This window comes from Mauremys reevesii, linkage group 2 (genome assembly GCF_016161935.1).
Source record: "Mauremys reevesii isolate NIE-2019 linkage group 2, ASM1616193v1, whole genome shotgun sequence".
NCBI lineage: Eukaryota > Metazoa > Chordata > Testudines > Geoemydidae > Mauremys > Mauremys reevesii.
Genome location: NC_052624.1, coordinates 275333481 through 275809863, shown reverse-complemented (window position 1 = coordinate 275809863; position 476383 = coordinate 275333481). Strand labels below are relative to the sequence as shown.

At 44.7% G+C, this 476383-nt stretch overlaps 2 protein-coding genes across 17 annotated transcripts; both read left to right on the top strand.

The window, feature by feature from the left end:
• Positions 1-5815: 5815 nt before the first annotated feature.
• LOC120397336 (leucine-rich repeat protein soc-2 homolog) lies at positions 5816-6616 on the top strand. Its single transcript, XM_039523029.1, has one exon. It carries the CDS (start codon positions 5816-5818, stop codon positions 6614-6616), a length of 801 nt encoding a protein of 266 aa, XP_039378963.1.
• Positions 6617-16051: 9435 nt separating this feature from the next.
• On the top strand, positions 16052-454606 carry FAM135B (family with sequence similarity 135 member B). Of its 16 annotated transcripts, none has more exons than XM_039527220.1 (25): positions 93530-93723; positions 113314-113459; positions 115132-115203; positions 122941-122960; positions 135274-135450; positions 137367-137450; positions 231364-231459; positions 270811-270890; positions 340928-341067; positions 348597-348667; positions 350428-350601; positions 362869-362995; positions 420666-420819; positions 423916-423965; positions 427048-427203; positions 429403-429476; positions 436571-436725; positions 437877-440016; positions 441629-441795; positions 442745-442836; positions 446037-446134; positions 446504-446655; positions 447308-447418; positions 451392-451505; positions 453332-454606. In XM_039527220.1, exons 7-25 carry the CDS (start codon positions 231383-231385, stop codon positions 453535-453537), a joined length of 4338 nt encoding a protein of 1445 aa, XP_039383154.1. In that variant the 5' UTR covers positions 93530-93723; positions 113314-113459; positions 115132-115203; positions 122941-122960; positions 135274-135450; positions 137367-137450; positions 231364-231382; the 3' UTR covers positions 453538-454606. The 16 variants fall into 16 exon arrangements, 15 of the variants coding, with proteins under 15 accessions (XP_039383160.1, XP_039383154.1, XP_039383158.1 ...); XM_039527224.1 differs by lacking the exon at positions 115132-115203 and adding an exon at positions 96577-96661; XM_039527218.1 differs by lacking the exon at positions 115132-115203.
• Positions 454607-476383: the final 21777 nt, after the last annotated feature.

The window sequence follows — 476383 nt, the reverse complement described above, 5'->3', positions numbered from 1 at the left end:
CAGCCATGAAAAAGACCAATGCAGTTCTAGGATACATCAGGCGAAGTATTTCCAGAAGAAATAGGGAGTGTTAATACCATTATACAAGGCACTGGTAAGACCTTGTGTGGAATACTGTGTGCAATTCTGGTCTCCCATGCTAAAGAAAGATGAATTCAAACTAGAACAGTTTCAGAGAAGGGCTTCTAGGATGAGCACCAGGATGGAGAATCTACCTTATGACAGGAGACTCAAAGATCTTGGCTTGTTTAGCCTAACCAAAAGAAGGCTGAGGGTACATAATTTTGCTCTTTATAAATACATCAGCATGATAAATACCTGGGAGGGAGAGGAGTTATTCAAGTTAAGCACCAATGTGGCCACAAGAAGGAATAGATACAAACTGCCCATCGACAAGTTTAGGCTTGAAATTAGATGAAAGTGTCTAGCCACTGGAGGAGTGAAGTTCTGGAACAGCCTTGCAAGGGGAGCAGTGGGTGCAAAAAACCTAATTGGCTTCAAGACTAAGCTTGATAAGTTTATGGAGGTGATCATAGAATCATAGAATATCAGGGTTGGAAGGGACCTCAGGAGGTCATCTAGTCCAACCCCCTGCTCAAAGCAGGACCATTCCCCAACTAAATCTATGAGACTGCCTACAATGGCATGTAGCCATCTGTGACTGCTAGCAGCAAGTATATCCAATGGCCAGTGATGGGATGCTAGTTGAGGAGAGCTCTGTGTTACTACAGAGAATTCTTTTCCACTTGTCTGGCTGATGGGTCTCACCCACATGCTCAGTGTCTAACTGATCACCATATTTCGAGTCGGGAAGGACTTTTCTCCTGGGTCAGATTGGCAGAAACGCTGGGGTTATTTTTTTTGCCTTGGGGCCTGGGTCACTTGAAGGTTTAAATTTGTGTAAATGTTGGGGAGGGGTCTTTGTAACTTTAAGTCTTTAAATGATGATTTGAGGACTTCAGTAACTCAGCCAGAGGTTTGGGGTTTGTTATAGGAGTGGGTGGGCAAGGTTCTCTGGCCTGCAATATACAGGAGGTCAGACTAGATGGCCATGATGGTCCCTTCTGGCCTTATAGTCTATGCGTCTCTGAGGTATTCAGATATGAAGGTAACAAGGAAAGCCATATAAGTACCTAAGATAAATAGGGATCAGGTCATGACATGCCTAGGGGAGCCATACTGCCCCCTATAGTCAGGTCTGTTCTGACCAGAGATGCTGAAACAGCTCCCTAACTTGGAGCATAACCTCAGTTATGCAGTGACACCCAGCATTAGTACCAAGGGCAAATCATTCACAGATCTTCTCATCCAAGTTACAGCGAGGTTCTGCGCTAAAGGTGAAAATGGTGTTTTCTTAACAGATCTGCTATGTGTGTGTTTTCAGAGGTGCTTAGGATGAAATTCACTTCTTTGCGGGGGGCCATGTCAGACAAAAGTCTTCTTGCCAGCAAGTTAAAAAAGTCTGGGCTGGATGAATGGACTACGAGGTGAATAGAAAGCTGCCTAGATCGTCAGGCTCAGTAGGTAGTGATCAACGGCTCGATGTCTGTTTGGCAGCCGGTATCAAGCGGAGTGCCCCAGGGGTCAGTCCTGGGGCCGGTTTTGTTCAACATCTTTATCAATGATCTGGATGATGGGATTGATTGCACCCTCAGCAAGTTCACACATGACACTAAGCTGGGGGAGAGGTAGATACTCTGGAGGGTAGGGATAGGGCACAGACTGACCTAGACAAATTGGAAGATTGGGCCAAAAGAAATCTGATGAGGTTCAACAAGGACAAGTGCAGAGTCCTGCACTTAGGACAGAAGAATCCCATGCAGCGCTAAAGGCTGGGGACCGACTGGCTAAGCAGCAGTTCTGCAGAAAAGGACCTGGGGATTACAGTGGACAAGAAGCTGGATATGAGTCAACAGTGTGCCCTTGCTCCCAAGAAGGCTAATGGCATATTGGGCTGCATTAGTAGGAGCATTGCCAGCAGATGGAGAGAAGTGATTATTCCCCTCTATTCAGCACTGGTGAGGCCACACCTGGAGTATTGTGTCCAGTTTTGGGCCCCCCACTACAGAAAGGATGTGGACAAATTGGAGAGAGTCCAGTGGAGGGCAACAAAAATGATTAGGGGTTGGGGCACGTGACTTACGAGGAGAGGCTGAGGGAACTGGGCTTGTTTAGTCTGCAGAAGAGAAGAGTGAGGGGGGATTTGATAGCAGCCTTCAACTACCTGAAGGGGGGTTCCAAAGAGGATGGAGCTCGGCTGTTCTCAGTGGTGGCAGATGACAGAACAAGGAGCAATGGTCTCAAGTTGCAGAGGGGGAGATCTAGGTTGGATATTAATAAAAACTATTTCACTAGTCAGGTGGTGAAGCACTGGAATGGGTTACTTAGAGAGGTGGTGGAATCTCCATCCTTAGAGGTTTTTAAGACCTGGCTTGACAAAATCCTGGCTGGGATGATTTGGTTGGGGTTGGTCCTGCTTTGAGCAAGGGGGTTGGACTAGATGACCTCCTGATGTCTGTTCCAACTCAAATCTTCTATGATTCTGTGAAATCAGGGTTTAATTGGTCCATAAGTGGTGCATAGACCTTGTGCTGGCTCCCTGCACAGCAGAGTGCATTTCATCCTTTAGAGACTGAAATACATTTAGTGCTCTTAGCCCTGCAGAACCAACATGGTTAAGAAAGACAGAGCTTCATCCCATCCTTCTTGTGCATCACCCACAGAATTGTTTGCCAAAACAGTTGCATCTGTGCAAGCCCTCTTTACACTTGGGCTCGTGAAAGCTGTGTAGGGAGCACACGATGACAATCTAACAAAAGTGCATGAGAACAAGAAGGGTGCAAGATTCCTGAGGAGCACTTAATCCGCCTGAAGGCTGATTTACTCCTTCTCATAACACAAGAGCTAGAGGGCCATCAAATTAATAGGCAGCAGGTTTAAAACAAAAATGAAGTATTTTTTCACACAAGGCACAGTCAACCTATGGAACTCCTTGTCAGAGGATGTAGTGAAGGCCAAGACTATAATAGGGTTCAAAAAAGAGCTAGATAAATTCATGGAGGATAGGTCCATCAATGGCTATTAGCCAGGATGGGCACGGATGGTGTCCCTAGCCTCTGTTTTCCAGAAGCTGGAAATGGGTGACAGGGGATGGATCACTTGATTATTACCTGTTAGGTTCACTCCCTCTGGGGCACCTGGCATTGGTCACTGTCGGAAGACAGGATACTGGGCTAGATGGACCTTTGGTCTGACCCAGTATGGCCATTCTTATGAAGGCAAAGCATGGTCTGTTGGTGACAGTAGACCCCTAAAGGCAGATGGGGCCTTCCACCTTGATTTCAAACTGGAATAGGTACAAAGAAGGCTACTAGAGTGATCAGGGCAATGGAGACCCTATCTTTTGAGAGGAGGCTAACAGCATTTGGCTTGCTTAACCTTGCGAAATGAAGGCCGAGGGAATGTGACTGCTGTCTATAAATACATCAGCGGAGTCAACAGCAGGGGAACAGAAGAGCTTTCTAAGCTAAAGGCCAAAGCTAGCACAAGAGCACATGGGTATAAACTAGTCATGAAGAAATTTTAGCTGGAAATTAGAAGATTTCTAACCATCGAAGGCGTGAAGGACAGAACAGCCTCCAATAGGAGTGCTGGGGGCAACTTAATGAGTTTCAAGATGGAGCTTGATAACTTTATCAACAGGATTATAGGAAGTCCAGTCCATGTGATAGCAAGGGACTGGACTCGATGACTGCCAGGCCTCTGCCCTACGTTCCTAAAACATAGACCTTGCAAGTGTGACAAAGTTCCTCCTCTACCTCAGTGGGTCCTGCACTTATTGGCAGATTTGCTCACCTCACAGATTCACCCTGTGGGTCGGGAAACAGCTCAGAGACCTTCCCCTCTGGTATTAGCCACAGTCCAGGTCAATTCCTCCTGTGTTTGATCAGGAGTTGGGAGGTTTGGGGGGAACCCGGGCCCGCCCTCCACTCCGGATTCCAGCCCAGGGCCCTGTGGACTGCAGCTGTCTAGAGTGCCTCCTGGTACAGTTGTATGACAGCTACAACAGCCTGGGCTACTTCCCCATGGCCTGCTCCCAACACCTTCTTTGTCCTCACCACAGGACCTTCCTCCTGATGTCTGATAACGCTTGTACTCCTTAGTTCTCCAGCAGTATGCCTACTCACTCCCAGCTTCTTGCACGCCTCTTGCTCCCAGCCCCTGGCTCCCTTTGGCCTGACTGGAGTGAGCCCTTTTATAGCATCAGAGGGGCCTTAATTAGAGTCAGGTGCTTAACAGCCTCACCTGACTCTTAGCAGGTTAATTGGAGTCAGGTGTTCTCATTAGCCTGGAGCAGCCCCTGTTCTGGTCACTCAGGGAACAGAAAACTGCTTATCCAGTGGCCAGTAGATCTCCCTCTCTTGTTCCCAGCTGGCCTGGGTCTATCACAGAAGCGAGAGCCCAAAGTCAATCTCATGGTTAGGATGGGTGATTAGGACACGTGTCTGAAGGTGAATTGTGCCCAGACATACAAAACAAAAAAATTGTATCAGTGTTGCTTAGAGTATTTGTTAAATACTAATTGAAGGAACCAGATTCTGAGACACAGACCCATCTAAGTGTAGAGAAGGCTACACACCTACAGTATTACGATATATACTGTTACACAAGCACTGCATTTTTGGCAGTGTCATTTCTTCTGAACATCATACTGCAGGATGGCTTTGGGCTGAGTGAAATGGCTCCCATTGTCAGGCACGCTTCATCGCTTTTTGGTAAAAGGTGGCTACTATTTACTTTGAGTCTCATTGGCACAGATAGTTGTGAGAGACAGCATTTCCAGTTAGGAAGTGTCACTTGCAAATAGGCTCTTTCTGCTTCAGGTATATGTTATTTTTCCAAGTTATTGTGCCCTTCCCCCTCCCAACTATGTTCTCTATTAGACTTTCTGAAATCTGTTTGAATTTGTTCCAAACAAAAGCTCTACTGTTCCTCCACCAAGATGGCATCCTTCAAATGACAGTGCTGTGGGGGTTATGGTAAATGGGAACAATCAGAAACTGGTGTCTATTTTCCTCGTACCCACCTACTGCGTCATCCACTTACCTTTGACATCACAAACATGGACAGTTGGGCCCACCTCTAATAATACAGATGCTTTGCATTTCCATAGACCCTTCCACCCCCAGATCTCAAAGCACCGTACAAACGTTAATGAATGCCGCCTCCCAAAATGGCTGTGCAGTGGGCAACTATTATTGTTCCTCTTACAGATGGGGAAAATGAGGCAGCAGGCAGCTCAGGGCCTGATCCAGAGCCCAGTGAAGTCAGTGGAACTCTTATTGACTTCAGTGGGCTTTGGGTCAGGACCTAGGTTTGGCCTGGAGCATTTGCCTAGTAAAACATACAGCTAGAGGTGATTACAGCGAGAGCGGCTCGGGTGCGTAGATCTAGAGTTTCAGTTTTGCTTTCTAAAGTGACACGCAAGTTTCCTCATGGCTCACTGAGTTAGATGAACAGTATAAACTCCAAGGAGGCAGTGCCCCTTTTGTGGGCTTGGCTAGGTGCACACTGCCAGAGCCGTGATCAAAGGGCAGAAATCCAGCTGATCAGGAAGACGTGTTTACTTAATGGATGTCGCTGAGCAACCTGAACCCTCAGTATTTGTGTTGCTAACTTGCCTGGCGGAGAAGAAAGAGCAGTGGAGGCTGAGGCCAGGCTGATAAAGAATCACAGTGGTTGTCTCTGGAGAATGTAACACTCCAAAAAGGATCTTATTTCTCTCTGTTCCCCCAAATCTGCTTGTGGTGGAAGAATGAAATCAGCTCGATCCTTCAGTTCTCTCAATCCCGGCACCGACCCGCAGTGGAAGTACCTCACAGAGCACGACCCTAAGTTTGAAGGGCAGAGAAAACTCAAAATAGAAGGCAAGGAGCTGGTGTCGGTGCCTCTGCGGGTCTTTGGCTTGGAAGGCCTGCAGGTCCTGGAGATGAGCCCAGAAAGAGAGAGCTGCCTGAGGTACAGGATGGAGCTGATCCCTCGAGAAATCAGCCACCTGAGGAGCCTAACCCTTCTTTACATGGACTCCAACAACTTGAAGGAGATCCCTGCCGAGATCGGCACCTTGAGCAATTTAGAGAGACTCACCCTCAGTAACAACCACCTGACCTCTCTGCCACCAGAGATCGGTGGCCTGGAAAAGCTACACAGCCTGCATCTGGCCAACAACAACTTCACGGAACTGCCCGCCCAGGTCTGCCAGCTCAGACACCTCACTTTTTTGGATGTCAGCGATAACCAAATAAGCACCCTCCCTCCCAGCATTCAGCATCTACAGAAGCTGGAGACGTTGCTGCTGCTGTTCAACTCTCTCGAGCAGCTGCCGGGGAACGTGTGTCTCTTAAGAAACTTGCGCACTCTGTGGCTGGGCTACAACCACCTAAGGGCCCTTCCTGAAAATTTTGGAGAGCTGGTCAACTTGGACTGGGGAAATAATTACTGTTCGTGTAATTTTGAGGGGAATCCACTGGTACGTCCACCCCGAGAAGTATGTGGCGGAGGCCCCGGCGTGATCAGGGAGTACTTTGCTTCGCCCTATAGAGCATTAGGAGAATAGACACTAGGGGTTATTTGCCACAAAACTGCTGTGAGGGATTTATAGCATACAAACAGAATCAACGTGCGAAATGGGTTTTATATGGAAAAGGCCAGTAGAGTCTCTGTGTAGCTTGATACGGCATCTCTGTTTTAGTGTATGGTAATCTTTATATTCCTATTACGTATACACACGCCTCAGATTAGTTCAGGGGTTATTGAGCTCTCTGTGGTTTGCAGTTGCATAGATGGCCCTGGAAATGTTATTGGCAAAAGTCCAGTTTGGGGAAACTAATTACATCTAATTCTAAGGATATGGTGTCAAACACACGTGTGATGGTATGTAAATAATAACAGTAACGTGCACTGGTTAGTTGCTTGCACATAGTGAAGATATAGGTAGAAATGGGCAGAAGAGCTGGGTTCAGAGCTGGACCTGGATGACATTTAGATTTAGGGTAGGGTTATAGGCCAGATCAAGCCTTGGGTTTGGTGTAGGTCAGGGGTGGGCAAACATTTTGGCCCGAGGGCCACATCGGGATCCCAGAACTATATAGAGGGGCGGGTAGGATAGGTTGTGCCTCCCCAAACTGCCTGGCCCCCGCTCCCTATCCACCCCCTCCCACTTCCCTCCCCCTGACTGCCCCCCTCAGAACCCCCGACCCATCCAACCCCCCTGCTCCTTGTCCCCTGACCATCCCCTCCCGGAACCGCGCCCCCATCCAACCCCTGCTCCCTATCCACACCCCCGCCCCCTGACAGCCCCCCCGGGACTCCCACCCCCTTATCCAACCGCCCTCTGCTCCTTATCCCCTCACTACCCCCTCCCGGGACCTCCCGCCCCTAACTGCCCCCCGGGATCCCACCCTCTTGTCCAACACCCCCGTCTCCCTGTCCTGACTGCCCTCCTGACCCCTATCCACATCTCTGCCTCCTGACAGGCCCCCACCCGGGACTCCCACTCCCAACCCTCCCTGTTCCCCATCCCCTGACTGCCCCCCAGAACTCCCGACCCATCCAACCTCCCCTGCTCCTTGTCCCCTGACCACCCCCTCCCGGTAACCCTGCCCCCAATCACCCTCCCGTAACTCCACCCCCTATCCAATCCTTCCTGCTTCCTGTCCTCTGACTGCTGCAACCCCTATTCACACCCCTGCCCCCTAACGGGTCCCCTGGGACTCTGACACCTATCCAACCCCCCATGTTCCCCATCCCCTGAATGCTCTCCCCCCGCAGAACCTCCACCCCATCCGACCGCCCCCTGCTCCCTGTCCCCTGACTGCCTCCTGGGATCCCCTGCCCCTTATCCATCCCCCACACACACACTCCCCACCCCTTTACTGTGGTGCTCAGAGCACCAGGACTGGTAGCCGTGCCACCCAGCTGGAGCCAGCCACACTGCCGTGCTGTCCAGCAGGAGCTCACAGCCCCACTGCCCAGAGCACTGATGACACGGCGAGCTGAGGCTGCAGGGGCGGGGGGACAGCAAGGGAGGGGCCAGAGGTAGCCTCCCCAGCCTGGAGCTGAAGGACCGGGCAGGGCCATCCTGTGGGTTGGATGTGGTCCGTGGGACTTAATTTGCCAACCTCTGGTTTAGGTGACACCAAAATCTTGTAAGCCTTCTACTCCATCCTATAAAAACAACAAGGAGTCTGGTGGCACCTTAAAGACGAACAGATTTATTTAAGCATAAGCATTCGTGGGTAAAAACCCCATTTCTTCAGATGCATGGAGTGAAAAATTACAGATACAGGCATAAATATATAGGCACATGAAGAGAAGGGAGTTACCTTGCAATTGGAGAATCAGTGTTAACAAGGTCCACTCCCAATAATTGATGAGGAGGTGTCAATACCAAGAGAGGGAAAATTGCTTTCGTAGTGAGCTAGCCACGCCCAGTCTCTATTCAAGCCCAAATTAATGGTGTTAAGTTTGCAAATGAATTGTAGCTCTGCAGTTCCTCTTTGAAGTCTGTTTCTGAAGGTTTTGTTTGTACAAGGATGGCTACTTTTAGATCTGTTATTGAATGTCCAGGGAGATTGAAGCGTTCTCCTGCTGGCTGTTATATGTTACCATTCGTGATGTCTGATTTGTAGCTGTATTGCTGACTCTCCCAGTCCTTCATGCTTTCTCCTAAATTTTGTTCCAATCTGTCTTCAGTTTTATCAGTATTTCATGTTTTCCCCTAGTCTGGTTCCTCTATCATTCCTTTTTTATCGTTGATTCTTTTCTTCCCAAACCCTCTCGCTTTCTTCAGGATGTTGATTTCCTTTTCGGAGCTTTCCTTTCTCGCCTCCCTCTTGAACTTGTCCCCTGGCCAAGGCCCAGATGTGAGAGCAATGCACGGCAGGTGAAAGGCGGAGCCAGTCCTACTGGGATTTGAGCATGTGGGCCCAAGGAGCATAGATACAGTATTTAAAACAGTGATGCTTGGACGTTAACCCTCTAGCTTGATGATTTTGTTTGCTTTATAGCAGGGAAGGAGCGTGTGAGATTTTGAGTTAATGTGGAAATTCCTTCTGGGTGCTAAGGAGACAACTTCAGACATTCTTAGTGCGAGCTGACTTTTGTTCCTCACTGACACTGAATCTGTCCCTAGCCCCTACTAGCCCCCAGGGGGAGGGATAGCTCAGTGGTTTGAGCATTGGCCTACTAAACCCAGGGTTGTGAGCTCAATCCTTGAGGAGGCCACTTAGGGATCTGGGGCAAAAATTGGTCCACCTAGTGAAGGCAGGGGGCTGGACTCAATGACCTTTCAAGGTCCCTTCCAGTTCTAGGAGATTGGTATATCTCCAATTATTACTTCACCTGGCCCCTTCAGTCTGATGCTATGTTAACCCAACTCAGCACAGCAGCATGCCAGCCCTACATGATGGTCTGTCTATTAATGTGTGTAATGATATATAAATGCTAATACATCATTACAACAATAACACTTAATAATCATGCACTATGGCAGGGTTAGGCAACCTAGGGCACGGGTGCCGAAGGCGGCACGTGAGCTGATTTTCAGTGGCACTCACACCACCCGGGTCCTGGCCATTGGTCCGGGGGGCTCTGCATTTTAATTTAATTCTAAATGTAGCTTCTTAAACATTTTAAAAACCTTATTTACTTTACATACAACAATAGTTTAGTTATACATTATAGACTTATGGAAAGAGACCTTCTAAAAACGTTACAATGTATTACTGGCACGCGGAACCTTAAATGAGAGTGACTAAATGAAAACGCGGCACACCACTTCTGAAAGGTTGCCGACCCCTGCTCTAATGTTTTCTACTTCATCATGGGAGAGGGGCAAAGATGGTTTAGAGGCAAGTGTAGCACAAGATGCTGGAGATGCAGGACCAAAAAGTAGAGGGACAGTCTGGCTAGCCAGTTAGCAGGTACTTACCATGAAAGGGAGACCTGATCAGTCTCATTCCCTATGCTGGTCAAGGTCAGGTGCTTCAAGGAGGCCACTAGAACTGGGGGGGAGGAAACAAGGTGGGACCTGTGAGTCACTTTTGGAGTGGACTTCTGGAGTATCGTTATAAAGAAGCTACCTGTGAAATGAGCGCCTGGGGTGCGAGGGAGATAGCCATAAAGGAGCTGGGGAGGGTGTTTGGGCAGAGAGAGATCACAGTCAAGTGGTTACAACAGAGGAGCTGATGGCAGGAGAATTGGAGTTTGCTCTCACCTCTGCCACTGACTCACTCTCTGACCTTAAACAAGTCACTTAACCTGTCTGTGCCTCATTTCCTCCAGCTGTTAGATGGGTATAATAATCTTCACCTTTGTAAAACTCATCTTGGACAAGAGGTGCTAGGTAAATGCAAAGTAATGTTAAAAAAGAGCAGACAGGAAATAAAAGTCCTCCTTGCTCTGGCATGATATGGGTGACCGAGGTTCTAGTTAGCAAGAGCTCTGGTGTTGTGAGGGTTATCTCTAGCATATTGAATCCCCCTATGAACAAAACCGCAGCCAGACAGTCCCTCAGGTAGGGAAATCCTCACAATCCCTGCCCCACTCTATGTGAACCATGTATCGGGGGTAGCCATGTTAGTCTGTATCCACAAAAACAACAAGGAGTCCGGTGGCACCTTAAAGACTAACAGATTTATTTGGGCATAAGCTTTCGTGGGTCTTTAAGGTGCCACCGGACTCCTTGTTGTTTCTATGTGAAGCATAAGTTCTGCAAAGCTAGGTCCACCTCTCTCTCTTCTTCACTGTTTGCCCAGATCCCTTAGAAGCCCTTCTGCTCTGGTCCTTGGAAAGCGATTATACCAATGAGTTTCCAGTGGCCCATCATGTTATTAGGACTTGGCCAAGCTGACTTTATTTCTTTTGCTAATTTCTGGCACCATTAAATTAAAGTTTTGCCATTGGCCGCAACGGAATTAGGTTCACAGCATTAGGGCTCACAAAAGGTTCCTGCCTGATAGAACGAGAAACCAAAGAGAAAGAGAGTCAGTTTTCAAATCCATTCAGCTCTCTCTCTCTCCATCTGTCCTGCACCTGTAAACTGAGACAACAATCGTGGGACCCAATTATCCCATCAACGCCATGCATGGAACTCCACTGGAGTCAATGGGAGCTGCGTGCGTACGGCTGGCAGGAGAACATGATGTGCCTTGAGTAAAGAACTTGATTGCTCCTAACAAACAGGTCCAGTAGCATTACTGTAGGTCTTCAGCCTTTTGGGGTCAGGAGAAATTTTGGGAGATCAATCCAAGGGCAGACGAGTCAACTCTTTGAGCTGAGCTGCTGTGAGTGAGTGAACTGTGCTGTCTGGAAGGGCAGGAAAATCCCTATTGACAAAATGCTCCCTCCCCTTTAGCCTGGTTGTTTGCAAAGGGCTCTGGGAAATCTCACTTCCAGAAGTTGGAAGACACAGAACTTGATCTATAATATAATTATGTCAATGTCTATCTAAATGGCATAGTTGCACAGAGCAATCATTAGCTCACGGTGCTGTCGTTAAGAAGATATTAAAATCAAATCCCAAACTGCTCGTCCTGTATTTGTTGTGTGATATGAATTGTTGCTAAACTCGTTTTCTTTGCCTGTGCTCATTAAAACATCAAGTCTCAAGATCAGAGAACAGCACACTGCCAGTGCATGGATCCCTGATGGAAAGAGTAAGAAATCTTCCATGGTGTGAGAGGGACATTTTGAAAGCTGACACAGCATAAATGGGAGTTGCGCATGTACTCTCCCCTCACCCCGCACTTCAGATGGACCTTTTTCTGGGAAAACAAATCTCTCAATGAAGTATAAAAAGTTTTAATTGTAAATGCTTCACAATAAACACATAAATAAACATAGTCTGCAGAAGAGAAGAGTGAGGGGAGGATTGATAGCAGCCTTCAACTACCTGAAGAGGGGTTCCAAAGAGGATCGAGTTCGGCTATTCTCAGTGGTAGCAGATGACAGAACAAGGAGTAATGGTCTCAAGTTGCAGTGGGGGAGGTCTAGGTTGGATATTAGGAAACACTACTTCACTAGGAGGGTGGTGAAGCACTGGAATGGGTTATCTAGGGAGGTGGTGGAATCTCCATCGTTAGTGGTTTTTAAGGCCCAACTTGACAAAGCCCTGGCTGGGATGATTTAGTTGGTGTTGGTCCTGCTTTGAGCAGGGGGTTGGACTTGATGACCTCCTGAGGTCCCTTCCAACCCTAATATTCTATGAGTCTATAGAAGCTAGAGATAGGAAGCATATTTTTAAGTCAGGGTAATTAACCATTGGAATAGCTCACCTAGGGATGTGGTGAGTCACTGTCGCTTTCGATTTAGATGGGATGTCAGCCAGAAGTTCTAGGTGAAATTCCCTGGTCTGTTTGACACAGCAGGTCAGATGACAAAATAAGGAGTAATGGTCTCAAGTTGCAGAGGGGGAGGTTTAAGTTGGACATTAGGAAAAACTTTTTCACTAGGAGGGTGGTGAAGCACTGGAATGGGTTACCTAGGGAGGTGGTGGAATCTCCTTCTTTAGAGGTTTTTAAGTTCAGGCTTGACAAAGCCCTGTCTGGGATGATTTAGTTGGGAATTGGTCCTGCTTTGAGCAGGGGGTTGGACTTGATGACCTCCTGAGGTCCCGTCCAACCCAGAGATTCTATGGTTCTATGAGGTGCTCATAAGAGACTCACAGACTTTAAGGTCAGAAAGGACATTGTGATCATCTAGTCTGGCCTCCTGCACATTGCAGGCCAAAGGCCCCTTCTGGCCTTGCAAGTTATGAATCTAAACTCTTTAGCTAAGGGTTTTCTATGGTGCCTGTCACTGCTGTAACTAAATGCCAGACAAAACAATGGACGTATCAAGAGTTCAAAGAACTGCCCTCCCCAGGATCCTTACAGATGTCAAGGTATGAGAAGTTTTCCAAAGGTACAAATAGTGGTTACATGCCCAATTCCCTTTGACTGTCAATGGGTGTTGAGTGCCTACCTGCTCTTTGAACCTTTGCAAAATCTCCCTCATAGTTCATATATCAAAGATAACTAGGGTCCTACCAAATTCACAGCCATGAAAAAACACATCACGCACCGTGAAATCTGGTCTTCTCTCATGAAAAATGGCCTTTTGTGTGCTTTTCACAAGGGACACCAGCATTTCTCATATTGGGGGTCCTGACCCAAAAGGGAGTTGCAGGGGGGTTGCAGTATTGCCACCCTTACATCTGCATTGTCTTCAGAGCTGGGTGGCCAGAGAGTGGTGGCTGGTGGCCAGGTGCCCCGCTCTGAAGGCAGCACCCCACCACCAGCAGCACAGAAGTAAGGGTGGCAATACCATACCATGACATCCTTACTTCTGCGCTGCTGCTGGCGGTGGCTCTGCCTTCAGAGCTGGGTTCCCGGCGAGAAGCCACCAGTCTCCAGCTGCCCAGCTCTGAAGGCAGCCTTGCTGCCAGCAACAGCACAGAAGTAAGGGTGGCAGTACCGCAACCCCCGCTCCCGCCACAATAACCTTGTGACCCCCCCACCCCAACTCACTTTTGGGTCAGGAGCTGTACAATTACAATACCATGAAATTTCAGATTTAAATAGCTGAAACCATGAAATTTACAATTTTTAAAATCCTATGACTGTGAAATTGACCAAAATGCACCCTGAATTTGGTAGGGCCCAAAAGATAAATATTCCACGAGAATGAAAAATGTGGACTTGCACTGATGCTGGGGAGACAAGGGACACTGCAAGGAAAGGAGTCTATGTGGCCAAAATGTTAAGAAATCCGGGTACCTCTGCAAGGCTACTCAGGTAAGTTATGAGGTAGGTAGCGTGAGAATAACTCAGGGCTTGTCTACGTGGGACGTTACTGTGCACCAAGCCAGGAGTTAATCCACAGCACACCAGCTTGCCACGTAGTAACCTCCTGTGTAGACACTGCTACAGATTACTGGACAGTCCGGAGGGCGGCTTGACGTTCTGCTGCGTAGTGAGTGCCGTGTAGATTCTCACCCTTCTCACTGTAACTTGCTTTGTAGACAAGCCTGCCGCATGTAATGTGGTTTGTGTGTGTGAGAGTTTGTGTGTTAGTGTGTGTGTGTGTGGGGGGAATGCTGTGTTTTGGGTGCTTGTGTATTGTTTTTTCTTATATGTGTGTGTATGTCGTGTGTTGGTTTGTGCACTGTATGTTAGTTTGTGTGACATGTTGTGAGCTTGCGCAATGCAAATGTGTGATGTGTGATGGTTTGTTTTGCAGGTGTGGTCCAAGTGGGTGTGTCTTTTAGGGTGACCACTCAGCAAATGTGAAAAATCGGGACAGAAGGTGGGGGATAATAGGAGCCTATATAAGAAAAAGACCCAAAAATCAGGACTGTCCCTATAAAATCGGGACATCTGGTCACCCTAGTGTCTTTGGAGTGGGTTATTCAGTTCAGGTGGGTGTTGGTTTGTGTTGTGTGGGGTATTGTAGGTGCAAGTCACATGGTCTGTGCATTTAATTACAGCTGTCTGTATGTAATCAATGTGCTGGCCGCCTGAGTAGGTTACAACCCAAGAAGGAACCCTGGAGCTGGAAATCAGAGTGTGCTAAGAACAAAGGGATGAATCACGGAGCAAATGCCACCTCATGTTTCACACCACATTACAGTGCAAGTCTAACTAGCATGTATAATAAAGAGCACCATAAGCCACGCAAGAAAACTCCACTGAGTGCTTTGCTGGCCACTTGCCACAGGCTGAGTAATAGTCAGTAAATGGTGCTTAAATAAACAGAACGCTTCATGGTGAAGATTTCAAGTGTATGTTAAAGGGCCCCAGGGTTGGCAAGAGGCTTTTTTGCTGCCCGAGGTAAACAGGAAAATACGTTTTCTTCCCCACCGCCATACAAACAAACCTTCCTGGTACATTTCAGGCAACAAGAAAATGGAGCGGGGGAAAACACGCTGAGTCAAAATAAAAGCCCAGATGGAGTAAGTGAAAGCTTCCGTGCTAGCCAGGCACTGCGAAACCAGCTGTGTGTTTGGAGTCTTAAGCCCCTGCTTTGGTCTTTCTGGCCCTCCTGGCTGCACAGGATCCCATTTAGTGAGTGATCCTGGATGCAGGTAAGTCTTGGGCCTTTGCAAAGCTATTGTGCTCAGCGAGAGCTGGGTGGGCTGGAAGGTTTACACTGGGATGCAGCAGCTGTCACCAGTTAGAGCCTGAGCTGCTAGGAGTCACCCAAAACAATTAGCCTGTGAGAGACAGGTCTGAACGGTATGAAGGCAAAGTGTGAGCACAAGTCTGGGAGCTGGGAAATCCTGAGACCTGAGCTTGGCTCCAACAGTGACTGTGTGGCCTTGGACAAGCCAAACTCCCAGCCTCAGTTTCTCCCGTGTGTTAAATGTGATCACGCCCTCCCAGACGTGTTGTGAGACCTTCACACACAGTCAGATGCGAAGGGCTGAGTATGAACCAAAGGTCTTGTAATTGTCCCCGTCACAATGGACACTTGCTGTGATCTTAGCCGAGCCTCGGGGCTGCTTGGTGACGAAGGCTGAGCTCTCCTCATGCCCACAGCGGTGGTCCCAATAGAGCAGAAGCAAAGAAAACTTGCCCTCCCGCTGCCTGGCCTGTATCTGTTCTGCAGGTGGAGACACTTCACTCTTCTGTGCAGGGCTGGGTTGCCACCTGTCCATGTTTCCCTAGGATTGTCCCTTTTTTTGAGATAGCTGAGCCAGGAAATCAGTAAAGGTGCTCAGTGCATGCTGCCAACTGTCCTGTGCCCAGGATCATCTAGGATGTCCTGTTTGTTTGAACCTCAGAGATGGCAAACCTAGATCAGGGGAGCTGATGTATCCTTTATGGTGAGGTCTTTAACCCTGGTCACAACCGGGAAAGCAGAGCTAGATCTGTCAATCCCTGGCAGGAAGGGTGTGGCCCAGGCTCTGGAAAAAACAGCCAGTGTTTATCCTACCTCTCCAGCTGCTGCGGCCCTTTCCCAGAGTCTTCTTGCTGCAGAGCAGAAACGGAGACAGCCCAACTGCAGAAGGGATGTGCTTATTCCTGTTGCTTGGACTCTAAGCTTTCCTGGCCTGCTTACTAGGCTGGGGGGCGCTCTGCAGAAAACTGGCTGGAACCCTGTCTGCTGATGCCCATGTAACTGGCTACAGCAGCTCACAGCATGTGTCCATGCAGATCTCTCAGGCAGCTGCACCACTGAGAAAATCAACAGATCTGTGCACCTTCCTACTAAAAGAAGGGGAGTTTTCAGGTGAGCAGAGATATGTTTGTTCTCTAAGGCAGGTAATCCAACACTTTTCAGTAGCACTACCCCTGACTGTCACAGTGCTGTCCTTTGCATCTGTTTTCATAGCGTGAGATATGACGGATGTAAAAAACCCTATGAGCTGATCAAGGCCCACCACCTGCCTGTGTGGGGGTGTTTGCTACTGTATATTTTGCTCACACATTTTGCTGTTGGACTTCAGCTGCTCCTGCAAGGCCAGGTAGCAAGAGCAGCCTGTTCTTGTTTCTGGTCCGGTGTTAGTGACCCTTCCCTCTCAGAGGCAGACCCTGTCTTGTTACCTGTGTCTGTCTGACTTCCAGACCAATGACTGTAATTTGCTCTATGTGGGATTAGGCCCAAAGATCACTGGAAATGTTAAATTGGCACAGAATATACCTACCTGTTTATTAAGTGGTGTTTCTTTGCAGAGAGCCTGTTACGCTTCTGCACTGTTGTCTGCACTTGTTTCGAGTTTGATTCTCTTTTAGGGTTATTGTTTTTATTATTAACATATATATTGTTTTGGGGCATTAAGGCCGCACCCAGGTTGGGCCCCCATTGTGCTAGGTGCTGTACAGATATATAAGGTGTTTGGTTTGAGACCTGATCCAGATGAGAAACTGGAAGTGGAAACAAAAGTGACATTGGGGGTGTGTGTGTGCCCTGTAAGCTCCACAGTATAGTACATTTCCTCCCTTAAAACAAACACACCCCCAGCAGTGTTTTCTGTCAGAAATGGGAAAATGCCCCCTTTATCAAATCTACAAACTCTTTATGAAAAATCTTTGCTTTCATATGCAGAACCCAAACTGACAATTGTGTCTGGCACTTACTCAAGGCGGCTGCATTTTGTCTGTAGGCACAGGCATGTCTCTGTCTGTCTGTTTGTCTTTAGATACACACCCAGGTCTATACAAACTCACACATCTATTTCTAGAGATAAGCAGTTGGTCAAGAGATGGACCCTGATGTTGCAAACGTGAACCAACATGTTTAACTTTATGCACATGAGTAATGTGCATCAAGTTTACAGGCAAGTGGTCACAGGCCTGGAGCCATTGTTATCAAGATACGGAGAAGAGGGACTGGATTGCACCAGGGATTAGTAAAGGGCTGCCCCCTTTTACCTCCAGGCAACTGTAGAGAGAGAGAGGGGACCAGACAAGATGCTGTAGTTGCTCACTAGCTCTTTGCTATTTAATCATTGTCTTGTGGCTGAGGCAAACAGTTTGTTGATCTCAGCTGAGTTCCTAGGGGACAACTGTCCACAGCACACTACGACTCTGTATTATAGGCCTGGCTGACAGCCTCAGCAGGGAGGCCTAGGACTGAATAAGCCCGGAGAAAGGGCTATCCTCTCTTCCCCAGAGATGATTCCCTGCAGGTCCGCGTTGGCAGGGCTGATGTGCCTGTTCTCAGAGGAGAAGCCCTGGAGATGGAAACCTTCTGTCAATCTGGCATCTTTCAACATGCATTCCATTCAAATGCAGAATGACAAAGTGGGAGGAAAAGCAGAAAGAGCTCAGGCAAAGCTGTGCTGCCTGGCCTGTGCTGGGACCCTGCTCTGTGCCTGTTGCATACGCAGCTCTCAGTCCTCAGGTGGAGCTTCCACTGACCTCAGCGAGAGCTCTGCATGCAGAATGTACAGGCGAGATCTGAGAGCAGGGCTGTGCCCATGAGGCAGCAGCCTTCGCAGGAATTCCTGTGAAATTGCCGTCATTCCGAACGGTGCTATGGTGTAATTAGCATATTGTTAGGAGAAAATGACAAGCACCAGGAACATAGTCCTGTCTCCACTGCAGCCTGGGTGGCTCGAAGGTTTTCTTTATAGACTATAGGGCCCTACCAAATTCACGGTCCATTTTGGTCAATTTCATGGTCATAGAATTGGAAAAATAGTAAATTTCATGATTTCAGATATTTACATCTGAAATTTCACGGTGTTGTAACTGTGGGGGGTCCCGGCCCAAAATGGGGCTTGGTGGTGGGGATGCGCTATTGCCAGTCTTACTTCTGTGCTGTTGCTGGTAGCAGAACTGCCTTCAGAGCTGGGCAGCGAGAAAGCGGCAGCTGCTGGCCGGGAGCCCCGCTCTGAAGGCAGCATCACCGCCAGTGGCAATGCAGAAGTATGGATGGCATGGTATGGTATTGCCACCCTTACTTCTGCGCTGCTGCCTTCAGAGCTGGGCCTTTGGCCAGCAGCTGCCACTCTCCGGCCACCCAGCTCTGAAGGCAGCAGCGCAGGAGTAAGGGTGGCATAGTATGGTATTGCCACCCTTACTTCTTGTAGCGGGGTGGCCCCCTGCTCCTGCCCTGAGGGGTTTAAAACAGCCCTGGAGGAGGGCTGTGGAAGGGCAAGATGCCTGGGCTGATTGGGAGGAAGCAGGCTCAGCTGGGGCCATGCCCCAATCAGGGCTCAGCTGGCACTATAAAGGCTTGAGCCAGGAGCTTAAGCAGATAGTCTCTTTCTCTCTCTGAACACAGAGAGAGAAGGGCCTGGCTGTAGGGAGCTTAAGACCAGTTATCTGGAGTGGAGCAGGGCTGGGGAAAGGGCCAGGGAGCTGAGGAGCTCTGGCCTAGGAAAGCCCCAGGCTGCAGGCCTGGTAAGGCCTGTTAGGTACTGGGTTGCAGGGTCAGAGGCAGCAAGTCCAATCCCCTTTGCCTGTGATGAGTGGCTTATACACTGCAGTCTGCCCCAGTGAATGGGGGCTAGATGAGGCCTGGCAGTAGCCAAGACTGAGGTGAAGTGGGGATAGTAGGTGGGGGTTCCCCTGGGAGGGGGAGACCCAGACTGTGGGAGTACTGCCAGGGGGCAGCACCCAGTTAAGGGGGCACTGGGGTCCTAGGAGGGACACGGGCCAAGCGGCAGTGGGACACTGGCTGGCAGAGGGCGCTCCGGAGGCTGGATGAGCTGATTCCCTGAGAGACCAGCAGGAGGTGCTGCTGGGTGAGTCTGCACTTGCTTACACTGCTGCTGGTGGGGAGCTGCCTTCAGAGCCAGGTGCCTGGCCAACAGCTGCTGCTCTCTAGCCACCCGACTGTGAAGGCAGTGCAGCGGTAAGGCTGGCAATACCACAACCCCCCCCCCCCCCAGCAACCTTTCAACTCCCTCTGCAACTCCCTTTTGGGTTGGGACCCCCAGTGTGAGAGAGGCTAGTCTCCTCCATGAAATCTGTATAGTACAGGGTAAAAGTACACAAGACCAGTATTCATGGGGGGAGACCAGATTTCATGGTCTGTGACATGTTTTTTTCAGGACCATGAATTTGGTGGGCCCTATTTATGGATCAGCTATTAAAGGCCTCCAGCAGGTAGGGGCCAGTCTTGGCCACACATTTCCGAAGTTGCGTGAGTGATTAAAAAGTGCTAAATCCCCAGTAAACCCTTGTTGCCAAGATGAATCCTCTCAGCTGGTGACTTTTGGCACTTCATTGTAGTCCCATAGCCCAACCAATTCTAAACTGTGCCTTTTGAACACAAAAGGACTGTGGTGCGCGAGTGCCTCGGCGGCACTGAATAGATGCTATTTGTGCAACCCTCTGCAGCAGGAGCAGAAGCGCATGGAGAGGAGGGAGGGAGGCTTTGGTTAGCCACTTTGAGTCTTAGAGCACTGCGAAGATGTTGGCCAGACCTCGCGGTGCACTTGGGGAACACTAGCAGAAAACTTCTGGCTGCTGTGTGTGTGTGTGTGTGTGTGTGTGTGTGTGTGTGTGTGCAGGCAGGCTCCTGAGTCCTCTGCTAGCCAGCTCATGCTTGCAGGTGCAGACACAACATGGTCCCTAGCATTCATATAGCGTTTTCCCTGAAGTGGGTGAGAAACGAAGTTCCAGTTAATTTTTTTGGTCAAAGTGACACCTTTTCCCCAGTTAAAATAGATAAAAGCGAAATTCTGTGCACACTTCTGACCAATTCAAGCTAAAGAAAATTGGCTTTGAATTTCAAAGTCTGTGTGGGAACAAATCCAGTCTGTTAAATTTTGTCCCAAAGTAAAACCTCAGGAATGAAACTACAGAGATGTGAACACCAGATCCTTGGTGTAGATTGGACTAGTGCCACTGAGTTCAAAACAACTCCTCTGATTTACAGCAGCTGCCCTTTAGTTTGGCATTTGGAAAGGAAATGTTCAGAATTCTCACACAGCTCTACTTGCAATACACTGGAGAGAGATTGTTGCCTTCTTTTACATCTGGTGAAACTGAGACAGAGAGGTTAGGTGACTACCCCAAGATTACAGAGGGAGTCGGTGTCAGAGTCACAAGTGGCATGCAGGAGTAGAGCTGGACAGGAAATGCAAACAGTTGAAATCTCAAAAATTTTCGCTAACCAAAAATCAGAAAAAAGCCAAATCAGTTTTTGTCACCAAGGGAGCGAGGAATGCAAACTGAGTCCTGACTGCCAGGTCTCAAACTCTGGAGCTCCAGACTGCAACATTGGCCATTCATATGCTGAGATCTCTGTCCTACATTAGTGCTGCCTCCTGTAGTGCTAATGGGAGCACCTGGATTTTCTTCCGGGCTCTGCTGTTCATGTGCTGCCGTGTGATCTTGGCTGCGTGGAGTATTTTCAGTCATGCCATCTGTGATGACTGTGGGAATTTTCTGTGATATTTTATGAACTCTCTGTATGACACTGCTCCTAGCCTCCTGGCACTTCTATGGAGGGGAGTTGATTTTTCTCCCCGGAACAGGGGGAAGGCATGAGGTGTTTGTGTCCTGTATCTGTCTGGGGCACAGGTGTGGGAACTACGGATGTAGGTGGTGCTGCAGCACCCCCAGGTTTTATGCGGAGTTCTGCTCCGGCCCCGTGCCCAGGGCTCCATTTCTGGCCCCCCACATGGGGTCCCGGCTGCTGGCCCACACCTGGGGCTCTGCTGCCGTGCCTGGTGTCCCAGCTGCTGCCCCTGTGTCTGGGTTTCCAGTGCCAGCCCTGTGCCCCGGGTTCTACTCCTGGCTCTGCACCCGGGCCCAGCCTTGGCCCCATTACCTCTGCCTATGCGCCCCCCCCACCCCGAGACACAGCCCTGCTCCTGGCCCCAGTTCTTGGGGTTGGGGGGGATGGACAGGGGTAAGGCGGCTGGTTTTCAGCACCTCCACTATTAAGTGTTTCAGCGCCACTGGTCTGGGGTGGTGTGAATGGGCTGTCAAGGGCTGGCTGGAATCAACGTATACCAGTGGAGGATCCCTGAAAAACAATAGGGACCCCATTAACCCAACCATTGACACGTAACAATGCGTGTGAGCTAGGCGTGGCTTTGCAGAGGAAGGAAAATGGACTGGAGGTGACAGGATTCTGTGATAAGAACACGGCTCAATGACACATGGCCAGGGGTGTCACTTGGGATTGAGAGACAAAGGGGACAGAGAGAAGGAAGATGGGGAGCAGGCCCTGGCTCCCACCAACAGCACCCATATACTAAGCCTGCCTCTCTTATGTGGGCCACGTGACTAATAAATCAGTACCTTGTTTTGAGAAGGCTGCGGGTCGCTGCACTTACTTAGGGAGGCCATCGTGCCCTGAAGACATGGAAAAAATCTCCTGCGGGAGTCTGGCTTGATGAGACCCTCTGTGGGGAGCCAAGGAGAGAGACCGTGATTGCTGGTGCCCGAAGGCCCAATTTCAGAGTTGTGAGGACCACGGGCATGTCCCTGTGAAACGGTGGGGATGCTTGGGGTCCAGCACACTAATGGGGTTACACCCAAGGAACTGATTAATCATGGAGTTATAGAACCATAAGGTTAGAAGGGTCCACAAGGCTCCCCTAGTCTATCCCCATGCTGAGATGCAGGATTTGTTGTGTCTAAGCCATCCAAGGCAGATGGCTATCCAGCCTCCTTTTGAAAACCTCCACTGAAGGAGTTTCTACAACCACCCTTGGCCTCTGTTCCATTGTCCTACTGCTCTTACAGTTATGAGGGTTTTCCTGTAGACGACAAAATGAAATTCAGCAAAGACAAATGTACACTTGGGGAAGAAAAAACAAATGCACAAAATACAGACTAGGGGGTAACTGGCTTGGCAGCAGCACTGCTGAGAAGGACCCGGGAATAGTGGTGGTTCACAACCTCAACATGAGTCAACAATGCGACACTATTGAAAAAGCAGCAAATGCAATTTTAGGTTGTGTTAACAAAGGCACAGCATACAAGCCATGTGGGGAGGGATAGCTCAGTGGTTTGAGCATTGGCCTGCTAAACCCAGGGTTGTGAGTTCAATCCTTGAGGAGGCCACTTAAGGATCTGGGGCAAAAATTGGTCCTGCTAGTGAAGGCAGGGGGCTGGACTAGATGACCTTTCAAGGTCCCTTCCAGTTCTAGGAGATTGGTATATCTCCAATTATTACCTTTAGTACTGCTCTATTTGGCACTGGTTAGGCCATACTTGAAAGGCTGCCATAAAGAAGATGGAGAAAGGTTGCTCTTTTTTGCCACAGAGAGCAGGACAAGAGGCAATGGATTAATAATGATTGAGGACCCTGTGAATCTGTAATACTACTCCCTACCCTTGAGCCAATTTCTTACCTCCAACCTGCTAAGTACATTCTCTTTCTTCTTTCACACCAAATCCCTCTTTTAAACATGCTTCTTCCATGGACTCTTCAAACCTTGACTTCTTTAACAAAAAACCCTCACCTTCCCTTAGCTGGGCAGTTCTTCCTTCTCTTGTCTCATCTGTATGAGACAGCAAGTGTGACAGCTGCTATTTTGGCTGACACACGGATTGAACTGGGGTTCTCCGGAGCTAACAGCATAAGCTGCTGCAGCTTGAGCCCCTCAGGGCAGACTGTAATGGACTCCTCTCCTCTGTGGATCAGGCACAGAGGGGGAACCTGTTGTCACATCCCACCCGCCTGAGGGTTACTCAAGCATGTAACGTGCCAATGTTTCTACAACCTTAGACTGCAAGCTCCTTCTCGTGTGGAGAATGTCCGAGTCTCTGTAAAATGCCATGCACAGCTAGGGTGGTTACCCCGCTCCTGGGATAAAAGGAGTGAGAACAGCTGAGGGAGGCTGGCTGAGTAGCTGGCCCTGATAAGAGGGCTGTGAGTAAGGAGCCGTGATAGTCTTGCTCCAGCCCTGGAGTGAGAAGGACCTAGCTGCCAGGGAGAGACAGAGCAGTGCTGGGGAAGGGGCAGGCTGAGCTGGGGAGCTCAGGCCTGGCTATCTCTCAGCTTGAGGCCTGGCAGGAAGGCCTAAGGAGGTACTGGGGCTGTAGGGAAAGGCAGCAGGTCCAACCCCCTAGTCAGTGATGAGTGGCCATTGTGTAGGAAGAAAAGTAAATATGGCAGGCGACCAGCTTGGCTTAACAGTGAAATCCTTGCTCGTCTTAAACACAAAAAAACAGCTTACAAGAAGTGGAAGATTGGACAAATAACCAGGGAGGAGTATAAAAGTATTGCTCAGGCATGCAGGTGTGAAATTAGGAAGGCCAAATCACACTTGGAGTTGCAGCTAGCCGGAGATGTTAGGAATGACAAGAAGGGTTTCTTTAGGTATGTTAGCAACAGGAAGAAAGTCAAGGAAAGTGTGGGCCCCTTGCTGAATGAGGGAGGGAACCTAGTGACGGAGGATGTGGAGAAAGCTAGTGTACTCAATGCTTTTTTTGCCTCTGTCTTCACAGACAAGGTCAGCTCCCAGACAGCTGCACTCTGCAGCACGGTATGGGGAGGAGGTGACCAGCTCTCTGTGGAGAAAGAAGTAGTTCGGGACTATTTAGGAAAGCTGGACGAGCACAAGTCCATGGGGCCGGATGCGCTGCATCCGAGGGTGCTAAAGGAGTTGACCGATGAGATTGCAGAGCCATTGGCCATTATCTTTGAAAAATCATGGTGATCGGGGGAGGTCCCAGACGACTGGAAAAAAGCTAATGTAGTGCCCATCTTTAAAAAAGGAAGAAGGAAGATCCAGGGAACTACAGGCCAGTCAGTCTCACCTCAGTCCCTGGAAAAATCATGGAACAGGTCCTCAAGGAATCAATCCTGAGCCACTTAAAGGAGGGGAAAGTGATCAGGAACAGTCAGCATGGATTCACCAAGGGCAAGTCATGCCTGACTAACCTAATTGCCTTCTATGATGAGATAACCGGCTCTGTGGATGAGGGGAAAGCAGTGGATGTGCTATTTCTGGACTTTAGCAAAGCTTTTGATACAGTCTCCCACAGTATTCTTGCCAGCAAGTTAAAGAAGTCTGGGCTGGATGAATGGACGGTAAGGTGGATAGAAAACTGGCTAGATGGTCGGGCTCAACGGGTAGTGATCAATGGTTCCATGTCTAGTTGGCAGCCGGTATCAAGTGGAGTGCCCCAAGGGTCGGTGCTGGGGTGGTTTTATTCAATATCTTCATTAACGATCTGGAGGATGGTGTGGACTGCACCCTTAGCAAGTTTGCAGATGACACTAAACTGGGAGGAGTGGTTGATACGCTGGAGGGTAGGGATAGGATACAGAAGGACCTAGACAAATTAGAGGATTGGGCCAAAAGAAATATGATGAGGTTCAACAAGGACAAGTGCAGAGTCCTGCACTTGGGACGGAAGAATCCCATGCACTGTTACAGACTAGGGACCGAATGGCTGGGCAGCAGTTCTGCAGAAAAGGACCTAGGGGTTACGGTGGACGAAAAACTGAATATGAGTCAACAGTGTGCCCTTGTTGCCAAGAAGGCTAATGGCATTTTGGGTTGTATAAGTAGGGGCATTTCCAGCAGATCGAGGGATGTGATCATTCCCCTCTACTCAGCACTGGTGAGGCCTCATTTGGAGTACTGTGTCCAGTTTTGGGCCCCACACTACAAGAAGGATGTGGGTAAATTGGAGAGAGTCCAGCGGAGGGCAACAAAAATGATTAGGGGGCAGGAGCACATGACTTATGAGGAGAGGCTGAGGGAACTGGGATTGTTTAGTCTGCAGAAGAGAAGAATGAGGGGGGATTTGATAGCTGCTTTCAACTACCTGAAAGGGGGTTCCAAAGAGGATGGATCTAGACTGTTCTCAGTGGTAGCAGCTGACAGAACAAGGAGTAATGGTCTCAAGTTGCAGAGGGGGAGGTTTAGGTTGGACATTAGGAAAAACTTTTTCACTAGTAGGGTGGTGAAGAACTGGAATGGGTTACCTAGGGAGGTAGTGGAATCTCCTTCCTTAGAGGTTTTTAAGGTCAGGCTTGACAAAGCCCTGTCTGGGATGATTTAGTTGGGTTTGGTCCTGCTTTGAGCAGGGGGTTGGACTAGATGACCTCCTGAGGTCCCTTCCAACCCTGAGATTCTATGATTCTATGACTGCAGTTGTAAAAGGGCTAGATGAAGACAAGGCAAGGTGGGTATAGGGGGTTGGGGTTCCCCTGAGGAGGGGAGACCCAGAGTGTGGGGGCACTGCTGTGGGGCAGCACCCCAAGGTAAGGGGCACCAGAGTATGGGAGGGACACAGGGCCAGAGGTGGTGGAGATTGATTGATTGAAAGAGAAGTAGTGACAGCAGGAGAAACACCAGCCAGAAGGAGGCGCTCTGAGGCTGGGCTGGGCTGAGCTAATTCCTGGACTTACCAGCAGGAGGCACCGCGGCAGTGAGTGCGCGCCGTGCTACACACGAGTTAATTAATCATTGTTTTGGTAAATGATTGTACCATGTAAATGTGTAGCTCTTTCTAGATTGTTGATGATAATAATAATGCCAGACCTTTTTAGTACCTGTTTTTAGGTCTCTCTGCTTTATCCTAATTATTCTTTAGCTGTGGGAAGCCAAATTATACAGCTTGATAGTAAACACGTCCAGGTTCATAGCTCAGGAGCCAGTGAGTCAGTCTTGAACCAAGGTGAATGTCAAGAATAGATGGATAGAAGGAACATGGAACAGAGGTGATTAGTTACTATAGAGCGGTGGTTCTCAACCCGCAGCCTGTGGGCCCCTTGCAGCCCAATCAGCACACAGGTGCGGCCCATGTGACATCCTCAGGGTCATACAGGTAGTATATATATTGTATGGATGCGGCCCACATAACACATGGAGAGCTGCATGTGGACCTAGAAGCCCTGGTCCTGGTCCAGGACCCTGTTTGCTTGGTGTTGTACAAACACAGAGCAAAATTATGGTTTCTGCCCCAGAGTGCTTTCTGAGTAAGTATAGACAACAGATGGCTATAGACCGACAGACAGACAAGGGAGTACAAGGAAACAATGAGATAAGATTGATCGGCATGATAGATAGAGCAAGAATACATGATTTGGGGCCAGTTTCTCCTTTAGCTCACTCCAGAGTAAACAGAGGGGAGCTCAGCTGAACTGTGCTGGAAGTGGGAGGAGAACTGGCTCTTTTATCTCCTTCTAGCAACCAAAACAAACAGATTATCATAGAAATAAAGAGCAGCAGTGGAAAACAGGAATCCCTCTCCCACGGAAGTCAGTGAAAATAGAGGGAAAGATGTAAGAGGAGAAAAGAGAAGATGTGTGTGGTGCTGGGGGAGGAAAAAGAAAAGTTTGTTGTTCTAGGGGCGATGGTAGAGTTGCCTAGAGTTAGCGTTGCATGGCACTTCCCATTATTACTCACTGTGGGTGAATTTTGGAGAAGGTTTCAGCCAAACAGTTCAACCATTTCTGAAAGCGAGTGTAGGAAAAAAAATACACTGTGTTGCCGATTGGAAAAAAATCCTGGCGACCTTTCCTTTGAGAAGCTCTTGCACCCCCCATGCTTTGAAGCAGTGACTTGAAATTAGGCAGGGTCTCTCCCTGCTACTCCTCTCGGCATGGGGGAGTCCCTCAGGAGCACAGAGCAAGTGTAGTTGGCTCCTACACCACCCTCCCCTACAAGCCCCAGTGCAGGGAGGAATGCACTCTGCCCCATTTACCCTCGGCTACTGGGTGGCCCCTCCAGGCTGTTGTAACCTGCCTTGGAGGTAGACAGAGAACGTGGGAGCCTTATCTGGTTTCCTTAGTTCCCTGCTGCGTCAATTCAGTACATGAGAAATCCTACTCCATGGACTAGAGGAGTTACTTCTGATTTACACCAGCTGGAGCAAGATTAGAATCAGCCTCGCTCTGTGTAATCTTCTCTTCTCATCCAGCGGGAGCTGTAGATGATTGAGCCCAATAATAACATGACTGTAAACAGAGCCTGAAGACACTAACTGGGTAACAAGCTCTCTGAGTGGAGATGGTTGCATTATTTTTATTAGACCGAAAACAACATCATTCCATTCTGGGGAGATGTGTGTCCTCCTTGCTGGAAAAATGGCTTTTCTGTTAAATCGAAATTCGGGGGCATTACTCAGTTCTGGGAACTAATTGCTATTCTTCACCAAACAAACCACAGAACTAACAGAGCTGTTAACTCTAGAAAAGGGACAACTGCACAAGTGGACGACTTCTACTAATAATGGTGTAAATTGGCTTGGCGTAATGGAGCTCTCAGTCTTTATACCAGCTTCACAATCTGCTACCACTTTACATTCATATGGCTCCTTTCAGTTTAAGACAGGGGTAGTCAATAGGCGGACTGAGGGCCAAATCCGGGTCACCAGACGCTTTTGAACGGATCATTAAATCTTTTTATTGCAGTGTGAACAGTGTTTCTCTGGAGTCTGGATCTTGACCATTCTTTTGACCAAGAAATTGGGACTTTTGGGGAAAAAAGTAATTGACTACCCCTTGTTTAAGTCCTTAAAGAGTGTAAAGTATTGTTTAATTAAGTATCAGACCATCTCTGGGAGCACAGGTATTTGTTTTGTACACTCATCTGTAATAATCATTAGTTAGTGTTTTTCTGGTAGCAACTACAGTGTACAGACAAGAAGATGCTGCCTCTGCCCTGAGGGGCTGCAATCTAAGACGGACACACAGGCATAGGCTGGAGGGCAGCAGTAGGACATACAAGTAGTCACGGTGGTGGTTAGCCACATCTTGGCAAAGTAAAGGGAAGGTATAGGTTAACTGTACATGTCAATTCAAGTCAGATGGATTTCCTGTAGGCATCTCTATGAGCATTGCCATGAAACTTGATAAATGGTGACACAGAGCTAGTCAGTGATTGGCCCAGTGTCTCCTATCACTTCAGTGGCAGAGTTAGGAATGGAATCCTGGAACACTGACTCCTCTTTCCAGGCTCTAGGGTGAAGTGTATTTAGACAGCCCTCAGTGGGTATGTCTACTTAGCATTTTGGAGCGAGACTCCCAACCTGGATCAATAGACTTGGGCTAGCGGAGCTTGCGCTAGTGCCCTGAAAATGTCTGTATAGACAGTGCTTTGATGATGCGGTTTGGGCTGCTGCTCTGTCCTGAAACCTAGAGCCCGAGCTCCAGGCTGAGCAGCAACTTCAGTGTTAGCACGAACTCTGCTAGCCCAAATCTGCCAGCCTGGGCAGGGAGGCTCTCCCCAAAATGCTGTGTAGACATACCCCGCGTGTTCCTCTTGCCCTGGGGAGCTCTGAAAGGTATTCTGCTCTCCTGGGGCAGAGTACCTCTGCCTGGGTCCCCTGGAGATGGTCATCTTTCCACTGCTATGTACACAGACAAGCTCAAAATCTTTAGCCTCTGCGGAGGCTGTCAACCATGGGCATCAATTGTAACTGTAGTTGTAGCACTGCCTGGGAGAAACCAAACAGTTGCTTCTCCTGAGTCAGCTTGGGGACAGCTGTATGGGTATGGTGACATTTTTATGTGTGTCAATCCCTGGCCCCCTCAAAAAAACCCAGTGCAAACCATGTGTTCAATAAATATTTTTGTTGTTTTTTGGGGAAAAAACAGATGATATAGTCCTCAACATATGGTGATAACACACTTTCCATTCCAGTAGTATCTCTGGAGGATGTTAAACACAAGCTACTAAAGCTACACGTTTTAAAATCAGCAGGTCCAGATAACCTGCTTCCAAGAGTTTAAAAAAATAAAATAAAAGCTGGCTGAGGACTCACTGGCTTGTTAATGCTGATTTTCAATGAGCCTTGGAGCACTGGGGAAGTACCAGAAGACTGGAAGAAAGCTAATGTTGTGCCAATTTTTGAAAAGGGTAATTGGGATGACCCAGGTAATTATAGGCCTGTTGGCCTGATGTTGATCCTGGGCAAGAAAATGGAGTGGCTGATACGGGTCTTGATTAATAAAGAATTAAAGGAGAGTGGTGAAAGGAATGCAAGTCAACATAGGTTTATGGAAAATAGATCCTGAGAAACTAACTTGATATATATATATTTTTATGAGGTTGCAAGTTTGGTTGCTAAAGGTAACAGTGTTTATGTAATACATAGGGGTGGCCAAACATACTGACCCTCTGAGCTGGATATTATTATCTCCAGAAGTTTGAGAGCTGGGCGCACCTGTTGGGGCTCGGGGCTTCTACCCTGCGGTGGGGCTCGGGGCTTGGGGCTTCAGCCCCACTCCTGCTGAAGCCCTGAGACTCCCCACCCCCCTGGGCAGAAGCCCCTACCCTCACTATCCTGCCTCAGGGCAGAAGCCCTGAGCTCCCCACCCCAGTCTGGTAGGTGGAGAATGGAGAGGGGGTGTGGGAGGCTCCACGAGCCACATTTTAATTGTAAAAGGGCCTCATGCGGCTCAGAAGCTGTGGTTTGGCCACCCCGGTACATACCTACATTGGGAACAAATATTTTAAAATGTTCAGTTTAGCAGAGCAAGCTCTAACATAGAGGTAGGCAACCTATGGCACGCGTGCCAAAGGCGGCACACGGGCTGATTTTCAGTGGCACTCACACTGTCCGGGTCCTGGCCACCGCTCCGAGGGGCTCTGCATTTTAATTTAATTTTAAATGAAGCTTCTTAAACATTTTAAAAAACCTTATTTACTTTACATACAATAGTTTAGTTATATATTATAGACTTATAGAAAGAGACCTTCTAAAAACATGAAAATGTATTACTGGTATGTGAAACCTTAAATTAGAATGACTAAATGAAGACTCGGCACATCACTTCTGAAAGGTTGCCGACCCCTGGTCTAACATGATCCAGTGGCTGGAACCTGAAGTTAGACAAATTCACACTGGCAACAAGGTAAATTTTAAACAGTGAGAGTAATTAGCCATTGGAACAATTTATTCAGGATTCTGGTGGATTCTCCATCACTGACAATTTTAAAATTAAGATGGGATGTTTTTTCTAAAAGACGTGCTCTAGGAATTATTTTGGGGAAGCTCTGTGGCCTGTGTCATACAGGAGGTCAGACTAGATCACGATGGTCCCTTCTGGCCTTGGCATCTGTGAAAACAAGAGGGTCCCTGAGGTCCCATTAACCAACTGTGCTGGGTAGGCTCAGGCCTCCATTAGCAAGGATGCTCCCCTGCACCCTCACAGCATGCTCTGCTGCCCCTGTGGCTGTCCCCTTTCTGCTCCCTTTGGTATGATTTGCTTGCCCAGAGATGCTTGCAGGGACATAGGGCTGCTATTGCATCTGTCCTTTGGGCAGGATGCTGCAGGGAAGAAAGGCAGCGACACCATGACTAGGCCTGGTCCAGCCTTTCATATCCAATAGAGCTGCATATTGGCTAGCCCTGCTTTGTTCTCTTGTATACAGTGGCTGCCTGATCTATCTCTCTGAAAATGATGTACAGAAGCCAGGAAGCAAATCAATGAAGACAATTAGTTTTCACCTTCACAGTTCCGGTCTTTGACTCCTGGTTTTGCATCGTTACATTTTTTTTTCCAACTGCACTGTAACAAATCTCCATTATTGAGTGTTTTTATGTATACAAAATGTCAGCTCCAAATAGAGCTATGATGTGTAAGGGGCCATTCTTTTATAGTGAAATTGTTGGTGAGATATCAAAGCAGTATGTCAGCAAATGCCATGTCTGGCTCGTGTAGTTGGCTCCTACACCGCCCTCCCTTATGAGCCCCAGGGAAAGTAAAGATGCTATATAAAACAAGTTGATCTCATTCTCTCAGTGATTTTAGTGACATTAATAGCAATTTGCAGGTGTTTGGCAACATTTCAAGCCTGAGGCCTCAATGTAGAACTCTTGAGGGATTCTCTCAAGGTACCATAATTAGGGTATAATTAGAATAAATTCATAGAGGGAACATGTGCTGTTCTGTTTCTGAACACTGAGATCTCCCCCCCACTGCTAGTGTTCAACTCCATTGATCAATCAAGATTCCAAATATTGTTCTATTATTACTGTTCCTGAGTACCTAATTATTTGGGAGAGGCTTAGACACACCCTGATGTCTTTCATGAAAGGGGTAGGTTTTCAGGCAAAGGAAAGCTGAGAAAGCTAGGGGCAGGAGTCTTGCATTTTCTTCCCCATTGACACTATCTGGGAGTTCATGCACAGACAGCAGGCAGGCTGAGGCCCTGGGTGATCTCCTTTGCCCAGCCTTTCCTATGTGGTGGACGTGTGCAAGCAGGGGATGATAAAATAACTTGCAACCAGCCATGATAGAAGTTAAGGTAGGAGAGACCCTCTAGGTCACCAAGTGTAGCTTTTTGGCACAAATCATTTTCTTCCCCTCATGGGTTCTCCTCCATGTTCCCCCCCCCACACCTGTTTGTCATCGCTGGTGCTGTTATATTACCCACCAGTTCCTGTCTGTGTCCAATTCACAGAAGCCGCAAGTCTGTTACAGTCCCAGCTACAGAGCCGACCTCTTCAGCTCAAGCTGTAACTGCTGAGGTCCCTGGTTCAGTCCAAGATGTGGCCCTCATGCTATTTCCCCTTTCCTCACCCTTGGCACGCTCTGTCCTTTTGGTGGGGCAGCTGACCCACAGTGGTAGGAGAAGGGTTAAGGCAGCCTTGGAGAGGCTGCACAGAACCCTGCCAATCAGGAAAGGGATCATTGGGAGAGCCAATCAAGAGAAGGCTTGCTGGAGCAGCACATATATAAAGGACTGCTCAGCAGAGTAAGGGACAGTCTCTTCCTGGAGGGCAATGGGGAAGGATGGTTGGCTGAGGACCACTAGAGCTTCTGCAGTGCTAGGCAGGGTAGTGGAGCAGTAGGGGAGCTCTTGACTGACCATGGTGAGACTGAGGTCCGGAAGCAAGGGCAGGGAAGGTACTAGGGCTACGGGGGAAGTGGCCGAGGGAAAGTAGGCAGCAGGAATAGGAGGGGCAGTAAATGACTGCCAGCTATAGGGTCCCTGGGCTTGGACCCAGAGTAGCGGGCTGGCCTGGGTCCCCCTCCCTTTATTCCTACTTGCCAATGAGGAGAGTGGCCTAAATTCAGAGTGCAGTGTGCCCCTGAAGCCCGGGGCTAGGCTAGAGATTGCAGTTGGCTGCTGAGGCACGTGGAGGGACTGAGGACCTCCTGTCCCCCGAAAGGGGGGAGACAGCAGGCTGGACACAGCCAAAGGGCTGTGTCCCAAAGAGGATGCTGCGGTCTGGGAGTGACGCGGGACCAGACGGTGGAGGAAGTGGAAGTAACGGCAAGTGAGACACCGCTAGTAAAAGGCGCACTGACGGTCCAAGAGAGCTAATTCCCAGCATGACCGGCAGGAGATGCTGCAGCAGTGGGTCTGCATCTCTACAGTCCCCACGTGCTATTCCATTGTTCCCCCTACACTGTTCTGACAAGTACATTATGGAAAATCCATTTGAACTTTCCACCCAGACAGCTTCCGTCATCTCTCTTGCTGCCTGCTAGAGGATTAAATTGTTTTCAAAGATGTCCTTTGTTATGTAAGTTTTTTTTTTCCTTCCTTTTAAGATTAAGGCCATTACTTTCTGGAATTCATCCTAGCACTGTTGGCCTAGAGGCGCTATTAAGAACATAAGAACAGCCATACTGGGTCAGACCAAAGTTCCATCAAGCCCAGTATCCTGTCTTCTGACAGGGGCTAATGGCAGGTGCCACAAAGGGAATGAACAGACAGGTTACAATCAAGTGATTCATGCCCTGTCACCCAGTCCCAGCTTCTGGCAGACAGAGGCTAGGGACGTCATTCCTGCCCATCCTGACTAATAACCATTGATGGACCTATCTTCCATGAATCTATATAGCTCCCTTTTGAACCCCATTATAGTCTTGGCCTTCACAACAACCTCTGGCAAGTTCCAGAGGTTGACAGTGCGTTCTGTGGAAAAATACCTTCTTGTTTGTTTTAAACCTGCTACCTATTAATTTCATTTGGTGGCTCCTTGTTCTTGTATTATGAGAAGAAGTAAATAACACTTCCTTATTTACTTTCTCTATACCACTCATGATTTTATAGACCTCTATCATATCCCTCTTTAGGTGCCTCTTTTCCAAGCTAAAATGTCCCAGTCTTATTAATCTCTCCTCATACGGAAGCCGTTCTATACCCCAATCATTTTTTGTTGCCCTTTTCTGAATCTTTTCCAATTCCAATATATCTTTTTTGAGATGGGGTGACCACATTTGCACGCAGTATTCAAGGTGTGGGCGTACCATGGATTTATATAGAGGCAATATGATATTTTCTGTCATCTTATCTATCCCTTTCTTGATGATTTCCAACATTCTGTTTGCTTTTTTGATTGCCGCTGCACATTGAGTGGATGATTTCAGAGAACTATCCACAATGACTCCAAGATCTTTCTTGAGTGGTAACAGCTAATTTAGACACCATCATTGTATAGGTATAGTTAGGATTATGTTTTCCAATGTGCATTACTTTGTATTTTCTTCCCTTTAACTTATTCCCACTCAAAAAGAGTCACAGCATTCTCCTATTCCACTCACCCTACCTCTCCTTCCCTTCATTTAAAGTAGGTAAGCTGAGATCCTTTAACGTCTCTTGCTACGACACGTCCCAGCCATCTTAGCCCTTTGCTGGGCTGCTTTGTAGTCCTGCCTTTATTGTTCGGATCTGAATCAAGAGCCTGGCACAATGTGGGATGATAGAAGCCATTAGCAGGTATAGATCCAATCTTCCCACTTACAGGGGGAGCTAGGAGCAGGTATTCTAGGCTCACACTATTCATCAAAGTGGGAGCTAGTTGAATCTCCTGCGAGGACGATATAGTGTGGCCCCATTGCATTCTCTAGCACGTGGTTCTGTACGACATGTTAAATACGGAGTAGATGCAGAGCGGAATTTATTAGCATTCTATTAGTTGCACCAAGCAGATTTTTGGGACAGTGATAACACATTATGGGGATGATGGTAGGTGGGAGATGGAGTTAAAGTAAAGGAGAGATGGAACCAAACTGAAACCTCTGACTAGTGCCAACATTTAAATTGTTCAGGATCTGCGTACAGGTTGGAATTTCTAATGAATAATGCATGCACTAATACAACATAGGGCCATAATCTGATCTCATTTACACACCAGTATCAATCTGGAATGACCCCACTGATTTTAATAGAGATTGATACAGGTGTACCTGAGATCAGAATCAAGCCCATTATATTGTAATCTGCGTTTGGATTGCTTTGCAAACTGAGTACAAGCTACAGTATGGAAAGATCATTTCACCCACCACTGAAATGCAACCACAGTTGGGGTGATTGGTTAGACTTGCACACAGCAAGACTGCACAGGCACTTAGGACAGAAAGTGGAGAATAATTAATCCTATGAAAAATACAGGCAGAACTTTCATAAGCAGAATATGAAAGACCTCATTTGAATTCAGTTGCGGTGCGAAGGCCAACACCTGTACTCTGATGTACTGTCAGTGGGATCGCCAGGTCGCAGTCTGATGTGTCATCCCCATAGGCAGCAACCTCAGCAGCGCAACACTGAGTGAATCAATGGAACAAGAACAAACTACTAACTCCTAATATCACTCTTTGCAGTATTTAGGGATTGTATGGAGGTCTCCTAGTCAAGTGCTGACCAGGCCCAATCATAAACTAGTGCAATCTAATGAGATCACAGCCTGTGGCAGTAAATATAGAGTAGCTCCTACTAATGTTTCTTTTTCAAGTCCCTTCTATTTTTATGTCCTTGGCTGCTCTTGGGATGTAACGTCACAGATGAGAGCCTCTTGAGCATCAAAGGGAAGGAGAATTAGCTGATGGAGTGGTGAAAAGTGAGTGAGGCAGGTGCTGCATTTGCCAGCTGGATGCACTGAGCTTTCATTGGCTCAGGAAGTGGCTTCTTGAATTCTTCTTTGTCCAGAGGACCTGACTCCTCTTTCTTAGCACTGGTATAAAATCAGCGTCACTGCATTGACTGACTCCTGATTTACAGTGGCATGACAGAAGAGCCAAGCTATGAGGTAGATCATCGTGTTCTCGGCGTAATGGAGTTCTTGCCAGCTGTCTCCTTCCTTTTTTAGGATGTGTCCCAATAAATCCCTCCTCTCTCCTCCCAGGCCCACCAATGGGGGGAGAAATGGGGGCAAACAGGTAATTGCCCAGGGGTCTGGGTGATTTAAAAGGGCCCGGGGGCCCCCAGCTGCCACTGCGGCAAAGCTAAGGCAGGCGTCCTGCCCGTCCTCACTCCGTGCCGCTCCTGGAAGCAGCCGGAACGGCCCTATGGCCCAGAGGGAAGGAGGGGGTTTTCATGCTCTGCTCCCACCCTGAGCACCGACTCCACAGTTCCCATTGACCGGGAACTGCGGCCAATGGGAGCTGCAAGGGCGGTGCCTATGGGCAGTGGCACGCGGAGACCCCCCCCGAGCCTCTCTGCCTAGGAGCTGCTGCCAGAGGGGTCGCTTTTGGGAGTGGCCCAAGGTAAGCACCAATCCCCTGACCCTCTCCTGCACCCCAACCCCCTGCCCCAGGCTAGAGCCCACACCCAGACTCCCTCCCAGAGCCCATACCCCCTCCTGCACCCCAACCCCCTGCCCCAGCCTGTTGAAAGTGAGTAAGGGTGGGGGAGAGCAAGTGACAAGAGGGAGGGGGCATGGAGTGAGCAGGGCTGGGGCCTTGGAGAAGGGGTGGGACATGGGCATAGCCTCAGGGAGGGGGCAGGGCCCCTTTGGGAAGGATCTTTGGGTTTGCACAATTAGACAGCAACCCTACCGGGCAGGCATGTGAAAGCCCTGGCCGTGCCGGAAGAGCACGCCCAGCAGCGCATCTGGCAGCTTGCAGGTCACCAGCTAGTGCAGGCGCAGCACTGCCAAAATGTCAGGCGGACAATGTCCCCTCAGGTCCGGCTTGTGCTTGCGTGGGGGCCCATTGACTGTTCTGCCCTGGAGTCGGGAATTGCTGCTGACAGGCCTGTCTCCTCCCATGCTGACATTACACAATGCAACACAAATAATGATGTTCTGCTTTTTGGGCACCTTTCCCCCCACACCAAAGAGGCCAACTGAAGTGATTTGACTTGACTTGAAACTGCTGGTGACCAGGTGTTATCGAGATTGACAGGTCTTAAAATTTACATAAACTATTCTATAAAAATGGTATGTTGGATACTAAATGGCCCAGAATAAAATATTCAGCATGAATGCAAAACATTAAAAGTAGAGTAGGCTGGATCCTCAGCTGGTGTACATTGCCATTACTTCATTGGACGTTAGTAGAGCTATGTCAATATTAAATTCCCATTGACTTGAATAGGTGAAGCCATTCAATAGGAACTGCATGATGCTCTTATGCCAGCTGAGGATGTGGTCCAATGAAATTTATAGAAGAGCATCAGAACGGCCATACTGGGTCAGACCAAAGGTCCATGTAGCCCTGTATCCTGTCTTCTGACAGTAGCAAATGCCAGGTCCTTCAGAGAGAATGAACAGAACAGGTAGTCATCAAGTGATCCATCCCGTCGCCCGTTCTCAGCTTCTGGCAAACAGAGGCTAGGGACAGCATCCCAACCATCTTGGCTAATAGCCATTGACGGACCTATCCTTCATGAACTTATCTAGTTCTGTTTTTGAACCCTGTTATAGTCTTGACCTTCACAACATCCTCTACCAAGGAGTTCCACAGGTTGACTGCGTTGTGTGAAGAAATGCTTCCTTTTGCTTGTTTTAAACCTACTGCCTATTAATTTCATTTGGTGATCCCCTAGTTTTTGTGTTATGAGAAGGAATAAATAACACTTCCTTAACAAGAAACAAGGGATGGTACTGTGTATTTTAGACAATACTTTACGCAGAACTATGGTCTTAATTTGTCACAGCCCTGTAATTGGTGTATATTATTGTACATCTGTGCAAACTGCCTATAAAATGCTGCTATTTTGCTTTGGTAGCGGGATACGTTTACTCTGCACGGGTGTAAATGATCATGCGTCCATGCTGATGTCCGGTTCTGCTCCATAATAATCCAAAGTAGTGTGGACCAATGCATGTTCATTTTCATGCCACCAGCAAGAGGTTGATTTTGGGTGGTTCAGGTTCTGTAGTTTCTGCATTGAAGTATTACTTTTTTAAGAATTGAAAGCATGCTCCACACCTCATTCCTCCCAGATTTTGGAAGGCACTTCAGATTCTTAAACCTTGGGTCGAGTGCTGTAGCTAGCTATACAAATCTCACATTGGTACCTTCTTTGCATTTTGTCAAATCTGCGATGAAATTGTTCTTAAAATGAACTGTTCTGGGTCATCATCCAAGACTGCTATAATATGAAATATATGTCAGAATGTGGTAAAACAGAGTAGGAGACATATAACCCGTAAGGAGTTGAGTCACAGATTTAATGAACGTGTTCTTTTTTTAATGAGTGTCATCAGCATGGAAGCATGTCCTCTGGAATGGTGGCCAAAGCATGAAGGGGCATACGAATGTTTAGCATATCTGGCATGTAAATACCTTGCAGTATCGGCTACAAAAGTGCCATGCAAATGCCTGTTTTCACTTTCTGTTGCCATTGTAAATAAGTGGCTGGCAGTATTATCTCCCAAAAATGTAAACAAACTCGTTTGTCTTAGCGATTGGCTGAACAAGAAGTAGGACTGAGTGGACTTGTAGGCTCTGAAGTTTTACATCCTTTTGTTTTGCGTGCAGCTCTGTAAAAAAAAATCTACATTTGTAAGTTGCACTTTCATGATAGAGATAGCACTACAATACTTGTATGAGGTGAATTGAAAAATACTATTTTTTTGTTTATCATTTTACAGTGCAGATATTTGTAATAAAAATAATGTAAAGTGGGCACTGTACACTTTGTATTCTGTGTTAATTGAAATCAATATGTTTGAAAATCTAGAAAAAACATCAAAAATATTTAATAAATTTCAATTTGCATTCTGTTGTTTAAATGTGCAATTAAAACTGCTATTAATCACTATTAATTTTGTTAACTCAAAAAAAATTAATTGCATTTAACTGTGATTAATCAACAGTCCTACTTAAAATCTGTGTACCTGTGGCTGGATGAGACACCTAAGTTTGGATTTAGGAACAGAATATCAGGCTCCTGTTTTGGTTTTTTTAAATCTCAGTCCCAGTTTTTAAATATAGATAAGGGCCCTGACTCTCCACTGACCTTCACCTTCTGCCTTGTGGCTGTGAAACATCCCGGTTCTGATGCGACGGTCTTTTATACCCACTTTGCACCGGGGTAAATGATTCTACACAGTTGAGGGCAGTGAAAGGTTAGGCCTAAGGTGACTGAATGGGGAAGAAAGCTAGATAAGAGCAGAAAGACAAGCACTGAAACTCCATCAAGGAAATGTCTTGGCACAGGGGAGACAGTCTGCCAGAGCAAGCAAGCTAGGAAGGTGTACTAGTGCAGTGGTTCTCAAACTAGGGCTGCTGCTTGTTCAGGGAAAGCCCCTGGAGGGCCGGGCCAGTTTGTTTACCTGCCACATCCGCAGGTTTGGCTGATCGCAGCTCCCAGTGGCTGCAGTTTGCTGTTCCAGGCCAATGGGAGCTGCAGAAAGCGGTGTGGGCCGACGGACGTACTGGCTGCTGCTTCCCGCAGCCCGCATTGGCCTGGAGCGGTGAACCGCGGCCATTGGGAGCTCTGATCGGCCGGACCTGCGGATGCGGCAGGTAAACAAACCGGCACGGCCCGCCAGGGGCTTTCCTTGAACAAGCGGCAGCCTTAGTTTGAGAACCACTGCACTAGTGCACAGTGTTAAAGGCTGCAATGAGATCAAAGAGGTTATTAAGGAAGAAGTCTTCATCCGCATCAAAGAGCTGGTAATAAGTGATTGTCCAGGGAAATTGTTGCTGTGCTCTGATCAGAACAAAGCTCCAACTGAAATCACTCCAGGGTACCCCCTTCATTAAAAAGCTTGCTTCACTTATAGCTGAGCCCACTAATTATTTTGGATATGGTCTTTGCATTAAATTCTGAATTGAGTTCAATGCTCATGAGAGGTGTTGGGTTGTGACAGCCCCTATAGAGTGAAGCCCTCCCTCTCTGGGATATGTAGAGCACATCCACTGTCATGCAAGAACTCTCTCTCTTTCTTTCTCTCTCATATATAATCTCGAGAACGCCTCTTCCCTGTACAGCGAGGGACCTTGGCATGAAAGGAGAGTCTAGCCTCTCAGCTCATTTACTCTTTGCTAAAGCAGCCAACAAAGGTGCTGATTAGGCCCGGTTGTGTGGGAACTGGACTGAGACCACCAAATCATTTCAACCCCATGGGCTACTGAGCAGCCTTCAGTGGTGATTAATTTAGTTCACTTGTGACCTGGGTCTTCTGTTCACTTATATCTCAATTGGATGCACTGGAGTGAAGAAAATGATCAGTGTGCTCTCTGCACACATCACTTGTTCACATCTTTCATTTGTTTCTGTCGAGGAAGCACTAGAAAACAAAGCTATCAGCTGACAAACAAAATTGCTAGAGCTGGCACTCTGGCTGGCTGTAACTACAGTATAAGACTTATGAGGCCACAACTTGTATTTTCCTCTGGAGACATTTCCTTCCATCTTGGGGAACAGTCACTCAAAAATTTTAACTTTTTTATTGATTTGTATAACAGTATAAAGACATAACAAGAAAAGGCAGGTGTAAGTACAGAAGCGATTCACAAAACACATTATAAAGTAAGTGCATGGTAAATGCATTGTAAATTAAATGCACAATGAAGTAAATGAATTCAAAATTCATTCATGGAACTGGCACAGGAATGAAGTAAAGCAAAAGTAAAATAAAGAAATGGTTGTTTTCCAGCAACATGGTAGGTGTAGTCTAGTCTAGATAGCTCTTATTGCAGGGGGGAAAAAACAATTGGGAAATAAATTAATACATATTTCATGATGTGTAGGCCCTGATTCTGGAAAGAACGTTTTAGTAATTAAGCCTCATTGACTTCAGTAGGAGTTAAGCACATGCTAACAGTTTAAATCATAGAATCATAAGACTGAAAGGGACCTTGAAAGGTCTGGTCCAGTGCCCTGCACTCATGGCATGACTAAGTATTATCTAGACCAAGGATCAGCAACCTTTGGCATGTGGCCCGTCAGGGAAATCCGCTGGTGGGCCGGGACGGTTTGTTTACCTGCAGCGTCTGCAGGTTCAGCTGATCGCAGCCCCCACTGGCCACAGTTCACCGTTCCAGGCCAATGGGGGCTGTGGGAAGCGGTGTGGGCCGAGGGATGTGCTGGCCATCACTTCCCGCAGTCCCCATTGGCCTGGAGCGGCGAACAGCGTCCAGTGGGAGCTGCAATCAGCCGAATCTGCAGACACTGCAGGTAAACAAGCCGTCCTGGCCCACCAGTGGACAGTATCTAGTGGCATGCAGTTTATTGTGAGTGAGTCTTTCATAGGGGACATTTAAAAAGGGTGCCCAGTTTGCGCAGTGTGGATGTTAAAGTGCGTTTATCAGAGCAGATGTTTGGCCAAATGGCCATGCCCAAATAGATTCTTCTCCCGCTGCTGTGGTGTGATATGCTGTGTGCAGCCCTGCACTCGAATGGTGGGGCTATCTGGAGAGAGAGTTACGCATTGCTTTATTACCCATTCGGATCAAAGCCCACTGTCTAAATGAAAGACACAGCTATCGAACGCACGCCATCAGAGCTAACCCATCAAACCTCCTGGACGACTTAATGACTTCAAACAATCTTGGAGGTTGCTTGTGATGGGGTGCTGCCCTCAAGCACAGCCCTTCGTGGCGCCTCATGGTCCTGCCAGTGAGCTGCCCTCAGTGCTAGCGCAGTTCTTCCCAGCAATTACCCAAATTACTTTGAACAACATATCCCCTTCAGGGGGTCTGGTTTATTAACTCTTTTTTTAAAAGAAAAAAAGGTACAAATCACTTCTGTTAGCTTATGTCTACACTGTCACTTATGCCGGTATAAGTTATGTCACTCAGGGGTGTGAATAAGCCACCTCCTGAGCAGCTTACGTTACACCAATCTAAGCACCAGTGTGGACAGCACTATGTCGGCGCAGGAGAGCTCCCCCCACCGACATATCTGCCACCACTTGTTGGGGGTGGATTAATTAAGTCGCTCTCTCCTGTCAGCTTAGAGCGGCTACACTAGAGAATTTACAGTGGTGCAGCTGCAAGCTCTGTAGTGTAGCCATAGCTTTAGTCTCTTCAGTTCACACCTGCTCTGGGTCCATATAGGAATCCTGGTACATTTCCTTTTCTCTGCTCAGGAAGCCCCAGAGCTGGCTTGCACTTTGGGGAGTGACTCTCTCTCTCTCTCTCTCTCTCCCCTAAGTTAGGAGCTCCCAACTTTCTTCCTTGATCTAGGTCAGGGGTAGGCAACCTATGGCATGTGTGCCGAAGGCGGCATGTGAGCTGATTTTCAGTGGCACTCACACTGCCCAAGTCCTGGCCACCGGTCCGGGGGGCTCGGCATTTTAATTCAATTTTAAATGAAACTTCTTAAACATTTTAAAAACCTTATTTACTTTACTTACAACAATAGTTTAGTTATATATTATAGACTTATAAAAAGAGACCTTCTAAAAACGTTAAAATGTATTACTGGCACGCGAAACCTCAAATCAAAGTGAATAAATGAAGACTCAGCAAACCACTTCTGAAAGGTTGCCAACCCCTGATCTAGGTTGTACTTTCAATGGAGACTTGAGTTTCTCTTGCTAAATATCAAATGAGAAACCAAAGTTCTTGATGCCAGAGTACTTGACTGGGCAATTTTGCTTTTTCCTATCACTGTTCTCAAGCACAGATGTCTCTGTTAGTTTGGTTATCTGCACTGGATGGACGATGGATGCACTCCAAAGGATCTCCTGTTTGAATGTGGGTGCTCCAAGGTCACTAGGCTGATCTAGCTCAGGTTCCGGGACGTTTGCAAGAGGGACTCTTGAAGTCTTTCAGCATGGACACTGTCAAGGTTTCTTTCCCCACTTTGAACTTTAGAGTACAAATGTGGGGACCTGTATGAACACTTCTAAGCTTAATTACTAGCTTAGATCTGGTAACGCTGCCACCAGCCAGAAGTCAGTGTCTGGCACACTTTCTGTCCCCCCAAAACCTTCCCTGGGGAACACAGATCCAAACCCCTTGGATCTTAAAACAAGGAGAAATTAACCATCCCCCCTCACCAATCCCTGGTGAGTTCAGACCCAATCGCCTTGGGTCTTAAAACAAGGAAAAATCAATCAGGTTCTTAAAAAAGAAAGCTTTTAATTAAAGGAAGAAAAGGTAAAAATTATCTCTGCAAAATCAGGATGGAAAATGCTTACAGGGTACTTAGATTCGTATAGCCCAGAGGAAACCCCCTCTAGCCTCAGGTTCAAAGTTACAGCAAACAGGTAAAAATCCTTCCAGCAAAAAGAAACATTTACAGGTTGAGAAACCAAACATAAGACTAACACGCCTTGCCTGGCTAGTTACTTACAAGTTTGAAACATGAGAGACTGATTAAGAAAGATTTGGAGAGCCTGGATTGATGTCTGGTGCCTCTCAGTCCCGAGAATGAACAACCCCCAAAACAAAGAGCACAAATAAAAGACTTCCCTCCACCCAGATTTGAAAGTATCTTGTCCCCATATTGGTCCTCTGGTCAGGTGTCAGCCAGGTTTACTGAGCTTCTTAACCCTTTACAGGTAAAAGAGACATTAACCCTTAACTATCTGTTTATGACAGACGCCACAAGCTGGGAAGATGCCGCTAGCCACAAGCTACACTGGAGGGTTGTGCTGCATCAGGGAAGTAGAGAGGCTGAAGAGAAGTGGGTGGGAGAGAGGAGAGCAAAGAGGAAAACACAGCAGCCACCAGCACTAGTAGTGCACCAGTGTCACCCTTTGGCCCTGTGCCTTATGCCTGCATCATCTGTGTGGCTAAGACTCGGGCTTTTTTAGCCACTCGTGATGCTGCAGCATGATATATGGTAACTGAACTGCCTGGGCACTTACACCATCATCTTTTGAGGGGACGGCTGCCATTTTGAGGAGGCAGGATACATGCCGATCGCCCTCCCAGAGCTCATCCCAACTGGCTGGGAGGGAGGGGAGCCTCCCCCTGCCCATTCTCAGGAATAAGGCCCTCTAGCAGCAACTGCTCAGTCCCTGACAGCCTAATGAGCACAGCTGGGCTGCATCAACCAGACAGGCTGATGTAATGCCCTACCTGATTGGCTGAAGAAGCTAGCGGGCTTGCACTTAAGCCCCGCAGCAGCAGCAGTTTGCTGGCTGCTCAAGGCATTTGCCCAGGGCTGTGATAGTGCTGCTTGCACCCAGCCCTGTACCTGCCAAGCACGCAGCCCTGCTCCTGCCTCACTCCAGGTAACCTGGTTCTGACACACAGCTCCGATTCCTGACTTCGGCTCTGGCCTCTGGTTCTGGGTCTGACCCTGGGCTCCAACTCTTGGTTTCTGACTCCGGTCGTGACCCTTGGCTCTGGCATCTGGCTACCGACTCTGACATCTAGGCACTGTGCCCACATCCTGGTACCTGACACTCACTGCAAGACTCGTAGTCCTGGGCCCTTAAAAAAAACAAGAATGGGTTTTCCCCCTTAACACTTCCTATTCCTGGATCTGCTTCCTCTCTATCCATATCTCTTGTTTGCTTGGTCCTTGTATGCATAAGACTTCCCAAAATCTTAGAGCCATGGCATGGAACAAGGGTGGGCTGACCCCTAAGCCCTACTGCCCTTAAGGGACAGAATGCCCTGTCACATTGATCTGTTATAGAAACTGGAGACATATATCCACTGAAAACGTGTATTTTTTACTTTAAACAAACTGTACAATTCAGTGCAGTAATATGGGTTCATATTTTTAATAGGGACTTAACTAGATGAGATTATTTTCTATGAGGAAATGAAACTGTTTGTTCTACTTGAGGGATTGTGTTCAAAAGCCTCATTGATTTCCTAGTTCACAGATGTCCAAATCACAGTTGCTGCTCATTGACACCCTCTGCAAAGAAGCAAAAAGATTGAAGGGGCCTGGAACATAAATTGTTTGTTCTCTTAGATCTTTCCAGGGTAAGGCTGGGGCCCATTAGTAGAGCAGTGTAAGGGGTGCGGACTGAGTTGCCTATGATGTATCTGTTTGGAGGATAGACAGAGTGGATCTCAAGGGACTTAATTCAAGGGAAAAGGTGGTGCAGTAAGTTAATTGCAATTTGTTTTCAAAGCACTATTGAGCTGAATGCTAAAATCATTAGCCTTAGCAGTTACTGGAGGATATTGAAAAATACCTTTAAATTAGCATCATCAGATGAAACACACAGTTGGGATGGGAACCCTTTCTCCTGTTTTAGAGAGTTGACCAAGTAAAAGACAATATTGATAGGTGAGATCCGGTGGGAAGCAAGTCTAAGGGGAAAAAGAGTTCAGGAGAGTTGGCAGTATTTTTAAGACATGTTTAAGGGCACAAGAGCAAACTATCCCACTGCACCAGAAAGATAGGAAGGGTGGTAAGAGATCTCCGTGGCTTGACCAGGAGATCTTCAATAATCTGGAATTCAAAAAAGAGTCCTACAAAAAGTGGAAACTAAGTCAAATTACAAAGGATGAATATATATAAAAAACCAACAACACAAGCATGTAGGGACAAAATTAGAAAGGCCAAGGCACTAAATGAGATTAAACTAGGTAGGGACATAAAAGGTAATAAGAACACATTTTACAAATACATGAGTAATGAGAGGTAGACCAAGGACAGGGTATACATGTTACTTAAATGAGGAGAGAAAGACAATAACAAAACACTTCAGCCATTGCTGCATTAACTGCCTTTTTTCTCCCAGTTTTCACCAAAAAAAAAGTTAGCAGCAATTGTATGACTAACATAGGGCTTGGCTACACTGGAGAGTTGCAGCGCTGGTGGTGGCTTTGCAGCGCTGCAACTCACTCACCGTCCACACTTGCAAGGCACATACAGCGCTGTATCTCCCTGGCTACAGCGCTGGCTGTACTCCTGCTCTGCCTGGGGAATAATGACTGCAGTGCTGGTGCTGCAGCGCTGGGGTGCCAGTGTAAACAGTGATTAATCTTACTACGCTGTAACTGACCTCCGGAATTTTCCCATAATGCTTTTAACTAAACAACTCTGTTTGTTTTGTTATGATGCCTCTGTTTGTTTTGTTGTGTACTCGGGGCTCCTGGAGCTGCTTATCTGAAAAACAAGCACAGCTACTGTTTGCTGTGAATCAGGCAGGCAGGCAGGGGGATGAATGTCCACAGCCTAGTGTTTGCTTGAGGAGAGAAACAGCAGGGGGGGGGGGAAGGGGGGAAGGGAGTCCGTTGGAGCAGCTGCTTATCTGGTCTGCAGGCTATTTGCATTTAAGAGTGAATGAGGGGTCGGGGAAGTGGTCAGAATTTGCAAGGCAGGGAGCTGACAGTGTCGGCTCCAAAAATCCACTCTCTCTCTCTCCCCCACACTCCCTGTCACACTCCACCCCACCCCTCTCTTTTGAAAAGCATGTTGCAGCCACTTGAACGCTGGGATAGCTGCCCATAATGCACCACTCCCAACACCGCTGCAAATGTGGCCACACTACAGCGCTGGTAGCTGTCAGTGTGGCCACACTCCAGCGCTTTCCCTACACAGCTGTACGAAGACAGCTGTAACTCCCAGCGCTGCACACCTGCAAGTGTAGCCAAGCCCATAGTGAAGATCAGTGCACAGGGGTAGGATCTAAGGCTCAGATAGGGAAAGACCAAGTTAAGAATTGCTTAAACAAGTTAGATGTCTTCAAATTTGCAGGGCCCGATGAAACACATCGTAGGATATTTAATGAACTGGCTGAAGAGACCTTGAGCCATTAGCGATGAACTTTGAGAATTTGTGCAGGATGAGAGAGATCTTAGAGGACTGGAAAAGGACAAATATAATGCCAATCTATAAAAAGGGGCATAAGGACAACTCAGGGAATTATAGACCTGTCAGCTTAACTTTGGTATATGAAAAGATAATGGAGCAAATAATCAAACAATCAGTTTGCAAGCACCTAGAAGAAAATAAGGTGATAAGTAACAGTCACCATGGATTTGTCAAGAACAAATCATGTCAAGCCAACCTAATATCCTTTTGAGAGGGTAACAAGCCTTGTGTATAGGGGAAAAGTAGTAGATCTGATACATCTTGATTTTAGTACTGATACCGTCTCACGTGACCTTCTCATAAACAAACCAGAGAAATATCATGTAGATGAACCTACTATAAGGAAGGTGCACAACTTGTTGGAAAAAACATACTCAGAGTGTAATTATTAGCAGTTCACTGTTAAGCTGGAAGGTCATAATCGAGTGGGGTCCTACAGGGACTTGTCATGGGTCTGGTTCTATTCAATAGCCTCGTAAATGATTTGGATAACGGCATAGAGAGAGCACTTATAAAGTTTGCGGACGATACCAAGCAGGGAGGGGTTGCAGGAATTTTGGAGAACAATTTAGAATTCAGAATGATCTTGAGAAACGGTCTGAATTAAATAGTATGAAATTCAATAAGGACAAAGGCAAAGTACTACTATGCTTATGAAGGAATAACCAATTGTGTCAATACAAAATGGGAAGTGACTGCCTAGGCAGGAGTACTGCAGAAAGGGATCTGGGCATTATAGTGGATCACAAACTAAATATTCAACAATTCAGTACTGTTGCAAAAAAGTGAACATCATTCTGGATGTATTAGCAGCACTGATAAGGCCTCAGCTGAAGAACTGTGTCCAGTTCTGGGCACCACGCTTCGGGAAAGATATGGACAAATTGGAGAAAGTCCAGAGGAGAGCAACAAAAATGATTAAAGGTCTAGAAAACATGACCTCTGAGGAAAGATTGAAACAACTTGGGTGTTTGGTCTGGAGAAGAGAAGACTGATATCACGTCCCCCTTCAGTGTTCAAGTACATAATAGGTTGATATAAAGAGAAGGGTGATAAATTGTTCTTCTTAACCAGTGAGGACAGGACAGGAAGTAATTGCCTTAAATTGCAGCAAGGGAGATTAGACTTTAGGAAAAAGCTTTGTAACTGTAAGTGTAGTTAAGCACTGGAATAAATTGCCTAGGGAGGTTGTGGAATCTCCGTCATTGGAGATTTTTAAGAGCAGGTTAGACAAACACCTGTCAGGGATGGTCAAGATAATATTTACTCCTGCCTCGGTGCAGGGGACTGGCCTAGATGACCTCTTGAGGTCCCTTCCAGTCCTACATTTCTATGATTCTATGAATATTTCTGTGCTAATTGCTGTAGTATTTGCTAATTGTGTTCTCCTTGATATACAGCCTGAGAAAATCCTTTGCAGAGTCAATACCAAGCTAAGGATAAACAGGAAAGTGTTAAGAATTCAAGACTGTATGACTCAGTATATCCGAGGAGGGGATGGAACCAGAGACTCAAATTTGATATTAAACCACCTTATTGGTAGCTTGGTCTGGCACCTGTGGGGTCACTTATGGAGTAATGGACTGCACTACTTAACATTAGTCTGGCTCTTCATGTGCTCTGATTGCGTGAGGGGCTCAGACACTGTTGATGAATGTGATATACACACTATAGATTTAATAATCTAGTCTGGGAGCTTCAACGGAGACTAGGAGAGTTAGGTGCTCAACACCCACTTAAATTCAGTCGGAGTTGGGAGTGTAAGTCCCATATTCTCTGAGGTATTTAGGTACCTAACTCTCATTGAGTGGTCTCAAGTGAGTGATCTTGTCTGTTGAGCTCTTTCTCTGAGAATGTCAGCCATCATCTGTTGGCTGCCTTTTCACAGCCTGATACTGCTACTGCTAGGCCTGCCTGTATGCTTCAGTTCTTCCCTGGCCACTTCCCTCACTTTGTCACCAGAAGGCAGGTGACAGGATGAGCATTGCCTGCCATTCCCTAGGGGTGACTCCCCCACTCCGTAAGCTTCAGTAGGCCTTGGCGGAGCAGGGAGGTAGAATCTATACATCCGTGCCCCTGTTGGAATGAACTAAGCCCATTGTACACTTAGGTACAACTGTGATTGATACAATAGAAATAGTGTGAGCTCTGTGGGGCAGGGCCTGTCTTCTTTGTTACTTATGTGTGCAGCTCCTAGCACAGTGGTGCCCTGGTCCTTGATGTGGGTTCCTAGGTACTACCACAGTAGAAATAATATACTGGTCAGTTTTCTTATATGGAGCTTTGTATGTAGAAAAACACATCCATTTGAAATGATCAATGAGAACTTTATTGAAACGAGCTGCAATTGTGGTTTTTTTTAAAGCAACACAGAGATTCGCTAACTGTCCCCAGAACTAGGCCAAAAATGTGGGAGTTGATGAATAACCAGTGGGAAATATTAGGCCATTAATTTGACAATAAATGATGAGCATCATTCATAGGACAGACATAAGTACTCAGGGAGTGTATGTACACTTACTGCCAACACTTCCACGGCTTGGTGCAATATTTCAGAGTTGCACTGGACAGTAGCTCTATAACTCCCATAACAGTCAATGGGATCACACCGTAGGTCCACCTAGTTCAGTAGCCTCTCTCCAACAAGGGCCAGCACTAGATACTTCAGAGGAAGAGAATCCCGCAATAGGCAGATTTAGGATAATCTGCGCCTCACATTAGGGCTGCTCCTTATCTTTAATTGTCTGGCTCATCTGGTGGCTGTCTCCCAACTGAGTTCTCCGGCACGGCTTTTATACTTCCGGTCCCGCCCACTGACTCTGGGTGGGAGGGTTGAGCGTGGCGTGGCTCCGCCCACCAGGGTTCAATGAGGGGGTCCTCCCCCTCCAGGTCTGTGGGCGGCCAATTCACCGGCCCACTACAGCAGGGTATTCCAAACTGCCTTGCACAAAATTTCTTTCTCCTTCCTCTGTGTATCTGATACTAGTGGGCACTGTTAGACTGGATGCTAGACAAGATGGATCACTAGTATGGCATTTCCAGTGTATCTAAGTGTGATGTAAACAGCAGGAAGGGAGAGAGGATTTGTTTCAGATGGTCCAAGAGGCTATAACTTGAAGTAAAGGAAGGCACTTGAGGAAAGGAAAATTTAGCCTGAATACCAGAGAGAGCTCCCTAACTTCAAGAGCTATTAGACTGTGGAATAAGTTCTGATGGGAACCACTGGCTGCTCCACTGTTTTACCCAGGATAAGGTATGGTTATTGTCAGTCAAGATACAGCGACCTTCCACTTGGAGTGGAGTCTCCTATTGAAAAAACAACTACATCACCACTGGGTTACATTGTGCGTCTGTATGTGTTCTTAAGTACATACCTTATAGAAGGGCCCTGAGCTGCAAAGCCATGCTGGGCATTGGCATGCAAATCAGCAGATGAACCATCTCTCTCTGTCTGAGAAATAGCTTTCAACATGGACATTAATGCATCATTTTGGATACTAATGCATTGTGATCTCCAGGGAGAGTTCAGAGAGACTAACAGCCCAATTTTCCCATAAAGCAGGTGGGAGGTAATTTCTCTCTGAGCGCCTTACATTGCTGATTCCACATATTTTATCAGCACACACCGTAACTATTACCTTGATGTGGGTCAGATAACTAAACTATTCCGTTTGTGAGGCTATAACGCAATCACAATGGAGATGACAACACCTGTAATGCGATTACATCCCATACAATATTTCAGCTGCTTTAGAAATCTTTTGAAATCTGATATTGGTACCCTGTAGAGGCTGGAATTTATTGCCAGTTCTTTATCAGCAGTGCACTGAATTTTCCCAAAGGAAAATCACCACATATTTGCTCAATAATTAATTCATATCCAGGTGTGATATGCAGCCAGGAGACCTGAAAAACCAGTTCCTCAGAAAGCAGCCTTGAAAGATACCATTTGTTTGCTTTCATTTCCTGCCCTTTTTTTCTCCCGACTCCCGTCCATTCTCATCTGAGATAGCATTTGTTACCTCTCTGCCCACTCAGCCATGTTTTCTTTCCTCATTCCCTTTTTCTTTGGGTGTTTAAATTTACCAGCTCCTTTCATCTTTCTGCACCAGGTGGTTTTGGAAGAAAATGCAAAAAGGTGAACAGTCCATTTGCAGAAGAAGCTCCACCCAAGAGCTGGGTTATGCTAATTGAGGGCAGGGCTAAGGCCCTATATACACACACACAAACACAAAGCAATATATATATATATATCACAGCTCTGGTTATGATGGTAGACAGGTCTGGGTTAGTGTTGGGGTGGGGCAGTGCTTTAAAGTTGAAGTATTATTTTCTCTGGGATGGCCAAAGCCACTTTGCTGTGTCTCTGTATTTCAGACCTCATGTTCAGAGAAGCTGATCGCAACACAGAGCTCCTATTAAAGGCAGTGAGCGCTGTGGATGCTTGGTAGCTCTGAAAATCAGGCCTATCATGTCCGTGTTGCGGTTCTTCTGTTCTATTTCATGTGCTCTCACTTGATCTCTAACCAAATGTTGTAATAAAAGCCACATATGCGGTGTGTGTTGTACATGAATTCTGAATGCAGGGCTGTTACTAGCCCTCCTCAAGGCAGGGAGATGTGCTAAGATCTAACAACAGGAGTATTTTCTAATAAAGCTCATAAACCTCCTATTTATATCCAAGCAGGGACAAAAATAGACTCACCGTGACAGAACAGCACACGGCAGTTCTCTCTCCATCCCTGAAATAAGATAGCACCTGACACGAACCTGCCTGTGTTAACAAGGTGATGGGAAAATATTGATCCTCTCAGCTGCTCCTTTCCAGGACAATGTGACTTTCTCCTGATGCATTCTCTTGTCCTTTATGCATATAGTTATGCAGCAGCTCCATGTATAAACCAGCCACTCGTATTTTCATTCAGTCTGGCCCCCAATTCTGAGCTGTGAAAACAGCTCAGGGTTTTCCTCCCTAATTTTCTGTATCCCTAACAGTTTCTCCAGGCACAGCTACAAATACATCTGTTCCTACAACTATTTCCAAGTACAGCAAAATTCTAAGTACCTCTTCTATTAAAAAAAATAACAAAAAGCTAAGCCATACTAAAATGCACAGACAGTTTATGGTTTTACTTTCAGAACTGGGAGTCAGGACTCCTGGGTTCCATTCTCACTGATTGGATGTGTCATGAACATACAGCTAAGGATATCATAAAATCCCTCCTTTACCTGTAAAGGGTTAAGAAGCTCAAATAACCTGGTTGGCACCTTATGAAAAGGACCAATAAGGGGAGAAGATACTTTCAATTTGTTTTGTCTCTCTCTGTGTGTTCTCTCCAGGTCAGCGAGGAATCATGGCAGGGAAAATACATCTCCCAAAGCCATACTTGAACTAAGCATCTAAGATTACAAATTGTAAGTAATAGGAAGGAATTAGATTATCTTTTGTTTTAGCTTGTGAATTGTCCCTATGCTAAGAGGGAGGTTTATTCCTGGTTGGTTTTTTTTTTTTTTGTAACTTTAAAGTTTTGCCTAGAGGGGAATCCTCTGTGTTTTGAATCTTATTACTCTGTAAAATTGCTTTCCATCCTCTGCCACTGCTAGGGCCCTGGGACAGGACGCAGTGGAGTGGGTGGGCCTGCACCCCCTGTGCCACCCCAATCCATGGAGGGCAGCCTCCCCCCTCTTAGGCAAGAAGCCTGCACTTGTCGGCCTTCCGCCAGAGCTAGGAGGCCCGACTGTTTGTGGCTGAGCCTGAGTGCAGGCCTGAGCCTCAGACTCTCTACTGCCCCGCCCTGATCCAAGGCCTGGGCTAACTGACTGGTAGCTGCCCAGCCTGAGTGCAGGACTGAGCCAGAGATGCTTTGCTGCCCCACTTCAACCAGGGGCTGGGGCTCTATAACTGTATTTGTTGTTCGGCCCTGATCACAGGCCCAAGCTCACGTCTCCCCGCTGATTCCCCAGGTCAGGCAATCCCCCAGAGACGTAGTGGAGCGGATTGGCTGCCCGCAGACCTGGAGTGGGAGGAGCCACTCCCCTCAATGGACTACACCTGCCTACAGGGAAAGTTTCCTCCTGACCCTCACCGGCTAGAAATTGGTTTATGACCTGAAGCTTAATGCTGTATATCCCTTCCAAAACTGTACCAGCCTAATTCTCCACTCCCTTATATCAGTTCTAGACTGGTGCAGCTCTACTAAACTCAGTAGTGTCCTGCTTATGTAATGGACTGGAGAATCGGGTGCTTTTTTTAAATCCTCTCTATTATAACTGTATGTTCTTGTTATTCAGTCCTTTTCTGAATCCTGCTAAGCCCTTGGCCTCAGTGATGCTCTCATGTGTAAGCATCTGTGTCATCTGGCCCTGTGCAAGTTCGCAACTCAATCTACAACACATCACCTACTTTCAACAATTCACAACACAACAACTTGTATACTAAATTGCCTTAAGTGTGTGTAACAGCTTGTCAGTTGTTAAGGAGGTGAGCCTATATTGTATTAAGGATAGCAGTGGAAGGGCTAACGAGACCGATGCTTTTGTAGGGACACTGGGTATGTATGTGTGTGACCTTTGATGGGAGCGCCGTTGTTGAGATGATGAGGTCAGGCTGTATTTTGGCAGTTCTGATCTTGCTCTGCTCCACTCAGTGCCTCCTTTGGAGATCAAACCTTCCTGGTGGCTGTGGATAGATGTTTGGCTGCATGTGTGTGTTTTCCCTGTGCGCTGCCCCAGCTCTGTGCAGACAGCCGGCAGAGCAGACCTTGAGCGAACTGCCCAATGACCACAAGATCTGTTAAGGTACAAAGGCACCAGGCCAGGCTTATTATTGACCAAGCACAGTAATAGCACATGGCAGACTCTACGGCATGTATGCTCGTGACAATGGACCAGCTCAGTGAGTGATGGGACTCTCCATTCCCTCCTCAGCTGGACAAAAATACTCTCTCTAAAATACATCTTTATACCCTAATACAAACAAGTTATGTACTGCCCCTCTGACATAGTTAGTTACTGCCCACTGATGAGGCTAGTTATTAACCATCACCTTGTACCTGTTGTTTCAGTCAAAACATCTTGATTATGTACTGTCATCCCGACTTTATCTTTTAGGAGGTGTCTGTGTGTTCTATTATCCTTGGGGAATGTTTTTGAATCACCCTTGATATCGGGATGTTCTGGTACCACTTAATATCAGGATGTATTTGCGTATGTACTCTGTGCTTAGCACTTCTTAGGAATGCGCATTTTTGCCATATCAGCCCTGTGCTTGCCAGATTCTGTGGGCAGGTCCTGCCTCATACCAGGCCTCTAATACAAGGGCTTATGTCTCAGGCTTACTTCCTACTACAGTGGTTGTTTCCTAATGGCCTTACCCTCTCCTGCTGATAATTATTCACAGATCCATTTAGCGCTGCTCTCTCTCTAGTTTCTTTAATTAGGAACTCCTCAGATGTGATAAAAGATTATATTAGAGCTTGTTAAATCCCAGACTGATTTATTTGTTGGGGAAGTTAATTCTCCCATGTTCACTTAATAAGGAATCTTTTAATATTCCACTCCACCTTTGTTCTCAGTGATGCTAGTGAGATCTGGAGATACAGTTAACAGGGAATACCAGTAAATCTGTACATGAGTGGCTCTTTCCTCTGCTCTTTTGAAGTCACTCCAGGCTTTGATTCTGATCGCACATAAGCCAATGTAAATCAGGAATAACTCCACTGAAGTCAGTGGAATTACTCCAGTGGGAGATGAGAATGAGGCCCACTTTCTTTAAGGGAGTGAATCTAATTTAAGGGCTTGATATTCTCTTACACTAAGTTTATACCAGTTTAAATCCATTGGGTGAAATCCTGGCCCCACTGAAGTCAATGCCAATATTCCCATTGAGTTCAGTGAGACCAGACTATCACCCATTGAGGCCACTCTTGACTTACACCAGTTTGAGAGCGGACTCAGTCCCTGAGCAGCGTTGTTCATGAGAACCCCATCTTCTCTCATTTCCAGTGGAGCGTTTTCCAGTAGCATTTCACACAGGGTTTATATTTTGTAGTTTATGGGATTTGTACTCTTGAGTGTACACTGTTGAGATGACTCGGAACGTGATCGTATTTCCAGCAGGGCCATGTCTTAATTTTGCAAAGGTCAAAACGTTTGGTCTGAAAGTTTTTGCAATGGAAAAATGGGTTTTAAACCAAAAAGAAACATAAGAACATATAGAAATTTATCATTGGAAAATTGAAACATTTCAGACCCCATTGAGGGAGGAGGGCGGGGGCAGGATTTGTCACAAAAAGCACCATGTTGTGACCAGTTCTATAGCGTAGGTCCTCAGAGAGCAAAGCCATGGAGAGTGACCGAGGGTTTTCATGGAGTGTTTTCATGGAGAGTGACCGAGGGTTCTGCAGAATTTGCAAACCCTCCCTACGTGATTCTGCAGGAAGGGACAGTATTTGACGGTGATTGTCAGGTGTTGTTTATTCGCAGGACCTCGGTATCCACTGCCATGTGTCGTCATTGAGGCCTTGATTCTCATTTACATTAAGGCTCCTTTACACCCCTCCAACATTGTCGATGGGCCTTAAAATGGATGCACATTATTTAAGGCTCCTTTGCACTGTCAGGGGCCTTAGTGTAAATGTTCCTGAACTGTTGCCAAACCCAAACTCCTTCTTTCCATACCCCCGCCCACACACACTTGTGTCGCCAACCTACCCGTCAGTCTTCCCTCTTATGTAGTTCAGTTAGCCCCTACCCAGTTAATTCCATGCCTCCCCCTTTGTTCATCCTCAGGCTGTCACTCAGCCTCCTGTCCCACTCTCAGTCCTATCTGTCAGTGTCCTTCCAAAGGTTACTTGATGCTGATACCAGGGGGTTATAAACCATCTGCAAGGATGTGGTGCTCTCTTTTCTCTCTGAGGAGGAGTCCATGTGGCATTGACAAATGGCCGCAAATACTGGTAGTATCAGTTCGGGAAGACATGGGTTAGAAGGAAAGAGGATCAGCTGACATGTTCCCTTTTTTGACATGTGATCTCCATACAAAATAAGTGTGTTTATAAGTCTGTTTCACACTGATGTCCTGAAAGCTGACATCCTGAAAGGAGCGTTTGTCCCCATGATGTCTGGAGCTGAGATTTTTAAAGGAGGGGGGCGGGGAAATGTTAAAATGAGTCAATTCAGAATGTCTCCAGCTGGTTATAAATTGCAGGAGAGAATTCTCATTGTAACTTCTCCTTGTCTCCAGGAGCCAGTCAACCCCAGGGCTGTGATGTGAAGTCACTTCTCTCCGGGATCTTGAGGTGGGTTATTTAGTATAATATGCATTCCACTTTCTGTTACTCATGGTGTAAAATCCTTTCCAGTCCCCGTTGCCCAGCTGAGACTCACGAGGCTGAATTTTGGAGACGCCTTTCCCTGCTGTGTGTTTCTCCCTGCATGTCAGATGGCTCTCCTTTCCCCACAGGCAGTGATTGGAGCATAGATTTATCTTTTAAAGATTTAATCCAGCCTTTTTTTCTGGCCAGACTGATAATCCCGTCTGCCATAGCAAATTTCAATAAGGTGCTTGACCCAAGAGCTGTGGACGCAGGAGGGAAGGAAGATGCAACACTGATTAACAGACACTAGGGGGTGGTAAAGTGCAGTGCATTACTCATGGTACTTTCTGTCAACTCTAAGGAAAAAGGGGGCAGATTCTGTGACCAGTTACTCTGATGTTAACCCAGAGTATTGACTTGAATGGGGTTCTTCTAGATTGACACATGAGAGCAGAAACTGGTCCCGGCTTGTCCTGAGGTAACTCCCTAGTGCTTTGTCACCTGCAGGATGTAATAGCCTATAGCTTTACGGTGTCCACTGAGTACTGGACTTGTCCAGACTGCTGCTGATTGTTGACAAAATAATACATAAAACAGGGAGACTTCAGAACTGGTCTCATTTACAATAATTAGTTATTGCTCCCATTGGGCTAAATCCTGCCATTCTCAGTCCTTTTCCAGGCAAGGCTCCCCTTGAAGTTCTGCCTATTAAGGGAACAATCAGGAGTTTTATGATTCTTCCCATTGTATGCCATCAGAGTGCCCCCACTGTATAAACACAGAGGGGGAGACAGTCCCTGCTCCATGGAGTTTACACTTTACATCAGATACAGGCCCCATGTTGTTTATAATGAGGGATGCGTATCATAGCCTGGGGTTACACGGTGCTTTATAGAAAAGAGATAGAAGCTTTCCTGTTCCTGCTCCACAAAGCTTGCAGTCAGATTGGAGAACAAAAACCACACAAGTATTCCATCTCCCCTGCTTTGTGTGGGGTTGGGGTAAGGCAGTCTTGCTGGATTAACCAGTGGGCTTTGCTGATGGAGACACTCCATAATTTTGCTGTAGTTTACTCTATAGCGGAGCATGGGCAGCAAAAATATTACGCTGCCCCTGGAAAGATGACTGTGTCACCTCCATGAGGAGGATGAAAACAACAGGGCAGTGCCGCCATTGAACCACTGATAACCAGTGTGGTTACTACATTTTGATTGATCTGACTCCCAAAGATAATGGAACTTTGTTGACTGACACCAGTTAAGGACCTGGCCCCATAGACTACCGTAGAGTTACTCTGGATTTAAACCTGTATAAGACTCATCCAAAGTATCTGAACTTCAGGGGTCTGCAGATATGAGTTAGGAGTCTCCCAAGAATTTGACAAAGTGCACTCAAGAGGTTTTGGGGATTTTCTGCCAAGGAGCTCCCACAAAACAGTCTCCCAGAGACGTATATGCTTGCAGACATGTGTGGGCTTTCAAATCTTAAATTCCTCTGGGTCAGCTTTTTGACAGTATTTTGTCATTTTCTCTTCCAATCCCAGCTGAAGTGAATGGAACTATGTCGATTTACACCCAATGAGGTTGTTGCCCAGTGGGTTCCATATTATGTTAAATGGGTCTGATTGTCTTCTCTCCTACACCAGTGTATATCAGGAGTGGCTCCATTAAAGCCGTTGAGGTGAGAGGAGAATCGGGCACTGTGTCTTCCCTTCCTCACTTGTGTATTATAAGATACTTTGTAATACTGCAAAATCCTGTAGGGTGGCGATGTATTGATCACTTCTGGGAAGAGATGAAAACTTTCAGCTGGAGATCTAAGCCACCAGGCTTGCTCGGGTCCATGCTGTCAGATTTTCAAAAGTGGCCGTGCGTTTGCATGCCTTCATTTTTGAGTGTCCAACTCGCGCCATCTTAGGTCTGATTTTCAAAGATGGTGAACACCTGCAGATCCCATTGGCTTCAATGAAAGCTCTGCTGGTTGGTGCTGAGCGCTGGAAAAGGCTATGTCCCTAATTTTCCCCAATCCTTAAATGTTAATGCCCATGCAAATAGTAGCAGGGAGATAAGTTTCTGTCCAACCCTGGTCTGGGTTACATGGCTGTGTATTCGGGAATGAGGTGCTCCTTGCACTTTGACTCCTTTCGACCTGTACATGGGTGGTTGAAATTGTGTTCAGATTTTATTTTGGAGACTGGTGGAATTCCAAAGGTTTAGCGCAATCTTCAGTGGGAGTTGCAGGTGCTCAGTACCTCTAAAAACCTCCTGGCTGGGAGAGGAGCCAGGCTGTCGTAAGTGACTATTAATTGTTTTAACCAATTTCCTGTAGTGCAGTTAGCGAAGCCACTATAAATCTCCTTTGGAAACATCAAGGCATGCTCTTAGGAAATATGATCATGATGAAGCAGATTGGGGCTTTTAAGAAATGACAGCAAAGCAACTTACTGTGGCTTTTCACTTGGCTGATCCTGGTTTTCTCTAAATGCAACACATTAGCCAAATTGCATGCAGTCTGTTCTCATAAGATGAAGGGGAGGGACGGCAGAAGGATCTCAAGGCCAGTTGGAATATTTTTCATGATTCCTATAAAATGCTCTGTAGGTTTGTTCAAAAACCCTCTCCACGCCTGGTCATCCCTGTAATGCTAGTTAATATGTTTACTTCTGAGAGGTAGATTCCCCAGTAGTGCATTTACAGGGATTTACAACCCTGGAGTCTACAATGAACACATCTCTGAAATACATCTTCAGGAAGAGTAGGACAGAATATGGGCACCTGTCTGGAAAGCTCTGGGATTCTGTTACCTGTTTTCTCCCATTGCTTCTCTTTCCATAGCCACAGACAATAGCAACAAATAATAAAATAGAGAAAAAACCTGTGCTAGTTCATTTCACCAGAAGCTCTCCATCCTCTTTGTTAACAGAACTGTAATTAATTAGGTCTCATAACCCTGTTTTCCATGCGGTGGAACTGAAAGAGGCAGGTTAAGTGACTTGGCTAATTAACCTCTGTGCACAGGTCATTTTTACTGATATGTATATACCAATTATATTTACCTTGCAAGTTTTCCTTCCCACTCCTTCCTTTTGGAGAGTCATCTGCCACCCAGCCTGCAGTGGTTCAGGTCCCATTTTAGGGATCAACAGGAGGAAGGAAGGAAAGGGGTAAGTTAAAAAATGAGGGGGATGCTTGTTAGTTTCTGATGCAAATCAGACTGCTGAACATTTCCAAAGAACGTAGTAAACAGTAACTCTTTATCCTATCACCAGTATGAGGCAGGAAAGTTCTCTTATCACCACTGTATAGATGGGGACACTGAGGCACAGAGGTTCTGGCCAGGACAACAGAAGGATTCAGTGTCACAGACAGGATTCTCTGTATCCCTGTCTACTTATACATCTCTCATCACTGCAGTATCTGAGCATCTCACAGTCCGTTATTAGTTTATGTATCCTCACAACACCCTGGTGCTGCAGGGCAGTGAAGTTATCCCCATTTTATAGATGGGGCATTGAGGCCTAGTGTGGATTAAGTGACTTGGCCAAGGTCACACAAGATGTCTGTGGCTGAGATGGGGAATTGAAACCATATTTCTTGAGTGCCCTGTCCACTAGTCTAACCTTCAAACAAGGCTGCAAAAGAGCCACCTGGAAATGTTTAGCAACATTTCGAGTGGCCCCATATGGGCTGAGAAGCTTGTTGACCATTGCGTCACTGCATTTCGTTCACAACCAAAGGAAACAGAGTCCTGGGTTAGCAGGGATGAGACTTTCAAACCTGACCTGAGGATTTAACCATGCAGCATCCAATGGGTCTTGTGGCTAAATCCCCTAGTCCACAGTTTCTCAAACAGGGCTCGCCACTTGTGTAGGGAAAGCCCCTGGCGGGCCGTGCCGGTGTGTTTACCTGCCCTGTCCGCAGGTCCGGCCGATCGCGGTTCCCACTGGCCACGGATCGCTGCTCCGGGCCAATGGAAGCCGCTGGCAGCAGCGGCCAGTAAGTCCCTCGGCCTGCGCCACTTCCAGCAGCTCCCATTGGCCCGGAGCAGCGAACTGCGGCCAGTGGGAGCTGCGATTGGCCGGACCTGCAGACGGGGCAGGTAAACACACTGGCCCAGACCGCCAGGGGCTTTCCCTACACAAGCGGTGACCCCTGTTTGAGAAACCCTGCCCTAGTCATCTTAAAAAAAATCTCCATGTCCATTTCATTAGCCAGTTGGTTGAAAGGTCAGTATGGCGCATGCATATATAACCTTAGTCCCTCCCTTTTGTTTTTGTTCCATTGTCTCTATCTTTATGGACAGTTCCATCGTGGAGAGGGGCAAGGGGACCTGTGCAGAACTGCACCCTACAAGGGCAGAACCATGGCTCTGTCTCCTTTGCACCCCTTTTGAGATGCCATAGGCTCCCAGGGACACTAGAAAAGAGCATTCCCTCTACTCAGCAGAGCACAGGGCCTATAATTGTGCACAGCCTCTGCTCTGGGATCCCGTGTCTTCTCACACCCTCCTGCCCATCTGTGCCTGTGTTCAAGGGCCAGGCATGCTCTGGCTGTTAAGTCTGTGATATTGGGGCCGTTCCCGAGAAGTGATTCCAACCCAAAAGCTACTCCAACTTCCTCCCCAGCTCTGTAAACACAGCTGCTACTCCACGCTGAGATAGCTTCCAGGCGCCATACACCTCACAGCGTTGGCTGGGGGTTAGACCAGAAAGCAGGAGCTGGGTTTCCTGCATCATGGTCCTGTCCCTGCAGTTTACCCATTGTGTGCTCTTGAGCAAGTCACTTAAATAGTCTGTGTCATTGTGAAACCCCAACCTGCCTCCCCACAGAGTGTTCTGAGGATTAATTAATATTTGCAAAGTGCTTTGCCATGCTGGGAAGAAAGGTGCCTAGAATGCAAAGCGTAATTATTAGAAATATGAATTAAGCCTCACACAATCTGGGAGAAGTAGATATCCAAGAGCAGTGGTCTCCAAATTGGGGTGCGCGCACCCCAGTGCAAGAGGATCCTTTGGGGTGCGTGGCAGGAGGAGCGTTTTTTTTTCTTTTTTTTTCAGAGCTGGCACGGCAGGGGCTGTGTGCTCCAAATTTTTTACTGATAGGGATGCACGATCAAAAAAGTTTGGAGACCACTGTCCTAGAGCAGTGGTTCTCAATGAGGGGTACGTGTGCCCCTGGGGGCACACAGAAATCTACCAGGGGGTACATCTACTCATCTAGATATTTGCCTCGCTTTACAACAGGCTACATAAAAAGCACCAGCGAAGTTGATACAAACTAAAATTTCATACAATTACTTGCTCTATATACTATACCCTGAAATATAAGTACACTATTTATATTCCAGTTGATTTATTTTATAATTATATGGTAAAATTAGAAAGTAAACAATTTTTCAGTAGTAATGTGCTGTGACACATTTGTCTCATTTTGTAAGCATATAGTTTAAGTGAGGTGAAACTTAGGGTACACAAGACGAATCAGACTCCTGCAAGGGGGACAGTAGTCTTGAAAGGCCTATAGAGAAGAAGCTCTCTGGGGCTAGAAATATGTGTCAATGGGTAAAGAGAGCCATAATAAGTGTAAGTGACTTGCACACAGCAAGGCAGAGCCAGGAGTCCTGATCCCAGTCCTGCACTCTGACCGTTAGATCACGTTCCAATAGTGAGTCATGTTCAAGGCCCTTGGTAACTCTGCTCCTCCCTACTTCTCTGCCTTTGCCTCTCTGGACTTGAATATGTTAGCTAAAATGTTCTAAAACCGAGGCTTTAAATCCTAGCCTGGACAAGGCTTTCATCTTGCCACGCCCTTTATTCCAATCTGACAGAGATGCCAACCTTGTCGGTCCATTTGTCCACTTCGCCCAATGACCATTCCTGCGTTTTCTTTCACGCTGCCCTCCAAACCTGGAATACCCCTGTCTGAGGCGGGCCATGAGGCCACTGCCCTGTCATCATTCAAGCCCCTTCTGAAGATCCACATCTTTCCCTGTATCTACAAGAAGCAAGGTGCCTAAGTCATCTGCTTACCTGTCCCATTTATTTATCCTCTGAGTTGGCTACTCCCTTTTCCTTAGGGAAGGGGTTGAATTTTGGGAGGGAGGAGCATAAGGGCGCTAGAATTGAAGCTGGGGAGACAAGGAAAATGGATGATGGTAGAAGAAGGATGGGTGGAAGGGAATTTAGAGCATTTGGCTTAAGACAGTGGTAACAATAATAAGCAAAAGTGAAGCTGACAAGCCATGTGTGTGTGTGTCTGATCCCTTTGACTGTTTGTTACATTCATTTCCCTGATCTTTTCTGCCTGTGTATGCTCTCTAGCATGGGCCTTTGACTTCCTGTGTTTGGAAAGCCCCTAGCACGTCTTGAGTGCACCTACAATGAAAATAATAGTAGAGGAGGATGTATACAGTACTGCATTTCCATAAGAGATGAGCTTCTCAACAGTGCTGAAGGCAGGGAAGATGTGGAGGGAGGGTCATGGAAGGCAGAAATGGTGTTGAGACACCAGCACATTCCCAGTCTGTTGAAACGTGTATGCTATCACCCATCCTGTTTTGAAGAGATTTTAGAGGTGGGCCCAGAACGCTGGCTTAGAGCCCCTTCCTACTCCAGGGAAGCCATTATCCAGTCAGGCCCACCATTAGGGGCTGGATCTGAACTGTGGCAATGAGTGCAACGCGTCTCTGATATTGGCAAAATCTGGAGCCGGGCCCATCTGGGTTAGGCCCATCAGTCTATCTGCATGTCTGTGAAAATGAACCACACAAAATGCAGCCCCTGGGAGGAGTGCGGGATGTGCCACTCGATCTCCTGAAAACGCCAGATCCGCAGCTCGGGTAAATCAGCGTAGCAGCTTGAATTCAACAGAGCTGGACTGACCAACTGTGAATCGAGCCCACAGACTCTATCTCTGTGCTGCTTTCCATTCTGCCAGTTCATTTGTACGTGATGTGTACACTGTGGTGGGTTTCCCCCCTCCCCCCAGGTAACTAATGCTTCGGTCATCAGGAGAGTGGTCACCTTAAAGTAGTCAACAAAACATGCCTCCGGGGTCAGCAGAGGGAGTCATCGTAAACTGAGAAGAATATCTTGCAAATTTTCTCTCTGAGGGAAATGAAATACACCTGAGCTTCTGTGCAGGCCTCCAGACTGCTGTGCACATCCCCACTGTCCCAGACTGAGAGAAACTGGACTGCAGATGCCACTGTTATTTAGTAGTAATAATGCAGTGTCCTGGCTTTGCAGGATGATACGCAGAATGAGTGAAGGCTCATTCCCTTGTGGAGATGTTACAAAGAAGGCAGGATGCCGGAGTAGATAAGAATCAAGAAACATTAAAGGAAGGAATGCTCAGAAAATGTTCATGGGGTTGTTTGGCTGGGACAGCACAGCTTGTGTCAGTTCCCAAGTGTCACCGGGCGACAGTGACACTTTAAGAAGGAAGTGCCTGGTGCACCCATCAATCATCAGCCCACTCCAGTTGGGCTTAAAAGAGGAGTCAGTCAGGAGCAAGGTGCGTGAGAACTGCCCGAGAGGAGAGCAGCAGATGAGAGTGGCCAGAGACTAGTTGAGTGGAGCAGGTCTCTGAAGGAGGCTGGAGGAGGTTCCTGGGGAAAGGCTGAAGGCAGGAGAGCAACAGAGGGTTTCCTGGCTGATGTCCCCAAGCCAGAGAGCCAGGGCCAGAAAGCTGGGGATGGCTGAAGGCAAAGGAGCAGCAGAGGGAGTTGCCTGCTAGTTTCCAAGCTGGAGGGCTGGATGGGGCTGAAGGGAAAAGGGGTCACAGAGGGTTTTACCCACTGACCTCTCCATGCTGGAGAGCTGGAAAAGGTTAATGGAACAGGCAGAGCAACGGGTGCCCATGTTTGGAGCTGCAATAGTGTATGTCAATGGATTCTGTCATTCAACCCTATCTCAAAGGGCACGTCTACACTGCAAACTCAAGTTACGTAGACTTACAGCCACTATTTTAATTATACTGCTGCTGCATGTCTACACCATGACCCTTGTGTCGACAGCGCATGTCCACACTAGCAGGTTTTGCATCAATGCAGAGAGAAATGCACTGTGGGTAGCTAACCCCTGTGCAGCTGGCCACCATCTGCCACAAGGTGTTCTGGGAAGGGTTTGGAATGGGGAAATCCACCGTGTGGGTTGCAGTGATACAAGTATGCAGGGCCATTAATTGCCTCCTGCTATGAAAGACTGTGACTCTGGACAATGTGCGTGAAATAGTGGATGGTTTTGCAGCAGTGGGATTCCCTAACGGTGGTGGTGCGATAGATGGAGTGCATATCCCCATTGTGGCCCCAGACCACCTTGTGACAGACAGGGGAGGCTCTAGCCATTTCGCCGCCCCAAGCATGGCGGCACGCCGCGGAGGGCGCTCTGGCGGTCGCCGGTCCCGCAGCTCCGGTGGACCTCCCGCAGACGTGCCTGCGGAGGGTCCGCTGGTTCTGCGGCTCCGGTGGACCTCCCGCAGACGTGCCTGCGGAGGGTCCGCTGGTTCCGCAGCTCCGGTGGACTTCCCGCAGGCGTGCCTGTGGATGCTCCACCGAAGCTGCGGGACCAGCGGACCCTCCGCAGGCACGCCTGCGGGAGGTCCGCCAGAGCTGCCTGCCGCCCTCCCGGCGACTGGCAGAGCGCCCCCCGCGGCATGCCACCCCAAGCACGCGCTTCGCGTGTTGGGGCCTGGAGCCGCCCCTGGTGACAGAGTGCATCAACAGAAAGGGCTACTTTTCTATGGTATTGCCAGTGCTAATGGATCACCAGAGTCATTTCACCAATAGCAATGCGGGCTGTTCAGGGAAGGTGCATGACACACAGAATCATAGAATCATAGAATCTCAGGGTTGGAAGGGACCTCAGGAGGTCATCTAGTCCAACCCCCTGCTCAAAGCAGGACCAAACCCAACTAAATCATCCCAGCCAGGGCTTTGTCAAGCCTGACCTTAAAAACCTCTAAGGAAGGAGGTTCCACCACCTCCCTAGGTAACCCATTCCAGTGCTTCACCACCCTACTAGTGAAAAAGTTTTTCCTAATATCCAACCTAAACCTCCCCCTCTGCCACTTTAGACCATTACTCCTTGTTCTGTCATCTTCTACCACTGAGAACAGTCTAGATCCATCCTCTTTTGGAACCCCCTTTCAGGTAGTTAAAAGCAGCTATCAAATCCCCCCTCATTCTTCTCTTCTGCAGAGTAAACAATCCCAGTTCCCTCAGCCTCTCCTCATAAGTCATGTGCTCCAGCCCCCTAATCGTTTTTGTTGCCCTCCGCTGGACTCTCTCCAATTTATCCACATCCTTCTTGTAGTGTGGGGCCCAAAACTGGACACAGTACTCCAAATGAGGCCTCACCAGTGCTGAGTAGACGGGAATGATCACATCCCTTGATCTGCTGGAAATGCCCCTACTTATACAACCCAAAATGCCATTAGCCTTCTTGGCAGCAAAGGCACACTCTTGACTCATATTCAGCACCCCTAGGTCCTTTTCTGCAGAACTGCTGCCCAGGCATTCGGTCCCTAGTCTGTAGCAGTGCATGGGATTCTTCCATCCTAAGTGCAGGACTCTGCACTTGTCCTTGTTGAACCTCATCATATTTCTTTTGGCCCAATCCTCTAATTTGTCTAGGTCCCCCTGTATCCTATCCCTACCCTCCAGCGTATCAACCACTCCTCCCAGTTTAGTGTCATCTGCAAACTTGCTAAGGGTGCAGTCCACACCATCCTCCAGATCGTTAATGAAGATATTGAACAAAACCGGCCTCAGCACCGACCCTTGGGGCACTCCACTTGATACCGGCTGCCAACTAGACATGGAACCATTGATCACTACCCGTTGAGCCCAACCATCTAGCTAGTTTTCTATCCACCTTACCGTCCATTCATCCAGCCCATACTTCTTTAACTTGCTGGCAAGAATACATGCATCTTAAGGAACACTGGCCTGTACAGAAAGCTGCAGGCAGGGACTTTCTTTCCAGACCAGAGGATTACCATTGGGGATGTTGAGATGCCAATAGTGATCCTAGGAGACTCAACCTACCCCTTGCTCCCACGGCTCATGAAGCATAATACTGGCCCCCTTGATAGCAGCAAGGAGCATTTCTACAAAAGGCCCAGCAGGTGCAGAATGCCTGTTAAATATGCCTTTGGCTGCTTAAAGGGGCGCTGGCATTGTCTCCTCATCAGGTTAAACTTCAGTGAGAAAAATATGCCCATGGTTATAGCTGCCTGCTGTGCTCTTCATAATATATGTGAATCAAAGGGGATGTGTTTCTGCATGGTTGGCGCCTGGAGGTGGAGCGGTGGGTTGTCTGGCTTTTGAGCAGCCAGATACCAGGCCGGGGAGCTATTCAGATCAGGGAGGCTTTGAAGGAGCATTTTAACAATGGGTGGTAGTAATGTGTGTTGCTATAATGTGTTGAGCCAGGCTTTTAAATTTTTTTTAGTTTTTTTTAAAAAGCAGTACGAGACCAAACGTGTCCGTGCAGTATTGAAGCAGAAAGAGTTCTTATCAGAGGTTCCCTCCCCTGCATCCGGCTCGCCAGAGCAGGACTGCTGGGACTGGCTAGACTGCTCCGGAGTCAAAAAAGGTCCTGGCTCATCACACCCCTGGATCTCCCTGTTGCCTATCCACCCATCCTCCTCCGCCTCTACTTCCTTGTCCAGCGTGTCATCCTCAGGGTTCCCTCCAGTGACTCCAGCCCCCCCCAGAAATATCCATGGGGCTCTTGGCGGTGGAAGTGGATGGCATACAGCTCCTTGTGGAAGCAGCACATTTGCAGCTCTGCCTCAGTGCGGCTATTTGCCTGCCTTGCCTCCTGGTATGCCTGCCTCAGCTCCTGGATTTTTACATGGCACTGCAGCACGTCCCTGTCATACCCCTTCTCTACTTTGCCCTGAGCAATCTGGCCGTAGATGTCAATATTCCTGCAGCTGGAGTGGAGCTGTGATTCTACAGCCTCCTCTCCCCACAGACCCAGGAGATCCACCACCTCCCGTGTACTTCAGGCAGGAGAGCGTTTGCTGCATGGAGCCGGCATGCTCATTTGGGCAGTTGGGCTCCACACGGAGCAAACAGGAAGAACAATTTCAAAACTTCCCAGGGCTTTAAAGGGGGAGGGGTGTTCACCTGTGTACCTGGCTGCAGGGCAGTGGAGTTGAAAACCGTGACCAGAGTGGTCACGGTGGGCATAGTGGGACACCTCCTGGAGGCCACTTAGGGCAACATCAGCGAGGCAGCATCACTCTAATTACGTCGCAAAAAGCTCCATGCCCCTTGTCCAGGTGGTTTTATGAGGTCGGTGTAGCAGGCAAGTTAAAGCGCCAGGAGGCGCATTGCGGTGTGTAAACCTCCATAGTTAGATTGGTGTAAGCTGCCTTATGTAATACAGACATGCCCTTAGCGAGGTGGTATGTTCTCAGTGAAAACAGGTCTGGTCAGCCCGTTAAAGGGTCTGTTCCCAGCAAACTCTGAGCATCTATTGCTCTTTGATGTAACTGCCTTTCTTCTTTTACATTGTAATCCCCGAAATGGAGTTCCCCCTTCTTGGCCCAGAGCCAAAATCCTTCCCACAGATGAAAAAGCACGAATTTGAACAATAGGAGCAGAATCATTTCTTGTAGCCATCTGCCTCTGGGATGTGAATGAAAACCAGGGGTGATGCTGCATATGCACTGCCTGGGAGACTTAACAAATCCCGCTGTGATACAGCCTGGCATTTGAAGCCATGATTGTCAGCGGTTCCTCCACGACACTGCAAATCAAAGAGAGGGAGAACAAAAGACATACAAAGCCAAAAGGAGAAACTAACTGGAATTTCAGTTTAAATACTTTGTTTCAGCTCCAGGTTCAAATTCAGTTCTGCTTGATTCCCACAGCCACTGCTGGCTTCCAGAGCTTGGAGAGGAGGGATGATCCAGCAGTTAGTGCAGTAGGCTGGTACTTATAAATGTCGGGTTCCCAAGCTCTGCCACAGACTTCTTGCATGAGCTTTGTCAAGTCACTTAAAGTATGTTTACCCCAGAAAAAAACCCCAACAACCCCATGGCCGTGAGTCTCAGAGTCTGGGGCTGGCTTGTGCCATGGGGCTAAAAATAGCAGTGTGGACGTTCTCACTTGGGCTGGAGTCTGGGCAGGGGGTGGGTCTCAGAGTCCAGGCTCCAGCCTGAGTGGGAATGTCTCCACTGTTATTGTTAGACCCATAGTGCAAGCCTCAGTCACTTGACCCAGGCTCTGAGACTTGCTGCTGCTTTTCTATTTTTGCTGTGTAAACATACCCATAGTCTCTCAGGGCTTCAGTTCCTCGTCCCAAAATGGGGATAATAGCACTTCCCTGCCTCATAGGCTGTTCATGAGGCCAGAACAAGGGTGGAGGGATAGCTCAGTGGCTTGAGCATTGGCCTGCTAAACCCCCAGTTGTGAGTTCAGTCCTTGAGGGGGGGCCACTTAGGGATCTGAGGCAAAAAAATCTGTCTGGTGATTGGTCCTGCTTTGAGCAAGGGGTTGGACTAGACAATCTCCTGAGGTCACTTCTAACCCTGCCATTCTATTTTTTATAAGTACCTTGGATAAATTCCATTATTTTTTTTATCCATTATCTTTTTCTAGGATGGAGCCATTATCCATTATAGACTAACAGACGTATTGGAGCATGAACTTTCGTGGGTGAATACCCACTTCGTCGGATGCATGATGCAACCACGAAAGCTCATGCTCCAATACGTCTGTTAGTTTATAAGGTGCCACAGGACTCTTTGCTGCTTTTACAGATCTAGACTAACACGGCTACCCCTCTGATACTTGATTATCCATTATCTTTCTTTAGGATGGAGCCCAATATTATTTTATATTTGCATAGTCTCTTTCATTAAAGGATCTCAAAGCACTTTACAAATACTTGTATTATCCTTGTATTTAGTGATACTAGAACTAGATGAAAACATTTAGGGGGAAGGGTAGGGGGAATGATCAAAGCTGAATTTTTTTTACTCAAAATTTCATTTTCATGAAAGAACCAAACCCACAATAGCTTTCTATTAAAAAAAAACTGCTGGGTTTTGCTTTTTGAAAACAGAACATGTTTCCTGGAAATCTTTTTTTAACTAAAAATGGATTTCAGTGAAAACCTGAAATATTTACACACAAAATTTCTAAGAAAACAAAAACAAACAAAAATTCTCCGGAAAAATCATGAATATTTTTTTGATGAGCTCTCGCAAGCACCATATGTAGCAGGTAACCTCCTTCATTGCAGTGGGATTACTCAGAGCAAGTACAACATGGATAGGGGTGTCAGAAAAAGCCCCTCGGTGATTAAGATGAGGTGGTAAATTTTCTACCCATGTTGTTGATGGCCATTTGATTCTGGGAACAAAAAGGTGATGAGCCTGCCTCTGATCAACTGAAGTCAAAGGGAGTTTTGTCCTTGATGACAAAGACAGAACTGGGCTTCATTGTCAAAATTATCAAACCTCAATGCCTATGATTGAAAATGCCTTGTTGATGTGTCCAAAAAACACAGCGAGAATTCAAATGAAGGAGAATTTGTCGGATGCTTTGTGTAGCTGTTCCCCGGGTTAGTTACCCTTTCTGTTAAGAATTTGTCTCTTACATCCAATGTGAAGTCTGAAGTTTGATCAAGATATGACCTAGCTCAATGACAGGATTCTATAGTTGAAATGTAACACTCCACTGCAGAGATTACTAAAGTGAGATTCTCTGGCTTGTGTCATGCAGGAGTTCAGATTAGTGGTTCCTTCTATCCTTAATGACTAGATGCTCACCGACGTAGAGGCATTTGAACTGCATTTAGGAGTCAACATACAGGTGGTGCTGTATGTGCCGAAAGGCAGGTGGGTTTTTTAAAAAACGGGGGCCCAGTGTACCCCAAGACTTTTTTCATCCTGTTGCACAATAAGCATTATTATGAGGTTCTGGCTGTGAAAAAAATTGTTCAGTGTGAAAAATGATTGTGTGTTTTGCCACATGGTGTCCAGTGACAACCACTCTTGCGGGTATCATTGTTGCTTCTGCTTGATGGTGACGTGCTCAGACAGTGTGGGCGTGCCGCTGAGGTGTCCTCACTGCAGACTGTATTGTCTCTCCAAAGAGTGTTTAGACAGACACATCGACTGAGCATCGAAAAAACAAATCAGATGCCTGTCTAAAACCTTATGTGATCAGTATCAGTCTTACATGGACAAGCGACACAGTTGTAAAGGGAGGCATTGTAAGCAGTGTCAGGGTTCGATCACTGGTGATGTAGACAGCCACCCGTGTTTTATGGATAGCATTAGAAATGCCCGAATCATCGGAAAAGTATATGTTTTACAATTTTGAATGCACACAGGAGACGGGGTTGCATGTGCCCAATTACATTTTTGCTATGTCCCTTAAGCCAGAAAAGTCCTGGGAATTTAAGAGTGGTGCGTGTCTTTCTACCTTTAAGACCTTTATTGGCAAAAAGTTCTGGGACTACACGGTCGTAGCGCACAATTCTTTGGGTGACCAGACAGCAAGTGTGGGTAGGGGGTAATAAGTGCCTATATAAGAAAAAGACACAAAAATTGGGACTGTCTCTATAAAATTGGGACATCTGGTCACCCAAATTTCAAAGGTTACGATGCGTACTTTGTCATTAGACAGTTACTGAAGGAAAAGATGTGCATAGAACTGATAACCCAGGGTAATAAACTAATGTGTGTGGAAGTTAAGGCCCTGGGCATTCGTTTTATAGACTCTTTAAACTTCTTGCCCAGGAAGCTTAGCAAGCTCCCGCAGGTGATGCAAAGGGTATTTCCCACATTTTTTGAACACTTTAGAAAACCAAAATTAAATGGAGCCTGTGCCTGGGGCGAAGCACTACGGAGTAGACAGCATGATGCCCAGGGAGAAAGCAGAATTTCTTGACTGGTATCAGGGCAACAGATATGAGGTGTTTGACTTGCAGAAAGAGCTCGTGTATTATTGTCAGCAAGATGTCAACATTTTGAGACGGGCCTGTATCCTGTGCAGAGAACAGGTCATGAAAATGACAGAGACTGGAGATATTGTAGAGAGAGGCCCTGATAAAGTCACAGGGGTAAAATTGTGTATAGATCCTTTCCGGTACATAACGCTGGCATCTGTCTGCATGGCTATGTACAGGTTTATGTTTCTGCAGCCTAACACAATAGCTCTTCTCCCTCCAGACGACTATCACAGGCAGAAAAAGAGATTTGACCCCCTGTGGCTGTTGTGTACCGCTCACAAAGACAATATACAGATACGGCATGCTTTACGGGGTGGGGAATTACAAGGAGGCCCCTACTTTCTAGACGATTACGCCATCGCTAATGGAATAAGCACAGCCTTTGAGTTTAACAAATGTTTTTTCCACAGCTGTGTCGCCTGTTATTGTGAAAAAGCACAAAACCCTATGACGGGGACAACTTCGGGGGTTTCTTTATTACAAGGTGCAGCTCAAGACCGACTATCTGAAAAGACTTGGTTATGTAGTGAGGACCCTCTGGAAGCATGAGTAGGAGGTGATGATAGAAACAGACAGGGAGCTTGCAGATTTCTTAAAGCCCAGCTGCCTCAGCCTCTCATGCCTAGGGATGCTGTTTCTAGGGGGAGGACTAATGCTATCCACCTATATTACAAACCTAACCCTGGTGAAGAAATCCACTATTATGATTTTACCAGCCTGTACCTTTTTGTAAACAAAACCAAAGAATACCCGATTGGACACCCTTATGTAGTTCATGACAAATATGGACCTCTCACAAATTATTTTGGAATTGTGAAAGTTAATGTCCCCCCTGCGAGGCCTCTTTTTCCCATTGTTACCTGTCAGAGTGGGTGGCAAACTTACGTTCCTGCTATTCCGAACTTGTGCCGAAACAGAGCAGCAGGAGACATGACCCCAAGCTGATGAGGAGAAGGTCATTCTGGGGACTTGGTGCACAGTGGAATTGAACACAGCCATAGCGAAGGGATATGTGGTGGCTAAAATCTATTAAATCTTGCGTTTTGAAGAAAAATCTGACAAACTCTTTTCAGAGTACATAAAATTACACCTCCTCCAGAAACAAGAGGCTTCAGGGTATCCCAGCCGGCGCACAGGCGAAATAAAACAGAAGTATGTTAACGATTTCTACCAGAAAGAAGGCATGCATTTATGCCAACATGAGATCACATTGAACCCCACTAAGCACCAAATCACTAAACTGTTTTTAAATTCTCTGTGGGGTAAATCTGGCTAAAGATCAAATCTCCCAATGCCAGCATCGTGAGAGACCCTGACAAACTCTTTCAGTACGTGTTTTCCCCCAATTAGAAGGTTTTATCCTGCAAGTTTATCAATGGTGAAACAGCGTGCATTTTGGAAGCATGCAAAAGACCACTACTTGGTCTCTGGCAATCCCAACGTCTTCATAGCCTGTTTCACCACCCCTTATGCCCGCTTAGAACTATACAACCTGCTAGACAGGCTGCAAGAGCAGTGCCTGTACCACAAAACTGACTCAGTGATATTGGTGAAAAGGGAGGGTGACTGGAACCCTCCTCTGGGGGATTACTTAGGGGACTTCACAAGCGAGATTCTGCCACATCAACACATCACCAAGTTTGTGTCAGCCAGCCCGAAAACATATGGGTACAAGCTGTCGGGAGGAAAGGCCTGTATGAAAGTCAAAGGAATTACCCTGAATGTAGCAAACTGTGAAAAGATCAACGTTGACAGTTGGAAAGATCTCGTCCTGGACTATAGCACGGTCCAGGACTATAGCAGCAGCCCTCTATCGCAAGGAACAAAAATCAGCGGCAAATAAAGACAAAGACCCTTAAGAAAATGCAGAAAGTCATTTACAACAAGAGAGTCCTCAGAGAAGGGTTTAAAACTCTGCCCTGCGGCTTTTGAAAATGGATATGAGGTAGAAACACCCCTTTTCTGTAATTCTCGCAGGGCCTAGTAACTGCGGGAAAAGTTATTTTATAAAGAATGTGTTGGATAATGCCCAGTGAACGTTGTCTATTCTGCCTGAGAACATTGTGTGGTGTTACAGTTGCTGGCAACCTCTGTATAAAGGACTGTTTGGTAAATATCCCTTTATCAGTTTTTGTGGAGTGGCTGCCCGATGCTTTTGACAATGACGGTCTGTTTCCTACCAATAAAGTAAATATGATTATCATAGACGATCTGATGAACTCTGCTTGTAAAAGTGATGAAATTGAGAAAGCCTTTACCAGGTACGTGCATCACAGGGCATCACAGGAACCTGAGCATTATGTATATAGTTCAGAACGTATTTTGTCAGGGATAAAAGAGTCACATGGTTAACCTAAACACAAAGTACGTGGTTCTGTTAAAAACAAAACCAGGGATAAATTACAAATCACTATGCTCACTCAGCAAATTTACCCTGGCAAAGCGCAATTCTTTCTAGAAGCTTTTGAGGATGCCACCAAAAGACCTTATGACTACCTGGTGGTGGATTTAAATGCTTCTACACCAGAAGCTTATAGACTAAGAACCGGTCTTTTCCCTCCAAATTGGCCAGTTGTTTATACTTTGAAAAGAACAACAGCCAGGTATAAAAAGAGATGAATTATCAGCAGGTCCTTTTTAACAGCCGGCATTGCTGACTGAGAACATGTCTAGCTGCGTGAAGAGAAACCTGGTCCTCTTAAAATTACTTAGCAAATCATCCCCACAGCAAAGGAAGGCTATACCGTGTTCGGCCTCTGACGATTTAGTAGCGGCCATCTCAGAAATAGCACCCGATACCTTAAAAGGAAACGTGCCTTTGACACAGAATCAAGTGCACGTGCAGAAAAAGAGATGCATGCTTATAAAAACTTGTGTAATAAAAGGGTTTCACTTAAACGAAGGAAGCATCTGGTGAAGCAGTCTGGGGCGTTTATTGGACCTCTGTTAAGTTTTGCTATCTCTCTAATAATGGGGCTTTTGACTAATCAATAATGGAGTATGCAGAAAAAATGTACCTGGTGCCCAGCCGCCAGTTGCAGCAATTAAGGGGTCTCCCTCCAGCAGAGGAAAATATCAGCAACTTGCTTACTGGGTGCTGAAATGAAGTCTGTGCTTCAAAGAACCGACTTAGCCCAATACGAAAAGGCTAAACTTTACAACACCATGTTTCAAAGGTGCCTAATGTACGTGAAGCAGAGTGATGCGGATAAAGGGAAAATAAGTCTGTTTCTACCAGAACAGCAACAGAATGTGACAGCCAAACCCCCAGAAACTCCAAAGACCTCAGACTCTGTTGCTCAGGAGGTGTTGGATGACCTGAATAAGCATTATAAGAAAAATGCATTAGTATTGTTAAATAAGCTGGGCCAGGATAAAAATATCTCTTTGTGAAACAATAAAGGGGCTTTTGTGTACAAAGGCTCAGTGGTTAATGGTTCTAACATGTGTGACTTAGTGAGGGCCGTCACCCAGACGCGCTCTGTTCCTAGCAGACACGAACCTAACGGATGGGATGTGTTTATGAATGTCATGCCAGAAACGAACGTCTTCCATCATGGGCAATGTGGCCAACAGAGATCTTTCGGAACATCTGAAGGCCTTGACCACCAACACCGGGGTTGACTGAGAAACACTGGCCCCTTTTTTGCCATCTTAAAATCGAAAATTGGCTGAAAGACCCGAATAGCTCAGTTTGTAATGTTTTTCGTGTTCTAAAAAAAAAAAATTTAAACTGGTAATGTTTTGCTTTAAATAAAGCATTTCTATACTTTTAAAAAAAAATAATATGTATGTGTACTTTTTTGGAATTGGTCTTTTTAAAAAAAAAAAGAAAGAAAGAAAGAAACACGCCAAACATCAATTGTCTTTAAAGCCCTCACCTGGAGTGCTTTATTGGGTAACCTGACTGTGAAAATTGTTGCAAGATACACATGTCTAGGTTTGCTGAAACATGTTTGGAGCAAGGCTAGGCATGCCCGAGATTTTACATTTTATATTTTTTACAAAATTCATCACCATCCGGTCATTTTGCACTAAATCTTTAGAATACAATTTAAAAATCTGGTCAAAAGATAAACCCTTGTTACAGTGAGGTAAGAAAAACATGTAGTGATAGCCACTTGCGATGGAGCAGGAGTCTTGTAATTGTCTAGTGTGAAATGCAATGTCGATGGCGTTTTTGTTTAAAAATTTCATAAGAAACTACACACTGTTTGGGGGAAGCCCATATGAGTCAAAAAACTCTCCATGATTATGCTTCGCCAGATACAAGGCAAGCCACTGTTCACCCGGTTGGTTGTGCAGATGCATGTTGACCACCAAACCTGGCAGTCTCTTAGACAGATTGCCACCAGGGAGCCAATACAGGGGAACACATCTAAGAAATTCTCTTTTGTGTAAGGGGCTGCTGATAAGACACATGAGAGCTGCACGGTGTCCATATTCACATGTAGTCAAACAGAATGTTTCTCCTCTGATTTATCTCTGTGATGTTCTCAAAAAACCCATACACGATCATATTGACGGTGACAATCAAAGCCTTCCCAAAATGTATTTCTGCTTTCAGGTTCCCGGTTTTAATCAGGGAATAGTAATTGGCACTTCCTGGTCGGGAGACAGGTCAAAGGCCAAAAAGGTGCAACCCTATGCAAACTCCTCACGGATGATCTTTCATGTGTTTACCAGCCGTCTGTACCAGATTCATGTATTCGCTCACGCAGCATCTGGCCTTGAAGTCTGGTTGCAGAGGCCTGGTTGGTATCTGTTTACCATCCACATACAAGCTCACAAAATTAATATTGTAATGTTTAAAATGAAAGGGGTTTTTAGCGTAACTTCCACTAAAGGCATCATTATCCACAAACCCTAGGACAAGCATTTTGGGGAACTCAGGAGCGGCACCAGGGCTTTTGGTGCCCTAGGTGCAGGGCCGGCTCTACCCATTTCGCCACCGGTCCCGCGCCTCCGGTGGACCTGCCGCAGGCGTGCCTGCGGATGCTCCACTGGAGCCGCGGGACCAGTGGACCCTTCGCAGGCATGCCTGCGGGAGGTCCACTGGAGCCGCCTGCCGCCCTCCCGGCAAAATGCCGCCCCCCCCCAAATCCTGGAGCCCTAGGCAACTGCCTAGGTCGCCTAAATGGAAGCGCTGGCCCTGGGGGAACTGTCCCAAGAACAGGTTCTCCTGGTTACTGACTGTGCTTCCCACAGGGATGATAAACACTTTAATTCCCACGCGGTCCACGGGGTACTTAGCATTAGCGGGCCTCTGCGTGCAGGGCCTCCGCGTGCCCCAGACAGATGCCCGGGGCCACCCGTACTTTCTTCACAAAAAGGAACGCTGATACAATGCACAGTTTAACGCCTTAGGCCGCACTGCCCATTAAACAGACGGCGTCTTTACTGCACGTCAGTTTAATGTTCACATCCACTCCGTTCAACAAAAGTGTTTCTGGAAAAAATAGGTCGCTGTGTAGATGACCCAACAGCTCTATCATCCTGTTCAGAGCCATCAGCTTTGCCTGTCTCACAACCCCTAGATTCCCGCCACCCAGCTCCGTTTCTTTGTGTTGTCCAGGCGTGTCGTTGTAAAACAGGCCAGTGGAAAATTGTGTGGTGAGAGTGTGGTCGCTGTAATTGAGCACCGAGTCTATAAAGGCCCTGTAAGGGTAACAGTTGTTGCTTTGGTGTATGCGGCAGTCTCCCAGCGTGACATCCAACTGACTGAAAATAGAGGCCACGGGGTAATTCACCAGGCCCACCTCGGCGTCCCTGAGTTCAGTTCCATCTCCTTTTACAATCTTGCAACAAAGGTACAACAGCGTGTTGTTTAAATCCATATAATCTATGTCATTCGCTGCTATAAAAAAGTGAACAGACTCGCAGTGAACAAAAGCCATGTTGATTAAAATATATCTCTTTTACCAAATAGAGAGGTCTCCTCTTTTGCCCAGGCTTCCTCTTGAACTTACGCATATGGCTGGCACTGCACATCAAAGCCCTTCTTTTAAAGGTTTTTGAGGGACCTGTGCATTGTGTGTATGACGCAATTCTCTTTCTCTTCCTCCTCCTAATGTACATCAGCCCCGATCGCTCCTGTGTAGCTGGATTCCCCTCCTTCTCCAGAACAGTGCTAAAAACCGAGTGGCGGTTTTTACATGGGGTTTAATAATCTCTAGCCCTCTCCTCAAAAGCGGTACGGCTTTTTGAAAGAAGCTACGGAATATTCAGCCCACGCCAGCCCTGTACATCACAGGGGGCCGCATGATATCCAGGAAGGGTGTGTCCAGCCTGAGCTTTGTAGATGGTGGGATCGCTGTAATTTTTTAATTTGCTTTTTAGAAACCTCGCTCTCTCCGGGAACGCAGGTGCAGCTTGACGATCACCTTGCTGAAGCGAATGAGACATGGCTGTTCTGATCTGTCTTTATTTCAATGGTGGAATACCTCACCATCTGTCTTGTCTTTTAGGCCCAGGCATATTTAGATAGAATGTCTATCACTGTTAAGATGTACTTAAAACTACTGTTGTGTTTGGAGAATCGGTGCATATCCACCAAATCTGCCTGCCATTGCGCATCCACATCTGAAACAAGGGTCTTGTTTCTTTTAAAACGTATTTGAACTGCTTTGTGTAAAGCTTAAGCATCCTGGTCTGAAAACCAAGCTGTTACCTGTCTTCTATTCAAAGTTTTACTATGCTTTTTGGCTGCTTGAAAGAGAGGGTTCACCCCACCGAAGTTCTCAACTTCCCCAGGGGTGTAATATATTTTCTTTAACTGAGTCGTCTGCGTTGACCTGATGATTACTTGTACCGTCTTTTACTAACATGAGTATGGAGGGGACACATTCATATTGACACGGTTTAAAATGCCCTTTTACAGCCGCCTGTGACACTGGACGCCATGACCCCTGCCATTGGGGATTTTGAGCTGGTTCATTCTTCCATTTTGTCCTTTTCTGGATTTTCCTCTTCAGATTTGTGTCTTAGAAATGAGCAAAAACAGCTGATGCATGATAGATTTATTCCCACAGGGCTACCGATGTGTAAGTTCTCAAAAACCTCTAGAAATATATTGTTGAGCAATCAAGAGATTTTAAGAAAAGAAACAGTGTAAGCCCCCTACTGCTTGTTTTTAGATTTACACAACCCTGGGTCGGTTCCTAACCCCATTACACCCCATCCTTGACCGTCACTTCTTAATCATACATTTACCGGAGTGACATCTTTTCCATTTACCTTGTCCACCGGTAACTCCCATGAGCCGTGGTTGCCTTCTTCCATAGGGGTGGACAACGAGAGCCCATCTCACTCGTTGGGCTGCCTCAGGAGTGCTTGGGTTTCAGGATTGGGTTCCAGCATATCCATCAACAGCTGGGCCAAAGGACCCACCATGGCCTCTCCCTCCTCCTCCTCGGAACTGTCACTGATGTAGTGCTTCCTCTATGGGTGGTCGAAGGCCCTTGGAGCTAAAACAAAGTTCAAAGTTCTCAAGGGGGTGGTGGAAGAGTCTGTTTCCTCTCAGTGTTTCCACGATTTCCAAAACATGCATTATTGGAATGAAATGTCCTCTTCTGTGGGGCACTGGAACTTCTGGGGGTGGTATTGTACTCTGATTGGTAGAGGGTAGTAGGGAGAGTTCTTAGAGGGGTCACATGACCCACTTCTGGATGGATCACTCTGCCCTGGAACACCCCCTGATTGGTCAAATCTCTCGGGGTGGTTCTACGTGGGGTGAAACACATCCTGATTGGTAGAGGGTGGTGGGAGGAGTTCTTAGAGGGGTCACATGACACCCTTTGCTGTCGATCATGTGTCCATCATGATCCCAGAAGTAATACCCCCAGGCGCAGATCTTAGTGTGATAGATGGGTGGGGCCTATGGGATCAGGGGGCAGGGCTACGTTTGATTGATGGTAGGCCCCTTATACTACTATTACTAAAGTGAGATTATCTGGCTTGTGTCATGCAGGAGTTCAGACTAGTGGTTCCTTCTATCCTTAATGTCTATGGAATCACATAGCAAGTCTGTGGCAGAGCCAGGGATTAGAACCCAGGAGTCCTGACTCCCAGTCCCCTCTTCTAATCACAGAATTGACACTCCCTCTTCAGTCTTTCAGCCAGTAAAGGTGATTACCATGCCAAACTGATTGCTAGTAACTCCAGGCTTAAGTTTAGCTATGAACTGACTTTTATACCAATTGAAATTACTTCTTTAGCTCACCAGATTTCAGGATTGCTGATCTGGTTTTCTTACTGATGCAAAAATAAAACACAGCAAATGGAACCACCATACTGATTAAAACACAGTGAACTGTAAAAAGCAATCTTGAGAATTTATGGGTTTGAGTTTGGCATCTGATGGATGAAGACCAAAACAGATTTGATTGCAATGCTAGTGATAATGCAGCTTCTGGGGGGGATGGTACATAAGGTACAGAGCCCTTTGTTGCTAGGCCACAGGTTCAAAAGACGTTCCAGGGGTCTGATCCTGCAAAGTGTTGAGTGTCTCCTATGACTCCCATTGCCTTCCAGGGGTGTGGGGGGTAATTTGTTGCTCAGAATGCAGTCCTGAGCACCTCACAGGATTGGGCCTCAGATCAGTAGTGGATGGGCCTTTGATCTGGAGGAAGTGAAGTCACTGACTCACTCCTTTTCCTAGAAGTAGCACTGCTGGAACCAGGTTGAAATGCCTTTGAGATCAGTGGGGAGCAGCTTGCGCTGTTGCCATCTGTACTGCAGCTAAGCCTGTAGGTAAAGGAAGGACTTCATGCCAAGGTTTGTAAATGACTAGTAACTTTGGGTGCCCGGCTTTAGACTCCTTAAATTTTCAGAAAGTGCTGAGTACACCCGCCCTCTGAAAATTGAGTCTCAAGTTGGGCCTAGAAAAATGGAGGCACTCCTAATCACTGTTCACTTATTTAAAATATTAGCCTCAATCTGCAGGAGTCCGTATACTTTGGAGAAGTAGCACTAGAATTGACTTAGGGTGAAATTCACCACTGTGCAACGGGGCTTACATAGAACAAAAGCCTCATCCTGCCTCTCTGAACAGAAGAGTGTTTCATCCTGAAACAAGAACAAAAAAGAGCATGATACGCAGTGGGCCTCTGCCTCTGTCCTGTTCTCTCTATTTTAATTTGTTTTGGGCCAGTTGGCATTCCTGACTGGCGCTTATTCTGCCAAGATCCAGTGACACAAAAAATAACTGCCACTCCGAAGGCAAACACCAAAGGAGCCGTTGATTTATTTTCAATAACTGCCTTGATTTTTTCCCCTCAAGATTTATTTTGTAGTAGAGATGACATTGTTGTCCTTTGTCATTGATGTTCTTCTCTTCCACTGTCATGGTCTATTAATTAGAGAGGGAAGATGAATTAAAAGCCAGGTTGTGATCTATAAATTTTGATGAAACAAGACAATTTTTCCTTGTCATGTAGATTTTATCACAGTCATTCCAGTTAAAAAAAAATGCTATCCAGTTTTCACTACTATAAGTTTTTGTTTGTTTTGAAAAGCTACATTTAAGTTTGAACCAGCACAGACCCATGGCTTGTATTCAGATATGTGAGCTTTGGGAGCACTTGTCCATCCTGATAGAGGCTTCTGGGAGCTATCATGTATTTCTTGTTGCTGCTGTTTTATTTATAGGTATTTTGAGGAGAGCAGTTGGTTTTCAGGGATACTTCAAATACCTTTGTTATAGAACTCAGAATCCAGGGAGAACAATGACCGAACAGTGTGCCTGTTGCCAAGAACGCTAATGGCATTTTGGGCTGTATAAGTAGGGGCATTGCCAGCAGATTGAGGGATGTGATCATTCCCCTCTATTCAGCACTGGTGAGGCCTCATTTGGAGTACTGTGTCCAGTTTTGGGCCCCACACTACAAGAAGGATGTGGAAAAATTGGAGAGAGTCCAGCGGAGGGCAACAAAAATGATTTGGGGGCTGGAGCACATGACTTATGAGGAGAGGCTGAGGGAACTGGGATTTTTTAGTCTGCAGAAGAGAAGAATAAGGGGGGATTTGATAGCTGCTTTCAACTATCTGAAGGGGGAGTTCCAAAGAGGATGGCTCTAGACTATTCTCAGTGGTAGCAGATGACAGAACAAGGAGTAATGGTCTCAAGTTGCAGTGGGGGAGGTTTAGGTTGGATATTAGGAAAAACTTTTTCACTAGGAGGGTGGTGAAGCACTGGAATGGGTTACCTAGGGATGTGTTGGAATCTCCTTCCTCAGAGATTTTTAAGGTTAGGCTTGATAAAGCCCTGGCTGGGATTATTTAGTTGGGAATTTGTCCTGCTTTGATCAGAGGGTTGGACTAGATGACCTCATGAGGTCCCTTCCAACCCTGATATTCTATGATTCTATGAACTGACCCCAATGTGAAGCAGAGGTGGTACCTTTAAGCTGCTTTGGGAGCCAGTTGTGCTTTGAGGTGCAATCTAGTGTTTACCTTTCAGAGCTCCTTGGGGCACAGGGGGAGCATGCCCGCTGTTTAAACCCCTATGTAAGATTTGGCATAAACTCCACCTTCATACCTATCCAGTTCCCAAAGTCTGCTATGCTGTAGGGGTAGGTCCATGGTCTCACCGCTTCTCGCTGCCCTCAGGGATGTTTGGAGGGAGTAGTCCCTGAGCGCAAGGACTGCAACTGCACCTTGCTCTTACACTGAAGATGCAAAGGGTGTGTGTGTGCATGGGATGCTCCTTCCCCGCCATCCCACTGCATAAGGACCAGGCACTATCTGTACCTAGCTTGGCTATTAACTATTGGTAACATAGCCCATCCAAACAACTGTGTTACAATAATATGGAGGTTGCCGAGTGAAGAACTCCAAAAGAAAGAATTGCCTACGGAAAAATTGTCTAACTAGTCTTATGCTACGCCATGCCCTGGGTGAGTTGGTGGCAGCAGAGCTCAAACCACGGATCGCTGCATCTTAATGCATGAGCCTCTAGTGCCTGGGCAAAAAGACATATTCCTTCTAGCCAAACGTAGAGCAGGCTTATCACCCATTGTGTCCCAGCTACCACCAGAGGGGGACAGAGAGCCACCGCAAGTTGGTGTGGATTATACTGTTGTGTGTATTCTACACCTTGACCTTCATTTACATAATCACATGCTAATTTTCTTTGCAGGACCCATCTCATTCAGGGACTGATCCAAAGCCCACAGAAGTCCATGGGAGTCTTTCCATTGACTTCAATGTGCTTTGGAGTGGGTCTTTAGTGTTCGGGATTAGTGCCCAGTGAAGAGGAGGGCTGTTCAGTGCTCCATCCTGTTTACCATTAGGCTGAATGTGATCTCAGTTACATCACTGGGACTGGGTTGCCACACAACACCCTTCTTCCTCCCGTAGCCTCAATTGTTATTCCAGACTGGACTAGAATAGCAACTACAGTCTGGCTGCACCGACTGGATGGGGAACTGGGTTGTGAGTGCCTTTTAATTTGAGATCTGTGACTCCTTGCCGGGCCCCGTTCCTAGACTACCCTGGGTATCCCCAAAGCGGCCTATGCAAGGCAGGCAGGGAGATCATTTCTGTAGCGTACAAGGCATGCATTATCACCACAGGGTTGCAGATTCTGCACGTCAGTTTAGGCCCATGGTGACACTTGTGCAGCGCCAGTCTATTCCGTGGCCTTGCATGGGTGTGACCGATAGGCAGTGGGTGTGACCGATGCGTGCCAAGTTCCACGGATGCCTGGCTGGAATAGAATCCAGCTCTCTCTTGGCTGTGCTGGCTCTGCCAGGTTAGCAGGAGTGAAAAACGCTGGAAGAATACGTCACTCCCTGAACTCGGCAGGCCTGCCTCTGGCGACGCACGGAGAGCAGGGCCGACGACTAAGAAGGTGCCACTTTCAATAGCTGCTTTTCAGAGCAGACCTAGACTTTAAAATATTGTTGTGCTGGGGCTATTTCTTGACACTCTCTATCACTCTCTGATACGTTAGGAAATACGCCCTAGCTGAGCTCACGGGCTAGCACCAGAAAATCAGGAACAAGCAGGATTTCCCAGAAGAACGGGCTAAAATCAGTCCTTTGAAAAGCAATTGACTTGCGAGATATGGAGTGCGTTGGGTCTGGGGTACCCTGCAGCTCTCCAGCGGAGCCATGCTCATGTTAGGTAGCTACTCCAGGATCCCCTTTCAGGTGGGGGGCAGGAGGTAGGGCTCCCCCTGTATTATGAGGTAATAGCGCCCCAGTCTGTATTTATAATTCTATCTTTTCCCATGGGGGTTAAATATGGAGATTGAGGAGAAACAAACGTTAACTTGGCCCAAACCTACTTTCCCCTGGTCCTCACCCTGGGCAAAAGTGTCATGAAGGCAGCTGACCTCCCCACTTCCATGCAGGAAGGTTTACACTTAAGGAGACCCAAGCACTAATAATCAGATGCTGTTTTCATCACCAATGGCTGGGTAGGCCCAACTGCTGGTTTCGGGTCAGTGCTGGACAAATGGACCATCCTGCCTCTCCTCTGAACCCCTCTTATTGGCCAGATAATCCAACCCTTGGTAATTCATGGCCTGCTCAGAAGGGACTGCCTGGAGGATGAGAAGTGCCGTTCTGCTGCTGCTTGTGGGCTGAGTTCCCACAAAGAAGCCTGCAGTTTAATGCTCACTGATGGCTTTCGAGCAAACAAGAGTAATTTAACCTTAAAATAATCTTATTAAAAACCCCACATGCACTTGCCACCTGGGCGTTTACAGAGAGATTAGAGGAAGGGCCAAAGTCTGCTCAGTGATGCTGGTGTCAATCGAAAATAAGCACTTACATTAATTAGCAGAATTTGCCCTCTGAGATTAGAGCTATAAAAACACGCCTCCATGGCTTCATTAACAAGATAGGATTGGGAAGTGGGAGACTTGCATAGTAGAAGAGCTGAGCTTGGCCTACAGGCTGCATTGGGGTGATTGTGACATACAGAATGGGAGTAAGGTTTTGTGAACTTCCAAGCGTTTTTTTCACTTTGGCTATTTTGATGGAGCTAGATCTGTCTGATCACACCTGAAGTTGGGGATTTAGTTGAGGATTGTTCCTGCTTTGAGCAGGGGGTTGGACTAGATGACCTCCTGAGGTCCCTTCCAACCCTGAGGTTTTATGATTCTATGAAGCAGTGGACAAGTTCTGCTCAGACCCCAGAGCTTTGGTAAGAGCCTAGTGGAACATTAAAGCTTTGGATGTATCTGCTGATTTACTGTTTTAACATCACCCCTCTCCAGCAAGGGGCCGGCTGATCCACACTGACGTTCAGGGTGTTAGTCAGAAGTGTATACTTGCAGCTCTCTCAAAACAGACTGTACAATGACAGCAGGCTTTTGTTCAAAGGGGTCATCCAACCCCATTGTGATGAAGTGGGAATGTTCTTAATGTTTTCTCTGAATACTGTGTGGATGCCTCAGTTTCCCCTATGCCTTTCTTAAATATCTAGGTGGGGGGAGCAGGGTGTATGATTGTCGCAGAGCCCAAGAAGGGCCCTGTGATACTGTCTGCAAAGAGAATGGCCGGCACTCTGTCTCCTGGCAACTAATGGCCGGGGCCCCTCCTCAGCAAAGATGCCAACTGAAGGTGTTGGAGAACAAAGAGTTCAGGTGACCTCCTGGCCCGGGAAAGAGACAAAGGCCAGAGAGGAGGGGCTGGAGAGTCTCAGTTTGGAGCTGGCTGGGAAAATGAAGGGGAGCCTAGACAGGGCTCTGGCCTCCCTGGGGCTCCCCAAGATGGACCTAACTGAGGGGGTCCTGTTGTCTGTACCTGCAAGACCTGTCTTGGACTGTGTTCCTGTCATCTAAATAAACCTTCTGTTTTACTGGCTGGCTGAGAGTCATGCTGAATCACAGGAAGCTGGGGGTGCAGGACCTTGTCTCCCCCAAACTCTGTGACACCCATTACAGTCAACCTCAGCGCAGCGGGACATGGCATCTGTGCTCGCCGTGAGGCGATTACCTAGCTGCTGAATTGAGGATCAAGCTAACTCATTGAAGTGAGGGATGCTTTTCAAATTGTGTGTGTTTAAATGTGGAAGAGCTAATAATAATAATCAAACCTATCTCTTATGTAGGGCTTTTCATCCACTGATCTCAAAGTGCTTTACAAGGGTTAGTATCATTATCCCCATTTTACAGGTGGGTAAACTGAGGCATGGAAGCAGATGACTGTCTATGATCACCCAGTAAAGTAATGGCAGAGCAGGAAATTGAACACAGGTTTCCTGAATACCCATCCAGTGCTCTAACCACTAGACCACACTGCCTAAGCAGCCATCTTCATAAGGGAAAAAGTGATGCCAGGCAGACTTGACTGCTGTATTGGATAATATTGCAGAATTATTAGAAGGAAGGCATGCAGCAGGTTCTGCACTCTGGGAAAGGGTAATGCAAATCACAGCATACAGAGCAAAGCATGGGAGAGCCAGAGATGAGGCATTGTCAGCTAAAGGGATCAGGCTGCAGAATGAAAAGACTTCTAGAAGAGAGTAATTCTGAATCCTCCCACCTTTCGGTCCTGTTTCATGACCTTTTTGGTAAAGCCTCGTGTAATGGGTTGCACTCACCAGCGTGGCATCTCCTGCTGGCTGTCTCAAGCTTTCTCAGCTGGCACATGCTCTTCTGCTGGATTGATGCCTTTTCTGCCGCCTCAGTCCAGGAACCGCAGCTTCCTTTTCATGACTCAGTCTTCTGGCCATGTCACCATCTGTGTTTTCCCCCCTTCTGGGGGGTGCGTGGGGATGTATCACAATCCAACCCACCCACTTCCTAAATGGTGAGCTGGTGGGGGGAACCCAGGCAGGAGTGGCGCCAGGGTTTCTGGCGCCCTAGGCAGAATTAGGGGGGCGGCATTTTGTGCGCTCCCCATGGGGCGTGCGGGAGCTTCCAGTTCCGCTCCCATCGTGCCGCTGAAGACTGACCCTCCGCCGAAATGCCTCAGGCGACAGCGGCAGTCATTGAGCTGCTCAATTGCCTGCCGCTGTTTTCCGCGGCACGTCGGCAGAAAGTCCTTCTTCAGCGGTGCAACGGGAGCGGAACCGGAAGCTCCCGTGCGCCCCGTGAGGAGCGCACAAAATGCCTCCCCCTGAATCCTGGTGCCCTAGACAACCGCCTAGGGCCGCCTAATGGAAGCGCCGGCCCTGAACCCAGGCCCGCACACTACTCTGGGTCCCCACCCAGGGACCCTGTAGATAGCAGCCTACTCCTGCCTCTCCTTAACTTCTCCACCAGCACTGCTTCAATTCCCCGGGTGACTTCCCCACAGCCCCAGCACCTTCTTCACCCTCTTCTCGGAGCCTCCAGTCAGCACATCCCGGCAGCCAGCCAGGAGCGCCTGTTCTCGTCCCTGGCCCCTACCAGCAACTGCTCTGTCCATGGTGCTACCTTCTCTTGGGCTCCTGCAGCAACTGACTGTCTATTGCCCTGCAGCTCCTTCTAAGTAAGCCCACTGGGCCCTGATTGACTGCTCCATGCAGCCTCTCACCAACTGGCTGATCCCCACACAGCCTCCCAAGGCTGTTTTTAACCCCTTTCTTTCCGGTGTAGGGTGAACACCCAATCACTCTTCCCCACCACAGTGAGAACACCAAACACCACTCCACCCCCATCCCTTCCCATAAGCAGTAAATGGAGGAGAGCCGAAGGCTCAAGAGACCTTTTGATGGACCAATCTAATGAACCTAGGAGGTGCACAGATCATACGTTGATGGGCACCAGTGCAAATTCGTAAAAGAGACCAAAAATTGATAAAAGTTCCCAGGAAATCTAAATTAGAATGTGCTTAGTTGTGAGTGCGGACACAGGGCTCATCCACATTCGGGGATTTGTGCACCACTGCTGTCACCACCAAGAGGGACTGAAAACTGGCAGAAAAATTGCAAACAATAGGTAATTAATTATATATTCCAAGTCCAGAAGGGACCATTGTGATCATTGAGTCTGATCTCCTGCAGAACAGAGAATTTCCCTCCGGGGTAGAGCTGGTCGGAACATTTTTATCAGAAGTTTTCCATCAGAAAATGCCACTTTGATATAATCAGATTTTTTTTGTGAAATTGTTTCAATTCCATAGATTCATAGATTCTAGGACTGGAAGGGACCTCGAGAGGTCATCGAGTCCAGTCCCCTGCCCTCATGGCAGGACCAAATACTGTCTAGAACATCCCTGATAGAAATTTATCTAACCTACTCTTAAATATCTCAAGAGATGGAGATTCCACAACCTCTCTAGGCAATTTATTCCAGTGTTTAGCCACCCTGACAGTTAGGAACTTTTTCCTAATGTCCAACCTAAACCTCCCTTGCTGCAGTTTAAGCCCATTGCTTCTTGTTCTATCCTTAGAGGCTAAGATGAACAAGTTTTCTCCCTCCTCCTTATGACACCCTTTTAGATACCTGAAAACTGCTATCATATCCCCTCTCAGTCTTCTCTTTTCCAAACTAAACAAACCCAATTATTTCAGCCTTCCTTCGTAGGTCATGTTCTCTCAATCTTTAATCACTTAAACTATATTTAGTGTAAATAAAAGTTGACGGGGTTGGGGGAGAAGATTAGAAATGTCAAAGTCCTGGTTTGACGCTTTCAGAACAAAAAGTTTTTTTTCATTTTGAAATCGCTTCATTTCAAAATTCATTCTATCTATCTATCTATCTATCTATCTATCTATCTATCTATCTAAAAAGGGTCAAAATAAAGAAAATACCTTTTGATTGACCCAAATTATGTATGTTTGGGTGTGGTCTTTTAATTTTTTTCAAAATTTCATTTTGTGACACAAAGTGATATTTTGCCTTTTTGTCCCAAGATCTTGAAATGTTTCACAGGACAGAAAATCCATGTTCTGACCAGCTTTACTCGGTGGTTCCTGCACCATTTATTGTAGCACATCTAGAACAGCATATCGTGTAGAAAAAGGGATCCAATATTGTTGTAAAGACTCCAAGTGACTGAGAGGCCACTACATCCCTTAGGAGAAATGTGCAAAACTCAGAGCTTTCCCTTTGCAAAGGCTCATGGGTACATTTTCTTCAATTTCAGTCCACATGGGTTGGCACTTTCTCTGCTCCTCTCTATGTGTTTGCTTTCAGTTTCAGGTACAAAAATCACCAAATTTCAAAAAGAAATTTAGTTAGAACCATGAGATTAATCTTTGTTTCCTCCATCTTTGTGTCTCCATCTAAAGCTGGATTGTAAATAGTTCAGAGCAGGTCCCTTGTTTTATTTGTTCTGTAAAGCATCTAGCATGCAAAAATAATGAGCATAATAAAGCTGGCCAGAGTTCCAAGGGTGTAAATTAAACACCAAAGCAGGGGAGTGTGGTGCAGTTTTGGACTGTGTAGTGGAGGTTAGTATACAGATGGCAAAGTCTCATTTTATGGGGACCTGTCCATTAAAACTGTCAATCATCAGCACAGAGCTGGTGAGAGATGCTGTGTGAGTGGCTGTCACTCAGCCTATCAGCTTCAGAAAGATTTGGGGCAGCTTAGAAATCTTGACTCCAATTGAAGTCCAGGGGAAACTTGTCAAGTGCTCAGCGCTTCTGCATGTCAGGCCCTAAATGTGTAGTGGGACCCCCATATATGGGAGTATAGAGCACAGCAATTCACCATGCATTATTATAACTCCTTCTGCTGGCTGTTTCTTCAGGTACCTGCATCCCTAGCATACTATAACTGAAGCCGTCATTAGTGCCAGTATTAAGAGCCCAGCTCATAATTAAGGTTGCACAGAATTAAGGAGCAGTTTAATGTAACTTTATATAAAAGGGAAAAATAAGTGGAGTCATCTGCTTTCTCCTGCGTTCATTAGGAATGGGGGGTGTTGGGAAGAGCGGAGATTATCTGAAGCCTCAGAGATATTGTGGGTGGATTAGTGGATAATATGCAGACTAACTAAACCTGTTCTTCTGAAGCAATGGAACTAGAATACGATTTACCTTTACATCAGTTAGGACATTTGGGTCATTAAATGATTTAATGTAATTAGTAAAGAAAGTGCTATGTTCTCTTAGTCACTTATCTTCATAAACCATAATTACAGTGTCATATCAATTTCCATTACAACTTAAACTGAAAACAAACAGGCGCATGACATGAAAAGTGATGATTGCAGCTCCTAGGGTATGCTGCTGTTTGTGGGCTATAAATGGCAATAGAAGAACACTCTAAGCCTTCATGTAAATGAAAACAAATACCTAGCGATTTCACTCATAGACAGGCCTGGCTTCCAAAGGGGCTGAACACCTGGGAAGGTCAAGCCAATGGGAGCTACTGGTCACTCTTATGTAGGAGCCTATATACAGATGTTGGAGCCCAGGTGTGATAAATGAAGGAGGGGGAGCTCCCTTTTATGGACACCCAGCCAGCCAGTAGCTATCAAATCCCTCTTAGTAGCTCTTCTCTACTTGCTTTACCTGTAAAGGGTTAAAAAGTCTCACCGCTATGCATAGGTAAAAGGAAGTGAGTGGGCACCTGGCCAAAAGAGCCAATGGGAAGCTAGAACTTTTTAAAATTGTGGAAAAAACTCCCAGCTAGAGAGGCGGACAGGGCAGCAACTATGCTATAAGAAGCCTGGGGCCAGGTATGAAAAATCATCAGTATACCTAGAACTATTCAATTGAAAACCCAGATATGTGAGTAGATCAGGAAATGTCTAGGAAGACGTGGTTAGGTTTATCTCTTTTTATTTCTTTATAGCTTGTGGACTCCTCTGTGCTAACCCCAGGTGCTTTTGTTTTGCTTAGAACCTTTAAGCAGGAACTCAAGAAAGCTATTCTTGGTGCTTAATCCTTGTTGTTACTCTTTTAAAATCTAGCAATAGCCTGAGTTCCCAGATGCATTTTCTTTCTTTTTTAAAATAAAATTTACCTTTTTTAAAATCAGGATTGCATTTTTGTGTCTTAAGAGTTTTGTGCACGTTACTTAATTAGCTGGTGGCAACAGCTGATTTCTTTGTTTTCTTTCTCAGCTCTTCCCTGGAAGTGGGGGAGGGCGTGAAAGGGCTTGAGGGTACCCCACAGGAAGGAATTCCCAAGTGCGCCTTCCTGGGCTCTCAAAGGGGTTCTGCACTTGGGTGGTGGCAGCATCTACCCATCCAAGGTCAGAGAAAAGCTGTAACCTTGGGAGTTTAATACAAGCCCGGAGTGGCAAGTATTAATTTGTAGAATCCTTGCAGGCCCCCACCTTCTTCACTCAAAGTGCCAGAGTGGGAAATCAGCCTTGACACCAGGTTTAAAAATTGGCAAATAGAATCTAGCCCCACAACACCCGTGGTGACCATGGTTCAATCACAAAGCAGTTCAGTTTTATTTCAAAACAAATATAACATTTAGGGGACTAATGCTGCTCCGTTGTGTGAACATTTCATGTGCTTTAAAGAGGGTTTTGTATGAAGTGAAGAGTGTTTAAGAGAAGACAGCACATGAGAGAGGTCAGAGTAGAAGAGTGCAATCAGAGTGGCTAGTCTGGGGTTTGGGGAGAGGGGAGAGACCTGTGAAGTAAGAGTGGCCCTGCAGGAGGAGAGAGGGGCTCAGAGAGTAGGAGTAGACATGGGCAGGCACTGGGAGGAGAGGAGGAGACGCTTGTGCCTGAAGCGCCAGAGGGAACGCCTGTAAAGGGATTCAAAGCCCAAAAGGATGGGCAAGGGCAATCTTTCCCAGCAACATTTTGAAGGCAGCAAAGGGGAGTGAGGGGAGAATCCAGGCCATCAGAGAAGAGGAGGAGGCAGTAAGGTTGGTGTTTACAAATTGTTGGCCGTCCATGTCTGTGAGATGGAGAATGGCCGTTTTAGAGATGCTGCAGAGGAAGAATTCAGAAGGATTTTGTGATACCCTGGTTGTGACAGATGGAGGAGAGAGAGAAATCAAACACCTCACTGATGCTGTGAGGCCAAGGAAGAAGGAGGAGTGGGGTTCATAGATTTTTAAGGCCAGTAGGGACCCTTGTGATCAGCTAGTCTGACTTCCTGCATAATACAAGCCACTGAACCTCACCCAGTAATTCCTGCATCAAGCCTATAATTTCTGTCTGCTCTGTAGCATGTCAATGAGAGAGAACGATTGGTTCATGGAGAAGGAAGAGTTTGGGAGTACAAGTGAAGAGCCTAATGTTACAGTCTTATTTCTGGCATAGCCATTTACATGCATGCAGAATGCTGCCAATTCAGCATGGCAGTGCCAAGCTCACTCTACACAGATGTAAATGACTCCACCAGGTGCTAGAGAGAACCAGTCCTGAAGGGTTCAGTTTGCATGATGTTGTGTTCGAGTCAGACACAGGATATCCAGAGTGAGGTGTCAGAGATGTGAGATTGCCCAGAGGTAGGGAGATTGATTTTCAGAGTCATCTGGAGGATGGGAACAGATCCTGTGGTGGAGCTCTGATCAGCACGGGTGGCGATGCAGTCGAAATCAAAAAAAAAAAGAGCTCCAGCTCCCATGCAGATGATGATGGCTGCTGTAGGGCAGGCAAATCCGTTCTATCAGCTCCCGTTACAGACAGATGAAGAGAAAATTTTTTAAAAAAAGAAAGAGAGAGACTGACAGGGGAGAGCGCAGACTGCAGCGTGACAAAGCAAGCGACAAAGAAAGCCAAAATCAAATGGAATGGGGAGGACTGGAGAGGACTGGGTAGACAGTTCCTGCAGGCTGAGCTCCAAATGCTTCTAGGTCAAAACACAGTGTCCGCGGTGGGTCAGGGGGCATGGCTTGGCAATCTACTCACCCCACACACCCCAAAAGCGAAAGGAAAACAATCCTCTGACTCTTTTACCATGTCACCCTGTCTTGCTGCAGATAGACACGATGCTGCCGATGCTGCAGCCGTCACATCAAATCCCATCCATCCCTGGCTGATGGTGGTGAGAAGGACTAAAGGACGTCTGTCGTCTCTGGTCATCAGCATGGGGTACATGGGGCACTGACTAGCATCCGTCAGCAGGTCGTCAAGGCGCCTGGCCCCTTTTTTTTCTGGTGGTGGGGGGTGGTGGGTGGTGCACATGGCTCATCATAGCAACATCATAGCAACAGGGGCTGGCCACCATCAGCCCCACCTTCATGTGTAAAAGAAGATGGAAGTTGCCCTGGAGATGCTGCTGGATGCTGGCTTCTCTCCCTACACACTGCTTAAGCTGGAGGCTGCCTTCCTCATTTGAGTAGAGGCCACCAGGGAAAATGTGCAGAAAGAGGAATGTGCCAAAGACAGAGATCCCTGAGGGACCCCAAACAGGGAAAGGAGCCATTAATGAAAGGAGGGTTTGGAAATGTGGGAGGAGAACCCAGGTTACAGCGCAAGAATGAGAATTCAGGAGAAATGAGTGAGAAAAAGCAAGCAGATATCTCAGCCTCCTTGATATTAGAAAAAAAGGTTCTTTGTCTTGGACTAAAAAAGGGGATCAATGACATTGTAAGGACAGCTTTGGTGGTGTCCAAGGGAAGCAGGGGAAACTAGTTTTCAGGGGACCTAGGAGACCAGGAGAAAAGAGGATATTAAGGCAGAGGGAGTAGACTACATGGTCACCTAGTTTGAAGGCAAAGGGTAGAGGGAGATGGCCTGGTAGTTGCAGCAGAAGCTGGATCAAAGATTTCTTTGTGTGTGAGTTTGGGGATATAGGGTATGTCTGAAGAGTGACGGAAAGAAGCCAAGTATGAAAGAGAATGAGGCTGAAAATGGGATAGCAAGGGAAGCCAGGAGTCTTACAGAAATCATAAGGGCAGGCCAAAGGGGTAGAGGCCAGGATCAGGCGACACAGCTCTCAGGCAGCAGCACCAACTGGAAGTAAAATGAGCTTCTCTCCAACAGCTCCAGGTCCTTTTATATCAGTCACGATAACAGCAGCATATGTGGATTTAATAAGTGTGGCGTATTCCTTCCTCTGTCTCACTAGTATACGTTAAAGTGAGTGTGAGCTATTTTAGTGGAACCTCGCTGATGTGAAACATGGTAAGTTACATGTGGGAGGTGGGGGACAGTCACGGAGAGGGGCCAGCTGCGTCCAGAGTGACATTCAGAACCAGCGCAGGGGTGAGACCCTTTCATTGTTTCCATGTTGGACACAAGGCCGGAGCTCTGTTGTGCGTGGGAGTCTCCAGTTCTCAGGAGTCTGGAGGATTCTGCAGTAGTTCAGCTAGTTCCTGGTTGGAGCCTTTAGTGGTGGATCTGGTTCTTGCTACGTACTACTACCTGTGCACTAGCAAGCTCTGTCTTTTCCCAAAGGAGCTGGACTCACTGAATCTCAGTATCTGTACTCAGCATGTTTCTCAGGGAGGCTCTGAAAGGGCAGAGGCAGCAAACGACTGAGTCACAGTAATAGAACCGATTGGAAAAATTTTCCCACCCACAACGGATTTTGAAGAATATGAAAATTACTTGTTTTCTTAATTTTGGGAGTTTTCATCTTTATTTTATTTGCAACTGGTGAAAAGAATTTTTAAAATTCAGTTTTCATCTGAAAAATGTTAGTTTTTTTAAGGTTTTGTCTTTTTTGATGAAAATGTGAAAACTTGTGAGGAAAATGGATTTTTTTGGTGAAAATTCCCACTCTGTCACAAGAATGTGCCACGGGATATTTTGACCAGCTTTCCATAAGCAGATGAGTTAGTGCAGGGATTGGCAACCTTTGGCTTGCGGCCCGCCAGGCCAGGCCGGGCCGGGCCAGTTCATTTATCTGCTGCGTCCGCTGGTTCGGCCAATGACGGCTCCCACTGGCCGTGGTTCGCCACTCCAGGCCAATGGGGGCTGTGGGGAGTGGCGGCCAGCACATCCCTTGGCCTGCGCCACTTCCCACAGCCCCCATTGCTGATCCCTGAGTTAGTGAGTGGTGGGAGGCCAGCTTGGGAGATGCAGTTCATTGAGGACAAAGGTGCCTGTAGGTGGTGACTGGGACTTGTCTGAGTCCTTCCTAGCGGTTGTGATGTCACTTACCTGTGATGAGCTGCCTATGTCACAAATCCCTGGATTTCAGAACAGGCTGTCAGAGAAAGGTCAGGCAGAGCTGGCTGGGCTTTCCTCTAAGAGGGGGTGTTTGCCCAGGCATTGACCCTGCTTGGTTACAGCAGTTTGAGGTGTGATGGCATGTCAGAGCACGTGCAGTTGAATGGGAAGTTGGTAGCAGAAGTACTGCAGGGATTCAACACAGATGCTGAGCCCACAGGTCACCACTAAGGTAGGGTGGTAGCGTGCAGTGGGCACTATCATGTGACGAGAGGTGGTGTTGAATCATTGCCAATGGGGAAAGATGGACGTGCCAGTACTGGTGCACAGTGGTGGATGAAGACTAGAGAGGGTTACCAGTGCCTGAGAACACCCAGGATTCATTCTCAAGATGAGGCTTTGCAGGGTCTATTTCAGGAGGTTCCCACAGCGACTGGCCATATAGGCTTCATTGTCAGTAACTTCCCAGGTGCTCTTTAGTGTAGGTTGTAGCTATTACTGGCTGAACTGATCTTGGCTATGTGGCAGATGTGCTGACTGCTGTGTTTTTCAGTAGGAGGGAACAGTATGCCCTGAAAGCTTTGGCTATGCAGTCATTGGATTCTTAATCACAGAGGCCAGGCTGTGCTGTCTCTGCTAACGGAGATTTCTTGTTTCCTCTCTCTTCCAACCTTGCAATTAAACAGAAATATCTCACTTGCCAAGTGGTCACCAACCTTTTCTTGCAGCTCAGCAAGGACAGAGCAGATTAAAAAGTCCCGATTGAAAGAGAGTTAATTAGGGAGAGGCAGCTTTTGTTAAAATTTAACTGTTTGGATGTCATTGTTAATTAAAAATGTGTGTAGCATCTGTTAGGAGAATACTGAACAAGCAGTAATACAAATATCAAACGACCGTCGCAACACCAGTGATGGCACGTGCAGTGGTATGACCCCCAAGAACAAATGGTTCTCACAATACCGACTTCATCATAGGAAGATGGGAAATATTTCCATTCTTGCAGAGTGGTGTTGCACTGAGGCTATTATTGCTTATATTTGTACCAAGGGTCCAAGACAAGTATATCACCAATAAGACTGTGCCTGCTCTACAGAGTTTACAGTCGAGGTGTCAGACAGGTGGAATGCAACAGGCGGAGAAGACAAAACGAGATGGGCGTGGAATGTGACTAATAAATCAGTACCTTGTTTTGAGAAGGCTGCTGGGGTCGCTGCACTTACTTATGGAGACCATTGTGCCCTGAAGACATGGAAAAAATCTCCTGTGGGAGTCTGGCTTGGTGAGACCCTCTGCGGGGAGCCAAGGAGAGAGAGAGTGATTGCTGGTGCCCGAAGGCCCAATTTCAGAGTCATGGAGACCACGGGCGTGTCCCTGTGAAATGGTGGGGATGCTTGGGGTCCAGCACACTAATGGGGTTACACCCAGGGAACTGATTAATCATGGAGTCATAGAACCATAGGGTTAGAAGGGACCGCAAGGCTCCCCTAGTCTATCCCCATGCTGAGATGCAGGATTTGTTGTGTCTAAGCCATCCAGGGCAGATGGCTATCCAGCCTCCTTTTGAAAACCTCCACTGAAGGAGTTTCTACAACCTCCCTTGGCCTCTGTTCCATTGTCCTACTGCTCTTACAGTTATGAGGGTTTTCCTGTAGATGACAAAATGAAATTCAACAAAGACAAATGTACACTTGGGGAAGAAAAAACAAATGCACAAAGACTGGGGGGTAACTGGCTTGGCAGCAGCACTGCTGAGAAGGATCCGGGAGTAGTGGTGGTTCACAACCTCAACATGAGTCAACAATGCGACACCATTGAAAAAGCAGCAAATGCAATTTTAGGTTGCGTTAACAGCGGCATAACATGTAAGTCACAGGAGGTGATAGTACTGCTCTATTTGGCGCTGGTTAGGCTGTACTTGAAAGGCTGCCATAAAGAAGATGGAGAAAGGTTGTTCTTTTTTGCCACAGAGAGCAGGACAAGAGGCAATGGATTAATGATTGAGGACCCTGTGAATCTGTAATACTACTCCCTACCCTTGAGCCAATTTCTTACCTCCAACCTGCTAAGTACATTCTCTTTCTTCCGTCACACCAAATCCCTCTTTTAAACATGCTTCTTCCATGGACTCTTCAAACCTTGACTTCTTTAACAAAAAACCCTCACCCTCGCTTAGCTGGGCAGTTCTTCCTTCTCTTGTCTCATCTCAGTTTAGAGAGCCTGGCTAGCTCAGTTGGTAGAGCATCAGACTTTTAATCTGAGTATCCAAGGTTCATGTCCCTGGTCAGGCAGAGGGACACTTATCCCCTGAGAACTTCAGTAGAACTCTCCTTGACCCCAGTTTTTTGGGGGAGGGATAGCTCAGTGGTTTCAACATTGGCCTGCTAAACCCAGGGTTGTGAGTTAAATCCTTGAGGGGGCCGTTTAGGGAACTGGGGTAAAAATGTCTGGGGATTGGTCCTGCTTTGAGCAGGGGGTTGGACTAGATGACCTCCTGAGGTCCCTTCCAACCCTAATCTTCTATGGATGGGAAGATGACTCTGATTTTACAGTGATAAAATATATACTGCCAGTTTATGGCAAAATCATGACCCCAAGTGAAGTGGCACAGGTCTTCATTCAGTTGCCACCAGCTGGAGAGGGTTTCATGTCATCCTGCGACTACACTTGGAGTCCCTTTCTCTCTCTCCATATTACTCTCTGAGCTTTGAGGCTGGAATATTCTCTCTGTTTATGGGTTTTTAATAAGAACGGCCAGACTGGGTCAGACCTGTGGTTCATCTAGCCCAGTAGCCTGTTTTCCGACAGTGGCCAGTGCCCAATATTTCAGAGGGAATGAACAATCAAGTGATCCATCCATCGATGTCATCCTCTCCCAGCTTGCAATTAGAGGCTTGGGACACCCAAAGCATGGGGTTGCATCCCTGACCATCTTGGCTAACACTCATCACAGTAGCATCTACATGCTTCTGTAGTATCTGGCTGTTATTTCCCTCATTCCCTCATTGGGGCTGGTACAGATTAGACTACAAACCCACGGAGTCCAATACTTCTACTTTACCTACCTACCCATTTGTGTCCTGTGCAGGAATTAGCTGTGAAAGCTGCATTGATGGTGCATTCAGGAACAGCAGGGCTGCAGTCATTCCATGCAGCTGAGACGTTTTCCCTGTGTAAGTGGTAGGCTGAGACCTTACTGCGTAAGCAGCCACCATTGCTATGTAGCCATGTAGTGAATTGGGTTCAAAGCCTGATTCCTCCCAGTCTAAGTCATTGTCAGGATCCCAGTGCTGAACCCAGGCCTACCAGGTCCTTAGGTGGCATCCTTGGCTGCTGCACTATGGTGATGCACTGTACTACTATCCCTGACCAATAGCCTTAGTGCTAAAGGCCTGCAGACCTTCAGCAGTCATGCCCCAGCCCCCTGACTGGATGGATAGATAGCACTGTCATTGGGTACCTGGGCTATATAAAGACACCAACAGGAAGAGGAAGCTATCTGAGCAACAGACCATTGCCTGGTGGTTGCTGCCTAGACTGCCTTGCCCTGTTGCCTCACCTGACCTTGCTTCCTTAACCCACTGATCCAGGCCCTGGGATTGAATCTTCCAGCTACTGACACCTGCGAGAACTCTGACCATTCCTCCTGGCTACCTGACCGCTCGAACACACTTGACTACTGCTTGGGGTTGTCCCTAGCCCACTTTAGCCACTGGGCATTATAGTCATGAGTGTTACCTTGTAGTGGTTCTGATACTCACCAAGAAGAGATCCAAAATCCCCCCCTTGTTGGCTTCCAAGAAGGCTGCTGGGGTGGAGGGTGCGAAGAAAGAAGTCCTATGTATTGGGCAGAAACTCCCAACCCAGGAGCCAGTCATCTCAGGAAGAACATCGGAACGCTAGTGGGACCACACAACGGCTGCATTTTAACACAGTTTGTTAGAGTAAAGCAGTGGTTTTCAACCTTTTTTCATTTGCGGACCCCTAAAAAATTTCAAATGGAGGAGTGGACCCCTTTGGAAATCTTAGACATAGTCTGCGGACCCTCAGGGCTCCACGGACCACAGGTTGAAAACCACTGGAGTAGATGATTCTGCACATTCCTATTAATCCTATAGCAGTACTGGGGTGAGGAGGGACAGACAATCTATGGAAATTGCTGTGGCTTGTGACTGTGGAGATGAGGATGGTATCGGTGATTGTGACCCTCTGGGCGATGAGACATGCAGCAGGTGTGATGGTAGTAGCAGAAGATTTGGCACTGATGGTGCAGTGATACCCTGCAAAGCTCACTAGTGAAAGGGCCCAGTGACTATCCCCTTCCTACTCAAACAGGAACAGTGCCATGGCTGATTGTACATTAACCTGCACAGGCACTGAGAGCAACATGGGAAATGGCTCGATTCTGCCCCCCTCACACAGGCTGGGTAGTTCCATGCCCTGTGAGAAGCCCCACTGATTGCAGTGGGACCCTTTTCAATCTGGTTTGGTGTAACTACCCTGGGCCCATCAGCCTGGCTCCTTTGACTTCCCTGGAGTGAAAGTGGTTTACACCAGCTGAGGATCTGGCCCCATATTTTCATTGAGAGCTGTGCCCTCCGCACGTCTTTATGCAAATCACTTCCTTTGCCCTTTATGCTGCCTTAAAAGGCAGCTCGGCCGTGGTTTTTGATGTATTCCGCTCTGTACCTGGCTAGCCCACTAAGGGCCTTCAGCAGCAACCCCTTCCAATGCAGAGATGTAAGCACTCATGACTAACCAGTTTGTCTGATGCTTTCCCGTTGAGTACAGAGACCTTAATCATTCCATCAAAATTAACCTGGGTGCCTCATTGATCCCTGGCCATGAGTTTACCCATATTATCCACACACCCAGACACTTCAAAGCCATCTGTAGTAGGAAGAGAGCCTGAGATCTAAGCCCTTGTATTAGAGACCTGGTATGAGGCAGGACCTGGTCACAGAATTTGGCAACAACAGGGCTGATATTGCAGAAACACACATTCCTAAGAAGTGCTAAGCACAAAGTACTCATGCAAACATATTCCAATATTACGTGGTACCAGAACATCCCGATGTTAAGAATGGTACAAAAGCATTCCCCAAGGATAACAGAAACACACTGACGCCTCCTAAAAGATAAGAGTAGGATGATAGCACGTAACTTGTTTATATTAGGGTATAAAAATGTATTTTTAAAAAAGTATCTTTGGCCAGCCGAGGGGGCAGTGGAAAGTCCTGCCACTGACTGAGCTGTGTCCATTGTCACTGGCGTACATGTCTTAGTATCCTCGTAGAGTCTGCCAGGTGCTATTACCATGCTTCATCAACAGTAAACCTGGCTGGGTTCCTTCATAATTTAACAGATCTTGTGGTTATTGGGCAGTTCGCTCGAGGTTTGCTGTGCCATCTGTCTGTGCAGAGCTGGGGCAGCACACAGGGAAAACACACACACGCAGGGCCAGTGCAAGGATACTTTGAGCCCACCTTGCACCTCCCCCACCCGTCCCCCCCAGAGCATCGATTATAAACTTTCAAAAACGAATACTGCATAATATGGCATTGTTCATTAGAATTAATACATGTTCGGCTTGAAAATTTATTAATTTCATTATTTAGTCTACATATTTAATGAAAATAAATGAATAACCTGACAGGGTGTGGGGCTGGCTGGCTTTGGGCATGGGGGGTGCGGCAGTGGTTGTCTGGAGACAAGGTGGTGTGGGACTGGCTGTGGGCAGGGCAGAGCGTGTGGGGTTGTCTGGAGACAGGGAATGCGGGGCTGGCTGCGGGCAGGGCAAGGGGTGCAGCAGGGGCTGGCTGCGGGCAGGGCAGGGGGGTGCAGCAGGGGCTGGCTGAAGACGGAGGTTGGGGCTTGCGGGCAGGGCAGGGGGTACGGCAGTGGTTGGCTGGAGACAGGGTGCGGGGCTGGCTGAGGGCAGGGCAGGGGGTGCAGCAGGGGCTGGCTGCGGGCAGGGTGGCGGGTACCAGGGCCGTCCCTAGATATTTTGGGGCCCTATACAGCCCCCCCCTCCAGGGGCGTGGTGCCCCCGGCCTTGCCCCACGGGGGGAAGGGTCTTCGGGGGGGATGGGGCTTCCCAGGTTTCCTTGTGGGGGGGCAGGCCTCTGGGGGGGGGGGCTGGCTTTGAGGGTGAGGGTAACCACCCCCCAGCACTCCCCAGGTCTCTGCACTTCCCCCCACCGGTGAGTGCAGGCCCGGCCCTGCTGCAGAGCTCAGGGGAGTGGGAGTGGGGGTGGGGCTGAGCAGGGGCAGGGAAGAGCCAGAGCAGCAGGGAGCAGCGCAGCGCCCCCGGCGGCCGGAGGAGGAATAACATCACTTCCCGGCCCAGAGCTGATCAAAGCCACAGCGCCGGGTGAGCATCCCAGACATTTTGGGCACCGCTTTTTGGCGCCTTCAAATCTTGGCGTCCTAGGCGACCGCCTAGTTTGCCTAATGGTTGCACTGGCCCTGCACACATGCAGCCAAACATCTGACCACACCATGATTTATTTATTCCTTTTTTTCCTAGACCCTTCATGTCAGGGGATGAACTTTTTTCAGGGGGGAGGAGGGGCATCATGGGGAGAGCTTGTGATGCTGCTGCCCTGTCCCTGTTGGGTAGATCAATGGAGTTCTTGAGCTTGTAGAGCACTCTATACGGCTGTTTTTATGAGCACTAATGATATCCTGTGCCCAGCTTTCTATATTATCTCTGCTGCCTGCTAACCCTCTGCCCCAATCACATTGTTCATTGTGTTGTCTGTGGGACACCGGTAGCGCATGGATTTCACAGACTGTTGGAGGCTAGGGCTAATGTTAGCTTGTGGGGAGCTTTGTCCCGTCTATGCTATCATGCGCCCTTTGCTGCTCTGGGCCTGTTTTCAGGTTGTCCCTTCTGTGCAGTAGAATCCATCAGGGTCGAGTGCCCTTGTTTACAGCACACCCAAGCTATGGAGTTCTCTGACAACTATTAAGACGGCTAGGTCCTCTGAGTCTTTTAGCAGCAAAGTGAAAAGCTTCTGATTTTCACAGGCTTACAGTGGTGAATTTGGAACCATTGTCTTATTTCTGCAAGACGTTAGCGAGACGCCAAGCTTTGCCTTCTCCATTTTTCAACCATGATCCTTTCTTCTCCATGTGAAATGGATACACTTTCCTCAAATGCGTTGCCTTAGCTGTCTATTGCAGGGAGTGATACTTGTTATTATGATCATGTAGTCTGACCTCGGGTATAACACAGGGCAAAGAACTTCACCCAGCAACTTCTGCACTAAGTCCGTAACTTCTGTTTGAACTGTAGCATCTATTTTTAGAAAGACATCCAGTGTTGATTTAAAGATTGCAAGGGATGGAGAACCCACCATGTCCCTAGGTAGGTTGTTCCAATGGTTAATTCCCCTCACTGTTTAAAAAAAATGTTGATTTTTTTTCCAGTGTGAATTGGCTTAGCTTGAGTTTCTAACCATTCAGATTCAGCAACTGGATCTCATTATCCCTTTTCCCATTAGATTAGGGTTGTGAAGTGCACAAAAATAAATATTAAGAACAATCAATGGAAGAGGTGAGACTGGCACTCATGGTCTCTGGTACATGGGAAGAGCTTCTAATTATGGTCTCCTGGTTCTCAGCTTAACGTACCTTCTCCTAGGCTACAGGGGGATCTATTACAGGGACTATTTTATGGGGGAAGAGGTCTTTGCTTGTGCTTTCTTGCCCTCCAGACTGCTGAAAAATCAGGATTTTCCATGTCCTTGAGCTCATGGTGATGGAACATTCTCTTGAATGTACGGACTGGCCAGCAAAATTTGGGACAGGGGATAACACTAGGATGGAGATGGTTATTCCTGGGGTTGAGAGATAAGGGGCTTACACGGATAAGACGCCAAGAAAGGGAGACTGGGCAAGCATAGGAGTGGCCATGCTTGATTTTGTATGTTTGAACTTAGTGCTTGTATAAAACTGTTTAGAAGGGAAGGTGGTTGGAGGCTTTGACTAAATTGGTGTCCATCTGAAGTTAGCCAGAATTTTCAAACTAGGGTACTGATCTGTGTCCAGAACTGAATCTTCAGTGACCTAACTTTCTTTGTTTTGTTGATCTGGCCCTGGCACAAGAATTCCCAAGGGTGGTTTCGAAAATACCTATGTGAAAAGTATCATTTGCTGTTAATTTCGATAAAACCCAGTTACATTTTTTGGGACCCCATTTGTTCTCATCCCGGTCAAATTCAGTAGGCTTGTTCCATAAGGGCAGCACGGTAAAGGAGCAATGCAGTAAAAATCCCCTTTAAAATCATTTTCAATTCTGATGCTTCTAAAATAGCAATATTTTGTGCTAAATCTTTGAATTTAACAGAGTATTGAGTCATGTTTTGGGATAGTTCCCCCCCGCCAACCCCCCAGTGTTTTTTTGGTTTCTGTCTGCATCCTTTGGTAACAGTGTTGCTTCTTTCAAATGGGAGATACCCTGAAAGAAAGGTTGGTGGCAGTATGACTCCAAAAGCTCCTGTCACCATGCAAGCATCTTTGGAAGAATATTTTTCCTCCTTTCTGGAAACTACTCTAGAAAGGATACAAGTGAATAATCTAGGGGAGAAAAAAACACCTTATCATTAGGGAATAATGTACATGCTTATGTGCTTTGCTGGATTGGGGCCAGAGTGGTCCATGTCTTGCAGCATTGAGCCCTTAAACACTAGCAATAGGAATTGCCATACTGGATCAGACAGACCAGTGTATCCATCTAATCCAGTGGGCCCTCTGACAGTGGCCAGTCCCAGATTGCTCAAAGGAAGGTGCAGGGAACCCTGCAGTGGATGATTCTGGAATAATTCGCCCATAAGGAAATGTCCTTCCTAATCCTAACCCCCTGTCATTTAATAGTTCACTATAGCCTGAAGCATGGAGATTTAAACCCCTTCTGGGTTTTTTTTTTAAATCCCAGCTTGTGTAGATCTGCTTCTTATCCAGATACATTTCTCATCCTTTTCTGAATTCTATAGTGCTCTTAGCCCTCCATAGCATCCCGTGGCAATGAGTTTCACTGGTTAATTTTGTGTTTAAAAATTATTTCCTTTCATGCTCACAAACTAGCGGCCTTTCATTTTTACTCTGAGGAGCCGCCTGATTTAATGTTCCCTGTCCCATTGGTTTGTTTGTACATCTCTAGGATATATCTGCTTTATTTGTCTGCTTTCCAAACGAACCAATCCCACTTTTTCAGTCTCTCTTCATATGGAGATTTTCCCCGACCGCCAGTCATTTTTGTTGCCCATTTCTGAAGCCTGTCCAATTCGGCTGGATCTGTTTACAGATTGGTTGATCAGAGCTGTACACAGCATCCCGGGTGAGGGCCTGCCTCTGCTTTATATTGTGGAATAATATATTTTCAGTCTTCTCTATTCCATTCCTTATACAATCTAAAACCCTGCGGGATTATTTTTTTTTCACTGCCACTTTTCATCAGAGAAATATTTCTGCTGAGCTGTCCACAATGACAGCCAGGTCTTTTCCCTGAATGATTAGTTCAGAACGCAGCCCTCAGTATGAGTGATGCCAATTATTCCTCCTATTACCTTGCATTCATCAGCACTCGCTTTTCATTGAGTGTGATTAATTATGTGCCGAGCAGGCACTTGTGCTTGGAGGTACACGCGCTTCGCTGAAGTTCAACCCCAGCGTCCGAACGCTGTCCTGGTGCAGCAGAAAGACCACTGCTACGGACAAGGGGTGGAGTCAGAACTGGCTTCCTTATTGGAAGCCTTAATAGGCTACAGTCAAGACTGAGCAGTGTGGAAAAGCATGCGGAGCTGCTGCCTGTACTGTGGTACTTGGGTGGATAAATAAAAGCCTTTAAGGCAGTGGGTGCATTAATCCAACACCTTTAGAGTGAGGACTCTGTGCTAAGTGGGTGGGAAATGACCCATTCCCCAATATCTGTAGCATTAGTTAAAGAGCTGAAGGATACTTTCTTCTCAAAACCATGGGCCTGTTTGTAGCCAGGCTTATATGGCCATAGGGGAAGCTAGATCCCACCCTGCTCAGCCTCCCTTTCAAATACAGAGGAGACCCCAGAAGCAGCTGCCTTCCACTGCAGGTACAGAGGGGTAAGCCTAGTACTCCCCTCCCCCATTCATGCCAGGCAGGCAGAGCACTGGGGGAGTGGATGAAGCTTTGTCCTTATCCTCCCAGCACGCTGGCCAATGCAGCTGAGCTAACAAGGAGAGGGGTGTGATGTGCTGCTGATACGAGACCATAGTAATATAGGGTGACCAGACAGCAAGTGTGAAAAATCGGGATAGAGGGTGGGGGGTAATAGGAGCCCATATTAAAAAAAAAAGCCCCAAATATCAGGACTGTCCTTATAAAATTGGGACATCTGGTCACCCTATAGCAGGGGCCGGCAACCTTTCACAAGCGGTGTGCCGAGTCTTCATTTATTCACTCTAATTTAAGGTTTCGCGTGCCAGTAATACATTTTAATGTTTTTAGAAGGTCTCTTTCAATAAGTCTATAATATATAACTAAACTATTGTTGTATGTAAAATTAAATTAAAATGCAGAGCCCCCGAGACCAGTGGCCAGGACCCAGGCAGTGTGAGTGCCCCTGAAAATCAGCTTGCGTGCCACCTTCAGCACGTGTGCTATAGGTGGCCTACCCCTGCCCTATAGTAATAGCATGTCACAGCCCCCTGGGAGCAGGGAAGGAATTACACTAGGTGATTTTTGCAGGGGTGGGGTACAGCTCTGTGCCACTTCTTACACAGCTCTGGTGGTATAGGTACAGTCTAGCCGGTGTGTCCCAGAATACCGCCTTTGGAACTGAAAACATTGTACTGTGAAAACTAGCTGCTGCTGGAGAATTCTAGTGTGCATCATGTGTTGCTTTAACCGGCGTACCTAAGTCCAGTGAAAGCCTTCATGAACTTGCTCAGTCCTGTAGAATGGGCCCCAAACAGTTACACGGGCTAAAACGCAACGCACACCTCAACCCCTTGCTTGTTCATTACACTGGGGTTAGAACCTCATGGAAATTCCAGAGAGGTTTTAAAGAGTTTTGTTCAGGTTTAAATGGTTGCTTCAGTCGTAAACTCCCAGCGACAATGCTTTTGCCTTTCGCTAGCTTTTAAGATGAAATGTCTGGCACATGGGCTCCTGTGGGTAAAATTCAAAGTCAAAACTAGCCATACGTACTGGTCTCACCCCTTTTGTTCTTTCTCCATCTCCTCCCAGCCTTCCCAACCCCTTTCCACCTAATTGTACCATTTCTTTCATATGGTGTACGTGGTTCGTATGAGGTTTTTTTGTTTATTTTTGCTACTTTTGTATGTTGATGAAATTCTCTGAGAAGGTGTGGGTCAAGAAAAACGACCGACAATACTAAATATAATGTATTCAAACTCATTAAAAATAAACCAGGTTGCAGCTGGTACTTAAGCAATGCATCCAAAATTCATTGGAGATCAACAGGGAATTTTCCTTGCTACACTGAATGCCAAAATGTACGCAATAGTAGCAGTGCATTTATGTATTGTTAAAGATGGAAATACAGTGCCTTCCCTTCCTCCCCACCCCCATCTGTTGTCCCCCTCCCCATGTATGTGATAATGGAGAAAATCCCTTAGTAACTAATGGCTAAGGATAGTGATACTGCATAGGGGAAAACCTCACTGAGCACAAACACTGGTGGTGGTTAGTTTCAGCATTCTAGCCTGGGCACCGAGCCAACCAACCAGGGTTCCTTTCCCACCTCTCAAACACATAATATATAAGAAACAAAACAACACACCAAACCATCCAGGGAATCTAGGTGTATAATCATGTCATTAAAATAAATATTGCTTTTTCCCCACCCTGCTTCAGCTAAGATGGATTTAATAGAGCCAGCATCCTTGTGTGTGAACGGGTGTGTTTGCGAGGGTTAGTCTCTGAGTGTTTAAGACTCTGTAATCAGTGATATGTGACCTCGGGCTATGGATTCTGCTCAGTTTCAGCAACAGGAAGGACAGTCTCAAGCGCCACTTTCTGAACTATGTAGGTGAGGTACTGAGCCTCCCCAAGTCCCATAGAAATTGATGGCACCCAGGGCCTTCCAGGATCTGGTCCTTATGAAACATTAACCACTAAAATGTCCTTTGAGCAATCTGGTAATGACCACTGTCATTGTTTATAGGAAGAACATCTTAAAGTTAAGACTCTGTGGATTCCTAATAATGTAGGTCTAAATTCTGCTCTCAGATCATAGAATCATAGAATATCAGGGTTGGAAGGGACCTCAGGAGGTCATCTAGTCCAACCCCCCTGCTCAAAGCAGGACAACCCCCAACTAAATCATCCCAGCCAGGGCTTTGTCAAGCCTGACCTTAAAAACCTCTGAGGAAGGAGATTCCACCACCTCTCCAGGTAACCCATTCCAGTGCTTCACTACCCTCCTAGTGAAATAGTTTTTCTTAATATCCAAGCTAGACCACCCACACAACAACTTGAGATCATTGCTCCTTGTTCTGTCATCTGCCACCTCTGAGAACAGCCTAGCTCCATCCTCTTTGGAACCCCCCTTCAGGTAGTTGAAGGCTGCTATCAAATCCCCCCCCTCACTCTTCTCTTCTGCAGACTAAATAAGCCCAGTTCACTCAGCCTCTCCTCATAAGTCATGTGCCCCAGCCCCCTAATCATATTTGTTGCCCTCTGCTGGACTCTCTCCAATTTGTCCACATCCTTTCTGTAGTGGGGGGAATCAAAACTGGATGCAGTACTCCAGATGTGGCCTTGCCAGTGCCAAATAGAGGGGAATAATCACTGCCCTCGATCTGCTGGCAGTGCTCCTATTAATACAGCCCAATATGCTGTTAACCTTCTTGGCAACAAGGGCACACTGTTGACTCATATTCAGCTTCTTGTCCACTGTAATCCCCAGGTCCTTTTCTGTAGAACTCCCAATTAGCCAGTCGGTCCCGAGCCTATAACAATACATGGGATTCTTCTGTCCTAAGTGCAGGACTCTTCACTTGCCCTTGTTGAACCTCATCAGGTATCTTTTGGCCCAATCCTCCAATTTGTCTAGGTCACTCTGGACCCTATGCCTACCCACCAGTGTATTTACCTCTCCCCCCAGTTTAGTGTCATCTGCGAACCTGCTGAGAGTGCAATCCACACCATCCTCCAGATCATTAATGAAGTTGTTGAACAAAACCGGCCCCAGGACTAACCCCTGGGGCACTTTGCTTGATACCAGCTGCCAACTAGACATCGAGCTGTTGATCGCTACCCGTTGAGCCTAACGATCTAGCCAGCTTTCTATCCAGCTTATAGTCCATTCATACAATCCATACTTCTTTAACTTGCTGGCAAGAATAGTGTGGGAGACCGTAACAAAAGCTTTACTAAAGTCAAGGTATATCACGTTCACTGCTTTCCCCATATCCATAGAGCCAGTTATCTCATCATGGAAGGCAATCAGGTTGCTCAGGCATGATTTGCCCTCGGTGAATCCATGTTGACTGTTCCTGATCACCTTCCTCTCCTCCAAGTGCTTCAAAATGAATTCCTTGAGGACCTGCTCTATAATTTTTCCAGGGACTGAGGTAAGGCTGACTGGTCTGCAGTTCCCCGGATTCTCCTTCTTCACTTTTATAAAAATGGGCACTATATTTGCCTTTTTCTAGGCGTTCAGGTTGTCCATGCCTACACTGATGTTTTCTCTTAAATGTTTATGCCACCCCACATCAGATCCCTCCTGGGTGAGAGCCGAGTGCTGCCAGGTGTGCTAAGGCCAGCATTTCCCAAAAGAGCTCCACTCCCATTTAGGCATCCATACAAGTACCAAACCAGACAGTCTCTGCGCAAAAGAATAAATGGACACAAATCTGACATTAGGAATCATAACATTCAAAAACCAGTAGGAGAACACTTCAGCCTCTCTGGCCATTCAGTGACAGATTTAAAGGTGGCAACTTTGCAACAGAAAAGCTTCAAAAACAGACTCCAACGAGAAACTGCTGAACTTGAATTGATATACAAACTAGATACTATCAATTTAGGCTTAAATAGAGACTGGGAATGGCTGAGCCATTACATACATTGACTCTATTTCTCCCATGTTAAGTATCTTGTCAAACTGTCTTAAATGGGCTATCTTGATTATCACTACAAAAAATTTTTTTTCTCCTGCTGACAACAGTTCATCTTAATTAATTAGCCTCTTAGAGTTGGTTGGGCAACTCCCACCTTTTCATGTTCTCTGTATGTATATATATCTGCTCACTATATGTTCCATTCTATACGTCCGATGAAGTGGGCTGTAGCCCATGAAAGCTTACACTCAAATAAATGTGTTAGTCTCTAAGGTGCCACAAGTACTCCTGTTCTTTTTTTCTGTTTCTTTTCTTCTTCTCAAGCACTTGGGGCAAGGTGTTGGCTACCCTGAAACCATCTGATTCAAGTGTCCATCAAAGCAGGGTGTTGGCTACCCTGGGACCTTCTGTCTTACAGCACATCTTTACATGTTAATTGGGAGGAGCATATGATATTCCCCAATACTTATACCCCTTTCTCAAAGGAGCCACATGTCCCGAAAAGTTCTGATCATTTCTTGCATCTTTCTCTAGCTTCTGTTTCTGACACCTATTTATTTTCAGTGAGGCGTCTACTACTGGAATTTGTCATTTGCGAGGATCCCCTGTGGAGAGCAATTTTCCTTGCCTTCTCCAGTGTTTGCCTTTTGCTGATGTTTATATTCCTGTTGGGATTCAAGACCCAGACTTTAGCTATTCATCTCTGTTAATTTATTGTCTATAAACCCCGGGCACACTAGTGGTGATACCACAGGCCCCATTAGCAAGTTACCAGGAACCTGGTCCCTGCATCTAATTTCCCTGTATTTGCATACATGTTTAAAACTATAATACAACACACCGCCATAATTTTTGCTTGCATTCTTATCTGCCCATGAGGGAGATAAGCAGCTGTTTGAGTTCATCAGCAATAAAATCCTGCGGTTGATGGTTTTGTCCTACCCTGGGCTTTAAAGTTTAGAGCGGTGGTGTGCCAGCATTTAGCCCTCATGCTCTTTCTCTGTGGTATGGGCCATGCGTGGTATGGACACCGTTCTATGAACTGTGGTCTTATACATTTGTCATGTGGCTGTCTGAGCCAAAAATTGGGGCAGGAGGAATGGGGTTTTGTTCAAATTCAGAAGAAAACTATATTTTCTTTTGGTGGACTTCTGTCATGAGAAATATATTTCTCAGTGATTAGACTTTGGTGTTATCTAGAAATCTTTCCATACTGGTTGTTTGGGATGGCATATACCACAGGCTGTCAAAACCTTTTCCTAGGGAAGACAATGTCTTCACAGTCTGTCACATGGCCATTCATGATGGCACTGCACATCCTTTCCCATTGGTGATAGCTATACTCTTCTCAGCACAGGGCTGAGAGCCAGGAATTCTTCCATTATAATGCAAACCTTGATATGGTGCCCTTTGGCAAATCTGAAAATTCCCACACTGTACCCTGGGGGTTGAGCTGAACTGGACAGAGAATGGAACAGACTTTCACAAAAAGGTGTGGTTTTGTTTGTTGAAATTTAATATTTTAAACAATTTTTTTGACCAGCTCTGGAGTCAGAGTGCTAAGGACTTTAACCTCAGTCACTGCACTGCACACCAAGGGGTGCTTGGAGTTTCCTGGTGAAGGTGGGGATAGAACTCAGAATCTACTGCTGAGAAAGCTAGTGCCTCTCTACACGGGTTAAATGAGAATCACTATTAGCAGCATAGGGCCTATGAAATACCATATGAAACTTTTGAATTGATCTGATAAACGACAGTGGTACCAACACACACATTACCTCTTCATTGCCCTAGACACTCTGATTATACTCTGAACAAGGCATATTTTGATGTTTAACCTTGACTCTTCCCCCCCTCAGTAATGGAGCTTAAAAATACAAATATTTAACCCTTCATATCTCAAAGTAAAGAAGTTTTTTTTGTTTTGTTTTTTGAAATAACCCTCCTTCATTCACATGATTTACTGCTCTTGCAACAATTTGGTTCTGGGACAAAACACAAACGATCCAGAGAGGATAGGAAGATATCAGTAGTAGTTAAATGTGTTCAGTCACAGGTGGCAGGTCTGATTCCGTTGCTCCTTTTTGCTCTCCTTTTGTATGTCTAAGCAGAAACTCTCACGGGTTCTGACAAGCCTGCCAAGTCTAGTTAGCTCTTCTGGTCAGATACCCTTTGTTCTTTCATCAGCAGCTGGGCCAGGAAGTAGCCAATGATCACAAGGTTCTTAAATTCATGCAGTATTTCAGGAGTGCTAGTTAAACAATGGCGTGACTCTAGCTGGGTACCCAATGTTTTAATTGAAGTCAGTGGGAGCTGACTATAAATAGTTCCTCTTAAGGCTTAAAAAGGGCACTGTCAAATTAAACATCACACTGTTTTCTAAAATTATCACACCAAAGACAACGGGAGGGTGGGGAGAGGAATTGGTAATTTTTTTTCTCTTTGTTTCCATTGTGCACGTAAAATCATAGAACTATAGGGTTGAAAGGGACTGCAAGTGTCAGCTAGTCTAACCCTCTGCCAAGATGCAGGATTAGTGGTGACTAAACCATGCAAAACAGATGGCCATCCAGCCTCCTTCTGTGTGCTGTCCGTTTCATCGATTCCCCTCTTGCTTTTGTGGGTCTTTCACAGAGTGGGAGGAAATAATTAAAAACCTGAGACAAAACTCAAGAAAATGTGTTTCTAAAAGCATCAAAATTGGCAGTGGGCCCAAGGGCAGGTGTAGAAGCTGAAACTACTTCAACTCTTTTTTTTTTTTTAAACTGACTAAATTCCAAATGAGAGACAAGGTCAGTCAGGGTAATATCTTTTATTGGACCAACTTCTGTTGGTAAAGTAGACAAGCTTTTGAGCTGCCTGGAGCTTCATGCCTGGGAACGCTGCCTGCAGTGACTCTGGAGTGTGACTTCCAAGTGCCGGACAGACAGTTACAAAGCACGGGTCAAACTCCAAATTGGTTGTTTAGCTGCTGCAATACAGAAATAAGTCATATAACTTGTAACATATATTAAATCTACATACCAGACTAAGTGTATGTCTCCACGGAAATGCAGGCTTTAATACTGTACCCTGAAAACATATGGCTCAATTTCAGGTCTTAATTAAAAGCTCATAGATAAGCAGGCCCAATCTGAATTTGTTCCTGAGTCATTCTGACTAAATTCCCATAGGGAGGGTCAATCTATCTTTTGTGTGTGTTTTTCCTTAGAAAAGCAATAACGACCATTGAAAACTCAAGTCTCCAATTAGCTTAGTCCAGGGGTCGGCAACCTTTCTGAAGTGCTGTGCCGAGTCTTCCTTTAATCACTCTAATTTAAGGTTTCGCGTGCCAGTCATACATTAACGTTTTTAGAAGGTTTCTTTCTATAAGTCTATAATATATAACTTAAACTATTGTTGTATGTAAAGTAAATCAGGTTTTTAAAATATTTAAGAAGCTTCATTTAAAATTAAATTAAAATGCAGAGTCCCCCGGACCAGTGGCCAGGACCCATGCAGTGTGAGTGCCATTGAAAATCAGCTCGCATGCCGCCTTCGGCACATGTGCCATAGGTTGCCTACCCCTGGCTTAGTCGGTACCTAATGCTGGACTTTGTATAGCTTATACATATACTTTGTGCTGGGCAAATGGGATGATGTTCTAATACTGAATAATTTCAACTCAACACTTGGTCAATAAGTATTTACTGAAGTTGGGACCATCTTTTTTGTTCTGTGTTTGTGCAGCACGTAGATCCTGGTCCATGAGTACAGCTCATAGGTCCTATGGTAATCGAAATGATTAATAATGTATTGCCATCCACTGGAACAGCACAAAGTAGAGGAAAGCCAGGGATATGTTGTACTTACAAAGACCATTTCTGGACTGAAAATGTGTTTTGAAATTAATCCACATGGCATCTGTAACTTTATCCTTGCCCATTAACGTTTCCCCATCTCCTCGTTCAAGAGCAAAACCAGCCAACAAATAAACAGAGCATGCAACAACACTTTCCCTCTTTGATCGCCAAGAAGATGGCAGAATCATTACAGCAACTGTTTCCAACGTTTAAGTCATGACAAATAATTCAATAAATAGCAAAAGTTACAGTGAATGGCAGTTAGGCACGGGAGAGATACTTCTGATGGAACACAAAACTGGTTTTTTTCCCCCTATTGATCTTGAACAGAACCATTGTCATTTGCTGGTCATGAACATTCCTAAAATTAAAGATTTGTTTAATGCAAATATTAGCAAACAGTGCATTTCATGTTTCGTAGAGTTTATGGCCAGAAAGGGACCATTAGATCATCTGACATCACAGGCCATTCGGTTTCATTGAGCCCAATAACTTGGGTTAGACTGCAACATTTCAGTCTGGAGACTGAACCTTTGTATGCAGAAAACAGTAGAGAGTCAGGCACCACCAGTGCCTGAGGTGCCTGCTGTGGCAGGGAAATAATTAGATGGGATATGCCCAGATGATCTTAGCAAGTGATCTGTATTCCGTGCTGCAGAAGAAGTCAAAAAAATCCTTCCCAATATGAAAATTCCTCCTGTCCTCAAATCTGGCCATCGGTTGGACCCTGAGCATGTGGGTTCTCTGTACCTCCTCGGAGCTGTGGTCCACTCCATACACATTTGGTAGCTGAGATAATTTATAATAGTCAAGAAAAGTTAGGTCATCCAACCAGGGAACAGAAACCATATCATGTGACCTAGGGAACCAGTTACAGAGCTCAAATATTGAATTCAAAATAATTGACAGAGTACATACTATGAAAAGTTCACAAACAACTCATAGCATTAAATCCCCGTGTAAATCGGATCCTCAACTGGTATAAATTGGTATTGCTACATTGACTTCAGTGGAGCTATGCCTGTTTATGCCAGCAGAACATTTTTCTTGTTGCTCTAAGAATGTTGAATAACGAACAAATTTGCCAGCATCTTAATGTGCTCTTGGACAACTTGTGAACAGGGAGTGGGGAAAGAGGTTAAAATTGTTGAATAGCTCACTGAATAACTGGACCAGTTCTACTTACGTAAATCAAATGGTCCTCTTACCCTGACAAGGGCCTTTATTACAAAAGGATAACAGTCCAAACAGGGCATTTCTCCAGATTAAAGAGGAGAAACTTTAAACGAAGGAAAGAGAAACACTGTACTATGTCTAACATTAATGGGCCAGCATGACCGACCTACATGAAACAATATATTACACCTCTGTCTGCTGCAAAAGAAACTATTCCATAAGCATAAGCCTATAGGAGTAGCATATGGCTACTCCTAGCATATGGCCTATGTCTGCAGCACAGCGCCCCTAGCCTCATGCTAGGGCACTACATCTGTATCAAGTCAAAGGGAATGTGCCACTCATTGAAAATTCCTCATCAATTCCTGCAGCCCCTAGGTGGTCTCCCATCTGACTACTGTCCCTCCTTGCTTACCTTGTCTGAGCTATTAAGATCACAGACCATGGTTGTATGCCTGCAAGGAACACAACGGTGTTCCTTGCTATACATTTAATATTTAATACACAACATGCAGCTCTGTGTTCTAAGTTAAATAGTTCAATGGACTATATATTATTTAATAGGTGGGACTTACTGAATTCACTAAAGACGGAGTTTAACAGTCATCTGTATAAATGGGTTCAATTACATAACTCCCTTGATTCATTTCTGTTTTAATGCTTTCATTATTTGATTAAACTGCAAATGGAGTGTTTTGCCATCTCAGACACTCCCAGCACTGACCTCTTTTCTTCTAGATAATGTATAACTGTACCATCAGTCCTGAGTGGCTGATGCATATACAATTCAGAGATATGCAAGATCCACTGAGATGCTACAGACACAGGCCAGTGTAAAGTGTTGAACTCCATTCCCAGCATTGCTTCACATGAAGATTTTAGAGGTATATGTATTTTCATATAGCCTTTTTATTAAAGGGTGAGAGTATGGTCTTGCAGATCTTTAATTGTTACTTATGTATTGTCAGAGAAAAACTTAGTTCTCACTCTCTGGTTGGGTGCAGCAAAGTCAGATACTGTATTCTCAAGCAATTGCATAGAGGGAGAGAGTGCACTAGGACACAGGGTTTCCCCCTCCTTGGCAGGTCTCTCGACAGGTAAACAATTACAGCAAACATTTATACTTTTTGTTACATACAATAATAAGCAACAGCTGCATTTTGTTTATACATAGGTCATCTTGATATCTTATTTTTCTCACTTATTTAGACTCTAGTTTACATTCTATATTTATCTACACAAGGTTGCAATGACTTCTCACGCAGTTCTTTCCCACTCGCCTCACCCAATCCTCGCTCCTACAAATCTCGCGTTATTAGGGTTACCGCTAGTCTGAATCTTGCTAACAGAGACTGCCATGCATTGAAATCCCCTTCAAATCCCTGTCAGTTCTTTCTCTACTTCCACAGTATTCTGATCTCTTGTTATTGGTCTTTGTATTCTATTAGCACCTAGCGACCTGAACAAATGCATAGTAATAACACCTAGTTCGAATATAGCACTGTGAAAAGGAAGTCAGTATCATTTCCCAGATGGGGAAACTGAGGCACAGAGCTGTGAAGTGACTTATCCAAGGTCACCCAGCAGGCCAGAGCTGGGAATAGAACTCAGGTCTCCTCAGTCCAGTCTAGTGTTCTGTCCACTAGGCAACGCTGCGTCCTCAGGTCAAAACTCTCACACTCTAAGTAGACAAGACAGAAAAAAGGTATGGGAAACAGGCATTATTATCCCCATTTTAGACTGTGCTTTAGTCATGGAGAGATTATAAGATTTGCCTCAAATCACCTACAAAGTCTATGGCAGAGCCAGGAACTCAAGCCATGTTTCCTGATGCCAGTCCAATGCCTTAATCACACGACTCATCTTCATTTCAGCTCTACCAGTTGGTTTGTCATGTGACCTCATTTAAATGATGTAATCACTCTACATCTTGCCTTATCCCTGGTAAAACAGGGATACTACTACTTGTCTTCTGCACAGGGGTTAAGTAACTTTGATATCCTCCAAAGACATTGTGCTATAGAAATGCAAAGTATTAACCATAAGGAGAGATGGCCCGAAATCAGAGCTTCACATATGAGTAGGCTTGGCACAATTTGAATTTTTTAAAAATAATTTTGACAGATAATATCAATGTTTATTTTAAAGGTTTTTTTTCATATTTATTGATGTGTCCACAGTTGCACAAAATTGTGGATTGCAAGCATTTTTTTTATTTTGATCTTTTTTTTTTTTTTTTTGCATTTTGACAGTTGAGACAATTATTTAATGACAGTAGATACTGGGATTCAAAAAAAATTGATGCTTTAAAAACCATAAGAGCAGAAATTGTCAGCATCACACGTCAGATAACACAAAATAAATATCCTTAAATCAATGAATCATACCTGTTTTCACTATTCATTCGCTAGTCAATTCATAACAAGCCTAATTCAAACATCTAAATCACTAGATTTTGACTCTTGGGTTCTCAGAAAAGTAAGAAAAATGCTGTTTATCTGTAAATTTTGATTATCATCAAAGGAAATATTTTTTCATTGGTTTGTCTGCATACAGTGAAATTGATGTATATTGACATCTGCCAATGAAATCTAATTCTTCCAAGCCTATATATGAGCCCCTTCAGAGGTGAGTGAAGGCTATACTGTGTTATTTTTCTTTTGGAGGCAACAATTAACTTCATGTGGGTGCTAAAGTGACTTGTTCCAGGTGGTTCTTTCTCCCCATCCCTCTCTGCTCTATCTGAGCAGAGAAGACATTCCCACTATCCAAACGTGGGGTAAGGTACAGCCCTTTTGCGTCCTACTGTCAGTGAGCGGGACATGGGTGATCATGACTAGTCGGTGGAGCAGGAAGCAAGACAAGTGGTTAGAGCAGGATTCAGACCTCATGGTTAGCACAGGAGTTGATTGCCACGAATCAGAGCCAAGGGTCGGAGCCTAAGTCAGGAATCAATGCCAAGAGTCTGAAGCTGGGAATCAGAGCTGAGGGGTTAGAGCCAGATTCAGAGGCCAGGTGCCAGAGGTGAGGAATAGGAAGGAGCTGAGGCAGGGGCCAGGCTGGGTCCAAGCACATGCAGGAACTATTGCAGCCAAGGGTAAATGCTTTAAGCAGTCACCAAACTGCTCCTGCACTGGGGTTTCAGAGCCAGGCTGCTTACTGTTCCAGCCAATCAGGTTGTGTGGCCTATTAGGCTGCCTATGACAGGCCAGCTGTGCTCATTGAGTGCTCAGAGACTGGTTCTCCAGGCCCTGCTTCCAGACTGGCTCTGCTGCAGATTCTGAGTCCTGACACTTATAACAGGACCCTGCCTACAGCGAAGTGTGTTGATAAAAAGAAGCAAACAAAACACTCAGGAAAACAAAGGTCCGTCCCTGACAAGCTCACAATCTGATGTTAGCTGCAATATCATTGATATTAGATGTGATATCAAGTGAAGGGGGAGGAAGGAAGCAGGTTACACTGATAATACACTGAGGGCCCTAGTCACAGACCTAGACCCAGTTGTGCTAGGTGCTGTACAAATACAGAACAAAAAGTCTCTGCCATGAAGGACTTACAATCTAAACGGACAAGACAGACACAGGGTGGGGGAAGGGGGATAACAATTGAGATAGCAATGAAAAGGTAAATCAGTGAAGATCTCTATTAGTCTGAAAAGTGAGTTTCATTTCCATGCAGTTTCATGCATTCGTTTTCAGGGGACCATAAAGAGAACATAGATTATATTTAATTTTTTTGTTATTGCCATGGGCAAAACAACTACTGATTTCTGGTACTGCAAAACCGTGGAGAAATAATTAGTGGGAAATGTTTTAGTTAAAAATCTGAATCATGAGCATTAAAGTCAATGGTTTGTAACAAATCTTTGCTCTGGCGTTCAGGGCATGCAGATTCTCAGACAGGCGCACTGTGATGCCTGAGAACTAGTTTGAGTGTATGGTGAGGAAAGAAAAGGGGTGAAATTTAGGTTGAAATAGCAGGAGAAACTTGCTAAAGTTGATTTCTGCAGTCTGAGGCTTGGATAGTCTCCCAAAGGAAGTGATGGAAGATTCATTTCTTGAGATGCTTTAACATGTCCAGTCGCTAATATATAGAAATTAGTAGGCAAAATCTCAAGTTGGCAAGTTCATGCACTGAACAACTCAGCAGATCTTTTCCATCTCAGGCTTCTGTGATTCTGTGAAATGAGTAGAACTGATAAAAACACAAATATAGTGAACATTTTGAAATTTTCAAAGACATTTGTTCGACTAGGTGTTCAGTGTGCTGATATCTTTGCTTTTCACTGAAATTGTTGTAATCTTGCTTTCATTTCTGAAAATCGAATTTATTAAAATGAAATTTCCATTTTGAAATTTTTAAAATGTTGGTTAAAGAAAAGTTCTGATTTTTGAAAAATCCCTTCATGTAGCTTATCTGACCAATCAAAACTAGCAATGGAAAAGGGGAAAAAAAAAAAACAATCCCCAGACCAATCAGAATGGCATAAATTTCAATTTTTAAAAATGTCCACATTTAATGGAAAAAACATATAGAATTAAAAATGTTGACCGGTTCTAGAAATATATAATAATAATACACAATATGAAAGAATTCAACATGTTTGTACAGGACTTCAAATTCATTTTTATCTTCTGCCTCATCATTACAGATTACATTCTTTATGAGCCAAATTCTGAGGTTTTAGTTCAGTTTTTGTTCAATCTGAACTCTCATTGATTTCAGTGGGAGTTTGCCTTGTGAGAACTAAGTAAGGATATCAGGATTTGACCCTAAGAGAACAAGAATTCCATTTGCTTTGCAGTAATTCTTACACTATTACATGAAGAAGATGCGAAGGATGCTTCATCTTAGATGCTTCCAGATATAGCTGATTTTGAAATGATCCTACCAAGACATGAAATCATTATTGATGTCTGCAGAGCATATCCCTTCTGGGGACTATGGTTATTGACTTAACTATCCAGGAGAGTAACTAGAATTGATTTAGACCCTGTGCCAAGATGATCCAGTCTGGGATTTTATTTGAGATGCTCACAGGGGATTCATCACAAAGGAATGAGTGGGTTAATGAAGCCTTCTGTCTGTGTGATACTAGTTCAACTTTGCTAGCCATCGCTTCTCTAGTGTGGCAGCTGTGGCCAACTCCTAAAAGTAGCTTTGGTTAGACTTTTGGAACAGTCTCTAATATCTCCCTTGCAGCTGCCTAAAAAACATCGGTGGACACGGTCAGTTTACATTAGGCATTAGTGCCTGTGTTTTAACTGCATGTACATATGCATGCAAGGGAGGGAGGGTTCTTTAGTAATTAGACCAGGTGGGGCTAGGCATTAGGACTCCTGTACTGTTACCAGCAGCTTTTGGGAGACTGAGAGCGAGGCCATCAGCTGTTAGTATCAATCAGTCTATCTGCAGCACTTACCGGTATCTGTCCCCCAGTACCTGAGCATCTCATAGTCTTTAATGCATTTATTCTCACAACACCTCTGTGAAGTAGGGAAGTGCTGTTATCTTTCTGTTACAAATGAGGAACGAGGGCACAGAGAGAGATCATTTAATCATGGTCACACAGGAAGCCTCTGGCAGAGCAGGGAATGCAGCTGTCCTGAGTCCCAGCCTAGCACCCAGACCACAGGACCACCCTGCCTCTCAATGCCTAGCTGTTACATAGCACTTGCAGCCTTACAAATGACTTACTAAAGAGGTCAGTAATCATTATCCCCATTTTACAGATTGCGAAGTGCGGCACAGAAAGCTGATGTGATTTGTCCAAGGTCACCTACTAGGCTAATAGCAGAGCTGAGACTTGACCCCAGGTCTGCTGAATACCAGTATACTGCTAGTTGTAGTTCTTGGTTTGATGAGATACTTCACCTTTCTGGATACAGGATGCTCTCACTCTTCTCTGAGTCAATGTCATGCCAAGTCAGCAGAAAAATCCAGGAATGAGTCATTAGTCCTATATAAAGCAGTAATATGACAGATTGCATTGGGTGAGACATATTGCTAGAACATCTCTAACCTGTAACCTAAGAGGATTCGTTCTGTGTATCCCAAATCTGCCATCGTCTTCTTTTCTTCTCTTTTTTTTTCCAAGCATGAATTGTGCAATAGATTCCAACTCAGGGTTAATAATATCGAATGTGACTAGAGTTGGTTGGGAAAAGAGGATTTTTCCTGCCCAAACTTTCAGATGAAATTTTGAATAGAATTTTGTTTTTGGAGGAAGGCAGTGGGTTGTCAAAGAAAGAACAAATCAGTTTTAAGTTGAAAAATGTCTGTTTTCTGTTGGGAAAAAAGAGTGGGGTGAGGATTAACAAAAGCCTGAAAAAATGTCAACACAAATGGAAAATTGTCCATGAAAATTTCCATTTAATCAAAGACTTTTTCCATCAAAAGATATTTTGATGGCAAATATTTGAGTTCTAGTTGCAACCCTCTGCTTTATGGCCGGTGAGCTCACAACAGGTGCCCGACAGGCAGCAGATGGCTCACGTAATAAACACTTGGAATGGTGGTGACACTAGACTATTTCCTACTCCCTTCTGTTCCTCATTTCTTTATTTTTCTATGAACAAGGTAGAAAATGTGCTACGTCATGGCACACACTGTGATCAGACTTTTGACCATATTAAGTTCTGGGCTTAGGTTCTCTCAAGATGAAATTACTCCAAGTTTATTTGTTTGCAAAGTTTCATCATCCAAGAGGTCACTTTGTCTGTGTTCCTCCAAAAATTCCATTAAGATGTCAAAACGAATCCAGGGCTAGATACTGTATGTTAACAACAATGCAGCTGTCAGCTAAAGATGTTGGCAACTTTTTTTAATAAACAACCTCGTAAGCAATATGAAGAGTGTTTACAACACAGCTATAGTCTCTCTGAGGAGTTGAAATGATGCATCCAGTCTTCTTCTAGCAGTGTCTCTTTTCTGTTCTAGCATGACAGCGTTCAGAGAGATGCTGCAGCTCCCAGAACCCTGTGAAGTTTAGGTAGATGGCCAGATTTTCAGAAGTGTTATGTATTCAACAGGTTCTACTGTGGCAGAGATGGCAAAAATTTCAGAAGAGTTTGGCACCCAAAATGGTGAGATGTTTTTAAAATCTGGCCACTTATTTTGGTTCCTAAATAAGAAGTCAGTGTCTTGAAAATCTGACCCTATAAATGCATGCTGAGCACTTCTGAAAATCCAGTCCAGAAGCAAGGCAAGAATCTGAGTCCTGTTCACAGTAACAAAATACAGTGAAGTTTGACTTGTATTTGTAGGGTCCAGTCCTTCTGAAAGTCCCGTTTCAGCCCACATCATCCCATCTGACCTGAGGGAGGGGAAAAGGACATAAACATTAGCCATGAAATTTGCTTAATCTTAACACCAATAATCTTGCTACCCAGAACGACCTACCATCCAGTTCTAAACCTCTCTCCTTTTTCTCTGATATTGGCTCCTTGAGAAGGTGCCATCTTCTGCCACCATCAAATTCCAAGCCATAACATGACACAGAAGTGGCCCTTCTTGGGCTGGTGTCTGAACTTCTGCTGGCTTTGGGAAGGAAACAACCCCCCTACATGGCTGCCATTAGATTTCTTTGGAGCCTCCAGACTGTGGACCATCTGAAGAATATTATGCACAAGCGATTTATTGTAGGAATGAATGGGGCAGCACTCTGCTGGATCCATGTCTTCCCATCCAGCAAAGCTCCTCATTATTAGATCCCTATGATGTAGAGTTTGTCAACACTATTTTCCCCTCCTCTTCTTGATATGAGATCTCTGCCAAAGAGAGAAGGATGCCAAGGACTCCAGGACCAACCATTTATGATGGCACCCACCACTGTCTTCTGCTTTTGATGGTGGAGCTTTTGAAGGCTCCACCATCAGCACTAGGATGCCCCAAAGCCAGAAAGAAATCAACAGAATGATGAAGCACAGCACAGGTGGCTCACAAGTGACCAGGTTAGACACAAGTGACGTTAGCAAGTACCCAGATAGAAGCACTGTGGGCCTGGCTAATATTCTGGTCTCACCAGTGACTGAGGCTATCAGACCAGTGGGGTGCCAGGTGTCTGGTTTTCACCCAAACATCCAGTCAAAAAGGGACCCTCCCAGCCTGGTAAAAATGAGTGAGTGAGTAAGGGTGGGGGAGAGCAAACGACGGAGGGAGAGAGTGAGCATTGCGGGACCTTGGAGAAGGGGCAGGGTAAGGATGTTCGGTTTTGTTCGGTCAGAAAGTTGGCAACCCATCAAGTTAGACTGAAGCCTCACAGTCATGCTGGACTCTTCCAGCCTAAGCCTTTGAAATTCTCCTTGACTAGGGTGGAGTGTAACCAGTGGAATAACTCTCTCCAGAAAGTTGGGGGGAAAGGAGACAGACACTTCATGCAGCACCATGAGATGCCTCTCTTGGCCCCCAGTAACTGGCAAAAAAGTTACTCCAACTTTTTTCTCCACACAACCCTTCATAAAGGCACTTGCTTCGCCCTTTGCCAATGGTGCAGGCCTTGGCTGGCTCCTATGGTTTGCTCCAGAATGACTGTGGTGAAAGTCTACAGTCAGCCCTCCCCTTCTATCACCCAGGCTTCCTTCTGACCATATTAGCAGGCATAGCGTGAGTCCTGGGTGTACAGAGAGGAGAAATCACTGCTTGGACTCTTCATGCTTCTTCATAATGTTATTCTGTGTGTTTAGATCCCTTGGATAAAATTGCTTTGCACTGCTAGGAAAAAACCCAGACATTCCTTTACTTGTAAACCCAACATATTCGATACAGAATCAGAGGCCAGTTCATGGCAGACTTTGTGATGCCATTTGTACGGAGTTATCCTTCAGAACTGAACCACACCCTACAGAGGGAGGAATGGGGAGAGTATAGGGCACAAAAAGAGGTGGGAGGGGCTATAAGCAGTCAGCTGGAGACTTATGGAAAGAGACCACCAATGCTGAGAGAGGATGGTAGAGTTGAAGGATGGGATAGCGGGAGGTGGATAGGATCAGCCCTGTCTTTCATGACTTGAGTTTTAATTGGGAAGGAGAAGTTCATTTGTAATAGTGAAAGGAAGGATTATTTTGTGGTAAAGGCACTGGGCCTGGAACACAGGTCTGGGTTCAGTTCCCATTTCTGACACAGACTCCCTCTGTGACCATGGACAAATCACTTAATCACTCTCTGTCTCAGTTTGCCATTGTTGGTAATGAGGGGATAATTCTTTCTCCCACCCACTGACTTGCCTTGACTGTTTAGATTGTAAGCTCCTTGAGGCAGGGCCAGTCTCTTCCTGTGTGCCTAGCACACTTGTGTCTGGTCTTGGTGGGGGTATCTAGGCACTTCCATAATATACATAATGTTTCTCAAGGAGGAATAAAACTGAAAGATGGGGACAGTTCATACTGGAAGAAGTTCATGTAATGGCAGGATTTCCTGCCATGCCTAGTGGAGCAAGAGCAGGAACAGAGGAAGTGAAGGCAAAGGAAGAGCCAGCCAGAACAGAGGGGTGGAGGGTGTTGTGAGGAAGAGGAGGGGCGTCAGGAGCAGAAGAGAAGACAGAGTTGAAAAATTTGTCTGACAACAGAACTGACAAAGAGCAGGAAGGAGGGGAGGTTGGGGGCCCGGAAGCTAAGAGCAGCAGAGAGGTTAGTAGACTGGCTGTCACAGAAATCTCCATATTTATCCCACTGCTGATGCCAATTAGTGCCATTCACCAGAGTGGCTTTTGTGTGTGATCTGGAAGCTAGGAACTGGGCTAAATCCATCAACTCCTTTCAAAGAGCCATTCAATGGGAATGTCTTTTGGCCACTATCAACTTGGGCTAGGTTTGAGCTGGCAACAAACTCTGTGCCTCGTATCCAGTCCCCTGAGCCATCCAGGTCCCTCCATCCCCCCAGCAGACTCACTCTCATTCTCTATGTACTGTTTTATTGTTCTGCACTCATCCTTGGCACTGATCATTCTCTATGTAATGGGCTGCATTTCAACGAGGCATTTATTAACATGGCTTATGACACTGTTCACACTGAAGTGAGTAATAGCATCTTTCAATAGCACTGAAAGCACCAACAAAACCACAGACAAATGGATATTCCACTTGTTCTCTTTGGCTCCGGCAAATATATGTCAGTGTTATCACTGTGCTTACATGAATCAACGGCTTCTTCTGCACGTGTGGGGAGATGACCCATTCCATTCCTCATAAGAAGCAAAATGGAGGAGCGTTAGGAGGTCATGACCAGGCAGCAAGATTGCATCAAGATCTCTAAGGGCTATTACACTCTCATTTGAGTGGGGCACCAGGGGACAGTTCCCATGCCAGTGAAGCAGGGGAACTGTGGTGTAATTGCTACTTAACCACAGTTTTATTTCTTTCACAGAACAAGATGTCAGTGAAACCGTGAGTGTAACGCTACTGTGTGTCATTTTGTAGTGCATGTGTCATGACTTATTAAATGCATTGAGAAGGAGCTCTCTGATGAAGTGGGTATTCACCCACGAAAGCTCATGCTCCAATACGTCTGGTAGTCTATAAGGTGCCACAGGACTCTTTGCTGCTTCTATATTAATTGTTATTGTGGTAGCACCCTAGGAGCCCCAGTCAGGAAGTGTGACCCATTGTGCTAGGTGCTGTACAAGTGTGGAACAAAAAAGACAGGCTGTTTAAGGCAGTCAGGATTACTTTCAGGGTGTAAACTTTGCTACCCTGTTAAAGCACAGCAGATCCTAAGGGCACGTCTACACTACAGAATTACTTCCATATAACTACATCGCTCACGGTGTGAAAAATCCCCACCCCTGTGTGATATAGTTATACCAACCGAAGCACTGGTGTAGACAGCACTATGTTGGCGGAAGAGCTTCTCCCACTGACATAGCTACCGCCTCTTGGGGAGGTGGATCAACTATGCTGACGGGAGAGCTCTCTCCCATCAGTATTGAGTGTCTTCATTCACGTGCTACAGCAGCATCAGTGCAGCGTTTGAGGTGCAGACCTGCCCTAAGGGCAGTGGAACTGCTGCTATTCCTTTGCTCAGAGGGGCAGGCTCTGGAGGACGACTCCCAGCAGGTTCAGTGGTGGGAATTGGCTAGAGGATCTGCCACTGATCCATTAGCTTGATGCCCAGCTACCAGGTTGTGGCAATATTCAGCCTCTCCACTCCCGACCATTTATTCTTCATTCCCCTGCTATCCCCAGCACAAATCTGTGAATTCAGAAGAGGGTTGGGGACAGGCAGGCAGCCTCCATGCTCAAGAGGGAAAGAGTGATTATATGCTTTTCCTTTCAGCTACAGAGATGAATAGGTCTCTCTCAGCCCCTATTAAATTTCAGAGCTGTGTAATCAAGCTAGAACTATTGCTGTCCTTGTGGCTATAAAAAAAATTTGTTTATCAAGTTCCGCTATCCCTTTTATCAGTTTGACTTATACACACCATGCTGCTTTGGGAGTGAAAGTAATTGCCGTTGTTGGGAAGCGACTGCAATGAAAGTAGTGAGTGTACACAGATGTAAATGAGGGCAGATTTGGGCCCAAAGTTCCAGGCTTGAAGATATATATTTAAAAAAACAACAAGGGGGGGTTAGGGTTAGGCTGATCTATGATGATAGGAGATTGCAAGAGTGTGGGAAGCCAGGTGACTGCATGGTGGAGTTGAGTGTCTGTTATTGAATTGTTTCAAGGGGAATATCATGGGTTGTTTTTTATTAGTGGCATGTTTTTATCCATACACTTAAGGGCTGATTCTCTCCCCCTTGCTCACACTGAGTAGTATGAGAGGAAGGATTGTTTTGGGTTTAGGGCATTACATGGGGACTCAAGTTTTAATTCCTGACTCCCTGGGTGACCTAGAGATTGATACACGGGCTACAGCCTTGGCTAAGAGACATACGTCTTTTAGCTTATGCAGTAGAGCAGGAATCAGCAACCTTTGGCACACGGCCCATCAGGGAAATCCCCTGGCGGGCCGGGATGGTTTGTTTACCTGCAGCGTCCGCAGGTTCGACTGATCGCAGCTCCCACTGGCTGCGGTTCGCCGTTCCAGGCCAAAGGGGACCACGGGAAGGGCAGCCAGCACATCCCTCGGCCCGCGCTGCTTCCGCTCGCGGCCCTACTCACACTCCATCCCTGCTCCACCCCAGGCTCTGCCTCCGCCCCCACTTGGCCCACTTGTCGCGTTCCTCCTCTCCTCCTCCCTCCCCCGCGAGGCCCCCACTGCTCACCACGACCCTCTTCTCCCTCCTCCCTCGCGAGGCCCCCACCACTCGCCACATCTCTCTTCTCCTCCTCTTCCCTCTCCTGCGAGAAGCCCACTGCTCACCACGTCTCTCCTCCCTTTCCCCCTCCCCCATGAGGCTCCCACTGCCTGCCATGTCCCTCCCCTCCTCCACCTCCCCTTCCCCCTGCGAGGCCCCCATCACCTACAGGGACACAGCAAGCGGCAGGTGGCAGGGGTCTCTTGGAGGGGGTGAAGGAGGGACACGGCGAGCGGCAGGGACCTCTGGAGAGAGGGGTTGGAGTGGAGGAGAAGAACTCAGCCAGGCACTGGTGGGCAGTGGGGGCCTCGGGAAGGGGTGAAACAGGGACGGGAAGATACGGAGCGCAGGCGGGGCCACCAGGGTCCAGGCATCTGGCAGCACCAGCTGCACCAGGAGAGGCTTAGTCTCCCCTGGCCTATTATACCTGCAGCCTATGGTTAAAAGGATATTGTGCCCTGAATGAAGCTTTAAGAGCTGGAGCCAGTCAGGGAGCTCAGGAGTTTACAATGCAGGGTGCTGCTGAAATCCTAGCTTTCTATCTTTATGCATCAGCTTCTCAAGTTGGATTTTAGTTCCTACAAAGGGCCAGCTCCTGCAGTCCTGATTTAGCCAGAATCCCAGGCTCAACAGGTGCAAGCTCAACAGCCCTGGATATTTAAGGCATCTCTTCTTGGAAGAAACACATGCTGGTGGTGATCGTGTTGGCTTTGTCGCACTTTGCCCACAGCCATTGTAGTCCCCTATAGTCCTCCCTGCCCCTTCAGCCTTTGGCCTTTCTGTTGAGAGACTCAATAAAAATATCAGTTATTGTTACTGCCTGATGCTACTGCACATCCAATAGGAAGTGTGCTGGGGCAAGCAACTCCTTTCACATAGGCTACCAAGGAGATGAAAATGACTGGGTCACAGCCAACCTATGGAGCAATGACCTATACATTCAAAGCCCCGTATCCCATTATGAGTCCCCTAAGCCATCCAGTTCCCTTGTGCACCATCGCTTGCTTTACATGTGTAGTAATTTCTTTGTTCTCATATTCTGGTCAGTAAATAAGCTATAAAAGGAGCAGCAGATACCTGCCTGCATATACAGTCACTGTGTTGTGATGCTGTATTGAGGGTGTATCTTTCTTTGAACTGTCAGAGACCAAAGACAACGTAGTAGCTTGCCTGACCCACCGTTGCCTAGTTCCTTAGGGTACAGTCTCACCGCTATAGGTGCAATCCATGCATGTTCCATAACTGTTAATAGGTCTTGCGCATGAAGTAAGGACTTGACTCCTCCTTGCATCAGCTTTGCAATGTTTTGCTGGTGGATCACTTCACATTTTTCTGATGGATTTTTCCACTCACTGAGAAGACGCCAACAATAGTGGCTTTAGCATTGTGCAGAAACATTCTTTGACTCAGCCAGTCTCCAGAGAGTTAGAGGTTAGTCACTAATACCTGGAATCACATGTGGCCTCTGCCTCTTGCTCACGGATGTACACAGTCAAGTTAAAAAACTGTGTTACATTTCAAGTGGTTTTGGCTTCATTGGTTGCTTTGTATTGCGGTGTAATACCAAACCCCACCTCTCCCGCCGAATAGTGAATTTCCTCTACCTCTCCATCCCAGGGGATTTTATAAATGCTAGTTTCTACTCTGCAAATCACAAACCAAGTTAAAGAAGTCATCAAACAAAAGGCTCCCCTGAAATGAACAAGCATCCGTTGTGTACTGCCATCATGCAAGGCTGTTAGAATCTCATCCCCAGGGGCCAATTCTCCCCCGAGCTGCACAATGTGCACTTACTAAAACACATAGTAATTATGTCATAATTGCTGCACGACAGCTGTGGGAAGGGAATTGTGGGGCTGGCACTTGTTTCATTCATTGAGAGGGAGGAAGGGTGGAAACAATGTCAGGAAATGTTAAGAATTGGGGATAATTTTCTCTGAAACCCCGTAAAAGTGGATTAATTTAGTTTGCTGCAGTTCCAGTAATATCCAGTTAGATTCTCTCTTCTGAAGACCTAGTTTGATTAGAAAGCTCCAACTTGTCTTCAGTTCTTGCCCACCTTTGGTTGTGGTCTAACTTGAACTGACTTGCCTGGAAACTGGAGTCCTGCTTTATTGTCTCTTAGCTCCACCCTCTTTTGGTTTCAGCCAATCAGTTCCCTCTAACTTTCGAGGCTGTCTTTTCCTAAGTTTTTTTTTTTTAACTTTTTACCTATTGATAAACTTGCCCACTTGGCCTTGCCTGACCAGAAGGAAGTGAGGGGCAACCAGCACCAGTCACTCAAGAAAAAGAGAAGAGACTACAAAAGAGGAAAGAAACAAAACAGACTCATCTTACAGTGTCCCCATTTGCATCCTTGAGAAGCTGCCATGCCGCATTCCTCTCACCATATGGTGCTATGCAGCTCTATACATCAGCAGCTCCCCAAAGCCCACTTAAACAGGAGATAAAATATGCAGTGTTGCTGTAGCCGTGTTGGTCCCAGGATATTAGAGAGACAAGGTGGGTGAGGTAATATCTTTTATTGAACCAACTTCTGTTGGGGAGAGAGACAAGCTTTCCAGCTTACATAGAAGCTGGAAAGGTGGAACAGATTGTTTAGCATAAGCAGTTAACGCATTTCAAGGGACCATGCAAGGTGAAGTGGCTCGTTAACACTGCTCCAGTCATAGGGAGAAAAGGAAGGAGAGGGAGTAAGCTGCTGGGAGGAGTTGTTAGTGGGTTACAGATTGTTGTGATAAACCATAAGTCCAGTGCCTCTAGTCAGTTCATGATTTTTTGTTTCTAGCCAGGTTACGAATGTAAGCTCCCAGGCATGTCTTTTGAAAGTATTATGCAGGCTTCCTTTGAGGATGAGGACTGAGAGGTCGGATGTGGAGTGATCATTTTGTGAAAAGTGTTCACTCACAGGCGATGGGGTGTTTTTGTCTTTAATCATTTTTCCGTGCAAGTTCATTCGAGAACGTAGTGATTGTCTGGTTTCACCCACAAAGTTGTCGTTGGGGTATTTAGTGCACTGGATGAGGTGCACCACATGTGATAGGCATGTGGAGGATCCATGGATCTTGAAAGGTGTGTTGTGGGGGATATGTCATCAGGTTTTGCCTCTATTATTCCTAGAATCATAGAATATCAGGGTTGGAAGGTGTCAGGGTTCCTTTCCCACTCTGACCACTGGGGTACAGATGTGGGGACCTGTATGAAAGACCCGCTATGCTTATTTTTACCAGCTTGAGTTAAAAAATACCCCAAGGCACAAATTCCTTCCTTGTTTTAGTATCGCTGCCACCACCAAGTGATTTAAACAAACATTCAGGGAGGACCACTTGGAGCCCTACCTTCCCGAAATATCCCCCCAAGTCCCTACACCCCCTTTCCTGGGGAGGCGTGAGAATAATATCCTCACCAGTTGGTACAGGTGAACACAGACCCAAACCCTTGGATCTTAAGTACAATGAAAAATCAATTGGGTTCTTAAAAGGGGAATTTTAATTAAAGAAAAGGTAAAAGAATTACCTCTGTAAAATCAGGATGGTAAGTACTTTACAGAATAACAAAAGACTCAAAAACAAAGAGGATTTCCTCTTTAGGCAAAACTTTAACATTACAAAAATGGGGATAAACCTCCCTCTTAGCACAGGGAAAATTCACAAGCTAAAACAAAAGGTAATCTAATGCATTTCTTTTCTGCTATTATTTACTATTTCTGCAAGACTAGATGCTTAGTTCAGATATAGCTTAGGGAGATGTATTTTCCCTTGCTCTGTTTCCTGGCTAGCTCTGAGAGACACAGACAAAAAACATTTCCCTACAGATTTGAAAGTATCTTCTCCCCTTATTGGGCTGGTGCCCCCCAGGTTATCTGAGCTTATTAACCCCTTACATGATAAGGAGGGATTTTATGCTACCTGTATGTTTATGACAGAAGGGACCTTATGAGGTCATCTAGTCCAAATCCCTGCTTAAAGGGAGACCAACCCCCAGATTCCTAAATGGCCCCCTCAAGCATTGAACCTACAACCCTGGGTTTAGTAGGCCAATGCTCAAACCACTGAGCTATCCCTTCCCCTTAATCTAGTGGGGTCTGGTGCCACTGTGATTTGGTGTGTCCTGGTCTGTGGGGCGCTTGCTTCTGATGATGAGCTTGGAGAGGTTATTTGAAGGCCAGAAGAGGGGGTTCAGGAAAGATTTATTTCAGGATTGGGTCCCCATTGAGTATGAGTTGTAGTTGTTTGATGATATGGGTTCTAATGTGGGGTGGTAGGTGACAACTACGGGTGTGCAGTTGGAAGGGATTTTATTTCTGTATTGAAGCAGGTTCTCACAGGGCATTTTGGTGGCCCATTCCATGATGCCATCTATATTTCTGGTGGAGTGTCCTTGTGTGGTGAAGGAGGTTTTGAGTGTGTTAAGGTGTGTATCCCTGGACTTTCTCCTTGGAGCATGTTCTGTGGTATCTGTGTGCATGAAGTCCTCCAATTAGAATAACCAACTATATTAACTTATTAATGTCCCCTGCTTGAATGATTTCTGGGCTTACCTATAATGTCTGATATGGCTTTTGGCATGTGTATTTTGTTTTACTGGAGAAACTCTCTATATTGCTTTGTAGGCAATTTATAATAATATAAGATAGCTATGCTCTAGTATTAAAGCAGAGGAGTGAACATCAGGATTCCTAAATGTCACAATACCAGGCCTCAAATATGCGGTATGTGTATTTTTTTTAAAGTTACATCTACATGTAAAGAAACTTCCACACACCTTGAATTCCAGCTTTGTGTTGGTTATTTACCATCCTATGGTTAATGCAACCAGACAACTAGTGGCTGAATAATATATTTCAAGCAGATATAAAATTACATTCCTTTTACTGGTGATTTGCTGTCATGCTTTTTTTTCCTGTAACATAATCTCCCCTGGTGACACAGACAAATCTGTTAATCTCACTGTGGCTCAATTTACTCATCTGTAAATTAATATAATCCAAGTTGCCTGCTCTGTAAGGGTGTGTTATGAGGTTTAATGCAGTATTGTTTCCAATATATGTTTGACATCTTTATATACAAACCTCGACTTGAGAGCAAAGTAATATAATTTATAACATCCCAACTGGTATTTTGCATTGTCAAACAAACAAACAAAAAAGGCAGTTAAGAACCACTGGGAGAAAAGATTAAAGAAACAAGCCCACCTGGCTGTTTAGTGAATTCATCTGTATTATAGGTGGAGCTGGTAGTGCCACCTATTATGGTTGCCCAACACTTACCATTATAAGACTCTGTTTTCAGTTGCTTACAACTCCGCCAAACTGTAATCATTTAGGCTAAAATGTTGTGTGCCAGGTGCCTGCCTTGGGCTGATTTGGGGGAGGGGAAATTTCAGCCAAAATGATTCTGCTGTTTCCAAGAATGCAAATAGGGAAAAATAAGTTTGTGCATCTTAAAAATGACTGCTAACCTTTTCTTTGAAAGCCCTAGACCCTTCGTGCTTTGGAGTAACGACTTGAAATTTGGCAGGGGAGTTGCCTTTGTTTCAGGGATGTGCCTTCTGCTGTTCTCCATGAAAATCTGTCCAAATTGGGCCGAGTTATAAGCCACTGTAAAATGAACTTTCACATACTCTGTAGGGACTTTTTAGATTTCAGTTGCTAAATTCCCCAAAGATTTCATCCACACTGGCATGCTCCAAACTGGGATTGAGAAGAACTTTCCCTGCAGTTGCAGTTCTGAGCTGTTGATGTCCCAGTCTGAGAACCTGAAATGAGAGCAGGGAGCCTGTATCTCCTGTATTCTCAGTGACCCTATGCGATGCCCAGGCAGTGTGGAGGAGGAAGGTTGCCTGATCCAAATGCAGGGGGCACCAGAGCTGGACCTGCTGGGACCAGAGGGGTCGGGCAGGGGGAGTAGATTGTGACAAAGAGCCACAGAAAGTGGGGAGACTGGGATTGGAGGCTGGAGGGGTGGGGAGAGGGAAAGTAGGAGTGGGAGCTGGAGGGAGTCTGGAAATGGCTGGGCAAGGAGACTGGGACTGAGAACCATTGGGGTGCAGGGTAGGAGGGAAGTGGAAAGGGGAGACAGATCTGATTTCATTGGAAGTTAGCTGCCTAGGCCGTCTTCAGAATCTTACTAAACTGCACCGTTACATACCTAAGTATCTTTAAAGATCTGGCTAAATGGCTGTATCACTTCCGGAAATGCGTGTTAGCTGTGCTAGTCACTTAGACCCAGATTCACAAAGGTATTTAGGTGCCTAACTGTCAATACTGAGCAGAGCAATGCCTGGGCACTTTTACAAATCTGTGCCTCAGTTTCCCATATACAAAATGGGGATGAAACCTCTTCATCTCATGACGTGTTGTGAAAATAAATTTGTGATGCACTCAGCTACTGTAGTGAAGAGTGATGTAGAAAAGCCAGGAGGAAATTGTGAATTCTCTCTCCATCAGGGCTGGCTCCAGGCACCAGTGAAGGAAGCAGGTGCCTGGGGTGACCCATAGAAAGGGGTGGCACTCTGTCCATTATTGGGGCGGCGCTCCTGGGTCTGCGGCGGTAATTCAGCGGCAGGTCCTCCAGTCCCTCTCTTCCTCTTCGGTGGCACTTCAGCGGCAGCTCAATTGCTCCGCTTCAGTCTTCGGCGGCACTTCGGGGGCAGTGCAATCATATTTTTCTTTTTCTTTTTTTTTGGCCGCTTGGGGTGGCAAAAAAGCTGGAGCTGGCCCTGCTCTCCAGAGCAGGGTTTGAGTAGCATGCATTACATAAGCCATTGGGCCTCACGCTGAACAATGTGGAGAAAGCAAAATATGAAATTAGCTGCTCGTTAAGTGAGCATCATCCCCCCTGTACACTGAATGAGGCAGGGGTCTCGTGGGGCAAAAAGGATGCAATCATGTAATTAAAGACTATCATAATACATATACACAGGGGAGCCAAATTAAGGCTCCTAACTTTTAAGGGCTTGATTTTGCTATCAAGTGCCTACTAATGTTCGTTTAGCTTATTTTTTGTGGGTAATAGATGTACTTTGACAAAATAATAATAATAAATAATATATAAAACAATGAATTATTGTTTTTTCTGGCACTCTCAATTTTTGTCTTTACCCTCCAATTGGCAAGGCTGTCAAATGCTTTTAAACAGCCACTTTTACCACAGTGGCCTAAAAGAAGTGAATCAGCTATATTTTCTTCAGTCATGCTGACCACACATTCACCTTTGCTGAGAAACCATGTAATCTCATTGCTGTGACCCCTGCCTGTCCTCCCCTACCCACTGTTTAATTGCTCCTTGGTTGCATCCTGTATGAAATTCAATTGGGGGCAGAGACTGCGTTGTTTCTCTAAATAAAAGTTGCCTACTTGCACTCTATAGGGTGCTGTAATATACTTCCATAGCAATTAATAATAATGCATGCTTCTGCCACTTTAACTTATCTGTGGACACAGCATAGTATTATTAATTTATTATTAATTATTTATTATTATTATATTTTATTTTATTATTTGTATTGCATAGCAACTAGAGGCCCTGACTGGGATTGAGGCCCCATGGTACAAGGGGTTGTACAGGCAGATAAGCTCAGATCCTCAAAGATGTATGAGCCACTAGCTTCATTGAAATCAATGGGAGTTAGGCACCTAAATACCTTTGAGGATCTGGGCCATAGCGAGAGCCAGTCCCTTCTCTTTGGAGCTTATAATTTACATGGACAAAGGGTGGGTGAAAGGATTATCCTCAGTTTACAGACAGGGAATTGAGGCATAGGGGGAGAGGCCCAGATCCTCAAAGATATATGAGCTGCTAACTTCCACTGAAATCAATGGCAGTTAGGTGCCTAAATGCCTGTGAGGATCTGGGCCAACTTGTGCTAAGTCATGCGGGTGCTCCATGGCAGAACCAGGAACTCTTCCAAGAGGGAGGCATGTGTTTCTGTGCTTGTTAACTATCCTGAGACCAGCTGATTTGATCTTCGATGTTTACATTTTATCCTGCTCTTAAAGTAATTTCCCAACCCTGTGCAATATTCTATTTCTTTGATTTTGGATGCAATCCCTTTCAAAGAGTAGTCTTCCTCTTGGAAAGGCAATGACTTGCAACAACAATATTAATTCCATCACTGAACGGCAACTGTTCTACCTTTGCATATATTTAATGCCAAAGAAAAATGCAGTGTTAAGGGTGCACAGTTAAGCATGCCAAAGTCAGTCAAGGTTGAACGTGCAGCCTTAATTCTGGTGTTGTGCAAGCATGTACTGCTGTGAGACAACCTTTAACTATGGGATCAAACAGTATTTCTCTAATAATGGTCTATCATTACACAGGGTTTTTGTGCACAAACATAAAGACACTTGTGCCTGATTCTTCACCTTTGCACGTTTATACCTGAGCAGTGTCAACATCACCACCAAGGTGATTGGGCCATTCTGATGTGGCCACAATATACACCCACCTTTATTACACAGGGATAAATGACTGCAGGAGGTGCAGAGTGGTGGAGAATCAGCCTCATGGACTTCAGTGGAACTATTCATGTAGTTAAAAGAAGTAGAATTTGGCTCAGTATTACAAGCAGGGTTGAGAATTAAAGTGGCCAGATCCTCAGCTGGTTTGAATGAGCATAGTGCCATTGAAACCAGTGAAGCTACCCTGATTTAAACCAGCTGAGGATCTGCCCCTGAGCAATATATTCAGCAGGAGCAAATCTCACTATTATCACTCACATGAGCAGTTCATTAGCCTCACAGGTGCAGTTTAAGAGACAGCAGTCAGGTTCTAAGCAGTTTTGAACATTGTGACTGAATGCTCGAAAGGAAGCATTCACAGAACGTGGAAAGTTAGGAACCTAAATAGGAGTTTAGAGCTAATTCCTTTTATTCATCCTGTGTGCTTAACTAGTTGTCAGTTAATCTCTCTTTTTCAGGATGCCTCCTGACTTTATAAAAAAAAAAAAAACAACTTCTGCCATGGTGAGTGAACTTTTGAAAACTGCCCTTTGCTTTGTTGGTGCTTAATTACAAGGTTAGCAAACCACAGACAATCTTAATCCAATCTATTTTTCCAAAGCAGGGGAAGGCACCGATTGATCACATTCACAATGAATTTCAGCTTCCAACCATCAGCAGTTGTTAACCTGGCCCTGTTCAAATGTGTGCATACCATTTTTTAAAAAGCATAAACTATATAACTTTCCCCCTTCCTTCTCCCATAGCTCAGAGAAGGACTTTTTGCTCAAACTTTCCAAAAATTGCACGTTGGACAAAGATGGAGCTTAGAAAACTTGAGCCTAAAGTGTGTATTTCTTAGAAAGTGGAACACTGTGTAAAACTGGGCTGGAGGAGAACTCCAGAGGATTACATCTGTATGGTATTGTACTGTATTTGAAGACAAACACTCCCTAACGCCTGATGTGCAGCAGTCCCACCTGGCTTGTCGTTTGGGTCCTAGTTCTTGCTAATAAGGTCTCTAGTAGGAGCCCATTCAGCTTAGTTCTCTCCCTCCTTGTGCTGCAGATTCTCAGAGCTCGGCAAACTCCATTCTCTGTAAGGGGATTCTGCATGAATGTTTTCCCCAAATGTCATTCTACTCTCTGCTCTGGGAAAGGAAGTGGCTATCCTTCTTCATTAGGAACTTCTGACTAATGTGAATTTTCTGTATGAAATCCATTTTCATTCAAAGGGAAAAGAAAAGGTCCAACTTCCAAGTGTGTTTTGCTTGAAAATCGGCCTGTGTTTACCTGGAAAATTGTTCTGTCTTTGCACGAAAACAAAAATTGGAAAATTGTCCCTTTTGTGAGTTTGTTACAAAAATGCAGAAACCCCATGAGCAAAACCCTTCCATCATTTAAGTCAATGGCAAAATTATCATTGACTTCAGTGGAGTCAAGGTTTCACCCCACCAACTCTGAGAGGCTTAGCATTCTGTTAGAGTATTTCAGGCACTTCTGTGGACCACCTGTTTCCTCTCAGCTGTGCCATCACTCTGCAGCCCATTAGCCAGGCTGTATGGAATTGTCTCTGATGCTCTCCTTCCTCACTGCCCCACTAGAAAAGGGTTGGGGGTATGTCCTGGGCCCTTCTTCTAAATCCCCTTCTCTTCCATCCCCTTTTCCTGCTGCTGCTACGATTATCCCTTTAACCTGCTTCCAGGAGGCTGCTGAGAGACGGGATCGCCCAGGCATTGCAATCATTAACCTGATCGCAGAGCCAGAGCGCTAGACTCGGCTCCACACTAGTAACAGCGGCAGCATAATATTCAAAAGAGCAGGAGAAAGTGAGTGCTGGAGAAGAGTGGGCATTTATTATTGTTGTTGTTTCTAGCTCCGCCACAGCCTGTGTCTGAAAGAACCAGGAGCTGGAGCAGCTGTTGCACTGAGTGGTGCTGCCGCTGAGTTCAGTAACCATAGCAACAGCATCAGCACCATCACCATCCTCCTCCTCCTCACTCATTCTCCTCCTCCTTAGCATCATCAGTACCAGGAGCAGCAGCAGCAGCCCTGACAGGAGCCAGAGCCCAGCAGCAGGGACTGCAATCCGCCAACTGCCTTTCTGTACCTGCTCCATCGACACCAGCAGCAGTAACCACAACCTTACTTCCTACTGGGAGAGAGCGTGTTGAGGGAGGACCCCGCAAAGACTCAGGTAAGATCAGCTGTGCTGCTTGCAAACTCTTCCCTTGATCAGTGCAGTTTTGTGTACGTGTGCGTATTGCTAGTTTATTGGCTGTCTTGTTTCAAAGGCATTTTAATGGCATTTCAACCAAGCATGTTGTCCAAAGCATGTTTTGCTATCTTTGCCATACAGACCCTCTCTCTCCACCTCCCCTCAACACGTGAAAAATAATAAATCCCTGTAATATTCCAGTGAGAGTGGTTAGAAATGGGGTGATCAGGGGACACAACGTGATCCGAGTATGAACGACTCAAGCTCTGTGCTTCAGAATAAAAGTGAAGGGTTGCAATGAAGCAAAGGTCGACGTAGCAATAAATAACCCTCTGAAAAAAATAATCCAGGCAACAATGCTTTTCCCTCTCCTCACTGCACAGAATAAATTCCTCGGGTTATATTTAGGAGACATCTGTAAGATATAGAGGTGTGTGTATAGGCTAGAGAGGAAACTTCACTGTAATCTGTAACTGAAAGGGTTATGTTACGTGCTTTAAAATAAAAGTAAATAATTGCAATAACACTAAGGTTGTCATAGCTGTTAACAATCATTTTTAAAAATACTTACCAAAATGTTCAGTCCTTCCTATCTTAAAAAAATGTTATGAGTAAGAAATAAGGGAAACTCACTGGATCCATATATAGAAAAACATACATTGGGTGCATTTAAAAAGGGTAAAGATCAGCAATAATGCAAAGACAGGTGTGGAAGTGAATCCTCAATTTAACGCACAAATAAATAAAAATGCCATGCAATGCCCATATGCAAACTTGTATTGTGCTGAAAGATCGAGTGTGTTTGTGTTTGTGGAGAGGGTAAAAGTAAGTTGAAGCCAAGTGGTAACTGTTTGCTATGTAATGACTGCAGAGAGCTCTTTCCACTTACACGTAACTAATATTTTTTGCAGCAGTAAGGAGAGATAGAGACGTCAGCAGCTATCTCCTCCTCCTCCCCCCCCCGCCCACCCTCGTTATCACTGCCTGCGTGGTTGGAAATGTACTTCACTGTAATGACAATCAGCATTTCAATAAAAAGGAGCCAGACATTAGCAAAGTCGTACCCATGAAATGCCAAAATTATAACCCTGCTTCTGCTTCATAATTATACTCTGAGGGTGGTCTGGATGTGAGGTAGCCATGGCTAAACTGCACCTGTCTTCATGTTGAACAATGATAGAGAATGAGCATATGGGTCCCAATCCTGCAAAGCCCATTAGAAATCAACAGGAACTGGGGGTGCTTTTGCACCCTGCAAGAGGCACCGAACGTGTCACAGAATCATGCCCCTTATTTCTGTCTCATATGTAATACACACTACTTACACAAGCTGTTGTGAAGCACAGAATATACACAGCTCACCCTGATGGAGAAAGTACTGTAGAGATTGACAGAGACTACATCCCTGCTGTGGAATTCTATAGGATGGCTTAAAAAACCTGTACGGAGATTAACATTCAGAATCCAATTCTGTAGACTCGCAGAGTAATTTCCTTAGAACCCTCTTGGTATCATCGTTACTAAAATCTATAGGACTTCTCCATTAGAAGATGTTTGGCCTTATTAATACAAATATTTTAGAATAGCCAAGTATAATTAGAAGGGCTGATTTTTGGTCCTCGTTCTAATTAAATCTATCTACTGTGAAACCATAGGTCCCTGGATGACGTCCACTAGGATATCCTGGCCATATCTACGATATATCTTTGGCTGGGTTTGATTTCCTGTTTTAAGGCTAGAGAATATTATAAATTGGGAACCCTCGTTTACAATGATGTGTCTTGGAGAAGATGGGTCAGGGGAAAAAACCGCAGTAATAGGAACCTGAACCTGATCGTGCTTATAATGATGATAAATCAATTGCAGCATTTTAATCAGTTTTATACATGTTGCAGGGATATGAAGCACATAATCAAGAGGGAACATCGTAAAGAATGAAGCAGAGTGAATATTTCATCAGTGCAAACAAATGATTAAAGGTCAAGGGGCTTTGAGATTACACGTAATGTCCCCAAAATATTATTCTGAATTATTACTTTGCTGCTAGCTGGAGGCGTATGATTACATAGAAGCCAGCACTATATATATGCTGACTCCTAATTACTATGTGGCTGCAAAACTTCTCTTAAAAAACAGCTCTAGGAAAGGCAGGAAATCAGTGTGTTTATAGTAAAGCAATGCTCATATAGAATCACAGTGTGTTGAGAGATGGAAAATGCTGTCAGTTTATGGAGAGTCAATCCAGTGTTTAGTGATGGAATCAGTGTAAATGTAAACAGTCAGGGTGCTAGGCACTCAGGGCATATCTACACAGTGATAAAAAACCTGCGGCTTGTCCGGCTCAGATGACTCGGGCTTGCAGGGCTCGGGCTTTGGACTGTAAAATTGCTGTGTAGACGTTTTGGGGGGGGTTATCACTGTGTAGATGTACCCCTAGAATAACTGATTTTTAATATTCAAGGCCAGCCAACACTTCCAGCTGACGGTCATTACCCCCCACTTACTCAGATTAGAATCTTAGGAGAGGATTTTCCTTGTATCAAATGGCTGGTTGTCTTATATTACCATTTCGTGCTAATGTGGAAGGACACAGTCTCTCTTACGTTGGACTCTTGATGACCATCTAGCATTGGTATCTGGCACTGTTCTGGGGGGGGGGGTGGAAATGCTATTTTGGTACCTAAAGATATTAACTATCTTTTAAAAATCCAGTTCCTTTTTTCATTAGTCCTCTATTGTGTCTCAATGGAGCTTAGAACACAATCAGGCTTGTATGGTAGCTGCCATTAAAAAGTCAGCTTTTGTCAACAAGTTGCAACAGTCATTTCTGAGACACAGCAGCCAATTTCCTCTTATAAGTGTAGAGGAAACTGCCATGTTCTTGTTCCACATGCCACAGTGTGGTACTATTTGGCAAGTGATTCTTCATTGCTGGTGAACAATGTATCTGATATTGTTTGATATGTTTTAAAATTCGTCTTCATTTTATGTAGAGGATTTGGAGAAAATTTATTTTTTCTTGTCTCAGTATTTTAAGTTGTACGTCCTTTTAACTGGGTAAAATCAGGCTTTTAATAAAACAGACAAATTAGTTATGGCAAAGGATTGCAAGGTGATCCAGGATAATATTGTCAGAGATGCTAAGCAGCCGTTTAATGTGGTCCCTTTCGAATTAAAGGGAGATATGGGGCCTCAACAACTCAAGGGATCAACCCCTCTAATCCATCTCCCTGTCAGGGCAAGATTGTTCCTTGCTAGATATGAAAAAGAACCACACATCCTAAATACAATGTCGATCTTTTCCCCTATGACTGGATGTACCAGGCCCTTTGAGGCCCCCTGTTGGAGGCCTTGTGGTCCTACCAAACCCTGCCCCCATGAAAGAGCAGTGAAAGTGGGTCCTCCATGCCTGCCTAGAAAGGCTGCAGGATGCAGCCTATCAGAACACAGCGGGCTGAGATAAAAGGAGCTACGGGGCTAAGCAGGTCAGTCACTGTCTGGAGCCAGAAGGGGGGAGAAGGAGAAAGGATGTGACTCTCTACGGGTAAAGAGTCATGGGCGAGACCCGTTCAAGCAGGGAACAGAGAGCCCTGGGGTACAGGTGAAGAGGAAGGGGCTGCATGGGAAGAGGCCCAGGGAATAGCAGCAGCAATGGCATTAAAGGGAGCTATTTGTAGGATCCCTGGGTTGTGATCTGGAGTGGTGAGTTGGCCTGGGTCCTTCCACTGGCAAAGTGGCCAAAGACCCCAGAAGGGGACAAGTTCTGTTTAGAAGCCCAAGCACAGGGCTGGAATTTACAGGGCTCAAGGATGGGTCTGAAGAACCTGCAGAGGGCCACCCATTTGCTGAAGTAGGCTGAATTTGAAGGAGTGACCTGGCTGGAGAGCTGGGGTAATAAGAACTGATAAAGGCTAGGAATCTCTGGGGGCTCTTCTCTATACCAGGGCAGGCACAGACTTAAAGCTAGCCCAGAGGGGGCTGAGGATGGAGCCCAGAGACTGGGCTGTAGATGGTAACAAGGGCACAGAGACAGGCCCTGTTGGACCTTTTACTTTGGTTTTGTTTGTGCATGTTGGTGGTGTGTGACTTGGCTGGAGGGCTGGGCCACTGAAGATTCACCCGAGGAGCTTAACAGCTGACAGGGGGCACCTGGGACAGAGAAAGAGAGAGTGTGCAGGAGGTGCTCATGAGAGAGGGGTGTCTCCTATCACAGTCCCCTCTAGTGGCCATCTCACTGGAGAGTTTGAGGGGCTGTCAGTGTGCACAACTTTAACTGTGCAGGTCCCAGGTTCGCCCCCAGTATGTTAACCTAAGTGGGGTTAATGAAAAAAGCCCTTTTTTCCAGACTCTAGGTGTGCTTTGCTCTGGATCCACACTTCACAGTTGGAGCCCCTCCCTGGTCTATGTAGGGTGACCAGATGTCCCAATTTTATAGGGCTAGTCCCTATTTTTGGGTCTTTTTCTTATATAAGCTCCTATTACCTCCCCCTGCCCCCGGTCCTGATTTTTCACATTTGCTATCTGGTCACCCTAGTTCTATGCAATGTGTGAGGTTGTATTTCCCTGTATGTGTACAAGCTGCTTGTATCCAAGCCCGTGACTAGCCTGCTATTATGGTTGAAGTTTCATGCTTATTTTCTGTATTCTACCCTGGATCCAACACCCTCCCTTGCACACTGACAGTGCTCTACATACTCTCTGGAGGAAGCTGTGTCTGGTCTCCAGCAAGATCTTTGCTAACATTGTTCCAGGAGGTAAGGCGTTGGCTCTGGTTGCTATGTTGCTCTGAGCCCTGTTTCAAAAGGTCAATTTAATCAATTTGGTGACACGCCTGATCTCAGCCCGCCTAGGGAATGAGACACAGGTTGATGTCTTCCAAACCTAAATCCAAGGGATATAATTTTATTCCCTTTCTGATCCTAGCATTAATGCCTGCACTGCTAGTGACTCTATTGTTCTAGAGTTTTACTTCTCTAGTGTCTGATTGCACTTTCTTTGGGGTTTTTTTGCCACAAGGATCTGCCACTAAACTACCTGTAAAACTGTTCTCTTCTGTGATTTCTCCCCCCTCCTCCCCAAATTCATGGAGGCTGCGAAAGTGTGTGTGTGTTTTTTTTTAACCTGGCTGCTGCCTTTCTGCCCCCAGAAGAGCAGGATCCTTCTTCCAATGAGAACTACAGCCAAACCCTCATTCCCTTGAAATGGAAGTGCAAAGAACCCAATATCACTCAGGACTCCTTAGAGATGAAGGGCACTATATATAAATACAATCTCCTGATTTTTTTTTTATAGTTTTCTAGTTGTGACACAACAGTTGTTTAATCGCCCCTGCAGAAGGTTAGAGGAATGGGATTAGGGTCAGGTGAGCAGCTGTTTGGTGTTTGGCGAATACTGACTGTCCATTTTTGTAACTGTCCTCTTTGTTGTATTCACAAACACTTTTGATATACACATTGTAAATGCATGATGAAATGTTATTAGTTTTTTATTAATGACATTGTAATGAACCGGCTAGCGTGTGTGTATGTATATATACCACTGCTCAGGAATGCATGAATCAGAAATGCTTCTCTGTATGTCATAGACTTCCAACACATAGCAGAGATTCTCCTTTAGGTTAAGCGCTAGGACCCTGTGCTTCTGTTGCATGCAGAACCGAACTCTAACCCCACTGTGACCAGGAAGTTTTTAAGGAGTCCTTGGCCATGTTGTTGCACACAAGGTGAAGTTCCTAGGTAGCTGCTGTTTGTTACATCGTGACCTGGTTCTGAGGTGCTAAGTGTCGCCTATATTCACTCAACACCTCCTAGGATCAGGCTGTATCTTTATTCCACTTGTTTGGAAAACATGTACCTGAGCCAAAGCGTCTATGTGATATTTCCACTGACTGCACGTTCTACTTGGAAGAGGGCTTGTTTCTGTTGGATATTTCTTTTCAAATGCATCGTTGGTATTGAGCACGCAGCAGCATGTGTGGAATTTTATGTGTAAGCCAAGGAGCAGGTCTCAGTCTTTCTACTGCCCCAACGGAGCTGCATATTTATCAGGTGTGATGCATCAACCAAACAATATTGAGTCCATGTCAATGAGTTGTTGACAGGTACTATTGTCAATTTGTATTTTCAATATGTGAAGGATACAGAAATCCAAGTACAGTACCTTTCTAAGAGCTATTTCTTAAAGAGAAGAGCAAGAGTATCCACACTTAACTCTTCTGACTCTTCTACAAGCAGGATATTTCCTTAGTATCAAAAAGATCAAGATCTCAGAGCAGGGCAGCACAGAGGGGGAGAACAAGTGGGGCAATTTGCCCGGGGGCCCACAAGAGTTTTCAGGGGCCCCCATGAGAGTTTTCGGTGGGTCTTCGGCGGCAGGTCCCTCAGTGCCGCCGAACACACCTGGATCGAGTGAAGGACCCGCTGCCGAAGACCCGGAGCTTCTTCCGCTCCAGGTCTTGGGCAGCAATTCAGAGGCGAGGGCCTTCGCCCTCGAGGGCCTTCACCTCCGGGTCTTCGGTGGCAGTTTGGCAGCGGGTCCTTCACTCATTCTGGGATCTGCCGCCAAAGTGCCCTGAAGACCTGGAGCGGAAGGACCCTCACCGCCGAAGACCTCAGGCCTCCTGAATCCTCTGAGCGGCCCTGTCTCAGAGGCTCTGATTCTGCAAAGAGTATCTATGTGGGCCCACTACAGGATTGGGACCCTGACCACAATCCTGTCCTCCCCTTACCTTTATCCTCCCTGTGCTTGTTTACATCCACCAGCCATCTCTCATTGGCTACTAACATTGCAAACTCTTTGTGGCAGGGGCTGGCTTTTTCTTGCAGGTGGGTAAAGTGCCTGGCACACAATGGGGCCTTACTTCTGATCAAAGGCTTTATTCTCTATCCCAGGACATACCATAATATCACTGAGATGGGACATGAGGAATTATCCCATTGGGTTGACTTGGAGTTTTTCTGGTTTTAATGGTATGGTGTTGGGCCCAGTAAATAATAAGAGTTCCCAAAGTGGCATTCACTTCATCACCAATGACTTACTGGACAGTCACAGGATAAATCCCATTCTAAATGCTGTTCCTGGATCCCTGAATGCTGTGCTGGGTCCAATGGTTTTGCCTGTTTTCTTCACATAAAGGGGCCTCATTATTGTGTGTGTGTTTGGTTTTGGTTTTTTTTGTGTGCGTGTAACTTTTTAAGTAGCGGATTCCATTATGAGACATCTCATTTCAATGAATTATTTCTAGCACAACAGTGAATAGACAAGGGGGAGATACAAACAGTGGGCCCAAGGACTCCTGTGTGAGGAGTGGGGTGTCATCTGCCTTCCCAGGGCCCCATAGATAGCTGTCCTGTGGGGCTGGGATCAGCATGGGAACAGGTAGGGACTGGGAGAGGGAAGCTGTAGGCTGGGTAGGTCAAAAGGGCCTCATATTGATCCCCACATGATCCTGTGGATTTTCCAAGAAAAGGAGATACCGCCTAGGGTCAGACTACTTTCACCTAGAAGGTGCTTCGGTAGTAAGAATCACAGAATTATAGGGTTAGAAGGGACTGTAAGTGTCTTGCTCTGAAGGGGACTCTTGGAGACACAACTACAATAGAACCTCAGAGTTGCAACCATTTCGGGAATGGAGGTTGTTTGTAACTCTGAACAAAGCATTATGATTGGTCTTTCAAAAGCTTTCAAACTGAACATTGTCTTAATACAGCTTTGAAACTTTACTGTGCAGAAGAAAAATGCTGCTTTTCCTTTTCTCTTCAGTTTGTTTAACACAGTACTGTACTGGCTTTTTATTTTGTCTCTGCTGAGCCCTAATTGTGTACTTCTGGTTCCAAATGAGGTGTGTGGTTTACTAGTCAGTTTGTAACTCTGAGGTTCTACTGTTTTGCAGAGGTTAGGGCCCTCCACACACACACATTGTGGTGGACCTGTGTGGTTGCTGCCTTTTGGCTGACACGATGATCAAACCAGGGACCTCCAGTGCTTAAGCAGGGGAGGGGAGGGGAGGGGAAGCTACTACAGCTTGAGCTCGAGAGCCAGGCTATGTAGCTGGGGCTGTTGCAGACTCTCATCCTCTATGGATCAGGCACAATGTAACACACACTGACCAGTGGGTTACTTCTGTACTGCTCATTCATTTCCATAGCACACTGTTTTACTGTGGCATGCCGCCCTCAATTATACCAAGTCATATGGAATCACATCTGACTTAGGCAACTGACTGGAATGGGACTATCAGCTTTAAGTGAGTTGAGCAGGATTTGGTACACAGAGCTATCTGGGGCTCTGTGGATGTGGGAGGTCTGAAAGCAGTTTGTGGCCCATATTATACTTTGTAAATCTATTTTGCAACAAGAAAAACTACAGCCTCATTTATTTCCTTTGTCTCTCCATCTCAGCTGAAAACATCTTTTTTTGTCTGTAGCTCGCCATTGTTTCCCTTTTCATTTCTCTCTCCCGCTGCAGCTGTGTTGACACTAAACTCTGTCAGGGTGCAATCTGTAGGGTAGATGGTAAAAGTAATAACGTTCCATTGTGTTACATTTCATAGTTACCTTCATGCATGCTTGGCTGACCCTGCACAACTGACATTAATCGGACTCTGGACATTGACTTTAATAGGGGTAGGCTCAAGCCCAGTATTGCAAAAGGCTTTTCAAGGAAGATAAGCCACAATTTAGGAGCAAAGGAAGATTGAGAAGTGACTCAGCATGTTTCAGAGAGAACCTAATGTGAAGCCCATCAAGTGAATGCAGACGTTTCCAGAGGCTGCAGGGGCCTGGAGTCCAGCCGAGAAGAAAGTTATGGAGAAAGGTCAAAAACTAAGTGGTGCAGTATGAATGCCAGAGTGACATAAGACCAGCCATACCAGCCCAGACCCATGGTCCCTCTAGCCCAGTATCTAGTCTTCTGACAGTGGCCGCTGCCTGATGCTTCAGAGGGAATGAATAGAACAGGGTAATTATGTGTGATCGATTCCCTGTCATCCGGTCCAGCTTCTGGCAGTTGGAGGTTTAGGGACACTCAGAGCATGGGGTTGTGCCCCTGACCATCTTAGCTAATAACCATTGATGGACCTATCCTCTCTGAACTTTTCTCACTTTTTTTTTTAACCCAGTTACACTTTTGGCTACCAGTGTCCCTTGGCAATGAGTTCCACATGTTGACCTTTAATGATGTATGGAGAGAAAAGCAGTGAGGACAGATACTGGATGAGTAGGCAGGGGAGAGGGTTCAGAGGTCAGAGATGTAGGGTGAAGTGACTTCAGAGGGGCTATGTTTGGTAGTAAGGGATTGGAGGATTGGCACTAAGGGAGTACAGTAATGGTTTCAGTAGCTTTTGGTGTGGTAAGTTTTGGAAGTAAAAGGAGGAATTAACCCTGACTGGATTACAAGTCAAATATATTTTTTGTCTTATGGAAAGAATAAGATGCCTTTGGCATAAACCACTGGGAAATGATCAGCTAGGCTCCCATGCTTTTTCCAGTAGTGCTGTAATGGAACACTGTCTTACTTTAGGTGACTCACGGTGGTAGAGAATGACATTAGTGCTTTAATAAACGTACAGCACTGAGTGCATTGTCTCAGCTCAGCTAATAATAACACTCTAAATGAGAGACAGAAAGTGGGATAAATCACACCATAATTCAGGATGCAGAAATAGTCGCTGCTAGAGGAACTAAAAATATACAACCGTATAACCCTAACACCTACAGCGGCATACTGGCAGAGGTAGGGTGTGGGCTGGCTGGCTAGGAGGGAGATGCTCACTTGTCCTGGATGTGATTCATACAGCTGGTGTCTTCCTGGGCTACTCAGTAAGTGGCTTCGCAGGATCCCTATGTATTGGGGAGCACTGGGTAAAAAGTAGGTCTCTGATAAACCACACAAACTGCAGTCTGAACTGGGGGGAGGCAGGAAGCTCCATCTGGGGGCGTGCGGTGTCCCAGGGGTGTGCCCCAGTGCCAAGCCTGTTACCTACATTGCTGTGCCTAGGGAAGAGGCCTTACTCCATAGAACATAGGGTTAGAAGGGACCGCAAGGATCCCCTAGTCTGTGCCCCTGCTGAGATGCAGGATTTGTGTCTAAACCATCCAAGGCAGATGGCTCTCCAGCCTCCTTTTGAAAACCTCCAGTGAAGGAGTTTCCACAACCTCCCTGGCCAGTCCGTTCCATTGTCCTACTGTTCTTACAGTTAGGAAATTTTTTCCTGAGATTTAATCTAAATCTGCTAGGCTGTAGTTTAATCTCATGTTCTCTTGCCACAGAGGGCAGGACAAGAGACAAACTTTCCCCATCTTTTTTATGGCAGCCTTTCAAGTTTTTTGGAGACCACTATCATTACCCCCCTTATTCTCCTCTTTTCCAAACTGACTATACCCAGTTCCTTCAGCCTTTGCTTGTATGGCTTGCATTCCATCCCTTTGATCATCTTTGTTGCGCACCTCTGGATCCTTTCCAGTTTCTCTACATCCGTTCTATACAGCAGTGACCAGAATTGGACATGGTACCGCTCCACTTGCTGCTGGTTAGGTCTCAGCTGCAGTACCATCACCTCCTGTGACCTGCATGCTATGCCGCTGTTAATGCAACCCAAAATTGCATTTCCTTTATTTTTATTTTTTATATATATATTTTTTTCTTTAACACCATACTGTATAAGATGGTGGCTGCTGGCTGAACTGTTCATAGCCGAGGATCTGGGGTAAGTCCATTCCTTGACACAGCCCCCCCCCACCCCCAATTCCTCACCAAACATGTCCCCTCTGTATGCTACTCTTTGTCTGTGGAGGTATGCCCATATGGGGCCTGATCTTGCACTCACTGAAGTCACTGGGATCAGCATGGGGCCTTAGTTGTGCAGACCCAGGTCCTGATTCTCCTGCCACACCTGCCTCTCAATGCAGTTACATTGGGCTGAACCTGGTGCAGAAGAGGGAAGAATCAACGCAAGCACCATGGGCCTACCTGCCCTCGCAGCCAGCAGGAGCACCCACAAGGGAAGGTCATTCTGTGTCTCACACCCCGCCTCATGCAAGTGAGCAGAAAGAACTTCCATTGACTTCACTGAGCACAGGACTCGGCCCTTCAGTGCTGCTTACCTGTGTGCAAGTGTCAAGGGGAGTAGTGAGGGCAGAGCACATGAGACATGTAGGAGACATGAGAGCGGGCATGTAGTCAGAGACACATTGTGAAAAGCCTTAAAGCTGAGGATAAGGAGCTTTAACACAGAGGGAACTATGAAGCCAGCAGAAAGATTCTCCAAGGTGGATCGTGTGTAGCACATCAGGGGAGATGAAGTTGAGCATAGCAATGGCATCTTGGCTAAAACCAAGGCAGAGTGGTCATTTAAGAGCATTCTTTTTACTTAGTGTGGCTTGTTTCCTCTGGGCAGAGATTTTGTGTGTGTGTGTGTGTGTGTATTTGGGGGAAAGTCTTCTCTTGTGACTTGGTTGTAGCTGTGTAACTAGACTAGATTTGTCGTGCTTATGTCGCAGAGGCAGGTGTACCTTCTAAGAGGAGATGCTTTTGACTTGTTCTTAGTTGTCCATTGTGGTTGGTTAGGGTACAGTTATGGTACTTTGAGGTACATAGGGTTGCGAACTTTCTAATCACACACAACCGAACACCCGTGCCCGCTCCTGCCCTGCCCCCACTCCATTCCCCCCACCCCTGTTCCGTGCTCTCCCCCACCCTCACTCACTTTCACGGAGCTGAGGCAGGGAGTTGGTGTTGCGGGGGGGGGGGGGAACTCTGGCTGGGGGTGCTGGCTCTGGGGTGGGGCTGTGGATCAGAGGTTTGGGGTGCAGGAGGAGGCTACATGGGCCAATTAACAGGCAACATATTAGCACACTTTAGAAATCACATCTCTGGAGAGCACATTACTCCAGCGAACAGACAAACCCCTAGTTTTACTTTACACAGTTACTTCAGTCTTGTCCTGTCTTTCCTCATGATGGCTGGTCTATAGGCTTGTACTGTAAACGCTTTGGTGCCAGGTCAGTCAGTCATATGTGGTTTATACAATGCCTAGCACAGTGGAGCCTGATCTCTCATTGGGGCCTCTACATCCCACTGCAATACAAATAATTGGTCCCAAGTGTAACTTGTGTAATTCAGAGTTTGCCTCCCTAATACGCTCTGCAGTTTGTTTGGATATTTCATATAATGCATTTCTGGGGTGGAGGGCACTGTTAAAACAGCTACCGTGTTACATCCTAGAAGTAGCTGCAGTTCAGAGGCGAATGAAGTGGATTCCATTTATCAGTGCGTTCCTGGCCTCATTGAATTCAATGGCAACATTGCTTTTGACTTCAGGGAGGCCAAGATTTCACCCTATATGTATATTGCACGTTTAAAAAAACCCTAATAAATGGACATTGTTAAAGTTACAAAGTCAAGCACTCAAATTAGGAAATGCCAGAATTAAGATTGCCACAACGAAGCACCCTGAATCTTCAAACATTCTAGCTGCTTAAATTGAAGTCTCTACTGAGCCTGTGCAAACTGAGGTTTTTTGTTTTTGTTTTTTTCCCCAAAGACTTCTAACTGATCCAAATTTTGGCAGACTTTCACAGGGTGACACGAAGGCCACCCCTTCCAAATTTCAAGTCCCAGTTCCAAAGAATGGGGGCGCTAGGGTGCCTCAAAGAGAAGGTTGTCTGATTTTAATTTTTAATACTGTACAGCAGTATAGTTTTCCTTTTCCTGTCCGTGGAAACAGCTTCAGCCAAAATGGTTCCACTATCTACAAAAATTCGACCGGTGCAGACACAAAACACGAAAAATTTTGACCCTTTGGGAATAGTTGAAATTCATCAAAGTTATAAGCAACTGAGAGCAGGATCATGTACTGGAAAGTGTTGGGCAACATTAATAATAGGTGGTATTACCAGCCTTTCATCTGATCAATAACTTGTCCAGAACCCCTTAATCCATATGAGTATTTAAAATGAACTGAAGGACCAGCCATGTGAGTAAGGAGTAGTCCCTGTGTTCATCTAGCACTTTGGAATCTCTAGGGATAGAAGGTTCCATATCAATAATGTTTAATGAATTAGTGGTATGAGCTGTGAGGGGAATGTCTTAGTTTGGATGAAGTGTAAATAGTTCCAGTAATGTCAAAGGAAATAACTGTAATTGTGTTCACTGTTCTCCTCTTCAATTTTGGTATTGATATTTTTTTTCATGACAAAGGGCTCTTCAGGCATGGCCTATGCCAGACGTACAATGTGTGCAAGGTGACTTCTTCCACACACAAAGCCATTTTAGAAGATTGCAGCTAGGCAGTAATAAGAGTTCTCTCTCGCTCTCTCTAACATAGATGTGCAATGAGCAGAATTTGAAAATCATTACACATTTTCCAGGAGAGATCAGAGATAGCAAATTTCAACGCGTGGAAAGAGCAAATACAGAAGCTCTCATTCCATGGAAAAGCCCTGCAGAGAAAATGGTCTCATTTTTTTGAGACCTTGTGTGAGATTAATTTAGGTTTTATTCTTTTTTTTCTTATTATTCAGATAACTCTCAGTTCTGAATACTAAAAAGATGAGACTGTAAGGACCACGTGGAATGAAGAGTTGGCATGGCCTAGCTGACTTTTTTTCCTGACAAGTTAACCATCAAGTTAAATGTGGGACATATGCTTTGAGTGTGTGAGTGTAATTTTATACTCTCTCTATAGTATGCTATCGCTGGCAATGGAATCCTAGTTCATCCTGACAGCAGGACTAGAGACAGCAGTTTTTCTCAGTCATAAACCATATACAGTCTAATCTCAATATACATTCTATCTATAGCTATATAATGATACCCCTGGGGGAATTCTGCTCCATTGCGCATGTGAAAAATTCAAGTCCCCTGCAGATTTCTTTGCTTCGCCGCAGAAAAATGACTTTCTGACAGGGAAGCAAAGGGAAGCTGCAAGAGCAGTCATGCACCATTCCCTAGCTGCACAGGTACATCGTTTCAGGCACCCAGAGCAGCCGGCAGAGAGGTAAATCACTTCACGGCTGGGGACACCTCAGCCAGTAGCTCCCACCCTGAGCCGGGATCAGCTGCTAGTCCCATCTGGGCTGGAGGCAGGATAAGGATGGGAATTCCTCTTCCCCTGCATGGAATGGCTGGAGCTGTGTCAGACCCACCCCCAGAAACCTCTCCTAGCTGCAGGAAGCTCTGCATCCTCCTCTGCTTCCTGCCCCCATTGTTCCTCAGCTGCAGGGGGAGGAGTCACTGTTCAGGGAGCTGTTCCCCCATCTGCCCAACCCCCGAGCATCCTGACCTCCCATACCCAGGCACCCCCACCAAGCCTCACCTCATACACCCAGAACCCGCCTAGTCCTCCATGCCTGAACCCCACCCCATTGATCCTCAACCCCTGCATCTGGAGCCCCCTTGCACCCAGATGCCCTGCTTCCAGACCCCCACCTCTTTACACAGACCTCCCTGCACTCAAACCCCCACCCTTATGAGCCCCACCACCCTGAGGCCACACACTGACCCCCACACCACTGACCCCCCCATTAGCTGCACCCAGACCCCCACCCCACCCCTGAGCCCCATCCACCTTCACCTGCAAGCCCCTGAAGAGTCCCATTTCCCCTATACCTGGAACTCCCCCAAGAAGCCTCTGTGCATCCAGATCCCCCCCCCACACCTAGACACCCCACGCGCCCACACTGAGCTGCCTGCATCCAGATTGTCCCATACAGAATCCTCTCACCCCACACCTGGATCCCCCCCACACTGAGTCCCTCCACACTTGGATCCTGCCTGGTTGAGCCTGCCTGTCCCACACCTGGTGCACTTGGCACAGAGAGCCAGGGCCCCAGGGTGTTTCTGAGGGTGTCTCCTTGCCTTGGTTTTCTTCAGCTTGTTTGCTGAATTTTCAATTTCTGTATTAGCCTTAAGGATCTTTTACAGAATGTTATGGCTCTGCTCCTGTCTGCATCGGTTGTATGAGTTGTGCCTGTTATTCACTGCTCCCTCTTGTTGTGTAGACTTTGCATGTCTACACAGCAAAAGCTGCGCGTGGGCCAGCCTACATGAGCTAGCTTGAGTCTAGCCAACATGGGTAACAATAACAGTGCTGAGAGAGCACTATGGGCTTCAGAGCAGGCTAGCAAGCCAAGTATGTACCCAGGTCCCTGCTGAGCTTGTATTACCACTCTGAAGCCCGCCCTGTACTGTCTTTTCTGCTGTTGCTACCTGTGCTAGCTGGATGAAAGCTAGCTAGGGCAGGCCAGCCCATGCACGGCGTTTGCTGTATGGACATGCTAGATGCTTATGTTAGCTGCTTATGAAAGATGAACCGTTTTGCTGGAGAAGTGTAGCTTGTATTCAGTGGCACTTTAAGCAACATGCCTGCCTCTAGCTTTTGTCTTTCAGGCTTCCTACTGAGTCTGGCTAATGGCTTGGCGTGACAGCCGGTCCACTGATTCAGTGACCAACTTATGTGTGAGCTTGCCACTCCGCTTGTGATTCCTGGGCTGGCGTTTGTTGGTGCAATTCCATAGGAAGGAAAATGGGAGATGGGGGCAGGGGGAGGGGAAAACTCCTTTGTGTTGCTAAATTTAATGCATGTAGTATGAGAGGTGCACACTAATCACAAGTGTTGAGGGGAATTCAGTATCACATTTTGTAGAGAAGTACTGTATCTTGATGTTTGGATCGATACTTAGATGTTGTGTGCATGGATGTGCTCACGCACTTGTAATAGATTGTCCCTTTTGACTAGAATAGTTAGTTAATATTCAGGGCTTGCCAGTTTGTTTCCATCAGAATAAATTGATTGTGACCGAGGTATTTCATTATAAATAAAACAGGATTGTACCGAACTCTTGTTTCCCCGAACACAGTGGAAATGAACAACAGCAAGGAGCTTACTTGCTTGGAAATCCACGCTTGTCTTTCCCATGAGTACTGTTCATAGCAGACGCTCTGTCTTTTTCTTCCTCCCCAGGGCCATGTTCATGACTGCGTCTCTTGCTTTCTGTATCTCGTGGATAGACACGTCCATCTGCAGCCAATCCATCCCCTAGTCTGTCTTTTACAGTCAGTCTCTGGGAAAGCACTTCGCCAACATGGCTTAGCTTCTGATTGGCTTTGCCATGCAGCCATTTACCTACAGTAGTGGCTCCCTATTGTTTCGAGTTATCATGATATAAAGGGGCATTGAATTGTTCCTTCAGCTTAGCCTGATAGAAAGGTGTGTGTGTGTGTGTGTGTGGGATACCCATCAGCTTTAACAAGGTCTATGACTCTCTGCAGATCAAAGATATTTCAAGACTTTGATTCCCACAGGGATGGGGTGTATTTCCAAATGGTATATCAGCATCATTGTGAAGGGACTTGAGTCTTAAGGCTGCTTTCTTACAACAGTTGGTACATGGGTAGTCTGCTCTGTCCTGAGTCCCATTGACTTCAGTGTGACTTCATGTCGCCAAAGCAGATGATCTGAGCTGTATTAGGGCTTGTCTACACTGGCAATTTACAGCACTGCAACTGTCTTGCTCAGGGGTGTGAAAAGACACTCCCCCGTCCCCGAGACAGCAAGTTTCAGCGCTGTAAAGTGCCAGTGTAAACACAGTGCACCAGCGCTGGGAGCCGGGCTACACCTCTTGTGGAGGTGGGTTTTTTAGCGCGCTGGGAGAGCTCTGCCATGGCTACACAAGCCACATTAAAGAACTGCTGCGGCAGCGCTTTAGTGTTGCCAGTGTAGAGTAGCCCTTAGCTGCAGCACTGGAACCTTGATTTTCAAAATGGTTGATAATTTTGGGCCCTGAATGCCTGATGTTATCGAATGCCTCTCTTGGGGGACAGATATGCCAAGTGCCTCTGACTCTTGGCAAACCTGAGAAGAATTCTGAGCATTCAGCACCCGTGAAAACCAGGCCCACGATGTTGTAAGTTGATCACCTAAAAACTGTGGAACACTGAATGGATAGAAAATCTGGGCCTAGACAAGTAGGCCCCAGTCCTGCGTTCTTCTCATACCCAGTACTGCTACTGATGTGAGGAGTTTTGGGTGCATAAAGAATTCGGTGTGCACAGGGCCGGCTTTAGCAAGTGCAGGGCCCAATTCGAACAGTTTTGACGGGGCCCCGGCAGGGATGACTTAAAAAAACAAAACAAAAAAACACACATGTAAAAAAACCACGTGGGGCTTGTACTCACCGGGCGGTGTTCTGAGTCTTTGGTGACACTTCGGCGGTGGGTCCTTCACTCACTCCAGGTCTTCAGCGGCACTGAAGGACCCACTGCCAAAGTGTAGCCGAAGACCCGGAGCGAGCGAAGGACCCGCTGCCGAAGACCCAGAGTGCCGCCAGGTAAGTAAAAATTAAAAAGGTGCCTCTAGCCAGGGAAGGGATTCTCGCTGGGCGCGGGGCCCTCTTAGGCGCGGGGCCCGATTTTGGGGAATTGGTGGAATAGGCCTAAAGCCAGCCGTGGGTGTGCAGGATGCTGGTTTGTTGCATGCATTCCTGCAGGCCATATTTCCAAAGGTTTGCCACTTTTGAAACCCATCGTAGAACGTTTTTATTTTTTTTTTGCCCTTTGGAAAAGGACAGGACTTGCTCCTGCAGAAGTATGCTGACAAGGTATATGAAATTGTTGATTGCCCCTCCCCCGCCCGCCCCATAGTGCTTGATCCTGCACGTCCCATGATCACATGAGTAGTACCCCATGAGCAGTCCTATTGACTTTAGCGGTTGCGGGATCATCCCCTGGGTTACTGGCCTTAAACCAATATTGCTGCAAGAATTGTTCTCCCCATTTTCACCTGCTACAAGTTGGTGGGAGGAGAGGCAGGGGATTAGAAAAGATTCTTCTCCTTAATCATTTTAAACTGTTCATCTCAATAATTGCTTGTTAGTTTTTATCCAATTTCAACAAATCTAGCATGAGGCCAAAGGCAGGGTTTAATCTATTAGTCAATTATGTGGAAAGGGGGAGTGGGAACAAGGAGGTGCCAAACTTGTCAGATGACGCATAATTATGTTTAGTCAAGGTTGGAGGGACCTTACAAAAGTCGGTAAAGGACAATGAATTTCTTTGTCCACAAATGCAAGATAATGCACATTGAAAAGGAGCAATTTGAATGACTCATCCCCATTGCCAGGCTCTCAGTAAACTGTCACTACTCGGAGTGAAGACCTGCTGTTATCTTATGTGGTCAGCTCAATAAAGCGATAGGTGGCTTGCGCTCAAAGCGCAAACAGAATTTAAGGCTGTGTAAGGTCTGTGATGTGAGATAATATTGAAAATCGACGCTAGTTGAAAATCTTCCAGTGAAATCTCTTTCTGTCTGACCTTGATTTGTCAAAATCAAACATTCTGTGGTAATACGTCAATTGAGATTATTTCATTTTTGAAATAAATAAATCAAAAATGGAGTGTTATGGATAATAAAAGCACTAGTAGTTACCAGGATAGGGGATCAAAATCTTTGAACTTCAGAGCATAAACCAAATACTAAGGTCCTGATGCAAAGCTTGCTCAAATTAATGGAAAAACTCCCATTCAGGTTCAGTAGGCTTTGGATCAAGCCAAAACTTGCCTGATGGGTCAGGCTATTTCATAATTGTCCATTGCAGAACTGCTTGCATCTTCCTTTGAGATTTCTGGCTGCTAGGATCCTAGACTAGATGGACCATTGGTCTGACACAGAACGGCACCTTCTGTGTTCTGTCCCTCAACCTTGAAGTAATCTTTGACTTCTCTCTTTTACTTGGCCCATGCATCCATCTTCATATGTATTTGTTTGTCTGGGGCCATCTGCTTTGTATGACCTGGGACGTTGTTAGTGTGTACTTAAGTCATGCTGTGTGTGTGTGTGTGTGTGTGTGTGTGTGTGAGATCCTTGTTTAAAAGGCATCTGAAAAGGCTGGTTTTGGTGTTTAGTCTTTTGCAGTTATGTCTCAGAAAAGAAGTGAATTAGCTTATGATGGGACTGGTTCTGTTATGTCCTCTGCGCTATGTGAATGTGATGGGAATTTCATTTGTCTAATGAGTGTAGAAAATAACAGTAGCTCAGCATGGAACTTTCTATCCTATTGAAAAGGGAAATCTTTACGGTAGTACAAAACATTGAATCACAGCATATAGACAAAATGATAAACAATCCTGGCTGACCTTAGAATGGCATGCATTCTGGTTCTGAGGAGGACCATGTTATAACTGAGTTTTCTCCATCCTCTTCTGAAATAAGAAATCTGACATCATACAAGGCCTGTTGGAGGCATTTTTCTCCTATATATGCCTTCTGGGAACTTCCCATAAGCAGGTAATTAGGAACCCATTCTTTTCTGGGCTCAAAGGAATATCAGTCTATTTACTTTGATTGTATTTTAGCCTGAAATAATTATTTTGTAGGGAAAATTCCCATCATGGCACAGTGGAGTTGGCACCAGCCATACCGTCACAAGTGTTTTATTCCTGATCCTGAAAGCTAATTTGCTAAGAAAATGCAGCTAGAAACCAGGAAGTGTATTCCAACAGAGCCCCTCTGAACACTTTTCTTTCCTCTTGCCTTCAGCTTAGTACTGCGTCTTTGTTATTTATACTCCCCACTATTCCCCCCCTTTGCTTCGGTATCCCCTGATCTTGTTAGAAACAGACGAGACCACCTGAAAGATCATCCAGAATTGTGCAAAAGCTTCTCTCGCTAAAATGGACTCTTCATAGCACTTGGGGGCCAGTTCTTACTGTGCTATATTTCAATCTGAAAATATCTCAGAAACGAGTGACATGTTTCCAGGGAGTTGATAAGCCGTTTTCATTCAAAATTTCTGCACTGCCATTATTTTTCATGAAAATATATCTAGACATGATTCTCCAAATAGGGAAGGCCCAGAATATGATGGGAGCTCAGAGTACCTGGTACTTTCCTTGTGGCATTTGACACTTTGTAGGATTGGGCCTTTGATCTCTAGATTCTTGGACACATGCTGCCCTTTACCTGCTGCTGTCTTGCCACTCTGCTCCCCTTCTCCCTGTCACTCAGTTGGCATTACTCCTCCACTACAGACTGACGTTCCAGTTTGCTAAATGCTGTGTGCGCTGTGCACCATGGGGATCTATAGTATATGCTCTCATCTTGCAAGGGATCCAGTTTGCATAGCCTGTTTTGTCCCACTCTTGTCATCTATATCCTGTATCTAGCAAGTGCAGTGTGACCCAAACACCGCTTTTAGCCTCATAAACGTGCCCATTGTTCATGGCTGAGTGGATCCCAGAAAGTGGGTGGAATTACCCCACTGAACAAAGAATGTTGTCCCTATGTTACCAGTAAAACTGCTGGATCTTAAATAGAACTGGGATTCAAGGCTTGCTACACTTCAGGAACCTGGGAAAAGGGGTTTGGCCTGATTGGGCGGAGGGAGGGGAAGCTCATCAACTTATTCCCTTCAGTTAATTGGCTTTGCTCCCTTCCTTCCAACGTACAAAAAGTCACTCCTGACCGCCTGCTGCACCCAGTACCCTAACTGGGGGATGGGTAGTCGTCCCATCTGGCTCTCTCCTGATTGGCTAATTTTATAGAATCTTTGACTACCCAACACATCTTGCATTTGGGAGTAGGCCCCCCAGGTACACCCAAATCCCATTCCCTGCAGAAGATGCTTGGAAAATGGCCTGACCCCTCTCTACCACAGGGAGGCAGGAGAAAAGAAATTAGTATTAACTAATTATTAAGGCTGCAACTTCCATGAGAGCACTAATAGTCTCTTTGAACTGGCCCCTGAAGTCTGTGTCAGAAGCGAATGAGTCATAGGTTTCACCAGCTGATTGATTGCAAATAAGTGTGTGGGAGGGGCACAGTCCTTGCACTTTGCATTGGGAAGGTATGAATACAGAGTTAGCAGCTGGCACTCGCAGTGAACGCAGGTAAGTCTGACTTTAGAGCTCAGCAATAGTGAGAAACGGGCAGCTTAGGTGGTGGTTGGTGCAATAAAAACTGTAGCTAAAGTGTCTCTCTCTTTAAAAAACAAACAATTTAACAATGTAGTGAGGAGACCAGCAGTGGATGAATTAGGTTGCAGAGCGACCCAGTTTTCTGCACAGCGTCTAGAATGAGTAACTACTTGCTTTGTGGTCAAGTGTAAATTGCTCCTGGAACACACATGTTTCAAGTGGAACTGCACTAAGTTCTTGAGCAAATCCAAAAACTGATTCAAGTTGCAGAGTTTGCATCTGGAATTGGAGTTATCCCAAAGAGCCTGTGGATTCATTGTCCATTTGGGCCCTTTACAGAGAGACCCAAGCTGTGGAAATTCAGATTTGCACATGGATCTGGGTCTAAAGTTTGCTGGGGTTTGATCAGGTTTCCGTCTGGACCCATCTCTACCAAAAACCATGCAGATTTCATTGTTTTTGTATTGGCTTTGCCCTGAAAGTCTGCAGCTTTGACTGTTCCTTCTTTTGAGGTGTGAGTTTAATTTGAACACAAAAATCAAAGTGAATCTGATGGTGACACGGCTGTGAGCCCACAGTGATTGCAACAAAGAAAATGAGTTTACTTACTCCAGTGAAGCAAACCCATTGTTCCCCACAGCTTTAGCTCTGATCAGAATAGGGGCTGTATGCCATGGAACTAGAGTTGTCAATGGGGTGAAGTTGGGGTGTACGCATAGTTGTTTTCAGACTATCTAGGAGAAGTGCCATCAGCTTGGCTGACGCATCCTGCAAGGATTTTGATGGATGAGGATGCTGATCAGTATTAAAAAGATTGCTGGAAATATTTTTCTCTCTCATTTCTGGTTTGAAAGATTGAGGAATATCCAGATAAGTGCAGCCAACAGGATTTACAGGAGTTAATATTTCTGGGCGCTAATACTTGTATTAGGCAAGAGTATGGCCTGGAGGTTAGAGCTAGGGGCTCGGAAGGTCTTGGTCTAGGGCGCTGACTTGCTACCTGGGCGCTTAGACAAGTCACTTACCCTCTCTGGGACTCAGTTTTCCCTTTGGTAAAATGGAGATAATGGTACTTGTTGTTTCACTGGGAGACTTCCTTAATTAGTGTGGAGCATTCGGGGATGCTAGTCGGATGGAAGGTGCTGTAGAGCTGCAATCGAATATCAATAGCATGTTTTGCATTTTATGGGCGGAGCTCTCTATGCCCACTCCTTGTCCTTCAGGATCATTTATCGATGACTCTGAGCATCATGTCCCACTCCTCCAGCTTCTCCTCCCTATTAGTGTGACCACGGCTGATGGACACGGCTTCGTTTTTGTCTGTGTGATGTTAATGCCATGCGTAACTGCTTGGGATTTGTAGTATCTTGTCTTATCACACAAGGGACCCGTTCTTCACAACCCTAGCTTGTTATCTTGCCTTTCTCCAGCAAGCAGCTTGGCTAGTACACAGAAGATCCTCTATGGGTGAGAAGGCAACTAGCCCAGAGCAGGTGGACAAAGAGGTCAGAGGACTCCTGACTGCACAAGGCTATAGAGGCTGCTCACATTGATAGTTTCCTCCAAGGACTGATATACTCATAAAATGAGTGTTCCCCTCCCCTGCTTTTTTATGTAAGTGGGACTTGGGCACCCAGTTGATCTTTGTCTTTTAAATTCTACCCCTAGAGTGCAAGGACTGGCCTTGTGCTTCATAAGTCCCACTGAAAACTCTTCCAGTACAGCTCAGATTCACTGCCTCCTGCAGATCCCCCTGGAATAATGCTCCCCTCCCCTTCCCTGCCCATGAGGACTCGGCTTTGGAGACACCAGTTAGCCCTAAGTGTGAACGGTAGCTTTGTCTTGCTGTGACACTGCTACAGTATGTACAAAGCATGATACTTGCAGTGGCAATAGTCTGGCAACGCGAGGGATGATGGTAGGGCACTGTGGCACAGGGGAGACAACCGGGAGCCATGGCGCGGGGATGATTGAACTTTCTTGTGGGAAAATGTTGGTGAACATATTTTTCAAAGTTCCATTTCTCCCTTGGAGACTGAGAGTATCCTGAGCCAAACCACTTGTGTGTCATGCGCTGATCTCACCCCAGGAGATCCAGCTCATTCTCTCATACTGGCATGTGACCATCCCAGCAGCTTAAAGGCTGTGTAAGGTCTCTGTGCTGTAGACTGAGTCTGAAAACTTGCATGCAGAGCCCAGGATTGGTTTTGGGGTGTGAGTGAGTGTGTGAGAGAGAGAGAGAGGGTTTGGGGGTGGGGCGGGGTTATTCAAGGGCATGAGCAGGGCTCAGGATTAACTCTTCCATTGCCAAAATCAAAGGACAGCCAAAATGTGAGCTTCTGCTTGTACTGCTCAGTTTACAAGGTTGTATTTATTTTTAAAACGGCTATTGCCTTATGAATGGTATATTTTGATAGAGGTTGTAAGTTTGGTTTATGTCTTTGGGTGAGCATTAGGGTTGTGCCATGCCTTGAAATATTATTGTATGCAGATGTTTAAGTGGGGGACCAAGTCGTAGCTGTAATGTGACCAAAGGGATAAAAATACCATGTTGTGCTTTCTGATGCCATTATTGAAAGTCATTTTCAGAAGAGAGCTGTGCATTCAGTGACCACTCTTCTAATAATTTGCACTTGAAATGAACAAAAAATAAAACAACATTTTAAGTAGAAATTCAATGACAGTTTTTGGTTGGAAACTTCCTGTGAGGAAGCACAATTCTTAAACCAAAAATTTGTTCATAAAGATTTTTTTTTCTTTTAGAAATTTCTCATAAGAAATATATTGCTTTTTCCAGCCATGTCAATCCTAAATTCCATCCCTACCTACAGCACACTAGTAACCCCTGGAAACTGAAATATCTTTTTGGGGTGTAAGTCATCACAGGTCATCTCTGTACCAGGAGCCTGGGAAGAGGGATGGGGTGGGTGAACATATGAGAGAAGAGCACTCACACTGGCCTATTTGGAGAAACCAAAGCTGCAGAGACGGCATTAAAACTTTAGCAATACACTCAGTCAGTAACTGACTGTTTGCAGCCAAGATTAGACCTGGAATCAGCGGTTTGTATCTTAATTAAAACAAAGCTATTTTTATTGATAAACTGGGAAAGCACGTGCAGACATCTCCTCGCAAACGTAATCCCTTGCTCCTTTTGATTAGTAAATGGGATTACATTAAAATCAATCCTTCTCCCAAGGTCCATTTGTGCTCGCGCGCTCTATTGAATTACATTGCTGGCCCAGTGCCAGGCTGCGCTCCCCCATTGGGACAATGAAATTTCATCCGCAGTAGTGCTCATTTATGTCTTACAGTGTGTTGCCCATTTATTACAATGGGCTCAGGAGACTTTACTCCTTGGTGAGAAATTATTTTAGGATTCAGATCTCTGTCAAACGATCTGTCTGCTTCTCACATGAGTGGCTATTGAAGGGGGGGAGGGGGAACCAGCCTGTGACAGGCAGAAAAGCTATTTGTAGCGAGAGATTTTTTTTTTCCCCCCATCGGGGGCCTGCTGCCAGGAGGAGAATTCGTTTGGGAATTGTGAGCCTTGTGAGCTGCGCGGACTGTTGGAGAGGGGGACTCACAGGCTGCCGCTCACCTATCCAATGCGATGCATCCGAGTCACCAGCAGCAAGATGTGAGAGCGCTTATTCCTTCACTCTCACCCTTCCCTGGTCCTTCTCGCATGAACAGAGAGCAGCAATACCCGAAGTCCGAAGGTGCAAACAATTCGATGTTTGTTGGGGTGAACTTCCAGCAAGCTTAAATTCAAGTTCCTTTTCCTTATTTTCGAATCCCAACTTACTTCCTGTTTGCCCCTAATTTATATAGTAATATTTTCAGCTATACCTTAACCAATTATTCTACTAAAATTTACCTAACCAATCCTAACGTATTGTAACATGATTAGCTAACTAATTATATCCCACCACCTTAATTAGTTTACACCTAGCAAAATTAATTATACAGCAGTCAGAAACAATCACAGAACCAGACAGACCATGCAAATAAACATACAAAACAATACAGAAGTGAGGATTTCACAACTACATCTATACAGACATAAGGGTTTTCCAGCTGTGTCTATTGATAAGTGAGTTCTTACCAGACAGAAAACTATCCAACTAAATTTCTAGGCTTTTTCCTTTCTCTGGAGGTGATAGATCGAATCACCTTCCTAACAGCCCCAGACTAGTTTGGAATGAGAGGACGTGACCATACATTTCCCAGTTTATGGTTGCTAAAGAACCAGGCCTCAGACTGTCACAGTAAGAGAAGGCCACTACACAGACAATGATTTTTTATTCTTTTTTTATACCTCTATAACTAGCTAAGTGATAAGAATACACCTAAATTTTTAAAGTATAGGCCTTTGCAGACAGGCCTGAATATCTATATCCTAACAAGCCTGATCCAGGACGAGAATTTCAGTGTGAAAATTCAGAGCAATTGGAGGGGCTCAGCACCTCCTGGGGTTGGGTCCCCTCTGCTTTGAACTTGTGCATTGGAGGTTTGACTCCTGAATGAGGAAGGTGCTTTTAATCTTGCTGATTTACCCTTCATCGCTCATAGAGGACTCTGTCCGAAGCCCAGGGAAGTCAATAGGGGTATGCCCAAGGACTTGGATTGGACCCTAATTGAGCTAAAAATTAGAGTGGAGAAGAATGATGGAACTCTGTTTTGTTTTTGTATTGCAATTTATAAAGTGCGGCTTATTAAAGCCGTGAATAATCATGCCTATGGAAGGTGAAAGGGGTTCATAAAAAGCATCAGTGAAGTGCCGCTGAGGATCTAGGAAGTGGATGAGCTGGACTGCTCTGTTTAATTTCCTCCCACCTTCTCCATCTGTAGATCTTGCCTTCCTGTCAGCAAGCCAGCCAGCAGTATGTGATAGTGAAGTGGTGTGTGTTAGCCAAAAGGGCTCGTTTTCCCCCCGGAGCTTACCTAATTACACCAAGGAGGCATGGAGACAGGAAGACAAGTACCACACCCTTTATTGATCGGTCAGCTGAGCGGGTGTTCCTCTCGGCTAGTGCCAGAGAAAGAGACACACCTTTCATGGCCAAACGGCCTACCTTTATAGCCGGTAACAAACAACTTAGCCTACGTTTGTCTACGTCATTTGGTTGACCTATAGACCCTGTGGATAATTGGGTACGCAGGATACATATATCATTTTGTGGGGGCTACAAGAGACATACAGCTGTTGAGGATACATTTGTCATTCTGAAGGGGACACAAGATACATCCGTTGACCCTTTGTACTAGATACTTTGGATGCATACATGTGAACGCAGCTGCATACACTTGGGGAGCCAACATATACTTGGGGAGCCAAACAAAACTGATAAGCGAAATAGCTGACTTAGGTAGATACACGGCCTTCAGTCTAATGAGTTCTGTAAGCTTTCCAACACAGTTTGGACAAGCATAACATAACTTTGGTTTACTCAGGCCTAATACGGAAAGGCTTCATTAGCACTATAATTTTCCAACATGTGCAGTCCCTTAAGGCTTAAGACCACATTTTTCTCTTCCTTTTGCTGTCCTTTAATAATGTACTGCTTCACACTGTGCCCCTTGTTCCTTGACTTGTGTAGTTGTGACTAGGAAGCTATTTTCTAACACATGAGATCTTTGGTGGCTTTTGGAGTAATGCAGATGTCTCGAGAGTGTAATCAGATCTGTTAACTCGCAGCACACCTCTCTGTCTGCCAAGGCCCAAATGTAGGATGCAGAAATACCAGTCAGGCAGGAAATATGAAGTGCTGTGGGATTCCTTCCATTAGTGTAGAGAACATTCTGTATTGCCTCGCTTCCCTGATTCTGCATTTCTTGCATAAATAATGTCCAGCAGTAGAAGTGAGACGGTGGCATATTTTTGTATAATGGGGGTAACGTTGGGACTAAAATGAAAAGTGTCCCTTGAAATGAGGGCCGTGGGGGAGGTGTGACTTGCACAGTGAGTGTGTTAGCTTGTTGCTGCTCTGAGAGGTAACAGCCACTACAGGTGTTGAAGGAAGGGCGGGAACCTTGCTGTATCTGTTGGTTTGAACAGACTGTTAGTTTTCAGAGGTAGAAGACCGATGACCACTCCAGTTTTATTTTGTGTCTTGTATTCTTTGAACACCTCAGCAGCTCTAAGAGCCGGTTGTGACACCTTAATACCCCCCACAGCATTAAACTAAAGGGTCCCCTCGAGTCTACAAACACAAAGGTTCCTAGTGCTATCAAGAGCCAACGTCCCAGACAGCCAACTGATCAACTTCACTACTTGATTCAACTAGTGATGGCTTCACATTTTTCTCGCATTGGAGATGCGGAGCCCGATTCACCTTACACTTGTGATGTTACATTGACTGCAGTGGAGTTACTGCTGCTTTATGCAATAATTATAATAGTTTGAATTACTGTACCACCTAGGAGCCCCAGTCATGGCGCAGGAACCCATTGTTCTAGGCCATATCCAAATATAGAACAAAATGACAGTCCCTACAATGTAAGTGAAAACAGATTGAGGCCCATTGGGTGGAATAGCTCTTGCCTACTGCCCCTCTTTTTGGTAAAACCTTTGAAAGAGACTGATAGGGGCACTTGCCACCTTCCCCCATTTATTGATGCATTTTAGGGGTCTCCATATTTGCCTTGCACCTGTGATATGAACGGCAAGATGTGGCACAATCTCTTTGGAGAAAAAGAATTGGCAATCCACAGGCTGACAAGTGTTCCATTACGACTAGTGCCACTAGCTGTAAGTTCCAGAGGTTGGGAAGACATTAGGGGACTCGTATGTCTTCCTGGTATAGTTTGATCTAAGAGCTGGCTTCTGTGGAAAGCCATAAGGGTTAGCGTCCGTCTTTCAGACCCTCCTGTGTTCCCAAGGGCAGGGACAACAGGATAACTTCAGTATCTTATATTTTAAAGAGGGATTAAATGAGAGCTGGTGAAAAGCAGGAGCCATTCCAGCAGCTGGAGATGAGACATTGGGCACCCCATCCACTCACTCCTCCTCTTGGGCACAGCCCTGACTTGGATGGCCTCCTTCACCAATCCCCTCCTGAACCACTGGGGGAATACTCCGCTAACCACATCTGCCAGGTATAAGTCAGCTTGGTACAGCAGGGGTCTGGATGCACATTCCGGAATAGAAAGGCGACTTAATGGTCAGTCCTGCATCGAGCACAGCTCAGCCAGACCAGAGAATCTGGCCCCTAATCTAATATGGTTTTCACTTGCTGCAAATTCTGTCTATAATGAAAATATCTAGACATCCCTAACTGAAAATGGAAAGCTCTGAGCATCCCGTTTCTGTTCCTGCTGATGGAAGAGGTGAAATGCAGATGCCAGCTCTCCGGAGGCCCACACTATCTGATGCATTATAAAGCAGAGCCAGGGCTAGGCATAAGCAGCCTAAGCAATTGCTGAATTGCTTAGGGCCCCGAGCAGCTCAAAGGGAGACCTTTTTGCTTTTATTACAAGAACTTCCCTGTTCTAGTATTGTGTGTTTGGGGGAGAGGGGAGCAAAATATTCCTCCTTAAGGCCCCCAATGGGCTAGCACTGGCTGTCCTAAAGCCCCAGCTGCTGGAGGCAAGGGGCTCTTGGGACTCTCAGCTGCCTTTTTTTTTTTTTAAATGAATGTTTCTAGTTCCCTGTGGCTGTGGAGAAAAGAAAGTTTGAGACTATGACTGGAGTGTGACCTTACAGGAGCAGAAACCAGACAAACCAAACTCCAGATCTAGTAGTTCTTTTTTAAAGTTTGCTATTTTTAAGCCAATCTCTGACTTTTTGGCGGGCCAGACTCACGATTTTTGAACGCTTGTGGTCAGTGCATTGTGACAGCGTGTCTACCCCCCAAACACAGTAATACACCTCGCCGCACCTGGAGAGGGGTTAGGCTTTATTAAAGATGGAGCCTCACTGAGGAGAAACTGGATAGATGAAGAGAGGAAGTCCTGGAGCAGGAGTGGGCTGCAGAGAGAGAGAGGGGCGAACTCTTCCCTCACTCTCTTGGTAGCAGACAGTGAAGAGACCTGAGGGAAACAAGAAGTCTCGTGGAGGACAAGGAGGAGGCCAGTGGGGGTGAAGATACCTCTAAGGCAAAGCATTGGAATGAGCTATTGTGGTGGACCCTGACACAAAAGCAGGAACTGGGCTTTTGGGGCAGAAGCCTGGGTGGCACTGATCCTTACAAAGAGCCCGAGAAGGGGCTATTGGAGGAAAGGCCTAAGGAAAGGCTAATGGTAGGAAGGAATCCAAGAGGCAGCAGCATGGTGTCTGATGGGACAGCCTGCAGCTGTCCACCTTAGGTTCCCTGGACTGGAGCCCAGTGCAGCAAGAGAGCCTGTATTCCCCTACTAGTTACTGGGAAGATGATGTGCCACCTCCTGATATACGGGGGATTTGAAGCTGTCTGAGAAGGGTTTGAGGACCATGGGGCTGAGAACCAGGTGTAAGGAGTTGGACTCTTCCATGACTGTCCGGGAGGTCCAAGTTGCGAGGACAGAAGGACACAACACAGGGCTGGAGATCAGTAGTGGGTCTTAGACAGAGCTGCTACACAACATGCAGCCAGGATGGGACGTGCCAAAAGTGAGTCGACATGGAGGTGTCCCACTGTGATCTGCATTCAGCAGCAGCCAAAGTCAGCTGTAAAAACATCGACTGCTCAAATATATTAAATAGTAAACAATTTGTGGGGGTTTCAAAAATGGTAATTTGACAGCATAGAGGTTTGGGGGTGGTAAATTCTCATCATATTTGCAATGTTTTCCCCTTGTGAAAAAGAAGCATTATTAATTGGGCAGCTATGTTTATAAAAATGTTAACTAATTTTTGCAAGTAAAGCTGATAAAATCCCCCCCACCCAAAACCACAGCAAGCACAATACAGAAAACGTGCATGCATTGTCGATACAGCAGGTGTTTATACTATAGTGTATGGTAAGCAGGGAGAGGCACTTGCATTAAGTTTCTTGCTTTATCAAACTCAGAAAAATAAGATGCCTTCAATATTTTGAGACTGATTTAACAAAAATCCATGGCTGGCTTCAATGCTGCAGAAGCCTGCACAAAGCTGTGGGGATCCTGCATAATTTGGCTTCCTCCATTTTTACTTGGGTGTCTGCAGTGTGGAAGTCAAATATTTTTCTTTTCTTGCTGAATCAGGCCCTTTTATATACGATATAAAAAGTCTCCCAAATGCTATAAGGTAGGCTGACTCCTAGCTTCTCTTTAGGCGCATCCTCATCTGACTGCAGGATATTCCATGTAGTTAGCTAGTGCCTGACAATAGACAGGGATAGGAGACTAAGGAGCCTTCTATCATCGTTTAAAAATGTTCTCTTACATTTCAAAGGACTTCTCAGGCTTGCATGACTAAGCTCTTTATCTCAGTAGCCTTTTCATTTTAATTTCGAATGACATATTTATGGTCTCCTCCACATTAACACAAGCCCTCTTTGCATTAAGTAAGTGGAGATGGAGAAATATAATGGGTTTTTTTGGTGCATTGTCACTTTCAAAAAGTAAAGTGAACATTTTCAGCAAGCTTGAAAAGTCAAAAAAAAAAAAAAAGCTTAAGGTCAAATGAAACATTTGTTTTGACAAAATGGTTTGTTTCAATTTCAACCATTTTTACTCCAGTTAAGATCCAGCATATTTTTGCCGCTAGGGAGATGCTCTGTTGGAGAGGTTGCTGGGAAAGGGGAACATACTTGCACATGTGGTGATTGTGTCCAGGAATTAGACAGTTTGGGGAGAAAATTATTAAAGGGATTCATTTTATAACAAAATGCTAGCTTCCCAGAGATCCCTGACCTGCTTACTTAATGCTGCAATAAAGGATGTACATTGTAAACAGAACGACAAATTAATTTTTTATTGTTAGCAGCAGACTTTATATTGCACATTATTAGAAAAATGTGACTTCTCCTATGAAACTGTGGTATCGTAAAATGTGGACTGTCTTGGTAATGGAAAAGCTTTCACACCAAGTATGTACACAAAAAAAGTGCCAAACTGCTGGGAATGGGTGATGTCCACCTTGATTGCACTGGCATCATTAGCACTACAACGGTAATTTTCTCTATGATATTCACCCCTTCTTGTCAACTGTTGACAATAGGCCACTTCCACCTTAATTGAATTGGCCTCATTAGCACTGACCCCCCACTTGATAAGGCAACTCCCATATTTTCATGTGCTGTTATATAATAAAACTTATACTGCATACTGTATTTTTCACTCCATGCATCTGATTAAATGGGTTTTAGCTCACGAAAGCTTATGCCCAAATAAATTTGTTAGTGTCTATGGTGTCACAAGGACTCCTCATTGTTTTTGCTGAAACAGACTAACATGGCAACCACTCTAAAAAGAGAATGAACATTTAGGAAACTTGGTCACCCTGTTTTAGCATAATCAGCAGAGGAGGAACAGCATGGTGCAAATCTTAAACCAAATTCTTTGAATAGTACCTGATCCTTAATACGTAATGTGTGGTGTAGTATGTTCACGTTTTATTATAACTTTGCCTGAATAAAAAGTTTAAACAAAAATATTAAAGGCAACATTAATATAAAAAGTCATTTCAAACCAAAAAATCAAATAGTTTCATTTCCAAAATGTCAAGATAAAACAACTTTTCCAGATTTTGTTTAAGTGAAGAATTTGGCAAAAATGACACGAATTCTTGAAATGTTTCGGTGTTGCTGCATCTGAATTTTTCACTGGAAAAGGCTCTGGTTGAAAATTTTTGCCCAGCTCTGCAAATCAGTTCCTTTATTTGTGATTTTGCCTCCACTTAACAGCATACAAGCCAGAACTTGTCCCTAGAATTCTCTATTCTCATGAATCTTCACACAGCAAAGCAAGGATCTTCAAGAGTAATCCCTCCAGTGCTAAGGCTGCAGCCAACGCCCTGAGATTGTGATCTACACAATAACATTGCAAATGCTTTTTACCAGCCTACTCATTTCATTTAGGGATGCTCCAGTATTTTAGTTGCCATAAAGTAAAATACAAAAAGTGCTCTCTGAATGTTCATGAAAGCAAACCAAGCTCTCTTCTAATTTTTAATCTAAACTAGGAACATTAATTTTTGAGGTCCAGCCTTGGAGCTGTGCCAGTTCACTGTTCAACATGAAATACAGAATAACGCCAAGTAGAGTGACCAGATGTCCCGATTTTATAGGGACAGTCCAGATTTTGGGGTCTTTTTCTTATATAGGCTCCTATTACCCCCCCACACTCCCAATCCGATTTTTCACACTTGCTGTCTGGTCACCCTAACGCCAAGCCTACCTTGAGCTAAGTACAAACTGCATCTGGGAAACAGTTGCAGTTCACTCAGGTTATGGTCATGTCCAACAAACTGACTGTAGAAGCTTAGAAGTTCTATATGGATGCTCATAAAGCTGCTGCTGATGTTTGTGCTGCTTTTGCTTGGTTTGTTGTAGGAATTCACATGGAGCAACTAATGTGTTCAAAGCCACATGGTATTTATCCTGTGTCCTTTACTAGTAGAGTCTATCCCATGCGATCAAGGATCAGTTAAAGGCCAATTTCACTTGGTTTCTTGGTTCCAGAGGCAGCATTTTAGCTGAACTTCCTGATCTGATTGCAAATAAACAAATCAAGAAAAATAACTTTTCTTAACTTACCATTGGCCGTGGTGGATTATCCATCCCTGGCAAAAGATAGGCTCTAGTTCAAACAGGAATTAATTCAGTGAAGTCCTATGTTGTGCAGGAGGTAAGTCTAGATGATCACCATGAGCCCTTCTGGCTTTAAACTCTATGAATCCTGGTTCCTTCATGGGAGTGATCCTGACAAGTAGTGCCTAGAGTAAAACTTGTTTTACTCTAATTCCTCCAGTTCTGGGGGACCATCTCTCATTACTTAATGATTATTTATTGCATATTGTGGCCCTCAATCACTTACTCCTCCATCCTCTCTCTCTCTCTTTGTGATTGGCAAGGAGATCACTGTTGTCGCCAGGGTGAAATGCTTGTAATCTGAGTTTAGGGGATTTTGGTGACAGGTGGTTGGGTGGAAGTCCCAATGAGCCTGAATGTTGGCACACTTAGGGCACTTCGCAAAAGCTGCCTCTTGCTGCAGGCCATCTGCTCCCCAATAACACCAGCCCAGAATGAGCTTGTGACCTCTGGCCAATGAATTGCCAGAATGATCCCTCTTGTGGCCAGAGTTAAGATGAGGGAGGGTGGCGATTTGAGGCCCTTTTGAGGGAGAATTTTGTACGGTTGGTATCTCCGTATACAGTTTATTGGGTACCAAAGTGTTGGGCATGTTAAAATGCCGGAAGTGTGTACCATTCCCAGGTAACTCAAGGTCTCATGGATGGAGTTTGGATTTAACTGATGAAGCCCTAGATGGTTTGGGTCCTATATACCTCGGAGATTGCTTGTCCTTTTGGGTAGTGTGTGATCAGCTGAGGTGTTCACAACTAAGTGTAACAAGAGGGGCCTGCAGGAAGGATGTTTTCCTTTGGAATCTGCTTCCCATCAGTGGTTTGCTAGTTCCCAACAGATACCTTTCAGGTCACACTGCAAATATACACTCCCTGGTGAAATCCTGGCTTCACCGACATCTGTGGCACAACTCCCATTGACTTCAACGGGATCAGGATTTCACATGCACACCTCGCTCCAGGCATCTGTGTGTGGGAAAGTTTGTTTTCTTGGGTGTATTCTCAATAGATGCTACAAGCATGTTGTCCAGGGCTGGAGAGTGCATATTCTCTGTAGCAAATGCAGATGTGAAACTTGGTCTTTCAGGTATCTTTCACTATCTGTAAGCAGGAATTCCTTCCTTAATAGTAATACGCAGCACTAACAGCTCTTCACTTCTTCAAAGCACCATACAGGTATTAACTAATTATGATTAACTGGTGTGGTTCCATGTGAAAGATCCTGCTGGTTCTCTTCTTTTCAAGTCCTCCAATAAATGAGAAGAATCTTACTCACTATGGGTCCGATCACATCTGAGGCTGCCTTGACATACCCAGGACTGAGGGTTGCCTTGTTACCCCCCTGCCTCCAGTGTGAGAGAGATACTTGCTGGTGCTTGGCTGGGTGTCACCTCCCTAACAATGCCAGCCTGTGAGCCACACAAACAATGCTCGGGGCAATGCTAACCCTTGCTTTGCAGCTTCACAATAGGTTCACCCCAGTCCCCGAGCCCCTTCAAAGAGTTCCCCGTGATATCCAGGCCCTGTGACTGCTACTCATAGAAATACAGGAACTCTTCACTTAAAGTCATCCCGGTTAATGTTGTTTCGCTGCTGATCAATTAGAGAACATGCTCGTGTAAAGTTGCGCAATGCTCCCTTATAATGTTGCTTGGCAGCCACCTGCTTTGTTCACTGCTTGCAGGGAGAGCAGCCCGTTGGAGCTGGCTGGTGGGGGTTGGAACCAGGGTGGAACAGCAGCCCCCTATCAGCTCCCCACTCCACTATGTTCCCTGTGCGGCAGCCGCCCAGCAGGCTATCAATTGCCAGCAGTTCAGCTGTCCACCCCCATGTGATGCTCCTGCCCTCTGCCTTGGAGCTGCTCCTGGGGGCCTCCTGCTTGCTGTGCAGGGGTGGGAAGAGGGGGACTAATGTCAGGGTGTCCCCATCCCCCCTGCTCCTGCAGCCCATTTACCCCTTCTTCCATAGAGCAGGGGGACACACACAACAGTGCTCAGGACAGAGGGAGCTTCCTGGGAGCAGCTGCTGTCTCAACTTGCTGATCTACATAAAGGCAGTGTACTTAGAGTGGGTCAGCGTGCTTAAAGGGGCAATGCACCTCTCTCTCTCTCTCTCACACACACAGGGTGCGTGTCTCTCTCTGCCATGTTGTCTCCCCTCCCTCCATTCGTGCTGCCTTGTAGAGTGTGAGGCTACATTAACAATGAGTTAACCCTTGAGCCAATTGCTAGTTCATCATTTAGCAGTAAGGCATCCCCTGGGAAACATTCCACCCTCTGACTTCACCACCTCAACCAAGCTTCACAATCATCATCACTGTGTACCAGTATTAAATTGTTTGTTTAAAACTTATAGTGTGTGTGTGTGTGTGTGTGTGTGTGTGTATGAACACATTCCCTGGAACCTAACCCCCCCATTTACATTAATTCTTATGGGGAAATTGGATTCGCTTAACATCGTTTCACTTAGTCGCATTTTCAGGAACATTACGTTAAGTGAGGAGTTACTGTACCAGCTTTGCTATCCCCTAGGGACAGTATGACACCAGCTTGTTTGGCTGTATGGAGGATCAACTCATGTATAACATCGCAGTGCTGATAAAATTATGGTGAAAACAATTTTACGTTTCTTATCAAGGTTAAGATTTAAGAGATAGCAAGTGAGGATAATGGAAACAGGCTGCATATAAAACACAATCAATACAAGCTTTTTAGAATCTACATTTAACTTGAACAAGCTAACCATCTGTCTCAAAGCAGTCTGCTCTCACCCAAAGCCACCTTGCAGTGTTTCTAGCCAAGGCTGGTTGGGATCCCATTTTCATGACTGTAAATGCACTGCCTAACTACTTCCTCGGGTGCAGGATAAAGGGGTGTCCTTTTTCTTTGCCTTCCTGTTACATTCCCCAAAGTTTGTCCCCAGAGTCAAGATGACTCTTCTCTCTCCCCCACCCCCAGTGGTTTATTCCCTGGTTTGCTGACTCCATGTTAAGATCATCTCCTTCTGTTGATTTCATATGCAAATAGGGCTTCCATTGTGTTGGCTTAAAAAGTAGAATTTGTGTGAACCAGGGCAGACCGGTGAATATACATTCTTGTGTTACAGGCTCTAAAAATGTGTAGGTTTTATGGCCAGAAGGAACATTGTGATCATCCATTCTGACTTTGCATAATACAGTGGATGGGATCCCACCCAGTAATTCCTGTGTCAAGCAGAATAGGAAAAGTGGGGAGGGATAGCTCAGTGGTTTGAGCATTAGCCTGCTAAACCCAGGGTTGTGAGTTCAATCCTTGAGGGGATCACTTAGGGATTGGGGGCAAAAATCAGTACTTGGTCCTTCTAAAGAAGGCAGGGGGCTGGACTCAATTGAGTCTTGAGAGTCCCTTCCAGTTCAAGGAGATAGGTATATTTCTATTATTTAATTTAAAAAAAAAAAAAGCTCTGGAATGTCACACTTTGTCATAGTGTTACAACCTAAGCAGCATTCTCCCATCCACCTCCAACTCCATGGAAATATTTTTGTGTGCATATTAGGCTCTGTGGAGATGAGGGTGTGGCTGAACAGGTAGAGGGTGAAATTTGGTAATGACCTCTTGGCAATCTCATCCTAAAGCCTGTGAAGGGGAGAGGCCAATAACCTCCAGTGGTGAAAATCATAGCCCAGGTATTGATACTGTTAGGCAGGTGTGGATAAGTATATACCAATTTTCAGGCAATATTTTTTGATAAGATCAGATGCTTATAGATCTTTTCGGGAAAGGGAAAATCATATTTCAGGAGTGGTTTTTTTAATTGTTTTTATTTCCTTTCCAATTAAATGTGGACTAACTCAAATTAGACTGCTAACCAAATGTGTCCCTTTTACCCAAGAGATCATTTCCGCAGGAGGGGGTAAAAAGGCATGTTTTTACAACAAGAAATGAAAATACAGCAATTGAGGGAATTAACATACTGTAGGGGCTGACGCAAATGTTTGTCTATTTATAAGACTAAATATGCTAAGAGCTCTGAGAGCTAAATGCTGAGAATGATGGACCCCTTAGTGCCAAGGCTACACAAGGAAGCAAGAGGAAGTGCTGCTAGCTTGAAGGCAAAGAACTGTAAATGACATGGGAATTGTTCAGCATATAACAAAACTCCACTTTCTGTGTGCCTCTTACAAAATCTGCATTTTAAAAATGCAGGCGTAGATCATGTTCAAACAGTTATCATATTTAGGACTCTTTTTAGAGTTTCCCCAGATCGTTTAGTGTGTGTGTGTGGGGGGGGGCGTTATTTGTGTGTTCTGTTAAGCTTTGCAGGGAATTGCAGAGTGGAATGAAAAGGCAGTTCTCATACTAATTGCTTTCTATGCACCCCTTCGTGTCTATAGCTCCATGTTGAAACGAAATGCCGAAGGGCCTGGAGTTCCAGTAAGTAATAGCTAAATCCTGAAAGATGTTTCTGAGCACTTCCAGAAAGATGCGGAGTCCCTTAACTCGTATTGACTTCAGTGGTGGTGGAGGGCACCCAGCACCTCGCAGGGTTGAACCAGAAGTTATTAGCCAGCCTAGGTAAACTCCGTAGTTTGGATAGAAAGTGCTCATCTGAGTGATTTCCTTTATTCCCTTGCAGACAAATCTTGGTCCCTTGTGCACATCCCACGAAAGTTGTTACCCCTCTCCACCCATGCGGCAAAATAAATGCCCCTTGAGCTAGGAAGTGATACTTGGACTTCGGCTTTCAAGCCACAAGTGGCTATTTAATGCATCTCCTGCGGCTCTTTGCAGCATGTGGTATTAAAACACTGATTGAATTATTAACCAATCAGGATGTGATTAACCACTTGTAGTGGATAAAATAATACTTGATCAGTCATTTTTGCTGTGCGAATAATAGATACGGAACTAAAGATTTCCCCTGTCGTACTGTTTAAATATCACTCTGTAGTACTATAGTAAATGAAACAATGAATTTACACGACTGTGGCTCTTTTGGGTAATGTTGATGGCTAATTTGGCAGCTGAACCATTGAGCTAGGGAGAGAGAACACCCAAAACTCCAGTGGGAGTCCACGGGGGGAGCTGTGGGTGCTCCGCACTTCTGAAAATTAGAGACTCATTGACTGAACTGCAGGCTGGCGTGCACTTAATACAAGGTTCATGCATCAAATATGAGAGAGATTAATGAGGCATGGTCTTCACATGCACCATGTATTAACCCATACTAGCTGACCCTTCCGTGTCTATCATTCACTCATGATTCTGTTCTACTGTTGCTGATATGGGGATTGCAGGGTCCCTCAGTTTGCCTTGCCTGGAGCCTGCCTTCTCTGGTCAGTAGAACTGCAGACAGTGCATTGTATTTAGGATTTTGATCAGCCCTGAAGCAGGACACAGGGCTGCTGGATAGGAGAGAATGGGGCAGGATGGGGTGCTTTGGTTGTATATTTTGTGATATCATATGTAATGACTGCTGTGTTGGGTTCTTACCAGGAATGGAGGAAACATCTGGATCTCCAGTATAGAAGCATGTTACCCGATGCCTCTTCAGATAAAGAAGTAAATCCGTTTAGGCAGGGCATGTCTACACATACAGCAGTGCAGCTGCACCGTGTCTGGTGAAGATGCTCTGGGCCGATAGGAGACAGCTCTCCCGTTGACATAATAAAACCGCCTCCACAAATGATGGTAGCTATGTTGGCAGGAGAAGCTCTCCCACCGACTTACACTGGCTTTAGTCACTCGCGGGTGGTTTATTCACAACCCTGAGTGACATACGTCATGCTGATATAAGCTGTAATGTAGACGTAGCTGTAATAGACCCCTAGCTTTTGTGGCGCAGACAGCAGAGGGGATGGGTTACGTACAGTGAACGATGGTTGCTTGGCCTTTGTTGAAAGAAAACATTTTGCGAGCATAATTAAGGCACCTATATTTGGGGTGGGGGAAAAGCCACTGAGTTCTGAGTTTGCTCTAGCCTAAATCAATGTATCATTTTAGAAAAGTCTTTTAAGACACTAGTGTGGAGCTGTTCACTAAATGGTTCAGAACATCCTCCTTATATAACCCTTTGTCTGGGCTGGGTTCCAGCCTTTCTTGGTTTCATATGTTTTTATATCTCTGAGCGATTAAGCCTGTGTTAATTACCATATTGTGGTCAGCTAAGGTAACAGATATGGGGTGTGATTTATGTAACTTTTATAGCACATTACCGACTGCTACTTTAATATGACGTCTGCGCAAATCCCCAAAGGCAGTCGAGCCAAAATAGTCACACTTATGTTCATAAAGCTCAACACCTAAATAGGTGTCTTGAATATCAGTGGGATTTCATAAGCAGGAGGAGATCAACTAACAACAGGGACGTGGTATTTCTGTATACAGCATTGTAGGATCAGTACTTGAATACTGTGTCCACACTCAAAAAAGGGTGTTGAAAAATGGGGTTTAGAGAAAAGCTACGATCATCACTAAGATCTGAAAAATATGCCTTAGTGTGGGACTTAAACTCGATCTATTTCATTTATTGAAGAGAAAGTGAAGAGATGACTTGATCACTGTCTCCAAGTATGTATGTGGGAAAGACATTTCTGATGGCAGGCAGTTCTTTGAGCCAAAAGATCTCGGTGTTCTTCCTTTCTGCTTAAAGCTGAAGGTGGACAAATTCAGATTAGAACTAAGGGACACGTTTTTAACAGTGAGGGGAATTAACCATCGGAACAACTTGCTTCAGGATGTGGATCACTAGAACTCTTCAAATTAAGACTGGATGTCTTCAGTGAGCGATGCGGGTGCCTCAGCACCTCTGGAAATCAGTGCTTTGACATCCTCCTGTGCTCAAGAGTGGAATCAATATTAAAGGGTCCAGGACTGTTTGTTTCCCATGTGTGCCTTGTGCATGTCCTGAACTAGGGTGCATCCCAAGCGTGTGTGCTTTCTACAGTCGGATGTCTTATCCCTCTCGTGTAGCTGAGCATGCTCTGTGTGAGCACAGTGCTCTGCTTTGGGAGGACAGGCACCTGGATCTACTGCCATGAAGCTGCTTAAGAATCTTTAACTGCTGCTGCTGGTGTCAGAGAGAACAATGTGCTTTTGCCTTCTTCTTGAGACCCATGCATTATCTCAGAGCACTCCTAGGGCCTCCTTCTGCTCTCCATCCAACCTCGCTGAAGTCAGTGAGGTTGCATGGATATAACTGAGTGCAGAATTTTTCCTGTTTTAGTTCTTTTTAATCCCCCTTACTTATCCTCTAAATGTCATTCACTCTGCTCTTCAATGCTGTAATTGTATTATTTACAGTCTGTTTGCAAAACTCTTTTTGGCACATGGCTTTACACTCTGAAGGAAGCTATCAAAATAAAACGGCAGCCCGTGTGTGCTGTGGCATGAAGATCTTGTCATAGCTCATCAGAGATCTGTAAGGGCTGGCTTAATTGGCAAACTCTGACCTTGCTTGCACCCCCTGCGTAAACAGACATAGCAACTAGATTGCTGTCCATCTCTGCAAAGTCCCCGCCCAAGGAAATTAATATTAGTCATGCTTCTTACAGTGATACTTAAGGACCAGCCAAAAATGGGGGCCCATTCTAGGCACTGTACGAACACAGTGGTAGATGGTCTTGGTAACATTTCAGTGAAACTCAAAAGATTTTGGGCAGCTCTGTTCAACTTCTTTGTCTGGCACCACTGGTGTGGTGAGGAGGTCTACAGAGTGTGCCCTCTAGCTAGACAAGGTATCAGCGAGGCTGAAGAGCGGTGGGCTGCAGTTATGCATTTGAGCCCAGCATGCATCTTGCTGATTCCAAGTGCATTTGTTTTAAGGCGTTAACATGGGCTAAGTGAAGGTCTAATGGGATGAAGTGAGAGCAGGGGGGTGAGTGAGTATTTGTGGCATAGCAGCCATAAAAAGAGCCATTTGAAGAGGGGTTGAATGGAAGGGAGTGAGGTTGCATGGCCTGATGGAGGCATATGGAATAACATGGCAAAAAGGCAGAAGCAAAAGGGTCTCTCTCTGTGTAGCTTAGCTATTTATCTGGCTCTCATTACCGTAGTATCTGAGCACCTCAGTCTTTAATGTGCTAATCCTCACAACATTCGTGTGAGGTAGGAAAGTGCTATTATCCCAATGTTACATATGGGGAACTGAGAAACCAAGAGACTAAGTGACTTGCCCAAGGTCGCACAAGAATGTCTGTGGCAAAGCAGAGGATTAAACTCAGGTTTCCTGTGTTGCAAACTAGTATGCTAGCCACTGGCTCGTCCTTCCTCCCTGGCATGGAGACTGAGTAAGGCATCCAGAACCATGGAAGGGCACATAAATTAAATAGCCCTGCCCCCTCCATTGGGATTTTAACATAGAGAGAACTGAAGGAGATGGAGCCTTGAAGGAGAGGCTCAACTTGCTGAGGGACGCAACTGAAAATCAGTGGAGGAGGGGTTTGAGAGCTGGGCTAGTTGCTGGACTGGAGAACTGACTGGACCAGCATGGAGAGATGATGGAAATGGTGGTGGCAGTGACATTGTTTTCCTCATTGATATTTCATAAGCTGTGTTGGGGCCTGCCATTGGTGCCCACTCGGCCTTTGCCTTCCTCTGCCGCCTCTTCATCACCATGGGGTCTGAGCACCTCCCAAACTACGTGCATTTATTGTCCTGATTGCTGCTTTCAGGTCCCCCTGGAGGGAATGCAAAAAAAATTGCCCCAGAGGCAGAAAAAAACAAGTTTAGAAGCGTGTTGCTGGCCTTTGTGTGACAGGTGGCGTTGGGGGGGCCCTTTTCATGGTCCATAAACATCTGGCACTTTCTGGCCTGCCTTGTCTCTCCCCCAGCCCTCCTGCCCGTCACACTGAGAAGGACTAAGCTCCCATTGCACAAATCTCTCTGTAGCCTGCTTTTCCTCTTATCACACTGAGTTCCACAGTCATCTCGTCCTCCTTGGCTTCCACAAGGTTGTCCAGCAGCAGTGTCTTACTAACATGGGAAATTAAGATGTGGTTTGGTTTTTTTTGTAATATCCAAAATAATAATGGGAGCACCCACAGTTATATTGGGATTGCAACAAAACTGAGAGTAGAGAGAAACCCCAGGAATCAGGGCATGAGAGCCATGAATCGACGTTCCCTGTGGACAGTTTGCTCCTTAATTGCCCACATCAGGGTTTCTTGCATCGTCCTCTGAAGCATCTTGTACTGGTCGGGAGACAGGATCCTGGCCTAGCTGGACCCACAAGTCTGACCTGACACGGCAATCAATGTGTTCCAGATCCCCGTCTCCTCAGGCAAGGGATGAATTCTGTGCTGCATAAGTTCCCTGACTGTTGCCCAAGTCTTGAGGAACATGCTGATTATCTTTCTCACCACTGTGGTTAGTCAGGTCCCTGGGCACATCATGTCTCCTTTTCTCTCTCCCATGTGCTGCCAGTCTCTGTACAGCAAGCTCCAGTGCTTCTCCCCTCATTGTAATCGGATGCCAAAAATCTTTGGGTCTCCACATGGCATTTTAGGTACTGCCTGTGGTGGCAATGGTGCAAGACCCCCCGCCCATCCTATTGGGAGGCATTGTGTTGCCTTCCCAGAGCTCCAAGCCTACAGGAAGAATGCTGCTGTATTACTTCTAGGACAGGGCAGGGTGTGGTCCCAGCCACAGCCAGCCAGCTGTTCCAGTGAGTAACAAGTGGGGCAGGCAGAGCCATGTCCCTCTCACCTCTTTAGGAACAGTTTGTTCTAGGAGGTTCCCTTGTAGCCAGGATAGCACAGGGACTGCACTTGTAGCTGGTCTCTCACCCAGGCATGCACAGGAGTGGGGAGGAAGGGTCCCTGTGCTCCAGGGCTAGGCATAATCGAATACTGCTATTTATTACTAGTTGGACCAAATCCAGGAGCTCAGAACCGAACCCTTCCAAATTTCAGCATGGGGAGATCCTTGGCTGCAAACTCAGCCCTACAATTTTGATTCTGAATCAGTTCCAGAACTGGCGGGGGCCTGCGTTGCAGTTCTGGTTTAGGAATGGCCATTCTTATGAGATCTCTGCCATTTTGAGCTCAGATCTTGGTTGCATCGCACTAGAACCAAATTCTGACCCTGGTGAGGCCTGGTACCAGAACTCCAAACCCAGTCTAAGCCTGATCTCAGTCTGTCAACTGCCTCCTTGGCCCATCCCTTTGGATTCTTTTCCTCTACACCATTCACTATTGTCAGGAGCTCTTTTTCCTTAAACTCAAGGCTTGTTTTTGTACTAGCTGTTTAAGACAGTGCTACCGCAGGTGTAAGTAATAAAGTCTGAACTGAGGTGAGGCAACAATAGCAGAAAGAGTGGCTGCAATTTGAAGCAGTTCCACAGGAATGACCAACACAAAACTGCAGGGTCTGCTTTTCAGTGTTGACATGCATTCAGTGTGTTTCTACCAAGTCTTCACTCACCATCTCTCGCCGGATATTTTCAGATGCTCCTCCCTAGAGGATATGCTCTAATATGACAAGACTGTTTTCAGGCCTATTGCTGCAGTGGCTAGACACACACAAATGAAAAGAGTAGCAGCCTCTAAAGGCTAAAGACTTTTGACTCAACTATCAGGTTGCATTGTCTTGGGGGCAAGTGACTCAGAAGGTCAGTGGTGTTAGGATCTATCGTGTGTGTGTGTGTGTGTGTGCGCGCGCACGTGCTGTCTCCCAGAGATGTGTCACTGGATGGAATCTCAGACCTGTAAAGGGAGGGTTGGAGAGTGTGTGTGTGTGTGTGTGTGTGTGTGTGTGTGTGTGTGTGGTGTCACCTTCTAGTGTCTGCCACTCAATAGAAATCCTGCATAATGATGCAGCTTACTTGCTGTTCTTTTAAATAATAAACTATAAGCTTATGGTCAGAAACGAATGACCAAATTCTGTTTCTTGTTAAACAGATGAGCCAGCTGCTTTTAATGACCAGGGATGACTAAGCATTTTCTGCTGATGATCAATATAGTGGAATGAGAACAAGCTCCCTTCACACATTACTGTATGTAAACCCCTCTCCTGCACGCGCCTTGCATCAGTAAAGTACATCAAAACATTCGATGCACTTGCGCTGCGATATTGTAACTTTTTTTTAATACCTCAAGTGGAGAGAAGGCCTGGTGTCCTGCCTCTGCTAGCTGCTTGGACATAACCAGATTGAGGCCATGTCTACACTAAAGACCTACACCCCTGACCAATGTAGTTATAATGACCTAATCCCCTCGTGTAGCCAGGACTGTGTAGACGGAGGAGCTTCTCCCATCGACACAGCTATCATCTCTTGAGGAGGTAGATTAACTACACTGATGGGGGGAAAAGCTCTCCTGTCAAGGCAGTAGCGTCTACAGCAGTAAAACAGCAGTAAAACTGCAGCACTGTATGTGAAGACAAGCCCTGAGAATGAATTTTCATTGTCAAAGTGCCTAACATAGAATGACCTTTCTTGCCCCAAATCCAAGGCTGTTACCTGATCCCTGGTCTCTAGGGCCTTGTCTATACTGAACAACGTCACAATAAGTCAACCTGTTACGGTTCTGTGGCATGGTGATAAGAACTGCAGAACCCAGCCTGTGCTGCAGTTTCCTTCATTGGTACCTTGGTGAAGGTGCGTTGGTGGATTATTGGCTCTGAAGTTTGCTGATGGAGGTGCAGCCTACTACTGAACAATGACTTTTTGGCTTCTTTAGTCCCACATAAAAATTGTCAGGGAGACTTTACCTGGACAATTCTTGCCTGATTCAGCAGGCAGCATTTCCAGTACCTCATCGTCGCTGCAAGGGACAGTGTTAACTTATGGTGGATTTTAGAATGACTTTTTTTTTTTAATTTCATAGACTTTAAGGTCAGAAGGGACCATTATGATCATCTAGTCTGACCTCCTGCACAATGCAGGCCACAGAATCTCACCCACCCACTCCTGTAACAAACCCCTAACCTATGTCTGAGTTATTGAAGTCCTCAAATTGTGGTTTAAAGACTTCAAGGTGCAGAGAATCCTCCAGCAAGTGACCCGTGCCCCATACTGCAGAGGAAGGCGAAAAACCTCCAGGGCCTCTGCCAATCTGCCCTGGAGGAAAATTCCTTCCCGACCTCAAATATGACGATCAGTTAAACCCTAAGCATGTGGGCAAGACTCACCAGCCAGCACGCAGGAAAGAATTATCTGTAGTAACTCAGATCCCACCCCATCTAACATCCCATCACAGACCATTGGGCATACTTACCTGCTGATAATCAAAGATCAGTTGCCAAATCAATTGCCAAAATTAGGCTCTCCCATCATACCATCCCCTCCATAAACTTATCAAGCTTAGTCTTAAAGCCAGATATGTCTTTTGCCCCCACTATTCGCCTTGGAAGGCTGTTCCAGAACTTCACTCCTAGCTGCTTCCCTGAATTCCACTGACCAAACACACAAGGGGTCCAGGGTTGTAGTGTTCTTGTAGGCTGACTTCATGTAGGCTAGAGATGAAGGGAGATGATTAGAGCTGAGTGTGAAACAGGTTTCCTATGAAAAATGTTGTTTTCAAATAAAATGTCCATTCTGCATATGGAAAAATCCCAAAGAGAGAGAGAGAGAGAGAGAGAGAGAGAGAGAGAGTGTGTGTGTGTGTGTGTGTGTGTGTGTGTGTGTGTGTGTGTGTGTGTGTGTGTGTGTGTGTGTGTGTGTGTGTGTGTGTGTGTGTGTGGTGAATAACCAGAGAAAGGGGAAGAAAGAGAGGAACAGCCATCCCAGAATAGCACTTACCTGGGAGGTGGGAGACCCAGGTTGAAGTCCCTGCTCTGTCCGATTCAGTCTCCCACATCCCAAGTGAATGCTCTAACCCCTGGGCTATTTTGGGGTGTGGTATTCCAGCCTGTACTTAACAAACCTTTCCAAAGACAGTTTTGTTGCTTAAAAAATATTCCCAGTCAGCTCAAGATATGAAACCTCATAAACCCTGCTCTTCCACCTCAACGTTGGCAGTCAGTTGAACTAGAGCAGCAGGATGATATGACTCAATATTTCCCTAGTTGTGGGATTTTGAAATAGACCATTTAAAAAGAGACTCAACTTAAAAATTGCTTTTTGACCTGAAAATGTTTCTGTTTGCAGTGTTGTGGTAGCTGTAGGTCCTAGGGATAAGCAACAGTCTAAGACGATCATAACTGAAACAGACTGGAGGAAAGTTTATTTTGTGTACTTTGTATATACAGTAGTGCATTTCACTGTTTTCCCTGCATAGTCAGTCACTTGGTCAGTTTCCTGTTGTTTGGGTCTTTTACTCAGCAACAGGGGTCGAGAAACATTTTTAATGGATTTTTTTATTATTTTAAATCCACCAAAATTGGCAGTGGGACTCAGGTGTTGTGCAAACAAATACTTTAATCTCTCATTTTTTTTTAAAATGTACTTGATTTCAAATTATTCCTTCAACTAGTTAATTGCCCCTGTTAATTCTGCATCTAGTCATTTTCTTCCAATAAACAGTCTTAAAGTTAAGACACTGTGAATTCCTAATAATGTAGATCTAAATTCTGCTCCCAGTCACGTAGTGGGTGTTGCATTCAGTATCGGGTGGCAGTGTGGCTCTCAGTTTGGGGGTGAAGGAATGACTAGTGTGTTTGATGCTTACTAAATTATCAGTTATTCTCTTGTCCTTCTCTGTCTGCTGAACAAGGGGGGGGGGGAATCCTGCCAAAGAGCTTTTCTAAAATGAAAGTTGTCTGATTAGAGTGCTAGGTTAACATTCACCTGGGTAAAAGAAATAACAATTAGATATCTCAGTCCTAACCTAGACCCTGATAAGATGAAAAGAGCAGCTTTCAAATATCAGCAAGTTACCCAATGTTTGCTGTGTGTGAGAAGAGGCGGTATAAGCCCTTTGCTCAGCACTCTGCCTCTGTTAGTACTTTGCAATCCAATAATGATTGTTTATGGGTAAATGCCAGAATGCTTACAAATGAAGACGGGCTGGCACTCCTCCATCCTGACCCAACTTGATCATGTTCTAGATGAAGGAAAATTGAATGAATGCTTATTATTAAAAGCTGATTTTTGTGGAGCCTCCTGAAATGTGCGTCAAAGTAATTTACCAAATGAATGACACAGTTGGAGAATTATGCAACATACAATGGGATTTTCAAAATTCAGGGTTCATCATTAGGCAGGCTCATTGGACAGGCCCGATCTGCACTGCCAACTGGTCCTTTGTACATGTGTACAGTCAGAATTCCTGGGACTGCAAACGCATTAGGCTGTCAATTGCACACTTATAATGCACATGCTCCTGCCAGCCTCTTTTTGAAAATCAGGCCCTATTCTAGTGTATATGTAGTTATTAATTAAATCCACATTGCATGCTAGTATCTATCTGCACTTTACTAGCTTATTGATGGGACTGGTTGTAGCATACTGCAGTGGAGTGGGCTAACTGAGTTTGAAATTGGAATTAAAGTGGGATTTTCACAATGAAAATTTTTCCGTTGAGTTCAGTTTAGCAAATAAATGTAGATGAACTTTCACTGAAATGTTGTTCTCTATCAGCTTCATGAATGGAACCAGCTCTAATCATGTCCTCTTAGCAGCAGTGAACAATTTCTGAATTTACTACAGTAAGGTTTTAATCTCTGCCTGGTACGAAGATGCTTTTTGTGGGGTGGATTTTCTTTTTTTTCTTATGTATTTGTTCTGCAAATATTATTTGTATAATAGTTGTCTGGAGAATAAACAGATGCACAGATGGAGTATTGAGTTAAACCAGGTGTTGAAACGGTTAGGCAGTTGCTGCTTGGTATATGAATAAGTTATTAGTAAGCATTACGTGCAGGTTTTGTACAGGTAGTTTGAAGATTAACAGCCTCTGCACTGAGTCACCGACATTAAAGTGACAGTGTAATTCATTTTAGTCTACTTCATGGCTTGGCATCTTGGGGCCTGATTTTCAGATATGCTGAGCATCAACAAGTCTCGAGTCAAGTTAACAGGAGATGCAGGTGCTCAGCGTCCATGAAAGTCAGGCTCTTTAAAGTCTTCCCCACCTCCCATATGCTACTTTGCAGTACAAGCATCCCAGGGCACTTTAGAAGATGCTGTTACGGTGCTTCTGCTATGGTGACAAACCAACTGATGTTAACCATTGAGGCAAATGTAGTGCCTCCAGTTCTGATGTGCTTCTCAGGCCACGTCCCATATACAATGCTTGTCCCTCAAAGTTCAAGAGCTAGACCCTGCCGAGGAGAGATTTGACTGCTGCTAATTAGGATTTCCAGGGTTCATCTCAGGAACATGTTGGATTGGGACCGTGTTTCACAACACCCCCAAAATAAGGGATCAAAAGGTAAGTAAAGCAGGACATAGGAAGATATGATGTGACCACCCTTTTGTAACGGAGTAGTGCCCTGTTGGCCAGACTCTGGGAGCAGTGATGGAGAAGAGCTACAGGTAGCTGACCCTGGGTATTTATTACTTGTTTTTGCATGCATTGTGAAAGCACCTGTCTCTCTAGCATCTGGACACTGCTCTGATGGGGAGGGGATAAGCCTGCATTCCCTTACTCCAGTGAGTATTTCTCCTGAAGCCAAAGGCACTACTCTTCTGAGTAAGAATTGCTCATGTGAGCAAGAGTTTACAGGCTCTGGCTTTGGGTGAATTTCAGAAAGCCCCCTCTGTTCTGGGCCATCTTTCTTTTTTCCACTCAGGTGACTCATTTAAAAGGAGGCTGTCAACGTAAAAAATCACACTTCTACCGGAAAATGTTTCTACTGTTGTGACAAGCAGCAATCTGAGATGACAATAACTGAAAGAAACGGGAGAGAAAAATATTTCAGTTTCTTAAAGCCTGTTTGCTATCTGCATGGTGTGTTTCATTGTTTTCCCCTGTATAGTCAGTCAGTTTTGCCCAGTTGATTGGTTGTTTGGGTTGTTTACATAGCAACAAGAGAGAGAATGAATATATGTATTTTTAAGGATTTTTGTTTTTAATTGTAAAGCCACAAAATTTGGCAGGGGGAGTTAGGTGTTGTAAATGAAAACATTTTCATGAGGCTTTTTTTTTTAATGCACTTTATTTCTAATTAGCTGGTACAAGATTTGGTTTGTGCATTGCATTGACCCTTTTAAAATATACTTACTCTTTTTTCTCTTTTCTATCCTTGCTCTTCTGTCTGTCTCCATCACTCCTTACACCATCGGTCTTGGTGATTCTCTTGCTCTCCACCTTCCTTGGTGTTTCAATGTTTTGAAGCAGTTGTTCCCACTCCTGCCTCTTCTCTTTTCCTCTGTCATGCCTGTTGCCTTTCAGTCTCTCTCTAATCTGACCCCACATCAGGCCTTCCAGATCCTTTCTAGTCTCTTCCTGCTCATCGTCCACTCAGAGCCTTTTCACACGCACTCTTAGCCTCCCTTGCCTACCACAATCTTTCTCCATAATCAGTCATTCTGCCCCCACTCTCACCTACTGGAAGGACTAGGTGAGACTTTAGGGCCATGGGAGACAGTGACTGTAGAAGTGTTCTCCCAGACCTGGGGACACACGCATTCTTCCCTCATCCTCTGCAAGGTTCTTGGTTGTACTTCACGCTCACTGGAGCAGATGCTGAGATACCACAGGAATGAGCATGTGTTAGACAGAGGTAGAGTGAAGAGGACTTTGTTCTCCAGGGTTGTTTGCCTATCACGGCTCACTTGCTGTGAATTAATACACCAGCACAGTGGGGAAAGTCTTTTGGGGTTGTCTAGTTTATCCCCTATTGATATAGGATCCATCCCTCATGCAGGATGTCTTGTAATAAAAATAGATTTTTAGGGTGATTTTATAACAATGACTACATTTCTGCATATGGTGATATCTAATTGTATAAGCAGTACCACATGGGCTGTGTGTAGAAGGTAGCTAAGAATAGGTACAGCACTATTCTAAATAGGTTCTTGTACTGGGCTCAGCACCAGAGAATCTGAGCACCTTAGTAGTGCATTAAGCAGCATGACTGTTACATGTTGGTGGTTCTCATATCCTTTCCCTTAGGGGAGAAGTGTGTGCTGTGGAATGGCTCGTTCTGGTAGGCTTTTTAGGGTTGTTTTTTATTATTATTATTATTATTATTATTATTTATTTTAAATATACATGGTGTGTTAAAGAAGGAAGGTCAAAGAAGTGTGCCTCACACTTGGAGTGGAGGGTGATGAGGTTTGTGATAGCCTTTAGTTCCTGAGGTACTTCATTTCATAGTCTGGCACTGGCCCCCAAGAAAGCCCCCTCTCCTGCACAGATGAGCTTTACCTTTATTGTAGAGTTCCATTGTGCCAAAGGAATGAAATTGTCGACCACAGTCTTCATCCGAGAACTTTAGGGGATTTTGTTTTTCATTGAGCACCCTGAAGATAAGGACTAAGACACTGAACTTGATTCAAACATCTATGGGAGGGCCTGATCCGGAGCAGTCTGTATTCAAGTGAATAGTTCCACTGAAGTCCTCCCAATCAGAATTACTTACCTGAGTAACATTTTCAGGACCAGGCCTTGAATAATAATAATAATAATAATTTGTATTACAGTAGTGCAGGCCCCAACGTAAATCAGACCCCCATTGTGCTAGGCTCGGTAGGAACACATAATGTAGAGTTAAGTTACAATATAAAGCCCTTGGTCCTCCAGTTCCTAGAGAGGACCAGAACATGAGTGGGGAACTTTTGGGTGATCTTTGGTAGAGCTGTTATACCTGTTGTAGATATAAGTCTGCGTGTGTCTTGTCCTTGTCTGCATGAGAGACAGTCTCTGCAATGAAGCGTTAACAGTCTAAACGAGGCAGACAAGGGAAGTGGCATTACTCTCATTTTGTACATTGGAACTGAGGCCCAAAATGAAGGGACTGATCCAAAGCTCACTGAAGTTTTTCCATCAGCCTCAGTGAGAACTAGATTAGACCTTGTGTGTAGCCTGAAGTTGCACAGGAAATCTATGGGAAAGCCAGAATGAGAACCATGTCTCAATGGGTCCCAGTTCAGGCCCTTAACCACAAAGCTATTCTTCTATTGGCTGTGAGGATGTCCACTCCAAGTGGGATACAAAACCCCTCGATTTAATTCTTCGTCTAATTCTAGTTCATGTTTTGCTTTTCTGTTTTTCCTGCATTAGTATTGGTGCAGCCTGCAACCAGGACACTAACTTTGATCCAGGAAAGTAACAAATTGAAGATACTGTTTCTCAGTCTTTATTGAGCTATTAAATCTGTGCACACGTGAGTTCTTCTAAACTAGTGTCTGATACAGTCTTGCTGTGAAAGCTCATCAAAGGGTGAAGTTTTCTTAAGGGTATATGGTAGCTGGTGTACCATTTCCCTTGTTCTTCTCACATGTGATCTCTACTTTCTGGTTGCCCATGATTTTGCAAAGAGATGCATATATGTGGATGCCTGGGCCCTGTGCAGTCCCCTTGAAGTCCTATGTTTTGATGTGACTTGACACTTTTGAGATATTTAACTGACACGTTAGAGGAATGATGAGCTAGACACTTTTTGGGGGGTTGTTTTGGTGTGTGTGCCCACAAATGGTCCTGCTACTGAAAAAAATCTAGAAAACTTCACGGCCTGTGGGCCACCCTCAGTTTATGCCAACTGTAAGCCGCTTCAGATAGCATGAAAACATAGATGGGGATCAACATGGAACAGTGGCATCCTGGCCAGAAGATCTTTCCTTTGGCCATGCCTTCTTTTTCCCTCCTATGCTAGCAATGTGGGGAAGTGGCCTAAAAGGCCCAAATTTGACTGTATGCCTTTGGAGAATCACCCTGATGGTGAAGGGATCCTCCCTGAGCCAGAGTAAGCAGGGTTCAAGGTTAGATTAAGCTGCCTGTTGGCACAAAATTGCTTCTCTGCACTGGCAAACTTGGTCATCTGAGCCAGAGTGGGTAAATCTTTTGGCTCACATAATGCATGTTGATTGAGGCTTATAAGGTGGTTCTTGAATATTGCCTCAGGCTTCCCAGCAGATTGGGAAACACTTGTTTTTACAGAACAGACAGTTTGCAAGAAGGTCAAGACTTCGATGTGAGGATTTAAATGATCTAGCCCCGTTCCTGAGGATGACAACTTACTCTTATGAGGTGCCAAGCACCCTCCCATTGACCTCGGTGGCTATTGCTGTTGTTCAGAATCTGGTCCATATCGATCAGGATAACAAGAAATGGGGGAGATTTTAATTTAGAGGTTGTGCAGGAACAGTTCCTTCTATTGCTGAATGCCCTATCCTGTCAAAATCTATGGTGGGTCTAATTCCTAGGCAGGGAGCCAATCAAGTATAATAAATAAGGCTGAGGTTGGGGGACACTAGGGAAATAGAGATTTACGGTCTCAGTTGATTTGAAATGTTTAGGTAAAACATAAGGGAAATGACTAAAGTATTTGACTGTGCAGAAGCTGACTCTCAGAGGATGAAAAATCTCCCTCAAAGGGTTGTGATTGGAGGTTTTGTTTTTATAAAATGGAACTGAGTGATTGCGAGATGTCACTGTAAATCTTGCCCATCACATTGTGGGCCAGATCCTCAACTGGTGTAAATGAGCATGGCTCCATTGACTTCAAATAGTGCTCCACTGCTTTATTCAGTGAAAGATCTGGCCCTTTTTGTTTATAATTTGCTATTATTTCGGTAGCTCTGTAGATGTCTCAGATGCTGCCCGGTTGATAGAATGTGCTGAATAAATATCACAGAGCTGGTGGAAAATACCATTACATTGAAATCAAAACTTGCCATGGGAACGTATTGACTTCAGCTAAATCTTGTTTAGGAAAAAAATGCAACATTTTATTAACGTAAGAACAGCCATACTGGGTCAGATCATGGGTCAATCTAGTCCAGTATCCTGTATTCTGACAGTGGCCAGCACCAGGTGCTACTGGCAATTGGAGGTTTAGGGATACACAGAAGATTCATAGATTCATAGACTCTAGGACTGGAAGGGACCTCGAGAGGTCATCGAGTCCAGTCCCCTGCCCTCATGGCAGGACCAAATACTGTCTAGACCATCCCTGATAGACATTTATCTAACCTACTCTTAAATATCTCCAGAGATGGAGATTCCACAATCTCCCTAGGCAATTTATTCCAGTGTTTAACCACCCCGACAGTTAGGAACTTTTTCCTAATGTCCAACCTAAATCTCCCTTGCTGCAGTTTAAGCCCATTGCTTCTTGTTCTATCCTTAGAGGCTAAGGTGAACAAGTTTTCTCCCTCCTCCTGATGACACCCTTTTAGATACCTGAAAACTGCTATCATGTCCCCTCTCAGTCTTCTCTTTTCCAAACTAAACAAACCCAATTCTTTCAGCCTTCCTTCGTAGGTCATGTTCTCAAGACCTTTAATCATTCTTGTTGCTCTTCTCTGGACCCTCACCAATTTCTCCACATCTTTCTTGAAATGTGGTTCCCAGAACTGGACACAATACTCCAGTTGAGGCCTAACCAGCGCAGAGTAAAGCGGAAGAATGACTTCTCGTGTCTTGCTCACAACACACCTGCTAATGCATCCCAGAATCACGTTTGCTTTTTTTGCAACAGCATCACATTGTTGACTCATATTTAGCTTGTGGTCCACTATAACCCTTAGATCCCTTTCTGCCGTACTCCTTCCTAGACAGTCTCTTCCCATTCTGTATGTGTGAAACTGATTGTTCCTTCCTAAGTGGAGCACTTTGCATTTGTCTTTATTAAACTTCATCTGGTTTACCTCAGACCATTTCTCCAATTTGTCCAGATCATTTTGAATTATGACCCTGTCCTCCAAAGCAGTTGCAATCCCTTCCAGTTTGGTATCATCTGCAAACTTAATAAGTGTACTTTTTATGCCAACATCTAAGTCGTTGATGAAGATATTGAACAGAGTCGGTCCCAAAACAGACCCCTGCGGAACCCCACTTGTTATACCTTTCCAGCAGGATTGGGAACCATTAATAATTACTCTCTGAGTACGGTTATCCAGCCAGTTATGCACCCACCTTATAGTAGCCCCATCTAAATTGTATTTGCCTAGTTTATCGATAAGAATATCATGCAAGACCGTATCAAATGCCTTACTAAAGTCTAGGTATAGCAAATCCACCGCTTCTCCCTTATCCACAAGGCTCGTTATCCTATCAAAGAAAGCTATCAGTTTGGTTTGACATGATTTGTTCTTTACAAATCCATGCTGGCTATTCCCTATCACCTTATCACCTTCCAAGTGTTTGCAGATGATTTCCTTAATTACTTGCTCCATTATCTTCCCTGGCACAGAAGTTAAACTAACTGGTCTGTAGTTTCCTGAGTTGTTTTTATTTCCCTTTTTATAGATGGGCACTATATTTGCCCTTTTCCAGACTTCTGGAATCACTCCCGTCTCCCATGATTTTCCAAAGATAATAGCTAGAGGCTCAGATACCTCCTTTATTAGCTCCTTGAGTATTCTAGGATGCATTTCATCAGGCCCCGGTGACTTGCAGGCATCTAACTTTTCTAAGTGATTTTTAACTTAAGATGGTTTTGCATTCCTGACCATCCTGGCTAATAGTCATTGATCGACTTATCCTTCATGAATTTAGTTCAGTCATTTTTAACCCAGTTATGCAGTCTCAATGTTGTGAAGGCCAAAAGTAGTTGTGTGAAATAGTACTACCTTATGTTTGTTTTAAACCTGCTGCCTGTTACCCGTGGTCTACACTCTGGGGGGGAAATCAATCTAAGTTACGCAACTTCAGCTATGTGAATAACGTAGCTGAAGTCGACATATTTAGATCTACTTACTGCGGTGTCTTCACTACGGTGAGTCGACTGCTGCTGCTCCCCCATTGACTCTGCCTGTGCCTCTCGCCGAGCTGGAGTATAGGAGTCGACGGGAGAGCGCTTGGAGATCGATTATCTAGACATGATAAATCGATCCCTCCTGGATCGATCGCTGCCCACTGATCTGGCCAGTAGTGAAGACATAGTTTAATCAGGTGACCCCTGGTTCTTATTATGTGAAGAGGTAAATAACACTTCACTATTCGCTTTCTCCACACCATTTGTGATTTTATAGATCTCTATCATATCCACCTAGTCATCTCTTTTCTAAACTGAACAGTCCCACACTTTTTAATCTCTCCTCATCTAGAAGCTGTTCCATTGCCTAATAATTTCTGTTGCCATTCTCTGCACCTTTGTCAATTCTAGTATCTTTTTTTTAGATGAGGCAAGCAGAACTTCACATAGTATTCAAGGTCTGTGTGTTCCATGGATTTATATTATGGCATTGTGATATTTTCTGTCTTATTACCTATCCCTTTCCCAATGGTTCCTGTTAGCTTTTTTGGACAGTCGCTGCACACTGAACAGATGTTCTCAGGGAACTATCCACAATGACTCCAAGATCTTTCTTGAGCGATAACAGCTAATTTAGACACATCATTTTGTGTATACGGTTGGGATTTTTTTTTTTTCAAATTGGCATTACTTTGCACTTATCAACATTGAATTTCATCTGCCTTTTTGTTGCCCAGTCACCCAATTTAGTGAGATCCCTTTGTAACTCTGCAATCAGCTTTGGACCTCACTAGCTTGAGTAATTTAGCATCATTTGCAAATGTTGCCACCTCTCCATTCGTCCCTTTTTCCAGATCATTTATGAATATGTTGAACAGCATAGGTCCCAGTACAGATCCTTGGGGGACTCTATTTACCTCTCTCCATTTATTTTTACCCTTTGCTTCCTATCTTAAGCCATTACTGTTCCATAAGAAGACCTTTCCTCTCATCCCATGACTGCTTGCTTTGCTGAAGAGCCTTTGGTGCAGAACCTTGTCAAAGGCTTTCTGAAAGGCCAAGTACACTATATCCATTGGATCACCCTTGTCCACATGCTCGTTGACTCCCTCAAAACCTTGCCCTCAAGAGTCCAAGCAGCATAGTTTCTTCTTGTTAGGGTTTTTTATCCCATTCCCCCCCCCACACATACACTTGTGTATCTCAGCTGATGGGAGGAGTCCATTGGCAAGACTCATCTACAGGAGGGAAGGAAGAACAATCAACAAAGTCTTTTGTCCTCTTAAGGTTCCACAATAGTTCATGTGGTTTTGTTGAGCCTTCACTATTGGGGACAATGTAACACCTTCTGCAGGAAGTCAGCATTTCACATTAGCGAATATCTTGCCCCTGTTTGATTTACACAGTTATAGAATGCAAACACTTTTATCTTATAACATGGGATACAGATATTATTTAAGCGAGACTAATTCATGCAGCAACTTACAAGAATTTCATAAAGTCTGAACAGATGCTTATAATTCGGATACCTGTTTTAACCATACTAACACGCAGGTGGTCCAGACTGGCTCCAGCTACATATTTGTCTGGGTTGAGTTGAGACCTAGGAGCCTTGGCATGAGCTGGCACCTGGGCTGCCAGCATCAGTCAGTAACACAGCAAAATACAATGTAGAATGAAGAGTGGACTAGTGTCTGCCTGTCACCAATAGGAGCTTCAGGGGACAGGTTAGTTAGTGTTCATGCCCTTTTAAAAGGAAGGAGAAAGCTTAGTCAACTCCTCAAATGAGGTGTTCCAGACATTGGAGGTGGTGTGAAAGAAGTTACAAAGTCATGGGGACTCTGGGGGAAAGAAGCATTTATGCAGAACATGTCTGTTGATCCTTTAGAAAGAGGATGATGACAATAGTATCAAAGAAAATGTCATGGGGCAGGTTTTCAAAGGCACAAAGGAGAGTAAGACCCCCAGCTTCTATTGGCTTTGAAAATCTTCCCTGTAAACAATATCTGACAATATTGTCATTCAGTCCTGTCCACAGACTGACGCGACTGACTCAGGCTTGTTTGTGTTTAGCTGGAGCAAGAAGCCTGGAGTCTAGGCACTGAGTTTTCCAATTTCACAGTAGCTGGATATATCTGACAGCAGTGACACTCAGGAGCTTTCAGACTCATTCTCTTTTCGGTGCTCCCCCTGGCTCATGGCCTCACCCCAACAGATGTGTTTGATGGATTGTTCAAACCCTCAGGTTATTCAGAGGAAAATTATAGTCTTGGTTCAATGTATATGGCCTAGATTTAGAACAGTGAAGACTAAAGCAGTGAAATCAAATGGTGCATTAGGTTCTCCTGTCCAGTATCCCCCCACAGTATTAAATAATCACTCTAAAGCATCCCCAATATTTCCTGTGCAGTTATGTTCAAAATTGCATTAATGACCACAGGTAAAATTTTCAAAAGCCCTAAGTCCTATTTTCAAATGTGACTTTAAGGGCCAAATTTGTAAAGGTATTTAGGCAGCTAAAATGCAGCTAAACATCTAGTGCAATTTTCAGAAATACCTAGGTATCTAACTCCCATTGCCCTGACACCCTAATGACCATATATTTAAAGGTATTAGGTGGAAGTCAATGGGAGTTAGGTGCCTAAATACCTTCTAAAATTGGGACCTACATGCCTATGTTGCTTTTGAAAGTAGAGCTTGGACTCCTACGTCACTTAGGTGCTCTTGAAAATGCAACCTCCCCCACGCTCCTCCCTACAAGGTCACTGGTTATAGCTGGTTCCTTGGTTTGTTGCTTTAATCAGGGTTCAGCGTACAAACAGAACAGGCGGTAGTGACCAGAATCCCAATTCAGCAAGGTACTTAAGAAAGTCAGTGTGACTACTCACATTACGTATATAAACACCTTGCAGAACTGGGACCTAAAGGAGGACCAACTATGTTCAAGTCCCTCCTGAAGAGCTGCTCTTTACATCTGTAGAGCCCACAGGAAGCGAACATACAAGCAAACCAACAATTTTAACTTGCCTAATCTTCACTGGGGCTTCCCAGGACATCCCACAGCATTCCACCCAAAGTGTATAAAAAATTCATGCCAAATGCCCCAATGCCTGTAAAACTCATGAGATTTTAAAACAAATTCAAAGAACCCCCACATTATTACTATTTGTTTTCTGGTTTTTAAACACTTACAGTGCACTCAGGCCACCTTTTTCAAGCCTTTCTGTGCAGCCACAAGGGCTAGAATTTTTTAATATGAAAGCTGAGATTTTCAAATTCACCTGACTCCCAGAGCTGGGGCTTCAAGAAAACCACAGAATATTTTTAGACTCAAGACTGAAGAGTATTAGCAACACTCCTTTTGTTGCCTTTTTCCTACTAACTGATCCATATGAGCAGCTCCCTTGTGTGTTGGCTTCATAAGACTCCACTCGGGCAATGGGTCAGGTTGTACTGATTCTTTTGCAGGATTGTGGCCATACTTTGAAGATCTTTTAAGCAAGCACCTTCTTCCTTTTGTATCCTGTCCAGCAATGAGTACATTATTGATACCTTAGATAACCAGTAATAACAACCTCTAACCTTGATTGGATAATTTGGTCACACTGTTGCTGCTGAAATATGGAATAGTCCTGTATAACATATCCTTAGGGCAAAGGAATTTTGCATTATTATGTACATTTCATCTGTTTTTTGGATCTTGGCAACTAAGTAGCAAGTACTTTGTCAAATACAACAAGAGGCCATAAGTTTGTAAGTTAAATAGGTAAAAAGAAAAATCCACCTTAGTCATACCTGCATAAGAGGGCTTCTCCTGAAGAAACACAAGGTATTTCTTTTTAAATTTTAAAGGCTGACTGAACTTTTTAATAACTGTCCTACTTGATTTAAAGAATTGACTCCTTCTAATTACTTGATAATGGCACTGCTGTCTCATCAGAAATTCCTAACAATTTAAGTAAATATTTGAGACTTAACTGATTAAAAATTAATATTATATATGTCCCTGGTGAAATGAAATAATTGATCTCCATATCATTGGAATAATGAAAGATGAAAACTGAAGACACTGGGGCTTTGTTTATCACAGCAGCACACTTGTGCCAACTGAGGTTGGAGACGGTTTCCTTTATTAAATGGTTTCCAGAATTTTATAACTTTGTCATATGACCTAGAAGAAAGTATTTTTACCAAAACTTCAAACTGTTAGTTCAGAATGGATGCAATTGTGTAAACTTATTAAAATTGAAATTTTTTTTGGAAATTAGTTTAAAATTCCAACATCTTAAAATTGTAAATTGAAAGTCTATAGGTACACTAATAGTCATTTTAATAGTGTTTTGAAAATTGTGTGAATATATTTTTCCTTTAAAATATTAGATAATGTACAGGTTTAATTGATGGGGAATGTGTTAGAAAGGATATAAACCTGCCTTCTGTAACTAGATAGTCCCATAATCCTTATAAATGCATACTCATCTTTTCAGTGCTATTAGATTCTTGGCTTCAGTTACTTGTGGAAATATGTTCTACAGGTTAATTACATGTTGTTGTTGTTGTTGTTGTTTTGTTGTTACTATTTATAGGTACAGTGCTTACCAGAAGGGGGACCAAGTTTCAGTTTGAGTCTCTAGGTACTATTATATTATAAATAATTATAAACTATACTTGGAGAAACACCGAACAAATGAAAAACGTCTACATTTTGGAAAACTTCTTGGAAACAAAATCCTTTTCTTTTTCATAGAATCATAGAACTGGGAGGGACCTTGAGAGGTCATCTACTCCAGTTCCCAACACTCATGGCAGGACTAAGTATTATTTAGATCATCTGTGGCAGGTGTTTGTCTAATCTGCTCTTAAAACTTTTCACTGATGGAGATTCTATAACCTCCTTGGGCAATTTATTCCAGTGCTTAACCACCCTGACAATTACAAAGTTTTTCTTAATGTCCAGTCTAAACCACCCTTGCTACAATTTATGCCCATTGCTTCTTGTTCTATCCTCAGAGGTTAAGAACAACAATTTTTCTCCCTCCTCCTTGTAACAATCTTTCAGTGGAGAGGGGAGGGATAGCTCAGTGGTTTGAGCATTGGCCTGCTAAACCCAGGGTTGTAAGTTCAATTCTTGAGGAGGCCATTTAGGGAACTGGGCTAAAAATCAGCAGGGGATTGGACTAGATGACCTTCTGAGGTCCCTTCCAACCCAATGATTCTGTGATCTATGTACTTGAAAACTGCTATCATGCCACCTCTTCTTTTCTCCAGACTAAAGAAATGTAATTTTTTCAGTCTTCACTCATAGGTCATGTTTTCTAGACCTTTAATTTTTGTTGCTTTTCTCTGGACTTTCTCCAGTTTGTCCACATCTTTCCTGAAATGTGGCACCCAGAACTGGACACAATACTCCAGTTGAGGCCAAATCAGCACATAGTAGAGCAGAAGAATGATTTCTCATGTCTTGCAAGCAACACTCCTGCTAATATCCCAGAATGATGTTTGCTTTTTTGGGGTGGGGTGACATTATTGGCATAAACTGTGACAGTATACATTGTTTGCAGCAAATATTGTACAACAGTTGTCGTGTGAGGTGTCTATAAAAAGGTTATGATTTGCTGGTTATGATTATGCATATGTGTGTGTCATTTTTGTAGTTAAAGTTATGAATATTGGCTATGTACTTGTATCACAATGTGATTGCTTCTAAATAGCATTAGTGAAGCATTCGGTCAGCTTCTTGAGAAAGGAAGTTGCAAATTAAGTACCCAATCAAGAAACACTTAACTGACAATGGACCTTTGGAGACTCCAATCCACATAAAAAGTCTTCCTGGGAACAATCAAGGTAGCATGTAAGCAATGGCTGCCGCCTGCAGACTGAGTCATGCAGGGACATGTGACTTGCCCATGTGACTCCAAACTCCATCTTGTTATTGTGATTGTCCATAATAAGAACAAAAGGGTGTCCTTCCACAAGGCAGAGAATATAAAAGGCCCTGGAAACTCCTCCATTTTGTCTCTGCTTCTTGCCTCTGGAGGACCTTTGCTACAAACTGAAGCTCTGAACAAAGGACTGAATGACCCATCCCAGCTGTGGATGTACTCCAGAGACTTGATTTGAACCTGCAGTTCATTCCATCATTGCTACAAGCCTGAACCAAGAACTTTGCCATTACTGTATGTAATGATTCCATTTAACCAATCCTAGCTCTCATCTATCTTTTTCCTTTTATGAATAAACCTTTTAGATTCTAAAGGATTGGCAACAGCATGATTTGTGGGTAAGATCTGATTTGTATATTGACCTGGGTCTAGGGCTTGGTCCTTTGGGATTGAGAGAACTTTTTTTTTCTTCTACTGGGACATTGGTTTTCATAACCATTCACCCAATGAGTGGCAGTGGTAGTGATACTGGGAAACTGGAGTGTTTGATGGAATTATTTGTATGACTTATGGTTAGCCACAGGGCTGGCCTTACCATGAGGCTAAATGAGGTGGCCGCCTCAGGTGCCAGACTCTTGGGGGGCACCACTAGGATCCAGAGTGTAGAAAATTGTGTCTGCTGCTGGTGCAGATGTATTCTCTCTGCTCTAGATGCACAGAGATGGTGGAGTGCTATGCTGGAGGAAGGAGGGCACAAGAGACATAACAGGCAGGCGGGAGAAAAGTGAGAGGGAATAACAGAAAACAGCAGGAGCTGCAGGGAGAGAGGAGGAGGAGCCTCTTATGTACCCCTCTAGCACCCCCAGGAGCCTGGACTGATTAACACCAGCTTCTCAGGGAGCTTCCTGTTTCCTGCTGCTTCCCTGAACCCACTTGAGGAGAACAGGCAGTCAACTGAAGTAGTAGGAGCCAGTTAGGCCCTTAAGATGCTGATATCTTCCCTCACTCAGGCCCTGCTACCAGCCTGCTTATTTGTCCCCTTCAACTGAGTGTTGAGAGCTACTCTAGCTGGCACAGAACAGCAGTCATGAGTGAAAGCATTCTGGGGCAGCATTCAGCATTTTCTATCTAACCAGGAAGGAGCTCTCCTGAGATACATAGACACAGATGTTCACGGTGAGCCTTCTGACCCCAGTGAGGATGTGAGTGGTGAAGAGATGCCTGATCCTCCAGTTAGAGTGCAGGTGACCTGGCAGCTACTGCAGCATCCATATCTCCATCTCAAATGGATGTAACTATGCACATTCCTGAAGAAAAGTGTAGATCAGAGAAGAGTGTGGTGGAGGTGCAAGAAACTGCTGCTGCTGAGTTTAGTTCCTTAAGTCTAGATGATCCAGGACTGTGGACCCACTTGAGCAGTAGCCTGAGGGACTTTATTGTACTTTATGGGCCACAGCAAGTGAAAAACTTCATGTTCCCCAAAGACAATGAAAATAGACGTTTCCATCCAACACATTACTGTTGTGAAATCCCTAATGGTGACAAAGTGGAGAGGCCATGGCTTATGTACTCAAAACCCCAGAATGCTGCATACTGGTTTGTTGCAAACTCTTCCAGTCTAATGTTCCAGCCACATTGGGTTCTACAGGAAGAAAGGACTGGAAAAATCTGGCTAGATATCTGGCATGCCATGAGAAGGCAGCAAATCACCAGAGAGCATTCCATAGGTGGAAAGAGCTTGAGATGATACTAAGGTTAAAGGCCACCATTGATGCAATCTTCTCTTGATGCTGATCATCTGAGTCTCTTTACTGGCAAAAATGTTCTGAAAAGGCTCATTGCCATTGTGAGAATGCTTGCTACCCAAAATCTAGCACTGCATGGCACTTTGGATCAGCTGTACCTGCCAAACAATGGAAACTTCCTTAAAATTATGGAGCTGATGGCTGAGTTTGATGCTATACTCCAGGAGCATCTAAGAAGAGTCACCACCCAAGAAATGTACACACCCCACTACCTTGGAAAAACAATTCAAAATGAGATCATACAGTTACTGGCAACAAAAGTCAAACAGAAGATTGTGGCAGATCTGAAGTCAGCAAGATATTACTCTGTTATTCTGGACTGCATACCTGACATCTGCCATACAGAACAAATGACTTTAATGGTACATTTTGTAACAACAACAGAACCTAGTGAAAATGTCTCTGCAGTGGTCACTGTCAGAGCATTTTCTAGAATTTTATTGACATTGATGATACTACAGGAGCTGGTATGACAAATGTGCTTCTTAAAAAGCTGGAAGACATGGGAATTGCGAAACTGACATGAGAGGTCAGGGCTATGATAATGGTGCCAACATGAGAGGAAAGAACAGAGGGGTGCAGACATGAATCCGAGAATTAAACTCTTGAGCTTTTTTTGTCCCATGCAGTTCTCATTCATTGAACTTGGTGGTCAGTGATGCAGCTTCAGCTTCTAGTGAGGCTGCTGATTTTTTTTAATGTAATTCAAAGCATCTATGTATTTTTCTCTGCATCAACTCATTGATGGAAAATTTTGAAGCAACCTCTGGGAACATCCTCTCTGACACCGAAACCACTGAGTGCCACACAATGGAAAAGTCGAGTGGCGGTGATAAAGCCTATCCAACACCAAATTGGGAAGATAGACGATGCCATAGTTGCCATTATGGAGGATAATGCTATGACGGGAACTGTTCGTGAGAGAACAGTGGCAGAGGGAAATGGAATCACCAGAAACATACATAACTTCAAATTTCTGTGTGGATTAATGTTGTGGCATGACACACTGTTTGAAATAAATGTTGTAAGCAAGAGACTCCAAGTTGTTGACCTTGATATATCTGGGGCAATGGAACAACTGGACAGGTACTAGATTGTGCAATACAGTCAAATAACGTTTCATGCAGCTCAAAGAAAACAGCAGTATATTTGGGATGTTGTATGATATTCCAAAACTCCTCACTATACCTGAAAAAGACCTACACCAGCAATGCAGGGCACTAGAGACAGTGTTGACACATGATGACATGTGCAACATTGATGCGAGTGATTTAGGTGATGAACTGAAAGCCCTTTCAAGATACATTTCAGCAGGATCAACTCCAAAGGCTGTTCGGGAATATATGTGCACAAATAAGATGACCACCCTCTTTCCAAATGCTTTTGTTGCTCTGTGCATACTTCTAACACTTCCTGTAACAGTTGCCAGTGGCGAATGCAGCTTCTCTAAGCTGAAGTTAATAACCACATCTAAGTTCCACAGTGACACAGGAGGGGCTGGTCGGCCTTGCAACCATCTCAATAGAGCATGAGCTGGCCCAGACTGTGGACCTTCAGGAAGAAGGTCAAATCTTTGCAGCCAAGGAGGCACGGAAAGCACCATTTTGATTATTCAAACAGATAAAAGTGCCAGTGTTTACTATGCAGACAAGAAAAGTTACCTTTCAAACACCTGAACAGCAAATGTAACTGTTACTTAAAATTTTTGAACAAGGCATTTTAAGTTGTTAGTTCTCCTTTACTGGGGTAGGTAGCAGAGCAGTACCATGAGAGGAGCAGAACAGGAAGAAGGCAGAATTGAGATCTTTCAAATTTTTGGCCTAAGTGAGGTGGGATGGGGGTGTCATTTGAGCTCCTCGCCTCAGGTGCCAAAATGCTGTGGGGCTGGCCCTGTTTAGCTGTAAAACTGAAGTCCTCTCAGTTTGGCTGGTTTGGTGTGCCTTAGAAAGGACACCCAGCTTTGGGCTGTGACTGCCCTGCTCTAAGCAATTCATCCTGAATTGATACTCTCAGTTCTGTCCTGCCAGAGGCAGCATTGTTATGGGGGGGAGGGGCAACAGTGTTACACTGACTCACATTTAGCTTGTGATCCACTATCACCCAAAATTGGTTTTTTTGATTAAATGAAATTTTCCATAGAAAGTGTTTGTCCACAGAAACCAGACAATCTTGACTTCCCCAAAAGAAGAAAAATCTACAGGTTTTGTTTATAATAAAAAAAAAAAGTCAAAATTTGCAGGTGCAGGGAGGAGAGAACCTATTTTCCTCTAGCTCTAGGGAACTGTGCCTCTGGGTGGCTTGCAGATATTCATCATCCATTGTATTCAGTCTCATTTGAAGATTATGGGGCCAATCTTCTGCTCATTAACACCTCCACAAATCCAAAATGACTCCATTGACCACAAGCCCAGCAGAAGGCAACCCTGTGTTAAAGTTATAAAACGTTTGGCATTGCAGGATCTCACTACTTGGCTCCAGCTTTTATTTTTGGCAGCTCTCCTTCATATGAGCGGCACCATTAGCTTCCCTACAGCCTTTCTAAATTAATTCCATGGCCATATTATCCAGTTTATACTGCCAATTGGGGGATTTGCTTCTGGGCCCTGTTTGGAGCTCAAGAATTTTATCTTACTCTGATGTCCTTGTCCCCTAAGCACATGCCTCAAAGATTCACTAAAGCTGCGAGATAGCACAAACGGTCAATTACTTCTGCCTCTGTTAAGGAAAAAAAGATTTGTAGCAGTCATTTCAACGGATCCATTATACTTGTGGCCACAAAACTCCTGTTTTTGGAAATAGGTGAGCCTTGCAAACTTCCATTTAGCGTTTGCCTCTGGGAGGCTGGATAGTTTTTCTTTGATATCCCTGGTTTGAAGGCCTATCGGCTATTGCAGCCTCACCTGAGCGGGAACTGTCGGGGTACTGTACAAATAGTCTCAGCAAGCTGCGTGTCGGTCTCCATGATGATTCCTGCTGGCTGCACTGTGGTGTGTTGATGTAGAGGTGTTTTTCTCCTTATAATTGGCAAGGATAGCGGAGTGACCTAATCAGCGAGGGAGTTCTTAGCTTCCTTTCCTATCCACTCAGCTTTTTCTGCAGTAGTAACATTCCACTAGACAATCTGTTAAATATAGTCTGGATAGTCAGAGGATAACTGAACATTCATTATAGTGAATGAAGCAATAAATGTCTGAGGCTTTGGTGAGCGGAAAAGTCAAGGTGTTTATCAGATTGCCATGGGAAATATCTTTGCCAAGCGTTCAGTAATAAACTTTCAATGATCACTTTTATACTCCGACCGCAGAACACTTGTCATATCAGGTTTGCTTTTCTTTGTTCAAGGAGGGTGGCACATTAAGTGTTTTTCATTTCATGCTATGAGGTGATAAATACATGTGGGTGCGTGCATGTGCAGATAATTATGGGATGTGCTTTTTGATTTCTGGTTTGCTTTTCCTTTTCCCCAATCCAGGATTAACTGACCTGAATGCTGATATATTGAGGATTTGAGGACAATCCCCAAAATAACTCTTACAAAAATGATTAATCCTCTTTTGGAATACAAAAGTAAAATTAGTTTGTTCCCACTGTAATATCCCGCGTCCTAGGTACAGGGAGCAATAGCAGTGTAGCAGGCACAGCTTAGGCAAGTAGAGGTGACATGCCTGAATGGTGGGGGTATGTATTCAAGGATATACCCTCTCTGCTCACCCAAGCTGTGCCTCCCCGACAGTGGAGAGTCCTGCTGCCTCCTCACTAGAGGAGCCTTTTCCCTCTGTAGGAAAAGCCTCCTCCAGCAGTGAAAGGCTCTGACAGGGGATAGACAGCCTTTCCCCTCTGCCTCCCCTCTACCAGAGCCTTTCACTGACATGTGTAGCTACACACCACAGTGAACACAATCTGCTTTTCACTGTGGAGTGTAGCTATGTGTGCACTACACACTGCCACCACTGGTGTGTAGTGTAGACATAGCCGAAGTGTCTGGTCTGCCTTTTGAGAAGGAGCATGATCTAGCGTGTGGAGCAAAAGCCAAGGAGTTGGGTGCTGGGTTCTCTTCACAGCTCTGCCACTAAATATAAGAACAGCCATCCTGGGTCAGACCAATGGTCCGTCTAGCCCAGTAGCCTGTCTTCCAGCAGTGGCTGATGCCAGGTGCTCCAGAGGGAATGAACAGCACAAGTAATCATCAAGTGATCCATCCCCTGTCATCTACCTCAAGCTCCTGGCAGTCAGAGGCTAGGGACACCCAGAGCATGGGGTTTCATCCCTGACTGATTTGCCTGGCTAACTAACTAACCCAGGAACCTATCCTTGCAATAAAGCCTGTTGCCAACTCTATCCACATATCTATTCAGGAGATACCATCACAGGACCTAATCACACCAGCCACACTATCAGAGGCTCGTTCACCTGCACATCTACCGATGTGATATATGCTATCATGTGCCATGCCCCTTTAACATGTACATTGGCCAAAGCGGACAGTCTCTACGTAAAAGAATAAATGGACACAAATCAGACATCAAGAATTCTAACATTAAAAAACCAGTTGGAGAACACTTCAGCCTCCCTGGCCACTCGATTACAGACCTAAAAGTCACAATATTACAACAAAAAACACTTCAAAAACAGACTCCAAGGAGAGACTGCTGAATTGGAATTAATTTGCAAATTGGACACCATTAAATTAGGTTTGAATAAAGACTGGGAGCGGATGGGCCATTACACAAAGTAAAACTATTTTCCTATGCTTATCTTTTCCCTACAGTTCCTTATCTCCTTGTCAAGTGCTGGAAATGGGCCATTCTCATTACCACTACAAACAGTTATTTTTCTCTCCTGCTGCTAACAGCTCACCTTAACTGATCACTCTCCTTATAATGTGTATGGTAACACCCATGTTTCATGTTCCCTGTGTGTGTGTGTGTGTGTGTATATATATATTGTGATGGAGCAAGGCCGGATGGCTACAGGAAAGTACTGAGGAACAGGTATGTTAGCCCCAGGCTAAGCAAATCGCTAGTACCATGGGAACCAAAATGGCAGTTGCTCCAGGATAATCAAGGCACCTGGGGCCAATTAAGAACTTTCTAGAAGGCACAGGAGAGAGCTACAGTGATTGGAGCACCTGCAGCCAATCAGGGTAGGCTAATCAGCACACCTGTATAAAAGGGGCCTCACTCAGTCAAGGAGGAGAGGAGGAGGAAGAAGTGCGCGTATGAGGGCTGGGGCCCAGAGACACAGGGAGCTGAGAACTGAGGGTACTCTCAGTACTACTGAGGGATTGATGAAACACATACAAATCAGGCAGTATCAGACAGAAGAAGATCCTATGGTGAGGAGAAAGGTGTTTGAAGGAGGGGCTATGGGAGGGGGGAAGTAGCTGCTGTGCTGGTAAGCAGCAGCGGTTACAAGTAGCACTATAGAGACTGCTGCAATTCACAGGGCCCTGGGCTGGAACCCGGAGTAGAGGGTGGGCCCGGGTTCCCCCCAAGCCTCGCTACTCCTAATCAGACATAGGAGGAGTTGATCCAGACTGTGGGTTTCATCCAAGGGGAAGACCACTGACGGGAGGAAATCTGCCAATAAGCGCAGGACCTACTAGAGGAGAGGAGGTACTTTGCCACTATATATATATATATATATATATAATCGTCCTTCTGTATTTTCTACTACATGCATCCGATGAAGTGAGCTGTAGCCCATGGAAGCGTGTGCTACAATAAATGTGTTAGTCTCTAAGGTGCCACAAGTACTCCTATTCTTTTTGATTTGGCTAATAGCCATTATGGACCTATCCTCCTTGAATGTGTGTAATTCAGTTTTGAACGGCTATAGTTTTGGCCTTCAGAATATCCCCTGGCAAGGTGTTCCTCAGGTTGACTGTGCGCTGTGTGAAGTACTTCCTTTTGGTTGTTTTAAACCTGCTGCCTATTAATTTCATTGGGTGACCCCTGGTTCCTGTGTTTTGTGAAGGAGTAAATAATACTTCAGAATTCACATTTTCCACACTATTCATGATTGTATAGACCTCTATCATATCCCCATAGCTGTGTCTTTTCCAAGCTGAAAAGTCCCAGTCTTTTAAATCTCTCCCCATATGGAAGCTGTTCCATACCCCTAATCATGTTTGTTTGCTCTTCTCGGTACCTTTTCCAATTTGCATATCTTTTTTGAGCTAAGGTGACCCCAGAACTGTGTGTGTGTGTTATGTGATAAACTTGGGACAGAGCTGCAAGTGTGGAGTAGAAAGCAGTCCCAGAAGGGTAAAAGGCCCTCCTCCCTATCCACTGAGGGGTAACTGCAGGTCAGTTAGGTTCACCTGAGAAGAGGGTTACCAGAGATCAATTAGGATCAGTTGAGAGGGAGTTACCTGAGGTCAATTAGGATCAGCTGATTCCAACAAAGGGCTGCCTGAGATCCTTTTTTAAACCCTCCCCTGTTGGGGAGAGAGGGGGGGAAGTTAAGCTGCCAGTAGGTGAGGAGCAGAAAGACAGCAAGCCTCACCAGGAGGGGAGGCTGCATTCCCTCCCATAAGGGAGAAAAACAAGCCTAAAAGACTGGCTGAGAGAAGGCACGGACTGCCTCTGTGTAGCTAAGAGGGACTGTGTTACCCCAAGCCTGTCTCACTGAGGCTGGTGAGACCGAGAAGGTGCCTTGCCATTATATACACCCCCCCTTATATATGTGTATATATAGAGGTGTGTGTGTATATATAGATATTATGGTATTTTGTTGTATTATTTATCCTTTTCCTAATGATTCATAACATTTTCTTAACTTTTTTTTTACTGCTGCTACACACTGAGTGGATGTTTTTCAGAGAACTATCCACAATGAGTCCAAGATCTTTCTTGAGTGGTAACAGCTAATTTAGACCCATCATTTCCTATATATAGTTAGGATTATGTTTTCCAATGTGCATTACTTTGCATTTATCATAATTGAATTTCATCTGCCATTTTGTTGCTCAGTCATTCAGTTTTGTGAGATCCTTTTGTAATTCTTTGCAATTTGCTTTAGACTTAACTATCTTGAGTAATTTTGTTTCATCTGCAAATTTTGCCACCTCAGTGTTTACCCCTCTTCCAAGATAATTTATGAATATGCTCAAGAGTACTGGTCCAAGTACAGATCCTTGGGGGACACTGCTATTTACCTCTCTCCATTCAGTAAACTGACCATTCATTCCTGCCATTTATGTCCTATCTTTTAAGGAGTTACTTATCTATGAGAGGACTTTCGTTCTGATCCCATTGATGCTTACTTTGCTTCCGAGCCTTTGGTGAGGGATCTTCTCAAATGCTTTCTGAAAGTCCAAGTACATTATATTAACTGGCTCACCCTTGTCCACATGTGTGGTGACCCCCTCAAAGAATTCTAATAGATTGGTGAGGCATGATTTCCCTTTACAGAAGATGTGTTGACTCTTCCACAATATATGGTGTCCATCTATGTGTCTGATAAGTCTGTTCTTTACTGTACTTTCAACCAATTTGCCTGGTACTGAAGTTAGGCTGATCAGCCTGTAATTGCCAAGATCACCTCTGGAGTGTTTTTTGAAAATTGATGTCCCCTTAGGTATCCTCCAGTGATCTGGCACAGAAGCTGATTCGAATGATAGATTGCAGAACTGCTAACAGTAGTTTGTAATGTCAAATTTGAGTTCTTTCAGAACTCTTAGGTGACTACTATCTGGTTCTGGTGACTTATTACTGTTTAATTTATCAGTTTGTTCCAAAACCACTTCTACTCTCACCTCACTTCGGGACAGTGTTCCAGATACATCATCTAAAAAGAATGGCTCGGGTGTAGCAATCTCCCTCACATCCTCTGCAGTGAAGACCGATGCAAAGAATTAATGTAGCTTCTCTGATCTGCTCTTCGCAAACACCTCTGTGCCTAAGGCATTTGTAAAATGGGGATGATACTGCTTGCTTGCTTCACCTAGGCGTGGTGAGATGAAACACTCTGACTTCACATGACAGACTCTGCAGATGTGCCAAATACTGTTGTTAATGCTGATCTTATCTGTTCTTGCTGGGATCTTATGCTGTAATGCACATGTTGCCAGCCTTTTGCATGCAGTATCCACCTTTATTCGGTTGCAGCTGAATCCTCCTCAGCTGCATCCCACAATCCTTTGCTCTGGTTCCCAAAATATTGAGAGAGTTGCTTTTTGGAACACCCTAAATAATTCTTCCCCTTCTTGGTGTTTACACTGCTCAGACGTTTTTATTTGTTATTTTTAAAGCAACTGAGGACTTAACAGCTGTTATATCTGTAATCTGCTCTACTGCCCGGCCCCCTGGTAACAGGCACACAAGCTCACTGAATAGGCTTCCACAGCATGGCAAGCCAGACCCTTTGAAAACCTGGCTGTTGATTTTTCAAGGGTGCAGAGCTCTTAGAGAAGTCACATGCCCAACGCAGAAGGAATGTGTGATCATGCCCTTTATGCATCCACAGTGACCTCAGTGGAAGTTCAGAGTGTGCAGGATCGGGACCTTAGTAGAGTTGGCAGCATGAAATGCACTGTTTCTGAACAGGAGCACTTCATAAAAGTGTTTAAGGTTGGCATTTCCAGTGGCATCCAGCAAACAACCTCTCCTCCCCTTGCAGGAAAAACAAGTTTTATTTCCAAAAACTCTACACCTTGGAAACAAAATAAACACCTACTATGGGAAGTCTAGAAATAAACAATTAAAGGTCACAATCAGGGCATTGCACTGATTTAACTACATCAATTAAAAAAGCCAGTGCAACTTGTGTGTGTAGACAAAGTCTCACTGCGCTGGCTAATGTGATAGCAATGGATGAAGGTTGATTGCATGTCAGTCCCCAGACCTCCTCTTCATGCCTCACCCTGCCATATACCCTTATGGACTCCTGGTCCTCTACATTTCCTCAGGGCAGATTTATTTCTTTGGGTGAAACTGTGCTGAGGGGACAAGGTCTGAAAATTGAGCAAGCTTCTCTGAATTTGAGGTAGCTGTGAAGTAGTTACCACTGCTCCAGACTAACAAACTGGACCTGAGAAATGGTAAAACCTCAGACTGCAGGATTTCAGACTGAACGATTCCTTCAGTTAAGATTAGAAATAGATATAATCTGTAAAATCTTCCTGGCTCCTTGAGGGATTCAGGAGCCTAACTCGCTTAGATGCATAATAAAACCCAGTTGAAATTTAGTTTTTGTAAATATTGGAGGATTATTATTATTTATTTGTATTACAGTAACACATAGGATTCCCCATCATGGATCAGGGTCCCATTGTGCTAGGCATTGTACAAACGCAGAACAAAAAACACAGGCCCTGCCCTGGAAGAGTTTACAATTTATACATCGAATCAAGTGGTGTTTCTTTTCTTTGGAACAAATACCTTTAGGATTATGGATGAATGTTTGTTGTTATCTACCGATGCTAGTATTATGTAAGATGATTTCTTGCAAGGAAAGTATAGCAACTGTGCCACCTCACAATTTAAAAATTTCATTGAGCTGAAAAGATTAATAATAATTTTCCACTCAAACGGTTCACAGTTTTGTGCTTTGCTAAATGAAATCCTATTTCTAATCCAGCAGTCTGTCAGGGGATATTTTTGTCTCTCTCACACAGACATTGTCTTGTACAATACATCGCTATTTCTGCAAGCACTGAAAAATAAGAGATATTTTAAAGATATAATGGGATAGATCCTCAACTGGTATAAACTGGCATAGCTCTACTGACCTCTGTAAAGCTTCATCAATAGTCATCAGTTAAGTCTCTAGCTCAGATAAATGTCCCAGCTCTTGGGTTGTTCAGCTTTCCTGCTGTTTGGTAATTAATGTTCCTTGCTCAGTGTCAACTCACAAACATCTTCAATTGGACAGATTCATGGCTGCATGTTTTATAATTTGTTTGGATGAGTTTGCATGTTCTGATCTGACAGTGCCATGCAGTCATATGTAGACCTTCTAAAACAGAGATTCTGCAGGTTTGGATTGACCAGAACTTTCTTGGGCAGTTTCATAGAACCTCAAACTTCCTTGCATGTCCCAAAATTATTAGCAGGTTTTAACATTTTGGACACGATCTGTTTAACTTAACCTATTTTTCATATATGTCAGTAGATGCTTTCTTGTCTTCTGTGAGCAGAGACCACATTGTCACGTGTACAGAATTACAAGCTTAAAATCAATGAGTGCATCTCATTAGGAATAAACCCTGTGGTTGAGCATATTGTTTTGACCTTATGCTTAGGGACATATGTATCTTCTATCACACTAAAAAGAAGCACTTCCTACATCCACTCTTTGAAAACGTGCTATATCTATATTGACTGGAGTAAACTCAGAGCACTCCTTAATTCACTCAGATGTGCAGTAAACGTACATTCCTTTAAGAACAAGAAAAAATCGAGTGTACAATGCTGAAAGCATTTGGCAAAGAATTACAAATAACAAGTTTTAGAAACTCATGATGTGTTTTCAGAGAACTTGCAAACAGAAAAAGAGGTGACATTAAATGAATTGTTACTTACAGTTTCTGCACCTCATTCTAAAAACTGACATGCAGGCCAATTCATCACACACTTTCAAAGTTTAGCACAAGCGGTGATTATATCAGAGTTTTTTAAAGCAATTGTATCAGTTTCATAGACAGTGCTGCAGACATTTATTCATGTGCTGAACTTTAAGCATGTGAGTAGTCCCACTGAAGGTATTGGGACTATTCATAAGCATAAAGCTAAGCATGTATGTCAGTATTGATAAGATCAGGGCCTTTATATTTTGATTGTGGCACCTTCTTTCCATTCAGTTGTACATGAGCTAATCCTCCTTTACTTTAGCTTATGCCTTGGCTACTCTATACCTTAGTTTTTTGACTCCAGTCTGAGTTATGTATTCAGGAATAATCTTGACATTTTCTGTGTCTGCAATCAGAGAAAGCTAAAGAAGCTCAATTGTGTGTGTATATCTATATCTATCTGTGTGTGTATGATATATATATATATATATATATATATATGTGTGTGTGTATGATACATATTTATGACAAGGGTCTGCAAATAAATCAGGCTCCCTATCTTAGTCTGTTTTGCAGTGATATCTATTCTAATTCAAAAGAACAAAACGCTTCCCAGTTCACTCTTTACTGCCTGATGAAATCATATGTCTGCCAGGTATTGTTCTTTCCTTCTGTTAGTTCTCATGCTGTGTGAGAATTGTGTTGCATGGATATCTCACTAGTTAAATGAGGATGAAATCAGAAATGTATCATGAATGTTCACTCATCAGAATCCTGAACTTGTTTGTATTAAAACCTTTTAAGACCTTGGTACTTCCTTACCCCTTGATTTCTACCTTATTTTAGCTTGCAAACTCTTTGACCTTGTGTCTATTGGGCACTGTGAATTGATGATGATAAAACATAATGATGAGTTGGAAAAAATAACCTTTTTTTTTTTTTTAACTTTCACCTGAGAATAACATGCCATTTCTTGCGAGGAGGAAGTGACTCTCTGCTATGCTAGGTGTTTAATACAGTGCTATACATTTATATTGTCTCCTTCATCCAGGCAGGTTCCAAAGTGTTTTCCAGTCTACCTCTCTATCATTTCACCCAACAAGAAAATGCAGCCACCTGTGAGTTACAAGAGGGAGCTGTAATGCATCAGTATTACAAGACAGCAGTTTGTAGGGGAGGACACAGAGAATGTCTTCTCTAGATAAAGCAGCAATGGAAATGTAGCTAGGTGGAAAATAGTCACCTGAGTTGAGACTTAGCCAAGACAATGGGGTTAACCTGCTGTTGCAAAAAGTACTATGGGATCTCTACCCGTATGTGGTACCTGTATATCTGGTTTTAAATAAGACTTTCCTACCCGCTGGAGGTGCTGTGATGACTAATGGTTTTTTTGCCAGGCATTGAAAAGGCAAAACGATATATAAACGCCAAGTATTAACCAGAGGTACTTAAGCATGAAAATTGGACCCTGCTGCTAACAATTAAATTTCTAAATCCATGCTTCGGCATCTGTCGTCCTGCTTTTGGGCACATAAATGCCATATTGTCTCCTAAATACATAATTAGTTGACCAGATATGGATTTAGGTGCCTAACATTAAACACCCTGGTTTGACAATTGGGCGATTCATATATCATTTTATTTCTCTTTCTGTCCAGAGATGGATGGGTTGATTTGATTTATTTGAGTTAGTTACGTTTAAGCACTGAGGGACAATTTTCAAAGGTGTTTAGGTGCCTGAAGATGCAGATAGACACCTAGCTGTGGAGGGGCAGGATGCACAGTAGCTCTTTAACCTCTTCCTTTCCAGTGTGGGGTTTTTACACCCCATCACAGGCACTTAAATACCTGTGAAAATATGTCCCTTAGATCCCACTGATCAGTTTACCTTGGCCTCTAATTTTGCAAGTGAAAATGGTAACAACTGGACATTCTGTGTACCCAACTTGCATCTGCAAGCAGGTAGGTAGGTGGCCAAATGTTACCATTTCCCTCAGCAATTTGGGTGGGTGTGTATATTTGCAGGGGGAAAAAATAGGCCTTAAAATGTGGCTATTCCTGAACAGTGACTTTGCAATGTTATCATTGCAGAGTGCTATACTCCATTGTATCTAGCTGATTTTCCCGTTGCACCTGAAACATGGTTGATTGCATTTCCTATCTGCCAGCCTCTCAATCTCCAACTGTGCTCTAAAAGTCAAGCTCCCACCTCCTCTTCTTGGGCATCATCGTGGGCAATAGAGGTTCTGCAGGCTAAATTCTGCTGCTGGCTAAACCTCTGCAATCTCATTAGCTTCAGTTAACTCTTGACACTATAGGTTAAAATAGGTCAGTACAAGGAGGGGCAATCTCTCACCAGTTTTAGTGGATGTCATCACAGGACTTAACATTATGTTTTGATGTAGCATTGCATCATCTCCTGGAGTTTCTCCTGATGTTCCCTGGTGGTGATTGGACTGTAAAGTGCTGATTAAAAAAATAAAGCTTAAAAGTCTTGCAGAATAATAGGCCTCCAGCTGGGGGATATTGTGAGGTGATTCATCAGTACAGTTCTGGGTTAACAGTTAGGTTACAAAAAGTCCCCAGGAACCAAACAGTCACTGTGTTAAATATGCCCGCACTGACTCGTGCAACGGAGAATCATAGAGATGCAGTGATGTATTTATTTTTGGCTTGTAGCAGTGTGATAAACTCAAGAGGATTTAGTTTATCCTCATACCTACCTCCGCTCATTACTTGGAGGATGAAGGAGGTGTCAGTTTAAGATATGGCCAACGGGTTGTATCACCCGATGCTGTTCATCCTGTCAGCTCTCGCCTGCTAAGAGTCGAGTCTTGTGAGAGGCTGAGCACTATCTGTGAGGGATTTGGTGCCGGCACAGGAGGAGTTCAATGCTTTGTAAAATCAGGCCCCAGGGCAGGTGTACTGCATCAGTATTTTGGAGAAGAATCCTCCACAAAACATCCAGTTACTGCAGAAAGTGGTATGGATGATTCATAGATTTTTTTTTATTTTTTTTACAGAATCATAGGACTGGAAGGGACCTCGAGAGGTCATCTAGTCCAGTCCCCTGCACTCATGGCAGGACTAAGTATTATCTAGATCATCCCTGGCAGGTGTTTGTCTAACCTGCTCTTAAATCTCCAATGATGGAAATTCCACAACCTCCCTGGGCAATTTATTCCAGTGCTTAACCACCCTGACAGGAAGCATTTTTCCTAATGCCCAACCTAAACCTCCCTTGCTGCAATTTAAGCCCATTGCTTCTTGTCTTTATCTTCAGAGGTTAAGAACAACAATTTTTCTCCCTTCTCCTTTTAACAACCCTTTACGTACTTGAAAAGTTACCATGTCTTCTCCTTTCCAGATTAATTTTTTTTTTTTAAATCTTCCCTCATAGGTCACGTTTTCTAGTCCTTTAATCCTTTTTGTTGCTCTTCTCTGGACTTTCTCCAATTTGTCCACATCGTTCCTGAAATGTGGTACCCAGAACTGGACACAATACTCCAGTTGAGGCCTGATCAGCACCTAAATGTTGCTTCTGACTGAGTCAGTTATGAACCCAATGCCTCTGCATGGTGGGCTAGGCAATTGTGCTACATAGAAGTCGTGTCTTTCAGAACGAATCTAAACCTCAGATCTTGACCATTTGTTGTCAGTGTGCACAAATTACTTCTTGCAAGGGTTAGACGTGTTTTAACCCCAGAATCTGTCCTTACAGCAACTTGGGTAATGATATTCCTCCCCGCTTAGATTTCCTCTGCAGTTTGGATTGGATAGTCTATTCTTCCTGAATTTGTAGCCGAAATTATTGGTTAGTAAAGCTACTGTGTTAGGTGAAGGGACAACCATTTCAACTAGGTGAAAGATTATTTGCCTGTTCCTGAGGTTGCTCCAATTTCAGTAGTGCTTTGCAATTTTATCAAAACCTTTTTGAATGCATTTTGTTTATTTTAGGCTGTTGGGCTCACGGTGGAACAATGCCAATTTTTCCACATGCCCGTCTCAAATTTTGAGCTAGGCTGCTCGCTGTGATTGGTCGTTTAGGTCATGTATGTGTGTTTCTGGATATAATGAACGGTTAAAAAGAGCACAAAAGCTACCAGGTGAAGAACTAGAAAAGTTGCCATCAGCTGAGACAATAAATTAAACGACTAGTGGCTCTGAATAGTAAATGGTTACAGTACCCCAGGAGCACTCAGGCACTGAAATGTACAATATTGCAGAGGCTGAGGATGCTAATGAAATGCGTCCCCTTGGCTTCGTAATGTTGTTTCTTACAAGGGGGAGAATCTAGTCATGTCATGCTGCTGTATCTCTCTTCAGAGAGACGGTTCTGAAAAAAAAAATCTCGCTCATTCTACTTGTCAGGAACTGTGGCTCAGCAGCATGCAGGAGGGGGTAGCAGGGTGGGCATAAGGTGGAAGAAAACTCAGCCAAGGAGTTTTGAAAGTGTTGGGTAAAAGTTACAGGGCCTGATTGTCTGCTGCAGAGCCAGAGCCAGTAAAAGTCATGGACAGGTCACAGGCTTCCATGGATTTTTCTTTATTGTCTATGACCTGTCAGTGACTTTTACTAAAAATATGCATGACAATAAGGAGTTGCAGGCTCCTCACACCACCCTGGGGGGCCCAGCTCAGAGCTGCAGGGCCCCCCTACCACCCATGGCTCCAAGCTCAGGGCACGGCTCCATGGGTGGCAGGAGGACCCTGCAGCTCCTAGGCACCGGGGGCTCAAGTCACGGAGGTCTCTGGAAGTCACAGATTCCGTGACAAAATCATAGCCCTACCCATAATTAGCAAATGGTCCTGAGTACGCAAAACCCAGTGATGAGAACTTGGGGTCAGAGTCTAATACCTCTCACGTGGAATAGTATCTCACTCCATTTTGGTCTCATTGAAATCAGTTGATTATAAGGGTACCAGGAACTGGCCTTTTAATAACATTGCTGCAGAGTAAAAACAGCTGAGCTCTGAGATCAGCCATCCTCAAATGTAGCCTAATCTCCCAGAGAATAACTTGGCCTTGAGCCTAAATGAAAGGGCAACATTTTTTGCTGTGAACAAGCTGTCCACACCGATGCATGTGACTCTCACGTGGATGTAGAGCTTTTAGCAACAGAATTATCTCTGGTTTTGGCAAGCAAAGTCGCCTGTGGATATGTCACACTTCAGGCTGCCATCTGCACAGATTTGACAAACGAAATGTGTTACAGTTTGGTCCTTGGAAGGGAGATCTCCCAGGGAAGCCCGGGGTGGCTTAGCAGGAAGTTGTGCTGGTGACTCAGGAGCTGGCTTCCCACCCCTCACTTGGAGCTGCATGTCTGTGCTCTCCCGATTCACACAACTGAGTGCCACAGATCATATTGGAAAGCACTGTAGCTGTCCAGGAATGAGGGAAGTCAACACACAGAAGAAGTCAGGGTGTTGGAATTTTTGTCTAGTGACTTGAGAGAGATGTGATTTGTAGACGCTACTTGTCTGTGACTTGGCTGGGTGAGAGTTAGCTCTCTGGGCTTGAGAATTCAGCAGCACAGCCTAAGGGCAACTCCAGACCCTAGCACTCAGCCAGCCAAACAGGAACCTTCCACATACAGAAGGGTACGTGTTGCCTGTGTAGGTCTGCCCCCTTCTTCCGTGGAGCCATGGGAGTTCCAGTACCGAGGGACTCATTGTGGAGGAGGGAACAGGATTTTCCCCAAGTGCCAGGACTGTCAGGAAACCTACCCCAGGAAGTGTGGCTGGGCCCAGCTGTACAGATTTAGAGGTCTCCCAACACACTATAGACCTGATCCTGCAAGCAGTTACTAACTCACAAAGTGCCATTTACTTTGTAGAGTAAATAAACACTATTCTTGTGAGCGAGGGCTTGTAGGAGCTGACCCAGTGAGAGGGCGGTGCACTGAGGTGTCTGTGGTAGCTGGCATTAGAAGTCCTGCTCTCCTGTTCAGAAAGGAGGAAGTATTAATGTAAGGGTACGTCTACACTACCCGCTGGATCCGCAGGTAGCAATCGATCTATCGGGGATCGATTATCGCATGTAGTGTAGATGCAATAAATCGATCCCCTATCGCTCTCCTGTCGACTGCTGAACTCCAGCAGCGCGAGAGGCGGAAGCAAAGTCGACGGGGGAGCTGCGCCGCGCCACGAGGACACAAAGTAAGTAATTTTAATTCGATCTAAGATACATCGACTTCAGCTACGCTGTTCTCATAGCCGAAGTTGCGTAGCTTAAATCGATTTCCCCCCCTACACACACACACACCGTGTAGACCAGGCCTAAGAAACTGCCTTTTTGCCTGGCACACAGTCTGCAAGACTGAAGCTCAACTTCATCCTTTTGTTGAAATTCATTTAGGTGCTGGGTTAACTTGCAGTTTCAGCTCTGACCAGGGGAAATTCTTGTTTTGAACAGACTCCACAAAGCCTGGTTAGATCAGTCTGCTTCACTGCAAGACCTTGGCCCTAGGCCTAACTGCAACTCCCTTGGAAGTGGAAGATCAAGACATACCAAGCAACATAAGCATCAGACTTCCATTTTGTTTGTGAGCCATTTGATTTGCCTCTGGCTGCATGCCAAAATCTGGTGCGGTTGTGTGTCAGTTTAGTCCCCAGCACTTTGAACACATGTCGACCAATCTGATTATGGCTCTGCACATTTTATTGCTTGTACTTGCGTCATTCTGAAACCACTGCCTGCCCAAAGAACCAATCCCATCATAATGACAGCGAGCCTGTTGTAGTCATCTGACCCTTCGTTTGGGCTCAGTCGCATCTTTGAATTTCTTGCTTATGGGCCCCCATGGGAGTTCCCCACTCCTGGGCAATTTTCCAATCCCTAGTGGGAGGTCAGCTCACTCCCAGGGTCTTTTTAAGCAGGTCTTTGGAGCGGAGCGTGGAGCAGCTCCGGAGCAGTGGAGCTGCAGGTTTTTGCCTGGAGCTGGAGTACAGCTCCAAAGCCCTGCTTTTAAGAGTCCAGTTTATAGTTCCCTGGTCTCTAGGGTTACCAGACGTCCCGTTTTGGCCAGGACAGTCCTGTTTTTTAAGCCCTATCCCGGCCATCCCGAGTGTGGGTTTTTTTTTATTTATTTTTTTTTTTGCGGGGGGGGGAAGTGGGTATTTGTCCCATTTGCTCTTGGCAACTTGATCAGTTCGCAAGAGGAAGTGCAACAAGTGCTGTTAAAGAAGTGAGGTGCGGGGAGATGAGCGGTGATGCCAGCCTTGCAGGGGGAGGGGAGGCAGGATTCAGGTGGGGGGCACGCAGGGACCGAGTGAGCAGCGATGCCAGCCCCAGCCTTTGAGAAATATGGTTACTTTATCTCGTATGTGTACCGTTGCTCGCCCAAGCCCTGCCTGCCCCGGGCGTGGGGAGAGGGGCTTGGGCCAGCCCCTTGTGGGGGAGGGGTGGGGCTCAGGCGAGCCCTGTGGGAGGGGACCTCAGGTGATTGGCTTGGGCCTGTCCCACATGGAGTCCCGTTTCCCTTCGGGAACTATGGTCACCCTACCTGTCTCCATTCCCTGGTGGCACTTCATAGGTCGCTAGCTGGAAGCAGCCCTTCGGGGCTTTTGCTCATATCAATCGGGTAGTGCCAGTCTGCACTAAACTGAAGGGTGAATGGAAGGGTTAGCAACAGCCTCAGGCTGAGATCCCCTTGCTCCCGGAGCTAAGGAGCAGACCCTGGCATCCTCCCTCCTCCTGGGAAAAACTCCCCCACAGTTGTGTGCAGGCTTCCTCTTTTGAGGCTTCGCTTCCCCAGGTGGAACACATTTGGTAAGTGTGCCTAACGGAGGCTGCCTTAGTGCAAGAATGCTCGTTAGCCTTTTAAGTAGTGGGATGGAAGCGTGTCCCATCATGCCTGTGAATTGTTTCCAGTCCCTGCAGTGGGGAATGCCATTCCACACAAAACGGTATGTCAAAGATCACAGGCACTGAGAGTATTTTAACTTCATTTTCAGGGATTTTTAGTTTACATTTTATTACCAATTTAGGAACCTAAAATTTCTCAGTTTACCTACTTTATTCTCTTTTTGTTCTGCACATACTAATAGTATTTATATTCCAATAGCACCTAATCAGATCTCCCAGTTGCACCAGCTGCTTTTACAAACAAAATAAATAACAGTCCTTCCCCCATAAAAAAAGATGAGACAAACCAGGTGGATGAAACCAATGGGCAGATGGGGAAGGAGGATAGGGTAACAATAAATAGCAGTAGCACTAATCCTAACCACCATAGCTGACCACTCATCGAGTGGTCTGATTCTTACTCGGAGAAAGACAGCATAGTATTGCTTGATGGAGTGTAGTCTTTGGGCCCAATTCTGCAAGCACTACTTGACACAGGGCTTGCTAGCGTGAGAAGTCTCATTGGCTGTAAAGGAACATAGTCAGAAACATCACACCCTGTAATAAAGAGTTACAGACTTTGTCCCTGTGAGAATGAGATCTAGTACGCATGCTCACGCGCACACGTGAAAAGAACGTTATTAAGGTTGCAAAGTCAAGCACTCAAAAGTTAAGAGATGGGAGGAGCTGCGAGATAATTCAGTTCTCTTAACACAGTATTCAACTACCATAACCATGACCTGGTGCTTTAACTTCCTGCAGTCCCCTGCCTCGGTCACTACAAACCTTCCAGTTTCTGCAAGAAATTAAATGGGTCTTCCACACAATCTCCCTCACTGTGCAGCCCTAATTCACCCCCACAGCAGGTTTATCCTGTGGGGAAAATGTTTGTGTGAGATCATGTAATTAAAGACCATCATGCATATATGCATGGGGGGGGGGAGAATTAAGGATGCACTTGTGACAGATTTCTGTTACCAATCTGCCTGAGGCATCAGGTGATCAGGCTGAGGACACAGGATCGTTAGAGGAGGAGATGACGGAGCACACCAAGTGACTGAGTTTTAAAGCTTTATTAATACAATAACAGCAGAGAGTGCTGGGGGTTCCTCACGTCACTCAGAGGAAGGAAGAAAGTGTTAGTGCCCCAAGCCCTAACCCACTTTCATACTCTCACACGTGCTGCCAAGCCTGGGTGTAACGTACGAAGAAGTGGGGGAAGAGGTGGATGGCAGTTCTGTCCTGTGCACAGGCCGTCTGGGGTCCGCTGTTGATCTCCGACTTGCTTCACCTCTCAGGAGGGTTTTAAGTCCTGGAGTCTTTGGGGGCATTTTGTTCAGGGACCTCTGTCCCCTGTGCTTTTTGTACCAGTCCAAACCAGCTTTCTGCAGCGTCCTCAGATTTCTCAAAACACACCGGCTTCAGGGACGCCAGACTCTGTTTTTCCCCCTCCTGGCCTTCGTCGTCTCACTCATTTTTGCAGCCCCTGCAGGTCTGTTCAGCTGAATCCTTCTTTCTCATGGCTGGTCGGGGTTGGAATCCAGGCCCCCGTCTTTCTTGGCAGGTAGCCGAGAGTCGGTTGTGTGCCGTGCCTTGGGCTGGAGTCAGCGTTTTTTCTTCAGACCTAGCTGGAGCATTGAGTTAACCCATTCTCTTCTCTCTTCCTCTCCCCTCGGCCTCTCGCAACCTGCAAAGAAATATGTCACTCCACACCCACAACTTCAACCCTCCCCGAAATTCTTTCCAGTGCATCTCAAAGCATTAGCAATATGCAATGCTGGTGCTTACCCAGGGCACCCTATGGAGGGGAGGGGCAATTTTATTGTGACACTGGCAACCTTGATATTGACAGTTTCTAACTTGACTTGAGTGCTAGACTTTGCTTCCTTAATGTTCTTTCCACATAGGTTTCTCTGTGTAATTTCTTAAGCTTTTAAAAAAGGAAACTGAAAAAACAGTCCACGTGGCATCATGCCACAGGGACTGCAGTTATTAGCTCAAATGGCAGACAGCAATAGTACGTTGTCATGCGCTATGTGGACCAGCACTACAGGGGAATGGGACACTTTACAGAGGGTTTCACAGATAGAGTATTTGCTCACAGCAGAAGAATGGTGAGACTCACGAATCTTGGGTTCTATGCCAGGCTCTGGATGTGAGTTTTCTCTATTGGCCACAGAATTTTCTTCCTATGTCCCCAAAATTTGACTCTTTCTGCCCCCTCCCCCTCCCCCAGTCCTGTCTCTTCCCCACCCTTGGTTCATCATCCTAGTACTAGTCTCCTGGCCCAGCCGTCATAGTCTCTTTATCCACACCCTCCTTGCTGGTCTTAGGTCCTTCCTCATCTAATCTCTTTTCTTCCTTCTTGGATTCCAGTTGTATTCCCTGCCCATGTTCCTTAATCCCATTGGCTTTCCGTCCCAGTCTTCCTCTTCAGGCTCCTCATCCCATTTCAGTGTCCCCACCAGCTCCTCATCCTAATCTCCATACCTAGCCCAGCCCAATTATCCACCCACAGACTGGCTCTTCATACTCCTCTCCTCCACCTCCATCTGCCCAGCTGGGTCCCAGTCTTTCACTCTTGGCTTCTAGTCCTATCTGTTTCCTCCCAGTCCATCATTCTCCCCCCCACCATTTCCCTCCTTGTCTCCTAGTTCCAGTCTCCTTGCCCAGCCAACCCTGGTTTCTCACCCAACCCAGACAGCCTTTAGTTCTAGGTCCTTATCTGCCCTGCCCTCTGTATTTGAATTAGGCAGCCTCCTCCTCCCCTGCTGACTGGGCTGCTCAGGGGAGTCACTAGGAGCACAGGAGATTGGGGAGCAGAGACACTTTCTGGTGCCCAAATGCAGCCCAAAGCCGCAATTGCAGGGAAGGTCCTGATCAGTGCTAGGCTACAGTGTGCCAAGTGTGGTTGGAATGCCACGAGCCTGGCCTATTAAGTGTGTGTGTGTGTGTGTGAGAGAGACTATATATAAATTGTGGTGGGTGTGTGTGTGTGTATGTATGTAAATGAGCATCACTAGCGATGCCAGCACATTTGTCAGAATAGGTCTTGATTTATTAATTTTTTGTTCCCTTACATTGGTTGGATGGCTACATCCACAGCAGCAAAGCCAAGGTATCGTAGGCTCATACCTGGATAGAGTTTGGGGATTCTTTTTTTCATTCGTATACACACAGCACTGATATTGAATATATACACCACATTCTGCCCTTACCAACCTATATAACCCCTTTGAAGTTGGTGAAAGTGAGACCAGAATTTGTCCCATAGGTGTTTAGAATCCAGTGGATACTTCTTTCAATGAAAATATTTTGAGGCAGTTTAGGCACATCACATCAACAGACTTTCGTGAACTTTTGCTTGGATTATCCGGAAGGTACTCAAAGCACAGCAATATGACATTTAATGTCAGCAGTTTTGGAAAGCAAGTGAAACAGAATACCTTGTCTAAGTGAAACTCTAGAGTGAATTTAGCCTGGCAAAATGTGTCATTACTCAGCTTGATGTTTGACAAAGGCATCATGTTTAAAAACCCCTTGTTCTTCTTCAAGTACTGGTCCTTATGGGTATGCATGCGCTCCATGTGCCCGGAGATGGAGAATTTTGAAAACAGCATCTCTTGGTCCTCACATGCGCGCTGGCTAACCCCATGCCTCAGACCAAGAAGATAAAGGGCAAGGCAGACTGACCACCTCTCCAGTTCCTTCTCACCGCCACATGAAGCTTCAGCTCTATTCATTTATTGCTAAATAGCTTTAGAAGTTTTTGGAGTTGAAAGTTTTATCTAATAGTTTTGGGTTAGTCAGTTAGTTTAGTTAGTTACCATTCCAAGCTGGGGAGCGCCCCCATATCCTGTTTGGTTACTGGACTATACGCAGGACTCAGGGCTTCAAAATTTGTGCCTGCTGCTCATGCTCCTTCTACTTCAGCGATGACCACTAACGCTGCTTGTACTGACTTGGGTAAGTCCACAGAGTGGCAAGGTGCAGTATCTGCCATTCGTTCCCCCACCGTGCCTGGGAAGTGCGGGAACCTTGCCTTAGGAAGCACCCAACAGAGGCCACGAGATCGCAGTTGGACCCAGCCTGGGGTATTTCCCCCTCTCCCCTGCTACATTGGCCTGATTCAGCAAGGAGTGCACCTCCTGCCCAACTCAGAAACAAGGGCATCTACTGCCACAGAGCATTCAGTGGGGACTTGGTGGGAAAGCTAGGAGAAATTTCATAAGCATGAGAGTAAATCCTCCTCCAAATCCACTTTGAAGAAGTCTAATTCAGTCCTGCCTAAACAGAGCAAGTCTCTAAGCTCAGCCCAAGAGAATGTAGCATGTACTAAGTCTCAGAGACATGACAAGAAAGGCCATAAGTCTGGGGCTCCCCAGTACTGGATCGCAATCTGGTGGTGTGATATACCAGTGTCCAAGCCACACATCCTCCTCCTACTTGAGTACTACACATTGGGACCAGCACTTGAAGAAGAAGAGTACATTACTCTATAGTAACCAGGAGTTCTTCCAGATGTGTGGTCCCTCCGTTTTCCATGACCCACTCTCCTCCCCCTCAGCTTTGGGTGGTCTTTTCGTTCCTGGTAGAGAAGGAACTGGAGAGGTCCACCCTCCCCTTTATCTTCTTGGTCCGAGGCACAAGATAAGCAAGGGTGCATGTGTCGACCAACAGACACCACGTTCAAAATTCTCCAGCTCTGGGTTTGTAGGGGGACCATACATCAAAAAGCCACATTACTATAAGGTAAGTAACTTTCTCTTTAAATATGCCATGGAATTTTTCAAGACTGCAAATGGAAATGCAGTTAATATAGTGCCAAGGAAAACTGTTTTCCAGCGATTGCCCATATAGTCACTACAGATGATGATGATGATGATGATAATAATAATTATACATTGTAATTAATAATAATTATTATTATATGTGATAGCACCTAGGAGCACAAGTCATGGACCAGGACCACATTGTGCTAGGTGCTGTACAAACACAGAATAAAAAGAGAGCTCCTGCTTCAAAGAGATTACAAGCTCAGTATAAGACAGGCGGGTGAAACAGATGGGGAGTACAAGGAAACATGGAGAGAATGGCATTTTCCCAAATAAGGAGATGCTTAATCTTAGATGGGAAGGTGTGAGGACTGTTGGCAAATTCTGACCATTTAATAGTGTCTAAAATGTGCTGCAAATGAATGCATGACTCTTGTTGATGGACTTTATGTTCAGAAATGAATGCAGATTGCACTAAACTGAAACAATTCACAAATTTGTGTCGATTTCGCTGAATTGTTTAGGTTAAAAAAAAATCAAAACGTTTCATTTTAAAAAATTCTGAAATGACACGTTGCAATTTTTGATTCAAAATGACTCTGTTTTGCAAAGAATTTTAATTTTATTTCAAAAAATTCGAAAACTCAACATTTAAACAAAAGCATGTTTACCTTGAGTAAGGTAAAACATTTTGTTTGACCCAGCATATTTGTTTTGTTTTTTACTTCTCAGAGCTGTTAGCAAACCAAAAAAAAAAAAAGTTATTTGCCCAGCTCTGGTCCTAAAACTGTCCAGGGGCGTACCAGAAAAGGATCCCTTTACTGCAGGGGAACTGTAAGGAAGAGACATGACATAACTGAAGATCTGGGCTCAGTGGGTGCTCAGCTGCAGTGAAAATCAGGCCAATGATTTTTAACTGTAACTATGCACAAAGATGCTTTGGGACTTGTTGTAAGAGCAATTTCTTTCTTTCTTTTTGGAGAGTCAGAAGGGAGGGATATGTGGCAGGCCAAAAAGAAGAGAATCATGTGACAGTACAGATGAAGGTCTGTTACCACTTTTCTCCTTATATTCTACCACCTCCTCACCTTTCTGCATTTTCCCTGCCTTTCCGTTTTGCAGGCAGTAGCCGCAGCAACTTAATATTATTTACTATAAGCAGATGCTGAGTTGATTTCAAGACTGCTGCATGAAATGAGCATGCTGAGTGAGGCTAATTGGGGCTGGCATTCATTCTTTGTCAAATTATCTGACCTAAATTTATATATGCAGTGTTTGCTGTAGCCGTATGGATCCTAGGAGATTAGAGACACAAGGTGAATGAGGTAATATCTGGTAATGGACTAACTTCTTGGTGAGAGAGACAAGCTTTTGGCCTTCTTCAGGTCGAAAGCTTGTCTTTTACCTCACCCACCTTATCTCTCTGACCTAAATTTTCCTAAATCTCCCTTGCTGCAATTTAAGCCCATTATTTCTTGGCATGTCCTCAGTGGATAAAGAGAACAATTTATCACCCTCCTCTTTATAGCTGCCTTTTGCATACTTGAAAACTTTTATGATGTCCCCCTCTTCAGTCTTCTCTTCTCCAGACTAAACAAACCCATTTTTTTGGTAGATTATGTTTTCTAGACCTTTAATGATTTTAGTTGCTCTCTGTTTTTTCCAGTTAGCCCACACCTTTCCCGAAGTGTGGCGTTCAGAACTGGACACAGCACTCCAGTTGAGGCCTTATGAGTGCTGAGCAGAATGGAAGAATTACTGCTTGTATTGTGCTTACAACATTCCTGCTAATGCATTCCAGAATGATTGCTTTTATTTTTTGCAACACTGTTACATTGCTGACTCGTATTTAGTTTGTGATCCACCATGTCTCCCAGATTTTTTTTCTGAAATACTCCTTCCTAGGCATTCATTTCCCATTGTATTTGTGCAACTGATTATTCCTAAGTGAAGTACTTTGCATTTGCCTGATGGAATTTCAACCTATCTATTTCAGACAACTTCTCCAGTTTGTCAAGATCATTTTGAATTCTAATTCTGTCCTCCAAAGCGCTTTCAGTGCCTTCAGCTTCCTATTATCCACAAACGTTATAAATGTATTTTCCATGCCACTCTCTAAATCATTTCTGAATCTTTAAGAAGAAACCTCATCTGCCTCTTCTTCCTGGTTAGGTGGCCTATAGTAGACCCTTACCGTGACATCATGCTTGTTTTTACCCCTTTTATCTTTACCCAAACCTTCAACAGATCTGCCTCCCACTTCTATCTCAATCTCAGTGCAAGTGTATACATCTTTGATGTACAAAGCAACACCTCCTCCCTTTTTTCTGCTGCTTTTCCTTCCTGAACAAGGTGTACTCTTTTATACCAATATTCCAGTTGTGTGAGTTATGTGATCATCTGTCCACACAGCCATGCATTCATCTCCAAGATGTCTGCCTCTGCATGGGCCACTACCCTTGACTGGAAGTATTGATGAGAACACCACCTATGCCCCAACTCTCACCCTCTCTCCTAGAGCCCCCTAGTCACATCTGATTGGTTCAGGGTCATAACTTGAAGTATCATTAATGCCCATGTGGATGAGCAGCATGGGTTTAGTAGTCAGAGAGCCAGATGATCCTCGGCAATCCTTTCTCAGTGTCTCTATAATAGGCCCCACACATGCACCATACCTAAAAGATGCCTCTGTCTCCTTTAGAAAGGAGTCATAGACCACCACGACCCTTCATTTACTCTGAGTGGTGTCCATGAGCCTCCTAGCCTTGGGGGTATGTGGCATCTCTTCCTACACCTTTTGGGGTAGATTCCTCATCCCTCATTGCCAGGGCAGCATACCAGTTTCTTTATCTTTATGGACGGTGGGTTGGGAGCAGGTGTGGAGCACTGTCTGCATCCAGAAGTCGCCAGCAGCCAGCTTCCTCCTTGTGGTGGAGCCATTTCATCCACCCCTGGTGGTGTTACTGTGGTTCTCCCCAACTGGCTTGCTTCCTCAAGCTTGACTGTCTCCATATGCATATTTTCAATGAGTTCCTGACAATGACAGCTGATGTTAGTTCTGGAACTGTTCAGTATTGACCTACCAAAACCTCTGACAGAACTTGGGTTTTCTTTGGAGATTTACCACTCAACTGAATAGCCTTGGATTTGCTAATCTCGGAGGATAATCTAAGTAATGGGCTCTCACTTTAGAGATCACCAATAGGTTTCAGAAAGTCATGATCACACTTTATTGCTAGATGCAGGTGTACGCGTATTATCCCAGAACTTCTTGTAGAGTAATGACGTGGAGCAAATTGAGAACCCTTGACCTAAATCATGAGTTTGGGATTTTGTGGATCCCAAGTGGGTTGGGAAAAGGTAAAATATGGACGCAAAAATATAACTGTGAAAATGTCAACAGCTATAATTGAGTTGGATCCTTTCTTGAATACTTTTTAATTCAGTATCTTTCTTGGGTTTTGAATCACTATTTCCCTTTTCTTAAGGGATGTTTGTTGTTTTACTCCTACATCGCCAACTTTATTTTCTATAATAGAAATCAACAAGCATTGGGAAAATTACTCACTTTTTTGTGCTGTTTTTTTTTTAAATAGGTTTGATATGGCTGATGAAGGAACCAATTTTGATTTCCCAGGAATGCAGAACAGTAGACTTGAAAAGTTTTGAAATATGACTGTTATCTTAAGTGTGTTGGCTCGTCAGAGAATAGAAACAAACAATGTTTAACAATTAAACTGTGTGACAAAGTTCCTCCTCTATCTTGGTGGGTCCTGCGCTTATTGGCGGATTTCTTCACCTCAGAGATTTACCATGTGGGTCAGGGAACAGCCCAGAGACCTTCCCCTCTGGTAGAACCCACAGTCCAGGTCAGTTCCTCCTGTGTCTGATCAGGAGTTGGGAGGTTTGGGGGGAACCCGGGCCCGCCCTCTACTCCGGGTTCCAGCCCAGGGCCCTGTGGACTGCAGCTGTCTAGAGTGCCTCCTGTAACAGCTGTGCGACAGCTACAACTCCCTGGGCTACTTCCCCATGGCCTCCTCCCAACAACTTCATTATGCTCACCACAGGACCTTTTTCCTGGTGTCTTATTAGTGCTTGTACTCTTCAATCCTCCAGCCTTCCCACTCTCAGCTCCTAATGCCTCTTGCTCCCAACTCCTCGCATGCACACTACAAACTGAAGTGAGGTCCTCTTTAAACTCAGGTCCCCTGATTAGCCAGCCTGTCTTAATTGATTCTAGCAGTTTCTTCTCAATTGGCTCCAGGTGTCCTAATAAGCCTACCTGCCTTAATTGGTTCCAGCAAGTTCCTGCTTGTTCTGGAACTGTCCCTGTTACCTTACCCAGGGAAAAGAGATCTATTTAATCTGGGACTAATGTATCTTCCTTCTAACACTCTCCTGTATCCATCTGGCTGGACTCTGTCACAACTGTTATACTTGTGAAAGAAACAAGCATGTTTTGTGGATTATATGGCAGGATAAGGTCATGTGCCTTGAATTAATTTGTATCTGTCCATCCATCCATCCATCCATCCTGCCCTGCAACGTAAAGAAATAATTCCAAGGCATGTTGCAGGCTGGAACTTTTACAAAACAATAGGAACAGTTACCTGCAGCTATCCCGTCTTGTGCTGTGATCCCATTACATTCCACAACCTAAACAGGAAAATATATCAATGGAAGACCTACAAGATTAATCCTCGATACTTTCAAGTCAGTGCAGAATATTGAAGGGCACAATGTAGCTGCAGATGCTGTGTTTTTCAGAGGACACATCAAATTTAAATCCTGAATAGTTGTGGCCATTTAAAAAAAAAGTGGCTGACTCTTGTGTCCTGGCTAAATTCAAAACTGGGTCAATACACTGCAGTCCAGAAAACCCAAATTCTGGAGCTATATGGAGGCCATGCTCCTCTTTCTTTTTTTTTACGGGTATTTTGTAGGTTATTTTTCAACTATTCATCTAATAATAATTGCAAGGCCTGGTATTGCTATTCTTTATCATTCAGATAGGGCAGGTATTACCATGTGCCCTGAGTACTCTACCGTTCGTTGTCCTTATTCAAATACTAAAATGTGGCTATGTTATACCTTGTTGTATTCAAAATCTTGGAACTAAAATAACATGGCTGACATAATTTAAAGGTGATTAATATATGCCACTAATATAATAAAGGCTCTACCTCCACTGTACTAATGATGCCCATGGGTTCATGGACATGAGGATGATGTGCAACAGAAGTGCTGACTGGCCTCTGTGATTGCTCTGAATCAAAATAACTCACCTGCTTTTGGGGCATCTTGATTCAGTAGTGACTCTAGGGTCTCCTGGGACCCATTTCACTTGAGAAAAGGCAAATGATAGAAAAACTAAAAGGAATTTAAAAGAAAATTTTACTTCACCTTGAATGGTCCCTTGAAATATGTTAGCTATTTATGCGAAACGATCTGTTCTACCTTGTATTTAGTTGTGACACACTGAGTAGATTGCCTGGACCTGAAGAACATCTCTGTGTAAGCTCGAAAGTTTCTCTCTCTCACCAACAGAGGTTGGTCCAATAAAGGATATTACCTCAGCCATCTCACCTTGTTTCTCTAAAAAGAAAAGACATTTAATCTGTTTTCACCTTCCCCCAACACTTTATCCTAACTGACGGTTTCTGAGTTTGAGTCACGATTGCCCTGTTTTTCAGAGGCTGTTTATTATTTTGCTCCTGTGTCGCTGACTTTATTGATATCTATGCTAAGAGCAGATATGTATGGAGAAGAGAGAAATGCAGTTTTATCATGACTATTTTTTTATAAACACAATTGTAGCTTTTAGAAAAACTTAAATTCCCTCCCTCATCTTGCAAATATCAGCTTCCCAGGGAACCCATAACAAAATAGTTTGTTCTAAATGTAGAAATAGCAGGGAATGTATTATGGAGACTCACGTCTAAGATGTGCTGTGCTTCCTGATGAACACAGCTGGGTTCTCTTCTTTGAACTTTGCCCTAAACGAATGCTTCTAGGTTTATGAGTCATTGCTTTCTCTGGGAAGGTGTTTTTATTTTGCTCTTTTGTCCCCGACTTTCTGATGAATCCTGTGATGGAATCAGACAAGTATGGCCAAAGCACTGACGAAATGTCTGGCTTATTTCTTTTTTTGGCCAAGAATACATACAGAACGCAGGGCAGATTTATAATCTGCTGGGGGAGGTAAACACGTTTTATGTTGTTGTAGAATAGCTTCTGAAAGTAAATCAAAGTAGGGGCCAGATCCTGCAGCCCTCACTAGTGTGATTAGCGCCATCAAGCTAATGCGGTTCTTAAAAGTCCTGTGAGGACTGTGGCATCCAGCCCTTAGGATTATTGCCCTCTATAATACAGTAATGCTACTGGGCCAGATTCTGTCCTCAGTGACACGCAATATATTTCCTCTGAATCATGGTTGCTGCAATTATGATTTCTTTAGTTTATCTCTGTGTTTACCTATGTATGTACCAAATAACCATTTTATCAATGCATATAGCTCAATCAGCTGTACTACCAAAATAAGTAATAGAACTTAGTAGCTAGCCCAGACAGCCAGCTACTAAACATTGCACATGGCAAGGGCCGATGAGCATGAACACAAGCATCATATTTTGGCCAAATGATTACAACTTTATCATAACTTAAACAAACACCACCAGTCCTCAAAGGCAACCTGGTCCAGCAACAGCAAAATAAAATAACAGCAAGTGTTCCTTTTAAAATGCAAATGAGATCATGCATATTCATCTACCATACAGATTAGGACATGCTGTCATTTGCCGAAGATGTCCAGATTTCCAGCGTGGGAGACCCCACTCCTGTCCTCATCCACTCAGTTTTAACAGCATGAAGGGGACTCTAACCCCTGTGGGCAGGACAAATTGCCCAGATTTGTGAACCTATAATTAAATAGATCATACATTAATAAAACCATGGCAACCTAGGCTCCTGTGTTGTGTAGTTTTTGCCAGCACAGCACAACCAGTGCAGTTGCCTGAAATGTCAAGTGGAACTTGCTGAGACCAGTGAACCATAGACCTTGAAATGTAACTGATCCAGCTTATCCTCCATAGCCATTACTCTCTAAAGCTATGTCTTCAATGAAGAGTGAATTCAGCTAATAATTTGAGTGATGCCCCGAACTTGAGTCTTGTCCACACATGCAAGCCCTTAACTCAAGTGTCATGGTGCTTTTAACTTGAGTTTGCAGGCCTAAGGGCTGGGGAGTTGTATAGGCTAACACTCATTTGAGTACAATGTCTGAGTGCAGACTAGCTCCCACCTGAGTGCTCCTGGGCCTTCCCACAATTCCCCTGTGTGCCCAGAAAGAACAGAAGTTCTTCTGCAGTTCAGTAGGAATGAATTCACAGAGCATCTCAATTTACTGCAGTACAGAGAAACACGGGGTGTGGCCCCAGAAGTCTTAGCACCACTCATGAGTGAATGCAATGCTAGTGTGCATGCAGCAGTTGTAGTATTATTTCACAGTGTGGCCTCTCTCACTAAAGTGAGGCTAACTTGGGAGGAGTAACTCGAATATAGTTATCTCTGCAGTGCAGACCTACCCTCAGGGAGCGAGTGTGGGATACTTACAACCTTTTGGGGCGTAGCAGAGAGAGGCCTACTTCTTTCCAGTGCTCTCTTTATGGGCAATACTCCACCAGCCAATCCAAACTCAGAGGTGCTAGGACTGATCAGTGGCAGCCTCACTAATGACGGAGTGCTGCCATTGGCAGGTCTGTCCCCCATGTCACGTCACCAGCTGGGTTGTCTTGTGCCTGCTTTATTTTTGTTCCAAAATGTTAGTGTGGCATGTAGTGCTTAGCTTAAAAGCACTCAAGGTGCTGTCCAACAGAGAGGTGCCCAGGGGCATTCCCTAAAACTCGCTGATCATCTTATTGAAATATGTGACCTATCTTCAATATTGGCAATATTCTCTATAGTACTGCAAATACTGATATCATACGTCAGCCCTTGGTAACAGCACAATGGGCCAGGTAGCTACTCTACTTTTAGGTAATGCTCGTTTAACTAACTACCCTGTGATATATTTTGGCTTAAATTGTACCGAGTGATTAGTGAGTATGGGTGCCTCTATTTTTTGAGTGCCCAACTTTAAGCACCTTATTTTCATCGTGTTTTGAAAATTGGGTTCCTTTAAGGCTAAGTCAGGTGCAGCACCCAAAATCATTGGTCACTTTTGAACATTTATTCGTTTTCTTCAAGCTATGTGACTTCAGCTCTTCTCTGGGTCGATTGTTTGTGCTATTGGTGCCCTCCATTGAAGTATCTTTGACAAACATAGCTTTTACGTCCGTCCTACCGAGGGCTTTATCAAGAGTAAAATGAGGGTGGGCCATTCTTGTTACAATTTTAGAAAGCTAGGTAAGGTACAAATTACATTAGCTCTGCCAGAGCGTCACACTGAGTTTACCTTCACTGCTCGTGAATTTTACTGGAAATCATTATGACATAACACTGACTTGACTGATACATTCGTTTACTTACCTTGGGGGTATATATTAAAAAAAATGGAAAGTTTGGCGATTATTTTATTTATATACAATATAAATTGCCTACTTGTAGCTCTTGTCAGTCTCCCCTATTGCAGAAGCTGGGCAGAATTCCAACCTAGAGGCCCTCTTTTAGGTGCATGAACTGAGGGTGCTGGGTGCTGCTGCTCCCCCTGGCTTGAAGTGGTTTCCATCATATACAGGGTTTACAGTTTGGATCAATGGCTCTGGGCACTCCCCACCATACAAATTGTTCCAGCAGCCCTGGTCCCTTTGGATGCTAAATGGAAAGCCTGCCAATGCACCCACTACTACTCCATGGCACCAGAACGTCAGGCACACTTTCCCACCTCCCCCGTCATGTACAGTAGACAGCTATCTACGCTGAGACTGATGCTCATGAGACATCCTTCTCTGCACTTACACTCTGCTCCTCTACCTAAGACCACTGTGTATGTGTGAAGTAAACAAATCTGGGGGCCGTATTTGTGACATTCTATACCTGGGGGGAGTGTCCTGGAACCCCCATATTCCTCATTTATATATAATTGTGATCTTGCATGTATTAGGGGAAAGGTCATGATCTGCTGAAAGTCATTTCTCTATCCATATATGTGTATCAGTAATTCATATAAAGTTATGAGAATTGTGTTGAATGGTTGTCACTAAAACATGCTGTAAGTTGAGGAATCAGCCAGATATTGGCCCCCCAGAAGCAACAGCAGGGAAAGTAACCAACACTCAGGCAGGGTATCAATCAGCCCATCAACAGCCATTCTCCAGCAAGGGAGCTACAATGCAATGACTCACCTGCATGAGGCCACACCAGGGGAATTGCTCAACTTTACCTGGAGACTCAGCAATGCCCCCCAGACATGCCTGGACTTGTGTTTCCGAGCACGTGGACTGAGGGTATAAAACAGACAGAGAGGACACATACTGGGCCCTTCTCCTGTCCCCACCTACGCTGCAAGCAACTAAGACACTGAGAAGAAGACAAGCCTTCAACAAAGGAAATTGGCCCAGGTTTAAGGAACAAACCTGTCTATTAAGGCCTGCAGTATCCAGTGGGGTGAGAAAAACAGCTTAATCTAGATGTTGGCCAGTCTAATAGGGTTGAGAGTTTAGACTGTGTGCTTATATTTTCTTTTCTTTTGGTAACTAACTCTGACTTTTTGCCTAACACTTAATATCACTTAAATTTTATCTTTGGTAGTCAATACATTTGTTTAACTGTTTATCTTTACCAGTGAGTTTGCCTGAAGTGTTTGGTAATCTGGTCAGGTTTGCAAAGGCTGGTGTGGGCCCACTTTCCATTGATGAAGTGGTGAACCAATTAATAAATCCGCACTGCTCGTCTTGAGCAGTGCAGGACAGTATATTCCTGAGGTACCATGCTGGAAGCTGGGGGGATTTGGTTCTGGTGCCTTTCTCTGGGTGATTCATGAGTGACTCTGGGAGCATTTATGCATCTAGCTGGGTGTGGGGCTCCACAGGCAGTTGTGTTGAGTGATCACCGCACCTGGAGGGGTTTGCTGCTGGTCACTAGCAAGGCATTGTGAAATACAGCCCAGCCCGGAGAGAGTTAAGGGGGCACAATCCCAGGCTGCACCCTGGGGGTCCTGTCGCAATCTTGTCTGTGACATCTGTGATACAGACTAATTTTCCTGCCTCAAAGAGCTTACGTGGCAATCCCTGCCATTCATTTTTTTCTCGAGTTAGTTCTGTTCCATGTGAAACCTCCCTTCCTTGTCTTTGATAAGTGCCTTGGTGGGAGTGGGCACAGGGGATAGGAGCAAGAGAACTCTGTACCGCTGTGGTGTTTGGCTGCAGACTGAATTTTCCATTCTCTAAAATGGGTATAACAACATCTCTTTTCCCCCCAGGAATAGCACTCAGAAGTTCTAGGCTGAAGGATACTATGTACATTTCAATGATTATGATATAGCCTAATGTAGCATTATTGCTGCACCCTCAGGCTGTCTTTGTCTTTTATGACTCACAATCATGACTTGGATAGGGATCTTATCAATAAAAAGCCTGAACAGAGTCCACTGAAGTCAGTATAAAGACTCCCATTGAGTTCACTGGGTCATGGATGAAGCCCAAAGTGCTGAAGCAAGATGTAGGAACATAAGTGAATTTGTTATTAAGCAAACTGTTCGGCATGTTTAAAATACCTGTTTGTGTGTCATTTAGGTGATGACCTGAAAAGATCATGTCTGAGGTACAGGGAACGGTCGAGTTTTCTGTGGAACTACACAAATTCCACAATGTGGATCTCTTCCAGAGAGGGTGAGTTTGGAGCTTCCATTAGTTTTTAGCTGCTTGTATAATGCCCATTTATGGAAAGGACCTAGACTCTGAAATATGTTGCTTCCTGCTAATGCAGTTATACTTCATGTAATCCGGTGGGGGGGGAGGGGTTCATTAGTCTTTCCTCACAGTCAAGGAAGCTGGAAGCATGTTATTTCCACTTATCTGTAAAGTCTGACTGCCTGAATCATTAAAACAATGTGTTTATAAAACTAGATCAAATGGATTTAACCAGCTGCTTAAGTTTAGGCCCAGTGATGACTTTACCTCTCCTGGGTTAGCTCTGATCTTCCAACATGAATGACAGTTGTGCTCCGTGACTTTTCCTTCCTGCTTCATGTTAAATAATGCTCACACTGGAGTCATAAATGTAATTGCTCTATTTTCCTATAATGGAATTTAATGGAATTCTACTAATTCACATTTAGAATTGGAACACTGAGTATTTGTTACATCCTGTATCTAATATTTAGAATCTTTGGTTCTATTAATCTCCATGTATTATAAGCCCACTGTGGTTTTAAAATCAATGCTTCAGAAGAAGGGCAACTTCCAGTAAACTTATTTAACTTTTCCCCTGGACCTTGCCTGGTGGTAGAGGCATGGCAAATATGTGGCTACTAAATGGTGGTAGCCTCTTCTAAAGATTGCATGGTGACTGGGCTTCTAGTGGCTATGATTAGATCACAGGTGTATTTTGTGATTTCTTTCATCAGGGCCAGGGACCTATATTGAAGATCTGCTCAAGGTTGCCAGTGGAACTGGATAGGTTCAGACAGCCCTGAGGGTGTGCACTTTGTTGCTAATTGACTATTCTATTGCGGGTCTGCTGGGATATTTTATTTTTGTCAGTGAGTTTTTATATACTGACTCAGAAATGCCCTCTACCTAGCTGCAACCCCCACCCAACCCCCATGTCAGTGAATGGCAGATGACTTGGATATGCCGATAACTGATAGTGTTACCTGAACTGTGAAACTGCTCCAGCTGTGGGATAGTTTAGCTACTCAGAGCTGCCTCCACCGGAAAATGGAATATAAATTTTCTTACTATGATGAAATGTTCAGTGAACCCATGAAAATGTTTCCTATGAAACCCTTGAAATGGTCAAGGTAGCATGAAGGTCATATGATCTATAGCAGTAGGTGCTGATTAAAACTAAAACACAAATCACTCTTGAATAGATACTTATTTTAGATTTGAACCAATAATACACTTTTTTTTTCCCTGCCAAGTTATGCACTCTTGAGAAATGAGGACCAGATAGGCACCAGTTGAGTATCAGCATAGCTCCACTGAACTTAAAGCAGCTCCATCTCTTCATTCTATACATTGTTCTCTGGGCAATGTTTAGAGCCCTTATTCTCGAAAACAGCCTTGATTATACCAAATCTAACTATTAGGAAGAGAGCAAACATGCCTTTTAATCAAGGGACTTGATTCAACTTAATCACAAAATGTTTTAATCTGCAAGGAGTTTATTGTGTTCTGTACATTTTAGCTCTCTCTGCAATCTAAATACTAAGATAGGTGAGCTTGAATGCCGGGTATTTGATGATGATGATGATGATATAATAGGCATCATAGAAACCTGGTGGAATGGTGATAATCAATAGGACATGATAATTCTGGGGTACAAAATATCTAGGAATGACGGAGTAGGTTGTGCTAGTGGGGGAGTAGCACTGTATGGGAAAGAAAGCATACAGTCAAATATAGGAAAAATCTTAAATAAATCAAAATGTACCATAGAATCTCTATGGATAGATATTCCATGCTTGAATACTACAGTAGGAATATGCTACCGACTGCCTGCCCAGTATGATGACAGTGATTGTAGCCTCTCTAATCTTTGAGCATTTTACAAAGATAGAAAACCCAATAATGAGGGATTTCAACTATCCCTCTGTTGGCTCGGTACATATCCCCTCAGGCTATGATGCAGAGCTAAAATTTCTAGACACCATTAATGACTGCTTTGTAGAGCAGCTAGTCCTGGAACTCCCAAGGGGAGAGGTAATTCTTTATTTAGTCCTAAGTGGAGCACAAGATCTGGTCCAGAAATGAATAGAGCTGAACGACCAGGTAATAGAGACCATAATGTAATTAAATTTAACATAGTTGTAGTGGGGAAAGCACCAAAGAAACCCATCACAGTAGCATTTATCTTCAAAAAGGGCAACCACACAAAATGAAGAAGCTATTTAAATGGAAATTTAAAAAGAATAGGCACAAGAGAGAAATGCATGCAAGCTACATGGAAACTATTTAAAAATACCATAATAGAGGCTCAGACTAAATTTATACCCTGAAGGAAAAAAACAGAGGACCAAAAAAATAAAATAAAAATGCCACCATAGCTGAACCACTGAGTAAAAGAGGCAGTTAGAGGCAAAAATACATCATTTGAAAACTGGAACTCAAATCTTCGTGAGGAAAATCGAAAGGAGCATAAACTCTGGCAAGTCAAGTATAAAAGTTTAATTAGGCAAGCCAAAAAAGAACTTCAAGAACAACTATCAGAAGACAGAAAAGCTAGCAAAAAAATTAAGTACATTAGTAGCAGGAAGCCAGCCAAAGAATCCAGGAGGCCACTGGAAGATTGAGGTGCTAAAGGGTTACTCAAGGAACACACAGCTTCTGCAGAGAAGCTAAATGAATTCTTTGCATCAGTCTTCACTGCAGAAGATGTGAGGGAGATTCCCACAGCCATTCTTTTTAGGTGAAGTATCTGAGGTGCTGTCCCAGATGTCAGTAGAGGTGGTGTGAGAACAACTTCATAAATTAAAAAGTAATAAGTCACCAGGACCAGATGGCATTCACCCAAGAGTTCTGAAGGAACTCAAATATGAAATTGCAGAACTACTCCTATCACTTAAATCAGCCTCTGTGCCAGATGACTGGAGGATAGATAATATTATGCCTATTTGTTTTTTAAAAAGGATCCAGAGGCAATCCTGGCAATTACAGGCCAGTAACCCTAACTTCAATACCAGGTAAATTGGTTGAAACTATAGCAAAGAACAGAATTATCAGATACATAGATGGACACCATATATTATTGAAAAAGTCAACATGACTTTTGCCTCACCAATCTATTAAAATTATTTGAGTGGATCCACAAACGTGGACAAGGGCAATCCCAGTTGAGTCAGTGTATGTGGACTTTCAGAAAGCCTTTGACAAAGTCCCACACCAAAAGCTCTTAAGCAAAATAAGCAGTCATGGAGTAAGAGGAAGGTCCTCTCTTGGATCAGTAACTGGTTAAAAGATAGGAAACAAAGGATAAGAATAAATGGCCAGTTTTCACAATGGAGAGAGGTAAATAGCAGGGTCCCCCAAGGGTCTGTATGGACTAGTTCCATTGAACATATAGTAGAACCTCAAAGTTAAGAACACCAGAGTTACAAACTGACCAGTCAACCACATACCTCATTTAGAACTGGAAGTACGCAATGAGGCAGCTGCAGAGACACCGCCCCCCCACCCCTCTGCAAAAAATAAAAAAAGGCAAATAGAGTACAGGACTGTATTAAATGTAAACTACTAAAAAAAATAATGGGAAAGTTTTTAAAAAAAGATTTGACAAGGTAAGGAAACAGTTTCCGTGATTGTTTCATTTAAATTAAGATGGTTAAAAGCAGCATTTTTCTTCTCCATAGTAAAATTTCAAAGCTATGTTAAGTCAATTGTAAACTTTTGAAAGAACAACCATAATGTTTTGTGCACAGTTCCGAACATTTCAGAGTTATGAACAATCTCCATTCCTGAGGCATTCATAGCTCTGAGGTTCTGCTGTATTCCTAAATAATCTGGACAAGATGGTGAAGAGAGACATGGCAAAGTTTGCAGCCAAAAAAAAATTGCTCAAGGTAGTTAAGTCCAAAGCTGATTGCAAAGAATTACAAAGGGATCTCACTAAACTGGACAACTGGGCAACAAAATGGCAGATGGAAGTCAATGTTGATAAGTGCAAACTAATGCACGCTGGAAAACACAATCCCAACTATGAATACAAAATAATGGAGTCTAAATTAGCTGTTACCATTCAGGAAAGAGATCTTGGAGTCATTGTGGAAAGTTTTCTGAAAACATCTGCACAATATGCAGTGGCAGTGAAAAAAGCTAACAGAATGTTAGGAACAATCAGGCAAGGGATAGGGAATAAGAGAGAAAATATAATGTCACTAAATAAATCCATGGTACCCCCACACTTTAAATACTGAGTGCAGTTGTGGTCACCACATCTCAAAAAAGATATATTAGAATTGGAAACGTTACAGAGAAGGGCAAGAAAAATGATTAGGGGTATGGAACAATTTCCATGTGAGGAAAGATTAAAAAGACTGGGACTTTTCATCTTAAAAAGAGATGACTAAGTGGAGATATGGTAGAGGTCTATTATACCATGAGTGGTGTGGAGAAAGTGAATAAGGAAGTATTGTTTACTCCTTCACATAATGCAAGAACTGGTGGTCACCCAATGATAGTAATAGGCAGCAGGGTTTAAAGCAAACATAAATAAGTACTTCTTCACACAAGACATAATCAACCTCTGAAACTTGTTGCCAAGGGATCCTGTGAAGGCCAAAAGTATGAGCAGGATCAGAAAAGAATCAGATAAATTAATGGAGGTTAGGTCCATCAATGGGTATTAGCCAAGATGTTTGGGATATAACCCCATGCTCTCAGCGTCCCTAAATTATCGATGTCCAGGAGCTCAGACTGGACAAGAGATGGGTCACTCCATAATTGCCATGTTCTGTTCATTCCTGCTGAAGCATCTGGCACTGGTCACTGTTAGAAGACAGGATACTGAGCTAGACGAACCATTTGTCTGACCCAGTATGGGCCGTTCTTTTGTTCTTATGATTTTCTAAAGGGCTGAGTGTTGGCCTAACTCTCCTCTGAAAGTCATTGGCTTCAATGTGAGCAGAGTTAGGCCAACAGTGAGTGCTTTAGAAACAACAGCTTAAATAAATAAAAATATTTTCCAAAGGACAAAACGAGGGTTCTGTTAGGCCCTTCCTCATAAAAGCCCAAAGGCATCTTCTGTTAATCAAATTCCATGAAGTAGTCAAAATTGTCTGTTCCCTAAATAAATGGTTAACATTCAAAACTACAGTAAGTGGCCTGGATGATCAAGAATGTCTAAATAGAAAATAATCAGGATTCTTTGTGTGGTCCAGGCTTGTGTAATGGGGACCAGTTATCAATAGGTTACATGCTTCAAGTTGTTTTTCCTTGGTGAGATATTTGCAATTAATATGAATGTTCTCTTACTCAAAGGCACAAACATAGGTATCAGTATTTATAGACATGAATGGTCAGTTGTTGATTTGTAGAAAATACTATTGTGGAGAGAAAAAAACACTTTTTGTTGAAACAAAAGACTCGTGCTGATGTTTGATCCTGGAGTTCTAAAGGCTGAGTAATAAGTAATGCAATTTCTAGACGGAAAAACAGTTTTTAGTTTCTCCATCCGAGTTCTCTCCATCATGTGCTGCTTAATGACTGGTGACAGATATTTCTCTAGTAAAATTAGCTAGCCAATTCTGATCTTCTTTAATAGACTAGGAAATAAAATTATCCCTGTCTGCTAGAGATCAATTAATTGATTTTGTCTGGTTCTGTCAGAAGCAATCTTTCTGCACCTTTATTCTTGAACTGTTTTAAGACCTATTTGATGGATTTCCATACTTAAAACAAACCTGATACTGGCATATCCACAGTATAAATAACTTTCTGAGTGGCTGAGGGGGAAACAAAGGTCACAGGAAAGGTGAACAGGTGCCTTGATAATACTGGAATTCTGACACTGATGTATTTTTAAAACACAGTGAACATGAAAGGAATGGTCAGGACAAATGATTGAATTAATTCACAATTAGTACCTTGACTTCTAGAATTGAAGGCCAATATCTGAGAAACAAAGAGAAGCATTATGATGAAGCATTTTTTTTTCTTTTGGGACGGGTGGTGTTATCAGGACCCAATACAAAGATGCAGTCTGGCTCCTTACATAATTAATATGACTGCCATGCCGGGTGTGACCAGTGGGCCATACCGTTCAGCACACTATCTATCTGTGACAGTGGCAAGTATCAGCCACAGGCAACTCATTCATCCGTGACTCGCTAGGAGACTGTATCCCATCTTGGCAGATGATTTAGCCTCAAGAATGCATGTATGTTACCTACCAGCTGGACTGCAGTGGTGTGATCTGTTTGGCCATTGAAGCCATCAGCTCTTAAGACAGAATCCAGCAGCACATCTCCTTAGCAACATAGGCTACCCTGAGCACGTTGGACCCATCCTCTGCTTGTCACACTAGCTTCCTACAAGTTCAACATCTAACGTCCGTACCGGGCAAATTAGTCAAAACAATAGTTAAGAATAAAATTGTCAGACACACAGAAAAACATAAACTGTTGAGCAATAGTCAACATAGTTTCTGTAAAGGGAAATTGTGTCTTACTAATCTATTAGAGTTCTTTGAAGGGGTCAACAAACATGTGGACAAGGGGGATCCAGCGGACATAGTGTACTTAGATTTCCAGAAAGCCTTTGACAAGGTCCCTCACCAAAGGCTCTTACGTAAATTAAGCTGTCATGGGATAAAAGGGAAGGTCCTTTCATAGATTGAGAACTGGTTAAAAGACAGGGAACAAACGGTAGGAATAAATGACAAATTCTCAGAATGGAGAAGGGTAACTAGTGGTGTTCCCCAAGGGTCAGCCCTAGGACCAATCCTATTCAACTTATTCATAAATGATCTGGAGAAAGGGGTAAACAGTGAGGTGGCAAAGTTTGCAGATGATACTAAAATGCTCAAGATAGTTAAGACCAAAGCAGATTGTGAAGAACTTCAAAAAGATCTCACAAAACTAAGTGATTGGGCAAGAAAATGGCAAATGAAATTTAATGTGGATAAATGTAAAGTAATGCACATTGGAAGAAATAACCCCAACTATACATATAATATGATGGGGGCTAATTTAGCTACAACGAATCAGGAAAAATATCTTGGAGTTATCATGGATAGTTCTCTGAAGACATCCATGCAGTGTGCAGAGGCAGTCAAAAAAGCAAACAGGATGTTAGGAATCATTAAATATATTATTGCCCTTATATAAATCGATGGTACGCCCACATCTTGAATACTGCGTACAGATATGGTCTCCTCATCTCAAAAAAAGATATACTGACATTAGAAAAGGTTCAGAGAAGGGCAACTAAAATGATTAGGGGGTTGGAGAGAGTCCCATATGAGGAGAGATTAAAGAGGCTAGGACTTTTCAGCTTGGAAAAGAGGAGACTAAGGGGGGGATATGACAGAGGTATATAAAATCATGAGTGATGTGGAGAAAGTAGATAAGGAAAATTTATTTACTTATTCCCATAATACAAGAACTAGGGGCCACCAAATGAAATTAATGGGCAGCAGATTTAAAACAAATAAAAGGAAGTTCTTCTTCACGCAGTGCACAGTCAACTTGTGGAACTCCTTACCTGAGGAGGTTGTGAAGGCTAGGACTATAACAGCGTTTAAAAGAGAACTGGATAAATTCATGGAGGTTAAGTCCATTAATGGCTATTAGCCAGGATGGGTAAGAATGGTGTCCCTAGCCTCAGTTTGTCAGAGGGTGGAGATGGATGGCAGGAGAGAGATCACTTGATCATTACCTGTTAGATTCACTCCCTCTGGGGCACCTGGCATTGGCCACTGTCGGTAGACAGGATACTGGGCTGGATGGACCTTTGGTCTGACCCAGTACGGCCGTTCTTATGTTCTCAAATGTTATTTTCATAGGTCTCAATGGTACGAGGCCAGGATATGGAAAATATTGCCCTTAGAGGACCAGGGCAAGGACACACCATGTAACTTTATGTTCTTAGTGCAAGGTGCATTTCTTCACCACCTCCGTCACTAATAAAAACACACAGCACAGAACACAAACGTCGCGTCCCTTCCCGGCAAGTGATGACCTGGCCTCAGTTATTCATTCCTTTGTCATCTCTTGGCTGGACTACAGCAATGTAACCTACTTGAGCAGAAAGCTTTCAGCCCTTAAAAAACTCCAGCTGGTACAGAACTGCGTGGCACATCTTCTGAGCCACATCAGACCCATTTTCCATTCCATACACTGGCTGCCCCTTGTTAAGGGTAGTTAGCATGAGCAACTCCATTTTGTGAGGAGTTAGCATGAGCAACTCCATTTTGTAAGTTTCCCTATTTTGTATCCATCATTAACTAAAAACGAGCACACCACATACACAGCTCCCAAGGGCAGCATTAAAGAAAGACAGTCAGGAACAGGAAAGAGGATAGGAACACAGCTGTAGCAACATAATTAAGGACAAATTATAGTATGCAAGGTAACAGCTGGACTGCGCACTAGCCAGCACGTGGACAGTGATTGACTGTAATAGGCTAAAGATAAGAAAATGGCTTGCTTATTGGTTAAGGCTTCCGATTCACGAGGGTAGCATGCACTCCTAAAAGGTATATAACTTCTATGTAATCTGTAGCCTGGGTCTCCCCCTGACTAGCAGGGGGACACCACATTCGAACGTTGTTTTAACCTTGTGCAATAAAACTTTGTTATTTGGACACTCTGTAAATCTTTGGGTTTTGTGCCTCAGCCTAGAAGCGAACGGTGCGTGGCCTACAGGTATAATTCGCAACACCCTAGAATATTGAATCAGGTTCAAAGTCTTGGTCCTTATTTCAAAAGTGCTCCAATGGCTTGGACCCAGGTTATCTTTAAAAAAAAATCAACAAAAGCTCTGAGATGAAGACCAGGGCTGACAACGTCAACGTTCTACCATAAGAGTAAATCTTGTTTTGTGCGGGAGACAGAACCTTGTCAGGTACTGGTTCAAGACTGTGGAATAAACTCCCTCACCACTACATCACAAATCTCACCACCTTCCACTCCAAGTGCCAGGCCTTCTTGACACATTGGTGTGTGTGTGTGTGTGTGTGTGTGTGTGTGTGTGTGTGTGTGTGTGTGTGTGTGTGTGTGTGTGTGTGTGTGTGTGTGTGTGTGTGTGTGTAAAACGAACCAAATCAGAGCACTCCACTGCACATGCTTCCCCCCTGGGGAGAGGATGACAGAACAAACATGTGACCGATGTTAGTTACGTTGCTTAATGCACTACTGGAAGGCGCTCAGATGCTATGGTGAGGAACATGGTATAAGAACTCATACAGAATAGAATAAGAAAGCAGCGGTTAACAATTCTATTTATCTTTAATAAAAAGTTAGCCACTAGAGTGCCTTATAAAATTCATGGTATTTAAAAACCCAAAAGTAAAGGGAGTTGGATGCATTAGTGAACTCTCCAAACTTACCTGTGGGTGATGATGCTAGTTGAATAAACTAATATTGGAGAGAGTGCCAGTAGCTTTCCAGTGCTCCTGTAGCCTGATTTATCAAAGCTGCTGAGCACTCACTAGGCCAATGGAAACTACATGTGCTTCACTCCTTTTGGCAATCAGACCACCAGGACCTCATTCAAAACCCATTGACTTCAGAGGACTTTGGATGAGGCCCTTTGTGATTTGGGTATGTGCGTTCAGCATCTCAAAAGCTCAGGCAGGCCCCATAACAAATGTTTTCAAATTTGGGTACCTAAGTTAAAGAATGAGGCATCTGTAGTGGAGCTTAACCAGGGCCGGTGCAACCATTTAGGGGACCTAGGCGGTCGCCTAGGCTGTGGCATTTGGGGGGTGCAATTTTCTTCGGCAGCGACCACGGCGGCCGGATCTTCGGCCGGCCCGATCGCTGCCGGCATTTAGGTGGAGGGAGCTGGGGCAGGGGAGCATGGGGAGGGCTGCCTGCAGCAAGTAAGGGGGGGTGGCATGCAAGGGAACTCTCCGCCCCAGCTCACCCCTGCCCCGCCTCCTCCTGAGCATGCCATGGCCGCTTCACTTCTCTCGCCTCCCAGCTGGCGCCTAAGCTGATTGGCACCGCAAGCCTGGGATGTGGGAGAAGTGAAGTGGCCACGGCATGCTCGGGGTGCTCGTGCTTGTGCGCTGAGCAGAGGTGAGCTGCCGCGGGGGGGGCGGGTGCCTCCGGGCGGAGGGTGGGGAGTGGGGAGCTGCTGCAAGGGGGGCACCTCAGGGCGGAGGAGGGGGAGCTGCTGCGAGTGGGGGGGCGCCTCAGGGTGTGGCTCGGGGGGGGAGGGCGCAAGGTGGAAGTTTTGCCTAGGGCGCAATACATCCGTGCACTGACCCTAAGCGCAACACAAGCCAACTCTTGTGATTTTAATGCAGGTTTTGCATAGTACTTTTCTTAAAGCCCCAGCTCCTGGCATCAGATGATTATGTGTAAATCTCAGCTTTCATTTTTTTTAAAGTAAGTTTTTTAGCATTTGTGGTTGAAAAGAGAATCTTGCAATGGTGAGCCAAGAAGGCAGGGGAAAAAAAGGACCCCAGGTTTATTACTTTTTAAGATCACATTTTTAAGCTAATCTTGTGATTTTTGGGGGGGGGCTGACTTGTGATTTTGAAAGCTTGAGTTTAGTCGTACTGCTGGCTATTGAGGTCTCATTGATTGTCTGTTAAGTGGTTTGAGATCCTTACATTTAAGTTGTAAAGTATAATGGGTTTTTGCTGTTTTATTAAACAAACTCTCTCTCATTGGTAAACCATGCTGGAAAAGCTGAAAGTAGCCACACTTTCTGAAAGCTTTTGCTGATGTGCACACACTGTCCTAAGAAAGCCAGCTTGACATTGTAATTGGTTTACCAAAGACCAAACTCTGCTCCCTGAGCAACAAGATGCTCCTGTAAGGAAAAAAAACCCAAAAACCTTACAATCCAAGCAGGGCCGGCTTAGGAAAGTGCGGGCACACAGTTTCGACGTTCCCCGGCCGGGGGGACAAAAAAAAAAAAAAAAAAAATGGGGCTGGTACTCACTCTCTGATGCTCTTCTCTTTGGGCACTTTGGGGCGGGTCTCTTCACTCCCAGGTCCAGGTGCACCCCGGGCCCCGCCCGCCGCGCCGCTGCTGACAGAGCAAGCGAAGCAGCACCGCCGGCCGCCGCCGCCGGAGCGCCCCGAGCGCCCCCAAAAAAAAAAAAAAAAAAAAGGGTCTAGCCTAAGAGAGATTTCTCACTGGGCGTGGGGCCCCCACCGCCCCCAATTGAATTGGAATTGGTTGGGGGAATGCGCCCTGAATCCAAGTGACATTTACGCTGCTGCTTTAATGGCATCCTGAGTGAATTGAGTCTGAAAGAAGCTTCAGGCTCACCTAATATGATTTACATTTTTACAGAGTTACACTTTGAACATTAGCTCTAGCTCTTACTTTGTAGAATTACAAGAATGTACGTGTCCCCATTTGGGGATCACGGTGTGCGTGGGGGACGGGAGGTGTTGCCAAGCCAGCAGGTTCATAAAATGATCCCTGTTTATGTGCTGCAACATATTGTTACTTAAAGTGAAGTGAAACATTTTTAAACATTAAGCTTAACTGGAACAAGCTGGAAACACACCACCGACACAAGCAGTCAGTGCATTTATCTAAACGAGAAGAGAAATGGCGCCGACGATTGTAACTAAACGAGCAGTACTGGTAATGAAATAATTCTGAAATGCTTCAGAGAGAACCTGTGCACCGCGCAAGCAATTCTGGTGGAATTTGAGGCTATTCCTGGCGTTGGCATGTGAGGATAATGCTGCTGCTTAGCAGTTATTTGGCACTTTTCCTTTCCGAAGCACTTCACAAATGCTAACTAATTGAGGCATGTGAAGTTATCTGTGCTCAGAATGTGTTGTTACGTTGTTACATGCTGCACATATCTCAGGGGAGAGAGCTGCACAATCACCAGCAACAAATGGAGCATTTAAATATAGGCTGTTAGGAAAAACAGCCGGCCAGATCCTGGGCCCCTTTGCACCGTTCAGAGGGCACAAATAGGGTACAGAGCTTTCCTTCCGTGGCAGCCAAAGAGTCTCTGATGGGGGGGGAGGGCGCTGGGGGTGGTGTAAAGCTGTATAGCCTTCTCTACCCCACTCACTCAACCCCCTGGCACATTGGTCTTTCCTGGATGGAGGGAATGGGGCCATTATATATACACTGTGTTCTGGCAGTCCACAACCAATGCAATGGTCCTTAGGCAACTCTCCAGCTAGCATCGCTTAGAGCAGACTGTAGGGTGGTTTGGGGCTTAGCACCTCCTTTTCCTTCACCACCCTGGTTCCTGCACCAAGTGCAGCGTTGACCTTGCTCAGGATAGTTACTGTGCATCTTCTTACACACATCCTGCAAATAAAATCTTTATGTAATGGTGTGTTAAAATATTTCTAGTTTTAAGAAAAAGCATCTCACACTTCTAATGCTTTTTATAACTCTCAATAGTATTCCTAAAACACCAATAATTGTGGGCCAATTTTTCAGACTTGGGGCTCCAAAGATAGGAACCTATGAGTGAGCATATGTTGGCTCCTAAATAAGGACACAGATATTCTGGTCACCTAGAAGCACCTATTATTTATTGTATAGTTTCTCTCTATTCATTTAAACTGAAATTCTCCCCAAAGGTGCAGATCCTCGGTAGATCAGTTATGCTTTCTTGAACTGAAAATTTTATCAACTTTTACAGATCCAAACTAACACGGCTACCCCTCTGATAATCAAGTTTCTTGACAGTGATCAAAGCCTCTCTCATTTTCCTGAGTATAATAAATTTAACTTGAGACCCTCTTCCTGCGGTATTATTTAGCCAGCTTTTATTTTATAAATTATATTAATAAAAAAACAGGTAAACTTCCTTCCAGTTAAATGTCAAGTGCTTTGAAGAACATCTTGTAATGATGAATTGCTAGTGTTACAGGCTGGGACTGTGAGCTGGCTTTTGAATTCATGCCTGGTAAACATTGAAAGTTTGGCTAAACCCCAAAGATATCAGGGTTTTGTTTTTTCAGAATATGTCCAAACATTTTCATCTGACAGTTCTCAACTTTAATTCAGTAAGAATAGTATATACTTGTTCTGAGGTCCAGAAGGAGGTGCGAGGCAGAACAGTTGAAAGTCCCTGGGAAAAGATAAAAGGTAAAAAATAGGGGCGACATCACAGTAGTGGTCTACTGTGTATCACCAAATCAGGTAGAGGTGGTGGAGGAGACATTTGTAGAACAAAAAAACAGAAATATGAAAACTACAAGACCTGGGAGTAATGGGGGGCTTTAAGTACCCAGACATCTGTTGGAAAAGTAACAGCAAAACTCAAATTTTCCAGTAAGTTCTTGGACTGTATTGTTGAAAACATTTTGTTTCGGAAAGTGGAGGAAGTAAATAAGTGGAAAGACATTTTTAGATTTGATTCTGATCAACAGGTAAGGACATGTGATATGCTCATGTGACCCTGGACTCCATCTTGGGCCAGTAACTTTCCACAAATGGGCTGTGGTCTTTGTTTGGGGCAGTGAAATTCCATGCACATGGCAGAGGATATAAAAGACCCCTGAAACATCTCCATTTTGTCTTCATTCCCCTGGACTGAATTACGAACAAGGGCGCTCTATACAAGGAGTCCTGATGATTCCCAATCTGTTCGGGTGATTCTAGAGAGACCTTTGCAAGCTAGTAGTTTATTCCTTTATTCTATTTTTGCTACAAACCTGAAACAAGGACTTTGCAATCACTTGTATGTATATGATTCCTTAACCATTTATAACTCCTTTTTTTAAAACGTATTATTAAACCTTTAGTTTTAGTTACTGAAGGATTTGCATCAGTGTGATTATTGGGTAAAATCTGAGTTATGTATTGACCTGGCTAAGTGGCTGATCTGTTGGGATTAGAAGGACTCTATAGCTGATAAAATTGGTTTTGAGTAACCACTCATCATGAAGTCTAGTGTTTGGGTAATGAGCCAAGGACTGGAATGCCTAAAGAGACTGCATTTTGACTTCTTGTTAACTATTGTGGAGATACAGAAGTTCACTTTTGTTACTGGCTTGGTATAATCTAATGACAGGATAACCACCGGTTTGGGGTGAGTCTACCCTGTTTCTCAGTAATCTGTCCTGAATTTGGCATTCTCAGCTGGGACCCACTGAGGCACAGTGGTATGGTGTCCAGCTTGAGACACTGTTAAATGGGCCTGATTTTCATAGGGTGGATAGTCAGCACTTTCTGAAAATCAGGTCCCTTTAAGGGGTCCCAAGTTGGACAGCCAAAAGCATGAATCCCTTTTGAAAATGTAGGCCTTTACATTTATTCGAGGCCAATACTTGTACTCTTGTGTAACAATAAAGTCCACTTTGAGAAGGATACAATGGTGTTAAAATTATTTGGTACATACATTGCAGACAGTCACGGGGCACAAGTGAAAAAATTGGCCTTTATCCTTGTATTGTGGAGCTTGAACGTACAGTATGTCTAGATCAGAGACTTTTTTTAGCACTTTAATTACTTAGAGTGCTTGCTGCTTTGGCAGTAGATTAACAAATGTAGATCAATTCGTCCATCAATCCATGTCCATTTTGTTATTTGAGAACATCCATTCATCTGCAGGGATAACATCTGCCAAGAAAAGGTATTACAAACAAAACGCAAGGTAAAAAATGAACTGTTCTTGATAATCTTCTGCACTCATTTGGCTATGCATGATAACTCTTTATGGAGATGTCCTTTAGCAAATGAGAAGTTAGTTTATAATGGAGCAGAAAATATAACTGCTCAGGATGATGTTTTTAGCTAGTTAATAACTAGCTGAGGATGTCAGGAATTTTATTTTTGTTGTCGACTAGTTTGAACACTGACTCTGTGGATGAGATATTCTCAGGGCATATGTTTCCTGTTGGTAAAATAAACAGCATAAAGCAGTGGAGGGAAATATTTTGATAGAAAACACTTAACAGCTGGACAGGTGTCAGGAGGTCTGCCACTCACTGTTCAGCAGCGCCTCCTTGTGGCTCGTCTAGGGAATTAGTTCCCCATCTGGAGGTCACTCACTCTGCGGCCCCTCTTTGGACTGGTCGGGAGCTGCAGCGCCTCTCCTTCATGTCTTAGTCCTCTAGCCAAGTCACAGTTGTCTTCCCTTTCTAGGGGTCTCACCAGAGTCTGTCTCCACGCAGTTTCGGGCAGTCTCCATATCCACCGTGCTGACTGCACCATTCCCACACTGGCTTGTAGGGGAACCTAGGCCCATACTCCTACCCTGGGTTCCAATTCAGGCCCGCTTGAACCAGCATTCAGGTCTATTCTCTCAGCCCGTCTCTGGACTGCTTTCTGTACTCCTATAACAGGCTCTTACTCTCCCCGCTCATATCGGGGGTGTGACTGCAAGCTTCCTCACTGCACCCCTCTTCTCTCCTCAACTCCTAGGCTTTATAGGGAATGTCTGTACAGCAAAGAAGAACCCTCAGCTGGCCATGCCAGCCGAGTCAGGTTCGTGGGACTTGGGCTGCGGGGCTGTTTCATTGCTGTGTAGATGGCTGGACCCTGAGCCCTGGTACCCACCCACACTGCAGGGTCTGAGAGTCCAGGCTCCAGCCCAGACATCTACACAGCAATGAAACAGCCTCGCAACCCAAGCCCTGTGAGCCTGAGTCAGCTGGCATGGGCAAGACCTGGGTTTTTCTTTGCTGTGTAGATATACTGATAGAAGCCCTACCTGTTCCTCCCCAGGTGAGCTCCATTTTTAGTTGATATCATTGCCGCTTAGCTTCCCAGCTGGTGCAGCCTATGGCTAATTGGCCTCTCCTGCCACCTTAACCCCTTCAGTGCTGGTGTGGGAGGAGCACCCCATCACAGGAGGAAAGCGTGTGTGTGTGTGTGTGTGTGTGTGAGAGAGAGAGAGAGAGAGGAAGTGTGTGAGAGAAAATTATGGGAGGAAGGGTAGTTAGTGGGTGTATAAGGAAGCATGGGTAAATGATTTAGGGAATGTCAAGGATAAATCAGACTCAATAATGGATAAAATAATGAAGCATTTAACATTTGGAACATAATTAGGAATTAATTCAAGTGGAGAATGGTTTTTAAAATGCTATGGCTAACCTCACATAATTAAAAATTAACTTTGTTCTGCTTGAGATTGGAGTCCACATCTATACACATTTAACACTTGACAATATGTTTGAGGTAAGTAACATTGGAATAATACTTCCCTATCTTATAGGGTTGTTGCAAGAATAAATACATGAAATGACCAAGGCATTCAAATACTATGGTAATGGTGGCCATATAGGTATATATTATCTATAGTAATTTCCCTTAGATAATTTACTTGATTGATTCAGCTTAATTTTCCTGTCATGGAATGTCCATTATCCGATTGAGTTTCCTCAGACTTCATCATTGTTTTAATCTTTTCACAATTTTTATTTTACTTTCTGAATTGAACACAAATTGTTCTCGGTCAGCATTTGATGCTACGTGTTTGAAATTTGGGCCTTGATGTGTAGTTGTGATTGGTCACAAAGTATTGTTTCTGATCCCTGATTGGATGAGTGAAAATTACAAGTAGGAAGAGAGCTGGAGGAAGCTGCTAAGGCTATGACTCTCTCTCAGGAAGGGGGACGAATTTAGGGACAGGTAGTAGATAAACAGGACAAAGCAATTTGTTTTCTTTAAAACAATTATTAGTCTCTTCCCCTCTAGGAAAGACCAGTCTTAGGGCATCAGTCTTTTAAAAAAAAAAATCAGGCTACTGTCAGATTAATTTGGCAGATGAGGAGTTACATTGAATTCATCTGTCATTACATTGGCGCACACAATTTGCAAGTGCATGCCCAGTCCTGAGAGAGGTCAGATGTGGGCCAAACGGATTTGGTCCAAGATACTCCTCAGACTTGTATATTTGCCTCTGAGTAAGGGTTTTGAGAGCCTGGATACCCACTGGGTGTCCCATGCCTTATAAAATATATCATGTGGATTCCATTTACTGCTCTGTCATCAGCGCCATAGATGTGGACACAGAGTAATTCATGCATGGTGCTAACTATGGATGGTGAGGGGACATCTATCTTAGGTACTTATATGGCCCTAGTTATTGGGCTATCTGATTGCCTCATAACCTAATGGATTAAATGTATTTATCCCCACAAAGCCTCTGGGGGAGGGCAGTTTTATTATCCCCTTTTTACAGAAAGGAAACTGAGGCACAGAGTAGCTGAGTGACTTGCTCAAGGTCACATGGGACGTCTGTGGTAGAGCAGGAAATTTAACCTCGGTCTCCCGAGGCCCAGGCCAGGGTGCTAACCATCCTTCCTCTCTGTCCTTGTCTCGCTCATTTACCAGCCTCTTTAAATTTCGCTGTCTGTGAATAGTTGCTCTTGTGAGTCTGAAATTTAGCTTTTCATCGGCATTTGTGTGGCTGAAACTCAGTAGTGCAGATACTTGCTGCAAGTGAAACAAAGAGGGGGGTGGGCAGGTGAGCACCGCGGAAGAAGGTTAATTTTAAATTGGAGTGAATACCTTTGGGGATGTGGATGTGGGACTTGCCCGGTTCTGCTTTACAATAACACTGTTATATTTAATGGTTATATTTAAGTCTGGGAGTCCTATTCATAAAGAGCTACGTTCTACCACCTTTCTCCAGACTGAGCGGTTCCTTATTCTGTGAGCAATCCCATTGAAGATAGTGGGGCTAGCTGCAAAGTAAAGCACTAAATGTGTGTAATGGTGGTAGAATCTGTCCTTTAGGACATTGAGTAATTCTGCAGTGACTGGCTAGTTCCGCCATAGGACACTTTTCCATCAAGAGGGAGGGATTCTGGTCACTGTGAGATGTAGTTGGATCAGGACTCTTTCCAGTGGTGAGCCCCAGCTGCTAAGACATCCCTGCCCACACCTGTCTGCCTTGTGCACTTAAAATCTCCCTCTGCTTGTGGTTCCCACCCTCTCTTCAGGCCAGAACAGAGCACGGGGAAGGTTGTCCCTCATGGCTGTGGCATGGAACCGTGCTTCATGCTGGTTATTTAGACTGTAAGCTCTCGAGGGAAGGGACTGTATGCTACTCTGTGTGTGTACAGCACCTAGCACAATTGGGGCCCCGTTTGCGGATGATCCCTAGACACTTCTGTAAATAAACACCACTAATGAAGTTTGGTGGCTGAGCAGAGGGGAAGCTTGGGGCCACTACAAAGAGGGTAGGTGCACACTGCAGTGCTCAGTGTGAAGGGGGTGTGGCTAAGCAGTCTGGGTAGAGGGGTCTCCTATGCTGTGAGCAGGGCCGGCTCCAGCATTTTTGCCGCCCCAAGAGGCGGAAAAAAAAAAGTTGCGATCAGCGGCAGCTCCACTGCCGCCGCTTAATTCTTCGGCGGCAATTCGGTGGCAGGTCCTTCCCTCTGGGAGGGACTGAAGGGCCTGCTGCCTGCTGCCAAATTGCCGCCGAAGACCTGGACGTGCCGCTTCTTTCTGTTGGCTGCCCCAAGCACCTGCTTGCTTGCCGTTGTGAGAGGAAGGGAGCAGCAGAGAGGCAGGGCTCCTGCTGGAAGGGGAGGGAGAAGAATGGAGAGGCTGAGATCTGAGCCATGGGAATTAGCACGATAAAGGTTTGGTGGGTTAAAATCCATGTGGCTTGTGATTCTGCAAAATGTGAGCGGGCTCTTTTTCATTATAACCTATCTCCCTGTTTATTAGCAGGGGTGGAGCAAATCTTTACCCCTTGGGGAGCCACAGTTATATGACTTTCCAAGAGCACCCCGTGGGGAATCCCGAGGTTTTATTATCTATTTATTTCGAGGAGGTATGTACAGCAAGGGAAAATGGACAAGAGATGCTGAGGGGTTAAATATAGCAGGCTGCTTCCCATTGCCTAACCTCTGAGTGAGGATTTCACTGGGACTTCTGGGAGCGGCGTTACAGTGGGATTTGTTGCAGTGAGCTCAGTGACCATTAATGCTCACTCAATTAGTTGCCACGATGGAGGAAATACAGACAGAGGGGCACTCACTGCTCCCCTTGAGTCAATCATTGGGAGTCGCTCCTGCTGGCAGCCAGGGGCCTTTCGCAGGCGCTCACTAGAGATTTAAAATATCTGCGTTGGGTGGAAGGAGGGACTGGATGATTAAGGGGATGGTTTAATGGGATATGGAGTCTTGTTAGTTCTCGGTCAGTAGTTCTGAATCAGTTCCATGTTAGCAAGGCTAAATGCTCATCATCTGGCATATGTCTAGGATATGTGAAATAACGTGGCTATCTCCACCTTGTTGTTAACAGGCAGTCACCCAGTGTGAAGGGGGTGTGGCTAAGCAGTCTGGGTAGAGGGGTCTCCTATGCTGTGAGCAGGGCCGGCTCCAGCATTTTTGCCGCCCCAAGCGGCACCCATATAACAGAAATGACACGTGCTTATCTTGGCCGACATATGGGAGACGAAGGAGGGACCTTGAAAGTGATACACACAAACCTCTATAGGTTGAGCTAATGAGACCAGCCCTATAGTTAGCTGTAACAGAACCATATTCTCCATGGATAGGGCACAGATGGGGGGACATGTTACACACACTAACCAATGACAGGTTTCAGAGTAGCAGCCGTGTTAGTCTGTATCCGCAAAAGAATAGGAGTACTTGTGGCACCTTAGAGACTAACAAATGTATTGTAGCATAAGCTAACCAATGAGTTACACAGACATTACAACTGGCTGTGTTGTTGACTGTCTTCACAGAGAGGCCAAGAGAATGGGTGGGGAGATTGAACTCACCTAGAAAGAGGTTCCTGTAAATCCAGATTTATTTATATTGGTGAAGGCAGGGTGAGGGGAACTTGCAGTGCAGCTCCCGGTGCTGCATCCATTCTGTGGTAAACCAAGGACTTCAATCTCCAGTACTGAATGTACTTTTAGAACAGAGTGTTTCTAGCCTGCTCGATGGGGATAAAACCCCTCCAGAGCTGCCAACAATCCAATGAGAAAAATAAGTGCATTTGGATGAGACTCGGCAGTTTCCAACTCAATTTGTGTGTGTGTTGAGGGTTGGGGATGCAAGTGGAGATGTTCCTGAGAGTTCTGGAAGGAAAGAGGACGAGAGAGAGAAAATGAGAATGAATATTGGAAGAGCCCAGAAGAAAAGCAGGTGGATCTGCTGAGGGCACTGATTTTTCATACATGGTACAGGTAGGGGAGAGGGGAGGTATGCAGGGATAAATGAAATGGCTTTGTACATTTATAGCGACAGAGTTTATTTTTGCCCAAGATCTTGAGAGAGAACAGTGCTGGCCTTAGTAACAACTACCGCTGCTCGGGAACTTTGCATCACAATGATTTTTTGCATGTAAAATGCAGCTTTCACAAAATAAAAATGGTCTAAATCTTTTTTGATTTTTTTTTCCATTGGGAGAACGGAAATGAAAGATTTTCCTTTGGGCCATTTTGATCCAAATCAAAATATTTTGTTTTATTAAACTGGCACACAACTTATTATTTCAAATCAATTCAACATTAAAGTTTCCGTATGGCAATGCATTGCCTCTTGGGAGTTCTAGTTTTGGGAATGTCATCCACCCATTCTCCCAAATCGGCCAGGCTCCCTGGCTGGATTACCTCTCCCATGATGCAACACAGTCTTCACTCTGACTCTGAGCCATGTGGTGCATCATGGGATTCATATGATTGTGGGGCATGTGGACAGGCCCAAAGGGGTTATCTGCTGCCCAACCTATAACTGTCATGAGGAAATGTGGCACCCTAGGAAGTTGCTGTTTAATGTTGAACTGACTCAGAACAAAATAGTTTGGGTGAGTTTGTGACACACTTCAAACTCAGATTCTGCTCTTTGAAGGCACAGAATTCTTTATAAGATCCTATAAACACCTGAAATAGAGAGCAGAGGGAGACTCAGGGATCTGTATGAAATAAAGCTCAAACTCAGATGCCCCAAACATAGTTCAACATGGCTGAGCAACAGGATTCAGCAGCCTAATAACAGTAAGCCACATGGTTTAAGCTTTTCTGCTCCTTTACAGTACTCAGTGCCCAAGGAGTGGCCTGACACAGAGTAAAACAACAAGCTGCAACTGATTTACTGTAGCCGCATATTCCTAGTACTTTGAACAATTTTCTATTTAGGCAATAAATGTTTTAGAACTCGTTAAAGCGTAAATGTATAGCACGTGCCTGTGATGCAGAATAGAGACCGACTCAGGGGTCAATAGGAAAAGGGCTCCAACTAACAAGTTTAGTCCTATATCCCAGCCAGCCAGGGTAGGGAGTGTGTAGAAATTACTCCCTCTGGGGAACACAGTGGTAGCGTGTCCAAAAAGTTCAACCACTATGAAAATGTAAGTTAACAATGTAAGATCAAAGCATTCCCTTTTATCTCTCTCGGTCAAAGTCAACAAACTGAAATGAAATCTTTTTATGTGGGAATAATGAAACATTTCATTTTGACTGAAAATTCCGAAACAAAACATTTTACCACTTCAGAACTGAAAATATTTTTTGGAACTTTTTATTCTGCCAAAAAAATCAGTATTTCATCTTTTTGTCCTTATTTGGAACAACGAATGTTGAAATATCGGAATTTCTTGCAATATAGAAATTCTAGTTTTCACTTAGACAATATTGTTGTGACTAGATCTGAGACTTTCTGAATGGAGGGAGGTGTTTTAAGTTGTTTACAAGCTGAACCAAGCTCATGTGCCTATCTAAATAGCTTCTTTTTCCTTACACTCAGTTAGGGCCCAATCCTGCAATCAGATCCAGGAATGTAGAGCCAGCACTATTTAACATTTAAAAATATCACAAACAACATTATAGAAACACTGGCAATCTAATGAGCCACTATATTAATTCTCTCTTTAGCTAGATCTATACATCTTCTGAAGGGAGCAAAGTGTTTTACAAGGAAACTGCAGTATAAAAATTTGAATAAAGGCAGAAAGAATGACCTACCTCCAGCCATCTCTCGATTCCTTACATATATATTAAAGGGTGCTTTGCTTTTATGCTAGTTTGTGCCCAAAACAATGAGGCAGTTAAGCATTACTAAGCATTGTCTTGATCTGTGTTTTTGCAGGAGGTCTGACTAACTGATCACAATGGTCCCTTCTGGTCTTAAAATTTATGACTGTACAGGTGTCCGTATAATGTAGGACTAGATCTTATACCTTACTGCTTGACTGTGACACAAAATTAGCCCATATTGCCAAGGTTCTCATTTCTCCTTAGTCTTAAGTATCTGTGCCCAGTTCTTAGTGGGTTCCTAAATGCTTCTGCCCTTTCCTTTCCTTTTCCACTGCCTCTTTGCCTATAGTAAAATATCTTTCCCCAGCTTTACTCTGCTGTTCAGCCTTCTCCCCAGCCTTTTTCACCTCCTGCTGTGCTAAGTAGCTTGAATGAGAAGAAAAGGTCAAATTGGTTTAAAAGTAGTCATGCAGACATTGCTACCTTGGTGGGCAGAAAAAGGGTAAAGGCTCCTGAGGTGAGCATAAAAGGAGATGTAAAGAGAACCTGTTGGCGTAATTGTCAGAGAGCTGCAGGAGATTAAAGGGCTGAGGGGATTATGGCATCTAGAATTGCAGGCTCCTGTGGGAAAGAGATGATTTGATCAAAAGGTGTAAGGAAGTGGAGGAATAAAACTGATCATGACTAAGGTTCACTCACATCTAAATAAAAGCCTGGCCTCCAGTGCACCAAAGGCTCAATCCTGTGAAGTTGCAAGCACTGGCTGTGATCCAGAAAAGCACTTAAGCACACGACTTTTCACTTGCTTAAAATTACTTAAGGCTTTGCTGCATCAGGTCCAGAGTGCTCCCCTCCTTACGGGATTGAGCCCTAAATCCTGGGCCCAGTGCACATCTCTATAAGTGCCTGCGCTGCTGAGGTGCTGAGCACTTCTGGCAAGGTACTGATCCGAGCCTTGAAATCTGCGGATTTCATTAGGGGTAGAAGGCGCTGAATACCACTTTGGGATTGAAGGATTGGGCCCTCACAGGGTTTCTTAGCATTAAAATATAGAAGCCGGGCTGCGAAGAATTATGCAAGAGCCCTAGGAAAAATCTGGTAAGAAAGTCTTGGAAACAGAATGATTAATGATAGAGAGCATGGATTCAAGCACAAGTGGTCATGCTTAGCTCATCTGCTATAGTTATTTGGCACTGCAGCTGTGGCATATAGGGGAAAAGCCATAGGTAGAATAATATTTGAAGTGAAACCGTGTCAAATGTTTTCTTTTGTTTTTTAAATGGAGGTAAATGGCAAATGCAAATCTGTTTCATTCACAGGTGGCTCTTTGCTAATTGCTTTGGATTGATTTTATGGCTAAGGCACTGTCATAGCAATCAGAAGATTTGGTTTCAGTGTCTGCCACAGACTTCCTGTGTGACCTTGGGCAAGTTGCAAATCTCTCTGTTCCTCATCTGTAAAATGGGAGATATGTCATCCATTGCCGCACCCTTTGTCCGGCTTTTATACTTGGATTTCAGGCTCGCCGGGGCAGGGAATAGCTCTTACTATGAGTTTATACAGCACCTTCCACAATGGGGCCTCCGTCTGGGTTGTTGCCTCAAGACAGTTTTGTAATACAAATAATAAACACTTGCACAATGTAGTTCTCTGAAGCATCTCTACACCCAACTCAGTAACTAGGATGTGTTTTGTTTGGCACTGTTCTTATGAACATCTCAGCTTACTTCAGATTTTGCTTCAAATATCAAGCCTTTAAAAAAAACACACCCAGAAAACCATATTCCCTCTAACTTCATTTAGCCAAGATCTATTAATTATGAGCACGTGAATGGTTGATCGGAAAAGTAATAATTTGAGGGTTATTTACCCATTCTTCCCTCCTATGCTTTAAATCAGTGCTTCTCAATCTTTCCAAACTACTGTACCCCTTTCAAGAGTCTGATTTGGCTTGTGTACCCCAAGTTTCACCTCACTTAAAAACTGCTTGCTTACAAATTCAGACATAAGAATACAAAAGTGTCACAGCACACTATTACTGAAAAAGTGCTTACTTTCTCATTTTTACTACATAATTATAAAATCAATTGGGATATACATTTTGTACTTACATTTCAGTGTATATTAGGGGTCAGCAACCTTTCAGAAGTGGTGTGCCGAATCTTCATTTATTTGCTCTAATTTAAGGTTTTGCGTGTCGGTCATACATTTTAACGCTTTTAGAAGATCTCTTTCTGTAAGTCTATAATATATAATTAAACTATTGTATGTAAAGTAAATAAGGTTTTTAAAATGTTTAAGAAACTTCATTTAAAATTAAATTAAAATGCAGAGCACCCCAGGCCAGTGGCCAGGCCCTGGGCAGTGCGAGTGCCACTGAAAATCAGCTTGTGTGCCGCCTTCGGCATGCATGCCATAGGTTGCCTATCCCTGGTGTATAATATACAGAGCAGTATAAACATTTCATTGTATGAAATTTTAGTTTGTACTGACTTCGCTAGTGCTTTTCATGTAGTCTTTTGTAAAACTAGGCAAATATCTAGATGAGTCAATGTACCCCCTGGAAGACCTCAGTGTGCCCCCAGGGATACACATACCCCTGGTTGAGAACCATGGCTTTAAATGAAGCAGCAAAGAATCCTGTGGCACCTTATAGACTAACAGACGTTTTGCAGCATGAGCTTTCGTGGGTGAATACCCACTTCTTCGGATGCAAGTAGTGGAAATTTCCAGGGGCAGGTATATATAAGCAAGGGAGAAACTCCTCCCTTGGTTTTCACACCTCAACTGCTAGAACAGGGCCTCATCCTCCCTGATTGATCTAACCTCGTTATCTCTAGCTTGCTTCTTGCTTGCTTATATATACCTGCCCCTGGAAATTTCCACTACTTGCATCCGAAGAAGTGGGTATTCACCCACGAAAGCTCATGCTGCAAAACGTCTGTTAGTCTATAAGGTGCCACAGGATTCTTTGCTGCTTCTACAGAACCAGACTAACACGGCTACCCCTCTAATACATGGCTTTAAATAATACTGATGGTGTTGTTTTCTTCATTTTCATTTTGTTTAGCTTGCATTTAAAGTGGTTGTTTTTTTTTATATTGTTTTGTTTTTTGAAGATTCAAAAATGGATGTCTTTCTAAAAGATATGCTGTGGCTCAGCCACAAATTGTTGAGCTAGATGCAGAAATCACTGGGTGAAACTCAAAGGGCAGTGTTATGCAGGAGGTCAGCCTAGTTGATCACAAGGGTCTCTTCTGGCTTTAAATATATATACCACTGTGAGCTATCTGAATGTCATACACTTGTGGTGTGCGTCATAATTCCCCTCTAGGTGCTGGTCCACCTGGCATATAATAGTTTACTGCTGTTGCCAGCTTATGAAGTTTGCCCTTTAACTCAAGTGATAGAAATCTGTTCTTTGATGCTGAAGATTCTTCTTTCTGATGACACACAAGGGGGGGAATGGGGGGCTGTTCTGTGGAGTCATTTGAAGCCCCTCTGAGTGCTCTTTTAATGCAGTATTTCTCCTGCCTTTCCTTTGCCTGCAAGTTCAGGCTTTGTTTTCTTATAGAATAATGCTAGGCCTTGGCTCAGCACAAGACAATAATTCAATTGAGAAGGTTCTGCTGACATGAGTTGTTTGCAGGGCAGCTCCATCAATTGTATAAAGAGCTACGGAAACTCTGGATTGAATTACAGTGTTAGTGTACAGTCGGTTTGTTTGTAGTATGTATTATTCTGATCCTTTATTAAAATGTACAGTCTAACTCAGAACTACATTTTGAACCTTGCTGCATGTCAGGAGGTCTAAAGCTATAGGCTGCCACCATGCAATTCATGACACAATCTGATCTATGGTATTTTTAGAGCGTTCATCACCCTAGTGTTTGTCTTGCTACAAAAGGAGCAGGATCTAGTAGTACTGTGCAGGCACGTGTTGATGTTTCAGTAGTGTTGTTGCACCAATAGTATCTTTGAAAGAACATTGGATTTTCCATACTATCTAGCCACCATCAAATCTGGTAACTTGCTTCAATTTTAAAAATCAGTGTAAGATTACTTATTCTCGCTGTCTAAGGTAGAATGAAACAGAAAAGGCAAAGGAGAAGCCAGTAAGCCATGAATAATAGACACCAGCTACTTAGAACAGTTTAACTAGTTTTGGCTGGGAACGGCGAACCGCAGCCACCGGGAGCTGCAGGCGGGCATGCAAATGTAAATAAACTGTGTGGCGGTTGCCAGCAGATTACCCTGATGGGCCATGTGTAGCCTACGGGCTGCACGTTGCCCACCACTGTTCTAGGTTCTGGTCTGAATCAGACAGAGTAGAGATTGAAGCGGGGTTTGCCACATCAAAAATGAGTGCCCAACCACTGGTCTACTGGCTCTTCTGTACACTCACTCTCTGTTTTTTCACGAAAAATCTCAGAGGGTCTCAGGTTCTGCCTGATGTGGAAGAAAAACAAATTCCAAAAACTCTATTTTTATTTTTTTCCAAAACAAAATTCTTGAGTTTTGGCCAGCCTAGTTTTAACATTTGGTGTTTATAGAGTCATAGGAGTTAGAAACAGAACACACTGTTAGTCTGGCTTCCTGAAAATGCAGGACTAGTCATAGGGAAGCAGTGTTGGCTGGCAGACAGGACACCGGATGGGCACTAAGGAAATCTGAGTTCTAGTACCAGCTCTGCCTGACCTGAGGCAAGTCATGGCACTCCTCTGTTACCTCTCCGACTCTTTGTTTAGATTATAAGTTCTCTGGGGCAGGGACTTTCCTTTGTTATGTGTCTGTACTATGCCTGGCACAATGGGGCCCTGATCACTCATGCCTGAAGGTTCAACCCTAATATAAATAATAATATTCCTGATTGTGGATTTATTGGTGCTTAGGATTAGTCAAAAGATTAGCCCCGCATGGATGTGCAATGGGGCAGAAGGTGCATGAATCCACCCCCTTGCATTCTTTAGTGGGTGCTAATAGCCAGGATGAGCAGAGATGGTGTCCCTAGACTCTGTTTGCAAGAAGCTGGGATTGGGTGACAGGGCAGGGATCACGTGATGATAACCTGTTTGTTCGTTCCCTCTGGGGCACCTGCCATTGGGCACTGTCAGAGACAGGATACTGGGCTTGATGGACCTTTGGTCTGACCCCGTATGGCTGTTCTTATGTTCTAGATGCCATCACAGCCCTTGGGTTAGCTGACAATTGCTCTGGCCTATCGAAAGGGTGAGTCAGTGCAGAGTTTGTGGGTCCCTAGACCCTGGTTAGTGTAGCTGGGCTGGGACAGGATGGATTCCCTGCTGAACTCTCTCTAAGAGTTAGGGTTGCCACCTTTCTAATTTCTGGTAACTGGAACCTGATGATCCCGTCCCTTGCCCTGCCTCTTCCCTCCAAGGCCCCGCCTCCTCTCTGCCTCTTCCTGGAAGGCCCGACCCCCATTGCTCGCTCCTCTTCTGCCCCCTACACCCCGCCCCCCCCCGTCGCTCACTGGATCGTCTCAAGGAGCCTGGCTGCAGTTAGGAGGCAGCCCCAGCTGAGCAGAGGCTGGGGTGGGTTAACGGTCCAGTACGTTTCCCTTGCCCCGTAGTAACAGGGCTTTTGGTTTGGGTGCAATTTAGGGTTGTCAGGCCCCCGAGAACCGGGCACCTGGCAAACCAAAAACCAGCCTATCGGGGTAAAACCCGGACGGAGGACAACCCTACTAAGAGTATTGCACAGCCTGCTCTATTCTCAGTGCTCCTAGAGCATTGTGCCAGAGCATGGCAGGGCCTGTAGGGGCTCCTGAGCAGGTGCTGTGGCCATACCGTGAGCTGTGGTTTACACACTACAGTCCTCGCCATAAAGGTTAGAGCAGTTTAAAAAACAAGGGATAAAAGGTCCCACCTGAGGCAGTGCAGGCCCTCAGAAAACCATCAGTGCATCAAACTTGGGAACATGAAGTTTAAAAAAATCTAATTATTTTATACCATAGTTGAAAAGGGAGCTGATGACTAATGAAGATGTACAAAGCCTGTGGGAAGGCAAGTTCCCGGCGGCTGCATTACCCACATGGGATGTTCCAAAGGTGCCACTTGCATCTCTCATTCTGAACACAGGGACTCTTGATTGGGTGATGCCTGATTTTCTGCGCTGAGACAGAATTTCTGATGCAGGAGTGACAAATGAAGTAGTAGCCTGTTGTGATACCTTGTTGACGATGAAACCTGGTCAGAGTAGCCTTTACTAAAATACATTAATTCTTTTTGGTATCACTTGACAACAGGCAGTTCACCGTATGGGTGTCACCCTGTATTTAAAATTACTCAGTGTGAACCAAGGATGTATAGCATTATGATCAGGAAAATGCCCCTCAGAAATGCAGAAACTCTTAAGATATCAAATAATAATGCCTGCTCTTATGCCATGCTTTTCACCAGTAGATCTCAGTGCCTTACAAAGGAGGGCAAAGATCATTACCCTCATTTTACAGATGGAGAAACTGAGGCAGAGAGAGATGAAGTGACTTGCCCAAGGTCACCCAGTAGGCTAATAGCAAAGCCAGGACTAAATTCCTGACTTCCTAAGTCTCAGTCCAGTACTCTGTCTACAAGGCCATAGGTGAATAGTATTCCAGCTTCAGTGCATGGGAGCTGGAATCATCCTTCTGATCAGCTGCAAAGTCTGTCTGTAGTTTTCAGACTGCCCAGAAAACAGCAGAAGAAACCCTGGGAAGGAATGGGAGATTGTGCTTAGATTGTGACATAAATATTGGAGCATGGCTTGAGAATGTTAAGTACAGTCACTAGGATTTTTCAGTTCCTGTATCTGGAGGTTATTTACTTTTTTTCCTTCACCTGGACACCAAGAAGATCTATCCAAGGTGTACCTCAAATGAAAATGTCTTCCTAACTTACCAGTGGTCAGAAATGTAGCCTGACCCAAAGTTGGGTATATATAATTGTAATTTGAGGATTAACAGGTTCTTGTCCTAAGATCAGGCCCAGTAAAATTATTGTAAAATTATCATGTAATTTGGGAACCCCGATGTGCACAGGTGCAACACTCACACTATAGGAACTCTCTCTCCATATATACAAATATAGATATTAATAATTTAGCAAAGTTATACACACACTTAAACTCAACAAGGCAAATAGAGATAATACAGAAAGTACATTTGGATGTCCATACTTACACCTTTATCTTTCATACTTAACCATTATCTTTCTCATCACCGTCATCGTCCTCATCTTCCCCGGTGGCCATCATTCTGGCCCCTCCCAAGATCTACATCTCTCCAACCTCTCTGCTGCCCCTGGGATGTTACTTTTATAGTAGGTTATGCTGACGCTGCCATGGCCAATGCCTTTTCAATTGAGGTCCTTATTTGTATTTCCTCCCCTTAAGGTGTCCGTTTTCTATAGGTTCATATATGTATGATGTTACCCTAATAGCAGACTTGTCAATTTGCTGTCATGGCAGCTTTGCAGTCGGAGGTTCCATCCGGAACTTTCCGGATGCTGGTGTCAGCTGTGTTCTGTGCTGGCTGATGTCAGTATTCTGGACAAAATTCCCCCTCTGGCACACCACTGTCAGTTCCCTATAGTGGGTGAGTTCATTAAGTTTATCTATGCCAAAGGTTATAGGCCTCAAGCCTCACAATATCTCCTAAAGCCAAATCTTAAGGATAAAAGCCTGTAGGTTCCTTGCATTACTACTAAATATAATAAAGCAGGATAACAAAGCAATGAATATAATACAGGTGAGCTGGCCCACTGGGCTACAGAAGTGAACCAGTTAGGAACACAGGACTTGGAGGGACTGCCTGGGTCATCTATCACAGGCTCTGTCAGATGATCTCATTCACAAGTTTATCAATTTCCATTTGAATGCTGGTTAGATTGTTCGCCTCCACTACTCCTATTGAGAGGCTGTTCCAGAAGCCCACTCCTGTTATGGTTAGAAATCTTCTTTTCATTTCCAGTTTAAATGTATTAATGGCCAGTTTATCCCCATTTGTTCTTGTGTCAGTGTTGTCCTTTAGCTTAAATAGCTCGTCTCCCTCCCTGGTACATCCCCCCGATGTGTTTATTGGGAGCAATCATATCCCTTCTTGGCCTTTGTTTTGCTAGGCTAAACAAACGGCACTCACTGATCAGCCTAGTAGTCTTCTCTGCACCTGTTCCACTTTGGATTCATCCTTTTTTAACACAGGCAATCAGACTTGTATACAGTTTTCCTCATCAGTGTCTTGTATGAAGGCACTAATGCTTCCGTACTTCTACTGGAAATAACTTTGCTCTGCTCTGAATTTGGCTCTCCTAGGTGATGGTTATACTTTTAGAGCCAGTTGAAATGTTTTGACTGAAACTTCTTTAGTTGGAAAATGATGTGTCAAAATCAAGATGTTTCATGGAAACAGTTCTGTGTCAGCAACAAGCTTTTTTATATAAACCTTCAAAACAAAACAAATTGACATTTTGTTTCAAATTAAATATTTTTTGTTTAGTTTGTATTTTGAAAACCTGAAATATTCAGTTCTTGGATTTTTTACATTGCCCTTCCCCCCATCACAGGGTGAGCTGGCTCTTTAAGAGGCATTGGGGCTCGGCCTCACCTCTGCCAGGTTTAGCTCATCTCTTGAAGTGAAGGAGTTCGGGGTCATGTGACGACAGGAGCAAATGACCAAGAGTCTCCAGGAAGATATAAGGGCAGCCTGAGTTCAGTCAGGAAAGAGATTCTAGGAGAGCAGACGGGAGCGTCAGGACCAGGACATGGGCAGTCCGATCTGGTGGTCAGGCCTAGTGGTCAGAACCAGAGGTCACAGCAGGAACCAGGCTAGGGGTCAGAGCTGAAATCAGGAACCAGAGACCACATTAGAGTCAGGTCTAGTGCAGCAAGAAGTCTGTCAGTTGTTCAGACAACTTCCTGTGTCACCTCATGGCTTAAATAGTGTGGCCTTTTGTAACCATCAGGCAACACTTTGAAGCATAAAACCAAACTTCATGTACCAGGAAAATGACGAGTTAAGCAAACAGGCATGCAATTCCCACTTTCACAACACTCCAGTTAGACTTACTCGAAGATGGAATGGTGTATCAGTTGGGGGTCAGACCACTAACAACAGTGTGAAGTACAGCCTTATGATCCTGCAACCTAGCGGTACCCTTTGGAAGTGAATTGGAGCTCTCTCTGCAATTTAGCAAAACTACACCTTTTATACCCCATTTTAATACGGCATTAAACTGCCCTTTACAATAATTATATTTCTGCCATCTTATTGGCCCTCCACGTTACACATTATTGAAATTTACATCTGCACCAATGTCCTTCTCATACTATCATTGTTGATAACATTTGAATAAAACATTCACAGGTCTTGAAAATACTCATTAAAAACCTTGCTCGAGCCAGTTATAACCAAAACATAACGGTAAAATAACCCTGGGTCACATCCTTGCTAACTCTTACTTTCCCACAACACTCTATCTTATTTAACTCTTATCATTGACCTTTCTCACACTAGCAACTTTTGTTTCCCATGCTCCTCTTCACTTGGCCTAACGTAGGCCCCAGACTTAACTTATAGTTATTTCTTAACCTAAACTATCCTATAGACTACAATAGTATGGTTGGGCCAATCGGTGGGGCCAACCATTGACTTCAGTCTGACCCCTCCTCCCAGAGGCACCGCATACAAGGATCCTGAGTTTTGCTAGCCCCTTGCTTCCAGCAATTCTGGAGTGGCTGCCCAGTGAGTGCAGCCTGGGAGCCCGTGGGCCCAGGTTCAAGACTGGTGGCCCTTACACAGATAGGCAAGGACCAGTGAGGAGACCTAGGCTGAGAACATGTAGGAAGAGTCACTGGGAGAGACCGGGCAGTTTGGGTTATTGTGCAGATAGCCTAATTGTTTAGGACCCCAGGCTTATAGTAGAGGGTGGGCTTAGTTTTCCCCCTGTGTTGCTACTTTGTACAAGGGGAAGGAGGTACTGCTGGGACCCTGTGAGGGCTGGAAGCTGAGTCCAGCAGAAGGGCTGCCGACTGTTGTGCAGTTGGAAGGACCCTTGGAGAGATGAGCCGGGTAAGAGTCTAGGGTGGACGATTGGTTTTGTATCCTTTGTGTCATTGACTTTGAAAGATGTGAACTCATGGTGTAGCTGAGTGGTTTTCAACCTCTTTTCCTATGCGGACCCCTAAAACATTTTGAATGGAGGTGCGGACCCCTTTGGAAATCTTAGACATAGCCTGTGTGCCACCAAGTGTTCCGCGGACCACAGGTTGAAAACTACTGATGTAGCTAGAGGGCTAAGCTACCTTACTGCTCATAACAATGAAGCTCCTGCACTGTAGATGACTGCTGAGAGGGGAAAATGAGGCACTAAATGAGCCTGATGCCAGTCCAGGTAAGTCCCTCCTAAATTCCTATTTCTCTCCTTCTTTTACTTTTCTTCCCTTTTTTCAATGAAAATGGTAGGGAGGAATAAAAAAGGGAGGCCGATTTCTGGGTAAGGAGAAGAAACCTTTTTCGGGGGTGGGGGAGAGTGTCAAAATCCGAAATAAACAAAATAAACAATTTGTTTAATGGCAGGTCCATGAAATGGCTACTGGGTTGTCTAACCACATGGCTGGATCTTCAAACTAGGAACCTAAATCGATGATATTGCAGGTGCCATTATTTTGCCCGTATGTAATTATACCCAAACTGGGGCATGGAAACTGAAGTATAATCACCCCAGGTGCTAGTCTCTCCAGGGCACAAGTTAGCCCTGTTGGGTGGGAGGAACAGGATGACGCTTGTGCTGACATTGCCTAAGCTCTACTTGTTTGTAGAGGTAAAATTTAGCCATTTGCGGAGGGCTAGAGTGAGGCCTGTGCCCCACTTAAATATTAGTTATGTTTTACTTTAAGGGCTTAAATGGAACTTAATTAGTTCATAGCCCCTGAGCTGGCCTCCACAATGGGCTGAATTTCACTGTGGAGGAATAGGGGACTTCGATCTCCAGCGTTGCCAGATCGGCATGTTCCACTCATTTTAATGTAATAAATCAACTATACGACATTATACTGAACTCTTGTGGAATTGCAGTGCATACATATGAACAAATGTATAGATCTTTACTTAAAGGACTTGCACAAACCTTCTTTCTATTTTTGCCAATACTATATATGTGCTGTATGTTGGATAGAGAGGCATGATCCAGTGCCTGTTGAAGTAAATGGAAAGAATCCCATTGACTTTGGGTTTTTCATCGGGCTTATAGATGTAATGCAACACACAAATCCATACCAACTGCAAGGCCTGTTACATTCTGTTCTTGTCGTATCCGATCAACTAACATTCAGGCAGAGCAAATCACCTCCAGTGATGGAGTTACACGGACCCCTGTACCAAACTCCTTTTAGGCTAACCTATGGCCCTGCCGCTTCTCATTTAAAATTCTGATTATTTATAAGCCCTCATTATTCATTTTATATGTCTGAGGCATTCTCTTGCAGCTTGCTATTCTTCTGCACATTCAGAAAATACAGATGAGTACACTTGAGTAATCCGTCATTGACAAAAAGGGAAGGCTTGCTGTCAGAGCTCTATAGTAGCATACTGTCAGGGTGGTGACAGTGTGATCACAACTGTGTTTCACATGGCGTCCTGCTGGATGATAAAATCTTCTGTGTTGAGGGGAAAAAAAAAATCCAGCTCCATCCTCTGTTATTTTTGCCCTATTTAAATGTCAGTCCCTTTAATCCTGGTAGTGACAAATATAGAAAAATGCACTTGCTATTAAATAAATACTTAGTTGGCTAAAATGTGTATTAGCTGCTCTGAATACCTACATGCTTAACACATTCAGTACTGTTGTTTTTAGTAAGAGAATGCTGATGATGATGCTCATAGAAGAACACAGAGAGTTTATAAGAGCATTGCTCAGTACTGAATGTAGCTGTGCAGAACATTCATAATAAGGCCTTGCAAACCTCATCAGCCTTCATGTTCGTCTTATAGCAGCAGTCCTGAACTTTTCTGAAAGATGTACTGAAAATGTCAGTAACTTTTGGACCAGCACCTCCTTTCATGCATGACGATCTCCCCACTGCCGCTCCAACCCTTTAGTCATCTTCGGCCAATAACCTTTTAGAATTGCTTCTCTTGCTTTCCGGGACGTCTCTCAGCCCCAGGTTGCTAAAGGGATGGTAGAAGCAGCGGAAGTTCAGGAGATGCCCTGCATGGTTCCTGAGAGCTCTGTGGCACTTGTGCACAGTTTGGTAAGCTTGGGATTACACGTCCTAATGTGCATAAAAATGAAGTACTGAAGAACCCAATTAAACAAATACAAACCCCACACAATTACTCGCTAAATTCTCCAGAACAAGCCAAAGTCACTGGTCCTCCTAAAAACCAACAGATCAAACAATAATGAGCTGAAAGTGTGGATTACTTTAAAAAAATAACCCCCCCTCCATGCCTTTTTGACTCTGCCTCGCTCCTGAATACATTGTCCAGTTGGTCCCAAATGTTCTGGAAACATTCTATCCTCAGATAATATGGATTATTATGAATTGGTATTGCCATAGTCCATATAGAAACCCCAATCAGGACTAAGGGTCTGTTGTGCTAGACACTGTACAAACACACTGTATAAAGGGCAGGTCCTGCCCTGAAGAGTTTGTAATCTCCATTATGCCTGTGAAGTATCAGCTGAATTGGTTCATTTATGGCCTGGTCTACACTAAGGGGGGGGGGGTCGAACTAAGGTACGCAAGTTCAGCTACACAAATAGCGTAGCTGAACTCGAAGTACCCTAGTTCGGCTGACTTACCCATCCAGACGCAGCGGGGTCGAACTCCGCGGCTCCAAGGTCGACTCCGCCACCGCCGTTCGCGGTGGTGGAGTTCCGGAGTCGACCGGAGTGCGTGGGGAGTTCAAACTATCGCGTCTTGATTAGACGCGATAGTTCGAACTCCAAGAAGTCGAACTCACCGTGTCGACCCGGACGGTGAGTATAGACCTACCCTATGTCAGCATTAGGGGGATAAGAAATGGTGATGGAATACACTCCTGTATTCACACCCTACACACTATTATAATAATCTTTGTACAAGGTATGCCTTGTAGGGTATCATTTGACAACTCACAATTTGCTGGTCAGTATTATCCTGATAAAATATGTATGGCAACATGGTATGTGCAGTTATAAAATATCTCTATATGGTGTTATTAACACATGTTCCAAGCCACACAGCCCTGCCAAACCAAAATTGGCAAACAGGTCTGTCCTATGCAAAGGAATGTGTGCTTGCTTTAATTTGCATTTAAGCAGTAAACAGAGTCATCAAGGAGGAAGGGAAAACAAAAAAAAGTTCAAATAGGTGGGGAAAAAACCAGCAGGGAACATCCTTCCATATAGACTCTTTGTCTCCTGGGTCTCAGCTGGAAATGTTTTCCAAGAGAGGTATTAAAACTATAAAAAGGAAGGACCAACACCCAGAGGGACCCCTGTCTCTGTCCCTACCCACCTCGTTCTCCACACCTCAGAAGACAAAAGGAAACAGCTATTGGACTCTGGGAGAGAGGTTCTGATGTGAAAATTTGCTCAGCAATCTGCTGGAGCATGTTGTGAGAAAATTTGCTTTGCAACTAAGTTTCTTAAGTAGATACTAATAAGTGTTTTTCTTTATTTTTCCTGTAACCATTTCTGACTTGTATGCCTCATTACTCACTTAAAATCTATCTCTTTGTAGTTAATAGATTTGTTTAATTGTTTTATCTAATCCAGTGTATTTAAGATAAAGTATCTAGGTAACTCTAAGGTAATAAACTGGAATATTATTCCCTTAAAGGAATAATGGACTTAATATATTTGTTCTGCCTAGCAGAGTGCTGGGCAGTATAGGACATACATGTCTGGGAGAAAATCTGGGACTGGAGGCATGTTGGGGTCACCCGGCAGTACAACCAAGGCTGGTGAAAGCTAGGGGGGTAAGAGCAGCCAGATGGGAGCTTCTCAAGCAAGGCATTGTAAGGCACCAAAGGTCCCAGGACAGGGGTGACACAGTCCCTCCACCCTGCCCCCCCCCCCAGTCTGGTCTGTGCCTTGGTATGTTGCAGAAATGACTGTTTTGCACCTTGTATTGTCATGTGAAACTGTGCAAAGTAAAAGTCACATGCCATTCTAATTCAGTAGTATTGTACTCCTGCTCCGTTCTCGCTTGGCACAGGAATAAATGATGACACAGGCAGCAAGGCAGTGGAGAATTGGGCTTTATAATGGAGAGGTAGTTTCAACCTTAACTGTGCAGACCCTGGATGCTCTTCATACTATGCAAGGCAGTGGTACGTCCTTCATCTAGAATCTTTTTAAAAAAGAGAAACGGCTGCTGTCTCACAGAGCAATGCAAACTTTAAACTGGTACAACCATGGTGCTTTAGATCAACATATTCCTTTGAAAACCAGCAAGGGTAAAAGCAAAAAGAGCAGGATGCCTCGGGAAAGCTGAAGAAAAGGGAGCATGATGCAGTTTAGACATGGAGGATGATGCGTGTAAGGAATGATGCAGTGTGCAGAGCTGTTGAAGCAATGGCTGAGTTTGTTTAAGGAGAGCTCAAATGCTATCCTAGGGTAAAACTCTGTGCAGTCTGAACATTTTCTGCTTTCTAGCTAAATAGTTGCTCATCCCATCCAGTGTTTCCTGAACAATCAGAATCTTTAGACATAAAGGAGTAAAACAGGCAGCCAGAAATGATAGGATTTTATTTTTCCCTATGAAAGATGCACATGCAGTCAGGATTATGCACACGAGTCCCTGTCACACTGGGAATTAGTCCAGTGTGACCGGGATTCATGATAAAACATGTTATCAGTTATTGTCTGCATATTAAAGAGTCTTGTTACTTATTTGTGGCAACCATCAGCGATGGCTAGTAGTGATATTGGTATTTTAAATTAGAAAGGTACTTTTGATTTTGCTGATAACATCCTGCTTGCACTAACATTTTAACAAAATGTATTACTTTATATTTTCACTATGATTAAACACCTTCAGCTCAACTCTCCCCTCACATGTCCCGGGGTAAATCAGGAGAACCTCGACTGAAGTCAGTGATCCTACAGTTGTGTAAAACCAGTGTAAGGAGGAGGAAAATCAGGCACTTTGCACTTGCACTCAGTTCCCAATCGTGCATCAGCGAAATGGGTGTAGGGTGTGAGTGTGGGGGTTTTAGGCAGCTTGTGACCCATAAATGAAGTATGGGCTTCTCACCTGCAGGTCTTGCCTGTATCTGGTGCCAAGGGGCAGCGACAGTATGGATGTGCTATGGGGTCCATGCAGATCTTCAGGGATTTGCCAGGTTTCGGTGGCTGGGCCTGAACCCTTTTCTGTAAGGAGGGTTTGATCAAACCTCACTCTTTGCATGGGGGTCTCCATGAGGGGATTCCGTGGAGAATGTTCTCCCCACAAAGCCCCCTCCTGCAGGTTTTAACGTGTGTGGGTCTGATCTGATCTTAAAATCTTTGCTAAGGGTTTAATAAACAGTATCTAAATGCATTAAAGTACTTCCACCAACCTATCTCCACCACAGAATGGAACAAAGGGGCAGGGTGTAGGTTGGGTGGGTAGTTGTAATTGGGGTGGGGCTGGTGTGTGCAATGGCAGTTATGTCAAGTTGGGGTTGGCCGGTTTCCTGAAATGTTCATTTCCAGATACTCATCCAAAAATAAAAACACCCCCCCACCCCTCCACATACACACAAGTGTGGTAGTTTTGTAAAGCGTTTACATATTATCTGATTGGATTCCAGTGACAAACCTTTTAAATCTAAAATCATCATTATTTACAACTAGAGGCAATAACTGAAGCCAGGGCCCCACTGTGCTTGGCATTGTACATACACATTATAATAGACATAAGAATGGCCATACTGGGTCAGACCAGTGGTCCAACTAGCCCAGTATCCTGTCTACCAAGAGTAGCCAGTGCTAGATGCTTCACAGAGAATGAACAGACCAGGGCAATTATCAAGTGATCTGTCCCCTGTGATCCAGTCCCAGCTACTGGCAGTTGGAGATTTAAGGACACCCGGATCATGAGATTGGACCCCTGACCATCTTGACTGATAGCCATTGATGTGCCTACCCCCTTTCTAATTCTTTATTGAACCCAGTTATACTTTTGGCCTTCACAAGATCCCATGGCAATGAGTCCCACAGGTTGACTGTGCATTGTGTGAAGAAGTATTTCTTTGTTTGTTCCAAACCTGCTGTCTGTTAATTTCATCGGGTGATGCCTAATTCTTGTCATATGTAAAGGGATAAGTAACACATCCCTATTCACTTTCCCCACGCCATTCATGATTTTATGGACCCCTGTCATATGTTCCCTTAGTTGTATGACTGTTCAACTTAGAAAAGACACAATACCTGCCCCAAAGAATTCACAGTGTAAATAGACCAGACAAAGAGTAGGAGAAGAAACACTGACACACACACAAGTGAAATGACTCTACCAAGACACACAGCAGGTTGTGAACAGAACCCAGATATCCTGAATTACATGGCAGGATGCTGTTAATTGGACTATGGTGCCTATTACTCTTGGCTAATGAAGATTTTTGTTGGGGAATATACCTCTATATTTATATATGAAGGCTGTATGCAGATATATGCAAATTTTCCTCAGAGTCCTGCAGTGCACTTAACTCTCACTCAAGCAAAATTTCCATTGCTGTTCTCTCACATACTGTGGCCGGGTATTGTCCTGATACCATGTAACCATAAGCGCTGACTCCGTTGGTGCTCCGGGGCTCAAGCACCTACTGGGAAAAAAAAAAAAGGGTTGCTCAGCACTCACAAGCCGGGGGCAGGAGCACATACGTGGAAACTGGAAGGTGGGAGAGCATCCACTGAGAAAAATGAAAATCAGAGCCTGTGTGTGTAGCATAACATTTGGCCCTTTGATAGCAAATAACTGCAATGCAAGTGGGCCTAGACCTGATAATGCAACTACGGATAGAGTTGCCTGGTTAATAATAATCATAATAAGAATAGAAGCATGTTAACCGGGGGAGGGGGAGGGGGGTTGGATAATGTACAAACATTTCTTTCGAGTTTTCACTTGTGTTAACTTTCCAGTGCATCCTGTTTGATCGTGTTGCATTGCATCATGGACTCCTCTTTTCTCGAAGCAAGCTTTTCTTGTCACGGCTCTTCATATTAAATGCGTGTTGGGTTTACTCCTCCTCTCACGTTCATGTAAATCAGGAGTAATTCCCTTGAAGTCAATGGAGTTAAACTTGTATAAAGCTTATGTGAATGAGAGGAGAATCAGGGCCATAATATTTAACAGTCCAATCCACCTGCTCTCCTTAATATCATAGCTGCATGTTTGCTCTCTGAACTAGCGTAAATATCCATTGTGTGTTCTTACTATTTTTCTCGTATTGAATGGAGTAGTCATCTGTATAACATCATTTCTTTTTAAAATCCTCTCTCTAGATACTACCAGATACGAGCAGGGTTGAAACTTCCATCCAGGATTCCCCATAGACTGACTGCAACAATCGTAGAGCAAACAGGTGAGAAATTCATAGGAAAGTGACCTGATGAGAGCTGGGTTCATTTGTTCAGATTGGGGAAAACAGAGTAAGTGAGAGATCAACCAAGTACAAATCTGGGTTTAGATCCAGATCTGAACTTCTCCTGAAGCTCAGGGGCATTTAGAGTCCGTGTTCTGGTTTGGCCTGTTAAAGAGATGGGCTCCAGCTCTGAGGTTTTAATCTGATCCCAAACCTCATGGTGTGTTTGTGTGAGATGCAGAGCCAGATTCAATATGGAACCATTTCTAGGGTAGGTGAAAATGTGAATAAAACAACCCTCCTGGTTACTGCACATAGGAATGAGCAGTTTGTGCTCAAAGACATGAAATGCAAAGTAATGACTGAAAGGAAGTTCAGGTAAGCAACCGGAAACTCAGATGCTTCTCTGAATTTCATCTGGGCTTGCTGAATCTCAAAAGGCTGCAAAATTGGGCCAGGAATGGCAGAATAAAATCAAAATCACCTATGTAAAAGCTTCCCTATGGTTTGCTGGATATGAGAATTCTCCATTTCCTACCTGGAACTATTGGGTGGTGTTCAGCACGTGGCCATGTTACACTACAGCGGTGATGGCATTTCACCAGCTGCTAATGGGATGGCTATTGTTTATATAAAATATGACCAAATACAGCATGAAGTTTTGGCTGGAGGAAGCTGACCTGGACCAGAGTGCAGAGTGCCAAGCAGCAGGACCTGTACTGCAAGAAGGTTAGTACGGTTCCTCTGCAAGGCATCTTGCAAGGACTCAGGAGAGCCCCTCCCAAAGGGTGGCACTGGCTGGGGAGGGAGCATAGTTTGAGACATGAGGAGTTGATGTCAACAACCCCGCTCCTGCTGCCGCTTCCACCCCAGCAGCCCATATGGAGGTCTTGTGGAATTAAAGCTGCCCCTTCCCTGGTGGAACCTCTTGGGAGGGAAGCAATGGGAACACTCTCTCTTGCCCTCTGTCTCTCTTTAGGGTGTGGCCAGCATAGGAAGGTGCAGCTGGCAATCTGACCTGTAAATGGTGTAGTGCTTTAGTCTCCTTCTGGACAAAGGGACACTAGGTCAGTATAAACTATAGTCTAATCCAAACTCCACTGAAGTCATTTGGAAGCTTTTCATCAACTCCTGTGGGCTTTAGATTGGGCCCTGTTAGCAGAAGGCTGTGGCCTAGGCTGTTTCACGCACAGCCAACAGCTAGTAGCAACACTACATTTTAAATCTAACTTTACCTTCCTGTTATAAAAAGGAATATAATGTAATGCAGTTCTGCATTTTAAACCAAGTGAATGAGCATGTTGTCCAGGAAATGGGTAAAACTACTTTCTTCCTCTCCTGTTTCTTCATTTCATTGACGGAGCACCTAGCATTTTCTTTCTCCTAACATTTGTGCATGCCTGAAAGACAAATGAGACTGCAGTGTTTTCATTAGTCTTTTAAAAAAAAAACAAAAAAACTTATAAACAGAAGGCAAAATGTACAGTGGTTACAGGATTAGCAGCAGACTTGCATGATGCTAATGCAATCCAGGCAGAAGTTTAATAGCTTTACAGGGCTAACATCAAGGCAGGCTGTATTTAAGCCGTTAAGGCTTTAAAAGATTATTCCTTGGCTAGCTTTGTTAGGGTTTCATAATTGATTCATAAAGCCTGTGGAAGAGCACCCTTTAATGGGGCTGAAGGTTAAGCTAATCAGTTGGACTGCTAGACCGAAATAGAGGTTTTCCTATGGGATGGGGAGCAAGCAGATACTGGACACAGTATTGGTACACCATACTTTAAATGCTTTTTATTGATTATAAAACAAACCTTCCTTACTTTACATTTATATCCCAAACATACTATACCAGAGTTCAAGGTCAGAATGGTCCCGATGGCCAGTCCAAGTTTCTTTGGTTGGATAAAATCATAAGATGCAGGGAGCTGGCAAAACCATATTTATATTCACACGGGACTCTGGATTAATAAATGACATTGATTTTCAGAAATTATAGGCATTTATTTATAGTTCATTTTGTCGCATCATCGGTTCTTTGCCTCTGTTTTCTAGGCCTTTTACCTGCACAATTTTAAAGAGACAATTTTGGGCGGACCGCCATGATTTAAGGCATGCCATTCTCTTTAATTTTTATGCAATTTTACATTAGTCCATTTGGTGTTATTTCCTTTTCTGATGATTTTTCGTATTTTTCTCGAAACATAAGATTGTGTTTGCACAAAGAGTTCTAATAGTCCTTGACATTAAGTCCTTGCTTCAGTTGCTAACTTGCAATGCACGCATTTGATGTAAAGCACATGTCACTCATACCAGGCCTCAATGACCTATAACATATTACATGGATATATGAATCACAGTGTATGTTAAAATAATATACATTCCGCCCTCTTGATACATGATTAATGCCGTTAATTATTGTATTACTTTATAATGTTGCAAGCAATTTAATTTTAGATATTACTTGCTTTAAAACTTTGTTGCTTTTTTTATTCGGCAGTATGAGCATAGCATAATAAAGGTTAACAAAATTAGTAATGCAAATAATATTACAATAGGATATAGCATTAAATGTAGAAGAGCTGTGACGCTAGGAGACCATTTAAAAAAAACATTATACCAGTGAGAAATTACCAATGCTTCCTCTCCACCCCATTTTAATATTTGACCATTGTGGATCAAAATGTTGGTTTATTTTTTTTAGCTGAGCAGACTTAAATACACTTTTTGCATATTGCCTGATTTTATTGCTTTTATTAATTATTTTGTTGTTGTTTCCAATGTATTTTTAAATTGAAGGGCCAGTTTAAATTTTTTTGTTTTTTAAACAATTTTTTTTTAAATAGAGGACCTTGGTAAAGAATTTTATTAATAATGACCTTTGTTACATTACATTTACATGACTTAATTGGGCCTTTTTTTTGTTACACTTTTAAAATACATGTTTTTTAGTGGTTACCATACAGATACACCCATTGCCTAAATTAAACACTTTTGTGCCATAGTGCACTTGAATGGTTTAAATGACATTTCTTTAGGGACCAAGTTACTTGTGGTCATTTACTTCGTTTTTAGAATGTTTTGTTAATTTTATTAATTTATATTTTTTAATTGTGTGTTTCACTTAATTTTATTTGCCATATCTTTTTATTAATCATTTCTGGCAACAGGTGTTGCTGCTGTGTGTGTGTGTATTGTGTATTGTGTAACAGTGTTTTTCCTTTTTCCTTTCCTCTCAGAGTGGCTTAATTTTAATTAAAATATATAAAAATTATTATGTAATTTGTTGATTTTATATATGAGGATTTTTGAACCATTTAAAAGGCCATTGCTCATGACTTAACATGTTAACCATTTTTTAATGTATTGTATTTTATAAGTTTGCATTTGTACGCATTGTACACATTGAAGAGTCCTGTGGCACCTTAGAATCATAGAATCTCAGGGTTGGAAGGGACCTCAGGAGGTATCTAGTCCAACCCCCTGCTCAAAGCAGGACCAAACCCAACTAAATCATCCCAGCCAGGGCTTTGTCAAGCCTGACCTTAAAAACCTCTAAGGAAGGAGATTCCACCACCTCCCTAGGTAACCCGTTCCGGTTCTTCACCACCCTACTAGTGAAAAAGTTTTTCCTAATGTCCAACCTAAACCTCCCCCTCTGCAACTTGAGACCATTACTCCTTGTTCTGTCATCTTCTACCACTGAGAACAGTCTAGATCCATCCTCTTTGGAACCCCCTTTCAGGTAGTTGAAAGCAGCTATCAAATCCCCCCTCATTCTTCTCTTCTGCAGGCTAAACAATCCCAGTCCCCTCAGCCTCTCCTCATAAGTCATGTGCTCCAGCCCCCTAATCATTTTTGTTGCCCTCCGCTGGTCTCTCTCCAATTTATGCACATCCTTCTTGTAGTGTGGGGCCCAAAACTGGACACAGTACTCCAAATGAGGCCTCATCAGTGCTGAATAGAGGGGAATGATCACATCCCTCGATCTGCTGGAAATGCCCCTACTTATACAACCCAAAATGCCATTAGCCTTCTTGGCAACAAGGGCACACTGTTGACTCATATTCAGCTTTTCGTCCACCGTAACCCCTAGGTCCTTTTCTGCAGAACTGCTGCCCAGCCATTCAGTCCCTAGTCTGTAGACTAACAGAAGTATTCACCCACAAAAATTCATGCTCCAATATGTCTGTTAGTCTATAAGGTGCCACAAGACTCTTTGCTGCTTTTACAGATCCAGACTAACACGGCTACCCCTCTGATATTGTACACATTGTACTGCAAGTATGGTTTTATTGTTAATTTTAGACACACCAAATAGATTTACATTTAGACACGTTTTTAAGGCTTGGACTTGTTTTAATTGGAGTTCCACACTTCTTATTCCTTGTTTCGATAATGCACCATGTTGTGTTACATAGAATCATAGACTTTAAGGTCAGAAGGGACCATTATGATCATCTAGTCTGACCTGCACAACGCAGGCCACACAGTAGCGTAGCTAGTGGGGTGCAGGGGAAGCAGTTGCTTCCCCTCAGCACATTTTCAAAAAAGCCACACCTTAGGTGGGGTTACCATGGCACCAGGGGCGGGGCCCATGCTCCGCTCTGAAGCTTGGCCTGCCCGGCTTCCCCCAGCGTGTTGCATACCCTGCACCCGCTGATCAGCTGTCTCTCGCAGCAGGAGGGAGACAGCTGATCCCGCAACAGGGAGGGGAGGGGAAGAACTGAGCTCCAGCAAGCTGGGCTCCTGCAGGCAGGCTTTGCTGGCTTCCCCTAGTGTGCTGCATAAACCCTGCCCCTTCCCTGCCTCGCTGATTTGCTGTCTCCCAGCAGGAGGGAGACAGACAGCTAATCAGTGAGGGGAGGGGGAAAGAACTGAGCTCCAGCAAGCTGGGCTCCTCGGGAGGAGGAGAGGCTGGGGCCTTGGGGAAGAAGGAGGTGGTCAGGGCATGCCTCTATAGGGGGCAGGGGCACCCACCCACCACTCAACTGTTTATGGGGCCCATGGGGGCCCACGAGCCATCAGCTGTTCGGCGAGGGTGGGGGCAATAGGATGGCTAGGTAGAGGAGCACGAGTGCTCGCTGTTTAGCTGGTTTTTGGCCACCAGCCAATCAGCGAGGGGAACTGCTCCTGGAGCAAGGTGCTGAGCAGCTGAGGGACTCCAACTCCTTCTCCTACCTGCTTCTCGTGGCACTGTGGCAGGTGTGCTTTCTCTGGCTCTGCAGCAGCAGCTCCTAACCTCTCACCCAACTAAAGGCAGCCAGTAGCAGCAGCTGGTAAGTGTATTTCAAAGGGGGTCTTTCTTGTGGTGAGGGTGGCTTGGGGGGGGGGACTGGAAACCCTCCAGGTGGCTGTGAGAGCCAACACCTGGCTGCTGGTGGGATGGCCGTCTGCATGGTGGGGGGCAGGGAGCTCAGCCAGAGGCATCTCCAAAAACATCCCCTGCACCCGGCAGCTGGACCAGGACAGGCATTGGTGGTGGGGGGGAGGCGCATCTCCTGGTCTGCTGTGGGATGTGGTGTCCCTGCTTGCCCTCCTTGCCCAGGCAGAGATGCCTGCCTCTCAGAGACAGTGGCCATATAGTGTGTTTGGTTCCCCCTCCCTGGCATCTGGGTGACTGCCTCTTAGGGGGCGAGGGGTGGACGGGAAGAGGCAGTGGGGAAGGGATAGGGGTGGGGGGTAGGAGAGGAAGACTGGGACTATCAGGGGAAATCTTCATAGCAGCACAATCTCTGCCTTGGGGGTGTGGATGGAATTGTCTCCCAAGGGAAGGCTGGAATGAATTATCTGCTGCTGTAGTATGTGTTTAGTTTAGTCCATGTGCTCTGGCAAACACAAGTCCAGGCACCATGTTGCGGGGCAGGGAGAGGTAGCTTGATTTTCCCTCCCCTATCAGGGGAAACCTGAATTGTCTCCTAAGGGAAGGGCTTGTGATCCTGTTGGGAGGAGGGGGAGGCATTGCTGAGTCCCAGGGTTGAGTAATTCTCTGGTGATGGTGGTCATTAAATTACTAATTGTCATTCACTTGCTGCACACAATGGCTGGTGATGGTGGTTTAACATCCATCCAGCCATTTGGTCAATGCCTTGTTTCTTGGGAGTTGCCTTCTGTAACTTCTCTGATATCATCCCACTCTCCTGTGAGTACAAATTCTGGTTCTAAGGACCTGGTGCCTGGATCCCATATTGCCTTGCCCTGGGATTGGGAATTAGTGCCCTGACATGCAACTCCTCCTATTGTGCCAGTGTACATAAGAACATAAGAACATAAGAAAGGCCGTACCGGGTCAGACCAAAGGTCCATCTAGCCCAGTGTCTGTCTACCGACAGTGGCCAATGCCAGGTGCCCCTGAGGGAGTGAACCTAACAGGCAATGATCAAGTGATCTCTCTCCTGCCATCCATCTCCATCCTCTGACCAACAGAGGCTAGGGACACCATTCTTACCCATCCTGGCTAATAGCCATTTATGGACTTAGCCACCATGAATTTATCCAGTCCCCTTTTAAACATTGTTATAGTCCTAGCCTTCACAACCTCCTCAGGTAAGGAGTTCCACAAGTTGACTGTGCGCTGCGTGAAGAACTTCCTTTTATTTGTTTTAAACCTGCTGCCTATTAATTTCATTTGGTGACCCCTAGTTCTTGTATTATGGAAATAAGTAAATAAATTTTCCTTATCCACTTTCTCAACATCACTCATGATTTTATATACCTCTATCATGTCCCCCCTTAGTCTTCTCTTTTCCAAACTGAAGAGTTCTAGCCTCTTTAATCTTTCCTCATATGGGACCCTCTCTAAACCCCTAATCATTTTAGTTGCTCTTTTCTGAACCTTTTCTAGTGCTAGAATATCTTTTTTGAGGTGAGGAGACCACATCTGTACACAGTATTCGAGATGTGGGCGTACCATGGATTTATATAAGGGCAATAATATATTCTCAGTCTTATTCTCTATCCCCTTTTTAATGATTCCTAACATCCTGTTTGCTTTTTTGACCGCCTCTGCACACTGCGTGGACATCTTCAGAGAACTATCCACGATAACTCCAAGATCTTTTTCCTGACTCGTTGTAGCTAAATTAGCCCCCATCATGTTGTATGTATAGTTGGGGTTATTTTTTCCAATGTGCATTACTTTACATTTATCCACATTAAATTTCATTTGCCATTTTGTTGCCCAATCACTTAGTTTTGTGAGATCTTTTTGAAGTTCTTCACAATCTGCTTTTGTCTTAACTGTCTTGAGTAGTTTAGTATCATCTGCAAACTTAGCCACCTCACTGTTTACCCCTTTCTCCAGATCATTTATGAATAAATTGAATAGGATTGGTCCTAGGACTGACCCTTGGGGAACACCACTAGTTACCCCTCTCCATTCTGAGAATTTACCATTAATTCCTACCCTTTGTTCCCTGTCCTTTAACCAGTTCTCAATCCATGAAAGGACCTTTCCTTTTATCCCATGACAGCTTAATTTATGTAAGAGCCTTTGGTGAGGGACCTTGTCAAAGGCTTTCTGGAAATCTAAGTACACTATGTCCACCGGATCCCCCTTGTCCACCGGATCCCCCTTGTCCACAGTGTAGATCCTGCTGTTAGTACAGCTATTTGCAGGTGCCCTTGTGTTTAGCTGAAACTTTGGACTTAGTTTAGTGGGGATGGACTCAAAGACAGAGAGCTAAACTGACACTACAATCCTGCTGTACTGTGAATTTTTGGCATGCACATGTGGCTATATTTACCTCATTGTGCTGATAGTGCTACTTCCTTGACAAGCTTTGGAGCTTTATGGAGTTCTTTCTTCTTCCTGAAGAAGAGTTCTGTGAAAGCTCAAACGCTTGTCTCTCTCACCGACAGAAGCTGGTCAAATACAATATATTACCTCACCCACCTTGATATATATTACCCCTCCCCGCCCATATTACCTCACTCAGCTCTCCAGGAGTGAGTTTTCATAATAACATGGGAAGTGCTCTGACTGGTCCTGACTTCTCTGTATCAGCCCCTCTAGCTTGCACTGCAGCCCAGTACCTGGGGGGGCTGGGTGCCTGCAGCGCTGAGACTCTGTGAGATCAGGGACTCACAGACCCAGTTGGGAGGGGAAGGGCAGCTCCTCCTCAGCTTCTCTCTTTTGCTGCCTCCTTTTCCCGAGTGCCTCATGATGCACAGAGCCAGCGTGGCTAGGTGCTGCACTGGAGAGTTTCCCAATGCAGCCCCCCACCCCCTCTTCCCCATGTGAACCCCCAACAGACCCTGCCCACCTCTGTCCAATTGTCTCTCTTATGCAGGGGACTGTGTCCGCCCCCCACCCCCGCTCCTGTGTGCTGCCTGCTTCCGGGGGCCACAGATTGCAGAACAGCCCCTCAGGAGAGAGGAGAGGGGCTGTCCCCCAGGTGCGTGCGCAGCCCCTCGGAGCACTGCTTATATCCGAATTCGTGTTATATCGGGTTGCGTTATATCGAGCTAGAGGTGTAATTTGATAGGTCAGGTGGCGCCTTTTTTTATGTGTTCGCTCCACCTGATGTTAGAACCTGGCTACGCCACTGAGCCCACAGAATCTCACCCACCCACTCTTGTATCAAACCTGTGTCTGAGCCATTGAAGTCTTCAAATCACGGTTTAAAGACTTCAAGGTGCAGAGACTCTTCCAGCAAGTGACCCACACCCCACGCTGAAGAGGAAGGCGAACCCCCCCCCGGGGTTTCTGCCAATCTGCCCTGGAGGAAAATTCCTTCCTGACCCCAAATATGGCGATCAGCTAAATCCTGAGCATATGGGCAAGACTTGCTTGCCGGACACAAAGGAAAGAATTCTCTGAAGTAACTCAGATCCGACCCCATCTAACATCTCACCACAGGCCATTGGGCATATTTACCGCTAATAGTCAAAGATCAGTTAATTGCCAAAATTAGGCTATCCCATCATACCATCCCCTCCATAAACTTATCAAGCTTAGTCTTGATGCCAGATAGGTCTTTTGCCCCCACTACTCCCCTTGGAAGGCTGTTCCAGAACTTCACTCCTCTAATGGTTAGAAACCTTGGCTAGTCAAGGTTCCTTCCTTCAGGATAAGATCATAGGATGTGTGGAGCTGGCAAAACCACATCTATAGCCACACGGGACTCTGAATCAATAAACTACTCTGATTTGCAGAAATCATAGGCATCCATTTATAGCTCATTCCATTGTTTACTAGGCCTTTTACCCGCACAATTTTAAAGAGACAATCCTGGGCGGGCCGCCATGATCCAAGGCATGCCATTTCCTCCAAGTCGTATACAATTTTACATCAGTCCACTTGGTGTTTTCCTTTTCTGATGATTTTTCATATTTTTCTCGGAACATAAGATTGTTTTTGCACAAAGAGTTTTAATAGTCCTTAACCTTAAGTCCTCGCTTTGGTTGCTAACTTGCAACGCACACATTCATGTCAAGCACACGTCATTCATACCAGGTATGTATATATATATCTCCCAACAGGACATTCCTTTATTCTGTTGTCACTGATCTGCCCAAATATATATAGAGATTGGGTGTGGGTGTGTGTGTGGGGGAGAAATTAAGACATTGCAAGTTTTTATAATATGCACTTATGAAAGAAGCAGCCCTGGCAGCCCAAAGTATTATAAAATCATGAGTCAGAGCCCCAAAATTCATGAGATTGAATTTGTGGTTCTTTATATTTTCCTTCTATTTTATTGAGGCCTTTGCATTCAGATTTTTCAAGGTTTCTTCACAACCATGAGGGCCAGGAACTTTCTTTCTTCAAAAAATAAAAGCTGACATTTTCATTTTAGCAGCTGGGATGCTAAGAAACATGAAAAATAACATGAGACTTGCAATAAAACCATGGGAGGTGACAACATTTAAGGTAGTGAGGAATGAAAGGAATAAGTATTTTCTGTTGCAGAAATAGCATAGCTTTTAGCTCCCAGAACTCTTAATGGAGAAATGAAATCGGGGACCAATCAAACTTGTGAATTTGAGACCAACCCTTGGGACGTCCAGGAAGTTAATGTTAACTTACTTATAGAATGTAAATGTTAATATAAACGTACATATATAATGTAAGGAAGTACATATACAGTCCTGTTATTCAGGAAGCAGCAACGCTGGTGATGCATCCTGTTGTATTTTGTTGCAAACAAATCTATTTGGGAAAACCCCCACTGTTGGAAGATGTTGATCACAACATCTGGGCAGAGGGATCACTTGTGATTGTGAAATGACCTGCTGTGATGATAGGCCAGTTCATTCTGAGAGCCTGGAAGGTACTATGCCTCTAGATGTAGCGAATGGGTGATGCAGAAGTGCCACAGCTTGAGGGCTTCCCGGCACAGGGGAGAGGAGCGAGCACCATCCTGTGCATTTATATAGAACATCGCTGCCATGTTGTCAGTCAACACAGATACACTTCTGCCTTCCAGATGAGCCTGGAACATTTGGCAAGCAAGGCAGACCACTCTTAGCTCCCTGACGTTGATGTGCAGCGAAAGTTCTGCCTGGAACCAGAGGCCCTGAGTCCTCCTAAGTGCACTCCCCATCCCATTGCCGACTCATCCATGACTAGAGACATCGAGGGTTGGGGCCTGGAGAAGGGCACTCCCGCACACACCACTTGCGGGTTGAGCACCACAGGAGGGACTCGATAACCGGAGAAGGAAGTGTAACAAACTTGTCTAGGTGGTCTCAGGATGGCATGCAAAGGCTGGAGTCGAAGTCTCACCTATATACGTACAAGCAGCCATGTGACCGAGCAGTTTTAGGCAACCTTGAGCCATAGTCATGGGGTATCGTGTTAGGCCCTCTATGATGGCGCCTATAATCAGAAAACAGGACTCCGGAAGGAATGCTTTGGCTTGACCGGAATCTAAGAGAGCTCTGATGGGCTCTATCCTCTGGGTAGTGGTTAGAGTTGATTTTGGCACGTTCAGTATTAGCCTGAGCTTTTTGAAAGTCGATCATATGAGGTTAATGTGCTGTTCCACCTGGGGTTTGGTACAGCCCTTGACAGGGCAGTCATCTAGATACAGGAAAACTTGTACATGTCGCCTCCTCAGGAATGCGGCTACAACTGACATGCATTTGGTGAACACCTGAGGGACCGCAAATAACCTGAAGGGGAGAACTGTGAACTGACAATGGGCATTGTTGACCACAAAGTGGAGAAACAGCAAGATCAACACGTGAAAGTATGCGTCTTTGAAGTCGAAGGTGGTGTACCAGTTCCCCAGATCCAGGGAGGGAATAATGGAAGCCAGAGAGACCATGCGTAACTTCAGCTTTTTCATGAATTTATTGATGTTCCACAGGTCCAAAATGGGTTTTAACCCACCTTTTGGCTTTTCCGATTAGGAAATATCGGGAATAGAAACCCTTTCTCCTGAGAAACTCCCGAGGGACCTCCTCTACTGCTCCAGCTTCTAGGAATGCTTGCTCTTTCTGTATGAGAAGTTGCTTGTGAGAAGGGAACATTCTCACCATGTTCCATGAAGAGGGACGGGAAAGGGGGGTGAGAGGGAGGAGGGGAACAGAATTGGAGAGAATATCCAAATTCTACTGTGTAAGACCCATTGGTGCGAGGTGATCTGGACCCAGGCCTGGTAGAAATGGGATAGATGATTCACAAAACAGGAAGAAGGATCTGGGATTGTGACTGGTGCATCACCCCCGGGCATACCTTCAAAGTTTGCTTGGGAGCTGAAGACTGCCTCGCCGAGCTCTGTAATCATTTTCTGGGTTGAGTGGGTAGAATTGTGGTGGGGGCTGAGGCTTAACACGCTTTCTTTGTGGGGCTAGTGTATGGAGCCCCAGGGATTTTAATGTTGCTCTTGAGTCTTTGAGACTATGGAGCCTAGAGTCTGTTTGCTCTGCAAACAGACCCGAGCCATTGAAGGACACATCCTGAATTGTTTGTTGGACCTCATGTGGGAGGCCCGAGACATGTAGCCACGAGCTCCTTCACATGGTTATCGCGGTGAACATCATGTGGACATCCGTGGAGTCCAATGCAGCTTTCAAGGGAGTCCTTGCAATAGCCTTGCCCTCCTTGAGGATGCCTCCAAAAGTCAGAGTGAGTGTCCGCTGAGAGTAACTCCTTAAACTTGGACAAAGTGTTCAAAGAGTGACAGTTATAGCGGCTGAGGACCACTTGTTGATTGGCAATCTGAAATTGGAGCCCCCTGGTGGAAAAGACCTTATGGCCAAAGAGGTCCAGCTTTTTTGCCTCCTTAAATTTGGATGTAGGACTCTGCTGCCCTGGTCTTTCTTTTGCGTTTACCACTGCCACAACCAGAGTGCCCGGCTGAGGGTGGTTGAATAGGTATTCATACCTCTTGTATGGTACAAAGTACTTCCTTTCCACACCCTTGGCCATGGGGGGAATGGAGGTGGGAGTTTGCCATAGGGTCTTGGTGGTATTCTGGATGGTCTTCATAAGGGTAAGGCCACCTTTGAAGGACCCATTATGGGATCTGCTTCTTCTGACACCACCTCCACCTGGAGGCACAGATTTAGTGCTACCCTTCTGTAGCTCTTGGTGGGTTCTATTGTCCATAGACGGAAATGTGGCAGATGAGCCCTCTGCTGCCTCATCCGGGGAGGGAAAGGATGACGCCCTTTGTGGCACTGGGTCCTCTTGACCCTCCAACTTGCAGTGGTCCTCTCATGCTGATATTTCCTGTGCGATGGCAGGGGTGGTACTGGCCCTAGTCCTGGCCTTGATGTCAGCCTCGGTGCCATCTTCGACGCTGGGCTCTCATCCCTGCGGAGGTTCCCGCACTGTGGAGGATGACGGGAGCCGCCTGTCTGAGGCAATAGATAGAGATCTGCATCACCCACAGCATGTTTCAATAACACATACATAGCCAAACTTCATAACTTCACATATGACAATAGCGCATACAATCCAACAAGATATTAATGTCTAGCAGATCAAGACTTTTAGGATGATACCCCATAAGGCATACTTTGTACAAAACATATCCTAATTACATGACAGGGATGAATATTGGGGTGCTGGGGTGTCACAGAAGTGACCTCAAGAAGTCATCGATTCCAGTCTCCTGCTCTGAGGTGGGACCAAGTAAACCTAAATCATCCCTGGCCAGTGTCTGTCCCGCCTGTTCTTAAAAACCTCCAATGACGGGAATTCCACAGCCTCCCTTGGAAGCTTATTCAGGAGCTTAATTACCCTTATAGTTACAAAGTTTTTCCTTATATCTAACCTGAATCTCCCTTGCTGCAGCTTTAAGCTTGTCCTGCCTCCAATGGATGTGGAGAACAATTGATCACCATCCTCTCTGTAACAGCCCTTAGCCTATCTGAAGACTTATTAGTCCTTGCCTCACTCAGTCTTTTGTTCTCACGCCCTCTGTTTTTCAACCTGTGAGGTTAAATACATTAAAGATTGTGAAGCACTTCCCAAGAAAAGTACTATATAAGAAATAGGCATTATTTATTATTAATTAAAGCCCTATTTTTAGGCCAGTCCCACCCCCGTACACCGTAACGGGTTTACTCTGAAGGCTAAGGAGAATTTGTCTGAAGAAAATTGCTCAACCCGTCTTTGAGTAACACACAATTAAATACATTACTTAGTACTTCTGATTTGTGGCCAATGTTTCTTTGTTTCTTTAGTTTAAAAATGGCTTGTTACCAGCTTTTAAAACTTTCCACATAGATAAATCCCCTTGAAAACTTTACCATAGGCTGTAATTGCAGAAAATAGGTTCTAATTGTTCTAAGTTGTTGGCTACAGTGTATTGTGTATCTAATTATATGCGGGAATCGTACCTGCCAGGAATACAGTAGGGCAGACTGACACAGCAGCTGTATAAACCAGAAGTGAAGTGCAGCCCGGAGAAAACAGTTGCAACGCCCATAGAAGTGTCCTGTCCAAGTTCAGTGGTGATGCAGATTGTGATTTAAATTACATGGCATTTGTAAGGGTGTAATAAAACAGGTGTATGTGGCAAAGCAGTGATTTGGCATTAAATGGGGATGTAGAATGAGCAGTTTGTCTTCTGGTAGTGCAAGAAAAGCAAATGCAAGGCCCGTTTCTTTGACCTTACCTTCTCTAATATAAACACATAGCAACGGGTATATTAAAAACAACAAAAAAAGACCCTACCAAAATAAGACACTCCATTGCACATGTGTCTCCCCCCTGGGGAAAGGGTGAGAGAACAAAGAAATGTGTAATCACTTTGCTTAATGTGCTGCTGGAATGCACTCAGACACTACAGTGGTGAGTGCTATATAAGAACCTGTATAGAATGGAACTAATAAGAGGGTAAGAAAAGGAGACCCTCCTGCATTTGTTTATGCCTGCAGCAGTTTCAGGGCTGCAGTTCCTGTTTATTCCAATGGGAATTGTACCACCTTACAACAATGTTGAAACTGGCCCTTGTAGAACACCATTCTAATGTAAACAATGGTTTTTCATGCCCACTGAATATCAGATCAGTTCAAGTTACACTGATGTTTGTGACTGCCTTGCATCTAGGGCATGATTCAAAGGAGTAATAGGTGAATCAGGCCTCTGATGTGTAAGCTTCTTCACTGGCAACTCTTCCCCATGGTTTTAATATCTATCAGTTAATGTTTGCCCCAAACCTCCTTATTACTGTTTAAGAATCTCAAAGCAGTTTTCAGTAAAGGAATTGCATGTTTCTTCCACTTTTGGAGAAAATATTTTGTTGCTAATCCTATCATGACCCTCAATACAGTCAACACAAGTATGTGCACTTCTTTGCTCATTAGAGCAAGAAGAAATAGCACCATGAATTGTGGAATTGTATACAATTACAGTTATTAGTTTCAATAACAATTTGAAAAGTAATTTCTGCCTCCATTAAGTGAAGATAAATTTATTCTTTTTGAAGCATAGAATGGGGAGACATTTAATTTTGAATGAATGCATTCTAATTTGTTTTCAGGTCTTATCAAACCCACCTGAAAAATAAATATGTATGTTTACATGGAGAGTACAGTGTTCCAGGTAAATAGGCATTATAAAATCTGAAATAGTCTAGGAATGAGCTGTACTAGAAGTAATTTCTAGCTATGGTGGGTGTTATGGTAGATAATCAGAAATTCCAAGTACCTGGAAAAGCAGAGGTTGGGAGTTTAGGATCTGAACAAAAAATGCTCCCAAATTTGTTTGAGATGAGGGAGAAAAAATAGGACAACATAAAAAGAAGAGACTGTAAGAAGGGGAACATAAAAGAAGATGAAAGCATTCCTTTACTGACTTAAGTACCTTGGAGAGATTTGTGTGCCCATTCTGAGCCCTTTATATTAGGTAAAAGCAACATAAAGGGGATCTAAAAGCCTTGTATCTTGCTGAGGGAGGATCTCTCTAATCCAGGCATTGTGGAAGACATCCATAAGGCTGTCTTTTGAGGACCCCCTTGCAAGCTGGGTGCAGGAGAGGCATGGGGATGCGGGAGTAGGGTAGGCATGGGAGGGCCACAACACCATGGGGATTCTGAACAGTGCTGCAGTTCATAGGCAGCTGGGTGGCTGACGTAATTTGAATGGGCCCTCAGGACTATCCATATTGCACAAGAGTCTGTGGCCATGCCCAGAATTGGGAGGACACAGAGGTGGCATAACTCCAGTGTAATGGTGTGGTAGAAGTGGAACTTCCTGGCATCCTGACGTGGCTGCAAGACTCACTGAGGGGAATGGTGGGGAGAGTCTCAGTCCCCTATGTCCACTGGGTGTGCCTACAGTTTTAACCCTATTGAGGAGTGGGTCTGGGCTGAAGGGACTTAGCCCCAAAATGTTTCCAAGCAATAAAGTAAACTCAACCCACTACTGGGTCATCCCCAGTCTTGTAAACAGTTCCTTAGTTGAGTGTTGCTGTCTCCTGGGGCTCAGTGCTTTTCTCCCAGTGGCTGCCCGGGCTGAGTCTTTTTCTCCACCTGCAAAGCTCCCTTCACAAAGAGAGAGAGAGAGAGAGAGAGAGAGAGAGAGAGAGAGAGCACTTCACCCAGCTTCCTCAGCAGTCAGCCCTGAACTGAGCCAGGTTCTCTCCTTTTGTTCTCCCTCCAGGCTTAGCATTGGCTGCAGGGATAGTGGGGAGGGATTAGCCCGGCCCATAGGATCTTTTTAACCCTTTCTCCACTGGTGAGGCGCCTCTCTGGTTACACAAGGTGTAGGGCCAAAATCAATTGAGCCCAATGATGCTACACATTGAGTAGGGCCACCTCTCATGAGTAAGGGTTTATAGGATTAAGTCCTTAGAATTTGTTTAACCCCTAGCAGTTGTGATGTACTATTTTTTACGTGGGGACTTTTTCAAATGCTTAATACATCTGTAATACATGGGTATGTTAGCTACACCATTATTCACCTGCTATACTGCCTGTTTGCCCATCTAAGTTATTAAATCCCAGTTATTTTCAGAAGTTACTTGTACAAATACAGAAAGACCTTTGGGACCCTCTATTCAAAACAGGCTTAGACCTAATAATTACTTTTTTATTTAAAGCAACCCCTGAATTCTGTTTATTTTAACAAAGCGCCAAAAGTTTAAAAAAGTAAAAAGAACATTTTCAGCTAGTGCTAAGTAGGTCAGCGATTCCATCATCTCACATTTCAGCATGTCTGAAAAATGAACCCTGGTTTATAAAGCAATACAGAGAGAAGAGATACATTTATATTAGGACCTTTCACACAAGGAAATTAATAGTATATCTTGCTTTTCATCTTCACAGAATCTATGTATGGTAAGAGAGGCAGTTTTATATAATTTGTTCGGCTAGGCTAATTGGAAATGTCAAAAGGCAAGGTTAAGATTAGAAATGTGTGGCTTTAATCAAAAGTCAAACTAGAGGAGTGGAAATTCTAACTTTCTGATCATGCTAATTCAAAAAATCATGGTGTGTCTTTAAATAATTTTCTTTGCATAGAGCACATAACATTTTGCTGGTTTTAGCTGACATGTGGGAGTATAGGGGTCCTGGTGAATATCTTTCCATTAAGAAAAGTGTATTATTGAGGGGCAGTTGCATTATTTTACAGTCTTTTAGAAGGAGTATTTGCAGCTCACGTTGTATCATTGCAGTATTAGAAGGCAGTTTGTGGCATGATCTCTAACCTATGTTTTTGAATATTACTTGACTTTGAAGAACTGGAGCAAGTCCTGCTCTCCGTTACAAGATTTTCATAAGTCTCTAGTGATTTTGGGTGCCCAATTTATAGAATCATAGAATCACAGGACTGGAAGTGACCTCAAGAGGTCATCTAGTCTAGTCCCCTGCACTCAAGGCAGGACTAAGTATTATCTAGACCATCCCTGACGGGTGTTTGTCCAACCTGTTCTTAAAAATCCCCACTGATGGAGATTCCAACACCACCCTCAGCAATTTATTCCAGTGCTTAACCACTCTGACAGTTAGGAAGTTTTTCCTAATGTCCAACCTAAACTGCCCTTGCTGCAATTTAAGCCCATTGCTTCTTGTCCTGTTCTCAGAGGTTAAGAAGAACATTTTTTCTCCCTCCTCCTTGTAACAACTGCTTATGTACTTGAAAACTGTTATCATGCCCCCTCTCAGTCTTCTCTTTGCCAGACTAAACACGCCCAGAGCTGGACACAATACTCCAGTTGAGGCCTAATCAGTGCTGAGTAGAGTGGAAGAATTACTACGTGTGTCTTGCTTACAACTCTCCTGCTAACACAGCCCAGAATGAGCTTTGCTTTTTTTGCACCAGTGTTACACTGTTGACTCATATTTAGCTTGTGCTCCCAGATCCCTTTCCGCAGTGCTCCTTCCTAGGCAGCCATTTCCTATTTTGTATGTGTGCAACTGATTGTTTCTTCCTAAGTGGAGTACTTTGCATTTGTCCTTACTCAATTTCATCCTATTTACTTCAGACCATTTCTCCAGTTTGTCCAGATCATTTTGAATTTTAATCCTGTCCTCCAAAGCACTTGCAATCCCTCGCAGCTTGGTATCGTCCACAAACTTTATAAGTGTACTCTCTATGCCATTATCTAAATCATTTGATGAAGATATTGCACAGAACCGGACCCAGAACTGATCCCTGTGGGACCCCACTCATTATGCCCTTTCAGCATGACTATGAACCACTGATAACTACTCTCTGGGAACGATTTTCCGACCATCTATGCACCCACCTTATAGTAGCTTGTAGCAGGCTGTGGGATCCCCCACAGCCCCGTGGAGGGATGAGTCTCCCCTAGCACCAACATGAGCAGAGCCAGCGTGTTCTGTGCCCGCCCCCCAGAGGGCATGGCGCAGGACAGGAAGTAGAAAAGCCCAACTGCAGAGCTCACTTGAAAGCCAAACGCCGGAGAGGCCAGATTGGGACACGCCGGCAGGCTGAGGCCGACACGAGGACTGGCCAGGCCAGGCTAGCCTACCCCTCGCCAGCTACCCCTCACAGTAGCCCAGCCTATCCCTTGCCGCCTACCTCTCGTCCGCTACCCGGAGGAACCGATGGTGCTGGAAACCTCCGAGGACACCACTCTAACCCAGGTACCTTACGAGGGGGAGTCTGGAAGTAGCCTGGGGGCAGTCCACCCTGGTCTGGCTGCAGCACAGCCAGAACCCATGTCAGCGTGTTGCGGTCAGGATCCCCCCTGACACCGCAGCGAGACTCCTGCCATTGCTAGAGCCCTGGGCTGGGACGCAGTGGAGCGGGTGGGCCTGTGTCCCCCCGCCACCCGGCTCATGGGTGGCAGTCTCCCCTCGCACCAGTTGCTCAGAAGTCTGAGCTCCATAATAATTGGAGATATACCAATCTCCTAGAACTGGAAGGGACCTCAAAAGGTCATTGTGTCCAGCCCCCTGCCTTCACTAGCAGGACCAAGCACTGATTTTTGCCCCAGATTCCTAAGTGGGCCCCCTCAAGGATTGAACTCACAACCCTGGCTTTAGCAGGCCAATGCTCAAACCACTGAGCTATCCCTCCCCCCTCCAGATGGTTTGTTTACTGCCCTGCCCTGACCCAGGGCTTGTGCTCATGTTGATCTATTGCGAGGCGGTGGGATCCCCCACATTCCCGCGGAGGGATGAGCCTCGGCCAAGCCCTTCTACATAGCTCCATATAATAGATCTAGCTAGGTTGTATTTGAAACATTATAATGTTTTCAGAGGCTGGATATTTCCTGAAATTGGGTATCAAGTTGTGCACCCAAAATAACTCATTGCTTTTCAATGTCTGAACTACAACTGATGCCTTTCCTGTGCATTTTGAGCCCAAAATAGTCATGATTCAATCAAAAATTGATAGCTTATGCCAGACCCTGAAAACCTCTTTATGCCATTGTCTGAAACCAGAGAATGGCAAGTTAATTTCAATAATACTGATGATGACTCACCAGAGCTAGAGTCCTATATGACAGGCCACCAGTAAAACTTTATTCACATCTGTCATCTGAACCATATGTAGAACCTGACACTTTGACATGCTGCATAATTGTCCCAAGTAGTAACAGGAATTATTTATTGTGGTGTGATGGGATAAAGGAAATAGGTAACATTAAGAAGAGGAAAAATGTAAGACAAATATCAGGGAAAAGTTCTAGGATTTGATTCTGCATTCCACATGAATCCCAAATTCCCATTAGTCTTGGGCGCATGAGAAATGCGGGATGGGGAAACCAGTGAAGAAGTAGAATTGTCTGCTGAGAAAAGTATTGTAATACCTAGGGTGAAATCTTGGTCCTGTTGAAGTCAGTGGGAGTTTTGCCATTGATTTCAGTAAGGCCAAAATGTCACTCCAATGCTTTGGACATCTAAGTTTAGATTGGACAAAGTGTAAAGACGGTCATCTTGGTCATCAGTGGCAGTTAGATTCAGGAACTCCAGAACGAAGGAGGGCATGAACTTCTACATCTTGAGCTCCCAGTGGGTTAGGTTCTCTGGCTGGCAGCCATAGCAAGCATGTATCCTCTGTAGAGCAGGCATAGAGGAGATGGTGTAGCACACGCTGAGTGGTGGGCTGCAAAAACACTAAAAATCATAGCATAGAGGACAATATTATCCAGGCATGTGCATGGGCTAGATAACTCATGGGCAGAAGTGATAGAAAAATCAACATTATTTACCCCCTCAAAAACCAAACAAACAAACAAAAAAACCCATCTTCGTTAAAAATTTGGACAAAAATTGTAATCTCACAATGAAAATGACCATATCAAAAACTTCCTTTTAATTTCATTTTGAAATTCTTAATTTTGGTATTTCAAAAACTGAAAAGGGTTTCTGGATTTTTAGGGTTTTTTTTACTCCTCCTTTTCTACACTTCTCTTTTAAAGAAATATTAAAAGGGGGGGGAATAAAAGTCTAACTAAAAATTAAAAACTAAACTGAAACTTGAGATGTGAGATGAAACCAATTTCATTTAGAACTTTTACAACAAAATGTTCAGACGAAGACATTTATTTTTCAAATCTTTTGGTGGGGAAATGTTTTTGATTAGTTTAGTTTAGTTTTTGCCAGCTCTGCATATTGGGTATCTGGGGCTAGATTAACAAAGGTACATAAACAGTTAACTTCTGAGTGAGTGAGTCCAATATTCAGGTATCACTGACATTCTCAAAACCAGCACTCAGCTGTCTCCCAACCCTAGCGCCTAAATTCCCCTAGGTACATAAGGGTTCTCTACACTGTGCTTTAGTCTGCACTAGTAGGATGTAAATTTTAGTACGTACCTCCATATTGCATGCTAATTGGTGTGTGTAGACCATGCTGGCAGGAACTAAAAAGTGTGTGTTAACATAGTACTGTATATGCAGTTACCAAGGATCATGCAGTAGTCTCCAAGAGAAGCAATTTTAAATCAAGATTGGATTTTTTTCCTAAAAGATCTGTTCTAGGAATTCTTTCTGGTTGATTCTATGGCCTGTGTTATAGAGGAGGTCAGACTAGATGATCACAATGGTCTCTTCTGGTCTTGGAATCTAGTAAAGTCAGCTATCCACTGATGCTTCCCCACAGCTAATGAGGTGCTCACATGTCTAAGCCCCAGTTTGATTCTCAAACTAGGCTTCCCCCACATCTCACCCGCAGGGCCTGATCCGCTTAGAGTGCTCTGAGAAGGTTTGGGTGCTGCACAAAAGAAAACCAGGGCAAGTAGATCAGGACGGTGGCTGTGCGTATGTCCCCAGAATAACAGATAGCTAGGGGGTTGACCTGGGAGGTAAAGGTTTTAATCCCCAGGTCTGCTGACTGTGGGGAGGGATTTGAACCCACATTTCCTACATCTCAGGTGAGCACCCTAACCACCAGATTACTCTGTATGTCTCAATTCTCTCTCTGTATAAATAATTATTCACTGGATCAGGAACGTGAAACTGACTCTCCTGTATCTCAGCTGAATGCCCTAATCAGTGGGCTATAGAGCCAATCTATCTGGCACAATGACTACTTAAGCATTTTATACAAAGTGGAACAACTTCATAGGACACACTCACACCCAGTGGTTAAGGCATCTTTTGGGGTTGTAGGGGACCTGGCTTCAGTCCCTGCTCCTAACCAGGCAGAACAGGGGTTTGGATAGGGGTCTCCACTAGGTGGTAGGGTGCCTAAGAGTCAGGCATTGCAATGCCTAAATCTCCTTTCTGAATGTAGTGCCTAGTCCTCTTGCAATTCAACATTTTAATTTTGTTTCTAACTTTTTCCTTGAAAAAACAAAAAATGTCAAAAGTGAATTGTTTAATTTAAACATTTAAGATTGGACCATTCTCCTAATGTCTTGTCCCTCTATAATTAGCAATATTCATATTGTCATAGACATTCCCCCAAAGGGTTTGTGGTCCATAAAGCAAAGGGTGGATTATAGGCCTCCAAGAATGTCTATGCCGTTTTAAAAAAACGATATACTATCCAAAATTGAAAATATTCTTCATTTTGGTATATTCATATGTTGCTCACCATTGCCCACCCGCACATTTCTCCAGGGTTCTTGTCTGGATCTGTCCTTCTATATGTTTAGCGACCCCTCTGGTGGTGGTGTTTTTTGTAAAATTGGTCACAGTTGAACTTACAGCAAAGAAACACTTGACTGAAAACACATGCAGCAGCCATGCGAAGTTTTCTTACTTATTAAACAAATTATTAAATACAGTACAGATTACCCACAAAAGTTTGCACTGAGCCTTCCTTTCCATCTTTCCAAGAAGCAAACCCTGGTTACAGAAAGCCCTGGTTATAAAAGCCCAGATCTGCAAACATGTATCAGATTCATGGGACTTCAGCAGAAGCTTCAGGGGCTCAAGCTACTCATTTAGATACCAAATCTGGATTCACATGCCCAAAGATATCATCATATTTACACTTAAAATTAGAGCTGATCAGAAATTTTCCAACAGGACGTTTTTCAGATGGAAAATGTGGATTTGTCAGAACATATCAATTTCATCAAATTTTCTAATGGAAACTAGGCAGGTTTCATATCATTTCACCTGCCTCGTGGTCTGCTGTGGGTCCTGGCTAGAGCAGAAATTCCGGCTTCCCACAAGCCCTACTTAAAATACACTTTAATGAGTACTTTCTTAAAATAATATTGTATTATTGAGCAGTGCATCATCCAGATGCTGCTTGGCAGATTATGTTGCGGTTGAGTGATTAGTGGGAATAATTATGAGTATTAAAAGGTGTTGGTGTTTAACACATTTCATTATTGTATATTACTCCGGGGCTATAACCAGGTACCCTCTGTGATAAAGACCATTCTTCCATACATATGAAAGGACATAACAGGTATTCTGAGCATCAAGCATTTTTAATACCTCACAAACTGTTTCATTACTTATATATTTTTAAGAGTCTTGTTTTAGATTTGAGCCCACTTCTCCTTTAGAAAAATTAATGGAATAAAGCACTAATGATTTTGGAGCCCAGGGTATTTCCTAAGGATTAGTGACTGGTGCAGGATAGTGATTTGATCCTGTAGTAAGGAGTAATTATCCCAAGCTAGTCATTTAATCTCCAAGAAATTCCTTGTCTCAAGGTCATTATACTGATTATAGGCTGAAAATGACTAAAATTCTATAGGCCATTATATTTTATATGAATGATGTGGCTACAAAAATATATATACAAGTCTTTTTAATTGATATTCATGATTGGTTGGAATGCAGATAGATGATTCATTACAGTTAGAACACAATAGCTTATTGAGAAAATGGGTCAATACCATCACATTATTCTTCACTTGATTATGGATTGTATTCTAAAATGGCTTGGACAGATTGTAGGTTTTTTGGAGCAGGGGTCATCTTTTCATAATGTGTATATAGGTACACACTGGACAAGGTGATTATGGATAATGGTATACCACTATAATTTGGAGTAGAGAATAGATGAGAGTATCTTGGATGGCTTTTACATTTTATTTATACACACACACACACACAACCTGAGCAGTGCTTGTCACATGAAAATATCCCTAGTGAATCTGTAACTTGCAGTCTCACTACGTTCTGTGTAGTCATCTTGGATCACCCTCAGCCATGGGTGCTAGTGATTCAAATTCTGTCTCTTCCAAAGACTTTCAGTGTGACTCTCAGCAAGCCACTTGATCTCTGTCTCAGATCTGTGAAATGGGAATGATAATACTTCTTATCTCTGACACTTTGGCTATCTTCGCTATTTAGGGCAAGAGGGTATGTTGGTAGAGGGCCTGGTACAATAGGCCCCAGTCTCAGTTGAGGTTCTATACACTAATGTAAAATAAGTAAGAAATAAAGACAGGGTGAAAGTCAACAGGGTTAATAAATCATAGAACATAGAAATGTAGGAATGTAAGGGACCTCGAGGAGTCATCTGGTCCATCCCACCCCCACCCCCTGCTGAAGCAGGACCAGGTATACCTAGACCATCCCTGACAGGTCTTTGTCTAACCTGCTCTTAAAAACCTCCAGTGATGGGGATTCCACAACCTCCTTAGGAAACCTGTTCCAGTGGTTCAGTGCAAATCTGTATGTCATTCCTGCAGATAATCCATGGCTCTTGTTAGATTGTGTTCTTTGCTTAATGCTTTGCTCAGAGTAAAAAGAAGACTCTAATATGAAAACTATTTTATTTTACCTTGTTCTAGCACTAATGGGAAAAGCTTGTTTAACTGCTGTACATAACTGGCCCCAGTGATTTCAGTGAGAATTATCCCCTGTTGATACTTGAACAGCTGCCTTGAGAAGCACTTGAGTGAAAGTGTAACGATGTAAAAAATTAATTCATTTTTCAGAATTGTGATATGATTTATTCATTGAAAATGAAATTGTGTAAGTGTGGCTCAGTTTATTCATTTATTTATTTAAGTCTAAAACTGTTGTAACCATAAAGACCTGCACTACTACTGTAAACTCCTTAGATGAATAAAGAACAGTTCCAGAAATACGGATGGTCTTAAGTTCTGATCTACCAGTAATTTCAGTCTCGTCTGTCTATATTATCAGCACTTCTTTGGTCCATTTGGCAGTGATCAGCGCTTACAATTCTATGATTATATATTATATGTGGCCCTAAATTAGAAAGATCAGAGAACTTGCATGTGTTCAAGGCTACATATGGGGATTCAAAGACTTCAAGAAGCATCTGCTTACACTACAATTCCAGTACTGTAACTCCACATGGATAACATTAGTGGGGCTTTATGAAAGTGAATCTTGTGGCTAAAATGGAGAACGAGGCATCTGGATAACTATATCCTAGATTTCCTGTGTGACCTTGGGCAACTCATGTCACCTCGGTCTCATCTGTAAAATAATACTACTTCTCCAAAGGAGTCTTTTTAAATAATGCATCTCTTCTTTTATGAACTTTGGAATCTATAAATAATATCTAAAACATGATGAATAAGGCCCGACTTGACAGAGAGGTCATCATATTGCAAGTGACACAAAATCTTAAGTCAGTAGGAATAACATGTCCCAACGAAGGAAATGATGCCATGATGGAAGAAGAATATCTTGGTAGATTTGTTTGTAAGATTATTGTTTTAAAGGGCAGAAGAGGCCATTATCATCATCTTGTCTGACAGCCTCCATAATACAAGCTATAGAATTTCACTCAGTTATTCCTGCATGAAGCCCAGTGGCTTGTGTTTTGAACTTACTAGAACATATCTTTTTAGAAGGTAACACTCGTTAGAGGGTGTATGATAGCTTACCTTAACTGATCACTCTCATTAGAGTGTGTATGGTAACGCCCATTGTTTCATGTTCTCTGTGTGTATATATATCTTCCTACTGTATTTTCCACTGCATGCATCCGATGAAGTGGGCTGTAGCCCACAAAAGCTTATGATCAAATAAATGTGTTAGTCTCTAAGGTGCCACAAGTACTCCTGTCCTTTTTGCAGATACAGACTAACATGGGTGCTACTCTGAAACCCTTTTAGAAGGATATCCAGTAGTAATTGTTAAACCAACTTGGAGAGAGTTGTTTGCATTGCCCTTTGAAAGATGGGGGTGGCCCTCTTCCTAAGAATACCTTTTTGCCACTACAGAGAAATGGAAGATCCCCTGCCTTTATACTAGGTGTAAAGAGAGGGACAAGACTTAAGCAGCTGATGTCTTGCCCATTCTCTAGTGCAGGGTTTCCCAAACTTGGGATGCTGTTTGTGTAGGGAAAGCCCCTGGCGGGCCGGGCCGGTTTGTCTACCTGCCGCGTCCGCAGGTCCGGCCGATCGCGGCTCCCACTGGCCGCGGTTCACTGTCCAGGCCAATGGGGGCTTCGGGAAGTGGCGGCCAGCACGTCCCTTGGTCTGTGTCACGTCCCACAGCCCCGATTGGCCTGGAGCAGCGAACCGCGGCCAGTGGGAGCCGCGATCGGCCGAACCTGCAGACGCGGCAGGTAAACAAACTGGCCCGGCCCGCCAAGGGCTTTCCCTGCACAAGCAGCATCCCAAGTTTGGGAAACACTGCTCTAGTGGCTTAAATTGGCCTCTGTCTTCCATCTATTCTCCCTTATGTTCAAAGCTGCCAAGACAATCAGAAAGGACAAGGCTTGACTCACCGTGACCACTTTAAAAAAGAAGTGAAGAGCCTAGAATATGGCCTTGATCCAACTACCAAGACACTTTTCAATATCTCCTCTTCTGCTTCCTTATTTAGTCCCTGATCCAGCAAAGCTCTTAAGCACTTCCTTTACACTAAGCACAGGAATAATTCCATCGGCTTTAATAGGCCTATTCATGCTAAAGTTTAACTACTGCTTAAATGCTTTGCTGAATTTCACCCTGGTTTCCAAAACTCTCTTCTGATATGCTGGACCAAATTCAGAAATGATGTGCACGGTGGTGTCAGTTTGACCTTGCACCAGAATAGACTCTTGCAGTTACACTTGTTCTGATGTGTACGTCTATGGGTCTAACCCTGGCTTAAACCAGGAGTAGCTGCAGTGAAATCAACAAAATTAAAACAGTGGGAAATTGGTGTAAGTATGAACAGCATCAGGTCCTAGGTTAGTGTAACATGCTGAGGAGCTGGAACAAGGTATGAATCTAAGTAGGTTGGGAGCTATTTTAATTTACATCCTTATAAACATTCTTCTGACTCTGGCACCAAGGTACACCTGCAGAGAATTGGGGGCTTCAGTTGTAAATTATACCTGCTTTGCAGTAAACTCCTCTACACAGTGGTAAGTTGGGTGCAAGTAGGTCTAATTTATCACACAGTGGCCTGATTCTTCATTCCCTTGCAGCTTGTGTCACAACCTGTGCACAGTGGCTGTGAAGTGCTGTCAATTCAGAATGGGAGCATTTTGCACACTCTTTGCACGGGTGTGAATAATTGAATGAGGTACATTGCAATGGAGAACCAGGCCCAAGGGGTCTAGACTCTAAGCTCTTTGGGGCAGGTGCTGTCATTTTGTTATATATTTGTACAGTACCTAGCACACCGGGCCCCTGGTCCATGACTTAGGTTCATAGGTGCTTATGCAGTACAAATAACTCCCATCACTTTACACGTGGCTTCTAAATTTGGCCTAATAAATGAAGGAGCAATGGGTCAGGTTGTCAACACCTCTGATTGTTACTACCACATTGCTATCAAAGAGGACAAGTGAAGTTCAAAATCATGGAAGTCAACATTTACAGGTAAAGAGAAATCCAACCACTTTCTAGTGCGGGAATTCCATTGTTTAAATTCCCAGTAAGTGCAAACCAATTGAACTGAAACCTTCTGTTAAAAATATGCTACCACTGCACCCTCCACTGGTGAGATATTAAACTTTCTGAAGCCACAGACTGCCTATCGTAAGTAAATTCAGATAATGAGTGGCTCAGTAGACTAACTCATTATGGTGTTCTGTGTCAAAAGAGAAAGTGACAAGGTCATTCTCCAAGTACTACAAGCTATGACTTTTTACAGTAGCATTATACCCTCTAACTTTGAGAGATCCAATTCACAATGGCTTCTTTATATAATGCTGTGAACACAGTACCAGGAACAAAGAAACAAAAGCAATACACATTAGAAAAGAGAGCAGAGAACTGAAAAATGGTATAGAGATTTTAAAAAAAATCTAGTAAGAATTAGTACCTGAAAGGGATCAGACACTAGTAAAAGTATGAGCTTATCTAAAAACAGAAGCAAAAGTATTTGTGCAGTAAAAATATTATCACTTGACCATAAGATGAAAGAAACTTCTCTTGCTCCGGTGGGAGAAATAGCTGCGGGATTTAATTGATCTTTATATGCATATATTCAATTTAATGAAAAGTATAACACTGTTTATCAGTGTAAAGTAACTTCACTGAATTTTACTGCTGGGCTTCATTTCATCTGCAAATTTGACACCATCAGCTCAGGATTAAACAAAGACTGTGAATGGCTTGCCAACTACAAAAGCAGTTTCACCTCCCTTGGTGTTCACACCTCAACTGCTAGAAGAGGGCCTCATCCTCCCTAATTGAACTAACCTCGTTATCTCTAGCCTGATTCTTGCCTGCATATTTATACCTGCCTCTGGAAATTTCCACTACATGCATCCAACGAAGTGGGTATTCACCCATGGAGCACCCATGACAGCAGCAGACAGTACAGTATGGCTGATAACCGTCTTTGCCAACTTGCAAAGCAGCAGATGGTACAGTAGAGCTGGTAACTCTCTTTGCTAACTTGCAAAAGGCAAGGGGATGCTGCAGTACCGCGTCTGTCAGCAGCATCCAGTAGACATACGGTGACAGTGAAAAAAGGCTCAATGGGCTCTATGGTTGCCGTGCTATGGCATCTGCCTGGGTAATCCAGGGAAAAGGGCGCAAAATGATTGTCTGCCGTTGCTTTCACGGAGGGAGGATTGACTGACAACATTTACCCATAACCGTCAGTGACAAATTTTTGGCCCCATCAGGCATTGGGATCTCAACCCAGAATTCCAATGGGCAGGGGAGACTGCGGGAACTATGGGATAGCTATGGGATAGCTACCCACAGTGCAATGCTCTGGAAGTTGACGCTAGCCTCAGTACATGGACGCACACCGCCGAATTAATGTGCTTAGTGTGGCCACGTGCACTTTATACAATCTGTTTCCAAAAATCGATTTCTGTAAAATTGGAATAATCCCGTAGTGTAGACATACGCTTAGTCTATAAGGTGCCACAGGACTCTTTGCTGCTTTTACAGATCCAGTCTAACACGGCTACCCCCTGATACTGAATTTTATATTTGTTATGCAGAAAGGTTCTTCTAATCTTCTTTAGATATTGACAGAATACTGTAGAAAAGGCCCAGAAGTGATTGCCATTTCATTTATTTTGGCTAGAAAATCTAGTTTGCTTATGTGATGGCCACCATCTTGGCCAACACACAGGGGGAGTTGAACTGGGGATTTCCAGAGATGAAAGCACAAGCTTTTATGGCTTGAGCTAAAGAAAGAGGCTTTCCAGCTGGTACTATGACAGAGTCGTACCCTCTGTGGATCAGACACAGAGGGTTACTAGACCATACATCGGTTTGCTTTGTAAATGAGGTGCAGATATTAAATAACTATTTTTGTCAGGTTTACCACAATAGGAAAACTATAGTTGCTATATTATTATTATTCATTAATTAATGTATTTGTGTTGTGGTAGCACATGGAGACCCTCATCAGGGATCAAGGGTCTCATTTTGCGAGGTACTGCATGTGCACGTCTGGAAAATATGGTCCCTGGCCCACAGAGTTTAGAATCCAAGTGTATGAAGTGTATGAAAATATATATATTTTTATAGGGAGCAGCATTATCTAAAGATAAAGCATAGGAGAAAACATCAGGAAAGGTATGTGGATATGGAATCTTGGGTTCTAGTCCCCTCTCTGCTATGGACTCGCTGTAGAACTTTGGGCAAATCAGGCGCTCTCTGCCCCAGTGTCTCCATGTGTGTAATTGGGTTAATTATACCTGTATTATAAGGGTATTTTGTGGCCTATTTACAGTATGCAAAGTGTTTGCGAACCTTAGCATTGTAGTGCAGAGAATTTGCAAACTCAAATGTTTGGTGATTGGCTCACATTTAGGAGATAACTAATTCAACGGATCCGCTGTGAACAAAATGTTCGACCTAAGCAGCTCGGCTAGGTGCTTAGTAATGAGTTTCAGTAATAATTTTAATCTGTGAGAGTGATCATGTAATTAAAACCACAGACTACTTTCACTGTGGGAGATTTGTGAATATGTCTAATATCATAAAGGAAAGTGTTTCAATATCATCTTAGCTCCTGTATAGAGTCCAAACATGTGAGGATAACACTGTGCAGGAAAAAAAAACAACGTATCCTCTCCAGGAACCAGCCAGTAATGACTAACATGCTGTTGAAAAGCCTGAGGCAGCAGCTCTCAAACCTGTTCCATCTAGGACCTGCAAACCAGCCACCATTTCTGTCACAACTTCAGTCCCACAATCCTTTGTGGCCAGAAAGTTTTGTGGGATTTGGGTCACTGCAAGAAACCATGGCTGGTTTGGGGTAAAGTGTGCTGCATGAGGCTGTGGATACATTGACACCGCAGATTAAGGTGTGATTGCAGTGCAGGCAGGCTGCAATCTAGTTAGTGTGGTAAAAACGTGGCACAGGCTTGAATGTGGACTGGCTGCCCAGGTTCAAACCTGCCAGGAACTCTGGGTATGTACTTGGGTCGCAAGCCTGTGCTGAAGTCCATGCCACCACTTCTTCACTAATGCTGTTATCTGCACCAGCTAGATGAAAGATACCCTGGATATGCCTATCCGTGCTACAGTTACACCTTAATTTGCAGTGTAGATCTATCTCAGCAGCACATAGGGCAGGGGTTGGCAGCCTCTGGCACGCGGCTTGCCAGGGTAAGCACCCTGGTGGGCCGGGCCAGTTTGTTTATCTGCCACGTCGGCAGGTTCGGTGGACCGCAGCTCCCACTGGCCATGATTCACCGTCCCAGGCCAATGGGGGCGGCGGGAGGCACCGTGGGCCGAGGGATGTGTTGGCCGCGGCTTCCCACCTCCCGCATTGGCCTGGGATGGCGAACCGTGGCCAGTGGAAGCCACGATCAGCTGAACCTGCCGATGCGGCAGAAACTGGCCCGGGCCGGCACGGTGCTTACCCTGGTGAGCCGCATGCCATAGGTTGCCAACCCCTGACTTAGGGTATTTGAGGTGCTGGAGGGCTGTGGTGGTGTTTCTAGGCCAGGAGTAGGGATGAAGTGGGGGTGGGGAATGCTTTGGAATGTAGCTAGCAGAGAAATAATTTCTGCTTGCAAATAAAAGCATCAGGTGACTTCCTATATGCCCATGAAATACAGTTCCATGTTTGGGTCTAGCTGGCTACGAACAGTGCAAGCTGTATCAGACACCTCCCTTTTCTGCCTCACCGCTTTGGTCCTTTCCCATCCTGTGTGGGAAGTTGGGTGTTTTCAGCCTGCTACTTCCTCAGTAGGAATTTTATCATCAATGTTTTCAGCTTGTTTAGAGCTCACAGATATAATTTCTTCCTCTTGTTGTGCAATGTTGTATCATTGTGCCAATGTCCCCGAAACTGTAACTAATCTTCTGGTATGTATGTGGGAGAGGGAGAGATACATATTTCTAGGTGCAGAAGAAGTAGAGTGGGATAGAAATGAATGAATCTGTGATACAAAAACAAGCCTACTGTGTGATGAGTGAGTGCTTCATGGTACTGACAACAAATTCCAGGACATGGAGTTTCCATAGACCACCTTCCATCTGCAGATGTCAGTGTGATTTGCAAATGTTAACTAAATAAGCCTCACAACAACATCCTGGTGAGATAAGTGAATTTCATCATCCCCATTTCACAGAGGAATGAACTGGGGTACAGAGAAATTAAGCCACAAAGTGAGTCCAAGACAGAACCAGTAATAGAAGCCAAGAACCAGGACTAGAGCAATGTGAAATGTTCAGCTCATGCTGGAAAAGCCTCTGTCAGTCTGTTTTTGAGTTTAGCTCATGTTCACAAACCAGTAGTGGTCAAGAGACTTTTGTTTGGTCTGTGCACTTCAAATCTGTATGGTAATTTCTTTCTTCTCGCCGTGAAGCAGGATATTTGGAGGTCAATGCTTGGTTCATAGGGACAGATTTGTCGCTTTGGGCAACATTAACATTAACTTAGGTGGGAGATCCTTGTAGAGTCAGTAGGGAGGATGGGAGGAAGTGAATTTTGATAGCACCTGTCCCTGAAGCCACAGATCCAAATCTCCATGGCAGAATATTCTTGGGGTCCAGGGAAGGAGGGAGCAATGTTCCAGTGGTGGTAGCGCGTCATCTCCAGGCACTACCCTGGAGGCAGGATTTGAGTTTCCTCTGTCACTTGTAAAGGAGGAAAAGATAACCCAGACCCATGTTTTGATGTGGGACTTAAACCCCCAGCCTCCTGAGCATTACTGGCAGGTGTGCAATGGAACTGAGCCCCATTTTATTGAATGGTTATATTGATCTCAGAAGAATTCTCGGGTGATCTGCTCTGGCTGCCACTGTGTCCGTTGCATTTTGAAATGTTTCTTCATTTGATGTTTTAGCATAAATCCTTCGGCTTTTCTTGCAAACCAGCTAATAATCTCATCCTACTGTGTGTCTGACGTCACCTTTGCAGGAAGCTCTGGTTTTATGTCCAGCTGACAGGAAGGATGTGAATGGAATTCTCACATGCTTTAAAAAAAGAATAGGAAGGGACAAAAGGTTGGTTCCTAGGGCTGGTCCCAGAACTTGAACCTAAATCCAGTGCATTGGGGAAGAAGAGGAGACTTGTGTAGGAAAAGAGTTGGTGGGCAATGAGTCATAGGCAGAGAGGTAAGAGGAGATGGGGAAGCAATTGGCATGGAGTGACAGTAAAGCATGGGAGGGATGATCTTGTGACTGATACACAGCACTGGGAATCAGGGTATGTGTGCTCTTTCCCCAGTTTCGCCATTTCTTAAGCTCTTAATTCCCATTGGCAGTTCCATGAAAGGTATAATGCTGGCAGTCCTGAATCACTGTGCATTCGGGATGATAGTTCCACCCTTTTCTGTGCATGGATGTTTCACCAAGTTAGTTAATATATAGGGGTACACTCTGTCTTGAGTTTCCATTTTGATCAACCTATACTGGGATTTTTCTCTAGAATATTCATTCTACTTTGGTGGGACTTGCTTGCAAACACCAAAAAGCAGAATATACCCCTTTAGAGATAACCCTGGTATTTTGTAGCCCCTGCAGGCTTCTTTGGTTCTCTCAGGGTCGGATACAAAATCCACTGACGTCCCTGGGAGTCTTTCCACTGATTTCATTGAATTTGAGATCATGTCCTCAGTTGCTGTTACTTGCGATATTTCAAGCCTGAATACCTTCAGAATTCCAGAATGTGAATGTCAGCAAGACCTGAAGTTACAATACAAATGCAAGTCTCTATTGCTGTTCTATTTTGCGCATGGATAATCTGAGAGGCTAAGTCAGGGTTTCTCAAACAGGGGTCGCCGCTTGTGTAGAGAGAGCTCCTGGCAGACCGGGCTGATGTATTTACCTGCCCCGTCTGCAGGTCCGGCCGATTGCAGCTCCCACTGGCCGCGGACTGCTGCTCCAGGCCAATGGGAGCTGCTGAAAGCGGCGTGGGCCGTGGAATTTACTGGCCGTCACTTCCAGCAGCTCCCATTGTCCCGGAGCAGCAATCCGCGGCCAGTGGGAGCCGCGATTGGCCAGACCTGCTGATGGGGCAGGTAAATACACCCACCCGGCCCGCCAGGGGCTTTCCCTACAGAAGCGGCGACCCCTGTTTGAGAAACCCTGGGCTAAGTTACTTGCCTGAGACCAATAAACAAATTAGTGGCAGTGCCAGTGAGATGTGAATCCAGGAATCCTCATGACCAGACCCATACCTTAACAACTATGCACCGCTATAAAATATGGGTCACCATCACATGACCTCTGAGAAATATTGATTTTTTTTCTTAATTAAAGTTGAAGGGGGGACCTACCAATTAAATTCCACCATTAATCAATAACTGTACAGAGTGTAAGCTCTTTTTGTGGACAAGAAATCTTGTTCTTATATATACTGTGTGTGTGTGTGTGTGTGTGTGTGTGTGTGTGTGTGTGTGTGTGTGTGTGTATCTACATACATACATATATGTATAGCGCCTAGTACAATGAGGCCCTGACCTTCAGAATAGACCTATTAATATTTGATTTAAAACACAAAAGCTAGAAAACAGACTCCCAAATACTAGCTAAATATTACAGGGAGCTCCAAACAGCACCACAGTAATTGTGCCTGTTACAGCAGTAGGACTGCACAACGAAGAACAAAGGGGTGACAAACAGTTTCAACCTCAGCTCTGAATCCCTTCTTTTTTGTGAGTTGGAGAACGGATTGTTGTTGAAATGTTGAGTTTTATTGTTTAATAAAGTAAATTTCCCACAGAGGTTGTACAGTCATCTGCTTTTCACACGTGTGAGTTGGCAGGAAGGTGCTGTCATTTGGCCACTAGCTTCAGACTTCAGGAAACTTGGGTTCGATTCTCGGCTCTGCCTCCGACCTTCTGTGTGACCACTTTGCCTCTTTGTACATCCACTCCCCATCTGTGACCTAGGGTAACAGCACTGCCCATTAAAGATTGTGAGGCACCCAGATCCTGGTGATGGGAACCTGTAACAGGGTTCACGACCCACCCCTCTTCCTGGGCCCGCTTGCTTCCCCTAATAAGGCTCAGAGAGGCTTCAGGGTTGTGCAACACCCCTGTCTTTATTTACTTAAGGTTATTCCATCACCAGTGTCCACCTATATACAAGCTTTACAGGCAGACGCAGCCTTCAGCTAGGAGGCCTCCAGCTCCCTCTCTGACCAACTTCTCCCTTGATGCCCCCTGCCTTCTGGCCCCCTCCCAGCCTTTATAGCCCTTGGCTTGTCAGGCCAGGAGGGGTTGCCAGTACTCAGGCCGACATCTGACCTTTTTCATCAGCCCCAATCTGCTTCCTCTGATTGGAGCTGACCAGGCAGGGGTTAATTAGGTGCTTTTGCACCAGCACCCTGCTACAGAGCCCTACACAGACTATTATTTGTATGTGCAACTTTGACAGGGCATAACAAGTTTGGACCAGATTTAGTCTGAAATGTTGCTTATTATTTTCATTGCATAGAGGATGGGTTTTGCAAGCAGTTAGCTGTAACGTTAAGCTGTAAACAGGGAACACAAAGGCTGAACACAATGAACCAACCTATTTGAAAAAACGTAATTTGAAGATGGTTTCCGTCCTTTTAGTGCTCTTGCTTGGGCTAGAGAATAGAATCCCTAAATACGCTTCTCTTTCAGGTTAGGTGACCAACTGTTTCCAGATTGAAATTAAAGTTATTTACTTTGTTTGTCTTTTTAATCATGGAATGGGGACAACCAATGAGAGTCACCTGGAAATGCAATTATGTTTACATAATTGCTGTGTGGAAAGGGGAATTCGCTTATCCAGACAATGAGCATGGTCGTTATTAGTGACGATCACCGTCAGAGGAGAAAGCGCTCTCTGACCTGGTTAGGTCTCAGATGGGAATGGTTTAGGTTATGTTTCATGTTAACCGATCAATTAAAAATGGAATTAAATTTAATTTCCCGTCTGACTGTGTCAGTGAGGTTGAATGCAAAGTGGTTGCCCTTGTTTGAGACAAGGCCAGCTAATCTTACAAGGAAGCCCAGCTCAGTAGAGCATGAGGGAGAACAATACTGAGTTTTATGTAGTGTTCTGCAAACATTAGGGGCTGAATGCTGACTTGGCAGTATGGGAATAAGAATCCCATTCATTATACCCCCTAAGCAGGTAACCTGGCCTTTGGGCAGGCAGGAATAATCAGCGCTACTGGCCTATTGATTCCCTCCTTTCCTGGTTCCCAGCCCTTTGCTCAAATGGTTAGACCGGGATTCTTCTGACTTCTCTGATTAGTAAAATTTTTTCAGTGTACCTTTTTTTGGAGGGGGGGGGGCAGCTTTTACTCCTTTTATGTTTCTTCCACTCAGAGACTTCACAGCTGCTCCCACCACACCACTGCAGGGATGATGTAATTCGAGTTCTGCATAATTTTCACAGAGATTGCAAACACTTGGATCATGAGTCAGTTAGAGTGAGGCAACATGATGTAAATGGATGAACAGCTCCCGGGGAAAAGTTTCATCCAGTTTTGATTGACCCACGAGGCAGCTCCCGGGGAAAAGTTTCATCCAGTTTTGATTGACCCACGAGGCAGCTTTGTTTCTGTTAACTTATTCAGGGCTGGCTTTTCCAGGATTTGAAACAGAAAGTATATAGTGGAAATGTGGAGGAAAGTAAACCTCTACCTCGATATAACGCTGTCCTTGGGAGCCAAAAAGCTTACTGTGTTATAGGTGAAACCGCGTTATATCGAACTTGCTTTGATCCACCGGAGTGCACAGTCCACCCCCCCCCCCGGAGCGCTGCTTTACCGCGTTATATCCGAATCCGTGTTATATCAGGTCGCGTTATATCAAGGTAGAGGTGTACAAGGCTTAAATGTCCCGAAGAAAACAAGGAAAGCAGCAGCGAAAGAGAAATGTGACAATGAAAGTATTGAAAATGAATCAGTACTTTCTGAAATATTTGGGAAAAAAACTGATAGTGGAAACCTGATTTTGTATGGGAACAACAGTCATCTGAGAGGTAAACAGCTAGTTTGTGTAGGGTCTGATCCTTCAAACTGCTGAGTACACCCTAATAGATCCTGAGCATCTGCATCTCCTGATTGATTTTCCAAATCTCGTCTTCAAACAACCGGTGTTTGTAACAGGAGAAAGGGGGGTATCTGAGGAAGGCAGCAAACTTATTGCTGATAAAAGGAAATCCCTTTTCACACAATAAGCCTGAGAACTTACTGCCTTCAGTATCATTGGGGCCAAGAGTTGAAAGAGTGAAGAAAACTTAGAAACATCAGAACGTCCCAAATTTTTATAGTAAAGATTTTAAAAAAGAAAGACTCTTGGCTGGGATACAGACACTCATGCTTCGGATCAACCCAACCTCTCAAGGAGGGGTTAGGAAGAAACTTCCTTTGTGGACAAGCTGCTCCAAAGCTGCATCATACAGAGGGTCTTGCATCTTCCTCTGAAGCCACAGGAGGGCTCCATTGTTGGAGACAAAGGTGCTATATCAGTGGTGGGCCATTGGGGTAATCTGATTTTGAGACACAAGACATTTTGCTGACGTTGACCGTCTGGAGACATGCCCTCACCCCGCAGCTCCCATTGGCTGGGAACGGCGTACCGCGGCCATTGGGCGCTGCGCAGGGCTGTGCCTGCGGATGGTCAACGTCTGCAAAATGTCTCGCAGCCGACAATCAGATTACCCTGCTGGGCCACAGGTTGCCCGCCCCTGTGCTAGATCTTTACAGCCACTGGCCTGAAACTGTATGGGAATTCCTCTAACAAGAATAAATCAGTCCCATTAAGTCCCAATGTTCTTGCTTCTTTCATTTCCTCATCTTCTTTGCCATATTATATTTTATGAAGGTTTATTATTCTTTCTGTTACAGGCTCTTGTCAGTGCTCGTTTGGATGCTTTCCAATTTCCCTCATTCTTTTCATTCTTTCGCCTCTTTGAAAAGTTCCCATCAAGTCTTCAAATTCCCTCTATTAATTTTGAATAAGAACAAGGTAAAATTTTGCTCTCCCCAACCCACCCCATAACTCAAATCTACAAGCTCCAATATGATTTCCATTGCTCTAGTTTCAAGGACAACTGTTCTTTCAAGGATCTTGGTGGTGTATGAAGGATCCTCATGCAAAATGAACAGTGATTTGTATGGCAGGAGAATAGCCTTTATCTAAATTCTGGGTAATGGAATAATCTGGTTTGTTTCATTTATAAAAGCACAAAGATTTGATTTTTTTCTAACATTTGATTTCCCCAATCCCCCTTGTATAGCTGATAGCTTTTCAGGTTAGAATGGTCAGTATGTCTTGTTCTCCTTGAAGGCTTTGCTGCCTTTAAATAAAAAATGAAAAGAAATATCTGTGATCCTAACAGCATCCCAATGCAAGAGGACAAGGGGCTCTTTGGAATCTGGTGGTGAGTTTCAGCTGGCCTGAGCAATTGAATGTATCCCAACTCACTAATGTCATAACCTGTGTCTTGAAGTTATCATATAAGATATCAGTAGAAAGCTAATAACATACTGATCACTAATATTATTGTGTGGTCTATGTACAGAGGACAAATTCAAACTTACAAACATATTGGAAATTTATGTTATCAAAGTGTGTCTGGCAGACAGATGTAAAGTTACCCCGTCCTAAAGAAAGAAATGTGGTTCTGCCACCTGGAAGGTATTTCCAAGGTACATTAAGAGACAATGGGAATGCAATTTATATAGAAAGTAAACAGGCCCATCAAGCCAACAAGGGGAGGCAATAACCACTCAGCATCATAGCATGAGGAGGACACTGCAGGAAACAGATCAATTTGTGTTTCACCAAACACACAAGCAGGGGAAGAAACCAGCATGGAAATTCCTTCCCCACTTAGACTCCATGTCACCTTCCTCACAGCTCGAATAGACTTTACTTTGTCTGAAGAATCCATGCCAAAGGTGCACTGGACTATGAAAAGAGAACCCTAAGTTATCTTTCACCTACGAAGACAAAATAACCAAGTTCTTTGGACTTTGTGCAAGATCCTGACCAAAGAGGTTGGTCAGCTATCTCGCTGGAAGGTATATCAGTAAGGAAGTTACCTAGAACAAGGACTGTATCTTGTTTTGTTAAGTTTCAGCCACTAGAATACATTTTTCACTTTTTATATACTTATAACCATTTCTGCCTTTATACTTGAACTCACCTAAAATGCAGTCTCCTTTTGTTAATAAAATTATTTTACTTTACATGTAAACCAACCCAGTGCTGTGTTTGATTTAAAGTGAATATTAACTGCATTTAATGTGGCAAGCTGCTGGGTATTGTATTTTAAGGGACAAATGAACCTTATGATCTCTGAGAATGGCCCAATGGTATAACGAGCAGGCTGCTGAACCAGGGCACTGAACCAGGGCTGCTTGCTTAACACAGACACTCAGTGCTGCCTGGAAGCGTCCAGTCAAGATTGCTACAGCAGCAGAGCATTTTGAAGCACTCATCCTTGGGTCTTCCTTGCCTTTATTCAAGCGGAGTTTCTGTAAAACAGGGCAGGTACCTTGGGGATGGGGTCCCAAAGAACAGCATCTAAATACATGGTCATCCCTCAGTGCCCTGCTCTGCTCAGTGGAAGAAGCTGGAGTCTGCTGCTGCCTCCAAGTTAATGAAGGCTCTTCAGATCCATAAGTTCCAGGTTCAGTCATGCAGATGACGCATCCAGGGGCGCTGAGGAACCCAAGATCAGTGATTCACTTATGATGGCCCACTGGATGGGTTGTCTGGATGGGTTGAACCCAGGAATCTGGATCTAAAAGCACATGAGCTGCTACTAGTTGAACTTAAGGACCAGAGCTGAAATTCTGGCTTTATTGAAATCAGTGGTCTTCAGTGGAACCAGGATTTCATCCCAGGTCTGTTTTAGCTTGGTGGCAATGGCATCCTCAAACCTTGTACATGGTCTCTATGGGGGAGAAAGACACTGCACTATGATCCTGATGAGGCAAAATGCTTACAGGTGTAATCTAGTGGCCTGATAAGATCAAGGGATGGTAGGGGAGAAGTTGCCAGCAGAATGTGTGTGGACAGCAAGATTACTGACCCACGCGTTGTCCCCTACAAATATCTGGAGGAATATGTAGCACATCCATGTATGTGTTCCCTGACCCAGGCTAGCAATGACCATTACACATCATGTCTTTCCTAGATTTCTCCAGTGCTTGGTAGGAATAGTTGCTGTGGCTGTTATCACTGATTATTTCTATTACAATAGAACCTAGAGGTCCCAATGCTATTGCCGCCCCGTTGTGCTGAACGTACACACAGTAAGAGGCAGTCCATGCCCAAAGAGCTTACAGTCTTAGTTACAGAAGAGGGACAAAGGAGAGGAGAAAGGAAGCGGTATCATCCTCATTTTACAGGGAAACTGAGGCATGGATATTTCATGAGTTGTCCAATATCACATAGGAAGTTTGTGTGTTGGGAACTGATCTCCCGATACTTTCATGACAAGATTCAAAAGGACCTTGATAAACTGAAGAGTTGGTCTGAACTCAACAAGGTGAAATTCAAAATTGGCAAGTACAAAGTACTACACTTAGGAAGGAAGACTCAGATGCACCACTGCAAAACCGGGGAACAACTGGGTGGGCAGTAATACTGCAGAAAAGGATCTGGGGTTGTAGTGGATCACAAATTGAGTATGAGTAAACAATGTGATGCAGTGGCAAAAAAAGATTAATAGCCTTGGGTGTATTAACAGGAGTGTTATGTCTGAGATGGGGGTAGTAAAATTGTACCCAGCTTGATGACCTGACCTTCATAATAGCTGCCTCAGAAGGATTCTCCAGGAATGAATGAATGACTTCACACTGGTACAGCCTCCGCTGGAGTTCTGTGGTTGGTCTGGGGAAGCACACATTAGGAAAGGTGTGGACAAATTGGAGAGAGCCCAGGGGAGAACATCAAAAATGATAAAAGGTTTAGAAAACCTGACCTCGCTCTGAGGAAAGGTTAAAAAAAATGGGCATATTTAGTCTTGAGAAAATAAGATGGAGAGGTGACCTGATAAGTCTTCAAATATTTTAAGGGCTGTTATAAAGAGGACTGTGCTAAATTATTCTCTATGTCCACTGAAGGTAGGACAAGAAGTAATGGGCTTAATCTGTAGGAAAGGCAATTTAGGTCAGATACCAGGAAAAACTTTCTAACTATAAGGGTTTTTAAGCACTGGAATAGGCTTTCCAGGGAGGCTGTGGAGCCCCCATCACTAGACGTTTTAAAGAACAGGTTAGACAAACACTTGTCAGGGATGATCTTGGTTCATTTGGCCCTGCCTCAGTGTCAGGGGATGGACTAGATGACCTCTTGAGGTCCCTTCCAGCCCTACTATGATTCCCTTGATTAGTGTCTTTGTGTCAGAGCTGTGCATGGGCCTGCTCCTAACTAGAATGTGAGTGTATATACCTGCTGCTTTGACAGTATATACGTGCTAGTTTTGGTGGGTGCTTATATCATTTTCTTCATACCAGACCTGGGTTCGATTTCCAGTTCTGCTACAGACTTCTTGTGTGATCTTCACCAAAGTCATGTAGTGTCTCTGTGCCACAGTTCCCCATCTGTGAAATGAGGATAATAGCACAGTTCTACATCACAAGGGTGTTGCATTAAAGAGTGTGAGGAACTCAGACTCTGTGATGATGTGGGGGGCGGGTGCTGTATGAGTACTTTGGTTGCATAGGTAGGTAGACACTTGCCAGAATGTATCTTATAGTGCCCCTTTATGTGGTGGTTCAGTCTTTTTTCAGTTTTGCCTGAGTAAGGCAGGTGGGATCAGAGCAGTAGCCCCCAGTCAGCTTGCACAGAGCTTACTGCAAGATCATCATTTTTATGGAGGCATTATGCCAAATAAAAACAAGAGTTTTCAGAAAGGGATAACAAACGCTCTACTTGAGTGACATTTGATGCACAGCTATAGGGACAAATATTCTTAACAGAAACCAGTCCAAAGTGAGAATGGCTAATGACACTGCTGGCACACCATGGGCAGAGAAACTTTAATGCAGCTAATGAAATCCCAGAGAGAAAGCCAAATGGCTTGTGCCTGACGTGCATTAGCAAAGTATGATCAGCCTCTTACAGATTTATGTGCATGTGGGATCCAGATGAAGCTGCAGGGCTTCAGCTGAGATAAGTGCATAATTAAAAAGCAAAAAAAAAAAATTACCGACTCTGTGGCAGAGGTCGATAGAATCTAATTGGAGAAGCAAATGAATAAGAAACATTTTTATTGCATTTTTGTGCCGAGTCGTATAGACAGCTCAGCAATTAAATAACTAATCATACATAAGAGCCCTGGTGATTTATGAGATGAGTGACGGCACATCTCAGTTGGCAGGGAAGATTTAAAGTTTCTGTTCAAGGCAAACAAAAGCTCAAAAGATGCAGAGTCTAAAAATGTACATTTTGTGCTTCCATTAAGTTGTGTTCTATGTGCAATGACCCTGTTCAAGATAAACAGCATTGCTGCAGGAGAATCTTCTTTATAGAGACACCGTTTTTATTTGAAACGGAACAATTGTGCAGTAAATGGAATGCAATTTGTTTAATTCACTTTGTGTTTATCAACATTTTTGTGATGTGCCTGTGAATTCAGCGTGTTTTTGTTCCGTTTGTGCAGTGCCTAGCACAGTGGCGTTCTGGTCCAGGCCTAGGGCTCCTAGATGCGATGTCTGCACTGCAGCTGGAAGCGAGCTATATAGATGTTGTAGTTCAAGTGGCACCTTGGGCTCTCAAGACCACCAGCCCCTCTGGCTCTGAGCTCGGTGGCTGGCTGGAGTCTCTAGCAGAGCCTCACAGCCCACATTGCTATTTTTAGTGCACTAACTCGAGTGAAGCTAGCACGAGTCTGTCTACCTGGGTTGGGAGGCTTACTTCCCGCTGCAGTGTAGACAAGTCCCTAGGTTGGTGGTCCCCAAACTGTGGGGTGTGCCCCTGGGGGGGCAGAGGAACATTTTTTTGGGGGGGCACACACAACAAGGTCTGAGCCAGCTCCCATGGTGGGCGGGGTGGGAGCACCACCCAGCCCCACTCTGCTCCCTGCCCAGTTCTGGCCCCAACCACAGTTCCACTCCATCTGCAGCTCTGCCCTCATTCCCTCTCCACCCCCAGACCTGCTCCACCTCTAGCGCCAGCTCCTACCCCATATCCAGTTCTGCCCCCAGCTCCACCTTCAGCTCAAGCTCCCACATTGAGCCATCTGTGCTGTAATGGAGGGGGGAATGTAGATTCCACTCCTGGTAACGGGAGGGCGTGATCGGAAAAGTTTGGGTACCACTGCCCGAGGTGCTACATTAATATAGATAACAACAGGCAGACAGGGTCACCTTTTTATTGTATTGTTGCTATCATCATAGTACCCAAGCACTCTGTGTTGTATCTAAGGGCTACAGTGACACTTACAATAGCAAATCAGCAGTGAAAACTCACCCAGGGCCTGACTTGTCTCTCCTTCTTGGGGCTAGGTGGTGCTTTGACAACTGGTTCTGCATAAGGGGTGCTGTGCTGCGCTGCCATGGAGCACAGCAGAGAACAGACGGTGGGTCTGGGAGTAACAGGCCCTCACCTTACTCGGGGGAGATAGTAAGTCAGGTCATCCCTTTCGGTGGAGCAGCTTACTCTCCTCCCGGCAACTCTTTGAGTGAGGAGGACAGCAGTCCTCCCACTCTGCCTCCTTCCTGCCCACTCCCACGCTGGTGGAAGCAGGTGGTGAGGTGACCCTGCGTCCAGAGTCACAATATGATCAGGACAGTGGGCGCTGTGGAAGAGGCAGCTAATTCCCCCGTGTGGCCATGTAAGCAAAAAGAGAAACCAACCAACCCTGTGGCATCAAGTCTCAGAGCCTGAGTCTATGGACTGGGGCTTCCTGGGCTCATGCTGCAGTGCTAAAAATAGCCATGTAGCTATTCCAGGGTGGGCTCCGAATCCCACAGACAGGGATGGGGTCCGGATCCCAGTCTCCAGCCCGAGCCAGAATAGCTACACGGCTATTTTTAGTGCTGTAGCGTGAACCCCGTGAGCGTGAGGCTGTAGACCCGGGCTCTGAGACGGGCTGGCCCGGGGGTATTTTTGCAGTGTAGACACACCCGGTGAGGGCTGGGGTGTGACGAGTACAACAGGAACCTGTGGGACTGTGTGTACAGTCAGGGAATACTTGGTGTGAGCAAGGGCAGCAGAATTAGGCCCTCAGACCAAGGTTTTCAAAATTGGGGGACTAAAGTTGCCCCTATTTAGGCCCCTAAATAAGTAGCCTGGATTTTGAAAGTGGTGAGCAGCCAGAAGCTCCCTTCAATTTCAGTGGGAGCTGTTGAGTGCCCGGCTCTCCTGAAAACTGGGCTGTTTGCTTAGGCACCTAATAAGGAGCCTAACATTTAGATTTCAATTACTGGAAACTTTGGCTGCAATATTCAACCATTGCAACCAGAATAAAAGTGCAAAACCTTCCTCACCCAGACCCCTTCAGGAGAAGCTGGGGTGCACATCTGCAGACAAGAGGCTTTTATTCTGCTGCTTCCTAGACAGAGTTTCACCATCTCGGAGTTCACTCTGACTCCAAGCCTGGCCCCTGTGTATGGGCTGATCAGCTAGGCAGTGTGCTATGGTGGAGTTTCCCTCCCCATGCCACCTACTCCTAGTGTAGCAACGGGGCCAAGAAGTTGGTAGCTACATCATTATCAGGACTAGGGTTACGCTGCTTGTGTAACCCACTGGTGAGTCGAGCTGGGACACAATGCAGATTTGGTGATGCTGAAACCCTTCACGGACTGTCATGGGTTTGGCCTACTTGTTTCCATTGTAGGGAGCAAACCACCACCACCAGAATTCAGAACAAATGTTTCATTTCAGCATTTTCTGTCTGAAATGGTATCGTTTGAAACAATGCCTTGTTTCAGTTTCCTTTAATTTTTTTTAATAAAAATATTTTAAATGGTCGAAATGAAATCAGATGTTCCTACTTGACCTTACGCCTTTTATTTTTCTGTTGGCCAAAAATTTCTAAAACAGTTAATTTTTGGTTTGACCCGAATTCTTTTTTTTAATTCGAAGTTTCAGGATTGCTAGTGAACTGAAAAAACATTATTCTCATGGCTCTACTGGCCAGTGCATGTTACAGGGTCCCTTCCCTGGCCCACCATCTACAGAAGATATGGGTCTGTTGCAACTGCGGCTAACTATAGCAGTTCATGCTTTTGACCCTGGAGATCCCCATTTCAATCCCTGGTGTGTCGGCCAAACTGGTGGCAGTCACACTTGTGTCCCAACTATTGGAAAGTCGCCGGTACGGCTGTAGAAGAACAGATTCACCTGCCCTGCTCTCAGCTCTCATTTTCTTTCACATCGCTGGCCGGCAAGTAGCACAGTTCCATGGCAGATGGTGGGTGCACACCCACTGCTTCTTCCAGTGCAGGGACAGGGTATGCCCCTATCAGCAAGTTTCACTCTTTGAGGTTTGTGTTGCATTCTTCAGATGATGCCACAGTGGCCATACCCAGCTACTGGCTTCCCTCGCTGCTGAGCATTTTGATGGGATTTCAGTGCCTACTTTATCTATCCAATAATGCTTTTATTCAGTCAAGGTCATTTCAGTGCTTCCATTTCATTTGAGATCATGGGATGAGCTGTATAGTAATTTGAATGGCTGTATCAGTGTGACCTTTTCAAAAGCTTTCATAGCATGGAATATATTTTGAAGGAAATGCGCAGTATTAAAAGAAAAAAATCTATATAGTCACTGAGTAGGTTTAGAACAAGAATAGAAACATCTCTGTCTGCAGAGTAGCTATGTGGTTTTTACATTATTTCTATTGCAGAATAATGGTTGCTGTTTATAGTCCTCTCGAGTTTCTTTGGTCTCGCTCTCTTTTTTTAATCTATTTATTTTAGTTAAGAGAAGGTTAAGGGTCTGTGAGTACATGGATGGGGGGAGAAGTTTTCTGACAGTAGACAGCTCTTTAGTCTAGCAGATAAAGGCATAATAAAATCCAATGGCTGGAAGCTGAAACTAGACAGATTCACACGAGACATAAGGCACAATTTTTAAGTGAGGATAATTAACCACTGGCAGAATTGAATTGACCTAAGAATGTGGGGGATTCATTGTTACGTTGTTAGTTCTCTTTTGTAAACTCATGCTCTAGCTCAATCAGAAGTTAAGGGCTGACTGCAGGAATCATCTACTGAAATTCTATAGCCTGTGAAAGGTCAGACTTGGGGCCAGTTCTGAGCATCATGGCCTTAAAATTGATGAAAAGTACCCTAAAATATATATGAACACCCACAGTGCAAGTGGACAGTACCTCTATTATGCTAAGCCACTACCACAGTCCCTCCCATTCCTAATACCGCTTGTTTAACATACTGAAAGCAATACAGTCTCTTTGTTGGGTGACTGAACATAGATACATCACTTGCAGAATCAAGGCCAAACTCTGCACCTCAGTGGCAACGTGCTTCCATTTCTCAGAGAGAAATGCAAATTCTGGTATTGCCAACCTCAAGAGATCGAAAATCATGAGAACGGCCCCAAAAATCATGAGATTTTTTTTAATGATATGGTGGATATTTGCTCCGTCTTTTGATTTTTGAACTCCCCCGTACCCATCTCCAGTGTGTGTGAGCGTGTTACAATCAGTGTTCCCCATTTACCTACATTTATTGGCTACGGTGATTTTGGCCCTTGCTACAGGAACTCTCATCTGCTTGTCCCTGCCCAGCAATTAATCCTGCCCCCGCCAGCCTCCGATCAGTTCTTTCCCCACCCACTCCCCTCAGTTCAGCCCCCACCCCACCCCAGTTTGCACCTCCTAGGGTTCTCCATCCTCCAAGCCCATGCCTGGGGTGGCTACAGTGGAGTGCCCTCCCCCACTTCCCAGGCTGTCCCTGGCTGTCTCTGTCCCTTCCCTGGCGGTGTTCTGCAGCAAGGAGAGGAAGGAGCAGAAGTGCTGTCCTGTCCATGTTTCTCACAGGAGGGGAAGTGGAGGACGGAGTGGGCCTTTGCTCCCTCCTCCCCTCATCCCTCCTGTGAGAATGGAGAGCAGTGGGAAGACACTCTGCCCACTCCTGGCAGGGCCGACCTCCGGGAGGTGGCTGGAGGTTTTTGCATCATTGCCAGATGAGCTCCAGCCCCCTCGGAAATCCCGCCACGCATGAAACAACCATGAGTAAGGAGATGGTTTAGTCACGGAAGTCACAGATTCTGTGACTTTACCGGACTCAGCTTCAGCTGTCAGCGGTGGGGGTGGACCTGGGGCTGTGCGCTCCCCTGGCAGCTGCAGCAAGAGCCAGGCAGGGGCGGCTCTAGGAATTTGGCCACCCCAAGCACGCTGGTCCTGTGGCTCCGGTGGACCTCCCGCAAGCATGACTGCGGAAGGTCCGCCGGAGCCGCCTGCCGCCCTCCCAGGAAAATGCCGCCCCAAGCGCGCGCTTGGCGCGCTGGGGTCTAGAGCCAGCCCTGGAGCCAGTCCCCACCTCCACAACTTCAGCTGGGGACAGAGCCAGGGCTGTGTGCCCCACTCTACAGCTTCAGCTGGGTCTCCGTGCCCCCTGTAGCTTCAGCCAGGCCTGGAGTCAGGGTTGTGCATCCCCCTCGCAGCTGCAGCAGGAGCGGGGGCTGTGCCGCCCTCCCCTCCCACCGCCTTGTGGCTTCACCGCCCGCCCCATAGCTGGAGCTTCCGCTGTGTCCCCCTGCCCCACGCTGAATCTAGAGCTGTGCACACACACCATGGGGGGGGGGGCTGGGGATCTGGGGCTGTCTCTCCTCTGGTGGTGGGGCATGGGCTGTCAGTTCCCGCCCCGCCCCACAGCTGTCATTCCTTCCCCTCCCAGCCCTCTCTCCCCCCATCATTTTTAGTAAAAGTCATGGACAGGCCACTGCTCCTGTGAATTTTTATTTATTGCCTGCGACATGTCCGTGACTTTTACTAAAAACAACCATGACAAAATCTTAACCTTAATCATGAGTGTTGACAATGCTGAAATTCCCCCCGAGCTTATTTAAATAAATACTCTCTGTTTGAGTGATCTTTGGAGATTGGAAATGTTAGACACAGCCTTGGGGATGGGTTGGCACAGAAAGGCACGGAATAAGGCCAGTCCATCTTATGGTTGCAGAAATAAAGATACAGTATATCTCCTGTGGACATATAGACATATGGACACCATTGTTTCTTATGGGGTATATGCAGTTATATGCACTCCATATTAAAATATGTTAAAAATTATTTCTGTTTGCAAAGTGAAGGCTGGAAATGACAGAGTTTGGATAGCCCTGGAGGCTTTTCTCTGCCCCCTTTTTGCACATGCATCACAATAAGTCTTCCCTGACATGATCCCATATTGTTATTTCCATAGAGCCCTTGCCTCCTTCTGTGTATAGGTGGATTCTCCATGGTATTCATATATTTCAGGTTAAATGTTAGTTAGCAGCCTTAACTTACCATCACAGTGTGGATTCTGGTAGTGCCTAGAAACACTGTACAAATATATTGTAAGAGAAAGCCCCAGCCTTGAAGAACTTACAATGCATATAGACAAGGGATGGGAGAAAGGAAGTAGCTATATCTCCCGAGTCCCAGTTCAACGCAGTAACCCAAATAGAACTGGTATTTTTTTGGCAATCCCTGTTCTCTAACAATATATATAATATTTGGTCAAAAAATGCCAATTTCTTGAAACCAAAACTTTTTGCTGGATAGGGTCAATTCCAGTGAATTTATGTACTTGGAGTTTTTTGGACAATAAAAAGTTTCAAAATGATTGAAACAAGTCATTTCAACATTTTTGAAATAACGTTTTGTTTAGAAATTGAAGGTGATTAAAATAAAAACAACACTTTTTAAACAAATGGTCACGGTTAAAACAAAACATTTCAAAGTTTTGGAAATGAAATGTTATAATGGACCTAACTGAAAACTTTTGAATTTTCATTTGATGACAGTTTAGGAGGTTTTTGACTTCTCATCCCAGTTTGGGTTAGGAAAATATTGTAAATCTCAAAAATTCTTACAGGCCAGGAAAACTGTTTCCTGTTCAGCTTTAATGACAAGTCTCTATTTCCTTGAGAAGTCATCAAGTCCAGCCTCCTGCTCTGAGGCAGGACCAAGTAAATCTACCATCCCTGACAGGTATTTGTACAACCTGTTCTTAAAAACCTTGAATGATAGGGATTCCACAGCCTCCCTTGAAAGCCCATTCCAAAGTTTAACTAATTTTATAGTTAAAAAGTTGTTCCTAATCTCTAGTCTAAATCTCCTTTGCAGCAGATTAAGCCCATTACTTCTCATCCTACCTTCCATGGACAGGGAGAACAATTGATGACAGTCCACTTTATAACAGCCCTGAACATATTTGAAGACTGTTACTTGGTTTCCTCGCAGTCTTCTTTTCTCAAGACTAAATGTACCCAGTTTGTTTAACTTTTCCTCATAGGTCAGATTTTCTAAATCTTTTATCATTTCTGTTGCACTCCTGTGAACTCTTTCCTGTTTGTCCTCATCTTTCCTAAATGGCGGTGCCCAGAATTGGACACAATACTCTATCTAAGGCCTCATCCGTGCCCTGTAGAGTGAGATAATTACCTCCCATGTCATACATACAATAATACTCCTATTAGTGCATCCCAGAATATTATCGTTTTTCACAACTGCATCACATTGTTGACTCATATTCACTTCCTGACCCACTATAACCCCCGGATTCTTTTCAGCAGCACTACTGCCTGCCAATTATTCCCCATTTTGTAGTCCTGCACTTGATTTTTTCCTTCCTAAGTGATATACTTTGCAGTTATCTTTATGGAGTTGCATCTTGTTGATCCGCAATTTATCAAGGTCTTTCTGAATTCTAATCCTGTCCTCCAAAATGCTGGCAAGCCTTCCCAGCTTGGCGTCATCTGAAATTTCATAAGCACTCCATTAGCCAAGTTGTTAATCAAAATATCTAATATTACTGGACCCAGGACTGAGCCCTGTGGGACCCCACTAGATATGCTCCCCCAATTTGACAGCACACCATTCATAACCACTCTTTGAGTACAGACTTTAAACTAGTGTTGCACCCACCTTATGGGAATTCCATTAAGACCACATTTCCGTAGTTTGCCCTCGGCAATGGTGACAAAAGCCTTCCTAAAACCGAGGCATAAGAATGGCCATACTGGGTCAGACCAATGGTCCATCTATCTCAGTATCCCGTCTTCTGATAGTGGCCAGCATCAGATCCTACAGAGGGAATAAACAGAACAGAGCAATTATTCAGTGATCCATGTCCTCTCATCCAATCCGAGCCTCTAGCAGTCAGAGGCCAGAGCATGGGATTGTGTCCCTGACCGTCTTGGCTAATAGCCATTGACAGACCTATCCTCCATGAACTTATTTAATTCTTTTTTGAATCCAGCTATACCTTGGCCTTCATAACATCCCATGTCAACAGGTTTCACAAATCAACTATGCATTGCATGAAGAAGTACTTCCTTGTGTTAATTTTAAATCTGCTGCCTATTAATTTTATTGGGTGATCCCTCGTTCCTGTGTTGTATGAAGGGGTAAATAACTCTTCCCTATTCACTTTCTCCGCACCACACAAAATTTTGTAGACCTGTCATATTCCCTCTTAGTCATCTCTTTTCAAAGCTGAACAAATACCAGTCTTTTTTAATCACTCATATGGAAGCTGTTCCATGACCCAAATCATTTTTGTTGCCCTTCTCTGTACTTTTTCCAATACTAATATATCTCTTTTCAGATGGCTTGACCGGAACTGCACAAGATTTGGGCGTACCACGGATTTGTATAGTGGCAATATAATATTTTCTGTCTTATTATCGATCCCTTTTATAATGGTTCCTAATGTTTCTGGACTGTCAGTGCATATGGATCAGATGTTTTCAGAGAATTATCCCCAGTGACTCCAACATCTCTTTTCTAAGTGGGAACAGCTAGTTTAGACCCCATCATTTTGTATGTATACATGGGATTATTTTTCCAATGTACATTCCTTTGCACTTATCAACATTGAATTTAATCTGCCATTTTGTTGCCCAGCTCACCAATTTTGCGAGATCCCTTTGTAACTCGTTGCAGTCAGCTTTGGACTTAATTATCTTGAGTAATTTAGTATCATCTGCAAACTTTGCCACCTCACTGTTTACCCCCTTTTCCAGATAATTTATTAATATGTTGCACAGCACTGGTCCCAGTTCAGATTCTTGTGGGACCCCCACTATATATCACTCTCCATTGTGAAAACTGTCAGTTGATTCCTACCCTTTGTTTCCTATCTTTTCACCAATTACTGATCTATGAGAGGACTGTCTCTCTTATCCTAGGACTGCTTACTTTGCTTAAGAGCCTTGGGTGTAGGTCCTTGCCAACGGCTTTCTGAAAGTCCAAGTACACTAAATCAACTGGATCAGCCTTGTCCGCTTGTGTGTTGTCACCCTCAAATAATTCTAATAGTTTGGTGAGACATGATTCCCCTTTGCCAAAGCCAATACGACTCTTCCCCAACATAAAATGTTCACCATGTATCTGATAATTCTTGTCTTTACTGTAATTTCATCCATTTTGCCTAGTAGTGAAGTTAGTCTTACTGGCCTGTACTTGCCAGGATTGCCTCTGGAGCCTTTTTTTTTTTTTTTAAAGGCGTTACATTAGCTGCCCTCAGTCATCTGGTAGAGAGGCTGATTTAAGTAATAGGTTACGTACCACAGTTAGTAGCTTTGCAATTTCATATCTGAGTTACTTCCAAATTCTTGGGCAAATCCCATTTGGTCCTGGTGACTTATTACTGTTTAATTTATCAATTTGTTCCAAAACTGCCTCTACTGACAATAGGGTGACAGATGTCCCAATTTTATAGGGACAGTCCCGATTTTTGGGTCTTTTTCTTATATAGGCTCCTATTACCTCCCATCCCCTGTCCTGATTTTTCACATTTGCTGTCTGGTCACCCTAACTGACAACCTGAATCTGAGACAATTCCTCAGATTTGTCACCTAAAAAGAATGGTTCAGGTGTGGGAATCTACATCACATCCTATGTAGTGAAGAACAATGCAAAGAATGTATTTAGCCTTTCTGCAAGGAATTTTTCTTCCTTGAGTGCTCCATGAGCACCTCAATCATCCAGTGGCCCCACTGATTCTTTGGCTTCCTGCTTTTGATGTACAAAGATTGCTATCAGTTTTTCTCTTTTGCTAGTTTTTCTTAAAATTATTTTTTAGGCTGCCTAATTATACTTTTGTGATTGACTTGCCAGAGTTTATGCTTTCTATTTTCCTCAGTAGTTTTTGGCTTCCAGTTTTTAAGAGATGTCTTTTTTTTCTCTGACTCTTTTACTCTGCTGTTTAGCCATGATGGCATTTTTTGGTCCTCCTACTGTTGTTTGTTTGTTTGTTTGTTATTATTACTTATTATTTTTATTGTATTATTTTATTCTGGGCATACATTTAGTTTGAGTCTCTATTATAGTGTTTTAAATGGTTTCCATGCAGTTTGCAGGCATTTCACTGTTTTGACTGTTCCTTTTTATTTCCATTTAACTAGCTTTAACTAGCATTTTTGTGTAGTTCCCATTTTTAAAGTGAAATGCTACTGTGGTGGGTTTCTTTGGTATTTCCCCCACTACAGGGATGTTAACTTTAATTGGCTTACGGTTGCTATTATCAGGCAGGTCACCTATATTCACCTCTTGGACCAGATTCTGTGCTCCACTTGCTTCTACCCTTGTAGGACTAGCTACTCAGAGAAGCAGTCACATCTACTGCTTCCCTCCATCCACTAAGTCAGTAACCCTGTCAAAGAAGAATTTAGGATGGTTTGGTATGATTTGTTCTTGACAAGTCCATGCTGGCTATTCCTTATAACCCTATTATGTAATTAATTATGTAATTGTGTGTGTGTAAAATATATACAGGCATGTGTGTTTATCATGTATTTCATCAGTGATTTATCTTTGTATGGTTAAGTACTCATAGAGTTCCTCCCATGAAATGGTTTATTAGCAGTGATGGGAAAGGCAGGACAGAAGCTGCTAGTCAGCCACACTGATCATGGCTAGCTTTCCGTTCTGACAGGCCGTGACAGAATCAGTTATTTGTACCTGACTAACTTCTGCACATTTCTCTGTAACTCAGGCATGGCCTCCCCATTCCAACAAGATGAGACGTCTGCTGTCACCTTGCTTTCAGTGTGGCCCTCATTCGCTGTCACCCATATACTTGTGCACAAATGTTTTGTGGCAGTAAAAATGGGAAACAGCTGGCGGGTTGATGGCTAGAAGGGATTGGATAGAAACAATCTATTTCTGTTTACCTCTAACTGAGGAGAAGATAGTTGTCTAGACTGAACACTACAGAGCTGACTGAGTGGACAGCGTGGAAGATTGAACGTGAGATCTTGTGTTCCCAGCTTCACAACTGCACTGGGGCTGGGTGAAATGTGTCGTGATTGGTTTGGGCTTTTTGTGGGGGCTTCAAGTATTCATTTAATAACATTTTTAGGACTGGATTTTCATTTACACTAAGGCCCTTGTACACCCCGCAGGTAATGTACAGTGGCTTTATAGTGAGTGTGAATTAAACTGGTGTAAAACTGCCTGAATGGTGTAAAGGGGCCTTAGTGTAAATGTGAATCAGACCCCTGGGGTAAAATATTGACCCCGTTGAAGTTAATGGCAGTTTTGCTACTGATGTCAACAAAGCCAAAATGTCACCCTTCGTGTTAAGTACAGTATTCTGTTTAGGTTCTTATACCACTCTCATCACCATTATATCTGTGCACTTTCCAGAGTTAAAATCCATACAGTGCGCTTTGTGTCAGGAAAATTTCTTCTCAGTCCCACTCCAGTGGGGAGCCCAGAGTAAGTGAGGGGTTTTTTTTGTTCCCAGAAATGACAGCAGGTTAGGAGTTTCTGCGCAGAAGAGCAAAGCTGCAGAGGTGAGGTGTGTGTTTGGCTCTGTGGGTGCGGACGTTCTCGTCATCCTTATTTTCTGCGGGAGTGAATTCCATCATTTTGGGCCTAATGCCATGAAAGCCCAGCTCATGCATTCATCCACATCCTCATCGTCTTGCTGCCAGCATTAACTCCTGGGACATCCTGTTCTGCATGGTGTATAGAAGGTAGGAGAGGGGATGATGTGGACAGGGAGCATCTGTTTTCCAGGGTTGAGTGGGGCCCCAGGAAGTGGCTGGGCATCCTTGAAATCGTCACAATTTCCACTCAGACTATGGAACACTGAAGCAGTGAAAGGGCCCTACTTCTGTGGGAGTAGGGCTGTGGAATACCATGCGCATTGCCTTGGCATTTACCAAGTCACTTTTCTTCTGTGCTTGGCTGTTTGGTTGTTTGTTTCATAGAAAGAGGTGATCTAGGCCAAAACATGTTTCTGTTTGGTTTGAGGAGGGAAAAAAAAAATCAGCTCAGTTTTTATTTGCAATTCCCTGATTTTTAATAAGTCAGTCATTGAACTTGGTAGCCCATTTGTAATGACCGTGGTAGTGTCACAAAAGCGTAATTAACCAAGCAGTCTGTTAACATACAGAGCCATGGATCATTATTGTACACTTCCATCCGACGAAGTGGGTATTCACCCACGAAAGCTCATGCTCCAAAACGTCTGTTAGTCTATAAGATGTCACAGGACTCTTTGCTGATTGTACACTGTAGCTTTCTGTCCCAAAGTCACCTCTTTTACTGTACTTGGCCTCTGTACTTTGGCTCTCATCTCTATTGCAGCAATCCATAAATCCCCATCCCACCCGTGTTAATACAGACACGCATTGTCTACAACTACCCTGTACTCCAGAGCCACCAGAGTGTAGAAAGTGCTTGATTTATAAAAGGGAAATGAAAGCTCCAGTAGAGGGTTGCAAGAATTACAACTATTTGATTAGTTGCAATAGGGCTATAATTAGCTCTTATTTAAGAAGGCATATGGCTCCAACAGATGGGAAAGGAAGAAGCAAGTCAAATAAACAGTTCTATTTGCATGAGACTTTCTGGACTTTTGTTGTGGGTTTTTTGCACCATAATGCTTGGTTTTTAATGTTCATTCAAGGAATGTCTACAGGTTCTACTTTCCCATAGCAAAATTAGCAGGACTGCAGGTGCCTATAAACTGTGGCAACAGCAAGGGAAATTAAAAGTAAATAGAGGACACACAGATCCTTAGCAATTAAATATACTAGGCCTGACTTTTCAAGGTATCAGCTCACTGAAGTCAGAGGGAGCTTCAGACACTGTCTATAAGGAGGAAAGATGGCCCAGTGGTTAAGGTCCTGATCAGGCACTCAGGAAATCTGGGTTCAGTTATTGGCTCTGCCACAAACTTCCTGTGTAATCTTAGGCAAGTCACTTAATGCCAGATTTTTAAAGGTATTTAGACATCTAACCGCTATTGGTGCCTTAGTTCCCAGTCTGTAACGTGGAGGTAATAGTTCTAGCCTACCTTTAATGGGTTGTGAGGTACTTTGGATGCTATGGTAAGAGGGGACATATAAGTACTCAAATTAGGATTTGTTTCTTGCAGCTGTATATCATTAACTGGAAATACAGGTATTGAAGGGTACATTGCTCTTCACATGAAAGCATCTTTACAGTGCGTACCATGCTTTATTAATACAGCAGCTCGGTTCAGATATGCTGCTTCATAGTAGCTCTTTTTTTAAAGTAAGGCTTAGTAGAGTCTAGTATTCTGACCCTAAGAGCACCCCAGTGCCAGATGGAAAGGGTCCCCCTGGTACAGAACAGTAAAACTCAGCTGGCCTGAACAGCTCAATACACCTCACACACTGTTGTCATGACATCTATTGAAAGGTGTCTTGTAATATAGTCTTTGAAGATGAATAACACACTGCTCATTAATATCACTGTAAAATGTATGTAATGATTCTGCATTTGACATTATGGAGGCTTTCTGATATTAGGGTTTGGAGTCTGTAAACAGACCAAGGAGGCAAAACCAGGTTTTTCCAGACAAAGGAGAATGACCAAGACCTTTTTGGCTTCTGGTGTCAGGGCCCTGAGCTAATGCTGCACAGAAGCATCTAGAATTACAGGGTAGGTGATGACACGAGCCCTTACTAGTCCGGGTGAATCCCAAAGCATCACAAGTGTCTTTGTTTATTTGCACGCTGGGGTAATTTTATTGTTTTCCGTAGTCATTAAGAGAGATTGAAGAAGTCCGCAGTGTTTGAATAATCATCTTATTTGGTGTACTGGTTTATTAAAAAGAACAGGAGTACTTGTGGCACCTTAGAGACTAACAAATTTATTTGAGCATAAGCTTTCGTGGGCCTGGTTTATTAAAGGAATCCGAAGAAAAAAAACAACATCATAAAGTGAAGAATATTAATGAGTTTATAAATGAGTTAAGCCTGTTCTCTGTACTGATTCTTTCCATGCTTGTTTAATATCCCACCCACACATATTTTACCCATGTCACAAAATCCCAAGTATCCTGCTGAGATGTACTTTGCAGAGGGAGGGATACAAAGGTGCCCTCATTATTCTGACATTGGATGGGATTCTAACCCTATGTATAGGGTAACATTTAGAACAAAAATAACAACCTGGGGCAACTACATGGTAAAATATGTGGAGTGGAACCATAACAATAGGCTTGATTGCAAATTAGATACCATTAACTCTGGCTTGAATAGAGACTGGGAATGGCTGAGTCATTATACTACTTGAATCTATTTCCTTATGATAACTATCCTTACACCTCTTGTTAACTGTCTGTAATTGACCATCTTGATTATCACTACAAAAGTTTTTTTCCTGCTGATAACAAGTCATCTTAATTAATTAGCCTCTTAGAGCTGGTATGGCATCTTCTCTGTATGTATATATATACTCTTCTTATATGTTCCATTCTCTGCATCCAATGAAGTGGGCTGTAGCCCACGAAAGCTTATGCTCAAATAAACTTGTTAGTCTCTAAGGTGCCACAAGTACTCCTGTTCTTTTTACGGATACAGACAAACACGACTGCTACTCTGAAATAGGCTTGATTGTAACTTTGCCCCAGGGGTGAGTTATAGACACACCAGCACAGGAGCAGAGATCGAATTCCTCCTCCTCTTCCTTGGGGGAAGAATAAGTTACTTTACCCCTCTTCATGGAGCAGCTTATTCCCTCATTGTGTTCCTAGCCAGCTGGCCTGAGGAGGGAGCAAGGGCAGAGCCAAAATTCCTTCCATGCCCCATCCTTTCTCCATCAAGCCCTGCTCGCCTTCACCTCCTTTCGATGAAATATCAGGATCCTGTGTGAAAATAGGCAGGACTAGTGTCAGGAGCTCGGGAGTCAGGAACTGAAGCCAGGGGTCAGAGCCAGCGTCAGAAGCAAGAGTCAGGCTGGGGGTCAAAGCTGGAGTCTGAATCAGGAGTAAAGCCAAGGGTGCGAGCCAGAGTCAGGAATTATGCTGAGAGTCAATATCAGGGTCACTGTTGGGATTCCAGGGGTTGATCGGGAGTCAGGATCCAAGTCTGAATCAAGATCAATACCAGGAATTCAAAGGCAGAGAAGCAGGGCAGTTATGACAGCTAGCCAGGGATTCACACTGTTGCCTGGACACTTCCTGGTATGCTCCATGGGCTTATAGGATCAAGGAGCCAATCAGGGATTGCTAAAACAGCTGTCAGTTGGATCACTGGAGGTAGAAACTTCCAACCGCTGCAAATCGTACATCACAGGGAGCGGTCAGATTACAGCTTCCATTGAGTGGCAATGTGAGGATGTCAGTTGCCTGGTAACCCTGAAGGCCCAGGTTTAAGTCATGCCGATCCTTTTCACACACATGTCCACACCCCATAGGGACGACGCCCTGCCAGGCTGGGGTGTCCGGGTGAACTGCATGGAAGGCCTCCATGAGGTCGGGTGCATGTACCTGGGACACCAGCTCCCACAATCACTCTTTGGGGCCATAGACTTCCCAATTAGTGAAACACCAGAGCAAGCCGTGTTTCATTTCAGAGTCCAGTATTATATTTGTCATGACCCTGCACTACACTAAAAGGAGAGGTGACTGTGTTCAGCATGCAAAAGGACTGTTGTCATCTGGCTTCAATAGAGACACGTGAAATACTCGGTGTACTCTGAAGGATCTGGGTACTCAGAGCCAAACGATCACAGGGTTGATTGGTTATGGGCCATGGTACTGGAGTTCCAGTTTGCAACAGGGCTGGTCCATGCAGAGGTGTTGTGCTGGCACCCACACTTTCTGCTCCTCAGCAAACGCTGGGCCTTCATGATGCTGATGGTCAATGTGTCGTTCATAGTCCTTTTGAGTTTTCAAGATGTGTTTAAAGTTCCTTCTGCATCTTGTGGATCTGCTGGACCCAGTCGGCAGCTGTGGGGTTTGTAGATGTGATGGGCACGTCTGGGTGGAGACAGGGATAGAACAGAAAGTTCTCATAAAAAGGACTTTGCCTGGTGGACACATGGTCAGTTTTGTTGTAGAACTCTGCTCGGTAATTCATGAAGTATCTCAGGTATTGCTCCAAAACCTGATTTACTCTCACATAGGTCATCAGTTTGTGAATGATAAGCAGAGGACATATAGACATGGACCTCCCACAAACGTAGAATTATCACAAAACTGTGATATCAGTTTTGCTCGTTGGTTGGATGTGATCAGTTTGGGGAGTCCATAAAGCCGGATGATGTGTGTCATCAGGAGCTGGGCCATTTTGTCTATGGAGGCAGATGTACAACAGGGGGTGAACTGGGCCATTTTACTTAGCTGATTTACTGCAGTGAGGATGACTGTGTGCCTGTCAGACATGGGAAACTTGTCCATAAAATCCAGGGTAATGGCCACCCAGAGTTCAGCTGAAGTTTCTGAAGGCATTAGAGTGCTGTGGACCTCAGTGGGCAGTTTCTTGTTGCAAGTGCGTAGCTCAGAGGAGCCGAGATAGGAATGGACCATTACATGCACCTGGGGCTACCAGAGGGATCTGGCAACAAAGAGATGAGTCTTGTGGTGGCTGAAGTGGCCAGGTAGTGGTGCATCAAGGCAGAGCCACAGCACCTGCCATTGAGGATGTCCTGTGGAATGTGTAAACAGCTCTTGTTGTACAGGAAGCCATCCCAAACCTGTTGTTGTCTCTTATTTACTGCCTCAAGGCTCCTGGAAAGGGCCTTCTCCTTTTTTAGCTGAACCAATTACGGACAGGAGGTCTTGGGGAATGGTGGCATCCAGGAAATTATGGGGCTTGAGGAGGAACGGCTCCATGCGGGCATGGGTGTGGCTGGCAAGGCATTCGCCTTTTTGCAGCAAGGCCTTGGTGATGGTAAAAAATGTGTGAGGAACAAAGTACATCAAAGGTGTCTTTGGTTCAGCGCCTTTGCCCTGTGGAGATACGCTACATGATCTTTGTATACCTGTTTTTTTTTTCTCCTTCCTCTGCATCATGGGGCACAGGTCTCTTACAGGTTTAAATTATTGTAAATGGTGGATTCTTTGTAACTTGAAGTCTTTAAATCATGATTTCAGGACTTCAGTAACTGAGCCAGAGGTTGGAGTCTATTAAAGGAGGGGTGGGTGAGGTTCTGTGGCCTACAATGTGTCAGAGGTCAGACTAGATGATCATAATGGTCCCTTTTGACCTTAAAGTCTATGGGTGTGTAGCCTATAGAGAGGATGTTTGCTTATGTTATATAGAAATGTAAGTAGGCCCAAAAATCTATTTCCTAAAAGTAGGTTTAACAATAGTCAAGCGAGGCCTAATAAAATATGAATGAAGTGAGACAATTCAGAGGCAAGTTTTAGATAAGTTAGGGCATCACCCCAGCTCATGTTGTAAACATGTTTTGGTCCTAACTGGTTTTTACAAGTGTTTCAGATAAAATGTTAATGTTTTGGAAAATGCTGTCTGTATTCATAGTTATTGGGATGGCATTTATGCAGATGGTAACGCACACGATGCTTAATGTTAAATAGGCAATGAGAAAGTAGAAAATATTTAATTATGGTAGCAGAAATCCACACATGGTAAAAATTGGATTTAATGTTAATTAACTAAAGGGCGTTATCATAATTAATTATAAAAAGGGTACTATGCTGATTTTAGATAGGTGAACCCATCCACCATTAAGACACCATTGGAGAAAGGATTATACCATTTTTCTCAGTCAGGGGCTGATCATCATTCATTTTAGAATGTGAGTATAAATGCAATGTATGGTTATGTTGTGATGCCTGTTTGCTTAACTAACTTCTGTATATTAAATAAAATCATTAATTTTATCACTTATTGTGTCATTCACAGTCCTTCACTAAATTAAATTATCTGTAACCGCCCTGGAGATTGACACCCTAAAAAGTTCAGTTTGGTTTTATTCTTTATTTTTAAATTACTAATTGGGAACGCATAAATCAAAAGTTATGTGGGCACCTTCAAGGTGGTGTCATATTTTCTCAAAGGCAGCTGTGACTGCTAGACGCTCCTTATATAAAATCTCATAATTTTGTTCTCCCAGAGTGATTTTCAGGGATTAATAGGCACAGGGGAGCAGGTGCTATTGGGGGTCACGTCTTTGGGAAAGTATTGCCCCAATTGCTCCATTAGATTCATCAGTCTTGATGACAAAGGCCCACATGAGGTCAGGATGGATCAGGACTGGAGCACAAGTGAAGGCTCTATTGAATTGATTGAATGCTCATTGAGCCTCTCGAGACCAGGTGAAGGAGGTATGTTTGGGGAGGAGTTCTGTCACTGGGGCTGTTCATTCTGAGAACCCAGGAATGAAGCGCCTGTAAAAATAAGTGAACCCCAGGAAGTGTTGCAGCTCCTTGATGTTCCAGTGGCCTGCCCAGGGCCGGCTCCAGGCACCAGCTGAGCAAGCTTATGCTTGGGGTGGCAGATTCTAAGGGGCGGCATTCCGGCCGCCCGTTCTTTTCCTTTTTCTTTTTGGCTCCCTGCCCCCCTGTAGGGGGCGGCGGCGCGGAGGAGGGGAGAGCCCTGCAGCAAACTTGGCAGGCAGCCCACGTCCTTCCCTCCCCGCCGACCACCAGAGCCCTCCTGGCAGGCGGCGTGGCAGGTGGGGCCGCGTGGCGAGCGCCCTGCTGAAGCCCTGGCGCCCCCCCTCACTCCCCACTCCTTCCCTTCTCCCTTCCCCCCACTAGACTGGGCGCGCACTCCGCTGCACATCTGCAGCACAGGGTGTCCCCCTGCATCCTGGCTCTGGCCACCCGGCAGGCTTTTTTTGTTTGTTTTTGCCTTCTTTGCCACTCCAGCCGCCCCACGGGTTTTTTGTTTTGTTTTATTTTTTGTTTTTCTTTTCTCCTGCTTTGCCACTCCAGTTGCCCCGCTTTTTATTTATTTATTTATTTTTTGCTTGGGGCGGCAGAAAAGCCAGAACCAGCCCTGGGCCTGCCCAGCTCCGAACAGCATCGACCTTCCCAGGGTCCATCCTGAGGCCCTCCAGGGACAAGATGTCATGCAAATACTGCACAGAGTGCTGATTGAAACTGCATTTCTTGAGTTTTACAAGTAGGCCATGTTGTTGGAGCTGATCCAGGACTCATGTTGAATGTGCTACTCAAAGCTTTCTGAGAAGATGAGTCTATCTTTGAGATAGACTCTGATGTATTGGTCTAGGATGTCCTGAAATATCTTGTTCACAAAGTTCTGGAATATTGCTGGGGCATTTGTAAGACCAAATAGCATTACCAAATATTCATAGTGACTATACCAGTTCCAAAGGCCGTTTCCCACTCATTCTCTGCATGAATCTGTACCAGATTGTAGTCTCCTCTTAGGTCAAACTTGGTAAATACCTGGGCTGATTGTATGTGGTCTAACAATTCTGTCATGAGTGGGAGCGGGTAACAATTTCTGATGGTTACCTGGTTGAGGGCCTAGTAATACACATGTAAGTGCAGGTCCAATCATTCTTTTAACTAGAAGAACCAGAGCCATGGCAGGGGAGGTGGAAGGATGAATAAAATCCCTTGGCCATGTTAACCTGGAGATAGGATCAGAAGGTGTCCAGTTCCATAAGAACATAAGAACATAAGAAAGGTCAGCGGGGTCAGACCCAAAGGTCCATCTAGCAGTAGTCTCTCTCTACCGAGTGGGCCCAACCAGGTGCCCCCCAGGAGGAGAATCTAACAGGCAGTGATCAATGATCTCTCTCCTGCCATCCATCTCCATCCTCTGACAGAACAGACAGGACCATTCTCATTCTTTCTGGCTAATAGCCATTTATGGACTTAGCCATAGCCACCATGAATAATTTATCCCTTTTTTAAATAAACATTGTTCCCTAGCTCCCTCACCTCCTCAGGTAAGGGTTCCACAAAGTTGACTTGTGCGAAGTGAAGAAGAAAAAGAACTTTTTTTTTTTTTTTTTTTTTTTTTTAACTTCCTTTAAACCTTGCTGCTCTTTTTTTTCCCTTGGTTTCTTGTATTATGTATAATAAAAATAAGTAAAACTTTTTTTTTTTCTTTCATCACTCATGATTTTATATATGATCTTATCATGTCCCCCCCCTTTTCTTCTCTTTTTTCCAAGCTGTCCTAGCTTCCTTATCTCTTCCTCCCCTCTCCCTCCTAAACCCCTCTCTATTTTAGTTTTCATTTTCCTTTTTTTCTTTTGCTAGAATTTTTTTTGAGTTTTAGGAGTTTTTTGGTGACAAGACCACATCTGTACACAGGTATGTGTATGTATATATACCATATATATATATATAATATATTCTCATTCTCAGTCTTTTTCTTATTCCTATTTTTTTGTTTGTTTTTTTTTTGCTTTTGCTTTTTGACACTGCATGCGTGGAGAACTCAGAGAGATGATCTCAATCATTTCCAGCTTTGATGTAGCATAGATGCAGCCAAAAGTTATCTTGGCCCCAGGTTGCAGCTCAGTCGGATAATCATAGTCATGGTGTAGTGGTAGGATGTCCACTTCTTTTTATTTTTTCCTCAAAAATATCTGTGTAGTCATGGTACTTGGCGGGAAAAGCAAGAGCCAGCTCTGACAGTGGTCTCAGCTTGGCCACATCCTGGACAGGAGGGCACCTCGGCAGCAACTTGGACTTGTGTCTTGAAGCCAGGATTTGTCCAGTGGTGCGTGCAAAGAAACTTGCTGACAGAATTTAGAGAGGAAACTGACATTCTGCTCCCACCAGAGGACGTGTGGGGCATGAGCGACCAGCCATGAGACTTCGAGAATTATGGGGAAGTGGGATGAGCGGATCATATGGTTTCTCAGTAGTCCTCGATAATAACTTCCAGAGGCACTGTTTCAATTGTTAACAGGCCTGAGGACAGGAGTGAGCCATCTATAGTCTCTTGTTTTTTGCTGAACTTGGATGGCCAAGGCTTGTGCTGTATCGGCATCTATAAAATTGTCCGCAGCTCTGGAGTACATGAGCACTCACTGATGGGGAATTCACTGGGGCTTCCCTAGGATGTGCAGGCAAACTTCGACTTGCAGGGGAGGTGGGGGCTCTCTGTACCTTCGATGTGCTCCATGAGAAGTGGGGGGCATCAGGAGACTAATTACAAATCCTAGTTTTGCCTGGTCTGTGGGGTAGAACCAGGGTCAGAACAGGAACAGCAGATAACATTGGTGGAGGAAACCCCTAAATGTTTGGCAGTCTCCATTGCAACAAGGAGTATTCATCATGTAGCCAGGTAGGCTGCACCATTTTTGTTCAGAACATGAGATGTTCCTTTTTGGGGGCTGTCAACCCATTCAGTTGTATCTAGTGCCCTTTGGGTCTGTCATAACTATAAAGGGAAGGGTAACAACCCCCTGTATACAATACTATAAAATCCCTCCTGGCCAGAGGCACCAAAATCCTTTTACCTGTAAAGGGTTAAGAAGCTCAGGGCTGACACCTGACCCAAAGGATCAATAAGGGGACAAGATACTTTCAAATGGGAGGGGGAGAGGCTTTTGTTTGTGCTCTTTGTTTTGGTGGTGTTTGCTCTTGGGACTGAGAGGGACCGGACATCAATCCATGTTCTCCAAATCTTTCTGAACAAGTCTCTCATATTTGGTTTGAGTCTTTCATCACTTTGTAACCAATTGGTTAGGATATTATTCTCCAGCCTCCTCAGGAAAGGGGGTGTAAGGGTTTGGGGGGATATTTTGGGAGAAGAGGAACTCCAAGTGGTCCTTCCCCTGTTTTTGGTTAAATCACTTGGTGGTGGCAGAGTACCAGGTTTTAACCTAAGCTGGTAGAAATAAGCTTAGGGGGCTTTCATGCGGGTCCCCACATCTGTACCCTAGAGTTCAGAGTGGGGAAGGAACCCTGACAGGGTCATGCTGGCTAGGGAGTGGCTTCCTGATGCCATGTCCCCACAGGGCCAACCTTCTTCATGGGTTACGAGGAGTCCAGGCAAACAGTCAGGATCCTGGGCAAAGGTAGGCAGGACTAGTGGCAGGAGCTTGGGAGCCAGGAACCAAAGCCACGGGTCAGAGCTTGTTGGAGTCAAGAGTCAAGTGCAGAGTCCAAGTCAGGAGGAAAGCTGAGGGCTAGAGTCAGAGACGGGGTCAGGAATGGAGCTCAAGGTCAGTACCAGGAATCAGGGTCAGTGTTTGAGTTTTGGGAGTCAATCAGCTGTCAAGATCCAAGTCAGAGCTGAGGTCAGCCCCAGGAGTTCAGAGGCAGAAAAGCATGGCAATCATGGCAGCTAGCTAGGGATTCACATTGTTGCCTGGACACTTCCTGGTATGCCCCAGGGGCTTCTACAGAATCAAGGAGCCACTAAGAGGTCGTTAAGACAACGGTCAGTCGGATCAATCGAGTCGGAACTTCCCGTGGCCTGCAGCCTCTGCAGATTGTGTGTTGCAGGCAGGGGCTAAATTACAGCATGAGGATGCTATTTACCCAGTAGCCCTGAAAGCCCAGGTTCAAATCCTGTCAATCCTCACATGAAGTCACAATCTGAGCAGGACTAAATGTGAGTGGGGAGGAATAAGGGATGTCTCCTTCCCTGCACAGTTTAAAAAGGGCTGGGTCAAACTAGTGCAGAGAGACTAATAGGCATGTTGTGTGGAACATAATTTGCTTCAGGTTGGGGATCATAATTAGATTTCTCGGAGGAGACCATATTTTTCACACATTTCAGCATTTTCACTGCTGGGCTTTGCTGCTGTGTCCGATCTATAGGAAAGATGTTTGTTGTTATTTAAGGGTTCCCTTCCCCCACCCATTGGAAATGATTGGCTTAGGCAAACTAGTCATTCTTAAGACAACTAATCATAGGTTTTTCTGATGATGTCGTATATCTAGGTTTTCTGATTTTAGGTTTGAACTGATAAACGCCAATAAAACGCCCTTGGTACACACACAAAGAAATTGGTGTTTTATCCAATAAACTCCAGAACTGGTTATTCAGTTTGTGTTGACTTCGCCCCTTTCTCACAGCTGTTTGTTTATGTAGGGGATGGCACTGCTCCCTAGCTTGTCTACATGGAGCAGTAATGCAGATTGTGGGGTGGGGGGGTTGATTTCTAAATAACGTTGCACATTAATTGGTCCGTGTAGGCCTTGTCCGTGTGCAATAATGGTTCCCTAGTGTGTTTTAACATAGTGCTGTTTGGAGCAGTATATCACATATGTACTAAGAGACAGCTCTGAAAAAAACAATGTATGGATATCTACATAGAACTCAAAAATTGTTAAAAATGAACCCTGAAAAGTGAAATGAACATACCCTGAAAAACACAAGCCCTCGTTACTGCCTATTAGAAACATCTAGAGTTACAGAGCAGTGGGATATGTGATATGGTGGTGTTGGTTATATTATACAGGGGTGTGACACTGCAGGACATCTCAAGGAATTAGCTTTTTCCAACACAAAGCGCCCTTTGCAGGCCAGTGTCCTGCTGCCGCTGGCCCCCGTGTCCCTCCCAGGACCCCGGTGCCCTTTTACCTGGGGTGCTGCCCCTCCAGGCATACCCCACAGATCTGGGTCCCCCCGGGGAACCCCCACCCTCTATCCCCATCTTGTCTCAGCCTATGGGCTACTGCCAGTCACCATATAGCCCCCGCTCACTGGGGCCGACTGCAGTCTGTATAAGCCAGTCATCATAGGCAAGGGAGGTTTTGACCTGCTGACTGTACCTCAGTACCTCCAGGGGCCTTGTCCAAGGCCCTGCAGCCTGGGGAGTTGCTGGCCCGGAGCTCCCCAGCGCCTCTGGCCTTTCCCCAGCCCTGCTTCACTCCAGTACCCTTTAGCACTCAGGCAGTTAGGCCCATCTCCCTCCTCAGCTAGAGGGAGACTACTTGCTCCTGGTCCCCTGCCCTCTTATAAGGGCCAGCTGGGCCCTTATTAAGCCAGCTACAGCTGTGGCTGCTTTCCCAATCAGCCCAGCTTTCAGAGCTGAAGCCCTCTCCAGGGCTGCTTTTACCACTGAAGCCCTCCCCAGGGCTGCTTGTACCCTTCCAGGGCCGGAGCGGGTTGATCACCCCACTACAAGGGGAAAGATGGTGTGTGGTTCAAGCACTGACCTGGGACACGGGAGAAGAAATCACTTCCAAGCTCTGCAGCAGACTTCCTGTGTGATTTTAGACAAGTCATTCAATCTCTCTGTGTTTCCTTGTGCTGCCTAGACTGGCATTACAAACCCTTCCCAACCACAGAGGTGCCGTGAGAATTAATTCATGTGAGGTGAGACACTGTGACAATGGAGACCGCATAAGCACTTGCACAGACCAGGGCCTTGACCCTGCGAACACTCATGCCCAACTTTAAGCATGTGAGTAATCCCATTGGCTTTGATTCACGTACTTAAAATTTGATGTGTGGAAGCATTCTCTGGATCGGGGCACAAACTAGCTATCCCCACAGGGGAAAGAGACAGAGCCAAGCTTGCCAGGCAGAAAAGTAACATCTGATGGAGCTTTATGTAGTTTATTTCATGATAGGAAATGTGTGGCTTTTCTTTGCAGACAGTAATTAAATATCAGAGAGGTAGCCGTGTTAGTCTGGTTCTGTAAAAGCAGCAAAGAATCCTGTGGCACCTTATAGACTAACAGAAGTTTTGCAGCATGAGCTTTCGTGGGTGAATGCCCACTTCGTCGGATGTCAATTTCCACTCTTGCATCTGACGAAGTGGGCATTCACCCACGAAAGCTCATGCTGCAAAACGTCTGTTAGTCTATAAGGTGCCACAGGATTCTTTGCTGCTTTTACAGTAATTAAATAGCTGCTAACTGTATTCAAAACCATAGGAATTAAAAAAAACAAATCCTTCTTTAGAAAAAAAAATTGGGGCATTCAGGACATTTTAAACTATAGAAGAGTTCTTTTGTGTAAGGACATGAGGCTGATTCGTCCCAGGATTTTTAGTAATTGTCTTGGTACAGTGTTGCCAGTCACACAAGTTGTGTGAGACTGAACCCTCCCCCACCCCCAAAAGCTGCATGAGGTTATTTTAAATACCAGGAGATTTGCATCAATTCAACCCCTCCTTCAAAAAAAAAACACAAACAAAAACTTTTCTTGGTCTTTGTCCAGATTTTATTTATTTAGTTATTTATTTATTAACTCTGAGGAGGGTGCAGGGAGTGTGTGTCTGTCTGTGCTCACACACATGTATGTGTGCATTAGACACACGGCATGAAATTCAAGCTGAAGTGTACCAAAAATTCACACCCAAGTTGGGAGTAGTTATGACACTAGAATGAATTAGGTCATGAAAATCTTCCTATTTGCGCAGATAAACTGGCAAATGAAACCTAGTGGGAGTTAAGGCTGTGGTTGCCAGGCGTCTGGTTTTCAGCTGGAATGCCTGGTTGAAAAGGGACCAGGCAGGCTCATTACCTACCCTAGCTCCGTGTGACTCCCAGAAGCGGCCACCAGGTCTCTGTAGCCCCTACACACATGGGCGGCCAGAGAGGCTCCATGCGCTGTCCACGCCCCTAGTGCTGCCTCTGCAGCTCCCATTGGCCAGTTACCGCGATGAACCTCCTTGGCTCCCCTGCGCCCCAACCACCTGCCTCAGCCCGGATTCCTCTTCTGCACCCAAACTCCCTCCCAGAGCCTGCACTCCCCAACCCCCTGCCCTAGCCCAGAGCCCCTTCCTTCACTCCAAAACCCTCACACCCAGTCCCACCCCAGAGCCCACACCCTCAGCCGGAATGCTCATCCCCCTGCACGCCTGCTCCAGCCTAGACCCCCCTTCTGCACTCTGAACCCTTCATTTCTGACCCCACCCCAGAGCCTGCACCTGCAGCCGGAGCCTTCACCAATGGAAAGGGACATGCAATTATTTTTGTTAGGGAACAGGTTTATAAGGGGACACTTGGATACAAAGCAAGGACCACTTGATCTGCAGTCCAACACTCTACCACTGAGCTGTATGGAACATTCCCTGAGGCATTGTATCCATTCACCTTGTTGTTGTATAGAATTCTAGGCATTGTTGACTGTCTTTGACTTTGACCTTCTCAATAAAAATAGTGGCTCTAATGCCGCCATGCAAATCTAACTTCCAAACCAATTATCCAATAGCCGTGGTCTGGGCAGGAATGTGTTTGAAATGAAAATGACATTAAACTTTCCATCTCCAAAGAGAACCAGTATATCAATATCCAAATCAAATAACAGCAAAGCCCTTTTGTCTGTCAGATAGGAATAAGAATACATTAGGTCTGTAATATAATTTTCCAGGTGTCTCTAAAATGATGAGGTTTAAATTAAAATAAATATGACTGCATGCCTTTGAAGAGTCCATCTGGCTCAAGCATTCTATTGGAACAGCTGTAGCGCAACAAAGTAAATATGCTGGGGGGGGACGGGAAATTATCCACACTTATGAGCAGCAGCTGTCCAGGGTACCTGATGGGAAGACATTGGGTAGAGGAAATAATTTGTATATTCCCAAGTATGCTTGATAAAAATCAGAGTTAGGAAAACTGACTTGAATGTAGTTTAGAGTTTCAGCCAGATGGACCTGGTAAATAATGAACTCAGTCTGATCTGTATATAACTCATATGCCTCCATAAACCCTTTTAGATAGTAAACTTTTTGGCAGTGGGGCTGTCTTTATTTATGTATCTGGTACAGGCCAAACAGATTGGTGGTAAATAAATAATCAGTGATGATTATTATGCTATAGTACCATTTGCAAATCTGCCAGGCAACATGCTTGGCTTTTAGGGAGTTCCCATTCAACTCCCCCCTTTTTATTTTAATTTTTGCAAATAACATTGACAATAGGAAATACTCCATGCTGCTCCCCTGTAGTAGTAGTCAGAGATATGGACTGCAAATTGTATACACATCTTCCACTAACTGGAGAGAAGTAAAGGAACAGTGTTCCATTCAGCAGAATTCACTCAGTGCCACCTCCTCTTGATCAGAGTTTCACAAACCAGTGCTCCCTCAGACCTCCTGGCTTGCACGGGAGCAGTTGTAGCTTTGGGTTTGCAAGCAACATAGTGTTGCCTGCTCTGTTCGTTTGGCAGCTGTGATGAGTACAAAACATCTGTGCAAAGGTCCCAGTTCAGGAAAGCACTTCAAACGCTTGCTTAACTCCTTTCCTGTTCATAAAAGCAGACACCTGAGTGCTTTCCAGAATAGGGATACGAGACTTAGGTTTTTTAAATTCTGCCTCTCCTTACAGGAGCAAAACTTCTGCACCTTTTAAGTAGATTCACTTGAAAGCCAGGAGAGTTGTTGAACTAGATTGTAAACTCTTGGGACCAATGAGGATCATTTTGTTCTGGGTTTGTACAGTGCCTAGCACAATGGGATCCAGGCCCGTGACTGGGCCTTCTAGACACACTGCTAATACAGATGAATAATAATAATATAATATTCCAGAAACCATCAGTCAGAACTTACATGAGCTGGGGTGACCTTAGAGGTGGGTAATCAGGGTTGCTACACTGGGCACCAATGTTCAGAAGTACCAAATTCTTGGGTTGGTTTTTTTTTGTCCATTTGTTTTTGCTTGACAGGTGTTTTTATTGCTTTTGCTTGTGCATTTTGTGCGGGGTTGGGGATGGGGCATTGAAGATGTTTTCTACCCTAGGTGACAAAACCTTTAGGGCCAGTCCTGTGCTGAAGAATCATGTTTTTAAAATTCACGTGGTCACAGAATGGCTCTGGGTAGGGCTGGATGGGAGGAAGCTTTGCAGGGATGTTGTTGCGCCTAGGCAATAGAAGTGTAATTACTAGAGGATACTGATTAAAAATTATGGTAAAACTTTGAAAGTCTTTGAACACCAGAGACCCTTGGATCAGTGACTGGGCTTGCTGGCGCTGTAGACTGCTAAGTCAGTCTGTTACTTGGTTGTGAGTCTGGTATAGCCCTAGCTAGAGAACATCTATACCTCAAACCGTAGCAACTCGTGCTTTTAGCTCTGGAGGTTCCTGGTGCATCACTCAAGAGGGCAGATGTCATATGCTCAGGGTCCCAAGGATTCCACAGAATTATTGGAGGTTAGGAAAAGTTTAGGCGTCTTTTCCTTTCATTGTGTTCTTATTTTGTGGTGTCTTTGCACTTCTATGTTTTAGCCTGGAGCAGAAAGGGGACAGCTGACCTGGTATTTCTGCCCCAGCCATGGTATTTCATGGAAGAACTTGCTTTCTCAGAGGATACCCAGCCAAATTTTACAGATTCCAAGTCACTGGGATAGGATTCTGATGAGCTGCTTAAGTATCCTGAACCTCTCAGGAGACCCTTACAGGGCATTATCTATCATTAGAAACAATGTCTGTGTCCTCCTTGAAAAAGCAGCCTGCCTTCTGCAGCTTGTTTTCTTTAAATGCCTCAGCAGGGGACCATTATCCTGCAGCAACATTATGCTCCATTAACATTAATTATTAGGAATGCGAGTGTGTAATTACAAATATAAATACAATGGGCCTAATTAATCCTGGGAGCCAAAATGTAAGCTAGAAAATGATGTCTTTGCAAAACTCCAAAGCCATTCTCTGTCTGTGTTTTGTGCAGGTGACTCTAGCCTCTCTTCAGCCTGCGTTTATGAGAACAACGTGCACAGTAGAATATTTCAGATCTTATACAGGAACGAAGAGATTGTTCTCAACGAATCGATGAACTTCAGGGTCCACTTACTCCTAGATGGCGAGAGGGTGAGTCTTCCTTGGATGTGAATAAAACAGATACTTTTCTGTTACGATGCATAGGCCATATCCAGACATCAAGCTTTCAACTGAATTCTAGAACAGAGTTGAAACTGATGGCTGGTCATGTCATCCGTGCTCTAGCCAGAACTGGGGACCCGCTCCATCTCTCTTGGAGCTCCTTGGGGCACACGGGAAGTGTGCAGTCTGCCACGTCCTTTTGGCTAGTACAACCTGTTCTCCCACTTGGGGCGCCCAGAGCTGGCTGCTATTGGGAGGTTACGGGGGAGCAGGGTCATGGCCCCACTTTCACTCTTGGATGATTTGTGACCCCTCTGGGCACTAGGGAAGGAGCAATCCCTGTACTCCCCAGAGAACTGGCAGTGCAATTCTGCTTTATCCTTTCACAGCGTGGAGATGCATGTTCTTTGTGCCTTCCACCCATGTTATTTACACGTACTGTCTGATCTGGTATGTTGCCTCTGTACAAGGACTATCATTCAATTCTGTCTTTCATATCTGCTCTCAGTAACAATGAAGATCTCAAGAGATCAGCTGCTCTCACAGAAATTCAGAAAATAGACCCTTCTGGTCCAGTAGACAACCTGGAATAAATGCCCCGGGTTAGGTTTGGGCGTGGCAATTCAACCTCGTCCCCTCCCCCGCTTCGCTTCATATCCTGAAATTTAAAGAGGAGCAGATCCAGTGTTCTGGCATTGGCTCATCTGAACGTACATGTAGCTTTAAAAACAGTTATGGTGTAAGGTCTCCTTTAGTTAAAACTACTAGAAAAACCTAATTTAAGCTTGTTTGAACTGCTTCCTCTCCTCTATTCTTACCATGGGATTGAACTCCTGTGTTCTCTCCTAAAACATTTGTTTCTAGTTTTATGTATGCTTATATGAGAAATGGACAATCATGAACTGTGAAGGAAGGGAAAAATACCCTCCTTTCACATATTGTGAAATTTGACAGAGAACAGTTCTAACAAATTTAGCTGCAAATTAATTTACCATCATGATGCAAAATCTGTCATAAATCAGTCTCTCTCCCCAAGTCACGGTGACTTCCTCCAGGTCAAGTGGCTTCATGCTGACTGCTGCATTAGCATTTGGGACAGTTTTTCCTGCCAAAAATGAAAATGATCCTGCCAGATTCTTCTTCTCACTAGCTCAAACTTGTCCCTGTGCCTGACGTGTTGTGTGGAGCGTGGTTTAGATAATAAGCTCTTAAGGGAAATGACAGGGGTCTGATTCGCCACTCGCACACTGGCTTTACACAGATACCAACACCGTTGTCTTCACTGGAGTCACACCAAAGCAGTTTGGGAGTAAATGAAAGAAGAATCAGACCCCATGTCGACTTATGTATTTATACATCACCGGATGTACTGCTGACACTCTGTAAATAATAAGTAACAAGAACTTTGTCGCTCAGAAACTTTGGTACTTTTCATTCCTTTGTTTGTCAGCTTATTTATCACATGATAGAGCCTTGTCCTGACTGCCTTCCTCAGATCAAGTAGCACCTCGCTTTGCAAGCAGTGGAGGAAGGTGCTACTATGCATGAGTAAGGGTGAGAGAGTCACCAAGGCACAGAGCTGAACAATGACCAATAAAATTAGTTAGAAAGTCAGACTGGGTGACTTGGGTGCTTGAGTTACTATCCTCTGTGTATTTTGGCTGTTGGAGCTTGATTTATAAAATATTCCCATAAACAAGCTGCATGCACTGCCAAACGGGGTTTGAGTAATTCCATCTAGGGGATAGGCTGCTAACAGTGTATTCAGTACAAAATAATAGTAATATTGGATGGATTTTGGTTAGAGTCTCTCCTTGTGATCTGTTTCCATAACCCAAGAGAAGCTAAAATGTTCTTTTACACTTAAAAATATGGAAATAACTCGGGAGTTCAGCCATAAGTGGAAGATGCCACCAGTTATCAGGCTTGGAGGGGCAATGAGTGCACCAGTCACCATCTAAATATGCCTCATTAAAACTCTCTAGTGTTGTGGCAGTTGGCTCTGCCTCATTCTAATATCCCAGAATGCATCATTCTTTTATTTTATCGGAAATTATGATTATGATGTCAGGTGCAATAAGCCCACAGGGTTGCAAAGGAGCCTAGTTTATTTTCTCATGGGTTTCAGTTTCTTTGTTAATAATAATAATAATTAATTGATCATACATTATTTTATTAACAATAATAAAAAGCTGGATCCATGCTTTTCAGTAAATGGTGATAGGACAGAATGATGCATTCTGGGGTGTGATGGTAGAGTTGAGCCACCTGACATGAATCTGGATTCTTTACAGTCAATTTTTAGCACTTTCTGTTCTCTCAACCTGCGTATAGGGGGCACACAGCACCAATTGCTCAAATCAGCCACAGGGAAATAGAATTTCCTTTGGTTTACTTTTTTGTGATTTCTTAGCTGCTTTTTAAAGATGTCATCCAGAGGACACTATACACCCAAATGTAGAATTCCAAAGCAACTGTGTCCCAGTGAAACTTGAGGGCATGATCAAAAGATTATTGATGTGAAAGGAAAGCCTATGACTGATGTCAATGAGATTTGGATAAAGGCCCCAAGGCCCAGAGTTTTGAAGGTATTTAGGTGTTTTGAAGGTATCTAAAGTCATCAGGGTGGAAAAGACATTTCAAGTAGGCTCTCCCTGGTTCAGGTCTCATTGCTAACTCCAGAGCTACCTACTCATGTGCACCTCACATCACATAGTGAGGAGAAGCCATTTAATCCTCGCTGTTCCCTGCTGTGTGCCTTATTTGCCCCTTCACTGTAGCTTTAGCGCCAACTAGTGGCCATTGTGGCCTGGAATTGTGGGGAACAGTTGGGCTGCTGTAGGGAAAGGCTATACCAGAACTCCTTGTGCCTGATTCTGACCTAATTTACACTGGAGAAGGAATCTGATGTAAAGCCTGTTGATTTCAAAGGGCATTGTAGTCAATGGGGTTATATTTGTGCAGAGCTGGTCAGGATTTTTCTATTGGAATAAATCCAGTGTCTGCAGAATTGAAATTTCCCATAGGAATATTTTGATTTGCTGATTTTTTTTTTCATTTTTTGCATTCGGAAAATTTAAATGAAAATATCCCATTGACTGGAGAGCACTTCGTAGTGTCTTATCTTGTACGTTCTCATTCTTCTGTAACTCTTGCTGATTTCAGTGGGAGTAGCAGGTGCTCAACATCTCCTAAGATCAGACGCCAAATTTCATCTACACTTGGTGGATGAGACTTGATCTGTCTCAGGCACAGCCCATGGATTGAATCCCTAGTTTAAATGCAGACTGCAATTCCAAAGGCTTTGCTATATAATAATGATTTCCTTTGTAACCAGCAGTGACTGCGATTTGAGTTTTAGCAACAACAATACACTTATTTTAAAAAATAAGTCTTGTTTTGATAAACATGCTTGCAGGTATTTCAAGACAAATATTCAATATGTAGAGGTTGGAATTTCCTCATTTCAGGTCCTACCACGAGGTATCATATCCTGCACTGCAAAATAACAGATTACTTTGGGAGGGTTAAGTACCTTTACTTCGATTATTATGACAAAGCTAACTCCTTCTTGAATTCTAAATGATCTCTTCCTCCTCCCTCCCCTCCACGCACAAAAAGATGTTTCACCTTTGCAAGATGCAGTTAAAGCAAATGTTATACCAGGTATCATGATTCATGCATATCTGTGTAGGTCTGGTGCCTTGAAATGTCTTTAGTGGGTTACTGACAGGGGTGAAAGTAAGTTAAAGGATTTACTGGTATGCTGGAGTCCTGAGCAGGGGCGTGGCCTCAATCAGAAGAGGCAGGACCTTTAAAATCAAGATTTAAAGGCCCCAGGGCTGCGTCTGGGAGCCCCAGGGCCTTTAAGTCACCCCCGGAGATACTAGCTGCAGAGGTGGCTGGGAGCCCTGGGGCGATTTAAAGGGCCCGGGGTGCTGGCCGCTGCTACGGCAGTGGAGCTCTGGGCCATTTACATCATGTCTGGAGCCCTGCTGCCAGAGCCCCGGTTTAGTGGCAGCAGGGCTTGTGGGCAGTGCTTTAAAGGGCGGGGGCTCCCCGCAGCAGCAGGAGCCCCGGGCTATTTAAATCACCGCCGGAGCCCTGCCGCTGCTAACCCAGGGCTCCAGCAGCAAGTCAGGAGGCGATTTAAAGGGCCCTGGGCTCCAGCTGCTGCAGGGAGCCCCAGGCCCTTTAAATCACCAGCCTGGGGAAGCCGGTTGGTCCGTCACTGCGCACCAGCTCTTGCCAGTACACCGGACCAGACCGGACCAGCTTACTTTCACCTCTGCTTACTGATATAAGGCCTTTTGCTGCAAGGAACTGAGTATGTGCTGCAGTGTGCTGGGTGTACAGCAATGTCATGGTAGAGAGTCTATTATACACAGAGGAGTAGTTCCTTTTCTATCAAGTAGAGGACAGGGGTCACTAACTAGTAACACCTTCAGTTTCTACCCTGCTTTGCTATGGTCTGTTAAACAGTCATTGTGTTGTACCTGAGAAGTAGCTGCATTTTAGTAGTAGAAGAACTGATGTCTGCTTGTATTTCAGTTCACTAAAACTAAATGCAAGACATTGTTATAAACTCTCCTAAAGTTGCATTGCTGGTTAAGAAAAGTGAAACAGACAATTGTTAGAGGATTAGATTCTGCTTCCATACTTTAGCGTGTATTTCTATTGGCTTTAATTGTATCAAACTATATGGTGCACTGCTAGATCCATTTTTTCCAAGGTTAATTTAAATTAATTTTCAGCTCATCTTATTTTCTTTCATAAAATCGAATTCAAATTCTTTTATTAACAATAAAATATCAGGAAAAACTTCCTGATGGTGAGCTCTATTAGACAAGGGTGTCAAACACTCAATTTGCAGGCCATATCTGGCCCATATGATGTATTTATTTGGCCTGCTTGGTACATCCAGATTTTGCAGAATCATAGAATCATAGAATCTCAGGGTTGGAAGGGACCTCATGAGGTCATCTAGTCCAACCCCCTGCTCAAAGGAATCTAACCTTTCCTTAAAATTTTTACCCCTCATGTTTTGCAACTAAAATCTTCCTAATATTAGCCAACTGCAAACCGATAAAGTGCTTTCTTCCTAAGTCTGCAGAGAGCCTATAAGAAAGGCTCTGAGAGGTATGAACACCCCTTTAATCTCATTGGGGTGGTAACTATAAAGACTAAGGATATTTTAAATGTTGGGATTAACTGTTTGCAGTGCTGTAGCCATCTTGGTCCCAAAATAATAGAGACACAAGGTGGGTGAGGTAATATCTTTTATTGGACCAACTTCTGTTTGTGAAAGAGACAAGCTTTTAATTTTACATTCTGTAACCCACTAACCCCCCTTTGTCCTATGACTGCAGAATCTTGAATGGGTCCCTTGCAACATGTGTAAACTCCTTATGCTATACAATCTGTTCCACTTTCTATTTAGCTATGACACGCTGAGTATCTTTCCCAGACCTAAAGAGCTCTGTGTAAGCTCAAAAGCTTGTCTCTTCCACCAATAGAAGGTGGTCCAATAAAAGATACTACCTCAGAATTCACTATTTAATTGATGATAGTTTTATCAATAATTTGACTTTTCAGTAGTTATTGATTGAGAACCACTACGGCTCATGGTTCTGTATGAATGTAGAAGTAAAACTAGTCCCTTCTCTCAGTAAACTCACAATAAAATTCAGACTAATAATCTCCTAAAAAGCAAGCTGAGCTCTCCATTACTTGGAACATCTAAACTTGGAGGAGATAAAACCACAACAAATGTCCTGTGTGGGTGTGACATTCCTCAGTCTGGACTGTTGAACAGCTGTGTCCCCTCAATTTTCCAACCTGGGCTGCCTTTTACACTGCTTTGCTGTGAGAACAACCACTCCTGGCCTGTTCATGCACAGCCTCTAGCATGCAAAATCACTCCCAGCTGAATGATATGGGTGCTGTAGCTAGTCATTCCTGAATTATAGTGCAGAGTGACACCAGTAAATGCTCAGTCCCAGACTTGTCCCCAGAAATGTGCATCTTGTACTGCCCAGCTCCCTCTTGGACAATACAAGCTCATAGAAAGTCTGGCATTTCATTAATATACAATGATATGCACAAACCCTATTATCTCAAATGGAGGTCCCCAAACATTTCAGTCCAAACATACTGGCTTAGTTAAAACAATAAAAGTTTAACAACTATGGAAAGATAGATTTTAAGTGATTACAAGTAATGAGTTGCAAAAATCAGAATTGGTTACGAAGAAATGAAAGTCAAACTAATATCTGATTTAACAAGCTAAGTGAACTTAAAGCAATAGGATTTCTCTCACAGCAGTCTGTCTGGATTTTTCAGCCAGGACCCCTCCCCCAGTTCAATTCCCTCTTTTGTCTTTCAAACATTGTTAATGCCATGAGTAGAGATGAGGGGAAAGAGGTGATTTGTGTCCTCTGTTCTCCCTTCTTATAGAATTTCTTTTCTTTGAGAATCATCTCCAGCTGGGGTTCAGAGGACAGCAAGTCTGTCTGCCAAGATGTAAATTTCTCACTGACACCTTTCTTCCTGCCAAAGAATGGCCGCTTAACCTGCTGACAGTCTGTTTGATTATGCTGACACCTGGCTGAGGTGCTGGCTAGCAATTTGTCTCTGAGGAACTGGTCTGGGCTGCTTCCTCAGATTTAGAATATGCCTTACTGACATCATACAAAATAATTTTATAACTTTACATACAATGTTAACACACACATTTCATCAGGACAGTAATGTTCAGCGAATTATGAGTTTTCAAATTATACCTCACAAGGCGTATTTTGTGTAAAAAAAATCATCTTGTAAAAAAGATGAACATGAGGGTACAGTCTGTCACAGGGGGACAAACTTTCACTGGCAGGGTTTGGACTAGATGAGCCAATAGGACTTTTCCATCTCTAATTTGTGTGGTTTATTTAGATTGTCAGCTCTTTGGGTGAGGGACTGCCATTTTGTTCTCTGTTTGGTACAGCACAATGACTACAGCTCCTGGGCATTACTACAATACAAGTAATAATGACAATCATTCACCAAATTTCTTAAATTTCTGAGTGTAAAGTAATAGTGAATTAACATGTCTGAACCAGCATGTTTTACATACTCTTTTGAGCAGAGATAAGCCAAAACCATATGACTGAACAGCCCTGCTCTGAACACCTCTGAAGCTGTTTGAAAGCTGGATGCAACGTTTATAATGTGGGTTCTTTCTGCATTCTGAAGCACATTCCATTCAGCGAAAGTTTGCTTACTGCTAACGCCATCAAATCGTATTCTAATTTCAGAGCAAGGTATTTGTCTGTCTAAAGCCGGACAGTAGCTCTGAATCCTGCTGTAGCTGACCAGTTATATTGCCCAGATGTTCTCTGTATGCACTTCAGCAGCTGTCTCTCACTGCTCCTGCATTTCTTTGCACTCTCTTTATCAGACAAGAATATTGCCTTGCGCTTGGGTTTTGTGTGAGCTGGCTTACACAGGTAACTCTGCCCTTCTGTTCTTTGCAGGTGGAAGATGCATTAAGTGAAGCAGATTTTCAGCTCAAGTTGGACCTGCACTTTACTGATAATGAACAACAGTGAGTGCCATTTTAAAGCCCCAGTGATGTTGTAGGGACTCTCCTGTCTTTGGGTAACATGAATTCAGTGAAACTTAAAGAGTCTTTTGGAAACTGGAGAGCTCTGAATTGGCTTCCGTCTCTCTTGCGGAGGTGCCTGCCCATTCCTCTTCGTCCCCTCCTCCATTCCTCTCCCCCACCAAAGGCATTTTTTTCATTCCTCCCCTTGCAGCAAGAGATTTTCTATTTTAAGGGTGGAATTTTCAGAGGTGCTTGGCACTCCTCTAACTCTGCTACTATGGAAGTCAACAGGAGTTTTCCCATTGACTCAGTGGGACCAGGGGCTGCGCTATGGGAAAGCATTTGCTTTTCAGGACATGCTTCAACGTTGTCCTGGGTAAGGATGGACTTAAGCACATGTCTAGTGCTTTTCTGAATCAGGGCCAGAGTTAGGTCAAGGCTGAGCACAGTTGGAAAATCTCACCCTCTGTGTGTATGGGCTAAGAGCCTGATCCTATGCCACTAAAATCAAAGAGCGTTTTGCCATTAACTTCCATGGGAAGAGGATCAGCCCTTGATACAGGAGCTTTGTATTTCTCCTAGTTCACCGGTCTTGCCAAACCACACTGGCACTGTGCTTGAAGGAGCCTCTCAGGCCCTACTGAGGTCATTGAAAAGTCTTCCAGTGACTTCAACAGGAGTTAGCTGAGGTCCACAGTGAGCTCCTTGGAGCTGGGCTTCACACCTAATTTAGCCCGAAATCACCTTATACGCTGCCCCACAAGGCACCTTACAGAGGAACTCAATGTGCCATTTCCATTTAGTTTCTGTATGGTGTAGATCAGTGGTTCTCAAACTTTAGTACTGGTGACCCATTTCACATAGCAAGCCTCTGAGTGTGACACCCCCCCACCCCCCGTAAACTATAAACACTTGTTTATATATTTAACACCATTCTAAATGCTGGAGGCAAAGCGGGGTTTGGGGTGGAGGCTGACAGCTCGCGACCTCCTGAGGGGTCCCGACCCCTAGTTTGAGAACCCCTGGTGTAGATGAAACGAGAGCTGTGTTATCGCAGGCAGTGCTGCGGGCAGTGCTTTAACATATCAGGGGTGCGGTGAGGGCCTGTAGGAGAAATGAACTGTGATTTATCAGAAAGAATCTAGTGCATTTATTTAATTTTACTGCTGTTATAGTTATCTGAACAATTATTCACCAGGCCGTTTTTAAAGAAAAGTTTCTATAGTGGTATTTTGGTAGGGACAGTCTCAGTGAAACAACTCTGTTCATCCAGGGATGCTCTGAGTGGTGTAAACCCTCCAGGAACAGGTCTGCTCTTTCACTATTGCCGTCCCCCGGAGGCAAAGCAGACTGTCTGGTGCTACGCATCCAGATTAGTGCTAAATTCTAGGTGCTGATATTTGAATTAGCAGGGCAGCCTGCTACTACCTGCACTTCTTGCCTGCTACCCCAGAGCTTCCCCCTAGTGTGAGTGTGGTGTACAGGAGGGAGATCGTTGCTTGTCTGGCAGACCCAGGACGGGGCCCTTGCATTCTGTCATATCTGTTTTTTACTGTAGAGTAATAATATTTACATCCCCGCTACTTGCAAGTGCAATTAAGAGATAAGCATCAGCTGAATAAATGCTCTGGTAGCTGACACTGACACCATGAAGTGATAAAAATTCAGTTCATGTGGGTCTCCCAGTCTTCTGCCTTTAATGCCATTATAGACTATGACAACTTAAGATTTCACTAACCCTTGTAAACCTCTCCTTTCAGGCTGAGAGACATTCCAGCGATCCCTGTGATAAGCAGCCGTACGTTGGGGCTTCACTTCCATCCAAGAAGAGGCCTGCACCACCATGTTCCTGTCATGTTTGACTATTTCCACCTGTCAGTGATATCTGTTACAGTGCATGCCTCACTGGTAGCGTTACATCAGCCGCTGATCAGGTAAAGAGCAGAGAAATGGTGATTGCGGTACAAATCTTATGACAATGTTCACCCATCTGATAGTAGCAGTCTGTGCTTTAGAGCAGAAGGATGGACTTGTGCTTCTGGTCCTGAACTGGGATTCCGGAAGTCTGGGTTTGAATCTTGGCTCTGCCACAGACTTCCTGAGTGTCCTTGGGCAAATCACTTCATCTCTCTGTGCCCCAGTTTCCCTCCCTAAAATAGGGATGATAGCACAACCCCATTTGACAGGGATGTTATGAGGATGAAGACATGAAAGATTGTGAGGCGCTTAGATAGGGCTGCTTGGGGCCATATAAATCCCTTAGATGGACAGATGTGAGATATTGTCATTTGTTCCTAGACCTAGATACTGCTGTGAAGTATGTAATTATTGGTGTATGTTGACTTTATAATGTGCACTGTATGTTCTCAGTTCTCCCACCTGATAGTTTTGCCAACATCTCCCTGTGCCCCATTGTGCTCCACTATGAATGGACAGAACACGAACAGCTATGGGGTGTGGGAGGAGGGGGGAAATGGCTTTCTTCTCCTGAGAGGATTTTCAAGATTTCGAGACATTTTCTCATCCTGAGTCAGGATGCAGATATGAAATCTCAAATTTGCATGAGCTGACGAACCTATTGGTTTGGGTTAATGGAAATGTTTTGTTTAGATTTTGACCTTTTTTACTATGCGTTAAATTTCAGTTTAAACGGTTAATTGATTAAATTGAAACCCATTACTTTTCATTTCAGAAAATAGCGTCATGTGACATTTCAACAATTTCAAAACTTTTTTTTTTTTTTTGGTTTGCTGGGGAATTCTTGGGAGCTGATCCTTTCCCACAGACAGTTTGAGTTTCAATGAATTGGCATTATCAGCAACTCCTCCACCCCAACCCGTTTTGTCAAAAAATTGCCTACCAGCTCCAGTTATTAGGCTTAATTATTGTTTATAAAGTGTTTTGTTATCTAGAAAAGTGTAAAGTATTATTACTATGAGACATAAACAGCATGGTAGGCCACTGATCTATAGCTGGGTTACTATTAAAGCTTAACAATCTGATTGTGTGGATGTTTATGAAGAAAAGAGTATTTTGATTTCATGCAGTGGAATGGAAATACATTTTGACAACACAATATATGGTCTCATTTGGTTAACTCAATAATAATGATAATCTGAAAGAGCAATATTGTGGATTTATCTGCCTCTTGATAAACATCCAGAAACCTAAATATTAATATAGCATAAATTCACTAACCATAAAACAGGGTAAAATAAATAGCATAAAAGCAACTTCTGTGCCATGCAGTCTCAAACAAAACCAGCCTATTAAAACCAGTATCCTTTTCTCCAAGTTCAGAGCCTTTGCGTGTAGGCAGGCTTATCTTTGCAGTGTTTGCTGGGATCACAAAGGAAAAGGCTTAATAGTAAGAGTTTTGATCTAATAAGACCTTATTTTTGCAAAGCCTCAGTAACTTTCTGATCATAAATTCTCATCTTGTCACAGTATATTAAGATAAAAGCAAAGCTATTAATTTGTGGAATAAAAAAATAAAAAATTAGTGTGTGGTAGCCTTTGATGTTTCATTATATTTTAGTTTTCTGGGAATCTTAAATTGTTTTAATGTAGATTCAGAGATTCTAAGGCCAGAAGGGACCATTGTGATCATCTAGTCTGACCTCCTGTATAACACAGGTCAGAGAACTTCCCAAAAACAATTCCTAGAGCAGATCTTTTAGAAAATCTTGCTTTAAAAATTGTCAGTGATGGAGAATCCACCACTATCCTTGGTAAATTTTTCCAGTGGTTAATTACTTTCACTGTTAAAAAAAAGTATGCTTTATTTTATCTCTTAATTTTCTAGCTTCAACTTCATGTTATACTTTCTCTGCTAGACTGAAGAGCCCATTATTAAATATTTTTCCCCATGTAGGTACTTATAGACTGTCATCAAGTCACCCCTTAACTTTCTCTTTGTTAGACTCAAGGCACTCGATCTATGTAGCTTATCACTATGCAGCATATTTTCTAATCCTTTAATCATTCTCATGGTGCTTCTCTGAACCCCCTCCAATTTATCAACATCCTTATTGTGGGCACCCGAAGTGGACATGGGATTCCAGCAGTGGTCGCACCAGAGCCAAATACAGAGGTAAAATAACCTCTCTTCCCCTACTCAAGATTCCCCTATTTGTGCGTCCCAGTATTGCATTAGCTCTTGTGGCCACAGTGTCACACTGGGAGCTCATGTTCAGCCAGTTATGCACCAGGACCCCAAAATCTTTTTCAGAGTCACTGCTTCCCAGGATAGAGTCCCTCTTCCTGGAGGTATGGCCTATGTTCTTTGTTCCTAGATGGATATGTTCATCCAGCCATATTCAAATACATTGTTTGCTTGCACCCAGTTACCATGCAGTCTAGCTTGCTCTGAATCAGTGACCCATCCTCTTCAGTGTCTGTGTCTGTGTATTCATTACACATTGTTTATCTGTAGAGCCGTGGTTCTCAAACTTTTTGTACTGGTGACCCCTTTCACATAGCAAGCCTCTGAATATGACCCCCTTTATACATTAACACCATTATAAATGCTGGAGGCAAAGCAGGGTTTGGGGTGGAGGCTGACAGTTTGCAACCCCCTCCCCCATGTAATAACCTTGTGACCCCCTGAGGGGCCCCAACCCCCCGTTTGAGAACCCCTGCTGTAGAGCAATGGGAATTCTCATTCTTCCAATCTTGCTTTGTCCAGTGCAAGCTCATCCCCATCCTGGAGCCTGACTACATTAATGAAGGAAACAATAATACATTTATATAACTATCAGCTCATACTTTCTTTCCAGACATGGCTGTTACTATGGTTCCTCCCTCGGGACTCTTCTGCCCACACCCTAGATCCTCACCCCAAAGAGCTATCCCAATCTCCCTTACATTTAAAAAGGGAAATGTGACCTGTATCAGTGAGTCAACAGAACCTACTCAATCCTTTCTAGCAAGAATCACTGTTTGCCTAATGGACAGGATATTTAAGGTAAACACTACCTTACTACCATATTACCTCTTCCATTCTCTCTCATCACTATGGTTAGTGAAGGCAGAGATTGCACAGTCAGAATCTCAGCTACATGGCCAGCCCAGATGGTTTTAAGCATAACTGTGGAGTACAATATAATTAGCAGCTCAGGTTTGACAGCGCGAACAGCTGATTTATTAGTTATTGCAGCAGACCTGATACTCTGAAATTCCAGCTGTGTTACCAAATGCATGCGGGATTGAATTAGTTGACACTCTGAATATTGTTTCTAGCCCCAAGTTTTATGTATCAGCATTTTGGATGTAAACAGACGTCAGTAATGAAGATGCAGTAACCCCGGAAAGAGGGCGAGAGGGGCACTTTAAAGACCAGCTAACACTTCTCCCTAGCTTCCGCACTCAGCAGCGCTAGAGACAGAGATGAGCTGCTTTTAGTTCTTCTTTTGTCTTTAGGGAGCTGAGCCAGGAGCTGGTTAAAATCTCCTGATTCAACATTTAAACTAACATGGCTAGTTAAAACCCGCCCGAGGAAATAGGAGAGCGTGGAACAGCAGAGGGTAGGCCTAGTACTTCTGATTTAGATGCAAGAAGAAACGCAGTATGATAGGAATATTGTGCCAATGGGGGGGTTGTGTCCATTGCCCCAGCCTGCAGCACGTCTCTGCTCCCACTCCTGCTTTCCCCAGCAGCCAAACACTTCCCATCAATGACAAGGCCTGCCACACCACTACTCTCAAACAGTAGGGCCTTCAAACTCCCTTCCCACTGCTCCTGAACCCTTTGGCTCCCCTAGTAATTGGTGCATTGCAGCTGTACGCTGGCAGTGCTGAATTCTTTCGCCAACTGCTTTTCCAGGAGCAGCATGAAAAAAGTACGATGTCTGTGGGGAATGTAAAGCAGGACTTGAGTGACATGCTCCAGGATGCTGCAGAAATCACCGTTCATTACAGAAAGCAAGGGGCTGTGCTTCTTGGGACCCGATTCCTCAACAGTCCCACAATGGAAAGAAGAAAATTCCATCTGGGAAGGGAAACGTGTATCTTTACTGAAGGGGAAAAACGTCTTGGGACAACAACACAGAACTTTTAAAATATTCACAGTTTTGTAGGGAAACTAAGAGCAGGAAACTAAACCTGCTTTATTGGATAACAACATCCTTTGTGCTGCTCTCTCTAAACAGGAGGAAGCACATGCCGCTGCTCATAAGACAAAACAGAAACGTGCAAATAGCCTGTGACATGGGTGTTCAAACTGTTGATTGTCAAATCCTTCCCTGAGTGCACTAGGAGGCCGCACCCTCTATGTTCAGCTTAGGTTGATTTGCCTTGTAATGAAAGTTCATCCAGGAACTTCAAGTGATTTCTATTTTAAAACTTCCAGGAGCTCTCTAGGCATTTGAGAGTCGTGATTCCTTGTCGAATTGCCATTGTCCATAAAAACAGGACTGATAAAAGCTGCACAGCCTTTGGCACTGTGCAGAATCCAGTCCAATGGCTGGCAGCACGAACTTCAGTCTTATATTCAGCAGTTCCAGGAATCCATTTGAAAACATTTGTAACCCAATTAAAACAAACAAGCAACCCTTTAAATGAATGTAAATCAGCGCGGAGAGCCTTCGCCGAATACAGCTGGCAATCGTGTTCTCTCTTGTTTATATTATAATGGAGATCTTTTCCTCAGTCAACAGCACAGCTGCCTGCACACCCACCCACACACATCTCTTAAAATCATAGTCAGAGGAAAACTCTCGTAGCCCACACTCAGGCAAAACTCCCAATGCCTTCAGCGGGAGATTTGTCCATGTCAAAACAAACAGGCTGTTAGGGTTTGACCCACTTTGCATCCTTTACATCTTCAGAGCACTCTATTGTAACTAACACCTTTCCCCAATACCATCTGAGACAGGTAAAGAGCATACATCACCTTTTACAGGGGGAGTGACTTATCCAAGGCCGTTCTCTGCTAGGGGCAGAAGAAGAAAAAGAACTGAATGGGAGATAGCTTCAAATGTGTTCAGCATTAACCTAACTCTGAGCCTGCTAAAGCAATGCTAAAACTCCCAATTTCTTCACAAGGAGCAGAGTGAGGACAAAACCAAGCATTTTAAAAAAAATCCTGCCCTGAATTCTTTATTCCCAGTCCTACCCTTATTCATCCAAAGCACTTTAACTTATTTGTTACCGTATGCAGCGTGAATCTTGGCAGAGAAATGACTGGCTAATTTTCTACGATCCCATGAGTACTAGTGGGTAGTCACTCAGTTGAAGTTGCCACAAATATAAGCCTGGGTAGCAAAGTCAGTCAGCTGGTGATTTATTTCTCTCTCTCTCTCTTTATATTTCATTTATATTCATAACATGAATTGTGTTTAACGAGAACGTAGGATGTATACAGTGAAAAGCCACCGATACCTCAGAAAATATTGGAAAACATTCATTTTAGACAAATTGTTGTCAATATGATATTTTTTCCCTCCAGGGATATTTGCATGAAAACAGGATTTTTCTTGCTTTGGAATTATTTTCTTCCTAGTGGTTGTTCCCTACCTGAAATCTTAATCTTTTTGGGATAGCAGCCTCCAGGGCTACCAGTGGGGGTGTCAAATAAGTAAAGATTCTGACCAGTTGTGTGCCAACCTTTCGTTTAAAAAACCCCAACACTGACTGTCATTTTTTATTATAGATCCAAAACTTAGTCTGAGCTGGGCAAAAAGTTTAGAGTCACTTTGGAGAATGCAGGCCAAATTACAACCTCTGACTCTTCTCAAGTTCCAGGGAGGGATATATGGTGTTATTAAAATATATGTAAAAATAATAAGATTTGTCACTCTGATTAAAGGATCTCAAAGCACTTTACAACCATTAATTATGTTAGCCTCACTACAGCTTGGTGAGGATTTACAGGTGTGACCTGAATTGGATTTATGCCTTGATACTTCCTCCACAAATAAATAGCAGGTCGAATATTTAAACTGTGCCTGTACGTTCAACACTCAAATTGCGGGGAGTTGGAATTAAGGTTGTGTGTTCTACTGTGAGGGAGAATAATGTGCTATGTGTAGAGTGTTTCCTCTTCTGCTGGAGGCAGAAGGAAGCTCCTGGTAAAAGATGCATAGTCAGTCTATCTGTGGAAATGTGCTGTGTGGGAGTTAAGGTTTGATTGAGAGGTGTCTCACAACTTGACATTTCCTTATCTTTAAGGGTTTGTATGGGGGGAATGTGACAATTAACCAACTGTATTCCTTTTTTAAAAGTAGATTTTTTTTTATTGAATGTATTGTTATTCGCTTGTCATGGATAAGGAAACTGAGGCACAGTGTTAAGTGATTTGTCCATAGATCTAGCTGGCAAGGTTTACTCACCTCCCATTCAGGGGAGTCCTTAACCACTAGGCAGTCCTGTCCGCGGCATGCCAATTGTAATGGCTTGGGCCAAAATTCACATATATTATCTGCATGTGTTCAGATCTGATTTTCAAAGCAAATGGCAGAAGGTGCAAAGTGGAGCTGGTTTGGGATTTCCCCCAGAGTGATTTTCTGATGAAAACTGCGGCTTCCTCAAAATCAAAATGTTGTGCGGGAAAATCTCATCAAAATATTTTTTTGGTTGGATCTATTGGACATTGATCTGTATCTGCCTCAGCCATAGTAGAGCCTCAAGGGAGTTGTAATTTGGATGCCTCAAGCCTTTGTTCTCTGCAAAGGGCTGGGCTCCCTCGATGGATTAAATCTCTCATGATTGACTATGGTCTCTCCTCTGCATGAACTGCTGTGATGCATCATGGGAGTTGTAGTCTGGCTGGGGTGCCCAGCCCATAGCAAATGGGGGTATTCGGCACCAAAACTACAATTCCCACAAGTCACCGTGACAGTTCAGGCAGACATAGCTGAGAAGAACTGAAATATTCAGTTTAATGAAATGACATCAATTTTCAAATAGAATTTTTTGTAACTTTTTGTTCTGTTTAACAAACAGACACACAAACAAGATGTTTCAACTTTTTGTCCTAATTTGGGGCAAAATCTAGTGTTAAATTATAAGAATTCGCCAAGGATGGAAATTCTGCTTTTCAGTCAGCGCTAATAAACAGGAAGAAAGTTAAACCTGTAAACAACAAAGGTTCTACTTTAAATCAAGTGACTTGTGTAGTAATATTAAGATGTAAAAAATAGAAGAAATACAAAAAATGAACCTGTATAATAGCTAACAGGAATTGTCTCCAAATAAGATGTTCTTCATGAGGCGTCAGTGGGACTTCAATACTTTTCAAGCTTTTTAGTTAAAGTTTCCTTCAGAAAACAAACTACGTTTTGGCTGATTTCCTGAAAAAGGATTTTGGTTTTACAGTACCATCCCAAATCAATTTCCATAAGACCAGCACAATCAAATCCCTTCTCTGCTGTAAAAGCAAAAGATAAATAAATAAAAGTGGCATTAAAAAGTGCTTTTCTCTCCATCAAAGTCTTTCAGTTTTGATAATATTCAAATGAAGGTTTTTTGTAGTCAGGTATCATTTGTTTATGCTTCTGAATGATACAGTGACAGTCCTTTTACATTTTTGTGTGATTCAAGCTTTTCAACAGACCAAACCAGACTCTGTTGTCCATTGTCATGTGATTCTGAGCAATGTTTGTCCCTTTGTTCTTTGGAGTTCCTTTCTTTAGCTCACATTTTAGGTGGGATAAATGCATTGAAGGGTTGCTTACCATTTAGAAGCAGCCTCCAGAAAACTGATTGAATCACATCCTTTAAAACATTTAAACACAAGGCCAGCCATGAGGTTTCCTCCTCCTTATGGAGTGTCCTTTTGGCAATATATCAAAGCCTGAGGAGATGTAATAAACATTATGGCAGCTCCACAAAGAGAGAGAATGGGCTCCTGGTTAAAAGACTGAACTCTGGGTCTGCCACAGACTTGCTGTCTGACCTTGGGCTAGTCACTTGAGTCTCTCTGTGCCTCAGATTCTCATCTCTCTAAGGCTTGGTCTACACTAGAGTTAGGTCCTGAGGGTGAGATTGTCTGTATTCAGTTTGATTAGACATAGATTTGCGCATTTTATTTTATTTTGCTTGGTGTCTTACTTTGTTCTGTCTGTTACTACTTGGAACCACTTAAATCCTACTGTCTGTATTTAATAAAATCACTTTTTACTCATTAATTAATTCAGAGTATGTATTAATACCTGGAGGAGCAAACAACTGTGCATATCTCTCTATCAGTGTTATAGAGGGTGAACAATTTATGCGTTTACCCTGCATAAGCTTTATACAGGGTAAAACGGATTTATTTGGGTTTAGACCCCATTGGGAGTTGGGCATCTGAGTGCTAAAGACCAGCACACTTCTGTGAGCTGCTTTCAGGTAAACCTGCAGCTTTGGGGCAAGTAATTCAGACCGTGGGTCTGTGTTGGAGCAGACGGGAGTGTCTGGCTCAGCAAGACAGGGTGCTGGAGTCCTGAGCTGGCAGGGAAAACAGGAGCAGAGGTAGTCTTGGCAAATCAGGTGGCAGCTCCCAGGGGGTTTCTGTGATCCAACCCGTTACAGTGTGTATAATGAAACTTAACAGATTGAGGAGACAAGGCTCTTTATTCATTCATTCACACAGTGATTGGTGGAGGTGGAATTTACGGGGGAGAAAATGCAATGGAGGGGACAGTTTGGCAAGGAACAACACAGATAAGTGTCACTTTACTCTGGCTCATTTCTGAAACTGGTTTCAAAGCCTCATGGAGATGCTGAGCCACTCTATGGGCTCTTCTTATTGCACTCGTGTCTAGCTGCTCAACATTGGCTGCCAGGTGATCTTCCTCAACCCCCCATCCCAGCGAAAACTATTCTACCTTTATTTCCTGATATTATGGAGCACACAGCAGGCAGCAATAACAATGGGGATGTTGCTTTCACTGAGGTCTAACCTACTAAGCAAACAACGTCAGCAACCTTTTAAATGTCCAAAGGCACATTTCATGACCATTCTGCACTTGCTTAGCCTATGGTTGAACCAAGCCTTACTGCTGTCCATGCTGCTGGTGTACAGTTTCATGAGCCATGGGAGCAAAGGGTAGGCTGGGTCTCCCAGGATCATGATTGGCATTTCAACATCACCAATGGTTATTTTTCAGTCTGGAAAGAAAGTCCCTGCTTGCAGCTTCTGAACAGACAAAATTGGTGTCAGTGAAATGGCCCCTGAGATCCACCAGTGCTTGCAACACCATTGAGAAGTACCCCTTTCAGTTTATGTACTCTTTGGCAAGGTGGTCTGGTGCCAAGATAGGGATATGCGTTCCGCCTATAGCCCCACTGCAGTTAGGGAACCCCATCGCGGCAAAACCATCCACTATATACTGCACATTGCTCAGAGTCACTACCCTTATTAGCAGAAGTCTGTTATTGGCCCTGAAAACTTGGATCACAACAGATCCCACGGTAGATGTACCCACTCCAAATGATGCCCCACTGACCGGTAGCAGTCTTGCGTTGCAAGCTTCCACAGAGCTATTGCCACTTGTTCCTCCACTGTCAGAACAGCTCTCATTTTAGTATGGCTGCGCTTCAGGGCTGGGGAAAGCTCTCCACACAGTTCCTGGAAGGTGGCCTTAGCATTCGAAAGTTCTGCAGCCACTGCTCATCATCCCATAGCTGCATAACAATGCGGTCCCACCAGTCACTGCTTGTTTTCCAGGCCCAGAAACGGTGCTCAACCATGTCAAGGTGATGTATGACTGTCGCCAGCAACTGTGAATTGCTCCACTCTGTCTTCCAGCAGGGCTGCTTCCGTGACATCACATTGTTCCTCATGGCGGCTCCTGTGGCGGCTATGTAAATATTGCAGGATAAGGCGCACGGTGTTTGTAATGCTCACAACAACAGTGTACAGCTGAGCAGCGTCCATGTTTACCAAGCTATGGCGTCCGTGCGACTAACCCAGGCTTATGAAAAAGGCTTGGTTTGTTTGCCATTGATTTCAGGGAGGGGGAGAGGGAGGTAAGAGCATCATGGGAGGCTAACGCCATGTTTCCATAACCACCCGCGCCAGCGTTTTGGTCCCATAAGACATTATAATCCCATCCCAAAATTCCACTTGGCTACATGCACTCTGGGATAGCTATCCACAATGCAGTGCTCTGTGCGGCGATGCAAGCCCTACTCGTGAGGATGCAATCAGTATAGTGTGGTCACACAAGATCGACTTGCTTCAATTGAAGGCTCGACATCGACTTACATAAAGTTGACTTAACTTTGTAGTGTAGACATAGCCTGAGAGATGCAGTTCGAAACCTCACAGCCCAGGAGAAGGAGAGGCAAAGCTGACTGTAAACTGATACTGTTCGCTGCTGGTTCTGAGCAGCTCTGGATTCCAAAATGGCCCATGGGGTAATTTAGGATTTCAGCTGCCCATGGCAAACTTTCTGAGTGGGAACACCACCCATTATCACTCCATCAGATAACGCTGTAGCCCCAACTTCTTCAGCGCCACCCCAAGCACTATCCATACAGTAGGACTAATGGGACAGCCAGTGGCTGCCTTTCACAATGCCTGTGCTGGGGGAATATTCCCTCCAACAGTTCTGAGACTTTTTATAGCGTGAAGTCACCCCTCAGATGTTCATATTCCCATGGAAAAAAATACAGTGTGCCCAGTGACCAGGACACAGCAGTCGAGCTTAGTGGTTAGAGCCAGCATCAAGCCTCATGGTGAGAGCAGGAGCCAGATGCCAGGAGCCAGAAGTCGTGATCAGTGCCAAGGGTCAGAACCAGATTACCTGGAGTGAGATAAGGCAGGGGCAAGACTGGGAGCAAGTGTAGGAGTTATTTCAGTCATGAGTGAATGCTTTGAGCAGCTGCTGAAGTGCTGGTGCTGCTGCTGGGCTTAAGAGCCAGTCGGCTGCCTCTTCCAGCCAGGGGCGGCTCCAGGCCCCAGCACGCCAAGTGCGTGCTTGGGGCGGCAAGCCGCGGGGGCGCTCTGCCGCCGCTCCGCCGGTCCCGCGGCTTCGGCATAGAGGCTTGCCAATTGGCTGTGGAGCACCTCACGTTACAACATTACAGCTTTCAACTCCAGGCCATGATGGCAGTAAGGGACGATGTTGCCTTTTGATGGCACAAGTAAAGGTTTTCAGGACTAGGCCCAATGCTACTCTTCCAAGTTCATAAGTTACTTTCCTGGCTTGATTGTTGCAGTGGGGTTCTAGCTGCTCTCCTTGCTTCACTTGAAACGTCCAATGGGTGTCCCCGGTAGGGCTGTGGAAGAACAAAAGAAGAGATTGCCCTCCTGAAAATCCATTATAGGTTCTATGCTGAGCCCAGTGAATGCTCAGAAAGGACTTTGGAACTGCTGCGTGAAATACTCTGTGGGATTAATAAAACTTGGAGTTTATGTACCTCACTATCTACTGAGATGCTGGGCTTTGATTTAAGCGGCTTCCCAATAAAATAGGGCATAACCGTATTGGAACTGCAGTCTGTTCAAAGATGTGTGGCTTAACTGATCTAACGGGGTTCTGGTTTGGTTTGGGGTTTTTTCTTTGTGACTCAATTGTTTCCAATCCATTGTTATCTACCCGTTGTTTGTTTGTTTGTTTGTTTGTTTTAAAGCTAATTCCAGGTGTTGATGTTAATATTTAAGACCCTGCCTTTTGGATCATCATGTTGTACATGGTTGACCTGATTTCTCTTCCTAAACCTACCCACAACCTGCCATCTCTTTCTGAGCTACCTTTCAGGATTTTAAAGAATGAGAGCCTCAAGTTAGGCTCCTACATCTGAGAAAGTGGCCTGATTTTTAAAAGAGCTCAGCACTCCAGGGCTCGTATTGACATTAACAGGAGCCATTGAGTGCCCAGAGCTTGAAGAACAGGCCACTCTCTTAGCTGCCCCAACACAGCTTTAGGAGCCTAACTCTAGACTCCAATTTTTTTTTAAACTCTAGGCCCTAATAACTTCATTTTCACCCTTTGAGATACCAAATATTGGATATTTTCTGTGTCCCATGGAATTCTTCCCCTTTGTGAGATGTGTGGTGTTGACGTGTTATAAACAAAGCCTAAGATTTTTTAATCTGGCTTAATAGTTTTCTTATTTCATGCTGTTAGACGATATGCTGTTAGTTCAGTGCTTGTGAAAAATACTTTCTTAAATCTGCAATAAATTCTGCCTGGTGGGTAGCAGGGATGGAAACTGATTCATCAGTAACTCAGACTTTTAGTAAGTGTCTTTTCCTGTTGTTTCTCCTTTCAGCTTTGCTCGTCCAGGAAAAGGGTCGTGGTTGGGTAAAGGCAGCCTGGAGACAGGACCAGACCAGTCCAGTATATCATTAGAGAATCTAGTGTTCGGAGCTGGCTACTGCAAACCGACTTCATCTGAGGTAAGGGCGGGCAGGCAGGCGACAATGGAACGGTTACATTTTGACTTGCCATCTATGCACTCAACCGTGACATGGATTATCTATGCAGATACAGGGGAATGTGAAGGAGTAAGAACCCTTCTAACAGCCCTATATGGGATGCTCAGACTTTGGGTCCGAGTGTGCAGTCCCCACCCTGGAGCCAAAGGGCAGCAGGTGTTAGAGAAGGAACGGAGTCTTTCCTTCACGCCCTCTGCTTGTTTTCCAGCATCGCGGAGCCACCGAGGAGGGTATTGTGAGTTGCTGTCGGTAAAAGACAAGAAACAAATTGCAATTCCCTCTCGGAGGACGGAGGAAACTGGGGAGTAATTATGCCTCAGAGCATTATCCGAGTCTCCATGCCTTCTGGGTTCGTACAGCTTAGGCACATCCCCTTGCTCAAAGCAGCACCTAGAGTAACAGTGTATGACAAGACTTGTTGCTTTATTAGTGACCTATAAAAAGCTTTGGAATAGCAGGATTGTTACGTTCTAGAGAGTGGTTTTCTATCTGTGGTTGGGTCCGTGGACTGCGTCTCATGCTCTGCAGATCCCTGAGGGTTTGTAGACTATGTCTAAGATTTCCAGAGGGTCCAGTCCTCCATTCACATTTTTTTAGGGGTTTGCAAATGAACAAAGCTTGAAAACCACTGATCTAGACAGTGACCTACCAAGTGCTAAGTAAGAACCTTCAGCTATTCTTAAGGTTAAGATTTTGTCATGGATATTTTTTAGTAAAAGTCAGACAGGTCGTGGGCAATAAACAAAAATTCACTGACCTATCTGTGACTTTTATTAAAAATACCTAGGGGCAGAGGCGACGCGTCGGGGGGCGTACAGGGTCATGTGCCGGCCCCCCAAGATTTCCTGCTTGGCTTGTAGCGAGCATGCTCAGTAACACTGCTGAAGCTGGCAGCCCTCATTCTACCCCCACCCCCACTATTGGCAGGCACGGGTTGTCCTGGGGGAGGGGCGGGGAACTAACAGTTCGAGCCACATGGCTGCTGCTCCAGCTGTGCCACAGCTCCAGCCCCGGGGCCGACTCCTGGCCATAGCTGCAGCCACGTGGTGGGGGGAGGGGCAGCCCCAGCCCTGCTGCAGCTCCAGCCTCAGGGAGACGTAACACAGGGCCAGATCCTTATCTGGAGTAAATTGGACATAACAGAGCTACACCAATTTACATCAGCTAAGGAACTGGACCTGTAAATCCGACAATAAAAATGGAGCCAACTAGTAAACCCTTTCTGCATTTTTACTCCATTTTTCTTCAACTCCTAACCATGCAAACTGCCGCACAAATCAATGGGTAGTAGCAAGCCCTACACCTGGCGGTGCGTCCGTCCACAGGACGGGGCTCCTACACTGCTTCTGCATTAGATGATTTACACTAATCCAAGGGGACTATTCTCCATTCGTTACTGTACCTTGCGGGCTAGCTTCTGCTTATTGCCCATGAGCATGAATGGAATATCAATATTGGACTTACATTTCAGTATATCGAGCAGTATAAACAAGTCATTGTCTGTATGAAAGTTTAGTTTGTACTGACTTCGCTAGGGCTTTTTATGTAGCCTGTTCTAAAAGTAGGCAGAAATTTAGATGGGTTGATCTAGCCCCTGGGAGACCTCTACGTACCCCCAGGGGTACGAGTACCCCCGGTTGAGATTCCCTGCTGTAGACTACATCTAGCTTGATGCAGCCGGTCGAGGTCCACCCTAAGGCAGCTAATCTCAATGTAGTTCCCTAGCGTAAACAAATCCTTTCAGGGCAGCACCACATGGGACTGAGGAGGGTGAGAAGATTTTGGCCAATTCTTTGCTACTTGCAAAATATTGTATGAAATATTTAAACCCCATGCCGAGCAGATGGGAACTTGGTCACAACTGAAAGCCCCCCAAGCATTAGCACTACCTGGAACTCAGGGGAATGAGAAGCTCGGTCAGCCCTAATGGGATTTGAACTTATAGTTCCAGGTATGCTACTGGTTAGATTTTCAGAGGTGCTCAGCACCCACTGAAGCCAAAAGTGTTCTGAAAGCTGAAGCTGATACAACTCAGCTATCCCTTCCAGGCATCTATTGAGTGCTAGGTAGATCACTCTTAAATCGACACATCAGCCCCAGATTTTGTGGCATTTCATTATTATACAGTCACATACATTGTTGAATTATTTTCTGTACAAATGTGGATGTACCAAAATCCATAGAAAAGACTGATGGCTAACTCTCCGGCAAGGCCCAAAAATATCACTATAAAAGTTCTCAGTGATTATATTGGCTTGAATTTTTTCTTTGTCTTATTAAAAATAAAAAGAAAAGTTGCTGCCTTCATTTGAAAAGAAGGCTGGTTTCAGTCATTACTCCCTGTCGCTGCTTTTTCTGCTAATGTTCCACCCGTGGGAAGCCGACAGACCACTGCTAGTGACAGACGCCTAATGTTCTGCATTCTGAGCTTCTGATTTCTCAACGTGGAGAGTAATTAAATGTCAGTAGCAGCAGATTGTACCTGTCCAACTTCCCCGGCTCCCTCCAAGTGACCTCAGAACACCACTGACAGTTCTCTCATCTCCCAGCCTACCATAACAATACTAATTCACACTGTGATTAAAAGCAAGACGGTGTCCTATTATTCCCTTCTCTCTCTTCCAAATCATATACCCAAGCTATCAGGGTTTTTTAGTATTTTCTCGGGAGTTAGGTGGAAGCATCCAGTTATACCATATTTTGATGCAGGAAAAGGTGTCATTACCTTTCTTCTCTGCAATTCTTTTATTTCAAGCATACCACTCCTCAGAGCTCAAGTAATTTTGAGCTACTAGAGGGACGATTGTAGTTCTAGAGTACAGCTACCCTTAGAGCTGGGTGTGATCTCTGCTTGAGTAGATATACGATAGCACTCATCAGGTTAGTGCACTAAAAACGGTAGTGTAGCCATGATAGCACAGCCAGGGGCGAGTGGCAGCCTGGGTTCGCCACCCAGACCCCATGAGTATGTATGTCCTCGTGCCACCACTCACTGCTGCCTGTACTAATATGGCTACACTACTATTTTTAGCACATTCGCTCAAGGAGAACTTGTGTGAGTATGTCTTCGTGAGCACCCCCCGAGCTCTAAGTGTAGATGTAGTCTTTTGAATGAGTAGTATGTTTAACTTACAGGTAATACAAGGGAGAAAGCTCAGAGATCAGATTGGGGAGGGGGGGAGAAGAAGGTAGTGCACTTTCAAGCTCCACCCACCACATGAGTTCTGCCCACGTGAGAAGCTGCTCACATACATTGTGCAGATGTTCAAAATACGATCAGATATGCTCGCTGGGCTTCTTGGGATTGGTTCTGTCTCCTTGGGGCCCAAATACACCATGGGCTCTGCTAGGCTCCATTTGAGTGGCATCCGCTCAGTGAGGCTTGCATGCCCCACTGGACTCCTTGAACTTGTCTCCCTCTTGGGGGTCTCAGATGCCTAAGTGGACTCTGTTAGCCTCCTTGGGTTTGGCTTCTTCTATACTGGGGGATTTCAGAGAAGTGGCAATACTCTCCCAAGCCCACTCAGAGGTATTGGTTCAGATTCTGCACACACAGCCTGACGTCACTGCATGCACGCTTGGTTCACATTTTCGAGGACACCTCAACAGCCAGGTTAGGTCCTAAAGAATAAGGCAGCATTCTGAAGGATGTATCAGTGTACCGTATTGGTGTGTACCAGCTGAACCTGAGCCCTGGACTGGGATTAGGAATCATGAGTTTGGGGTTCTGTTCCTGGCTTTGCCACATACACACTGTATCCATTGGCTAATAGCCATTTAGACCCAACTTTTCAAAAATGGCCTCTAATTTTGTGTCTTACATGTGCTTACTGTGCTTCGTAATCAAGGTGTGATATACAGGATGACTAGTAACAGACTATACTCACTCTAATCTTATCAATTATACTACAGATAATTTGACTACTAATTAGTCCATCTGTTAACTATTTAAATTTCTATGATGTGGAGTTACCAAGGGCTGTAATGTAACGTTCAGTGGTCTCATATGGCAGTTGGTTTCTTGTAAAGAAAACGTACTTTTCCCAAGTGGTATTCTATGGATCAAAGTACACCTGAAATTTCAAAATTACTTCATATATGAGCGGGTAGTATCCTTTATGTAGAGCTGTAAAAAAATAGGGAGGTAATTTCAATGGGAAATTTTGGCTTCTTGTCAAAATACTAAAAGTCAAAATATTTTTGTCTAAAACTGAAATATTTCAATTCAAAATGGTTCCACCGTGCCTCATGGCATTTGTAGTTTTGGTGCCTTACGCTCCCGTTGTCTACTGTGAGTTGGGTTATCTGGTCAGACTACATCTCCCATGATGCACCACTTTCTCTCTTCATGAGGGGAAGGCTGTGTGTCATAGAAGTCCTTGACTGTGATCCATCATTGGAGATGCAGTCCAGCCAGAGAGCCCATCCTATAGAAGAGAACAGGAACATAAGGCACCCCAAACTACAACTCCCATGAGGCATGGTGGCACCATTTTAAATTAAAAAAAATCAGGTTTTTGGGGGGAGGCGGGGAAATGTTTTTTAGGTGTTTGGTTTTTTGATGAAATATTGTTTGTTTTTTGGTGTGGAAAGCAGATATGTTTCATGAAAAAAATCATTTTCTTCGCAAAGTCCAATTTTCCATCAAAAAACAATTTCAAAAACAGAAATGTCATGTTCCCAGTGGAATGTACTGTAACTCTCCAGTGCTGCCGCACCTGCCGTATAAATCAGCAAGGAGTGTTTCACGCTTTCTGATTTCTCTTCAAGAAAGCTGGCTCCCTGGGAAATCTGGAAGTTCTGCAGCTGGTGAGCTGGTATTACAGGTCCCCCTCTGTGCCCAATCCAGGAAGGATGAGAATCCATTACAGCCCCAGATAGAGGCCCCTGGATCTTTAGCTTACACTGTAGCAGCTCATGCTTTTAACTCTGGAATCCCTGGTGTGTCAGTCAAGATGGTGGCTGCCCCACCTCCTTCAGTTCCCTGCTAGGTCCCCTACCAGAGTGAGGGATTCTGACACCATCCCAGCAGAGGCAGGATGGGACAGCGTGTACCTCTGCACACACAGTCTGGAGGTAGTGTTGGGGTCAGGTTTCAGAGTTAATGCCCCATGCAGATAAGTGAGGCAGTGATACCCTTTGAGCTATCATCTCGAGCAGTCTGCAGAGTCAGACGCTGCTGAAGTTATGCTCCAGCTTCATTTGATCCATTTTGTGCTGAAAATTCTGTTTTCTTCTGCACCTGTTAAACTTGGTGTTTCCTGCTTCTTCTTTTCATTTCTAGCCAGTCAGCAAACATCTTTCCTGCTACTTTTCATCCTTTCTTTTTCTGAGCATAGCTTCTTTGCTGGCTGTGGCCTCTGGTACCTGCTGACCTAGAAAGAAAATATATCACAAAGAAAGAAAGAAAGCGGGCATTAGCTTTGCAAAAGAAGGACTACAGCCCAGCTGTTTCCTTTAAAGGGCAGATATTTTGCATGTTTTCCCTTTCTCCCTTTGAAACTAGTTAAGGGCTTGAGGGTTCATATATTCCCTGCTGCATAAAGAAAACAATCCTACCAAAGAGGAAACTGAGACCTGAGACCTCCAGAGACCTGAAGTGCCTGCAGGATCTTTCTGCTAGATTTCATAACATTTTTCCTTTTTGCAATAGATCCTGTAGTGTATTATAAGACAAATGGCTGTTTACAAGCTCAGGACATGATTTTGATCTTGGCTATGCTGTTGCAATTCTGGAGTATATCTGTTGGCTTCTGTGGCATCTATCTGGAATTACATCTGTGTAATTGCGATCAGAAACTGACTCATTTGTGGAAAAGGAGTTTCATGAGTGTAATTTAGAGCAGAGCTTTAGCCCTGAATGTTCATTTTAGATTGGAATTGTTCTGTATTTTTGGGCCCCTAGCTCTCTTCTTAATGTCAGTCCTACACTTCAGATACATTTTTAATATGAAAAGAAAGGCATTTAAAATACGTCCACAATGGTTGGTATTAACAGAACAGACACCTTTTGATGTTGCTAATTTGAATCTTAATTAGCAATGACAGGGAATCTAACAAATGTCCATTCCATTTGTGCTTCTGCAACTGTAAGGCATCTAATGCTCTGCTTTTTTGGGTATTGAAAAGTATGTTTAATCAGAGTTTGGAGACCATTTGGGATGATTGCTCTTCATTGTCTGCCATTTACATTAAAACAAAAACTGCTAGCTAATATGTACACAGAACTATAAATGATTTCCTACAAGTATTATGATCCTGCTTATCTAACAGCCATGCAATAGGGGAAATATTTTTTAGTGGTTACTTCAATGTCTTTCATTAGTTGTTTCTTGTAGACATGATGTGGGCAGAGGGAAGCAGTGTTATGATCTGGGTTAGGTTCAGAGTTTGAGACTGAGGCCAGTTGGGAGACTATGGTTAAAAGATGATGGCAAAAAAAAAATCTTGAAAACTTGTCCCATTTTATTTTATTCCAGATGGTGGAAATACCTTGAAAATAGCTATTCCTATGAGATTTCAAATATGTGAAAATCAGAACCAGAAAAGAGGCCACTTCCGGTTTTGATTCTTAACCAAATCCTTAGGGATTTGTTCAAATTTGTTGATTGATAATTGACCTCTCCCTCCTACCCTGAGTAGGGATGTCCATCGAGTCTGACAATGACATCACAGCATCTTGTATGTTCTCTTGCGGCTACACAGTAGGATCTGCGAAGAGCAAGATCACAAACAGGAATGTATAGGCTCCCACTGAAGAGTTGGCATGATGCTGGGCCCTGTTTTCAAAGTGTTTACAACCTTTATAGTTGCTCTCTATTCACGTTTGTCCTCGACTGTGTCTTTGAAATTATCAGTATTTGTCTCATGATTAGAAATTCTGCTTAAGAGCGTCTTTGATGTATTTCTGCCCACTGTTCATTTTCCAGTTTCAGTTCACCATAGAGGACTTTTTTGGAGGAGACTGCCATCATCCATTCTGATAACATGAGCTGTCCATCTAAGCTGAGCTTTGATAATCAGTGCTTCCATGCTGATTTTGCTCTTTCAGTGATGTTTATGTATGGCACTTCGTCTTACTGGTGGACCTTCAGAATAGAGTGAAGATAGCTCATGAATTTTTTCAAGTTGCTTGATGTGTCTGCATTAAACTGTCCATGTTTGCCTGTATAAAAGGCAGTGTATCACCACTGCATTGTATATCATCAGTTTTGTTGACAGTTTGATAATATGCTGGTTGAGTATCCTATGGTGACCTCTTCCAAAAGGCTGGTTTGCTTTTCATATTCTGTGTGATAGTACTTATTGAATCATAGACTATCAGGGTTGGAAGGGACCTCAGGAGGTCATCTAGTCTTACCCCCTGCTCAAAACAGGACCAATCCCCAGACAGATTTTTGTCCCAGATACCTAAATGGCCCCCTCAAGGCTTTAACTCATAACCCTGGGTTTAGGAGGCCAAAGCTCAAACCACTGAGCTATCCCTCCCACCCTGAGCCAGGGAACCATCACTTGAGATAGTACTGCCAAGATATGTAAAGAGATGAATGTTCTTTAGTTTTGTACCATCAGTGCTGATGTTTGGCTCAGTGATAGTAGTTGATGGAGCTGTTTGGAAGACGGCTTCAGTTTTTTCCAGGCGGATGGTGAGTGAAACTGTTTAGTTGCCTCTGAGATCCTGTCAAGGATAATCTATAGGTCACTTTCACTATAACTACTAAGTGGAGAAAGGGTTTCACATATGAGTTCTTGAAGGACTTTTGTCTTTGCAGTAAGCCTTTGGAGGTTGAAATTTTTTCCATCAGTTCTGTACTTTATGTAGATGCCCGTTTGAAGATTGTCAGATCCATAATTCAGAATGACTGCAAAGAAGAGATCAAAGAGGACTGGTGCCAGCATGCTGCCTTGTTTCACCCGTTTAGACATGAGGGATGTTTTAGGGAGGCCACCATCTGAGAATACTTTTGAAGTCATGGCTTTGTGGAATTGATGTGTCATGCTACCAAATTTGGGCGGAGGGTTGTATGGGGTGCAAAAGGAGAAATAGTACCTTTTGCCCTGAAATTTGAAAGAGTTTGCTCATAAAGTCCCACTTTGTTCATGTCTGTGTTTTTTTGTTGTTGCTCTTTGTTTTTTAACAGAAGCTTTATTGCTTTTTGAAAAGCTATGTAATGAAGGAGTCGGGACTCTCTAGTTCGGTTCCCAGCTTTCCATCTAACTTGCTGTGTGACCCATGGACAAGTCACCCAGGGCCAGATATGCACAAGGGGTCTCTAAGTTTGATAGCCAAAATTTAGATACCTTATGTAGGCTCATTGCATTGACAGGGTCAATAGGGAGACCAAAGACTTAATCAGCATGGAGAATGAATTACCCTTCCACAGCTACAGATACCTAGATAGCTCTCATCACTCTAGTATCTGAACTTTGTTCTGAAGACCATTGATGAGGTTTGTACTGCAGCAGCCTGTTCCTGCTCAGTGGATAAAAAGTCCTAAGTGCTATCAATTTTGCTCATTTAAAAAATGTTTTAAAAATGTTATGGATGCAACAATCCACATTTTGGGGGTTCTGGATGTGGGGACTGATTAAATCTATTACATTAATCAGAAAAAAACTACTCCCTGTTAAAGTCTCTGCATCAAGTCAATGGTGCTTGTAACCTGTGGTCAGATAAAACAAGCTCAGGGGCAACTATAAGAGTGGTTGAAAGAGAAATAATAGGTGTTTACTTGTTGATCAATTTTCCAGGTGGCTTGGTTGTGAGCTTCACAATAGTTCCACTCTATAACTGGGCACTTCATCAAATGCATTTTTGCATATACTTAAATCTTTACCTATCTTAAAAAGTCAGTGTTGGTTCCTCAGGCATCTTAAAGGAGGTGGGTAGGGACAAGTGTTTCTGCTTTCTACCCTTAGGTGGAATGAGCTATGGGAGGGAGAAACTTTTTTAGTCTCAGTCAATGCCAATGGAAATGGCTAATCACTGCATGTAGATGTAGTGCACCACGGTACATTTTTTCTTTCTCCTAAGTATTTTCTCCAGTCATACTTTATTGAAAACTATCCCATCCCTAAAGAGCACCATGATAATTCGCATAGACTGACAGTAACAGAATTCTTGAACAGAGACCTAGTCAGTTCTTAACAGCTTCTGAGCCGAGTGCCTTTCCACAGCAGCACAGACGCCAACACCAGAATGAATGATGAGATCCATCACCTAGATGCAAACTCTTTGCTACCGGCCGGTGTCCCAGACAGTAGCACTGTGGCTGAGAAATGAGAGGAGAGAATCCTTGTTTTTCCTACCACTTGCTCTTGTTTTGTGGAAACAGATCTTCACATGACATCAAGTGCTGCATCCTAGCCAAAAGCCACCATGCCAATAACAGTTATGCAGTGTATAGGAATTAGTGCTTCTGTTCTTGTTACTTATAATAATACAGTAATGCCGTGAGGCATCAAGCGGGGGCTCATTGTTCTAGGTGCTGTACGACAGCTCTATGACAAGACCCAACAGGTGAAACAAAATAATGGGCTGAGAGATAGCAGTGAAGTTGGGTGCAGGTGCAGCTGCATGCGTTACTGGTCTCTCATGGGTCAGAATAGCCCCAGGGGGATGTCAGCTTAGCCGGTAGAAGATAACAGTGATCTGTGGGTCTCATGGCCGACACTGGAGGCATTTAAAGTCAGCAGAGCACTCCAGCACAAGATTAAGTGGCATCAAAGTCAGACGCACCCATTGAAATCAATGGATGTTAGGTGCCTAAGCACTTTTCAGGATCTGAGCCAATGGGAATTAGGCACCTGCTTTAAGTTAAGGGTGTGTGCTGACATGGTTTGCTGAGTTAGAAACTAAAAGAGAACAAGGTGCTGGTTTTGGGTTTTTGCTGATTAGAGCTGGCCAAATATTGCAAAATAGTGTTGTGAAACATTGAAATAAAAACCTTGACTCAGTCCAGCTGTATCTGCACTCCTTTTCATCCATTTCCCCCAAACTTGTGTCTTGTTTTTGTTTTCAGGGTGTTAGAAGTCATGTGAACACTTATGGATAGATGTGTTTGCGGAAGAATAAGTTGTATAGCTGTCTTGACATCTCTTTGATTTTCCTACTCTTAATAAAAGTTCAAGTCATCCAATCAGGGAACAGAAACAAAACCACAATTAGTGCAATGGAGCTACAATCATAATTGGAGCCTCTAGGGGTTACTGTTATATAAGTAATCAGTAATAATGATCAAATAATATATAACACATGGAAGAAAAGGAAAGTTGATAGTAATGAATATAAATCAAAAGTTAAGAATCTGCAAAAATTGATAAGGGAAGCAAAGGGAGACGAGGAAAGTTGTGGTCAGCAGAGTTAAGGACAATAAGGAGGTTTTTTAAAAAAAAAAGTGAGGAGCAAAAAGAATCCTGACAATGGTTCATTACTAAATGGAAATGGTGGAATTGTCAATAATATTGCAGAAAAGGCAGAAGTGTTCAGTAAATACTTCTGCATTTGGGAAAAAACAGATGTTGTAGTCATCATATCTGATAACACTCTTTCCATTCCACCAGTATATCAGGAGAATGTAAAACAGCAGCTATGAAAATTAGATATTTTAAAATCATCAGGTCTAGATAACTTTCATCCAGGAGTTTTAAAAGAACTGTCCATGGAGCTTGCTGGACTATTAATGTTGATTTTCAATAAAACTTGGCACACTGGAAAAGTTCCAGAAGACTGGAAGAAAGCTAATGTGCTGATTTAAAAAAAAAAAGTTAAACAGGAAGACTTGGGTAATTATAAGCCTGGGAGTCTGACATAGATCCTGGGAAAGACCATGAAGTGGCTTGATTAATAAAGAACTAAAGGAGGGTAATATAGTTAATGGTATTCAGTGTGGGTTTAAAGAAAATAGATCCTGACAAACAAACTTTGAATCTCTTTTTTTCGATGAGATTACAAGTTTGGTTGATGAAGGTAATAGTGTTGATGTAGTATACTTAGAGTTCTGTTGTCATGCTTATAAGAAGCACACGGGATCTTTTTCAGGGGAAAAGGCAATGCACCACATTTATTGGAAATACAACAATTAGCATATGCATTCAATCACACACACACACACACACTCTCTCTCTCTCTCTCTCTCTCTCTCCTGCCAGTCGATGTTATAGTTACCAGTCCAGAGTCCGGATCAATCTAGTGGCCAGCTAGGTTGATTACAAGTATCTAGGAGCCAGGTTCTGTTGGTCATGATACAATGCTCTGGGGAAGTCTTGGCAGGATGAACCCAAAGTTTCATGGCAAGGCACCCTGTTTATATAGTGATTTCCTTCATTGGGACCAATGATGTTTTGCACCATCATGCTGTAATCAACTGTTGTTTGACAAGTGCTTGTTTTCTTAAATTGTCCTCCTCATTCTTTCATGAAGTCTCTCGGGGAGTTACCCCGTGCTGGTTTTGATCACAGCTATCTTTGTTCCGATTGATAAGTGCCTGTCTTATCTTTTAGAGTCGTCAATCTGCCCTCCTCTGACATTCCAATAGGGTCATGTTGTAATCTTCTGGCACACTTGCATCTGTCCTCGGTTCGTCCCTAGAACATCTGGTTCGGTGATGGCCTTCATTCTTATCTTCAAACACACACATTCCTCATTCACACACAACACAGGATTGATTTACACAGAACATTTGAACAGGAACATCAAATTGCAAAGCAAGAAAAAAACAATCATTGCGTTCTTTTACTTATTTTAAAATGCTAAACCTACAACAAAGTGCTGACTGTTACTGCCTTGAAATCAGCTCAGATACAGATTCTGGCTGATGTATCTCTACCAATGGCCCATTAGGCCATTCCTTTCTGCTATTCAAAAAGGGTGGCTGGCAGGATATGATCAAATTATACACCAGTATATTTAATACATGCTACATTATTATTCTTTGTCCTTCATTCTAAATTATATAAAATAGAAACGTAAAATCCACTACTACACTATAAGGCATTTGATTTAGTACCACACAATATTTTGATTAAAAAACTAGAACAATATAAACATGGCATACAATTAATGGATTAAAACTGGCTAACTGTTAGGTCTCAAAATGCAGCTGTAAATGGCGAATCATCATCGAACAGGAGTGTTTCTGGAGAGGCTCCCTAAGGATAGTTTCTTAGCCCTACTCTGTGTAACATTTTTGTCAGTGACCTTCAAGAAAACATAAAATCATACTGATAAAGTTTGCAGATGGGCACAAAAATTGGGGGAGTTGTAAATAATGAAGGGGACAAGTCACTGATAAAAAGCAATTGCTTGATCAACTGGGTGCAAGCAACTAATATGTGTTTTAATGTGGCTAAAGGTGACTATATTCATGTAGGAATAAAAAATGTGATCCTGGGATACGTAAATGAGAATCTCAAGTAGGAGGAGGAAGGTTATTTTGCCTCTGTATTTGGCACTGGTGTGACCACTGCTGAAAGACTGTGTCCCATTCTGGTGCTCACAATTCAAGAAGGATGTTGATAAATTGGAGAAGATTCAGAGAAGAGCCATGAGAATGATTAAAGGATTAGGAAACATCCCTTACAGTGATAGACTCAAGGAACTCAATCTTATTTTGCTTAACAAAGGGAAGGTTTTAGTGGTGTCTTGATTACAGTCTATAAGTATCTACGTAGGGAACAAATATTTAATTATGGGCTTTTCAATCTATCAGAGAAGTGTATAACACAATCCAATGGCTGGAAGTTGGAGCAAGACAAATTCAGACTGGAAATAAGGTGTAAATTTTTAACGGTGAGAGTAATAAATCATTGTAACAACTTACCAAGAGTCATAGTGGACTTTTCCTTACTGGCAGTTTTTAAATCTAGATGTGATGTTTTGCTTAGAGATCTGCTCTAGGAATTATTTAGGGGAAGTTCTATGGCCTGTGTTATACCGGAGGTCAGATGAGATGATCACAATAGTTCCTTCTGGCCTTGGAATCTATGAATACTTTTTGTTCTGTCGATGTTGTGCAGATAAAATTTTCAAAAATGCTTAAGTCACTCAGGTGCTTTTGAAAATGGAATTCAGTCTCCTGTGTTTCATGGACTTTACCTTGCATCTTAAAAGTACCCTTTTTTCACCAGCCATACCCATGGAAATTTGCTGTCACCCTTGTCATAATTGCAAGTCTGATTAAAATGGCTAAAAATCAAATCCAGCACCTCACTCTGGGGGTATCTGTGAGTTCTGGGCCTCTAGCAGGCTCACACATTTTGGGAAATCTAATTTCCTGATTTGCCGGGCCAGTGAATTAGCAGCAAATTAGGATTTTCTCAACATGCTGATCTTCCTATAATCATCTTGTAATGACAAACCTTTCAACATGTCAGTGAATAATAATCCATTTTAAATGAACTGACGAAAGGCAGCAACTTGGTATTGAACTCCATAGATCTTCTAAAAACATGGGAATGGGATAAGTGGAAAAACATTTACAGCAGGTGAAAACAAAGGGCATACAAGTGTAATACATGGGTAATGGAAGTGTAGTTTTAAAAATCCTGCAGGTTAAACCCTCTTAAATAGGAGATGCTTGTAATCTGCCTGGCCAATGGGAGCCCCACATGAGCATCGAACATAAGAACAGCCATCCTGTGTCAGGCCATCAGTCCATCTAGCCCAGTATCCTGTCTTCTGACAGTGGACAGTGCCAGTTGTTCCAGAGGGAATGAGCTGAACAAGGCAATTATAAAGTGATTCTTTTTCCTGTCATCTAGTTCCAGCTTCTGGCAGCTGGGGACACCCAGAGCATGGGGTTGCATCCTGACCATCTTGGCTAATAGCCATTGGTGCACCTGTCCTCCATGAGCTTATCTAATTATTTTCTGAACCCAGTTATACTTTTGGCCTTCACAACATCCACTGGCAGCGAGTTTCACAAGTTGACTGTGTGTTGATGAAGAAGTACTTCCTTATGTATGTTTTAAACCTGCTGCTTCTTACTTTCATTGGGTGGCCCCCATTTTGTGTTATGTGAAGGGGTAAATAACACTTTCCTAGTCATTTTCTTGACACCACTCAAGGTTTTATAGACCACTATCATATCCCTCCTTAGTCATCTCTTTTCTAAGATGAACAGTCCCAGTCTTTTTAATCTTTCCTCATATGGAAGTTGTTCCATATCCATAATCATTTTTGTTGTCCTTTTATGTACCTTTTCCATTTCTCATAGCTCTTTTTTTGAGATGGGATGACCAAAAATTAGACGCAGTATTCAAGGTGTGGGCATGCCATGGATTTTATCTAATGGCATTACAATATTTTACATCTTATTATATATCCCTTTCCTAAAGGTTCCTAACATTCGGTTACCTTTTTTTGACTGCCACTGCACACTGAACAGATGTTTTCAGAGAACTACCCACAATGACTCCAAGAACTTAGTAGTAACAACTAATTTAGACCCCAAGATTTTGTATGCATTATTGGGATGTTTTCCAATGTGCATTACTTTCAATTTATCAACCTTGAATTTCATTTGCCATTTTATTGCCGTGACCAGTTTTATGATATCCTTTTGTAACACTTTTCAATCAGCTTTGGTTTATCTTGAGTAATTTAGTATCATCTCCAAACTTTGCTAACTCATTGTTCAGCCCCTTTTCCTGATCATTTATTAATAAGTTGACTATCACAGGTCCCAGCAGAGATCCTTGGGAAACTTGCTATTTGTTTGTTTCCATTGTGAAAACTTGCCATTTATTCCTATCCTTTGTTACCTATATTTTAACCAGTTAGTGACCCATGAGAGGACCTTTCTCTTACCCCATGACTACTTACTTTCCTGAAGAGCCTTTGGTGAGGGACCTTGTCAAAGGTTTTCTGAAAATCTAAGTACATTTTACGAATATATCCTTGTCCACATGTTTGTTGACCCCTCAAAGAATTCTAGTAGATTGGTGAGGCATGATTTCCCTTTAGAAAAGCCATGTTGTCTCTTCCCCAACATATCATGTTCATCTATGTGTCTTATAATTCTTTTTTTCACTATAGTTTCAACCGGTTTGGTTGATACTGAAGTTAGGTTTACTGGCCTGTAATTGCCAGGATTACATCTGAAGCCTCTTTTTAAAGATCAGTGTTACATTAGCTATCCTCCAGTCATCTGGAACAGAGATTGATTTAAGTGATAAGTTACATACCACAATTAGTAACTCTGCAATTTCATATTTGACTCCATTCAGAGCTCTTAGGAGAACACCATTTGGTCCTGGTGACTTATTACTGCTTAATTTATCAATTTGTTCCCAAACCTCCTCTAATGATGCCTCTATCTGGGCCAGTTCCTCAGATTTGTCTTCTAAATTAATGGCTTAGGTGTGGGAATCTCCCTCACATCCCCTGCAATGAAGACCAATGCAAAGAATTCATTTAGCTCCTCTGCAACAGTCTTTTCTTTACTGAGTGCACCTCGATAGTTCAGTGGCCCCATTGATTGTTTGGCAGGCTTTCTGCTTCTGATGTACTTAAAAATACTGTTAGTTTTTGTGTCTTTTGCTAGTTGCTCTTCAAATTCTTTTTTGGCCTGCCTAATTGTACTTTTACACTTGACTTGCCAGAGTTTATGCTCCTGTCTATTTTCCTCAGTAAGATTTTGTTTCTAATTTTTAAAGGATGCCTTATGGTCTATAATTATCTCTTCTACTCTGTTGTTTAGCCATGGTGGCATTTTTCTTTTGGTCTTCTAGCTGTTGTTTTTTTTTAGGGTTTTTTTTTTGTTTGGTTTTTTTGGGGGCATACATTTAGTTAGAGAGTCTCTGTTATGGTGTTTTTAAAAAGTTTCCATGCAGCTTGCAGGCATGCCACTCTTGTGACTGTTCCTTTTAGCAAGTTTCCTCATTTTTGAGTAGTTCCTCTTTGTTAAGTTAAATACTATTGTGGGGGTTTCTTTGGTATTCCTCCCCCCCCCCGACCCCATATTAAATTTAATTACATTATGTTTGCTGTTACCGAGCGGTTCAGCTGTATTCACCTCCTGGATCAGATCCTATGCTCCACTTAGGACTAAATGAAGCGTTGCCTCTCCCCTTGTAGGTTCCAAGACTAGCTGCCCCAAGAATCAGTCATCCCATCCTCAGGTGAGATATTCCCAGTCAATATGAGGATAGTTGAAATCCCCCATTATTATTGAGGCTTCTGTTTTTGTAACCTCTCTAATCTCTCGGAGTATTTCAGAATCATTGTCACCATCCTGTTCAGGTGGTCGGTAGTATGTTCCTGCTGCTACATTCTTATTGTTCAAGCATGGAATTTCTGTCCACAGAGATTCTAATGTACTGTTTGATTAATTTAAGATTTACACTATATTTGACTCTAATGCTTCCTTACCCATATAGTTAGACTCCCCACCCGCAGCGTGACCTACTCTGTCATCCCTATATATTTTGTATCCAGGTATTACCATATCCCACTGATTTTTCATCATTCCACCGAGTTTTTGTGATGCCTATATTCTATCAATATCTGCATTTAATACCAGACATTTGAGTTCACCTATCTTAGTATTTAGACTTCTTGCATTTGTTTACAAGCACTAATAAAATTTGTCAGTATTTAGGTGTCTGCCTGCATGTGATGTAATTAGATGGGATTCTTTTTCCTTCTGCTGCAGCTCGATGTTCTCCTGACCTGAGACCTGAGCACAGAGGCTGTCAGACTGGGGGTGGGACCGCTTTACCATGTCCTGGAAAATCTTGTCTCTGTACCTCTCTGTCTCCCTTAGCTCTGGTCTCCAGAGCCCCATACTCAGTCTCAAGAAGGAACATGAGCTGCTTGCATCAAATGCCCACATACACTACTTGTCCACAAGCCAAAAGCTGGCTAGCCCCCACTCTGCTGCTAGAGGCCTGCCTGTGTTGTTTTTGTTCTTGCTGGGTGTTTTTGTTCTTTATTTTTTTTTGTGGGGGAGGGGGATTGGCCTAAGTTTAGAACATGTTTGTTAGGTATATCTGGCTCTCTCAGTCCTGTAAACTCCCTTGCAAAACTCCCCTGTTTGTTAGCTCCTTTGGCTGCTTATGAGCTGGCTTTTTAAACCCATGTTCTCCCTGAGTTAGCCATGCCCCCTAGTGAAGGGATTCTAAAGAACCTTTTTTCTATCAAGAGCCATTGACCCACAGAAAAAATAAATTCCAGGCCACACACACCCCAAGGGGGGGGATCGTCCTGCCCGCAGTGGGGCGACCTGGCGCTCGCGGTTCCAGTAGGGTTGTCAACTATCTAATCGCACAAACCCAAACACACTTGTCCTGCCCCTTCTCCAAGGCCTCACTCATTCCAGCCCTCCTCCTCCTCTGTCGCTTGCTCTCCCCCACCCTCACTCACTTTCACTGGGCTGGGGCCATGGGTTGGGGTGCAGGAGAGGGTGTGGGGTGCAGGCTCCGGGATGAAGTTTGGGTGCAGGAGGGGGGTCAGGGTTGGGGCAGGTGGTTGGGGTGCGGGACTGGGTATGGGGTGCAAGGGAGGGAGCTTGAGTGCGAGATGGGGCCAGGGCAATGGGTTCAGGTGTGGGACAGGGTTCAGGGTGCAGGCTCCAGCCAGGTGGCATTTACCTCAGGTTGCTCCCAGAAATGGTGGCATGTCCAGCAGTGGCCCCTAGGCTCAGGAGCAGCCAGGTGGCTCTGCGCGCTGCTCTTTCCTGCAGGCACTGCCCCCACAGCTCCTATTGGCCATGGTTCCCCGTTCCTGGCCAGAGGGAGCTGCGGAGATGGCGTTTGGGGTGGGGGCAGGGGACGGAGGCAGCGTGTGGACACCCCCTGGCTGCGCCTCCATGTAGGAGCCACTGCTGGACATGCTGGCCGCTTTTGGGAGTGGTGCAGAGCCAGGGCAGGTAGAAAGCCTGCCTTAGCCCCACAGTCCTACCAGACTTTTAGCGGACTAAAATCTCCCAGATTGACTTCAGTAGCCTCTGGGTGATCAAGCCTGATTCTGGGAGACTCCCGGCCAAACTGGGAGGTTTGGAAATCTTAGGCTTCAGCCCCGTGGGGCAAGCCAGCGCTCGTAACTCCCGGCCCATGGGGTGGGGAGAGAGGCTCGGAGCTTCTGGCCTGCAGTGCCGAGACTTTCTGCAGGCTGGATGAAATTAAGCAACGGCCCAGATCTGTCCCATGGGCTGTAGGTTCCCCACCCCCGCTAAAGGGATTAGTGGTGAAAAGATGGCAGAGTAGAATTTCTTTAGGAAGCTGTCAGCCTTGCCTAGCAGGCCTCTAGGCTCTGCAGACAGCCCCACAACAACTCATGCTATAAACTTCAATCAAGCAGGCACACGGCAAGCAAACAAATTCACCCCAATGGTCTGTACTTGCTCCTCCTTCACCAGAAGAATTCCCTCTCAAAAGTCCCATTTGCTGATCCTTTTCACTAATGTCAACAGAGTCTAAATGTTCCATAGAATAAATCGGCCTTACCCAGTAGGCATATAGACGTGGGTTGGGTAATGGAATCCTGCCAACAGTTTGGAGCCTGGCTGTGGACCTGGAGGAGCTGCGATCACCACTCCACGGCTGTGTCTAAAACATCCAGGTTGTTGCAGACGTGCTTCTGATGAAGGTGTTTTGGCCATTAGGTCACTGACTGTTCCTCCTTCGAGGCTCCCAAACCCCCTCTCTGTGAGAGGAAAGATCAGTCCTGAGGTTGAAGCACTAGCTCACTCATTCAAATGTTTCTCAGAGGGACCCTAAGTAAAAGTCATTACATCTGCCAGCTTTTTGCTGGGCATCAGAGCAGTTCACAGGGTGCAAGGCTCCCTGCCACCAGAGCCATCCTCTCAGTTAGCATTGATTGGCACCTTTCTTGGCTTCCTCAGCAGAGAGGCCAAAGAACTGAGTGGGGCATGGAATTATTTTCTCACCACCCAAAGGCAGTTCCTCCAGGATAAATCTGAGTCACGTTCATGGGAGTAAGGAAGTACTGCATCTGTTGTACATGCTGTACTTTTCCTGTGAATAAATAGTGCTCAAGTGTCCAGAGCTGTCAATCCAGCACCCTTCCCCTAGTGCTAAACTCACTCCAAATATTTTATTAAAAACAAAATAATGACCTGCAGAATAAATGCCAAACCACTCTATGGCTCATGAAATTTTATTGTCTCTGCCTCTAACTTACTTGAAGGCTGGCATATGAACTATGCATAATATAGTAGGTGACTGCTGAGATAAGAAACGAATAAATGAAAATGGAATATTTATGCAAATTTATATAGCTCCTGCTATTCAAAAGTTCCCTGTTAGTTGCAGTGAATTGTAGCTAATGACTGTAATGTGTCTTAAAGTAACATACCTAGGGAAGTTTCTGATTAATCGCTATTGTTGATCCAAAAGAAAAATAGAAATTCTGGCTGTTTTAAGCAGCAAAAATGTTGCTGCTTTGTTTCTAATTAGCGTTCTTCTTTGTAATCTGGTGGGTGGTTCAAATAATGGTGCATCAAATAATGGTGCTGTGGTGACAAGTTAGTGGTGGATGGAGCATATTGACAACTGTGGGCAATGAGAAGTTCCCTGGCACCAGCAGGGGTAGAACCTAGATCCTCCGGCATCAAAAGCATAGGCCTCTATCACCTGGGTTAGCAGAGAAAATCTCTGTGGGAGGTTAGCAGTAATAAGGCCTGTACCATCTTTGAGCAATTCTGATTTTATCCAGCAAAGAAGAGCCGTGCACAGAGTATTCATTCACAAGAAGGCAAGTTGCTGTGACCAGACCTGTAAATCGTTCCCTGTGGAAATTACAATGTGCACTAAGTACTGTGATGCTCTAGGAGATTGAGAGAAGACGGTTATCTGTGCATAACTATGGGGCAAATCCAAATGATGTCTGCTGCAGGAAGTCTCTGTGAGAATATTCTTGAGCGTGTTCCTGGAATCATTCCATTGCCAAGGTATAGTTTTCTCTTCCTACAGAATGAATGGCTAAGGCCTCACATCCTGGGGACCACAGGACCTTCACAATGTTACCAACTTTATTGTTTATATTGCCCAGTAGGTCTAGATGCAGTGTCTTCCACGCATTTTTAACATGGGTCTGTGGGACCAAAGCTTGTAGACTCACTATTTCCAAGCCCACGCTTGAGCATCCACACTGCATTGTAAACCTGGGCTTCAAATGGCTAGACCCGGATCTCACAACCAGGCTAATGTCTCCATACTGCATTACACAGACCTTCTGACCTGAGTCTGTGGTTTGACTTGTGTCCACAGTGCGAAATATCAAGGCTTGGGCTGAGTTACAGGGGAACTCAGGCTCTGACCAACCACCCTAGCAGGGTTCTAGGACCTGGGTCCTGAGTGCTTGTTGCCCTCAATCAGACTGATTTGTGTGAGGAGTGGGCTCAAACCTGAATCAGAGCCTGGCTTAGTGGACAGAGTAAACATAGGTTAGAAGTCCCAGTCATGGCCAGGACACCATTGTGCTAGGTGCTGTACAAACAACAAAAAGCTGGCTGCTGCCCCAAGGAGCTTATGATCTAAGTACAAGACAAGAGACAGCAGATGGAGCAGTACAGGGAAACAATGAGACAATATTGGTCTCTGCACACCAGCAGCCTAACTGTTGTCAGATTTGTGTAGGGATTACAGCAAAGGAGAATTGTGAGGAGGGATTTGAAGATGGATAATTAGGTTGCTTTGTGGAAGGTTATAGGGAGCACCTCCCAAGTGTGTGGGGCAGCATTGGAGAAAGCATGAAAGGGGGCTGGCATCATAGGTCGATCAGAGGCAAGCATGAACTGCTCAGTAGTGCATGAGATGATAGGAAAGTTTTGGATTGGCCATGAAGTGACTAAAAGCAGTTTATATGTGATGCGATAAAGAAGAGTCTGTCACAATTTTATCATTAGTCTCATACATCACGATATCCAGAAGGAAATTTTCAAAAGCACCTGAATTCCACTGACTTTCAGTGAGACTAAGGGCTTGTCTACACTTACCAGGGGATCGATGCTGTGGTGATCGATGCACCGGGGGTCGAGAAAGAATGGTTACTAATCTTTCTGTAATGGTTATTTTTCGAGATGTGTTGCTCATGTCCATTCCCAAACCTGCCCTCCTACCGCTCTGTGGGAGTTGCTGGCAAGAAGCAACTGATGGGCCAGTGGGGCAGCAGGTTCCTATGTACTGCACCATAAAAGCGCCACTCCGGGCGGCACCAGAGCCGACATTCTAATGGACATGAGCAACACGTCTGGAAGAACAACAGTTACGGAAAGGTCAGTAATTGTTGTTTTTTTTTTTTTTATAAACACACAGAGGAACATCATATGATAAGGGTGAACTAGCCTGGGTTCTGTAATGGAAATTATGCCACATTAATCCATTAGAATCATCTGAGCATGTCAACAAAATAGTGCATAAAGGAGAACCAACTGACATAATTTATTTGGATTTTCAACAAATTTTTGACCAAGTCCATCGCAAGGATCTCCTACATCTCTACCCTGATATAACGCTGTCCTCAGGAGCCAAAAAATCTTACTGTGTTATATCGAACTTGCTTTGGTTTGCCAAAGTGTGCAGCCCCCCCCCCAGCACTACTTTGCCGCGTTATATCCGAATTCATGTAATATTGGGTCGCATCTTATAGAGGTAGAGGTGTATTTTCAAGAGCAAGGGCAAATTCAATTAAATTGAAAGGCAACACATTTAAAACTGAAAAAGTACTTTATTCATATACAAGATAGAATTAGCCTGTGGAACTGATTGCCACAAAATATTATTCAGTCCAAGAACAGAAGGTTCAGAAAGGATTTGATATTATTATGAATAATGAGAACACCTACAATCACATTAGATAGGATTAGGCTGCTGATGTGCAGAGATCATATTGCCCAATATTGACTTATTGTTTACTTGTATTCCTCCATCTGTCTGTCTGCATCAATTTTTGGTCTCTTGTTTTCTACTTATATTGTAAGCTTCTTGGGGCAGGAACCAGCTTTTTTGTGTGTGTTTGTACAGTACTTAACACAATGGGGCTCTGGCCCATGACTTGGGCCCCTAGGCACTACAATAATACAAATAATAAATAACTGATTATAAGGGACATAAACTCTCATGATTTATTCCGTGAGACAACCACTGATGGGGGTTTAGGAAGAGACTTTGCCTGTGGACAGGTTATTTCATTAATTGTCCATAAGGAGATATCTTACATCTTTCTCTGAAGCATTGGATACTGACCACGATTGGAAGCAGAATACCAAGATCAATGGACTGCCGGTCTGATCTGGCATCACGATTGCTATGTGGTCTAATTTATCTTTCCCGTCCCCCACACCTCTGGGAAATATGAGAAGCTGAGCCTTAGAAAGAGAGACATGTGATAACATTATACATAGAGACATGATTGCCTCCCACCTGCTCATGACTCATCAGAGCCTGGTTGGTAGCATGCTATAGACTGAAAGAAACAATCAACACAAAATCGGCCTTAGTAATAAAATGTCAGACTGATTGTTTAAATAAAAAAAAGCCCATAAAAGTTGAAATCACTTATCAGTGCCAAATGACGACTAAATATTTTCTGTTTAGAAATTGCTTGACACTGCTGCTAATGTTTAAATTTGCCAGGATGAGGAACAGTTTGAAGGTAATGTTATGATCCGTCTCATTATTCTCTTCTCCTTTGGAGGATACAACACTAATTAGCTGGCATGCTGCAACTGGCCCCGTTACAAAGTATCTCTCCTCTGGCTGTTGCGGAAGGCTCTTGAGTAAATAGAATGGGTGTGTCTGATTGGACACGTCCGCTTGTTCTCGCCTTTGAGACTCTGCCATTGCAAAGCAAAATGAGCAACTGAGGAGGCTCTTCAGCTGATGGCGGTTATAAAGGTTGTGTCTGAGCCACGTTAGTGTGATATCTATAGTGTGCATGAAAAGTCCCTTTTTAAAGTTCAAAACTTAGTGTGTGAAGTTGATACCAATAGGTAAAAGAGGTAGCTTGGTTCAGTGGATAAGGCACTGGACTAGGAGACTTGGGTTTGATACTTGGTTCTGCCACTGATCTGTTATGTGATCTTGGGCAAGTTGGTTTGCTGCTCTGTGCATGTTTCCTCTTCAACACTTTGTCTGTCTTGCCTATTTAGATTGTAGACTCCTCGGGGCAGAGGGCTGTCCCTTATTATGTGTTGTATGCTGCTTGATACAATGGGGTTCCAAATTTGATTGGGGGGCCCTAGGCACTAGAGTAATAAAGATAAGGGATGCTGCAAGGTGTTGAGTGGGAAATCAGAAGGGAGTTGAGGACATTGAGCACCTGGAATGAATAGGTCCTAAGGAGCTAAATGGTATTTTTCCTTAATGCACTTTGTGTCCTCCTATTCTCTTCCTCGTACATCCCTATTTTTGCACATCAAAGGACTACATATTTTGCCTTCAAATCCTTCTGTCTGAAACACACTCATTACCACATTATCTGAATGCCACAAAGCCTATCAACCGTAATCCGCTGACATCAGGAGAATGATGTCCAACAAATTGCCAACTCAGATTAAACCTCAGGGGCAGAGCTGAATTTAGCTGAGCTAAGCAGGGAAGACGTGGTATAAAAAGTCACTTGCAAGGCAAACTTGAGAGCTGCAGACAGAGGCAGCTAACCAGCATTTCAGAGAGAGTTGAGAGTGGGACTATGAGAGGCTTTCATTCCAGTTTCAGCACTGTGTGTGATATCAAGATAAACAGTGATGGAACAGTGGTGGTGACCTGCAATGAATGTGCCAATGTTCTCTTTCCTGACTGAAGACAGTAGGGATGTTATGTGCATGAAGTGCAAACTGGTGGCTCTGTTGAAGGAGAAGATTCTTACAGTGCAGGGGCAAGTAGAGAGACTACAGAAAAGCAGAGGAGTTCCTAAACAGCCAAGTTCAGGAAACACCAAATACCTTAGATTCAAGGAAGAATGGAGCTGGTCACCAATGAATCTCAGAGCGAAGAGGTCAGAGAGGAACCTGGCGGTTCATAGCCACCAGAAGTAGGAGGTGATGGCAGCATTCTAAATGACTGGAGAAATGGGTAGGCTGTTGCCACCGGAGAGAAGAGAAACTCCACACAGCTAGATGTTTCACATAGATACTGGGTCCTCAACCTGGAAACTATGGAAGATATCTCTTGAGATCCAGCAGGTCCAAGGGAATGGAGAGATGTACTGGACACACATGTGGATAGCATCTCGGCCCAACTTACAAGAAAATCAAGCTTGCCCACAATGAGATCTCCAATCATCCAAAGATGACAAACAATCCTTCCTGGAGATCCAATACTCAGAAAAATAGAAAGAACATTTTTCAAGGGATGGGGAACAACAGGACAGCATGCAGCCAGGACATGAGATGTCACTCTAAGACTAGATCGGCCTCTGAAGTCTATGGGCAAGGATCCATTGGTGATCATTCATATCAGCGTTAATGACTTAAGCTAAGATTGAGTCATGGGTATTTTTAGACCTGTCCATGACTTTTACTATAAATACCCATGACTAAATCTCTGCTCATGGGCTCCGCTGCTGCTTGGACTGCCCCCAGGGCTGCTGCTTGGGCACTCCCATGGGCTGCTGCTCTGGCCACCCCTGAGACTGTTGCTGCTTGGGCGGTCCCTGGGGCCAGCCATATTGGCCACTGCTCGGGTGCTCCCCGGGGCCATCTGCCAGTGGCCACCCAAGCAGCAGCCAGTGTGGTTGGCCCCAGGGCCACTCCAGCAGTGGATGGTGTGGACACCAGCTGCTCAGGCAGCCCTGAAATCAGCCATACTAGCTGCAGCAGCTATGGAAGTCACGGAGGTCTCGGAATGTCATGGAATCCATGACTTCCACAACAGAATCGCAGCCTTACTAATCATACTGAATTGTGGGATATCTCACAGATAGTAGATGATTTCAAGGAACTTGGAAACATGCTGAAGAAGAATGTCCAAGCAATCATCTCTGAGCTCCTTCCTGTCCCACAAGCAAAGGTAGATGATTTTGGAAGTGAACTGCTGACTAAGTGATGTAGAGTGGAGGGTTTGGATTTTGTGGAACATTGTTCCACCTTCTATGGGGAGAGGGGGCTATATAGTTTGAATGGCCTCCACCTCGGTAGAAGGGGGACCAAGCTTCTCGGGACAGTTTGAGTAGAGTAGTCAGGAGAGGGTTAAACTAATAGCAAAAAAGGTGGGTGAAAAGAAGGAAAATGTGAGTATGTCACGCAAAATTGAGATTTGAGAACAAGATTAATCAAGGAACCAAAGGACGTGAAGAGAAGAAATTTTTGAATTGCCTCTTCACCAATACTAGGAGCCTGGGTACCAAACAAGAGGAACTGGAATTGCTCATTTATGAACATAAATTTGATCTTGTTGGTATTACTGAAACATGTTGGGAGGATTCTCACAATTGGAATGGTCAAATCAATGGTTATAAATATTTAGGAAGGATAGTGGCAAACTATGTCAAATATGGCATTACCTATTTCCAAGTCACTGAGAGCTCGGAAGAAAATGATCTCGAACACGTATGGATCAAGTTTAGATGATAGTTTCCTATCTAAAGAAGTGTTGCAGCCAATATGGTAGAATTCTTTATTTGACCTTGTCCTAACAGATATTAAAGAAATAAAAATTAATGGTAGCTTAAATACAAAGGATCATGACTTGATTACATTTGTAATGTGTAAGCAGAATGAAATACAGATTATTAATATATATACTTGGTGCTTTAATAGGATCAGTTTCACAGTACTGAAACATTATGAGCCAAATTAGCTGGGAGGAAGAATGTATTGAAAAAATGTGAATTATAATTGGGAATAATTTAAGAACACCTTAGCAGATGCCCAAAAACCTACAATCCCACAACTGAGGAAGAAGGCTATTCTGAGTTAAACAAACAAACAAACAAACCCCTAACCTGTAGATTATGTAAAGGCAGCTATATTTTTAAAAGCATATAACAAATGGAAGAAAGGGAAAGTTCATAGTAATGAATATAAATCAGAAGTTAGGAATTCTCAAAAATTGATAAGGGAAGCAAAGGAACACAAAGAAATCTGTGGTCAGCAGAGTTAAGGACAATAAGGACTTTTAAAATATATTAGGAACAAAAAGAATCTGACAATAGTACTGGTCCATTACTAGATGGAAATGGAAGAATTATCAATAAAATGCAGAAATGTTCAATAAATATTTCTATTCTGTATTTGAGGAAATCAGATGACATAGTCTCATCATATAGTGATGATAACACTCTTTCCATTCCACTAGTATTTCAGAATGTTAAACAGCAGCTGCTATAGTTAGACATTTTAAAATCAGCAGTTCCAAGTAATGTGCACCTGAGAGTTTTAAAGGAGCTGGCTGAGGGGCTTGTTTGACTGTTAATGTTGATTTTCAATAAGCCTTGAGCACTGCAGAAGTTCCAGAAGATTGGAAGAAATCTAATATTGTGCCAATTTGCAAAAAGGGTAAACAGGATGATCTGTGTAATTATAGGCCTGTCAGCCTGACATCGGTCCTGGATAAGATAATGGAGTGGCTGATACAGGACTTGATTAATAAAGAATTTAAGGAGGGTATTGTAAATAAAGAACAGCAATATGGGTTTAAGGAAAATAGATCCGGTCAAACTAATTTGTTTTATTTTTGATGAGATTAAAAATTTTGTTGCTAAAGGTACTAGTTTTGATGTAATATACTCAGCCTTCTGAGCGAATTAAACACTGGCTAACTGATAGATCTCAAAATATAACTTGAAATGGGAAATTGTCATCATGTGGGTGTGGTTCCAGTGGGGTCCCAGAGGGATTAATTCTTGGCTATACACTATCTAACATATTTATCGATGATCTGGAAGAAAATACAAAATCATCTGTGATAAAGTTTACAGATTACACAAAAATTGTGGGAGTGGTAAATAATCAAGTGGACAGGACACTGATTCAGAGTCATCCAGATCACTTTGGTAAATTGGGCGCAAACAAGCGATATGTATTTTAATACAGTGAAATGAAAAATATATACATCTAGGAACAAAGAATGTCAGACATACTTACAGAATGGGTGACTCTTATCCAGGGAAGCAGTGCCTCTGAAAAATAATGCAGGAGGGAGATGTATAATCAGCTGTACAGTCCTGGAATGCATAAACAGGGAAATCTCAAGTAGGAGAAGAGAGATTATTTTACCTTTGTATTTGACACGGGTGCAACCACTGCTGGAATATTTTATTTTTTCATAATTTCTTTTAGTTTATTTAACTGTTTTTACAGTGTCTGTATATCTCCTTGGGTTCCTATGAACATCCTGGTCCCAAACAATCCACTAATGATTCCTGTTATCCCACTACTATCTCTCTTTTCTCATGCTTAATTCTTTGTTTCTGGGGTTATCCCAAAGTAGTTTCATAAATTCTCCATATAATTCCCCAACTTGACAACTTTGACAGACTTCAGTATTGGTAGAATCCCACTGGGTTCTATTAAGACATGGAACCAGCATACTTTATTGTATAATGCACTGGTTTTGCTTCTAACTGGGGAGAGTCTTAATCCACTTTCTTGTCCTGGTGTTACTACTGGACATGGAGAAATGTCAGAGGTGGAATTTATAATTGTTTATGTGATTGTGATAATTGAGGGAATGGATGGTTTAGTTAATTGGTCTGAAACTAACATTTCTACCTCTACTGTTCCCATTTCTCAGAGTTCTTTACTGTACCCCTGGAAAGTTCCAGTATTAATGGACTTAACATCTTGAATTATCATGGAAACCTCTCTCTGTGTTATATCCTCATTTACAAATTGCACTCAGCTATGTTCATGATTATTTCCATATACACAGTGTCTCTTTTCATTAGAGCAGGGGTCGGCAACCTTTCAGAAGTGGTGTGCCGAATCTTCATTTATTCACTCTAATTTAAGGTTTCACATACCAGTAATACATTTTAACGTTTTTAGAAGGTCTCTTTCTATAAGTCTATAATATATAACTAAACTATTGTTGTATGTAAAGTAAATAAGGTTTTTAAAATGTTTAAGAAGCTTCATTTAAAATTAAATTAAAATGCAGAGCCCCCTCCCGACCGGTGGCCAGAACCCAGGCAGTGTGAGTGCCACTGAAAATCAGCTCGCGTGCCACCTTCGGCACCCGTGCCATAGGTTGCCTACCCCTGCATTAGATCATGGTCCATAATTTTTCCCTCCTGAATACATTAATATTAATATCCCCTCATTTGCATCATTTGGTATACATTTCCATGTTATGAGAAGAGGAAACAAATTTTGTTAATTTCTTGTAAAAATACACCGTAGAGTTATATTACTTCCTTTAGATCCTAAAATTGTTTGAATAGTTAGGACTGTCATAGGCACAGACATAAGTATTAGTTTAATCTCTTTCACATTTTCTCTTAATAGCCCTTTGTCATGTATGTGTTCCCCAATTTCTCTTCTTTTTTTAATGCTTGTCGTCTTATTGGCATTACCCTCTTTTATTGTTAAGTTGTGGACTTGTTTAGCAATAGTTCTTATAACTGGCTTGAAAGTAGTTATTCTTATTCGATAACACTCAGGGAGTATCCTGTTTTCCTTCATACCTAATAGATAAAAATTATCCAGTTCAGACATGGCAGGCACTGGAATGCCTGTTGTGCTCTGCCATGTCCCACCAACCAATCATACACAAGTTGAAGCATACACAGCTCATCAGGAGACAGTTGTGGGCCATGTATTTGAGTTGGTTCTTTCTCTGTGTACACAGGGTAAGTCCAGGTACAGTTCATTAAACAGCATGTATCCGAGTAACAGACAGTTCTGCCTAGATGACAAAATGAAGCAGCATCAGACTTGTCCTTTGAACAATTTCATTTGATTAAGATGAAACCATTTGTCCCAGTTTTTCTGCCTTTATGAATTCACACCAAACACACACTGAGACTAGCATTTTCTGTAACACGGAAGTGCCCGTCCCAACTAGGTTGTAAAGGGTTTCCTTTTTCATTGTAGATTTTTATCATTGCTTCATCTCCTGTTTGCCACTCTTGCAACTTTATTGTGGTACCAAAGTATCGAGCAATCTGCCTTTCTCTCACATCCATGTTTTTGGCTGCCCATAGATTAACTTCTCTCAGGTGTTCTTTTAGCTGTAACAGCCATTGATCAGTTACAACAGCGTGTTGTACCGAGCCTAGCACAGCATAAAGCAGATGTTCAGGCAACACCGTTTTATGTCCTGCCATGATTTCAAAAGGAGCTACCCACATTGTTCTGTTTGGAGAAACTCAAAGAGCCATCACTATAAAAGGCAATTTTGTATCCCAATCTTTTTTTGTTGTCATTAGATATTTAGTAAGCATAACCTTTAAAGTTCAATTACATCTTTCTAGCAGTCTTGATGACTGTGGAAGATAAGTTGAGATGATATTTCTGCTATATTCCCAGCATTTTCATGGTGTTAAGTGTTGTCTCATCAGTAACGTGTTCTCTGAATCAATTACCCGTGGAAGTCCTCATCTGGTAAAGATGTGCTCAAGCAGAACCTTAGCAGTAACAGCTGCCTTGTTGTTTTTCATAGGGATTACTTCTACCTAGTTGAAGAAACCTTTCACAATGACCAACTGTCAAGGCTGATTCCTCACTCTGGCACTTCGAGTACAGAAGATGGGGGCCCGTAAGGACTCTAAAAATTAATACTGGCTACTCCAGGCTTGTGTTAAACTCCCAAGGTTACAGCTTTTCTCTGACCTTGGATGGGTAGATGCTGCCAACTGCAGAACCCCTTTGAAAGACAAGGAAGGCACACTTGTGAATTCCTTCCTATGGGGTACCATCAAGTCCTTTCACCCCCCACTCCTGGAAAGAGCTGAGAAAGAAAGAAAAAAAAGAAAAAGACGGTTACTCACCTGTAGTAACTGTTGTTCTTCGAGATGTGTTGCTCCTATCCATTCCAGTTAGGTGTGCGCGCCGCGCGTGCACGGCATCTCGGAACTTTTTTACCCTAGCAACACCAGCGGGCCGGCTGGCGCCCCCTGGAGTGGCGCCGCTATGGCGCTAGTTATATACCCCAGCCGGCCCGTCCGCTCCTCAGTTCCTTCTTGCCGGCTACTCCGACAGTGGGGAAGGAGGGCGGGTCTGGAATGGATAGGAGCAACACATCTCGAAGAACAACAGTTACTACAGGCGAGTAACCGTCTTTTCTTCTTCGAGTGATTGCTCCTATGCATTCCAGTTAGGTGATTCCCAAGCCTTATCTAGGCGGTGGGGTCGGAGTGAGACGTGGCGGAGTATAATACCGCGGAGCCGAAGGCTGCGTCGTCTCGAGACTGCTGCACCAACGCGTAATGGGAGGCGAAGGTGTGAACCGAAGACCAGGTGGCCGCTCGACAGATGTCCTGGATCGGAACATTGTCCAGGAAGGCAACAGATGAGGCGTGCGCCCTCGTCGAGTGTGCAGTGACGCGGCCTGGTGGTACGCGAGCCAGCTCATAGCAGGTCCGGATACACGCAGTGACCCAGGAGGAAATCCGTTGAGAGGATATCGGCTCTCCCTTCATGCGGTCGGCAACCGCTACAAACAGCTGGGGCGAACGCCGGAAGGGCTTCGTCCGCTCGATGTAGAAAGCGAGCGCTCTGCGGACGTCGAGGGTATGCAGCTGCTGTTCCCGAGGCGAGGCATGTGGCTTCAGGAAGAACACCGGGAGGAAGATCTCCTGGTTGAGATGGAAAGCTGACACTACCTTCGGGAGGAAGGCCGGATGAGGGCGAAGCTGCAACTTGTCCCCATGGAAGACCGTGTATGGCGGGTTGACCGTTAGAGCGCGAAGCTCAGAGACTCATCTCGCTGATGTAATGGCGACGAGGAAGGCCGTCTTCCAAGAGAGGTAGAGCAGGGAGCACGTGGCTAAGGGCTCGAACGGAGGACCCATCAGTTTGGCCAAGATGAGATTCAAATCCCAGGTCAGGGCCGGGCGCCGCACCGGCGGGTACAAGCGGTCCAGGCCTTTGAGGAAGCGGGAAACCATCGGGTTCGAGAAGATGGACCGACCTTCCACGGAGGGAAGGAAGGCTGATACCGCTGCCAGGTGAACTCTCAAGGAGGAGACCGCCAGACCTTGCTCCTTAAGGTGCCAGAGGTAGTCCAGGATGGTAGGGACCGGGACCAGGAATGGATTAAGACCTCGATGATCACACCAGAGTGCAAACCTCTTCCACTTCGCTAGGTAAGTGGAGCGAGTGGAAGGCTTTCTGCTCTCGAGCAGGACTTGTTGAACCGCTGCAGAACAGCCCCTCTCCGCGTAGGTCAGCCACTCAGGTACCAAGCTGTAAGATGGAGGGACTGCAGGTTCGGATGGTGGAGCCTGCCGAAATCCTGGGTGATGAGGTCCGGTCACAACGGAAGGGGGATGGGTTCCCGAACGGAGAGCTCGAGCAGCAGGGTGTACCAGTGCTGCCTCGGCCAGGCCGGCGCGATCAGAATGACGTGAGCTCTGTCCCTCCGAAGCTTCAGGAGCACTCGGTGCACGAGCGGGAACGGAGGGAAGGCGTAGAGGAGGCGATCCGTCCAGGGATACAGGAAGGCGTCCAACAGGGAGCCCGGCGAGCGACCCTGGAACGAGCAAAACAGGTGGCACTTCCTGTTCTCTTTGGAGGCGAATAGGTCTACTTGGGGAAACCCCCACCTCCGGAAGATTGTGTGGACGACATCTGGACGGAGGGACCATTCGTGGGAGAGGAACGACCTGCTGAGATGGTCGGCTAGCATGTTCTGCACTCCCGGAAGAAAGGATGCTTCCAGGTGAATTGAGTGGGCCACACAGAAGTCCCACAGGAGCATCGCTTCCTTGCACAGGGGGGAGGAGCGGGCTCCGCCCTGCTTGTTCACGTAGAACATCGCGGTGGTGTTGTCCGTGAACACTGTCGCACAACGGCCTTGCAGGTGGGTGCAGAAGGTGCGACAGGCCAGGCGGATGGTGCGTAGTTCGCGAACATTGATGTGCAGGGCGAGCTCCTGGGCCGACCACTGGCCCTGCGTGTGGAGATCGCCCAGGTGGGCCCCCCAACCGAGTGCTGAGGCATCCGTGGTCAGAGTGACGGACGGGCGAAGAGGGTGGAACGGAACTCCGGCACACACGACCTCTGTGTTGAGCCACCAGTTGAGAGACTCGAGGGTCGTCCTGGTGACCGTGACCACCATGTCCATGGGGTCTCGATGTGGCCGATACACCGACGCGAGCCATGACTGGAACGGACGAAGGTGGAGCCGCGCATACTCGGTGACATACGTGCACGAAGCCATGTGGCCCAGGAGGCGGAGGCAAGAGCGCACCGTCGTGGTAGGGAAGGCGACGAGGTCCCGGATGATGGAGACCATCGTCTGGTGCCGAGCGCGAGGGAGACAGGCTCTGGCCATTGTGGAGTCGAGGACCGCTCCGATGAACTCCACCCGTTGTGTCGGAATCAAAGTGGACTTCTCGGTGTTGATGAGAAGACCGAGCCGATGAAAGAGAGACATGATTTCTGACATCTGGTCCATCACAAGTTGCCGGGACTGACCTCGAACCAGCCAGTCGTCGAGATACGGGTAAACGTGCATCTGACGACGCCGGAGGGCTGCGGCGACTACCGCCATGCATTTGGTAAACACTCTCGGGGCGGTCGACAGTCCGAACGGCAACACAGCGAACTGGTAGTGAGTGTCGTTGACCACAAACCGAAGGTAACGACGATGGGGAGGATAGATTGCGACATGGAAGTACGCGTCTTTCATGTCGAGGGCGGCAAACCAGTCTCCCGGATCCAGAGAGGGAATGATGGTCCCCAGGGTGACCATACGAAACTTGGGCTTGAGCAGGTACTTGTTCAGCTCGCGAAGGTCCAGGATAGGACGCAGCCCGCCTTTCGCCTTGGGGATGAGAAAATAACGGGAGTAGAATCCCCTGCCCCGTCTGTCCTGAGGCACTGCTTCTATGGCACCCATGCTCAACAGAGTCTGGACCTCCTGTAAGAGGACTTGCTCGTGAGAGGGGTCCCTGAAGAGGGACAGGGAGGGTGGGTGGGAAGGTGGGGGCGAAACAAATTCCCGACTGGATTGTTTGGAGCACCCAGTTGTCTGATGTTAATTGGGACCACGCCGAAAAGAAATGGGAAAGGCGGTTGTAAAATAAAGGGGAAGGATCCGGTAGGGAGAGTGATGGGCCATCCTCGAGCGTCCCATCAAAAGGCCTGCTTGGCCCCCTGAGGGGCCTTCGAAGCGGCCTGGCCCTGGTTGCGGCGGTTGCCGGATGGACGACGGCGATTTTGGGCCGGACGTCGGCTGTTGTAAGGACGATACCGGGACTGGTAGGCCGGTCGGGAGGGCTGAGGACGGAATGGTCTGCGCTGCGTCGCTGGCGTATGCATGCCTAACGTACGTATCGCGATACGGCCGTCCTTCAAAGTTTGGATCCGAGAATCCGTCTTCTCAGAGAACAGCCCGTTCGTATCAAATGGAAGGTCCTGCAGCGTATATTGGACCTCTGGCGGCAGGGTGGAAGACTGCAGCCAGGCGATACGCCTCATCGTGACACCAGAGGCTAAGGTCCTCGCACCTGAGTCCGCAGCGTCGAGGGCGGCTGTGATGGAGGATCTAGATGACCTCCTCCCTTCCTCCAACATGGCCGCGAACTCCTGGCGGGAGACTGTCGGCAGGAGCTCAGTAAACTTCGCCAGGGACGTCAAGATGTCGAAGACGTACCTGGCGAGGAGGACCATCTGGTTGGCAATCCTCATTTGTAGGCCTCCCGCGGAATAGACCTTTCGGCCTAGCAGGTCCATTCGCCTCGCGTCCTTTGATTTGGGCGCAGGGGCCGGTTGGCCGTGCCGCTCCCTATCATTAACTGACTGGACTACGAGAGAGTCCGGGGTCGGATGCGTGTACAGGTATTCATAGCCCGTGGGAGGGACAGAGTACTTCCGTTCAACACCACGGGCTGTAGGGGGTACGGACGCCGGTGTCTGCCAGATAGTGGTGGCATTCTTTTGCACGGTCCGCACAAAAGGAAGCGCAACTCGCACCGGCATATCTGCCCCAACCACGTTCGTAATGGGGTCCTCATCTTCCTGCACCTCCTCTATGGGCAAGGCCATAGCTGTCGCCACACGACGAAGGAGGTCCTGGTGAGCCTTGACATCAATGGGTGGAGGCTCCTTAGTTGCTGCGCCGGCCACAGCCACGTCAGGCGAGGACGAGGAGGACAACCCCTGGACGACCGCCTCCGAAGAGGGGTCCGCCACCTGTTCGTCGGGGGGGGGCGGGCTGCGTGTGGCCCTGGGACTCCGACGTTACAGCATCCGCCGCCAGTGGCGAAGGGGCCGGTCGTGAAATCGTCGCCTCTGGGACCCTGCGCTCGGATGCGGGAGGCCTTGGTGGAAAAGGCACCCCCTGAGCCTCATACTGGGCCCATGGAACCCAGAAGCCCCACGGTTGTGCCCCTTGAGGATGGCCTTGTGGGGTAGGCGGCAGGAGTCCATATCCCTCGGTGCCGGAAGCGACCGACGCGGGCCGAGACGGCCATGGAGGTGCCGAGGCGCTCGCAGAGGGCGCTGCCGAATGGTGCAGTCCGTCTCCGGATGGTAACGAAGAGCGATGTTGCTCCGTTCGGTACCGGGAAGGCGACCGGGAGTGACGTCCGTCACGGTGCCGGGAGCTCGACCGGTGCCGGGAGCTCGACCGGGACTGAAACCGCCGGTGCCATGAACGCCCGCGCGAGTCGCGGTGCCGGGACGGCGATCTCTGATGGCGCCGACGCGATGGCGACCTGGACCTCGTGCGGCGTCGGGAGTACGACCGGTACCGCGATGACGAGCGGTACCGGGACTGCGACCGACCCTTCGACGGCGATCGGTACCGCGAAGGCGAGCGGTGCCGAGATCGCGAGTGCCGGGATGGAGACCTGCCGCGGGACCGGGACCGGGACCGGGTGCGTCGTCCATGTCGCCTGTCCAGGGACGGTGGCCGGGTCATCCTGGCCGGCTTCCCCGCCGACACGACAGCCCGCACCGGCGGTGCCGGGGGCCGGAGGCCTGGCGCCTCTATGAGCTGGATCAGCTCTCTTGCGGAGGCGAATGTCTCCGGCGTTGATGGCAGCCAGGGCTCAACCGCGGACGGCACCGGGGAGCGTGGCGGCGCCGGACTCGACGGGCCTTGCGGCGCCGGAGTCAAGGGTCCGGTGCCCGGCTTGTGCACTGGCACCGCGGGGGCCGCAGGTTGCGCAGCTGCTTTTGCAGAGTCCTCCGAGCGCACCTGCGACAGTGCCTTCGCCAGTCTCTGCTTTTTCGCGGGCGAAAGCGAGCGGTGCCGCGACTTCGTAACCGCTTTCTGCACCGGCGGCGCCGCGGAGGTGGAGCGGGTCGGTGCCGCCGGTGCGCTCTGCACCGAGGCAGTTCGCGGTGCCGGCGCGGACGGTGCCGGTGGTTGAAGCGACGCTTCCATTAAGATCTGCTTCAAGCGGATATCCCGCTCTTTCCGGGTCCGCGGTTTAAACGTAGAGCAGATCGAACACTTGTCCGTTCTGTGCCCTTCGCCCAGGCAACGGAGACAGGCGTCGTGCGGGTCTCCGATGGGCATAGGCTTCTGGCACGCCGCGCAGGGCTTAAAGCCCGGTGCCTTGGGTATGAGCCCGCACCGGGTGAGGTAAAAGGGGAACCCCCCCCCCTTTTACCTTATCTATATACACTAACTAACTATCTAAGAAACTGTCAAACTAACTACTAAACTAACTATATACAAAAACAGATGCGAAAGCTAGGGTCGTGGAGAACGAAGAGCACTCCACAGTTCCAACTGGCCGTCACGGGCGGTAAGAAGGAACTGAGGAGCGGACGGGCCGGCTGGGCTATATAACTAGCGCCATAGCGGCGCCACTCCAGGGGGCGCCAGCCGGCCCGCCGGTGTTGCTAGGGTAAAAAAGTTCCGAGATGCCGTGCACGCGCGGCGCGCACACCTAACTGGAATGCATAGGAGCAATCACTCGAAGAAGAATCAGCTGTTGCCACTAGCTAATTAAAAAAAAACCACACATACATGAACAAACCTCTTAAGACACAGAACTCCAGTTCTGTTCTTAACAAATGGTAAATTTTATTTTAAAAAAAGAAAGAAAATACATCTCGAAACTCAGGCTATTGATAGATTTTAAAAGAGTAAATACAAAGATTAAGCACCAAGAACAGCTTTCTTGAGGTCCTGCTTAAAGGTTACAAGCAAAACAAAAGCAACTGGGGTTAGCACAGAGGAATCCACAAGCCATAAAGAAATAAAAAGAAGTAAACCTAATTGCATCTTCCTAGACATTCCTGATCTACTTACATACCTGGGGTTTCAAATGAGTAGTTTCTAGGTATGATACTGAAGATTGTTCATACCTGGCCCAAGCGTTTTACATTATAACTGCTGCCCTGTGCCCCTCTCCCCGGGAGAACAAACAGACAGACAAAGGGGAAGTGTTTTCCTCAATTTTAAAAAGTTCTAGCCTTCCCATTGGCTGTTTTGGTCAGGTGCCCACTCACTTCCTTTAAACTATGCATAGCAGTGAGACTTTTTAACTCTTTACGAGTATAGCAAATCGAGAAAAGCTACTAAGAGGAATTTTATAGCTAACTGGCTGGCTGGGTGTCCAAAAAAGGGAGCTTCCCCTCAACCCCCCTTCATTTATCACACCTACACAGACAGATTTTCTTGGGCTGTTTTAGGCAATGGTCCAATATAATCAATGTGGAGTCAAATCTGTGAGCTTTCAATTTGGTTGTGTCTCAGTATTGCTTTCTTCTTGACAGGTTCAGAATTTACCTGTGCAGACACTAGACCCTTTTCTGTATATCACCTAACATCCTGATTCATCTGTGCCCACCAAACAACCTGCTGTATTCTTGCTAGTGTATTTTTAACACCTCGGTGCCCTCCAGTGGGTAAATCGTGACACATATATAAAATCAGTTTTATATTGCTGTGGTACAACGCAAGCCCATTGATGACTGGGTTAGGCTACCTTGAGGGATTCTCCATCGGGGGTTGTATGAACGTTAAGGGAACTCCTTTATATTCTCTTGAATCTCTCTCTGGGCTCAGCTTAGCTCCTGTAAGACCTTTGCAAAGTAGCAAAATCAATATTTTCCCATTCAGGAGTTATAGCTGCAATGGCAGTGTCAGATTGTGACAGTTTCCACAGTGGAGCACCGATAGCTAGCTGCCTTGGCTGCTAAATCAGCCTCTCAGTTCCAGGCTGCTCCAGGGGAGTTACTCCCATGTGCCTTTACCATTACTGTGGCCAGCAGGGTGTCCTTGACTCTTTTAACTGCAAGATCATAAATATACTGTCATAGGTGAGCATATGCTAAAGGTTTACCATCCCCAGAGTGAAATCTGTGCTAGATCTGGTATAACTCAGGCAACGTTTCGTGCACCCATCGTGAATCCAAATAAATGATTAATGGGAAATCAGGACAAACTTCTAGCAGTTGGGCTACTGTGGGGGGAGGGATAGCTCAGTGGTTTGAGCATTGGCCTGCTAAACCCAGGGTTGTGAGTTCAATCCTTGAGGAGGCCACTTAGGGATCTGGGGCAAAAATTGGTCCTGCTAGTGAAGGCAGGGGGCTGGACTCAATGACCTTTCAAGGTCCCTTTCAGTTCTAGGAGATTGGTATATCTCCAATTATTACCTTTATTTGTGGCCAGTTCAGCAAACTGGGCTGACTTGGTTTCCACACTGTGTTGTACTCAGAGGCGGATTAAGAAATATTGGGGCCCTGGGCACAAAGAACATTGGGCCCCACCCGCTGCTCTTCCCCTTCCCCCAAGGCCCCACGGCCTGGCCAGAGGCCCAGGGAGCCCAGGCCACTATGGGAAGCCCTGGACCCTCCACCTACCCTGGGCAGTGTGCCCTGGGGGTCCGGGACATGGGTCGGGGGCTGCTTTCCGGCACCCCCATCCAAGGCAGGTGCAGGGTCCGGGGCTCCCCACAGCTGCCCGGGGTTCCTGGGCAGCTCTTACCACAGCCTAGGGCAGTGGTCCCCAAACTGTGCAGTTACCCCCCCCAGGGGGACACAGAGGAATGTTGGGGGGGGGAGCAGCAGGGCCCTGCCCTGCCCCCATCTCCGCTTCAGCCCCACCCCAGCCCTGCCCCCAACCCCAGCTGTGGCTCTGCTCCTGGCTGCACCCCCCGCTCACAGCCCCTGACTATGGGTCCCAGCCTTGCTCCTGGCCCCAGCTCCCGGAGGGGACGGAGGGGCAGGGGGGATCGGGTAAGGGTGGGGGATGCGCAAGCAAAACCGTTTGGGGACCCCTGGCCTAGGGTGACCATACATCCTGACCTTTTTGGCAAAACTGGGCTTTAGTCCCATTTGCACTTGCCAACTGATCATCAGTAGAAAGCCCAGTTTTTCCAAAAAGAGGCTGGGGCAGCTGAGCAGTGGGGCTCGGGGGGCGGGGGGGGGCATTCGGCAAGTGGCTTGGGCCAGCCCTGCACAGGGGAGGGGAGATGGCCAGCTGGGTGGGGGAGGGGGTAAGGGATAGGCACTCATGAGTGAGCTCCGTGGCATGTGTGGGAGGGAAGGAGGGGGCCCCCGTCCAGCACTGCGCTGCCCCATTGGCCCGTGCCGTAATCCATCACTGTCTGTTCCAAGTCGGGAATCACAGTCACAAACCCTGCGTTAGGACTGCCCCCCTGATAATATGCGGGTCCACCTGTGAATACTTTGGTGCCTGGCTTTGTTTCTGTCTTTGCCAGCTCAAATCGGAGATGTGCCCTATGGCGTATCAGCTAAAAGACATTCATATCGGTCTCCCGCAATCAATAGGCTATGTGCCAATAGCAAGGGTCTAGTGATCTGGTTTCCTGTAATCTCTCTATCCTGCAACAACAGTTCCCACGGGGTTAATCTTGCATTTGATACACTTCCCCTCTTTACTTGTCCTGAGAACAGGAATTGTATTGGAGTGTGTGGAGTACTGACCCTCAAAGGTAACAATCCCACAATATCAATAAAGTGCCTAAAAACCCAAAATGTGGCCAGCATATGTGTCTCCCACCAAGCATATTTCTCTTTTTAGGAGTCCGTACCTGAGACACATAAGCACTTGGTCTGGGTTGTGAGGTCCTGTGCTGACCCAAAGCAGCTGCCAGTGCTGGGTCGGTAGCAGCTAGCTCCAAAACAAATGGTTGTCAATAGTCAGGTTGAGCCAACACAGGATCTGGGGCTAATGCCTGTTTCAATTTAGTGACGGTGTCAGTCAATTGTGGATTCCATTCCCAATTGCTACCTTCTTTGAGTAAAGCATGTAAAGAAGCAGCTCTTTCTGCGTAGTCAGGTATAAACTCCTGGGAGAAAATCCTGTCACTCCTAAAATTTGTCTCAAGGCAGCTTCAGAAGTAGGCAAGGATAAAGAGTGAATCATTTCTACCTTTGGCTGATCTGGGGATTTTCCTCCTGGCTGAAGTGTCAGTCTAAGAAAATGCATTGTCTGTCTGACTATCTGCTTTTTGGGGATTGACCTTTAGGCCTGCTGCAGATAGTGTGTGCAGCAGAGCTTCCAAAATAATCAGATTTTCCTCCCGAGTTAGGGTGAAAAATAATAGGCCATCCATATACATGAACCACATTTTGCCAGTATTGGAACTCAGCCAACACAGCTTTCATGTGTGCATAGGAAATCGCAGGGGAGTCACGGTACCTTTGGGGAAGACAGGTGAAAGTATAGTGAATTCCTTCATGTTGAAAAGAAAATTTGTACTGCGAGTCAGGGTGGACAAAAATTGAAAAGAAACCATTGACCATTACTATCTACTGCATTTGCTACCTCTGGTAAATAAACCACTACTGGTGCATGGAATTTGATTTAGTTTTCTGCATTCGGTATTCAGAGACAAGCTGCTGTCTGGTTTCTGCATTGGCCAGATTGGACTGCTTGCTACTGAGGCACATTTTCTAATTACTCCTTGACTCAAAAATGATGGGATTGCTTTTCCTATATCCTCCACTGCTTCTCTGGAATACGGATACTTTTTGGGGGACGGAGGGTCCCTTCCTTCTATCACCGCTCATGTGTTCATTAGACCACAAGCATGCTAAGAGGTCTAATACCTGCTGTTCCCTTGAACAAATTTGCTTTACATCCTTCTGCTCCTCTCCTAAAGCCAGGTCTTGTATGCACAAAGGCACACATCCCTTCACAGTTAACATAGCATGTGTGTCTGGTATAACCCACTGCTGATGCTTTGCAGCAGGGATTATCCAGAGGCACATATTAGCCAGATCCATCACAATCCTGTGTTGAACCAAGACGTTTGATCCCATAATAGATTGTTTTGTGGGCAGGCATGGCAATGCAAATGACACACTTGCCTTCCAGGATCCAATCTTAATAGAAACTGGTACCAAAATATACATAGTGAAATTGCTGCCTTCACAGGCTTGCAGCATCATGTTTTAGAGCTCCTCGAAGCAGGGGTGAAAGTAACTTAGAGGACTGGCCGGTACTCCAGAGTCCTGTAGAGGGGGAGGGGCCTCAACTGGAAGAGGCGTGGCCTCTATCGGAAGAGGTGAGGCCTTTAAATCCCAGAGCTTTTACATCAGGATTTAAAGGGCTCAGGGATTCAGCTGAAGCTAGGAGCCGGGCCATTTAAATCATCCCCGGATCTACCAGCTGCAGAGGCGGCTGGGAGCCCTGGGGTTTGGGCAGGGGTGAAAGTAATTTACATTTCTTACCCATATGGTCCAATCGCAAGCAACCCACCTCTCCTACACACTTCATGGATCCCTCCCATTGCATGACATAGAGAAAATAAAGCTACTATTACTACTACCAGTACTGTCTGTAATAAAACTTTACTATTGGAATAAGCCTGTAAAAGTGAAAACTCACTGTCACGTTTTTCTCCATGTCTTCCCTCCTTCTCCAGCCAGGCTGCGGACACTAGGCTCCATGCTTTCTCCCTGCCTGGCACTGAGCAGCAGCTGCAGGGGCTTCCCTCTAGCTTGCAGCAGGGAGCAGGGAGACTGGCTGAGGGAGGGAGAAGCCTGCCTCCTGCATAAGAACAGTTTAAACTCAGCTGTTCCCTGCACAGTTCTGTAACATTTCAAAGAGGCTCTGCAAGCGGTTTTGACATCACAACCTTGATCCTCTTCTGGGGAGGGAATGGGATAGATTTGAACTTGGAAATGGTTCCTGATTTTGATTGTGTTTTTTGTGTATAGGAGATCCCCTCATCCCGGGGGCAGAAAAGAACTGCCCTTGCCATGGTCACACACACCCTCCCCCTACCCCCAACAACAACTGGGAGTTCTGCCTCAGTGTAAATTCCTAAGGGTGGACGTGTCTAGATGGGTGTAATGTACCAGTGGAAAGGTGGGTTGGTAGCTGCTAAAGCAGCTAACAGGAGGGTGCTAGGAAGAGCTAGATTAAATAAGAGGAGCTTGTTTCACTCTACATCTTCCTGTGAGTTGCTTTTCTGGCTACAACCCTGCCTTCACCAGCATATAAATCACACCAGTTTACACTGAGTTACTGATGTGTAGCATATACCATTTGTCCCATAGGCTTTCTCTAAAATGAAATCCATCAGGCTTTGCATGTTGTAACTACATATAAAAAAGGAGAAAAAAACTTGTTACTTCCATTATTTTGTGCTCAGTCTTCCCTGCAAAGAATGTTTCCTGCATATGCACCTGTTTGCAGTGGATTCTGCTTCCAAAGGCTGGATGGCTTCTCTTCTGCGCCTTGCCGTGTTTGGCTTTAATTTAAGAGCTGAGTATGAGCAGGAGACTGTGTATCCAGCAGTAAATGAGGACACTGTGTTCTCTAGGTCTAAAACACAGCCTTGTGCATAGTTTATATTCTAGGCTTTATCATGACTGTACCGTAGTTCATGCAAAGTTTCACTGGGCCTGAGCTCACGTCATCATTATGGTGATACATTGTACTCAGTATAGCTAACCGCAGACCGCAGAGGTAGCAATTGTTGAAGAATTACTGATCCAAAGGGAGGTGTCCATGGGCCTCATTCATCCTGAATGTAGCTCCAGTGGAGTCAAAGGCGTTACGCAAGGCAGGCAGATTTGCCTTTGCAGCTCTAAACTAGTGATCGCTGCCTGATCTCTTGGTAGATTATTCTGCAGGGATTATAAAAAGCTGAAACCGTCCTGGAGACGCTTCCCACAGCTTCCGCCAGATGCAAACCTGCTAAGTCTCATAGGGTCACCATGTCACACGCAGATTCTGTATCAATCAGACAATGAGATGACGTGCCTGTTTTTTCTCTTGGCGTCATCAGCCGAATCGGCCAGTCCCTGTGAAAGATGCAGGGTGGAGGTAGCTTTGTTCTGATCCTCAGTGTGGCTGTTGCTTCTGCTTCTAACCGTATATGTCAAAGCCACAAGGTGGCTTGAGCACAACAGTGAAGCACAGTCCTGACGCCCCTTCAGGGGTCACGTTCAGGAAAATAAGTCAGGGGTGAGCCCCGTGCTCCCTAGTGGATGAGACTACTTCAAGGAAATGACCCCTCCACCTCAGGGGACATTCGTTAGGCTCACCTGGGATGCACACAGCATTGCAGGTGATCCTGTGGATCCAGGTCACCCCTTCCTTGCACCGTTTCCAGGGCAGTGTCTCCTCTAGCTGGAGAAACTGGGAGCAGAGTGAGAATGGGGAAGGACTCCACACCCTGTACATCCAAGAGCTCAGGAGTGCAGGCCCTGTCCAGAGCCTGGAGCCAAGCGGTGATTCGACAGGGGCTGCTCTGAGCCAGCCATGGCGGTGATTCCACAGGACTCAGTGCTACTTTTAGGGTACGTTTATACTTACCTTCCCGGTCGGCGCGGTGAGTTCGACTTCTCGGAGTTCGAACTATCGCGTCTGATCTAGATGCAATAGTTCAGACGCGATAGTTCGAACTCCGGAAGCGCTGCGGTCGACTCCGGAACTCCACCACTGCAAAAGGCGGTGGCGGAGTCGATGGGGGAGCCGCGGAGTTCGACCCCACCGCGTCTGGACGGGTAAGTAGGTCGAACTAGGGTACTTCGAATTCAGCTACGCTATTCACGTAGCTGAATTTGTGTACCCGAATTCGAACCCCCTTCTTAGTGTAGACCAGGCCTTAGACACGAAGGGCCTGACCCTCCCCTTAGCTACCGCAGTGTAAACTGGGATTTACTCCGCTGAGGTCAATGGGGTTACACCAGAAGTGTGTCGGTGCCTGAAGTTGGTTCCTCTCTGGCACCGTTTGGCAGTGTGTAACGAAAGCCTGTGTTCCTAGGCAGGCAGCCCCGCCTTGCCCAATTCCTCTCATGTAACAGATGGCACTTCCAAGGGTTCCTGTGTTCCTGCTTAGGGTCCTGCTCTGTCCAGTATCTCCTGGACATGGTGTGGGGAGAGGGATGGGGAGAGAAGGCACTGGCTGCAACTCCCCTACTTCTTTGGTCGGGTCTATATGGATCCTGGCCATGGCGTAGTTCAGAACAGCTTCAGGACTGCTGTCGTCTCCGTCTGATGGCTACGGCCTCCACGGGGCTGCCGGTCACCTGGGGCTTGCTGGAGGGTGTTGTGATCTGACCACTCCCCTGCCGGGCATACCCTGCCTCCCCCTCCCCTCCCCCCATGTCAGGACTGCTGAGGGGTGGGGCATACCAACGCTCACCAGAAACACCCCCGAGCTGAGACATTTGGCAGCCTCCTGGCCCCTTTGCATTACCAGCATGGCGCAAAGGGGCCAGAAAAGGACAGAGAATCTGGCCCGTGTTCTTGGCTTGCATATAACTTGGTTAGAATACAGCATATTTCCATGCAGGTAGTTCTCGTCCCCGGGGCTGTTTGTTGGCCTGCCCCTAAGCTTTAGACAGAATGTCACAACTTTTTTAGTCCCAGTGTTAAAGGGCCAGTTAGCCAGAATTTTGTTATGTTCCCAGCTCCTTTTTGCTGTTCAGACAATACAAAGGGGTCAATTATGGCTGCAAATCTCCAGCAGAGAAATCCTCCGGCAGAGGGGAACTTACTCCTCCAGCTCTTATGCCAGCCACTCCACACCTTGGCATAGAGGGCGCACTGCAGGCGGAGGGGACATGGAAGAGCTTCACCCCAGTCTGCTGAGCCTTCACTGTGATAGAAAGTCTCTTCCGGCCCCTCCAGTGCTGTAAGTTAGGGCAGCTCTGAGGCTGGTCTAACTCACACTATGGGGCAGTTGGCTTATGATCAGGGAGCTGTCGCCATTTTCCTGATGCCCATCCCACTCCATCCTGGGATGGAGGGAAGGATTAACTCAACAGCTCTTTAAAAATACGAATGTGTTTTTGTGTTCTGTCCATGAGAAACCAGTATCTGTGAAGTGAATGTGTAACTCAGAGATCTGGCTTCTTTTCCTGGCTCTGCCCCTTGTCTGCTGGGTGACCTGGACTAAGTCACTTCACCCCCCTGTGTCTCAGTTTCCCCATCTCTGAAATGGGACAATGATACTGCCCTCCTTTGTAAGGTGCTTTGGAGTCTGCTGATGAACGGTGCTATAGAACAGCTGGGTAGTATTATTCTGCATGTGCGTGCAGGTTCTGTCACCGATTGTTATATGTTTCTGGTAGCCCATAGGTTGTACTAGGCCCCTTCCCAACATAAAAGAAGGTTCCCCAAAGAGCTTGCAGTGATGCTTTCTCAGGGCACTCCGGGTTACATCACCTCCCCCCTGGAGAGAGTTACTTGTGCTCAGTTGGGTGTCAGCTCCTGTTACCTCAGTCTATGAACCACCCAACCAATCTCCTCTATCAGCCTTTACTTCACCTTGCAGGTTAACTTTAGGTGCACCCCAAGCCCCCTCAAAGAGCCTTCCCCTGTCGTATCCAGCCCCTACTGCTGGACACTCACAGAAATTGCCAAGTTCGCTGCCTCCAAAGACAATGAGGAGTCCTTGTGGCACCTTAGAGACTAACAAATTTATTTGGGCATAAGCTTTCGTGAGCGAGAACCCACTTCATTAGATGCATGGAGTGGAAAATACAGTAGGCAGATATAAATACACAGCACACGAAAAGATGGGAGTTGCCATATCAAGTGGGAGGTCCGTCTAACAAGACAGTTCCATTAACAGTGGGATACCAAGGGAGGAAAAATCACTTTTGTAGTGGTAATGAGAGTGGCCCATTTCAAACAGTTGACGAGAAGGTGTGAGTAACAATAGGGGGAAATTAGTATGGGCGAAATTAGGTTTTGTAATGACCCAACCAGTCCCAAGCTTTATTCAGGCCTAATTTGATGGTGTCCAGTTTGCAAATTAATTCCAGTTCTGCAGTTTCTCATTGAAGCCTGTTTTTTTGTTGAAGAATTGCCACTTTTAGGTCTGTTATTGAGTGATCAGGGAGACTGAAGTGTTCTCCTACTGGTTTTTGAATGTTATAATTCCTCATGTCAGGTTTGTGTCCATTTATACTTTTGCATAGAGACTGTCCAGTTTGACCAATGTACATGGCAGAGGGGCATTGCTGGCACATGATGGCATATATCACATTGGTTCCCGGCCAATGGGAGCTGCAGGAAGTGGCGCAGGCCTGGCCACCACTTCAGGCAGCTCCCATTGGCCGGGAACGGTGAACCGCGGCCCCTGGGAGCTGCGAGCAGCCGTACCTGTGGACACTCAGGTAAACAAAGTGTCTTGTGGCTTGCCAGGGGCTTACCTTGAACAAGCTGCGAACCAAGTTTGGGAACCACTGGTATAGGACAAACTTGTTGATCAACCCTGCCTGGTTATATGGCTTACACATATTTATAGTACAGAAATAGAGCTTGGTAAGTGTCACCCGTATGTACATCACACAATGCTTATGATGACAGTATAACATAAACTTTCATTTGATACCTCACACAACCCTCTTTACAGACAAATACTATGACAGCCGTGTGTTTGGTGTAGTGAGTTTGTCACGCCTGTAGGATTCGCTGTTACAAGACAGTGACCCCTTTACTAATTGGCATTGAAGGGATCTTAGGGTCACACTGTCACACTAAATATTAGCTCACTTGGACACTGTTTAGAAGTTTGAAAGAAGCCTCGTTAATTCTAAGCTTTAAAATATAACGTGCATTGTGGAAAGGGACAGCGAGGAACTGGTGTGTTTCTTTTTTGTTTTTTACTATGTAACACATACTTGCTTTGTGACAGAACTGATGAAACTGATACCGGTTTGATATTGCCACCTAAATAACTGATCACACGCTTTTAACAAAAGTGTTAAGATAACATAATTTATGTAGTGATTTTTTGCATCAATCAGCTAATGGCAAAGATTCAAAGAGTGGAAATGCACCAGTAGCTGGTAAATTTCAGCACACCAGAGCACAAGTTTGAAACATCTTTCTCTGCTGATGTATTTTAAAGTGTAACATAACATTTTACTTGCATCCAATTGCCCTTAAAGCGATGTAGAGCTCATTATTCTGCAACGCAAACACTTTCTCTTTTTGCCAAGACAGAGGTGCTAGCAACTATAATGAGAGTTTCCTGTCTGGTTATGTCTGCTGCCTGGGGTGATGTCTAATAACATGGCAGCTCTTCTGCTCAGGGGTCCTTGTTTGATCACAGTAATGGGTGTGAGTTTGCCTTTTCTTACCAGTGGGTGAACATTCTGGACTATAATTAAGCCGGAAATATTATGTTCTTGTGCAATGTCCTGATAGCCTTGGTTAGATGTCTTGTTTTGTTTTGAGGTTTTAATTCCCTTTTGAATTAACTGGATTTTTTGCATGTTTACCCCAATCCTTTTTGAAGCCCTCAACCTCCTTGCTTGTTTTATAAGATAAATATTTGGCACATCTACATCACCTTTTGTCCAGAGGATCCCAACACACTTTACAAATGTTACTTAAGGCAGGCTTGCAATACCCATAAGATGAAGGTAGGGGATCAGTATGTTCTGTTGTTATAAATAAAGCGATGCAGACTTGTGATGTGCCTTTGGTGACATGAGCCATGACAAAACCTGCATGTAGACCCACCTCTCTCCAGTCTGCTACACTAACTCACAATAGATCTGTTCCACCCCTTACTTGGGGGGGAGGAATAGCTTGGTGATTTGCACATTGGCCTACTAAACCCCAGATTGTGAGTTCAATCCTTCAGGGAACCCTTTAGGGATCTGGGGCAAAAACCTGCCTGTGCAGTAATCTAAGAGCCAACTTTGTTCATGAAGACAGAAGCAAAAAAAGCATCAAGTACATTAGCTTCTTACACATCCTCTGTCACTAGGTTGCCTCCCCCATTCAGTAAGGGGCCCACACTTTCCTTGACTTTCTTCTTGTTGCTAACATACCTGTAGAAACCCTTCTTGTTACTCTTAATATCCCTTGCTAGCTGCAACTCCAAGTGTAATTTGGCCTTCCTGATTTCACTCCTGCATGCCTGAGCAATATTTTTATACTCCTCCCTGATCATTTGCAAGGATTTCACTGTTAAGCCAAGTTGATCACTTGCCATATTTACTATTCTTTCTACTCTCAAGATGTTTTTTTCCTGCAACCTCAATAAGGATTCTTTAAAATACAGATGACTCTCCTGTACTCCTCTCTCCCTTATGTTATTCTCCCAGGGGATCCTGCCCATCAGTTCCCTGAGGGAGTCAAAGTCTGCTTTTCTAAAGTCCAGGGTCCATATTCTGCTGCTCTCCTTTCTTCCTTGTGTCAGGATCCTGAACTCGACCATCTCATGGTCACTGCCTCCCAGGTTCCCATCCACTTTTGCTTCCCCTACTAATTCTTCCCTGTTTGTGAGCACCAGGTCAAGAAGAGCTCTGCCCCTAGTTGGTTCCTCCAGCATTTACACCAGGAAATTGTCCCCTCCACTTTCGAAAAACATCCTGGATTTTCTGTGCACTGCTGTATTGCTCTCCTAGTAAATATCAGGGTGATTGAAGTCTCACATGAGAACCAGGGCCTGTGATCTAGTAATTTCTGTTAGTTGCCTGAAGGAAGCCTGATCCACCTCATCCCTCTCATCTGGTGGTCTATAGCAGACTCCCACCACAACATCACCCTTATTGCTAACACTTCTAAACTTAATCCAGAGACTCTCAGGTTTTTCTGCAGTTTCATACCGGAGCTCTGAGCAGTCAGACTGCTCTCTTACATACAACGCAACTCCCCCACTTTTTCTGCCCTGCCTATCCTTCCTGAACAGTTTATATCCATCCATGACAGTACTCCAGTCATGTAAGTTATCCCACCAAGTCTCTGTTGTTCCAATCACATCATAGTTCCAGGACTTCAAGTTCTCCCTGCTTGTTTCCCAGGCTTCTTGCATTTGTGTATAGGCACTTAAGATAACTCACTGATCATCCTGCATTCTCAATATGAGGCAGGAGTCCTCCCGCCTTGCGCTCTCCTGCTCATGCTTCCTCCTGGTATCCCACTTCCCCACTTACCTCAAGGCTTTTCGTATATTGTTGTTACTCCTTTGATCAGTAGAAACACGGTCATAATCAGGCCCTGTGTTTAGTAAACACATAAGTACATTTTCTCACAGATCAAATTTTGCAGAAGACCAAGAGTGAACAAAAAATATATTGTTAATGATCTCTTCCTGATTATTTTCTTTATTGATGCCTTTGGATTTGCTTCTGCTAAGAGCAAATTACTCAGCCGTATAAACACAGGATAGCAATTTTATTTCTGTCACTAATTTTACAGCTTCAGATAACAAAGCACCTTATATTTTATAGAAGATTAGTAAATCAGTATAAGCAAGGTAATTTGCTAATTAAATTGATATAATACACACATTAAAAGGCAGTTTCTGGTCCCATAAACCTGTTTATCTAAAGTGTTTGGCTCTATGTTTTATAGTACAGGATAAAAAACCCTTTACCTTCCACGTTTTGTAAAAGCAAGGTGGGTGAGGTCATATCTTTTATCAGACCAGCTTCTGCTGGTGAGAGAGACGAGCTTTCGAGCGTCAGTGGAGTTCTTATCTGACCCTAAGCTCTTAGCTCTGTGGAAGCTCGAAAGCTTGTCTCTTTCACCAGCAGAAGCTGCTCCAATGAAAAGATGTTACCTCACTCGGCGTGTCTGTCGTATATGCTGGGACCAGTTCAGCTACACCACACCGCCAGGAAGTTCTGTAAAGTCATTTCTGTTGCAAACACTTTTGTTTTCACATTTCTGGGGAACATGATGGCTCAAGGGATCAATGTTCACAGTCTAGGCCAGGGGTGGGCAAACTACGGCCCACGGGCCACATCCGGCCCTTCGGACCATTTAATCTGGCCATCAGCTCCAGCCGGGGAGCGAGGTTGGGGGCTTGTCCCGCTCCGCACAGCTCCCAGGAAGCAGCCAGCATGACCCCCCTCTGGCTCCTATGTAGTATGCGGAGGCTTGGACAGGCAGCTCTGCACACTCCCCTGTCCGCAGGTGCCGCCCTCGCAGCTCCCATTGGCCGCAGTTCCCAGCCAATGGGAGCTGCAGGGGTGGCGCCTGCGGACGAGGCAGTACGCAGAGCCATCTGGCCACGCCTCAGAGCCGGAGGGGGGACGTGCTTCTGGGAGCGGCTGGCGGTAAACGCCGTCCAGAGACTGCACCCCTGAGCCCACCCTGTGCCCCAATCCCCTGCGCACCAATCCCCTGCCACAGCCCTAATCCCCCTCTCGCCCTCTGAACCTCTTGGTCCAAGCCTGGAGTTCCCACCTACACACCAAACCCTTTATCCCTGGCCCCACCCCAGAGCCCGCCCCCCCAGCCGGAGCCCTCACCCCCCTTCCCCATACCCCAGCCTCCTGCCCCAGCCCTGATTCCTCTCCCACCCTCCAAACCCCTCGGTCCCAGCGTGGAGCGCCCGCCTATACTCCAAACCCCTCATCCCCGGCCCCACCCTAGAGCCTTCACCCCCACCCCCTACCCCAACCCGGAGCCCCTTCCCACACCCTGAACTCCTCATTTCTGGCCCCAGCCCAGAGCCCACACCCCCAGCCGGAGCTCTCACCCGCTTCTGCACCTCTAGACCCAATTCCATGAGCATACATGGCCCACCATGCAATCTCCATACCCCGATGTGGCCCTCAGGTTAAAAAGTTTGCCCACCCCTGGTCTAGGCCCAGCTCTGGAGGAGACTCTGATACTGCTCTCACAAGTCACTTCTTGATAGATGACAACTTGGTAATACATGTGTGCTTTTTTTCTAAGCAGGGTAAGATCTCACATTTCATGCTAGTTACATAGTCTTAGGAGAAAGAGCTGGGTGATGGAATTGATACAGGAGGAACTTTGGCATGCTACTAAATAGGTATGAGAACTGTTCTGTGTAGGCTTCTCAGATCTGTGAGCTATGTCAGGCTCTTATACTTGCCAACAACTCTTCATTGTCTGACACAAGAACTTCTGTAATGTTTCCTGTTTTCCAAATATAGAATTATTTTTGGCAGGAGGACTGGTCACAGTTCAGGCTCATTAATAATTGCTCCAGTCTGGGAACAAGTAGACCACCTTATATGTATACTTTGCATTCCCAGCACATTATAGCTGGGAATGCAAAGTATACAATCTGGTTGGAGAGGTGGTAAGGATGGATAAAACTTTCAAAGCAATATAGGAGCCTAAATCCCATGGATTTTTATCACCTTAGTGCCTAAGAGACTTTGAAAACAGGACTTAGATGCTTTTGTAAGTATTACCCTCATATATATATATATATTTATATATATATATAAAATTTATGTTCCAGTTTTTGCATCCTTATTTACACTGACTTCATGAGCAGTTCTATTAATTTCAGTGGGACTACCTGCAGATTTGAAGCCCAAACCAGTGATGCATTTAAGCGTGCACTTAACTCTAAGAATCTGAGAGGTCCCATTGATCCTTTGCATGATCCAGTGGACTAGGCCACTGCAATGAGACTCAGGAGGCCTACTTGGTGTAAATCATCCTAGAAACCCCTAAAGTTATTCCATTTTGCCACTAATCTGCTCTGTGACCTTGGTCAAGTCACTTCACCTCTCTGTATCTGTGTTTTCCCCTCCCACCACGGTCAGTTTTGTCTGTTTAGATTGTAAGATCTTCAGGACAAAGACTGTCTCTTACTGTGTGTTTGTAAAACATCTAGCATAATGGACCCCTAATCTTAGCTGGGGTCTTTGGGTACTACTGTAATAAAATAGTATTAATGTGCTTAAATTTAAGCTTTGTTAAGTCAGGGCCTCTCCCAACAGTGAGATCTGAGACTGTGAAATAAGCTCCAAGGGGAGTCATGGACTCTCATTGCTTGGAGTATTTGGAACTAAGTTAGTAACTGTCCAGTAGGGTGCAATATGCATTGGCAGGGAGATGGACCCAATGACCTAAGAGTTTTCTTCCATCTCTGGATGATGTGATTTTTGTTCCTCTGCTCCATGCATATGTGGCTGGATGGTCATTTCCAGAACTTGATGTGGAATGAGCAATGCCGATTAGTTCTGGCTGTCCTAACCTAAGTTAATTAACAAGGCTGCCAACATGGTGGTTTCAATCTAAAATGGCTTTTAAGTATGTTAAAACTCTTGACAACTAATTTGTTAACAGTTGAATATGAGTTGTTTAATGCTGTCCTAATTAGATTAAATGTTAAGGGTCCAGTTTACCAACTGTTCGTTCAGTTGTTGAACATTGCATACAGTTAATATGGTTTGGGAAATTGCTTTAATACAAAACAAATAAAAGCACAGTACAATATATTGCAAAGCATCAAATCCATGTGATCTTTTGATATTAGATGGAGTTGTTACATTGGAAGTGAATAGTTACAAATTGTTCTCTGTGTTAGAATAGTGAACTGGCACAAACCTTATTTAATTAGTGTTTGTTTTTGAAAATTATTTTACTTTCCCTTTTTGTAAAAGAAAAGTCCATTTATAAAGTAATAGAGTCAATTATAGGGGAAATCAGTTGGCTGAAAACAGCAGCACACAGAAGGTCTGTTCATTTAAATGGATCATTTATCTAAACGTATTCAGCAGGGCTTTGTAGAGCTTGTTTTTTATGCTGCCTAGTTTGGTTTTCTGGGTGAAGTCAAGAAGCAGAACATTTTGTATGTTTCTTTGATGGGTCAGTTTAAATTTGATCTCTCATCCATAGCAACTAATGTAATTACAGTGCTAAAAAGAAATCTGCCTGTATTAATAAAGGCAGACTGTGGATTATTTGTAATGTATCTGATGTTGGTAGTCAGTATCCCAGTTTCTAATTTGGCCACCCTAAATCACTGGTGAATTGCATATACATATTAGACACGGGGTGAAATCCTACCCAGTTAATGTCAGTGGCAAAGGTCCCATTGATTTCAATAGAGTCACCTGCATGCAGCTATTTGACCAGTCATACAAACCAGTTTTGAATCTCCATGAATTTGTGAACACCATTGAGTTCAGATATTATCCCCATTTTACAGATTGGTCATTGAGTCACAAATGCTCAGGTTTTGGAAGCAGTCAGATGTCACAGTGATGAGCCAATATAGGAGTCTGCGTTGACAAATGGTGGTACAATTGTTCCAAAGCCACAGTACTTGTGAAATATTCATTAATTGTTTTTTGCCTAGTATTTGACCAGGTCTATTTATGTAAGTAAACTGAGGAACAGAGAGATTAAATGACTTTCCCATTAAATACATTGTGTAAACAGAGGGGCTGGACTGTCCTTTCTGGAAAATGAAATTATCTCCTTAGCCATTGAACATCTAGGAAATAGGAAGATTCCTCCAGTTGCTCCTAATCTAGCATGTCTCATTTCTAACCTGGGGAGCACATCACACATGGCCAGTATTATACAGTATTTCAGACAAGATGATGTTATGGTCCCTTCTGGCCGTAATTCTATTAATCTAGTACTGACATTTCAGTGTCCAAATTCATTCAAATTTTGGCCTTGCCTGAGGATGCTAATTAGCACCAGTTGTGGTAGTGGGATTTGGTGATGTGCACATCCAATCCGCTGGTAACTTGACTGACAATGAGCATCAGAAAAGGGAACTATGCAAAAATGAGGGGGTTAGTTAAACAGAAATTAAAAGGTACAGTGACTAAAGTGAAATCTCTGCAAGCTGCATGGGCGCTTTTCAAAGATACCATAATAGAGGCCCAACTTAAATGAATACCCCAAATTAAAAAACACAGTAAAAGAACTAAAAAAGAGCCACTGTGGCTTAACAACCATGTAAAAGAAACAGTGAGAGATAAAAAGGCATCTTTTTAAAAGTGGAAATCAAATCCTAGTGAGGTAAATAGAAAGGAACATAAACACTGCCTAATTAAGTGCAAGAATGTAATAAGAAAAGCCAAAGAGGAGTTTGAAGAACGGCTAGCCAAAAATTCCAAAGGTAATAACAAAATGTTTTTTAAGAACATCAGAAGCAGGAAGCCTGCTAAACAACCAGTGGAGCCCCTGGACAATCGAGATACAAAAGGAGCACTTAAAGATGATAAAGTCATTGTGGAGAAACTAAATGGATTCTTTGCTTCAGTCTTCACAGCTGAGGATGTTAGGGAGATTCCCAAACCTGAGCCAGCTTTTGTAGGTGACAAATCAGAGAAATTGTCACAGATTGAGGTGTCACTAGAGGAAATTTTGGAATTAATTGATAATCTTAACAGTGCTGTTCACCTGAAGAACTAAAAGCAACCTGCACATGGGGTGAACAGCATTAGGGAGAGTTTGGTGATCGCACCAAAAATTTTGGACGGGTGAGAATTCAAAAATCCAATTAACAACAAGCCACACTCTGACATTTAATCCAAGTTGATTCCGGACGAATTGTATAGTGTGGTTGGTGTGCAAAGGCAGCAGACAGCTGGAGTCAAAGCCCTACTGAACTGTTTACACCCAATTCTCATTAATAAACTAAGATCTATTTAAAAAGAAAAGAGAGAGATTGTGATTAAAGATCATTATACATACAGATACAATGTTCATAGTAGAGCTGGTGAGCTGGTGAGTTTCAAAAAGTTGCAAAAAGTTCTTTGAGTCAATTCCATAGGTTATAATCCAAATAGGCAGTTCATGTGCAGTTTGTATAAATTCTTCCATGAGAAATACCAGGGTAATCCAGACTTGCGACTCAAGCTTTCCCTAACTAAATTTAAGCAGTGGGTGGGGGAGATAGCTCAGTGGTTTGAGCATTGGCCTGCTAAACTTGGGGGGTCTTAGTTCAATCCTTGAGGGAGGCCATTTAGGGGTCTGGGGCAAAAATCTCCTTGGGCCTGGGTCCTGCTTTGAGCAGGGGGTTTGGACTAGATGATCTTCTGAGGTCCTTCCCAATCCTGATATTGATTCTATGATCTGAGATACAGGATTGGGGCCCTATAGTTCTTTTATAGATCTCTGGCAGGCTGCATTAGCCTGTTGACAGTAGTTAACACAGCAGGCATTAATTGGATGAAGAATAGGTAATATACATTATGACTTAGAAGTCACTTCTATTTCCTGTTTATACATGGGCAATTAGTTGCATTGATCAGCATAAGGCAATTAACCATTTCAGCAGTTCATAGATAGTTTACTACAACTAAAAGAGAAAAGAGAAATATAGACAGTGATATTATTACACCCATGTTTCATCTAAATGTTAATATTCCCTTTTGATCTCTGAATCAGTAGAATATAGTAACATTGCTACCATCTGATAAGATATAGGTAAACACAGACAAATACAGTAACCATCTTCTAATTCTCTAACAATAATAATGTTGGGGTTTTTTTTAATACAAGTCTACATTTCAGAGCCCTGGTCTATCTAACATGGCTTTGTTAGCTATTTATAAGGAATGGCTCTAATTACAATTTATATACTTTTCTAGTATGTTTTAAAAGGTTGAATTTGTGTCATTTAGCCTGTTAATTGCTTAACCCTTTCTGGTTTGGTGTCACACTAGGTCTCCTGGCTCTTGCTCTGTACTGAGACCTATAGGTGCTGCCCAATATATTGTGCAGCAAGCAACATTTTTATAAATAGCTTCTCCCCCCCCCATCCATTGTTTGCACTACATAGGTCTCTGCAAGAACCGTTCTCACAAAACCTGTGCTTAGCTAAGGTGAATTAACTCATCTCCGACACAGGAACTCTAACCATTCATATGAAATCAATTTGAAAAATATGTTATGATTTTAAAAGAAAGCAATATCTGAGAACTATGCAAACATGAATGTAATTAAAATGGAGTTAATTGATAAAGATTGTCACTGCCTTTAACTCACACATTTGTGATCCCACCTGCTGTTCCGTTTTCCTGGTTCTTACTATTTTTGCATTATAATGATGTTTTATGTCAAGAGAGGCAGAAAACAGACCCATTAAAACATCATCTTGTTGTTCAACTAAGATCTAATATCTCACCAATATAAAATGTGAAACTACAATTCACCACAAATAGATGCTTCTGTTATTTAATGTAGCCTTTATTTATCAGAATGGTTTTACCTAAGTAACATGGCAGTGGTATATTTTTTGACTCTAAAAAGTTTAGCAATCCACTTCCACATTTTTATCCTTTTCCAGCACCTTTTCTCCATTCGTTCCCCCTTTCCACCTTCCCAAGGTCCCCAGATACTGTGTTGTGAATGTGGGGTGCTCAGATCCTCCAAAGCTTCAGGATTTAAAGCTAATATTTAAAACACAACTCAGCAACAATCCTGAGGGATTTCTAATAGAGACTAAAATTTGCCAACAAGAAATACAAGTGTTGGACAAAAGCCCTGGCCCTGACCGACTCCACATGGGCAAGCCCCTGTGCTCGTTCAAAGCCACATTGACATCAGTGGGGGTCTGTCCACCTACCAGGAGACAGTTGGAGGGCTGGGATCCATGTCATGGCTGCCCCTGTATGGGTGCGCTGAGGAGAAGAGGTTGCAGAAAGGCCATTTTTCCACTCCATGCTCTTGTAATTCGCTGTTCGGTGTATGTTACACATTCTCCATTGTGTCTGATCCCCACAGGGTGTGAGTCTGTTGCAGCCCACAGCTACAGGGCCTGTCCGTTTAGCTCAAGCTGTGGAGACTCGTGGGTGTAACTTTAGAGGGCCTAGGTTCAGTCCGTGGTGTGTCAGCCAACCGAGAAGCCCCATGTTAGTGTCTTCCCACCCATCAAGACAAACTGCTTCCCTTGTGTCCATTACAAAATCCCAGCTAACTCCTGGGAAAATACACCACCAAATTCAAGCTCTTGCAGGCCATGTGTGGGAAGGTGAGTCCTGAGATACCCTCCCCTATTCTAAGCACAGAGAACTGCTGTCCTTTCACAGGTTTCAGAGGGGTAGCCGTGTTAGTCTGCGTCAGCAAAAACAACAAGGAGTCCTTTTGGCACCTAAGAGACTAACAAATTTATTTGGGCATAAGCTTTCCTGGGCTATAACTGATGAAGTAGGTTATAGCCCACGAAAGCTTATGCCCAAATAAATTTGTTAGTCTCTAAGGTACCAGAAGGGCTCCTCGTTGTTTTTGCCCTTTCACAGATACTGCTAGGTGGTCCCTGCAGGGAAATGTTGACTGTCCAGTGGTGTCCACTGCATTCTGCAGTCAGCCGGGAATATTGCAAGTGAATAGTAATCTGCACAGTGTGGAAATTCAGTGTGTGACATGTGCAAACAGAGCCAGGACTGGCATGCTTCTTGACACCTGAATCCCTCACTGTGTCTGTATCAAGCACCGGACTTGAAAATGTACCACTGGGCCATTCTACTTACCCATATTTAGTGCAGGAGAGATATGATGTGGTGGTGTAGTTCAGCCACTTTACTGTAGGAGGAAGGCCCAGCTGCACTGTGCGAATCAGTATCTGAACTTCGTTAGTGTTCAAGAAAGTTTGAGTACAGCGGTTTGGTTTCGGACTCTCTGTCCTTCTAACTTAAAGGGACAATGTTGATCTGAATAATGGGCACCTGCTCATCAATTCCCTCTTTCAAGTGTTGTTTCTCTCATGTGGTTCTGGGTAAAAAACCCACACAAACAACAGGGGAAAGTTCTTCAGGCCTCAATTCTACAATCAAATTCAGAGCTAGCGGCAGGATCAGGGCTTAGCTCACTACACAGAGCAAACTGTGAAACTGACTATCTACAAAGTGCTGTCAAATGCACAAAGTAAACATACTGAAAAAATCAGGGAAACATTTGTATCTTCTGTCTTTCAGTTCTAGTCATCTTAGGCTGTGCTCATAACAATTGCAGGCAGCAAATTTGTAGTCAAGTTCTGATTTTAAATGGAGGGTATCCCTTTGACTTTGTTACAATATTGCAAACGCCTGCTCAAGCTCTACTATCTACATCTCTAGGTAGGTGTAAAATACTATTCCTTTTTCGCAACAGTTTTTGGAGACTTCTGTGTTTAAACATACTTTCTTCTGCTCGATTGCTTCCTCATATGACAGACCCAAGCTCAGGCTTCCTGCTTCCAGGAGCTAATGCCTGAGGGAAGGACCAGTGGGAATCATGCTCTGAACATCCTCTTACGTGACACCAGTGTGTGGTTCTTTGTACACTGACAACGAGTGGAAGTAAAGATCTACACGTGATCTAAAGGATGCAAGATTATGGGGCATCTCACACTCACATTTTTAAAACCTCCAGCACAAACGAGAAGCGTACATTTTAATTTGCATTTATTTTCTTCTGTTTCCTTATCCAGGGTAGCTTTTATGTCCCTTCTGAAAACTGTATGCAGCATGCATACAAATGGCATAAGGACCTGTGTCTGCTGCTCTTGAATGCATACAGAGGGCTTCATCTGTACTACACAGTCATAATGAAAGAGATTCCAGATTTGCCACAGCTGAAGTTAGGTAAGAGAACAGACATTTTACATCTCTTAGTGTTGACTGGTCTCATTTTAAACAGACCTTTTAGTAACTAAGTTTTCCAGTTTGTTTTGGGATTTTAGGGGATTTTTTCCCCTGATTTTATTTTTGGTGTTTATTTTAGGGTAATCATCAGCCAGGGCTGATGTAAATCGACATCGCTCTACTGCAATCAGTTTATACTAGCTGAAGATCACATTAGTGTTTAGAAGGAGTAAGTTATTGTAAGTGTCCAAAAATAGTTTCTTTGAATGATATCTGGAATTGGCTGCCTTTCAAAGCCTCGAACTCCCTTTCAGGCATGGAAGAACTTTAGGAACCAACAGCCCCATGAGCAAATATTTTTCAAATTAGCGGGGGAAACTCAATTTAGGGTAAATTTTATTAGAACATAGTCTCCAATTTCTGCTTTAGAATGTATTGCTTTTTTACCACAGACACCTTGATAGTAGCAGAATTACTACATGCTCTTTAAAGTGTTTTCTGCTTTTCTCCCTAATTTAGCTGTTTAATAGATTCTCCCCCTGAAGCAGAAGCCACTATGGCTTTGTAGACCTTTCAAGGCACCAGTAAGGATACTGGGTTCAAAGCTTCAAGGCCTAGCACTGTTGTAGGGTTGCAGGCCTGCATCCATTAATTTGTGCTCTCTCATGCTTGCAGTGGTACTGAGTAGTTAATTAGAAATGAAGAACTCCCCCAAGCCAGCCTCTGTTTTCCAACCTGTTTCTTTGGATTTAGGCAGCATGGCTGGCACTTTCATGTGTATATATTTTAAAAAGGCATTAGCTGGCAATATTAGGATCGCAGAGCCGATGACAGAGACATGCCCCATTCCATTGACCAATGGCTTAAAAAAAGAAAGAGAGAATGTCTTCCATATCGATTCTTTATGACTATCGGAGCAGTCAGCTATAAAACATTGTGCTTCACATCCCACATTGGGGCTGGTTCCACCTCCTCGTCCTGCTGCATTCACTCTTAAGGGCCACATGTTCCCCTCTCTCAAATAACCTGCATTCAGTTAAGAAAACTGATTTCTTTCTTTCACACAGTGAGAAAACATCCTTAAAAACAGATCCTGTACTTAAAAGTTATTATAACCTGTCAACTACAGCATGACAACAAAACACAGGAGTTGTGCATTTTGGTTATTGGTTACATGTAGAGATTATTTCTATCACACACTGGCAGGTTTGGAAGTGGTGCAAGGTGGTATTGCCTCTTGTGTGTTTCATCTATCACAAATATAAAAAGACCCAAAACACATACAGGTTACATTTCTGCATCCCATGGGCCAGATTTTCAGACAGTTTTTGATGCATAAATATGCATTTCATTTGCGCACATACTTGCTATACATGCAGATTCACTAAATGCAAATCTAACTGTTTAGCCACTTATCAATGAAATTCTCCATTCTCATTTACAAGTCTAAAATATCTGATGACAGGTTCAGGACTTTGAGGCCTGATCAAAAGCCTGTTACAGTCACTGAGAGTCTTTTCATTAAATTTAGTGGGCATTGATTAGGCCCATGGGCTGTACATAAAAAATGTAACGATCCAGTTTCCACGTTAAGGGTGTGTCTGTACTTCAGGGACTATACCAGCTACATTGCCATAGCTCTGCAAGCACAGCCCCCTAGTATAGACACAGCCACCACTGAAGGAAGGGTTTTTTCTATTGGTGTGGGAACAATACCTCTCCAGCTGACAGTAGCTATGTCAACAGACGCGTTCTTCCATTGATTTGGCTGCGTCTACACTGGGGGTTAGGTCAGCTTAGCAATGTTGGTCACACTCCAGACCAGCATAGCTATGTCAGCCTATATTTTAGATCGGGAGCAAGCCTGAGAAACCAAGAATGCAAATGCATGAGTCCGGATCGAAGCATGAGCCAGCACATTAAAAGATGGAGTGTATTTGTGTTCATGCCCCAGTTGTTGCACCTATGAATATGCAAAATTGCAGTTAGACACCCTTGTGTCAATTTGTCCCTTCATGGTTACTCTGAACATTTAAATAGGAGGCATTTTGGTATGGTCTTCCTTTGTAGCCATGTGCCATATACTTGTTGTTATTATTAGTGATGGCTCCTCCCTGCAAATTCCGCAAGCCAAAGTTCCTGAGGTTTTGTTTCAGATCTCCTGTTTTTATGACGTTTTGCAGAATGTCTCTATGATCCACACTTGGTGGGGCATAACTGCAGCATGGGATTTTCCCTGGGGCCATCTCACTTGACAGCTGCAAGCTATAAAAGCTAGGTCTGCACTAAGGCCCCAAAGCAAACATTTCGGTTGAGACCACCAAGCATAGATGCAGAGGAGGAAACGAATGCGCATGTTCCAAGCGTAGGATTTATTACTGACGCTGTGGCAGGGCCCAGCGGGTCCCAGGGGCTTTCCAAACACAGAGGAAGGTACAGTCCCTGCCCCAAAGAGCTGACAGACTTCAGACCCAGAGCTGCATAAAGCTTTACAAGTCCTGGCTTGCCTCATTGCTCAGATATTGGGGATGAAACAAGGTATAGGGCAATTGGCTGAAGCATTTGCTGCCCTGGAAGGCTTTTGCCAGGACACTTAGCAGCTTGCACTTTGTTACTGTGTTACCTTGGCATTATAAATTAAGTAAAGGGCATAATCCTGCAAGGTGCTGGGTGCCTCTGGTACAGCGCTGAGCACTGCCAGTACTACTGACCCCAATGGAAGCTGGGGATGCTCCAGCACTAGCCCTAATACAGTTGCTTGCTGGAAAAGGGGCAGGGCATTTTGTAGTGTGCATGCTCCCTTTCTGGTCAAGCTGCTGCTTACACCACTCAGAGTCCCATATAGGGAGAGCCAAATCCTGCACACTTTTTTGAGGCAAGTGTCCCATTGAACTTCACCGAGGGTAGCTGCTGGAGTAGAGTGAGCAGGATTTGACCACTAAGGAAAGAGAGGGGCTCTTGAGCAGAGATCTTGGGTGCAGAGCCAAGGAGACTCTTGCCCAGTGGAGGGTGGAGCGTCGAGTGTTGAATGACAGTTATGAGTTAATGTGTCACTTCTGCTCTTCTCAAACTTGGTTTTTCTTTTTGTGCCCGCAGCGGAGCTAGCTGTGGAAGAGACGCTATCTCAACTTTGTACAGAGCTGCAGGTATTTTCTTTAGCAGAATCAATACGTTCACACAGTTTCCAAAGTCACGGAGACAGCTCACTTGAGAGAAGCGAGTTCAGTGTCGGCAACCAGTCGAACAAACGTTTCTTGCACTATGACTGCAAATGCATATGGCGCCTCCTTCATTGCCATCAAATCACTGGCTGGACTGTTTTAACAAGGCCTGACACCTCCATCCCTAGGAACAGCCCCAAAGATCAGCTTAGTTAAATGGGACTGGGAGCTACCGACTCCTGGGTTATAATATATGGTCTGCTGCTGATTGAGTGCCAGGTATATAGGACCAAATTGTCAAAGATGGGTGCCTAAAGTTAAACAGGCATATAAATAGGGAATTAGTGAGTTGGTGTAAGGAGGTGATTTTACCTCTCTGAACACAGCATTGGTGAGACCAATACTGGACTACTGCATGCAGTTCTGGTGTCCACATTTTGGAAAGGATGTTGAAAAATGAGAGATGGTGCAGGAAAGAGCCACAAACATTATTTGAGGGCTGGAAAAAATGCCTTTTAGTGAGAGACGTAACTCTCAATCTGTTCAGTTTATCAACAAGAAGATTGAGACCTGACTTTGATTACAGTGTATAAATTCCTTCCTGGGGAGAAAATGTTGGGAACTAAAGGGCTCTTTAATGTTGTGGAGAAAGGCAAAACAGGAACCAATGGGTGGATGCCAAAACCAGACAAATTCCAATTAGCAATAAGACATACGATTTTATTTTTTTACAGTGAGGGTAATTAGCCTTTGGAACAAACTATCAAGGGAAGTAGTAGATTATCTAGCTCTTGATGTCAGATCAAGACCGGATGTATTTCCGGAAGCTGTGCTTTAGGTAAACACAAGTTATTGGGCTCAAGGAAGAGGTAACTGAGTGAGATGTCATGGTCTGTGATGTGAGTCTAACCCTCCTGGTTGCAGAGAAAAGTTTGAAAATATGACCCAAGTGCACCCTGAAGGTTCAGAAACTAGAAGGCAAATAAAAGAACCACAACGTTCATTGTTATTTTACAAAATCTGATTTTTAAGGCAACGGTATGATTTCAGCAATGACTCATGATTTTGTGAATGTCGGGCAATAACACAGTGGATTCCAGACTTCCCTGGGCTCCTCTGGAAGTCCCAAATTCATGAATGAATATTGCAGATTTCAGATTAATTGGGAGGGATTTGGAATTGGAGGGTCCTTCTTAGCCCTACCCATGGGCTGAATCCTGAGAAGTGCTGAGTACCTAAAACAAACTGGAATGGCTACCTCTCAGGATTTCTCTGACACCTGCCTAGCTCTCAGTTTGTATGACCCACTGTTGTTATACAGCAAGAACATCACAATTAGAGCTTGACACTGACCTTTCAGTTATCTCAAGCCTGCTGAAAAGGTTAAGAGCAAATGAGCTGGAAAAATAACCATCATGCTATTTAATAACCCTGGGTGAAGCTTGCTCTCCAGGCCTTCCTTTACAATTGATGCAATAACTTAGTTGCTAATGTTTAAAATTAAAAGTAAACAGCATTGCTGACAGTGCAAGTTATTTCTTCTTCTAAGCAAGGGGGAATAGTTATACAAAATAAGGGCCTGATCCCGCAAAGAGCACCGGGGTGTGTGTGTGGGGGGCAGATGCCTCCACCCCGTAGGCCCCTTTGATTTCACTATTTGAATTGGTACAGAAGGTTGCCCACACCGAACAGATTGCAGAATCAGGAATACAGCAGAGCGGTGAGGGCAGTGTAAGTACAATCAGGATACCCACAGTTACACACACACACACACGCACCCAAGGATTTCCTTTTAATCGTGATTTAGATTTCAGTGCCACTAGCCTTGGGAGATTGCCTGGGAAGGACTGGGTAAAAATCAAGCAGGAACTCAGGATTCATTGTGGCGCTATGGTGAAAAGGGACTGTGACCGGCAAAGAGACTTTGTTGGTTTGTTTTGTTTAGTTTTTTTAAGGGGTAACTTATATTATTATTATTGTTAATAATTTGTATTACCTAGGGTCTCAAGCCATAGATCAGCGCCCCGTTGTAGTAGGGCTTTACTAACACATTTACCATAAAACGTAATTACTTTCTGTGGATTCTACTGCTACTATATGCTATAGAGGTTGGAGTGCATAAATAACAGTAGAATTATAAAAGAGAACTCTATAGCCTTGTATCTGTTTCTCACTCTTGTTCAAGTGCAGTAGAGAAAGGAGAAAATACACTTAAGAACATAAGAATGGCCATATTGGCTCAGACCACCAAGGTCCAGCTAGCTCAGTATCCTGTTTCTGATGGTGGCCAGTGCCAGATGCTTCTGGCAGTTGGAGATTTCGGGACACCTCGAGCATGGGGCTCCTTCCTTGACCATTTTGGCTAATGGCCATTGATGGACCTATCCTCCGTCAACTTATCTAATTCTTTTTTGAACTCAGTTATACTTTTGGTTTTCACAATATCCCCTGGCAATGAGTTCCACAGGTTGACTGTGCATTGTGTGAAGAAGTACTTCCTTTTGTTTGTTTTTTAACCTGCTGCCTATGAATTTCATTAGGTGACCCCTAGTGGTTTTTTTTTGTTGTTATGTGAAGGAATTTTGGATTTTTTTTCATACTGTTCTGGGCATTAGACTTTATAAAAAAAACTCACCCAGCTAGTGCTGTGGTGTGACCTGTGTGAAAGAGATTTTATTCTAATCAAAAGGCATCACCAAGTCTACAGAAGAGGGAGCATCATTTCGTATTCCAGAGTAAGCAGCACCATCTAGTGGATATTCTAGAACCAACAGCCAATTGGCTGCAGTCATTTACTTTTTACCTGCAATGGAAAATATTGGCTACAGCTGGATTGTGCCCACTCCCCACACTTCCCTTATGTCTCCATCTTAATTTGTGCTAAAATACATGTGTTGAAATAATTCTATAGTAACTGCCTGATCTGGGATAAAATAATTGATAAGAAAACAGCGTCAGCCCAGTTCTGAGTCAAGGATCATGCTTTTTTTTTTAAAAAAGGGGACTTAATCTAATGTCCTAATTAATGCCACTGACCTAACCTCCAAACATCCTTCTCCCCCTCCAGATGTTGAACAGTCCAGAGAAGATAGCAGAGCAGATAAGCAAGGACCTAGCCTGGCTTTGCTCCCACCTTTTGGCACTATGGACCCAGTTCCTGGAGACAGTGACGCTCCATCCAGAAGTCACAGCCTATCTTACTCAGGAGCATCATACACTAAGGGTAATGCTAAACAATTCATTCAGCAATGGCGATAACAACCTGATAGGAAGAGATCAAAGATGCATCCAGAGTGTGCCTTAATTAGAGTTACTGTGTGAAATTCACCCCCAGGCAGAGAACCAGCCCAAGGCCTATCTACCACTTAAGTGATGCCTAAGTCACTGTGCCAGGGGATTTTATGCCTAGCAAATAGCAGGTTTAAAATAATTCCTTCAACTATCAAATCCTAGTTGTCAGTTCAACAAATAGGAGCAAGTAGTGACCTTGTAACCTGTCTTTTCTTCACCTGGCAGTGGTAGCCAGCTTTCCAGCTGGGTAGCATCATGCCAAGAGGAGGGTTTCTGTTTTTTCAGATGAATTTCCACATTTTGTGACAATCCAGGCACCATGGGAAATCAAACCTTTACCACAACTGAGTAACTTGGTATTCTGATATTTAAAATGTGCTCAGTTTTCTGTATAGTACCAGTGTTCTATAAAGGCCAGGTCTTCTTTTCCATTGTGGTTGAGGGTTTTCCAAACTTTAGGCCCACAATATCCGGGATCTACCCAAAAGACAGGACACTGATAAGGCTGCAAGGGATGGTCAGAGGTACAGTCCTGAAATGCAGCTAAATGGGAGGACCATCCCTTGCAGCCTTATCAGTGTCCTGGCTTTTGGGTAGATCCCGGATATTGTGGGCCTAAAGTTTGGAAATTCATCTGAAAAAACAGAAGCATCACAGTGTCAAATAATTGAAAAATCTATCCTTCATAACTCCTTTAACACAGCTGTCACTGGAAATACAGTTCCGTTTCTTTTATTATCTCTTTATACATAAGCAGCTAGTACATTCCCTCTCCTTAATTATCACACACACATTCTCACAGACATGCACACACGCACATATTACCATTTGGCTGCTGCCTGTCTGATTATGCTGAATGCACTAAAGCCCCACTTAAGCGTGTGCTTAACTTTAACATTGATGTCAGTGGGGCTACTTGCCTGCTTAGGGAAGCACGTGCTCAAATGCAGTGCTTCAGATCAGGACTTTCTTTATTATCTGACTCCTTCAGAGAGAAACATATAGGAAGCAGGAGGTACCTTCAACATAGCACCTAAGCTGAAGAAGCAGCATGTCTAATGGCTGGAGCAGGGAACTGGGGTTCTTTGGCAAGTTACTTGACCTGTACGTGCTCAGTTTTCTTTAAAATGTGTGTGGTATTGCTTACCTGGCTGCATGAGAGCCTCAGACGTAAGGTATTATTATTATTAAACAGCCTTTTTCAAGTGATGCTAATCGATTATTTTAGAAAGGCCATTTGTCAGAACACAGCTTGGAGGTTTCGGGGGATGTTGTAATTTTGTTTGCATGCTTTCTGCTGCCATTCTACGATACTGTATTTTACAAATAACAGCAGTAACATAAGGACTAGAGTCTTAATTGATTTGATTACATATCTTGTTGGAGTGCATCGAAAGTCAAAGCTTATTTCTGAGCAGATAGCAGTACCGAGTTTTTTAGGAGTGTATGTTTTCATACTAAGTGCTCTGCAAATCATTTCAAACCTGCAACTATTTCGCAATTGATTGTCCATTGCTGAATTGTTCTCTCTAATGTCCATACAAAAATTTGGAATACTTGAATTTGCAGATAACATGCCACTCATGTATATGTTTCTGATAATGTAGGGTTTCTTCCTCTCTGTGTTCAAGTGTAAGAATGGGAGTTACTGTATATCTTTGTGCAAAAGATACCATTGATTATTGACTTTCCTCATTTAGTAACTGCTCTACTGCCATGTCAGCTGCCGGGGAAGGGAATTAGCAACCCTAGTTTTAAAGCTGCAGAGAGAACTCTTAAATTCAACAGATGTGCTGCTTCTAAACAAAGAAACAGCAGGTACATTGGAACAGATTCCGAAATATTTCCAAGGTCTGTGTCTTCAATCATAGAATCTCAGGGTTGGAAGGGACCTCAGGAGGTCATCTAGTCCCACCCCCTGCTCAAAGCTTTGAACATCTCAGGCCATATTCAGCCAGACACACTGGCTGCTTCCAGCAAAACAAAGCAGAAAACCAGCTGAATTGGCTGAGCAACCTGGGTTCCTAGCTTTCTTGTGTCACCAGAGTGGTGCAAAGCAGCTGGAGCAGGCTTGCATGCACTCGGTGTCTTTAAAAGGCTTTAACGTGTAACCTTTGTGTTTCATACCCAGGTAAGAAGATTCTCAGAAGCATTCTTTTATGCTGAGCACCAAAAGCTAGCTGTGCTGACCTTTCAGGAAAGCCTGTAAGTAATTCCTTACATCTCCCATCCCTGGCACTTGGGCCCCGCAAGCATGTGGTCTCTTAAAACCAGACCCCATGCCACCACGTTATCCTTTCGCATGCAAATCCATGCCCTTCCTCCTTAATCTTCAGTGGGCATTTGTACTCCATGCAGAAGGCATCGGGTCTATTTTAATCTTACTGCAGTGTAAATCCACTGAAGTCAAGGTAAAAAATTACACAATGCAAGATCCAGATCTGGCCTCAGAGAGTTGTAATCTTCAGACACCTGTGATTGGCAGGTGGGTTTTTTAAGGCTTGTGGTCTAAAGCATGATGGAGGCTGAAATCCTGCACTGAGGTGGCAGCAAGCGCCAAAAGACCATAAAAACTCTTTTTTTCCTCCCCACTGTCCCCAAGTGGGTGAAACTCTCTTGGGTGCAGCCATGGTAGCGCTGGGAGGATCTGGGAAGGCAGACAGGACAGAGCCATGAACCATTCATCAGTGATTAACACAAAGCCTTGAACATAAGCGCTGGAGCTGGGTGACGCAGTTCAGAAGCTGACAGCTCAGGACGGGCAGAATGCTGGGTTGGTGCTGGTAATAGTGGGACTCAGAGTGGATGATAAATTGCAAGAGAATTAGCAATGGAAGGCTGTCAGAGAAAATAAATCTGGTACTGGGCTGTATTCAAAGGAGTGTGTTATGCATAACAAGCAAGGTAATTATTTCCCTCTGCTTGACACTTCAGCTTAAGCCCCAACGGGGGAACAGAATTGGGACCCCCCCATGATTTTTAAAATACTTAGAGACAAATTCTGCCCTTGGTTACACCTGAACAACCCTGCTGCCTTCATCTGGGTTACCTGGAGTTGGCTGCAGGCAGGATTCCACTCCGTAGCTCATTTAGAGGAGAGTTGAGAGAAAAGCAACAAAAATAATAAAAGATGAGGAAACTAGGCACTGTCTGGGGAAATGTTAAGGGAGGGCCAGGCTCATTCTGCAGAAAACCAGGCTGAGAGGAGGAAATATCTGCTCGCAAACATGATCAGGGATGGAGCAGGGGGCAGTTATTTTCATTAATCAAGTGAGTCAAAAAGCAGACGCTCTGGGCTGATGCTATTGTACAGCAGGAACGACTTAGATTAAAGATTAGTGAAAATGTTGTGGTTTTAGAAGAGTTCTGCAGTGAGACAGATTGGCCAGGGGGACTGTGAAGCCCCCATTGCTGGAATGTATCAGACTGGAGACATGTCCTTCAGAAATGGTTTAGGGATAGTGCCACAGATTGTGCCAGCATGCAGGGCCATAGAGGAGGATTCCATATAATGGTGCCCTCTTCAAAGCTGTAACGAGAGACATGGGGACAGATGCAGTGCACAGTCTACCACATTGTAAAGAGGAACAGCTCAAGGCAGCCACAACCTCAGTTGTGCTTGGGTGGATGGTTGTATAAGTCCAGTCCAGCCTACGAAAGTGGGTAGTGCTCATCTGTGAAGGAGACATGGCCAGAGGGGCCCCAGACGTGACCATTCAGCTCATTCTCTCATATGGCGCCCCAAATATAGACTATAGCTTCCTGCTATATCAGCACCCTTGAAGGAGAACATAAGAACAGCCATACTGGCTCAGACCAGAGGTCCATCTAGCCCAGTGTTCTGTCTTCCAACAGTGGCCAATGCCAGGTGCCCCAGAGGGAATGAACAGAACAGGTAATCATCAAGTGATCCATCCCCTGTCTCCCATTCCCAGCTTCTGGGAAACAGAGACTAGGGACATCATCCCTGCCCATCCTGGCTAATAGCCATCGATGTACCTATCATCCATGAATTTATCTAGTTATTTCTTGAAACCTGTTATATTCTTGGCCTTCACAACATCCTCTGGCAAGGAGTTCCACAGATTGACTGTGCATTGTGTGAAAAAAAAATACTTCTTTTTGTTTGTTTTAAAACTGCTGCCTATTAATCTCATTTGGTGGCCCCTGGTACTTTGTGTTATGAGAAGGAGTAAATAAAACTTCTCCACACCACTCATGATTTTATAGACCTCTTTCATATCCCCCTTAGTCAGCTCTTTTCCAGGCTGAAAAGTCCCAGTCTTACCAATCTCTCCTCATACGGAAGCTGTTCTATACCCCAATCATTTTTGTTGCCTTTTTCTGAACCTTTTCCAATTCTAATATATCTTTTTGAGATGGGGCAACCACATCTGCACGCAGTATTCAAGATATGGGTGTACCATGGATTTATGTAGCGGCAATATGATATTTTCTGTCGTATTATGTATCTCTTTCTTAATGATTCCCAACATTCTGTTCGCTTTTTTGACTGCCGCTGCACAATGAGTGGATGTTTTCAGAGAACTATCTACAATGACTCCAAGGTCTCTTTCTTTAGTGGTAACAGCTCATTTAGATCTCATCATTGTATATGTATAATTGGGATTATGTTTTCCAATGTGCATTACTTTGCATTTATCACCATTGAAGGAGGCATCAGCAGTAACTCTGCTCCGTCTGGGCAAACAGTCGTGGAACAGAAGGGGAGCCGTGCTGGCACAAAGATGTTTCACTTACACTTATTGGACTGGCACCAGTGAAACTAGCCCCATTCTCTATGAAATAGAGCTAACTTCCTCCTTAACTGTCATGGAAGCTGAGTAGAACAAGAGTTAGACTGTAAACACTCACAGTATCTTTAGTCTGTAAGCTCCTCAGGGCAGGGTCCTGTTTCCCTCTGTCTGCGAAGCATCTAGCATGTCTCTGGCACTATATACATGATGATGAATAAGGCCTGATCGTCACAGTGGCAATTTTATTATGGTAGCACTCACATGCCACAACTGAGATCAGATCCCCCTTGTGCTAGATGCCCTACAAACATATAAGAAGAGACTGCCTCTACCCCAAAGAGCTTATGCTCTAAAGAGACGAACAGACAAAGGGTGGATGGGGAAACTGAGGCTCAGAGAGGCAAAGTGACTTCCTCAAGGTCGCACAGCAGGCCAGTGGCAGAGCAGGAGAAAGAACCCTAGTCTCCTGATTCCCAGCATCTAGACAGTGCTTTGTCTGTCAGGATTTAAGTCTTATGTATACTATTTCTGATATTAGCACGGAGGTGATGATTCCTAAGTTAAATACAGACTATTGCATGGAATTCTGCTACTGACTTCATTGTTTCTCTTACTGCTGCATGCGGCACAGATTTCAGTGCCGAAAAGGAATGCATATACATGTTACTTTCAAACTCTGAGCGTAAAATCTTGGCCCCATTGAAGTCAATGGGAGTTTTGTCACTAAATTGAATGGGGCCAGGAATTCACTCTAAAAATCAAGGACATGGCTGTGTGTGCTAGCAAGGGGAACCAGATAGCTACTGCACATGCCCTGCTTAAGTCTGGATGGCTGTCAAGTTTGTGGGTCCTTTTATTTAATTATTTTACCAGAACATAAGAACATCCATACTGGGTCAGAACAAAGGCCCATCTAGCCCAGTATCCTGTCTTCTGACTGTGACCAACGTCAGGTGCTTCAGAGGGAATGAACGGAACAGGTAATCATCAAGTGATCCAACCCCTGTCGCCCATTCCCAGCTTCTGGCAAACCAGGATTTATGAAAAAAGCGACAAAGAGTCCTCTGGCACCTTATAGACTAACAGACCTATTGGAGCATAAGCTTTCGTGGATGAATACCCACTTTGTCAGACGCATGCTCCAATACATTGGTTAGTCTATAAGGTGCCACAGGACTCTTTGTTGCTTTTTACAGATCCAGGCTAACATGACTACCCCTCTGATACTTGACAGGATTTATGGTTGAACAGTTGGACCCAAATAATTGTGAAACAGCCAAAGTAAAGTTGAGGGGAAATGTCAGGCATGAGAGGGCACTTGTCTGGGATACAGAGAGATCCTGCATTAGCATGAGAATTGAATAATATGTTTACAAGCCTGTTGTTTGAGTTAGCATGATCCATTTCTTCTCCGTGCCATGTACAAAGTTTGTCGTTTCCACTTATTACCTGGTGATGAACTGTGTTTCCCTGACGGAAATCTGAAATGTGTCACTTCTGCACCAGCTCTGTTCTGTGGAACCTGTCCCATATTGCTGCCAGCTAATGCCATCTCTTGAAAGCTTGTGTTGTCTTCATCTCTGTTTGTTAGAATACATAGACTAGCTAAAGAAAGATCCAAATAAAATAATCTCACATTTGAAACATGCTTTCCCACTTGACTGGGAAGAATTTTGGCAAGGGGACATTCAGCAAAACTGAAATGCCACCACATGTATAAGTGACAAAATGAAAATACTTTTGTTCACCAGGCATCACCAATTTGTGGAACTCCCTGCCACAAGATCTAACCGAGGCTCAAAATTTTATATGATTCCAACAAGAATTAGGTATTTATCTGGATAATGAGAACATCCACAGTTATATGAGAGAGGATAGCAGGGAGATCCATTTCCATGATTCTGGGCATGAAGCAATCATTAAGTTATGTGGGGAAGGAAGAGCGTGCTGAGCAGAAGGGTCTTCCTAGTGCCACTCCGTGCGTGGCAGGTTAGTGTGCCCTAGATTAACACCCTGGCTTGCCATGCCCCAAAGCTTTATACGGAAAACCCCTGAGACATTTTGTCTCAGTTGCTTCTAATCCTCCACCACAGCTCTCTGGTAGTTGCCATATGAGACAAGCCAGGAATAAAACCAGTACATGGAAAATAAATTGGTTGTATTTTGCCTGTTCTCCGCTTCCCCTGGCAGTTGTTATGTCATTCAGCTCTGGAGCAGGAAGAGTATAATAGTCACTAGCCATTTCTGGGCCAGTTCTTCACCCCAGAGTTTCAAGAGAGGACTGACAAGGGCCCTCTGCAGGATGGGGGGAAAGTCTTCTGACATAAGAGCAGTACATGGTTGTGCACTGCCCCCTGGTGGAAGAATTGTGCCAGGGTTGTGCTTAGAGCAGGAGGGCACAGATCTTGGGTGGAAGGGGGTGTGCACATAGCACTCTGCACTATGGTGGATTCTGGGCTGCAGAGCAGGCAATAGGCAGCTGAGTGACATTGCCACAAACTAGAATGGCCCTTTGCAGACTGACTCCATGGGCCACACCAGTCTCTGCTGCAGGCAGAATCCCACAGTGTCCCCGAGTACTTAAGTATGTTTGTACTTAAGTGTATATTTTGAAGTATTCCACATACTTGTAGGTAAGCACTTTAAATCTTCCGTACTTAGCATTTGTATTTAAATACAGTTTAAAGGTTCTTAAAGCATGTCACTTTTTTTTTTATCTGCAGATACTTTTTCAAACTCATTTTGTGAAACAGTCACATTCCTCCCAACTGTCACAGATTCTGGCTGGCCCCCAGAACCCACAGTCCTGGCTTGGGAGCTTCAGATCTGAGTTCTGGCTGCCAGAGCTTTTTTACATTGGCCCTGCGGTTGCACTAGCCAAGGAGAGTGGCAGCTCCACCCCTTTCTCTTCTGACTGGTCACTGCAGTGGACAGCTGGGAGCCTCTGTGGGGGGTGGGGGGTGTCTTGCAGGGAATACAGGAGTTGAAAGTACTTGCACTTGTACCTTTAAATGCATCAGTACCATCGGCACCATTTCCATGTGTATAATACTTCCGTAATGGAGCGGTTGGCGCTTATAGTTATGTCCCTTTTATCAGTACTTACGGTAACGCTGGAACTCAGGCAGTGCAAATATGGCATAAAGCCTTCTTCCCCCTGTGCTGCATCTCTCAGGAGATGGTGCGCAGAATCTCTCCTTTTCATTGCATCCCTCACCACAGTGCAATGCAATCCACGGGCCTGCGCCTGCAGTCCTTAGAGGCAAACCTCCCATGAGGACCGGCTCCTCAGAGAGCATATGGGAGCCTTTGCCATTGTTTGCTTACACCCACAGTTTAAAATTTCACTACGCTTTGTAATAAGTCTATTTTATCTCACGTTTTTTCACTGAGAGTTTTTTAAAGTTAAATTTTAAGAATAGGTTAAATTAACATTAAAACAGTTATAGGGATGATACTGAGAGGAGCAAGGCAATTTGGTTACAGCTGTCAGAACACCTGTATCCTGAATATCACAAGGGAACACATGGCATCGCATCCCACACAGCCCGGTCGGTGACATAATACATAGGAAGGCAGACTGCACACCTTGAAAAGAAGATACGAGCCTTCTAGCTGCTGGGTCGTGAGCTCTTAGGAGACAGAGTGCCTTTCTCGAAGCCATCGTTTCTAGGAGAACCTGAGTAGGCACCAAGTTCTGAACAAATGGAGTCGGGTCAATTTCTCTAGTGATTCCTGTGAGAAGCTATGCGGGGACTCCGATTCCATCACATGGAGATATTTGAAACTGATTTTCCGGAGCATTGAGTGTCCACAATTCCAACTGAGGTCAATGAGAGTTATGGATAATAAGCACCTCAGTAAACCAGGCCCATAATGGGCTTAGTTGCATCACTTAGCTACAGCCCTGCCAGGGAACTGGTACAGCGCCACACCACCCAGGGGAAGTTCTATAAGGGAGTGATGCATAATCCTCTCTGCTGTTATGGGGCATACACAGGAAGCATCCCTTTTGATGTCACAGTGTGCACCCCTCTCTCTGTATATCCAAGAGGGAGCACGACCCTGCCTTTTCCCCAGTCACCTCTGTCCCTTTTGGGGTGGCTTGCTAGAAAGGAGGAGACACTGCAGCAGTAAGAAGAGCACAAAGGGCTGCAAGGGTGTGGAGGCACCACAAGAAAAGGCTCCTTGCAAATCCACTCAGCTCAGCAGACAGGCTCAATATAAGTAATGCAGTGTACTGTACTAATGTTTTATCATGTTCAGCATGGCTGCGTCCCGTCCTGCCAGGTGCCAAACACCTCCCTCCTGTTTTCTCCACAGCACTCTCCCCTCCTGTGGATGTGGTTGCCCAGCACTTCTGAATACTAGCCCATTTGCTTAGTGCCTAAATATGGACTTAGACACCTAATTTTAGGCACCTGTATTTCAAAGCATTGCCCAGAGCTTTGGTCATACTCAGTCTGTTTTGCTGCCTAGAAGAGGTGAATGCTGGCGAGGCTGAACAGTAACTCATTGATTCCCTCCGTGTCTCGCTCTCAGGATCCAAAGTCACACCCAGATTTCTACGGAAGTTCGGAATTCCGAGTACCTCACCAGCATGCCCCCTCTGCCGGCTGAATGCCTGGACATTGACGGGGATGGGAACACAGTCCCTGTGATTTTTGAAGACAGATATGTGGACTTCCCTTACAAAAGTGAGTAATGCCCCTCGGGCTGTGCCCTCAGTGCATCTCACAGAAAATGCAAGGGCAGGGCTGCTCCCAGGAGATTGCAAGGAGTGGTGTGGGTGGGTCGGTAGGTTCACATACCCTTAGACGGTCCTGAACCAGTGTGGTGTTAGAGGGCTCTATGGTTGTTCAAGGTCCCATCTTTAAAATGGGGCATAAAACCAAGGTTTTCCCTATTACTTTTGGTCACTAACGATCCTATGGAACTTCTCACTAGAGTTGGGGCATGTTTTCTGGTCAGGTTTCAACGTGGTGTGAATGATTCTGCTTATGGTACCTAATGTCCCCTGTTGTTTCAGTAGATTATAGGATGGCCGGACAGCAAATGTGAAAAATCGGGATGAGGGTGGGGGGTAATAGGAGCCTATATAAGAAAAAGACCCAATGACTGTCCCTATAAAATCGGGACATGTGGTCACCCTAGTAGATTACAATATATACACTCCCTGTTACTTAGACAGTTTCTTTCTATGTGGTGTTTTTGTTGTTTTTTAAGATTAACAGTTTAATTCCAAGAACTGGAGGTAAAATCTGAAACAACCCCCCTGGAGCTTTCATTTCCGCCATTAAGGGAAAATAAGGTGATGGTTTCCATTATTAGAGTGACATCTAGTGGTAGGAAAATCCTTTATAAAATATTTCATCTTTAGCTTACTGGAACATGAAATCTAGAGAGGTTATAAAGGAAGCTATTTATTGGCACTAATACTTTTTTTTGTAAGGTACTAAGATCTGTGGTTTTATTTTACAAAAATATATCTGTAATTCTCAGTTTTCCTCGACTTTTTACAAAGTATTTAACAGGAATATTTTTTTTTAAAACTATCCGTGTTGCAATTGGTCACACTGTAATAATATAGGGCTGAATTTCCAAGAGCATCCACTAGTTTTAGGACATCCAAATTGCCTGATTCGGGGAGGTACTTAGCACTCACAGCTCTAAGTGATTTTAGTTTAACCATGTAGCGAGCATAACAGTTAACAGTGAATGCAGCTTAAAGAATGTTGATCAGGCATGTATATGTACGGTGTGTACGTGAGAGGGTGTGTGTGTGTATAATCACCTACAAATATTTTGATTCCTTGTATAGGCCATGAACTTTTTTTTTCCCTTTCAGGTCAAAGTGTGGATGTTTTCCCAGCTTTTGAGGTTCCTGAGATGAACGGTACACAAATGGACTTAATAAACAACAAGGAGGCTCTTGCATCAAATGATGACATTGCATTAGCAAAGGGAGATTTCAGGAAAGATACTCTATTAATACATACAGATAAAATAAATGGGAATGCCTCCTGTATCTACAGCGATATTTCACTTGATCCTTATATGGCTAAAGCTTTGACTCAGCACTCCACATCTCAGGCTTGTACAGTCAAAAGGGAAGTCCAGAGGAAAACAGATGTATCCCATGAAAATACATCAGTTTCAAGTAAGGAAATTGTTTCTGGCTTGGAACCAGGCCTTTTAAAACACAAAGCCGAAGACTTCCAAACATCAGTGGATATTTCATTAAAAGACGATAGACTTGCTATAGGTGTTACATGCGTGGATATGAAACCTAGCAATAAGGATTCCCACGAAAGTGAACCCACATTAATCATTAGTGCTCTGGGTGACAGCGGAACTAGTGGCCTCTTACACAGCACTGAGTTAAGTAAAGCAGCTAAAACTGATAATTGTGAAAATAGTCTCACTTCAGATGAACTTGCATTAAATGAACTAAACAGTCCTGAAAAACCAGTGGATCAAGACAACAAGGCTCTGTTACCAGTTTTGAAAGCGTTACCAATCAGTACTTTGGATTTATTAACCCAGACAACAAAAGATGCCCTGGAGGTGAAGTCATTTGTGAAGGAGCAAGGAGTCGAGGAATGCGAGGAGTTTACCCTGACGTCAGGGGTCATAAAGAGATCTTCGTCAATAATATCCGACTCGGGCATTGAAAGTGAACCCAGTTCGGTGGCTTGGTCCGATGCGCGTAGCCGGGCTTTGGAGCTGCCCAGTGACCGTGAGATGCTGCAGCAGCTGGTCCGGAGGCACACCATACACAGAAACTCCCTAGAGGGTGGGCAAACAGAAAGCAATACAAGCTTGCCCAGTGGGATCCAAGCTTCGCTGACATCAATTAGCTCATTGCCATTTGAGGAAGAAGAGCGGGAAGTAGAACTTACAAAGCTGACCAAGTCCGTTTCTGCGCCACAAATCAGCAGCCCAGAGGAGCCCACAGACACGGTAGATGTTTCCAAATGCGATAAAGCAATCTTGGAAGTTGCAGAAGGGCCCTTGAAAAGCTACATGGAAGTGACGTGCAGAAGCATAGAAATAGCAGGAAACTTTTCTGACTACCAGACTGCCAGGGAAAGTGAGCGGTCAGAACCAGACATTGCCACAGGAGAGCATCCTAGCGCTGCTGTCAAACGAGGTAACAGCAGCGCTGAGCTACCAGAAGAAGTGGAAGATAAGGAAGGTTTGGCAGAAAGAGATTGCAGTTTGGAATATGCAGGACAACCTGTCAATCTAAAGCAGCACAGATGGGATACCTCTGAATGCCAGGCAGTGCAGAGAAATGAAGAGTGCAGCTTGGAAACACTGAGTGTCATCACATACTCGGACCGTAGTAGCGTGCAGTGCAGTGCATGTAGTGAGGATCTGAAAGATGCACTTAAACCTGTACCCGAAAGGTTGAAAATAGTTCAAGACTTTTATTCAAGTGTTAGCACACCAGACGTCGAGGATTTCTCACGTGGCCTGAGCCAGGTACCAGATTTTTGCTACACTGTTCCAGCCTCATCAGAGACATCGACTGAATTTGGTTCAACGAGAGGAGAGTGTGGTAGCCCCGTTGCCAGTGAAACCATGATGTCGTGTGAAGAAATGCAGGGCTTACAAGAAATTGAACTCGATGACGCATCTGCACTGGTGGATTCTGCTCCCGGACCTTATTGTGCCGAATATCCTCAGGAACCAGACAGGGTGGAGTGTCGGCTTGTGGCTAACGGCAGCACTGGCTTTCACTCTGTTGCCACAGAGGGGTTGGCACTGGAGAGTCGAAAGGCCGTTGAGGTGGTTAACCTGTCTGTGTCTTGCACAGCCACGTGTCTTCCCTTTTCTTCGGTGCTCAAAGAGACTCCTGCCGTGGTTGGCTTCTCTTCAAAGCAGGCTGCTTTCCCCATCACACGGCAGCCATTAGGCTCCTTCGGCATTGTCTCCTGCAGTTCAGATGATGTGGAGGAAGAGGCCAATGAAAGGATGCTTAGGTAAGACTGTCTAATGGCTTTCTTTATTAGTGCTCAAGTCACACCTAGAGACCCCAGCTGAGGTCAGGTCCCCACTGTGCTAGTCGCTGTGCCAATGCACATTAAGAGTCAATCCCCACCTTGATGAGTTTACAGTATAACTATTCCAGACAGACAAAGGATGGGAAATGGGCTGTAACATAACCCCCATTGTACAGATGAGGAACTGAGGCACAGAGAGACTAAGCGACTTCCCCAGGGTCTTGCAGTGAGTCTGTAGCATTGCTGGGAACTCAGACCCCTGAATCGCAGTCTCCTGCATTAGCCCATCTTTCCTGTCCCCTTACTTCAGGATATTTTGCGTTGATTGCCTAGATGACACCACAATACGCAGCACATCACAGAGGTTTCCGTTACGTTTTGTGTCATGTGCTGTGCTCGGAGAATATGGGCACACAGGGAGTTATCTTAAAACACTGAGGCGGATAAGGTCTAGACTCTTAAAGGGGGTGTGCTCTGATTCCTGACTTTGTTTAGGTCGTTCATCAAACTCTCTAACCTTCTGTTTAATTTTGGAGCCACATAGTGGCAGGATTTACTGTTATGTATTATACTGCACTCTCTGGCTTTATAGCTGTCTCTTCTGTCGTCTCCTTCTCCAGGTGAACCATGGTTGTCAGGCTTTTAGGCCCAGATTCGACAAAGCCCTTAAGTTTGTGCTTAAAGTTAAGCACCTGCTTAATTCCTTCTCTGGTCAGCCAAGCAGTGCTTAAGTGCTTTGCTGAATCCAGGGCCTTAAATCCCATAGCGTAAGACTTAGATTGTGACCCCCTTCCTAACTTTTTGGCAAGCAAAAGTTTCTGAGCACCCCACTGACTTCAGTAGGATTACATGTGTGAGTAAGTGCTCCCCATTGAAAAGGATGGTCACAGTCTTGCCCCAAGACTGAAGCGGATGTGTCCCAGCTTGGCTGTGGGACATCACCTTAGGCGCTTCCATGATTCTCAGAGATTCTGAGCATCTCCCGCTGAGTCCAGTGGCTGTTCAGTGTGGACTTAGGGGCCAAACCGTAGGCCCCAGAACTAGGAAATGTGAGTCTAGCTGGAGGGGCACTTCCCTGCTATTAGCTGGTTCGTGTCTGGGTCAAAGCTACTATCCCTTTTCATGGGATACAGATTTGCATCCATTTGTGCAACTGTCTGAGGGGGTAGGAGAAGGAGGTCGACTCCTTGTCTGTCTAGCTTAGATTTGTTTGTTAATGTCTGTCTGTTAGCCCTGCTGGGTAGATCTGGACACCACATATTCTGCAATACGGCTACGTAGCCTTGCGAGTCCTGATTCTCCCTGTTAGGGTGACCAGAAGGTTCTTAGCAGCAAACCCGCTTTGGACTCTAGCAGGTGAGGTATCACTGGGAGGATCTCTCCCATGAGAGGTAGCTCACTCCCTTTTGAATCACAGGCTATCTACCCGCCCACCCTGACCTCCCTTAGTCACCCTAACCCGTAGGACAGAGTATGCAGGCCTTCACCTGCAAAGTTGCCAAGGGAATGCATTGCAAGTGCTCATTCCTAGTTTAAAGGTTTTACTGTTGAACATTCAGTTCTCTGTGTGATTAATTAGTGTATTCTCCAGTTTTTATCAGGCCAAAGAAAAGTTTAAAAAAGAACTGAAGATTGAAGGATTTCTGTACAGTGACTTATCTGTACTAGCTTCTGATATCCCATATTTTCCACCAGAGGAAGAGGAAGAAAATTTGGAAGATGGAATTCACCTGGTTGTCTGTGTCCATGGACTGGATGGTAAGGCCTGAGAGAGATGCTGTGTGGAATTGCCTCATGGAGTGTATTCATATTAAAAAATACAGGCGTTGAGATCCTCAGCTGGTATAACTCAGCATAGTCCATGGGTGTCACTTACACCAGCCAAGGATCTGGCCCGTAGTATGTTGGTTTGTCTAACGTTGCTGGAAAGGATCTGAGCAGAAATTCTACCATTTACTCCACAAACGCTTTTTGTTACAAAATGGAGAATTTTGACAGATTTGTGCCCCCTAAACCCAGTAAAATTGTCAGCCCCTTCCTTGGCATTTCACAACCGTCCGATCATTTAGCAAAATATCATCCAGTGGAAAAAAACCTTGGTTTAAATGCTGTCACTGAAGGAGAGAAGGTGGCTGGCTCTGGGGAAGGTGAGTATTGTTCACTGTATATGCAGCAAGCAAAGACACAGGAAGGCTGGATTGTGTTCACGTCACAGTGTTCGGGCACAGCGCCACAGGGGATACACTGTGCCTCAGACTCACCCCTTGGGGTCACAGTGTGTCCTCGGTCTCCCCTGTTCTGCTTGGGAATGAAAGGGAGTTATTTGCCATCGCTCTTAAAAGAGCAGCTTATTCCCGCATCTCTGCTGGCCAGCTAATAGGGGGGTGAAGTGGCAGAGGTATCGGGATTCCTACTCCCTGCCAGTTCCCATCCCTTCACTTCCCGGGGAACATCTGCCGCACCTGCAGCTAAGATCTAGAGAGCCCTCAGGCGGCTGCAAAGTTCGTTGGGATTCCTGTCCCACTGCTGCTCCCCTGCCTGGCTGTGTCGGGGCTAACCATAACGTAGTGAGCCGACAGTCACAGCCGCACTTACCGCGACAACTCCCGGGACAGTGTTGAGATTTGAAAAGAACATAGTGAACAGAATCTGTCGTCTTTACCCGACTGTGAAATGAAATCTCTTATCAAGGGCTGTTTCTTTTTAGGGAACAGCGCAGACCTGCGACTGGTAAAGACTTTTATAGAACTGGGACTCCCTGGTGGAAAGCTGGACTTCCTAATGTCTGAAAGAAACCAGGTAATATAGGGCCAGTTTCTGCCACCCTTTACATCCCCCGCAGTCCCATTGAAGTCACTGAAACTTAGCCCTGGCAGAGCAGATATCAGGAATTGTACATTTCAAAGGCTTAGGGCCAACACCTACACATCTTTTGGGAAAAGGCCCATTGGGAGTTTTGTGAGGGGTGCAGGATTTAGCCTGGGTATCCTGCATAAGCTCCCATTCAAATGAATGGTACTTTTCCCCATTGGAAGGCAGCTGTTGCTGGCCTGATCCTATTGCCACTGAAGTTAGTAGTAAACTGTCCATTGGCATCAGTGGGGCAAGGATCAGACCCTCGGAAAGGAGATAATTAAAAACATCATGTTAAATGGCAAGTACAACAGTCTGATACATCCATCTATTGTATGATGTGCAAAATCATGCAGAACAAAAATAAAACAGCCAGCCTGGTGATGTTAATTCTAAGTGCTCAGGAGGATGCTATGGTCTGCTTGGGGGAGCTGGTACTGCTGGTTTCAGCTAAGGCATCAAACAGTTGTTTCCTTTGTGTAGTATATTGTGATTTATTTGCTCGTATGATAAAGAAATGCCCTCCAGGAAAGCTAATCCATTGCCTGTGCAATGCACAGCAGCAGAAATGAACTCTGTGCTCTGCCCTACATGCATGGGATGCAGCATATTTAGTTACATAAAGGGCCACATTCATAAACAGAGCAAGGATTTCAGTGTCCAGTCAAAAGCATTCATCTGTTCTACCGGGAAACTTTAGGGCAAAATGTTCCAATTTGGTTTGCAGTGCAGATCTCTTATCCAAAGGCAGGTTGCAACTGAACAACCTGTGTTCTCACCCTGTTCAAGTTCCTGTTGATGTCAGTAGCCATTCTCGGAATACAGAATGCATGGAAAGTAACATTCAGGAGGATAATATTTTGCCCGTTTGCCAAAGGCTCTCAGTGCACTTTACAAACATGAAAGAGTTCAGCCTTACAGCACCTCCGTCTACTGTTGTTCAGCATGCGTGGTGAGGCAGCATCACCCTCATTTTATAGTGTGGGAAACCAGAGCACAGCAAAGCAAGCAGCTTGCCGCAGGTCACAGAGCAAGTGCACGGCAGAACTAGGAACTGAACTCTTGACTCCTTCCGCTGTGCTTTTAGCCGCCGTATCCTCTTTCCTCCCTGCAACAGAGAGCCATATGGAGACTGTAATAGAGCCGCAGTGCGAGCTGTCTAGCCAAATTTTGCCTTACAGGGAAAAATGTGAATCTATGTCATTTGGAAAGGCACTGAAGTGATATTGAGGGGTGGAAACACAGATGACTGAAATAGGAGGACTCTGTGTGTGTTGTGTCTAGGACTTACACTTGGGGTGGTATTTTTCCACTTCTAAATAACCCACAAGATTCAAGATAATGAGCTTAGGAGGAAATCATTAATTATCGATGCAGACAAAACAAACAGGCAGGAGGTTAGTTGACTGTATTTAGTTTATGAGAACATTTATTTTAAGGCAGCACTGGAAATAGGAGACGCTCATGTTCTCCTTTGCAAGAGCTGCAATTAGTGAGATGAATTTTGTCACAGAAGCATTAATTACTAGATATGTTTTCCCTAAATATCTGTTCCAACACTTGATGATTGTTTCCCTGGCATCTCATTAGTTTTGAATTTGATTTAGAGTCCTGACACAGTTCTAAACAAGAATACTCTCCTGCAGTTCTGTAGTCTAGACAATTTATAGTTTGTTTTGTTGTATCACAAATGGCAGTATTGCCAGGGGCAATAAATAACTTAAATACCCTGCTGATACTCATCATGCTACTGATTAACTGTCAAACACCACATGGTATTGTGTGATAGCAGCATAAAATGTTTTTGATAAATTTGTTAGGGTCAGTTTATAATACTATAGACTAGTCTAGCATGATAATCCACTAAATCCTAAATGCTAAAGTTGGGACTGGTCTATTGTAGGAACTTCCATCAATATAGCTGCGTCTCTCAGGGCTGTGAAAAATCCACGCCCCTGAGAAACATAGTTACACCGACCTAACCCCTGGTGTAGATAGTGATAGGGAGACAGAAGAACTCTTCCTAGCTACCACCTCTTGGGAATTACCTACACTGCCTGGAGAACCCCTCCTATTGGTATAGGTAGCGTCTACACTTTAGGTTTTGTCTACACTAGCACTTTTGTCAGCACATCTCTGACTGACAAGTTTCACTGACAAAAGCACTGGTGTGGACAGTGCTGTCAGCAGGAGATGCTCTCCTGCCAACATAGCTACCACCACTCGTTAGTGTAGACATAGCCTGAAGTGCTACAGCAGGATACCTGCAGCTGTGCTAGTGCAATATCTTACATGTAGAGATATGCTTGGTCTCTTACATAAGTGGGCTGATATTCAGAGGGGTTGAGCATCTGCAGTCCCCTCTGATCGAAACTCAGGTCACTTTACAAACCTTATTCTAATAATATTGGCCTAAGCAATTTGTGTGTTTTACTGTGATCCTTACAGTGTGGTTCTACTACATAAAATGACTATGTAAAAAGGGGGTTGTCACTCAACAAATCTGATCACTTTGTGTGTTCAGAGTCATGTCCCTTTTAGAGACTAAAATGAGTTTGTAAGCCTTTACTCCTGTTAGCCCTGCTGAGCCAATGCAGCTAGGAGAGCATGAGCTGGAATATATTCCTCCTTCTGCATCATCAACAGACTTGCTCACTATGTTACAACTAGTTACACCCATGTAAGCCCCCGATGGCAGTCGGCTTCCACAAATGTCAATATGGGCAGTATTTGGCCTGTAGATCCTTCATTACTGTTAACGATGTATGAGAAGGAAGGAACCAGCCTGAGTGAGTTTGCAGCATTAGCCCTGAGGGGGGGGAAATATCAAATGTGTTTGCTTGCAAACTGAGCATATTTCATATGGAATCACTGAGAGACAATAAACATGGAACTCCTTGAAGCTGCTTTTACACAGTCACTTTTTGGAAGAGAAATGCAACTTCCAATGGACCTAACGAATGAGAAAAATTGGATCTATGCTTTTTTCCCCCTTGCCTCTTTATGGTGCATAAAGAAGTCTTGAAATGTTCTTATTTTATTGCTTGTGTTTTTCCTCAGAAATATCATTTGTCTAGTTTTTTTTGTATCGCAATGCAATACATTGACAGTTATGTCATCAGCTGACACCATTCTCTCTTCACCAGACTGATACTTTTGCTGATTTTGATTCGATGACTGACCGATTACTGGATGAAATTATTCAACATATCCAGTTGTACAACCTCTCCATCTCCCGGATAAGGTAAAACACACTGACAGTTAATTGGATGTGATGGAGCACAGTAATGTTCAGTAGAATCATCTCTATTATATGGGGCCTGATCCAAAGCCTTCATGTCAATGGGAGTTTTTCCAGAGACTTAATGGGCGTCACAATGTGTATGAAGATGTTGGTTTTGTCCAGACCTGGCAGAGCAGCTGCTGAGCTGGAAATGTCATGGAGAATAAAGGAGATGGGAAAACGTGACTAAAGGACACTAATGAACAATCTGTTTGGAGGCAGAGCCAATCCCCATAGAACAAAAGAGAGCATTGCCTGCCACACGCATTTTGAAGCTAAGGAATATATAGACTGTTCTTTGTTTGTGTGTCATTTTGTCTCTCCCGACAGTTTCATTGGTCATTCCCTTGGTAACGTCATCATCCGATCAGTATTAACTCGGCCAAGGTTTCGCTATTACCTCAACAAGTTACACACCTTCCTGTCCCTCTCTGGGCCTCACCTAGGGACCCTGTACAACAACAGTACTTTGGTTAGTACAGGTAAGAGTTCATGAAAAAGGCTACGATTTGCTTTCGTGTGTAGCAGTACCTGTAAGAGACCATTGTGTGAATGGGGCAGTGGTACCGACTAGTGTTTGAGTGTGTCACTAACCAGCGCTGTGGGAAATATTCACACCAGATCTCCAACCACTTGAGTTTAGCTTTGGGTTTGTGTTTAGCTGCATTCAGAATTCCTGGATCAGGAAAGCCTGCACGTGCTGGCTGAGGCTACGTGCTTCCACCTGTGCACTGAATCTCAGCTCCCAACCCCCACTCTGCTGCTGAATAACGTTGTTGCTGCATGAGCCCCAAGGTCAGGGAATTCCCTGACCAACAGCTGCCTCTGGAATCAGCAGTATAGTACCTGTAAAACTAAGGGGGTAAAAGAATATCATGGGACAATAATGTCATAGCTCTCCTGGATTCTTCTGTTCTCTGCTCATGGAAGCAGAGACTACAATATGGCCCTGAGGTTTTCTAGCCACTGGCCACTAGCACAAGAAGAAATGTAGAGTACTGATGGCCAATTGGCGCTTCTAGCCTGAGAATGTTCAGTCACAATTTTATAACCGTGGAAGGGATTCTTAAATTTTGGGGCATTTGGTCTGATGATTACGAATACGGTAAACCCACACATTGATTGTCATTCCAGGCCTATGGCTCATGCAGAAGCTGAAAAAATCAGGGTCACTTTTGCAGCTGACCTTCAGGGACAACGCAGATCTGCGCAAATGTTTCCTGTACCAGCTCAGCCAAAAAACAGGTGAGTAAATATCTGGGTGGAGAGCAGATTCTCCAAAGTGTTGTCCCGTACTGAGATGCTCTTCAGGAAATAAAGGAAGTCATCGGTGTTTGATCAGTGATTTTTGCTAATCATTGGCCTCAAGGGGAGATGGGCCTGAAGCAAAACTATTTAATGGACTCCTCTGTCTAATCTAATCCATTTTACCTGTGCATTTCTACTGTGGACATCACCATGGAATGGAGTTGCCAAATGCTCCCCACCAAACTTTGGTCAATTTGCAACTGAATACAAATGCTGTAGTTCAGGCCTATCTCTATGTGCACACTCTGTAAGCAAAGACTAGTGGTGTCATTAGGTTGCTACAACCTAATTTATATTGCTAAAGGGCAAAAACTCGATTGTTTCGTTTGGCTTAGTTTGGAGCCATTCACTTAGGGTGACCAGATGTCCCAATTTTTATAGGGACAGCCCCAATTTTTGGGTCTTTTTCTTATATAGGCTCCTATTACCCCCCACCCACATCCCAATTTTTCACACTTGCTGTCTGGTCACCCTGCATTCACTAGAGCTGGGTGAGAGTTGACACATAGACCTTTTGGTGAAAATGCAGATTTGATTATACTGAAGCAGTTTGAGAATTTTTGTTGGTTTTGCTGAGTCGTTTCATCCAAAAAAATCCCTACAAAATTCCAAAAAAGTCAAAACATTTTCTTTAGACATTTTAAAAACAAACCATTTTGATTGTTTAGTTCCAAATTACTTTTTGCTTCAAAACTTCCCCTAATTTTATTTTTTTTAAATAAAAAATGTTAAAAAGGCTCAACATCTAAATGATTTTTGGGGGGTGGGGGGTTGGGGGGTTAGCCAAATTAAAAAAAAAGTTTTTGGTTCAACCCAAAACATTTGTTCCTTAAAAAAAAAAAAAGAATTGCCAATGGACAAAAAAATTGATTATTCACACAGCCCTAATTGTCACCTCTAGGACCAGGATGTTTGAATCTAGGTCCCCAGTGATGCTTTTATTTAAGCCCATTGCTGACAGCACAGTTCAATGCCAGAGGGAGAGTTATCATTCTTCCGCTGTAATGCTAAAGAGAGGCCCCATTAGCCCCCCTCAGTCCGTCCATGATCAACTGAACTGAGGCTCGTTCAAAAAAAAAAAAAACTGATGAATCCCTATCCCCCAGAATTCCTCTCTTCTCAGTAACATATTCCTACTAATCAGAGGAGGGGTAGAGCTTAGTCTGGATCTATAAGCAAAGCAGCAAAGAGTCTTGTGGCACCTAGACTAACAGGAGTTGAGGGGCATGAGCTTGTGAACCACCACAACCCACATCACACGAGTGCGTAGTCCAAACCCACCAAAGTCCAAACGCTCTGCAAGTCTCTAAGGTGCCAACACTCTGCCTGCTGCTATGCTATGCTGCTATTGTGATGCAGTCAGTTGGTATGTGGTGGTGCCTTGCTGTACATATTGATATTTGCACTGTCCTCCTGATATTTAATTCATCACTAAATGGAAGGTAAGGCTGTCAGAAGGAAAAGGGCTATTTGTAAAATCCAATGCTATTCTTTAATAATACTTTGCATAACAGATGTGGAGCTGATATGTCATAATGCTATGACTATTGCTATGTAATAGTTTTATGAGGGGAAGTTGTATGTTGGGATGATTCGAATTTCCTGTATGACTGTATTGATCTAATTTATATTGGTGGTAATGGTAAATTTATCATACACCTAGAATGCTTGAATTCATTTGGATCTGGAGAGGCAGACAACACAGTAGGTCCCAGATAAGAACACCCAAGCACACACTTGAAAGACAATGGCATCCTTCCAGGTTGTAGGCCAAAGAGACACAGCCATTTTGCCTGACTGGGAGGCTAGAGATTAAAAGGGCTATAAACAGTTATAAAAAGTCTTGATCCCCACGAAGGAAATGAGTTGCTCTGGGGGCTGTCCAGGGAGTGTCATTGGACAGGAAGACAAGCTGACAAAGAGGCTCTGCAGAAGAGTCTACGGGGAGTTAGGAGATGGTTAGACAGCTGGTAAGCAGACATGTATAGGCCGCTCTGTTGTTTATAAGACATGCTTTTTCTTAGATGCTGTTCTGCTAGATACATGATACTTTGCTTTAAGGAAGCTGTTGGGTCACTAGTTACCACTGTCATTGTCCTACAGGGAACAGAACTGCAGGGTCTGAGCCCACGTCAGACCTGCTAAAGCAATCACTGCTAGCACCTGGGTCACGGCCACCCGGAACTCAATATTAAGGGAAGAATTGCATGATTCAGCCCTGAGTTCAGTGACAGCTGGAGGTCCAAGACCTCAGAGAGGGATGCAATCGATGAGCCCAGGAGGAGTCAGAGGTGCGGTTCCCCAGTAACTGCGTCACTTAGTACCTGCCACCCTCCAATGCTGTGCAGACGCTAACTGACCCTGAGAACACTCCTAAGAGATAGGTAGTTATGTAGCAGTATTCTCATTTTACACATAAAGACACAGAGAAGCCAAGTGACTTGCCAAAATCACAGAGTGAGTCAGAGCTAACAGTACAGCTCAGGAGTTCCTGAGTCTCTTGCCAGTGCTCATTCCTCTAGACCGTGCAGCCCTGCTCATATTCAGGGAGATGCCCAATATCTCACAACATAGTCTGCGACAGTGGTAGTAAGTGAATGTGGGTCTCACCACTCCCATACTTCTGTTTTAACATGCAGACCACTGTCTCTCCTACCCCGCCATGATCACATGCGTACCTTTGTCCTCCCCTCAACTGTGTCGCTTCCTGTAATACAGCCCTGCAATAGCACCAGTCTGCATCCTGTGAGCCTTGTCCAAAACCCACTGAAATCAAAGGAAAGACTCTCACTGACTTCAGTGACTTGTGGATCAGGTCTTCACTCGACCCCTGTGCTACTCCATGGATCTTGTAGGGTGGAGTGCTATGTGTGAAGACTTCCCTTGCTTTAATGGGGGTGTGCTCAATAGTCCACAGGCTTATGATCGATCCATCACCAGCACTGTATACACAGCTGATGTACTAGAACAAGCAGTGATTGATACTGCACACTGAATTCATCCATCTTGGCTGGTCCAGATGACTTCACAATACATTAGCAGTGAAAAAAATCATAAATTACAGCAATGCATTCTCAACACCATGGGCTTTTAATTACTCAATAGAAAATAATGTCCAGATCCTTATTTACAAATAAAACTACTCCTGAGTCTACTGTAAGAATATTAACCCTCATTCAGATTCCCCTTAAAAATCTCTTGTCTGCCGTCACCTCTGACAATTGGGAGTATTTAAAAAAACAGACAAAACCAAGAACAAAATCCCTAATGTAATGGAACTATCCCGCTGCTTAACCCCCTTGCTAAATAACCTCATTACTGTGAGCCTGCACCTTTGTCTCTTTCCCACCACATTTTTGTGTTCATTTATGATGCTCATCTGTTGGCTTCATTTCTCAGTTTAGGCCCTGGTCCTACAAACACTCGCCCAAGAATTCCCATTGAACTCAATGGGGCAGTTCATGTTTGTAAAGTTGCCCATATGCATAGGAATTTGCAAGATCGGGGACTTAGACTGGAAGCTCTTTGGAGCAGGGGCAGTGCCGTTACTTTTTCCTGTTAAGTGTCCGGTCCATATGGATGTTAGAAAGAGCTAATTACATCACAGCTTACAACGGTGACATCGGTAGTTTACGCTGTTACTATACTGTTCTTTAGAAGTATGCTACATATATAATTATTCTTCCTTGACTATGTTGTACATTTTAAAACACATGCAGTCGTGCCATACTCTTGAAGATGAGTCTGTGTAACCTCGAAAGCTTGTCTCTGTCACCAACAGAAGTTGGTCCAACAAAAGATATTACCTCACCCACCTTGTCTCTCCAATACTCCTGTTAAGATGTGTGTAGATTTGTTGTTTTGATAGATTGCTGAGATATACAAGTTTTGATGTATTTCTTTGTTACAGGTCTTCAGTACTTTAAAAATGTTGTGTTGGTGGCCTCTCCCCAGGATCGATATGTGCCATTCCATTCAGCAAGGATAGAAATGTGCAAAACCGCACTTAAAGACCGGCACACAGGTATGATGAGACCCTGCCTGTATTCACAAAACCACTGAGTTAATTGGTTGTTTGTTTAGGTCTTTTGTACAGCTGAGGATGTCGCATCAGAATGATTTTTTGCATTCACCATTGAAAAAATAATCGAAAACTTAAGCTGGACAGGAAGCTATTGAAATCAATACAGGACCTACTTATAAAGCTCTTTGTGTGATGAAAACCAATTTCTTTCAAGATTGTAATCAAAGGCTTCCCCCTGCCATGTCTGTTTAAAAAGTGGTGATGATTATGACAATGAGGGAAGGATAGTTCAGTGTAGTGGGTAGGGATAGCTCAGTAGTTTGAGCATTGGCCTGCTAAACCCAGGGTTGTGAGTTCAATCCTTGAGGGGGCCATTTAGGGATCTGGGGCAAAAATCTGTCAAGGGGTTGGACTAGATGACCTCCTGAGGTCCCTTCCAATTCTACAATAGAGTTTGTTGCCAGTATTGCTATCCACCAGCCTGCTGAATTACCAGTATTCTCTCTTTGTTTCTTATCACAAGCCTGGTCCAAAGCCCACTGAAGTCAGTAGGAATCTTTTCTTTATTTTCAATAGGCCTTGGATCATAGCCCTTATGATTTAAGCCTCAGTCCCATCCGAAATCCTTTCTGGGTTTTGTAGACTTGGAGCAAATCCCTTGACCTCAATGGAGACACCGCCTCTGCTTTTACCAAGATTGCCTTTGTCCCTGCGAATTCCCTTTTATTATCAACAAACACACCGTTCATTTAGAGGACACCGCATAGCTCCATTTTAATGGACCTGTCATAAATAATGGCAAATGCATAGCAGTCTGATCCTTCTGCCACCAGTTTCATGTGAATGATTGATTTGAATTGGATTATTCGTGATTTACGCTGGTGTACATGAGAAGAGACATCCATGACCAACAGGTCAAAAATGATGCCTGGTATTGTCAGTCTCTTAACTGTAGTTCTTTCTCTCCACTTCCTCCACTGCTTTCCCCCAGCCCGGACATAAGTTGAGGAGAGAAGGACATCTTCCCACCCATTCCTCAGGCATTCCTCTCACAGGAAAACACAAGGCCTAATAGGACCCAGATCCAGATTCAGTATAAATCATTCAATTCCGTACAGAGCATTACCTGGTTTCCTCACCAGCCTCCTAAAAACACCTCAATTTAGTGTTCTGGAATAGACAGGCAGGGTGTTCTGGCCTTAGCTGGTTCCCATGTCGAGTCCCAAAGGAGCTGTATGCCACATGCCCCATTGCTAGCCCATCTGAACTCTGCCTTACAGAGAAGGAAGGGTCCAATTCTGTTACCTCTGAAGATAATGGGAGTTTTGCTCTTCACTTCAATGGGATCAGGCCTGAGTCCTGAGGTACTTTATACAGCATAACACCCATAAGAATGGCCGAACCGGGTCAGACCAAAGGTCCATCTAGCCCAGTATCCTGTCTACCAACAGTGGCCAATGCCAGGTGCCCCTGAGGGAGTGAACCTAACATGCAATGATCAAGTGATCTCTCTCCTGCCATCCATCTCCACCCTCTGACAAACAGAGGCTAGGGACACCATTCCTTACCCATCCTGGCTAATAGCAGAACTTCAAATGAATAATCCTAGCAGACCCATCAGGCTGCTCTGTATGCCATGGATCCACTTCAGATTAGCAGTAATATGGCATTTGATCCATCTTCCTGATGGACTGTCCTCTAGAATCCAGTGTTCTAGCCCCTTTCAGGTTTCACCATCCATGGGTGCCAGGGTATAATTGCACTGAGTGGAGAAGACCCATCACCAAGTCACTAACTCTTTGACTGCCTCTTAAAATCTCTTTCAGGTCCCATTTACGCAGAGATGATAAACAACCTCCTCCAGCCTTTGGTCGATGCAAAGGACTGCACTTTAATTAGACACAATGTGTTCCATGCGCTCCCCAACACTGCCAACACGCTGATCGGACGGGCCGCCCACATAGCTGTGCTGGACTCTGAACTTTTCCTGGAGAAGTTTTTCCTCGTGGCAGGACTCAACTACTTCAAATAGTGCCCGAAACACTGGGTAACAAAGGAAAAGCAGAGTGTTCAATGGCATAGAAGCCCTTAGCCAAAAGAGCGCAGTATTAGAAATGAGTAACATGCACGTGATGAGGTGGGACCCTAACACTCCTCCCATTTTCATTTATGTTTCAGAGAATAAAGTGCTGTGGCTTTAAGATATTCCAACTTCCAAATATTGGTGCTTTTGGAAGACACAAATATTCATGTTCAGTTCCATGTTCTCTTTTGATTGTTCACCTAAGACAAAAGCCGCTTCTGAAACAGAGAACAAAAATAAGAAGGCCAACTCTATAGATGTGACGGAACCAACATGATTCCGAACTCTGTTAAATATCAACTGAGGGACACAGTCTTCTTTGATTTCACACTCATGTACTTAATAAGAAAGCTATACATCTGTAGCACTTTTGTTGGGGGTAGTTAATACAAGAGAAAACAAGCATATATGAACTCAGGTTAAAACCTCCTTTTTGATGAACTGGACAATATGAAAAATATGTATGTGGTCAGAATCCTTGATAGCTTCAGTGGTTCCATTTGTCTAAAGAAAATGCACAGATGGTTCCATTATCCGTACTCATTTGTAACATTCAAACAGTCAAGGCATGGAAGAGGGGAAAAAATATTTAAATAAAAAGAAGGAGTCTTTATAAAGCCTTTAAAAAACTCCATTTCATGTGAAATAAATGAACTCAAGATAGAAGCAATCCCAACAAGAGGAGTATATTGGAATAATCATGGGATACAGTCATCTTCTGTTAACATCTCTCCTGTTTACATTTATGGACTAACATTGTTTTTGCTTGTCTTTATAACCAAGGTACATTTGTTATTTTTTAAATCTGTACCGAAGTACATTGGCCCCAGTTTTAAAAATATGTTGGTATTCTGAGCTGGTATTCAAAGTCATGCCAATTAATAGTGCCACCAAAGCAATGAAAGGCAGTAGGTTGTAGCTTTTCAACAGAAGGTTGTGAAATGCTTCAAAATACAGGGTTTTTCTATTATGCCCTTTCTGAAATATGTTAGTCCCATCTGGAACACTGTATGCAGTCCTGAAAAACACAGCACTAAAGCTGGTAGAAAATTTTTAAAGAGAAATTATTAAAAAAATAGCCAAGTTGTTTCCCAAGGTTCAAAATCAACCCACTTTCCACTTTTTCAATTTTTGTGTGTGTTTTTTATTGAAATTTTTATCAAAGATATGATCAAAGTTCTAAATGTTAAATTTTGATAACTATTTCAGTAAGTTTTCCTAACATATTTGATCAATTTTCAATAAAAATAAGACATCATTTTTTGCAAAAAATAAAAACAAAAAATTGAAAAATGTTGGGAAAAAATCAACAGCCCTTCATGAAATATTTTGTTTTTGAAAGAAGGCAACTCTGTAATGAAAACCACGGTGTTCAGAAAAACGATGAGCAGCTCTTCATACAGTAGATCTTGTAGGGTGTGCAGTGAAGAACTACAAAGATGGTAGCAGATGTCAAGCATCTAAATTATGAGTTAAGGTGAAGGAAATTATGTTCCCTGAAAGAGGAGATTTCAAAAAACTCTAAGGGAAACTTTGAAATATTGTTACAGGTTTCAGGGTGGTAGCCATGTTAGTCTGTATCAGCAAAAATGAGGAGTCCTTGTGGCATCTTAGAGACTAACAAATTTATTTGGGCATAAGCTTTCCTGGGCTATAACTGATGAAGTAGGTTATAGCCCACAAAAGCTTATGTCGAAATAAATTTGTTAGTCTCTCAGGTGCCACAAGGTCTCCTCATTGTTGTTGTTGTTTTGTTTTTGAAATATTGTGAAAAACAAGGCGATTCACTTGAGTGGTGGAATTTAGGCAAAATATTTACTGAATAGGGTCATTAGCAAATGGAACTTCTGTGGCAAGCAACTGATGCAAAAAAATGAATAGGCTTAACACCAGTGTTTGATTCTAGATACAAAGGACAGGGCTGATGGTGCTAATAACAAGAAGGTGGAATTAAGATCAGCAGAAAATGGGCAGGTATGCTGGGCCTGGACACCATTTTCTGTCCCTTAAAGGTCATGTTGAAATGAAATAGTAATAGTAAGCACTTATATAGCATATTTGGAAACATTAAATATTAATCAACACTCCAGTGAGACATGCGGGTATGTATTATCATCCTCACTTCACAGATGGATAGCTTAAAGCCGAGAGGCTATATGATTTGCCCAAGGCTATAAAGGGAATCTGTGTCAGAGCCAGGACTGGACCTGAGGAATCCTGGCTCCCAGTTCTGTACTCAGACCACCAGATCATACCTCTGCCTCTGCAATTTTAGTGCCAGCTAAACTTATTTACCACACAATTTATCTACTTCTGCATAAATATTTGTATGAAAGTTCTAACAATAATGATAATGGTGTATATAGGATTGGGTTTCATATAGATAGAAGGTTGTCTTTTTGCATGTGTTTAATTTTCATGCCAGAAAATAATTTATACAGAAAAGGTGTAGTTTAGTTCCATCTCTTATACTTGAATATTTATAACATTCAATTTGCTAGTACTCAGTGAGTCAGACAGAACCCTGGAGAGTAACGATTCCTACATTCAGACCAATGGTTTCTGATCTTGGAACAGTTTTGCCTTGCATTTGTCCATTAGGCACGACACCCTGCCTTTATTCTGTGTGTGTGTGTGTGTGCACGCGTGCGTGTGTGGGCATGTGACACTCCTAAGCCAATGGGAGTTTTGCATAAAACGAGTGACAAGATTGTCTCTATGTAATATTCATTAAGGGGTCTGATCCAAAGCCCATGCAAGTCAATGAGAATCTTGCCATTGATTTCAATGGGAGTTGGATTAGGCCCATACATCCCGGGCCCTTGAAGAACATTACATGTCGTGGTTCTAAGATAGAGCCTAGAAATGTCATTCTTTTAAAATGACTGGTTGTAGATTTTTATCTTCCCTGTGCTGCCAGAATGTTGTGAGAAATATTGGCAATAACAGTCCAGTTTGATGTTGATTTGAAGCTATCAGGTGTCTTGGGGTTTTGTTTGTTTGTTTCTTTGTTTGTTTTAATTGGGATGCTGTCTTGGTAAAGACCCTGAGTAGTGTGAACCTATCTTACCTACAAGTATATATTACAGATGTGCAGAAATTACATGCAGCCATTATAATGTATAACATCTTAAATGTTTGAACATCATTAAACTAATCAATTTGGACTCATTTGGAAAGACTTTTTTATGTCAATGTGTATATATATTAATAAGGTGACATATATATATGTCACCTTATTAATAACTATCATTGTAGTAAGCAAACTATCTGCAGAGCTGATTGTCTAGCAACTTGGTTACAGTGTAAGCTTTGGGGGTTGTGTTTTTTCATGAAGACCCTCTTTAATATCTAGTCAGCAAAAGTATACCCCAGTATTACCAGTAGCAATTGTTTTTACAGTCAAACCAGACAAATAGCACGTAGTATATTTAAACTGATATAACTGTGGAGCCACACTTATGATCCCAGCAGTCAAACAGCTCACTACAGAGAGGTGGGGGTTTCAAGAACTGGGGAAGAGGTGGAGATGAAGGGCCAGATACTCAACTGGCGTAAATCACCACAGCACCACTGAAGCCACATGAAACTATGCTATATACCAGCTAAGGAGGTGGGACAAATTCTTACTTTTGATACGTCATTTAGGGTCTAATCCAAAACCCTCTGAAGTCAATAGCTAACTTAATTTTGTGTTCAGTGGGCACTGGACCACATCCCATGTCATGTATATTTTATATCTTGACTTTAGCAAAGCTTTTGATATGGTCTCCCACAGTATTCTTGCCAGCAAGTTAAAAAAGTATGGACTGGATGAATGGACTATAAGGTGGATAGAAAACTGGCTAGATTGTCAGACTCAATGGGTAGTGATCAATAGCTTGACGTTTAGTTGGCAGCCGGTATCAAATGGAGTGCCCCAGATGTCAGTCCTGGGGCTGGTTTTGTTCAACATCTATATCAATGATCTGGATTATGGGATTAGTTGCACCCTCAGCAAGTTTGCAGCTGACACTAAGCTGCGGGGAGAGGTAGATATGCTGGAGAATAAGGATAGAGTCCAGAGTGACCTAGACAAATTGGAGGATTGGGCCAAAAGAAATCTGATGAGGTTCAACAAGGACAAGTGCAGAGTCCTGCACTTAGGAAGAAAGAATCCCATGCACTGATACAGGCTGGGGACTGAATGGCTGAACAGCAGTTCTGCAGAAAAGGACCTAGTGTTCCTCCAGAACACCAACACATGTTTCATAGAATCATAGAATTCTAAATAAACAATAACATGGGTTATTTAGTCTGCAGAAGAGAAGAGTGAGGGGGGATTTGATAGCAGCCTTCAACTACCTGAAGGGGGGTTCCAAAGAGGACGGAGCCCGGCTGTTTTCAGTGTTGGTATATGACAGAACAAGAAGCAATTGTCTCAAGTTGCAGTGAGGGAGGTCTAGGTTGGATATTAGGAAACACTATTTCACTAGGAGGGTGGTGAAGCACTGGAATGGGTTACCTAGGGAGGTGGTGGAATCTCCATCCTTAGAAGTTTTTAAGGCCTGGCTTGACAAAGCCCTGGCTGGGATGATTTAGTTGGTGTTGGTCCTGCTTTGAGCAGGCGATTGGACTAGATACCATCCAACCCTAATATTCTATAATTCTATGTCTGATTCATCACATTGACCAAGACAGTTCTTTCATTCTGCTCTGATTAGAATCACTTGGTGAAGGTTCAAGATGTAATCCTGAAATCATAGTCCGCACTGGCGTCAGGGTGAGTTGTCTTGAGTGAGTAGTGAAGAAGTGCAATATTTGACCCTAGATATTAATTATTACCAGATCCTCATATAGCCATGTGGCCAGCTGAACAGTTACCTGGAGATGTTCAGTCACTTCTTAAGAAGCAATCCACACGGTCACAGGCAACATTTTAGACACATCAGATTCCTAAAATAGATATCCCAAATGCATGACATATCCTGGGGATTTTTATTTTCTTGAGGCGGTTTCTGAACCATTTCTTCCATCTCCTCTTCAGTGACAGGGTTTTCTAGTTCTGTGTGTGATGCCATGTTATTCTGAAAGCCAAACAAAACAAACTCATAAAATTGTATGGACAGATTCAAAAGAACAGCTTAATGAAGAGCAACTGAAATGCGTTGCAAATGTACTGATGGGTTTTCCAGCTGGAACTGTCTTTTTAACAACAAATAATAATGTATAAGCAGCCTGTGGTATGAAAGCTTTGATATTAAGTCTGTGGAAAAATAGGAGGCATTTTAAAACAACTATAGCATTTTGGTAGATATTATGCTCCATTAATAGCTGGGCTAAATTCCTTTCTTAGCTTCTAATACAGTGCAGAGAGTCTTGCCAATTCTCTGTTTTGGATGAATTCTATCTCACTTGTAATTGTTGGCTACAGATCTCATTTTTTGCATTTCTCAGTTTTAATGCCAAAACAACTAGGACACACGAGGACTATATTTCAGCATTGCAACTTGTCAGGGGGAAATGTTTGAATTCAAACTGCCCCTCTGGTTCATACAAAGAAACTTCACTTCAGCTGTATGTGAGTGAGCATCAGCTATATGTATGTGGAATAGCAGCAGCCTCTAGGGCTTGGCTAGATTAATTTCAGAAGGTCATATTTTTTGTCATCCTCTTAACCCACATTGGAAACATCCTGTATGCATGGAATAATCGTTGCATGAGCACACTGTGTGTTTGTGCACCTGACTACTGACTATTCAGTTTGCACATACAAGTGCAAGATTTTGCAGATACAGTGGGATGCACCAGCACATATTAAAGGGATGACTACTGAAGTCCTTTAAAGATCTGGCTGCAAGTATTCATCCTTCGGGCTTGTCATATGTGCCCTTTTTCTCTTTTATAACATGATTTATCTGCAGTCAAAATTGTGCCAAACTGTTGCCTTTAATGGAAGCTGAAGGTGCTCAGCACCTCACAGGATCATGAGTTTGAGTCTGAAGAGTTTGCAATCTTAGCATGCACAGATGCTGCATGGCCTTGGAGAATTATAACAGTAATAACAGCACTCAGTGCTTTTAATCTCCAAAGCACTTACAGACATTTGCTAACCAATCCTCACAACAGGTTTGTGTGGTGGGAAGTCAGCATTATCCCCTTTTACCAACCATGATTCAGTGGCAGGGGGATTGAATGACATGCCCATGCTCACAGCAGGAGTTTGCCTTAAAGGTGGAATTAGAATTCATGAGCTTCTTGCTCCCAGTCCTGTCTGAAGTCTCTAAGCCTGACTAATGCAAATATCCCAGAATCATCTGTGATGCTCAAGATAGTGTGGGTCTGGATCCAGAAGTGGTATCAACAGAGCTGATATACGCCAGCGAGGCACCTGGCCCACTGTTTGTATATTTTATCTGTAAACTGACTTTTCCATCAGAAGAACAGTTTCCAAGCACCATATTTCATGAGAGATGTTCTCACCCCGGGGATTCTGCTACCAAGTGTCATGTTCCACACACAGCAATTTAGTCTGTGTTTTATACTGTTCCAGTCCTTACATTCAGTAGTTTTGATATTAAATATGTAGTCATAATAAATGAGGCGAATAAACAGTATTTCTTAACTAGGTCTCTGATATTTACCCAATTTCTCCCACTACTTTGTCCAGTGCATGTAATATCGGGCCAGATCCTCAACTGGAATAAATCAGCACAGCTCCGCTGAAGTCAGATATCAGCAGCGTATTGACCTGCATGAATTCAGTGAAGCTACTCCAGTTTACTCCAACAGAGGACCTGGCCACGATAGTTAAGTGCTTTGGTAAATATATGGCAGTTATCTGATTTTGAACCAGATGGTCTTTCGTTTCTTCCAGATTTTTAAGACATCCAAACAGAAGCCTTTTCACAAGGTCCCCTGGTGCTACTGTCCCTGGGTCACATTTCCTTAAACCCCTATCAGCATCAGCAACTATGTATAAGCTGCTGATGTATAATGTTTTGGAAGATCAGATGTTTCTTGCTAGATTACCCTTTTAGTAAGGAAAAGTTGGTAGGAACAGTGAATCGAGTCTATATTTCCAGGTACAGAGTTATTTCAGCTGAGCTTTTACTAACGGACATGTGCATTTTATATGCCGGGGTGGCCAAACCGTGGCTCGTAAATCTCTTTTACAGTTAAAGTGAGACTCTCTGAGCCTCCCATGTCCTCCCCATTCTCCACCTACCAGACTGGAGTGGGGAAGCTCAGGACCTCTGCCTTGCAGCAGGTGAGGTAGGGGCTTCTATCCAGCGAGGAGGAGGTCTTGGGGCTTCAGACCCACAGGGTGCACCTGCTGGTGCTTGGGGCTTCAGCAGGAGCCGGGCTGAAATTGCGAGCCCTGGCAGTCACCTCCTGAGGTGCAGAAGCCCTGACTCCCGGCAGGTGTGCCCCAACTCTCAAACTTCTGAAGATTGTCATATGCAGCTCAGTGGGTCAGTAAGTTTGGCCACCCCTGTTATTTATTTTAAGGTATACCTAATCCTGCCTGGGGGGGGTGGATTAGATGACCTCTTGAGGTCCCTTGCAGCCTTATATTTCTAGGGCTATGTCCACACTACCGCAGTAAGTCAGCCTACGCTACGCAACTCCAACTACACGAATAACATAACTGGAGTAGACGTACCTTAGGTCAAGTTACCGCGGGGTCTACACCACAGGGGGTCAACGGGAGACACTCTCCTGTCGACTTACCTTACTCTTCTCATCGGGGGTAGAGTACAGGTGTCGACTGGAGAGTGATCTGCTCTCGATTTGGTGGGTCTTCACTAGACCCACTAAATCGACTGCCGGTGGATCAATATCAGAGCATCGATCCCGGCTGTAGTGTAGACATAGCCTAGGATTCTAGCTTGTTAATAACAAAACAGACTCATCAGGACATAGGCTAAAAATTACAAACCATAGTGCCTCATTTTAGGAAACGCGGAACACCCACAGCTTCCATTGACTACAGCAGAGCTGTGGGTTTTGAGCGTTGCTGAAATTTCCATCAGGCTATTTTTATTTAGGTGCCTAAATATGGATTCTGGTGCCTAAGATAAGGTGCACAGGTTTGAAGATGTTGGATGTGGGGCATTTTCCTCTGTTCATATCATCACCTTTTGGAGTCAAGCATTTTGAGTATTATGTACAAGTGTCATGGAAAGGCAAAGAATTAAAAAGGAGCCAGATCTTCAGCTGGTGTAAACTGGCAGCATCACAGGGAAGTCAATGGAACTATGCTGATTTATACCATTTGAGAGTCTAGTCCAGTAGCACTTAGAGCAGAATATCTGGAGCCAAGATGCAAAAGTCTCACAACAAGGAGGAGTAGCAGACCCCACTGGTCCCATTCTGGAGCTCTATCTTCCAGTCTTAGGTGGATATCAACTGATTGGTCTGGTCTGCACCTTGGCTGCAGATTGTGCCCCATCCAGTCATTGAATCCACTCCCATCAGTAACGTGTTCTGCTTGCAGCTCTCTGTGGCATGTTCTCCAAGTGCAGCTCCTGGTGTCTGTTCGCCGGGGCTTTCCTGAATTGCTCTTTGTCCAAGCACTTATGCAGGCAGATATTTCTCAGTCTCAGTCTATAGCCAAGCTCACCAAAATGTGTTACTGCCCCTCAAGATAGTTCCCTTCCTCAAATCTGTGATCCCCGTTGGGGCAGGAGTCATACGTGCAGGTGAGGAAGAACCTCATTCTTCCAGCTGGACTTTCCTGTGGATGCTGTGCTCCAGCAGAATGTTTGCCATGACTAAACTTAACCCTCACTGAGCTCCTGAGTAGAAACTGGAAAGAAGATTCTCTAGTTCATTCTCTTCCTCAGTGGATCCCTTTTGAATCCCACTTTCAAGCTGATAAGCCAAACTAAGAAAATGTAACCAGTCATTTTGGTGGTTGTTGCTAATGTGGCTTGTTATTTTAATTTTTTTTAAACTGGTTCTGTTTTCTGGAGTGGGGATGACCATATTTTCACAGGGATCTTAGTTTTAATTTCCTACATGCTTGCCAGGAAGTGTTCTTCAAGCAACTTTCGTTTTTCCACATACTGTTTCTGAATTGTCTTTACTGTAGTGGCTTCAATCAGCTCTTTTTTCTTTTCTTAATTTCTTTCTTTCTTTTTTGTTGTTGTTTGTTGTTGTTGTAGCACTGAATTGTCAAATCTTCTGTCTTAATGTCAGTGATGTAATAGACAATCCCTGAACTTCCAACTCTTCACTTTGTAAGTGGCTTGTTATATGTTCAATTAGAGACAAATGGCTTTTTGTGCAATTTACTGTGCTCTGTCCCAGAAATGCCCAGACAGTCACAGACTTCTCTTAAATATTCATGTTCTAGATGGCATAAGAGTCCTCCTACCTCCGTAAGAATGTCCTCTAGATCTCTCCCAGCCATAGTGCTTGCAAACAATTCAATCTTCCTCTCTGCTTTCAGAGAAAACTGTCTTTCTTCAAAACCACTTTCCTGCTTTCATTGCCTTCTGACAGCTCTCCACAGAACAGTCTGCAGCAGCTTCATCTCTCGGAGAGGTCAGATCACTGCAGTTCAGCCTTGCCTGCCTGGGCTCGCCAAATGTTACAGTCCCAGTCCAGGGATGGGTTTAAAACTGAGGTTTTATTAAACTTAATATAAAAAAACCCAAATGAACAAAGGCAGCCTGCATGAGCCCCACACCAACTCAGTGTCACCAGAACGCAACATCACCACCTCCTGGGACTACACCTTTCTTCCCCTCCATGTTCCTTTTTTACCTTTGCGCAGTGCTCCAAACCCTTAACGAGACAGGGCACCGGTAAATTAACCCCGACATTCCCTCATGAGTGTTAAACCTCACATAGTGAAATCAGATTAGGGAGCTGTTATTCTTATTTGTTTCTTGGAGTGCCCAAGATGCACATAGGTGCTTTCCAAAGAGAAATATGGCCAGATCCCTGCCCTGAAGAGCAAAGCCTGTGCGAACAGACTCCCACGGGTGTAAAGTTGATTTTAGTGACAGGAGAATCAGGTCCATTGACTTAATGGTGAAGATTCAGGCCCTACACACAGTGCTGATTTAATAAGTTCCTAAAGAACAGATGTGCCGCAGGTTTCATTAAAAGAAAAGTCAAGGGAGAAAATGTAAATTAACTTTCTCTAACCAAACTGCATCAGATCAATGAGGATATGCTGAAGGCTTGATTGTCAGCAAGGCTTCATTAACAGTGTCACTTCTGCACATGCCACTTAGAACACTTTCGGTCTGCTTGCAGCCTTGTGGGAGCTCTAACAGCTGCATGCATAGGAGACACATTTGCACCCACAAAGCCTCTGTCCATACATATGGACTTTGCATGCTAAACTTCTGTCACTTGTGCCCTTGGGGGGTAGTGCACCTCAAAAGCACATGTAAAGATGCCCTCAGAAGCAGGGTCTGGGTCTGAAAGTAAGACCTTACGTAATTAACCCAGCGAGAGAGAGTAGATCTAGTAACACTGCTCACCAACAGGAGTTAAAGATTCACAGACCTTTCAGGCGCTTAACATAGGGTGACCGGACAGCAAGTGTGAAAAATCGGGACGGGGGTGGGGGGGTAATAGGAGCCTATATAAGAAAAAGACCCAAAAATCGGGACTGTCCCTATAAAATTGGGACATCTGGTCACCCTATCTTAACACAACCAGCCCATAAAACAAAACAAACAAAACCACAGCTCTCTTGAGTCCAAACCAAACTTAAACAACCCTCTCTCCTTTTCTAACTACCATGGCAATGTCACTTGATTCCATGCATTCTGTCAACGCTCTGCTTGGGGTTTTACAGTCCATGGTGCAGCCTGCAGTGATAAAGGCCTCAGTGTCAGTAGACATAGCTTGGTCTTTATTAACTTCAGTGTAGGAAGCTTTTTATCCTTGCTTCAAAACTAGACTATTGGCCAATATCTTGATGTCCTAATTCGGGGGGGGGGGGGGAAACAGTGGCCTGCCTGGAATACAACGGTCTTATTCTTTCCTCTTTTTTATGAGTGACAAGATTTATTGCAGCAAAGTTCCCGGTGGCAGGATGAAAAGGAATCACCAAGTTACTGTATCATGTGGGATAGATACAAGTAGCTAAATAGGAATGAAGGGAGGATGAAGAAAAAAGAATGGAAGAACTTTTGCCCTGCCTCGCTCCATTGACTTCGATGGGAACGGCAGGGGAAGTAAATCAGTGCAATATGTGGCTCCTCTGTCCTTAATGCCATTACTGAATTCAGTGGTTCATAGTGAGTCAAATAATTTCCTGATTCATAGTTGTATTTTTTTCCATTGGGTATCCATCAGAGCCAGGCAGTTTGCCTCCAGGAGGCATTTCAGTGGCGTCCTTTACCTCCTCTGAGCTCAGAGATTGGTTTGCACAATCAATTCTGAGCCCCTTGGCACATTATTGGCGGATTAGTCTTATCTAAGCAGTCTTGAATTTGATATGTGTTATCTACAGCTTCTGGAGGTTATAATGGTTGATTAAAAGTATCAAATTGCAGTCATGTGTCTGGCGGCAGGGAGCTCCTCACCCTGTTTGTTTTCCTTTACATCCATCCGCTTCAGCTGAGCTCTCATGTTCAAACCAGTATGCCAACATTTTACTGGCTTTGCCACATTTCTCAGAGTAGTTTAGTTTGGCCCATATCAACATGCATCCAATTTTGGAAATAAACTCTTTCCCTTTTTATGTTAGTACATTTCCTTATACAGTAGGCCAGTCAAGTAGTTATTTTCAATTTCACTGGGCTCCTACAGTGTTTTGTTTGATATATTTTGCTTCAGTTTCTTTTCTATGAAGTTACAGAAGAAAATAGATGATCTTGTCCTACTACTTTTAGAGCTTCCAATTGAATATTGTAGGATGTATTGGTAAGGGCATTAGATAAAGTTGGACCAAAACAGAACCATATACTCCTGAACTTGGAGAAAGTTCAGATCCAGATTTGGATCAAGGTCTGAAATTTGTGGCTTGGGGTCATTACTAATGATGAGTTTCACCTAGACCCTCAAAGCAGTTTTAGAGTCCAGTTCATCCCAGGTATTAGCTTCATTGGCTTGAGCAATGAATCATTTTAGTAATGAACCATCAGAGATGAAATTGGCTCTCATAGATTCGTGCATAAAGCTTGCCTGTAAGTAGGTCAACAATTGTTACCTCCTTTCATCTAGCACTTCCTGATCAATGGAGGTCACGGGTTGTCATATTGATGTAGATTGGGGCACAGTCTGACCAGTGACTCTATATGGCTTCAACCATTTGTGGAAGAGGAAACCAAAAACCAGTGAATTCATGTTTGTATTTTGTGAGGGCTAAACTGAAAAGTTTAATCTCTGGGTCATGGATAGAGTTTCTACCTGCCATCCTACACGTGCCACAAGATCTTTTAGGGTTCTGAGGCTATGCTTAATTTCCATATTTAGAGATGATCTCTACCAAGGTAACCATTTAAAGGAGCAACTAAAGTCTGCACAGACATTACCTGAGAGATTTGTGATCCTCTCTAAAAGTGTTAGACATAATTCTTCTTAATCAACACTGGGGATTGAAATACTGATAAACAGCCTCCTTCCCAGTAAGATTTGGTAGGCAGAATCAGTATTATTTACTGAATATGTATTTATTATTATTATATATTATTATTGTAGTGCCTTGGAGCCCTAACTATGGACCAGGATCCCATAGTGCTAGGTGCTGTATGAACACAGAACAAAAAGACAATCTCTGCCCCAAAGAGCTTAAAGTAACAAGACAAGAGACAACAGATGGATCAAGACAGACGAATGGGGGAGTACAAGTAAACAATGAGTCAGCGTGATTGACAGCGGTCTCTGCATGCCAGCAGCCTAGCTGTTGTCAAATATCTTGTAGGCATTGAGGCAAAGAAGAATTTTGAGGAGGGATTTGGAGGTGGATAATGAGGTAGCTGTGTGGATGTTAATGGGGAGCGCCTCCCGAGCATGTGGGTCAGCATGGGCGAAAGCACATTAAAGTGCTCATTTGAAAAGTTAACAAATAGGCAGGGGAGGCTGACATGATGAGCCAGTGGGAGGTGAGATTGACATCAGGAGACAGGCCAAGTGCTTGAAATGGGGGTAGAAGCAGTACCTGCCCTAAAGAGCTTAGAGTCTAGCTCTATCTGACTGGGAGCTTAAGTTAGACACCTGATTCCAGGGCCGGCGCTTCCACTAGGCGACCCTAGACGGTCGCCTAGGGCGGCAAGATTTGCGGGGCGGCATTTTGCCACCCTTGGCGGAAACTCGGTGGCGGGGGGTCCTTCTGCTCCGGGTCTTAGGCAGAAATTCGGCGAAGGGTCCTTCACTCACTCCGGAACCCGCCGCCAAAAGGCCCCGAAGACGCGGAGCGGAAGGACCCCCCGCTGCTGAATGCTCAGAGGAGGAGCACTGACACCTAGGGCAGCAAAAACCCTGGCGTTGCTTCTGCCTGTTTCCATACTTGAGCTAAATAAGTGGTCTGATTTTCAAAGGCCCCAAGCACCCACATGTCCCACCGAAGTTGATGGAACCATAACACCGGGGTGGGCAAACTTTTTGGCCCAAGGGCCACGTTGGGGGTTCTGAAACTGTACGGAGGGCCGGGTAGGGAACCCCCTCAGAACCCCCTGACCCATCCAACCCCCTCCGCTCCTTGTTCCCTGACTGCCCACTCCCGGGACCCCCCACCCCTAACTGCCCCCTCAGGACCCCTCTGCCTATCCAATCCCCCCCTGCTCCCTGTCCCTTGACAGGCCCTCCCAGGACTCCCACACCTATCCAACCGCCCCCTCCCCTTATCCAACCCCCCCACTCCCTGCCCCCGTACCATGCCACTCAGAGCAGCAGGACTGGTAGCCACACTGTCACACTGCCCAGCAGGAGCTCGCAGCCCCGCCACCCAGAGCGCTGGTGGCATGGCAAGCTGAGGCCGAGGGGGAGAAGGGACAGCAGAGGCGGGGCCGGGGGCCTGGGGCTAGCCTCCCCGGCCGGGAGCTGAAGGGCCAGGCAGAATGGTCCTGTGAACCGGATGTGGCCCACAGGCCGTAGTTTGCCCACCTCTGCATTAGCCTCTGAAAATCAGGCACCTACCATATGTAGGTGCCTAAATATGTATGCAAATGTCTAACTGTAGGCACTCAAATTAGAAATTTTGGCTTCTCTTCACAGCAACACTTTGCTGTAGAGCAGGTCTTGTCTTGCTATCAGCTGTTGTCCAGTATGTATTTCACACAGGGACTAAATATGCTTTCATCCCTGGAACCTTTCTCTAAAGACCTAATCCTGAGAATTGTTGAATCTGTGAAACACCCATTAAAGTTGGCCCAAGTTGCTACCCCTCAGCATCAGACTCTGATTTTTTAGTACTAAGCTGAAATAGGTGGCTTGGATGGTGTGAGATGATTCTCTTCTTTCACAGTTTGTCTACACAGGCAGAGCACTTTATGGCAATGTTATATACTGAGTTAATTCTCAGTTCTTTGAAATATTGATCTGTAATTCATTACCTTCAATGTTCCTGCACTGATGTATGCAATTAAGCTATAGGGAACATAGGTTTGTGGGCAAGGTATCTTACCTTGATAGCCAGGGATTTATGTACATACTGGTTCCACAATCTGGTAGGAAAATGCTCCTCAGATTTGAAAACCACTGTAGGTAGTCTGGTTTAAACATTCTTCCCATTTAGACAACAAGGACAGAACCATGAGCCCAAAATCTAAGTTTAAAACAGAGATTGAAAAGGCTATTAAGGAAGAGGCTGAACTGTTATCAGAATAAGGATTATAAAGAATATCGTGCTTGAGTTTCTGATGATGGCTTGGATGGTAACTTGGATAATTCACTCCCTTTCTAGAAATCTTAAACATGAGGGACCTGATTCTCCACTCCCTGGCACCTTGCGGAATCGCTTACATCTTATGCGCAAAGTGGGGGTAAAATGCTGCCACTGGCAGGAGTGCAGAATTCTGATTTGGTAGCATTTCACATTCACTCAGCATAGGCGGGAATGACAAAACTGGGGGCGAGACAACGGATCCACCCCTTCATTTACATTATTTTTCCACATTCTCTCTCTAAGGTTAATTGTGCTAGATACATAATGTGCATGAGATATGTGTAAGAATAAGAATCTTTAAATAGGCTTTCAATACATTAAGAGTCAGAGCCCAGCAATAATCTTATATGGAGGTTCATGTGCATATAAGTCATTTTGAGTTATTTTTAAACACAGCTGTTTTTGTACTCTCTGGTCCAAATACAGGGGCATTAAGATATTGGTATGTGGCAATTGAAGTTGTACTTCTAAATTACATAGCTTTAAATTTTGTCAGAAAACCTGCAGATTGTTTCATATCAGAAAGAAGAGGCAATAATTAGATGGTCAGAGCTTGGATAAATTGGCTTGGATAATCTGTACTGGCTTTTAAGGAAGACATCAAGATTTGCTTCATTGTATTCCATCTCTCTGTAACTCAGCTCCCGCAAATGAACATTTTGTCATCTGCCACACATTTCAGCTGTGTTTATTTCTGTCTAATGTGAGGTCCTTTTACTCTAAATTTATGCGGACAAGGAAAAATGATCTTACAAAATGGAAAACCACATTTGGGTTGACTCCACTGATTTTAGGGTAAAACCCAGACGTTAGTCAATTGTCTAGAATTTCAGTTTTGACTTGGTGGTATTCACAAGGTTTGAATAAGGGCTTGATCCTGAGAAGAGCCAATCATCCACAACCTGCCCTTAAATAAAATGAGCCAGATCCTGAAGTGGTATGAATTGGTGTGTCAATTTATACCAGCTAAGGATCTGGACAAATGGAAGATGGAAGTGCTCATTCCACCTCAGGATCACACCCTACGTGATGATAAACATTTTAGGTTCCATTTTCATATCGGTCAATTGTGTTTGTAAAAGTAATGTCTTTGAAGACAAATGCAGACCTCTCTAAGGGATCAAGTCAATGGATCAGAGTGGGCAGATCACATTAGATGAAGGGAAAGGGCTTTTAAATTTTAAATGTACCACTTTGCATTGTGATCAAACGTAAGGGTTGAAGACATTTGACGTGGTCCCTTATCTAAACAAGATCATGAATGTAAAGCTTATAATGCCACTGTGAAATTTTAATGCTCATTTATTATGGTTATGATAAAATCTGTATAATAATAATAATGAATAACAAATATTCATCAGTGTCAATATGATTCTACTATTTTTCTACATATGCTGTATCGTGGAATTTTGCGTGGCTTCTGTTCAATGTAAAGAAAAATCAATAAAAGTCTTTGCTTCCTTTTGTTTGGACTTTGTGTGATTTCTTGTGGAAGCATAGGGTCTATGTCTTCATTTGTGCTTGCACAGTGGTGAGTTGTGTTGTCGAATAACTAATGATAATTTCGAAGGTCAGTGGGCCATGTTTTAAGAGCATCCCACTACCAGCCATGGGAGTTGCAGGTGCCCAGCACTTCTCAGGACTTGCCTAGGTAAGTGGAGAGAGCAGCTGGCCAAGGTGTGGGCTGGATGGGAATGAAGCAGTAGGTAGGAGGATCTTTGAAGAGGAAGAGAGAGGAAGGGTTCCTGAGGCAAAAGGGAAGGTGGTAGCAAAAGAAGAGGGAAACTTTCAGTCCTACCACAAAGGTTTGCCCACTGTGCATGTTTATACCATACCAGACAACTTTGTGGGCTTAAAAATGTTTTCTAATGTAAATTGATCAGCCCGCAGATTGCAGAGCTCCTATTTCTCCATCCATAGAGGTTTGCTTTGTCAATGAGTCAAGCATATCTAACAGCAAATGCGTTAGCAGCAGGGAGGGGATAATTAGGGCTTTAGTTAATTGTGTTTGCTTTTCACCTCTGGAGATAATCGCAGTCAGCTCCCACTTAGGTCACAAACTGGAAATGAGTAATAAATAAGGTAATAATTGGAGATATACCAATCTCCTAGAACTGGAAGGGACCTTGAAAGGTCATTGAGTCCAGCCCCCTGCCTTCACTAGCAGGACCAATTTTTGCCCCAGATCCCTAAGTGGCTTCCTCAAGGATTGAACTCACAACCCTGGGTTTAGTAGGCCAATGCTCAAACCACTGAACTATCCCTCCCCTACAGGTTGTTTGTCCCAATTCAGAGCTAAGACAGGGTCCGGCACAAGTTTTCATGCATTTGGTGGTGTCTGCTCCAAAATACTCCAGAAAAGCAGGGGTGCGCTGTACTGTACCATCAGGACAGCGGTGCTTTGGTTGGGATAGTTTTCGAAAGCCTGCTCAGCCCCAGCTTTCAGGGTCCCTGGCCTTGGGTGGTATAATCAGACCCTTTCATAAGCATTACATTCACCCGACTATTTTTGTAAATCCAGATGTGCCCCCATAGGGTAACTTCCCTGCACATCAGCCATTATACTGCAGGGAAATCATACTAAGGAGTTGTTGTTATTTGTTTCTAGTGGCACCCAAGAGGGACTAGGTGCGCATCCTTGCCCTGCCTAGATTATTGCCTGATTTTCAGAGAGGCTGAGCACCACAGATGTCACTGCAGTCAATGGGAGCTTCAGAATATTCGGCCGTAACAATCAAAAGGCAGGGAGCCAGGTGCCTGTCCTCATGGCAACGCTTTGGGCTAGACCCGCCACATCTTTTTAATGGGGATGTGACACTATTAGCTAAAATCATGTAACTCACTTAGAAACTTCAAGGTGAGTCACTAAGAGACAGGTTCTCAACGTTGTTTAGGGTCTGGGCCTAATATCACTTTCTCGCTCAGGAGAGAGAGAGGGATGAAACAGATGACCAGTCCCCATCAAAATCTTCTTGCAATTCCCAAGAATGGCGCCTGCTGAAACTTTTTCTCCAAGAGAGAGCAGGTCGGGGAACAGCTACTATGTATATCCTCAGGGGCCAGACTCCAGGCCATTTCTGAATGTCCCACGAGCACAGTAGCCCTGCTGCCAACATACACACTATTACGTACAACTCTGCCAGATCCAGTCTACATTTGGCTTCCAAACACTTCACTCGGGGGCTCGGTAGAGTGACAGGCTTTAGCCATCTTTTCTTGGCACTCACATGCATGCTTGGCTGGTTTTGCTTGGCGCTTTTCCACAGGTCTCAGTGCAATACAGCCTCCAGCTTGAAAAGCTACTTTGCCAATCTTCATCCAATGGCTTCCCAACAACACAAAGACAATTCCTGAGATTTAGTTATATAGGGTCAGTTTGTAATCGGCCCGTGTGCCCGTACCACCCCCGCAGTGTACCTGCACTGCTTCTGGCCTCCATGTAGCCTTTTGTAACAAATCAGTGAATTACCATGGGTACTGGAGGTACGCTGCAAATACATCTGTGACCTGCAGAATGTGTTTTCATTGGGGGAAGAAACCTTAGCGCTGCTTCACCTTTCATGGAAGGAGGCTGGTCCTTCGTGTGCAAAGGTGATGAGTGACCCAAGGGTGAGAAATAGACACAACTATTTTCCACACAATAGGACTGCTGAGGCCTTTTCGCTTTTGAAACCCTCACTATGCTCTTTCTTACATGGGGCTGCAGTCATTTCCTATTCATAGAGCTACTTGGCAATTAAGTTACTATTCACCATAAGTAGGGGGTGCAGAATCTGGCCCTTTATTACGCCAATAATGTTTAATAGTCAGTAGATATGTGATAAATTAAGCTATTAAAAATAAATTTTCTGGGGAAATGCATTAAGGAAAGTACAAGGACATAGCTAGGGATTTTATTTTTTTTAAAAAGATGATGCACATTAAGTCTTTGCTTGTGTCTGCGTATTTATTGAATCATTTTTTACACATATACGGTAAGTCTCAAACCACTTATTATCATTTATAGTTCTCTGAGTAGCAGCATGCTGAACTTCTCTTTGTAATGCACTTGTTCAGGGGGTCTGATTGTGTCTGGGACACTGCTGTATGTGGAGAGGTTCTGGGCTTTTTCAGTGAGCTCAGGTGTTAGGAGCGTTGAAAGCTTTGGTTGTGGAAGGGTCAGTCTTCACTGAGGTATGCGCGGTCTGTATGGCTGCTCTCACTGTTGGGTGCTAGAGCTGGGAGAAACGTGGAGAGTGGGGGGAAATCATGAACATTTCATCTTGTCCCTGATTTTTTTTTTATTGAAATTCAAAATTTCGAACTTTTTGCTGCAGATTCAAAATTTGCCCCATTTTGACTGGCTCTTTGTTGCTAATTCACGCCTTAAAAACAGGCCCCAGTCAGCCCCTTTGCCATAGGCCAGTGCCCATTGCATTCCTTGCATTGGAAGGGTCTGCTGTGCCCAGAGGGGATTAACCCAGGATCATGGGGCCCTGTCAGTGTTTGAGGTTTCCACATGGAGATGGCAGATTTAAGCTGCAGTCAGGGGTCCAGAGCATTTGCTTGCGGCACCCAAGTCTGTCTCCTCCTGAGAAATGAAAAGCTTTAGTCTAACTGAGGTCTTTGGGCTCAGTACAGGTAAAGTTTAAAGGCCTGTGATATACAGGAGGTCAGGCCAGATGGTTCCTTCTGGCCTTAAACTCTATGGAACGATGCATCATCTGGACAGTCTTAACAAAGAAATATTAGAACTGGAAAAGGTACAGAGAACGGCAACAAAAATGGTGAAGGGTGTGGAACAGTTTCCATATGAGTTTTAACCTATAAGAACATAAGACCAGCCATACTGGATCAGACCAGTGGTCCATCTATCTCTGTGTCTTGAGAGGGAACTAGAGCTGGTCATCAGAAAATGCTAATTCATTGAAGCCACAACTTTTTACAAGAATGCATGTGTGGTGAAACACGTATATGTGTGTTTGAGGGAGAGTGGGGAGGGAAGGCCTTGCTTTTGTCCTGTTGCTTAACAGAAAAAAAACTTCCATGGGATGGGAAAAGTGTTTCCCACTCTATTCTACTGGGAATACACAACAATACTTTTTCCCTTCAACTGGGCACAAGATGTCACTATTATTCCATGCAAGCACAAAGGATTGTGCATTTATCTGGCCAGTACTCAACATATCCTGCAGTCACTGCACCTGCAAAGTTGAGAAAAGTGTCCATATCCTGTGAGGCCTGAATGTCTCAGGGCAACCTTGCTCCTCAAGGTTGCGTGTTCAAAATCAACCCAAGCTATTACTGACTGAAAGGTTCTGCCATTAAGTTTGGTGGCCTTGGTGAAATAACGGGTGGTCTTGAGTTAGTGGAGAAATTCTATGATCACTGCAGGTATTAGTATGGTCCATAACGTGAGTGGTGCACAAAGCCTGTGTAAGGCCTGCAGCCCTCTGGGGAAGAGGAGGGATCTGAAGGAGGATGGGGGGAGGCACTTTGTAAAGAGATTACACCAAACACTGCAGGGGGCGCTGATAGATGCGTGAAGCTGCGAGTGACAGAAAGGCAAAGTGAGGTGGTCAGAGGGAGTGCAGCGAGCAAGGGGATTAGTAGAAGGAAATGTGAGCAAAGATAAAAACAGGCGTAAAATGATGTGGTTTTTAAGACCTTAGCCCCCCCTTCTCTCAAGAGGCCACCAAGATTATGCCTTGCCCATGCCAGCGCCCCCAAAGTGCCGCTCCCCCAGAATTATCCTAACACAATGACTTGTGGGAACTGCCCAAATCCCCTCAGTTCCTGTGTCCCCTGACAACTTCTTCTCCCAAGGCTGCTTCCCTGCAGCTCCCCTCGTGCACACCTGCACCTCCTGGGAATGGGCATGGAGGACTTTGTTTCATGTGTCATGGGCTGCATAATAACATGAGATGATTCCTTGCTTGTGAAACTAAACTGGCTCTTAGTAAAGAGAACTATCTGCAGAGAACTATTTGAACACACTCCTTAGGGAAGTCATGGAAGCTCCTTCTCTTAAGGTTTTCAAAAGGAGGCTGGATACCCATCTGTCCTGGATGGTTTAGCCACAACAAATACTGCATCTTGGCAGGGGGTTAGACAAGAGGATCCTTGTGGTCCCGTCTAACCTTGTGGTTCTATAAATTTATGATTCAGAGGTGCTTCAACTGCACTTAACATTCCAGCCATGTGCACACACACTGACTTCCTGAAGCCTCCTTCAGACTCTTCCCTACTGCAACCTGTGGTCTTCTCTCCAGCTCCAGACAGATTGCTACATCTTTCCTTTTAACAATTTCTATTCTTAGAGTCCAAGGCCAGAGGAACTTTTGTGATCATCCAGCCATAATACAGGCCATAGAACTTCCCTGAAATAATTCTGAGAGCATGTGTTTTAGAAAAAAAACATCCAATCTTGATTTAGAAATTGTCTGTGATGCAGACCCATTATAAATTGTTGCAATGGTTAATTGCTCTCATCATTAAAATTGTATGCCTAATTTTCAGTCTGAATTTGTCTAACTTTCAACTTCCAGCTATTGGATTGTGTTATACCTTTCTCTGCTAGATTGAAGAACCCATTATCAAACATTTGTTTCCCATGTAGATACTTACAGACATTAGCTAAATAGATTGAGCTCTTTGAGTCTATCACTATAAGGCAGGTTTTCTAATCCTTTAAGCATTCCCATGGCTCTTCAGTTTATCAACATCCTTCTTGAATTGTGGGCACCAGAACTGGACACAGTATTCCAGCACTGGCTGCACCAGTGCCAAATATAGAGGTAAAATGACCTCTAATCAAGATTCCCCTGTTTATGCAACCCATGATTACACTAGTGCTTTTGGTCACAGCTTCTCAGTGGGTGGTCACATTCAGCTGATTATCCACCACACATATCTTCTGTGCTATCATTTACTGACTTGTTGGGGCCAGAGGTTACTAGTACTTGTCCCACCTCAGGGACATGACCTTTATCACCAGCCCATTATGTGCTGTTATGCCTCATATTTCTCAAGAGTGGTGGTCTTTGAACCAGTCTCCTATTTCTTGTTTGTGTTATTGCTGTGGGCGGGGGACGGGCGGGGTGGGGGGGGGGAACACTTGCTTCCACCATGTTGCTGCCTTCATGCCATTGGGTGGCATCTTGTAGTTCCTGTATTGCTATTATACCTAGTTTCTTCTGAGTCTCCTACATGAGGCCAGCAGATGGCTGAGGCTCTTTAATGTCCTCCCAATCCTGGCCAAAGTCCTGTCTGTTGTGGCTGAGCCAACTGTCTGCCACTACTCCACAGCTTCATCACTATCCTGTCTGTATCTACCTTATATGTCCTGTCTCCCACTGCATCTTGGACTGTTCCTTTTTGTTGTTGCTTTGTGTGGCCATTTGAAGGTTGGTATTAGACCTGCTCACCTGTTCTGCATTCTCTTAACTGCTACTGGGTATTGGCCATGGTGCATCCGTTGGGCTGCAGCAGACTACAGTATTGGGAACCAGAGTCTTGGTTCTCCAATCCATTAGTCTCTATGCTGGGCTACTGTCTAGTCCCTGGGAGGGTGGATTGCAATGGTTGAACACGGCCATACAGGGATCCCTTCCTGTATGGTTTCCCTTTGCCAGCATTCTCTTGCTTGTCTTTATTGCCAGCTCTGCCTTCCTGCTGGATACCCAAGGGAAGATGCCTCATGTTCGAATTCCCATTTGGTACTGAATCATTTCAATTCTGCCGTAGTGTACTGTGGCCCATTGTCTGAGCATTGCATGTCACTTTCAGTTTCTTGATCACAGCTGTGGCCGGAGTGTCCTCCAGATGGTCCACCTTCCAGAAACGGGAGTAATAATAGGACAACACCTTTCCTGTCATTATATATGAACAAGTCTCTTCCCAGGGTCAGGTTGGGATTTCATGAGGCTGCAGTGTCTCCTTCTGCTGTCGATCACTATACTCTTTGCAAATCAAACCCTG

Excerpts from the sequence above, each read along its gene's own strand:
- LOC120397336 (XM_039523029.1), top strand. The coding sequence starts at position 5,816 with ATGAAATCAGCTCGATCCTTCAGTTCTCTCAATCCCGGCACCGACCCG.
- FAM135B (XM_039527226.1), top strand. The coding sequence starts at position 231,383 with ATGTCTGAGGTACAGGGAACGGTCGAGTTTTCTGTGGAACTACACAAA. Across the intron at positions 423,966-427,047 it reads AACTTTGTACAGAGCTGCAG|ATGTTGAACAGTCCAGAGAA; the intron begins GTATTTTCTTTA and ends CTCCCCCTCCAG. Across the intron at positions 440,017-441,628 it reads GCCAATGAAAGGATGCTTAG|TTTTTATCAGGCCAAAGAAA; the intron begins GTAAGACTGTCT and ends TGTATTCTCCAG.